The 532,201-nt window shown below is 37.4% G+C and overlaps 52 protein-coding genes, 1 long non-coding RNA gene and 2 pseudogenes across 64 annotated transcripts in view; 27 read left to right on the plus strand and 28 right to left on the minus strand.

The window, feature by feature from the left end:
* Positions 1-5,508, plus strand: part of LOC145237160 (bifunctional purine biosynthesis protein ATIC-like) — an 8,799-nt gene extending 3,291 nt beyond the window's left edge. Inside the window, exons 9-17 of the mRNA XM_080099923.1 lie at positions 976-1,061; positions 1,569-1,658; positions 2,154-2,282; positions 3,543-3,635; positions 4,182-4,255; positions 4,355-4,463; positions 4,700-4,759; positions 4,821-4,916; positions 5,100-5,508. Of these exons, the coding sequence (XP_079956049.1) occupies positions 976-1,061; positions 1,569-1,658; positions 2,154-2,282; positions 3,543-3,635; positions 4,182-4,255; positions 4,355-4,463; positions 4,700-4,759; positions 4,821-4,916; positions 5,100-5,219 (857 nt within the window). The 3' untranslated portion in view covers positions 5,220-5,508. The remainder of the gene's footprint in view (positions 1-975; positions 1,062-1,568; positions 1,659-2,153; positions 2,283-3,542; positions 3,636-4,181; positions 4,256-4,354; positions 4,464-4,699; positions 4,760-4,820; positions 4,917-5,099) is intronic.
* An 838-nt stretch (positions 5,509-6,346) lies between these two features.
* On the plus strand, positions 6,347-9,022 carry LOC145237163 (high mobility group protein B2-like). The gene is made up of 5 exons (XM_080099925.1): positions 6,347-6,578; positions 7,394-7,589; positions 7,737-7,888; positions 8,045-8,219; positions 8,342-9,022. The coding sequence occupies exons 2-5, from the start codon at positions 7,440-7,442 to the stop codon at positions 8,462-8,464; spliced, it is 600 nt and encodes a 199-aa protein (XP_079956051.1). The 5' UTR covers positions 6,347-6,578; positions 7,394-7,439; the 3' UTR covers positions 8,465-9,022.
* A 991-nt stretch (positions 9,023-10,013) lies between these two features.
* On the plus strand, positions 10,014-15,845 carry LOC145237162 (transmembrane protein 272-like). Its single transcript, XM_080099924.1, has 4 exons — positions 10,014-10,329; positions 10,690-10,749; positions 10,824-11,039; positions 14,684-15,845. Exons 1-4 carry the CDS (start codon positions 10,077-10,079, stop codon positions 14,875-14,877), a joined length of 723 nt encoding a protein of 240 aa, XP_079956050.1. The 5' UTR covers positions 10,014-10,076; the 3' UTR covers positions 14,878-15,845.
* Positions 15,846-16,766: 921 nt separating this feature from the next.
* On the minus strand, positions 16,767-18,856 carry LOC145237164 (transmembrane protein 272-like). Its single transcript, XM_080099926.1, has 4 exons — positions 18,723-18,856; positions 18,210-18,269; positions 17,751-17,966; positions 16,767-17,212 (listed from the first exon to the last, which is right to left on the minus strand). The coding sequence occupies exons 1-4, from the start codon at positions 18,841-18,843 to the stop codon at positions 17,022-17,024; spliced, it is 588 nt and encodes a 195-aa protein (XP_079956052.1). The 5' UTR covers positions 18,844-18,856; the 3' UTR covers positions 16,767-17,021.
* A 3,716-nt stretch (positions 18,857-22,572) lies between these two features.
* Positions 22,573-27,044, minus strand: LOC145238898 (transmembrane protein 272-like; annotated as a pseudogene). The gene is made up of 4 exons (XR_013862202.1): positions 25,135-27,044; positions 24,491-24,550; positions 24,193-24,411; positions 22,573-23,666 (listed from the first exon to the last, which is right to left on the minus strand). The product of XR_013862202.1 is annotated as a transmembrane protein 272-like (transcript).
* A 376-nt stretch (positions 27,045-27,420) lies between these two features.
* On the minus strand, positions 27,421-31,251 carry LOC145238899 (transmembrane protein 272-like). 2 transcript variants are annotated; one of them, XM_080102178.1, is made up of 4 exons: positions 30,992-31,251; positions 29,824-29,883; positions 29,266-29,487; positions 27,421-27,827 (listed from the first exon to the last, which is right to left on the minus strand). In XM_080102178.1, the coding sequence occupies exons 1-4, from the start codon at positions 31,182-31,184 to the stop codon at positions 27,622-27,624; spliced, it is 681 nt and encodes a 226-aa protein (XP_079958304.1). In that variant the 5' UTR covers positions 31,185-31,251; the 3' UTR covers positions 27,421-27,621. The 2 variants fall into 2 exon arrangements, 1 of the variants encoding a protein (XP_079958304.1); XR_013862203.1 differs by lacking the exons at positions 29,266-29,487; positions 29,824-29,883; positions 30,992-31,251 and adding an exon at positions 27,881-28,917 and having other exon boundaries at positions 27,765-27,827.
* A 2,124-nt stretch (positions 31,252-33,375) lies between these two features.
* On the plus strand, positions 33,376-34,495 carry LOC145238962 (uncharacterized). Its single transcript, XM_080102255.1, has one exon. The coding sequence runs from the start codon at positions 33,388-33,390 to the stop codon at positions 34,399-34,401; it is 1,014 nt and encodes a 337-aa protein (XP_079958381.1). The 5' UTR covers positions 33,376-33,387; the 3' UTR covers positions 34,402-34,495.
* A 650-nt stretch (positions 34,496-35,145) lies between these two features.
* LOC145239210 (uncharacterized) lies at positions 35,146-38,103 on the plus strand. Its single transcript, XM_080102496.1, has one exon. It carries the CDS (start codon positions 35,224-35,226, stop codon positions 36,631-36,633), a length of 1,410 nt encoding a protein of 469 aa, XP_079958622.1. The 5' UTR covers positions 35,146-35,223; the 3' UTR covers positions 36,634-38,103.
* A 1,599-nt stretch (positions 38,104-39,702) lies between these two features.
* On the plus strand, positions 39,703-51,591 carry LOC145238183 (NF-X1-type zinc finger protein NFXL1-like). The gene is made up of 19 exons (XM_080101270.1): positions 39,703-39,905; positions 40,067-40,146; positions 40,476-40,584; positions 40,721-40,866; positions 40,967-41,109; positions 41,413-41,582; positions 41,822-41,967; positions 42,898-43,059; positions 44,012-44,206; positions 45,104-45,235; positions 45,990-46,080; positions 46,969-47,071; positions 47,161-47,254; positions 47,381-47,455; positions 47,733-47,978; positions 48,816-48,982; positions 49,541-49,724; positions 50,546-50,632; positions 51,098-51,591. Exons 1-19 carry the CDS (start codon positions 39,803-39,805, stop codon positions 51,350-51,352), a joined length of 2,688 nt encoding a protein of 895 aa, XP_079957396.1. The 5' UTR covers positions 39,703-39,802; the 3' UTR covers positions 51,353-51,591.
* Positions 51,592-52,990: 1,399 nt separating this feature from the next.
* On the plus strand, positions 52,991-55,846 carry LOC145238185 (UDP-glucuronic acid decarboxylase 1-like). Its single transcript, XM_080101271.1, has one exon. It carries the CDS (start codon positions 53,023-53,025, stop codon positions 54,232-54,234), a length of 1,212 nt encoding a protein of 403 aa, XP_079957397.1. The 5' UTR covers positions 52,991-53,022; the 3' UTR covers positions 54,235-55,846.
* A 54-nt stretch (positions 55,847-55,900) lies between these two features.
* On the plus strand, positions 55,901-57,004 carry LOC145238187 (prefoldin subunit 2-like). The gene is made up of 2 exons (XM_080101273.1): positions 55,901-56,044; positions 56,465-57,004. The coding sequence occupies exons 1-2, from the start codon at positions 55,901-55,903 to the stop codon at positions 56,747-56,749; spliced, it is 429 nt and encodes a 142-aa protein (XP_079957399.1). The 3' UTR covers positions 56,750-57,004.
* Positions 57,005-57,742: 738 nt separating this feature from the next.
* Positions 57,743-125,683, plus strand: LOC145238182 (cilia- and flagella-associated protein 47-like). The gene is made up of 61 exons (XM_080101269.1): positions 57,743-57,998; positions 58,853-59,007; positions 59,281-59,535; positions 60,070-60,298; positions 61,414-61,568; positions 62,127-62,263; positions 62,501-62,589; positions 62,785-62,925; positions 64,142-64,347; positions 65,179-65,376; positions 66,065-66,259; positions 67,404-67,501; positions 68,106-68,272; positions 68,916-69,035; positions 69,134-69,261; positions 70,047-70,178; positions 70,712-70,850; positions 71,743-71,859; positions 72,867-73,052; positions 73,122-73,250; positions 73,703-73,850; positions 74,371-74,471; positions 74,800-75,002; positions 77,139-77,300; positions 77,840-78,004; positions 78,253-78,384; positions 78,653-78,774; positions 79,201-79,306; positions 79,785-79,924; positions 79,992-80,126; positions 81,547-81,680; positions 82,794-83,005; positions 84,319-84,483; positions 85,326-85,427; positions 86,207-86,456; positions 104,796-104,908; positions 105,648-105,840; positions 106,105-106,263; positions 106,473-106,678; positions 107,669-107,900; positions 108,448-108,591; positions 109,109-109,294; positions 109,521-109,704; positions 110,301-110,474; positions 110,917-111,179; positions 111,661-111,855; positions 112,253-112,419; positions 112,768-112,972; positions 113,522-113,769; positions 118,750-118,885; positions 119,036-119,255; positions 119,684-119,917; positions 120,483-120,702; positions 121,454-121,565; positions 121,868-121,961; positions 122,358-122,492; positions 122,595-122,765; positions 123,436-123,607; positions 123,977-124,138; positions 124,682-124,850; positions 125,178-125,683. Exons 1-61 carry the CDS (start codon positions 57,843-57,845, stop codon positions 125,397-125,399), a joined length of 10,125 nt encoding a protein of 3,374 aa, XP_079957395.1. The 5' UTR covers positions 57,743-57,842; the 3' UTR covers positions 125,400-125,683.
* Positions 125,684-125,896: 213 nt separating this feature from the next.
* On the plus strand, positions 125,897-128,832 carry LOC145238188 (uncharacterized). Its single transcript, XR_013862085.1, has 3 exons — positions 125,897-126,699; positions 127,983-128,478; positions 128,562-128,832. It is a non-coding gene; the product is annotated as an uncharacterized LOC145238188 (long non-coding RNA).
* Positions 127,334-135,601, minus strand: LOC145238186 (uncharacterized). The gene is made up of 6 exons (XM_080101272.1): positions 135,147-135,601; positions 131,015-131,208; positions 129,131-129,224; positions 128,827-128,987; positions 128,242-128,429; positions 127,334-127,855 (listed from the first exon to the last, which is right to left on the minus strand). Exons 1-6 carry the CDS (start codon positions 135,323-135,325, stop codon positions 127,643-127,645), a joined length of 1,029 nt encoding a protein of 342 aa, XP_079957398.1. The 5' UTR covers positions 135,326-135,601; the 3' UTR covers positions 127,334-127,642.
* An 8,448-nt stretch (positions 135,602-144,049) lies between these two features.
* Positions 144,050-149,155, minus strand: LOC145238114 (rab proteins geranylgeranyltransferase component A 2-like). 2 transcript variants are annotated; one of them, XM_080101179.1, is made up of 14 exons: positions 149,008-149,155; positions 148,628-148,789; positions 148,457-148,556; positions 147,932-148,310; positions 147,544-147,701; positions 147,391-147,476; positions 146,974-147,196; positions 146,635-146,738; positions 146,397-146,533; positions 146,166-146,259; positions 145,976-146,092; positions 145,690-145,859; positions 145,001-145,213; positions 144,050-144,626 (listed from the first exon to the last, which is right to left on the minus strand). In XM_080101179.1, the coding sequence occupies exons 1-14, from the start codon at positions 149,054-149,056 to the stop codon at positions 144,558-144,560; spliced, it is 2,061 nt and encodes a 686-aa protein (XP_079957305.1). In that variant the 5' UTR covers positions 149,057-149,155; the 3' UTR covers positions 144,050-144,557. The 2 variants fall into 2 exon arrangements, with proteins under 2 accessions (XP_079957305.1, XP_079957304.1); XM_080101178.1 differs by having other exon boundaries at positions 145,690-145,862; positions 149,008-149,153.
* On the plus strand, positions 148,784-154,348 carry LOC145238115 (NEDD8-activating enzyme E1 regulatory subunit-like). Its single transcript, XM_080101180.1, has 7 exons — positions 148,784-148,908; positions 149,377-149,576; positions 149,986-150,089; positions 151,547-151,763; positions 152,131-152,833; positions 153,228-153,414; positions 154,030-154,348. The coding sequence occupies exons 1-7, from the start codon at positions 148,865-148,867 to the stop codon at positions 154,267-154,269; spliced, it is 1,695 nt and encodes a 564-aa protein (XP_079957306.1). The 5' UTR covers positions 148,784-148,864; the 3' UTR covers positions 154,270-154,348.
* A 3,014-nt stretch (positions 154,349-157,362) lies between these two features.
* LOC145238873 (transmembrane protein 41B-like) lies at positions 157,363-161,708 on the plus strand. The gene is made up of 7 exons (XM_080102148.1): positions 157,363-158,005; positions 158,169-158,274; positions 159,254-159,382; positions 159,641-159,734; positions 159,872-159,976; positions 160,359-160,529; positions 161,013-161,708. The coding sequence occupies exons 1-7, from the start codon at positions 157,507-157,509 to the stop codon at positions 161,148-161,150; spliced, it is 1,242 nt and encodes a 413-aa protein (XP_079958274.1). The 5' UTR covers positions 157,363-157,506; the 3' UTR covers positions 161,151-161,708.
* Positions 161,709-163,761: 2,053 nt separating this feature from the next.
* Positions 163,762-167,278, plus strand: LOC145237676 (F-box only protein 8-like). Its single transcript, XM_080100625.1, has 8 exons — positions 163,762-163,959; positions 164,474-164,586; positions 164,964-165,049; positions 165,641-165,767; positions 166,025-166,143; positions 166,236-166,304; positions 166,368-166,483; positions 166,552-167,278. Exons 1-8 carry the CDS (start codon positions 163,875-163,877, stop codon positions 166,839-166,841), a joined length of 1,005 nt encoding a protein of 334 aa, XP_079956751.1. The 5' UTR covers positions 163,762-163,874; the 3' UTR covers positions 166,842-167,278.
* Positions 167,279-167,570: 292 nt separating this feature from the next.
* LOC145237675 (uncharacterized) lies at positions 167,571-171,269 on the minus strand. Its single transcript, XM_080100623.1, has 3 exons — positions 170,931-171,269; positions 170,723-170,853; positions 167,571-168,821 (listed from the first exon to the last, which is right to left on the minus strand). Exons 1-3 carry the CDS (start codon positions 171,187-171,189, stop codon positions 167,691-167,693), a joined length of 1,521 nt encoding a protein of 506 aa, XP_079956749.1. The 5' UTR covers positions 171,190-171,269; the 3' UTR covers positions 167,571-167,690.
* Positions 171,270-172,149: 880 nt separating this feature from the next.
* On the minus strand, positions 172,150-188,644 carry LOC145239061 (uncharacterized). Its single transcript, XM_080102346.1, has 27 exons — positions 188,129-188,644; positions 187,366-187,587; positions 186,442-186,663; positions 185,570-186,318; positions 185,277-185,325; positions 185,063-185,155; positions 184,906-184,991; positions 184,417-184,590; positions 183,959-184,103; positions 182,975-183,156; positions 182,207-182,465; positions 181,638-181,829; positions 181,262-181,408; positions 181,020-181,199; positions 180,856-180,936; positions 179,847-180,001; positions 178,918-179,213; positions 178,533-178,659; positions 177,671-177,937; positions 176,904-177,018; positions 176,276-176,414; positions 175,660-175,857; positions 174,671-174,792; positions 173,851-174,029; positions 172,889-173,074; positions 172,617-172,789; positions 172,150-172,550 (listed from the first exon to the last, which is right to left on the minus strand). The coding sequence occupies exons 1-27, from the start codon at positions 188,484-188,486 to the stop codon at positions 172,382-172,384; spliced, it is 5,265 nt and encodes a 1,754-aa protein (XP_079958472.1). The 5' UTR covers positions 188,487-188,644; the 3' UTR covers positions 172,150-172,381.
* A 666-nt stretch (positions 188,645-189,310) lies between these two features.
* LOC145238028 (DDB1- and CUL4-associated factor 10-like) lies at positions 189,311-194,240 on the plus strand. The gene is made up of 7 exons (XM_080101057.1): positions 189,311-189,593; positions 190,156-190,348; positions 190,408-190,526; positions 192,156-192,297; positions 192,646-192,782; positions 192,845-192,986; positions 193,418-194,240. Exons 1-7 carry the CDS (start codon positions 189,412-189,414, stop codon positions 193,898-193,900), a joined length of 1,398 nt encoding a protein of 465 aa, XP_079957183.1. The 5' UTR covers positions 189,311-189,411; the 3' UTR covers positions 193,901-194,240.
* Positions 194,241-194,251: 11 nt separating this feature from the next.
* Positions 194,252-197,805, plus strand: LOC145238027 (putative tRNA (uracil-O(2)-)-methyltransferase). 3 transcript variants are annotated; one of them, XM_080101054.1, is made up of 7 exons: positions 194,252-194,939; positions 195,089-195,268; positions 195,814-195,992; positions 196,207-196,390; positions 196,738-196,978; positions 197,056-197,183; positions 197,554-197,805. In XM_080101054.1, exons 1-7 carry the CDS (start codon positions 194,265-194,267, stop codon positions 197,761-197,763), a joined length of 1,797 nt encoding a protein of 598 aa, XP_079957180.1. In that variant the 5' UTR covers positions 194,252-194,264; the 3' UTR covers positions 197,764-197,805. The 3 variants fall into 3 exon arrangements, with proteins under 3 accessions (XP_079957180.1, XP_079957181.1, XP_079957182.1); XM_080101055.1 differs by having other exon boundaries at positions 196,213-196,390; XM_080101056.1 differs by having other exon boundaries at positions 196,264-196,390.
* Positions 197,806-197,841: 36 nt separating this feature from the next.
* On the minus strand, positions 197,842-206,491 carry LOC145238026 (uncharacterized). The gene is made up of 21 exons (XM_080101053.1): positions 206,309-206,491; positions 206,008-206,127; positions 205,793-205,894; positions 205,512-205,610; positions 205,363-205,440; positions 205,161-205,275; positions 205,002-205,102; positions 204,656-204,802; positions 204,370-204,517; positions 204,186-204,242; positions 203,678-203,823; positions 203,105-203,259; positions 202,693-202,840; positions 202,203-202,383; positions 201,366-201,526; positions 200,715-200,855; positions 200,328-200,498; positions 199,851-199,975; positions 199,510-199,669; positions 199,306-199,397; positions 197,842-198,773 (listed from the first exon to the last, which is right to left on the minus strand). The coding sequence occupies exons 1-21, from the start codon at positions 206,450-206,452 to the stop codon at positions 198,383-198,385; spliced, it is 2,982 nt and encodes a 993-aa protein (XP_079957179.1). The 5' UTR covers positions 206,453-206,491; the 3' UTR covers positions 197,842-198,382.
* A 982-nt stretch (positions 206,492-207,473) lies between these two features.
* Positions 207,474-209,412, plus strand: LOC145237206 (thioredoxin domain-containing protein 9-like). Its single transcript, XM_080099982.1, has 4 exons — positions 207,474-207,744; positions 208,103-208,221; positions 208,327-208,483; positions 208,886-209,412. Exons 1-4 carry the CDS (start codon positions 207,583-207,585, stop codon positions 209,108-209,110), a joined length of 663 nt encoding a protein of 220 aa, XP_079956108.1. The 5' UTR covers positions 207,474-207,582; the 3' UTR covers positions 209,111-209,412.
* Positions 209,413-209,532: 120 nt separating this feature from the next.
* On the minus strand, positions 209,533-210,910 carry LOC145237207 (malignant T-cell-amplified sequence 1-like). Its single transcript, XM_080099983.1, has 6 exons — positions 210,779-210,910; positions 210,560-210,712; positions 210,389-210,486; positions 210,110-210,246; positions 209,809-209,876; positions 209,533-209,722 (listed from the first exon to the last, which is right to left on the minus strand). The coding sequence occupies exons 1-6, from the start codon at positions 210,787-210,789 to the stop codon at positions 209,641-209,643; spliced, it is 549 nt and encodes a 182-aa protein (XP_079956109.1). The 5' UTR covers positions 210,790-210,910; the 3' UTR covers positions 209,533-209,640.
* Positions 210,911-211,099: 189 nt separating this feature from the next.
* LOC145237205 (NADH dehydrogenase [ubiquinone] iron-sulfur protein 3, mitochondrial-like) lies at positions 211,100-214,060 on the plus strand. The gene is made up of 7 exons (XM_080099981.1): positions 211,100-211,271; positions 211,358-211,432; positions 211,500-211,591; positions 211,900-212,055; positions 213,284-213,409; positions 213,597-213,716; positions 213,842-214,060. The coding sequence occupies exons 1-7, from the start codon at positions 211,202-211,204 to the stop codon at positions 214,007-214,009; spliced, it is 807 nt and encodes a 268-aa protein (XP_079956107.1). The 5' UTR covers positions 211,100-211,201; the 3' UTR covers positions 214,010-214,060.
* A 1,821-nt stretch (positions 214,061-215,881) lies between these two features.
* Positions 215,882-222,853, plus strand: LOC145237203 (PGAP2-interacting protein-like). The gene is made up of 12 exons (XM_080099978.1): positions 215,882-216,535; positions 217,051-217,231; positions 217,731-217,916; positions 218,139-218,279; positions 218,342-218,484; positions 218,552-218,752; positions 219,231-219,491; positions 219,828-219,995; positions 220,362-220,445; positions 220,539-220,689; positions 221,396-221,602; positions 222,271-222,853. Exons 1-12 carry the CDS (start codon positions 216,286-216,288, stop codon positions 222,503-222,505), a joined length of 2,208 nt encoding a protein of 735 aa, XP_079956104.1. The 5' UTR covers positions 215,882-216,285; the 3' UTR covers positions 222,506-222,853.
* A 30-nt stretch (positions 222,854-222,883) lies between these two features.
* Positions 222,884-227,931, minus strand: LOC145237204 (histidine--tRNA ligase-like). Of its 2 annotated transcripts, none has more exons than XM_080099979.1 (10): positions 227,543-227,931; positions 227,227-227,433; positions 226,826-226,921; positions 226,642-226,764; positions 225,636-225,746; positions 225,373-225,562; positions 225,163-225,290; positions 224,891-225,082; positions 223,771-223,953; positions 222,884-223,629 (listed from the first exon to the last, which is right to left on the minus strand). In XM_080099979.1, the coding sequence occupies exons 1-10, from the start codon at positions 227,798-227,800 to the stop codon at positions 223,408-223,410; spliced, it is 1,710 nt and encodes a 569-aa protein (XP_079956105.1). In that variant the 5' UTR covers positions 227,801-227,931; the 3' UTR covers positions 222,884-223,407. The 2 variants fall into 2 exon arrangements, with proteins under 2 accessions (XP_079956105.1, XP_079956106.1); XM_080099980.1 differs by having other exon boundaries at positions 227,714-227,930.
* A 2,237-nt stretch (positions 227,932-230,168) lies between these two features.
* On the minus strand, positions 230,169-232,257 carry LOC145239395 (uncharacterized). The gene is made up of 2 exons (XM_080102708.1): positions 231,779-232,257; positions 230,169-230,941 (listed from the first exon to the last, which is right to left on the minus strand). Exons 1-2 carry the CDS (start codon positions 231,864-231,866, stop codon positions 230,643-230,645), a joined length of 387 nt encoding a protein of 128 aa, XP_079958834.1. The 5' UTR covers positions 231,867-232,257; the 3' UTR covers positions 230,169-230,642.
* Positions 232,258-247,058: 14,801 nt separating this feature from the next.
* LOC145239062 (uncharacterized) lies at positions 247,059-255,526 on the plus strand. The gene is made up of 5 exons (XM_080102347.1): positions 247,059-247,066; positions 248,936-249,078; positions 252,016-252,166; positions 254,790-254,933; positions 255,328-255,526. Exons 1-5 carry the CDS (start codon positions 247,059-247,061, stop codon positions 255,359-255,361), a joined length of 480 nt encoding a protein of 159 aa, XP_079958473.1. The 3' UTR covers positions 255,362-255,526.
* Positions 255,527-258,932: 3,406 nt separating this feature from the next.
* On the plus strand, positions 258,933-263,462 carry LOC145238871 (uncharacterized). Its single transcript, XM_080102145.1, has one exon. The coding sequence runs from the start codon at positions 259,212-259,214 to the stop codon at positions 263,325-263,327; it is 4,116 nt and encodes a 1,371-aa protein (XP_079958271.1). The 5' UTR covers positions 258,933-259,211; the 3' UTR covers positions 263,328-263,462.
* A 9,774-nt stretch (positions 263,463-273,236) lies between these two features.
* On the minus strand, positions 273,237-276,860 carry LOC145239489 (uncharacterized). Its single transcript, XM_080102821.1, has 2 exons — positions 276,075-276,860; positions 273,237-275,485 (listed from the first exon to the last, which is right to left on the minus strand). Exons 1-2 carry the CDS (start codon positions 276,091-276,093, stop codon positions 274,581-274,583), a joined length of 924 nt encoding a protein of 307 aa, XP_079958947.1. The 5' UTR covers positions 276,094-276,860; the 3' UTR covers positions 273,237-274,580.
* Positions 276,861-295,071: 18,211 nt separating this feature from the next.
* LOC145239252 (uncharacterized) lies at positions 295,072-296,230 on the minus strand. Its single transcript, XM_080102554.1, has 2 exons — positions 296,091-296,230; positions 295,072-295,912 (listed from the first exon to the last, which is right to left on the minus strand). The coding sequence occupies exons 1-2, from the start codon at positions 296,158-296,160 to the stop codon at positions 295,593-295,595; spliced, it is 390 nt and encodes a 129-aa protein (XP_079958680.1). The 5' UTR covers positions 296,161-296,230; the 3' UTR covers positions 295,072-295,592.
* Positions 296,231-323,770: 27,540 nt separating this feature from the next.
* LOC145238815 (uncharacterized) lies at positions 323,771-325,446 on the minus strand. The gene is made up of 2 exons (XM_080102085.1): positions 325,301-325,446; positions 323,771-324,889 (listed from the first exon to the last, which is right to left on the minus strand). The coding sequence occupies exons 1-2, from the start codon at positions 325,368-325,370 to the stop codon at positions 324,456-324,458; spliced, it is 504 nt and encodes a 167-aa protein (XP_079958211.1). The 5' UTR covers positions 325,371-325,446; the 3' UTR covers positions 323,771-324,455.
* A 5,607-nt stretch (positions 325,447-331,053) lies between these two features.
* LOC145239063 (uncharacterized) lies at positions 331,054-331,990 on the minus strand. Its single transcript, XM_080102349.1, has 2 exons — positions 331,891-331,990; positions 331,054-331,580 (listed from the first exon to the last, which is right to left on the minus strand). The coding sequence occupies exons 1-2, from the start codon at positions 331,988-331,990 to the stop codon at positions 331,054-331,056; spliced, it is 627 nt and encodes a 208-aa protein (XP_079958475.1).
* An 8,413-nt stretch (positions 331,991-340,403) lies between these two features.
* Positions 340,404-343,316, minus strand: LOC145237188 (uncharacterized). Its single transcript, XM_080099959.1, has 2 exons — positions 343,216-343,316; positions 340,404-341,801 (listed from the first exon to the last, which is right to left on the minus strand). Exons 1-2 carry the CDS (start codon positions 343,271-343,273, stop codon positions 341,302-341,304), a joined length of 558 nt encoding a protein of 185 aa, XP_079956085.1. The 5' UTR covers positions 343,274-343,316; the 3' UTR covers positions 340,404-341,301.
* A 50-nt stretch (positions 343,317-343,366) lies between these two features.
* Positions 343,367-348,968, minus strand: LOC145237187 (uncharacterized). 2 transcript variants are annotated; one of them, XM_080099958.1, is made up of 3 exons: positions 348,873-348,937; positions 344,701-344,805; positions 343,367-344,359 (listed from the first exon to the last, which is right to left on the minus strand). In XM_080099958.1, exons 2-3 carry the CDS (start codon positions 344,756-344,758, stop codon positions 343,875-343,877), a joined length of 543 nt encoding a protein of 180 aa, XP_079956084.1. In that variant the 5' UTR covers positions 344,759-344,805; positions 348,873-348,937; the 3' UTR covers positions 343,367-343,874. The 2 variants fall into 2 exon arrangements, with proteins under 2 accessions (XP_079956084.1, XP_079956083.1); XM_080099957.1 differs by lacking the exons at positions 343,367-344,359; positions 344,701-344,805 and adding an exon at positions 347,333-348,215 and having other exon boundaries at positions 348,873-348,968.
* Positions 348,969-348,971: 3 nt separating this feature from the next.
* LOC145237186 (uncharacterized) lies at positions 348,972-352,094 on the minus strand. Its single transcript, XM_080099956.1, has 2 exons — positions 350,785-352,094; positions 348,972-350,459 (listed from the first exon to the last, which is right to left on the minus strand). Exons 1-2 carry the CDS (start codon positions 350,852-350,854, stop codon positions 349,879-349,881), a joined length of 651 nt encoding a protein of 216 aa, XP_079956082.1. The 5' UTR covers positions 350,855-352,094; the 3' UTR covers positions 348,972-349,878.
* Positions 352,095-353,259: 1,165 nt separating this feature from the next.
* LOC145237185 (uncharacterized) lies at positions 353,260-356,024 on the plus strand. Its single transcript, XM_080099955.1, has 5 exons — positions 353,260-354,088; positions 354,156-354,318; positions 354,402-354,486; positions 355,165-355,287; positions 355,469-356,024. The coding sequence occupies exons 1-5, from the start codon at positions 353,417-353,419 to the stop codon at positions 355,644-355,646; spliced, it is 1,221 nt and encodes a 406-aa protein (XP_079956081.1). The 5' UTR covers positions 353,260-353,416; the 3' UTR covers positions 355,647-356,024.
* On the plus strand, positions 355,974-363,993 carry LOC145237184 (peptidyl-prolyl cis-trans isomerase-like 4). Its single transcript, XM_080099954.1, has 9 exons — positions 355,974-356,205; positions 356,515-356,616; positions 356,758-356,877; positions 357,239-357,355; positions 357,763-357,920; positions 358,233-358,351; positions 361,262-361,469; positions 362,471-363,083; positions 363,701-363,993. Exons 1-9 carry the CDS (start codon positions 355,974-355,976, stop codon positions 363,814-363,816), a joined length of 1,785 nt encoding a protein of 594 aa, XP_079956080.1. The 3' UTR covers positions 363,817-363,993.
* Positions 363,994-389,980: 25,987 nt separating this feature from the next.
* LOC145239184 (CCN family member 2-like) lies at positions 389,981-404,373 on the minus strand. Its single transcript, XM_080102470.1, has 6 exons — positions 404,172-404,373; positions 396,794-396,989; positions 396,146-396,314; positions 394,943-395,025; positions 391,805-391,998; positions 389,981-391,270 (listed from the first exon to the last, which is right to left on the minus strand). Exons 1-6 carry the CDS (start codon positions 404,307-404,309, stop codon positions 390,950-390,952), a joined length of 1,101 nt encoding a protein of 366 aa, XP_079958596.1. The 5' UTR covers positions 404,310-404,373; the 3' UTR covers positions 389,981-390,949.
* Positions 404,374-408,357: 3,984 nt separating this feature from the next.
* On the minus strand, positions 408,358-418,222 carry LOC145239351 (proton-coupled zinc antiporter SLC30A1-like). Its single transcript, XM_080102656.1, has 11 exons — positions 417,955-418,222; positions 417,538-417,716; positions 417,057-417,186; positions 416,645-416,817; positions 416,424-416,543; positions 415,644-415,888; positions 413,150-413,279; positions 411,563-411,706; positions 410,679-410,721; positions 409,992-410,054; positions 408,358-409,540 (listed from the first exon to the last, which is right to left on the minus strand). Exons 1-11 carry the CDS (start codon positions 418,160-418,162, stop codon positions 409,440-409,442), a joined length of 1,536 nt encoding a protein of 511 aa, XP_079958782.1. The 5' UTR covers positions 418,163-418,222; the 3' UTR covers positions 408,358-409,439.
* Positions 418,223-425,709: 7,487 nt separating this feature from the next.
* On the minus strand, positions 425,710-430,831 carry LOC145239353 (proton-coupled zinc antiporter SLC30A1-like). 2 transcript variants are annotated; one of them, XM_080102658.1, is made up of 8 exons: positions 430,191-430,831; positions 429,786-429,938; positions 428,413-428,611; positions 428,025-428,203; positions 427,454-427,583; positions 427,017-427,180; positions 426,796-426,912; positions 425,710-425,842 (listed from the first exon to the last, which is right to left on the minus strand). In XM_080102658.1, exons 3-8 carry the CDS (start codon positions 428,606-428,608, stop codon positions 425,837-425,839), a joined length of 792 nt encoding a protein of 263 aa, XP_079958784.1. In that variant the 5' UTR covers positions 428,609-428,611; positions 429,786-429,938; positions 430,191-430,831; the 3' UTR covers positions 425,710-425,836. The 2 variants fall into 2 exon arrangements, with proteins under 2 accessions (XP_079958784.1, XP_079958783.1); XM_080102657.1 differs by having other exon boundaries at positions 428,413-428,622.
* A 71-nt stretch (positions 430,832-430,902) lies between these two features.
* On the minus strand, positions 430,903-442,133 carry LOC145239350 (vacuolar protein sorting-associated protein 11 homolog). Of its 2 annotated transcripts, XM_080102654.1 has the most exons (25): positions 442,003-442,133; positions 441,609-441,736; positions 440,535-440,655; positions 440,226-440,348; positions 440,062-440,159; positions 439,851-440,001; positions 439,399-439,540; positions 439,255-439,339; positions 439,132-439,193; positions 438,780-438,901; positions 438,209-438,400; positions 437,673-437,819; positions 437,259-437,371; positions 436,934-437,012; positions 436,729-436,816; positions 436,228-436,364; positions 435,631-435,714; positions 434,924-435,063; positions 434,443-434,617; positions 433,807-433,887; positions 433,044-433,165; positions 432,601-432,696; positions 431,846-431,939; positions 431,647-431,757; positions 430,903-431,198 (listed from the first exon to the last, which is right to left on the minus strand). In XM_080102654.1, the coding sequence occupies exons 1-25, from the start codon at positions 442,015-442,017 to the stop codon at positions 431,058-431,060; spliced, it is 2,847 nt and encodes a 948-aa protein (XP_079958780.1). In that variant the 5' UTR covers positions 442,018-442,133; the 3' UTR covers positions 430,903-431,057. The 2 variants fall into 2 exon arrangements, with proteins under 2 accessions (XP_079958780.1, XP_079958781.1); XM_080102655.1 differs by lacking the exon at positions 430,903-431,198 and having other exon boundaries at positions 431,648-431,770.
* A 91-nt stretch (positions 442,134-442,224) lies between these two features.
* On the minus strand, positions 442,225-454,068 carry LOC145239064 (inactive serine protease PAMR1-like). Its single transcript, XM_080102350.1, has 14 exons — positions 454,008-454,068; positions 453,259-453,373; positions 452,767-452,929; positions 452,596-452,680; positions 451,983-452,060; positions 451,676-451,755; positions 450,819-450,915; positions 450,361-450,471; positions 444,782-444,988; positions 444,384-444,596; positions 443,994-444,107; positions 443,709-443,851; positions 443,499-443,629; positions 442,225-443,365 (listed from the first exon to the last, which is right to left on the minus strand). Exons 1-14 carry the CDS (start codon positions 454,066-454,068, stop codon positions 442,897-442,899), a joined length of 2,067 nt encoding a protein of 688 aa, XP_079958476.1. The 3' UTR covers positions 442,225-442,896.
* LOC145239354 (histone H1.0-like) lies at positions 448,112-449,206 on the plus strand. The gene has a single exon (XM_080102659.1). The coding sequence runs from the start codon at positions 448,331-448,333 to the stop codon at positions 448,859-448,861; it is 531 nt and encodes a 176-aa protein (XP_079958785.1). The 5' UTR covers positions 448,112-448,330; the 3' UTR covers positions 448,862-449,206.
* A 1,654-nt stretch (positions 454,069-455,722) lies between the features above and the next one.
* LOC145238633 (carbohydrate sulfotransferase 14-like) lies at positions 455,723-459,271 on the minus strand. Its single transcript, XM_080101864.1, has 4 exons — positions 459,169-459,271; positions 458,488-458,891; positions 457,478-457,789; positions 455,723-456,484 (listed from the first exon to the last, which is right to left on the minus strand). The coding sequence occupies exons 1-4, from the start codon at positions 459,265-459,267 to the stop codon at positions 456,283-456,285; spliced, it is 1,017 nt and encodes a 338-aa protein (XP_079957990.1). The 5' UTR covers positions 459,268-459,271; the 3' UTR covers positions 455,723-456,282.
* Positions 459,272-461,061: 1,790 nt separating this feature from the next.
* LOC145238162 (putative N-acetylated-alpha-linked acidic dipeptidase pseudogene) lies at positions 461,062-464,072 on the plus strand (annotated as a pseudogene). The gene has a single exon (XR_013862082.1). The product of XR_013862082.1 is annotated as a putative N-acetylated-alpha-linked acidic dipeptidase pseudogene (transcript).
* On the minus strand, positions 464,067-483,955 carry LOC145238163 (uncharacterized). Its single transcript, XM_080101244.1, has 14 exons — positions 483,700-483,955; positions 480,056-480,308; positions 479,785-479,931; positions 479,545-479,707; positions 479,132-479,426; positions 478,253-478,360; positions 477,668-477,844; positions 468,390-468,515; positions 467,471-467,553; positions 467,165-467,333; positions 466,820-466,937; positions 466,623-466,742; positions 466,011-466,155; positions 464,067-465,348 (listed from the first exon to the last, which is right to left on the minus strand). Exons 1-14 carry the CDS (start codon positions 483,760-483,762, stop codon positions 465,240-465,242), a joined length of 2,076 nt encoding a protein of 691 aa, XP_079957370.1. The 5' UTR covers positions 483,763-483,955; the 3' UTR covers positions 464,067-465,239.
* A 2,070-nt stretch (positions 483,956-486,025) lies between these two features.
* Positions 486,026-501,496, minus strand: LOC145238161 (uncharacterized). The gene is made up of 21 exons (XM_080101243.1): positions 498,197-501,496; positions 497,956-498,130; positions 495,654-495,829; positions 495,024-495,207; positions 494,808-494,914; positions 494,446-494,583; positions 494,011-494,157; positions 493,633-493,703; positions 493,301-493,443; positions 492,681-492,829; positions 492,481-492,594; positions 492,211-492,364; positions 491,515-491,693; positions 490,920-491,042; positions 490,070-490,219; positions 489,325-489,461; positions 489,103-489,245; positions 488,300-488,501; positions 487,568-487,744; positions 487,108-487,224; positions 486,026-486,734 (listed from the first exon to the last, which is right to left on the minus strand). The coding sequence occupies exons 1-21, from the start codon at positions 498,280-498,282 to the stop codon at positions 486,481-486,483; spliced, it is 3,126 nt and encodes a 1,041-aa protein (XP_079957369.1). The 5' UTR covers positions 498,283-501,496; the 3' UTR covers positions 486,026-486,480.
* Positions 501,497-502,798: 1,302 nt separating this feature from the next.
* Positions 502,799-506,214, plus strand: LOC145238167 (lysoplasmalogenase TMEM86A-like). Its single transcript, XM_080101248.1, has 6 exons — positions 502,799-502,928; positions 503,215-503,328; positions 503,600-503,771; positions 504,479-504,590; positions 504,807-504,943; positions 505,232-506,214. Exons 1-6 carry the CDS (start codon positions 502,875-502,877, stop codon positions 505,429-505,431), a joined length of 789 nt encoding a protein of 262 aa, XP_079957374.1. The 5' UTR covers positions 502,799-502,874; the 3' UTR covers positions 505,432-506,214.
* A 1,571-nt stretch (positions 506,215-507,785) lies between these two features.
* LOC145238165 (lysoplasmalogenase TMEM86A-like) lies at positions 507,786-513,598 on the plus strand. Its single transcript, XM_080101247.1, has 7 exons — positions 507,786-508,611; positions 508,820-508,945; positions 509,306-509,471; positions 510,351-510,462; positions 511,461-511,612; positions 512,670-512,877; positions 513,144-513,598. Exons 1-7 carry the CDS (start codon positions 508,480-508,482, stop codon positions 513,220-513,222), a joined length of 975 nt encoding a protein of 324 aa, XP_079957373.1. The 5' UTR covers positions 507,786-508,479; the 3' UTR covers positions 513,223-513,598.
* Positions 513,599-513,777: 179 nt separating this feature from the next.
* Positions 513,778-518,028, plus strand: LOC145238168 (lysoplasmalogenase TMEM86B-like). The gene is made up of 5 exons (XM_080101249.1): positions 513,778-514,551; positions 514,944-515,097; positions 515,730-515,841; positions 516,228-516,358; positions 517,514-518,028. Exons 1-5 carry the CDS (start codon positions 514,417-514,419, stop codon positions 517,696-517,698), a joined length of 717 nt encoding a protein of 238 aa, XP_079957375.1. The 5' UTR covers positions 513,778-514,416; the 3' UTR covers positions 517,699-518,028.
* Positions 518,029-522,212: 4,184 nt separating this feature from the next.
* Positions 522,213-527,424, minus strand: LOC145238164 (UDP-GlcNAc:betaGal beta-1,3-N-acetylglucosaminyltransferase 7-like). Of its 2 annotated transcripts, none has more exons than XM_080101245.1 (6): positions 525,546-527,424; positions 524,691-524,798; positions 524,244-524,387; positions 523,732-523,864; positions 523,462-523,646; positions 522,213-523,174 (listed from the first exon to the last, which is right to left on the minus strand). In XM_080101245.1, exons 1-6 carry the CDS (start codon positions 525,755-525,757, stop codon positions 522,529-522,531), a joined length of 1,428 nt encoding a protein of 475 aa, XP_079957371.1. In that variant the 5' UTR covers positions 525,758-527,424; the 3' UTR covers positions 522,213-522,528. The 2 variants fall into 2 exon arrangements, with proteins under 2 accessions (XP_079957371.1, XP_079957372.1); XM_080101246.1 differs by lacking the exon at positions 522,213-523,174 and adding an exon at positions 523,181-523,363.
* A 3,746-nt stretch (positions 527,425-531,170) lies between these two features.
* Positions 531,171-532,137, minus strand: LOC145239065 (nuclear pore complex protein Nup85-like). Its single transcript, XM_080102351.1, has 3 exons — positions 531,988-532,137; positions 531,639-531,770; positions 531,171-531,221 (listed from the first exon to the last, which is right to left on the minus strand). The coding sequence occupies exons 1-3, from the start codon at positions 532,075-532,077 to the stop codon at positions 531,171-531,173; spliced, it is 273 nt and encodes a 90-aa protein (XP_079958477.1). The 5' UTR covers positions 532,078-532,137.
* Positions 532,138-532,201: the final 64 nt, after the last annotated feature.

Raw genomic sequence — 532,201 nt, forward strand, 5'->3', positions numbered from 1 at the left:
GGTCTGTCGTCAAGCGAACGGCCTGGTCTTTAAGCGCTTTGACAACAGCCCTTTTTTGGTATAATGGATGATGGGATTTAAAGTGTAAATAGCGCGTGGTACTGGTCGGCTTGTGGTACGACAGACCCTGCACTGCTCCAATCGGAGTTGCACAGGGTAAATCAGGCCTTGCGGTTAAATGGCTACCCGAACTGGATTCTCCGTGATAATAAGAAGGTTTCACGGAAACAGATCCAGTGCAAAGAACGTGCCTTCGTCACCTTACCCTATATACCAGGGTTGACAGATATAATCCGTCGTATGTTGACCGATTTCGGTGTATCGGTTGGGGTCAAACCAGCAAACACCCTACGTCAGATTCTGTCGCACCCAAAAGACCCGCTAGATGCTACTGCGACAAGGGGTGTGGTTTATGCTATACCGTGCGGAGATTGTGACGAAATTTACATCGGTGAAACGGGCAGAAGTCTTAATACGCGCCGGAAGGAGCACGAAAGGGATGTGGGCAAGAATGATGCCAAGAAATCAGCGTTGGCAAACCATGCAACTACTCACCACCACAGCATTAATTTTTCTGCTGCACAGGTGTTGGTGAAGGAAACTGATTACCACAAGCGCAGTTTCCTAGAGTCTTGGAACATCCATTCACGCGCCAACACAATGAACGTTAAAACAGATGTTCTAATGCCGATAAATTATCGGGCGCTTTTACAGCACTGAGCTGTGTTATCATTGCGTGGTGCGAGTTTGCAGCCGCGCGATCTTCTTATCGCTATTTTTTTGTGTGTGTGTTTTGCATTTTGTCGCTTTATAAGAATTTTGTTCTCCAAGTTACGTCATTATCCTGATGAAGGCGTCTTGTATAGGACGTCGAAACGTCGATTATTTATAATAAAAACTGCTGGATGAGCAATACTTTGTTATATTGTAAGTAATGTTTGTTTGCTGCAAGTTAAAATATATAAATTTGGGTAGGTGCCGATCGCATGTCATCTTTTGGAGATTTTGTTGCCTTGTCTGATACCTGCGACGTTATAACAGCCAGGATCATTTCAAGAGAAGTAGGTGCCTGAAGTGTGCCAAAATCATTGACCTATATTTCTTTGTGGATAAAATTGACTGTTTACAAACTCTTGAAAAATGGGTTAACAGCTAAGGTTTCAAGTTTTTTGTTGCCTAAAATAATAAGCTTCCTTTTGAAGGCCTAACATAAATGCTTGTTTTCTTGGGGTGTTTTGTCTTGATAGCCTTTGTCCTTAGTTTTCAACATCAATAGCCAATATCTGCAACTTTAGACACATAATTTACCATGTCATAGAATAATCATGTGTGTTCTTCTATAATTTTTGTGCACATGCTTTTTTACTATTCAACAGTGTATTTATTTTCTTTTAATCTATGTTTTGGTCAGTGATTCAACTTTTTTGAAAAACATTGCTTAAGAATACTTACTAGTGCAGTTGTAAGATAAGTTAGGCACAATTTTCTAAACTTGAGATATAAAGTATATTTTGTGTTACTTGGGTTTATGGTGCAACATATAATTGTTAATATTTTTTACTTTCTAGGTTTCAGATGGAATAATTGCACCCAGTTATGAACCTGAAGCAATAGAGATTCTTAAAAAGAAGAAAGGTGGAAAGTACTGTGTGCTTCAGGTAACACTGTAAAATGTACTGGCTTTTAAAGACCATTGCATTTATGAGTGTATTACAGGGGTGGCCAAACTTTTTTACCAGAGGGCCAAATTTGCAACTGTCTTGCCACTGGAGGGCCGGACCAAATGAGATTTACGTAAAATTTGTCGTAACTGGTTGCCATCTTTATTAAAATATACATTATAATAGTAGAATAACAATAAATAACACCATCTTATTTACACTTGTATTTAATAAAATGTTTATAAATCAATGAGATAAATGCAACTGTCCACAATTTTGAACAAGCCTTTTAAAGTCTGGAGTAAAACACGTTGTCGAAACTTTCATAATTGCTTGGCGGGCCGAATGAAACAGGACTGGGGGCCGGATGCGGCCCGCGGGCCGTAGTTTGGCCACCACTGGTGTATTACAACTGACACTTGAGTAATGAACTAAAAAAATTTTTTTGTCTGAACTTTTGGTTTTCAATAGTGAGTGTTTTTGTGTTAATAGATGGATCCAAATTATGAACCTGACAAAATGGAAAGTCGAACAATCTATGGCGTTCATTTGCAACAGAAAAGAAACGACGTTGTTTTTGACCGATATCTGTTGGAGAACGTCGTTTCAGCCAAAAAGAATGTAAGTAGGTTAAAGGTCAAAACGGTGTGGTGTACAAAATGCGCAAATAAAGCGGCAACCAAGAAACTGTACCTCTATTCAGATTTCATGCGGACTTTTCGGTTCGTGCTCGGCCGGGGTTCGGGCTTAACGCTTTTTTAAACAAACGTGCCTAGTTCGGGCTTGACTTCACATTCTCTGTCCGTAAATGTTTTTAAGATTAAATTATCTAGCCAATAGCTAGTTGCTGGATACAACCGAATGCCTAACGGTCTGAAAAGTCTTGTTAAAGCCATTTTATATTATTGTATGATGTTTATCTTCTTTATTATAGTTCTTTCAATCAAACTTTCGGGCCTAAGCGGGCTTCTTAAAAATAATTGGGCTTCGGGCTTATACTTTCGGGCTCAAATTGCGGACTTGCTTACAAACCTGCCCCTATTTACTGTGTAAAAGTCATTGCAGAACAAGTGTCTAACTAACAGTAATTTGCCGAAGATTATAAGTTTCATAACTTTTACGCACGCATCTTTAAAGCGCAGACAATGCACACTGTTTCGACCTATAAGGTCTCATCAGTGCAGCTGGTGACGAGAGATCGGCCGCATTGGCTAGTGTAGCCATTCAACTGCACTCCAGTTTGTTGGGAGCACAGGGTACAACCCCATGCATCACCTAGTCTGTGCGATGCCACAACTGGACATACAACACAGATGAAACTGGCTCACAGGAGTGATCTTTAAAGCGCATGCAAAACTTTTCTGCATCTTTACTTTTCACAGAATCTTTTCCAATGCGCAGATTCTAACATCGCGTCAACTTGCATAATTTTTTAAGCATTATCGTTTGTAGATTATTTGCAGGCTCAATGACCGTTGAAACCACAAGCTAAGATTATATTCTAACACAACTATTCTGTTGTGGTAATTTGTCTGGCAGCAATACGTATGTGACTGTCAAATGCGTAGCGTGAAAATATTACAAACGACTCGGTTGATTCGGTCTAATATATTCGGCAAACTTTCAAACATTTTTACCAATTGTGTCCTTTACTGTTTTGCGTCTCTTAACGTTTTAACGTTGCGCAGCTATTTCCGACTTGGTGATTGTTTAAGTGCTATTATGTTGCTACGTATTTTTTCACAAAACGAAATCAACTCAATTTAAAGCTGCCGAATATTTGGCTTCGGCCCGAACCTAGTTTAACCGATTCGGTACATCACTAATTTTGACTGTTTAACTTTTAATTTTTGTATTTTATAGCTTTTTATGTTCTTGCAGTTGCCAGAGTCAGCTATTCGGGATCTCATCGTGGCAAGCATTGCTCTCAAATACACACAATCGAACTCGGTTTGCTTCGCTAAAGACGGCCAGGTGCGGTAATTTTTAATAAGACTTGACTAAAACGGCCTAGACCCAACAAATTCATTTGACTTAAGCTCACCAAAATCATGATGCCAACAGATTTTTTGCACGGTTGATTTTCATATGGTGTTTTTTTAACATTAAAAGTATGTGTGCTTGCTTGCCACCGATCTGGATTGCTCGTTTTATATAAGGTTGGAAAAACACATCCTGCTGCTTTAAATAACTCGCCTTTTATCGGTTTTTAATTAGTTTTTATCGAAACCCTGTTTTAGCTCGATTGACAATATGCGTGGATGATGACAACAGTGATTGTTGAAACGTCTGCATGTCAGTGGTTCTCTGGTAGTTTTTTAAGTGTGTAAGGAGCAGCAAACAAACGAAACATTGAGAAAATCAGTAAAGATCATTACCTTGAAAGCTAAAATAGCAATCTTTGGTGGTTTTCTGAGGTTCGGTGGGAGCCGCAAAATAAATGGTTTGGAGCCGCATGCGGCCCTGAGAGCCGCGTTTGAGAATCACTGCTATACACCTTGTTTTTTTTTACATTATTAGGTGATAGGCATGGGAGCTGGACAGCAGTCACGAATCCATTGTACACGTCTAGCTGGAGAAAAAGCTAATCACTGGTATGAGAAAAGTTGGGTAACAGTTTTAATAAATGCGTTTATTTTGTTAATTGCTCATTGTACATCATTCACGTTTAAAACACCGAAGTTCATTTGTAGGTGGCTTCGACAGCACCCATTAGTCTTGGGAATGAAGTTCCGGAAAGGAGTGAAACGCGCTGAAATGTCAAATATCATTGATGTATATGTAAACGGGCGAGTTGGACAGGTATACAAAAAATCTTTGCTTTGATTCTCGATTGTAGGGCTTAAACAATAGCAGATGTGCAAAGTTTTAAAAAGTTTTAACTTTATCGACTGCAAACAACTGATTGTGCAAAGCGTCGGTTTGCCACTTTGAACCCAAAAATTAAAATTTGAAATTTTGAAAAGTTACGATACTTGCAAGTAGGCGAAAGACGTTGGCAGTTTTATAAATTGCATTGTAATGCTTTTTGTTTGCAGGACATGGACGCCAAAGTATGGGAGGAATCGTTAGAAAATCCACCACCGCAGTTAACTGAGGTTCGCGCCGAACAACGTTTTGTTCTGTTTGCCATTTATATTTATACTGTACTTTTTATAGAACCAAAGGGCAGAATGGCTGTCGAAACTGAATGGTGTAGCCCTAAGCTCTGATGCATTCTTTCCGTTTCGAGACAATATCGACAGAGCAAAACAGGTAAGCCAGGTTTGGACTTTCGTAGGAATAGCAAAATGCACGGTTTCAACATGTCTTTAATTGCTGAAACTAGAAGGTGTAACTTGGCATGCTTCAATGATAGAGTTGAAAAGGAACTGGGTACTTAACACATACATTGCTGACTTTTGCTTATTTAGCGAGACGCGTTTATTTTTGTTGCAGAGCGGAGTGGAGTTCATTGCTAGCCCGGCTGGGTCTGCTCAAGACGACATCGTGCGGCAAGCATGCGATGAACATAACATCACACTGGTTCATACCAATATCAGACTCTTCCACCACTAAGATAATGTTCTAACGTTTTTTCACTGCCAATAAAACAAATATTGTACTGTATGTTACCTGCGATGCAATTGTCACATAAAAAGTAAAAGGCGTATTTGTGTTTCACCAAGTCGGCCCACTGTGTTAACAATGCAATTTCCACTGTAGTGTTACTATCTCAGTCCATAATTCTTGTTTTCAACCTTTGTGCCAAAATTGTGTTGACCGGCAATAATTGTTACCTAACGTTGATTGTTTTTTCGGTTGTTATTTTGTTGAAATGCACAATAAAAAGTAAAATGAAACTCAAGCCCATTTTTTTCAATTTAAACTGCTGCATTCAATTGACTAATCGCTGCTTTCAACTTGTTCTAGTTGGAATTTCACAATATTGAGCGGAAACCGAAGGGCCCCTTGTTTCAGGATTAGGGCAGGGTTTGACCAAGTGACCTATTTGTTCAACAGGCCTAAAATATTCAATCGCTAGTCTATTTGGCACTTTATTTCACCCAAAATTGGACTAAATTAAATGATTGAAATGGTCAGTTGGTAATTTCAATTTAGTTCAGATTACGTTGCGTTGGAGCACTCCTGCTTAAGTTTAAGTTTTTCGCTCAGGTAAAAACAAGTGTCCAAAACAGTAGCCTACAGCTACATGTAACATTTATCCTTATTGACACCACAACAAATTCTGCATGTAGTGAGTAAGTTCGCTCAAACGCAGTTTCGCTTCGTTAGGCAACTAGCTGATGGCCTAGAAAATTCCATTATTTGCGGGTAGCAGTAATCTACTATGCCTTTAGGTCAAGTCTTCTGGCACAATCTAGAGCCCATTCTTTGTTTCAGTGCGTCTGATAAAACGTTATTATCGCACTTTTAAATAATGGCCGTCTTTCTATGGGCAATTATGTGCTGAAAAGATTTGGCACTCTTTGCCTAGAAATTAATGAGATGAGATTCCATGCTCGGAGGGCGCTCGTAAACCAATCTAAACCACAACTAGGACAGTTGAATTGTTTTACCACAACACGGTCTGCCGCCTTCTATTGTTGTCTGATGTCAAGGCGTTTTATAGTGTAAGCCTAATGTTCCAAAAAAGAAAAACAAAACGGCATGCAAACAAAATGGGGCATACAAATCAGAGTTGTTTCATGTGTAGAGCGAGGTAACAGAAAGTGGCTTCACATGTTAGCACTCACTTAGTTAAAAAGTTTACACCATTTGAACTGTTCCCGCTGTGCTAGCACGTGCAAGAAGCCGACGAATCACAAGACGAGGAAAGCCGCTATCACATTCGAAGCGCGCCAACTGTTCTCCCGTTTGTTACGTCTCTTTCACTTGATAAACGCCGCGGAGAAGTCATTATTTTAGCTGTTTCGAGTGAGTAATTTGTCGATTTTACAACAGCATTTTATAGCTTAAGACTTGTTCTTTTAGTTTGTAACTTTATTTTATATGTTGCATTTAGTGTATTCTAGTGTTTGGTAAAGTTTTCAGCTTGTTTTGTGCTTGGTATGTATGGTGTTAGCGTGTTAATGCTGAAGTATAGGCACTATTTACAGTGCATTGAGACTAGCCGCGTCCCGCTTGAAGGCTTTCACCATTGTGGTGAACGCACAGACGAGCTGTCGGCAATGGCTGAAAATACGCCTGTCTTTACAACTTGCTAGCAAGTTAGTTAAGTATTCGATTTCGATAAATTTAGTTCCATATGAAAGAGTAATGCTTACAGATTACGGAGATGTTTTCGAATTTTTGTTTAAATGCGTGTTGCGCGCGTAAACGAAATTTAAACAAGATGAGGTGTTTACATACATTTTGAATGGGAAATGGTATAGCGGCCATTGCTTGCCTTGCTGTCTGGCCTTGCCTACAGTCTAGTATTATTGCGCACTGTGTTGGAGCATAGGCTTTGCCTTTAGGGCTTCGCTTTGTATAGTTTGCGTTCTCTAGGAGACAGTGCGTGTTTTGTTGGCTATTTTATCTTAAAAAATTGCTGTTTTTAATTAGTACTACAGCTTTGTGTTTTGTATACTTCGAAATGTAGAATTCCGTGCCGTAGCAGGTAGAAAGTTCTGCATTATTTTAATCAAGGCGCTGCGGCATTTAGTAGCATTTGTGCTGAAACTTATGAGTTTAGCTTGTAATATTGACTTGTTTGTGTCCATATCACTAACTAATATTTCTAAATTTAGCGTATTGGATTAAAATTTATCGAGTTTAAACTTGGCTGTCGCGAAAATGCCGAAAAAAGATCCCAATAAGCCTCGTGGCCGCATGACCGGATATGCCTACTTCGTGCAAACCTGCAGAGAAGAACACCGCAAGAAGCATCCTAATGAACAAGTGATTTTTGCCGAATTTTCAAGAAAATGCGCCAAGAGATGGAAGGTGAGACTTGATTACTTTCTAAATAAACAGCGCAGTCGATTTAAATTAGTCTAAATTTTGCGGTATTTTATTGCCCTATTTTGATGTGTTTCGTCCCTAGTCTTAGTCGACTGTAAGTTTGTTTTTACCGTTACTCGTTGACCGCAGGAAATGAACGACAAGGAGAAATGCACATTCACGGACATGGCTGAGAAAGACAGACACCGGTACGAGTGCGAGATGAAAAACTACAACCCACCAAGCGGGGAAGGAAAGCGCAAGAAGAAAAAGAAGGATCCCAATGCACCAAAACGTCCCCAGTAGGTTTCAAAGTCAACTAAACCAAAACGGTGTTTTTTTGCCACTACTTTTTAAATTAGGTCAAAATAATTAACTTTTTCTTGAAGGGTAATTCAAGAAATATGAAATATATTTGTAAAAGTGTAGTTGTGTTTAAATAACTATTATCTGTTTAGGTCTGCATTTTTCCTGTTTTGTGCCGATCGTCGAGCAACAGTTAAACAAGAAAACCCTTCATATACTGTCGGTGATATTGCCAGGGAGCTTGGTAAGAAATGGTCAGAAACAAATCCTGACATCAAAAGCAAATATGTACAAGCAGGAGAAAAGGAAAAAGAAAAATATAACAAGGTATCAAAGTTTAAAAAATATTAAGACCAATAATACAGTGATTTAGTAAGTTTAACTTTTTTTCACTTTTTTAGAAGAAAGTTTTTGCCCTTTGTATATTTTTTAAACTTACTGTTTTGCAGGAAATGGCAGCTTATCGGGCAACTCAGGAAAAGGGTGCACCTGTTGCTAAGAAGCAGAAGGTAGAGAAGCCTGCGTCTTCATCCTCTGACAGCAGCAGTGAAAGTGACGCAGATAGTGATTAAAATCTCTCCATCCTGTGTGCATTCCATGTTTGCCAGAGCTCCAGACTGTCGCAAGGCAACAACAAAAAATGTTTTCCCACCCCGATTTTTACAGCAACATTTGCCAAAACCCCACTTTAGAAAAGCTGTGAATATTTTTTTACTTGACAGCAACTAATTGGAAAATATTCTACACTTCTGATTTTCTGCTGATTGGCTTTTATGCCCGCAAGCATTCTTGTTTGTTATTTTTGTTCCTGTTTTTTTTCATTGCTGTTTGTTGTACATAGCGATGTTGTTGTTGCACATTCGGTGACTTCGTTTTTCCCTACCATGCTAAAAATGAAGAAAATAATTTTTGGCCAAAATGATATCTGGTATTATTTTACTGTGTCTTCCCTGATTTGCAAAATATGGCAAAACGTATTTGAACAATTTTATGTGGGAACAGTGACAAAAAAATTGCCGCTTGTGAAAGTCACTGCCCCTGTGTGTCATTTTCGATTGTTTTAGACGTCGCCAATCTTTAGTGGTTCTTTCAACACCGACTTGCTCGCGTAAATAAAAAAGTATTTACAATTCGGACTCTTTACAGCAAGTAGGCTACAGAACTGGCTTTAATCAGCGCACCTGTAATTTCTTCAATCAAAATGCGCAGGGCAGTTTTAAGTTCAGTTTAAACTGTTGTCAAGATATGTATTATAGATAAAAGTTCAAAATCAGTTGATCTGTTTCACAACATCACGAAGGTTAATACACCTACCGCGCCTGGGCGCTGTGGAGCCATTTTATGTTGTGGCATTTAATGCCAAAGCCCCGGAACGTCAATCAATCAGTTGGTTCCTGTTTTTGTCAAAATATGCGCATGTGGGTCATGTTTTACTAACGTCAACATAGTGAAAGTTTGTACGAGATCGACTTTTTCACTACACAAAGCAAGTGCGAATTGCGCTTTTTGCAATGCAAGTGGAATTGCCAGAGATTTTTTGAATTACAATCACTTTATTTGCGCAAGGCGTACTCGTAGGCCGCGTAGGCGTGAATAAAGGTTGGTATGAGCCTATGAGGGATATATAAAAGTGCATATGTAATGTAGAACAGAACATATGTAATGTAGATTTTAGTGTAGATGTAGTGGTCGTGTTTGTACTACGTTTGTATGTATGTTTCATCCAGTATGGATAGTATGGCAGCTGCACACCCGAGACTATTTTTTTCAAGTTTAACTGCACACTTGAGACATTTTTTATAGGTTTACGACACCTGGTGCAAACAAAATTTTCGCCTTCGAAATTTTCGTTTTACATAAGTTAACCAGTGGCGCAATTGCATTTGACGGTTATTTTGAGATTTTTGTTAAATATTTGTAAATCGGTTAACTTTTTCTTGATGAGGTGCACACTTAACTGGTTCGTGCACACCTAAAAATTTGTTCGTGCATACTTGCACACCTGAAAATTCTTCGTGCACACCCGAGATCTCGGCAAAATGTGCCATAAAATCCAATGTGGTGTTTCATGAATAACATGCAGTTGCACCATATTTGATACAAATGCATAAAATCTCACTCTATAATGTGTGAATATGTAGCTTTTTTGTGGTGAAACTTTTAGTCTTCTGAAAGTGGTATACTATGAGTGAAATCCCAGAAAAGCCTGGATATGGGGCCTTGGACAATGTGGATGATTCAACTGCCCCACCTTACACAGAATCAAATGAAGCAACTGTAGAAAGTGGCCCACCACCCCCTTCGTATGGTGAAACTCAAAATGAAGCCCCACCACCAACTTATGAGTCATTGTATGGTGAAATACAGGAAGCAAGAAGAAATGCCACTGGAAGGGGAAACTTTCTAAAAAATGTCTGCATCATTCTTTTTAGCACAAGTATGTTTTTTACACATGACTTGCAGGAATTAAAAATCATTCGCTACTCATTTAATAGGGTGATTGTGCAATATGATACAGAAGTCCTTAAACTTCTAATTTTGTTTGTCAAATCTCATACCCCTTTTGAGAAAAGGAACTTCAATATATTAACTAAGCGTTGCTAAAACCTGTCACGATGCTCTTGCACTCTGCCAAAAATAGATCATCGTAGATCACTGATTGATTTTAGATGGGTCTTCTATTTAATAATGTGGGCTTTCAGCCAACAGTGCAGGAACCTATAATGAGATAAGTAGTTAATGTTTGAGAAAAAATATACTCATACTAACTAGTACTATACTTTCTTTAACTTCACAGTTGGATTCACAATACTGATTGGCATTCTTTTGTCAATTCCAATTGCTATGATTGCTGTGGGTAAGTTGTGCTTGCTACTCTATGCTATGCATATTTCTTGTCAAAATAACAACTTGATATTGTTTTGTGTACAGGAGCGATAAATTTGAACAATTGTCCAATGGAGAGACTGATCCCAATATGGTTAATTGTCGGTGGGTGTGTTTCTGGCTTAATGCAAATTTTCTCGATTGGAAAAAGAATCAAAGCAAAATGCAACAATGAGCCCCCTGATAATGAGGAACAGGGTCGGTTTTACAACTCATGCAATGGCTTGCTGGGATGCTTTAATTGTGCTTGGTTCTTTGCTGGTAAGTTGAGTACAACCCAAGGTATCGTTGTAATACTTAGACGAATGGCTTATTGACCGAGGTGATACTGTCTACCTTATTGCATGTTTTAAATTTGATGTATGTTGCCAGCTTAAAAATACAATACATTTGAATGTGTCAATTTAGGTGTTAACTTGAAACTGACTGATAAGCATTTACCCTTTGTATGTGCTTTAAACAGTGAAAATAAACATTTTGGTACCCCCCTTTTTGCTTGTAATGTCAGTAATTTATCCTCTCAAACGCCTATAAATTTGGGTAGTTCTTTATGTGTGGTAATGCTGTATTACAATGGCTAGTATATGCTGCCATGCTGAAGATGACCTTTGCACCGATCACCATACAAAACTGCTTCCTTTGAAAGCTTATGTCAGATATGTGTTTAATGCATGCTTGCATTTTGAGAAATGCCTGCCACATGATAAATGCAAATTTAAAGCAACCTATAGCCTGATTTATGTAGTGGAATAGTGTATTAGCACACTGTTCCAAATCAAAGTATGTCTAATTTTTTTTTGATAAGTTTACACATCTGTTAATGTGGATGCTAAGTTTCTTATATTTCTTTGACAATCATGTCATTTAAAAGTACAGTTAAAGCATTGTGTGATCTGGCTGCTTCCTAGAAATGTCATTCAGATCTTTGCAATCTCTACCCCCAAAAGGAAATACCACTAAGTCTGGTCCCCTTTGTAGTGTATGAAATTCAATGGGTTGATTTCAAGCCAAGCATAAACAACCATTCAAACTGCCACACATACAAAGTAGTTTCTTTTGCTAGTTATGGGTCCCCTTCCCTGAAGGGGACACATATTGATTTTACTCAAAATGTTTTTGTTTTTTTTCTTTTTTTTTCTTTCATTTTTCTTCTCCCCAAAGTTTGTCCGACTCGTTTTTCCATCAAATCCTTGATGGATTTGGATGAAATTTACACAGATGGCAGATGTAGTTATGTAGATGTGCATCCCACTTTGTTTTTGTTGATAACCCCAGTATTTACCCCGCTAGCCCCCTAAAATGGGTTATTTTCTTCCCAAAGTTTGTCCGACTCGTTTTTCCATCAAATGTTTGATGGATTTGGATGAAATTTACACAGATGGTAGATATAGTTATGTAGATGTGCATCCCACTTTGTTTTTGTTGATAACCCCAGTTTTTACCCCGCTAGCCCCCTAAAATGGGTATTTTTATTCCCAAAGTTTGTCCGACTCGTTTTTCTATCAAATGTTTGATGGATTTGGCTGAAACTTATACTGATGGTAGATAAAGTTATGTAGATGTGCATCCCACTTTGTTTGTCCAAATAACCCTAGTATTTACCCCGCTAGCCCCCTAAAATGGGTGAGTTTGTAAACAGTGTCAGAATTGGCTGAAATTTGGATAGCTTGTAGAGCAGGGGTGGGGAACCTACTTAGTACTGCGGGCCGCATGAATTGCACAACATTTTCAGGCGGGCCATTTTTTTTTAATTTTTAAATTCCGTGTAAAAATACCCAAAGCACACAAGTGGTTTTATATTTTATCGCTTTTTCTTTGCTGTTACATGTTTGCAACAAACAAGGCATACAGGTTTATCAATTATTTCAAATAAAACATAGTTTGTCCATTCTTTCTGGAAACCCCTAGCTCCATTATCGATCTGTCTTTTTTTCCAAAACATATTTTATCAACAATATAAGGATCGCACGATAGTATCTCTAAATCGATTTAAAACTAACACCACAAGGCAAATGATTTGTTACTGCAAGGAGAGGCAATCAAGTGACTGTTACGTCACAAATATAGAAAATGGTTGAATGTGTGGCAATTTTTATGGAAGTTTGACGTCATAATGCGGAATGGGAAGATATTGGAAACAAATTACCCATAATGTGGAATTCATATCAAGGATATATTTGTACATAAACATTTTATTGTTTGTTTTTTCTGGTGATGCTATGTTGCAGACTTTAATAAAATTGTGACGAGGGTCACATTAAAAAGGCAAGCGGGCCGCAGGTTCCCCACCCCTGTTGTAGAGTATGCCATTTATAGTTGTCGATTGTTGTGTTCAACCCTGTAGCCCTAACATTTACCCCACAAGCCCCCAAAGTGTAAAACGTATTTGTATGTTACTGGACACCACAAACGAAAGATTTCTGTTGCTCAATAGTGTTACAAGGGCAAGCAGTTGTATGTTACTCGTTTGTGACTTTGTGGATTGCTTGGTGAACGTTTTTGTGCCATGGCAGTTAGGGGGTTGTTGCCCTATGACGGCCCTATGACTTCAGAAACATTAACGGTTGTTGCTCAAAACACCTCTAGTGGTCGACATTTTAAACATTGGCAGATTTGGCTGAAATTTTGCAGTACTATTGATTGAGTCATTGAGGTTTCCTATTTTTTTAGTTTGTGTGTCGGACCCCATTAGTTACCCTACTAGCCCCCTAAAATGGGTCAGTTTTTTTAAACAGTGTCGGGATTGGATAAAATTTAGGTAGTATGTGGACTATGCTATTTGTAGGTTTCAATTGATGTGTTTTACCTTGTAGCCCCAACATTTACTCAACTAGCCCCCTAAAATAAATGAACTTTTGAAAAAACGTCCTAATTATATATATGAAATTTTGCAAAGTTTATTAAACATACTAAGTCCTCAAATGTTATGTTTTGCCCTGTAGCACTACAACTTAACTAACTAATTCCTAAAATAGGTGACCCTTTTCACAATGTTCGAATTAAATGAAAACCGGACAGCTTGTAGAATTTGCTATTTATTTTTTGTTTTACCCCATTATGCCTTTACTTGCTCCTTCGTTTCTTTGAAAAGGAACGTTAAATAGGACATACTTCAAACAATATCTGGGGTGAATCTAAATTTATATAGTTTGTACTCTACATAGTATTATTATTTAAGCCCAGTGCCAAACACTGCGTTTTATCTTACAACACTAAACGTTCACATGGTTATCTCTTGAAATGCATTATCTACAACTTTGCATGTGTGGGGACCTATGAGTTTCTGCTTGCAGAAACAACTAAGGTTATAAAAGACAGTAGATGGTATGGGACCCAATATAAAATAAGCATAGAAAATATATATATGTTTTAAAATAGGTTATAGTGTATATGCAAGGGCAATATGTGCTAAGCCACCCTTCTAGTTAATATTCTTTGTTTAAGTATTCACAAATGGTTTTGTTGCTAATGTTTTGTTTATTTTTTGCAAGTTTACATTTATTGTGACTTTATTTGTTTCTCATATGTTAAAAGCAAGAAAGTTTGTGACTTTCTCCTACCACCTAAAACTAGTAGTTTAGTTTGGCTAGGTGGTTTGTTTTTAATTTAATATTGTCCATTAGTTTTATGTGGATGGTTAGATTTTAAAGCCCACTTTTCTGGTCCCACAGTGTCACCTTTTCATGGGAAGGCATTTCTCTTCTGACCATTAGTGCATTAAGCCTCGATTTACAATTATATAACCTTCTTTTTTCATTTTTTCAGAAAAATTTCGTGTACCTCTTTAGGTTCTTTATTGTTTCAATGCAATTGTGTTTCTATGTTTTTGTACCAAGTAAAACAAAATCTATTCAGTTTTGCCATTCTTTTTTATTTATTCTATAACTTTTTATTGTTTGTTTTAGGTAACGTTTGGGTGTACAGGTACTATCGACCGGAAAACACAACCATTCCTGGATTGCCCAATTATTGTGACCCAGCTACATACTACTTGGCATTCGCAATTATTACCATTGTATATGCGATTATTGCACTTGTCTGTTGCTGTTCTTGTTGCATTGCAATGTGTGCGGGTGCAGCCAGTGACTCAAACAACTGATAAAATCTTGGTTGTTTTGCATTTGCAGGTATACACACATTTCTTGTCAGAAGTGACTATAATGAACAGCAAACTAAGCTTAGTGTTGTATTACCATACTTCGTTTGAATTTCTGTCTATGTTGTTCTTTGTGAACAATTTTCAGTTCAGGAAACAGATTTTTTAAAATCATGTTTTTCACCGTTTATGTATTTTCATTTTCTGTAGCGTTTGTATTTTTACATGAAATTGGTTGAAGATTCATTTTTTAGCAATGATGAGCGCAGCAATGGCTACCAAGTAGTCAGCAAAGCTATATATTTGACTTGACATATTGGATTTTTTTGTTTTACCTTTCATCATGAAAGGAGATGTATATGTATTGGCCAGCAAAGTGTGGTTAAAATGAATTAGCTTTTTTTTGCATATGCCATTATGAAAACAAATGTTCTACAATGGGATGTTTGTTTTTTGTGGATATGTAGTATGATGCATTTGCTTTTTGGAAACATTTTTTGATCCTTATAAGCAGGTTTTTTTTTAAGGTTTGGTTTGGGTGACCGCTAAGTAGTTTTAAGAGACCGCAAGTGTTTCATTTAAATACCAAAAACTGTAGTTGTAGTTGCAAGTCCAAATTTTGGGAAACCGCTGGAGAAATTTGGGACCGTTTCGGTCCCCTAAAACACCTTAAAAAAAACACTGCTTATAAGGCATGTGAAGCATGTCTATTCGTTTTGCAGACAAAACAAGCACACCTCTCCTCTTCAAGTTTAACTTAACTTTTCTTTTTCACTATTACTAGAATATTTATCTTACACAAATTAGCTAGTGTATTTAAAACTAAAATCTTTTACATTTTAAATTACGAACTACATTGCAGATAAGAGCTTATTGGTATATTTTGGCACTATTTGTTGTGAATGATTTTGTGTCATGTGCGATTTGCCTTTACTGCGTGCGCAACAATATTACACGTTGGTTACAAAAGATCCTGCAGCCCCATGGTGGCAATGCCAGTTTGACTGTGTCATGCCAGAGCTATCAATATAGTGGCTTTGGTCTTTTTTAGAACCAAACTGCGTTAAACCATTTTTTTAACTACTCGACAATTGCACCTGTGAAATTTTTGCCACATTTATTTAATTTCAAGTTTTTATGTCTAAGGACGTTTCTTAGTCGCCTACTCAAGTGGCAATGGGTTGAATTTTTTTGACTTGTATATTCGACAGTGAAAAGATCGATAACTGTTTTTCACGAAGATTTCTAAAGTCCGCCTAGTACTCAAGGGTTAAAAGTTGTTTCCCGTGGATAATTTGGCACGGGCAGGATATTGCGCGACGGCGATGCTTTGGAGATTTTGTATTAAAGTTGGTTCGGGCGCAATTGTTTGTTAGTTTATTGTATAATTGATAATAGCAGAAAGTGGTTTAAATATATTTACGCCACCAGATGGGGACCGAGGTTTAAAAACGTGTCAATGATCCGTGCGGTGTCACGCAAAGGTATTTTGTCCGTTAACGCGATACTTAGGAATTGTTTTGTTTCTCACTGTTTTTTTATTTCGTTGACTTTGCAAAAATTTTGCTGGTTTTATCCAACCATAAAATTATAACTGTCAAAGCCAGACTAACATTCTATCGCTTGAATATTGAAATTGTGTTTGACAACAAATACGTTTAAAAAGCAAAAAATTCTCCTCTTCTTTAGATTGACAAACAAATGCAAAGCAGTTTCATTAAAATGTGTTTATGTGATTTCAAATGCTCGATCACTTTGCATTGCCAAAATGGGATAACATGTGTACAATATCTCGAAACAGTGCAAGAAGACAAAACATTCACAATACTGTACACAGTGTAGGCTACAGTGTTTTGGGCATACAATATTAGGTAGAGCAGGTAACGCAATATTTAGAACTGATCCCAGTTTATGTTCATCTTTACTGATTAAGTAGAATATGCGGTGTATAACGTTTGATTTGTAGTTTAAAGTAAAACGTCGCAAACAAAAACCATCTCTTTTATGGTTTTAAAACACAGTGTTACAACTGAATTTTGAGGTATAAGATGTTGGGTGCATATATACATGTAGGCCTATGTAATTCTGACAAACGACCTAAAACAACAAATGTAGGCCTATACGCTCTTTCTTCTTTTCAGAATATACTAGGGCGACACAGTGCGATTTGGTGGATCACTGCAAAAAATGTGGCCACAGCACATCGTCAAACCAGCAGTAACAACATAGCCAACTATTAACATGGCAAAGGCGTAATAATATATTCCTGCATAGCAAAAGGTGGCCGAAGTGCTGTCAGATGTGTCAGGTCGCCATATCCCCCAAACCCACACGCTTCCTATAAAAAAATCGGTTTAAAAATGGTAGTATGCAATTCGTAGGTAGTATACTAACACCATAACTCACGTCAGTCGCACATTTAGTGTAGGCTAGTTCGATAGGTGGCGCAAAGAGCACCAACACCTTTTAAATCGGTGTATCTCGAAAAATAGTGAAAGTTCGGGCTATTATAGGTTGGGGTTAGGCATTATCAATAAAAATTCAATATAATAATTTAGATCCTATTAAAAATATTTCAAAAACTTACTTCCCAACCCTATCCCTCCTTAGCCGCAAAATGAATAATTCAGTTCTTTGCGCCACTTATCGAAATGTAGCTAAATGTGGGACTGCATGTTAAGATGTTAGTATAGCTCTACCCAATTTGGTAATACATTAGGCAAATTTTGATTTTCAACGTTGAACTATATTACGTAATTTCACCAAAAATGTTTATAGTTTGTTCGCTTTATTTGATAGGCCTACTTGGCTTTTTCTTTTCCATTACCAACCACTCTTAATCTGCATCAATTTAAATTTTATTTTTATCAACTTACCGGCGATTAACCATGCAATAAGAAAAAGAATCACCACAGCTGTTATGCCGTTGATAATTTGTGTTGCTAAATCATGTCCTGGACCTCTGTTAGTGCACCAGTACAATCCAATGTCCAGCGCATTGGCAATCATCGTCGCCAAAGCAACTGAGCCACCCACTATCATCCAAATGGGCACTAACGGTTGATATGGACATCTGTCGATGTTAATGGCGCCTAATTATTTAAACAACAAACATAAATATGTGGTAAATTTTGCCTGTAAGAAAATGTTCATTTTTGTAAATAAAAAAAACGCATATTCACATTTCTGTAAATCAGAAAAATATAAGAAAAATCAAACAGAAAAAAGAAAAGCAAATTTATGGTGTCGCACACAAATACGCCAGGGTTAGGAAAACGTGTCGGTTAGGTATTGTAACTAAGGCTGTAATCAGTTAACATGTATGTATTACGTACCTGATATAAGCATGGAGCATGGAACACTCATTGTACCGCAAATACATCCAAACAAAAAGCCTGAAAAAAAAACATTTAAAAATTTAAAAGTCGAGACAATAAATAACCGACATATTTTTTCCTTGAAATTATAACCAATGACAAAAAATGACTAATTATTTTATTGCACAGAAAACAGCAGTATAAACGTAAATCGTTTTGAGCATCCTTGTTCGCCGAAAAAAGGAAAAACCAACCAGTCAGTTTTTGGTACTAACGTGATGAGGCATTTTCCCTTTGCTTGAATCAACCCAGGATGGCAATTTCCTTAACTCTAAAAACTTGAAGGCTACTAGATATCGAATTCCAGGTATTGGGACTGTATTTAAAAAAATATTTTCAGACACAGATTTTGCGCTGAAATTCAGGACATCTGGTAGCCCTAGTCTAGTTGATTACGGGGCATCAGAGCGACGTCTTAAAATATTCTTTTATTCCATTGCAACATACTTTTATTCAAAAAAAACACCTTACCTCTGCGGGAAAGTGCAAATCTGCTTTGAGTCCAAAAGTCAATTGGTCCAGTAGCAGTATGCCGAGCAGTCTTCAATTCATCTCTCCACGAACCTGGTGTCGTTTCGGCGGGTTTGTCCATCACGAATTGTCAAATATCAAAACTTTTCACTAAAATTGTTTCTGCAAAAACATGACAGTTAAATAGTTCAGGTCAAAAAAAAAATCTTTTACTTGGGGCTGCCAGATGAAGAAACGTTTAATCAATAAACCATCTAAACGGCTGGCCGGGCGTAAAAAGTTTTAAATTTACCTGAATGCCTGAAACTAGCATAACGCACTCGCACCTCTGGTAAAGTTATCCTAAGGTGGAAACGTTGCTGCTTTGATTGTGAACAAAAGATCAAAGTACAATAGACCACTATTGTTTGGAACACAAATAAAGCAAGTTGCTGTGTGCGCTATAGCAGATCAATTTGCCCACAACTTTGGGAAGAGCTACTAACAAAGGAACTCATATCACATGCCTGTTAACTTCCGGTCGGTGGCGCAACGGAAATATTTTAAATGCAGTTTGTGTAAAAAAAATGCTGATAAGGCAGGAACTTGGCCGAATGGTCCAGCGCGCCTGACCCATATACAGACATAAAAAAACTGATCGGGATTCGTCCCCGGGAGTGTCCTGGGTTCGAACCCCGTGAAAAAAAATGTTGACGGTTGGGGCTATTAGGGTTGGTCTGAGGTTTCGTTATTATAATAATGACAATAAAATCAACCTACAAACCCAGTTTTTATATTAAATTTAGTCCCCAACCCTATATCCCATCTCACTATTTATTTAAGTAACTGCGCTTTACGCCATCCATCGGTATTTAGCAAACCTTTTGTAATGCTAGTTAATGTGTTAGTAGCTTTACAACAACTTTGCGTGTACTGATTTCGGAGAGACCAACAATTTTTTGATTGAAAACTGTTTGAGTAATACTTTACCTAAAATAAACTTTTATTTTGCGCACAAATTAACGAACTCATAGTTATACAAAATTCAGAATTTTTAACTTTCTGGTAAAATCGGAAAATAAATTCGTCAGTCAAACTGGCCCTGTAAAACCTTCTCTTCTGGTGACCGTTGTGGATCCTTTCTACTTGGACAATTAATTAAGCCAAACCGCATAGAATGTTCCAAAAAGCTCCATTTTGCATTATTTTTCAAAAGCGTTTCTCGTGCACTTCGCAAATCATCGCTTTTTCTGATCATTTTAAAATAAAATCAACAAATTTTTTTCGCGCAACCATCAATTTCAGGCTTTTTTAAACAAAAACCAAAGTCGAGGCACTATCAAGATGCCTTTGCCCAAGTTACCATTACATAAATGTTTCTCACGTCAAGGCTTATTGACTCGCGTCACTCCAAAATAATTTTACTATAGTTTTGGTATTTTCTGGCACCTACTATAACAGAGATTTACTTTTCTCTTATTATTAGTTTATCAAGCCTCGCAGCTTTGTCGCTCGCGCCTGGGTGCACCGAACCGTGAAGGCAGTCTTCGTTTCTTTTAGCAACGTACAAATCAGTTTTTTGTACTTAGTCATGCTTACATAGTCCAGTCCTTTTTTCACCCCGATAGGAAATTAAAAACATGAATATACTTCTATTCAATGAATAAACTGTTGCTGCCAGGCATCATGTACAATACAACTTGTACAACTTTGTGTTTTCAATTTATGTCATCGCCCTGATGAAGGTGTCTCGTATGGGATCGAAAACGTGGGCATATCATAATAAAGATCGCTGGAAGAGCTAAAAATTTGTTGATACTTCCATGCATTTAGGAATAATTAACGAAGCAACAGTGCTTTCTAATCAGAATCGGTCAACAATTGCTTCGTCAATTATTCCTGCAGAAAATTCCACATAGGCCTATAATCAGTGACCGTCGACATAGAATGTCTACTATTTGCAGGAAAGATTCTGTAATAGGCACTAAATGCCTTTCTATACATTTATTGGGAAATAAGTGTTTATTATAGTGACATCGAAAAGTAGAAAATTGTGGAAAAAAGTACCCTGCTGTGTTGTGTTATATAACACAATATAACCTACACTAAAAAGTAATTTTTAATAGTTTTTTTCTTCAGTTTACGAATATCACTCAGGTGAACCGTAGGTTTGCTAAAAATATGCTATAGTTCGCGTTTCTTAGCTATTTACATTGCAATATCGTCATTATGAATTCGAACGTGCCTTTGAGATTGTGTAGAGCACAAACATTGACTCACAATGAGCGAAGAATAAAGAGCTTTTATGGGACTGACCATTGTGTATGAAACGTCAACATAGCGAACATGAAGGAACGTTCTGTAGCGCATCTGCCGAAAGATTGAATAAGTATAAAAAACGACTGAAATGTGTTTGAATCAAGTATTTTTGAATGGGAATTTATGGTAAATTCGGGTGCTTTTATGATTTCACTTTATTTACTTGCTTTATAATTGTTATGAGTAGATTGACACATTAACATACAAATGCAGCACAAAGCACTCACTGTAAAAATGCCAATTGGTGACAGTAACAAAAAATCTGATACTGAATGTTTATGATTGACATAAGCGCTAATAATTTGGTGGTAGCATAAACGTCATTTCCGAATTCTATCGTGCTTGCTTTCTGCCTGGTATGCATCAACGGTATACATTAGAGCAGAGGTCACTTTTCTACATTTAAACAGCTGTTGGTTTACGTGAGTAACTGCCGAATTGTTAATGTGGATTTTGAAACGCTGGTATCTGGGTTCACACTTTTGAATTTATTACGTGCATATTTTGTAAAAAAATACATTTTCTTTGTCAATGCCCAATTTAAACTTTTAGACCATATACATTATAAAGGCAAACCAAAACAATTTTTCTTCGGTTCCTTTGTATTGTCTCGTTCCACTCTTGATGGTATTGTTCAAACAGCCTTACACGCCCCAATGATTTCATTGTCCTTGCGCCGACCTTTCCCCTGGTTTTGTGTTCCCTTAGGTGAGGGTGTAGTTATTGCGCAACACAAATGCCTTACACCGGTGGCCTGTGAGTCTTTTCAGTAACCTGAGAGGCTCAACGCTTGACTGAAAGCCTAGGCATAACAAAGGTACCATGCTAAGTTGTCGAGAAACTATGTAGTGTGACTTTAATAGAGCTTCAGCCATTTCGCTTTTAAACATAAATTTACCATTGTTTATTTTTTGTTACTTTTAAGTTGCAGCTGTGCTTAAATATGTAATGTTATCCAACCTTTCTGAAAATACGGCTAAACTTATCAACATTTGCCTTAAAAAGGTAAAACAAAACCCAAAATTAAGGAAAACCTAGTTTTAACCTTATTCTGATCGTTGATATACCAATGACGAACGGTTGATTTACTCAGGAGCTTTGGGTAGTTATTTCGTTGACTAGCCAACATGATCGATTGCACAACCTTTGTAGTCTTTGCACGCGCCTTCTACTTCATGGAATTTTGCGTCAAGTTATTTGTTCAACAATCTCTTATCGCTCCGATAGAAATCTATGCCCACGCACGCAAGACTGACAAGAAAGAATGAACTTACGATGGTACAAAGGGTCCGATTCTTAGGTGTAAGAGGATACATTTAAAATCAAAGTGATTCGGTCTGTTTTTCTGTCATACGTTTGTCCTTATTCCTATGATTAGGAGTTCTATAACAAACACTGATGCCCAAACTCGGATTCATACTTTTTGGTACAACATTTTTTTGCTCATCTATCTCTTAGTCAAGCCAAAAAAAAAACGGTTTCCAGTCGTTGCATTGTTACATCACAAAACGGAACGTTGTCTTTGTTTATGAAAACACGTCAGATCACTAAAAAGGCTTCATTATTTTTATTAACCTGAGAGTATAAAAACTCCGACATAGCATATGACAACACACGAAATGGTACATTTGGAACATGCATCGGTTTGACTTGCAATGGTACGGTGGCCTCAAGTCCAATTCAACCATTTGTAGTAAACGTGTTTCAGGACAAACACTTTTTTCAGTGCATACATTTAACTTGTTTAGAGGCATTTCAATTGTCCGCCTGTGCGGTCTAATTAAATATCGAAACATTACTTAAAATTCGGGGGAAAGTAAAAACAAATATTTGACACACCCTGTAACCAACGTTAGATTCAAAAATGGTTTCGTAAAACATATCAGCACTAAATATAAAATGGTTGCACTGAAAAAAAGTTAATTGCACTTGTGGGCCACCGTAAAGAAATACCACCAGAGCAATTGTCAAAGGTTATTTACAAGTGAATTTTACTACGTTAAGAATATAGGTATAATATATACAGTGGTTACATGTTATGTTATGGTGCAAGCGTTACCAAAACTGTAAAAAAAATCTAAAGGTAGTTTAGGTATAGTTGAAGATATTTAAGGTAATATTTGCATTTATGTCTTAAATGTACGTGCGCTATGGTAACGAGCTAAATGTACATAACATTGTTGCAAAAAAATACTAAATTAAAAATATTAATATTTTACCAAACGAAAATGCGCATCTTATTAAACAAACGAAGTTTTTTTTCAAGTATTATCTTTACCCAAAAGCTTTTAATAATTGCATTTTCAAGATACGTGTTATTCCGCTTTTTGGCTATCGTTTTTATTTTCAAGTAGTTACTACATTTGTCAAACAAAATTAATATTTACATTAGTAGTTCGTTGCAAATATGATACCCTTTGGGTTATAAAGCCAACCCAATGAATTAGTCTTGTCCATTGGACTGGTTTGTAATGTTGGGCTTAAAAGTACTCCACAGACAACCACAGCAGCAACAACAGAGAAACATGAAAATGTAGGTAATTATAATTAGTGAAAAGGAATAGAGATAGGTTCCACGATCACAATAGTTCGGGTCTGATCTGTTGTCCAATTCAGGGCGGTATTTTCCAAAAACCCAAACGTTTCCTGCAATAAGCAAACACAATCCGATGACTAACATTGTTGAGTCATAGAGATAGAGCCTTGAAAAGTGTTGCAGAGTTGTAAGTCGGGCCGGGTTCGGGCTATAAGTAGCTAGTTGCTGGATATAACCTAATGCTCAACAGCCTTTAAACGTCTTTTTAGGCCGTTGTTTAATATTATCCTTTGTGTATGTCTTTTTTTTATTATAGGCCTGTCAATCAAACTTTCGGCCATAAGCGGGCTTCTCAAAAACGATTCGGGTTCGGGCTGGGTTTTGCGCTTATACATTCGAGTTCGGGATCAAATTTCGGGCCCGCTTACAACTCTGATGAGTTGATAAAAAAGTTGGCAAATCGTTATGCTTGCTGTACAGCTGGCTACTACACTCAGTAATTATTTTGCCTTCTCTTGTCAATTACGTTCGATTAAAGAAAACGTAGCAACAAATAAAAACGCGTAACTGCACTAAACCGACTACTCAACATTAAAACATTATTTAGTTACATCTGCGGCTGTTGATTTTACTTACCACATATAAACCAGGCGAACAAAAAGATAGATGCAATTGACGTAAAACCTTTAAAAGTTGATTGGTTCTGTTGGTTGTCATCGGTTCCTTGCTTTTTTTTCTTGATGATATATATGTCAATTAAAGAAAGCACCCTTAGAGCTACGAATACCCCGCCAGCAACTACCAACCATATTGGAATCAGTCTCTGCGTAGGGCAGTTGTTCCAATTAATCCCCCCTAAAATAGAAATTTAAAATTGATTTATTAGTGAAATAAAATTGTTTAAAAATTTAACATCGGAATAACAACGCCTTACCTACAATGGCCATTGAGAGGGGGATTGGGAAAAACAATAGTTGCATCGGCAGGCTTGATTCTGCAAATTAAAATGCTGTTAAAAAAGCAACAAAACATCCTAAACCTAAGAAAACTCGACCTCCATAATCGAACCCCCACACAAATGTAAAACTGACCTTTTTGGGGTCAGTGTTGATTCAACTGTTGGTGTATAACACTCTATACGTGTACAAAATGCATTTATGCCGTTTTTTTGGATCAGTACATTTTAATTGGTGAAAAATTTCCCACTAGTGGTAAATTATGTAGTAGAGGGAAATTGTAAAGGCCCATAAGATACCTAAACTCTTTTACAAGTTTTAATCGAACATCTAAGTTCAGAAATATGCTTTTTTAGTCACAAAGATAATATTTCGATTAAAGAACATTATTGTTAACCACTGTTTAAGATGCTTCAATGGCGGTAGGCTAAACATTTTGGATTACATACCGCCAGCTGTTTATCAAATAAATGTAATAGGAGATTTTTTGAAATAAGAGACCCCTGTACTGTCGTGTTTGTACTATTAAACTCTAATAATAAAAGTTTTACTTGTACGCTATAGGTTGCAACACTACTGTAAGCCAACGCAACGCCAGCGTATAGCATGTTTATATACCAACCGTTGTTGTAGAATGCCTCTCCCGACTTTTTCATGTATTCCTGACGAGTAGTGGCTGTATTTCGAATATCTTTGTGCTGATCAAGCCAAGAACCGTATGCAGGCGGTGGACTTGATGCGTTTGCACTGGGCTGGCTCCCATATTGCGGTGGATTTTCGGGGTCTTTGGTATCAACCTGTCTGGATTCCGAACTTTCCATATTTGGCAGGATATAGGGTAAGAATACTATGAAAACCACAACTGAAATAAACAACGCAAACTGCCAAATTGTAAATCGGTATAAGTCTGTGTGATGTATGAATTTACGGTGGCGTAAAAACTTAACACCAACGTAAAACGGCCGCGTGAATTGAACAGCAACGTTTGTGAATGTATGAAAACATGAAAAAAGTAGAAATTAGTACAGTTTTCATGGTCAAAAATATATCCATGAATGACACATTATTGCATTTCGACTTAGCTTGCCAAAACGACAACGGTACCCAAAGAACAGGACGCTTATTTCCATTAGGTTATCTATGCTTTGTTTGGTTTTTGATAGTGGTCGCCATTGTCCATATTCGACCCTACTGATAAGTGATGATTTGTGATCTTTGCCTCTTTTTTGTGACCTTTGCACCACTGAGCACAGTTTAACCATGACACATCTGCTAACATTTTTAAAAGACGTTTCTAATAAACGTTTTTGCATTGTTTAACATAATATATGCCGGTACAAAATATGCATCATTTTTAACATACGTAAATACCTCATTAATCAGTAACTTTCATTCGGAAAACCTTACTTTTGACACACAAAAACACAATCTTGCTTAACCCTGGCGTAAGTACACTTACTACCATTGTTTCAAAACAAACACCCGGTAATAAAAAGGATATGTCAGTTACCATAAGCTGTAACCGCAAACAACCAGCATTTCAAATTTGGCTTATAGCGTTGCTACAGATCAAGATATCAATCATTTATGATTGTGGTGCACCAAAAAACGTTTTCTGTCCTCGGCTGTCAGTTACCTCTGGTACGACAAGCCTTTTTCTCGACCTATAATTACAGTTGCCCAGTTGCCTCAGCCCTGATGTATGCATAATTTAACCGTCGCTTACAGCGGTTAAACAAAACGCTTATACTTCACAGTTTACAGCATTTGTTTTGCCAGGCAGCAAGCACACAGGAAACAGTCGATAACGAAATACATGTGTGCCCATACTGCCTAATATTTTCGATGTGAATACAGAATGTATCCAAAGAAACGAAATTGGCCATGGCACTTACGTACAGTAAACATGCTTAAGGCATAATTAAAAGCATTGTTAATGATTTCTACAACCTTTGCCGACAGCGCAATGCGATTTACAAACGTTTTGTAGCAAATATTCAAACCACAGCTCACAGCTGCTAACATACGTATGTCATCAATGAAGCACACAGCTTTTTCCCGGTTTCTTTCTGCTGTATTATTAGTTGACTAAATACATTAGATACCGTTGCGACTTGCAAGCATCCTTTGCACACTTAAACGTTGCGGAGGACTTGTTATCTGAGAAAGGCAACGTATCCTAAAAAAAACGTTTGCACGATACACTCTACCAGTTGTTAATACCCTCAAAATGGTCTTATGCGTTGCTTTATAATACCTTATAGTTTATAGTACCTTATGCGCGGCTTACTTATAATGCTTACTGAGCCAACATGCCCACACGCTCTTTTAAGTTTATGTAGGACATGGTGTGACTAAATTGTTTGGCATTGCAGCTATGTCACAAGACAGTAATCCAGCACTTTTTATTCTTTGGCACGTGATTAAGAAACGTATTGAGAAATAAATACCCCAGTAACCTGTGCCTACTTCTTTTCTGCTAAGTCACGCAACGTAACGTGAGGCTCTGTGCGACACAGAAGGCTCGAGTCAGGCGATTTCGGCAAAACCTTTTTCATTATGTAGCAGACCGAGCGTGAAAAAAGTGTACGCCTTCTAAACCAAACAAAAGCACACGATTCGTGACTCACAATCGTTTGGAGACCACGTGATCGTGATGCGCATGACCAATCACATGTTACAAGACGCAATGGTTTTTAGCGCGAAAGTTTCCATGTTTTTTGATATCAAGTTGCTATCTGCTTGTTGTTGCTAGGTTTGTTGACAGTGATGAATTAAGCAGTCGCGTTGCTGCTGCGTAGGTGTAGGTGTCCTATTACACACTCTGTCCTGTGTCAATTCGCTGTTAAAATAACTGAAATGCTCCTCTATCACAAAAGAAACCTCCAATACAGTTCTAACTCAAAAACTAATTACCGGATATGTGTATTTTAATAAACCTTTGAATGGCACAAAGAATTCTTTCGGTTTTAGATCTATGGAAAAGCAATATCAAACTGTACAACAATATATTGCCATTAGTTGACAGGAAGGAAAAACTTATAGGCCTATGTACACTATGTTTGAATACTTTTATGATTGCTGCAAAACAAAATTATTATGTCTCCAATCAGCGAACGGTGGACAACCGATTTCTGATACTGACTGAGGCGCAACAAATGATACATGAACAGCAGCACAAGAACGTGCAGGCAATGAAATAAACCATTGCTATGATGATGAAGGCCAGGTAGTAGGTCACATGATCACAATGCAGTCCCTTCTCGAGCATTTCAGACGTGTTTGGTGCGTAAATTCTGAACACCCACACATTTCCTGCAAATAGTTACGTGGTTATTTTGCGTTGTTGTTCACGACTTGACACACACCTGGCGTTTACCGGGGAAGGAAATTAACTTGCATCATACTGCCACACAGTTCCCCAAAAACTATGTCTAATTACTGCCATATGCTACTTTAATAAACAAGGTAAAAAAGAAAGTGTAAAGAGATAAAAAGGTATATTTGATAGTACTGACACTGCGTTCACCCCATTTCTCACAATTATGCAGCGGTCTTTGTTCAACTAGGGCTACAGCTAGGGCAATAGCGTGTGTCCAAGCGAAAATATCACATTTCGTGTAAATAGGTTTTTGTTTACGTTTTTTATGGCAATTAAGTATACTGTATGCTCGTAAAAATACATTGTTTGTTTTTGTATATTTAGACTGTTTCATGAAGAACAGGTACAAAGCATAAATCATTTCTTTAAAAACAGAAATATATATTTCGCCTAGAATACACAGGCATCGTCAGTTTCTGTAAAAAAGCAGACACGTGGTGGACTGTCGATGTAAAGTGGTAAAAAAATAGCAAAAAATAAAATATGTAAAACACCTGAAAAAGTTGTAACTCTACAATTTAAACACCTGCGAAGCACAGAGGCAAACCATGACTGGCGAGTACCAACAAGCGACACGAGAAAAAACAAGAAAAAGGAGACGTAACACAACTGATAAGCCAAGAAAAACCACATGCGGAGGGAAGTAATCAACCCCAAGGGCGAGAAAGCAATAAAACCAAAAATAAAGGGCGTTGAAACAAACAATGGACAATTACCTCACGCGCGGTAGGATCATTTTTTGGATGTTGATTTCGGCCTTGATCTTATTAAGCCATTTATCCTCATAAATATCCAAAAGATTGATTGGAGGCATTTGAACGAAAACGACATAAAAACACAGGTGGATTTGAGGTTTGCGCTTAGTATTGCATTATGGTTGTCCGCATAGTGGCGCAGTAGAGCAGCCCGGTCGTTGTTTGCAGAGCAGTCAAACATTTTCCAAGTAGCGCGATGGGTATTCCATCGTGTGGAAAACTTGGTCTTGGTTTGTCCAACATATTGCTTGCCACATATTTGGCAAGTGGCCACATAATTGTAGAGTTACAACTTTTTCAGGTGTTTTACATATTTTATTTTTTTACTATTTTTTTACCACTTTATATCGACAGTCCACCACGTGTCTGCTTTTTTACAGAAACTGAAGATGCCTGTGTATTCTAGGCGAAATATATATTTCTGTTTTTAAAGAAATGATTTATGCTTTGTACCTGTTCTTCATGAAACAGTCTAAATATACTACTGATAAGAAGCAAGAATCTTTCTTTTTTACATTCTATTGTCTGCGGGAGATTCCTTAGGTTACAAAAAGTTTTTCAGCTTGTTTGTTTTTGGGGTGGAAAATGCCTTAATTACTGCATAACGAGAACATACCAGCAATAAACCAGGCGAACCAGAAGCAACCTAGCACCCAGTTGTGGGAACGGTGAAACATAGCCTGGTGCAATTCTTCGGCCGCCGGATCCCTCTTGCGGCATTTGTCCACAATGCTGTCCACCAAAAAGATCAGCTGCATGATGGCAGCCACAGAGCCGGACACAATCAACCAAATAGGAATGAATCTCTCCGCAGGGCAGTTATGAAGATTTATTGAACCTATATATAAGCTGTTGCTGCCAGGCATAATATCAATTTTATAGAGCTTTTCTGGCAATTGTATTTTTATACCAACGTTTCGACGTCCTATACATGTCTTGCCAATTGCCAGAGGAGCTCTATATAAAGGTTCTTTGAACTTAAGCACACAAAAAATTGAATTTTATCATAAAATTTCTGTGTAACCACGTACAGTTGGCTCTAATAAAATTAAAATATAAAATATAAAAAAATTTAAAAGCCAGTGCTACGTAAAAAAGATTTGATGCTAACAATAACACAACTTAATAATTGTGCATTTGCTCTTTTAGTGTTTATTTTGTCACAAACTCTTACCAACTGCTATCATTGTGATAGGAATAACCAGCATGACACCGACAACAATGATGAAACCAACTGTAACGCAACGTAAATATTAGTGTAAAAATTAGTTAGATGTGCCTTCACGGGCTTTTTGTCTTTTGCCATACAAGATACTACAGACGCTTTCATAAAAATGAGACAGTATGGATTTGGGACATTTTTTAAAAATGCATGTAAAAATACCACAGACTGGGGCAAAAATGGAACCTGAAACTTTGAAAAAAAATTGCAACTTAGCTTCTGAAATGTATACTTTAAACCAGGGCTTCCCAAACTGGGGGTCGCTCAATAAACTCGAGGGGTCGCAGAGAGCTATACCAATTTTATGCAAAGTACTCATATACTATGCTCTTACGTTTTAGCTGTTTAATTCGAAAACGTAGTTGTTCAAACCAGTGCAATTTCGCAAAACATTATTCTTGACTGGGCTGTAGATACGTAAATAAAGGTTAATGACGTCATCTTTGCCTTTACGGAAAAGAGACTTGTCACTAAAAACACAGTTTAATCTGATCACACTGACTAAACATTAATTTTTTGTTTTGTTTCCAGAAGGCCGACGAGTAAAGTAGTTGCATGTCAATAAATACCACAGTCCACAAACGCATATTTTACACTGTTTATCATATTAACCGTTAAGGGTCGCGAAAAAATTGTGGAGACTAAAAGGGGTCGCGATCGTAAAAGTTTGGGAAGCCCTGCTTTAAACGTTAAACTAGAACCTCCCAGTTCGTTGCTTGGTGGATGAAGACTACGACGAACCTTGATGCTTATGGATTCAAGTTCATCAAAAAACATTGTTAGGTAATCATTCTCAAGTTGTAAAGCAAAATTTCGAAAAAAAACATTACGTCATTCGTCGTTTAGAATTTAAGACGTATACATTTACCTATTTGAATAAGATACCGATGATGCTGTAAAGGCGAATTATATATATCTTAAATTCTAAAGGATAAATGACGTAATGTTTTTTTTATAAACTTGGATCCACAGCTTCTGAATCAAAATCTCGCAATACAACTTGAAAATAATTACCCAACAAATGCGACTGAAGCTTAATATTTTTTAACGGGCAGATCCAAAGGGACAGGACTTCAAAAATATCTACATCAGCGAAACAAAATGACCATTTTTTACTTACGCGTCCCGCAAATAATTCCGCAAAATTTCTGCATAAAATCTCCCCCGGTTTTTGCTTCGTCTTTTGCCGCCTTGATCTTTCCCATCACATCCTTGTAGGTCGGCGGAGAGCCCAGAAGCGGAGCACTGTCGACAGGAGGAGACTGAAGTGGATGATTTCCGCCGGAGGCCGCAGTTGAGCCACCAGAAGCCATAATATGTGATCTCTATGTGATCCTAAAATAATCCATAAATATTATCATATTTAATTTTTAATGAAAAAAAAACTCTGAGGTCGTTTTTGCACATTATTTTCTTAGAAGTGAATTTAGCTTCACTCAGTCTTTGTTACCATTCTGCAATCTACAGAAAAACATAGAAAAAAGGTTACACACTTGACAAAAAAGCAATAGTATCGTACTCCACAACTAGCTAAACGCTGTAAGTTCTGACCCTTAGGTCATATAACTGTCTCAATTTCCTTTTTAATTTGTACAGAAAATGCATTGCATCGCAGTCGACACAAAGTAAAATTGCCATCCAGTCCTAGATTGTCTGCAATATCAACTAACAATTTCCACACCACACCACAAAGCATACAATGTGCATTAAATCCACCCATGGACTGTCAATTTGTCCGCAATTGTGGAAGAGGCATTGGAATAAGCGATTTCCTTTGCCTCAAAACCCTCTTTCCTCGTTAGATTGTCAGAGGATGTCATGACACTTCTCTTCCCACCTCTGTACGCTTGACTCTTCTATTTCTCCGTAACGTGTTGTCACGGCATTTAAAATTTTCTGATGCGCCCAAACATGCGCATTGTACAGAGGAAGCTGTCAACCGCATATAGCATCATACAAACCCCACAGTGTGTGCGTTTGCCGTGGCATTTTGCGGTAACGCGTTTAATAATTTAAATTACCATGGATTTGCATTTATGTTGCTGTTCTAATCACGCGCACACACTCGCTGTATTGGTGCTTTAAAATGCCACTTCCTAATTGGTCAACCCAAGATATTTTTTCCTGTCATTTTTCGGCATTTGCACGCCCAGTTCTTTAGCTGATGATCTTAAACCGTTGATGTTTCATTGTGTTTAATTTTCCAAATCTAGGGGTTTGCTTCATTTAACTTTTACAAACAAATAAAATTAAACTAATAAATACTTAAAATTCTGGTCAAATATGGTTTGTTTTTAACGTTTGTTTTTAACGACCTGAAGGACAAAATATCATTTCACTAAAACACAAACTGGATCTTTTGAAAGCACATTATTTTGAAACCTGCGATTTTTGTAACCAAACAAGGGGTACTTACGTTGCCGAAAACTACATTTTTAATGAGTTTTTTCCTACATTGTTCTAAAAACGCTTTAGGTGTGCGACTGGTACAAGGCTTTAGCCAGTGGTGGAATTCAATTTTTTTGTCCGCCGGTTCTATCACTAAAGTCATATTTTTCAGCCCGTTATGTTACAAAAAGTCTATTGACAATTACCAGTACAGTCAAACTTCGATACTATGCCACCCTTTGGGACCGAGAGAAAGTGGCATAGTATCGAGGGTGGCATAATACCGAGGGTTGGTTGTAAAAATAGCCTTGTGACGTGACAATGTACTGTAGTGCCACGTTGTGTTGTACGATTGTAATTTATTACAGTATATAGTATAAGGTACAGTATACAGTATAATTTATTACAAAAAACGGATAGATCGTGCATAGAACAAACAAGATCTGTTAGTTTTGCCGTGACACAAGCACGGAACGGCGTTTACATAACTCGCTGCAAAGCCGTGAAACCTCTTAACATGACCACGTTTGTTTACTCAACGATTTGTTTTTCATTTTTTCTCTGTTTTATCACGAGCTCAAACCGAAAATTGTCAGAAGGCCCAACTTTTAATCCGCAACCAGACCGTTAATACAGTAATACTGTCCTCTCATGTGTCATAGTATCAAGGGTAAGGGTTGGCATATAGTAAATATATTTTCTATTGAATTTAGTTGGTGACGATCAAAAGTGGTATAGTAGCGAGGGTGGCATAATATCAAGGTGGCATAGTATCGAAGTTTGACTGTAATGCTAACCGGTTCGCTGAAGTCATAAAATTTCGTGAGACGTTTCTGTAGAACCGGTGATGCCAACCGGCTGTATCCCACCATGGCTTTAGCTCTTTAGCAGCGTTTACGTTTTTGTTCCGATATTTGAAAACGGAACTGTACACAATTCCTGTACATAAAACTACACAGCATGTACGATTGTTGCATCAGGGACAACTATAATTGGTGTGATACTAATGTTGGGATACGAGGTAGTTTTGCACTGATAGGTCTCAACTGTTGTTCTTTTGCAGATAAAACTACACCTCAAAAGGTCTGAATTTAGCTATGCGAAACAGAAGGAAAACTGGTTAATCGAATGAATAAAATGGCCGTGAGGTTTAGTAATGTTAGCCAGCATAATGTAACTCTTGGGAACAGAACGAAATATGTATTTGGAGGAGAATGGATTGCAATTGAAGCGGCCTGCCTTACTTTTGGAATTACTTCAGTCTACCTTCTCCTCGTCGCAGTGATCTACGAATACAGAAGCAATGCGCGACATTCTGGGATACCAAATGGGCGCACTCGACGAATCAAAAGAGCCATGGCTGTTGCTACACCTTCGGCCTGTTTATTACTAGCTGGTGGCTTTACTTGCACCCAATTTGCAATGCTAGAGATCTATGTGAAGGGGTTCAACGCATGTACTGTGTTTCGTGTAACTGGTACTTGGTGTCTTAATCTTGGCCAAGCGTTGGTGTATCTCCTACTGTGGTTGCGAATTCGCCTCTTTTACAGACACCGGATAATGCAAACTCTACAAACAAACATCGAACAAGTCGTGAACTACGTGATTTTAGCTGTGGTGACAATATGCGCCGTACAGCAAGCTGCAATCTTTACCACATCTGTACGAGTTCGGCCTCTATCCAATCACCTCTGTGTACATGTGTTTGTTGGCAAGGAAACGGTGTATAGCCTAGCCTTTATGGCAATCTCCAGCGCTTTCTGTATGGTTGTGTTAGGTTTACTTTTGGTCTGTCCGCTGTGGCGCAATAGACGCCAGGTTAGCAGTCAAACGCTGGGAAATCTAAACGAAATGTTTTGTCGCATGGTTGTAGTCACCATGTTGTGTATTTTATCCTACATGTTAGCGCCTGCAATATCGGCCACCGTACGTCATCACAACATTGTTGTACCGCATCTTATATACTGCTTCGTACTTCAAGTAAATGTCGTTCTGGTAACATGTTCCTTTACTGACTGGCGTCGTCGACTTTTTCCATTTTTAAATGACTTAGCAGTAACACGTGCATCAACTGGAACGTCCAGACGTCTGGAATCAAATATTACTACTGTTTCCAGTCGCGAATTCGTCACTCGCCTATAAATTTCTTAATTTGTGCTTGTTTACTTCTATTGACTTGACTTCACATACAAAAAAAACTAATGTATTTTATGTAAAAAATAAAGTGCTGTAGTCAACTGCATCTGAAAAATTGTCTTGTGTAAAAAAGAAAATATTTTGATACGGTTTAGTGCGTTGCACTGATTTCTATAGAGAGAGATGAAAACGGGAGGAATAAATGGGGAGGAGGGACTCACGGAGGGAAGAGGAAGGCTAGCAGCGTGAGAAAGGCAAGGCAGGCAAGGAAAAGGTGAAAAGTTTAAACTTGCGAGAACAGAAGTTATTCACTTGTTACATTGTTTTCATGCAAGTGGTGCCTACCTGCCTAGCTAGCCACTAAAACATTTTAGGCGCAAGATTTGCTCGATTACCGTATATGTCGTACTGTGCTCGGTTTATTTCGGTTATATGTCAATGTGCAATGTCGTACTGTGTTGTAATATAACCTGATCCAATCACACTGGAAGGCAGTATAATGTAATTACACTAATTCGTATAACATGCTATTTAAAAAATTTGAGCACAACTCAGAATTCCTTAGAATGGCGAACTTGTGTTGAGGGTTTTTGAAATAAGTGTTATTAATTTTAGTGCCGAGAAATGCTGGCATAGACGACATAACTTGTGTTAAATGGAAAGTTAAACTGTGTCATCTAATTGTTTATGAGGTATAGGCATTGTTATTACACAAAACATAGCGTGTCATTAGACCAATTAGTACAGTTGATAAAATTCCCTTTGTTTTGTTTAATGCAGCTGTAGCAATGTGTTTATTTTACTGGATGTTGGCAAAAAGCAGATAAAATGTCTTCTGGCTTTGGTGAGATTGTGTTTACATCCACCTTCAAGTCAGGAATAATGACCACATCCAACTACACCATATCTGGTACGATGGCGGCTGCAATGGACAATACATTCTTACTCTGCATAATCTTGGTGTTGTGCATCATCATATTAATTATGCTGCTGTGTGGTGCAATATATCTGTGTCTCTGTTTTCGGGCAAGGCGACAGCGACGCACCAAGCAAAGCAAATTGCCTCGTACAGTGGTAGTTTGTAAATCAACTTCAATGACGGGATTAAACTGTGATCGGCTACTCAGCAAAAACGCTCAAGTCCAAGTTTATCTAGAAGGCAGTTTATACACTACATCATTGGATGATGAAAGGGATAAAAATACCATAGTAAGCCAACAAAATGCTCCTTTAACCGCTCCAACTATGAGACTTGCACCTTTGCAACAGAAATTAATAACCAGTACCCCAACAATGAAAACTGAGTCTATGATTGTATCTGGTGGCAGTGGTGCTCTTGTTACATCTCCACAGTCAACTATTTGTCCAAATGATGTAACTTTTTCAAAACATGACCTTGCCAGTGCACAAAGCATTACATGCTACACTAGTTCAGAAACATACATTGATGCCTGCAATAGCTACAAACAAAATCATGCACCTCATAGTTGTTTGTCGCCACAGGAAAACTTTACAAGTCAGTCTCCTATTTCACCAACTGAAGCAACAGAATGGCAAACAGGAAATGAAGACCTTTGCCAAACTAGCGTTCAAGAACCGACACAAAATATTTGTTATGGAACAGCACACTCGTCTCTTGATAATTCGTCTTCCACAGATGCCAATTTGCCTTACCAAGACAGAGAAGACAGTGGAGACACAGATGAACACAGAGGTTTGCTGCCAAATGATTGCTCATTTTTAGAATCTCCAAGTTATGATGAAAGCCCCAATTCAAATGGAGTAACTACATCTCTGCCTTTAGATGCATATGGCCATCCTCGGGCTTGGTTTGTACCCTTGGATGAACTGTACCATGAACCACTTCGTCACTCATTCATAGATGTTTCAAACCACGACATGAAGGCTTTTACTCCAGAAGAATTGTCCAAAGAGGTAATGAAACAACAAATGTGTGCAAAATCAGCCCCAGTTGTCAGTAAAGCCACAGCAAGACGGAAATTTGACAAAGAGATTGTTCAGTATGATGTATTTGATGATAAAGATGATGACCCTGAATGTGGGTCATCTTGGCGGGATAGCGGAATACCAACCCCTCACACAAGAGTTCGGAGTTCAAACTCAAGTGAATCGGAAGGCAAAAAGCTAAGTGTTTGGGAACAGAGAGAGGACAGACCTGTTCTGTTTTTGGACAAACAAGGTGAAGGCGGAATCATTGCCACTGAGTTAGATCAGTAATATTTACGTGACTAACTATGTGGTGACTTTTTGTTTCTGTTCTCTAAATCTGAAATTACTTTTGCTAGTTTATCAGTGGTGATTAAGGAGCTTACCTTTTTGTTCATGTTTTCTTATTAAATCTTGCATCAGGTTTTGTTTAGATGTAGTTCTGTTAAAGCTTAGGGCAGGTCATTAAAAAAGTCACATAATCTGGATTACATAACTAGTTTGGTTTCTTACAAGTCCTTCAATTTGTTTCCTTTACCATTAAAGTGGCTTAATTCATTGCTACAAACCCTATGTAAACAATCTAAATGCTTGTGGACTTTCAAATCAGTTTATCTTCCATTATGTAAGTGTTAATCCTGTTTAATCTGCTTAACCCAAACAAACTTGTTTGGTCCTCAGACAATTCTGGTCATTCTACTTTGGGAACAGTAACTTGCATACCGAGTGTTAACATGTACCTAATGATCAACCTTCAAATTAAAATGACTTGTAGTTATGTGTTCAATGGTGATTTTCGCCTAAAGAATAATAGTCTTTGCTATATTTACTATTTTGGTGGTGTTTAAAGAATTATTCAAAAGTAATGATACTTACCGTACTAAAGTGAAATACCGTCCGTACAACATATAATTTTTAGTATATTTGTGTGTTTATGTTGTTTTTTTGGCGATCACATGGCACACTGATTAGACATGATTGTTTTTATTATTGTAGCAACAGCATGCATGTGTACACAAATACAGCTCTTTCGTGTCATAACATTTAAGCAGTATTTTTATTTTGCTATTACAACAACTTTGCCTCTTCAAACTTGCCCTGGTTCTTTACACACTGTCCTTGCTGCACTGTGTTGGTGCTAAAATAACATACCTTTACCCTGCCTTTGTATGAAACAATGTACCTAATACAGCATCACACACTGCTAAAACTACACGTTCTTTGTACATATGCCTTGTTCAAATCATGACAAACACCACATTATCGCTGCAGTTGTTTTTTGAAGTGCAATTGTATCTATGGTGCTCAAGTACTAAAAGATTGTAGTTTGTTTTTGACCTTTTTGTGGACACTATGTTTGTCCCAGCTTTTCAGCTTGTTAGTGCTAAAACTTATTCTTGGTGCAAAATGTTATGCTAGCAAATTCTGCCAGACATGTCAAAACATCATTTGATATGCAGTTCATGCACAAAAAATGCGGAAAAACTGTGATGCAGATTTGAACTGCCAAGATTTTAAGATTTTCTGCATATTTTTGCTTCATTAACTGATAATCTTCATTTAATGATATGTGTATTGCCAATACTGTCGATTTTTGTTGTAGGCTGCTCCTCTCTTCACTATTGCGTACTTTTGCTTCTTTATATTCGTTTTTTCTTTCTGCAAGTTTGTATTCTTTAAAACGCCTGCCTGCCTGTGGAATTTGCTACAAGCGGTATAATTTGCATGACATTTCGTCCAATACAAAGGCCCCAAACACTGTTTGTTGTCTGTAGTTTTGCACTTGACCTGAAAAACGCCTCAATGTGATGAGTCCTTTACGTTTGTTATAGGTTGGGTACGTTAATGTTAGGCTGTTATGCTAAGTTTTGCTTTTCAGTGCCATTTGAGTTTCTTGCCCGAGAAGGCTGGACCACTATTATTAAACATTAAGCAGTTGGAGTTTAATTTGTGTGTTGGGAACATATGGCGCGGCTAGTCTGAAGTCTGGCTGTTTTCCTGGGAGATTCAGAGAGAGAGAGAGAGATAAGGCAGCACCCGATTGCCAGTTGATTGTGGCAGCGCTTGGGAGTTGCGGTCGAATTTCTAGTCTTTGTTTTCCAAGGCTTTGGCATTGCTGGCAGACTTTCTTATGGTGCCCTAACCACAACAGTGTAGGCTAGTGCCTGTGTATGCTTGCGCGCTACTTCATTCACAACAAATTAATTTCTTGCTAGAAGAACACAAACGATAGTGCAGCGTTCACACACAATTTTAGAACGCTAATTTTGTTTGTGTGCGTTTGAAAGTGTGGTTGTAGACACCAACTGTAGCCTATAACGCTTCGCAATGAATGTTTTGCCACATTCGAAGCCTGAGCCCTCATTAAAAAATGCTTCAAAAATGAAAATATCAAAATACTGTTTCTGATATCGCTAAGCAATTCCACTCAAAAAAAACAACAGACTTGCAAACGGAAAAACATGACTGGCCAAAATATATGTGGTTTTTATGGTAAAAGCAATATATGTTTACCCTTGTACTAGTGAGTCATTAGTTGAACCCAGAGTGCACCTTGTGTGGTCCATTAATCAGGGTGTGTTTTGCATTTTGGCTGGAATTTCCCATTGTGTCCCGCCACCACCGGCTTCGACAAGCACCCGCTTCGTCGCGTAATTAGATTAGGCTAAATAATGGACGAGTCCCGTGGGATCGATGGAGCAATACACAACCATGATTTTCAAGAAAAAAATCGTTTCTGGACAGATCATCAATGCTTGCGTACCGGGTTTCCAATCCTGCCAATGAAACGAGCAAGTTCATTTTTGTAACAATACTAAAACATGTCGCATACGCAAGTTTGCCATCGACAAAGAGCCCAAACTAAGGACAACCTAAAAAAAAATGTTCATGCCAAACAAACAACCCATTTTGAGCAAATCTTTGCATTTATACGAGCCTTGTCATATCACATGCCCTTTTTGGCCAGAAACAATCGGTTCCAGCTACTCTTTGTTCATAGAAAATACTTGCACCCCACGACAGGTCTAGGTTTACTTTTACTTGTAGCAGGGATGTTGAAAATAAGACAAAACAAGGACTCAATTCAAAAACAAGAACATTTCTTAGAAATACGGACAATAGTTTTTTTCTTAATGATTGCCCTTTAAAATAAGGACAAATTAGACAAATTAAGGACGATATGGCAATGAGCCTCCCGAATATGTACAAATCCAACGAAGCTTTGACTTAAAGACGTATGTATTCATTTGATTCAAGAAGGTTTTGATCCAAAAACATTACATACTTACAGTTTTCAACCGTTTAAAATTACCCCTGGAATAAAATCCCAAGTTTTCTGAAATCACTGGTCCATGTCGGAACCGGTAGTTTCCCTTTGAAAAGAGTTTCTTAGAATGCCACATTTCATTTTCAAGATTTTTAAGTTTTCATGTGAATTGCATTTGTGTACCAAGCAGCCATGGATAAAAGAAGTATGCGAGGAAGGGGTAGGGGACGCGACTACAATTCAACAAGAAAGGAACAGGCGTCTGGTAGAGGAAGGGGGCTACAATGGCGCCAAGGTATTCCACGTTTTAGTGCTCAAATTCTTTCACTCCAAATTTTAGTAGTTTGTAGTCGTTAAATCAATTCGAAACTAAAGCGTATGCTGTGGTTCCGCAAATATATTTTTAAAAACATATATATCAATTTAAACTTTTTGTGCTTTTTACGGTATTTTCAGTCTCAAGAACCAGAGAAGTTGGTGCTTTTGAAAATAACGCTGATGAGCGGTTTAATAAAACTAGGGAAAAGCACTCCAAGGTTTGTTATCTGTGTGTGGTTGGAAGTATGTAATATAATGTAATGTCAACCTAGCAACAGTCCATGCCTAATATTCTTTTGACAGTAATTCACTTAAACAGTCCTGCAGAGTAAGCTGCACACGCGAGTTGTTTTGAAAAAAAAAAAATGCACGCCAGTTGCATGAACACTAATGAAAGTACAATAATTTTCTTACCAGATCAACTCAGTATTTGTTAATTTCATCCCAATATTAAAAGCATGATTATAACCAAGAATATTCATTTTGGTGTTTATGAAAGCAATGTGTGCTTTTGTGTGACAAAATATTGCAAGATTATTATGTGCAGGCTGCAGAACAAGCAATTAAATCGTCTCACACAGGTTATGAATCTTCTTCTGATGAGGATGACTTGGATGATGAAGGAATTCTATCTAAGTTAACCAATTTTTATAAAGGTTTGTGCAAAATATCTAGCATCACATTTTCATACTGTGCACTTGTTAGTTAAACCATTCGTAAAACACAATTGATGTTTAAATTTGAACCTTAGCAATCACTGCACTTTAAAGTGTATATTTATTGATACTGTAGGAAATAGGACAGGGTCTGGTGATGGATTGATTTTATCACATGATGAAATTAGCCTGGGAAAAACAACTCAATATCTCACTGAATGTTGTCAGTCAGGAGCCCTCACATGTCTCGTGTGCATTTCAAGCATTAAACGACAAGAATCGGTAATTTTATGGCTTTATTTAACTGTGCTTTTTGCATCATTAATTTAACTTTCACATCCAATTTTTTTTTCAAAATGATACTTCTTTCCTTTTTATTAAGATTTGGGATTGCAAGGCATGTTTTGCAATTTTTCATCTTAACTGTATAAAGCAATGGGTATTAGAGGGAGTAGCTCAAGCAACATTACTATCAGATGAGTACTTTCCAAACAAAGAGCAACCTTGGTATTGTCCAAAGTGCAGGTAGCTTTTTTTTATTTTTAGTACCATTTTTTGTTTGCCTAATTTTGTAAACATATTTTTATCTATGTTTCAATTAAGAACAAAAGTGTCTCAAAGTAACCATAATTACCAAAGGGCGCTGTTCTTGATTGAAAACCCAGTTATGGCTTGTTTTTTCTTGCCTTGCCACATGGCAATGTATGGAAGACTGCCTTGATTCCGTGTAATGCTTCTAGAATCCTGACATAATATAATTGAATCCATAGTCATACAGCATTTCTTATTTTTTGGGGCCTTATTTTTAAACTTATTTATTGATTTCAGGAATGAATATCCCAAACAAGAGTGTCCAAAGACTTACAGATGTTTTTGTGGATCAGAAGAAGATCCTCATCCTGATCCATGGCTTCTTCCACACTCCTGTGGATCAAAGTGCAACAAGTTGCTTGAAAATCCAACTTGTGGTCACAAATGTCTACTTTTGTGCCATCCAGGTGTGTTGGACAGTCACAGAACAAACTTTAATGTACATAAAACTTGATGTATCGACTTCAATGCACTAAACATGGCATTGGACATGCATATTGTTTATGCTTAAGTCCAGGATTAACCAATGTCGGTTAGTTAAAGCCTTACCACATTACAAATCTTTTATACCTCAATTTTTTGTACCGATATTTGGTTTAATTGAGGTTTACTGAAGATTTTTTTTAATTAAGTGGAATTTTTGCAGGTCCATGTCCACCTTGTCCACAGACAGTTAAACTTTCATGTCACTGTGGCAAGCAAGCAGCAAAAACAAGGAGATGTGGCAGCGGAAACTGGTCTTGTGGTGAAGTGTGCAACAAACTGCTGGCATGCAGAAAACACAGATGTCAGGTAGGTGGTAATTCACATGATTAGACAGTGGTATAAATCTGTTCTTACACAGAAATCATCCTGAACCAACACACGTTCATTACAGATGATTCCAGTTGCTAAAACTATTTCTTTCTTAGAACTGAGCATGCAATTAATCAGCAAAATTAATTTCTATATGAGACATTGCATAATGAAAAACACAGAGTAGTTTAATATTACTTACAGCCTCAGTTTAGTATAGATTGGCAGTGGATCCAACATTGTATTTACTTTGTTGTGTACCAAGCTTGCTAGTATTGAATTACCAATTGTCAGTAATATTGCAAGTGATTCTTGCCACATCATTGAAAAAGTATAACACCAGGCACATAAATTGGATCTGTAACAAAATAAGAATTGGAATCGCTTGCTTGCACTAAAATAGTTCTGTGGGGCAAACTTCAATTAAAATCCAAATGTGTTTACAAGGGGCACACAGCCTTTAGTCAATGGGTAGCATTTGGCCCACAATATTTGCACACCCCTGTTTATAGCATTGTATTCTTTGACTACCTCTACTTTTTTATGTTTAGTAGCTTTTGCCTGCACTTTTTTACAAAGCTAAACAAACCCTAAACCCATGCTAAACTCAAAACTCAGTGGTTCCCAACCTTTATAGGCGAATTCTTACTTTACAAATCAAAACATGCTCATTCCTCCCAATATACTACATAATATGCTGCCAAATCCTACGCAAAGCATTTATAATTGGGTCGCTTATCAACTTTACAGGTTATATTCCCAGAGATAAAGTGTCTATTTACAAACCACATGTACAAACTATAGTAAATTTTTTCCCGGTTAGTAACCACTGCTATAACTTTTTACCGCATTATGCTGTTATTATAACTGTGTGAGTGTTATTTCATTTTCTTGACTGACTTGTGATTTTGACCTGTGTTTTTTTAGATGGTGTGTCACAGTGGAGAGTGCACCACTTGCTCCAAGAGCAGCCTGCAACCATGTGTGTGTGGAAGTGGAAAAAGAATCCAACCTTGTGTGCAGCCAGTTTGGAATTGTGACAAGAAATGTGACAAACCCTTTCGATGTGGTTTCCATAAATGTGAAAAGGTAGTGTCAGTATCCACTAGTCTGAATAATAGTTGATTTGAGCAAATAAATGACATGGATCTGTTCATCAGGTAATTTGTTTTTGCTCAGATAAAAGTTTTGAGTTATGCAGAAATTAGCCAGTAATCATGTATTCAATGGAAAAAACCTTCCAGGGCCAACCAAAATTTGCTAAACATTAGATTTTTTGATAAGCTGCAAACAGTGCACAATATTTCGTCCTATAAGGTCTCATCAGTGCAGCTGGTGACAAGAGATAGGCCAGATTGTCTGGTGTAACCATCCAATGGCACCCCAGTTGTTGGGAGCTACAGACTAAAAAGCAATGCCTCACCTATTCTGTTGGATACCACAACTGGGTATAGTAAACCACAAGTAAACTGGCTCACAATGGCCAAGCAATTGCTTGGGAACCAAAGTGATGTCATCTCAGTGTCACAGTATCAATGTAAACGCATTTTTGGCTTAATGATTTTACATTGTATTTTTTGTTTGTTTAATATGTAACAACTTCTACCAGCTACACTGACGGGACATTATAAGTCTAAACCAGGGGTGGGCAACCTACGGCCCGGCCGCATCCGGCCCGCGAGCAACTTTCGAGCGGCCCGCGACTGGTATTTTATTTATTTGGCCGGACGGAATGTGTGTGTTAAATCCCATTTTTGTACCAAAGAGTTGTTACATTATACGTTAATAGGTTTTGGTCTATAACTAAGAAGAGGCATTGTTACGTACAGAGACAAATTCATTGTGTATTTGACTTTGCCTAGCACAGCTATGTTATTGCATGATCATCGTTGCGGCCCGCCTCCACAATATATATATCATTGCGTTTAGGCCCGTGCATGCAAAAAGGTTGCCCACCTTTGGTCTAAACAGTAATCACTGTCTGTAGGCTATTGGGTATTGGCTCAATGCTTTAATTTCTGCGTTTTGTTTTCTTACCAAGGTTTGTCACGAAGCCGGTCAGTGTGGTGAATGTCCACGCAGTGGTGAACGTACTTGTCCATGTGGAAAAGTCAGTTATGTAGACCTGCTGTGCACAGAAGATACCACACCATGTGAAGACACATGTGGAAAAGATCTAGGTTGTTTTGGAAATCATAAATGTTCAAGGAGATGCCATTTTGGGCCTTGTGGCTCGGTAAGTCATACTTGCAAGCGATCATTGTAGCCTACTGTGTGTAATAATCATGTTCATGCCTCGCTAATATATGAAGCTAGTGTTTCGAAAGGGTATCCAATAAGGATGTGCCAAAACTGCAAATGTTCTGTTTGGTCGAGCACCGAGCATCTCACTTTAATGCTCCGAGCACGCTCGTTGCATTATGACGTCACAAAAAATCCCCTTTCTACGTTTTAGCTCTACAAGGTCTCTTACGTCACCGGTGGTGTTTCATTAAGCTGTACGTACGCGTTTTTCCACTATCTAATACATTTGAAAAATCATTCGCTTTTGTTCATAGAAACCCTTTAGAACACTAGTTTCGTATGTTAGCAGGGCATGAATATGCAAATTTAACGCTCGGGTCAGTTTGTACAACTGCTCGGCTGAGCACCGAGCATTAAAAACAGCGATGCTCGGTACTCGGGTTCTGGCTCGGCTCGGCCCATCCCTAGTATCCAAGAACAAAAATGACTGTTTTTGTAAATTGCCTGTACAGCCTGATACATTGCTGGTATTGGTAAGCTACAAAACTTGCATGGAATTGAGAATGTTTGTGACATCACATTGCACCGAGCGTGCTCAAACTTATAGAACATTTGCACTTTTAGCCCATCCCTAATTTCTAACATTAGTTTTTTAATCAGTCATATTTTTAGCTATCTCCTATCAAAACAGTGCATTTCAGTCCTTACTTTAAAAGTTGATCTGTTATTATGCAACTAAAATATTTGTCCCCAAACATGCGTGTTTGTAGAATCCTTAGTAAATTCCCACTAATCTGTTATTCCGTAATGTACTTGTATCCTGCTATAGAATTGTATTAACTCAGAGCCTAGGCCCAGGCCAGCAAGTAAATAGTACTTGTATCTTTAGTGCCCTCTGATGGCCAAAAAGCCATGTCGCTGTGGAAAACGGGAAAAGGAAGTTCCATGTCAAAAAGAATACACTTGTGAAACTCGGTGTCAGAAAATAAGAAGATGTGGCAACCACCAATGTAGAAGAAAGGCAAGTTCAATTTTTCTGACTTTAAGAATTGGTTTTGTTGGTGATGATGTCTGATTCGTTTGTAGCTGTGGACAGATGGATTGTGTTTGATTTTAAATGATAGATTTTGATACCAAAAATAACATATGTGGGTCACAAAAATATTGAAGCGTTTCAGTGGAAGCTTGTATCTCAGGGGGTGCAAACGTATTTTATTGTCGGATTGAAATGAAAAAAGCTCAATATTAAACATACAACAAACACAATATTTTTAGCAAAAGTCGAGTATATGTCAGCCCCGCAACAAGAGAAAATAATAATTCGGGCTATGCGAACTTTCAAACAAGTTGCCACTTGTACAAATTAAGTCAGAAACAAATTTAGTTGGGGAAACACAATCTTAACAAATGGTTGCACATTTTTGAAGTCAGTTTTGTCTCTCCAACAAACCTGAAAAAACAAAACAAATGGTCACCTGCAGTGTTTTTTTAAGGTGTTTTGGGGGACCGAAACGATCCCCAAAATTTCTCCAGCGGTTTCCCAAAATTAAAATTAAAATACCAAAAAAGCAAATATGGCTATTTTTTGGTATTTAAATGAAACACTTGCGGTCTCTTAAAACTACTTAGCGGTCACCCAAACCAAACCTTAAAAAAAACCTGGTCACCTGTATATCACAATACTTTGCTGGATTTGTAGTAAAAACGTTTCATTTCGTCGCTGTTCTATTTTGCCATGTGCGAAAACCTAAACCTAAACATGTTTATGTTCGCAGTGCTGCACGGGAGATTGCCCACCTTGTGAACAGCCGTGCGGCCGAACTTTGCAATGCAAAAAACATAAATGTCAGATGGTCTGCCACCAAGGTGAACAGTGAAATTAAAATCTATTAAATTGGCTCACTTTCGGCGGATTCTCCACTGAGCTTGTGTAGCTCAGTTGGTGGAGCACGAGTCCAGGAAAGACTCCTGTCGTGGGTTCGAATCCAACCGCAGGCTAGATTTTTCTAGCCTACGCCTTGCCATATGGTGGTGAATGCTTGATGACCGGTTGATTCGGTATGGCGCCTTAAATGGGCCTGGAGTACTGTAATTTTTTAATTGACTTTAAATATGAACCAAAATTGTAAACGCTCCCTTGCAAAATATTAGTTCGAAATTCGGCCTGATTGTTCTCACGAGGTCCGGAGTTTGTTGATATAGCCCAGTGGTTCTCACAGTTTTTCATATTTCTTCCTTACAAATAAAAATATTGCCAATTCCTCCCCTCATAAATCACAAAAAAGACACAAGTTACTGCAGTTAGAGCAGCATTTACACAGATTTGGTAAACATCAAAGAATATTGTATTATGAGTATAAACTTTTGCCAACGTTGCTTTGCCGACTCTTAAGGGACCATGAACACTAGTTTAAGAACTGCTGTGTTAAAAAATTTTAAACGCTTCCTTGCAATCTCATTTTTTATCGACATTTTTTTCTCTCCAATTCCTCCCTGCCACAAATTTCCTCCCTAGAATTAAAAATTCCTCCTTTAGAGAGCCAAATAGACCCCCGTTTGAGAACCACTGATTTAACCCTTAACCAGCAAATTTAGTTGTCATAGTTTTGAGAGTGAACTTTTCCAACTGCCGAACCTCTGAAACTGGCAAAATGGTCGTTGTGTCATTGGACGTTTTTTTTCGACAATTGTAACAGTCGAACCTTTAAAATTCGAGTGCAAAAATATGTTGTTGATTTTTTTCTTTTTCCGCAGGTCCATGTTACCCCTGCCCTCTGACGTCAAAGGTCACGTGCCGATGCGGGAGCAGCGTCATCACTGTGGTTTGCGGGAAGGAGAAGGCAACAAAACCTCCCCGGTGACTATATGACATTTATCGACTACTTGGGGCATGTTGGGGTATTGAACAATATTAATTTTTCTAAATATTTGCTGTGATTTGTTTAGATGTCGAAAATTGTGTCAGATCCCTCCCGACTGTCACCATGCGGCGAGAGTTCGGCATGTTTGTCACTTTGGAGATTGTCCCCCATGCAAACAGGTATTGCCCGGCGTTTTAGGCAGTATTGTTACAAAAAATCGCTTTGGAAATCACGTAAATCGATTTTATGCAAACCTTTAAGCATGTATATTTTTTCAACATTTTTTACTTGTTTCACTTATGCAGACTTGTCTCGGAAAACTGTCATGTGGCCACACTTGTCCTGCCCCCTGCCATGACAACGTGCTTGTAAAATCAGAGGTATGTTTTAAGTGAAAATTATTTTTTTTCTTTTGAAAAGTATGTAAATGCGATGCTTTCAATTAAAACTTGTTACATGTATTTATTTGTGGACATATTTGTAATTCATGGTTGTTTGTTTTCTTTTTTTGTTAAATACATATCCATTCGGACAAAATAACGTTCCAATTAAGTTTCAATATTAATTACGAAGTCTTCTAATAATGTATATGCTAGTTAACCCATTTTGCATGTACCTTCAATTTTCTACGATTTTTTTGTATTCCCACGTTCACAGACCAAAGCGGCGGCACCGTGGGAACTTCCGCGTTCCGACTTCCGGGTCGAAAAGCTGCCTTGTCCTCCGTGCAAGATTCCGGTAGGTGTCGTATGTCGGGGTGGACACGAAACGGGGACTTTCCCTTGCAGCGAATCACGTGACTACAGTTGCGGTCGGCAGTGCGGTCGCTTGCTGAAGTGCAAAAACCACAAGTGCCAGCTGATTTGTCACGTGGTTGACGACGCTGACGTGGACGACGGTCACGTGAGTAGCGGCGATTTGCTGTGTTGGTTGTCAGAATGTAGTGGCCAGGGAAATAGGATTTCAAAACAGCAAACAAAAGTATTTAAGGCTGTAATTTTAGCATACCCTATGTTTATGTACACTTATATACGGCCTTATAAATGTGTTTAAAGAGATCCACGGTAAATGCAACAAATACAGAATTTTGGAAGGCAGTCCCAGTTAGGATTCTGTTCTAGGTTCAAATCTTGCTCCAGACTGGCACTCTGTAGCTCTATCCTGCGCATTTTGGAAATGCTTGTAAGACCGACTTGATTCGGTATAACGCTTCTAACAGTACCATGCATCAGTTGTAAGTCGTACCGGGCTTTTCACGTCGGGTTCGGGCTTAGGTTTCTTCCAAAAAACTGGCTTGATTCGGGCCTGACTTTACACCCTGTGTCATTTTTTTTGAATAAATTTACCAAGTTAAGTAGCCAGTTGCTGGACCTGACCTAATTTCAAACAGCCCGAAAACGCCTTGTTCAAGACCAATTGTCTATGGTGTTTGTTGTCTTGGTCTTTCCTGAGGCTTCAATGTATAGGTCTGTCAATTAAACTTTTGGGCCTAAACGGGCTACGCAAAAACGATTCGGGTACGGGCCGGGTCCGGGTTACAATTTTAGGCTCGTTTACAACTCTGGTACCATGAACCCCAGGGCTTAAATGACGAATATAACGCCCAAACGTTTCGGCAAGTGCTCGTGCCATCATTAGTGATATATCAACTACAGTTTTTTTTAAGCGTTTTGAGGCCCGAATTCACACTTTTCCATAGTTGAGTCATAAAAACCCGAGTCGAAAATATTTTTTGTGCAGGCTGGATCCAACTGTGCGGTATGTGAGGAGCCTTGCTCAAAACCGAGACCTGAAGGTTGCGCGCACGATTGTGTGACGTCATGTCATGACGGGGAATGCCCTCCTTGTCACAAACGAATTCGAATGAAGTGTCACTGTGGTGGTGTGCCGTTGAAACATTTGTGCAGGTAAGGTCTTACAGAGCCTACTGTTGCAAAACTAAATGAGGTTGTGACGACAACAGCGCTAGGTGGCGCAAAGAGCTGAATTATTAATCTAGCACCTAAAGAGGGGTAGGGTAGGGTAAAGGGTAGTAAGTTTTTTAAAGCGTTACAGAAGTTTTAAAATTGGTTTTATTGAATTTTAATCACAATACCTTACCCTAAACCTAAAAGCCCTAACCATCACATTATTGGACAAACAGTAAACCTCGGTTAATCCTGGCCCGTTTGGACCAAAAAATGTAAGGATTAGGCGAAGATCCGGATTAACTGATGTCGATTAGTTTAGGCCTTCCCACATTACAAATCATATGTACCTCGAGTTTTGTCCGAATTATACGAAGATCTGAATTAACCGAATCCGGTTTAACCGAAGTTTACTGTATGCCGTTTTAAATAGGTGTTTGTGCTTTTTACGCCACCTATCGAAATTGAGCTAAATGTAGGTCTGCCGTGAGGTATAAGCAGATTTTACGTCTTATGCACTGATGCGATTGGCCATTTTCAGCTTTCAATGTTTTACAGCGATTGGACTAGTCGGTCTCTGGAAGAACGCAATCGTATGACTTCATGCGGTACAAACTGTCCTCGCACCCTTACACCATGTGGACACATGTGCCCCCAAACTTGTCACCCTGGCCCCTGTCCCCCTTCCACCGCATGTCCTAAGCGGGTAACTCTTCGTTGTCCCTGCAAAAGACGGAAAAAGGTAAAATATTTTTTGTGGCGGCCAAATTGGCCGGCAACGATTGTTGGTTGTTGGTACATTGTTATTGTTGACCACATGTATATGAAAGTATTGAGTCGGTTTTTAGACCATAAACCAGTGATTCCCAACTTTTTTGTGGTCGCGTACCACTTTAAGGTTACGCATCGTCACCGTGTTACCACCCATGCTTAGAAAGAAGTTTTTATAATCAAACAACTACTGTATTACATTCGGAATCTAAAAATGTAGTGCAAAGAAAAGCCCTGCACACTAATGAGCAATCTACAACTGCTTGCTTTCCATCAGCCGAATAGTGCGATGCAAAACGTCATTTGACACAGTGTATCGTAAGTCATGTTTTCGCTTCGACATTGTGCGAAAAGAATGTAAAATGTAATGCATTCAATGCGCTTTTTTCACTTGCAGTACACCTTAATTCCCTGGGAACTAAATTACTGGTGAGCGCATAATCGTTTTTGTTATAGTAATGACGAAACAAAACATTTTATTTGCAAAAACTTACTTAGCGTCCTCATTTTGCGCCAGCATAGCAAGTGATACACAACCCGATGTTTTGGGTAACAAACGTTTTATGTCAGAATATGCGATTTGTGTGCAAAAATGCAGAATAAATAAAATTATGAAAGGTGTTCGCGTACCACAAAGAATGCCGTCGAGTACCACCGGTTGGGAACCACTGCCCTACACCCACCATCAACGTTTTTAGTACTTTTTGTGAAATTCGAATAAACATTGGCATAAGTCGAAAATGAAATATTTGCTCCTAATTTCCAAACTCATGCGATTTGTTTTATTTATAGGAATTTCTGTGCTCACTGCTGCAGACAGAAAAGCACGCAGTTCAGTGTGACGACGTTTGTCTGGAAATCAAAGCTGCTCGTATTGCGGTGAGTGGAAAAACGATTGGATCGGTATTAGCTGCCTGTTTTATTGCAAGTTTGTTTAATCAGTATGTATTTAAATTTTCGTGTTTTTTTAAGTATTTAAAAGTATAACGCAGGTCTACTCGGACAATGGGTTCCAAAAACGCATAAAGTTATGTTTACGTTAAACAACAAAACATTTATTTCAATATATACGGATCTGTTCATAAGTTTAATGATGAAAATAACGGCTAAAATAGACGCAAAAACGACATGATTTATTGTCCAATCGTTTCCGCAAATGCTCACGCCAGCATCAGTGATATGACGGGCTAAAAAATATTAGATTTTAATTGGTTTTGCCTCAGTAAAACGTAATAAATTTACAAAAAAGGACAAAAAAGGCAATGTCCTGTATGTGACTGCAATATTGGTGAAAATAAACAAGCAAACAATTTGAAATAAAATCTAATCGCGCATGCCAAATAGGAGAGAGAAGCGGCCGAGAGAAAGAAAAAAGAGGACGAGGAAAAAAGGCAACTCGAAGAAGTAGAGAAATTCGAGAGAAAGCTGCACAGACGTTCTCGTCTTCGAAAACGCGGTTCATCTCAAGATGTCGGTGCCAATACAGGGATTTGGAGTCGATTGAAAGATTCCTGGTTATGTTCGGCCTTGCAAGTAGTGGTTGGTGTTGCTATGGTGATAAGTGCCATAGCTTTTGCGTATTTACAAACCGAAGTATAGTGGATTGTTAGTAAATTATGCAACGGTTTGTGCTGTTTATAAATGTCGTGTAGGTGAAAAGTATATTTGTGATTACGGCAATGCTATACTGAATACTTTGTTAGTTGATTTTTCAGATGCAAGTTACGAAACGTTTGCCATCCCCTGTCATGTTGAATATATTTTACTAAACTACTGTTTGATTTTGCTTCTATTTAGCATGTAATGGAATTAAAATTTGCCAAAGAGGCTGAGTTGTGGTTTAACGTTTGTTTCTTTAACTGTGTAACGGTTTGTTTAAAAGTTGTTTTTTTTTACAAAAAAGTGGCGTTGTCCTTTTAACCAGTTTAAACTAAACAATGGAACTTTAATATTTGTGTTGCCACAATGTTCTTTTGAAAACACACTTAAATCTGGTTTAAATAGATTGCAGTAAATAAGAAATATACATAACTTATCGCGCAATTAAAAAAACCATGGTATCGAATGTTTTTGGATTTGGTGGTGGATGGTAATTTTTGGAACCCCGAATCAATGCCAAATAACATGAAATTTTCTTTCCTTTGTTTTTCAATTGACAGTCACAAAATCATAGGGATGCACAACATTAAGTTCCCAAAGCAGTGAGTCCAAGGAATCTTCACAGCCCGTCCAAGATTTACCGGTTTGTTCGGTAGCAACTTAGGCAAAATTGATTAAATTATAATACGTGCCAAAAAGTTTATGCAATACTGAATTACAAAAGCGGTGGGACTAAAATAGAGTTCAGTTTATCTTAATGACGAAAAAATCATGGAAACAAATTTGCAAACAATCACAAGGACGGTAATAGCTGGATAAGTATTTTTGTAAAGCAAAAAGGTAGCCTACAGTAGGCTACACACATGGTAAACGAATAAAAAACGCGCTGTAAACACATTGTTTTTTAGTTTGGAGATCAGCCTATAGGGCAATTGAACCTAAAATCCTCTTTTTGATGGATGTTTTGGATTGGACCTTGTGTTCTTAATGTAGGTGAACCCATTAATGACACTCTAGAAAACAACTTTTGTACAATTTACACCTAATATCGTGGCTTGTTTTTTTACAGACAGTGATTGATTAGACTTACTTGAACTTACTTTGTGTAAACTTACTTAAAGCATTGATTTTAACAAACCAGTGGTGGGATTCAGCCGGTTCGCATCGGTTCTGTAGAACCGTCTCACGAAATTTTATGAGAGCGAACCGGTTAGCATTACTGGTTACTGTCAATGGACTTTTTGCAACAGAACCGGCCGTAAAATATGACTTTTGTAATTGATTCGGCTGACAAAAAAATTGAATCCCACCTCTGAATACATCGGCAAAACAGCAGATTCGGTCTCCACATTTAAAATAAATTTTGTCCCAGAAGACGGCCACTAAAATCGACAGGGCGTGACGAGCAGTTCGTTGAGTAACCACGTGACTGTTTATGCTGATAGCTGAAGTAAGAAATTCAGAATTGACTACTAATTTACGATGTGTTCTGGAAATTTGTATGGAATATTGTGACAGGTAGTACATTATTTGTGCCTATATTTGCACTAATCCATGTGGGATTATTAGGCAAAATAATGCAAGATTCAGGCGCATGATTTACCTTGACATCATGTACATGTAACATGTTCAGTTGTCGACGTTTTCAATTTAAAGGTTTGCTTTTTCAGATGTCGCCCAGGACAATTAGGTGTGTTTTTCTGTTGATTATTGCCACTATTATTATAGTTGTTGCACGTCATGAATTTACAGTTGACTCAGTGTTGAACAAGTCAGTCATAAATGAGATTGTTCGCAAAATACAGCGACTTCAATTTGAAAATACTAACCTTCGCCAAAAAGTTGAAATTATGGATGCAGAGAAGAAAAAATACCTCCCAGTTAAATTTTTAGCTGAGAAAAACCGCAAGAGAATTTTGATAACTGGTGGAGCTGGATTTGTTGGCAGCCATCTGGTGGACAGACTTATGTTGATGGGGCATGAAGTCACCGTGGTGGATAATTTTTTCACAGGACGAAAAAGAAATATTGAACACTGGATTGGTCATGAAAACTTTGAACTGATACACCATGATGTGGTGACTCCACTATTTATAGAGGTGGACCAGATTTACCACTTGGCATGCCCAGCATCTCCACCTCATTACATGTACAACCCAGTCAAAACAATAAAAACATCAAGTATTGGCACACTTAACATGTTGGGCCTAGCAAAACGGGTCAGTGCCACACTTTTGCTTGCATCAACATCTGAGGTTTATGGTGACCCTGAAGAGCATCCACAAAAAGAAACATATTGGGGCCATGTAAATCCCATTGGCCCTCGTGCTTGTTATGATGAAGGCAAACGGGTAGCTGAGACTATGTGCTATGCGTACAAGTCTCAAAGCGGTGTAAAAGTTCGAGTTGCAAGGATTTTTAACACATTTGGGCCAAGAATGCACATGGCTGATGGCCGTGTGGTGTCCAATTTTATTCTGCAAGCTTTGCAAGGTGAAGCAATTACAATTTATGGAAAAGGTGAACAAACAAGGTCGTTTCAGTATGTTACTGATTTAGTAAGTGGTCTAATTGCTTTAATGAATAGCGATGAGTCTTCGCCAGTCAATTTGGGCAACCCGGATGAGCATACTATACTGCAATTTGCAGAACTGATTAAAGACGTAACAAACAGCACGTCGGTAATTATACACAAAGATGCTGCAACAGATGACCCAAGAAAAAGGAAACCAGACATTTCTAAAGCAAGAAGAATTCTGGGTTGGCAGCCTATTGTTCCATTAAAAGATGGGCTGTCTAAAACAATTGCTTACTTTAAAGCAGAACTTGAACAAGAGTCAAAAAACAAACGAAATGTGTTTTTGCCTGGTGATGAATTGTAAACCTCTTGAAATAGTTTAAGTTTTTGGTTATCACTTTAACATATATATTTGATTTCCAAGCAAGACTGATAAAAAGTGAATTGAAAGTTATCTTTTTCTTTCTAAGTTAAAAAAAACACAGCCTTAACAATTATATAATTTGGCCTGAAATGTTTGATGCACTTTACATGTGTATGATGTATTTTCATCACACACAAATTCTGTATTTTTTGGGTATGTTTGTTGAGTTCATTTCTCTATTTTTCTGTGGATGATCATTGTTTCTCTGCATCTGTGGTTCCAAACCCTTTTCAGCACATAAAATTCTATTGGTGTTATTTAAATATTTGGCAGGCTGTCAAATTTATTTTTTTCAGCTCATTCTTTGACATTGCGTATTTTTCAGTTTTTATTCTTATTTCTAAAACAGCGTTCAAATACCCATGGAGTACATCCAGTGATATTTTTTTCTGTTGCTTGAATTGGTGTAGTTGCTACAATAACATCAGGTGATCTGTTGTTTGAGTGCTTGTCATTGGGCCACTGTGTGTAAAATATGAATTTAGATGCTATTATAGTAACACCAGCTACTAAAATGACATCTATTTGTATTTTTAAAATTGTTCTAAGTTACTTAGTGCTTTATATCCTGGTCTGATATTTCTGATGTGTTTTTTTTGCAATATTTATGAACTAAGAGTCTGTCTATAACCTAACGTACTATTGCTCTTGGCTCACAGACATGTACAATAGCTTGTATGTAACACCAATTTCCACATATAAATGCATTTAAATGTTACTATTTAAATATAGTTTTAAATACCTGAGAGCCATATGCAAGCATTTAGTTGTGCTTTTGTAATTTTGCCATGTAGTTGACTGGGAATAGTTGTTCTGATTTTCTGTTACTTTCATTGTGACTGCGCTTGTATTAGATCTTGCCCAATTAATTTATCATGTCTATAAATGTCTACTTTGCTTTTTGTATTTGTCTGCCCAGTGTGCTTTGGTGTTATTCCTCAACAAACGGTTCAATCCTATGCTGTTGTTAGGGGACAATGAAATTTGTGTTTGCACAAAAACCTAACACATTGTATCAATAAGCCTTGTATTTAGGTTTTCTTACTATATACTATGTAAATGTTCTTTTTGTTTAAATCCTTTCAAAGTGGCTTTACAAAAGCATAATTAAAAAAATGAAAATCTTCAGTTGTATGGTAAATCAACACTCTTTTCTTCTTTGTTTCAAGTAAACATTCTGTAGAAAAATATATTGCAGTATTCTTAGTTATGACAATCCTATTACCATTTATTGTCCCTTTAAAGCAGTGCTTCTCAACCCCCGGGGTTGTCGTTTAATTTGGCTGGTTCGTTTGATTGTGGGTTGTCATTTTATTTGGTTGGGTCATTGTTTATAGTAGTTCAGCAAGCTTTCTGTATTTGAGTATCAGACTTTTCATGCTTATTTAATGTTGTTGACATGCAAGTAGCAGCTAAGTTGTGGGAAAAAAGTGGGTCAGCTACAGTTTTACTTTTAATTTAAGTTTATTGTTTGGGTCACTGCAAAAAAGGGTTGAGATGCACTGCTTTGAATTTGTTATTTCTTTTGAACATTTTTTGTTTTCCATTTAGAGTGGATGCAGTGTTTAAACGTTTTGTTAAGTTAAACTGTACAGTCAATTTCACAATGACGGAAAAGAAAATGTCTAAAGAAGAAATTGTTGAGGGTTTCAATCAGTTACGACAAGAGCAAAGACGAATTGCGGCAAAGGTTGCTGAACTGGATGCAGACAAAGCTGAACACAGAGCTGTTATTGATGCTTTATCTGAGGTAAGTATATTGAGGACAATACACAAAACAGGTGTTGTGTAACTTAGCAATAGTTTGTTTCAAGAAATAGTAGTTGTTACACAATATATCTTATGTTTTGGTGGGCAAAATCAAGGAGTTTATAGTAAACATGTAAAATCGTAGTAAGACGTGTAAAATATTTGTGTTGAGTTGATTGCATTTGTGAACACTTCACTGGTTGCATTCTTCAGTTGGGTCAAGAATAATTTATGTTTTGAAAGATCTTTTTCAAGAAAATGGACTTCCTGTGTAGCGCAATGGTGTTTGAGTTAGTGCAATAGAGTACATTCTTTAATATAACTACCAAATATTTTAAGTGTTAACTGTTCTGGTATTCACATGGGCATGAAAAACCACATCGCAAAAATTAACACCAAGTTGTTGATGGTTTGCTTGTAGGTCAGCGGGAACCGAAAATGCTACAGACTCATCGGCGATGTGTTGGTCGAACGAACGGTGGGCGACGTTTTGCCGGCGCTGACGAAAAACAGGGAGCAAATCAGTATGCTGACGGAAGACCTAAATAAACAACTGGCGGAAAAGGGCAAGGAGTTGAACGATTTTCGCCAGAAGCACAACATTACTGTACGGGGTGAAAACCCTAATGAAAGTGCAGCGGCAAAGGTTGAGGCACCACCCAAACCTGGACAATCCACTGGGGTCCTTGTATCGAAAACAGACTGACGGATTTTGCATGTTAATGTATCGTTGTTGTCATTTTGCTTAACGCAAGAAATACAGCGTAATGTTTCATTCGCTGCTACGTTTTTTGGTCATTCGCATGAGTTGTGCAAACGTTCCAAAACGCCATTTCGATTAAATCTCCTGAAGCGCGATGTGATTTGACGTCAGATTTCGAAAAAGTTTTTGTTCGATTATATTATTGGACGTTGTGCCCGATCTGTCTTTTATAATAAAATTGATTTACAAACTACAGAATGGTCGTGAATTTGACTCCGGATATTTTAAATAATAACTGTTAGCAAATTGGTGAGACAAAAATTAGTGCCTCACTCCGGAAGAATTTTAATTAGTGGTCCATAGTCGTTAGAACACATAATTAGTAAGCTTTCATTACAAACGTTGACAAGAACGAACACATAGTGTTGTAGAATTTCGGTGCAAAATGTCCGATTTAACCAGAAAATAAAAACAATAGTAGTAGGGTGCTTGTGCATACAACATATCAAAAATCAAATTTTGTTGTCAAATGGTCATTTTCCTTCAAAAAACAAGCGAACAATAAAATTTAAAACAAAAATACAGTTTTGTTACGATTGTAAACATAAAATGAGAGAAGGACGTGTCATTCACGACATGTTAAAAAGATACGAAAACAGTTACGGTACTTTTAAATAAAAATCCCTTTCAAATTAAAAAAAACGGTATACGAGCGCAATATAGTGGTAGTTACTATAGCAATCACTTTCTGGACAGAAATCAAACTTTCAAGTTTGTGTGCAAGTTTTAGCAAACTTGTTTATTTCCAGAAACTTGTTCCTCTAGCTTCGCAGAAACTTTTGCGATAATTTTACGCATAGATTTTTGTGAGAAGGGTAAGTAAGATAATTTTGTAACATAAAATTTTGTGTTAAGTTGAGTTTATTTTGCTTACCCGACAAAAATTGCAGCAAAACAACGCCCCCAAAACAATTGTTAAAAATTGTTTAAAATAGTATATTTTTGCTTTTTGTAAGATAGACATTACTGTGCTTAATAAGTTCTATTAACATGTAAGTAATTTTTGCTGCAAACTTGACTGTATAAAGTAGTCATCATGAATATGGATGGTGATGTTGCTGGAATCAGAATTATTCCACCGATTGTGGAGTTTATTGATGCCACCGTTAACGAATCCTTCACTGTCAACCTGTCAGTGCAAAATGTCAGCAAATTTAGCAAAAGGATCCGGTTTCATGCTCCAGTGACCAATGTAAGTACTGTAAAAAGCTAAATCTTTTTCATTTGCATGTGTATTTAGAGCAGCGGTTCCTAACCTGTGGGTCATGACCCCAACTGGGGATGCCTGACAATTTACCTTGGGTCACCTAAGGCAGTGGTTCCCAACACGTTTTAGGCCATGGAACACTAGCCCCAATAAAATAAACCCATTGACCACTTCATTTTTGAGAAAAAAAACACATTTTGTTAAAAAAGATACAAAAGTGCTCAACATTCCTTCCTGTCATTGTTTGTTAATTAGTATCTAACTAGTAATTACAGCACGGGTGGATCTTTATTTGTTTAAAACTTAATTATTCTCACAAAATGCTGATTATTGCCATGTATTATGCAATGCATTTGCAATACATAACCACAGAGTCCTCACCTGCCAACCTGTGTTGCTTTCTCGCGGTAATAACACTTTAACTCAATTCTTGAAAATTTGTAAAAAAAACATTGTGCCCCAAATTTTTGAATATTTAGAAGTCAATTTTAATATATAACCTACTTATTTTATCCTTGCGGTCACCGCAACTTGACGAATGTTATCAAGGGGTCACGGCACCAGAAAGGTTGGGAATCACTGATTTAGAGGCTTATAGAAAAATTTAATTCTATAACAAATGTAGTGATAAAGATAGTTGAAAGCTTAGTGGTTTATTGTTTTTATTTTTCAGTAGCGTTTTATCTGTTTTTCAAACCTTATTTTCTAATTAAGTGATGAATTTTTATTTATAAAACACATTTTTTTCTAACGTCTATCGTTTTATATCTCATTTTTGCTACAATACAGTTTGCTTAATACCCTAGACTTTTTTCTATTGCAAATTTTGTTGTTAAAAGAAATTCAAGCTCACTGTGACAAATCCTGAGAGGCCGGTTGCCCCAGGATTAGAAATATCAGCTGTTGTAAAGTACATGAGTGAAAAAGCTGAAGATGCAAGGGACAGAATTATTCTTTCTGTGGACGATGACATAATTGAAATTCCACTCTATGCGTAAGTTAAATACTAATCCATTGTGAGATTCCTTTCGTAGAAATGATTTTACAACCAAAATTAATGTTGCCACCAAACTAAAAGACAAGTCACTTATAACATAAATTATACTTTTTTATTTTTATCATTTTACTGGATGTAAAAACTAGATCTTAACATGTAAATAAAGTTAGGTACATAATTCACGGTTTTAAATATACCCTATGTCTTAAATTTTACTACTGCACCACTTGTTTTTTATATTTTTGGTAATGTTACATTTTGTTATCACAGTTATACTCCAACACCATTGTTGGACCTTGAAGGCCCAGTTGACTTTGGTATGGTTGTGGCAAACAGCAGAGTCCTCAGTCAAGAGGTTGCCCTAATAAACCATGGCTCTATGGCTGGTGAATTCAGTATAACCTGTAACAGCTCAAGATTAATCGGCATTTCACCGAAAACTGGAAAAGTAAACCCTAAAACAATACAACTGATCAAGGTTGAACTTGTTACTGAGACTCCAGGAACAGTGGATGAAGTAGCCAAGTAAGACCAGTTGCATAAAACACTAAAAACCCTAAACTAACCAAAAACTTGAATTTTACATATAATTGTCATGAAAGTAGCTTAATATAAAGTCATTGTATGGCTTAAATATCAGTAAGTGGCTAAAAATTCCAAATTTATAAAGTGGCTAGAAACTAAATTATCTGAAAACCTAAAAATAGCATACAAAATTGCTATGAAAGTAGGTTAATATATAGCCATTGCATAGCTTTAATATTGCATATTATATATTAAACCAGTGGTTCTCAAGGTAAGTGTCAGCAATCTTTTGTGGAAAAAAAAAACTGACAAACAGAAACATATAGTATAGCAAAGTAAAAAAATCCTCTGTGCTCTATCACTATTTTAAAATAATTGCCTACATGGAAAATTAAAATTGACAAAAATCACCAAAAACTTAAAGCAATGTATTCTAAACACGCTTTTATTTAATTTGTACTCATGTATATTGAAATGTTTTGTGAACTTTTTTGGAAACCGTAGAATTAACGAACAAATTTAAATTCCTTTTAGTGTCAAACTGGAAGGCATGCAAGACACTCATCTTCAGATCAAGGCTTGTATTGTAGAACAATCTCTCCAGCTTTTGGCAAGTGACAAGCAATCTTCACTTAACTGTGTTGCTTTTGGGCCTGCATATTATGGGACAGATCGTGTTGAACCTGCATATCTCTTCAACAATGGCCCAGAACCTGTTAAATGGGTGTCAGTTCTGGAGGAAGGTGCTGATGGAGAGGAAGCTGTAAGTTTAATATTTTTCTAAAACCCAGTGTACAGAATGTTAGGCCAAACAGAATCAACTGGTATGCGATTTTTTGGCATCTACAATTTCTCAGGTTGATTTCAACACAAAGTACATGTAAATGGCATTGCAGCTACAAACTCAATGTAATATAATTATTGTGTTACCTGGAGATAGGCAATTTAGAACAGTGAATTAGGATAAGAATTGTATGAATTTTCAAACCTAGTCACTTTTTTACCTACATGTCACACAGCAATTGTGCAACTAAGACACATGCACAAACATTGTGTTTATCAATTGTTGTGGTAAGCATCATTTACAGTAATTTCAATTTCATGGAATAAATTATACAAACAAATAAATACATGTTTATTGTTCCACATTGCAAAAAATTTAAAAAATTTAGGTTTCCTGGATTCTATTAAATAAATAAATATAGAATATGAAATAATTATAAAATTTGCATCACTAGTTTCACCCAACTAGCTTAGATTGTTTTTGTGATTGTTTCATTTTTGGGCTGACAATAGCTGCCTAAATGTGTTATGCTCACAATAAGTCATCCAACAAACTGCCTGTTTTTTGGCAAGCCTGTTGAATCACTTTGTATTTGATTTTTTTTTGACTGAAGCAGTTGATGAATTTATTTTTGATCAATTTATTAAATTCCACTGGGTCGGAGCAATGTTGCTCAAGTTTCTTGCTGAGGGAAACACAAGTGGTTATGACAAGGTTAGATCCCACGACCTTGTGAACATAGCACGGTTGTGCTAACCACTTATGTAGTTTATGTACACTTATGTACTTACATAATTTTTCTGAGTATTTAAGATCTTTTTTTTAGTTCAAAAATATTGGTCCAATTCACATTGTGTTATATTTTGTTATTTTTGCTCGCAAAAGGGTAAATATATATGTTACCTAAGTTTAGTCAAATCCTGACAAAATCGTTATTATACTTGGCTTTTAAAAAAAAACTAATATATGTTTAGCAGCACTATCGCACTAAAATATTTACCAAGCCGAAATTCTACACTTTCATCAAGTTGATATGAATAGAATGTCTGTTATGGAGCTCTGTGATAAAAATGCATTTTTCATTTTTTCTCCAGGGTACTGACTTAACCAAGTCAACGGCCGCCATGTTGGCCACGTCACCGATGGAAAAGATACGTGGACGGGCATTTGACATTCTGACGTCACTTATCACTGTCCTACCCAACCAAGGAACAATCGGTCCATACCAAAAAGTACCGGTTTATTTCAGGTCAGTTGAATTTTTGCATTGTGTAAAACACTGCACAATTACGCACGTTGGAAAATATTGGTTATCTGTAACATTTTTATTGGTGAAATTTATCTAGTAGGTTTATATTAGGGTTACCATATCTACAATTCCGTACAATTCCTGACAGTTTTAATAAACAGCTTTCGCGAAACTATAATTTGCGTCATATTGCGTTTTGTAGAAGGTTGTTACATTCTACCTACCCAAATATCATTTTTATTAAAATAGCATTATAATTGTGGAGAAAAAACACAGATTTGTTTACTAATAAACCTAAAAAAATACAAAAAAGTAAGTTTTATTGATGAAAATAACGGCCCAAATATGCGTAAAAAGCGACATGCTTTATTGGTTAAACGTTTCCGCAAATCTACAAAGAAAGTCTTACAAGTCCAATTCCACTAGACGCTATTTTCTCGCAATCCATTCATTTTAATGCCTGGGAATTTCCGGGCGCCTGGTTACCCTAGTTTATGTTATAATACACCAAGTTTGCTCTTGGAAACCGTGATTTAGACATTTTCCGTATTTTTTTAGGTTCAGTCCACGATTTAACAGTTCGAATGTGGGTTGGGAAGCCACCGAAAAACCTCCACCTCGCCAAGATTTTGCACTTTTTATGAGATTTGAGATGGTTGGAAGCAACGATACGTTCTTATGTGAAAACACAAGCCGTGAGTACTCTTATATAAACTCTACCAACAAACTACCATTCCGTGGACCGTTTGGAACATTGTTGTCTGTCGACTTAAATCAACTGATCTAAATACAAGCAATGTACAAATGTTTTTTTTTACATTTTATACGAATAACTATGCGTTATATTAGTATACTACTTGCGCCTTTAAGTAATTTTGTCGTTTTAGGTGTAATATGTAGTTTTTTTTTTTAAGTTTTGTTATTTTGTGCAGCGAATAAGAAAATTGAGGTTGCAGTAACGGCCACCGCCATTCCGGTGTTAGCCAACATTCAACCAAGCAGCACCTTTGACTTTGGAGAGGTAATTTTACCCATTTTGTCTTTTTTGTGTTTTCCAAATTATGATCAGGGTAAATAACAAAGGACGTCGAAACGTCGGAAAATATTACATTTGCCAGAAGAGCTCTATAAACTTGTTGTTGTTCTTACTGGCACGTAAATATAGGAGTGATTTCATTTTACGCCAATGCATATGAAATATTTTTTTCTGGTTTAGGTGTTATGCGGTGACCACAGCAGTGCGCTATGTACTCTCACAAACGAATCTTCTCTTCTCCCACTAAGCATTCACTGCCGTAAGGTGGCGCACTTTAATGTGACCCCTGTACAGGCAAAAATCAAGCCGGGAAAAAGCCAGGTACGTATGTCGCCATTCGAAAACTTTACGCAACTTAAATTCATAGATTTAATCTTCACGTGCAATTTCAAACGCATCGAATTTCTGATGTTTTTTTTGTTTTTTAAAACATGTACAGTTTTGCCTATCTCCGCATTTTATTGTTTAGACTGCGTTCCAAATTTCAGCACTAATAGTTCGACATTTAACTATGATGCGCAATAAATTTGTTGTATGATGTAAAAGCATTCACTACATACATTCTCTTTAGCAGTTTTGAATTTGATGTACGTTTGAAAGGCAATTTTTATTTTTGATTTACTTTTCAAGCATGTTTCTAGTATTCCGCATGAAACTACCCTTTTAACATTTTTGGCCCTTTACCAAGCTAAAAGCCAACTTAATCATTTGCTTTAATCCAGTGGTTCCCAAACTTTTTTCTTTTAAGGCTCATTTTAGAAAAAACAAAAATTATTTGGCGCTCTTCGAACATTTGAATAAAAAATATATTTTATTTTTTATTTTTTCATATCCTAACGTAAAATCAGTCAATATTGCGTAAGTTCTCAAGAAATTTAGTGTACTTGCGTCTTTATGACAAGAGTGTAACAAATCTGTCAGTGAGAAATATGTGCTTGATGTTTTCTGGCAACGGTTTCAATGTCGGAACGTATTATTTAAGCAGTGATGGCTTCTCCTTGAAGCAAGTTTTCTCAGACTAGCACTTTCTTTTAACTTTAAAAGAACTAAAACAAACTTAACCCTATCACTACTAACATGACAATGTATCCCAATAATCATTTACAACCTATCATCGGGACATAGGCTACCTACACGCTTTAAAACTTAACAGGTTTGTATCCCAGTGGTCAGTCTATGTGCCATCTATGTGTTCGTAACTGATCATATTAGCCTAAATAGACTGACACAGCTTTTTCCTCATGAACAACAGTTTAAAATGGCACAACAAATTAGCTGACACAGAAACTAACTATGAGGTCATAAAGCCGCTATACAGGTCACTCTCATAGTAAAACAGCCTAGTTGAACATCTCAGAGACGTGGAGCATGTTGGCCTAGTGGTCTAAGCACCTGGTGTACTACTACTCTACTTGATTGATTTTAATTTCAATATTTTTGCGGCACACCTAAAGACATCTCGCGGCACACCAGTGTGCCGCGGCGCATAGTTTGGGAACCACTGCTTTAATCAGTTCAACATTTTTCCTTTGTGCAGGACATAATGCTATCCTTTCAACCAAACCAAGCTGGAACGTTTCAGCCCTTACAGCTGATTGATGTGCTTGGAAAAGTTTGCGTCGATCGGACGAACGGGGAAGGCACTGAGATTGACGTCAACAAACTGTGCGCCAGAGCTTTCCAGACCATTCCTATCCAGTTGATTGGAACTTCTGTAGCCATTCCGAAATTTCGCGAACCAAGGTGTAAATTACGTTCATTCGTAACGCTGTTGCCAATGTTTTGAAGGCCCACTTTTATTGATCACTTCCAATACAATACTTGATACCTCTGCGCGAAGCAAGTTTCATGGGCTGGGATTAACTATTTCAAGTTTAGGGTTGTTGTTATTTAATTGCGAAGAAGATAGTTTTTGATTTTCTGCACTGTTACTGCAATCAGAAAAAAAGGAATTCTGTTTAGTTGTAACCCAATTTAGCTAAGTTTTTTGCAATCATCCTCAGTTTCTAACGGTTCCAATTTTTTATTGCACTTAAACGGATTATGCAACTAACCGTTTTGCGATGAACTGGAATGGTGTGTTAAATGATTAAAAAAATGAACGCCAAAAATGGCCATTGCGATCAACCTGGCCTTTAAGGCATATTTTTGCGGTTAGAGAGAGGCTACGAACATAGTAGATTGCAGTGGGATTCGAACCCACGAATGTAACCTAGCGTGGCTAGCGTTCTACCAACTGTGCTAAGTAGGCCCAATGGTAAATTCGCCGAAACGTTGAATCACAAGCCTGCTGCCTTTTGTACTGTGATTTGTATGTAAGTGTGTTATTACCGTCGACTGTTCGAATGTTTTAGGACTAATCCCATCGAATATGTTCCATATACTTATAGTAATAATTCTTGACTAAGATTTTTTTTGATGCCAATACATTACCAATTTGTTTTTAACGCAAAAACGTATTAAAACTTAATGTAATATTTCTTCCATTTTAAATAATTTTGGCAGTTCCCCTTTAAGCTTTTACAAAAAATCATACAAGTTTTCCTTTAAATGTAACACATACGATATTTTCAGGATCAACCCGGGAATTACTCCGTTGATCACCAACGAGACCGGGCAATTTCCTGACGTACCTGTCGATGACGTCAAGAAGGTTAAAGGTCAGGTGCGGCCGGTGGTGGTGAATACAGCCAATACCACTTTGCATTCGAGTCACGGCAAAAGAATGGACGAAGCATCAGGCAAAGCGCTTGTGGCTTTTCCCAATGACAGGTTACTTGTTTCGTATACAGTACTATAGTGTAACAAATTGCTTGGTTATAGCAATCTCCTTCTGTTTAGGTTTGGGGTGGTAAATCTAATGTAGTGTGAAAGTTAACCACAATTATGAAAACTTATCTGAAACAGATTCGGCCAACTGCGTAAAGTTTTACTGCGTTGTTAACATTATCCGCTAAATAACGCGTAATGATCAGAAAAGGTTAGCTTCGATTAGTTGAACGGAGGTCACTTTTTTGTTTAGGCCATTGCAATGGTTTACAAACGGTAACTAAACACTGCTTTGGAATGGTAAATGCACAAAACCATACAAAAATACTTATTGTTGCAACAATCGGACACCTGCCATAACAAACCTACCCTTCCTATAAATCAAATACAGACCGTTTTTGGACTTCGTGTTAGTGACTTCATTATTGATGGAGCATGCTCGGTCATATTGATCATTTGTAGTTTAACCCAAATAACCATTACAATTTCATAAATCAAACTAGGTGTCTTAATACAAAATGGGGGGTACAGACCTGTGGTTATTTCACTACATTTGTGCTGTCTATTTTTTGGCATTGTGGATCGGACATTATTACTTTATTAATAAATGACCCATATCATATTTAAAAATTGGCATCCTTGGGATTTTAGACGAAACCGTTCTTCAAATATCCATGCTTATATTGTTTAGAGCGCAAAGTATCCGTCCTTCCAAGCGCGACGAAGAATACCAGACACCATACACGAAAAGCAAGAGACATACCTACGTGGACCCGGATTATGCTTATACCATCGATGAGGAGCAAGCTCGGAAGGATCACAAGGATAAATATGCTCAATTCTTGAGGGAATGCAGCGACAAGAGGCGGAAGAGAGATCAGAATAGGTTTGTTTTCTTCCAATTTTGTTCCAGGTTGAATTTCGCGCATACTGAAAAGCTTTGTTTAAGTCACATTATGGTTGGTTCTGTTCGAACAGTTTATACTAGGAGCATAATTTAACAGCAATATATAAGATAAACCCGGGGTGCCCAACATATTTTGACCCAAGATTAACTTTTCCAGTAACCTAACTCTAGGGCAGGGGTGGCCAACCTTCTACATACCATTCTCCAACTTTTTAACATACTGTGTTGTATGCGCCATAAATGTCTCGTAACCCCACCTTCTATGACTACTTCTTGTATATAGAGAGAAAGAGAAAGAAACAACTTTTGCATGAGAAGGATAGTAATAAGAAATAAGAACTATTAAGTAAAAAATAACTCTGATAAACTTGATCAAATTTAATGAGATTTTTGATTTGATTTTCATGATTATCAAAAGAAGGCAATGCGCCCTTTCTAATCATGCGCCATAGGTTGGCCACCACTGCTCTAGGGATACCATTTTTTTAATGTTTACCAAAATACAGTATTCATTAACCAAGAATGACATTTTAAATCCCGTTTTTACGTTTTTACTGTGATTTGGTTTAATTTTCTTTTCACAACTTTGTGAACTTAAAAAACTTAAAAGATAAAATAAGTATATCATTAACACATACAGTGTTTGAAAAAATGGTACTGATTAGGCCAAATGAGTGTTTCGAAAAACAGAGCTAGCGACTGTGAGTACAATGTCACAATTACTGCTGCAACAATTAAATTTTGTAACCTAACAAATGCCATCCATACAACATACCTAATACGGGTAGCAAAACGTGCATGTCACGCGATCGACTTGACATATCAGTCCGAGAACGACCAGTCGATTTCACCCTTGATTTAAACCGTAAAACGCCATCTATCCCTACGCCTAAAAATAAAAAATAAAAAAACCTTAATCATTTCGTGTCGAATTATGCAAGCATTTTTAATATTGTGCAATAATTCCAAGTTTTTGGAACAGATAATAGGCTTAGGTTTCACAATCCTAAATCAATTGAATGGAATATGAAATTAACCGGTAGTCAAACATATTTTTTCGATTGGTGTTTTACTTAACTTAATTTATAATTTTATATCGGGTACTTACAACCTTAAATGACAGGGAGTTCAAAGAAATCTGCAACGAAAAGGATCTCGCATTAAAACCAGCTGCAGGCCTCAAACCACCTAAGCTGTCAGCAAGAGACATTGAAAGCCCAGGTAACTGAATTAAGCGCACACCAATGTTATGATTTTTCTGTGAATATTTCTATCTGTGAAATGGCAGTTTTTATCACGCTTTTAACCTATTTATTTATCGAGTGCAACTAAAAGCACAAAAATTACGAGCGGAAGGAATTTACCGTTGTTATTTATGTATTCAAAGTACACCAGACCCATTGAAGGCATTATACCGAAGCCGGTCTCCCAAGCATTCCCATATGGCAAGGCACAGGCCAGACAAATCTAGCCTGCTGTGGGATTCGAACCCACGCCATGAGTGCGGGACTCGAGCTCTACCAACTGAGCTACACAGGCTCAGTGGTGAACCCGCCGAAAGTTGAATCACATTTGTGATCCCACCGCAGGCTAGATTTTTTTTGCTTGTGTCTTGCCATTTGGGAAAGCTTGGGAGACCGGTTTGGTTTAGTATAACGCCTTTAATGGGCTGACGTACTATGATTTATGGATGAGTGTTATGTGATCGCTGGTCTGCATGAACGCTTCGGAGCTCATCCGAGGATGGGTGTATTTATCTTAATAACTTGTTTTTGTATCAATTAGAGTTTGCTTTTTACGCAATTATAATTGTCTTGCTCTTTAGCGCCGCATCAGGTGGTTCCGCTTAATGAGCGACACCGCCTCCTTACAACCCGGCAACTGGCCAATCAGGAACGTCTGGCAACGACACGCCCAGTTACTGACGGTTTGAATGCTGTTCCCACCACTAGTACTGAGAAAAACGACTGCAAAAGGCTCCTTACACCACAGGTACCGTTTTTGCGTTTAATTAAGGTTCGATTTTGTTACAAGTATAACGAAAAGCAGTAGTAGCGGTTTTACAACGCATCTCTATCATTCTGATATAAACGGCTGATTAACTCGTGACGAACTGTACGAAAAAATGCGCTCACTGTCAGTGGTATGGTTATGACATATATCTATTCTGTTATATTTAGAGAAATTCTTAACCATTTGGATATAAAGTATAACTCGGTTAATCCGGACCCGATTGGACGAAGATCCGTATTAACCGAGTTCGATTAGTTAAAGCCTTTAAAAGCCATCACATTACGAATCATTCGTACCTCAAGTTTTGTCCAAATTAGGCGAAGATCCGGATTAACCAAATCCGGTTTAAGCGAGGTTTACTGTATGCAGGTTTTTTTTAAGGTTTGGTTTGGGTGACCGCTAAGTAGTTTTAAGAGACCGCAAGTGTTTCATTTAAATACCAAAAACTGTAGTTGTAGTTGCAAGTCCAAATTTTGGGAAACCGTTGGAGAATTTTTTTCAAAACACCTTAAAAAACACTGACTGTATGTATGACTCGTTTTGATCAAAAATCAAAATAGTTAGTGAATAACATACGACTGGCTGCGCATGATTTTAACTCAAAGTATTTTACCACATACAGGATCTGCACAAAGTTATCATTGGACCTCCCACTATAGACTTTGGTGATATCTGTCTTCGTTCGACAAACCACAAGCAACTCCATATTGTCAACAATCTCAACCATTATATTCACGTACAGGTAAGTGTTATGAGTAACCAAAAATATCTTTAAAACTATTGAGCGCTTTCAATCCGTTCAGTGAAGATTTGGATTGTAAATCGATTGTTGCTTTACAGGTTATGATCGACTGCAAGGAATTACGTCAAACTTCTCCCTTGTCACAAGTTATTCCGTCACAATCCAAAGCACAGTTTACGCTCGTTTTCGAATCCAACACTGAAGGAAAATTCCAACGTTCCATCAGGTAAACTTCATCGCATGGTAAACCATATCCAATGCTGATACGTGCTTGAACAAAACACAGCTCCATACCTTTGCATAAAAACAAACCCAAACTTTTCATTAAGAATCTATACCAGAAATACAAAGAAAAAACGTTTTGTATAAGATCACCAGACGCTTTTTTAAGCAGTGTTCTTGAGTACAACGTTTACGAAACTATACTATATGATAGTGTTTTTGCAATCTTTTAAACAAACGATTGCGTTGCAATAAAAAGCCTTTTCCACATACAAATTCAGTTTTTTTAACTTGATATACTGCTTAAGACAATGCTTCACAACCTTTAATTCCTGACTTAACAAATCAAAACATTTTCAGTCCACCCCTAGATACCAAGTCATACAAATATCATGTAAAATTGGGTCTCAGAGCTTAAGTGTCCATTTACAACCACCTTTTTAATTCACCGCTCAAGTTTTAAAACTTGAATTCGGTTGAATCTATACTGGCCTAAGAGTAAGACTAATATCTTTTATTGCCTAAATAACTTAGTTTTATTGTTATTTTATTTCTTGCTTAGAACTGAGGATGCCATTAAATCGGCAAAATCGATATTTTTTTTACAATACATTACAAAACGAAATACACAGATTGATTTAGGTGCATTGAAAGCTTCGGTTTACTATACTGGCCTAAGAGATTTGTTAAACGTTATAAACGTTACAGGAAGTTTACATTTAAAATGTCCTATTTTACTTTATGCCGCATTAACACAATATAACTCTTACTTTACCTATTACGTCACAGTTACACGGTGAATTCCCAGCATGAAAGTCACGTGCTTGTGCTGGCCAATGTCGTTCCGGTAGCTCTCGAACTTTCATCTGATTTTCTTGAGCTGTTTGCTGACCAGGCTCTTCCCGTCGAAGCTGGTTACAGGTAAAAAAAGTGATTCTTTAAAACAGTGTTTCCCAAAAATTTTACCAACCTTGAAAAGAGTGTTAATTTCACAATGCCCTACATAATTTTTATGAAGATTGTGGTTAAGACTGGCACACTGCCAAGACTTCAATAATTTTGGATTTCGTGTTAGAAGCAGTCAATTTTTCGTAAACAGTATACTCAATAGCTTATATTTGTCTTTATGTTAAAATTAACCTTGTCGCTGTTTTATGTTTTCAACTACCTCTAATTTACTCATTTTGCCATATAGAGTAAAACTCGGTTAAACCGGCTTTGGTTATTCCGGATTTTCGCCCAATCAGGACAAACTATTTTGGTCCAAACGGGTCTGGATTAACCGCGGTTTACTGTACTTCTTATTTCAACCCTGTCTACTGTTTAGAATTTTTTAATCAAACCAATGTTTTAATTTATGGCAAATTTCTAGTTTAAAAAATAGAAAAATCTACAACACATTTTGTCTATGCCTTAATGGTTTGTTTTAGCTTAATGGTAAAACTGTCACTTAGATCGGTGGTTACCCTTCACAACCGACGCAACTACGCAGCGGATTTTACATGGTCTCCAATACTCACTGACCGTGGGACTGCTTTCTCTATTCGACCTGCCACGGGAACAGTTGGAGCTTTTCAGGATCTTAAATGCGAGGTAAATTTATTTCTACTACTTCTAATGTAGCTGCATTTTAAGCCAAATTTCTTCAGTATGTTTTTAAACCGTGACTTTTTGCTATACTGTAAAGTGCATACAAAGTTAAAATGAACATAAATTCATAACTATGATCTGCCCTGAAGTGTTCATGCAGACCAGCGATCACGGTATAATCATTTTTGAAATCAGTTAAGATGCTTTAGGGTTGATCTCAGTTATGAATTTTATGTTTATCTTAACTGATTATTGGTCAACCTGGCGATCCCAAACTACGTAGCTGACATGTGCAGCAAGGCAGGTAACCCTGCTTGTGATTCGACTTTCGACGGGCTCACCTGTGTATAGCTCAGTTGGCCTGTGTGTAGCTTAGTTGGTAGAGGTCAAGCCGAAAAGGCTCGTGTCGTTGGTTCAAATCCCACCGTAGGATAGATTTGCCTTGCCACGTGGGAATGCTCGGTGACCGGCTGATTCGGCACCACGCCTTCAGTCACGTGGCGTACTATGAAGTGCAAACATATGACAAATTTGTTGCTAATAGTGTAGGATAGAACACCTTGTCTAGTCTGTTAAGTGATACCTGAATAAAAAAAATTTTGTATCAGCAAAATGTAATGTGTTGTCTGAGCAAAAAAATCAGTATATTTGTATGAAACATAACGACGTTTCGATAAGTGCTATTGTCATCATCAGGTCATAAGAATTAAAAGCGACAGAAGGCAAGCTTCAAAACCGCGAATAGTGTGCCTAAGTAATGCGTTGTGCTTAGTGGATAGGACAGTAACAGTGAAAGCCGCAAGTTGTCGAATAATGTTTCTACCCATTTGAATAGTATTTAAAGTCTAATAAATACTGTTTTTGCTAACTAATGAGTAAACCCATGCCTTTCTAGGTCGTTTTTCACCCTAGCTACTTTGCACCACTAGAGGGCGAGTTTCACCTGCAAGTTTACAACGGAAACTCGAACAAATTGAAATGTCTGGCTAAGCTTGGAAATGCCAATGTACAGGTCTGTTTATAACACCAATGAAAGCACGTTAAACCAGTTTTTTTAATGCTTTTAACTGTGCTTAATTTGCCTGTTATTCCAGAAAAAAATACGTCCTATTTTGTTCAAAAAAATGAAAGTTTCGATTGACATGGACTGTTGTTTAAACTATTTACGGAATGTTTAATTTAGTGGTTTTCAACCGGAGAGGGATTCCTCTCAGGGTAGGAATTTTATAACTTGACAGAAATTTACTTTATTTTTTACATGTGGTTTGAAAACATACCCATAAACTCTGTGAATATGACCTGTAAAGTTGATTAAAGGCCCAACTTTAGGTAATCTTTGTATGATTTAGCATATACTATGCAGTATATATATTAGGGGGTAATGAAACATGTTTTGAATTGTTATTGGAGGAATTCGTCAATAAAGGTTGGGAGCCACGGGTTTAAGCGATTAAGTAAAGAAATGTGCACACTCATATATTTTAAAGCAGGGGTGCCCAACCTTTTTCCACTCGCGATCGACTTTTGATGTAGTTCAACTCTCGAGATCTACCATTCCAATACAAATTAGCAAAGACATAGCGAGTACCAGAACAAAATAACAATTACTACTGCAACTATTACTTTTGTAACGTAACAAAGCGCCTACTTATGAACTTATTAACATATCCTTATAATTAATTCACACAATAAAGTCATCTATGTACAGCAACGCGTTACAAAGCAACTATTTTAAATAATTTTCTGCAACCCTCGCGATCGACTTGAGATCAGTCCGAGATCGACCAGTCGATCGCGATCGACGGGTTGGGCACCCCTGTTTTAAAGGTTTAACTAGGCCAGTTTGGCGATTCGCACTTAATCGAAGTCAAAAATGCTAATTTTACCGTGCAAATCATGATTTATGGTACCAGCGTGGGTTCGAATCCCACCCTGGATTTTTCCACTTTAAAGGTTGCCCATAGTGATCGCTTAAAATGTTTGCTCAATTCGACAGAAAGCATTTGATATATTTTACAGTTCGTTGAGCGTCGAATTCTCTTTGGTAACGTTCCCTTGAACATGCGAACAACACATACAGCTCTTTTACACAACTCCGGACATAACCACGCTATGTTTTACGTTATCAATTCCAATCCCTTCCCAGGAATGACCGTCTCACCCGTACATGGGGTAGTGCCCGTTGGGGGAAACACCGAATTAAAGGTAAATTGTACATTGTACAGGCTTGTGGCTAAACATATCAAGAAAAACATGCATTTTCTATTCATACAGATTGTTCTCTCTCCAACCGCTGTGGTAAAGTTCGATACATGGATCCAAGTGAATATAAGAGGTTGGAAAACGATTGATCTGAGAATGGGAGGAACCGTTGAACCTCCAGAAGTTGATATAGACGTCAAGGTAAATCAAAATTGCCATAATTTTGTTTCAACAACCAGGTTCTAACTTGTTTTGTTGGCTGGAAAAATTGCATACGAAACGCAGCGGCGTGTGGTCTCAGTGTGTTTTTGGTTCCCTATAATTCTGGTGGTGTTTGGCTGTTTTTATGGTTTTTCCACAATTGGGAAAAAATACTTATTTCTGATAATAGTACCCTCAAAAGGGTTTTGGCGCGAAAGTTTTATTTGTTCTCATATTTTTCATGATTTGTTGGTAAGCTGTGCTTTTCATATTGTTTGTATGCTGTTTTTTATATTGTTTGTAAGCTGTGTTTTTTATATGGTTTGCAAGCTGTTTTTTCGTGTTGTTTTAAAATCTTATTTTTGTTTCATTTTGTTTGTAAGCTTTTTTTCATATTGCTTTTAAGATGATTTTGTGGCCAATTTTGTAACTATTGTATTTTTTGTTTTCAGGCGTTCAAGTTTAGTGGAGTGTACTGCGGATCGACAGTGAATATTCCATTCACTCTAACCAACCTCACATCCACCAAAGTCAAGGCCGATTTTGACTTGAGCAAACACACTGATTTCACCCTGACTTTTCCCAATGAGGAATTAGATGGTATGAACTGTCTAACGCTTAAACTTTACTATGCTGCCTTGGCAAATGTATTTTTGTTACCCAACACCTTGAAATCGTGTTTCAGTCTCTTGGTTAGGGTAAAAAGCGTAAATGCAGCGTTTTATCATGTAAAGAAATGTATGTATCTGGCCTGGTTTGCTTTGATAAAGGCTGATATGTTTAATATAATGGGACCCTTTGCATGTCCTATGTTGTCCATAAAATGGCTAATATGTTTAGAAAAGTGGACCCTCTGTCAGTCTTTATGTTCTATGTTGTCGACAAAAGGGCAAATATGTTTAAGAAAAGGGACCCTTCGTATGTTTTCCTATTAAATCATCGCAGCTTAAAAAATGTATGCATTTTTCTGGTTTGGAAATCCGTCTGTTTTTTATAGTTTATTGGTCCTTTGTACTGTTCGTATGTTAACTCGACCCTGTTTTGTAATTTTACCTTACAGTTATTCAAAGCTTGGTGTTGAATGAAATGTAATAACTTTAAGGCACTTTGTCTTTTGCAGAAGACCCAAACGACCAGGAGCCGATGTCAGCTCACAACTACTCCGTAGAACTCGTTGGACAACAAAATCTTTCCTGTGTACTCAGCTTTCATCCAACCGCTGTAAGTATTTACTCAAAATACTTCAGTAGCAAAAATAACTATATCTGAAAAAAATCGATGTGATAGGGGCAACCAGAGAGCGTTTCGCTTAGCCAAGTTCGAAGATTGTCAAGTTAATACTCATTGCTGTGCGTGAAATGTCGCATGTATAAGTTGGGTCTTTTTTCGGGTCTTACTTGACGATTGGATTGTTATTACTCTGATAAATGCGAGCTAAATAGTACGGTAAAGTGTCGGTTAAAACTTAAAACAATACACCATTAAGTTTATATCAAACATTTTATGTCAGTCGGGGTAGGTCCATGTTTACAAAAAGTCTCTCTTTTAGGTTGCATCATACGATTTCCCTCTTCCTGTGGTGATCAACAAAACGGGAGCTCCTAGCCCCACACCCAGCACCTTTCCACCCACTCCAGCCCCATCTGAACGTCACATTATCACCCCGCGCCCAGTTATTATCAATATTGCCACCCCGCGTAGAAGGGTGGTTGCTACAGCGCTGAGACCAATACTGGACTTGTCAGCAGCAAGGTAGAAGGCTTGATTTTTTTACACACCAACAATAAACAGCATATGTATATGAGTAAACCACAGTTTAAATTTACAAGAATTTTCAAGTTATTAAAATACGTATATACCTAATGCTATTGTGGAAAGTTCTTCATTTTACCTTTTAAAGTTACAAAGTTTTTGGGAAATTTTGATGCCAGGACTTTTTTATGGAATATAGTACTTACTGTACATGAAACTAAACAACATTTTAATGTTTGTCATAAAATAAGAAAAATATGGATGTTACTGATTACACTGGCCAACACAATTTTTGGTGTCTTTAATGTTAAAACTGATATTGACTAATTTTGGGGTGCTGATTTCAAAAATCATTACGGTTTTCTTCAATCAGGTCAACTTTTTAAGTTATTTACAAAACCAAAATTTATGACCATATTGGTTCAATGACTTTAAAATCACGCTTTTATATGTTTGTTAAAGTTTTGTTACATTAAACACATCAATTTTCTACAGTGCAGTCGGTTTTTTAGCATAAACATGTGTTCTATGCTTATGCTCTGTCTAAAAATAGTTGGTGTAGGCTAGTGGTACTTTTAAACTAAACGTGTTTTATGGAGTGATTTCAGACTAGTAAAGCAAGGTGGTAAAACTAAAATTAATAGTGGCTAGGTCATCTATAAGGTGTTGCATGAATTACCAATATGTTTTATTCTACCTTACTTGTGAAAAACCCATAGAACACAACTAAAAAGAAAAAAAAGATCTGTATCAAATGTTCATATCTTGCACACTTCGTGACTTTGGGGGTTTTGGATAAGCAATGGGCTCCACTTATCTAATGTTGACTCGAATATTGCAGTAATGGACAAAAACAGTAGAAAGGGACTGAAATTATTAGAAGAGTACATAACTAAGTAATTAAGAGGTCTGAAAAAATCGGAACGAAAATGAGTATAAAGCTACACTTCCCTTAAAACGTAGGGGATAAAAATGATGAGAATTAAGCTGAAAGGTTCCAACAGGATATCAGTGAAACAAAACGTGTTGGGGAAGAGGGAATAATGTGATCCTGGCTAATTACTGTTGGTAAATTAAACGGGGCGATATTGCTGCCAGTCATTTCTGAAAGTTACAGAAGTAGGCTACATGTGCATAGGCCTATATCCGATATACCTGACAACTTACAAATTTGAAACCTTTGTTTTGTTTTTTGTGTGGAATTTTGTTTGTTAGGAGTGTCTACCTGTTACATTTAAAATTAAATCGAAACTTTGTTCTTGCAATAACGGTAATTCCACATAAAATACTCAAAACCAGTTTCACTATAGTGTATACATATAGATTGTTTTTCAAACGTGGATGTACCATAACATGAAAACTAGACGTGATACAGATAAACCGATTGCATTTTTGAAATCAGGGCACTAAAATTAGTCAAAATCAATTAAAACATTACTGACACCAGAAAAAAAATATTTTTTTGTTGCCCTGTGTTATATTACTGATACAATGGCATGAGCATTTGCCTTAATGTTTGAACAATATAGCATGTCGCTTTTTGCGTCTACTTAAGCAGTTATATTCTTCATTCGACGTATAAACAGTGTTCCTAAGCCAAAACTGTTTTTAATAATTCCGTTATCACATCATAACACTGCAGTTAAATTGTGATCCCACCAAACAGATAGACAAACCTATTTATGTGATCAAAGTATTTGGTATTCTCGGTTTCAGTATATAGCTATACCCTTAACTAGTCAAGTGTGCATATAAAGGAAACAACCCCTTGTGTTTTTTACATTTATGTAAATGGTATACCAGGGGTCGGCAACCCCTGGCACGCGTGCCAAGGTTGGCACGCGAGGTGGTTTTTCATGGCATGCCAACCGATTCGCGTGTTTATATTGAAGTAACAATTTAACCTGTTACACTGCTCGTTTATAGTTTTTATTACGCTATTGTTTTAAAATTCAGCGTTACGTACACAAAACACTCTGCTTTCTCTTTATTATTGATATCTGCTGGCACGAACCACTATTATTAAGAAAAACGTTGGCACGCGAGTCATTAACACATGGAAATAACTGGCAAATTGGCACGCGTCGCCTAAAAGGTTGCCGACCCCTGTGGTATACCATGCCATTCATTTTGCAGACTCGACTTTTCCTTGCCTGTGTCCTTTATGGAAATGAGCGTTCCTGACAATGCAGGTGGAGATAGGAAACACCTAACGTTGGAAAATAGAAGCAACTCCCCACTGAAGTGGCAATTAGCAGTTGACCAAGCTGAAAACCTGCCAGATGAAGCAGCATTTGCGTAAGTGAAAACTGTTTGGGATTTGCACTCAGGAGCTCCCGGATTCGAACCCCGTGAAAAAAAGTTATCGTTTAAGTCGCTTTTGCCCCATATGTTATTTGTTTGCAGTTTATCACAATGCCGCCCCTTTTTTGCATTTTTAGCGTTTAGAAAGAAAATATAATGTGTTGAGTTAGTATTAGAAAATCAGTTTATTGAAAAAAAAAAGATTTTAGCTTTTGATTTGATTTTGTACGTATCTGTTTATTGTTCAATAACTCATCCAGTGCTGTAAGTAGGCCTGAAATTTAGGATCAAAGCCCGGCCGAACCCCAAAGTACAAGACCGATACCCAGCCCTTAACCAAAATGGTTTAAAACAGGGCTCGCAAGTTGATGCAGTTTCAAGCCGTTTTAGTAATCTCTAACCCGACCGAAAAGCTTGGCCCGACTTGCAACTATGGCCCATATACTTGTCATTGTATTTGTTCAACGTTTGGTAGATCAGCGTCGAAGTCGTCAGTTGTTATAATTTCACTATCATTACCATTTGTATTTTAGTTTTCTGAAACCTGGTGGAGCCTGGTTTTCCCTGGACAATATCAGTGGACATTTGGAGCCAAGTGAAACAATCACTATGACCGTTATATTCTGCCCAACCAAAGCAGGAAGTTATTTTTACAAGATTCCGGTTATTCTTAACGACGACAACACAAAACCTTACAGGTATTGAAACATTTTAACCCAGTGTTTCAAAAAAACTTTTGGCCAAGATTTTTTTATTTTATTGGTTAGTCAATTTCTGTAAACAACCAATGGGTAGAAAGCATTTAGAATGTATGGTTTGAAAACCTTTCAACGCAGTGTTTCGAAAAACTTTTTGGTCAAGACTTTTTAACTTTACAATACGGACGTAAATTTCTGTAAGCAACCAATGGGTAAACTGCAGTTTTTAAATATGTGTTTTTTTCTAGGTACATCACACTCAGTGCCCTTCTTCAACCCCCAACTATAACCTTTGACCCCTTGGCCCTGGTTCTGACCCCTGTGCCGCTTGCTACAGCGGTTTATGCCGAGTTCAACATTGTCGCCACCGGATATGGCAGGTAAACGACATGAATTACTATTACATACACACGGCAAATACAAAAACTAAAAAGATAAACGATAATGAACGTTGAACTGGTTCCGTTTGTGCCTGATCTTTTTAATGTTTAATATTTACTAGTATCTGCCGAAACGTTTGAACAATATAGCATGTCGCTTTTTACGTCTATTTGGGCCGTTATTTTCACCATCAAACTTATGAACAGATCTGTATATAGAGTTCCAAAATATTTACTAAACGTTAATTTTTCTGCATGCTATCATCAGGGAAAGCACCCTAAAGGTTGAAGTCCCGGATGTAGAAGCTGACGACGGTTCGTCGATTTCTTGTTTTGCCGTCGATTTTCCGAATGGCCCCAACATCTGCGTTCCTAAAACTTTTAAATCAGGTAAAAGCCCAACGTTGATAGAAACTTCATTACTGGATAGAGCTACTAACACCAAACCTCACGGCCCACCTACATTTAGCTAAATTTTGATAGGTGGCGTAAAGTGCCGAATTATTAAAGAGGGGTATTAAGAAAATTTTTGAACATTTTACATTAGGAACTAAGCTGTCATGTTAGTTTTATTGAATTCTAATGATAATACATCATCCACACACTAATAGCCCTAACCGCCAGCTTTTTTGGAGATATACCGTTTTAAATAGGTATTTGTGCTCTTTGCGCCACTTATCGAAAATTAGCTAAATGTGGGTCTGTCGTGAGGTGTTAGTAGATTTTCCTTATTTGTGTACCGTACAAAGTTGTGGTAAGCATTTGGTTTGCATTCGAAAGGCAAAAGATAAAAATCATTTTTTTGTACTTACGCAGTTGACGACAAAGTAAGTGTGATCGTTCCTTGTGTGATGACGTTCAGCTCAGACAAACCCGTGTCTGCAACAGTGGACTTGACGTTCACTGATGATGCCGGTCGTAGGTATGGCTTTGTGTTCGACATTTTTGATTGACTACTTAAATTAACACATACCATGACTATTGCTTTAAATCTTACGTATACATTGCTAATGCTGAAATATTTATAGAATGTGGTCGTTTATTACATGATGTTTTATATCTTTAAGGTGCTTTGTATGTCGAGCAAAACAAATCATCATGTTACAAATATAAGAACTAAAAGTAGTGGCCTGTGTTTTGCTAAATCGGCGGCTAGATTGAACTTTCTGTTACTAGTTACAGAAACTTATTTTTACACAATAACACGCACTTTAAACCTGGTGATTTAATTTAATATTAGAATGTCGATTATTTGTTTTACAGTATGATTTTAACTTTTTAAGGCTATACCTTCAAATGGCCAACACTAAAAAAATAAAAAAATGTCAGTTATAAAAATATTTTTTATTATATCTTAAAATATCCGACCAGTTTTACACATGGAGAATACTCCTCAATAGGTTCAGCATCCCTGTGACAGCAACAGCTGACAACTGTCTACTTACTGTCTACCCATTCCTGGCTGCTCACAGGAACGACCACCAAATCGTATGTGAGCAAGACAAACAACTAAGAGGACTAGCTCAAGACGCTAACTCAGGTACCAGTTTAGTTTGACGCTGAAAAATGACAAAAGTCTGCCTGTAACTTACAGTTTTTCGCTACAGCGAGTCTCGGCGAAGCGGTCCTTCTTCCTTGCGTTTCTCCCCACCGTCCGTCCACAAGAGGGAGCACAAGTGCCACCAGTTCGCATTTCGGGACGACTTCAACGTCGTTCGAGGAATCGACCAATACGGCATCCGGTAAAGGCGTGTTTGTCTTGTAAATGCTTACAGGGTTGAAGGTCAGATCAGTTGATCGGCCAGCAGTGTCGGGGAAATGATAAGGTTAGAACTAGACATAGGTTAATCCGTGCATTTTATTGGCCAAACGTGTCAAGATGAACCAAAGTTTACTGTATTTGTTTGTTAAGTGCAACGAGGCATTTTTGGCGCTTTTGTGAAACAAAAAAAGCTGGGGCCGTTTTACATGAAAGATGGTTACCTTTTGATGTTTAAGCGTTCTTGACCAAGCAGTAACAGTTGCTTAGAAGTTGAGTTAGTTGAAAGTTTAGAGCAGTGTCAGACTCGGCCTGTTACGTTTTCTGTTGGAGTTTCCGCGCAGAAAATACAAGTTCCTGCTTTGTTTCGACGTTTTCTTCTGTGACCGAGTCCATCCCCGACTCTATCACTTTCAAATCTTGCTCCACCGAGGCAGGTAAGCACTTTAGGCGGCTGCGGAGTTGAGTTTTAGACAGATATAAACAGGTTAGAGTTGAGAAAAGGTAGGGCCACCGATTTGAGAAACATGTTATAGTGAGTTTGGTGGTCGATTGCGTTGAGGCATTGTGTTGAAAACAAAAATATAGCCAGAAATATAAAATATGTGTTTAAGATGAGAAATAAATGGATTGACAGTAACATCTTTTTGCTAAGTTTTATTTCTTTATGAGAAGAATTATGGCGTTAGGATTTGGTTGTTTAAGAACTCAAGCCATTTTGTACGGCTAAAAGCTTTTGAAAGGCGTAAACTTTTTTGAGGAAAACCAACTTCAAGCTTAAACAATAGCTTTGACCAATCACATTTAATTTTCATCGTCTATAGCAGTGGTTCCCAACCTTTTTGTAGTCACGGACCCCTTTTATAAACTTTATCGGTCCGCGGACCCCCAACGTAATTTAGTCTATTTTCGTTTCCTACATTTTACGTTATTATACGTTTTTTGGGGGCAGAATTTTATTCAACCTTCAAAGTCCTTTAATCTCAATAAAGTTACTGTAGTGTAGCAGTCAATGCACTAAAAGGGATAAATTTTCTAGTGTACAATACTTAAAACAAAGCACTAAGAATTATATTGTTAATGTCTGTTGTGATGTCACAATGGAGGTAACAATCACAAGTTTTCCTAATCCAAGGGTTTGATAAACAGTTGCACTTATATACAGGACTGTAAAAACGGTCTGGGAACTTAAAAATATTGTACTGTTGTTAATACTGCTACAAATGTTTGCCTCCACGGACCCCCTGAAACCATCTCACGGACCCCTTGGGGGTCCGCGAACCCCAGGTTGGGAACCACTGGTCTATAGTAAAGTAAAAATAGCAAAAATTATTGCGATCCGAAACATTAAAATACACCAATTATACGCGATGACGTCACTGTGTGTTTCCATTACGTCACAGAATCGGAGTTTGCACCAAGTTCAAGAGAAGGGGCGCAACCTGCCCTCCCAGCGAACAGCGACACCACAGTTGCATCAAACATGCGAAACCACCAGCAAAAAGTTGCCACCCATGATGTGGCTTCACTACATAAGGTATTTTACCTACTTAACTTTTTAATCGCCAAATTACTTGGCACTAACTCTGTGTTTTTTTTTGGCTATGGGATATATGTGTCGGAATGGGTTAGGCAGTGTTAAAAAACACCAAAGACAACAATAAGAGCATAGATGATGTACTTCAAATCATGATTTTGGATCTTGGTATGTTCAAACGATTGGGGTTCGGGCTAAGTCCTTCTTTTAGAAAAAAACTAAAAACGTGTGTACAGTGGAAACATATTTAATATAGAGCAAATAACTTGAAGTATACGGTTTGATGAGGAATATAACGACTCATATAGACGTAGGCAAAATGCTTATGTTGTCAGGTATGAGGCTGCAACAGTTGCTATTGTATACATGCACTTAAGTCGTAGGAAAAGATTCCTTCATCGGACTTATGAACAAATCCGTGTATAGTGCTCAGATTCTCAGAATTCCCCAGCAGGCGAAGCACTGGAGAATTGTAAGAACTTCACCACGACCACGAGGTTCACAAGTGAGCCTGTGTAGCTCAGTTGGCAGAGCGCGGGTCCCTGAAAGACTTCTGTCGTGGGTTCGAATCTTACCGCATCCTAGATCTTTCTAGCCTGTACAGGCCGGATCCGGCCCGCGAAGTCATTTCATCCGGCCCCCGACCACATTTTTTGGTTTGCCAAATCGTATTGATAACTTTGTAACATTCAAAAATAAATCTACTCCTCACGAAAGTTTTTCTGTCGCGACATGTAGAATAATATTACCTAGTTTTATAAGATTACAACGCCCAGGATTAATCCAAAGCCAGTTTGTTACGTCACAGACGAAACTACAAGTGTCAATTGTGCGCAAACATTGCCTTATTTTGTTAGTTGTGACGTAATATACAAGCATTGCTCGCAAGAGACGACCCCCTGTGCAAGGGGGCATCACCAGATTTTAAATGGGGTTGTAGAAAGACCATTTCTTGGCGCACCTAAAAAATTGCGTTTGGTGACCCCTGCCATACGGGAATGCTTGGGAGACCAGCACGTTTCGGTATAACGTCTGGTGTCCCACGATACACAATTAATGAATCTTTTTGGCAGAATTATTTAAAAGTGTAACCCTGAGTGTATGATTTTTCAGCAGCAAATCACTTTAAACGAGAAGAACGCTGATGAGGCTGCCGCGCAACGCGAACTAGTCTCACGCTCGCTTGGATCAGCCGTATTCCCGTTTGAAAGCTCACTAGAGGCGCACTTTCACCACGAGGTGCTGCTCTCGGCTCAACGTTGGTTCTCGGTCCATGGTTGGCCGGGAGGACCTTTTCCTGTTACCGTACCACAGAGCTTGAGAAGGTAAATTTACGCCAAAATTTTATAAATGGTTAAATTTGACCATAAATAGTTGGTAGAATTCCTATCGAGCATAAATTTTCCTACCGCTTTGTTGTTTAAAACTCGTTCAATTTTTTCCTGGTATGTTTGTATTTTCATAGAAACATATCTCCCCAAAGCGTAAAATTAGGAACATTTTTGAATGGTTTGAATGTAAACATAAATAATCTCCTTTTGTTATGTCATAAACATACGACTTTACGGGAAATAGTAGGTGCTTTTGTCATTAAGGAAATAGTACAGAACTGTTTTTGTTTAGTTGGCACAAACACACCTAAAAACCTAGCAAGTACTTCAAAATTGATTGATGTTCTAAGTTTGGCGAGAAACGATATGCCCATGCTCCTGTGGTAAATTAAACATCAGTTTAGTACAGTGGTTCTTAACCTTTTTATCATGGCCGAACCCCAACGATATTCTTCAGCGTTTGGTCGAACCCCAACAAGTTGCATCCTGGATTTTTAAACCATTTTGTTTTGTGTGTCACAATTAGCTTTTGACCAAACATAGTGGCAACAGCTACTTTTTGTCATTTTGTTAAATTCTGACATAATAATACAAGCAACTTGTTTCAGGATTGCTTTAATTCCGGCAATTTTTAGTTTTTATCAAAATGAAGCATTGTATTTTTAGCATCTGTGCACAGACATGACAAAAGTGAAGTAATAAGTTTTTGCTGCCAACAAAATTTCGTTGTTTTGCTGCTTGCGAACAACGCTCACAATGCTTATTGTTACGTCACAAAAAAGAACACCAAACCTTAGTGTAACCTTCCAGTGTTTTGATATTTAGCAAATAATTTTTTAGCGACCACAGAATCCTAAAGTTTGACTAAAACGAGTATTTGTATTGTACTCCCAAAGACCTTCGTCGATCCCCTGGTTGAGCGTTGCCGAACCCCTGGGGTTCGATCGAACCCCGGTTAAGAACCGCTGGTTTAGTATAAGCTCTGACATTTTTTTGTATCATTTTTGTGACAGGTTCAGGTTCTAGCTTTTATGTTTGGATTGAAAAGTTCGCAGTTACGTCTAGCTAAGTCAAATATTGTTTGCATTGTAACTTCATCAAATTTAATTCTTCTGGCAATTGTATTTTGTACCGACGTTTCGACGTCGTCTACAGGTCGCTTTTATCAGGGTAAATAACACTGAAAAATAGAATTAAACGCAAGCACGTAACAACGCAACAAAAACGCTGTGCCATAACAAATAATTGGGCTACTAAACCACTACTTATTAACTAACAAATACAAAAGACTACTTTTTACGCTGCAGGTTGGTGACTCGCATTCCGTATGACGACGATGACGTAAGTGTCCCCCCGAAACGTGATACGACATCTGGTGGTAAGCGAATGCGCCAGACATTGGGAGGATGGGACACTAACCTCAAGAAAGACGTGAAGACTATTTACGACATGCTACAACACTTGTGCGGCAGGTATGTGCCACTAGAAGCGCCAAAGACCTGAATTTCTAAATATAGCTGGGAACAGTAACTTTTGAAAACAATGTAAAAACTCACTGTTAGACTTTAAACTGATTATTTACAGCAAGAATTTCCAATGTGGAAATTTGGTCTTGTTTGCTCAGAAAACAAACACTATTTCTCCAAAAGCCAATTCTTCGGTTTTACAAGTGTTGTATGGAGTGACCTAAATTAAGGTGCCATAAAAACGAGGAACTACAGCCCAGTATTATGAGAGTGTTTCTAATTGACAAAGCAATTACTTCACTTAATCCGTCCACCCTCCAGCTGTGTGGCTCGCGTGTGTCAATCAAATGACGTCATAGTAAATAGGGCGGCGCCTCGAAGGTCTGCGTTATAAGCGCGTTTTAACAGCGCTGCATTCGCCGGGCCCGTTGGTGTGGGTCTGTAATCCGAGCGACCTCGGAGGCTTGAATTGGAGGACGGCTTGAGATTGGGAGCTCTGCGGCGTCTTGACCTATGTCGATCGGGCGTCCGCGCTAAGCTCGGCGTCAATATGGAGGCGTTGAGGTAGCTCGATGCATCCAGGTTGTCTAAGGAGGAAGGAACCGGGCCAGGCCCGCAAGGGAGCAGCCAAAAGTTCCCACGTTGATCAGTAGCGGGATAGCGCCTGTGAATAGGCGAGGTGTCGTAGCCCAGTCAATACAGTTGGACCCAATTCTTTTGGCTGATCCTCTTCGGTTTTCCTTCTTAGCTTTGCCTTGTTGTCTCATTTTTAAAATTGAACATTTCTGAAAGCCTGTTTGCTTTTTAACATGCGAGGTTCAGTAATACCAATTACGTTTTTATTGCAGAATGGTTCCAGGGATTCCGATTAACCAACCGCTTCCTCGTGATCCGACTGAGCGAGTTCTTCAGCTGCACTGGCAACATTCAACTTTGCTCACGTTCCTTAGGTATTTGTAAGTTTGTTTTACAATCCAATTATGTGCGTTCCCTATGATGAAGAACTTTCAAATTAATATTCCGAAGAATTTTCCGGGGTAGCGTTGGTTTTTGAATAGTTCAACGGCTTAAAAATTTTTAATTTCAAGAAAAAAAAACATTTCGATTTTTACTTTTTAACCTGCTTTGGCGAATATCTAGAGAAAACAAAATAGTAAACATTAATGAAACTGGTAACGAAATAAGGACGCACGTCAAAATGTGAAGAACACTATACACGGACTTAAAAAGTAATTTAATCAAAACGTAACTGCCAGAGACTTTGTTTAAACGTCTGCACTACGCTGTGTTCCATACACAGGTTCTCTGGCAGTTACGTTTTTACTTATAAAAGAAGACGTCTTAGAAGAAATGACAATCATGAGGAAAAAGATCAAAGCCGGGAGATCAATTTGCGTGAAAAACATCACAACGTTTCGACGGATTCTTTTGTCATCGTTTTAAAACCCACTAATACTGGCTTTGATCTTTTTGCTTAGAATAGTTACAACCACGTTTTGTGTACCCTAAAGGCCTAAACCAATAATATTTTTAAAAACATTGTCCTTTTAAAATAGGGAAAATTCTAGAAATATGGACGGTATGGACATCTTGCATTTATTTGACATTTAACGAAATAAAAGGGGAGCACTGTTAACCTCATATGAAAGCAACTGGCTTCAAATTTCCTCGTCAATAATTTCGCCCAAATAGATCCACCCTTTAAACTGATGCACCAATTAAACAACAGGGGTCAAGGGGCGTCGGTTTCGGCTATTCGACCGGAATTCTTGCTCACACCACGTGACTATCGACGCTGGGTGAAGGTACGCGAGCGCGAAGCCAAGCGACAGGAACAAACTGGAAATAACCAACCGCTAGACGACGTCTCGGAGCGAGAAGAAAAGGAAAAAGCAACCTCGACAATGCAGATTGAAGACGAGCTGTTTGAATCGGTGTCAAAACGAGCATGGACTGATCTACTGCTACAGTTGTTTAAAGTAAGGATAGTTTTTATTGGTTTGTGAGATTAGGTTTATTGAATTTGTTAGATGTCTTATGGTTTATGGTGTATAAGTTGTTTGTTTTAGGGATCTGTGTTTAAATCCCACTTTGGCATGAAATTGGTCCAGGATTAATGATACTGTGAAACGCAGATGATACTGTAAATCGGCGAAAGCTGCTTAGGGTTGTGTCACAGTTGTAAGTCGGGTCGTATTCGGGCCGGTTTCGGGCTTAGGTTTTTTTTCACAAACGGGCTTGATTCCTGATTTCATATTCTGTGTCCGTAATTTTTTCAATACAAATTACCCAGCTGAGTAATTAGTTGCTGGACTTAACCTAATGCCTAACAGGCCTAAAACGTCTTGTTTAGGTCGTTGTCTTCGATTGTACTCTGTCTGTCGTCTTTATCATTGGCCTGTCTGTCAAACTACAACTGTGGGTTGTGTAGACTGCAGATTAATTATTAGCAAACTTTACACTGTTTCACCGCGATGTCAATTAGCGGTTAACACTGCAAATTGTTGCAAGCATGACATCAAAAACACCAGACACCGTTTTTCAAACAACGTATAGTGTTATTCTTTGTTTTTGATTAAAAATTTCGTTAGTTGTTACAGTTGTACTCGCACACAAACTGTTTTATTTAAAACCTGCATTACGAATGATAAACAAGAGACCGTATGTAAGTGAAGTATCATGCCCTCTTTATCAAAACCAACCACGCCATGTGCACTGAGTTTCCGTTTCTTCGCAATTAATGCTTCCCCCCTCAAGCTGTGTGGCTGGTGTCTGCCAATCAAATGACGTCATAATCATTAGGGCGGCGCGTCAAGGCTATTCATGTAGTCGCGATTTGACAGCGCTGCATCCGCCGGGCTCGTTGGTGTGGGTCTGTAATCTGAGCGACTTCGGAGGCTTGAATTGGAGGACGGCTTGAGATTGGGAGCTCTGCGGCGTCTTGACCTATGTCGATCGGGCGTCCGCGCTAAGCTCGGCGTCAATATGGAGGCGTTGAGGTAGCTCGATGCATCCAGGTTGTCTAAGGAGGAACGAACCGGGCCAGGCCCGCAAGGGAGCAGCCAAAAGTTCCCACGTTGATCAGTAGCGGGATAGCGCCTGTGAATAGGCGAGTTGTCGTAGCCCAGTCGATACAGTTGGACCCAATTCTTTTTGGTCATTTTATGCAAAAAAGCTTTAATTCATTTGATTGCTAAAATTTCGATACAAAGAGATTGTTTAAAAAAATTGAAAACGTACTCGCCCACAAAGTTTTGACAACAACTAACATCGACACAGAATAGCTGAATTTGTTTGTAAATGCGTGTTCGTTATGTTTAAAAAAAGTTTTATCATTGTTTTTTTTTTGTGTTTTCTTTTCGTTCCGGTTGTTGAATTTGTCGTCTTGTGTTTGGTATTCAATTTTACGGCGTTTCCTTTTTTCTTTAAATCTTTCGTTTGCACCAAAAATATTTTCGGACATGAGCAAAAATAGCCTATGAATCTGGAAAATTTGCATCAACTTATTGAAACGCTGTATAGAACCTAAAATAGTGAGATTATTGTATTTCCCCCTAATGGAGATTGACAATTTAATGGGAGAAAATACAAACGAAGCATCACAACAACCAACAATTTACATAAAAAAATCATTCTTAACTTCTAAACCTTCTGAGAGAAGATTGTACTCTCACCCAAACAATTCTCTTTAAAATCTACATCCTGAAGTCTTGCAATCAATTCCAGTAATTGGGCGATTGCCTCCACTCCTTTACGTGGTGCGAGTCAACTTCATGTTTCTTTGCAATCAATGCTTCCACCCTCAAGTTATGTGAGAGGCGTCTGTCAATCAAATGACGTCATAATCATTAGGGCGGCGCGTGAAGGCTTTTGATGTAATCGCGATTTGACAGCCCTGCACTCGCCGGGCCCGTTGGTGTGGGTCTGTAATCCGAGCGACTTCGGAGGCTTGAATTGGAGGACGGCTTGAGATTGGGAGCTCTGCGGCGTCTTGACCCATGTCGATCGGGCGTCCGCGCTAAGCTCGGCGTCAATATCGAGGCGTTGAGGTAGCTCTATGCATCCAGGTTGCCTAAGGAGGAACGAACCGGGCCAGGCCCGCAAGGGAGCAGCCAAAAGTTCCCACGTTGATCAGTAGCGGGATAGCGCCTGTGAATAGGCGAGGTGTCGTAGCCCAGTCAACACAGTTGAACCCAATTCTTTTTTTACTTCATTCCTGTGGTCGCTTTAGTCGTTTCATTTAAAGAATTCTTTTAACTGATGGTAAAATCTCGGCGTTATATAATCACGAGATTGTTGTACCAAATTTCCAAATCCCATCATGAATTTTGACACAAACTGACACCGTCATCGAATAGCAATTTTTGACAGAAGCCAGTATATTTACAAAAAAAAAATATGATTAGATCCTTTCTAGGTGTTTTGGAATAAACTCATTTTAAAGTTGTCGTAGCCCAGTCAATACAGTTGGACCCAATTCTTTTTGGTCATTTATGCAAAAAGAGCTTTAATTCATTCGATTGCTAAAATTTCGACATAAAGATATTGTTTCAAAAAATTGAAAATACTCGCCCACAAAGACAACAACTAACACCGACATAGAATAGCTGAATTTGACACGAGAATTGTTCGTAAATGCGTGTTCGTTATGTTTACAAAAAGTTTTATCATTGTTTTTTTTGCATTATCTTTTCGTTCCAGTTGTTAAATTTGTCGTCTTGTGTTTAGTATTCAATTTTACGGCGTTTTCTTTTTTCTCTAAATCTTTCGTGTGCAGCAAAAATTCTTTCGGACATAAGCAAAAATAGCCAATGATTCTGGAAAATTTGGATCAACTTATTGAAACGCTGTATAGAACCTAAAATAGTGAGATTATTGTATTTCCCCCCTGATGGAGATTGACAATTTAATGGTAGAAAATACAAACGAAGCATCACAACAACCAACAATTTACACAAAAAATTCATTCTTAACTTCTAAACCTTCTGAGAGAAGATTGTACTCTCACCCAAACAATTCTCTTTAAAATCTACATCCTGAAGTCTTGCAATCAGTTCCAGTAATTGGGCTATTGCCTCCATTCCTTTACGTGGTGCGAGTCAACTTCATGTTTCTTTGCAATCAATGCTTCCACCCTCAAGTTATGTGAGAGGCGTCTGTCAATCAAATGACGTCATAATCATTAGGGCGGCGCGTCAAGGCTTTTGAGTTAATCGCGATTTGACAGCCCTGCACTCGCCGGGCCCGTTGGTGTGGGTCTGTAATCCGAGCGACTTCGGAGGCTTGAATTGGAGGACGGCTCGAGATTGGGAGCTCTGCGGCGTCTTGACCTATGTTGATCGGGCGTCCGCGCTAAGCTCGGCGTCGTTATGGAGGCGTTGAGGTAGCTCGATGCATCCAGGTTGTCTAGGGAGGAACGAACCGGGCCAGGCCCGCAAGGGAGCAGCCAAAAGTTCCCACGTTGATCAGTAGCGGGATAGCGCCTGTGAATAGGCGAGGTGTCGTAGCCCAGTCAACACAGTTGGACCCAATTCTTTTTGGTCATTTTAAGCAAAAAAAGCTTTAATTCATTTGATTGCTAAAATTTCGATACAAAGAGATTGTTTAAAAAAATTGAAAACGTACTCACCCACAAAGTTTTGACAACAACTAACATCGACACAGAATAGCTGAATTTGTTTGTAAATGCGTGTTCGTTATGTTCAAAAAAGTTTTATCATTGTTTTTTTGCATTTTCATTTCGTTACAGTTGTTGAATTTGTCGTCTTGTGTTTGGTATTCAATTTTACGGCGTTTCCTTTTTTTCAGTGTTTCATACCGGAACGGAACGAAACCAAATAACGTTATTCGTTCTGAGCAAATCATTTATTTCGTTATTTCGTTCCAGACCGATATTTTCATTTCGTTCCGGTCTGACCGAAATAAATTTATAACGGTATTTTTCGGTATTTCGGTCTTAAAAAAAGAACATTTCTTTATGGTCTTTGCAACTATTAAGCGAAAAAAGAAAGAAAGTTGCAACACACAAGAATTATTGTCGGTGGTTGTTACGTCACATAAAATTTGTCAATGATGGTCAAACGGATGTAAATTGTAGCATCTTCAATTTTTATCATAGACTTGCTTAGCCTAACGGCACAAAATATTTGGCAGTTGTTACATGTCAAATGTCCAGAACGAAATACCGTAATAAAAAATAACGGTATTTCGTTCCGTTCCGGTATTTTGAATATTTTTTATTTCGGTATTTCGTTCCGGTATTTGAGCCAAAAATTATTTATTTCGTTCCGGTATAACGTTCCGTTCCGTTCCGGTATGAAACACTGCTTTTTTTCTTTAAATCTTTCGTTTGCACCAAAATTATTTTCGGACATAAGCAAAAATAGCCAATGATTCTGGAAAATCTGCATCAACTTATTGAAACGCTGTATAGAACCTAAAATAGTGATATTATTGTATTTGCCCCTAATGGAGATTGACAATTTATTGGTAGTAAATACAAACGAAGCATCACAACAACCAACAGTTTACTCAAAATATTTAATCTTAACTTCTAAACCTTCTGAAAGAAGATACACTCTCACCCAAACAATTCTCTTCAAAATCTACATCCTGAAGTTTTGCAATGAATTCCAGTAATTGGGCGATTGCCTCCATTTCTTTACGTGGTGCGAGTCAACTTCATGTTTCTTTGCAATCAATGCTTCCACCCTCAAGTTATGTGAGAGGCGTCTGTCAATCAAATGACGTCATAATCATTAGGGCGGCGCGTCAACGCTTTTCATGTAGTCGCGATTTGACAGCGCTGCACTCGCCGGGCCCGTTGGTGTGGGTCTGTAATCCGAGCGACTTCGGAGGCTTGAGTTGGAGGACGGCTTGAGATTGGGAGCTCTGCGGCGTCTTGACCTATGTCGATCGGGCGTCCGCGCTAAGCTCGGCGTCAATATGGAGGCGTTGAGGTAGCTCGATGCATCCAGGTTGTCTAAGGAGGAACGAACCGGGCCAGGCCCGCAAGGGAGCAGCCAAAAGTTCCCACGTTGATCAGTAGCGGGATAGCGCCTGTGAATAGGCGAGGTGTCGTAGCCCAGTCAACACAGTTGAACCCAATTCTTTTTTTTACCTTATTCCTGTGGTCGCTTTAGTCGTTTCATTTAAAGAATTCTTTTAACTCATGTTGTACCAAATTTCCAAATCCCATCATGAATTTTGACACAAACTGGCACCGTCATCGAATAGCAATATTTGACAGGAGCCAGTATATTTACAAAAAAATATGATTAGATCCTTTCTAGGTGTTTTGGAATAAACTCATTTTAAAGCTTTTTAAAACACATTTGATTGCAGAAATTGAATTAATTGTCTTGTCTTTGGTTTTGAAAATTTGCGATACTTTTTTCCTTATTTTCAGTTGATACTTTGCACACAAATTATTTTAGTCTGAAGCAATAGTTGACTTTGATGCTTGAAATTCGGCACCAGTTGGTTAAAACGGTGTGTAAATTCTGACACATTTTTTACTCCTCCCTCATGGCCATGAGCTAAGAATGATAATTTGATACAAACGTAGCATCACAAGCTCCAACATTGCAAACATTTTTTGGTCATTGTTAAAACTAACTGCATGAAGGCTGAAATGAACTGCACTGTATTGAGCGATCAGCTTCATACGTATAAGTTTTATAGAAAGCAAGTCCCGGCGTGGCAACAAACTTCCTTTTTCTTCGCAATCAATGCTTTCACCCTCAAGCTATGTTTCTGGCGTCTGTCAATCAAATGACGTCATAAAAAATAGGGTGGCGCGTCAAGGCTATTCATGTAATCGCGATTTGACAGCGCTGCATTCGCCGGTCCCGTTGGTGTGGGTCTGTAATCCGAGCGACTTCGGAGGCTTGAATTGGAGGACGGCTTGAGATTGGGAGCTCTGCGGCGTCTTGACCTATGTTGATCGGGCGTCCGCGCTAAGCTCGGCGTCAATATGGCGGCGTTGGGGTAGCTCGATGCATCCAGGTCGTCTAAGGAGGAAGGAACCGGGCCAGGCCCGCAAGGGAGCAGCCAAAAGTTCCCACGTTGATCAGTAGCGGGATAGCGCCTGTGAATAGGCGAGTTGTCGTAGCCCATTCGATACAGTTGGACCCAATTCTTTTTTGATCTTAAGAAATCACTGTTTTCAGTTTGTCCTTTTCATGTTCAGATCGTATAAATATCAGTATGAAGAGATTGTTGTTTGAAATTTGAAACATGCTTCCCCTTATGGTTTTGGTGAAACATCGTCATCTAGTAGCCATGAAACATGAGCTAGTATATTTGACATTACATTTATTAAGAAATCCGTGCTTGGTGTTTTTTTTTGAATTAAGTTTTTTTTAACAGTTTTTATTTTGTTTTGGAGCACATTTTACTCCCGGATTGTTTAATTTGTCATCTTGTCTGTGTTCTGAAAGTTGTGTTTTTGTCTTTTTTTTATTCACAATTTTGCATGAAAATTATTTCGGTCTCGAGCAAAAGGAACTGCAAACTGGCATCAACTGACTGAAACGTTGTTTATACTCAAAAGTAATTTTACTTTTTCCTCTTCGCGATGGCCAGTGTAATGATAGTTTAATACAAAAGAAGCATCAGAAGCTTCAACTTTGTGCAATAAAATTACAACCTTTTTTTAACATACAAACCACTCTTTTTTAAATCTACGTCCTTTGGTTTGAAATAACTTGTAATTGAGCGATCGGTTCCATGCCTTTACGCTGTGCGAGCAAATTATATTTTTCTTTTCAATGATGCTTCTACCCTCAAGCTGTGTGTCTTGCGTCTGTCAATCAAATGACGTCATAAAAAATAGGGTGGCGCGTCAAGGCTATTCATGTAATCGCGATTTGACAGCGCTGCATTCGCCGGGCCCGTTGGTGTGGGTCTGTAATCCGAGCGACTTCGGAGGCTTGAGTTGGAGGACGGCTTGAGATTGGGAGCTCTGCGGCGTCTTGACCTATGTCGATCGGGCGTCCGCGCTAAGCTCGGCGTCAATATCGAGGCGTTGAGGTAGCTTGATGCATCCAGGTTGTCTAAGGAGGAACGAACCGGGCCAGGCCCGCAAGGGAGCAGCCAAAAGTTCCCACGTTGATCAGTAGCGGGATAGCGCCTGTGAATAGGCGAGGTGTCGTAGCCCAGTCAACACAGTTGAACCCAATTCTTTTTTTTACTTCATTCCTGTGGTCGCTTTAGTCGTTTCATTTAAAGAATTCTTTTAACTCATGTTGTACCAAATTTCCAAATCCCATCATGAATTTTGACACAAACTGGCACCGTCATCGAATAGCAATATTTGACAGGGGCCAGTATATTTACAAAAAAATATGATTAGATCCTTTCTAGGTGTTTTGGAATAAACTCATTTTAAAGCTTTTTAAAACACATTTGATTGCAGAAATTGAATTAATTGTCTTGTCTTTGGTTTTGAAAATTTGCGATACTTTTTTCCTTATTTTCAGTTGCTACTTTGCACAAAAATTATTTTAGTCTGAAGCAATAGTTGACTTTGATGCTTGAAATTCGGCACCAGTTGGTTAAAACGGTGTGTAAATTCTGACACATTTTTTACTCCTCCCTCATGGCGATGAGCTAAGAATGATAATTTGATACAAACGTAGCATCACAAGCTCCAACATTGCAAACATTTTTTGGTCACTGTTAAAACTAACTGCATGAAGGCTGAAATGAACTGCACTATATTGAGCGATCAGCTTCATACGTTTAAGTTTTATAGAAAGCAAGTCCCGGCGTGGCAACAAACTTCCTTTTTCTTCGCAATCAATGCTTTCACCCTCAAGCTATGTTTCTGGCGTCTGTCAATCAAATGACGTCATAAAAAATAGGGTGGCGCGTCAAGGCTATTCATGTAATCGTGATTTGACAGCGCTGCATTCGCCGGTCCCGTTGGTGTGGGTCTGTAATCCGAGCGACTTCGGAGGCTTGAATTGGAGGACGGCTTGAGATTGGGAGCTCTGCGGCGTCTTGACCTATGTCGATCGGGCGTCCGCGCTAAGCTCGGCGTCAATATGGAGACGTTGAGGTAGCTCGATGCATCCAGGTTGTCTACGGAGGAACGAACCAGGCAAGGCCCGCAAGGGAGCAGCCAAAAGTTCCCACGTTGATCAGTAGCGGGATAGCGCCTGTGAATAGGCGAGTTGTCGTAGCCCAGTCAATACAGTTGGACCCAATTCTTTTTTGATCTTAAGAAATCACTGTTTTCAGTTTGTCCTTTTCATGTTCAGATCGTATAAATATCAGTATGAAGAGATTGTTGTTTGAAATTTGAAACATGCTTCCCCTTATGGTTTTGGTGAAACATCGTCATCTAGTAGCCATGAAACATGAGCTAGTATATTTGACATTACATTTATTAAGAAATCCGTGCTTGGTGTTTTTTTTTGAATTAAGTTTTTTTTAACAGTTTTTATTTTGTTTTGGAGCACATTTTACTCCCGGATTGTTTAATTTGTCATCTTGTCTGTGTTCTGAAAGTTGTGTTTTTGTCTTTTTTTTATTCACAATTTTGCATGAAAATTATTTCGGTCTCGAGCAAAAGGAACTGCAAACTGGCATCAACTGACTGAAACGTTGTTTATACTCAAAAGTAATTTGACTTTTTCCTCTTCGCGATGGCCAGTGTAATGATAGTTTAATACAAAAGAAGCATCAGAAGCTTCAACTTTGTGCAATAAAATTACAACCTTTTTTTAACATACAAACCACTCTTTTTTAAATCTACGTCCTTTGGTTTGAAATAACTTGTAATTGAACGATCGGTTCCATGCCTTTACGCTGTGCGAGCAAATTATATTTTTCTTTTCAATGATGCTTCTACCCTCAAGCTGTGTGTCTTGCGTCTGTCAATCAAATGACGTCATAAAAAATAGGGTGGCGCGTCAAGGCTATTCATGTAATCGCGATTTGACAGCGCTGCATTCGCCGGGCCCGTTGGTGTGGGTCTGTAATCCGAGCGACTTCGGAGGCTTGAGTTGGAGGACGGCTTGAGATTGGGAGCTCTGCGGCGTCTTGACCTATGTCGATCGGGCGTCCGCGCTAAGCTCGGCGTCAATATGGAGGCGTTGAGGTAGCTCGATGCATCCAGGTTGTCTAAGGAGGAACGAACCGGGCCAGGCCCGCAAGGGAGCAGCCAAAAGTTCCCACGTTGATCAGTAGCGGGATAGCGCCTGTGAATAGGCGAGGTGTCGTAGCCCAGTCAACACAGTTGAACCCAATTCTTTTTTTTACTTCATTCCTGTGGTCGCTTTAGTCGTTTCATTTAAAGAATTCTTTTAACTCATGTTGTACCAAATTTCCAAATCCCATCATGAATTTTGACACAAACTGGCACCGTCATCGAATAGCAATATTTGACAGGGGCCAGTATATTTACAAAAAAATATGATTAGATCCTTTCTAGGTGTTTTGGAATAAACTCATTTTAAAGCTTTTTAAAACACATTTGATTGCAGAAATTGAATTAATTGTCTTGTCTTTGGTTTTGAAAATTTGCGATACTTTTTTCCTTATTTTCAGTTGCTACTTTGCACAAAAATTATTTTAGTCTGAAGCAATAGTTGACTTTGATGCTTGAAATTCGGCACCAGTTGGTTAAAACGGTGTGTAAATTCTGACACATTTTTTACTCCTCCCTCATGGCGATGAGCTAAGAATGATAATTTGATACAAACGTAGCATCACAAGCTCCAACATTGCAAACATTTTTTGGTCACTGTTAAAACTAACTGCATGAAGGCTGAAATGAACTGCACTATATTGAGCGATCAGCTTCATACGTTTAAGTTTTATAGAAAGCAAGTCCCGGCGTGGCAACAAACTTCCTTTTTCTTCGCAATCAATGCTTTCACCCTCAAGCTATGTTTCTGGCGTCTGTCAATCAAATGACGTCATAAAAAATAGGGTGGCGCGTCAAGGCTATTCATGTAATCGTGATTTGACAGCGCTGCATTCGCCGGTCCCGTTGGTGTGGGTCTGTAATCCGAGCGACTTCGGAGGCTTGAATTGGAGGACGGCTTGAGATTGGGAGCTCTGCGGCGTCTTGACCTATGTCGATCGGGCGTCCGCGCTAAGCTCGGCGTCAATATGGAGACGTTGAGGTAGCTCGATGCATCCAGGTTGTCTACGGAGGAACGAACCAGGCAAGGCCCGCAAGGGAGCAGCCAAAAGTTCCCACGTTGATCAGTAGCGGGATAGCGCCTGTGAATAGGCGAGTTGTCGTAGCCCAGTCAATACAGTTGGACCCAATTCTTTTTTGATCTTAAGAAATCACTGTTTTCAGTTTGTCCTTTTCATGTTCAGATCGTATAAATATCAGTATGAAGAGATTGTTGTTTGAAATTTGAAACATGCTTCCCCTTATGGTTTTGGTGAAACATCGTCATCTAGTAGCCATGAAACATGAGCTAGTATATTTGACATTACACTTATTAAGAAATCCGTGCTTGGTGTTTTTTTTTTGAATTAAGTTTTTTTTAACAGTTTTTATTTTGTTTTGAAGCACATTTTACTCCCGGATTGTTTAATTTGTCATCTTGTCTGTGTTCTGAAAGTTGTGTTTTTGTCTTTTTTTTGTTCACAATTTTGCATGAAAATTATTTCGGTCTCGAGCAAAAGGAACTGCAAACTGGCATCAACTGACTGAAACGTTGTTTATACTCAAAAGTAATTTGACTTTTTCCTCTTCGCGATGGCCAGTGTAATGATAGTTTAATACAAAAGAAGCATCAGAAGCTTCAACTTTGTGCAATAAAATTACAACCTTTTTTAACATACAAACCACTCTTTTTCAAATCTACGTCCTATGGTTTGAAATAACTTGTAATTGAGCGATCGGTTCCATGCCTTTACGCTGTGCGAGCAAATTATATTTTTCTTTTCAATGATGCTTCTACCTTCAAGCTGTGTGTCTTGCGTTTGTCAATCAAATGACGTCATAAAAAATAGGGTGGCGCGTCAAGGCTATTCATGTAATCGCGATTTGACAGCGCTGCATTCGCCGGGCCCGTTGGTGTGGGTCTGTAATCCGAGCGACTTCGGAGGCTTGAATTGGAGGACGGCTTGAGATTGGGAGCTCTGCGGCGTCTTGACCTATGTCGATCGGGCGTCCGCGCTAAGCTTGGCGTCAATATGGAGGCGTTGAGGTAGCTCGATGCATCCAGGTTGTCTAAGGAGGAACGAACCGGGCAAGGCCCGCAAGGGAGCAGCCAAAAGTTCCCACGTTGATCAGTAGCGGGATAGCGCCTGTGAATAGGCGAGGTGTCGTAGCCCAGTCAATACAGTTGGACCCAATTCTTTTGTGTTTTTTATTTGTGTTCAACCACATTTTTCGGTTTGGTCGTTTTATCTAAACAATGCTGTTTTTTAATTACCTGTTAAATCTTTGCGTCAAGAGATTGTGGTTTAAAATTTTGAACATGTTTTTTCCAGGTTGTTGAATTAGACATATTGTCTTTGTTCCACAAATTTAGGTTTTTCCTTCTCTTCTCTTTGCAGAACGTCATAAAGTCCTCGTTTAAAGCTGGAAAGTCGGCTCCAGCTGGTTAATAAAACGGCGGTTTTAACTAAAGCTTTATTTTATTCTTCACCATGGCGATTGGCTGCAGTTTAGTGATAGTTTAATAAACGAAGGATCATAACGACCCTAAAATTTCAATATTTTTTGTCAGCGTAAACCATCTGACTAAAGGTGTAGTTTTACACCAAATGCTCCATTTGAAATCCACTTCCTGAAGTCTGAAACAAATTCCAGCAGTTGAACGATCGGATGCCTAGTGCGAGCCAATTTCCTTTTTCTTTGTAATCATTGCTTCCACCCTCAAGCTGTGCGGCTGACGTCTGTCAATCAAGTGACGTCACAATCATTGGGGCGGCGCGCCAAGGCTTTCCATGTAGTCGCAATTTGGCAGCGCTGCACTCGCCGGGCCCGTTGGTGTGGGTCTGTAATCCGAGCGACTTCGGAGGCTTGAGTTTGAGGACGGCTTGAGATTGGGAGCTCTGCGGCGTCTTGACCTATGTCGATCGGGCGTCCGCGCTAAGCTCGGCGTCAATATGGAGGCGTTGAGGTAGCTCGATGCATCCAGGTTGTCTAAGGAGGAACGAACCGGGCCAGGCCCGCAAGGGAGCAGCCAAAAGTTCCCACGTTGATCAGTAGCGGGATAGCGCCTGTGAATAGGCGAGGTGTCGTAGCCCAGTCAACACAGTTGAACCCAATTCTTTTTTTTACTTCATTCCTGTGGTCGCTTTAGTCGTTTCATTTAAAGAATTCTTTTAACTCATGTTGTACCAAATTTCCAAATCTCATCATGAATTTTGACACAAACTGGCACCGTCATCGAATAGCAATATTTGACAGGAGCCAGTATATTTACAAAAAAATATGATTAGATCCTTTCTAGGTGTTTTGGAATAAACTCATTTTAAAGCTTTTTGAAACACATTTGATTGCAGAAATTGAATTAATTGTCTTGTCTTTGGTTTTGAAAATTTGCGATACTTTTTTCCTTATTTTCAGTTGATACTTTGCACAAAAATTATTTTAGTCTGAAGCAATAGTTGACTTTGATGCTTGAAATTCGGCACCAGTTGGTTAAAACGGTGTGTAAATTCTGACACATTTTTTACTCCTCCCTCATGGCCATGAGCTAAGAATGATAATTTGATACAAACGTAGCATCACAAGCTCCAACATTGCAAACATTTTTTGGTCATTGTTAAAACTAACTGCATGAAGGCTGAAATGAACTGCACTATATTGAGCGATCAGCTTCATACGTTTAAGTTTTATAGAAAGCAAGTCCCGGCGTGGCAACAAACTTCCTTTTTCTTCGCAATCAATGCTTTCACCCTCAAGCTATGTTTCTGGCGTCTGTCAATCAAATGACGTCATAAAAAATAGGGTGGCGCGTCAAGGCTATTCATGTAATCGTGATTTGACAGCGCTGCATTCGCCGGTCCCGTTGGTGTGGGTCTGTAATCCGAGCGACTTCGGAGGCTTGAATTGGAGGACGGCTTGAGATTGGGAGCTCTGCGGCGTCTTGACCTATGTCGATCGGGCGTCCGCGCTAAGCTCGGCGTCAATATGGAGACGTTGAGGTAGCTCGATGCATCCAGGTTGTCTACGGAGGAACGAACCAGGCAAGGCCCGCAAGGGAGCAGCCAAAAGTTCCCACGTTGATCAGTAGCGGGATAGCGCCTGTGAATAGGCGAGTTGTCGTAGCCCAGTCAATACAGTTGGACCCAATTCTTTTTTGATCTTAAGAAATCACTGTTTTCAGTTTGTCCTTTTCATGTTCAGATCGTATAAATATCAGTATGAAGAGATTGTTGTTTGAAATTTGAAACATGCTTCCCCTTATGGTTTTGGTGAAACATCGTCATCTAGTAGCCATGAAACATGAGCTAGTATATTTGACATTACACTTATTAAGAAATCCGTGCTTGGTGTTTTTTTTTGAATTAAGTTTTTTTTAACAGTTTTTATTTTGTTTTGAAGCACATTTTACTCCCGGATTGTTTAATTTGTCATCTTGTCTGTGTTCTGAAAGTTGTGTTTTTGTCTTTTTTTTGTTCACAATTTTGCATGAAAATTATTTCGGTCTCGAGCAAAAGGAACTGCAAACTGGCATCAACTGACTGAAACGTTGTTTATACTCAAAAGTAATTTGACTTTTTCCTCTTCGCGATGGCCAGTGTAATGATAGTTTAATACAAAAGAAGCATCAGAAGCTTCAACTTTGTGCAATAAAATTACAACCTTTTTTAACATACAAACCACTCTTTTTCAAATCTACGTCCTATGGTTTGAAATAACTTGTAATTGAGCGATCGGTTCCATGCCTTTACGCTGTGCGAGCAAATTATATTTTTCTTTTCAATGATGCTTCTACCTTCAAGCTGTGTGTCTTGCGTCTGTCAATCAAATGACGTCATAAAAAATAGGGTGGCGCGTCAAGGCTATTCATGTAATCGCGATTTGACAGCGCTGCATTCGCCGGGCCCGTTGGTGTGGGTCTGTAATCCGAGCGACTTCGGAGGCTTGAATTGGAGGACGGCTTGAGATTGGGAGCTCTGCGGCGTCTTGACCTATGTCGATCGGGCGTCCGCGCTAAGCTTGGCGTCAATATGGAGGCGTTGAGGTAGCTCGATGCATCCAGGTTGTCTAAGGAGGAACGAACCGGGCAAGGCCCGCAAGGGAGCAGCCAAAAGTTCCCACGTTGATCAGTAGCGGGATAGCGCCTGTGAATAGGCGAGGTGTCGTAGCCCAGTCAATACAGTTGGACCCAATTCTTTTGTGTTTTTTATTTGTGTTCAACCACATTTTTCGGTTTGGTCGTTTTATCTAAACAATGCTGTTTTTTAATTACCTGTTAAATCTTTGCGTCAAGAGATTGTGGTTTAAAATTTTGAACATGTTTTTTCCAGGTTGTTGAATTAGACATATTGTCTTTGTTCCACAAATTTAGGTTTTTCCTTCTCTTCTCTTTGCAGAACGTCATAAAGTCCTCGTTTAAAGCTGGAAAGTCGGCTCCAGCTGGTTAATAAAACGGCGGTTTTAACTAAAGCTTTATTTTATTCTTCACCATGGCGATTGGCTGCAGTTTAGTGATAGTTTAATAAACGAAGGATCATAACGACCCTAAAATTTCAATATTTTTTGTCAGCGTAAACCATCTGACTAAAGGTGTAGTTTTACACCAAATGCTCCATTTGAAATCCACTTCCTGAAGTCTGAAACAAATTCCAGCAGTTGAACGATCGGATGCCTAGTGCGAGCCAATTTCCTTTTTCTTTGTAATCATTGCTTCCACCCTCAAGCTGTGCGGCTGACGTCTGTCAATCAAGTGACGTCACAATCATTGGGGCGGCGCGCCAAGGCTTTCCATGTAGTCGCAATTTGGCAGCGCTGCACTCGCCGGGCCCGTTGGTGTGGGTCTGTAATCCGAGCGACTTCGGAGGCTTGAGTTTGAGGACGGCTTGAGATTGGGAGCTCTGCGGCGTCTTGACCTATGTCGATCGGGCGTCCGCGCTAAGCTCGGCGTCAATATGGAGGCGTTGAGGTAGCTCGATGCATCCAGGTTGTCTAAGGAGGAACGAACCGGGCCAGGCCCGCAAGGGAGCAGCCAAAAGTTCCCACGTTGATCAGTAGCGGGATAGCGCCTGTGAATAGGCGAGGTGTCGTAGCCCAGTCAACACAGTTGAACCCAATTCTTTTTTTTACTTCATTCCTGTGGTCGCTTTAGTCGTTTCATTTAAAGAATTCTTTTAACTCATGTTGTACCAAATTTCCAAATCTCATCATGAATTTTGACACAAACTGGCACCGTCATCGAATAGCAATATTTGACAGGAGCCAGTATATTTACAAAAAAATATGATTAGATCCTTTCTAGGTGTTTTGGAATAAACTCATTTTAAAGCTTTTTGAAACACATTTGATTGCAGAAATTGAATTAATTGTCTTGTCTTTGGTTTTGAAAATTTGCGATACTTTTTTCCTTATTTTCAGTTGATACTTTGCACAAAAATTATTTTAGTCTGAAGCAATAGTTGACTTTGATGCTTGAAATTCGGCACCAGTTGGTTAAAACGGTGTGTAAATTCTGACACATTTTTTACTCCTCCCTCATGGCCATGAGCTAAGAATGATAATTTGATACAAACGTAGCATCACAAGCTCCAACATTGCAAACATTTTTTGGTCATTGTTAAAACTAACTGCATGAAGGCTGAAATGAACTGCACTATATTGAGCGATCAGCTTCATACGTTTAAGTTTTATAGAAAGCAAGTCCCGGCGTGGCAACAAATTTCCTTTTTCTTCGCAATCAATGCTTTCACCCTCAAGCTATGTTTCTGGCGTCTGTCAATCAAATGACGTCATAAAAAATAGGGTGACGCGTCAAGGCTATTCATGTAATCGTGATTTGACAGCGCTGCATTCGCCGGTCCCGTTGATGTGGGTCTGTAATCCGAGCGACTTCGGAGGCTTGAATTGGAGGACGGCTTGAGATTGGGAGCTCTGCGGCGTCTTGACCTATGTCGATCGGGCGTCCGCGCTAAGCTCGGCGTCAATATGGCGGCGTTGGGGTAGCTCGATGCATCCAGGTCGTCTAAGGAGGAAGGAACCGGGCAAGACCCGCAAGGGAGCAGCCAAAAGTTCCCACGTTGATCAGTAGCGGGATAGCGCCTGTGAATAGGCGAGGTGTCGTAGCCCAGTCAATACAGTTGGACCCAATTCTTTTGTGTTTTTTATTTGTGTTCAACCACATTTTTCGGTTTGGTCGTTTTATCTAAACAATGCTGTTTTTTAATTACCTGTTAAATCTTTGCGTCAAGAGATTGTGGTTTAAAATTTTGAACATGTTTTTTTCCAGGTTGTTGAATTAGACATATTGTCTTTGTTCCACAAATTTAGGTTTTTCCTTCTCTTCTCTTTGCAGAAAGTCATAAAGTCCTCGTTTAAAGCTGGAAAGTCGGCTCCAGCTGGTTAATAAAACGGCGGTTTTAACTAAAGCTTTATTTTATTCTTCACCATGGCGATTGGCTGCAGTTTAGTGATAGTTTAATAAACGAAGGATCATAACGACCAAATTTGCACTCTAAAATTTCAATATTTTTTGTCAGCGTAAACCATCTGACTAAAGGTGTAGTTTTACACCAAATGCTCCATTTGAAATCCACTTCCTGAAGTCTGAAACAAATTCCAGCAGTTGAACGATCGGATGCCTAGTGCGAGTCAATTTCCTTTTTCTTTGTAATCATTGCTTCCACCCTGAAGCTATGTGACTTGTGTCTGTCAATCAAGTGACGTCATAGTTAATAGGGCGGCGCGTCAAAGCTTTTGCTATAATCGCGTTTTGGCAGCGCTGCACTCGCCGGGCCTGTTGGTGTGGGTCTGTAATCCGAGCGACTTCGGAGGCTTGAATTGGAGGACGGCTTGAGATTGGGAGCTCTGCGGCGTCTTGACCTATGTCGATCGGGCGTCCGCGCTAAGCTCGGCGTCAATATGGAGGCGTTGAGGTAGCTCGATGCATCCAGGTTGTCTAAGGAGGAACGAACCGGGCCAGGCCCGCAAGGGAGCATCCAAAAGTTCTCACGTTGATCAGTAGCGGGATAGCGCCTGTGAATAGGCGAGGTGTCGTAGCCCAGTCAAAACAGTTGAACCCAATTCTTTTTCTGTGGTCTTTTGAAATCTTTTAAAAAATCTCTGCTTTGTGAGTTTTTAATTTAAAATTTAAAACCCTCTTTCCCCCATGGTTTTTGGCAACAACTGACACCGTCATGAAATGTCCGAATTTAACGTGAGCTAGTATATTTGTTGTGCAAAATTTAATTTAGTGTTTTAAAACGAAATTTTGGAACCTTTTTTCGCAACCTGTTTTTTTATCAAGTTGCTAAATTGGTCATTTTATCTTCGGTATTGAAATTTTCGTATTTCTTCGTATTCTTTGAATCTAACGAAATTTTGTTGGTTTTTGTCACCATCACTTTGTTTTCAGCGTTTTCGTTGTGGCACCTTAGTTACGTTTGTGTTATGGCACCCTCGCTGCTTCCCCATAGGGGCGATTGGTTTGTAAAGCGTTGATTGCGCCGGAATGTGTCTACCTGTTACGCATGCCTTACATAGGGCGTCGCTAGTCAATGATATGGCTTTTTTCTCTGGGTGCCGTGGGACGAGGTGGTGTTATTGGTGGTCGGTTGCTACCGTGTCTGGTGTAACGTTGTGTTTTTACATTGTTTTGTAGTTTCGCGCCCATAAGCTGAACCAGTGTGCGGGTGTAATTGGCTTCAGTGGTGAGCCGTTATAGCAGGGTTCTGGACCGGTTACGAATTATGTAAGCAGGCTTGGTGTATAAGACCGATTTATCAGGTCTGTCGAAATAATTCGGTAACACTACCTGTGCGCAAAAATTATTTCAGATTTGTGCAAAAATAGCCAATGTTGCTGGAAACTTGACAGTCAAAACAGTTGAACCTAAATCTTTTGAGTTTTTTTGTCATTCACTTTACATATCTTTACATGTTATGGACTCTTTTGTGGGAGGGCATGTACTCTAAAAATACAGAACTTTATAAACCATTGATGTGTTCGTTTAAAAAAAAGCCCTAAGAATTACTTTATCTTTTTGAATAATACTCGTTTGGTTTTTGAAAATACACACCTTAGGAAGTTTACTTACTTCAGATTTAGTTACGAAAAAAAGTTAAATCTAAGCTTAAGCGTTTTCTGATTGTGCAGAAGAGACCCTTTTTTCAAAGATTTGTAATTTTTTTCTCAGGTCCTTGTGCTTGCTCGCATCACACCACATCAATACAAGAGTCTCAAGCCTTCTGACAAGAATAAACCTCTTCCTACAGTGAATCCGGATCCGCTAGCAAGCAATGTATACAGGTGACTTTTCTTGTTCACGCTATTTAATATATTTTTGTTATAGAATCTTACAAGTTGTTCTGTGACTTTAAAGGGTAAGCTCATAGTTGCTTAGATTTTTTGAAACAAAAGCAGGTAATCTTCGTGTGCATGTTTCGCTAGAGACCTTGTAACAATTTTGCACTCTCTCCAAAAACCATGAACCATATCATGGTTTGTTTGTTTTTGTAAAATTTAACTTTTCTGAGCTGGTGTTTTTTATTTGAAATTTAACTAAAACCTTTTCTGCCTAAAAATCACGTTGTTCGCTAATTTGCCTTGTAAGTACTTTCAACTTTTTTTTGTCCAACATAAAATACTTGGGTATACACAATGTACGCTTCTATATATTCTCCGCAGAAAAATCCAACTCTATATATCACAACGTTTGACAATTAAAGTTGTCATTGAAAACCAAAAAATCTACACAACTTTTTTCTATTTAATGTGTAGATTAATGTAGAGTTTGTGCCAATGCCACACAGGTACAACCGCGCCTGTCCCCAAAATGTCTTACGGTTTTGTTATAACCGCCTAACTGCTTTTATCAGTAACTCCGTGATGTTGCACTTCTTTCTCTGTTGTGCGATAGTAAGTTAGGTCCCTTTCTGGTGTTTTTATTTCACTTAAAGATGACCACAATAATTGTCAAAACGTTGTGAAGTTTTGTACAAGACATTAGCTTCTATTTTTCTGCTGATAAAATACTTTGTTTTTTCAGCACTGGTGAACGAATAGTTCTAGCTTGGCTAAACCACCACTATGAGCAACAACGCCATCTAGTTTGGGGGGAGTCAACTGCAAACTTGATGAAGGGCGGGCCACCCCCCTCACGCTGGGTGGTCAACTTTGACTATGACCTTTTGGATGGTCTTGTGCTAGCTGCAGCAGTATCCGCATACTGCCCATGGCTGGTGAGTTGTTAGTTTTTTGTGGCATTTTGTAAGTAGTAGTAAAAAGCCAATGCAGGAATTACTTTATGTATGTCGTTTTGGGAAATAACCGATTGTTTAGCGAGAAATTCGTTTTCAAAAGAACTATCTACTCATTTTGGGATTATTTGTTGTCATTGGACTTTGTGTTTTAGCCTGCGAAGTAGACGTGCTGCAAACAAGAATGTAGTTTGTTAGTATGCATGTTGTACACAGCGAATCACAAACCTCCACGTGTCATTCCAGATTTCCGAATACTTCAGTGAAATGTACACAGCCCCTGCAAGTCCGGAGCAATGTCTACATAACACACTTATAATGGTCCGCGCTCTTCACAGTGTCGGTGTTGATTACGATATACAAGCTACTGATATTACCGACCCCAATCCAATTGCTCTCCTTATGGTAGGTTAAATTTTTTTATCATTTATTTATTTAATTTTTATTTTTTATTTGGGGGGGGGGGAACCATACAATGATAAAAATATTGATTTTCTTTTTGTTGCCCAACGTTCAAAAGGGCTGTAGTTTCGATGTACAAAAAACATGAAATCGCCTAAACATTGTACATTAAATTGCCGGAGTTTTTAACACAATTTTTATTGTTTTTGTAGCTTTGCGTTTACCTTTATCAAAACCTTCCACAATATACGCCAAAATCATCGGTTGAATTCGTTGGAGCTCTTCACACAACAGTTCGTCGTCAGGTTCGACTCGCCAACCCGAGTTCCCGCCCTCTTAAATACGTCGCCACTGTTGCTGGACGCGACGCGGGAGATTTTAGGCTCCCAGGCGGGGAAGAAGTTCTCGTTCCCCCGAGGTACGTCATCGTATTTTTATTGAGTTTGCTTAAACTTAATAATTGCTAAACTAGTTTAGCTTTCTAATCCAAAATTTTTTAAATATGTTTTAAGAAAACTGTTACCCCATTTTCAACATAGTTTTTTTTTTACTTGATGAAAAGCGACAGCAAAATCTCGATTGTGCGGTTTGAAATTGTTGCAAAAATGCACATACATTTATTAACTAACGCCTTCAACAAGCATGGCGTACTATAATTCATGTATATATTAAGTGCTGTATTTGCATATTTGCATGAAAAGGATTGACATTGATTGTGTAACGCTTTAGAAATTTATTGTTCTATATTGTGGACCACTTAAAGCAGGGGTGGGCAACCTGCGGCCCGCGGGCCACATGCGGCCCTTGATTAAGGGTTGTGCGGCCCGCGAAGACACTTGGACTTCAAATGTTCTGGCAAACGAGTCCAATTATTATATATTTTTGAGCAGATTAGTGCGCCTGGGCTATTTTTCTACGACTTGGCAATATGCTGCTGCGAGAATCAAATGCGAATTTTACTTGTAGTAAGACATTTTTAATATACAAAGAAGTAAAATCATTTTGTGTTTTATAAAGGTGCGGCCCGCGATCTAATTATCGCAATTGTATTTGGCCCCACAGTGACAAAGGTTGCCCACCCCTGACTTAAAGTAACATAGTTCCATGGGTAATACGTTATTTAGTAGTTTAGTGGAAGTGTAAGATTCACTTCGTTTATACAGTAAACCTAGGTTAAACCGGATTCGGTTAATCCGGATCTTTGCCTAATTTGGACAAAACATAGTTACAAATGATTTGTAATGTGATAAGGCTTGAAAGAATCGACATCGGTTAATGCAGATCTTGACAAATGTTTCAGTCCAAAGGGGTCCGGATTAACCGAGGTTTTCTTATTTGGTTCTACAGTACTTGAGAATATCTAAGAAAATCCGAGAACCACTAATGTACGATTTTTCACTTGATGCAGGGGTGAGGTAAACTTGGACGTTCATTTCACAAGCCGGCTTATCCGGCCCGCCGAGGCAGTGCTGGTGTTGGTTGGACGACGAGAAACAGTCAGTACAGGATACACACGAAGTCTGGCGACAGTTGGATCAACCCTGGTGTTCACAATGCGTACTGCTGTTGACGACATCCATCCAACCAATACAGTGAAAGTTGAGACACCATGCTATGAACTGTGCAAAGTGCTTGTGCCGGTAAGATGGATTTTTAACATATTGCATGAAGTTAATTCGCAAATTGTGCGTTTACGACAAAAATTCGGAAATCTAGAAAGTAAAAAAACACATTTTGCTACAATTGGTTGCGCAGTTTATACTTTTTCACAAAACAAATTTTATGGAGTCTACTTTTGTGCAGTTTGTAAGACTGAATGAATCTGCCGTTTGGATAGTCCATTGAAGTTTAAAATGTAGCGCATAGGTTCTCCCTTTTTTATATTTTGTCTCGTTTACCCCACGGTTTATTTCGATGATGCTGAAATGCTGAAAAATGCTTTTCCATGCTGAAAACTAGCACCAAAGTTTCTTTTAAATCCTAAATTCACCTAACACAAATTTACTTACTTTTATTTAGTCCAAAAGCATTTTAAATTTACCCCAGGAAGTAATTTTACCCCGGTTGCCCGTTTGGATACCTCTGCTCTAAAGAATGTTGTTGCATTTCGGCAATATTAAATTCACATATATTTGCTTCATATTTCATTATTACCGACATACTAAACCGATTCTTGGTCTTTTGTAGGTCAACAATACTTTCAGCAAGGCCGGTAATTTTCGCATCGTGCTGGTCGAGTCGAGTGGCGGTCCTCCCTCCCCACTCGACATCGGGAGAAAACAGGGAGTTGTGCGGAGTGTGAAGAAGAGTTTATCATCCAGGATTAAATCGGTGAGTGCATTTTGCTCTTTTAAAGTTCCGTTTTTGTGACAACATCTGTTTAAGTTTCTTTGGCAACCAGCTTGAAACAGAATTTAAAACATGAGTAGCAAAAGAAACAACCTAATTTACGATCCTGTTAGATTTCTCATCCTGATAAGATTAACTACTTTGTTTCGTATGAGCATGATAAATGTAAACGTTTTTCGGCAAATAATATTAATTAAAATTAGGTATGGGTCGAGCCGAGCCAGAAGCCAGGTGCTCGGTACGGAGCAGCGCTGATTTTCATGCTCGATGCTCCGTCGATCAGTTGCACAAACTAACCCGAGCATTAAATTTGCATATTCATGCCCTGCTATATAGGAAACTAGTGTTCGAAAGGGTATCGAAGAACACTAACGTTTTTTAAAAATGCGTTAGATAGTGAAAAAAACGCGTGCTTCTTGGACCAGTACAGCTTTCTACCTAATCAGGTAACAGATCTTTGAAAGCCAAATAACTATCGTGGAATTTTTTTTTTGTGCAGGTGAAATCAAAAACAGACCACGGACAGCCGAAGGATCCCTCTCCTCCGCCGAGCCCTCCACCGGATGAGCGACCCGTCCCTGAAACTTCCGCTGGGGGCGGTCCCATGATGACGTCACAGTTGACTGCATTCTACTGTCATGAAAGTTACGTCTATCTGGAACCAGGCAATCCGGCCGATATACAGGTAACATTGGGCGGTTGTTTTATGAAACGTTTTCACAAGACTAATTCTGCACAAAACAGTCAAAACATTAGGAATTAAGCTGATAAAAAAGTAATAAATTTAACAGTGTGGCACAGTACTCCTTGCAAGAGACCGTACGAAAAAACGCTTGGAAGACTGGCTTCACTAAATAATACACTTTTACCTGACATACTGTGATTTATAGACTTCGGTTTTTACTTTGTAGCTGGATTTTCTGCCATTCAGCGTGGGAAGGAAATACTGTTCGGTGTTGCTTGTGAACGAAGATATTGGAGAATTCGTTCACGCGGTTGAGGGAGTGTCGGGTCTCCCCCTGCCCTCCGCTGTCCCATTCAACCAAGCGTCATATCACGCTGTGCGAATATCAAGTGCTGCTGCAGCAGAGAAAGGTAAAGTTTTGATTTGTTTAATCAGGAGGCTCTTTTACCCCTTTATGCATTTTTAAACTCACCATATGGGAACTCGCAAAATTTCATTGTCCCCTAATAACAGCAAAGGATTGAACCGTTTCTTGACGAATAACAGGGTTAGGGTTAGAGCACTGTGCAGATAAATGCAATAAGCAACACAACCATTCATGGGCATAATAAATAGGCTAGCCTATAACAAGCGCGGTCACAAACAAATTAACGGAACTCACAAGAAAAACAACTATTACAGTCAACTAGATGGCAAAAATTGACAAACAAGCTAAATCACACAAGCAGTTGTTCTGATGTCTCAAAATTTGTGCATGAAACGTTGTTTTTTGCTAAAAGGCTTGTTTGCTGGACCTTCAAAAAATATGTCAAATTTATGTTTTGAATGTCTCATAATGATTTTGTTTTTGGAAATTTCGCCGCTCAATCACTAGTGTTTTAAATTCGTTTTTTGAAAAGGGTACATTATATTTTTCAAACCTTTCTACTCTTCTGTTGAGTTGCATTGAGGCATCTTAAAGTTTGCCAAATGTTTTTATTCTAACATACTATTTTTTTCGATTCAGGCAAGGGGATGTTTGGTGGTGACGATCGCATCAATTACTGGAAATGCGAAAACAACTCAACGCTACGCGAAAACCTTCTTATTCCCGTCACTAACGAGGCAAAGGAAAAAGCACTGAGACTCGCTGCTAGGCAACGGATGTCCGAGAAGGAACAGACCCGAAGACAACTGACAGGTATTTTCGAGAGCAAACTGTTTACTAATTTTTCAACTTTGGTCCAATCGCTTTGTGGAGCCCAAAGAACTGTAACCAAATGTGTTACGATGATTGTTTATTAATAAATTTATTTACCTTCATTAAAACAGCTAAACAGAAGAATCCGGCTATTTGCATATCCGATTTGCCACGCTTTTTTAGGCAATTAAGCGATTAGGCGAAAGAAATTAAGCGATAAAGTGATATGCTACGGTTTAGCAAAATAAACACAATTAAACATATTATGCGATTAACCGGTATTAATTTAAGCGGATTTGTCTATATTTGAGAATTACAACATTGACCACTGTCCTATGCTCGTATAAGTTGCGTATAAACTACACATTCCAAAACTGGTGTGCTGCAAGAGACAGTTTCTTAAATAACACTTAAAACACTTAAATATCTCGCCTAATTTCAGGCACCCTCGACAGTGGATCAGTAACAGCCGCTGTAGCTGCAATGAACCTGATTGAAACCGACCACATGGCGGATGCACGGGACAACATGTCCATGCCACTGGCCTCGGCACCACCCCGTCCCCGTGGTTCCACTTTTATGGTCGAGGCCTCGTCTGAATGGTTTGAGGTGCCTGATCACATCACCATTCCGTCACCTATGACGTTTGGACCTCCGCCTGCGTCAGAGATTAAAAACACCAAAATGGGACCTAATGACAGACAGGTTAGGGTTTGTCTCAAATGTTTTGATTTTGTATTTATGATACCTTTGTTCTTTTAATAGTTGAATTTAGTTTAATCTGTGTATCTTGTTAAGTTCAAAAACAGATATTTTTTTAAACAATCTTTTAGTTATCAGGAAATTGTGCAGTTTGTGTCAAATAAGCTTACTTATTCTTTTAGATCCAAAAGAGTAAAATGTTTTTATGCGTTATCTTGTCATACTTTCCTATTTGTACTTTTAATTGAAGGCATTGTTACATAAATTGGACACGTAATGCAAACTTATCGCTGATACCTAAGATGCGTTGACGCTATGGTCGATGTTTTATATGTTGTCAGTATATCAGAAAACCGATCTATATAGTTTGGTGTTGTGTAAAATGTAGTGTAGCACTGCAAAAAAATCCCCTAAAACGTTAACACGCACATATTCAAATTTCATCTTTTCTAAAAACTTATCAAAAATAATCTTTTTAAACCAGGACGACGGAACAGTTCCTCTGGAAGTTCATTTCACTCCGCACGGACCCGGACATTATCCGTGTGACATCATACTGAGATCTCCAGGGGATGTTCGTCTCTACAGGATCGAATGCACAGTTAACCCGGCAGGAACCAATGCGAGATTTGATTTCCGCACGCCGGCGCACCAGAGCATCACTCAGAGCATACCAATCGTAAGTAAAATTTGAATGTAGCATTTTAGATATTAGTACATGTTTCGAATAGTACACCTCCCATACTTTAAAAATGTATTTTCTACTGTATTTAAAAAAAAAGAAAAGTGTTTCTATACTGTGTGTAGCACAGAGCTGTAAATCAGGCCGGCCTTTGAGGGTCAGGTTCGGGTTTAAGTTTGAATCAAACGGGCTTGATTCGGGTCTGACTTTACACTCGGCAATATTTGTGCTAAAATTTCATCAATTTTTATTATTACTGATTGAAGTATTTATCATTAGTTGTCGTCATAATGATAACCTTTGTGTAGTTTTGCCTGCGTTTCTCTTATTACTCTTGTTAATTTTTTGCGATTTGCTTTGTTTTTGAATTTTAAAACAGTATTTTGTGTTTTAGCAAAACGCATCAAACCATGACTGGGAATTGCAATGTATTGTGGAAGGCAGCGGATTTCACGGACCAAAATACATGTTAGCAAAAGCTGGACAAACTACTTACTATCCTCTTATGTTTAAACCACACTTTGAATGCACCATTACTGGTGTGCTGACTATCAAAAACAAGTAGGTGGCAAAGGTTGCAAAGAACGTTTTTTTTTTGTAAAAAGCAAAAAATGTATAAATGCTTGTGCAGTAAATTGGACTTTTACAAATATTTTTACTTCGTCATATCTCTCACAGTTTTACCATTGCATAAAATACCAGAGGGGTCGAGTTTTTAACATTTATTAAATTAAAAATCCACGACCATACAGTACATAGAAACCAAAAATATATATTTTTTAAATTCCTGTTTTCAAAACTGTTTTCAAAATTGTTTTAGGAGAAAGGGAGTATCCAAACACGAACTTGTCAAAACTCACTTTATCACAATTAGCTCTTTTCTAACGATGTCACCTTTTTGTATTTAAGATCGGACGGCACCGAGCACCTATTTAACCTTCGAGGGGTTGGAGAAAGTCCTTTGTCACTGGAGCACATAGAAATATCATGCAAGTGTCGATCGGTGGTCGAACAGAAAGTGAAAGTGCCCAACTATTCTGCACACAAGCTCACATACAAAATCTTCTCCGATATTCCATTCATTGAGGGACCAAACGAAGTAACAGTGATGAAGGTCAGTAGGAGACTAAAGTAAATTCTATGTTAATTAGTGGTAGATTAAAGCTGGGTGATGTCCATGTGTTCTCTATTTAAATATTTCCTTCATGAAACTGTGTTGTTTTTCGAGTAGCACTTAAATATTACCGAAAGTATTTCGTTTCGTATTTTGTAGTTTTTATAATGCTTATGTTTTACACATTTTACAAGTATATGGGCTGTATTTTAGTTTTTGACCCATTTAACCAGAACAAAACTCACTTTTGTTAGTTATGACTTCATGCGTAAATGTGGAAGTGTGTGTGTTTCTTATTTCACACCGATAAATCCAGTTGATGAAAGACAAAAATACTAGTTCATGAACAGTACAAATACGAGAGTGTTTTACTTGTGTCACAATCACAATATTAGATTTTTTGATAAGTAAACTGCAGACAGCTACACTGGTGTGGCTTTATAGGTCAATAGATTGCAATGACTCCATGTCTTTATCTTTACTTAACATGAAAACAAGAAAAAACGCAAAATGTTCAGCTTACCAAAAATAGATTATCTTAACTCTCAGGGCGATTCGACTGAATACACCTTCACGTTGTCACCATGGCAACGGGGAACGACACGGGGCGTCCTGGCCTTTGTTGTGGATGACGCGTCGACCAAAGCGGCGCTTGAACGTTACGACAGCGACTCGGACGCTGAAGACGCGGCGGTGGATTCGATTCCGATTCCGGCGCCTGGAACCGGAGCATCCAAGACCCCGGCTTTCTTGAAACCTAAGCGTCTGACTGAACTTGAAGGATTGTCTGGTTACAGGTATATAGCTTGTTTTTATTGTAAATATTTGTTTGTTTGATGCAGAATACTCTAAACCATTGGTCCCTAATTTCAAGCCTTGGGTCTGACCTCACAGTCATAAAGTAGTATGGGTTTGTCCCGCAGGCCTTTACCACCTTAAGCGATCTTTACACCTGTTGGGCGGTTATGTCACTTATGTTTGAGCGGTCAAATCACCTATGCCATTGGTGCGTTCTGTTTGTAAGTTTCTATCGCGATAGGGAGAGAGGGCTAGAGCTGGCGGCGGTTTTTGTCTGACGTTAGTCGGCGTCTGCATTAGTCCGCCCTATAACATGTGTTGTTGCCAGTCCGACGGGTTGTGGAAAGACTTAATTTGTTTCGAGTTTGATAAATGAGAACTTGGTTACTCCGGCTGCGGCAGAGAACGGCACAAAAAAGGCTTGCGTGAGGTTGCCAAAAAGCCAAAGCGAAAATGTGCAAAGCGAAAAATCATAACGCGATGGTTTTCTTGCTGCTATTTTATGTCCGCTACTGGAAACGGTCCCCTTACGTCAAAGTGCCGATACGCTTGTGGAGAGTGCCTTGAGCAATCTGGACGCTAAAACCAATTCAATTGTCAACAACGCGATGCCGCTGGATGCGAAAGTGTTATACAACGAAACGGTACAGAAATATCGTTTCTACAGCAATGTCCACGCAAAAACTTTGGAAGTCACTGTAGTCGGCGCGAAGAAAGACCGGTTTTGTATTGGCACAATATCTCTTAACCTGCTTAAGTGCTTTTTGATCACATGGTAACCCACAAGTCCAAGTGCCAAATTACTTCCTGCCCTGAAGGGGACACATATTGATTTTACTCAAATTGTTTTTGTTTGTTTTTCTTTCTTTTTTTCTTCTTTTTTTTTCTTCCCAAAGTTTGTCCGACTCGTTTTTCCATCAAATGTTTGATGGATTTGGCTGAAATTTACACAGATGGTAGATATAGTTATGTAGATGTGCATCCCACTTTGTTTTTGTTGATAACCCCAGTATTTACCCCGCTAGCCCCCTAAAATGGTTATTTTCCCCCCAAAGTTTGTCCGACTCGTTTTTCCATCAAATGTTTGATGGATTTGGCTGAAATTTACACAGATGGTAGATGTAGTTATGTAGATGTGCATCCCACTTTGTTTTTGTTGATAACCCCAGTATTTACCCCGCTAGCCCCCTAAAATGGGTGAGTTTCTAAACAGTGTCAGAATTGGCTGAAATTTGGATTTCTTGTATAGTATGCCATTTATAGGTGTCGATGTTGTGTTCAACCCTGTAGTCCTAACATTTACCCCACAAGCCCCTAAAGTGTAAAACGTATTTGTATGTTACTGGGCACCACAAACGCAAGATTTCTTTGGTGCAATAGTGTTACAAAGGCAACCAGTTGTATGTTGCTCGTTGGTGGGTTGCTTGGTGGTCGTTTTATCGGAAAACATCTGTATTGGATTGGTGCCGTCACTTTACGAAGATAATCAACCTAACACATTAAGACTGTCCCATAGTGCAAAACCAGTCCTGAGTATCGTTCAAGTTTGAACATAAAGTTCCGAAGTTAAGGTCAAAAAACAGTATTGTTTTAACTTTTATTGCTTACTGTTAGTGTCGTACTGATACTCAGTCACTTTTTTAAGTGTAATTTCTTGTCAACATCACACATTCATTGCAACTGTGACGGTTTCAATTTTTCTTGATCGTTTTAGCATGTTATACATGTCCAAAGTAAGTTGTTGATATTCACCACTAAAGTTTTTAAACTTGCGATCAATGCCGTTCAACTTAACTTCTGTTAAGAATACCACGTAAACATATAAAGTAGTGATGCAACGAAGTTATTACATATTTCACTTAATCGCATATTTCACTTAATCGCATAATTCACTTTAACGCATAATTCACTTAATCGCATCATTCATTTAATACAGGGTGGCCAACCCGTGGCCCGCGGGCCACATTAATCGCTACGTAATTTATGGCGTATTTACATTCCGAGAAATCGGTGTTTATTGGTTGCTTTTTCCTTTTATAATCGAGCAATACACAGCTGTTCAAGTTACTTCTATTGCATCACAATGCAATTGTTACGCATCACATTTTCCACATTGTTACGTCAACAATCTTATTCGTGCTTCAAGAGTCAGTCAGTAACATATCTTGCTTTGTTGAGGTACATGTGATATCAGTTATAACGCATTTAGCAGTAAAATTTCTTCTGAAGTCTTCAGTGATATAGATTATGTTAAATAGAAAACGAAAAGGAAGCAACGCGAACAGAATATTCCAAGAAAGGTGGACATGTGACTGTTTTTTTGTAGATGTCGATAATAAGCCAACTTGCCTGATATGTAATCAAACAGTATCAGAATGCAAAGAATACAACATAAAGAGACATTACGTCAGCAAACATTCATCAACTTATGATAAATATCAGAATGAGTTTAGAAAAGATAAAGTGAAAGAATTAACAAAAGTTATTCGTGGACAGCAAATGTTTTTTTCGAAAGTTTCTTTGCAGCAGGAGTCGGTTGTGAAAGCGAGCTACTTGGTGGCAGAAATAATAGCAAAAAAATCGAAGTCATTTGCAGATGGAGAATTTGTTAAGGAATGCATTGTTCGTGTTGCTGATGTCATATGTCCGGAAAAGAAAGAGACATTTGTCAAAATAAGTTTGTCAAGACAGGCCATAACTCGTCGTGTTGAAGAGCTCGGAAATTCTATAGAAGAAACACTAATTGCAAAAGCGCAAAAATTTTCATCGTATTCTTTGGCGCTTGACGAGAGCACCGATGTCAAGTCTACTGCTCAGTTGGCAATCTTCGTGCGAGGAGTTGATGACGATTTCGAAATTACCGAAGAACTTGCAGCCATTGTCCCAATGAAAGGCACAACTAGAGGCATAGATTTGTTGGAAACTGTGATGACAACAATCAAGCGCCTTGGTTTATCATTGTCGAAGCTTTCGGGAATTACAACTGATGGTGCTCCATCAATGGTTGGAAGACAGCAGGGTCTAGCAAACTTACTTAAACTTGAAGCAAGCAAAGTCGGGAATGACACTGTCATGCAATTCCATTGCATAATACACTGAGAGAACCTTTGTGCCAAGTCATTGAAAATGCAAAATGTCATGTCAGTTGTTACTAAAACGGTAAACTTCATTCGTTCCAAAGGCCTGCGCCACAGGGAGTTTCAAGAGCTACTACATAGCATGGATGCTGACTTCGATGACATTCCAGACTACACCGAGGTCCGATGGCTGAGTCGTGGCAAAATGCTGAAACGAGTGTTTGAACTCAAGGATGCAATACAGAGCTTTATGGAAAGCAAAGGAAACAGTGTTGAAGAATTCATGAACGAGCAATGGATAGAAGATTTTGCATTTTTGGTGGATATTACTACCCATCTAAACGAACTAAATTCACGTCTACAGAGAAGAGGGCAACTGATACACTCCATGTTCGATCATGTCAACACCTTTGCTGTGAAATTAACCCTGTGGGAAGCGCAGATAAACAACAAAAACTTCGTTCATTTTCCTACTCTTCAGAGTCTTCAAGTTCAAAACTCCCAGAAATACGCAAAACTAATAACGGAACTAAGGAAAGACTTCGATCACAGGTTCGCTGACTTCAAAAAGTCTGCTATGCATTTCAATGTGTTTTCCTGCCCCTTTTCTGTAAAGATAGAAGATGTACCTGAAAACCTACAGATGGAGAGCATTGATCTTCACTGCTCATCTGATTTAAGAGAAAAGTTTAAGGACTTTCCATTGCTAGAATTTTACAAAAAATACGTCTCTAAAGAAAAATATCAGAAGATTCACAAATTGGCTGTATTCGTGACCTCATTTTTCGGCAGCACTTACTTGTGCGCGCAAGTTTTTTTGCGGATGAACCATGTCAAATCACCTGTGAGGTCACTAATTTCTGATACCCATATGGAGAACTCGCTTCGTATTGCTACATCGTCCATCTCGCCGAATATTGCCAAACTTGTGAGAGAAAAACAGTGCCAAACTTCACATTGAAATGTCGCCGTGTAGCAAAAACTTTGTTGACTTTATTGTATCTTCGTATCGTTATTGTTCTTATAATTGTAAACAAGGATAATAAACATTTCTGACATTAGAGTTTCGGATTGAGGGTTTTAATTGGACATTATCAGATAGCCATTTGTAAGATTACAAATCAGCAACAGTCAAGTGGCCCGCGCAAACTTTCGTAAACCGCATTTGGCCCTTTGGCCAAAAAGGTTGGACACCCTCGATTTAATAGCATAATTCACTTAATCGCACATTTCACTTAATCGCATATTTCACTTAAACGCATATTTCACTTAATCGCATATTTCACTTCATCGCATGTTTCACTTAATAGCATAATTCACTTAATAGCATAATTCACTTAATAGCATAATTCACTTAAACGCATATTACACGTAATAGCTTATTTCACTTAATCACATAATTCACGTAATCGCATATTTCACTTAATCGCATATTTCACTTAATCGCATAGTTCACTTAATCGCATAATTCACTTAATCGCATAATCTGGCTCTAGGTCAGTGCTTTTCAACCTGTTCAGTCCCGAAGGTCTAACTATAAAAAATTAAACGCGTCCATCGATCAAGCCAACAAAATTAGAGGATCTTGGAGCATTAAGATGCACTTCTAGGCTTGGTAGCCTCGCTTTGGACTGTCTTGTCATCTGCATCAAACAGTTGTATATCTTGGCCATTAGTAACTGCCTGTTAACATTTGCTTCGTTATTTTCGGCAGTTGTTAGAAAACTTGTTGGAATTTATTACGACTTGTCGTAACTTCTGCTTGGGATCATATCACTCGTACTATTTTCTTGCACATTTTCTTTCTTGAAGAGATTGCGTTCATAGAAAACATACAAAAGAAATTAGTTGTCCCTGGTTTTTGATTTTATTAGATCTTTACCGTTTTTTTTTCTTTTTTAGGGTCTGGTACTCGCTAGAAGTTCACTCTGATCCGGCCGATCCGATTGGCTCATTGGAAGTCACGTGCCCGGTTCAAAGGGTCAATTACGTGGAAATACCGATCAAGAATCCATCCGGAGAAAACGTGAAGTTTGAGGTAAACAAATTGTAAAAGTTGTAAATATTGTAATTCCTTTTTATCTGCAAAAAAAACGCGTCCACTTTAAGAATCAGTTTTATATTGCATTTATGAAGGATACACAAACATTTACACGAAACGTTAAAGAATAAGTTTTATCCAATTTAGGTTCAGGTCTCTGGAAATTCGGTTGAAGGTGACTCAACTCTTTCTCTAGCGCCGCACGTGCCCGCTGTGTACCGTTTCAGTTACAGTCCGTGTGTGGTGGGCGAAGGAACAGGGTCTGTAGTGTTTACAAGTGACCTGACTGGAGAATTCTGGTACAAACTCAATCTGAAATGCGTTTCGCCACCGCCAACACATCTCCCCATGATGGAATGCCAGCTAGGTAAAATAAAATTATTTGTTAATAAGTTACGAATTGCTGTAATTTTGCAATGTAAAATTTTGGTAAAAATTGTTTGTTTATGCGAGTTGTGTTTTTTTTTCAAGACAGTTAGACAAGATTTTTAGACTTCATACATATTGAATAGCATTGCGATATTATATGGGTGAATTGCAAAGAATTAAAATGTCGTTAAAGGTGTTTGTGGTACGTTTGCAATATATTACAATTTATAAAGGCAATAAAATGTGCGGGTTTAGGCAACAAAGCTCTGTGGATTTTTTTCTAAAATCATTAGCGTGCCCAATCATTAATGATACTGATATCTGCAAAACTCATTGTTCCGCCTAGCAAGACTAAATTGATACAAAAAAATATTCAGCCATTTCCTAGTATATTATAGTCATAAACAATTTTTACATACAATCTAGGTTCTTGGTCTCGTCAATACATCAGCATTAGCAATCCAACAGACGAGCCAATGGACGTGGAAGCATCAGTGTCCAATCCAGTTAACTTCTCACTTGACGTAACCATGACAACTTCAAAACTTCCGGACGGCACTGACCGCGCACCATCGTTCTGCGTCCAGCCGAGGTCGAAGGTCAATATCCCTGTCCAATTTATGGCCACTTCACTCGGAGCTTCGACCCACCAAGCAACAGGTATACGTGGTTAAATGTGTGTGAAGTTTTTTGTAAGAAAACTTGAAGTCATTTTATTTGATTTTTGGTAGCAAAGCAGTGATTATTTGACCCCAATTTTGACGTTTTAAAGATACCACACCTCTGGTGGTACACACCTTTACCTTCAGTTTTTGCCTGTGTTATATGTCTCGATTGTATGTTCCCAACGTTTTGGTGACTTTGAAAGATGAAAATAAATTTTGGTTATGGTTAATTTCTTAAACTTCTCTTAAAAAAGTATGGCCTAATTTACTATTATAGCGCATATTTACAACATAAACACTTGAACAACTGAGCGACAGTGTGGTTTAAGCTTTTATGACTAATAAAAAAAATCTGCATCTTATTATTTTTACTTATTGTAATTATTTTGTTTTAAACTAATTTTTATTCAATACTCCCTGCGACAATAATTTTATCCTCCAACGGAAAAATTCATAGACTGATTACCTTTTGACCTTTTCCTAAACATCAGAAGTACTCAAAAATCGAAATCCTCTGAAAAAAAGACCTAAAGTGACAACAAAAACATAAAATCTTACAGTTACACTGAGGAGCAAGCAACTGGGCGATGCTGCCTATCTTGTTGCTGGACGTGGTGTGGCACCGGCGCCCATGGAACCTTTGAGTGTTAGTGCGGCCACAGGTTCCAGCACGTCACTCATTCTCCCATTCCGTAACCCCACTGACGTCACAGTGTATGCAGACGTCACACTTTCCGATCATGAGCAGACCATGAACAGCATTGCTCCATCTGTGATAAGGTAACTTAAGTTACAAAGTTTGCGAGAAAGGTCTGACTATTTCGATGGCTCTATTTGTACTTGCACCTTTTAAACTTTCGTGAAAAAAAATCATGACTTTAATGGTGAAAATAACGGCCCATATAGACGTAAAAAGCGACATGCTTTATATTTCAAACGTTTCGGCAAATGCTCATGCAATCATCAGTGATCATCAAGCATGTCGCTTTTTACGTCTATATGTGCCGTTATTTTCACCATTAAACTTATGAACAGATCCGTAAATAGTCCAAATCATGACTCTTGGATAAAAAGACTGACAAAAGTAAAGGAAATTGGAGTAATTAAGGTGTAAAAAAGCCTTTTTGTGCATGTGGTGGCATAGTTGTGCAGACGTTACTCGAAATAAACCTAAACTATACTAAAAAATAAGTTTATACGACTTTTTTTCTACCATATCTCGATTCCTTCTGCTCTATTCTCCAGGTTAAAAGCCCCTGGTCTATGCTATTTTACATGTAAGTCTACGCCGTCAGTTTTTGTGATTATGGGTGCAAGGAGTTAATATGTAGCCCTCAATAAAGAAACTACTAGCACATAAAACTAGTACTTGGAAACGTTCATAATTTACTACGATCATAAACTAAAAAAAATATCAACATAAAATTACAAAGTTGCAAAAAATAACAAAAACTACCGAAAGGTGAATCTCTAGGCCACTAAAAATCATACAATTTTGAAATATTCTCATGCTAAACCGGAACTCTTACAGAAATTGCATCACGGCCGACTCGGCGTTCTGTCTCTTGCTCAAACACACAAACAACATTAAGTTGGCTCCGCTTCAGAGCATTGATATTCCATTTACATTTGCTCCTGATACGGTAAGAATCATTAATTCATTTTATATGTCTACACCTCCACGTTCTATTCGCGCTGTTTCTTTTTTCATGTCCTTTGCTGGTTTTACACTTTAAGAATGACAAAAGGATTGTCGAATTGCCATACTAGCTCGGTTCTATGGCATTTTACGTGCTTTTTGTGGGACCTGTAAGCTTGTTTTCGAAGAATTTGTGAAACTTTAAACCGCTTAAAATATTAGTGCACTATTATCTGATCTTAAAATTATTAGAAGGTTAAACTGAAGAAAGTTTTGGTTAATAACTTAACATATGGCTCTTGGCAGATGCGTCGCCACGAGGGGGCACTGACGATTTCACTTCGCAAAGAAGACGGTCGACCATGGCCGGGTGAAACCGACGGCATTGAAGATTTGTCAGGTTTGCCTCAACGATTGTTACTTTATTGTTGTAAGATACTTGCCTTATCGGGCATGAATATCAAAATATCCAGTGGCAAAAGCGGTCCCATTTCGCCAATTAAAGACAAAACCAAACCGGTCAGGTATCTATCTTGGATATTTCTACTGAGTCGCACGTCAGGGGGATTTAACTTTTGTGTACTTAAGTATTGCTCTTCCAAGCAGTTTTTATTTTGAATCGACGACGTTTCGAGCTCTCATACGCGACGCCTTTATCAGGATAATGGCATATCTTGCAAGACAAATTTCTTGTTTAGCGACAATTTTTGTGTACATTAGGTTGTGTTACCCACTTAATATGTTTGATGAAATTTTCAAGTCATTAGATATTGTAAAGCGAATAATTTTATTGCAGGCTTGGGAGGAGCTGAAAAAGACGACATTGGACGCTTGAGGTCGCTTAGCAGATCAGATGATGGTTCAATATCCGCCATCCGCTGGGTATTCCCCATCCACGGAATCCCCGAAGTCAGATCGAGAGAAAGCAAAGGTATTTTTTATGAATGGACTTTAAATCAAGTGACTTAACTGCCTGCCATATCTTTATGTATTTTTCGCACAAAACAGTTTGCAATCAAGTTTGTTATTGTAGAAGCAACACTTCAATGTCAGGCCAGGAGTCGGATTGAAGAGCGTTTGGAGGTCACTCTCACTGGCGCTGTGCCAAGTTCCGCTTCCGGCCACAACCTGGCACGTTTGAGAGCCGTCACTCCCCTCGACCAACGGAGGTCATCCGGGGTCAGCGATGGTGTTGCTGTGGAAGGTTTGTGACGATTTGAGACAAATGTTGGGTTTTAACTCCCGTCATTGTAATATTATAAAATGGTCAATTTAATATCAAAACGTCGCGACAAATCTATTGTCAAAGTTAGTGTAATATTACATGACAAGTTAAGTTAAAGCGACTTTTGTTTTCCCACCTTTTTTACCAATCCTTTTATGCGACTGAAGTGTATAATCAATGTATCCTTCGATTACAAATGGTGGTATGAGCATTTGCCCAAACGTCTTAAGTTCTAAACAGAAAGCATGTCGCTTTTACGTCTTTTTTACAGCTATATTACCTCATAAACATACCCGTGTATAGTGTTCCAAAAAAAGATAAAATTTCTCAAAATCATAAAACCGAAATTGATGGTCAGGCATGGGTTTTTACCCTGTTACTCCTTGCAAACTGAAATGCCGTTGAATGACTACTCTAGCCAATACGGCCGATCTCTCGTCACCAGCTGCACTGATGAGACCTTATAGGTCGAAACAGTGTGCACTGTCTGTAGCTTATCATTTATTGGCTATATGCTTTTACGTGATGATTTTTTACAAGTAACAAAAAATACTCGACTTCATTTCCTATATACACTCACACGCGAAGCCATGGCAAATAGTTTACGGACATGAAATAATCAGTTCATAAACAAAATCGTTTTTTTAAGGTCACGCTGTTGCTGACGAATTTTCGTACACCATCGAATATCCGGACGGAGAAGCCAGACAACAATTAGAGCAAGCCTTAGCTGTTCATCTGGTACGAAAAGAGCGAGACCCCCACACAGGAATGGTGATACTTCTTTTCAATCTCGTCTTTTCACCGTTTAGAATGCTCAGGTAACTGCTTGTGTATAGGGCAGGGTTGTGGTCTATTCCGATGAATTATTAGCAAATGACACTTTTTTAATAGTTAAGGCTTTTCGTCCACTTTGATGCAATGTCAAAAAAGTCCTGCTGAAGAAATATGTTATGGTAACAAAGCAAATTATATGTGCGAGCTGATCACTCGAAACGGATAAATATAATTAAATAAATAAAACACGGATTGGATTATCCTGATAAAATGGCTTTTGGAAAAAATACTTCAATGTAACGATGAACATGGCACATGCCACTGTTTAAAGAAGCAATACATATAAAGTAGAGTAAATATGTCTTCTTTGAATCAGGTAAAACACACATTTTTACCTAATTATGTATTCGTAGCCACACGGTGAACTTGAAAGTGACGTCAGCCACCGGGGGTATCTGGTGTTTCCCCCTCACCCTGCGTGCTTCCGAACCACCCCCAGATGACGTCATCACTGTTGAGGCAGCCGGACTTGGAAAAAGTTCAAGTGTCGGTTTTGTGCTGTTCAGTCATTCCAAGTGAGTTAACACAAATGACCAACCGCGAATGGCACTTGTTTCAAAAACCTGTGTTAAAATGAGGTAATAACTTTGTACGCGTGTATACGACTATCATACATCCTCTTTTGGTGCAACATATCTATATTTTCAACAAAAACAGGTTATCCTCTGAGGACAATAAAAAGTACCCAAGTGTCCTCCTTTTTTCATTCTTTGGATTACTAAACGTACATGCTATTAAAAACAGCCAAAAAATACATCTTTCGCTTATCTTTTTGTACGAAATATGGTTTGATTTGCGACACTGCAAACATATGTTCAGTGTAAGTTGTGATAATTGTTGATTGAAATCAATTATTTTACAATGCGTTCAACTTCATCCAAACTATTCTATATTAATTGACTGCGAAAATTTGGTTTAATATATTTTTCTTTTATTATCTTCGGGCCCCGAAGATAGCTTATGATGTTGTTGTTTTTTGATGGGAATATGATAGGCCTGCGCGTGCAAAAAGACTTAAGAATGATAGGTTTTATATAAACTCAAAACTTAATGCACAGACATGCGACTCCATTCAACGCATTCTTTGTATCTGGGAGCGACCCAGAACTGACAGTGTTTCCAACCTCTGGTGAACTACAGCCTCAAGGAACGAACGGGACTCGTTTAAAGGTTAACTTTGTACCGAGCATGTACGGAAGGTCGTACCGAGCAAGACTTATTGTCCAGGTAAGGTTTGGGTTTCGAATACAGCTATATGTCTTATATTTGTAAGATATCTGAATAGGTACATAATTTACAAATTAAGTAACCGCGGGATGGCGCTAAAGCACTGTTCACTTAAAAACCTGAAGGAAAATATTCTTAAGAAAAATCCTGCTCATTTCTTCCTGATTATTGAATACACGTTTTTTAAATAATGTGAAATAAATGCAATTATGGGAGTCACAAAAGCCACAAGAAAACTAGTAAACGTGAAAAAGAATGATTTGTGGAAGGATTGTGGTGTATCAAAACCTAAAACTAGCTGTTTTGCCACAATCCAATCAAATTTAGACCTTGGACATGCAATGGACCTACGATGTGAGAGGAGTGACGCCGGACTATCACACGCCCAACGTCCAGTCGGCCATTTTGACCTCGACCTTGGCCCGTCCTCGTGTGTTGGCTCAACGACCCAGGGTTAACTATGTGCGAAAGAATCTCAAGCTATCAGCAACGGCTGTTTCGTCTCCAATTAAGGGAATGCCCTTGGTAAATCGTCTAAAAAGCCAGTGATCTGAATTTCATGTTTGCGGGTTCATGAAATAAAGCGATTTTGTTTGGTTATTTTATTAGAAAATGCTTACGAGTTATGTTTTAGGTTTGAGTTTGGACATTGTTTTTGTGTTATGCGCGTGTAAGTTTATTTTTGGTCTGTTTTTTTAATATATATTGTATAAAGATTTATAAAAGAATGAAATGTGTTATCCATAGAGCGTTTATTTTGTGTTTTTTGTAAGTTTTGTATGACAATATTTTGTTTGCTAAGATTTAAAAATTACAAATGTAGCGTCACTTTGCCTTGAATTGCTGTGTGTAAACCATTCTCAGGGAAGAAAGGCATAAAGACAGTAAAATGGGTTTATTTATCTACGTATTGAGCAGCCGTGTGTTGTGTACGATGACCAAAAACAAAGAAATATTCTTATTTGATCACTGCTGCTCTAATCCAGGTCGGTGAGGTCTGCGATTGAGATTATTTTATTTATTTTGACATTTTGGCGCTAAAGTCCGGTTAGCATTGAGTTTTGAGCAAACAACAATCAGCATCAGATTGCCTGGAGAAAATGGCGTTTTAGTGTTTACAAATTAAAATGAAAACATTTGATAGCGACTTTTCTGCTAGATGAAAGGTAAGTTCATTGTTTTTAGATAGTAAGTTTGGACATGTAATATAAAAACTAAACAAAATCCTAAATCCAATGTTGTTATTTTTTACATTGTCTCACTAAATTTGCCTGGGTATCAACAGTATTTTTGAAAATGATTTGCAGGTTTTGTTGTCTATAGACAGTTGTACATAAATTTTATCACAAACTTTGTTTTTTTTTCACTTAAATGTATTACAGGAGGCAATTAAAACATGTAAGCAATACTGAATTGTGGTTTCTTAAGCATAGTTTAAGCACATAGTTTAAATTGTTTTGCTGCTTACCAAAATAACCTTCTGGTTGTTTTATCCATTTTAACTTACCTAGATGTTTTATGAGCTTAATAAGCAAGGCATGTTACCTACAAAAGACATGACTTAGCCTACATCTAATATTTTATTATATGTACCATGTTATTAGCATTATGTTTTTCTTTAGAAGTATTTTGTATTGCCATGTGACTGTTTTCCAAAACAGGGTTGGAAATAGGTCATGTGTATTACTATACCAGACTGTTTTAACAATCTACAAGCACCAATCGACATGGTTTAGTAAATTTATTTGAAACAAGTAGAAAAGAGTTCATGGAAAAACTTGATTGTTATGTAAGATAACTTGCAATAGATTGAATACATTGCCAGAGCTGATCAACATACAATATACAGGTAAGATTAAAATAACATTGGAAATATAAAGCAGTAAGAATTACATTATAAAAAACTGTGAAACTTTGGCAAGAGTTTCAAGGTTTACAAAGTGTGTTAGTAGGCTAAAGTTATAAAAGTGGTTCTTTATATGCCATGTCAATGCTTTTCCAGCATACAGGTTTCAGGATTTCAAGTTTGTTTGCAAATTTTCAAAATGTGCACAAAGTGAAATTGAAATACATATGCTAGCGTTAAATACTTTGAAAACATTGTAATTTAAAAACAAACTGTTCTGTGATGTTGTGGAATACCAATATGAAGCACTCTGTGGCTTTGTCTGTATAGAACAGGGGTCGCCAACCTGCGGCTGAGGAGTCGCATGCGGCTCTTTGATCCCTCTGATGCGGCTCAGTTTTTGAATTTACCAAATGTTGTACATTTGAATAAAAATTATGTGACGATTATGCCGAACACAAAAGTCGAACACGAAAATTGAAGTGCAGTAGCAAGACTGTACTCGCTTGTTGTAGTTACCTGCAACCCCATCTCTATACCATTAAACGTGAAGTCTGAAAGAGGCAAACTGGCGGCGCGCAGGTTAATATGCAATATAAGACAATACTGTTTTTGTTTGTAGTGTGTGCGCGCGAAACAATAGCTGTTTGTTAATTGTTACGTAACAAACGCGTTAACAAAGGAATACAAATCTGCAAAAACAGAATATGCAACGCTACGTAAAGTTGTTTTCTCTGCTGACGAGACTAGTATACCAGTGTGTCTAATATGCAATGAAACACTAGCTAACAACAAAAAGTCGAATGTCATAAGACTAAAAACGTTTTGCATTTTATTTTAAATTTTAAAACGACTTTGTGGCTCCCAGTGTTTTTTTACTACGTGGAACTGGTCCGAGTGGCTCTTTGAGTAGTAAAGGTTGGTGACCCCTGGTATAGAAGGACCACTACGCGTTGGAACTTGCTTGTGCGCTAAGTTGAGACAGGGTCACGTTCTGTACGGGTACCGCGTCCGAGTTCGCCGTGTTTGGGGCACTTTCACCCAAATCACATAACTCACAACATGGCCACGGCAAAAGCATCTTCCGCCAGGTGGAGAAACAGAGCAGCAGACAACACAGATTGATAAACTGATCGATGTCGAGGATCAGAATTGTAACCTGAAGATGTAGAAAATAGGTGTAAGCAGAAAAGCAAAATAGCAGAGAGCAGCTATAATAAACAGGGCAATGTTTTGCTCTTATAAATGCAACAAGTTTGTTAAACTGACAGCAATGTTTTATTTAGGTTCAGCTCTTGCGGCAAGACATTTGTCATGAACTAAGGGTCTAAAGAGGACAAAATGCTACCGCGGGACAATCTTGGCTACCTTTTTAACACCAGTTATATATCTAGATGGCTCTTCAGTTATTTCAAAAACAAAGAACGAAAACCAATACTTTTAGAATATTTAATCAACTTTTCTTTTCAGTTTTAAACTTTAATGATTATGGAACCAGGTGATATTACATGTTTTATGAGTAAAATGTAAATTATTATCAATTACCATTTCGGGTACAAAACTTTTGATAAGCGTCACAACAACAAACGCTGTGACGTCAGTAAAGATGCAAATGGCTGCGAGGATGCAACATTTCGTCACAAGTCTTCTCGTTCCCTGGGACCCGGACGAAAGTTCACCAGCCTTGATCCAGCGTTTTACGATAAGTATGCAAAAGAGTGACAACAAAAACCCTGCAAAAACACACGGGATTGTCAGCGCAAGCAAAGAGCTGGTGAACAGGTAATTTACGTTTTTATATTCAATTAATGTGTGGTTTAGAGGTGTTGTTTTGAACCTGATTATGAGTGTATCTTGTATTACAGCAGAACTTTTTTAACCTGCGCAGCAGAAAACTGTTTTCTCGCGGCCTACTTTGTAGGCTATGAAAGCAAAATGATAAAAAAAAACTTTTATCTGGTCGTTAAGATTGCGATCGCCTGCTTTTTTTCAACGAACCCCACAACGTAAGTCATCCTCTTGCAAAAACCAATGCATTTAAAGCTTTGGGTATGACATGGCGATCCAGTGTATTTTTGACTCACTTATTCCATAAGTGGTTTCTGTTTTTTTGCATATTCTATTTCTTACCATGCACAAGGATCTCTGCTATGAGACCGGCTAATGCTGGCGCCGAAACGTCCGTATCGTTTGTGACGCACATTGCATCATGTGACCATTGTTTCATGCCGATAATCACGATTCCTGTCACAAACGCTATCACGATGAGCAGAAGCGTTAATCGACTCCACCTGAATGATAACACATACAATTTAGATTTGAAGCCATGTGTTTATTTACCCAATTGTATTTACGAACATACAGTGTTACTTCTTGTAACTATTGGAAATATTGTCATGTACTTTTTTATTTCAGCGAGAAAAATGAGACTTACCACTTGATGAATGGACTGGTCAGATGTCGCACTTGGGGCAAATCGTAAAGCACATGTTGACGTAACCATAAAAACGTCGTGAGAAGACCAAATCCTGAGAGAAACGCAATACTGTAAGTGTAAGGTATTGATTTAATTTTGTTACTTGTTAACTATATAGCATCTGTGAATAGACTGGCTTATGTGTCAGATTCAGAGTTGCAAGCGGGCCCGAAATCTGAGCCCGAACTCGGCCCGAACCCGAAAGTATGAGCCCGAAGCCCGGCCCGAACCCGAAACGTTTTTGCGAAGCCCGTTTAGGCCCGAAATTTTGATTGACAGGATGAGAAAGAAAAAAGAGATAGACAACAAATACAATCATCAATAGTAGACCATGGGGTAAACAATACGTTTTAGAGTAGAGTGGGCATTAGGTCAAAGCCAGAGTTTCTTAGCCGAGTGATTTTATTTTGTTTTTTTAAATGGCGGACACGGAACGTAAAGTAAGGCCCGTTTTAAGCCCGTTTTCTCACAAATACCTAAGCCCGAACCCGGCCCGAACCCGAACCCGGTCCGAAAAGCCCGGCCCGACTTGCAACTCTGGTCAGATTTGTAATTTGTATTCGGGCCTTACGTTTTGAACGAGCGGCCAATTTAGGACCTAAATTCCAACTTTGCCCAACGTACTTCGCGATTTAACTTTCTTTTTGCAAATGCGCCTATATGATATTGATTTGTGGCGTTTGTACATTTCGAGTGTCAAAATACGGCTTGTGTTCCAAAATATTGTTTATTCAGCAAACTCAATTTTGAATTTAATTCCATCTGCAACTTACTTTGGCATCGTGGAAAGATAAACTGTAATTTGATGAGAAAGAGTCTACTCCAGAGTTAGCAAAGTCTTTGTGCAACATGTTCGCAAACATACGCACGTAGTGAAAAAGTAACATGTAGCAAGTTTATAAACAATGCAACGTATATTAATGACCACACATTTTTCGCTGTTTGTCGGACAATGTCGGAAATGGTGTTACTCGCATTGTTTCATGTAGTTTTCATATTACGCGGATGATAAATCACTTATCGCCCCTAAATCTTTCACGACATATTATCTGTCAATCACGAATGGGCATTGGCAGTGCAAAACCATAAACAGTTCATTGTCCAAGTCATTTCGTTGTTTATTTGCATGTTTAGCTTCGGCTATGTTTGTGGTAATTAGAATAGAAATCAGACAAACATCCTAATAAGCAGCCTTAACGAGGTTTGCGAGTGTTTCATGCCAAAAAACGTGAATTGAGAATTGGAAGGTCCCAATAAGAACTAGCATTTAAATGTGCTGCCCTGGGGCTCTCCATAGCGAAAACCTAAAACATGACAAACATCCGTGTCAGGTTTATTGACCAAAATAGTAAGTCCAGCAACAAATGCTCTGATTCGAGACCCCTGATATTTTGTTTTTTTGTGAAGTTTTGCTCAATTACTTTGCTTTTAGTGGTTTGCAACCGCCGCTTGACAAATGGTTTTCGTCAATTTTAGTCGCCTAAAAATAAAGTAACTCATAGACTCTGTACCAGTTGGTTTAAAATACCGCATATTGTACTAGTTACACAAGACTGGCAGTTTTAAAGTTTTTCGTACGCATTACCCCCTGAGTCTCTTTAGCTACGCCAAGCAGAATTGTAAACGGGCCTGAAATTTGAGCCCGAATCCCGAATCGTTTTTGAGAACCCGTTTGGGCCTGAAAGTTTGGTTGGCAGGCCTGTACATTGAAGCCTCAGGAAAGACCAAGTTAAATTAGGTTTCGAATCAAGCCCGCTGTTTAAAAGAATTACGTAAGCCCAAACCCGGCCCGACTTGCAACTCCGACGCCAACGACAAAACACAAACTATTTAAACGCTTACCTATTATAACAAGGAGGCGATTTGCTTTGGCGAAGTCCGAGCAGAGGTTGGCCAGCGGTGGACTGTATAAAACCACTTGTGCTAGAATGTACTTTGCTGTACATGTTACCGTGTAGGCTGTGACAAACATTAGTAGGCATCCGTCCAGTATTCGTCGTTTTGAAGCTTTAGGTAACCCAAGATATCGGCGGCGCCTGAACCAAAAAAAAGACGTCTTGTATAAACATGCAAAATTATTTTTTCGTTATTAAACTGTTAAAGGCTTATTGCTCACAATGAATATGTAAAGGCAGGACATAAGCTTATGTAGCACAACTGTTTTCTGGGAAGTAGGGATGCGCCGAGCCGAGCCAGAACCCGAGTACTCGGTACCGAGCATCGCTGTTTTTAATGCTCGGTGCTCGGCCGAGCAGTTGCGCAAACTGACCCGAGCGTTAAATTTGCATTTTCATGTCCTGCTAACATGCGTCACTAGTGTTCTAAAGGGTGCCTATGAACAAAAACGAATGATTTGTCAATGTACTAGATGATGGAAAAAAGCCTACTTTATGGGCATGTACAGCTTAATAAAACACCGCCGGTGACGTAAGAAATCTTGTAGAGCTGAAACGTAGAAAGGGGATTTTTGTGACGTCATAAAGCACCGAGCGTGCTCGGCCGAGCACCGAGCGTTAAAGTGAGATGCTCGGTGCTCGACCAAACAGAACATTTGCAGTTTTGGCACATCCCTACTGGGAAGTATTTGTTTGTTTAACTCTCAGTGCAAGTCTCGTTCAATTTCTTGGGGCATAATAACGAAATTTCGTTGTACACGTCATCACTGGAACCACATTATGATTTTGGCCAAAATCAGCTCGCCAATTAAATATGCAAACTAAGTTATTTTATTTTCAATTTTTTGGATTTTCCGACGGCAAGTGTACTTTAAGTTGTTTAGAGAGCCACTAAATTTCTAAGCATCCAAAAATACAGGTTAAATAACTTAACGGTATTTTGGTTCGTTTTTATCCTTAACACCAACACATATTTGATCTATTTATTGGGTTGTTCCTTTCCATATTGACGTACAAAGCGGTATAATGACGCTGTCGACAAACTATAGTCTTCCAATTATGACGTCAATATACTTTCTCAAAAACATTTGGGAGTGCACGCCTGTGTCCCCGTGGTTTCAACTTGTTGAGTTTCATACCAATACTAATGCGTTAAATAAATTGCACAAAACGACCAAAATTGATGCTGTAGCATTTCAACTTATGTTACAAATGGAACTTGCGTGGTATCGTTTTCACAAAATCGATTTTCAAATGCATTTCATATCGCGTTTTGTACGAGTCGATACATCATACTTACGCTGTCAAATCTAGAAAGGCGTTTGCGCAACTGGTGCTTTTGAAGTGAGTCAAAATGATTTTTTTTTCTTTAACCTAACGATTTTGATTCAAATTAGTGGCAATTTTGCCATCATTTCGTGTTGTTTATGTTGCAAGAAGGTTCTAGAATAGCGAGTTAACAACCAAAATTAAGAAAATGTTAATAAATTTTGCTTTAATAGTTGCAAAATTAATATCATAACTTTTAACGCCACAAGTAGTTATTATCTACATGCATTTGTCGTTAAGGTTGCGGACAAAAAATAGGCTTTGCCGAAAATGCATTTCTAAGGCATTCAGACAAAAAATTCAGTGGTCTTCCGTGCTATTTTTTGTCATTTGGTCAAGTTACGTAACTTCTGATTAGTTCAGTTTAATCTTTGAATACAGTAAAAAATTAATCTGACTTTAGGCAAACATGGATACACTTGGCGGCCGTGAAATAAGGACCTAAAATGCGGCCGTCAACAGCGGAAAAACGTTGTGCACCCCTGTCTTATGGAAATTATTGGGAGACGGGCTTTATTCGGTATTAACACCTCCAATTGGCCTGGCGCACTATGTTGATCTGATTTGGGCATTCCGTTCTGCAGCAAACGAGCCTTAATTGTTTACAATGACCAATCAAGCACGGTAGCGGCTTTTGATGTTGGTGCAGACCTTTAAAACAACATTGCGTAATGCAAACCGTGAGCAGAAATTTAAACCTCAGTGGCAAGAAACCAAAGCCAGTGGCTAGTGACCAAGCTGACGTAACCGGATTTGCCGCGTGCACAAACACGAACAATTCCATTGTCCAGTCTTCTCTGGGCGGTCATGCGTGTCATGTAACGGTCAAAATGCGCTGTAACATCACGTTGCTGCAAAAACAAGACATACATTCCAGGAAAACCGAATGCTTTTGTAGCGTCTCGTTGTGAACTGTTGGCCAACCGTGCAGATTACCAAAACCGAAACGTTTTTTTTTGTACTCGTGAGGCGTTGCTTTGCATCAAAAGAATATTTTTATGAATTAAATAACCTGACTACTGCTTAAGTTTTCTTGTTGATTTTATTGGGATGTTGAACAAAATTACCAGAATAATTGATTTACCACATCGTTTGTGGTGCATTTTCCGCCTTTAGCTGTGTCCAATCGATTCATTGTCCGATTATAAACAATTTCTTCACAAACTAATGTCAAATGTAGACCCGTACTTTACGCGTATCCGACAAATTTTAGTGATGTTTTATACCAGGGGTGGCCAACTTGTTAGTCGTTAAGATCGACGAAAATTTTCTTAATTGCACAGGATCGACTGATCAGTAGTAATTTAGGCTACCACTTACACAAAGCAATAACGCAAATTTCTGCATGAGATTTGATTGACGATTACAACATATTTATATTCATGAGTTTTATTATAAAGCATCACCCAGTTCTTGCAACAATAAAACGTCGCATATGTACATATTTTTCAAACTTTTAAATCTCCTCAATCAATTGCAACTGCTTCGTTAACGCAAACATTAAAGTTGTGACGACAAACGACATAATTTGTTGCTAAAATCACAATTGTTACCCACCAAAGAGAGTGACATTTACATTATTATTGTCTCATTGCACATTTGTGGGTTGTGTCAAAATGTCAGAAGTGCTGTTTTATATTATTTAATTTGTTTTTCAATTGATAAGCTTTTGATTAGTAATGGAGAATTTAGTGCGATCGACCAGTCAAAAGCAGACGATCGACCAGTCGATCGCGATCGACGTGTTGGCCACACCTGTTTTATGCAGTTCACATTGTGCGTGAAATTTGTAAAAGAACCAACAAGCGATGTTTGTATTTTCTATTTCAAAGTGTGCATTTTCTTTCGCAATCAATTCAATTGAAAACATGTGGATCTGGCAAAAGACCGTTCAAACGCACAGTTCATTCCAACAAAAAACAAGTTTCAAAATAGGCTTGTTTATGTTGATCAGGGGTGTACAGATTTCTCAATCATTTTATTTCCGTGCCAAACTTATGTTCCAGTAGCTTGTATTATGTAAAGAAAGTATTTCATATATTTTTCTTTACGCGAAACAACTACCATTTGTCCCATAGCAATGAAGGAACTGAAATATACATCTAATAAGCGCCTGGAACGCATGGAATTCGCAAATTGTTAGTACGTAAAGTAACTGAACATTCTATACCCATGTCATTTTTGAACCACATAGGGCCAGATTTACCCCGCAGATCCCGTGTTGTGCACCACTGGTGTAAATATACCAGATAAATGCCAACTTCTCTACGTTGGTTTCAAAGTACGCTGCTGCATATAGCTTGACCCCCAGGTGAACTTATATGTTGCCTTTTCCACCGGACGTCCGGAAGTAATGCTATGACGTAAGTAGCAATTGGGTCTGGCCCTTGGCAGACAATACTATTGGACCCAATAATCACATGTGTTACATGCCATTAATATGTTAACTAACACAAAACAATTAACTGTACGTATTTAGGCACATAGGTCGTATGAACTGCAATTCTCAGTTTAATGTGTTTGTGAAAGTGTAGGAATATAAAATTAAAAACAGTTGGAACAAGATTTTTCCTTACGTTGAGCACTGCTGCAAAATGTTGTAACAAGAAACTACTTCGTTTTTTAGTATCAATATCTAACGATGTTTTAAAAAATGAACGTCTTGGTATTTAATGAAACAGCACAGTACTCTTTCTTGAGGATTTTGTCTGCGAAGTTGACTGTTTTGAGCAAAAATAAGCTTTACTAACCTTCTAATCATGTAAAACACGAGTGCAGCCAGCATGTAAAGTGCTGCAAGGAGCATAAAGGTTTCCAGTATTGCAAACGCGACCCATAGCTTGCGATCAAGCAACATAGGAACACGTGGTTGTGTAGTCGAATTTCCAAGGCTTGAATTTTCCATTGGCATTAAGTTAACGCCGCTCATGGTTATCGACTATAGGTCCGCAAAATTGCTGGCAATTCTTTTTCGCTGGAATTCAGTTGGATTCAACAAGGCTCGGACCACGTTGTTTTCTCTAAGCCAGTTTATGTCCTGCGCTACTCAAGACTAATATTCGATGTTCGGTTCCACGGCCGAATGGCTCTGCTGCCTTGTGCTCCGATTTAAGTACATCCGTTTTTTGGCCTTTTTTCTGCCGAACAAACGTTTTTTTTTCAGATTTTATTCAAAAGTCTGTTCCATTCACGATTTTTTCACTTCCTGAAACAAAACCGCGTTGAACATTTTCGTTTTTTAATATTCTGCTAAAAATATTTCAACAAATTTGTGCCTATATGCCGAACATAACTATAATTAGAATGACAGGAACGTTCGAGTGCAAAAAAATTAAGTTGTATGGAAGGAACTTACCTCCAAAACCACATTTCATGTCGAGTATGTGTAAAGTTATGATTACGACTAGATTTTTTTATGAAACATCGAAGACGCCATGATACGCGAAAGTGCCACAAACTTTGGTAAATTCACCTTTTAACCAGGAACTACAAACTTAACTTAATCCCTACAAATATGCGCCATGTATCGAAAATTAAAGCTGTGGTTTTTACGGCATAACTGGCCAGTGTCTTTTGTTGGGTTCAAAACCGAATTTAAACTTTAACAAATTCCCCAAATCATTCTAATGATAGTTGTAATAAATTATTGATAGGCTAATTAGTTGGTCTTTAAAATGCACTGTTTTTTTTGTTTCTCGAATTGAAATAGTGTACCGTGGATACTCTGTATTCTCTGTGTGTGTTATTTTTAAAACTTTATACAAACTAAACGCAACTTAGGTTATAGTTAGGCACGAAAAAAATACGCGTACACATCGACGGTTTAAAACTGAACGAAACCCTATAACTGAATTCAAGCCCTGAAGGTTTGCAATTTGCCTATATTTGTTGCTGTCATTACAAGTGCCATCAATCACATGTAGACCAACCGCAAACCTGGCCTTAAAACCAGCAACAAATACAGCCCCGTGATGCGGCTACAACCTTAAAGAGTCGGTTACGACGAGATGCGAAAGGCGTTAAACGGTCATAACAAATCGATGCGTTTACAAACTATGACAAGCAGAAGACCTCGGGCTTATCGCCAGCGCGATGTTACGATTTCACGGCTTCGTAGAAAGATACATGCTCTCATGGGATGTAAGGGCTCGGCATAAGTTGTGTTTTCCCACATGCACCTGGTTGATGAGGTTGGTCGATACGTGAAGGATGTTTTGGTGTTGTGTTACGGAAGTAATGCCAGGTTTAGCGTAAACAGCGGTTATGATCAAAATCGGCGGCAAATTTGTTTCGCAAGTCGCACGAGCTTGCTATCACTGAGATTTTGTGTGTGTTTTATCGCTTTTGTTGCTTATAGCTTCGTGTTTTAATTTATGACATTACCCTGATGAACGTGTTTCTTATGGCACGTCGAAACGCCCCCTTGTTATAAAACAAACTGCTGGAAGAGCTACATATTTGTAATGCATTATGCCTGGCAGCAACAGCTTAATTATTGTTTCGCAAGTCGTTGCCAACTTACAATGAAACCCAGCTTTCGATAAATTGTTCTTTACGTTTTCATGATTTTGATTTGATTCTATCACAAATAGCCTCAATCACCATCGGAAACAGGTCATATTAATGGTGCTGGTGACTTTTGTGAAAAAAAAAACTAGATACAAAAATTTATCTAAACCAAAATACCTTCGTTTTTGAGACAAGAACTGACAAAGACAACCGGATTTTTTTGTCTGAAAAGTTTCATTCCAAAGCCAAAATGAAATAAAATTGCATAAAAAAACACCCACAATTTTGCCCTTATCTCACGCACTTTATCTACAAGCTTTGAGAATGACAGAAATTGAATCATTTTTTGATGGCAATCAGGTATGAGTGATGTTGACAAGTTAATGTAAAACACATCAAGGGTGAATTACGACCTAACTGCCCTTCTCTTTTCGCTCACTTCCCAACGGTTGCCTTCCCATTAAACCCTCGTTTGCTATGTGGTTTCTATTTTAGATTTTAAATAAAGTTTACAGCTTGTGGGAGCGATGTGATATCATATTGGTAACTAACTGTTATGATTTTCTTCGATAATATTGATCTAAAAAATTCTTTTTTTACACTTTTCTGATACAAAACGTTTTTGTTTTATTGGTTTGTTTTATACGTTATAGAAAAAGTTAAGTACATTGTTAACCGTTGTAAACTTCATCTACGTCGAAATATTTGTAACATTTACAATTCTCATCGTCTCAGTCATCTTTTTAGCTTGGGATTCGTAACCTTCTCAATCGTTTTAGGCAAAGAGGCAAACAAACTAAATAAAAGCATTATATACAGTCTGGGTGGCGCATTTTCGCGAGAATAATGTACCATCTCGTATAAAAACGCTTACTTCTTATAGCTGAAATTAGCTGAAATTTACACATTTCTGTTATTTTTTTACAAAATTAACACGTTTTTGCTTGTTTGTCTGTTTCCCGGGATTCGGGAATGTAATTTTGCCGGGAAATCCCGGGAAGGAACCCTAAGTCGGATTGGACCCTAATATTACAGAAAAGAAACATATTCGACAAGTTGTCCAACACAAAATCAAATCATTTCATAATTTAGTTCTGACTAGATCCCAAGTTTAAAAGTAGCGACAAAATCTCGGTCTTCACCTTGCTTAGCGAATCCCGTTTGTCGTGTTGTGGGTTCAGATATAGTAGATTGCATCATCAAAGCTAATGTGAAAATGATGATGCGGTGTTCGTTGCACAAGGCTCCGGTGTTTGCGTATTGCGATGCAACTGTCACGAAAATCTACACCGAAAATTGGTCACGTTTCTCGAAATTGTGAAAATCTAGCTTAAATTACGTTCAACAATTCGCCATCATCGGCAAATTGTTTTCAACTTGCCTTAACGGCGCAATAATTGTACACAGGTATGTGAAACTTTCGACGCACTTTAAAAAATAAATAAAAATAAAATATTTATTCGTTCGTAACAACTACACTAAGCTTAATCAAACCTAGCAGAATTTTGTCTGGATACTTGCGACGCGATTAATGGTGATGCACTAAATCAGCTAAATTGGTTTTGGACCAAAACTAAATGCGTGGGTTTTTAAGATTTTGCATTGTTGCCAATCTGAAAATAAACTATTGATCTTTTGTCTGGAGTGAACCAAACCATAATGCTCAAAAACGTACTAGTTGAATAATGTTAGATATATTGCGCAGGTTGATAGATTCTCCAACATAATTAGAGAAAAATACACGTCTGTGTTTGAAAGTTGCGTGCGTAAATTAATGTTTAAAAATCGCTGATTTGGGCCAATAAATTCGGTTGACAAAATCTTTGGTATGTCATGAAGTAATGCCACTTTTAAAGCTTGATGCTTATTCGCAACTTAACCACTTAATTATGGTGAACCCATTTCTCCTTTTGTTAATTCTCTTTATGTAATTGCGGAAATCTTATTTTTTAGCTTGTCAGCAAAGTGGTACTGATTGTTTCCCAATAAAATATCATGCAAAATGCGTCTACTTATCTCTTTTATAACGTTGATCAGTGCGGTGCTGCGAAAGCGCATTTTTCCAACTAAAAAGTGGGCAGCCAGCAACCTTGCATCGCACGCCAGCATAATTATTGGGACAAACAAGATCCCATACCAGGGGGGATGAGGTTCGCGGTCTCCATGCAAACACGAAAAAAAAATACAAAATGGCGACAAAAACACTTTAGGCTTTCCGATTGATAAAAAAATATAACTTGACCCAGAATGCGATACAAAAAGACGAGCACAGATACGAACCAAAAATTTTGAGATTTTTTTTTCACTTTTGTATTAAGCATCAGATTTAATGAAAAAAACTAATTAGGCGGTAATAAAAAGGCCTTTCGGGCAATAACAGAAAACCAAACCTGAACTAACAAAATATGTATATTTCTCAAATTTGCAAAATAACGTGTCTCTCAAACCACACCATAGATTTAACATTGTTTTTGCCTGGCGTGGGCACTTTCTTCCCAACACAGAAGCTTTCAACTCACGTTTTCTCCGCACGCCATGTCCTTACCTCTAGCTTCACCAACACATGTGCAGACAGCCACTGGGCTTGCATAAGACAAGGTAATGATCACAGGGCCCCACTTGCGACGTTTGTGGCGGCTTTGCGACCGTTTAATAGCCAGCAATGCGCACCCACGCAACGCTATCAACACAACCAATGGGGAGTTTCTCATATTGTTTGTCGTGTCTGCTTGAGATTGTCAAAAGATGATTGCGCAGCGAAATATGGGTTTTGTGTGCAATAAACGGATGTTCGATTCTGCTGCGGTCTGAACGCTTTTAAGATAATCTTTGGCCTATTTTGCTCCCTTGCCATTGCCGTGTGTTGTCAAAGGTATAATTTTGAGCATAGCTTTATTAAATATTTAATGGAAAAGTTTTGCAAGCAAAGTTTTTTGGTCATGTTTTTTTGATCAGTTTGTGTTTTATGGTCGAATGTAAAATTTTGTGTCAACGGTTTCAAAGATACCCTTATGAGTTTGGGGTTATTTAGAGTAAAAATACGATCTGCTTTTCTTCCTACTTATGGTATGGATTAGGGAACCACAAGTAAAGGCTTATGCATAGCTTCGTATTAAGCCGTGACTTGCAAAAAAATGTTTCTCACGGCAAAACGAATTGAATGTGGCAAGTTTTTAAAAGTACCAGAAAAAACAACAACGAAATAGCAAGAACAGAAATTTAACATTACAGCGAACAAGATCTCATCGTAAAATCATGTATTTCACAAATGTATTTCCTCCTACGCTTGTTTATACATTATCAAAACAGTAAGATATTTCATCAGGTTAAGTTCTGAAAGTCACGAAATCCTATTAAGTTTATCTGCGTTCAAATCGCTATAGCGAAGAGAAAATCCCTGCAATTGTTTTGGTTACGGCCGAAATTTCACAGTAATTGATTACCATAGGATTGTATAGTTAAGGTTCGTCGTGGACTCGACAACATTTTGCTTGCTCTCGTTAAGGAGAATTACTATTTTGTTTGCCTGGTGCATATTTCTTCCACGTGTAGCAACCCGTTGTGTTGTTGTTTGTACCGAGGCAAACCTTTCTCCACTGACGAGACTTGTTATTCGAGTTGTGCATGTAGCGCGCCAACAATGCCTAGACATACTTTCTATTTTGAGAATCGGAATTTATTGCGGTCAGAACTCAGGAGGTGTGTCTATATTATACAATTTTTTTCCCACCAAGTGGTTTTCTATCGGCACAGTCGAAGTCACGTACGACGGTTAGCAATCAAATCGCATTTACCAACACATATTTTTTTTGACTCAAGGTTTTATGGGTTCATACTCACCACTTCATGGCTTTGTTGTGCTGAAAAGCTAAATGTAGGCCTATAATATGACTTAGGTTATTTGCAATTCTGAAACTGGCAATAGACGAATATTTTGTTGTCGATTGGGTGAGACTCCTTTGCACAAAAATATGTGATAGTTTGACAGGGAGTAAATGAGAAAACGTGAAGCAGTTAAACGGCGGGCTTAAAGCTACAAAATATAGCGTGTATATTAGGGTTACCAGACGTAAGGAATGTTCCTGACATGTCCGTAATTCAAGCGTAAAAACTGTGTCCGGAAGTAATTTTCAAAAACACGGTTAATGTCCAGAATTTTAACGCCATGTAGCTTAACCTACAGTGGTTTACAGAATTATTTTTATAGGGACTAAAGGTTGACATTATAAGTGTTGTCTGTGCTCATTTTGATGCACAATGCTTCCTACCGCGTACTTTGATGCTAAACTACGCATCTTGAAAGCTAACAATATTCTGTTAAAAAAGACCGGATCTTGTAAAACTTTCGGTTTTGTTACTTGATTAGAAACAAACCTGCGCTTTTTATCTTTGTATTAGTAACGACATTTTATTAAAAATGGCACTGTTTGGGTTGGTAACGGGTAACAACATGCTATATGAAGCGTTGTAACGGAACTTTGGTGTCGCCAAGCATAGCTCTAATAACTATAGTTATTGAAACCGTACAGAATTCTGCCTACGCAGATATGGTAACCATAGTGTATACCAGTATGAGTGATAAAGCATTTACATGTCGTTTTGTGTGGTGCCGTTAACTTTGGGACATAGATTAACCAAACGTGGCGCAATTTGTATTCGTATTATTACAGAAAACAACACATTCACAAAATAACGCGGAAATGGTAACGAAAATAACAGCGTCCACACGGGTTTACACAGATGCTTTGGAAGAAAATTCCGATGGAAAAACATTGAACGGACAGACGCCAAAATCTTTAGACAGATAATACTTTTTGTAGTTTTACATTGCTGATGTTTGCAAACAGCAGAATCTTTCGTTTGTAAACTGCTTCTGTAAATTACCAGTATTTTTTTTAAATGTGTTTTACGTATAAAACAAGACCTTACTCCAAAGCTACCTTTTGCACTTTAAGTGGATAACTTTGTCTAAGTATTTCTAAATAAGTTTCGGAATTTTATGTTGTTACACCGGTCGGAGTGCATAGTGCTGTGACAATGCCTTTTAAACTTGCTATCTCAAGGCGGGTAAACCACTCGGTCATTTTGACGTGACGGTTGCATATGATTTGATCTCGTTTGCCAACTTGTGACCGTTTTGCCGAATTGTTAATTTTCAAAAAAAAAACAGATTTATTATTTTTCAATTAAAACATCACAATTTTTTAATTGGTGATTTTTTTAAGTTTATGCACAATCTCTTCAAAACACGATGCCTGAAATTACAGCACTAAAATTCCAATGGCTAAAACATCGTATTGAATGCGTGTACACAAATTACGTAGTCTAAAAACATGTTATATACCCACATCGAAAAGGACCCCAAAAACATAAATGTACACAAATAGACGCGAATTTTTCTTACAGCTTTCTGAGAATTATTGACAGTTCGGGATGGTACCAGATTACCAGCAATTTCGCAAACTCTAATCAATTATCTTCGCTAAAGGCGCGAAAAGAAAAAGAAGATGTTTTCAGGCAAACCTAAATGTAAACTTTTTGACCATGACAATCGGCCACATGCCCGCGGAGTCAGTTTTACGCGATTGGGTCAACAAGATAAACTTCATTTTGTTCAGGTTCTAGGGTCAAAAGGTGTTATAACGTCAACCAGGGCTGAAGCGTATCAGAGCAGATGGACGTGTGGAGATTATAGTGTCACAGTGGGCCTAAAAATGTGGCAGTTTACGTGGTGAAATCACCTTGGTGTTTGGTTTTCGCTTCATAGATAGTCGCGCCTGGTTAGTAGATTTGCTTAGGGGATTTTGTAATGTTTTGTGATGCAATATTACGGTAATGATGAGCTAAATTCACGTCGCCGGTATGGTGGGTGGCCCATCAGGGACCAAATAAGGGGACTTGTGTTTGTTAGAGAATGTTGTTTGCCAGGAATTATTTGCCGGATTAAGAACCAATATCTTTGCGAATGCTTGTTAAATCGGAATGATTGCAAACGTATATTAACCGTTTTGTATGGTTTGAAAGTTCAGAACTAGTAGGTTGTATGGCCGGTTCCTTTAGGGCTGGTGATTTTTAATCTGAGGGTCGCGACCCATTTGGGAGTCGTTTGCCATTTTTCTGGGACCTCGAGGGCTTAAAATAAATGATACAAAAATGAAATATCCCCTGGTATTTAAAAAGTAAAACGTTTATAAGCAATAAAACGAGACTTTAACTTGGAATCTACTTAGAGTAATGTTTCGGTTATTTCTGTCCTAACCAATGACTATTGGACCTCAACACCGAAAGGACTTGCTAACATCCTTTTCCAAATATGGTTCGCAGGATAAAAAAAATTAAAACCACTGCTTCGTCACAACAAAAAAATGTGTAAGCGAAACTTAAAAGTGTTGATCATAGTCAAATAAATTATACGTTACCGTCGTTTGGACATGATTGTGGTTTGTTGGAAATGATGGCGATCTATCAGTAAGTTTGCCTGAAACGCTCAAAGTCCCTTTAATTACTTCTCAAAACGATGTTCGACAGTTTAAGCACTTTTAAAATTGTGCGTGAAATCGCGTCGTATTGAAATTGTATTTGCGTGAATTTCTCCTCAAATCCGCTTCAAATTTCATGGCTTTAACTGCACATTATCTAGAAGGGATTTGACTTCTATCAGATGGATCGTCAGTCCATTTGTACCCACTATAGCAGGTGTGATTGGTGCGATTACGAAAATGAGTGACCGGTTCCAATGACTTTCTTATAGCCAACCGCACGTGTTTGTCACCTTTATAAGTGTTAGAGCTATTAACATTAGAACTTACAACAGACAAAGTTTGCTAAATGCTGATAGATGTCGTAGTTTATTTATTTGTTATATTTTTCTTATCGTTGGCGAGCAATCCTGAATGCGTTATGATCACAATAGCCTCCTATTTGATTGCGTTCTGTGGATCTGTAGTTGATTTGATTCAGCCGTGTAATTTGTATGAAGTTGGTGACATTTTTGTTCCTGGGTTTAAGCAATGTCCTTGCTGCACAAGTGACCGAGGCAGGTTTAGAACTTACAACCTTATGAGCACAAACCGAGTAAGAGTAAGCTAAGCACTCGACGATCTTAGCTGTTCTTAACTCGGTACAAATAAACACCCGGTTCGTATTGGTATTGACACGTGTATTTGAACATATATTGCATGCGACATTTACGTAACAATGAAGACGGCCTAGGAGGCGCACCTATAGAACAAATGTTTATACAAACTGACAAACGTAAATACAATTTCGATTTTCAATTTAAACCGCATGATTTATTGCAAAAACAAGTTTGTTGGTAAAAACAAGAGTTGCAGTGACTAAACCACCGTATTGCTTAGTAATCAAGCGGTTTAGATGAACACTTTTGAAATTTAAATCCAGACCGAATAAAAACGTTTAAAACTTCAGAAAAACAAAATTAAAATAAATAAATGCAATTAAAGCCATGTTTGATTTGCGCACAAGCAAAGGAACCGCAATCCAACTGCAATGCTTGAAGTTTGAAACAAACGACGTTTCTTCGTAAGTCGGTTAAAGTTTTGACTTCCGTTTTTTTCTGTTTTTCTTTCAGCAGTGTGCATAGTGAAGGTTAGGGTGTTTGGTGCATGAGCTTGTGCGTATCGTTTAATCGGTCACGCATCGGCGACTTCTGGATTTTGGTCGTCTTCATTTTGGGGTTGGTCCTCTTCTGCCACTGGTTGCTGCAAATGTTTGCAAAAATGAAAGTTTTTTTTTGATAAAGCTTTGCTGCTTTTAAAAAAAAATACATCAGTGTTTAAAGTAAAAAACTTATTGAAATTGGAACATTTTCATGCAAATTTTCATGCATAGTCAAATATTATATAAATGATATCTATAAATTACGTGATCTACATACATCCGAGCTCTTTAAAAGCTTTGATCATGATCGAGTTATAATGTACGACATGAAATGTTATACTTATTTTTGGCAAAAATGGATTAACTGCCAAAACCGTCGTCTTGTCAGGATTTGTAGAATTAACTTTAGTTTTTAAATATCGCGATGTCAGATAAACACATTCTGTGGTTGGTCGATGCGCGTCACGTGATCTACCTGCTCCGGTGCGTCATCACCATCTTCCACTTCCCGCAAATCCTCTGCATCGTCGACATAATCTGCTCCAGCACCATCCTCCGGACTTTCTTCCACTCTTGCTCCGTTGCTCTCAGTGTTGTATCCTTCGTCGTCGAACACGATTTCTTCTGGATCCGGAGCACGAGGGAGGAATTCGTCGTCGGGACAAATTCTCTCGAATAATTCTCTCGCCTGGAAAGGTCAATGCGTTACATGCGACAACAGCAACTAGGACTAGTAACGTTTCGACTTTTTTAAACTGACAATATGGTGGTACAGGCTCATGAGAGTGTCCGATGTAATTTTATCGTGATAATGCCATTGACTTCATCATTTTTCATTGCCTACTAAATACAGCCATTTATCTTGATCATGGTGAGGAGTGAGATGTAATTACCAATAAATTTTATTTTTTAACGATTGAATTATAGTGAAACCTGCTGGAATCGTCTAGTAAATTAAATCTCAAGGCTATATAAGATGAAGATGGACATACATTCATAAATGTGGTCATCCCTGAAGCGTTCATGCAGGCCAGCGACCACAGCCCACTAAAATTATAAATAGCACGCCAGGCCGAATAAAGACGTTGGACCGAATGAACCTGGTGCAATTCGCCCATGCGTACTAAGATTTATTGAAACTTTGGATTTCATTTCAAAACTCGCCTCTTCCATAGTTTTGTCGAATCCCAATTCCATTCCTGGGCCGCGCGCTACATACAAGTTGCTAGGTAACGCATCACGTGTCACACCGTCTTCCATCATGTCGAAGTAGGAAGACCAAAGAATGTGAGGTTTGGCGTCGTCAGTCGACTCTGCGTCGCCACCCTGTGGAACTTATGCACAAAATAACGTTTGCATTATCAAGGTCTGTAATCAAGTTGTGCTAATAGAACAAAATAAAAAAAATCGTACAAAGTCAATAAATACACAATAAATCTAGTATTTTTACCTTCAGCATCTGCATGTCCTGCAAAAAGTATCTGCTCCACCTCTTTGAACTTCTCTCTCGGATTACAAACCTGGTTATCATTGTTTGGGGCTGATGACAGCAAAGCGTGAACCAGATCTGCGAATTAAAAACGTGAATTGGTCAAATATAGTTTAAGCATCCTTTAATATTCGAATAATCTGTTACTCACGATATTTGGAAGGACAAACGCAGCATTGTGGACCTGCCTCGATAACACGAACAGAACCTCTGCTGCCATCTGGAGGAAGTGTGATCAGCGAAACCTGTTCAAATACAACGTAAGATCCTTATTCTAAAATCAAACAGGGAAAGGATGGTGTCAGGGACCATGTCTTTTCGAGTTTGTATATTTATGAAATCCAAACAGTCAATATTTTTTGTGTTTCTGTAAAATACTTACGTGCTCTTTGTCCGAAGCAAGAACAGACTTGTCTGTGACGTAGACCGCACGTGACACGCTGCTGGCAAATTCACAACGATACGAGTCGGGAACGTTGCTCTCATCCACTATCAAGTGTTTGCATTTGATCTTCTGACCTGTCAAAAAATAAAAATGCAAGAATCTACCGTGTCTTAGCCTAGGTAAACAATGCAAACATCATGATTTAGTTTAGTGTGTTATGCACTTTTCCTCTTACCTTGTGAATCAATGATTGCTGTGCATTTTCCACTTTCTGTGTTCAAGACAAGGCCCACAGCATTTCGTCGCAAGCAGAAAGTTCCTCCAAAAACAGCACTTAACCTTGGATCAAACAACGCAAAGAAATAAAAAACTTGTCCAATAACAAGTTAAACTCGAAAATGCTTTGTCCAAGAATAGGGCACAGATATCATTCTTGAAGGTGATGAAACTTTTTTTAAATTTTAAAATCTATTAGTCCACAGTACAAGGATAAAAAACAGGATACTTTGTACCATGTAGTTAACTTGTCTCAGATTATATCAACAATGAATTCAAGCTAAGATATACAGCTAACCTGGAAAATGCCTGAGGCAATTCACCAACACCATACATAGGCCACAGAAATGCACTGTTGCCATAGCGACCAAGGCTCTGAAGAAACTTCTTAGTAGCTTTTAACCCTTCAATAGTGGTGCTTGTCTCTTTAACCATGGCAATTGAATGCAGAATAAATTGTTGAGCTTTCTCGCTGAGCCTCTTGGAACAAAGAAACTCAAGAAAAAGTCTGTCTTCAAACTCTACACACAAAAAAAGCATTTAAACTTGATGTAAAGCATAAGAATTATAGCCTAATATATAAGGAAATGTATGACCAAAAATGGCTACCTTGCCATATGGGTATGTTTGGGAGACCAGCTGATTCAGTATGATGCCTTTAATAGGTCTGGTGTACTACGATTCAAAAAAAGCTACATAAGAAAGTCAATAATACCTTCATACTCTTCAGGGTGGGCTTCATAATTTGCACATAGTGTGAGAACGCGCATAAGAATCCTTTTTTCAATGACAGTTACAAACCTACAAAAAACAAATATCTGTCAACACCCAATTAATTATCCTTTAACATAAAATCATAAATTTTTACTTGCTGCTAAAAACATCTGCTCTGGAGCAAGGAACAGGTTGCAGATGGTCTTGGCCTGATAACAGTGTAAGAGTTCTTGAAACATTGCGAAACTCCAAATATCTCGAAACATTGGATTGTATAAGCAACTCCACCAGTTTTCCACGAGAAAACATAACCTGATAAACAGGACAGTTCATTGCTTTGTCAACTGCTGGTTTAATTATGTGCCTGTGTAGTTTCATCTAATTTTATCCAATTTGTCTGTGTAGTTGTTGAACCAAGTATTGCCTACATGCCGACAAAGAAAGATGCTATTCCCAATTAATTATAAAGGAAAAAAACTTTTGTTTAATTTAATGTCTAATTTGCGTATCTGGCCACCATTTCAAGTTGACATGTATCTTACCTTAGGTGCAAGGTCAACGTTAAACCTTCTCCATTGGTCATAAAATTCATCAAATGATGGAAATTTGTAAGTTTGTTTTACTTCATCCTTCATAGCCACAGGAGATGGGGGTTCTTCTGTTTTAGTTTCTGCATCATTATCGCCTACATTTTCCCCACAACTTTTATTGTCATCCTCTGTGACTTCAGCAACAGGCAAAGATTCATTTGTTTCTATTGTTTCAGCATTAGGCTTTGGAGCAGAATTATCAGGGATTTTAGTTGGTAAACTTTGGTCTTCTTGACTACCAGTGGTGTCATCATTATCAGATGTGGGCTTTGGTGAAGGAACTTGATTTTGCTCTACATCTTTAGGTGATGCTGTTGTTACTTTATTTTTCCTAGATGCAACAAACAATCAAATACAAATCCCAATTTTTTCACAAAATTAAAATATTTCTTAAAAAATGTAAACTTGATGATTCTGGACATTACAATTGCATGGGTAAAAATGTTAACAGAATGAGAATTCAACAAGTACATTTACCTCAAGTTACAGATAAGGGAACCTTCTTTAATAAGCTGCCTTTGACTAGAAACAGGAATAAAAGTTTCATCCTCAGTAACTAAAGCTACTGGATCAAATTCTGACAAATAAAATCCAATAAAAATTTTAATGCACTTTAGACTTTAGTATTTATAAATTCTGTATATTTACCTTTTCTATTTATTTCCACAATTCCTCCAGAAGCAATAAACTCATCAAAATCTTTTATGTTAAAAGAAGCCCAGTTGCCTCCATAAAATTTGTTTTGGTCAATGTGCAAAACAGACTTTCCGATTCTGGAAAAAGCTCCTGACAGAACAGACTCTGTTAAACCTGGACGAAAAACAGTCAGATTAGAAAATTTCAAGTTGACCAAAATAGATAATCTAATGTGTAACAATTGGTGTGATGCTAGCACAACTGTCTCAGGTTAGACCAGCAAAAAATTTAAGGTAAGTTTGCAGCTGAAAACATAATGTGGTGTGCAAAAGTTGGTGTATTGCAAAAACTAATGACAGTTTAAACAACGCTTAGACGGTAAAAATACATACCAGTTCCAATCAAAATAATGTCAAACTCTTCAGGCAAGGGCTCCTCCATCTATGTTGTTTCGGTTTTTATCTCGAAATATTCAAGAACTAATGCTAAAGTTAAAAACAAAAACTGCTTTTGTTTGTCTGATCTGACAGATGTGAGAAAATCCCCTTGGGGCTTTTTTCCGTATAAAATAACACAAACGAATTACCACCATTACACAGAAGTTATTAGAACTTCTAATTATATGAAATGTTCTGACGGGGAATATTGTTTATTTTGTGTTGAACTCAACATTAGTTTATTTATGATGTCCAAAATAGGACAGCAAACTTGATTTTACATTTTCCGTAGTTTTAACGACAGCACAGCGGATTTCTTCGTAGGTTTGGGTTTTTTCAACAAGGGCCGCTCTGCTTTGACTTACAGTACGAAAGTGTGCAAATGGCAGAAAAGGAAAAGAAATACGACAGACAATTGCGTCTCTGGGGAGACCACGGACAACGTGATTTGGAAAATGCAAGTGTTTGTCTTATTAACGTCACTGCAACGGGCACAGAAACTTTGAAAAACCTTATACTACCAGGTAAAGTAAATTTGATTTGTTAGCATTTTTACATTTTGTTGTTGAACATATTTGTGCACTACAACGTTTTTTTTGGACAGGATTAGTGAGAAACAAAATATGATCAGTGGTGGAATTCAAATTTTTTGTCAGGCAGTTCTGTCACAAACGTCATCTTTTTCAGCCGGTTCTGTTACAAAAAGTCATATTTCCATTGACAGTACCCAGTAATGCTAACCTGCTCACTGATCTTATAAAATTTCATGAGACAGTTCTCTTGAACTGGTGCGAACCGGCTGAATCCCACCACTGGATATAACCTAAAAATAATTAAATTTGTGGCAATATGGCAAATGCTAATCGTTCGTAAGAGCATAAAATGGCTTGTTTGGTTTGTGCTGCATTATTTTCTAATTAAAATGTACACAAGGAATTGGAAATTTTACCATTGTGGATGGTGGCAGAATTTCTGGTCAAGATGCTGGCAACAATTTTTTTCTTGATCCTGAAAAAATTGGCGAATACAAATCTAAGGTAGATAAAGTAATTTTTATGGTCTGAAACAAATGTATATACTTGTACACAGTGGCGTATCCAAGGGGGGGTTTTGGGGGTCCGGACCCCCCCCCCCTTTTCAAAAAGTTGTGCGTAAATTAAATAGGCCAAAATCGTTCCGTTTACCACTGCGTGATAACAGGGAGTCGTTATCTCAAAGACGTGAGCCTTCAATCTCTTGTATTCGCTTGTTATCTAATCGTCAATTGTGACGTAACAAGGGTTTAATAAGGAGGTTTATGCGCTAACAATCGGAAAGTTACGTTCCGGCTAGGACGCTGATACCAGTTTCTTGCTAAATGGTAACTGCACTAAGTGCAACATATCAAACTGTTTTTGCATTTGAACAATGTAAAAGTGTTAAAAACGTGTAATGTTGTGTTGCTTTGATCCGCCAAACACGTAATAGTTTGTCAAAAACATTAGATCGATGTAAATCGAGTTATGTTATTAGGGTAATTTGTTACTTGCCAGGCACAAACCAGGCACAAAAAAAAAGGATTACCGCTTCAGCAAGAGATTTAGTTCTTTAGAAATTGGACCCTGTTTTTTTAAGCAACGATTTTGATTACCTGACAGTCACGCTTATTTTGCAGTTGCAGTTTGGCTGAGTAAGCTAGATAGCAGCGGCGAAATCAGAAAACTACAAAGCTTTCGCTAAAATTACCTGTTCTTCCTGTCAATTAGATGGGTAGAGAAACCGCCAATTTTGGAAAAAGTGCTTTGCCGCATAATGCGTCGTTTTGAACGACGTGTGACATCATAATGACATCATTGGGGATTTCCCCCAAAAAAATTGTTGGACCCCCCCCCTTTAAAAATTTCTGGATACGCCCCTGCTTGTACATCGTTTAATCACTTTTTAAACAACAAATCATTTTTTTTTGCCATAATTTTGGGATCTAATGATGATTTGCGAGTTATTGTTTCATCAATTTGTCATGCACATAGAGTGTATCTGTATACACCATATACTTTTTTAAAACATAAATAAAATTGGCTGCAAATTTCAAATCGTTTACGGCCAGTAAATAATGGCTGCTTACAGCTGTTGTTCGTGTTTGCAGTTTCGTGGGCTCAGCAAGGGTGGTGCTAAATACTGCATGGTATATCGACAAGAATATTGCATTATGTGTAAAATGTGAGAATACAAGCCCCAACAAGGGTAAAATTACACCAGATTTTAGTGTTATTTCCATTACAAATAGTCACCTGACACGAATATCTCTAACTGTCAGTGGTTCAAAAATCTGGAAAACTATAGTTTTTGCAAAAGCATATCCATGTCCTTTAAAACTGCCTACCTTGTGATAGCATGCAATAACATGTAATATCATGTAGTCACATACAGTATTTAGTACTAGCGGCAATTTTCTTTCCAAATTAAAGTTTAACCCTGCTACTTATAAAACCTCCAAACATATTTTCTGCATTAGGTGGCAATGGAACTCCTCCAAGAACTGAATCCCGATGTTAAAGGAGAATATGTTGAAGAAGATGTCTCTCAGTTACTGGAGCGGACCCCACAGTTCTTCACTGGGTTTTCAGTTGTTATTTCAGGATCCCTTACACTGACAGTCCTGAAAAAACTGGCAGCTTTACTCTGGCCGCACAAAGTTCCTCTTGTTGTTTGTTTATCATATGGATTCCTAGGTATAAAAGAGTTGATGTATCGTTTCAATTGTAACTGTCTTGTATTGTTTTTGTTACCACTTACAATGTAAACTAGAAGATTTATTATGGGTTTCCTTCTTGAAAGGGGGTAATTAGTTTTAAACATTATTGTTTACATCAGTTTTTTTAAATGTTTTGGTCAAGTAAGTGTTGTTAAATCACATTTAATCATACATATCATAATAAATAGGTATCTGAAGTTATGCATGTTCTTTGAACCTTCCCCCTTGATTAGTTAATTAACAGACTTGAAATGTAAATGTTCCTGTTACGTAATGGTGTTGCTTCTGGTTTGATAAACTGTTTCTGATATTTTATAATGAATAGTATGTGCTTTTTTAAACAGGTTACATTCGAATTGCTGTCGAAGAACATGCTGTGATTGAGTCTCATCCTGACAATGCACATGAAGATTTGCGTTTGGATGATCCCATAGAAGACTTTGTAAAGTTTTGTGACTCCATAGATTTAGAATCATTAGACAAAAAGGACCATTCCCACACACCTTACTTGATCATTTTGTTCAAGTATTTGCAAACTTGGAAAAATGACCACAATGGCCAAGTACCAAATACTTGGAAGGAGAAAAAACAATTCAAAGCTGCAATCCTTGCAGGTGTTAGAAAAAATGCAGAAGGAGTTCCTGAAGATGAAGAAAATTATGATGAAGCTGCAAAGCATGTCAACACAGCTTTTGTACCCAATAAGATTCCTCCAGAGTTAAAAGCCATACTTGATGACCATAAATGCTTAAACATTACAGATTCTAGCAGTAACTTTTGGATTTTGGCCAACGGTCTTAGGCAATTTGTGCAAAATGAAGGCAGTGGCTTTTTACCCTTGCGCGGTTCCCTTCCAGATATGACATCAGACTCTGAGCGCTATGTAAAGTTGCAAAACATATACCAGGCAAAAGCTGCACATGACATGCAGATTGTTTCCAACTATGTTTCGCATGCCTGCTCCAGCTTGGGCTGTGGAAATGGTCGGGTATCAGAAAGAGACCTCAAGAGATTCTGTAGAAATGCCCATTTTCTGAGAGTTCTAAGGTAAGCACTATAGATTAGTGCCAGGATTTGGCCTATTCCCAATTCTGTCATGTTTTTTTTTTCATTTTTGTATCCTAGCCCTGGTTATGTAGTGGTGGCACTCAACTTTGTGTGTTACCACGTAATAACACAGTTTTAATGAAAGAAAAACACTTAATATGAAAACAATACGCTTTGGGCTATTTGGATTGAGGTGGGTGTTTGTAATTAAAATAACAGTCTCAGATACCCTGGCCAATCCTTTATTAACACATGTGGTATCATGCAGTGTTTAGTACCACCCGTTATATAATTTCCAACAAAGATAAAAGCATGAATAAAATTTCATGCATGTATGCAAAACAAAAACTCTAGAAAAACTGTTATATATGTTTGTCAACTTTTGCATTCGCAGAACCAGGTCCTTAGAGGAAGAATACAAGCAGCCATCAAAGGCAGTCATCGATGAATTCACATCAGATAGCAATTCTGATGCACTGTGGTATGTTCTGTGGAGAGCTGTTGAAATGTTTTACACAACACATGGGAAGTATCCCGGTATAGAAGACGAAGAGTTGGAAATGGATGTCAGCAGAATGAAGGTAGCAATCAGAATAAAAAATAGCATTTTTGTGTGTGCGAAACAAAGATTAACTAACACACAAATAAACTTCGTTAATGACTTATCCTAGTGGTTCACAACCAGGGGGGAATTCCCCACTAAGTGGGAATTTTGTAATTTGTAGGGGGGAATTTGTGTCACAATATTAATCTCTTACTGGTTGTCTTTGCTATGGGTTATTGCTGCATTTGCCATATATGAGCTGAGAAAAAGTTTGTAGGGGGGATAAGATTTAAATATCGACTAAAAGGGTGCAGAGGACAAATAAGGTTGGAAACCACTGACTTATTCAACTTGCATAGCATATTTTCATCATACTTTGTAACAAATGATAGGCTTTGAGAATCACAATGTTGGGTAGTTTAACCAAATATGCCATTAACTTGATTTATCTGTACTGCAGGATGAAATAACATCTGAAATTTGTAAAAGTTTAAGTAAGGCAGTTATTTTGCCCTTTAAAGTACATGTGTTGCACAACACATTTTAATGACTGTGACACTCAAATAAAGGTTTGTACCTTGGCGTTCAGAATATTTGGAACTGTGCATTGTGAACATAACGAAGTTTATATTTTTTTATCACTTATTTTCAGTCCTTTGTCAAAGACCTGATGAAGTCGTGGGGAATCCCAGGTGCCATAGAAGCCGTATCAGACGATTCGTTGCAGGAAATTTGCCGATGCGGTGCCGCCGAAATTCATTCAGTGGCTGCCTACATGGGTGGGGTGGCAGCCCAGGAATGCATTAAACTGATTACTGGCCAATATGTACCGGTATCTGGAGCTTATATCTACAATGGCCTGAAGTCAACGTCCTTGACCCTAGCTGTGTGATCAAGTTCAGTTTCAATTCCACTTGAAGTTCATGTTTGTAGATTTCTTTTTCGCAAATATAAGCTGCAATTGCTCGCTATATGAGATTAACAGCAGACAAATCCTATTGCTTATTGGGCAAATTTCAAGTGACATGGTCGTGTGCCTGTTTAGGTAGACCCATGTGTACATTGCGGGATCCCAGGGGTTGCTGCCTTATCTGGATGAATAGGTTGTGCATTTATGGCTCGTAATGCAATCATAGGCGCCGAGTGTGTGGCAGACATGGGGCCATTCGTCATTCATATTCAAATACAGGTTTTGCCGCTCTCGTGTTGTATTCGAAAGATTTTTTCTTTTTTTCCCGGTAATACACGAATACAATTCGAATAGTTGAAATAGTTGAGCGAATTGCTTTTTTTATTAACGTGAGAATTCGAAAAATCGAATACATGGCTAATACATTCGCTCGAATGCAATTCGAATTGTTGTTTACGGTTTGAATACCATTCGAATTGTTAATAGCTTTTATATGACAAATTTACTTTGTTGTGGTGCAAAGCAGACCGTTTCATTATGTTGCGATTATGCGCAATCAGTCGACTTCTTTTGTCAATTTGGGTTGGAAGCAGAGCGGTATTGTCCGACAAAGGAAACTCATAACATTCCACACGAAGTTGCATTAGATTTTCCGAATTTACAAAACAAAAACAAATAAAGTGGCCAGCAAAACAATTTATTCAAATAGGAGCATGTTTCAGCTGATGTGCCCTTGTGCCTGGCGTTTGTTTGCAAGACGAATAACCATAGATAACTATGATCACACAGTGCTTTCCGTACATAAATATTTTGACAGTTAAAACCAACACAATAAAAAAACACAAATGGATATTTTATACCCCGTAGAGCGTAGATTTAAAATGATCAAAAAATTACTTTAACCGAATTCTTTTGATTTCCATGTGGTGTGAAAGCAAAGAACGGGTGAAAGTGGTCATCAAAGCGGGTAGAGCTACTAAGTACTAACACTGAGCTTCACCTTTGGCCCGACCTGGGAACTTCTGGTAGGTAGCGCAAAAGAGCATAGGCGTTTATGGTGCTGTTACAGCAATTTGGGTTTATGGTAAGAATAATTGCTGAGTCAGCACCCAAAACGCCTATGCTCTTTTGCGCCACCTACCAGAAGTTCCCAGGTCGGGCCAAAGGTGAAGCTCAGTGTTAGTAGCTCTACCCATCAAGCGTGACAAGCGTCAAAATTGGATTCGTGTTGTAGATTTTTTGCTGATGCGATTGTCATTATCATTAAACTTATAAGTTTATACTCCGCATATTTGTTTGCGTCTTTGCGAACGAGCAAAGAAAGTTGGCGCTTATCGGTTGAGCCCAAGTTTGTCTTCAAACAAAGTCAATAATGCGGTTACGTGTGATCTGTGATGCTTATGCGAAATATAAAAAAACGAATTTAAACGCTGGCACACTAGAACAGTAAACAAAGGAAAACTGGAAGAAAGAAAAGTTGTTTATCTCTAAAAGCAATGAAAATGAGCAAACAAAGTGAAATGTTCCAACCTGATGTCTCCATAATGAGATTGAAATTGTGAAACACAGAAAAATAGGAAGGAAAGTGAAAGTGATTTATCGGTTATCATACAAAACAAGTTGATACTATATAATGTAGTTTTATACAAACTGTTTTGAAAACTTAAGGGAAAAATTGTTCTTGTCCTTTTTCGTATCCGTTTTTGTTTGTTACTCGTATAAATCATTTCATTTTCTAGCCATTTTAAATCTTTTTTTACATGATATAGATCAAAATACAGAAAAGCAGGAAAAATGGGAAATGATTTTTATTAGTTATCATGCAAATTTACTGCCATAACTGGCATAATTTTTCTGTATGGTTTCTGAAGCTGTTTTCTAGATCAGTGTCTTTGGTTTAGTGTTTTGTACTGTTCTATCATTTTATAAGTGCTGATTCAAAATTATTGTTGTACAATACCAATTGTTTCAACGCAATTTATTGACTATAAAGAACTGTTTTTGACAGCAGCAGCAAGAGGCAACAGCGTGTTATGTTGTGTTTTTACAATAATCTTGTTTAAACAGGCTAATGTAAATACTTTCTATAATTTCCTGAATGGTTAATTTTTGTGCCCCCAAAATAAAACCCACTGAAAAGAATAGAAATGGCTCAACGACGAGGAATTTCAAATCTTAAAGATGAGGGATCTGTTGAGCCAAGATCACAAGCACAAACAACATTGACCAAAGGTAACACTTAAATACAAACACTGTAATGCTTCTATCTATGTCTGGCTGCACTAGATTGGTAGTTAAATACTTAACCAGCACCAGTCATGGTATTAACAATCTAGCATAACATAAATGTATTAAGGATGTTTTAAAAACTCTTCGCCTAATGTGGACAAAACAGGGGGTACATTTGATTTGTAAAATGGGGAGGCTTGAACATATCAACATCATTAATTGGATCTTTGCCTAATCCAGACAATTTTTTTTTGTCCAAACGGATTAATCGAGGTTTACTCTATGTTTAAAATTTGAATGTTTAGACTTAAGACATTAAACTTGGCTAGCCTAATTTGCTGCTTTTGTTTTGAAAGTGCAGTCCACTGCCATTTCCTATATATCATAGGAAGGCAATAAAGTAATAAAAGTGTGACAGTTGACCCACCTGCCTGGTAGGTGATGTCTGTTGGAACATATGTAGAAATATGCTAATGCTAAGTTCAAATCAATTTGATATGCATTATGGAATAAGACATAATACTGAATGGTATCTAAGCTAAGTTTAAACTAATAGCGCTATGTCTACATTGGTAAACTTTGTCTCCAAGATAATACTATTGGTAGAGGTTTGAAAAAAAGGTGATTGAGAGCTGATTTCTGTATTTGTAGCAATGCCTTGGTGATCACATTGTTTGCTAGTTAAGGTCATAAACTTACACCAGTTCAAACTGCATAATGTTTGTTTTGGTTGTGCAATCAAATATGCTTAGGAACCTTATTACAGCAGGTAGTTTACACCCTTGACAGTTTTGCCAGTTGGGCCTGTCAGAAGAATGTTGAAATCATAAAGGGTCAAAGTCCACAGTCCAATCTGAAGCACTCACTTGTTTATCCCTCTCAGATTTTGTCCAAAAGAGTAGGTCAGTAGTTCCATCAGAGCAAGCTTCTTGATCTGGTTGTTTGTGTGCTGACTTGAATTTCTAGTTTTAGTAATTAAAAAAGGTATAAATGGACAATTTTGTTGGCATTATGGAATGGTACAGCAAGTGGTTAGAGTTTAGAAGTAAGCCTTTGCTCCCGTTGACACTCAACAAAGATGAATACAGCAGTTCCAGCTTCTCAAATTTTCTTCAACGGTCAAAATGCAATGCTCCGAATCAAACTGAAGAGCATGAGATTGCTATACAGGCTACTGGCACTGATTTTAGACACCGAAGAAAAACCCAGTTAATGAGCGTTGCCTTCCCTGCATATTTGAACAATGGTGCTTCAGGTGTTAAGACTAGTGGAGGTAGAAGACGTTCATCTTTACTGGAAAGTTTGGAACAAACAATGGAATTAATGTCAGCTGAAACTAAGTCACCTCGTTTGACATATCCCAAAAGCAGATTGCGACACAGCAGATCAAGTGATGGAGATTTTGCTATGTCATATTTGCCAGTTCCTGTTTATGAACTTAACACTCCAAAAGCATTAGACACCACTGTTAAACAAGTTGTCCCTAAAGGTAGTTTTTATATCTGTTTTCCAAGCTATTTTCTATATTGTCCGTGCAGTTTCCTACTGCATATGTGGTTGGCAATACGACAGTCATTAGTATAGTTTACAATTAAAACTTAAAAACGTTTTTTTAAGATGTATATGTAAACAAATCTTTTTTTGTTTTTTAGAAAAAAGTGGTTCAACATGGACGTCAGTGATTGCAATCACTCTTATTTTTCTTGCTGCCATTTTCCTTTTATTTACAGTGTACCGCAACTTCCCAGAGCTGAAGCCGTAAGTAGTTAAACTTTAATATCTGTAATTGTACAACTCTACAGCAAACATTAAAATATATGACTACTGCTATTAGAACCTGTATATAGTTGTGGATTAATAGTTTATGCTACTGTGTATGGCTGTTATCAAATAAAGGTTTTGAATTTTTCAAATAATCAAATAATTTTTTTCCTTTCAAATCAAATAGTCAAATAATTCAAATAATTTAAAAATCCAACAATGTAAGGCCCAGAACCGTTAAAGAATAGGGGTATTTAAAACTTATTAAACATAAATGCAAGGTGGTTGTGCTCTTAGTCATTAAATCGATGCTAAACCTTTTTTAATAAAATAAATTAGTACAGACATTTAGTTATTCTCCGTAATTTGGCAGAGCCATGTATTCTCCACAGGTATTTTTTTCACATTATTTAACAGATTTCTCTGGGACACTTGGTTAATTTAAACTTTGGTTTTTAACATTTTAATCACTTGCTTAAATAACCTTAAATGTAAATGTTACTAGGTGTAATTAATACCAAAATATAAGCTAAAAAGTAAATTATCATGCTTGAGTCCAATATATTTTGGGAAAGGGTATATAATGCTGGAAACACATGTTGCATATCTTTTGTTTACACTCAATTTCATAAAAATATCACCAATTTGTCAAAATAAATTGATTTTGCATCTAAATTAAGATTTACTGCATAGGAAAAAATGTTTGATTATTTGAAATTGCGTAAAAAATTATTTGTTTGATAACAACCCTACTACTGTGTATCAAAAATTGCCATCACAAGGTACCTATAACAGCAAAAAATAATACATTAAATATTGTTTCTTCGGCCAAGACTAAAGTCTACATGTGTGGCTTTGATCATGTACTTATACTATTTTTTACTTAAATGTTAGGTATAAAAATAGAAGCATGTCTGTTGCACTCAACATGTATGCATGAGAAAGGGTTTAAAGTTTTTGTCTGCTTTTGTAACAGAGAAGAAAAGGAGAAAGTGAAATTGCCAAGAGACATGGAAGATGCCAAAGAGTTGGGTAGAGTTCTGTCCAAATACAAAGACACATACTACTTTGAAGTGATGTCAGCATTCTTTATCACATACATTTTGTATCCTTTGAAATTTATTATGCCTACATTTTAATGTAAACAATGCCAGCACTGTGTCAATCATAGCATACATTTAGAATCATGTTACAGCCAACATTACATTGTTAGTAACATGTATAACAACTGTGTGGTAAGCTTTTGTTTGTTTTGAATCACGCTCTTGCAAAAGTCATTATATTACTCATACATGTTTGTTGTTGTATTGATACACGTTACTGTAAACAAAACCATCATTTTTCTTGACTGTCATGCTTCTAGCCTCCAAACCTTTGCGATTCCAGGCTCCGTGTTCCTCAGTATTTTGTCAGGATTTCTCTATCCCTTTTACATTGCCCTGTTCCTAGTTTGCCTGGTAAGTAGCTTCTAAATAAGTCACCTGTGTTAAAGATTCCATACACTATTTAAAATCCACAGAGCCTTTCATATTTAGAGTGTCTACTTTTACTGCACAAAACCTCATTAAAAATTGAACTAAAATTTGCTTTGCAGTGTTCTGGCATTGGAGCTACTGGCTGCTACATGATTTCCTATTTTATTGGCAAACCTCTCGTCAACAAATACCTCAAGCAACGAGTTGAAAAATGGAACACTGTGGTAAATATATACATGATAAAACAGGATATTTAATTGGTGGTATTCAAATTCTTTTTATGTAAAGAACTAAAAATACACCTTGGTGGGAGTGGCCTAAATGTCTTGTGAAAATATTCTGCTGTAAGCGCCCAGTGTGAAAGCAGATCGTATGCCTACTACTGGTTGGAAAGATGATGTACAAACGACTATTAACGTATTAGGCAATGATTTTGTTGCACTAGCTTTAAAAAACAAAAAAAAATCTTTAATACAATTGAAAATCTGGGAAAGTAAAAAACTAAAAATCGTTTCCGTTGTTGTATTTGTTTATTTATGTTGTAGACTTTTGGGGCTAAGTAGTATGAACAAAAACTGTTCTTTAATTGTTGGTCTTTCTTTTTAGGTAGATGGTCAACGGGAACATTTGTTTAACTACTTGCTTTTCCTGAGAATCACTCCTTTTTTGCCAAACTGGTTCATAAACATTGTTTCTCCTGTTATTCATATACCAGTGTGGCTCTTTTTTTCAGCCACTTTCATCGGTGTGGCACCTTTATCATTCATTGCAATACAGGTTAGTAATCACAAAATCTTACAGAAGCTTGAATCAAACAAGAAATGTATTTTATTTTATCCATAGTGTGATTTACCTCTGACCAAAATGTGCTCATACTCTTTGTGTGTGCATTGTTCATTGTACATGCGTTTTAGACCAGTAGTTTTTCAAGTGTGTAAGGAGCTGCAATAAACGAATTAAAACAGAATGCAGGATAACAGCAAACAAATATAATAATCTTAAGTGGTTTTCTGAGGTCCGGTGAGGGCCGCAAAATAGTAGTTGGAAGCCGTATGCAGCCCCGCGGTTTAGCCGCAGTTGAGAATCACTGATTTAGACTAATGCTCTTTTTGCATTGTGAAACTGTCAAAAATGAATTTGAAATGTAACCACATAGGGTTGTTGCATTACCTCAACACTAACTGATCCCACATAATACAGGTCTTTTTGTTTCAACATTGGATGGGTAAATTTTTTTAATATTATATGTATATTTCACAGGCTGGAACTACTTTATACCAATTAACTACAGCTGGCGATGCAATATCATGGACGGGGGTTGGAGTTATGGCAGTGCTAGCTGTTTTATCACTGCTTCCTGTTTTATTAAAAAACAAATTAAAAAACAAGTTTGAATGATTTCATGTACGTTTGCCGTTTTATCATCTCTAGTTGCAATAGGTTTTCATACGTATTTTTGAGCGATTGTCGAGCAGTGGATGTATTGATTTCAGCGTTAATCAGTTGGCACATCAGTAAAATGGTGGTCCTTTAAACTGGTGCAAGTGATCACAGCGTCTAACAACATGACCTGACAATAAAGTCAGTGAAATAATGCACCTATTGTATAAATTTTCTGTATGACTATTGCTTTGGAAACAGGTTGACAAGCTAAAGTTTTCAGATGTGTTTTTGCGAACTTTTTATTTATTGTTTGTGATTTATTTTGCTGCCTATTGTTCAGCGTTTAATGTTGTGTGTTTAAAACGAGGCACTAGACCAAGCTAAGCAGTTTACAGGTAATTTGGATATTTGGCAAAGCGAGTAACAACTGCAGGTTAACCAAAATATGCAAACTGTGGTACGTTTGAAGTGTTTTTAAAGATGTCCTTTTAAAGTGTTTTATGTTTGTTGGATTGTCTTGTTTAAAATGTGTTGTACTGAATGTAAAATACAATTGGACGTTTTCACTAGTAATTTCTTGTTTTAAAAGCATTGAATTCGTGGACTGAAAGGCACAAAAAGAGTGTTAGTGGTGAGAAAAAATATTTAGAAGCAGTGGTGGGATTCAAATTTTTTGTCAGTCGGTTCTATCACAAAAGTCATATTTTTCAGCCAGTTCTGTTACGAAAAGTCCATTGACAGTAACCAGTAATGCTAACCGGTTCGCTGATCTCATAAAATTTCGTGAGACGGTTCTATAGAACCGGTGCGAACCGGCTGAATCCCACCACTGTTTAGAGGTAATTAAGGTCATAGAAGTTAAACTTTCTTGGTAAAGTCACCTGGGTGCGACAAAAGTATACAAGAATCGGATTGTTGAGGGTTCAAAGTCAAACTTACAGTAAACATGGCCGGTTCCTAACCACGATCATCGGATACAGGATTCGCGCATTGATGTGCTAGTAGAAATCAGTGGGTTCATCGAACGTTGAAACAGGACAACAGTATGTAATGACAAGGTAACGTGTTTACCGTCGTCACTTATTGTGGCCTCCAAGTTTTTGCGCCTAACGACTTTTCTACTTGGTGATGTTTCATTTCAATTGTTACGTCATTTTTACTCACCAAGCAAAATAAACTCTACTGAACTCAAGGTGCAATACAACTGTAAAATATGGTATAAGTCGTTCTGTCCGCCAAAACATATCTAATAATAAGAGTCCTACATAACCACGTACTTTGGCCATAATATACCATAGATAGCAAGTAATATATGATCAAACACAACGGCTGGTCGAGTTAACACGTCACCCTATTCAATCTTAAAATTTACCTAATATCCGACACGCGACACTTCCTATTGATGTAATTGTGACGTCATTCTGGGTTTGTTGTTTTTGTTTTGTTGTGCTTTTTGATGGCAGGGCTTCTTGATCTTTTAATTCGCGGTTGCTAACATAATTTGTCTTATTTGGTCGAGCGTCTTCGAGATAATGCACGATTTGTATTGTGTTGCATTTTTATTGTATTTTTTGTGAGATTTTGCAATTACGATAGTTAATTATTGGCGTATTTTAAATCCGAATGCGCTAGCATTAGGCTATTAGCAATAGCATTATAGCTTTTTAGCCATTCCCTTTTTTTGGGGTCACACTAAAAGCAGAAAAACAGAAAAGAGGGAAAAGCAGGAAATCAGCACTAAAAGCTGAAAAGAAAGGAAAAGCAGAAAAAAGGAAAATTTGTGTTTTCTAAAACAGGGAAAAAATAATTCCAGAAAAACAGGAAAAGAGTGAAATTTCTTGTTTCATTACGAAAAGCAGAAAAACGGGAAATGTTTCTTTATTTGTTTTTATACCTTTCTAATGGGCTGCTCTAAAATACGCAATCTACGGCTATAAGGGTCAAGGTGAGGGATTGTAATACAAATAAATTTATTATTTAATTTAGATAGCTTTTGGACCTAATTTTATACAGTGCTTTGTACCACTTTCAACACATATGAGAATATTAAGTCCATACTGGGAATCTAAAACTAAATTATAGTGTTATTTTTATCATAAACCTTTACCCAGACCCTAAAAGCCCTAACCTTCAACATTTTATAGATTGTGTATTTTGGAGGAGCCCCTTTCTAACTCGTAAAAATCATTTGAATGTGATCTATTAGCGTTCTACATTGATTGTGTGTTGTGTCCAATACTGAAAAACAAGAAATGTTTTTTATTTGTTTATTTCACGTCTTTTCTGTATTTTGACACAATCAATGTAGAACGCTATTAGAACACTTTCGAATGGTTTTTAAGAGCTAGAACGGCAAAAAAAACAAATAAAGAAACATTTCCCGTTTTTCTGCTTTTCGTATTTCTCATATAAATTTTTTATGAAACAAGAAATTTTACTCTTTTTCTGTTTTTCTGGAATTATTTTTTCCCTCTTTTAGAAAAGACAAATTTCCCTTGTTTCTGCTTTTCCTTTCTTTTCTGCTTTTAGTGTTGATTTCCTGCTTTTCCCGCTTTTCTGTTTTTCTGCTTTTAGTGTTACCCCTTTTTTTGTAATTTAGACTTTATTGTTTTAGGTGTAGTATAGGACTGTAGGTGTTTAAACATTAAAACTTTGCATGTGTATTGGTTTCTTAGGTCTGTAAACGTGTGATCGATTTGAGTTGATTTTAACTTTGAAACATAATGTAAAGATTTTGGAATGGGACAAAAAATAGTTCGTCAAATATTGGGCTCAGATTCACAGACCACCAGTTGCTGGCACACTCCGCACCATGGAAATGGACGTAAGAATTTTATATGTGGCAAAGCTTTCCTTTTTTGTATGTTTGAGGTCAAACACTGTATAAGTCCATTGCATTTACTTTTACATAACGTTATGGTAAAGCTGACTATTCCTATTAAACACTCATTGTTAACTCATTGTTGTGCATACTTTCCAAGTGCTAATCGAAGTCTTGATAAAACACAAGTTGTCCAACCCATTGTTATGCGATCAAGCCTTTTATGCTCAAAATAACACAGCGGGTATGGGGAAGCACATAAATTGTCTAATTTTTACAGACTGGAGAGCTTTAATGTAAATTTGATCAGCCAATTTGAATGAACTTTTGAGTTCTAAGAATCACATAACAATGCGTTGGGCAACTTGTGTTTTGTTTAGATGGTGCTAACCAGTGTAACCAAAATTGGCTGTTGTGAAAATACTTTAACAAGGTTGCCGTAACAAAATTATGGTTTTGTACACAAACTAATAAAAACAATTCCTGCTCTGCCTTAAACTGAAAATTTATTTTTTAGGTCACCATATACTGAATCGATTAGTGAGAAGTAATCACGGAGATTTCCAAAAACCATCACATTTAAATAATTTTGTCGATCTTAATCTTCTTCCTCCGGAGCTTGGTTTGCAGGTATGTTTGCGCTTGAACCCCACCAATATAGTTTTTATATGCATGGAAATTTTGGTTGGAGAAAATGTATTTAAACAAAAATATATTGTTCATTTTGTTTTGGCCCCCCTTGTCCTTGTCTTTGAATAGGTTCTATTTTTGTTGAAAAAATGATAATAGTTGGCAAAATTGCAAAGCAGGATACTATAAAAGGGCAGTGCTGCTTAATTTTTTACACTTAAATAGAGTGTTTTTGACATTGAGTGAGGTATAGGTTAAGGTTGTGCTTTATTTGTCCAGTTTTAAACTAGCAGTTAGTCTGACCAGGCAACATTAAAGAAGCTTTTTCATCATGTCAATATTCTTTGCAATAACTCTTGTTTGTGATTTAACATTAGATTTTAAAGAACTTGAATGCAACAGATCTGTGCCTTGCATCCTGTGTTTGGGAGGATCTTGCAAATGATGAAAGTCTCTGGGAAGGGTAAATTTCATTTTTATGCCTAGATTGTGAAATATTGTTAAAGCACAAAACTGTTGTCTTGAAATTTTGACTTTATTCATATACATATAAATATATTTATATATATATATAATTTGCTTAAATTAAAACGTAACTGCAATGCATTAAGCTCAGATGTTAATTGGCGTTGCCATGCTTTATCTAGTTTACTCATTACACATACGCTGCATTTTTGACTGTATTAGTACATACCAGACCTAATGTTATTTGTAGTATATGAGTCATACATGTGACGATGATAATTTACCGATTACAATGAAATATGCATGTTTTTGCAACTAATCATGTGCTTCTTAAATTTGTTTCTTATTTAAACTTTCCTAACATAAAAAATTAGAAAACTGTGACTGTTTCTTTTCCCAAGGTGGCATGTAAACAAATATTTTAATCATTAACTATAATCCTTGCTCATTAAAATATATGTCTTTACTGCAATGCCTTTACATTTTACAGTTTACAATTCCTTTATGTGTTGTTTGCGAATTTACTTCAAAATGAGTGTTGTGGAGTGTTTGTAAAAACATAAATTGAGAGAGTGTTAATTTTCTTTAGATTGTGCCATGCTTCATGGGGATTTTGCAGTGCTTATAGGTTTTGGAAAACTGAGGGCAAGTCCTTTAAACAGCTGTTCCTACTGCTTGATGAGGGCAGTTTGACATTCAACACTCAGCCAGAATGGGTAACCTAATTGTGACTATTTGTTCTGTACATTCTACCATCTTAGCAGCTCATCATAAACAGTTTATTCTTCCAAATTGAGTTTTTGCACTATTACTTCTTGGGGCTCAGACTACTGCTAAAGTTTATGACTCAAACTCCCAATAAAACTTGCAAAATTGCTTATGAAACAAAACATAACAGCACTCCTGCTTAGGCCAACTTTGCAGGTCTGGACTTGTATAAACCACAAAACTTATGTTTATGTTTTCCCTATAGGGTATGGAATATTTAATTCAACATGAAATTCTGGATGGATCAGTTGAGGATACAGCAAAGTTTTTTCACTTAACAAACCAACTGTGCTGGCAGAAAGTTCGATTGTACATCAGGGAAAGGTTTGTATTTCGATCCAGGGTATGACCTTTGGACTTAAAACCAAAGGCTGGTCCATTGTTTAACAATCAAGTTTACAAACATATTTTTACAGACAAGACGTTCTTGAGGAATTGTTAAAACTGCAGAATTATAGAAATCAGTTCCTACCAAATGCTCTGCGGTAATTCTATCTGTTTAAGAAATAATGCACTTTACTAATGGTTGCTGTTTTTATTCTGTGCAGCAAGTTTTTTCATGCAGTCGATTCTCCTACTTCAAGAGGAGATTATTTAACCATGTTGATTGATAAATTTTCTCAGCGATTTTGTGCCGATAACCCTAATCTTCATTTAAGCACTGGTAAGTATTCTGTCATGCATTGTAAGAAAATGTACTGACCACACTAAAATATTGTTTTTTTATTACAGATGTTGTTTCTATTGTGTGTTACTCTCTTATTCTTCTGTCTGTCGATCTATCTAGCCCACATGTGAAAAACAAAATGTCGAAGCGTGAATTTGTGCGTAATATCTGCCGAGCCATCCACGGCGCTAGAAATGCAAACAACCAACCACTTGGGGGCAACAACGATCACCAAAATGTAATAGACAGGGATTTTGCAGGTCATCTGTATGACAATGTATATTTAGTGGGTCATGTTGCTCCTCAGCGCTGGGACGACAACGCAAACAATCTTGTGCAGTCACGAAGGCATTGATCATTTTTGTAAGGGTTTTTTATACTGTGACTATGCGGCGAATTTTTTGAGTTTCACTGAGTATGTTGTTCCTGATTTATGCTGTTTTGTACACTTTAGTTCACCTTCTGGTTTATCATTGATTACACTAAAGAAAACAATAGAGTGAATAGGGTCATTTCTGTTGCTGCATATTGATTTGGTTGCAGCAACTATTTTGTACTTATTCGACATACTGTACATGATTACCAACCCCACACGTTAAGAAAATAATCTTAGAATTAAATTGATTAAATGCCAATGTAACTAATTAAAGAAACAATGTGAAATTTTCATTGAAATTGCAGAACTTTGATTTATGCAACAGTGCAGAAAACTTGTGTTTAAACTAGCATGGTGTGCTCCCAAATAATTTACCTGTGCTGAGTTGTACAATAAATCACACTGCAATGCATCTATACACCCTGTGTGACAACCAACTGCTATCTAAGGGTCATGGTGTACACAAGGTGTGGCATACTTTTTGTTTAGGAAGCCCATCTAAGAATTTGACATGTCCGTTTTAGAGGCTGCTTTTCCCATCTTATCTCTCAGTTTCGATTTTCAAGCGTTAATGGTATTTTGACATTTAACTACGATAAAGGGTGCATGTGATGACCCAGAAGACTGCATGTTCCCTATTCCTGGTGTCAACCATTCACTGCCCCATTCTAGGCAAATACATTAACCACATACACCCACTATAATATGTTACACAGGAAATACCATTCATTTGAGGTGTTTAATGCAAACACATTGAAGTGATAAAGCTAAATAAGAAGGGAACATGGTTGTTTAGCATTGCAAAGCAAAAGGAACACATTTTGAAACTTATTTAAGAAACGAGGGGTGGGGTGTTCTCAGTTCATGCATGATTGAGTTACTGATTTGTGAATGGTGGAAATCAGTGTTATGTCCCATGAGTCTGTCATCCAAGCCAGATAACATAACTGGCTCTGAGGACTCCATTAAACGACTAAAAGTTGGCAGCATGTCGTTCTGTGTAATGTTTATGGATGGCAACATAAGACCACCATCTAAGTCTTCATTTGTAGGCTGTTGGTGCATCATTATGCTAGAGTTTTGGCAACTCATGTCTTGTTGAGGCACTTGAATGGTTTCATGATGTTGACTTGTACCGCTCTTAACAGGGTGCCTTGCACAGTTACTTGGTTTCTCATAAGGTGCAGCAGATCTTGTGGAACACTGCTTCACCCGTCGTATGACCTTAGTAACTTCAGCCTTGGCCTTGTTAAGAGCTTCTTCATCAGAGCAGTTGTTTATTAAAGTCATCAACTCATTAACACTCTTGACCATTTCATTTTGCAGAGCATTTTTCATCAACTTATCGTTTTCTGTTGGTTCAGTTTCTGAATTTGCAGTCAAATTTGTCAAGTAAATATAATCCTTTATCTCCTGTTCTGAAGGAGTATGCAGCGGTTCACTCTGAAAACCAGCTATTTCATTCTTTAGCAAACTCTCGTTCACATAATCATTGACAATCAGTTGGATATGTCTCATTTCATATGTTCCAGATGCAAGAAGTTCATCTATTTTGTTCCTAACAAAAGGATCTATTACTTTCAAAGGAGCCATGCCGGCATCAGTAGGATGGTCCATGTGTGCTTCGGGTAAAGGGATATGCATGTAAAATCTGTGCAGTGTATCTACATGGCCGTCATCCATGGCCTTTTTCAGTTTTACAATAAGTGCAGCCTTTTCCTTTCTCACAGTCTGCCTAGATTCTAGATGTTTTTCTGGACTTATGGCAAACTGTGGGAAAAGAACCACTTCCCGAATGTACATAAAGGCTGGGCAGTTTCGCTTCTTTGATGGTCGTTGTCTGCGTCGTCTTTTAATGTTTTCCACGCTTTGGTTTTGAAAACTTTCCATGCCATCAAGAAAAATTGATTTTGGACAAGGCCTCGTGTTCATCTGTTGGGTTGAACTGCATTGTTCTGGCTGCAAACAACAGAATTAAAAGCAACCTCATTGGTATGTAACCATGTAAAAACAACTGTTATCGGGACTTAGTTATGGGTCCCCTTCCCTGAAGGGGACACATATTGTTTTTGTCCATATTTCTTTTTTTCTTTCTAACGCAGATTTGTTCCCACGTTTTGGTCAAGAAAGAATGGTTCAAACTTTTTCAAATTTACACACATTATAGATATTGGTCTAAAGATAGTCCATGTGAATTTTTTACCCGTTTGATCCCTCGGTTCACCCACAGCCCCCCAAAACGTATTTTTTTTAAAACGGCTATACTTGCTAAAGTACTTCATCTAGGAGTTATATGCTTTGTTGTTTGGTGCAATATAAGGCATTTCAAAGAATTTTGTACCTTAAAAAAAGATTTACCCATTTTCACCCCTTAAACCCCAAAATATTCGTTTCTGTCTAACGCTGGTTTGTTAAATGCGTTTGGTCAAGAAAGAGTGCTTTAAATTTATTCAAATTTGCACAGATGTTAGTTATTGTCCCGAATTTGATCCTCCTGAAGTTTAACCCCAAACAAAAAAAATTTAAAAACGGCTGTACTGACCCAAGTACATAATCTGAGGGTTTCGTGCTTTGTTGGTTGGTGCAATGTAAGCTGTTCTAAAGAATTTTGTAACTTTTTATTGGATTCACCCATGTTTACCCCTTAAACCTCAAAATAATAAGTTTTAGGCCAGAAATACAAGCCCTAATGTGCTGAAATGTTAAACAATTGTTTGCAGTAGGTTATTCATTCAGTATATATTTAAAAATTTGCCTTAATCGGCCAAATAGCTACTTTTACAGTCCATAATATGTGTACACTGTCAGTCAGATAGAAGTCTCAACTCTCAAGGTAGTAATTCACTTGTTTGCGATTAAGGCGGGTGAATACAGCAGGAGTGCTCAGCTTGACGTCCGGGCGGACATTTTACGAGACAGTCGTGTTGGTGATTAAAAATCAGCTGCTTTTGCGCAGCTATGCTATGTCGTTTTATTAAGTTATCAAGCTCATATATTATTAAGTTATCATTTCAGTTTTGGAAAATTGTGTTTAAAAACTGACCTTGAACGACAGTATCAAGGTCAAAGCATGAGATTAAATTGAAAGTATTTTTCCTGTTCTTATTTACTGTTTTTTGTAATTATATGACAATAAAGATGCCAAAAGAATACAGAAAACTTTTAAAGTTGGGTTAAGGCTAAAGTTGGTTAAGTTTTTCCTTAAGAATCTAAAAATAACTAGGATGTTTGTTTACCATAAATCTGCACAAACGCGCATGTGGGGACCCATTCGTTTTTGCTTGCAAAAACAATCATATGTGTAGATCAAATGATGTGTATAGTAAATTGGTAAATATCTAACAATGATTGTGCCCTATTTTTACTGTTACCAAATCGCATATGCATATGTGTGGGGACCCATTAGATTATGCTTGCAGAAACAATTATGTTATAAAGTGCCAAGAAAAGATAGGGACCCAATGAAATGTAGGTGCCAAATATATATCCATTATAAATATTGTAAATGGTATATGTGATACATCATTAAATATGATGTAGTACATATAAACTGGCAATATATAGGAAAACCACTATTCTAGTTTTATCTTTTGTTTGGCTCTAGATTTGTACTTTTTAGTGTTTAGGAAGCTATCAAGGGTAAAATGAACCAACAAACTGTACAAGTTCAGTATAAAGCAGATCAGTTAGGAATTTTTTTTCAAGAGGTACGAACCCAGGACACTCCTGGGGGCAAATCCTGATCAAGGTTTTTTTTTATGTATGTATGTGGGTCAGGCGCGCCAGACCATTCGGCCAAGTTCCTGCCCATAGGAATTTTATTTTTAGGTAAATGGTAATGTATTTGCTACTCTACTCACCTCTGGTGGTTTTAGCTTGTAGTACACTGAGCCATGTTGACAATGTTTGATTTGTGAGCTGTGTGTTGTAAAAGGTGTTCCAAAGAAGGGGACACAGAGGGTTCTATTATTAAACTCCCAATATATTCGATCTGAAATAAAAAAAATGTACGGACCATTAACCAAATTTTGTTGGTGTCTCTGATAAAAATAGTCAATATATATATACCTTTACGGCCATATCGGGTGCCATTGCTTGTTTCAGATGCAGCTGGGACGTAATCCCTATACTTTTTACAGGATGATCGCACAATGAATTTTGTGTTTGAATAATGAAAGTAGTCCTTCAGAAAAGCGTCCAACTGGTCTTTGCCCTCAACATAGCCTTTGATGTAGTTATCACATTTCTTTGCTGATTTAATATAATGGACCAGTATGCGATATACTGATTTGTCTGTGTCTTGTGGTATATAATCAGACTTTTGCATGCTTCCCTGGCAATCAGTTATTTTAAAGTTTTTTGCACCAATGTGAGTACATGTTAGCACCTGTCAGAAAACAAAGTATTTATAATGTTAAATCAACACTTTTGAAAGGACATTTCTGTGAAAATGCTGACAGGGTCTATTTTCGGCTGGAGTGAGTATAACAACAGATTGGCCACAGTGGTCATGCAGTATTAACAGGTTGGCCACAGCGGTATTCACTGACACCCTTCTTTGGTATCTTGATGAGTAAGTTTTGTATGTAATAATGATATAATTGGTCTGGTTTACTGTGATTCACATGGAAAATGATAGATGTTAGAGGTGATTAAATAGGGTGTTAATAAAACGTAGTGAATTACTGGTTCAAGGGTGTAAGTGCAGTAGAACAGTTTAGCGAAGAGCCTCAGATATACTGAGGGAAAGCCCTATTGTAAGACTATAATGCCATTGCCATTGGTTGGCCTGTTATTTACCAATGCAATTGATCAGCTAAATGTTCCTATATGCTTTCCACAATTTTCACGGCCCCAACGGAAAAAGGCGTGACAAGGCAATAAATATCAAAGGGTAAAAGATTTATGATTGTCTGGTTTCGGTTCGTTGTCAATTGTCATACTTGTCAACAACCACATGTGCAAATCGAAGCAATTACTCGGTTCGCAGTTACATTATTGTTGTTCGATAAATATAAAGTTCGTATTTAACGGTACATACCAAGCTATAATAAAATGCATAGCACAGGGGCGCAACATTAGCAACGTTTCTTGCTTTTTTATTGGTAAACCGAACGTTAAATATACTGTTTTTTTTTCGGCAAAACTCGTCCGTTTTTAATCCTGAATAACCGCCTGGTGTCGCCGTGAAGTTTTATTTCCAACACTTTTATTGCGCCGTCGTAGGCACATAAAGTGCATGTACAAAAATTCCGGCCATAAACAACCATAAGGGCGCTACGTTGTTTAAAATTCCATGTGGTACCATGTACTAAACATACCGAAGTACCATTATTTCTGAAAAAGTCTTTCAAGCATGTTTATTTGCGATTAAAAGTAGGGACAGAATGGTTATATGATTCAGAGCAGCTTTCGCACTGCACTACACACATGAAACAACGGGATAACGATAAGCTATTTTATCGAACTTCTCATGGTTCAAGGGTCAATGTCAGTGCAGTAACAAAGACTATGAGCAGCTAAAAAGCAGCACCCAGATATAGTCTTATAGGTGGTTTCCAATCAACAACTTTGTGCTGTTTTTTCTTGACAGCAATGCTACGTCGCAAGGGCTGTGAATGTCGTCCAAAGCATATAGTGGGCTCAGCGCCAAGTGTACCCCTTTTCCGTTTGCTTGGTGTAAAATCTCTGTCATATAGAATAGATTTAAAAGTGTGGTTTGGTTGTTTATTTTAGGCGACCGTGGATCCTTACCCTGAACTGTTACTATCCTGGTCTTTCTGAAGTCGCAAATCGCGAAGATGACCAAGAATTTTTCGCCAGTCTTCGCGATCTGGTGTCGACAGATGTGACGAAATAATTGTAGTGGAAATTCCATTGGAACTTAATTCCGCGGACGTCTGGTCAGGGTAACCTGATGATATCGACTAAAAAAACAGCGTATCTTGTCATAGCTTAAAATACTCTGGCTGATAATGAAACTTTGCCAAGTTATAAGCTACATGTTTAAGTTTAGAAAACAATACCCCTTTAGGCGAGAAGGCATTATGTAATGCCATTCCATCTTTTGGAACGAAGGAATCGTCAACGTTGCTTTGTTGCGTCATCTCTGGTGACGTCATTTCCGTATCGTTTTCTTCGGAGCTGGGTATAACTACGATGTTTTTTTGTTTGACAATTTCTCCTTCGACCGGAGGTAATTGTTCCTCCACCTGTAAAAATCACGATTTGATCAAAGGAAAAAGGTATTTCCCGTTTCTGTACAATTTAATGTATCACCCTTGGGTCAATATGTGGGGCACAGAGTTGGAAACGGGCCTGAAATTTCCGAACCCGAAGCCCATTTAGGCCCGAAAGTTTGATTGACAGGCCTAGACATTAAAGCCTGAGAAAAGACCAAGACAACAAACACAATACACAATTGGTCCTGAACAAGGCGCTTTAGGGCTGTTTAGGTGATCCAGCAACGCGCCCCGAAAAGCCCGAACCCGGCCCGACGTACAACTCTGGTGGGGCAATTGCCGTGGCGAGTCCTTTCTACTTGGATAAATTACTGTGACCAGTTTCCAAAACGATTATCGCCTATGCGTTATCCAAATGCTTCAGAAGGAAGAGTGAGTATTATTACTGGACGCTTACGGCAAAATGATCGTTGCATTTCAGTTGTTAAAGGTTTCAAAAATACTTAACCCTTCCTTTTAACACAGTGGTACTAAACACTATTACCGCATGATATGTAGTTTTTATGATCACCCTTTTTATACATTTGCGGACAATTAAAAGTGCTGACACTTGGGATTGTTCGAGTTGGTTTGGGGGTTTACAATTCATTTTATGTAATGTAATCCCTTTCGGGCTTATACTCTCACATACAGCATCAAGCGGTACCATACGGTGTTTGGTACCGCGGCTAGTAACTCTATAAATGCATTGACATGGCGATGTTGTGGAGATAGCGCCTCAAAAGAAACTCAGAAAGAAAGTAAACCTTGGAGAGAACTTTCGGGCTGACTTGGGAGTCTTGGGACTTTATCGTGTGACAAGAGATAGAAGACTTGGGAGAGATTCTTCGGGTCGAAGGAGACAACATTTGGGAAAAGCTTCGAATATGGTTAAGTGATCGTTCTCTTGTGGGAGCGGGAAGCTGTTGTGCACTTCTTTGACGATCTGGTAAAAAATTTACAAATTTACGAAAAGCAGGGAAAAACGGTGTATTCGCCTGCATTTATTTGAACAAACTGGTTTTGTGTTTTGCTTCTGTCATGCAAGATCATACGTGAATACGTGTTGAACTTTAATACGGCCCAAACTTGGTTTGCTAGTGGGTATTTCTTGGCACATGTCTTTAACATCACGCAATCTTGCTTTTGATTTACTAAGACTGGTTAGGTTAGAGGGCAACAAACCTAGTTACCACGGCAACGACAGACGTTGTTTCGGCATAAACAAAGTATTGCGGGCTGGGCTTATTTTTTAACAACTGCTAGGATTTTCGCGTAACCTATCCAGCGAGCTAATTGCGACGCCTTCGTCAAAGTGCTCAGTAAAGCAAACATTGTTCTTAAACATATACAGAGTATACAAAAATAAAAATTACACATAACACATACGCGAAGAGCCGCTCAACTAAACTAAAATTGCTATGCAAGTAGCATGAACGTTGACTAGTTTATTATTAAGTTGTTATTTCATAAAATTCTTATATCACAACCGGCAGTTGAAATATCCCAACCGATGTTTCGAAGTCTCATTACAGGCGTCTTTATCAGGGAGAGGTTAAAAACAAGACAAACTGAAGAAAACAGTACCCAGGGACGGAACTTCAGAAAAATCCTGTTGACTTCTTACAGCCGACGTCCGTTTCATAATTCGAAGCACCTGGACAGACTCCTTACGCAGGTTGTCCGCCTTCGATCTTACGTCTGCTGGGCTGGGGAGAGAACACAGAAGCACCTTGTCAACAACCGATACTTGAGAAATGTCGAGAGGACACTTAAGTCAAGGTCGGGATTAACTTTAAGCCCTGGATCAAAGTACAAGTACATCCAATGCCACCTTACCGCATAAACATTGGGCGTTTAAAAACGATATTAAAAACTATACAACCTAATTGTTTGTGAGCTAACTTATTGATGTATACCTTTGACAGATTGTGTTAATTAATTGCTGTTAAAATTGTTACACAACAAATAAGTACGTTTGAAAGCTTAAAAATCACATAGCATTCCCATAGAGTAATCCTATATGCCCAAATTTTAAAGCAGCGAAGTGCATTAATCTTTGAAAATGTATGCGGGTTCAGGAAATAATCTGGTGAAAACACCTTGTTTGGGAGGAATGACTGCACCTTTAAAAGTAGAAAGCTTAAACAAATCATAAACACTCATATTTCCTTTCTAACCAAACCATGCTAACCCATTGGCCGAAACACCGGAATCATGGCAGGGATTAATGTTGTTGCAGCGCCATTTTTGATTTTTATAAAGTTTAAGGATAGGGGCCAACATGTGGAATTGGGATTTATCCAAAATATGCAAACTGTTCGGTTGAGCCGAGAGTTTTCGAATAAAAAGAGGGCATATAAGTTATACTTGTTTTTGTATCTTCGATATTTGTGTTTGCATGATATATAAAGGTTTGTTTTATCCACACACATTTTTTGCTTAGTGTTTTAAGAAAGGGTTTAAAGAACTTTGGTAGGTCGCATCAGGCCTTGGAGGTCGGTGTCTTTCACCGTGTGCCCACATTAGGGGCAATACTGCAGTACTCTTCCCCATCTATAAGGGATGATAAATACCTTAATCCACTGCTTGAATGGGCTGATCTGCGCATGGAATCGTAGACACTGACTGGACGGAACAGCGAAGTGTTGTGGAAGTCAATCTCACTGCCATTGTCCGACCGAAAGCGTGTACTAGTTGTTTGGGGGCTTCTGTCAGATTGCAGATTCCTGCTTCTCTGTTTATTCGTTTTTCCCAATCCGGGAGGTCCATCACTAAAAAAGGACAAGTTATATTTTTTTAATCATGTGTTTATCGAGATGCAACTACATTGGGGGCAACACACTAAATGTAAAAAAGACAACATTAGTAAAATGTGCTTTGAACTCCTCTGAAACATACCAGGTTAGTGAAAAACACTGCCTTTGAACATTTACTGTATATCAAGCCTGCAATAGAATCAATGTCGGTCTCCAAAGCATCTCCGCCAGATAAGGCATAGTCCGAAAAGTGGCTGGATTTAAATATTTGACGAAACTTTTTTTCATGACCATAGTGCATCCGTTGTTACGGTGCCACAGTAAAATTGGTGACGGTCATTGAAACTCCTGCCTCTACTGTCACACTTGGACTGTCAAAACTTGGATCACCATTTCTGATGGAGGCAACTGCAAATTGTAATGCAATTCGAACCTGTTGTAATGCATGTAAGCCGACGCACTTGTGTCACTCCCACTTAAAGTCTGATTAGACGCCTCCATGTAAAACCTCCTCTCGTCTTTTTCATTGACAACAACAACACTAGGTTGCCTCTTGAGAGAGTCGTTCAAAGCTGGTCCAAAAAGCAAAAGGCAATGATACGTAAATTAAGTGTGTTGACATTCAATTTGTCGCCAACCAAATTAAATTGTTTCTTGCATGCCTGGTTAAACTATGAGGCAAGTATCAGCGGTTCTTAACGTTGAAAGTGTTTCGATGTTAACTTTTGTAAGTATATTATTAATAATCATTTGTCTTTGATTCTATTTGCCAAAAATTGAAATGTTACAAGGTGTTTTTGGTGGAATACCCTTCTGTAAAAATTGGGTCTTAATGCAAAACAAGAAAATGTCCAGTTAAACCAAAAAAACTCTAATCGAGGAGATATTAAAGACTTTTCTGATCCAAAATTTGAGAATGGTACTATCCAAATCCACATTTGTGCAATTTTTGCTATGAAGTATAAGCTATATAGGGCTTGAGGCACTTATTATTAAACTGTCTGCGAACTCTGCTTTTCTTTGTGGATTTTTCAAAATGTCACGTGAATTTTTAAACTTACCTGGCAACAGATTCTGTATAGACGGACGTCGTATCTTGGAACTTGATGTTCGTTTTACTGGCGTTTTTCGTTCAAGGTTTACAGGTAGAAGAGGTAGTATGAAGGAAGCCCATGCCTAAAATACGTATAAATGCGAACGAAAAACTCCAGAAAATGGAGCATTTTTGCATTTGTATGCGTTGATTTTACCCCATCTACTAAAATAGAATTATAATTTCGTGACCGCCTCTTTGTTCTGTTTCACGGAGTATGACAGTTTAGCACAATTGCTTAAACCTATTACAATCCTAGGGGATTGGGGCTCATAGCAAAGTGTATTACGTCGAAGCAGTTACCCAAATATTTGTTCATAGTATCGCTGTATGCTATTCAGGAAATAGTAAGTAAATCGCATGCACAATGCCCCCTATTCCCTAACACGGGTGGTTAGTTTTTATACCCCCGTCGACTGATCCCACCAACGTACCCCTCCAGTCGTGTCTACCCACAATGCACCAATCTTACCTTCTTGTGAGCCCAGTTACATAACGCTTTATAACATGGTGTAGCTGCAGCGCGTTCAGCTATTATCCAACAATTGTGTCCTTCACTGTTTCGCTTTTTATAACATATTTATGACATTTTAACGTTGCACAGCTATTTCCGGCTGGGTGATTGTTCTTTTACCATTTGAAATTAAACTCACCTTTACTATATTTACCTTGCACCAACCGAGCCATAAAGCCCATTTTTACACTCACGAAACATATAAAAAACAACAAACTTACGTCCATTTCAATGGGGTCGAAATTTTGTTGTTTCAACGCAAGTGTTACACCGTCAACCACTTGCTTCTCATTGGCCCTGGTTCCTCTTAATCGGTTGATTTCAGCCAATCGGGACAGTGCTACGATCCTGTCCACGTCAATCAGCTCTGACAGATGCATCAGACCTCGTGCAGCCGAAGTTAGTACTTGATCATCGGTGGAAATTGATATTACACCTTTGGAGTCAGTTTGCACGAACTTGGGCATGATATATTGCCGCAAACAGTTCTGTTGTACAAATGCTTGGTCGTTTACTGTTTAATTTTACAACAACGGCAGTTTTTGGCAGTGTGTTATTATGGTGACATTTGGCTAAGGTTATATATTTGTCAAATCAGGTGGTAAAATATTATGTTCCAAGTAGAGTTGTAAATCCGGCTGGGATTTTTGGGACGGGTTCGGGTCAGTTTGGGGCTTACGATTTTTTAACAAACAGGCTTGATTCGGGACTGACTTCATATCCTATGTCCGTAATAGTTAATTAGCAATTTGATGGATATAACCTAATGCCAAGAAGCCCTAAATTGTCCTGCTTTAACCATTGTTCATTGTGACTTTCAAGCCAAAATGGGCTTCTTAAAAACGCTTCGGGTCGGGCGGGGCTTTGGGCTTATAATTTCGGGTTCGGGCTGGGTACAACGCTGGTTTAAAGCGAAAAAGAAAACAAAAAACTAAACAGTTTTAAGACAAATGATGATTAATTTCCTTCTGTCGTTTTGGGCAGTTTTCAACAAGCTCACTCGAGATTTTAATAGCATATTTTGCATTTTTGTTTCATAAATGTTTCGTCCCTATTCTGTCGGTCGCAATGCTTTTCACCAACCTTGACATAAATGTCATCCATTTCAGCCAGACACGTTGCAGCTGCCATCTGAAGATGAGGAGAGTTTTCCACAAGCAGAAGTGACACCTGTCCGCTGAATTCCGATTGCAATGCATCACTAAAGAGACTGTAATAAAGCCATTAAGAGGTAAACATACATACTTTGATTCTATAGCCACATATTGTCAGGTCGCAGAAAAATGTCATCAGGCGTATTAATCTGCTTTAAACATATAATAGTTGGACTCGTTGGCCAGTACATTTAAAATCAAAGCGTCTCTGCGGGCCGCAGTTAGCCCGCGCGCCGCATGTTGTACACCCCTGATTTAAAGCATAACTCATTTGCGTCTGTCAAAGATAAAAATAAACAAAAATACGATGTTACCTTGTGCCGTGGACCTCTTTGTATTCTTTGCAGGCTTGTTGAATCCTGGCCACATACAAAGAAATCTCAGTGCTTATCCTCACACTGGTTCGTTTCATGACGTCAGCCACCATCATCAGTCCCTTCTCCATGTTGTGAACGTTCATGATGGTCGGGCACCACCGCTCACGTGACAGCTGCGCAAGCAAGCGTGACAAGTGGTCGGTGGCGGCTGCTTGTCTTTTGGCGACTCGCGGTGATGGCGTCCGTGGTTCTTCTCCGGCAATTTTTCGCGGTTGCGAATCGTCGTGAATAAACTTCAGTGAAATGTTAGGATTTCAAAATTTGCCAAGAAGGGCATATGTTTATTACTAGGATCATCCCCGAAGCGTCCATACAGATTTGATTTGTGCATACGAGGCAGGCAACAGTGCTTTTGATTTGACTTTCTGTGGACTGAACCTGTGTTGCTCAGTTGGTAGAGCGCGAGTCCCGGAAAGACCCCTAATCGTGGGTTCGAGATGTTTTAATCTGTGACTTGGCATTTGGGATTTCTTGGGAATCCAGCTTGATTTAGTACCTGGCGTGCTATGATTTTAATGTTGAAGAGCATTTTCGAGCTTACAAACCCATTGTCAAAAACCATGATGATATTTAGGGATGGAACTGTAAATACTGGCAATACATACCTAACTCCGGTAAACTTTTATTCAGAAACAATATTCTCTTGAGAATGACACATAATGACATTGTAATAAGGCAGTGTTGTCAACCTTCTTAAGCCGCGTACCTTTTTACGATGAAAAGTTTATTGGCAGAAATAATATTTTTAGGCCTCCCTAGAGTGCTGAGGCACCCAGGTTGAAAATCACTGTTTTAAAGTGTGTAGATACAGCCATATTTAAAGCCTACATTAACGCCTACCACCGTTTATATATTAAGTGACATACATTTTTGACAGGTGTCACGCTTCTTGATCTTTCTGCCGGGCGTTTGTCCTCAATAGTCACATTAAGTTTGCCCTCCTCTCGTCGACCACGAAGATATTTCTTCAACTCCACTTGCCGGTGATAACGACTTCCCCGCACTATCCTGTCACCCTCGTCTGAAAATCGCGTATTTGGGATATTAAGAATAAAATAAGTGATACTGTTTTGATAACTGATTGTCTTGCAAGTTCCCCTCAGTTCACCTCAATTGCTTAACGGCTATATTGACATGTTTTGCGACAACAAAACATGTCAATATAGCCGTTAAGCAATTGAGGTGAACTGAGGGGAACTTGCAAGGCTAGATTTTGGGGACGCAGTCTAAAATATATAAGAGGTAAATGTGTAATTCGCGTTTCGTAACAATAAATCAGGATAGTAGACTATTATTCTTAATTTCTTAACAGAACTCCTAGCCCCAACGCTTATCACAAAGCTGTAAGTCAGTCCGAGACATAAAAAAATGTTTAAAACTGTTGCAAATCGTGGGTCCACCCGACAAGGACTCAAAAAGTAGCCTGTTTTACAACAAAATTGCAAAACTTGTAATTGTACTTGTAATTGTTATGACTAGGAATGGGCCGAGCCGAGCCAAAACCCGAGTGCTCGGTACGGAGTTATGACTACAGCGATTTAACCCCATACACAGAGATAAATTGACCTATAGTTACCCATTTCCTTCGCGTGGTTTGTGGTACATTTGCTTACAAAATAGAAAAAATGTTTGAAACAATACTTAGTTTGGTACGAAAATATAACGGTTGAGGTAGCTTTGGTAACTCTCAAGCTCGAAATGAACTTCTAGCATTGTCTTGCCACCTTTATTTAGTCATTAGGTCCTACCTAGAGGATGTGATGAAATTGAACTCCGAAATAACGAACAACTCGGGACACACTTGGAAATGTCTTGCGGCACACAGATGTGCTGAAACATTCTCAGAACTCATGTAGTAAAACAGTTTTTACTCACACAACATGACGTCCTCTAACTCTGACATCTGTTCGTCGCTTGTTGCACTTTCCATGTACGTCATAAATGATGATGTCATTTCTGAGTAAACATACGGAACTCTTATAGTTGATCTTATGGGACTCTAAAACGTCGATGAAAAAAAATCTATTTCGCGATTTTACCTGCCGTGAAAGCCAGGGAAAGTTGTTCTTGAATTCGCTGTAGCGTGTTTAACTGCAGGGGAGGGAGGGTCCATACTGGGGGGTGCATGGATTGAACTCGGTCGCGGATTACTGAGTTGGGAATGTAGCCGTCCGGAGCAACAGGGAAGCGAGCCATTTTTTCCGGATCCAAAGAGGCGACTGAGCAAAAAGTGTCACAGACTTAAATTTCCCCCCAATATGTGTTTCCTAAAGTCACTCACTAAACTCTTTTGCCTTGTCTACCATCCAAATCACTGGCGTATCTTCAGGCACTATTCTGACTGCGTCTGCTGAAATCTGCTGCAGAGTAACGAAGTATCCAACCCTCAAATCGTGATGCACGTAAATTATAGCTACAAAATTAGAACCTATAATTCTAAACTATCAATGTATCTTGGCCCCCTTTTCCTTTTTCACCTGACGACCTCCTTTCCTTTGATTGTTAAACGGCATCTAAACTTGATAACTTAACTAAAGGTTTCTTGCTAACTCATTTGAAACCTTTAGGATTTTTCTAGCCTGTACAAGGTGCAATGCAGATGTTTTGTCGTGCAATGTTCACTCAGACTGGTTTCTCTCAGTTGCAAGGTTAACGTTATATGTACAGAAAGCAACACAGAACTTTGCCACAGTTTAACCTGGGACCGACCTCTTCCTCAGTTTCGTCGGAAACCTCATCTTTCTGAAATATTTTTTGCTGTCTCATTCTTCTTCTTTTGGGTTGTGACGGAGTAGACGAAGAAGGCCTTTCCACTGGCTTTTTCTGTGATTTCGAACTCTGAAAGGGATCTGAAAAATGTAAAAGTTCTGATTTTAAGTTCAGTTATATTATTTTTTGCTCGGTGTGAGAAAATGTAGCAATACAACTTACAAATGCGCCGCAGCTATACAGCGTTATGATATTTTTACAATGCAATACTGAAAAGCAAAGCGTATATATTACTCTGTTTTAAATTCAAAACTAGCGTATTACAGTTTTAAAAAATAAAAAATATAAAACCATTTACACGAAATGGATTTGTTGTTGTTGTTGTTGCTGTCAATACCTTTCCTATGGGTCTGCACTCAGTAATTACAACCAAATCACTTTGAAACCATTTTTTTGGAATCTGCATCTTACACGTCAAGTATACGCTAAAAAATGATCAATGCAACTATTACATAACCTTCATCGCTATCATCATCGGAGAGAGTCAAAACGCACATAACGCCATCAGTATTTCCATCCAAGGGCATTGGTTCTTCAGGATCAAACTCCGGTGCACGGTGGGCTTTGACCGCTTCTAACAGAATTTCTAGATAGTCTGTTGGTAGGTATCGAAACGATTCTATCCGCATAATGTGATTCCGAAGGGCGACCAGCAAATCTCTGCCATTCGCGAAGCAAACTGAAGGCGCTGTATCGCCTAGCATGAGTTCTCGCACCTGAAAAGATGGAACGAGATAGATCAATGTTTTCTGATGTAACATCGGGCAGAGTTGTAAGCGTGTTCAAATTGGGGCCCAAACCCGGCTCGAACCTAATTTGTTTTCATAACAAAACCAGAATTAGGCCCGAAAGTTGGTAAAATTGCAGTAGAAATGAGGATTTGGGCCAAGTTAGTTCCGAATTAAGCCCTATTAGTTCAAACTACTGCCTGACCCGACCCGAAAGCCAGGCTCAACTTACAACCGTTAATCCGGACACAGAAAATCAAAATATACAAACGACGTGAAAAAGTTTGATATTAAACATGGTGTGTTCAAAAGTTCAAAAAATGCGTGTGAAGGGTAGTCTTATAGGTTGATCAATTAATTCGCATCAAAATCGAAACTGTTCGTATTCAGACCTAGTTTGTAAACCGTTGATGAGAATCAACAACAGTATTATTTGTAATGATGATTGTGAAAAAACTGAAAAAAATATAAAGGCAGTAAAATATCTTGGCACATACCAATTGGCCTTCGCAGTCCCAGATTTTAATTATTCCATCTTTTGATGATGTGACGAACAGCTTTAGTAAATGCGACTCACTGGCGCACAATACACACATCTTATGCTGAAGCTCCGACTCAATTGTTAACTTGTTAATGGAACTCAAGATGAAAGCATCAAATGCCTCAACCTTGATTTGAGCTGCAAAAAAATGAAGCATGAAAATGAAGGTAATTGGAAAACTTCACTATAAATTTGTTGCCAAAATGGCAAGAGTGGTTAGAACTAGTGATGTGCTGAATCGGCGAAATTTCGATTCGGCCGAAACCGAATATTCGGCGGTTTTGCCGAATAAATTCGGCCGAATCAACCGAATCATTTATGACGTCACGCAAAGTCGTACGCTACGCGTTTGACATGAAAACATAAGATTAGAATAGTTGTGTTTCGTCCTCATTTTAGTTGTATGTGCTTTAACATTACCTCAAGCATAATTTTCAACAATTAATGAATTACTGATTAGTTGCCTGCAGTGGGAAAAACGATAATGTGTTAAAAAATACAATAACAGGATTTTCGTTGGTACTAAGCAGAAATGTGTGTTCGTAAGATTCGGTTTCGGCCGAATCGCAACAAATTATTCGGCCGAAACCGAATCTCTGCAAAAGTGGCCGATTCGGCCGAATAAATTCGGCTAACCGAATATTCGGTACATCTCTAGTTAGAACCATTGTTTTGTGTTCACAAGGTTGTGGGTTCTAATCTTGTCTCGGCCACTTGTGTTTCCCTGAGCAAGAACCTTAAGCAACATTGTTTCAGCCAAGAGAAATCTTAGCCGAAGAACTTCATAGTCACTAGCTCCCTAATATGAACAAATTGTTTTAAATTCAACGACTTACAATAAAAACAGGCAGCTAAACAGCAGACTCATAGTGAGCATAACATGTTTGGGCATTGTCTGTCCATCGAGGATAAAAATCAAACAAACTGAACAGAGCAGTACCTTGAGAAGAATGGAAACTTTTCCAATTCAATCTAAGCATTTCAACATTCCCTGTAGTAAAGCCAAACATAACCACATTGTTTGTGAGGGCAAGACAACTTGGTTCTTCTGGCCACTTTACAAACCGCATTTTATGTAAAATCACCTTGAAAAACAATTTAATGATAAGTGCATGAAAAACACAACAATCATATATTTAGGTATCACTGCAAGAAAAATGCAGTAAACACCAAAAACGAATTCATAACAAAACTAAACAATAATATTTTTTCTGTATTTCTGCTTAAACTAAACTTGCCATTAATGTGGAATAAAAAAAACAAGCACAATTTTGTTTTTGGTGATGCTACTCTTTAAGCCTTGTGTACCTAAGTTTCTGTATTTGTTTACGAAAAAACAAACAATAACAAGACTACACATTAAAACTTAACCAGCAAGGTTTGAACATATTAACTTACATCATAAATCAGTCCAGTTCCAGTTTCTGCAGGCGTGGCTTTCCATATAATCACTCTGCAGTCAGTACCACCTGAGAGCAGCACATTTTTTACTGATTCCTTCTGCTTTGAGTCTTCAATTAGGAAACTGCTTTGAAAGGGCACATGAAGCAAGTTTACACCACCTCCATGGGCCTATGAAATAAAACATGATGTGACTGTTTTAATGACAAATGCATTGGAAGCAGTAATCACAGCTTTAAAAACTACCTTGATCAAACACATAACAACCACAGAGCAGTTTTTACAGTAAAATACAGTAAATAGCTTGCATAGAAAAAAAAAATTTTTTTATTCACTGTATACCATATTTCTGGCAGTATTTTTTTGATTAAATAAAAACAGATTTAAAGACATATATATATATATATATATATATATATATATATATATATATATATATATATATATATATAAACATATATTGTAAATTTTTTGTTTACTTTTTACCTTGACATTATCCATTTTAAGAAATGGTCCCAATTCATTGACTGTACTTTTTCTTCTTCTAGTGCTTCTTCGTCTGCCACCAGCACCTGGTTAGATAAAACATAGTTTTGTAAAAATCATTATTATCACAAAAAATTTGCATAAATTTAACTTTTACCTGACTCCCTTTTGCTTTCTGCAGCTTGTCCGCCATCATAAAGCTTTATATACCCACTGTCCATCCCAACAAATATTCCTTGTTGTCGCTTGCCTAAAAATATTTGGTAAATATGTGCAGGAAGATACATTACAAGATTGCAAACTGAGAAATGTAAATGTATTTTTACTCAGGTTGCAATTTCACAGCAGATGAAATAAAAAAAATAACTTACTCAAATTTCCATCCTGTATGTATAATTCCATTGCTGCAACACATAGCACCTGAAAAAAGGAAATGTCTGCAGCCAATATAGAAACCACGGTGTTAAAGTAACATAGGGGTAAAATTTATTTTTCAAATTTTCAAGAGGGAAAACAACAGCCAACAGAGTAGCTCAGAACAAGGCTTTAATAATTAGTCAGAAAGAATTTGATGTAGCCAAAGGATGTTCAGACATGATCCACCAATTGTGTCCTTTGCTTTACTTGAGTATTTAAACACTATATACAACATGCTAATACTAACTTGGTTTCTCTTTTCAGGTTTAACAACATTTCCTATTTGGCCAGGGTTCACTGAGCAATCAAAATCAATCAGTGTTCCATTGCTCAATACGACATAATAACCTCGACCACTCATTTCAAGTTCAATATCAACTGATGGCTTGTTCATTTCCGGCATTGGATAAATAATATTTAATACTGAACCAGTGATTGGTGACACACCCAGTATGCTGTGATCGTCTAACACACAAACCAATCGGAAATCTATTTCAGTGTCATTGGTTTGGATCTTGGTTATGTTGTCATTTTGAGTTGGTTTATCAGATGTTTCAGTGGATGGTACATCGTTAATTGCCAGTTGAACTTCTTGAAGGGAATCAGACACACCACCAAATTTTACTTTATCTGGAATGCGCCTATCTATGAAACCAGTTTCCAAAGAATGAGTAACTGTTCTTCGAATGCTGCACAGTTTAAAGGACTCAACAGGGGCACTGACAGTGGCAAAAACACTGTACAGGACATTGATGTCAAAGATTCGAACAACACTCTCCGAGTGATAGAAAGCTCGATCAGCACCTCCAATTTGGAACATAGCAATTTTTTCAGCAAGCATGTTTTCATTCGCCAGTTCAAAGGTGTCCAACCTCCACATTCTTAGACACCCACTTGTTTGTGACCATGAAATTAGAATTGGATGTTGCGGTAGACTCATAACTCCAGTAACTCCATCACGATGAGCCGAAAATGTGTGAATAAGAGCTTCAGCAGCTATAAAAGTTGAGTGTTAGCAAATTATTAAGACCAGTATTTCTCAAACTTTTTAAAAGAAGCCCAAATATTTATGAAACTTAATTTTGAGATTTTCTGGATGTTGGCAAAATAAAACATTACCTGTGTGATAGACATGAACTGTTCCATCCCTTGCGGCAGTAATAAAGTAGGAATATGGCCGATAAAATGTACAGTAGGTCAGAGAGGCATCATGAGAATTGTGAATTATATCTATTTGCCTCTGAGTCTTCATGCTAATGATATACACTGTCTCATCAGTAAGGACCAGCAGTACATTGGTTGATTTGTCATAGGACAGCCTTCTTACCCACTCTCCTGTTTCTGAAAATAATTACTACAGGGTCAATGGATTGCTACAAGGTAAACGGATTGCTAATTTCTATAAAAACAGTCAAGAAAAACCTAGGATTTTGAACAAAGTAAAACACAAATGAGTGCAAATATGTTTTTTTGCAACAAACAAATGATAAGTTTGGTTTTCTTTGTTCATCAAACACAGCTTGAAATTTATGGTGTTAAATCTATTAATTATCAGAGGCTTGATTACAAATATCTAAACAAAAAAGGTACATGCAACAGGTTCGTTAAAACATTTACTCTTGTAGTGTTTGTTGCAATTAGTGGCCAAGATGGCCAAGTGGTTAGTGCCACAGTCTTGTGTTTCCTAAGCAAGAAACCTTTTTTTTCCCAAGCAAGAAAGCAGCATAGCTTAACCAAATGGAACCCTAAGGTTGAACTAACTGAAACTTACCAACTCACCAAAGTAAAATATTCAATTAAACAAAGAATTATTCAATCAAACAGTCAGCTCATTGGCAGATGTAATGCATTTCAGTAATAAGTTGAGTTAAGTTTATTTCACCGGGCAAAATCGTATCAGCACAATCGCACTAAAATATTTGCAGAACTGGAAATAGCTGTTTAATGTTCAGACACTGCCCGCTAAGGATGGCATAAAAAATACAGCTGAAATTTTGGCTTGTTGCAGAATATAACCTAAACAATTAATAATATCAGACTAACCGAAGACATCACAGCTTAAGGGTTGTTCTTTTGGTTCAACAGGAATTCCAAATTCTATCATTCTAACCCTCCATGCTCTCACATAAGCTTGACCTCCTGTTATAAGCTCATCCAACTCTTCTATGTACAGCATGCACATAACTGTGTTGTGAATAGTTAGTCTTGTTTTTTCTTCCAATGTCATGCCACTGTAGCCTCGAATTGTCAAATCATCACAATAACCTAAAAAATTAAAATTGTAAGTTGTAAAAATTCTGTTAGATGTTCGTCATGTAACACTATGATCAAATACTAAAAACTAAACAGACTTTTTATTTCATTCATAGGTGATGAGTTAAAAAGGTTTGATAGGTAAAAGTAAAGTACTGCTAAATTATTTGGTCCAGTAGATGATATCTTATAGATCGCCCTAAACTATGCAATAGATTTTGTGCAGTTAAGTGGTTGTTTTTTTCTTCATTTTTTTAATGCACTATGCCCACAATGAGTATACCATCAAGCTGCCTGTTTTTATTGCAAGTCTATTGAATCTTTTTTGATTTCATGAGTAAAAAAATTAGTAACTCTAATATATTCCAGCAGGCTCCACTGGGCTTGAGCAATATATGCTGCTTAAGTTTTGCTCAAGGAAACACAATTGACAGAGACAGGATCAGAACAAAGGTGGTTGCACAAACCACTCAACCATCATGACGACTACCGATTTGTTGGTTTACAAAATAAAATAATGTTTGAACTATTTAGATAGTCAGTAATTTCCTACCAAGAAATGCATGCTGTGGTTGTATCCATATTAGGTGTTTTAAACACTGCCTGATGGTCACTTTCTTCGATATTCTGCTCGACCCTTCCTTAGGATCATACTTCCATTCTACAAGTTTGCTCTCACCAGTTGCAGCAGACATATAGTTCATCACATAGTACTCAAGACAGTTTTTCTGGTCTGCATGGTATGTTACACTAAACAGCGGGCTTGGGTACTGTGAAATTGTATGCTTGAGTTGAAGACCCGATTCCAGACATAATTCATTATCATTCGCACAGTAGATTCCATTGTTCAAAGACTCTTCTATGTCGCACTTTGTTTCCTCCCAGGACTTGTAATTTTTCTTTTTCTTCATTGCTACAGTATGACAACTGAAACATTTCTACAAGTGTAACAGGACTTGGAAATAACTTACATTACAGCAGCAGATGTTTTGCAAAACAACAACAATAAAAGTGACGTAACAATGCAGACAACATTCTGCCCAAAATTTATCTTATACGGTAATTTCCCCTATTTAGTTGCTGCTAAAGATAGAAATTAAATGAATATTTAACATGAATAATAGCTTTGTTTTTGACGGTTCATATTTACAATGCACCGGAATTCTGTAAAATGGAACTATAAACTGACCTAGTTCTTACTTATAGTCTTTTGAACAAATTCTTAAAAATTGGTTTTGAATCATTTTAGTAGAAAAACTTGAACTACAACTTGTGTGCAAGCAATTTTAACGAATTAATACACAATCTCAGAATGCTTTGTTTCTTCGTGTTAAAATGAGTGAAAAATGTTCTTAAAACAGTGGTCGGCATTCGGTAACCACCAGTTCGTTGGGCGGCACGCTCTCATTAAATTAAACTTGTAATATCTTATATGAGCTGTAATAAATTTTCATTGCTAAACATTAGTTTTGTTTTTTGATGGTCGGTCTATGATAAAATTTCAGTTTTTGAAACGGCCCGCAGTGCAAAATAAGTTGCCGACCCCTGTCCTAAACACAACAAATCGGTACCAAATAGTGTCGAAAGAAACAGTTCACCTACAAGTTTGAAAGTGTATTTTTTGAGATATTTGTTTACTTAATGTCTGACAGTGAGGAAAAATGCTAAACAACAGAAAATAAACAGTCCAATGTACGTAATTAGTTAAGCTACGCATGACTTATTTAACCTTTGACCCTAATGTTGTTTTCCATGCGAATAGGCACGCAGGAACGAAGTTTCTTAATTTTGCAACTTAGTTTGGATTTTGGAACAGGGTTTTAAATGTGAAATCAAATGTCTGTTCATTCGTGGATAAAACGTCGTGAAATCGGTCACAGATCTGTGCGGAACGTTGACGACACTTTTTCCATGCAACGTCAAATTTGGAGAACTTTGTACAGAAAGAATGGAGAAATTGGAGGAAATTCTGATGTTGGTTATCGTGGAATTTTCGGATTAAAATACTCCCCGGACGGGTGATGAATTTAGATGTTTTTTTATCGCAATAACACATAGATTATTATTGATGTCATGTTTTAATTGCAACTTTTAAGTGTGAAAAACTAAAGAGAAACATTGATTGCATAACTCTTATCCAGTCTGCAGAGTGTGGCAGCTGCATGCGCGATTATTTTTTGAAAAAAATTTGCACGCCTATTTTTGGGGGTTGCACGCGGAAATTTCGCACGAAAGGCATTTAATTGTACTGTTTTGACCTCTTTTACTTGCTTTGCACTGTTGAACTTGGTCTTGCACGTGAACTTACGGGCCGTGCACGCGGGACATGTCGGTCCTACACGCGCAAGATCTCGTCGGTAACTGCCATGTTCTGCAGATTGGACTCTTATCCAAGTCCAAGATGTGACAAGCTTTTAAATATGTTTGGCTTTTCTGCATCCTCTAGCAAAGTAATGTCAAAAACTTTTGCCAATGCTTTGACTACTGCATTTTAGGTCATTTTGAGGTAACTGCAGCAATAGCAAACCACAGTCAATTTTGAGGTTTTTTATGGCTAACTAAAACTGACTTTCGTTTCAGGAGTTTGTTGGTGGCTGCATGTGAAAATGATGCTATTGTGGTGATTGATCCCCTCACAAGCAAGATCATTAAAAAGCAGGAACATGTTCACACTAAACGATGCAACACCATCACTTTTATTGACAACCAACTGTTTTCTACTTGTTCTGATGATTCGAACATCTCGGTTTGGGATATTCGTAATTTGCGGGAGGTAAAGTTCAGGTTTTTCAGTATGTGAAAAATGTTTACAGCTCTTGTATTCGTTTTCAGGAAGTCCATCATCTGAAAGGTCACACAGGTTGGGTAAAAAATGTTGAGTTCCATAAGCCTTCAAAGTCACTAGTTTCTTCAAGCTTTGATGACCAGATTTTACTGTGGGATATTGACAAGTGGGTACTGTTATATATTTCTGTCATAGTGTTTATTACCTATATCTCCCTTATAAATTTGATAAAAGTTAATCCTGTTGACAAAAAGCACTAAATTCAATACTTAAGTACAGTGGTTCTCAACTGGTGGTCAGTGATGACTAGGGCGATCATTTTTTTGACCTAAAAAACGAAAAAATTTGACCTAAAAATTAAAAAGATTGACAAATTTTGACATTAAAAAACTTTTTTTGACAAAATTTTGACGTATGAAGAACTCAAGTAGTTAAATTAGGCATTATTGTAAAAAAAAGTAAAAATATAGCTGTAGGCTATTCTAACTAAAGTGAAAGAATGTGCAAAAGTCTAACCCAGTGGTTCTTAACCTTTTCGGTGTGGTTTCCCACTAAAGTCAACCACCAACCTCAAATTTCCCATTTGTTATTTTTATAATGATGTTTTGTGCCCTACGTTAACAAAAAATAATTGATCTTTAAATGAAATAATCTCGTGAAGCGATTTGGTCTTGACCTTAAGGGTATACTACAATCTTTTTTAGTTTAAATAGTGCTTCTGTGAGAGATTAAACTTTTTGGAATATTGAGTAGGCTAGTCTCCTCTGTGTGCATTAGTCATTTATTGCATCACAATCAACCAAGGAACGGTTTTTATTAGCAGCATAGCAAGGTCTTTGATACTTTTAGTCTTGTCTGTGATGTAACAAACGGCCTTGTATGTGTCTTGTATACCTTGGTGAAATTAATCTTACATGTTGTTGCGGAAAAACTTTAGTAAAGTAACTTTCAACGGTTAATTCAAAGCCGGATTCGACCCTCGGGCCTGAGTTTGGTTACCCGACTTACATAATTTCCCCCTGAAAACGTTGAAATTTCCCACTAGTGGGAAATTTCCCACCGGTTAAGAACCACTGGTCTAACCGAAGGGCAAAAATCCGAACACAGACCTAGCCTATTCTGAAAAGGGAAATGAGCTAATTAAAAATCACTGCCAAAAAACTGCAGCTAAGACACAACAAAAACTATTCAATACATTTGTCTAAACGAAAGATACATGAAGTATCTGAAACAAAACCGAGCTGCACCTAACCTACAGCTGCCGTAAAATGGCTACCAAAATTGTACACATTTTGATGTGTGTTGAGCATCACACCATATCAACCTAAATATTTCACTTAATGACAGTGCAACCTCTACAATTTTGAATCTGTAAATAATTTTGAAAATTTTTGACCTATTCTAAAACTTTTGACTGTTTTGACAAGTGATGACTTTTTGAGTGGTCCACAGGATGTTATGTATGTTTAGTATTAAACTGGAAATAGTTGAATGTAGTTTATTTAATGTCAGTACGAAAAAAGGTTACATAATTTATTGGCCAGTGATTGTTAACTGTCAGGTTTGATATCACTCCTCCCAAATTTGTATTGAAAAAGTATATTTCAAGCCAGTATCCCTTTTTGTGTATGCTTTCCTTATCCTTACTTCGCAATGGACTTGTCCATGATACTTATTTAATTGAACTGGTGGCCGGAAACAAGTTGAGAACCAGTGTATTTCTTTTGCTATTTAAAATATTTTGTGTTGTATTTTTGAAATGTAAACATTTTTCTTCACATTTTGTATTTACAAGTCCCTCTCCCTATGGACAACATGAACCCAAGTTACTTTTGAAATGTGCCAATCTAATGAGGATGCGACTGTCACCGGATGGCAGCAGCATGTACTTAAGTTCAATGCAGACAGCAGACCTCATTGCCATTCACAATCTAAATGTAGGAACAAATTGTGCCGATTTACTTTAAAATATGACTTACAACAGCTTCTGCATTAGGACTATTTTGTTTCTTCCTATGGTATTATGTTAGGAAAAGTAATTCTTTGTAAACTTTTGTAAAAGATGATATGCAGTATACCTCGGGTAATTTGGACAAAAAAATTGCTTGGATTAGGCAACAATAAGGATTAACCGATGTCGATTAGTTCAAATCTTACCATATTACAAATCATTTGTACCTTGTGTTTTGTCCGAAGTAGATGAAGAACCGGATTTACCGAATCCAGTTTAACCAAGGTTGACTGTACTTACATAAGTTGCATTTCAAAATTATTACATTTTCCAGTTTGAAACTATCAGAGACGATTTGCGTGACATTCGATGCCAAGGACAATATGGTGATCACTCGGTTGTATTCAATAACCATGAAATCAAAGTGGATCGGTCAGACAAGCTGGAAAACCAATCGAAGCCAGTAGATAGGTATAAATATTTTACACACTGTTTTGCCTTGACGCTTAAAAGTTTTTTTTTTTCATTTTAAGAGAAAATCATTTGGAACTTTATTATGGCTACAATGCTGATGAAAGAGGTCCATGTACAGTATTTTGTCAGTCCATTGACGTTCATCCTGAAAACCTATCTATTGCTTTGAGATATGATCGATTGACATCAAATGTTATGAAGGTTAGATTATAACTGTTTTGCACGTTCAAACTGTATCAAATTATGCCTAAACATAGTTACCTTCAAAATAATCCTGTTTTGTTGACAAGCCAAACAAGTATTATAAATTACATCATTTGATGCTTTTTATTCCCTGCAGATAGTATCTACCAATTACATGTGGTTGTTTTGTTATTTTAGCATGCACATTAACGAAATGTAAACCCTGTCAACATTTTTGGCCTTTTTGCTTGATGTTTCTGTTTTTATAAGTTTATTTAAAAAATTCTTTATGGAGTGTCAAAACACCCAATGCATATGTAATAGAAGCTGTTGAATGCTTTTCAAAGTTGTTTTGTTATTTGCAATACTGTAATTCATAGGTTTGGAATTCCAGTTTTAAATACAACATCCACCATGCACTGTATATATTTACATGCATTTTTCTTCAGTATACATCAGTCCACAACACTTGGTCGTTTTATAATGGCCGCCAACAAGGAAATAATGCATGGGCACCTCACACCATACATGATGAACATCACTTACCAATTCCAAGAGGTTTAGCCACAAACTTTGCCAAGGAAGATGGAAGTGAAAATGTTGAATACATTCAAGAAATTTGTTATTCCCCCTGTGGACGCCTTATAGCATCACCATTTGGCTATGGTATTCGAGTCATGGCTCTGGACAGTTCAATATCAGACTATAGAAGTCATATATCATCCAGAGTGTCAGAACGTCATCAATGGGATGACGCCAGTGACAAGGTGCTACCCTCATATGTGGACGTTGAGCCCCAGCAGTTGCATGATGTTGCGTATTGTTTTGGTCACAGAAGTATGGTGTTATCGACATGCTTCTCTCCCACACACATGCAAGTTGCCAGTGGGTCTAAAAATGGACAGATTATAATTCATGAAACTGTATTATAATCCCTTGAGGCAACTTGAGGTTGCAGAAATGTCTTTGCAGTTATTTCGTATTTTGTGTTTTATTTGTTTCTGTTATACTGAAAATGGCTTGTGGCCTAAATCTGTACTTTTACAAAAAATGCTGTAAATTAAGAGAAGATGTGTTAGATTTTATGTTAAAACATGAATATTTTATTTGTATCTGTTTTTTCAGTGTTTTGAACAATTTATGGATTATTGATCAAAGATTTTGATTTCATTTGTTTTTAAAAATTGATTTATCTGCAACATACCTCATAAACTTGGAAAGTTTACATATGTAGTCACAGTATTGTCTGACAATTTTCTGTTCTTATTTCAGGATTTAGACACTGTGAATTTAATTATGTGGCAGTTGCTTGAATCCCGTCTAATTACTGGAGACATTAAGGCATTTTGCAATGCTGTGAATGTATGGATCGAAAGGCCAAATGTGTGCAGCAAAATACACTCTTGTTCAGTCATTTCAACCGCAGACATTGAATCTTCAACTACAGAGCTTGTAAATAAAACATTTCCACTTGACATACAGTGTCAGAGCTGTCTAGGAAAAGTAAAAACACTAATAAATGACATAAGTTGCAAAACTCGTAAGCTGGTGCCAAAGCAGCCAGATTTGTATCACCCATGCCATGAAACCTTGGTAATTGGTGAATTATTTTACATGTTCTGTCCTGTACAAAAACATGAAAGTAATGGTACAAAAATGAAACCAACATACCTCATCTTATATCATCAATGTGATAAACAGCAAGGTTCCTACATTTTTATGTATGTACTACAATCCAAAACACTCGATGAGAAAAATATTGATTCAGTAAATTGCCAAAGTCATTTGAAAGACTGTTTTGTGACTGAGGACTGGTTAAGGTCTGTGTTGATGCCTACACTGGTAAAATGGTGCAATGATGACCAAACAAACAATTCAAAATTACCACCATCCCATTCACTTATCAACCAAGAGAGATACTCAATTTTATACCACGAACTGAAGAAGAAATATGGACTACATCTTGCCAAGGTACAGTTCAGGTGTTGGTTTTTTCCATAAATTTTTTTCCCAAATTTATTTAGTTTATTCATAACATGGTAACAAAATCGGAAGTTGTGAAACATATATGCCAAATACAGATTGTTTTTTGAATATTTTTAAAAAATTGTTGGTTTTAGATTTGGCCAGAAGTAACAGATCCACAGAAATTTGTTTACGAAGACGTTGCAATTGCGACATACCTGATTGTGGTTTGGGAAACTGAACGCCAGCAACTTGGAACAAGTCATAAACTTCAATCGTTTATTGATCTTGGTTGTGGAAATGGATTGTTGGTTCACATACTAAGCTCGGAAGGTGTAAGTAGATACATAATGTTTAATTAAGATTGTATGCTCTATCTAGTGGTTATTAACCTGTTTTTGACCTTGTCCCTCTTAAATGATTGTTATGGACTTGATGTACTATTTCTTGAAACAGGCAAGAAAACTGTTTTTGTTTTTTTAATTTAGTGGAAAATTTACATAAAGTTTTGAACATTTGAAGCAGTGTGACTACCAGAACTCTACTCTGCCTCTGTTGTGAATTAAAAAAGCAAACTCATTCATGTATGGCATTGTTTAAAAAGCATGATAAAACTCGTTTGCTGTTTGCTCATAAACAATGCATTCTAGCACTTAAAATATTGATTAAATTTGTTTATTTGCCATTGGACTTGCACCCCCCTTGGCAATGTTTGATGCCTCCCAGGGGGCGCGGGGTGCAACTTCCTAGTAAAGAACCACTGCTTTCATGTATGTTCCATAACAAAATGATACAGTTAATGTGAAAACCAAATATTGCTCAGACAAGTGCTATTATTTGCATGTGTTATGTGTAAACTGTTTGTATTTCAATTTAACAGTATCCTGGAAAAGGTGTTGACATTAAACGAAGGAAAATCTGGGATATTTATGGAGGAGCAACTTGCCTTGAGGAAACCACAGTTACACCAAATGATCAGGAACTTGTAGCTGGATATGATTGGATTTTAGGAAACCACTCTGATGAACTGACACCATGGATACCAATAATGGCCGCAAGGTAATTGTTGCAGTTATCATTAATTACCATCACCTAATATCTTGGTGTCATTTTGCAAAAGATCTGTAAGCATTGCTTTCACCCAATGAATTCTGATTGGACATAATTAGCATAGAAGTAACTAAAATCACTTATAGAGGAATGCAAAACAAAATTCAACTATTTAAATGCAAAACAAAAGTGAAGCAAAAGGAATAAACAAAACATCTTTTAGGAGCAGTTACCATACCCGATATTGGGTTCTTCCTTGTTGTTTCTTTGATTTGTATAGTAAATTTGAAAGAAGACAATCTACCCAAGGTCAATATCATGATTATCTTGGATATGTTGAGCAAGTTGCAAGAATTTGTGGATTCAATGTTGAGGTTGATGTGATGAGAATTCCTTCAACTAAAAGGGTAATTTGCCTTCACATTAATTTGTTTTCTTGGTGGAAATTAAGTGTCTATGAAAGATATTTAAAAAATTTAGGCACTTTGAAATTACGTTGGCATGTTTGATTTTTGTTCTTGGAAAACTATTTTTTTTACTGAACGAAAAATACAACTTTCGCCAGAATAAAAAATACTACTTATGTTTACGCTTGGTAAACAGGGAAAGACTACGACACAATGGGATGAAATAATATTAATAAAAAACATAAAACATGTGTAGTTACAATATAAACCAATGTTCTGCCTATCACAAAAAAATTTACTGGGTCGTATGCAAAAATGTGGAAAATAAATATTTTTTAACTATTTAGGTATGTCACCTAGGTATGAGGAGATTGTACCAAGAGTCTAATCAACAAAAAACTCTCAAAAACATTAGCAACTTTGTTCAATCTAGCGAAACGCAAAGCTTTAATCATGAATTTGCTGCTAGACCCAAAGACCAAAAAGTCAGAAACTGCACAAAAATGGATAGAAATGTGCAAAATGAAATTGTTAACAAGTTGACAAAACATTTACTGGAAACAGTAAATTTGAGGAAAAAGCGTTCAGGTAGAGATAATTTTTTTTTGTCAATTTCATGTTACCTCTTGTTTTGTATTTTTGATAAAATTTTTTAATATTTGAAGGTGGAAACTGGAATTGTGGTGGAAGTATGCCACTGAACAAAGCGATTGAGTTGCTTGATTTTTCCTTGACAGATATGATGAAGAATGAGTGTGGTGGTCTACAAACACTGTTGAGAAATCATCACCAGGTAATATAATGTTTTGCCTACTTTATTTAATCTTTTGTACGGACAATATCAAGCTTAGCTTATATTTCAAGGTTTACTTACCTTCTTGCAGTTTTCCTTTTGTCGGAAAAATATGACTTGGTTAGTTATACATAATGGTTTAAGCCATCAGGGTCACTGGTTTGGAGCAACTGGGCTGTTTTTCGTGGTATTTTGCAACAGACCGGAGTAGGTTAACCCACAACTTTGCTGTAGATGCTTTTTTGTGGCAAACTTTTCTAATTAGTGCTACAGATATAAAAATATTTGACACAATCCTGCCATTTCTTAAATCTATAGTACAGCTATGTTTTCAAAATTTAACCTGACAGTGTGTTTTGGTGTTTTTTAGGTATTTAAAGTCAGCAAAGGCTGTTTTTCAATAAGAGACTGGAGTGATGTGGACCAATCGAAGCACAGAAAGAAGGGAAAACCTTCAGGCCAAATTTGTGTCAAAACTAAGTTATGTTGGTTTCATATGAACCACCCTGATGGTTGTCCTCGCTCAGCTAACAAGTGTTCGTTTGCACATGGAAAGGAAGACCAATTCATCTCAAAATAGCTTTATTTATTTGTGATTGTAATAAAATGGCCACGGCTTTTAGGCAATGAATAATAGGAAGCTACGATTGTCAAAAAGTTTCATATAGGTAAGTGATAAATCAAACGTGATATTATATTTGTGTAGGTAAACCTTGAAACAAAGTGGATTGGTAATGGCGAAACAATTGGGGCAGGTTAAATTCAATTAAGTGCTTTCGTTTAAAATTTCCTGTACATGTAATGGAAACAACGGGTAAGAAATGCATGCAAGATAAGAACTGGTAAGAAGTACATGATAAAACAGTAAAAGATCCTAAAAATGTAATTAAACAAAAACACTTTGGAGGGGAAAATAGCAAACAAAGGTCATTACAGTACAGAAAAGCGTACATAAAGCCAGCAGTACTAAACGCTGTTGTACAAACTAACTCGATTTTAAATGTGGATTTTGACTGGTGAATAACCTAGTTTAACCATGTTTAAAAGTTAAAGAATCAAAACAAACACTTTGCACAAATGGCAAACAAAGGTCATCACAATACAGAAAAGCGTACATAAAGCCAGAAGTGCTGAACGTTAACGTACAAACAAACCAAATTTTAAATGTAAAAATTGACTGTCCACTAACCTAGTTTGGTTCAAAAATAACTACTCGCGCTCGTGAGATACGTCCTGCGGCTGTCGTTCCTTCTCATACTTCCCGCAGACAATCTCAACTTTTGTACAGCAGTGGATACAATCTGATACTGTGGGGTCGTGTCGCTCTGACCGAACCCAGAAGAGAGCCCAGATCCAGGCGTAAAACGTCTGCTACGAGATGGGCTCTCTGACTTGTTCTGTCGACGGGGCTCTGAATTTGCCGTTTGCAGTTCTCTACCCCAAGGGGAAGATACCCAAGACGAGGAGGTGGTGAACTTACTCGCAGAAGTGTCGACGCGTTTACCCCCTCTTGAGCGTTGTCTGCTTGCCTGGGAACTCGCTGCTGTCGTGAGACGGACGTTAAGGTTTGCTAGCACTTTTGATGCTTCCCTGTTAATAAATTTTTAATCATAAAAATGCTTGCTAAGAAGGACATACATTCATAACTAAGATCAGGATTAAAGTCATGCAGACTGGCGATCACGACATACTCATTAATAAATCATAGTAAACCAGGCCTATGGACGGCGTTACACCGAACCAAGTCGGTCTCCCAAGCATTGATTCGGTATAGCCTAACGCCTACAATAGGCATGACCTATTGTGGTTTATGAATAGGTTTGAAGTGAAGTTTTCCCAGACGCGTTGTTTGCTGCACATGATACGGTGGTTAACTGCAGCAGTGCTCTTCAACTTTTTTTCCTGTCATATCCCATTTTCTGTGAGCCTAAGCACGCTTTTGATTAACGTAACAATGAAGGGGCTTGTTAGGGCGGCTTACTGACATAATATGGAAATGTTAAGCTATTAAAGGCGGATTTACATGTTAAAACTGGTTTAACTTGCATCATTGGGTGAGCGTTTTACTTGCGACCGAGACTATAGTTTATCATAGGTTTCGATATTTCTGTTACACACAAACCTGCTAAGGGGACCTCCACCCTTTTCTCTTTCTCTGAGGGCGCGAACAACTCGTATATCGGTGATGCCTAGCGCGTGAAACATACGAATAATCTAAAAAAAACAAGCCAAAGACGTCAAAACAATACCTCACTGCATTACAGTGTCACAACACAATATGAACCCATTGTTAAATTTTCAACTAAAAAGGCATTATTTAACAAACCTGGAGGCGTACGTAGTCGCTGGAATCGAGACCAAGCATTTCCACCAATGAACGAAGTGTTTTGTCACTCCTGATTCCAGCTGCAGACATTGACATTACGGCGTGTGATCGAACTTCGGCGTTTGAGCTGTTGATTCGTTCGTCAAGTGCTTCCAACAACCTTAATTATTTTCAAAAAAGGCAACCATTAATTTTTGGTGCGTTTTTTGCCATTTGGCCAACAGCAAGATATCACTGGTTTGTACAACAGTGTGAATATCGGTCATGAATTTATGAGACCTAGAACTGGTTGTACAGACGAATTCGGTTAATTGCATGCCGGTTAATCGCAAATTCTGTACCTTTGCCTCATTCCGAGTGAAGTGAAGGCCTGAGAAACTCCAATACGAACATCCCGTTTTGCGTCATCCCATATCTTGTTGTCAAGAATTGAAAACAATTCGTCCTCACTCATTATCCGGAAGATCTTTATAAACGTAAAACAATAACTAAGTTATTCAACTAAATCACATGCAACGCAGAGTGTACTACTTTGGAAACAAATTAATAAGATCTAGTTTGAAATGAAATAAACCCAACAGTAGCAGTTTTCCGGTGATTACTGTTCTCTACATCAATATAATCCAAAACCCTAGGCCAAACAGAATCAACCATTGTACACAGTATTTTCACAGAATATATATTTCACAATATGTTTATGGCATCTTCAGCTCCTGTGAGCGAATTCAACACTGTTATAAAAGCGATACTCGAAAATTGTAGAAACAAATACTCCAAAAAAAACCTAATGCTGATTTACGAGTGTATCATTCACTTACGCGTGTTGGTCCGAGATATCCTAGCAGCAATGCTGCAGCCAGACGATCCTGCCACTTGATTGCTTTGTTCATTTGTAAAATGACTGCTTTTAGCATCGGTTCATCGCAGTGGTTTAATCTTCTCACAAGCACTTCCAAGGCCTGAGCACTCCAACTCCATTTCTTGATTGTCTGTGTTCAAATAAAGTACAATGAACATAAATTCTTCCATAGCCAATTTTTTACTATTTCATATGCCTTATTCCGTTTAAATAAAGTCAATTCAACTTTATTTTGTACCTTAATTCAGTGTGTTTAAGTGGGTATGTCTACATTTATATATAAATCAGTTGATTTTACTGGCAATGCAACCCCCTAAGGTTGTTTTTGGTTCATTTCAAGATCAACCTGAACAACATGAAGCAATTTCTTTGTGGCGATAATAGCAGATGTTTCATCATAAATCCCACACAGCACACCAAGACATATTGCTGCTTGAAATGAGACTTCCTCATCTATGCTGGAATTTTGTACCATGCTTTGCAGAGTCTGCAAAATATGTTTCAGTGAATATTTTACTAAACAAATTGCCTTGAAGAGGGTTTTCTATTTACCAATCAAATATTGCTACAGACAAACATAAAAAATAATGTGTTTGTAAACTAGCCTTTTGGTACCAAAACTAAGAGTTAAATTAAGTAAATTGTACAGGCTGAGTCTTAGTGTGTACAGACTCAAGTTATTGCAATAGAGCGATCAAATCAAGCCAAATTAGAAAAATTATTAAAAAATTGAGGTGGAAAAAATATATGACAATTTTAGGTGTTTTCCACAATTTAAACAATTGATGTTACATTGCACCTGAACTAATTACATAGCTAGCTTAGGGTAGACAAACAAAGAAATATTTTTAAAAAAAAACATTGTGTATCATGAAGGTAATATTTATTATTTCTTTAGTGTTTTAGTCTAGTATCAAAAGTTAAGTATTTTCCTAATTGTGAAACACTAGAATTCTTTTAAAAACTGCAGCTTTGACACAAATTGTATTTACATTACCTCAATCAAATTTCTGAGTTCAGGAAGCTCATCTATTTGTAAATGCATCATGGTGGCTCCTTCACTACACGACAAATGTTCAAGAATATCCAAGCAAACATCTTTTTCACCTTTGATCAAGTGTTTGTTCAACTCTTCAACTGCAATTCCATACCACTCACCTAAAACAAATATGATAATAATACTTCACAAAAATAACTTTTGATCGAAATGAATTACTGCTTTGATGTCCAAAGATATGTTGCTGAGAGTTTTGTGCTATGATGTGTATAATTTCCATTGTTAAGTCATATACAGAACTTGTGTGACCACTGATGAAAATTACATTAAGGACCATAATACAGGCCTGTTAAAATATTACATGGTAAACCCAAGCCGCATTACAAAGACCAGAGTTTTGAAATGAGTAAAATTCAAGTGATCACATTAAAGCAGATTTGAAAACAAACACTAAAAATGCGGTGGTACTAAATACCGCATGTGACCGCATGTTATCACATGACAGGAAGTTGTCAAGGACTTGAATATGCTTTTACGAAAATATAATTTTGCGGACTTTTGAAAGTGCTGACGGTTAGAGCTATTCGGGTTGGGTGAGGGTTTTTAAATAAAATTACACTAGAATCAGGTTTATTTTACCCTTGTTGGGCTTGTATTTCCACATTTCACATACAATGCAGTATTTTAAGCGGAATAACATGCGGTAACATGCGATCACATGTGGTATATAGTACCACCCCTAAAAATGTTAAGTCTATCATTTTTTATTAGATTCAAAGCTTGTTTCTTGGTATGTGTATTGTTGTATGTAATTCAAGTTAAGAAATTTTGTCTTACCCAAATTTACAACTGCTTTGGATATTTCGTATCGGACCAATGTTGACGTTTCTGATTTGAGATTTTCCAGTAAAACAGGGGCAACATCATCAGATGCAGTGACACCAAGTGATGAGAGAGATCTTGCAGCATAAATCCGATCTTCTACTCGATCAGAAGTTGACAAAGTGTTAAGGAGTTCCTAAAAGTAGTAGAGCAATGTAATTTGTTTCGAACAAACAAAGCATATGAGGAAACCGTCAGTGTCAATAGAAGCTGTGACTTCTGCGCCATTACAATTAAACTGATGAAAAAAACAAGCCCTCGACTGATATGTTATGAGTGTTAATTCTGAGTCTATGAACCATAATCAGCATGAACATATTTATGATGCTTGAACAGTGACTGTTTATTGGTATATAAAAAAATCGATTAAATCAAACTTTCTGATACAAAAAAGTTTCTTTCTAAAACACACATCATATTGATTTCTCGGATTCAGTGAGCACACCTGAATTCTGTCTTTTTGTAGCATTGAAAGTGCATTTCCTCCATAAGACTTCAGTTTTTCCACAAACCTAACAGTGGTGTTAACTTTGCGAAATGATCTGTTTGAAGTTACACTGGATGGTGTGATGAGATCTCGCACAACATCATTTCTAAACAAGCAATGTACATCCTAGTTGCACAATGTTTCTTGTATCACTACAAACATGGCTCTATGTATTTTCTTTGCTTAACGAACATAACAAAGTCCTTCAATTTTCAATTAACTCTTTTAATCGTATTCTTTGATATTTTACACTACTAAGAATTTTCTGTCAAACCTAATTTAAACCCAGGCATTTCGCTAGATGACCAATGTCAATTCTAACCACCATATATATTATGTAGGAATAGTGATATTTTGTAATAGTTTATACCTTTTCTTTAATTTCTTTGGAACAAACAGTCTCAATTTAGTTTTGTTGAGCAGGTCTCGTTGGTCAACAATGGTTGGTTGGGTTGAGATGCCATACTCATTGGGTCTTGTGTCACACCAACGATCACTGCTGTGAGGATATTTCTTTCCAAGATTCTAAATTAAACGTTTTAACAGTCACAAAAAGTGTCAATAAGGTTTAAAACAGGTTGCCTTTGGATCCTTTTTTTAAATACTTGCAAAAGAAACATAATTATTAAGGCAAAAACATGTACATTGTAGGGACATTATGAAGCAAAAAATAAAGGGCACAATACAAGAAAATTCAGCTAAATCGGTCGCTCTGTTTTATTTGTTTTACAATAACAAATGCGTTTCGCTTTTATAAACATCATCAGTCTCTAAAAACATCAGACCCTGACTTGTCGCAGTTGCTTTAGTTAAAAGGAGATTTCATTAATAAGAAAAGATTTACTAGGGCACAATACATTAATAAAAGTTGAAGACCACACATGAAATGATATTTTAAAGATCTAGAAATGTAAAGTAACTTAAAAAAATTGTTTATGCTTACTGTTTTGGTCAGGGGAAATGCTTCTCTGTCAGAATCAAACATCACTGGGACAAAAGAATCTGATGATGAGGTAGGGGTGCTACTGTTTGGTGTGGCAGAACTTGAAATTCGAGCCAAACTTCCGGCAACAATAGATCGGGAAATGCCTGGGAAACAATAGTGTAATTTTTTTGAGAACAAATTTAAACAATAGATGGTATGATATCATTGCATGTTGTAGTGTATTAATTTCGCCATTAGATGTCATATTTGTTTCTTAACAATGCTTTACAGTTCTTTTTTTAAAGCCTATTTTGTACTTAATACAGCATATAATTAATGCAGTCCAATTAAGAACCTAACTAAGAAAATTATTTCTTGCTGTTTTTTGTTGTAAATTGTTTAGATTCTTTTTAAGTGACTATTTGTTTTTGGAATGTTGTTGCTGTTTGGTTTCATTTTTGTCAGTTGCCCACATTGATTAATTTTCAATGCTTGGAAATTGACAATTATAAAAGTTGAAACTTACCTCTCATATCGCCACTGATAGATGTAGCTGTAGACATTCCAGTACGTGAAGAGCGGTCTGCAAACATAGTTCAAATTTTACTCCAAAGTATTAGCAAAAAACTAACAATTAAAAAAAATAAAACTATTGAGAAATACATGTTCAAAACAAATAGGGTGATTTGGTTAGATAATGTCACAATTACCTTGTTGTCTGGATAGCTCACGACTCTGAGGCTTCACAGTTTTATCTGTGGTAACCAATGGATCAAAATTCACTGACAGGTTAGCTGCAAGATAAATTCTCTCCTGAATGCGGTGGATTTTCTTCAGCAACTTTTCTAAATCATCACGCTAAAATATAAAATTAGTGTAACTGATACATCAGCAAGTGATAAAATTACACTTTATTGGCCATATATATATTGCCACTAGAATATTTTTTTTACATACAGTTGACTTTGAACTATTTTAAATACATTCGACACTTACTGTTATGTCAAAGTTGCCCTTCATTGGATCTTGTTCACAGCTCCAAGGCAAATTTGCAGGCCGTCCACTTTCTGATGTAAATATGTTTCTGTCCACATAACTACCAGGCACGGCCAACCCAATGCTGTGGTAGGAGATTGGATTTTCCTGAATCCAAATCCAAAATTGAGACAATGTATGGAAACAATATATTAAAATATAACTTAAACACAACAAAATAAAATAATTTCGGCTTGGAGAATATTTTAGCGCAATGGTGCTGCTACGATTTTGCCTGGTGAAATAAACTCAACTTAAAATATAACAAAATATAAATTAAATATAAGAAAATAAAATAAGCACAAACCTCTAACAATGGCCCCATGTTTTCTGTGTATGAAAACCTATGATGGTCGTTCTGCCAATAGCGTTCCGCTTCATCATCTAATGTTGGGATGTCAGATACAGCTGAAAAAACACAAAGTTAAAATGGATAATAAACTTTAATGCAGACACATTTAACTACTATCTTCATTTAGAATTGGGGGCAGCGTAACTGCTTTTCTTTGTGGAAACATTGCTCTGCCAGAGGAACCTTGTAGGATAGACTTTGGCGGCGAAACTACAGCACCAGCTCTGGTCTGTGATTTAAACATATGTTGGTTTGGGACAAAACAATATGAAACAACATTTTGCATGGCCAGGTCACACATTTTTTACTGACTTACCATTCCTTCAATTTGTTGTTTATTTGAAAACTGTTCAAGGTCATTTTGGGATGTTAACGACTTTAAACTTGCAGGATTCTATTTTCAAAATAAAAAACAAAATTTGTAAATGAACTGATAACCTAAAATGTGTCTAAAATTAAATCTACCCCAAATAACTTGTGTAAGTTTTTTAGTGAATTGTCCTTTGCAATCGTCTCCAGTCTCCTTTCAAGCCAACAGATTCTTTGTCTAATCAGTTCAGCATCCTTCAAATGATAAAAACAATACACGTAAAAAAAGAAGCCAAAACAGATTAAGTTTATTGGGGTAAAAGTTCTGATGTATTGTTTAAGCATACAAAAGATTTGTGTGGTTACAGTTAAATGAGATTCGCACACTGGTTAAAAGTTCTTTAATATACGACGTGGTTAAATAATGGCAAGATTACTTCACTGTGTCGTTTTACAGCCTCATGTAGTTTTTCTCTTCCATGTTTTATTTCCTTGTTAATATTTCCTAAAATTTCCAAGATTATTTTTAGATGCTGGATCTGAAAAACAAAAACAAACAGTTCCTGACAAATAAGTTTGAAAAACTTAATTTGTAAGCATAGATAAATTTGATGTATACAACACTAAAATTATAAATAAAAAATCAACCCACCATTCTGTTGTAAATTAAGATCTTTTGTAAATGCTCCTCTTTTTCAAACAAAGTGGGGGCAGTTTCAAAGTTTTCCACAATCTCTGCAAATTCGGCAATTGTCTTTTCAGCTGCCATCATCTGAAAATGTGGTAAAATAAAAAAAAAGTTTAGTAAGACTGTTGTTTTGTATTCTTGGAGCAAAGCATTAGGTTCAAACACCTAGCATGCCCTTAAACACAGTTGTAGTTGTTAAAAGGGGCAACGAAAATACATACCTAAAGTTTTTACATCAGCACATTTGCAATTTCAAGAGGCTAACCTGATCATTAAACAACATGTCAGAGCGATGAAGTAGCTTTTCTGGTGGCTTTCTTGAAGTGGGATGAAACCCAGATCCCCAAAGCTTATCAACTCCTTTCATAGCTTGAGGATCTGGGCCGAACTTTATCTTAGTTTTAGCCATTGCAGATTGCAAAAATTGATCTACAAGAATGCATGATAATTGAAACAGTGTAGAGTGTGCCATATACATTTAACATATTAAATAACTCCCTTGAAATTACTCAGCAGTGTTACATTTACAAATTTACAATGTTTTCTGCTAGAGGTTTTAAAGTGAAACTGTTTTGCGTAAAGTCATTGCCACGTAAAATGCAAAGTAAATAACTATAATACTATTCGTCGGCAGTTGTATTAGCGCTGATAGTTAGTCAGGTCCAAATATAACTAAATCAACTCTTTTACCACTTATGTTTTGTCATCCTAACTAGTATGTTTACACTCTTGAAACTTTGATTGAATGGTTAGAATGTTTTTAAGTTTCTCGATGCTTAAGTGGATTGCCGCGTCTTCTGCAGTCAAGGAAACGTTATGTAGCCCCACCTAGCGTCGACGAAGCTAGCCGTTTTCGGCCGATAAGTGCATTTGTTTCATAATAATAAATTCTAATGTGTTTCCAACGGTTCTAGGATTTCCTTTTCAACAATATTGTAAATGTAACTTAACAATCAAAGTCAATGTGTTTAATTACTGTAATAAATGAAATAACTTTTGGGAACGAGATGCACAATCTTTTCAAAACAAATTTAAAAATATTGGTATCTGTCTTATCTTCTTGATATTAGAGCTATTAAGGATTTTTGAGAATATCTGATTTAACGAAATGCCATTTCCCTTTCAACATAAATATCACATGATTGATTTGCAGCAGCGACCTCTATTGGAAATATTCATTAGCAACCGTCTACAAATGTTGACAAATTATCCAATACGTTATTGAAAATAGTACATTAAATAAAACACATAAACATCTAATTTTGATACTATATGTTTAGTTATAACAGTAAACTAAAATATTTGTGCTTAATTATATCAAATCCTAAGGGTTCTAACAAAAGTTGTCCTATCTTTTTTCTCTGACGCTCTGGAATAAACAAAAGTGGACATTCAGTTAAAAGCCTTCAGTTCAATTAGGATTTTGTGCATGTGATATGTTTTTTGTGCTTGTTGGATTGATTTTTATCCGAATTTACACCACAGAATAGTAGTATAAGACAATTAGGTATCTAGAAGTGAAGTGTGACACACATCAATATGGAGGGAATGTTAGAAAAGCAGTTGATGCAAGCTGCAGAGGTTGTGGAACAACACTTGGACGCCGAAATAAATCGACTGGATAATTTCGATGAAGATGACCTTGAAAAGATTAGGGAGAGGCGTGTACAAGCCATGAAAAAAGCGCAAGCTCAAAAGCAGGTAATAATCAGTCCCATTTTTATTTTATTAATTTTTAATTAAAACTTTGCATGGCTTCCTTTAGTAAAGATTGTTAATTGGACTGCATTGTTTTCTTGGTCTATGATGCTGTCGGATTAATAATACACTAAAAATGTAAAAAAATACCTATAATAGCTGTGGTAAATCATAACACAAAAAGAGAAAGAAAAAAGTGAGGATTTTAACTTCACAAAAATCACAAAGGTTTGACATGTATAAGTCCTTTACAAATTAAAAAATATTGATTCGGACTAACACATCAACCCCAGAGAAGAATTACAGAATTAATTTCTGTTTTTGGCATTATTACTTAAACTTGGGTGCTTTAATGTTTTAGGAATGGACAAGCAAAGGTCATGGAACATTCAGCGAACTATCCAATGAAAAAGAATTTTTCGATGTCTGTAAAGAAAGCAAACATGTAGTATGCCACTTCTATAAAGACTCAACATTTAGGTAATACTTAATGTGTCTGAATTAGATTGTATTTTAAAAGAAAGGTAACATTTTGAGACATACAGAAAAATCATTTAAAAATTTATTAAAACTTTGTTCTTACAGGTGCAAGATTCTGGATAGTCATTTGTCAACACTTGCACAGAAACATTTGGAGACAAGATTTATCAAGTTAAATGTTGAAAAAGCCCCATTTTTGACACAGCGCCTTGGAATTCGTGTTATTCCTACTATGGGTCTGGTAAAGGATGGAAAAACTCAGGTAGGGACTTGGTGAAAAAGGTATTTGTGGTCTTGTACTTATTTTACAGCACAGGTAACTCTACAGAAATGTGAAGCATCAGTTTTAACTTGCTCTTTGTTTAGCAATAACTACATAGTTCAGTAATCTTGTTTTTTCAAAATTACAGGTTACATATCATAGTTTTGAATGATATCATGAATTTACATTACCCAGCACATTTATTAAAATTCTTGCAGCATTTTGCACTAGTTGAACAAAAAACTGGTTAAACATTTGAATAGGTTGAAAACCTGCATTTACCATTAATTGTTTTATTTTTGTATGTGGGTGTGTTTTTTGAACGGGTGCATGCCAAAAATGTTGATACTGAGTTTATCTGTAATAATGCTTCAAAGGATTGATTCAAACTTTTTTAATTAGGGATTTATTGTTGGATTTGCTGAGCTTGGAAACTGTGATGATTTCACTACTGAAATGTTGGAATGGAGATTAGGAAAAAGTGAAATAATTCAGTACTCAGGAGATTTGTCTGCTCCACCGGACAATGCTAAACACTCTTCAAAAGCATCATTTATGACTAACAAGTCCAAAAAGACTATTCGTGGAAAAGGGGATGACAGTGATTCAGATTTTGAATGTGATTAATGTTCTAATTTTTAGAGAGATCCTCATGTTGTTTTAATCCCCGTTACACCTATTGCATGCAATTTTTGGCACAAAGGAACAAAACAAATGTTGTGCTAAAACTTATACTTATCATTTTTTTTAAATGTCTCATGTTACAAATAATAACCAAATTTACAAAATAGGTTTTGATTTTGGACTGCATAGTATAGTATATTTTTTTCTTTGAAAAATGCTTGGTGTACAAACTATACTGTATCTTCCTTTCTTTTGTGTTTCTCTCGGTATCATAAATTAAATTGATGTTTTGTACAAACACTGAGGGTGTTGGTGTGTCTTTTTTATTCTCAGTAATCAGTGCTCTGGTCTGATTTCTTATCATCCTCACACCCCCAAATTTAAGCTAATAGCATACAGCTTACAAACAAAACACAACCAGCACATTAGTGTCATAGATTTATTTGTGCTTCAGACACTTTGTAACTGATTCCGCACATCACTGCAAAACGCCCTTTTCCAAAGTATAAACCTCTGTAAAACTGACAATCGGTTCATCTTACAGCTCTCAAATGCCACAGGCCATCATTCAAGTAATGAACTGTTTCAATTCCAATTCCTTTGTTTACTTTAATACTGTAAACATGGAAATAAGTCAAGGGTGCATACATTACATATAATATTCCACAAAAAGACTAATTTGAAATGTGTTTTTAACTTACATGTCCTGCGGTGTCATTTTCATTAGGCCTATAGCCAAAGCATGTGTTTTGTCTTCAGCATATAACGCCTGCAACAGAAATATTCAAGTAAAAACATTTATCCCGTTTCCATGGCCGCTGGTCCGATCGGACTTTTCCTCTATTTCAGTCCGATCGGACGCAATAAGGAATGACTCAGCAATTTTTTCAGCGTTTTCGTGGACCTCCTCGCGAGGAGGTCCGATGGGACTTTTAAAAGTCCGATCGGACCAACGGCCATGGAAACGGGATAATAGTCTTATCTGTTTATCTTCAAACCTACAATAACTTGGTTCAACTTGCAGTCTTCATCCAACTTGGCCCCTTTTGATGTTAGACCTGGACACATAATGTTGGCACCACTGAGAACAAACTTAATCGCCCCTCGATCCACTTGTTGCTTTGGTAATATACAGGGATCTATTACATGGTAAAATAGAGAATTGGGCCAGTTTATTAATGAGGTGTTTTTTACACTAACAATATTTTATGAGTTTGAAGTAATGTTAGTAACAGAAAAGCAGTGTACAACAATGACAAGCAAACAAATTTAAAGGCTCACATTTATGAAGAAGTTTGATTGTCGGAAACCAAGGTCCATCTCTTTGTTTAAAGAATTGACATTCTTCAGAAATAGATAGAATTTCAATATGGTCATGGCTAAATTAATTTTTTTTGAACCAGTTATTTCTCAAAATAATGCATGACAATAAGGCATTTGTTAAAATCTTACCATTTAATTATTTTTGCGTTTTCCTTTTTTGGCCAGATATCAGCAAGAAACGGTTCAATCTCTGGCATTTGTTCGATAATTTTGTTTCTGATTTGTCTTTGAACTGAAGACTTCAGTTGATTGGTGGATGAAATGTTTTCGGATTCATCAAACCTAGGGTCAATACATGTAAATTCAAAGGAAAATAAGTTACTAATTATTTAAAACAATCACACTTACTTCTTAAACATTGTAAGTTTGTGTGTTTTCTTATCCTTCTGTGTAGAAACAATTTGACGGAAAATAATACTATAAAGCTTGACGTTGTTAATCCGTGACTTTTCATGAAATGCTGTCCACCTGTTTTCTGACTCAGCATAGTTTTAAACTTGATTTAGTGTAAAATTCTTAAAAAGGAAAACAATCTTTAAACGAAAAATGTAACTAAAATATTAGAATAATAATAATAACAACTTTGTGGAATAAATGACCTTAAATATTAAACTGGTGGTTATTTAATGTTACAAAATTGTGACTCAGCATAAATTAAGATTTACGGAAACTTTGCCGTTGCGGATAAATTAGAACAAGAAGGTATTCATTTGCAAGTTGTCGGAAAGTCAAATTTTGCTTATGAATGGAATAGTCTAATAATTCTGAACAATGTCGCGTCTGTTTCGATCTTTGTGGCGAAGGTCGACGACGCTAAGATACTCTAATCGACCCATTGCTTGTAAGTAAATATTCTACATCTTTATATAGTCAACATTTCCAAAACAAAGTTTGCATTCATGTTTAAACCGTTTTGTTGTTTTGCAGCGGCCTTGCAACCTTGTTTATTGAAAAGAAACTACACCAATGAAACCGAAGTTAATGCTCCAACAGAACAAATCCGTAAGTTTTAATAACTGCATTTTTTACTACATTGTGCATTTTTTATTGTGTATTATTATATTTGCAGCTGCAGTTCGTGCTTCAACAGAAGTTGTGAAGCAACAGTTAGTTGAATTTGGTGACTACATCGCACAATGCTTACCGAAATTCATACAGCAGGTATGTTCTAAAAAAGTTGCTTCTGATTTCTGAAAAAAAGTTTTTTGGAATATTTTCTAGTTTAAGTTTGACACTGTTGTGTTGTGCTGATTGTACTGATTTTGTCAAATAGATCTGATTTAAATTCAGTTTTTGTGTGATACAAAATATTTCAGTTTTTTGACTTGAAAAGGAAATAAATGACATTTTTGAACCCCAAAAAGTCGCATGGCACTCAGATTCACAAAACTAATTCTATGTTGTTTGTTAATTACCATTGCTTATGTATCTTTAATGACCAAAAACTTGGTTGAATAATATTTCTGCAGGTGCAAGTAACATTCACTAATGAACTTGAGCTGTTGATTACACCTGATTCAGTTATACCAGTCTGTACTTTTTTGAGAGACAACCACCTTTGCCAGTTTACAAATTTGGTTGATTTAACAGCTGTAGATGTTCCAACCCGTCCCTGCAGGTTTGAGGCAAGTGTATCCTTACTACATTAATGTTTAAACTTGAGTAATGTCCACACATTTACATAATTACTCCATGACACTGCAGTGCCGTTAGATGGCTACACTAGCTATTAAAGGTCTATGTCTAGTTACCAACTGCACTGATGAGACTTTATAGCAGGGGTGTCCAACATGTGGAACGCAGAGCATTTAAAAATGGCACACAAGCTTTTGCATTTTCAGATGATATACATTCGGATTTTTCACGCAACTAAATTTGTTTCTATTCATTCTTCTTGGCCTTTATTCTAACTTCAGTAAAGATCATCAGTATTAAAGTTACACAACCCACTAATTAAAGTGTTCGTTTTTTGACAAAACTTGAGCCTCGTTGCAAACTATTTGTAATTGTGTCGCATAAACAGAGTAAAAGGTTTCAAAAGTATCACAAACAAGTTTACTTGCATTTGACGACATAATTTTTGTTCTAATCATTTAATAGGGTTCTACATATTGGCCAAATATTCGGATTGAGCCCGTTGCAAACACATTTAAACAAACCGTCAGACAGTTACTATAGAACAGGGGTGTCCAACGATAAGGACATAATTTCGAAAAAGTTCCAAGCGTTGGCAAGCGAGTATATTTTGAAACCAAAATTGGCATAGCGGTGTGTTCGGGTTGGACACCCCTGCTTTATAGGTTTGTAATAGTGTACACTGTCTGCTGGTTATTTACCATTTTTTGGCTTGATGCTTTTACATGAATGTTACACTACTTTTGCTTAATGTTGGGTAACTAACCTTCAGTTCAGTGGTTCCCAACCTTTTTTGTTACATTCCTCCCTTCGTCCATTTTCGAATTATTCATTCCTCCCCATAAGAAGAAAAACAAATATAACATAAAAAATTATAGCAATTTGAAATAGACCTTATAATTAGGGATGTCCATTCAGTATCCTTTACCAAATATGAACCGGGTCCAAATTATAATGGACATAATAATGTATACACAAAAGTATTCTGTAACATTTCCAATGTAATTTTTTTTGCAGTTTTTATGAAATTCCTCCCCTGAACTCATAAAATTCCTCCCTAGGGAGGATTTCCTCCCCGGCTGGGAACCACTGCTTTAGTTTTTCACTAAGTTTTTTAGCTGGTCAACAGATATATGAGATTGAGAAACCCCTTATATTAATTAAATGATTGTACAACTGTGAAAAAAGTTTTAAATGTTGTATCTTTTTATAAATTAGATTGTCTACAACTTTTTGTCAATACCATACAACCAAAGAATTCGGGTAAAAACCTATACAAATGAAGTGACTGCAATTGATTCCATTTGCCAAGTTCATCCTGGTGCAAACTGGTATGAGCGAGAGGTGTGTACAATTGTAATTATAATGGGCATGTTTTTGCTGGCACTCGGACAGTTATGTGTATTATGTTGAATGTGGTTAATGAGATTGGCTATTGTGTATGGCTGTTGGTTCCCTGTTTTATATTGAATATATAACATGTCAAAGTGTCTTGCCTCCATGTGGCAGTATACTGGATTGTTTAATGTAGGTTTGGGACATGTACGGTGTGTTCTTTCGACACCATCCTGACTTAAGACGAATTCTGACTGATTATGGATTTGATGGACACCCATTCCGAAAAGATTTTCCTTTGAGTGGTTACTATGAGGTACAATTATCATGTAAACAAATATTTTTTTAATGTTTCAGTGGTTTAAAAGTTTTCCCAAAAGCTTTCAAATTCGACCAATGTACTCTACATCAACTTATTCTTTATCTTTTCTTTGCTTGTAGGTTCGTTACGACGACGAATTGCAAAGAATCGTGCGAGACCCTGTTGAGTTAGCACAGGAATTCAGAAAATTTGACTTAAAAACTCCATGGGAGGTTTTTCCTAACTACCGAAAAACTCCGGAGATCGAAGCTCCAGCCACAGAAAGTTCAACAGAAGAGAAAAAATAAAACCGATGTTTTGTTTGTCACGTTGCCACAATAAAGTTTACATTTAACCAAGTGATATGTCTATAGTTTATGCTACAGTTGCCTAATATGCATTTAAAAGAAACCATTGATGTATTACTTTATTTCCAAGATGGTCGAATCGTTAGGGAAACCTCCCGCCTTTTGTTCACAAGGTTGAGGGGTCTAATCTCATATCTCAGTCGATTGTGTTTTCTTGAGCAAGAAATTTAAACGGCTTTGCTCAAACCCAGTGAATCCCCGGTGATTGTGGGTTGAAACGAATTGAAGTCAACAACTGCCTAAGTCGAAAAAATCAAATTAAAAATGATTCAACGGACTTGCAATAAAATAGGCAGCTCGACGGCGGACTTGTTGTGAGCATAACGCCTTCAGGCGTTGCCCACCCATCGATGATAAAAATAAAACCAACAACAAGCGCGTAATAACGAACTTTAGCCCTTCAACCTGTTCTGTAAGATTACTTTTGTTGGTGCCGGTGGTTTTTAACCTAAAAACTCGTTTGAATTGATCTGGAAAGCAGTGAGCAAGTTCATCTTCGCGATTCTTCAATCCTGCTGCATAACGACAAACGAACAGTTGATTGTTATCTTTCTTTTGGTTACATACGACACACATCAAGTATTAATAAACACAAAGCTAGAAAAGGGTCGATTAGCATTAAAACAGTAGCTTTGTAATAAACTAAAACTTTCAATATCATTGCGAAACATTATCTTCTTTGTCCACACCGCATGTTAGTTTGTTTCAATTCACAAGTTTACAAAACGTTATTGCACAACTATTTTTCAGACTGCTAAGCTGTTAACAAGACACAGGTTCAAACACCAGTTGCACATACACTGTTTATTTTCCCAAGTGTGGCAGCCTTTTTTTCTGGCGTTGCTAAATTTATTTTAAACAGAAAGCATATATTGCTTACGAAGTACATAGCCTACGAAGCGATGAAGGTAGGGTGTGATGTTTATTCGTTGTCTCGTACCAACACAATCGACAATAAATATTACTTCATGCGAGACCGAAAACGTTCGTCTTGAATCTTGATGGAATTTTAACTTCCAGCTTAACCGCCATACTTTAAACAAGTCGATCACCGTTTCGTGAAAGCGAGTTACCAAACCCAAAACACCGATTTTTTCTCTTTGTTCTAGTACGTACCGGAAAAACAGATTTTTATTGGGATTTCTTTTTTATGAATGAATGCAAGTTATTTATTGCAGGGGTGTCAAACTTGCGGCCCGCGGGCCGCATGCGGCCCACAAAGCCCTCCAATGCGGCCCACGAACACTCAACAACAATTGTATTATTTTGTCAGATATTTGTGCGGCCGTAAACATGTTCATTAAAATATTTGTACTGGCGGTCGTGACGCAATTAAAACTCTTTTGCCAAATATTTTAAATTATAACTATTCTAAACAGATTTTGTGGTACTGAAAACAGCATTACTAGCCTAGTAGCCATATGCGTCAGATTTTTTGTACGCCTATTGTGTGCAAACAATGCGGAAAAACGGGAAGCACTAGCGTCACAATAGAGATTATGCGGTAATAAACAATTAAAACTGATATTAACACTGTTATTAATCTGGGCTTTTGGCGCGTCAATATAGTTGGTATATATGTGATTTTAACCTATTACTTTACATCTGTAAGTTTAAAATAAAAACCAGGTAATTGGCGGCTGTTGGTGAAATTGGGATCTGCGATGCGGCCAAAGTAGCGAAAAGGTTATTTAAGTGTACAGAACTAGATTAAAAATCACATGCGGCCCTCGGCATAATTGCCAAACTGCTATGTGGCCCACGAACCCCACGAGTTTGACATCCCTGATTTATTGGATTGTGTGTTTTGAAAAAAGTACCGTAGTTGTTTGCATGCTTGAGTAGTTCCGTTCCATTCCGTTGGTTTCCGTGCAAATAATAATCGGCCGGTATTTTCTTAATTTCTTTGCGGAATTGCTTTGAGTCGGGTCGGCTCGTTTTCCGAAAGTTTAGGCTTGTAAGGCTCCGTTCTCAGCTAGAAAGCAGTTTTGTGAAATGCCCCACAACCCGCAGGCGTTTCTACAAGCCAGGGATTATCTTCGAAGACAACTGCCGCAAAAATTACGGTCTTGTTCGAAACAGGCTGTTACGTACGGAACTTGTGTTAGTGAATGGGACAATCTACGGAAAGGCGACTGTGAAAAAGAGTTCCTTGCTTTGAAACAGTGTTTGAAGCAAGCATCTCACAAGTGATTCACAGAAAAACATTGCTAAAAATGAACGGGTCAAGCATTAGCAATTTCATTTCTCTTTTTCGCGAATCTTGCATTGGCTATGCATTTTGGTGCCTTGTACATGGATTGGGGCCAATGATATGGTTTTACCCTCTTAATGAACTTGACGTTACTGGATATGAAGCATTTGTTGTTGTGGCCTTTTCACCCGTCTTGTTTATCTGCCGAGGAACCATCAATGAAATATTTGGAAGCCATGGAGCAATTCAACTCTACTTGGTTTTAATGTTAGGTATTATGTTTTTCTTTTTGTCTTTAAACCTTGTTTTTTGGTAATGTTAGTGACCATTTTAAAAACCTTTTATGCTGGTTATTGGTGCTGTGATGTTCAACTGGGTGTAAAAATATTGTTTTGTGAACCAATACTAAGTTCAATACACCTAGTCTGCAGAATATGGCAGTTGCATGCACGATTTTTTTAAAAGCCAACTTTTGCACGCCAATTTTTCGGGGTTTCACGCGGAAATTTTGCACCAAAGGCATTCAATTGTCCTGTCTTGACCTATATTACTTGCTTTGCACGTGCTGAAATAGGTCTTGCTCGCGGGACATGAGATCTTGCCGGGAACTGCCATATTCTGCAGACTGGCAATACACTGTTCCAGTTTGTAAATCAGATCATTAAACTAAAACATGTCATATGAAAAGTGAAAGGGTAATTAAATATTATATGTTAAGAGTTAAGGGGCCTGATTTAACGTCACTTTATTGTGTGTAACTTGGGAATTATGTTTGTTTTTTTGTTAGGGGGTTGTGCATCATTTCATGCCCCATCAACATTGTCAAGACTGGTTGGTCTTTCTTTTGGGGTTGCTGCAGCTTTTCTTATGCAAGCATCCACCTGGTGGTCAGAAGATGAACAGGAAAGAAAACTAGCTTTCTGGGGCCACACAATAGGGTTCATAGCATTGCTGTCTTCCAGAGTATGGTAGGATTTTTTCATATTTTACTAAAATTTTAGGGTTATTTTACATTATTTAAGGTAGCATGCATGAGTTTCATGTTTGGCCAAAACAAAAGCAAAATCAAATGTAAAAAACAGAACTTAAAGCACTAATCCACATATTTCTGTGTTTATATTTACTTTCCTCTTTCTGTATTACTTATTTCATTACACACACTTTTGTTATTGCAACTTTTGCTTTACGTACTTAAATACTGCGCTACTTTTCTGTTCATTGCATACAAATTCGGGTCACACAAGATTTTTTTTATGCTTATATTCATCATGAATCTGTATGTACAGTGTGCGTGCATGTGTATGTGTAAATGTTTGTGTAAGAAGGGGTAGCTGACACGGTCACCACAGAGTCTTTCGCTACTTGGTACATTCTTCTTTTCAATTTATTTTGTTTTTGTAGTTTAAATATTTTCTGCGAAATAAACTTACTTGCTTACCATTTGCTTGACATACGTTTACTTTTTAGGTATGTCTCCATAACACCAATGTGGAATGATCAGATGACAAACAAAATTATTGTCACTATCCTTGCATTGGCAATCGGCATCAAGATGCTATCACCTCACATAAACATCCATCACAAGTCACCAACTCATAAACCGAAAGAAACAAGTGAAAGAGAAAAAACTGACACGAAAGAAAAAAGTCCAGAGTATGACATAAAAAGTGTTTCTGAAATTTGTTTCGCATTTTACTAATCTAGAACCGGTTACAAACATATGAAATATTTGGTATTATTTTTTTCTTTATTTTGCAGTATATTTTAGATTTATAGGGGATTACTATTGCAACATGATAAAAATGTTGAATTATGTGCTATAGTATATATACATAAAATCTTGTCATAAAACAGTTTTTTTATAATTTTTTGTAGAGAAGGTAGCGACCTGTTGGTAAGCATTGGGTATGGTGCTGTGTTTTTCGTTATACATGCCATACTTGGTGAAGTCTCGGTTATATCCCGATTCACTGTAAAGGGTTTTCCTGACACAGGACCCCCACCAACCCCATGGAGGTAAGTCAAACATCTGTTGGACTTTCCATGTACTGTTTCTTTATGTGCCTATTGTGTTTCAGTGGGCTGGTACTGGTTATGATCACGGCAGGACTGTTTTTGTCAATGTTTACCAACATTTCGAAAAGTATTGTATGGTCAGTGTTTGGTTTGATTTCAAGCATGGGCCTAATGTTTCTAGATCGCTGGTATGCATTTGCCTGTGGTAAGCACTTTCATTTTTTCACTATATCCTCTTTTTAACTTCACTTAAAAACCTATTTTGTGCTTAGGTGCTGGCTTGGCATTATATATCATGTCTGTATGGCCAACAATTTGTGAAAAAATGGTAAACACCAAAAATCGTGGCAAATCTTTGGTGATTGGCAACGCAGTGTACCTAAGTGGTATATTTGGAATGGTTTGGTGCACTGCATACAACTTTGTACCATTTGGTGGGGAACTGGCCAGAGAAAGAACTTACGTCATTGTTGGTATGAGATGACGTTACTACTGAATTATTTAATGTGGAGCATAAACTTTGGTCTAAACTGAATAAATAAACAAGTAAAAAATGTATTTATTCATAAGAAGCGTTCTATATTCTTTGAAAGTTGGTATATATAATGCTATTGACTGTAGGGTGCCTCTTGCTATTTTGCCGACGTCATTGTATATTCACAAGTACATTCGTTGATTTTGGGAAATAAACATCCTTTCCTTTAAAAGATGTAGAAAAAGTAAACAATTGAAATAGACTCCCTTGTATGTATTTGAACAATGCAATACTGCTACTGAGTTACACTAAACAAAGAAACAGTAAAAACGAGATTGGAAATATTTATTGCTGCAGTTTTCCATCCATTTTTTTATAGCCAACATTGACATAAATTTAAACAAAATAAAACTATAATAATACTTTAATGCGAGAAGATAAAAAATCATCTGAAGTATTACCACAAATCTTTGCAGCTGTTATGATAGTCTTTGTTGGACTGGCTGCATGTTTACCAAATGAATGTGAAAAGTCGCTTTGCCTGGCCCTGGCATTGCCAATAAAGAGGTTCTACCTTCAGGCAAGGCTTCAAGAGCAGCCACAGATTGAAAAACCAGAGGAACAAAATTTTGGTAGACTCGTAAGAAAATTCCTCATTGGTCTGGCTCTTGTTGGTTTGATGGGCTTTGAATATCGCAATGTTGTGTGGCCAAAGTACAACGTCTTGCAACCACTGGGTAAGTTTAAAGGCACCATCTTCATCTCATTCAGTTTCAAAATATATGCCTGTTTAAGAGGACACACTGTATATTGCAAGTTGCTTAGTTTGGGCAATCTTTGGCGTGAAAAGCAGTGCTTTCAACTTATTGTGATGTATTAGGCGTTTTGTTTATGTGAAGACTGATGATATCCATATAGACATGGATGAAATATGAACCTCTTGAAAAAACAAAACAAAAATTACAACTTTATCAACTTTATGATAACATCAAATTATATTTCATACAAAAGTGTATGTTGTTACAACAATCTCAATGTAGAAATATTCTTGACAAATGTTGTTCTTTATTCAGGCAGAGAAAAGATACAGGACAAAGAGTTTTCGGCACTTATCTGGACTTTTCATTTTGGTTACGACAACCGTGGCTGGCCAAGTTTGGAGAGAGCGGCTGAAATTCTGAACAATACACAAGCTGATGTTATCACACTGTTGGAGAGTGATGCTTCTAAGCCATATTTAGGTAAGTCGTTGTCAAATATCAGTCTTTGTTTTTTGTCCCACACAAGGTTTTGGATGATTTTTATTGTAATTGGTGGATATTATAAAATGTTTGTGAATTACAGTAAACCTCAGTTAAACCAGTGTTGGTTAATCCAGATCTTCACTTAAAAACTTAAGCTACAAATGATTTGCAATGTGGTAAGGCTTTATCTAATCTACATCGATTAATCCAGATCTTCGCCAAATGTGTAAAAAAAATTTGATCTAAATGGGCCCGGACTTTACTGTACATGCAAATGTTTAACTTTGTAACATTTAATTTAATTATATTTGCAAAATTTGATTAATTAAGAGTAAAAGTTGTAACATTAAACGTACTTGACAGGTAACAATGACATTGCTATGTGGCTTGGTGAAAGGCTTGGAATGTATTCTGACTTTGGACCATCCACTAGAGACCATACATGGGGTAAGTACTTCCCTTCAACCAATTCAATATGTTTGCTTTCTTTTCTGGTTGATTTTTTCAAATAGGTCAAACATTTACAGTATTTATTTTAAGGTAACCTTCTGTTATCTAAATATCCTATTGTGAAATCTCAACACCATCTGTTACCTTCACCTCATGGTGAACTTGCTCCAGCTATTTCAGCCACAGTTAATATCTCAGGGAATTTGGTTGATTTTGTGGTTACTCATATGGGAAATGATGGGTAAGTGACCCTATGCTTTAGTACCGTGGTTCCCAAACTGTGGGCCATGGCCCAGTACTAGGCCACCAAGACATTTTCAATGGGCCACAGAGCCATTTGATCAGATTCTACTGTTTTGTTATACTGTAGATATTATGCGCTTTGTTTTGAAAAACATAATATTTGCAAAGAATTCCGAATCTTGTAGCCAAATTTCAGGAGTGTATCTCATTAAAAATAAATTGCTAGAAAATTTCGCTTGTTTTTGAGTTATTTTTTTTGTTTGTGCCCAAATTTCAGCACATAGTGAGCCACGAGTCGCTATTAAATAGACATTTGGGCCACAGACCAAAAAAGTTTGGGAACCCCTGCTTTAGTATGTTGAATTAAACCAGTTATGTGTAGTTAAAGCTGGTTGTCTGTTTATCTTTTTGCATTTAAGGACACTGACACCGTTTTTTCTTTCTGTGAAATTAGCATAGTATTTTGAGAAATAAGCATAGACAAACTTGAGTTAATGCATAAAAGTTTGCCAAATTAATGCTGTTGGCTGGATTTTTTGATTTTAAACACTCCAGTTTTAGACATTTTGCTTAACCTGACTTAAAAAATTTGTAGTTTTGTTGCAAAGTTTTTAATAAATACAGTTGCATGATAAAGAAACCATATAAAACCTTACGCTTTTGTTGAATTGATCTATTTGTATAATGGTAAAACATGTTTTTAGGGATAACCTTGATCGGAAACTGCAAGCTGAAGAACTTTCAAGGTTAAGTCGTACAGCAGAAAATCCTGTTGTATTTCTTGGTTATGTGACATCTGCTCCTGGTAGTCGTGACTACAAACAGTTAACTGGCAGTGGCAAATTGAAAGACATTGACCCAACTGACAAAGACCGTTGGTGCCAGTATATCATGTACAGAGATTTGATCAGGTACAGAATTGTTTGACTTATTTTTTTTTGCAATAACGCTGGTGCTGCTACTATAAAGAGCATAAGTTGTAAATCTGCCTACAGTGTTCAGATTAAAGGTACTTGCTTCAACAGTATTCATGTAACATGTCACCTTTGTGTTTACATTGTCTTCTGTTATGTCTCTTTTATTGGCACTGATGATGGTGTAACGTGTTGCCAGAGCATTTGAAATGAAAGATGATACTTCTGTTTAAGTACACTGTATTAACAATCATTGCTCTTCCAGCAGATCTTTATTGAAAGTAATTGACCATTGTAAAACACCACATTCTTTCTTTAAAATTCATGTGACACAGCACACACTCAAGGCATATATGTGTATGGGCAACCCTGTAATGTACCTGCTACCATCCCACACCTTTTTTTACTTAATATACCTATGACAGACAAGCAATGTTAACCTATAAACTTAGCATAAGCTCAGCAACAAAAACCAGCCTATTTTTGAGACACTGTAGTTTCAAACTTTTTCATTTCTTTTGAATTAGCATTTTTTTCTCTCTCACTAGTATATGTAAATCTGTTTGAACATGAATTACTCATAGGATACAGACCGTCATGCTAATAATATCAGTTTGACCAGTTATTTTAAGTTTTGTTTCTCATTGCACATTTAATGACCACAGACTTGGATATGCAAGGATTTCCAATGGTGGATTAAGCGATACTGAATTGCAAATGGCCAGATGGAAAATCCCAAGCTCAGTAGAGGAACCAGATAATGGAAAATTAACACTAAATCCAGATGATGTGCCTAGTTCAAGAAGATTCAGTTCATCATTTGGCGAATTGCATCATGGTAATTGGTATGGAAAAGGAAATCATTATCATGTTGGAACTCCTAAATATTTTGTTCCCTAATTGAATTTGGTATAATTATTTTTAATATTGCTGTGTTTGTGTCCAATAATATATTATACAAGTAATTTTGACAATGAACATCTAAGTTAATCTCTGTGAGTAAATTATTTTGACCTTGCAATTCCCCCTTTTGTCGGTTTTATATGTATGGCTTGCCAAAATGTTCAGAACCATTTTTAATTTAAACTCCTAAATTTCAACCCACTGTGGCCTCCAGGTTTAAGAGTTTCAGCAAAAATTCAAACACAGTTTGTTGCTTGCAAACATATGTTCCATGATTTATTTGTGTGCTGTGATTTGCCTTTTAAGACGATTAAATATACCCTATGCCGGTCGGTAGCCAGGTGACTTTCTTATCTGTGATATTTCACAACTGACTACTTGCAAGACAACAGTTTTATTAGGAAATCAAATCTGGCCACACTACAATGTAGTTTTTGAAAACTTTTGAAAAAGTAAATTGCCTAAAGAAGTGAAGACATCTGCAGTCAGTTAAGTATTTGTTACTACAGCACTGTTATTTAATTTAGTAAACGAAGACCTTGTTAAAGTTAACAAGGGGCGCTATCTGCAACTACAGGCCAGCTTAGCCAACCCAGCCTGGGAATCTGAGATCAGATAGAACTGTTATTACAATTTGAAACCCTCACCCCAAAAATCCCCAACCTAGTGGATTTTGTACACAAATTTAATGAAAAATTATAATTCGGCCTTCAGTTTTAGACTTAACCTTTCAACAAACACCAAATATGGTTTAAAAAATGTTAATACATATTAAGCAGGTACGACATAAATACAGAAACCATTACTGCTGCATTCAAATCCATATCTTTTAAGACCCTTTTCCCTGTTACTCAAAAGTGCTATCTCTTAATTTCTGTCATAAATCAACTCAGAAAACATTATTCTTCAGTTCCATTACATGAACTCAAGCGATTTTGCAATTCATTAACCATGTTCTCCCTTTGCACTGTTGTTTCCTCTCTTGATGTGACGGAGCGAATTTTGACAGTCCCACTTTCAAGTTCTCCAGATGCAATAATAATCACAAGAGGAATACCACTCTCTTCACATTCTTGCAGTTGGTTAAGCATTTTGGGATTCTTTTTGTACGAAGTCTCTGCCTAAAACACACACAGAACATTTAAGAAAAAAAACATCCTTCGTTTTTGTGCTATCTACATGCAATCAGATTGCAGATTTTAGCTCTCATATTAAACAATTTTTGAGACTTCTGTTTTCGCAATAGATCGTGGCTTTGGTACCTTGATGTTGGAGTTCCATAATTCTGTGACAATCTTCATTCGTTCTTGAAGAAAACCTTTCTGTGGTGATGCAACATAGACTTGTGTTTCGTTTGTTCGAAGTTTCTGTCCATCTCGCTTCATTTGTGCTTCCAGTATGGAGAAAATCCTTTCCACTCCAATACTCACACCCACACATGGAACCTTTCCGAAAGAATCAAATTTCAACATTTTATAGCCAATACTTCCATGTTTAGTTTACCCTTATATATTCCAGGCAGTGGTGAGATTCAGCCGGTTCACACCGGTTCTATAGAACCGTCTCACAAAATTTTATGAGATCAGCGAACCAGGGAGCATTACTGGTTACTGTCAATGGACTTCTTGTAACAGAACCTGCTGAAAAATATGACCTTTGTGATAGAACCGCTGACAAAAAAACTGAATCCCACCACTGATTCCAGAGAAATATATACAAAACTACCGTATATACTCGCCGATAGGTCGCACTATTAGTTTTGTGTTAAAAAAGTGTAATTTAGAGTTGACTCGCACATAAGTCGCACTGAAAGGGATTTAAAAGGCCCTTTCCCTAGCTTTTTTGCATAAATAACTTGTGCAATTGGTTGTTTTTTAGCATTGAACTGCATTGTATTGAAACCGCAAAACTATGTTTTCTCAACAAAGCGGGAAAATCCAACGCACGCTGAGCCGTCGCATGTGCGTGTGGCGCTCATGAAACTGTCTCGCATTGGTATGTGCGTGCACGAGCGCATGCACCCGTATTCGACAGCACATTTCCACTACAATTCGCGTCTATAACGTGCACCCTTAATCTTTTATTGAAAATTAGTATAAATTTTTCGCGTTATACTCGAATAAATACGTCATATCCGCCCAATAAACCGACCGGAAAATACGGTACTTGCAATAGTCGAAAACTTTCAATTTTGTTCCGACTTGGTGGCGATTTGCACTTATGTCGAGCGGATAGGTCGCACCTATATTTTTTTTAAATATAAGGAAAAAAGTTGCGACCTATCCGCGAGTATATACGGTATTCATTTGGAAAATTTGCCTGACAAGATTTAACTTACAAATATATGTTAACTTAAAATCCAGGATATCAATTAAAACTCACTGATCGTCCTTTTGGGTCAAAGCTGCCAACCAAGTTGTCATAGCGACCACCTCCAGCAACTGATCCAACCCCGACAGTCTCACCTTTCACTCTTTCCTTCTCATTGGCAGTGTTACTGTTCATCAGAACTGCTTCAAATATTGCACCAGTGTAGTAATCTAGCCCTCTGGCTAAACTGAGATCAAACGAGGCCTTCAAAAATGTAGTAGTTAATTATAAACAGTAGTACATCTTTTATTGTGATTTTTTTAAACTGAGATTTCAAAACAAACTTTGTCAATGACTTGAAAGATTTCCAAATAGTTGAACAACTGTTTCATGTCAGTAAGGCCTTGAACAGCACATTTGCTTTTCAACAAACTTTCATCAGTTAGCAGTTTTTCAATTAGATCAATTCCACCTTAAAGCAAATGACAAAAAATACCACAGGGCCCAAGCGAAAACGCAATCATGTCATACATAATATCCTACCAATTTCGTACCTGATAATTGTACATATGTTCCAATTTTGTCAGTAGTTTCTTCAGTAAGGCCCTTTTCCATCATTTCAGCTTTTACATCTTCCCAAGGCATTTTGTCAAGTTTATCTACAGCAGAACAGGCTGACCTAAACTTATCACTTGGGCAGCCGCACACATCGAATACACCATCCAATATCCTTCTGTCATTTACCTACATTTACAAACAAGTCCGTTATCACAAGCTTGATAAGGAATTAATGGTGGACACAATGACAAGTACCTACTTTTATTACATATTCTCCTAAATCAAGGCCAGAAAGAATCTCCGAAACAATCCTCAGGCACTCAGCATCAGGAATCATTGGGTCGTATTGACCAGCAATATCAAAATCACACTGTTTAAAAAACAAAGGTGTCATTAAAAATTTGCAATGTATACCAATCTGAATGCTAAATGAGTAAATAAATAAAAAATAGACATATAGATATATATAATGCTAAATAGCATTGCACCAATAACTGACACATTGAACACATTGCTTGGTTTTGGTCATTATTCTGATTGTTTAACACGTTGACTGCCAAAGGATATTCCAATGTTGTGCTCAAATTTGCCAACTATGTTTTAGTGGCTTTCTGAAATCAGAAAGTCGAAATACTTTGTGCCATGCTACAAGTTAACTCGTAGGTAACATGCTAGTGTAGGGTGTCGTGGTGTTGCCACAACGCATCCACGACGTTAGTTCGAGACGTCAGCTCGTTTTAAGCGCGTTAAATCGAATAAGTCTACTACGAGTATACTCGTATCTGGCAAGCCTGGCAAGATCAGCAACTACGAGATAACTCGTAGTTGGCAGTCAACATGTTAAAACATTACAACAGTTCCATTTTCTTATAACCATACTTTGTTGACAGTTTTGTAAAATATGTTTCAGGGTCACAGAGTGTAACTTGTAGAACCACAAGTATAGATATCTAAGACTATAAAGCTGGTAAGTACTATGCAACCAGACAAACCTAATCATTTCTTATTTTTTTTTGCATATTTTTTGCATAAGTTTTTGCATATTTGCTGTTTCAACTGCCATACTTTAACAAAGCTCAAATTCAATTATGCCCAATAAATGGCCAACCACAGTCAATATATACTTAGTTAATAGAACATTGTAAAAATAAAGCATATGAAGTTAGCTTTAAGTTAATGACTGACAACAAGGTAATTCAACATTGCACATTTCTTTAAACAATTAATTAAGAATTTTTTGAATTTTTCTTTCAAGAATTTTCTACCTGATAAAATTCCCTATATCTTCCTCTGGTCATTGCAGGGTTGTCGCGACGATAAACTTTAGCAATGTGGTATCGTTTGATGTTCTGAGATTTGGTCATAGCCATGTAACGGGCAAATGGTACCTATGAAGCATAAAAAGACACTGCAATCGATTTAAAACTGCGAAATGAACAGAAAACTTACTGTGAGATCATAACGCAGTGAAAGCATCTCTCCACCTTGATCTTTTAAATCATAAATCAACTTGCTGTCTTCACCATACTTGTTCGTCAAAGTTTCCTGGGTAAAAAATGGTTTTGCAGTTAGCAGCAATCAATATTTGTCTCAAAGCACATGTAGATATATTTTCAAAAGCGAAAATAAAACAAAACTGCTTCCAACTGTTTTAATTCAAGAGTTTTGAATGACATGTATGACAGGCAAGCTTTTGTGTTGCATTGATCAAATTATTAATCCATATTGCACAATAATTATGTTTGTAATGTGATATTTTAAAAAGTTAATGCTTGAAAGCTTTGTAGAAAGTCTCTCCAACAGGATTTCATCTAAACTTGTAGTTTTAGACGTTACTATCTTAAACATACCTTCAGTTCAAATACAGGAGTGTCTAGTGTAGATGCACCATGACGTTTAAAGCACTTTATCACACAGTTAAAGACCTTTTCCCGGACAGCCATTTGTTTCGCATCATAATCTCTTGTACCCTTTGGAGTTTTGAGCTGGAATTTCGGTGCTGGTCCATCCCCAAGTTGAGCTTTTAAAGCTAGAAGTTTGGCCACTTCTTCATCAATCTAAACACAAAACAGTAACAACAAGTCTAAAAAAAAACATTGTGATGGTGGTATTTTAGTCAATGGAACTGGTTTACTGATAAAGAGGGCGTCTTGCAAAACATTTTACCTTAGATTTTTGTTCACTGACATTCTTACAAAATAAGCAGCTAAATATCCTTTGATAATTTTCTTTCGTCACATTGATTTTCAGACTTTGTCGGACGCAGTAGGTAAGTGGCGCATGCAGTAATTTTAACATCCTACAAACGTCTGCAAAACACAAGCAATATTTTAATACCTGCTGTTTCTCAGCCTTTTCGGTCTTTAACTTGCGAACTATTTCCCCCTGTGAACGAATTTGATCTTGAAGATTTTTCCGATCCATGTCTTTTTACACACGATTTCAGAATTCGTCAATCACAAATACAAATATCTTTTTCACATATACAGTAAAATAAAATGTAAAATGAGATAGTAAATGTGTTAGGGCCAACAATTTTAGGCAAAACAAATGTAACATGCAAATCATTAAAGCATGACGTAACATCACACATGGATCAGTTGCCGGATAAATAAAACTAATCATATCAATTTTATTATTTTGCAAAGCTTTACACAGTTACCCTTAACAGTGATATCGTTTAAGTTGCATCATTGATTTGTTTTTGTTTTGTAAATTGTTTTTTTTTTGTTTACGAATGTTAACATGAACAAATACTGTATTTTTTATTTTTAATAGCATAAATAAAACGTAAGCTCATTGGACTAAGTAAATTTGCATTTAGAAACTTTTGGTTGTTTTGATTTTGTTTGTTTCGCGGGAAGACCGCTTTTTTGAAGAATGCGTTTGGGCGCTTTTTCTGCTCATCTAAGGAAAGATCAATAGCTGGTGAGAAGAAAACTGATTACATTTTGTAGAGTGTTGTTTGTTGTTACATAGATTTAATCCAATTTTTTTTTTAATTTTTAAAAATATCTGGCGCACTTTTTGAACTGCAAAAAAAGAGTTTTTGTGTAATCAATCTGTTTATAAATTATCGTCTTTGTTCATGTCCCAGTGTGTTTGTACTCCTTTTATAAACCATTAGCACAAGTTTATCGCCAAACAGTTTTGAAATTTGATGCAAAATGCTCTGGTCTCTGTTGTAACTAAACTATATCTTTGCATGTGGGCAAACATACCAAACATTATCTTGGGAGTTTTTGACGCTTTGTGCAAGAAACTGTTGCTCACTTACCCGCGGGTCTTGCGAACATTGGAGCTTTAAACGAATTTGCGTCCAATAGGTGGCGCACGACTACTTGTTTTGCAACTATGCCCATGTTTGCCACAGGGCTGGGTGTACTGATTACTTGTAGACGTCCTGGGTTTAACACTGTGAAAAAGATAGTTGGTGATTTGTAGCCGTTGTTATTGAATGACCATGAGGCGTTCCGAAATATAGCCTAGGTTGCACACATCTTGTTATAGCCGCCCGATCCAAATTCTAAAAGTTTGACTATTTGTTAAAGTACTTTTTTGCAATAGGTATTTTTTCGGTAATAACGTTATAGGTTCTTGTTGTTAAATATTCTAAGGGAGAAATTGCGTGTCTGTATCACGGTGTAAACCATTACAACGTTTTAATCTTCACTTCACCAAACGATAAAGATAGGTAATTTAGAAAAAAATGGAATATTTTTACAACAAGGTACTGGCTTGCAATTGTTGTTCGAAACGACATGTTACATCTGTAAGTAAATGCCGCTGTGGTCTGTACACTATACTAGGTGAATAATATATTAAAAACTAGTCGCGGGTCGCCAGCACACCGTTTTTTTTAGTAGTGATAAAACATAGCCAATCTGGAGTTGTATGAAACCAAGGCCAAGGCATTTTTACACATACCCTGTGCCAATATTTTAGGTTTATTTATTGAAACTGTTTTTTCATCAATAACTTTACGCAGGATTACAGCAAAAGCCGCAGCACAACGCAATTCAAACGAAATCAATACAGCAACGCAAGAATTACAAAAACGCAAATAAAAAATACGCTATTTAAACAGGTCAATTCCACAGAAAAAGCAAACAAAGTTAAAGTGCATGTTCGTTGTAAACCTGAACGTTGTGCCAGCTTATGGTCGTGCATATATTACGAATTAAACGTATAGGTCGTGCAAATATTAACTTACAAAATAAACCGCTGTTCAAACAAACATGGCTTTAGAGCAGGGGTGGGGAACCTACTTAGTACTGCGGGCCGCATGAATTGCACAACATTTTCGGGCGGGCCAAATATTTTTTTTATTTTCACATTCCGTGTAAAAATTCTCAAAGCACACAAGTGGTTTTATGTTTCATCGCTCCAGATTTGATTTTTTTTGCTGTTACTTGTTTGCAACAAACAAGGCATACATGTTTATCACTTAATTCGACTAAAATCTATCCATTCTTTCTGGAACACCCTAGCTCCATTTAAAACTAACACCATATGGCAAATGATTTGTTACTGCAAGGAGAGACAATCGAGTGACTGTTACGTCACAAATACAGCAAGTGGTCGAATGTGTGGCAATTTTAATAAGTTTGGCGTCAAATGTAGAAATGTCGAAGTCTTTTCAAGTACTAAATATTTGTGCATAAACATTTTGTTATTGTTTTTTATGCTACGTTTTATGCTGTACTTTAACAAAATAGTGACGCGGGCCACATTAAAAAGGCAAGCGGGCCGCATGCGGCCCGCGGGCCGCAGGTTCCCCACCCCTGCTTTAGAGAATAGGTTTACTCGCTAGCTGAGAGAAATACAAATTTATTACAGGGGGTTTTGTAATTAAACCAACCTAATTTACCTTAGCAATGAATATTGCGTTAGTATTTCGTCGGTACAACTTTTACTGTAGTAGAGTGATTTTTAACTCAGTTAAATTTGACATGCTTTAGGGAAATTTTAGTCATACACTTTTTCGATATACGTGAATGATGTTTAGTAAACTTGAAGTTACGTAGAAAAAAATGGGCAAACAAAAGTAAAAGAGTTGGAAACCTCTTCACTATTACATCAAGGAGTCCGAAATTTATTTTACCGTGTATTTGATCTGCAAATACAGTTATCGCACGGAACGAATACCTTCTCTGTTTTTGTTTGTTTTTTTGTCTATGTATATGAACTGACATCCAACACTGGTTGCTAATGCGTTAAATCTCTAGCTTTAAGCTATCTTAACACACGCTCTGATGTTTGGTTCCTACACCGTAGTCAACTCCTCATCGTACGCATAATTCACTTGTCCGCATTGACATGTTACTCTTTTGGTTCCTATCTTCTTTTTCTCATCATCATTTTTCTCGTGATAGAATCCGACGCAAGACCTCCAGCACGAGATCAGGATTAGACCCACAAGAAGAATACCTGCTCCAATGAGCGACCAGGACTTTACAAGACACGTGTGCTCATTAATATCCGGTGATGCGATCACGAAGAAATAGATCACAGGACCGAGTAATATGCTGAGCGCTATGAACATGGCTGCATCGAACCTTTTGGCTGAAATTAAAGGTAATTTTAAATTAGTTATAAGAGAATGTTTTTATTACTGGTTAAATCAGTGATTCCCAACCTTTTTCGACGAATTTCTCCCTTAACAATTCAAAACAGTTTCGATTCCTAACCAATACTACATATAGTAGATGCTCAACGAAACCAAGCTCATTTAAAGCAGGGTCTTTTATCATCCCCGTTTGTCATTCCCAGAGCTTAAGTGTCTATTTGCAAACCACACTCACAAAACCACCGGTTGGAAACCACTGGATTAGATGTTTTTAGCTATAACGCCGTATTACATAGAAATGCATTGGGGACTGGATTAATGCGGTGTTTTTGCGGTTTGGCGAGTATGGCGACACAAAATTGGTTCTGAAGAGCATAAGTTAAATTTGCATTATTTCACATGCTTTTTGTTAAAGTCAATAAATCAAAATTTTGAAATTTACATTCACTACACACAATATAGTCTAAAAAACATATAGCGCAGGGGTCAGCAAGAAGTGGTTTTTTATGGCACGCCAACCAATTCTTGTGTTTATTTCAAAGTGACACTTTGACCTATTAAACTGCGTTTTCAGTTTTTATCATTCCATTGTTTTAAAATTCAGCCTTACATGCACAAAACACTCTGCTTTCTCTTTATTATTGATATCACCTGTCACGAACCTTTATTATTGAGAAAAACGTAAACGCGTTCATTGCACATACTTACATATGTTACCACAATAGAACTGTTTTGTTCTGGAATATGTTCAACAAGGGCTTTGTGGATTTTGCTTTGATACATAGAAACGACTTAACTATAGCTAATATAGTTTTGTAATGCTATATACGTACGTGGGCAGCAGAAAACTGCGTGGCAACATTGTCGACATGAAATTTCTTCTTCTTCGTTTTCGTTGTTGTTCATAACCAGTCGAGACATTTCGTTTCTCCAGAACTTATGTGTTATATATTAACTAACCACAGATCCCTGTCAAACACAGATTAAAATTAACCAAGAAAGTTGTGTTTCTAAAATCTAAATAGTGATGTTTGTATAATCTAGTGGTTTCGGCATTTTCCATCCGGCGGCCTATTTCAGCAACCCTATGTAACTAATGACCCCTTTTGAACTATTTCATCGTTGCTTCACAATAGCTGATTGACTTTAGGAGGCAATTAGAATGGTCTGGACCTGCTAGTTTTTACACAACTGCATGATTAACCTGCCATACCACACTGATAAAACTGCTTGATAACTTTCAATGTTCCTTTGTTCATACAGCGCAGATTCATTCAGACAATTATTTTTACACAGTCACGTAAAACAACATTTTTTGTATTGTCATAAATCGACAAATTCAAATGAAATTGTGTCATTATTCGCGTTATCCTATTACAATTGTCCTGGACAGAAATACTTGTAAATTATCTGTTTAATTTAACACATTTATTTTTTTAAACTTTTACATGTTTGGCATTTAATTGCTGATAAATACATTGTTTTTTATTGTTTATCAAAAGCCTTCGCGACCCACAGGTTGACAACCACTGGTTTTATCTAATTGCAAGTAGACTTCTTTGCCCCCTCTTTGCACATTAATGTGGTTCTTAAACGATGCGTCCTCGAACCTAGCAACAGACGCACGCTGAGCTTACGGATACTTAACTTATACAAACTGATATAGTTCTTAACGTTTTGGGTCAATCCTGGGCGTTAATTCGGTTGGTCATTTTTTCTGCCATTTGCTTATCAATACAACTCATTTTGGTAAGGTTACATAACGCCCAGTAGCTATTTATAGAATTCAACTGTCGTTGGAACCAACACACCAATTTTGCTTTGTCAGTATTATAAGCAAAAATTAATATTCTAACTCGTCTGTCTGACCTCATAACAATATCGTTCTGTTTAATTGCGACGCTATTCACACTTTTTAAATGAAACAAATTTTTAATGCAATTTCTGAAATTTTATGTAATTGCGCGCAGTACCACTGTCCAGTAATAAAAGACTAGAAAATATTTACGCGCTAAATGCCGAACATCATTGGTTTCCGATTAAATTTCCTGCTATCAATTTCATTGTGGGTTTGCATGTTTAAAAAGAAGTTATTTTTTTTCTAAAATTACTTGCATTTCTGCATTTGTCTGCGGTTTAAAACTGTCCGTGTCAAGCAACACTTGTACTGCAATCCTTCGCTGTTTATTCCACTACAACTTATTCCCAATTTAACTGCGCTTTGAGTTTTTTATAGATCTCCGTTGCCAACTGCTAAATGTGTTTGTCTGACTGCTCATAAATCCTCTTCTATTTCATAACGGGTTGAAAAGCTGACACTGCGCAAATATTACACTTTTATGGCAGCCTAATTAAAACTTGTGCTCACATGCCGCAAGTTTATTACGTTTGCGCATTTTGCACCTTGTTAACATACGGAAGTGGAACACACGACTATTTACCTTAGCAATACTATACTTCAGGTCGTTCTAGTGTAGGGTTACCATATCTGCGGGAGTGAAATTCATGACGGTTTCAGCAAATGTCTTTGGCGACACCAACATGCGTTATAATGCGTTATGTCATGTTGTTGCATGTTACCAACCCAACCGGTATCATTTTTGGTTAACTACCATTACTATCAGTGAGAAAACATGCGCTGTTTTGTTTCTTAAAGAGTTACAAAACAAAAAGTTTTACACAAGACCCGGACCTTTTAGCAGAAAGTATTGTTAGCTTTCAAGGCGCAAAAAGTCACCCAAAAACATTTAATTTATGCAGATTTCGCATGAATGTACTGGTGGCCTCGTGCATCAAAAACAGCACAGACAGTAGTTTAAACGTAAAATTTTAAAAATTTAAAATTCTTAAAATTCCGGACATGTCAGGAAATTCCGGACATTTGGTTATCCTATTCTAGTATCCTGTCAGTCCATACCGTAGATTAGTTGTTCTCAACCTTTTTTCCCGGCGACCCAAATATTTGGCGTAAATAAATAGCAACGCCGTGGTAACCCTATTTTTCAAAACCTGAAGTACTGTAATATTGCAGAGACATTCGTAGAGTATATGAAGTTATTGCTTCAGGTTATTATTTGAAAATATTTGTAAATTACTGCAATCAACGTTCCAATCAAAATAACTAAACAACTTTTGGGTCGCACCCCAGGGTTTAAAAAGCACTGCTCAGACATAAACATTAGTGCAATAAACGAAATTGCATTTCTAGTTATAAATAGCACTTCCGTCAATGCTAATCCCAAAGTCAACTTTGAACTGATAAATTCAGTGCTAACTTGTAAAAAGACCGCTGATACCATGTCTCCTGTACAAATAGAAACCGGTCAATGACTTGCATTTTCGTTGTGTTACTGTCTGACAACGGTGCAACTTGCCCTTTGCGAAGCATTTTTCCGCACGGTTGCTCAAGCGGCGATGCAATGTTGTTGTGGCAGCTAACCTAAAAATCTCCTAAAAAATCAGCGCCTAAAATCATGCAACAAGCCGCAATCATGTTCTAAAAAGCTTTTGCATCAAACACTGGTCTAGGCATCGCATACCATTGATGTCAGGTATTTAACCTCCAATTTGTGCGTGTTTGCCTCATATTCTTAAAAGGCAGTCATAATAGGGCCGCAGGCAAAGCCCTGCTCTAGAGCTGGTTAAATGCCAAGACATCCTTTTTTAATTTTTTTCTCCGTAAAGCACGTTTGTAAGAAGCCTCTCGAATTTGTAGAATATTGATTTACTTCTGCTTGGTATTGCACATTCGTTACCTTGAAGTGAGTTAGGTTTCATATTGTAAAGTTTACAGTTCACTCTTTTGCGTCATAAACCTCTCGAGTTTGATGTTTAATTGCTAGCGCTCGATTATTATTAATATTTGCCTCACTAAAATATTTGCCTTACGTAGGAGCACGTACCGTATGTAACGCTTATAACACATTACACAGTAAAATGTTTTGGTGCTCATGTATATACAAACAAACCTTGCCTATTGTTGCTTTCTTCACTAAAACACACATTTTTTGCCATAATGGTTGTGTTGCATTTTTTGGTTGAAATGTGTGGTAAAATTGATCTGGCATAACGAAATCTTGTATATTGCACTGTTGCACGGAAAAATGTATTCCATAACAAGCGATTTGTATAACTTGCAAGAGTAATGAAATGGCTATTGCTGCCAGGCATAATGTATAACCAAGTATTGCTCATCCAGCAGTTTTATTGTAAACAATCGACGTTTCGACGTCCTACACAAGACGCCTTCATCAGGATTATGACATATTTTGCAGGAAAAACTTCTTATAAAGCGACAAAATGCAAAACACACACAAAAAAAAACAGCGATAAGAAGATCGCGCGGCTGCAAGAGTAATCTTTGTCGGTTTGAAGCTGTTTATGTTGTACTGTTACACCAGTGGTTCCAAACCGGTGGTACGCGCCGCAGCTCTGGTGGTACACCTTTCGGCATTTTATTTATTCTGTATTTTTGCACATAAATCGCTTATCTGGCATAAAATGTTTGTTACTTAATACACCGGGTTGCGTATCACTTGCTATGTTGGTGCAACATTAACACGCTAGTAACTTTTTATAAACAAAATGTTTTGTCTGTTTCGTCATACTATAACATGTATCTCCATAACAAGAGATGTGTTTTAAACTTTCAAGAGTAATCTAGGTCGGTTTCTTTCCAACAACGACATTATCTGTTCGTTTCGCTTTGTTTCCAATCCTTCATTTGCCTCAGATCGGAATTCTCTTGTCTGCCTCGGAGCAGCGCATTGCAACCCCTCAAATCTATCCCCCATTGAAATATGCATTGAAAACACATTTAAGTGACAGCTGTAGTTGTTGCTGCATCATAAGATGGTGGCGGAACTTCGGGCAGGCTCATGACTTTGTTGTAAGATGGCGGGGCATCTCTTGGCCTCTCGCCATGCGTCCAATTCATATATAGTTGGCGCCTAAAGTCAGAATCACGGGATGTGTTGCAGTTTTCTCGTAATCTAGTGTCTCCAGCGGTTCCGCCGTTTTCGACTGTCCGAGTGGGTTTTTTCTTTAACCAGCGACGGATAGAGTACGCGTACAGAGCAAGGAATAATGCACTTGCAATCCCGAAACTAATTCGTAATTCCAGTGTGTTGATAGCTGCTGTTGCTATGAGTAGAGCAGTCAGAATGATTAGTAATGGTCGTGGCTGAAACAGGCAGTTTGTCCAGATGTATTTTTCTGCGAAAATAAAGTATAGTTTGAAATAAATTCAACCCACCACCTGCAGCATTCCGGCGGTTGCTGTTCAGCTCACAGGAACTGAAGATTTCAAAAACTTTTGGTGAACTATATTTTCTGTGCAAATACTGTGTATAACGGATGGTTCTGTTTGGCCTGGGGTTTTATACACTTGGTTTTGGATTATATTTCTTCAAAAATTAATAACGACAAAAATACTACACAGAAGGTACCTAGAATAGTAGCGATGTTATATGGTTCTATACAGATAGACATGGTAGAAAACCTAAGTTTTTTTTTGATTTTTAAGATATACTTTTTCCCTATGAAACTCGAAAACATGTGATATCTTGTAAAGTTACAATGAAATCTACCTAATGATTCAATTTCAAACAAACCAAATACCATGTACTAAATCTCCGAGCTGTGGTACTAGGGATGTCGATGTTTTGATATAGAAAGATATTCGGTAAGGGCAAACGGTTGTAACCCTACATTTTAAGTGAAAACGTATTCAGGTGTGCTAATGCCTTTGCAAGAGTGGTATGAAGTATGCACCTTGGAGTTATAAAACTTAGTGATTCCAAATCAAGCCTTTAATACTGATCAACAATACTAAACGAAATCTAATGTCTTTACAAACTATTTCATACTGCCTAATGCACTTACCACAACAGCTATCTGAACTTTCCTCCATATTATTGTGGCAGAATCAGTCGCAGCAGTCACTTTCCAACTTACATATTGTCCCTATCACGTACCCTAACGCACAAAGTTTCGTGTAACAACTGTTGCGAAGGCTGAAAAACTCTTTCAAAACGTTTACTATTGTACCGAGTCGAGTCGATTCTATTATTTCGTCGCTCGACATTGTTCTCGACAAACCACATAAGATACGTCCCTTATATGGCGCATGTGATACAGTGGTGTACGATTGTTCGTAAATCGAAAGTTTGCAGCAATGTTCCATGTTTATTTTTAATATAAGCTGTTGCTGCTACTGCTAGGCATAATGTCAACCTCACAGATCTCTTCTGGCAATCGTATTTTTGTACCGACGTTTCGACGTCCTATGTACAGGTCGCTTCTTAGGGTAAATAACACTGATGAAGGTAACCTGTATAGGACGTCGGATCGTCGGTAAATACAATTGCCAGAAGAGCTGTATAAGGTTAAAATCTGCAGTTACTTCCAGTGGCGTATCCAAGGGGGGGGTTTTGGGGGTCCGGACCCCCCCCTTTTCAAAAAGTTGTGCGTACATTAAATAGGCCAAAATCGTTCCGTTTACCACTGCGTGATAACAGGGAGTCGTTATCTCGAAGACGCTAGCCTTCAATCTCTTGTATTCGCTTGTTATCTAATCGCCAATTGTGACGTAACAAGGGTTTAATAAGGAGGTTTATGCGCTAACAATCGGAAAGTTACGTTCCCGCTAGTACGCTGGTAGCAGTTTTTTGCTTAGTGGTAACTGCACTAAGTGCAACATATCAAACTATTTTTGCATTTGAACAATGTAAAAGTGTTAAAAACGTGTAATGTTGTGTTGCTTTGATCCGCCAAACACGTAATAGTTTGTCAAAAACATTAGATCGATGTAAATCGAGTTATGTTATTAGGGTAATTTGTTACTTGCCAGGCACAATTTATGCCTTCTGCAGTTACCACCTTTAGTGCATTCGTGACTTTGCGCAACTTAACAGTAGGATTACCGCTTCAGCAAGAGATATAGTTCTTTAGAAATTGGACCCTGTTTTTTTAAGCAACGATTTTGATTACCTGACAGTCACGCTTATTTTGCAGCTGCAGTGTGGCTGAGTAAGCTAGATAGCAGCGGCGAAATCAGAAAGCTACAAAGCTTTCGCTAAAATTGCCTGTTCTTCCTGTCAATTAGATGGGTAGAGAAACCGCCAATTTTGGAAAAAGTGCTTTGCCGCATAACGCGTCGTTTTGAACGACGTGTGACGTCATAATGACGTCATTAGGGATTTCCCCCAAAAAAATTGTTGGACCCCCCCCTTTAATAATTTCTGGATACGCCCCTGGTTACTTCTATATAATGTCACTTACAAACACCTCCAAACTTGATATGGCTCTATTTCTTAAATTTAAAAGCTGTTACAAATCAAAAATAATGCTTTTTGATGTACAACCTTTACTTAGAAAATGAAATTAAGTAAACAAAGTGTAAAAATATGGCCAAATAATTTCTACATTACCATTGTTCGACATATTGGCTACAGCTTAGAAAATGTACAGCACGAAAAAAAACATAAACACACAATTCACAGGTTGGAAAAGCAAAAAAAAATCACAGCCAATCAGACCGAATTTCGAGGGCAGTTTCAAGGGCAATTTCAAACACAACAAATTGCACCGACTTCCAACTTACATTTCCATGTAACCAACTTTAATTATACTACATCTCACACATAAAGTGTGTTTTATATTCGGCAGTTGGCTTTTCTGAAGTTTAACAATCTATATGGTGTAAATCGTGTTTTTTTGTTAAATTTTGGTACAAACAAAACCAAAAATAAGCGAATATTCCGGAGTGAAGTGCATATGGGCTGCATGTTACAAACCATTTTTATTAATGATAATAAATCCATTGCTTAACATCAACTTGTTATGTCGATGTAATCCATACTATAGGCGAGAACGTGTTGTAGTCATTTTAATAAGCCTAATGGCCAGTAATATTGTTCACAACGTTTCATGTCCTTGGTGGCTCTGATTCTTCAGGAATGTTAGGAATGTCAAACGATTGGTCGTAACTTGGCGGTTCAACGAGAATCTCATCGTATGCAGGCGGCGGAGGCATCTCAATTCCCGGCAATCCTTGCAGTCTTGCGACCGAGCCAATATTAAGGCTCTCATAAGGTGGTGCCTCGTCGTCGTAATAACTAATCCCATGAGCGGAGCCGATTGTGTCCGAAACACAGCAGCACCACCCTGGCCATTTGTGTTTCTTTCCACAGAATAGGAAAGCTACCAGTGTGAGAATAGTAATACATACAAAGGCCACTGCAAAGGTGATTACTAGGGTTCTGTTGTTGTTTGTGAGCGCGACTGTAAGAAAAACTGGCAGAGTCAAACCCAGCATATACAGCAGAAGGATCCGGAAATTCCGTAGCATTCTACGCCTGGCGTCTAAAAAATAATAAATAGTCTAAAATGTTTGAATGTGAAACTATAGCAAATAACGGTCCTTAACTTTTATTTACCTTGATATTTTTTTGTAAATTTACAAAAAATTTTCTTTTCAAATCATAGTTAAGGTATTTCATTTTATGTGTAGGTTAACACAAACGTTTCTGACTACAGAAGGCCTGATATAAGATGTTATAACTTATCATTTGCTGATTAAAACAAAGAACTCACTTTGTCTTCGCCTGCGTTCCCGCCTTGTTTCGTTACTCATGATCAATGCTTTGTACAAATATGTTTGTGTATTCCTCAAAAAGCTACATTACGCACACACAAAATGGATCATAACAAAGCACTGCAAAAATAAAATTCATTTCCAAGCTTTTTGCGTGGCGTATATAGCAATAACGCACTGTACTATTAAAAGTAATTTCATGTTTTAATAAAAATAAAATGATTTAACTGACAAACACTGCCTTTGCTAAATTAGTGTTCATTCTTTTAAATGTGTGTTTCAGAGATCTGTTGACAAATCTTTTCTATTGATACAGCACATCTCAAAATGAATTTACAAAGCATTTATTTAGCACAGTAAGTACTGTTTTTTGTACCATGTATCTAAGCGTTTAATCATCTACACTAAGCAGAAAAGTACTTACATTCGTCAGCCAAAACAAATCCAGCACTAACGCCGCCAGCTAATATTGTGCCTGAGTGGATCAAATCAACATGAAACATGATCTAGCATTCGCATTGTTACCGAACAATCCCTGTTTTGACTCTTTGTCCTGGATTCCAGATAAGAACTGTGCGATTGTTATCTTAGGCTAGACTCGTTGGCTGGTACTTTCTAGTTTCTAGCTATGCACTGAATTTCAGGTATGTTCTGCCTAACTTGGCCAAGACACGCGAAATTTACAGCTAATCATAAGTGCTTTAATGCTAACAATTGGACCACACTGGGCTGACTAACTGACCTGTAGAAATGGATGTTTTGCATGTTCTTAACCTTTCCCCAATTTGTGAATTTGACAACTTTTTCGCATTTTTAACGCCAGAAGCAAAAGGTTACTTTTAATGTTAACATCCCTGTAACAAATTCTTATTTCAGAAAAGTGAACTTAAAGATAATATTAATATTTATTTGTCACAACAGTAGACATATACGGAAGTCACAGGTCGTGGTTATATTGACTCCTGAAACATACATATACAGTAAGTGCAAGAAAAACATACAATTGCTATTTGCATATATACGTTGCTGAAATCGATTTGCATAAAAAAGAATAATATAAACAAACACACAAAAACTTTGATGAAGTGTGTTCATCAAAATACTGGTTTGGCAACAAAACTACATTGGCTATTAAGATGTTTCGAGGTTGTTGTTACTTCTTGAAGCTCTGTTTATATTGAACTTAACCATTATATTAAAAAAAATACAATGCATATTAGGGCCACAAAGCCAACTTTGCGAAACTTCAATGCAGATGTTTCAGTAACCGCGCAGCGGAAACACGTAGAAAAAAGTAGTTGCTGTGTACAGTATGTAAAAAATCATTAGACTTTGTTGTGCACAACTGCACATACAACCCGATTTTCATGACGCAGTTTAGAATCTGTCAATCAAACATTATTAACCGGCTTCTTATATTTTAAAAGCAGTGGTGTCCAATGTGCGACGTACGCTTTATGGAACTTGGTTGAACAAAGGCTTTGGCGTATTAAGTTGCATTCGGTGAAACAATAACTTTTGAAAGTAAGAAGATATATATCGACGAATCTGATTAAACCAAACTTTTCTGTGCGATTGAGCGGACAATTTTTTAAGGCTACGGTTTTCAATTATACGAGTTTGTCGATTAATCAGTATGCAAGTAAGCGAATTCGTCTCTATGCCACCCCTACATGAGGGGCGTTTGGATTTAGTGGTTATTGCGTTGGGTATTGGCAAAATGGTCATCAACCACTGCTCTGCCTTTTCTGTATATTCAACACATCAATTTTATAAAGCAAAATTCCAAGGTCTTTTCCTGCACCAAGACTCTTTAGTTTATATTTGCATACAAAAGATGCATTCCGCTTTGACTCCTTTGCTAGTTAAAGCACCTCTACTCGAAATTCCCCTCCGTCCCCAGCAGGCGGACTACTGCGTTGCATAGAAGGTGTATATCGTGGCGGTAGATCGTAATATCCCGGTAAACCTTGTTCTCGGGTCTGCCTTCGTACTTCGTCGTAGCTAGGCGGTGGTGCATTGTTCGCCCCAGACTCCTGCGAGCTTTTGCGACATTGTAAAACGTCCATGCACGACTCGACCAGGCACTTGCCGATTAGGTAAATCACATACAGGGGCAGGATGGCGACAATTAAGACGACGATTAATAAATAACAAGGAATAAATAACAGCTGGAAGATTCCGCAGTCTTTTTCTGAAACTAAAAATAAAAAGGCATGAGCTTATAAGTTACCTAGCTCTTGAGAACGATTCGAGTTCGGACTCGAATTTGCGGCCCGTTACAACTCTGATTTTGCAAAAGCTTCTACCACCTACAGTGTTCAGTACAGTACGAACTTTCTGTACACACAACATTGCCTGGACAGCGCTTTAATACCTTTTGTCAACGGCATATTTTACCCTGAACTTAAAATTACGATTTTCTAAAAACCTGAACCGGAGTTGAACCCCATATTTTGTTTGGCGTCTGTTTTATAATTTGTGATTTTTTTTTCAAAACAGTGAAGAATACGCGAGATGTAGGGCGTGTCAAAAATAACAGTGCACCAGTAAAATTCTTTTGTAGTTTGATAAGGCCAGGTAGATAATGGGTAGAATTAAATTAAAATAAATAATAATTTGAACCGGTTTAAAAACCGCAAACCGGTTCGGACCGGATAATTTGCCCAAACCGGAACAAAACCCGAACCCGAAAATATACATTTTTAAAAACCTGAACCGAACCCGAACCCTTAAAAACAAAAACAAGTGAACCCGAACCGAGCCTGAACCCATATGACAAGCGGTTCGACTGCTTGGCTATAAGTTACCAAATTCAATTTATTGCCGAAAAACTGATGCATTTTGTTCTAGTTCGCAACCGTTGTTTTGCAGTACAGCTTGTTACCTTGTGTAAGGTCACAATTAAACCATTGTGGTGAAATAATTACATACCGAATAGTTGCGACTAAAGCACGAGTTAATCAACCCATTTGTTATACGATACAGCCACATGGACGCCATTTTTGTGCCCCAAAAATTGCAGCGAATATATGAGGCCACGGTGTTAGAGCCCTTATTTTCAATACCAACGGTTTTTTTACGCAAATTAAAAATCAAAGAGGAAAGTAAACAATATGTGTACAATAGTACACTATTGTTTTACTACGTAAATACACACCATTGCTTTGTCCATCTTCTGCCATCTTGCATTCCAACAACACTTCTTGAAGTTAAAAGCATATGTCTACTCGAACGCATCCCCGCCACCTCATATTACACATGTTAATTTCAAAACCGCTTGTGTGGCTTCTATACACTTTTGAACAAAAAATACATTAAAGAAGACAAGAAAAATACGTACATACTGTACTGTCGTTTTTGCCATTGTAACCTAGCATTCAAACTTCTCAGCCTCTCATACATTCAACAGCTATGAATCTGGACCAGAAATCTATGCCCGATCTCAATCCACATTAAGTTAGAGATTGTTTGCTTAACACACCCCTCTATTTACACTAACATAGTGAATAAGGTATATTGGATACCTATGAAGTGACGCACATTTCATATGACTTGCACATTTCATTCCGCGAACTAGTTTCGCTTGGTTCATTAAAATTTATACCCTGAAATATTAGACAATTGAAACCGTAGAAGGAACTCTGATATTGAAACTATAAACTTTAATTTATACCAGTGGTTCTCAAACTCGGTTTTCGGGGCCACATGCGGCTCCCAACTACTTATTTTGCGGCTCGCACCAGATCTCAGAAAACCACCAAAGATTGCTATTTTAGCTTTTAAAGTCATAATCTTTAGTGATTTTCTCAAGGCTCCCTACACACTTAAAAAATACCATTTGGCCCCGACCATAAAAAAGTTTGAGAACCACTGATTTATACCCTGCAATGAAACCATACACGCAACACTGTATTTGAAACTAGTATAGACTTTAAAAATGAGATAAGATTTATGCTTTTATATTGACATAGTCGACCAAAAACCTTGTTTGCAAACATACTGTAACTGATACACGATTAAGGCTTTGGCCATGTTAATATTCCAGTGTGTCTGAGCGTTTAGCCTTGCTAAAACTGTAGAAATACTTTCATAAAACTATGCAATAATTGTTCGCACTTTATGCTACACTGAATTTAGTAGCTCATCGCTTTATATCGTACTGTTTCTTTGTTGCCGTAAACTGTACACCAGCTTAAACTTCTCTATCTGTTAAATCGTTGTTATGTTTAGCTACAATCGGTCTTTTGTTGGTCCCGGCTTCAAATCAACAATAAGAGCTTTACATAACGTCGAGTGTGGATTCAAAGAACGTCGCCCTACAGGTACGATAGTGTTACAGGTTCTATGACAGGTTAAAGCTGGAATCTTATTGTTATGGACCCGGGTAACCAAACTATGGTAAATTTATCATACCTACTGCATGTTGTCCAGAATGTTCTGATGTACAGACATAATTAATATCAGTTGTTAAACGAAAAAACGCTAATTAGGATTAAGCCCATTTAACTACATATGACAACAATTCTTAAATTTACTCGTAAACCTGAGTTATAAGCGGGACCAAAATTCCCGAAAGTATATAAGCCCTGTGCAAACACGAATCGCTTTTGAGAAGCAAACACCCTTGATAAGCTTAAAAATGTTATACTAAATGTCAAAGACTCTGTTGCGGCAACAAGTGGTTGAAAAGTTTTTTTAACATTACGTGAATTACAGAAAGTTCCGAATTATTTATATAAACTAGGCGAGTTATCTAGATTTTTTATGTTTGTAAGTTATGAGGTGTGTTTGAAAACATCTTATATTAAACCCTTATCCTCTTCTAGATGAGCGGATGTAAATTAAAAAATCAAATAAATTCGGAAATAATTTCCTAGTCAATCGAAAGATTTATGACGCCACACTAAGTCGTATCATACGCGTTTAACATGAAAGGTTTCATAAGTTTCTAAACATATTAGGCAAACAGGGGTGCTACACAGCAGAATAGTTGTGTTTAGTGTACAAGATAAATTGCTAATATCAACTTAGTCTTCTTCTGTTATGGATACATCTAGAGCAGTGGTTCTTAACCTTTTTTCCTTGCTGCACCCCTCTCAAATCACCAACCAATTTTCGCACCCCCTTTCAAATCACCAACCAAATTTCGCTCCCTTTTCTGTAATTGCTTAAATAGAATAGACCTAACCAACCTTAATGATTCAGTATCCCCCGCACCCCATAGGAACAGTTCTCGCACCCCTGGTTAAGAACCCCTGATCTAGAGGTAGACCTGTTATTCTTGGCTAGGATAGCATACTTCTGAAACCAACAAGGTTAGCATTTTCATATAATGCGCCAGACACGAGTTTTGTCCAAAACCAGAGCAGAGTAGTTGGGTCAGTCAAGTTGCATTTCATGATCTGGTTTGAATTAAGTATAACAGAAGGCTACTTTCTTAACACCTCAAAAGCTTCGGCGTACCGCAAGTTGTAAGCCACTGGTTTATGGGATCTACCTAACGCTTTGAATAATTTCAATCTTTTCACACAATTTCGATGAGAATTTGCTTTTACTAACTTTAACCAAATTTTGTGTATTATCAACAAATTACAGTTTACTGTCGCTTTGGAATAGACTTTCGGCAAGCAAAATGTGATTGCTTCAAATTTTCTATGAAAATATAGAAATGTCCGTTTCCGTTAGCCTGTAGTATTTTCCACTGCACAGGTTTTGTAATTAGTAAACATTAGCAAACTTGCTGTACCGTGATCTTCATAGTGTTTTTTTACCGGTTTATTTAACACTGAAGCATAATCCCTTACATTTTCTTCCACCACAACGATCAAACAATATACGAAAAGGGTATAACTACAAAACTTGTCAAAAACCAAACACATAAACAAGAAACAACGACATATCTTCAATTTACAATGAGTACAATTTGTGGACATTTAAAAAAATCAACTTGTTTGGGTTCTGGTGTACAATGCGGTATCAGTTGGAATTATAATCTGTGACACAAAAACACTAACAGTGCGTTAGTCACTTGTCTATAAAGACAACGATCCAATAAAGACAACACAACCACACAAACTATGTAAAGTGTTTGATTTAGCCAAAAAAAATTACATAACAAAAGTGGAAAGATACAAAACACCATTCATATCCGCATACTTTCATGGGTCCTAAACATACTGTACTGTTTGCACAGTTGGCACTGGCTGAACATTTTGCATGGTTTGCATTGGATGAATGGTTTGCATTGGTTGAACAGTTTGCATGGTTTGCAATGGTTGCATGGTTTGCATTGGTTGAATGGTTTGCATTGGTTGCATGGTTTGTAATGGCTGAACGGTTTGTATGGTTTGTACAGTTTGAACCGGACCACCTCCTGGTTGCACATTAGTTACACCACCTGGCTCTCCCCTGAAGTACGACCACATTCTAGTGTGTGGAGCAACTGTAGCCTGCTGCTGTTCTTCGTTTTTCTTTTTATTATAGCAGTAGACGATCAACAGATAGATGAGGTAGAATGGAATGATCACAAGCACGAGTGCGATTATAAGTAGATAGAACGAGAGTTTCAAAATAAGCCAGATGCACTCGCTGCAATCTGCAAAATTTATTTAAAAGAAAATTTATTTAAACTATTGTCATTCTAACGAAAGCTTGTTTCAAACCAGTCACCTCACAAGATTGATTACTCATTTTTATGTTGCTTGATCTATGCAGGATGCTTAGTGTTTCAAACCTGGCTGTTTTTACGAAAAATATTTACAAGTTTTATTTGACAAACCATTCCTGCAAACTTGTGCAAAACGAGACAAAACTTTTTCTGATTGGAAAGAGTGTTTGACTTTCTTTAAACTTGTAAACTTACTTTAAAATTGCAGCACGTTTATATATCATTGTGAAAAAAACAAAAACATTAATGCTATTGCGATGTAGTTTAATCTTACAAGCTTTGAACTTACCTACGCTATCATCTTCCACAACGTATACGTTGGTTCTGCCCATTTTCCTCAGTGTAGTGAATTGCCGCTACTATATATCTACAACTGCAATCAAAAGTCCTTGCTATTTTGACTTCAGCTAGCTTCCCGGTGTCCCTAAGCGACTGGAATGTCCCATACACCCCATATCTGTTTCACGATTTCAGAGATACTGTTGGCTGTCAGTCTTTTTAAACAAAAGCTGCTTATCGTCCTTGTAACTGATCCAGCAGAAAGAATCGCTTCTATAACTCCCTATAGGTTTTACTGGTCTTGGGTTACTTCTTTGCCTTCATTTCACTATCTCACAAGTCTGTTTTGGTAAGCTTATGTTATAAAAACAACTGTTGTAAGATTAGGCTGTTGTACGTTTTTCGCATACTTGTTCTGTTGTTTACAGGGGTGCCAGTGCCTTTGGCACTCGGAATTTGCTATACACATTTCAATCATGGTTCAAAAGGAATCGAGTTGATACTTAACTTGCGACAGGACTTATTCCGAATGTTGGTATAATGTGCGAAAACATGTGCAAGTGCCAAAATGTGCGGGTAAGAATGTTCAGACATTTCTCAAAAAAAGTACAAGTGTAAAAATGTGCAATTGCCAAAATGTGCAGTTTAAAATGTTCACACATTTCTAAAAAAAGCGCACGTTCAAAAATGTGCAAGTGCCAAAATGTGCAGGTCAAAATGGTCACACATTTCTAAAAAAAGTGCCCGTGCCAAAATGTGCAATTGCCATAATGTGGAATTGCCAAATTGTGCAGGTCAAAATATTCACACATTCTAAAAAATGTGCACGTACAAAAATTTGCAAGTGTAAAAATGTACAGGTCAAAATGTTCACACATTTCTCGAAAATGTGCAGGTACAAAATTTTTATTGCTTCATTATTTCCCATTAAATCAAAATCACTGACCAGCTTGGTCATAATCATCTGATCACTTTGTTGCATTGATTTCAAGTTTACTACCACTTATAGATGCTAGGCACAAAGTGTTGGTACATTTTTTGTCCACATTAGCAGGCTACGGCTACATAGTATTTTGAAAACAATAATGATGATGGTGATAAATGTTTAGGACTACATATCTAGTTTAAAAACTATTTTCATATTTTAAATCCTGGACAAGTTTATGCTTTGCCACATCTAACAAACAAATATGCATTTTCCAAGTTAACGAAATATTTCTTGCACAATTTATAACGACTAAACTAATAAAACATTTGACATAGCTTGACGTTTAATATCCATGTTTAGCATTTGTTTTTGATATTATGCTAAAAGAAAACAAACAGACATAAAGAGGAACAAATATAATTTATTTCAAAACCTAATACAATCCTAAAAATATCGCTAATTTTCGATTAAGGGCAAACAGAGCATATTTCAAAGCAAGTTGTGTAAAAATGCTGACGGTTAAGGTGATTGGGGTTGAGGTGAGGTTTTATAATAATAATAACAATAAAACCAATGTATAAACTTAGTTCCTTACTTTGAATTTAGTTCGCAAACCCTCACCCAGTCTCAATGTTAATTTAAATAACTGTGCTCTGTACGCTCTCCATTGAAAATTAGGATTTTTTTTGTGATATGTGTTCTTACGTCCGTAGCTCTACCCAGTTTCCTCTCTGAACTGTAGGATCTCTTCTAATTTAAAAGGATTTGACTTACAATTAATTAGTTAAAATATGCTGCTCGTATTGAATTTAGTCGTCAATATAAAGTGGAAATAGAAGTACTGTAGTTTCCCAGAGCCGATGCACGAGCCGCCACCAATCTCGAGATCTGATTGCACCAATACCACTTTACTTAGTCTGCATTTTGCCACAAAGACATGTTTGTTGTACTTGCTTGCTTGGATTTCCTATTACGTTATCTTTCATACTTTATCTTCTGCTTTTAAAAAAATAAAAAATGCTTTACAACATTACACCATTTATTTGTAAACGTGTCGATTATCAAGTTAAACTGTAGACTTCATGCTACCTTTGCATGTTGCACACAGTCGTTGGCAGGGATTAGTTTACTAACTAACATTGGTGGGTTAAACAAATAATAAAGTTAAACAAGCAATTGGGTATAAAAGTTAAGCAGGTATTGCGCACACATTTCTCAATAGACACAAATCTACAAATGCACAATTTTTTATGACCAGCCATGTTTCTCTAAATGTATATTAGCACATTTCCAAATCAGCGGAATTGCTCATTGCAATGTTTTTCATTAGGATTTAGAAACAATTACTGCATGCAAATATGTACAGATATGTTACAGATATTTGTTTTGATTTTAGGACTGTACCCTCCCGACTTGCACCCTCTCACTGACTGTCGCCACACCGTCCCGTATTTCAACTCGTTTCTGAACTCTAAAATATTGCACAACTCTTTGGGGCGCGTCCATAACTGACACAGCAGCGGGTGGTTCTTCTCTAACATTGTCGTCTTCATCGCTACAGCAACATCGCCAGCAGTATCCGAGGAGCTTGAACAGCAAGTACAGCAGGTAGAAGGGGAAAATGGCAATAAGAAGGATGCAACATATGCAATCACAAAGGGTCAGTTCTGTACAAGAAAACATTTTAGCAGGCGAACCACAGCTGCAAGCAAGCCCGAAATTTAAACCCGAACATAAAATTATGAGCCCAAACCAGTGCCGGGTTGTCAACTAAAAAATTACAACTATCAGTGTCTACTCATTTTAAAGTGGCCTGGATTTTTGACTGGCCTGTAGGCACGTGCTTACTTTGCCTAATGGTTAATCCAGCACTGGTCCGACCCTACCCGAATCGTTTTGGAAAAGTCCATTTAGGACCGAAAGTTTAATTGACAGGCCTCTATAAGACATACACAATCGAAAATGGTGGACAATGGGTTAAACAAGACGTTTTAGGACTGTTGGACGTTATAAATTCAATCCAGCAATATTTCCAGCAACTAGCTACGCATCTTGGTGATTTAGATTTGAAAAAATACGGACACAGAACGTCAGGCCCAGATTTAAGCCAGTTTGATACCAAAACGAAGCGGCACGAACTCGAGTCAATAAGCTCAGACCGACTTACAACTCTGAGGCAAACTATAACCGGAGAATGTAAATGCAACACGTTGTGGTGCAAAATTCAACCAGTGTGTGCTGGTTTATAATTTATATGCAACTGTAACGGTTTGCAATTATTCAATCGTAAGTAGTTGTCAATTTTGTTTACCTCTATCTTCATTTCTGGTCGGCATTGCGATCCCGGTTTATTCAGCTCTTGAGCTCTGGTATTAAGTAAGGTCTAAAAGGAGGGTAAAAAACATAAAAAACACAGTACATTACTATCTTAAAATACAACACCTTAACATTATGCAATTACCTATAAAACCTCACTGTTTGCGAAAGTGGAGTTTTAAACATTGACAATATAAAGTAAAATATTTGTGATAAATGATAACGTTACCTCAAGACATTTTATGTATCGAAGATCAATGCAAACTAAATGTGAAGTATGCCAGTAAGGTTCCCTAACTAAACGTTACATCTCACTCAACTTGTGCACAAGAAAATGCATAATGTAAACTGAGCAGTATAAACTCATATGCTTACGTATATGTAACGTTATATCTACGTAAGCATATGAGTTTATACTGCTCAGTTTACATTATGCTCGGTCACCTGTACAGGTTATGTACCCTTCGTAATATATATATATATTTCTATATAGTAGCGGTTAGCTGTTGTCACATGTAATTATTTCGTAATATAGTTTTATAATTTACTTTAAAAAATATTTTACGCAAAAAAAGTAATATTTTGCTAAGTCCGTACCTCTTGATTTTGTGGAACGTACTGCTCAATGTAGCTGTGTAAAAAAGTTGTTTACTGTGAACTAGTTCCTCATTTTAGTCCATGACAAAGAAAGTGAGACAAATCAAGCATAAAATTCCCTCATTGCACGCTAAATGACTCTGTAAAACGCATGTTGTTTTGCTAGCCATGCCACGCCATGCAAATGAACAATCTTTATAAAATTACATACTTTGCTTAAGTTCTGGACACACTCCCTTTAATGTCAGACCATTTCCATCAACTTCAGGTTCGAATAATATGCACCACTACCTCCAAAGGCAGAAAAAGTATAGAAAAAAAACGGAATCCAAAGAAGCTAAACACAATTAAAAAATTAGGATAAAAAGAAATGCAACACATCTTTTTTAAATAAATTTCCTGCAAAACTAGATATCTATTCAACAAAATGGTGATGATTTCCACAATACGTATTAGCTTTGTCCTTTAGGATCTTTGCAGAACAAGTTTACTAACTGTTCTAGATCCCTCGAAGTATATGACACCTTTTGAATTGCTTAATTCTTAGCTGACATGATATCATTACTTGTATTTTGTATAGACAACAGTCAGTAAATAAGTGTGCATTTTCTTTTAGGTTGATCGTGAAGGCGTTATACCGAATAAAGCTGGTATCCCAAGCATTCCCATGTGGTAAAGCACAGACCAAAATTCTAGCTTGCGGTGCGATTTGAACTCAAAGCAGTAGTCACAAGACGGTGCTAGTGATTCGACTTTCGGCCGGTTCACCTTTCTAGTCTCAGCCTTGCCACATGTTAATGCTTGAGAGACCTGCTTGACTCGGTATAACACCGCTGGTCTGTATGGACGATCTAGGGGTGATCCCAGTGAATGTATTTATCATATTTTTTATGTTTTAAGTGTCGAATTTATATTATTTTGTGCTTGCATATTTGAGCACTTTAAGGTTATATCAGAAGTTGACATAGGGGACCTTAACAATAAAAGCAGCCTCGCCAAAAAGCAGCGGTCAGAAAAACCTACCCACAGTATTTTTTAAGGCACGCCAAACGATTTGCTAGTCCCTGTTCATGTCCTACTACCTATTTGACATAACCTAAAGTCTCAAACCTCTCTTCTGCTTATTTTCATTTCGTTAGGATGAACTACAACCCATTTTGACACAATAAGTAAATTGGCACTCGGCGTTCAAAAGATTGCCCTCTCCTGCGATAAAGCAATAATCCTGAAACAGCATTGCTTTAAATTCAATTTAAAAGCCTGGTTTATATTTTAGCTTTCACCTGAAAGCTGAAAGCAAAACATTTTTTATTTTTCACACGATTACAAAAATGCATTAACGCCAGTGTTTTAATAGCAGCCAGAAAATAGTTTTGCTCCTGCGCCTAAATTATTTAGCATACAGTTAGGTTAGCATACAGTTAGGTTGCATGCAGACATATTTTAGTTTTTGGTCTAATAATTTAAGTTCACTGCTGTCATAGCTCACAGGAACTGAGGATGCCATAAACATTTGCAGGAATATATATTCTGTGGAAATACTTTATACAACGGGTAATTCTGTTTGGCCTAGGTTTATACACTGGGTTTTAGATTATAATGTTAGGTATGTACCCTGATATCCACCCTTTCACTAATAGTCGTCACTCCATCCCTTGTTTTAATGTTTGTCTGTTTTTTGTAGTGGACGACTTGATTTGGTTCTCTTGCAACTGCGACCAACTTGTTTTCTATGTCTTCGTCATTTTCGTGATCGTCGTGATCTTTACGCAGATAATCCACGCAGAGTCCAAGAAGAATGATTGGCAAAACAATGGGATGGAAGACGAAAATAAGTAGGCAAAAAAGCATTTTGTAACAGGTCTTTTCTGCGAAAAAACATGATATGGTAATGCTATTTTTTTCGGGGATAATTATGAGGATGTAAATCCGTTTCATAGTTTATTTTGACAATAAATGATTAATAAATCATAAATATTATGCTCGGTCTCGTAAAAACCTTATCAAACGATTGCTCGTGAAAATAAGACCGCTCGTGCGTTTATCTCAACGCACAGTCCGCGTCGACCCGCCTAAGATGTGTTTTTCAGGTTTTAGCATAAAATTTTAAACCCGGATTGTCCCAGGGATTTCCGATTCTAGGATTTTTCAAATTAGTCAATCATTTGGTCCCGACGACAATACCCATTTGACCAGGGATCGCCAACCTATAATTTATGAACTTTCAGGCATTTGTACAACTCTAAACACTAAATCAAACAACTTTTACAGAATTAGAAAATTAATTTTGGTGAACGTAAATGATCGTGCGTTGCGGCTCCGATAGAACCACAATTTTTATATTTCTTACAACAAATCCCCGGTCTTCAATTTAAACGGATGTCGACTTGGCATTAAACCAGGGTTACCAAACCGTTTTCACTCAAGTTCGACTTTTAAAGTAGTCGAACTTTTGAGTTCTACAATTCACACCATTTATTTATTACCAAAGGATAATTTGCATTTTTCGAGCCATTTTTTTCGAGTACAAAATAACAATTAACACATTGTGATTCGTGGTGTGAACTTATCGACATATCCCTTCGAATAATTCCCACAATAAATCAATCTATGTACAGCGACATTCCACAAAAACGTGTTATAAAAATGGATAAATAAGGTGTTGCCTCCCTTGCGATCGACTTAATATCAGTCCAAAAACGACCACTCTACCTTAAACAGTTTAAAGTTTTCAACAAAATTCAACCAAAATATTTGTTACTCACTTTTCTGAAAACAAGTTTAGCTGCTACCTTATAGAGTGAAAAAAAGTAGAAAATATGGGTACATGTTGACAAGTTTTATTTAAATTTTGATGACATTAGTCTTTTGGTTGGTTAGCCTTTACACTTCTCACTTTTATCCGACAAGCTTGAGCGAAACTTATGATTAGTTTCGGTTTGGTTATGATGTTTGTGAGATTGTACAAATATAGTCCGAGTGTGTTTTTTAACTTCTATTTACCTTCGTCGTCAATTGATGACATCTTGCTATTTCTTTGTATTCAGTTGTAGCAATGATTTCACTTAACTTTTTTTGTACTTTGGTGACGAAAAAGCTGTACAAATCCCAACAGAATAATTGTGAGATAAAATTCGTCGCACTACTAACATATATCACCACATGCCAATTTAGCAAATTGGCCATAAAACCTTTAAAATTTTCATATTTTTTTCAAAACGGTCCCTTTGCCATTATTTCGGGGGTTCGAGGTCCTTAAGCCTAAATGTGTATTTCATAAAAACAAAAGTTGATTGCAGGATTTTAGCCAGTTATGCAAATTGCGCATAACAATCATCCAAAAACAGCATGTGACATCACAAAACGGACAAAAAAAAACATTACGATTGTGCGCAAACAATTGCATTTTTGATAGTTATCATTCAATAAAGGCCATTGTTTAGCAATGGAGACAGTCGATTCTCAACTCCACTTTGATTTAAACCTATTTAGTGGCACGAACTGACGCTAAATAAGATTATAGATTTACTTCAAACGCTTCGCGGTCCCCCCAAAATTGCCTCACGGACCCCTATAAGGACCACGGACTCCAGTTTGGAAACCGCTGCACTAAAGGGACGTTACCTTTCAAAAAACCTATAGTCATAGGATTGACGCTTAAAAGATTTTTAGAATGGGTACGAGTTAAAGTGCTTACTCTCGCTGTAGATTAAAAACATGTTTAATTTACACCCCCTTTGTAAAAAATACGAAATTAAAAAAACGAGCCAAAAACGAAATTAAAAAAAATCAAATGAAATTAAACTCAGTGTGTTGGGTAAGTCTGTTTTTGCTAACAAATAAGATAAAAGTGCGGTTGGAAAGTGTTGGGTGCACATCCGTTTTTTGCCATCAAATTTTAAAAACATACTAGCTTCGGTCCTAAAACACTGAACTGGACAATAACCCACTCCAATCTATTTTACACAAAAATGCAAAATGCAGGAGTAGCATAAACTTATGTTTACGTTTTCAAAACAACCAAAAATATTCTGTCATTTATACTGTACTGATGTTACTTGCATCCAACGCTTACTACACAGTGCAGTTGTCACTGTTTAATTATGTCAAGCCATTTGATTGGTGATTGCTCATTATGTCAATGTCAAGTGCAAGTACGTAAACAGAACTTGGTTAAAGTCCGCATAAGTTTGGTTTTCTTTCAGTTTTGCGTTTATAGTGAGCTATTAATTATCTTCAAGTCACACCAGAAAAAGTTTAGCGTACAAAGAGTGGATTTTTGAAATGTGCTCATCCGTTTTGCGTAATTTTACAGTCATTTTCTTGTAAAATGCAAAGTAATGCAACAACATTGAATGATATACACAGTTATACTTATTATACTGCCATAAATCTGCTATTCGTAACGGTTTTGATCTGTCTATTTTTTATATTTTTGCCTTTGCATAACTTTTCTAGATTCATGAACTGTAAGGAAACAGTCTATGCATCACGTGAGGTGGTCGTGAAGTCACGAAAACCTTACACGGAAGCATTTAAGCAAGTGGACCTACGGTTGAGAAACACTGCGGATGAAATATTGAGTTTTGAATACCAAGTTAGGTCATTGGAAAATTGTCACTGATGATAACTAGCCTAAATATTAGGGAAGTCTATACTTCGTACACTTTACGGAAGAAACTAGTTAATTTTATTAACTGACATCGCCGAAGTTAAATAAAAATTAAAAAAAAAACACAAATTCAGTGACGCAAGAGTATACGTACATATTAAAATACCCACACAATTGCAAACAGCATATATTGTTGATCAATGGTGCTATAACAGTAAATACCTAATGTGGTGAATACACGAAATTATAGGTTAAATTATGGTAAATGCCTAATGTTTCGAATACACGAAATACATTTTTACGGTGCAGGATAAAATTAGGTTGTCACAATACCGCTATGGTCCTCATTGGGTTTTAGTCTTAATTCTTGGTGTTTGATTTCAGGTCTGCACGGTTACGACCTGTACTCTCTCACTGACCGTCGCCACGCCGTCCCGTATTTCAACTTCCTTTTGGACTCTGAAATAATGCACAACTCGCCGTGGGGCTTCCATAACATTGACGACAACGGAAGGTTGTTCTACGTCATTATCTTCGTCATCATCACTATTCCTACAGCAACATCGCCAGCAGCATTGGAGAAGCTTGTATAACAAGTAGAATGGAAGAAAAACGAGAAGTAGGGCTCCGATAATAATGCAACACACGCAACCGCACCAGGTCAGTTCTACTAAGAAAAACCAGGTCAGTTACGTTTGAATGCAGTAATTTGTTAGACTGTTAGGGGATTGTACGGTTGGTGTTCGGTACATTTTTTTACACAGAGATAGGATGTAAAGTGGTTTAGTCATTGCATTAACCCATCTCAGTGGTGGATCACTGATGCAATGGCTTTAACATCATAACAGTAAGCGCAGTGCTGTTAATCATTTACCCATTTCGGCCGAATATGTTTCTTACCGAAGTTTCGGTTTTGGACGAATTTTTAAAAACTTATTTGATAATATGAAATCAATGTCTAAATATTCATAATCTGTCATTTAGTTACAGTAGCTAATTATTACAAATTTGCGAACAAAAGTTTTCCGGACGCGTTGTTGGAGGTGTATGTTTTCGCAAGACTTCTTTATGTACAATTACTTGTGAATTTATTCCTAGGCAAGAAAAACACGTGAATTTCATTTCATTAACATATGCTTTGCGGTCGGCTTGCGTTTAAGCGGAACTTGAAATTTAGTTTCGGTTTTAGAAGATTGTGCAAACATTGTCTGGGCGTGTGTTGCAACTTTAGTGTTTACCTTCATCTTCGTCTCTGGACGGCATTGCTTTCTGGAATGTTCTATTTTTCTGTCAAAGAGATCATCAAAAACTAATTTGCTGTATAGCTAGACTTTTTGTGTTCTGGTGTAAGAGAGATAAAGAATGATAAACAATAAAATTCAATTAAAAAGTTAAAGACACGATAAATCACAAACTTGAAATATCTAAAGGTCAAAATCAACTGACCAAAACTCTTCTTTGTCACAACACAATCTCTGGATAAGCTATAATCATTGGTTTAAAGCCTACTGGACGTTTGTACTTGTCGTATAAAAGTGTTGAATGCCTTCTCTAACTATGAAATACCTCTCTCTCTCTAGTCATAAGCACGTAATATGCAGGAATCGCTACTTTTCGTATTTTGGTAAACAAACTAATAATGTCTTTTGTTTATTCTTTATGAATGCTGGGATTGTAAGTATTTCTGCTTTCTACGTTAAAAGTTTTTATCCAGACCTTTACTCTTGACATCTTAGTCCTAAGTTCCTAACTACGCAGTTGGGCACTGGTCGGTTAAGTGGTTCCTCATTTTTGTCGCATCAATAGCAAGTGTGCAAACAAATGAACTATTTAAACCAGTTTTATTCTCAGTTTGCTGGTATTGCGTTAATTATGGGCTTTAAATGCTGTTAAAGCTTTAAACACGTAAGTTTAAATGCTATAAATGCTTTAACCACGTAAGTTTAACTGGCAATAGGTTGGTTTTAATATGAGTGCTTTGAAGGATTTCCGTTTATTTTCGGGCAGTTGTTGTATAAGGTAAAACTGAGGTTGTGGTGACAGATATATCGTAGTGAAAAGTGTCATAGTAAAGTGAGTTTTATGTTGTGTCAAATTTGATCGCAAGCTCTACATCAGGGGTTCTTAACCATGGGTGCGAGAACTGTTCCTTGGGGGTGCGGGGAGGCTGAATCATTAAGGTTGGTTAGGTCTATTATATATAAATACAAAAACCCAGCGGGGTCCGAAACCTGGTGGGTGATTGGAAAGGGGTGCGAAAATTGGTTGGTGATTGGAAAGGGGTGCAGCAAGGAAAAAAAGAACCACTGCTCTACACACTTGAGCACAGGGCTCAAACATGTTTGCTTAATTTTCATGAGGTAATGTTTTTTGCTCGATTACGTTGGTCATGTGTCCAAATTTTTGAAATGAAAAAACTATAGGCAGGTTCAGCATTTCACCGTCATGTTAATGATAGGTTACCTACAGATGCAACCATGACATCTCATTAACATGGACCCGAAACAAGTTTAGTTGTCTGGTATAGTTTTCTGCAGGGGAGATGCCTAATATGTTTCAAGTAGCCAAAAACTTTCCTTCAACAGAATAAACTGTTTCAAAATGTTGCTGTTCTTTTGTCTTCCAGTGGTTGTTTTTCCCCTCGATTTCCCATTTGCAGATTTTGAAGACAATACAAGATTTAACTTACAAGATCTGCTTTTTCAAATCTAGAAAAATATCACCTTATTTGCAAGATCTACTCTTTCAAATTTACCCGCAAGTCTTTTTGTTAACATTTGTATGGCTGATCTTTACCTCTATTGAAACAGTGAGCTTGCTAACTTATGTGACCAACCAAAGAGCAAATATTTAAAACGCCTGTAAGCCAGAAATTTACAATATACTCAAAGTTTATGAACAATACCGTTTCAATATAAAGTGTTTATGATGCTGAAATCTTTAAAAAATTATCCAAAATCAAAAAAGCCCGAACATAGCAGTGGGCGATTTCGTCTACCGAGGGGGCGATGGTGACAATTTTCGAAATTGGGGAGCGATTTGACTTCAAAAGGGGGCGATTTTAACATTACTGATGGTATAAATATGTACAAGAACTGTGAGACTCTGCTAACTTTAATTTACAAGCAGATATAATTCGTCTTGCAAACAAACACTGGGGACAAGGGACGCATCAGCATAAACATGCTGCTATTTGAATACATTGTGTTTTCGGGCGTTTGTTTGTACTATTTGTGATCTCGAAAGCAAGGTTGTGCATTTAATTAGCCACAGGGGACAGGCTATGTATGGTGAAGGGCCATACTTTTTAAATACAACGGTTATAAGCTTTACCTCAAACTTGTTTCGCTTTCAATCTTCCTATAGGCCTACAATCACTTCCCAAATTGCGAAGTATTTGCATCATTTAGGATTCTCCTCTACCGAGTAGTGCCCCTTGTCAATGGCAAATTTTTCTCAGATGCGTTAAAAGATGTGAAATGAACCTTGCGTGTTGTACTAGCAATTAAATTAGGTTTTAACTGCTAATTGAAGAATTCGTGTTTCTAGGTGAATATAACCGCCCACATCTGCTTAAAACCTTTTTATATAAATAACAGTCTCATAGGGGGGCGGTTTTGAGCCAGTGCCTTGGAAAGGGTCAAAGAATCTTGCAGCGACAAGTGGTCGAAAAGTTATTTAACATAACGGGAATGATAGTAAGTCCCTAATTTATAAGCTAGGCGAGCTGTAGTTTCCTTGGTTTGTAAGTTAGTTTTGCACACGATGTATTTTGCTTTTTATGTGGCGTTGAACTTTACTGGAAAATATTGAAATGTCCGTTTCCGTTGGCCTGCAATGCCCTGCACAACCTCAACAGATCTTCTGTATCGTGCTCCCAATAGTGTTTTTTTTTTCAACTAGTATATTTTACCCACGACAATCGTAACCACTAAAATTTACAGAAGCAAACACATAATAATAAAAAAACGGCATATCTTCAATTAAGCCAATGGATGAGAATAAGTACTGTTAACTTTATTTCCCAATTAAATTTATTTATTTGGTTTATTTATGCATGACTGATTTCAATGCTTGAGTGATTTTGTACATGTGGCAACTTGTTTGACCTCACCCTCAGCATGTTTAGTTTAGTAGTTCTTGTGTTGACTTGTGTGAGCAGCTTATGTGAAATACTTGTGTATGTTTCATATTTATGTTTTTTAATAACTTGTTTATGATTCTATTTGAATAAGATAATAAAATAACTTAGCATTGGTAGCAAGAGGATGTCTAAAAAGGTGCCTCCCAAGTTTTGTGATGGCACTCCTTATTCATTTTGGAAGAATAAGGTGGAAATGTGGCAATTGGTCACGCCAGTTCCCAAAAAAGAACAGGCAATTGTTGTTGTACTAGAAGCATTTGAGGGTAATACGAAAGCAGAGAGAGCTGTTTCAGAATTAAGTACTGAACATTTGCACCATGACAATGGAATGCTGCGTTTGTTTGCCCATATGGATACTGCTTTTAAAACCGAAAAAGTTGATGAGGCATATACTGCCTATACAAACTTCACCCAATTTTCAAAACAAGAACTTATGTCAATGAATGACTACGTTTTGGAGTTCGAACATTTAAATCATAAGCTTGCACTTCATGATATGAAGTTGCCTAATACAATATTAGCTTTTAGGCTACTAGATGGGGCAAATCTTGGCCCAAATGAGCGGCAGCTGGCCTTAACAGTTGCAAGCGACTTGAAATATGAGACAATGAAATCTGCTCTAAAAAGAATTTTTCAAAGTCCTAAGCCTTTGAACAATGTTCAGGAAGAATCATATGTTGGAAGTTCTAGGTATGCGAAGAAAAGAATAAACAAGGGAAGCTTTAAACAAAACCCTCCAGATAAAACTGGTCGACCTACAAGATGTAGGATTTGTGAATCTACCATGCATTGGGCACCTGAGTGTCCACACAGGAACAATGCACGTTGTGTAGGAGAAGTAGCAGAAGCTGTTACTGCAGATGTGGATCAATGTGAAGAGGTTGAATTAACCTTGGCTACTAACCTGTCTTCCAATGAAATTTTTGTAATTGAATCTTCACATTCTGCGATATTGGACACAGCTTGTACCAGAACTGTGTGTGGAGAAACATGGTTTAACTCCTACTGTAGCAATCTTGCAGCTAATTTGAAAGGAAAAGTGAAAGTTTGTAAAAAGCGATCAGTATTCAAGTTCGGAGATGGAGAAAAGGTGATTTCATCAAAAGAGGCTGTTATTCCTGCTTTCATTGCTGGTAAAAAGCTATCTATTAAAGTGTGTATTGTGGCATCACAGATTCCACTTTTGTTGAGCAAGGCATCATTAAAAAAGGCATCAACACAGCTTGACTTGTCACAGGACAAAGTTAAGATGTTTGGGAAGCCTGTCAAAGTTCATTTGACCAGTAGCGGTCAATATTGCATAGAAATATTACCACGGTGTAATAATGTCAATTTAAGTGATGATGTGCTATTGTCTGACACTTTATCTCAAGATGAAGTTGTAAAAGCCTTGAAGAAATTACATGTGCAGTTTGGTCATGCTTCGGAGGAAAATTTGTTAAAGCTGTTAAAAAATGCTAATGCATGGAAAAAGGATTATGCCACTGTAATTAGTGATGTGGTCCAAAGTTGTGAAGTATGTGCCATACATAAACGTCCTGTTGCGAGACCTGTTGTTTCGCTTCCATGGGCAAGTGATGTGAATGAAACCGTGGCAATGGATTTACACGAAATTGAACCAGGCTTATGGTATTATCATATGATAGATTTGTTTTCAAGATTCAGTTGTGCTGTTATAATTAAAAGCAAGTCTTCTTCAGTGATTGTAAAAAACTTTTTAAAATACTGGATTAGCATTTTTGGTGCACCAAAGCATGTCTTAAGTGATAATGGAAGAGAATTTGATAATCAAGAATTTAGGGACATGTGTGCAAAATTTGGAATTTCAGTGAAAACTACTCCTGCCTACTCTCCATGGAGTAATGGTGTCTGTGAAAGACACAATATGATACTAACAAATATTCTGCAAAAAGTAAAAATGGAATCAGCATGTGATTGGGACACATGTTTGGCCTGGTCATTATCTGCTAAAAACTCCATGATTAACAATAATGGATTTAGTCCTAACCAAATTGTGTTTGGAAGAAATCCGCACCTTCCTTCCATTTTAACAGACAGTCTTTCAGCACTAGAGGATGGCTATGGAACAGTGGAATCACACATGGCGGCATTACATACAGCAAGAAAAGCATTTGTAACCTCTCAAACCTCAGAAAAAATTAGACGTGCATTGCGTAAACAAACACGTCAAACGGGACAGATTTTCAACATTGGTGATCAAGTGTATTACAAACGTGACGATCAAGCAAAATGGAGGGGCCCGGGCAAAGTGTTGGGTCAAGATGGGGCTGTCGTGTTCATCAGGCATGGTGGGCAGTTTATTAAAGCTCATGTTTGTCGTGTGCAAGCAACACATAACACGCCAGTGAATCATCAATCTGATATACAACATGAACCCACAATCTCCAGTCCGTCTTCTAATTGCATACATGGCGACAACGAAGATTCAAGTGATGATGAAGTATCTAATCTACCACAGGCTCATACTTCAGAATCAACTGGATTGTTAGTTAAAGGAAAAAATGTTCTGCACAAAACAGTTCAGTTTTTAAATGATAAAGGCACATGTTGCACTGCCAAAGTGTTGAGTAGAGCTGGTAAGGCAACTGGAAAGTTTAAAAATTCATTTAACGTGGAATATGTCACTCCTGATGACCTTAAAGGCAAAATGGCATGGGTTAATTTTGATAATGTAGAGGACTTGTGTGTTTTGCCAGAAAATGTTGATATTATTGATGAAGTTTACCATACAGATGTTTCTTTTCAAGTTGCAAAGGAAGAAGAACTAAAAAGCTGGAAGAGAAATGGTGTGTATAAAACTGTACCTTACAAAAATCAAAAGTGTATCTCTGTACGCTGGGTTTGCACTACCAAAGAACATGAACAAGGAGTAAAAGCAAAGGCTAGACTTGTTGCCAGGGGATTCGAGGAGACTGATCGAGACACTTTAGATAGAGAATCACCAACTTGTTCAAAAGATGGGCTAAGAGTTCTTCTGAGCATTGCCAAACAACAGAAATGGGAACTGAAGTCGATTGATATCAAAACAGCTTTTTTACAAGGTGAAACTTTGGACAGAAATATTTATGTCAAGCCTCCAAGAGAAGCAAATTGTTCTAAGGATGTCATCTGGAAGCTTGAAAAGTGTGTTTATGGTTTAGTAGATGCATCAAAATCTTGGTACAGAAGAGTTAAACAATTTATGCTTGATCATGGTGCTAAAATCAGTATACTTGACAGAGCAATATTTTATTGGCATGATGGTAATGTACTTCATGGATACATTTCTGTTTATGTGGATGATTTCTTATGGGCTGGTTCCAATGATTTTGAGCACACTATAGTCAAAGAAATAAGAAGAACATTTTGTGTTGGCAAAGAACAGCAAAAGTATTTCAAGTATATAGGTCTTGAAGTAGATCAGAGTCAAGACAGTGTTTCTGTAAGTCAATCCGGCTATGTTAAAAATTTGCAGGAAATTGCAATCCCTCTGTTCCGTAAGAAACATCCTGATGATGAACTAACACCAGAGGAAAAAGAAACTTTGCGATCTAAGATTGGACAACTACTTTGGATTGCAACTCAAACCAGACCAGATCTCAGTTTTGATGTTTGTGTTGCAGCAACTCATTACAAAAGTGCTGTTGTTGGAGATTTAATTGCTTGCAATAAAATTATTCGAAAGGCTCAGTCGGATCATGTTACTTTAAAATATTCAAACCTTGGTGACAATTCTAAACTAAAAGTGGTTGTGTATACTGATGCGGCCTTTGCAAATCTGTTAGATGGAGGTAGTCAAGGTGCCTATTTGGTGTTTCTTATGGGACAGAAAGGACAGTGCAATCTTTTAAGTTGGCAATCAAAAAGAATTCGAAGAGTTGTAAGAAGCACTCTAGCTGCTGAAACATTAGCCATGTCTGATGGTCTTGAAACGGCTTTCTTTCTGACCACTTTATGGAATGAAGTCTTGTTTGGTAGTCACAAACTGCCAGGATTACCTATTGAAGCTTTTACAGATAGCTGTTCATTATGTGCTGCTTTGCACTCCTGCAAAAGTGTGTCAGATAAAAGGCTCCGGGTAGATATTGGATCTGTTAAGGAAATGATGGAACAACACAATGTTATCGTATCATGGGTGTCTTCAGAAAAACAACTGGCAGATTGCTTGACAAAGAAAACTGCATCTTCGTTAGCTTTGTCAGTAGTTTTGGATGATGGACAAATAAAAAAAGAAAAATAACATAATGAGTTTGTTAACTTTATTTCCCAATTAAATTTATTTATTTGGTTTATTTATGCATGACTGATTTCAATGCTTGAGTGATTTTGTACATGTGGCAACTTGTTTGACCTCACCCTCAGCATGTTTAGTTTAGTAGTTCTTGTGTTGACTTGTGTGAGCAGCTTATGTGAAATACTTGTGTATGTTTCATATTTATGTTTTTTAATAACTTGTTTATGATTCTATTTGAATAAGATAATAAAATAACTTAGCAAGTACAACAAGTGGACAGTTATACAAAAGCTTTGGATTTATAATTTGTTTGGATTCTGAAACGTACAATACGGTGGCGGTTGAAGTCATGCATTTGATAAGTTTCAAAAACCGGAATGTATGTGCCACGAAAAGCGGCTATTAAAGACAAAACAACTGTCCGAACGACAAGCGTATCTAATACTAAAAAAACTGCATCAAACAATCGGAAAATGCAAACACTATTTATAGTTACATAATTTCTATGGGTCCTAAACATACTTAACTGTTTGCACAGTTTGCGTGGTTTGTACAGCTTGTACCTGACCACTAACTGTCTGCACATTTGTTACTCCAACTTTTTCTCCGCTAAAGTACGAGATTACTCGAGTGTGTGGAGCAGCTGTAGTCTGCTTTTGTTCGTCGTTTTTAGTAGTGCAGTAGACGATCAACAGATAGATCAAGTAGAATGGAAGAATTACGAGCACGAGTGCGATTATAATCAGATAACCCGTAAGTTTCACAAGCAGGCAATGCAATCGCCACAATCTGCAAAAAAAACATGCACTTTAACAAAATTTAGGTAGACTGGACATTTGACAGAACTATATATTGTTATTGTCAGCGAAGTAATGCGTTAGAACGCTATGTTTGACTTGACATGACTTACATCACTGATAATTATTAATCAGCATTTTTTTACTCCATTGCTTAAAATCTATAAACAATAGTCGTTTCGATAAAAACTGTTTGTACTGCTAAAAATCACGAATATAATCCAAAATCATTTACAAAAATCACAAAAGTCCAAAGATAGTGTTGGGATTCAGCCAGTTCGCTCCGGTTCTATAGAAACGTCTCACAAAATTTTATGAGATCAGCGAACCGGTTAGCATTACTGGTTACTGTCAATGGACTTTTTGTAATAGAACCGACTGAAAAATATGACTTTTGTAATAGAACCGGCTGACAAAAAATTTGAACCCCACCACCGCCCTAAGATAGCCTACTATAGTTTTTACCCCGTATGTCTTATCGAAGTGGCGAGAATAGGCATTGGAATATAGCAACGTTGATTACTGGTTTTAAAGGACTTCAAGCCGAAACAGTGCAATACTTTTCAAACAATTTGTGGAAGTTCAGGTCGCGTTGGTCACGAATTTTTCGGTTAGAAAAGTCAAAAGATTCTCTTGCCGCATCAAGTGATCGAAAAGTTATTTAACATAACGTGAATGATAGAAAGTGCCTAAAACTTTTTACATATAAGCTAGGCGAGCTGTAGCTTCCTTGGTTTGTCAGTATGTTGTGCACACGACGTTTTTTGCAACTTTTGTTGCGTTGAATTTTATTGGAAAACATTATAATGTCCGTCAAGCCAAAAAATACGAATTTAACGCCACACTAAAAAAAACTGTTTTCGAAATTACTTATTTACCAAGTGTGCACATGACGTGTAGTTATCGACTTACTCTTTTGGCAGATTTTACCGATTCAGTCTGTATTAGGTTTTAGTGGAATGTAATTTAATTTCGGTTTTATTCAAATTCCTGTGAGATTGTGCAAACATAGCCTTGGCGTTGCCACTTTTGTGTTTACCTTCATCGTCGTCTTTGTAGTAGTATTTTGTAGTACTATAGTACGGCATTGTAATCTTGCTATTTCGTATTCTTTTGTTGAAGAGTTGTTGCAAAATGTAAACTTGGCTGCACAGCTAGCCCTATTGTGATCTTCTCTAAGAGAGATTAGAGTTATGTTACAATAAATTGCAATTAATAATTTGTAATGTTAAACCAAGACGAAAATAAATGTGAAACGTAAAATTATACAAACTGATTCGAAACCTGTACATTTGCCATTCTTTATTTATCTAGATATTACATCTCATTGAAACATGATGTACATAAACCGCAGAATTTGTTGCTTTTCGTAATTCATGCAAACAACTGCCTACGTGATTATGAATGTCTGTTGTTTACATTGTATTAGCTGTTTATTGGATTGTATTTTATATATTTCTGCTTCCTATGATGTTGAAAAATGTACCTTGTATCGGCTAAAACTTGATTCTTGAATTGTTCAATCTGCACCTTCTGATCTAGACCTCTGCTCTTCTTAGCCCTTACTGCACACACACTAAGTGACTGGTTTAAGTGGTTCTTCATGTTTGTCGCATAAATTGCAAGTGTGCAAACAAATTAGCCATTCAACTTTTTCGTGTAAGCCACTTTCAGTTTACTGGTATTTGGTTTATTTGTTGGTTTAAGGTTAAAGGAACAAAAACTGACACAAAGGTTTTGACTGTGTTGTGTGATTTGAAGGATTGTCGCTCGTTTTGCCAGAGTTCTTTTATGAGGTAAAGTTGCAAATTACCATGACGTAGGTTTTAGTTGTAATTTGTACCATAAGTAAATAACTCATTCTTGTCTCATTCAAGTTTAGGCCTAATTGCGCGCTCTTTGTTTTTGAGCAAAGGTCAAAAAGTTCTGCGTTAATTTTTAGGAGGTAAAGTCTACTGCGAACGTACTCGAAATATGTTGGTCAGGTGTTTAATTACATTGAAATACAAAAACCGAACGGTAGGTTCAGCATGGTACCGAAATGTTTGTGACAAAATCAACTGAATGAATGGGGTGGAAACAAAACTGTCACCACTGTAAACAAAACTATACCAAACATGTTACCTACAGATGGAAACAAGACATCTGATTCAAATGGATCTAAAACTAGTTTAGTCTTTCTGGTATAGTTCTGGAATAAGTTGCAATATATTTCAAGTAGCCAAAAAACCTTAACAAAATAAAAATGTTTCAAAATGCTGGTTGTTTTGTCTTCCAGAGGTTTTTTCTGGGTTACCCCTTTGCAGATTTCAAAGATAATACAGAATTTACAAGACCTGCTCTTTCAAACCTGGGATTTTTTTTGCGTATTTAGCAAGACCTGCTCTTTCAAATTTACATACAGATCTTCTCGTTATCATTTATAAAAGGCTCATCTTACTGAAAACAAGGAGCTCGGTAACTTTTGTGACCAAAGTGCAAATAAGCTTACATAAAACGCCTTTAGACTTTGCAAAGATTTGAGGCTACTTTGGAATCAGACTGGATAAAACTTATTATTTTCGTTTCTCTGTAAGTACCTACAGGTTTGAGGCAGAAATTTACAATATATACAAAATCTACAAATAAAGTCGTTTCGATATAGAGTGTTTGTAATGCTAAAAATCAAGAATTTTTTAATCCAAAACCATAAAAAGATCAAGAAGCCTGAAGATTGTATAGTTTTAAACCCTTGTCTTTTTAAAGTTGTGGAGAATGGGCAGTGAGTTGAAATTTTTTTTGCAGTCAGATATAACAAAGTTAATTACTTGTTGTATAAGAAGATACACCGAAACTGGGCAATATTTGCCAACAATGTTGAAGTAAGCTAACTGTAAATCCGTTCAAGTTGCTAAAGGAGTTTGAGGTAAACAACTTGCATACCCCAGACTATTTTAGTGATTTGAATTCCACTTTTCGGTACGACCCAAAATGTTAGATTAAAAGTCAATGACTCTTCTGCGGCAACAAGTGGTTGAAAAATTATTTAACAAGACGTGAACGACAGTAAGTGCCTGATTAATACATACAAGCAAGGCGAGCTATAGGTTCCTTGGTTTGTAAGTTAGTTTTGTACACGATGTTTTTTGCAATTTATGAGGCCAAACGAATTTATCTCATATTTAACACTTGTCCTCGCATTTTAACCCTTATTAACAGATGAGCAGTTATAATTTAAAATTACAGTTTTCATAAAACGGCGAAATTCCCTTACGAAACAGAAACAGTTTGAAGTGACAGGGGACCATAAAAAACAATAGAACTATACAAGTATTTAGCAAAAAGTTTTTACCAAAAAAATAGGACATTAAAGCTTGAATTAAAAGTCTTGACATGTCGATTACGCTTTGATTTGTTTCGTTTTTTTTTCACACAATAACACTTAGGTTGATGTAATTTGCTTCAAGGTTGAGATTTTACTTTCATTAACTTGGGGCAATTTTTGTGTCCTTTTTTCTGCTTTTCTCTTGGTCAGTAAATGACACTCGTAAATAAGATACTGTGTCATCGCTGCGGTTTTCTTTTGCTTTAGAATGGACTTTCGGTTAGCAAAGTATGATAGCGTTTAATTTCGTTAGCTTGCAATTCCTTTACTGCAAAGATTTTGTATTTAGTAAACTTGGACAGATTTGCTGTATCGTGCTCCTGACAGTGCTTTTTTCAACCGTTTTATTTAACACGCAAAAAGCGTAATTACTAAAATTGACAAAAGTCAAACACACAAAAAAAACGACAACATATCTTCAATTAAACCAATGGATGAGAATAAAAACAACAAGTGGACAGTTACTTTTATAGCTTGAATTCTTGAACGTACAATATGGTAAATCATGCATCTGATAAGTATTGAAAACGGGATATTTTGTGTGCCACAAACAAACACGCATAATCAGCATGTAATGTGTGCACGAATGATTTGACAAAAAAGGTCTTTTAAAGACATCACAACTGCACGAACAAGTGTATGTACAAGCGCAGGGGTCACCAAACTTTTTTTCACTGCGGGCCGGATAAGTTTTACAATAATTCGCGCGGGCCGGATAGTTTACATGCCCTAGCGCCGTCTTTCCGAACTTAGCCTGCAAGGCGATTTTGATAGGGGCGCCAGGATATGGTCTTTCTATAATCCCATTAAAAATCTGGTGATGCGACTATTAAATTGTAAAGTTAGTCTCATCTTACAAGCAATGCTTAGATATTACGTCACAAGTGACTAAAGAAAGCAATTGTTTGCGCACAATTAACACTTGTAGTCTTGTTTGTGACGTAACAAACTGGCTTTGGGTCAATCCTGAGCGTTATAATCCCATAAAACAAGGTAAGTTATCAATGCGATTTGACAAACCAAAAAATGTGGTCGCGGGCCGGATGAAATGACCTCGCGGGCCGTAGTTTGGTGACCCCTGAAAGCGTGACGAATCCAAAAAGTACTTCACACAAGTGAAAAAAATGCAAAACACGATTGGTATGTACATAATTTATTTAGGTCCTAAACATACTGTACTGTGTGCACGGTTTGTACAGTTTCTACCTGGCCACTGACCGTCTTCACATCTGTTGCTTGCTCTCCTCCCCTAAAGTACAAGATAACTCTTGTATGGGGAGCAACTGTAGTCTGCTGTTGTTCGTCGTCCTTAGTGCAGCAGACGATCAACAGATATATCAGGTAGAATGGAAGTATAACAAGCCCGATTGCGATTATAAGTAGATAACCCGTGAGTTTCAGAAGCATGCACGTGCAATCGACGCAATCTGCGAAAATCATGCATTTTAACAATAATTAGCTAGGCTGGACATTTGGCAGAACTATATATTGTTATTGTCAGCGTAGTAATGGGTTTGAACGCTATGCTTGCCTTGCCATGCCTTACTTCACTGATGATCAACACTCTTGATTTTTTTATTTCTCTTATTTTTAATGAAAGGTTGATTCAAACCGGTAGCCCCAAAAGTGTGCAAATGTTAAAAAATAACCTTGGCGCTTTAATGAAGATACATGTAAAATATTACTTAGGTCACAATTCGAACATATCACAAAAACAATGCGAACACCATGAAAGCATCAAGCCAATGTAGGAATTTAACACCACACTTGCCAAAGTACATTTTTCGTAATTACTTAATTACCCAAGTGTGGAAATTACGTGGTTTCTATTCATAACGATTTATTCTTTGGGCAGATTTCATCCATTTAGGCTATCTTAAGTTTAAGTGGAATGTAAATTTAGTTTCGGTTTTATTCAAATTTCAGTGAGATTGTGCAAACATGGTCTTGGTGTTGCTGCTATTTTTGTGTTTACCGTCACTGTCGTCGCGGTAGTAGTACGGCATTGTAATCTTGTTATTTCGTATTCTTTTCTTGAAGAGAAGATCAAAAACGTATATTTTGCTGCACGGCTAATTCTTTTGTGATCTGGTGTAAAGAGAGATTAGAATCAAATAACAACAGATTTCAACTAAAAAATTGTGATGTAAAATAACGACGAAACTCATCGTGAAACATCAAATTGTAAAAGTTTTACAAACTAACCCAAAACCTGTAAATCTCCCTTTAATCTTTATTTATATAAAGTGGCCATGTTGACAGAACATAACCTTTCGAAACGTGAAAGTTTTGGTTACCTACACCAGTAATTCGGCCTTTTTTAACTAGACACTACGTCTCATTCAAACATGATGCAAAAGATTTGTAAGTGGGGTAAACAATTGTCTAAGTGATTAAATGTCTGTTGTTTACATTGTATTAGCTGTTGCTTATATTTCTGCATTCTTTGATGTTAAAAGTATACCTTATATCGGCTAAAACTGTTTTCTTCAATTGTGTAATCTGCACCTCTTGATCTGGACTCCTGCTCTTTTTTGCCCTTACTGCACAGTTAAGCACTGTTTGGGAAAGCAATTCCTCATTTTTGTCGTATCAATGAGCTAATCAAAGTTAACGTGTAAACTCAGTTTTGCACTCAGTTTATTGGTATTGCATTTGTCGGTTGGGTTGATAGCAGTTAAAAGCACCAAAGTTTCACTGACACAAAGGGTGACTTTGTTATGTGGTTTGATGGATTGTCGCTCATTTTGCAGACAGTTGTAAATTTGTTGTTAAAATCTGGTTGCGCGCTCTATGTACTTAAAGTCAAAAATTCTTCGTTAATGTTTATGGTGTAAAGTTTACTGCCAACTTGCTCTATCTATGTTTGTCGAGTGTTTTATTACATTGACACAAAAAACCCGAAAGGTAGGTTCGGCATGGCACCAAAATGTTTGTGAAACAACCAAAAAAAACATACTAAATGAAGCAATGGAGAAAATTTTACCGACTTTTACCAACGTGAACAAAACTACCAAATTCTGCACTAAAATTAATCAGGACCCCTTCTTTTAGTATTCTTAGCCCCTACTACACAGTTAGGCACTGGTCGGTTTGGCTTCCCATTTTTGTCGCATTAGTAGTAAGTGTGCAAACAAAAGTGGCGTTTTAAAGTCTATCTGTAAACCCAGTTTGACTTTCAGTTTACTTGTATTGCATTCATTAAATTCTGTTAAGAACACAGAAGTTTTACTGACACAAGGGGTTGAACTTTGTGTCGCTCGTAGGATTGTCGCTCGTTTATTGGCATTGGTTGTATAAGGTAAAATCATAAATAACGTCTGGTAGGTTGGCCTGACTTGTGGCATAAGGAAATGAAATGTTTCTTGTGTCAAAATTGATTTGATACATATTTAAGCACAAGAGTCATCTATGTGGGTGAATTATCTAGATATTTTAAAGTGGAAATCTTCAAGGCAAGTTTAGCATTGCACCGAATCACTCATGACAAAAGAATAAATGATGAAACACAATATTTTTTAAGATAAGATGAACATAAATTCATTACTGGGATCAGCCCTGAAGCGTCTATGCAGACCAGCGATCACGGCACACTCATATATAGAAATCACAGTACGCCAGGCCCATTGACAATATTTTTTATTTACAATAAACTAAACGCACGATTTTCTGAGCTGTAAGATCACACAAGTTTGACACGGAAATTCACAATATATTTAAACATAAAGTCATTTTAACATAGAATGTACATAGTGCTTTAAAACAAACACAAATTAATCCAAATCTAACAAAAAACACTAAAAAAGCCACAGGATAGTAAGTTCTCTGCTCTAACGTTCCACTCGCGTCATTCGGACTCTCTGGCTCACTGTGGCCACTCCGTTATGTACTTCAACTTCTCGTGATACTGAGAAGAGATGAAGTACCTGGCTTGGAGCGCTAACCACGGATTGAACAGCTGACGGTTGCTCAACGTCATCGTCGTCATCATCGTCTCCACACATACAGCGCCAACAACCTTTGAGGATCTGATAGATGAGATAGAATGGACAAAGGACTATGCCCAATGGGATGCCGATAAAGATACACAAAATCCAGCCGCAACAAGATATCTCTGGTGAAAAATATAACTTAGTATTGTTAATTAGAAACCTTTTATTTATCTTTTCGTCTGTGGAGGTAACTGTGATCTTAATTTTTGGTTGTTGCTAGTTTTGTTACGTCTATATTACTGCAAAATGCCAAGCTGATGTATTTAGTGCTCAACCTCTACAAGCATAATATGGATCTGTTTTTAACAACAATAGCAATAACACAATACATTTGATAGCACTGAAATGGCAATAATCAAAACTCTTCTGTTACCAGTGAGCATTTACCTGTATCTTCGTCGGAAGACGGCATTTTGCTTTTTAGCTTTTAGGAGTTAGCCAAACCTTGCTTTTAACAAATAAGTTAAACTCTGCAACTGCAAGTATTGACAATAATTACAATTGCTGCACTGCATAGGCATATTTTATATCAAGGAATTTCGCTGTTGGTTCTTACGTAAAGTAATTTCGTAATTTCGCTAAAGTCAGTTGCAAACGGTCATTTATGTTCTATGAAGTTTTTACGCTTATTGTCCTCTAAGCCCGTGGCAACGTCCATATCATTTTACTTCTAGCTTCCAGTGTGTCCATTCCAGGCGACGCTTGAAAGACCTGTTTTACATACAATTTTGAATGGAATTCCATCGCGGCTGCCATGTATTGTTCTAGTTGTTTACTTTTGTGTTCTTTTCAGGTGATTGAAAGCTCCCCTTGTTGCTATATGGTATCTTTTTGGATTTCATCTAAGCTATAGAACTCATATATACGTTCTCAGTGCTTTGCATTCATACATATATCGCCTAGGATTACCTCTTATATTTACGAATTTATTTTGATAATCTGTTGCGTGGTAATTAATGGGGTCGCTAGAATTTTTTTCGGTGATCGTGGGTGCTGAAAAAACTGACCACATTCGACGACAGTTTTTTTCATATATATTGCTAACAAGCAATGCAAGTAATTTGTTCACCTTATACTGTCCAAATTACAAATTTGTCTACTAATTACAATTTGGCCTTTCCCAATCGCACAAGCACAAAGAAAAGACCCTCTGACATGGGCAGTGTAGTTATTTGTGACACGATCAACCGCTGTAAGGCAAGTTAAGTCAGATACGTACATCCACTTTACTTTTCATTACAAGAAATTCCTGAACTCAAATTACCATGTAAAACAATTCCACCAGGGGTCGCCAGCTAGTTACCCCCAATGGTTATCATATTTTGTCTTTCGGTATTTCTTTCCATTAACATTTTATCATGACGTCCATTTAAACTTCCTTTGGATCAACCTACTTTTTTATTCCGTTATACTTTTGTCTCAATGTTTGTCTGCATGAACCAAAGAAGGTTAATGCGACGTTGCATAAAACAGGTCTCATGTGTTCCATAGCAGTAAACTAAACGTTGTGTAATCTATACCTCGTTTATCAGTATGTGAGGTTTATTTGGGCAAGTGCATCTTGGTTCAATGTTACACCGTACAGACGTGGTAAAATTTTTGGGATTTTGAAGTTTTGCGATAGATATTTGGATTGTGACGTTCCTTTTTCTACATTCGTTTTTTGTTAGCTTTTCTTCAATTTATATTTCTTGTTCATCACACGTGACAAAAGTTTTACTCTCCAGTTAAGCGAAATAAACTATAACCAAGGGAGATTATTTTCTGATGTACTTATTGCTGCGTCCGGAAGCACTGGCGCTCGACAAACGATTTCAATTGCATATACTGACGTATCATACCTGAAACTTTCAGCACACTTTCATTACATCCACAAAAACTTGCATTATAATACACAGAGTGATTCAAATGTGCTCAAGTTTCCAGGTTTGATGTTTCCATGTTCTTCCCCAAACGTTATGTGTGTATTGGGTAGAAGTACAAAAGTAAAAAAAAGGTTCCATTCTATTTGGTTGTCAGTTTTATAAATCGTCCTATTGAAAAGCTTGACATATGAGTGTAGTGTTACGGAGGAACCCTTTGATCGTCTAATGAGGCAGTGAACCTGTTTAAGAGTTCAGATAGATCACGAGGAAATCCCCGCCGGGATAATGTTAAAAGTTTCTGCTCGGCCGCAACTTCAACAACGCAACCGAAACTAGCATGCTCTTGATTATGTCACAGACTGTTGGCGGTTTTGCGGCAAATGGTTGCCTTCAGACGCGTTCTGCTATGCAAGCTGCGTGAAACCATGTTTGCAAAATGTTATGTATGGGTGTTTTTGCGGTGACTGAAGGTATTTTTCTACAAAATTGTTTTTTGGCCCGCTAGTTCTGTGGCTTCAGCATTGTTGGGGATTTTATTGCTCCTTTCTTTTAACCACGGCTATATTTCATGACAAAAATACTTTTCGAGATACACAACTATTTAATAAACGAGTGCAATGAAAGACAATAGTTCTATTTGAAGTGCGTTTTTATTTGTTGTGTTTAGTGCGCAGTTTATAGTAAGTGATGTATAGACAGTTCGTGCTTGGGCAAAATCAGTTGGTTATAAAGCAAACAAAAAATTAATCTTCTTTTCAACCCTTTTTACAGCGCATAGGGCAAAAATCACCGGTCCATATTTACATAAGCCGGGGAAATATATTTGTAAGGGTAAAGGGCATACAAAGATTCACGCTTGGTATATTTAACGAAATGCAATTAATATTTGATAGTGCGGAGTAGTTATTTTAAATGTTACTTTTTAACACATAGTTGTCAGTGGGCTTAAAATTGGGGCCTAAACCCGGCCTGAACCAGATTTGTTTGAATCAAAGTTGGTGAAAATACTTCAAAAATGATCCCGGGTGCAAAGTCAGGCCCGAGTTAATGCCATTTCATTGAACTCAGCCTGAACCTGGCAGGAACCCGACCAAAAAAGCCCGGCCCGACTTACAACTCTGTTGCAGCAGTAATTTGACGCGTAAGTTCAAGCTTGGGTAGTTTTTTGTCTCGTTCGACCAGGCGTGAAGTTGACCTAGTTTCTCATGTACGTTCATGTGCCACCTAAGTGTCTGCACGTGTCACTTTTCAACCGCTTTAAATTGAATCCGTTCACTGACAGTTGCAACCCTTGAACGAGAATTTTTTTCCTTTTGCGCATTTCCTGTTGCATTCTTTTTCGGTGATTCAGGTGTTGATGGCCGTGATGATAAAGGTTGCTGGTTTGCGTATAGTTCTTCGGTTGGCTCCGCTGGAATTTTCGTCGGTGCTGTTGACGAAGATGACCCGACAATTGGTGAACTTTGTTCTGGTAGTGGCGTGGTTTGATTTTGGCGATTGTCTGGCTTTGCTTTCGATGATTTAGATGGCTCTTCTAATTGTAATGACAAAGTCTTTGGTTCTATAGGTGGTGATTCTGGTTCTGATAGTTGGTCGGATGCCTCTGGCGATGAAATGCCTGCTTCTTGTTGTGGGGTCGATGTTTCGGGTGGTGGTATATCGTAGTGATGTTCTCCCGTTGATGCTTCTTTAGATGGTGATTCTGGTTCTGATGGTGACACGCCTGCCTCTGATGTTGGAATCTCAGGCTCCTCTTGTAGAGATGAAGTATCTGATGGTGGTGTTGGTGGTGGTAAATCGTATGGTTGCTCTGGCGTTGATGGTTCGTTGGATCGTTTTGATAGTTTAGCCACCAAACGTGGTGTTCTTGTTGTTGATAGCTGTGGCGATGGCGTTGGTAGAAAACCTGGTGTATGGCGTCTTAGTGATGATGTCGATGGTGCACTGGACGTTTGCTGACGGGTCGCAGGTGTGTTTCTTGTTCCATCTACAACGACGCTGTCCAAAGGTGGTTGTTGTGTTCTTGGAGGTTCAATCTCCTCTTCTGCTTCGCAGCAGCATTGGGCGATCTTGTACAATATCACAAGGGGTAATGCAACCAAACAGCAAAGTGTCATGCAGATGCATTTCAGCGTTTCTCGGTCGCCTTTAAAATAAAACAACAATTTAGTTGTCACGAAAAGAACTAAATAACTAGGCATTATCTTATTTTTGAACATAATTGTCAGCGCGTTAATATTACTAGCCCGAAACCCGGCCCGAACCCGACCGTTTAGTCCGTTTGCTAAGAAAGTTTTCCGAAAAAAATGTAATTCAAAATGAATGTTTTTTTTTCTTTATAAAATCGTCGCTGGAACCAGACCTAAACAGCTGGGCCTGACTCACTATATCTATACTTTACATAGAAAATATTAAAATTTGACATTCCAATGCTCGGATTTAACTTGACATTAGCTGTGTTAAGCAAGACCATTAAACATCGTTCTGACCCTATGCACTACTGCGGTTGCGAACAAATTTACCCACCCTCTTAAATGTGAAATTTCAATGAAACGTTCCGCCTAAATTGCTTTTGAGCAAAAAGGTCTACTGTGAGCGTAAACCGTGTAGTCATGCCCATAGAGAACGGTAGCGAAACAAACAACTACAATGTTTACGAGCAGATATCTCGCTTTAATTAAAATTTAAAGTGTCGGTCTTGCTTTCTTGAACACAATAAAATCAATAAACTTTACCTCGTCCACGAGCGCACATCGTTGAATTCTATTTTAGAAGAAATTACACCAGAATCAAAGCTAAATTTCTGAAATTTAATAGAAGGTTTAAGACAGGGGTGCACAAACTTTTTGCCAAGACGGCCGCATCGCAGATCCTTATTTCACCAACGGCCGCCAATTACCTGCTTGTTTTTGTTTTAAATTTTATTGTGTGAAAATAGGGCTTGTCCCACTTATATAAACCATCTAATGGCGTACAAAAAGCCCGGATACGACCAGTCTGAGCTATTTATGACGTCATAATCTATATTGTGACGCAAGAGGTGACTGTTTATTTGCATTGTTTGCATACAATAGGCGTATATAAAGTATGGTGCACAGGGGGTTACTAGGCTGTTAATATTCTTTACAGTCTTACAAAATCTATTTAATACAGTTTGAAAGTCAAAATATTTAGCAAAAGAGTTTTTTTTACGTCACGGCCGCCAGTGCATATATTTTAATAAACATGTTCACGGCCGCACAAAATCGTCTATTCGGCCACATGCGGCCGTACGGCCGCAGGTTGTGCACCCCTGGTTTGAGATAAGATGGTGAATTGGTAAAAATCAACATAATGGTAAATGTTTTTCGAATAAATTTGCAAATAAAGAAACAAAACTAAACTTTTTTTGAAGACAAAACTCCTACTGACCATATCAAAACCACGTACGTTAATAATAAACGTAATTTATATTACACAAACAATACACTAGCATATACAACTTAATTGTTTACAAAGATAATATGTTACTAATTCAAATAAATAGTTTTCAAAAAAAATAACTATTACAAATAACATGTAGTATTTTCAAACATTTTACATCTTCAAAGCCAAACAAAGTGAACCAAAACTTCTGTCAAACCTAGCAACTGCAAAATTTATTTATTCTGTCTGTTCTGCAAAGACTCAAACGCAAACACCAAATAGCGAGCATCCGATCAGCCGGATGATTAAATACCTCTTCGGTGCTTTAGATTTTTTTGCCCCATTTAGATTTTTTCAGAGCGTTTATAACCTGAATGAAATCTCTTTTGTTTTATTAAAACCACCAAAAAGTCCTTTTTTGTCCTGTTGAAACCTCGGACACAACATGTCTGAAACAGGTTCCCTTTGAAAATGCGCCGACGGACGCCCGAAAAACGTGTCTGGCACCTCGGAACGCTTTTAGGGTTTATTTGAACTGTGGAAGAAGCGGGATTTCCTATATTCTAGTGGCTTGTAAAAAAGGTAATAGCGAATATTGGAAATGCCCAAGTCTATAGAGAGAGAAAAAAATTCCAGTCACCTAAGCCTCGTCAACCATGCATGAGCAACTATTTCACCATTCAACTTTACGATATGTTTTGTTAAAATTGCCCACAAAAGTTCGAAAAATTGTAGCCCGGCTGACTTAAGTAATTATACCGAATGGATGTTTATGGGCTTAGAATCGAATTTATCGTGATACCATGTGTTATTTTGCGACGCTTGGTGTGGCCTATCATTTAGCTGTTATCGTCAAGTACCGCAAAATTCCCCTGAATCACTAGTGTTTGCACACCACCCACACGTAATCTCTAGTTTCTAATGTCTGCAAACATGTTTACAGTAACTTTAACCGAAAATGAAACACAGCTGATATTAAACCGTCCGGACTGAAGATGAGTTTTAGCACGTTTCTACCAAATTTCACTGATAGCTTTTATTTTGTTTGCTTTTAATCGAATGATCTCAATGCATTTTTAAGATTTTCGTGTTTATTTGATTTAGTCCAGGGGTGCACAACCTTTTCGCTATGACGGCGCGCGGGCAATATATGTTTCCATCCTAGCAACATCCATTCAAACCATTTTAAAAGCTAAATGTCTAGCAAAATAGTTTTAATCAATTCACGGCGGCCGGCAGTACGTGTATTTTAATACACGTGTTCACGGCTGCATAAGTTTATCTTCGTGGCCGTATGACCGCAGGTTGTGCACCCCTGATCTGATGTATTCCCACCGGTTGTATGCCAGAGCACGAAAGCATAGAACCGATCTTTTTTGTTAAACTTCAATGCTTGTTAGGTGACATAGTATGATAACTCACATAAATGGCGTAATTTAACGTATAACTTATGACATATTTAAACTTATTTTCACACAATGGTACTTAGACTGGATAGTGACTCTGCAAAGGCTCAATTAACTAACCACCAAGACTCCAAACAAACTAAGTAAGGTACTCGTTATGACTTGTAAATCGCGTACAAAAAGGAACTGCTTAACAGTGACATTTTTCATATACTCACGTTATTCAACTGTTTTAAATCAGGAAAAGTTAAACACTTCAACTGCTTACTGTTTTTTGCGTTTTATTGAGGCACAAACCCAGCTTTCTTTTCTTAAATGCATTTCTGTAGCTTTCTTGCTGTAACTTCGCCCCATGCTCAACACTCTATTCAAGTCGAATCAATTCAATATTCAAATCTTTTACAATGGTTGTATAAAACATGCGGTGCAAAACTAAATTTCCACCAAACGTGAATCAGACAAAGTTCCACCATCCACCTGGATTGGTTGGTTTTAAATTACGACCCAGTAACGAGTTTCCTAATTTCGAATGCGAACGTACATTTCAAATGGAACAAAAGAGAATTGAAACCTTGCTCCCAGACATGTTGTAACAGATAGGTCACGCGAGGGTTGGGAAAGTCCTTAATGCGCGCGGTATTTTGGGAAAACACGCCATGGGGGCTTGACTATACAACCACAGTTGCCAAGTATACTTGAATATGTGTTTACCTAAACACGTGATATGAAGTAGGGATTTTTTGTTGCGTTGAATTTCAGCATAGCAGATTATTACATCTACACCAGGGGCGACTTTGATGGCAGCACTGCGAGGTCCCGTTCCTCTTTGCGAGGAATTTGCTCCCGGGTCACGCAGAAATCAGTGCAACGTTTAAGCATGACTTTGGTTGATATGACCCATAGGTGGCAAAACCGCTAATATCCTACTAAATCTGCTTCATGATGACTGATGAGACCTGTCTGTTAAAAAATGCCTAACCTAAATGGAAAGTTAGCCGACCCCTTGTAGGGTTTAGACCAGCACATTTCAACATGGGTATACGGTGGACCCCAGGGTGCACCATAACTGTCAGAGGGGTGCATTGGTACTTGGTGGTACATAGAGTTTTATCGCAAAAATGCTTTAATGTAAGTAATATGCAATCCTGTAGGCCTACATGCAAAAGTTTTTTGAATATACCGCACTTTAAAACAGCTTCCTTCTGAAAAGTATCAGGTCTATTCCTTGCGTAACTAATCATTTTATGTCTGTAAACTGGCTAAAAGCTATAATTATTACATCAATCTCAAGAGTGCATATGATTGCAGCATTGGTTCTGAAAGGTACACGAGGGAAAAAGGGGGGAAAGCGCACTCTGGTCTAGACAACTGCATATATATGCATGCAGTTTTGTCTTTAGTGATCAAGCGTTGTGGGCATGGTACATAAATTATGCTTCTTGCTATGGAGAGAAGCACACCATCCCACAAACCACAGCGAGCTACTAATGACTGATGAATCTTACAAAACATTGAACGAAAATGGGCTTTTAAATATCCGCGAACGATAGGTCTACACCGGGCCTTACCCATCAACCTCTGTCGGTTGCTTTTCTCCTGCTATAGTTTCGGCATTTGCTTTGTCTTTGCACCCGGCGCCGTAATTTAATCCTAATCAGCTTGGGTAACGAAGCAAAACCGAAACAAACTGTTTTTTGCGTTTAACGTCAATGCAAATAACTTTGCATATAAAACAATTTTTTTATCGAATTCCAAATTTTTAGATTTTAGGTTGCCTAAATACGGTTTGAGATTTATGGTTGGTAATCTATTAGTGTTAAGTTAAACAAAATCGCCTATTATAGTAAATGACGCCTACTCAATGGTAGAGCTCCCAACACCATAACTCACGTCGACCCACATTTGGCCAAATTTCAATAGTTAGCGTAAAGAGCTAAATTAATAACTAGAAGGGGGTAGGTTTAGAAAGTATAAGTTTTATTTATGTTTTAATGATAATACCTAACCCCAACCTAATGGCCCTAACTGTAGGCATATTTGGAGACATACCGTTTTCAATAGGATTTGTGCTTTTTGCGCCACCTATCGAAATTTAGCTAAATGTGCGGCTGACTTGAGTTTTGGTGTAGATTTTTCCTACCCAATGTTTACGGTTGGATGCGAATTTATGCGGAGCCGGGTCTTTTTGTTTTTACCTCCGTGCTATACAAAATGCTTTAGTAATCCATCCAAATTACCTTCCAGCGACTTGCCGTTACGTTTTACAAACAGTTTTTCATTAAGTCGTGAGGGTCTTAGCGGTAGTCATTCAAATCGTTTTGACACAGTCTAGACCAGGGGTCTGTAACTCCTGGCACGAGTGCCAAGGTTGGCACGTGAGGGGATTTTTCATGGCACGCAAACCGATTTGCGTGTTTATATTGAAGTACGAATTTAACATGTTACGCTGTTTGTTTTCAGTTGTTTGTCATGTTATTGTCTCAAAATCCAGCTTACATGCACAAAACACTCTGCTTTCTGTTTACTATTGATATCAGTTGGCACAAATCACTATTACGCACAAAAATGTTGGCACGCCAAGTCATTACCACATGGAAATAACAAGTAAATCGGCACGCGCCGCTTTAAAGGTTTGTCGACCCCTGGTTTAGATACATCATAACTTCCATAACTGTACGGTAACATTCCACTTAATATATCTATAGCAGCGTTCAGTGTTCAACTTGTGCGGTCTGTTATTATTCACAACTCACCACAAAACAACAAACAAATCATTTACTGTCCTATATTGTAAAAATTATACTACTAAAATATGTCTTCTCAAAGTCTTCTTTGTTGCCTGATGCGACGAGTTCGTTGCAAGTTTTAAATTTCGTAGCCACCGTTTCGTGCCAACAAACTCTTCTATTTCCCGTTGTAACCTGTTCGGCATAGCTGAAAGTTGGTAAGGCGTACTGGCGCAATTTGGTACTATAGGCAATTAGGTTAGGTGCTGACCAAATTCCTACGTACAGGGCTTTTAACGGCCAGCCACAAAAAGTTGTCCTAATTTTTTGAATTTACGAGATAAAAAGATGCGTTTGTTGAAAAAATCGTGTAACAAATCATTAAACGGTAACTTTTTTTGTTTTATTTTGGTGATTTTTGGCCCGTTTGCGAATTTTCTTTTCACATTTATTGCTTGCGGTCAAAAATGTTTTGTTTTGTTTTGATATAACTGCCTGATTTAATTTATCTTTCATACTTTTGCTTTTATTCCGGTTTTCCATAATGCCCCCTTTTTTCACCCTTTTTCATAACCTCTAGGCTTCAGGCATATCGTCTCCAATCAACTTTAAAGTACTTTACTTTGGGTACAAGCAAAGTCTGCCCCTGCTGCTGTATCATATACTCGTATTTTTGACACTGTTTTTACGTCGAAATGCAATTTAAGCTTTTTATCTCGAGTTTTTGAAAAAGGCTACCCGTTCTCGAGGTCAACTAAAATCAGACTCTCGTGCCTATTAATTAGCTATTAATTATCGCATGCAATAATTTTTGGCGGTCATGTAGTTGGGCGTCACACATCGTTTCACTTGAACTGCAAAACAACTTGCTACAAAGGCTGCTGAGTATCAATGGTTGTCTGACACGGATGTCACTCCAACTAAATGCCATCTTTGTCCCAAGACAACTAAAGGTTTTTTTAATAAGTTTTTTTTTCTGTGGCCAAGTCGGGGGAAAAACGTTGGCGGATCTCTGTAGGATTATGCTCTGTTTATTTTGTTTTTGTTTTGACTGCCATCGCGTCTTTGTTGTGAAAGTCACGAAAACGTTTTAAATATTAGTTGTGTTGTTTTAGCACTGTTATGTGGTTCATATTGTCACATGGAGGCCAAACCTATAAAATTATTGTTCACCCTTTTAGTTGCGTAGGCATGATTTGCATTCAATGTGTTTCTAAAAAGTCGGCCGATGTTGTTTTTGGTGTGGTGTCAAGTGACCGTGTGGTTTTGCGGTTTCGTAACTCACATTGTCGAAACGAGACTTTTATGTAACAAGGAGAAATTCACAGTTTTGAAATGTAATGAGGCAAAGTTTTTGTGCGTTTTTGACTTTTCACAAGGTTGCCACGCTGGTTAGAAGTACTTTATAGGTAAGCTTCGACCTATATGTTGCCATCAGTGTAGTTGGTAAAATGACTTTGACCGAGTTGGTAAGAGTAACCACATTAAGACGCTCCCGTGTTTCAGTAGAAACAGTATATCGAAACAGTGTTCACTATTTGCAACTTGCTTATCATGTAATGGCTTTATGCTTTTACGTATTTCATCATTATTGAAAACAGTGCACGCACATTTGTTGGACACTTTTAAAGCAACTTACTTCAATCAACTGAACAGACAGCGTTTTAACATATGCCTAACAAGCTGACGCGTATATGTCATTGTAACCTTATTGATCAAAACAAGTCCACCTACTCTTTGCTATTGCTACATGCTTTTTGTTGACTATCTATCGATTTCAAGCGAACTGACTTGATGTGTATGTTTTCTGTAAACTCGAACCATATTGCATGTTTGTTGTTTACTGTATTTTGCGAATCGAAAGCTAAACAACACACAGTTGCAGTGGTAGGTTATATTTGTGTAATGTGAGGTTTGGAAATAAATAGTGCGGGTAAAGAATACAAACAATAAATACCTTAAAAACTACCAAAAACACGTTGATAAAATTGTCAAACAAACTGAGCTGTTGGCCTTGTATTGGTTTTGTCTTGATTCAAGATGATTTATGAACGATTGTAATGCATTTACTACATTTTGTGAACAGTTTTTGCACAACTTTTGAAAAAGCATGACTTAGCTACGTTTCCGTAACGTTTGCTCTTTATCATGTAAGTTAAAAGCAAAATTGGAAGTTTTTTCAGCTTTCCCAAACAAAATAGCAATGACTTAATTATCAAAAACAGGTAAATCTTCTAAACACAAAACTAGATTACATCTTAAAGCAATACATCTTAGTTATGTATACATGACCAAAAGTTAACTACACACCTTTGTACAATAGAAAGTTGTTAATAGACGATACATTACGGTTGTCAGCAGAGCTACACATATTACATTTTTTTTCATGCAGTATGCAAATCAAGTTAAAAAAATCACATCAAATAGTATTTGTTTTTAAAAGGTAAAAGGAAAAACGTTATCATAGATAACTGGGTCTAAATTTATTTAATTTAGTACAATGATTTCGAAAATATAATTTGATTGCTGAGCACTGTAAGGCAATAGATACGGTAATGACATGCCTGGATTGTTCGACTAGTATGCGGGTATCGCCATGCCACTTCTTACGTTCCGGCGAGCCACACAAAGTTTAGTTATTCCGCCCACTAACAAAATCAGACCGCTGCCTGATAGAGATGCCCCAATGATGATGGAAATAAACAACAACACTAATATTCCGACCACCAAGCAAATGCCACCAATGACAGTGAGAGCAATTATTTTTTTTCGGTGTTGTTGCGCTGCAACAGAAAAACTCTTGTAAGGTTTCTACATTTATCAGTAAAAAAAGTTATGTGAATGGCATTTCACTGATGTTTTTTAAACTAATGATTCCGTTACCGTTTTTTGTTAGTCCGCGAACTAAACTTATAACAAGGTTATAACTTATAACAAGGCAAAAATAAAGAGTTTCGAATACACTAAAAATGATTTTCTTACAAAGATAGCCTATGTAACTTACTATAAAATGGAACGATAGGTACTGGGTTGCTTGGTTCCACAACGACCGGTGGGGTTTGTTGAGCCATCGTATTTGTTGAAGAAGGTACAAAATTTTCCTTCAAAAATTACTCAAAGTCTGTTATTTCGCAAAAAAGGCTTCGGCAGCAAAAAAATAAATAAATAAAAAGTAGACCCCTATTCTATGACTGTAAAAGTAATCATTTCTGTACATTATAGTTTTTTTTAAAACTATTTATTACTAATTCGTGAGGGTCTTAGCCATACTCATTTAAAATTGTTTCATCTAAATCATACCCTCTATTACTGTACTGCAGGGGTCGGCAACCCCTGGCACGCGTGCCAAGGTCGGCACGCTAGGTGGTTTTTCATGGCACGCCAAATTTGCGTGTTTATATTAAAGTTACAATTTAACCTGTTGCAGTGGTTGTTTATAGTTTTTATCATGCCACTGTCCTAAAATTCAGCCTTACATGCACAAAACACTCTGCTTGCTCTTTATTATTGACATCTGCTGCCACGAACCACTATTATTTTGAAAAAAAAAACGTTGGCACACGAGGTCAATAATAACAAACGAAAACCACAAGTAAATTGGCACGAGTCGCTTTAAAGGTTGCCGACCTCTGCTGTACGGTAACATTTTCCTATTGTATCTATATATCAGCGTTCAGTGTTTTTGTTTGTCTGTTCTTTTTACAACTCACCAATAAGCAACAAACAAAGTATTTATTGTCGTGGTTTCATATCACTAAAACATGACTTCTCAAACTCTTCTTTATGGTCTGATTGCGCTGAGTTCGTTGCCAGTTTCAAGTTTTGCAGAGTCAGTTTCGTGGCAACTAACTTGTACTTTTCCGTTCTAACGTGTTCGACATAGCTGAATGTTGGTGAAGCGTACTGGTCCACTTTTGTCATGTAGGCAATCCATTGTTTATAAAATTTCTAAACTTGTATAACGAATGAATTCTTTATAGTTAAACGACAACTCTTCTTTTTCTGTCGAATTTTGTAAATTTTAGTCTTTTTGCGATTTTTCTTTTTTGCATTTTTTACCTGCGGTCAGAAGTATTTTTATTGTTTCGATATAATTGTCTGATTTAATTTGTGTTTTAGGCTTTCACTATTGCCTTATTTCGGTTTCCAGTGTAAACAAAGATCGCTGCAAAACGTTTGCGCAGCCCTGAAATAGACTCCAAACAGCTGTTTGCAAATTAACCAAGCGTAAAAAACATTTTACCAAAACTAGAAAAAAAATCGTTTTGTTCTAAATTTTTACTTTCTGCTAATTATAGTTAATTTTTTTCAAATACTAAACTGTTATTTTTTGTCGAATAAAGTCACTAAGCATAAGCTATTTACCGCACCTCAGAAAAAAAACGCACTAATATGATTTCTGTGGCTGTTTTATACAGACGGGGGTCGGCAACCTTTTTTGTATTGCAGACCGTTTTTGAAACTGAAAATTTATCGCGGACCGGCGTTCAAAACCCTACAAATATTCTGCTATAACAACGACTAAATTAGTTTATTATCTCCGGGATACATGGACGATGCTTCAAAGCATTTGATATGACAAAAATATACGTCGCGGACCGGGGTTGCCGACCACTGCATTAGGGCATGTCACGATGCGCATTTATGCGCCCCCGCAGAATGTATTTGGTGTTTTAACCTGTATTGCCACATAAGAGTGAATTTTAACAAATGAATTTTTGCAAATTTTGTTTAACAAAGTTGTTTACATCTGGAAGGCCCGACTTTACCCAGTACAAGACAGATGGGGAAACACTTGTGAAACAATACAAGCCATTGCAGTTTATTGTTGGCGAATGAAGACGTTGTTATTAACAAGGGGCGCTAGAATTTTCATGGCTTGTAAGATGCTGAAATGACCAGATAGAACCACAGTTTTTTATGTAGTTTGTCAAACGACCCTGATACAAAAAATTGTGTACAAAAGTTGTCGTCTCCCAATCACTCGTTTGACTAGAAAAACAAGGGTTGTGAAGCACTGACATAGGCATTGCAGGTATTTTTCACACGATCAACCACTATAAGGCAGTTAAGTCAGATGCATCCACTTCACACGAAAAACTCAAATTCCAATAAAAACCATTCCACTAGGGGGCGCCAACTTGTTGCCCTTATTTATAGGTTATGGGCGACTCTCCGCTTTAAGTTTTCGAAGTAACTTTTTGGTTCACATCTTTTTTGTTCTAATTTGCAATTGTCATAAACGCATCGCCAAATGAGGTCAATGTCATGTTATATGAAACAGGTCTCGCATGTTTCTGACTTGATGGTCTGTGTTTTCTTTGTAAACTCGAGTCATATTGCATGTTTGTTGTTTATTGTATTTTGCGAATCGAAAGCTCAACAACCCACAGTTGCAATGGTAGGTTATATTTATATAATGCGAGATACAGTTTGGAGATAAAATACTACAGGTAAAGAATACAAACAATAAATGCCTCAAAAACTAGCCAAAACACGCTGAATAAAATGCTAAACAAACTAAGCTGATGACCTTGTCTTTAAGATTGGTGACACAAGCGCTTGGTGATATGAACGATTGTAATGCATTTAGCGCATAAAAGCTTTTTGTGAACTGTTTTTTTGCATACATTTTGAAAAAGCATAAACTTAATTACGTCATCCGTAATGTTTGCTCTTTAACATGTAAGTGGAAAGCAAAATTGGGCAAGTTTTTTTTAGCATTTTTAAACAGATCAAAATAGCAATGACTTAATTAGCAAAAACAGGGAAATCTTCTAAACACACAACTAGATTACATCTTTCTTGAGCTTAAAGCAATACATCTTAGTTATATATTCACGGCAAAAAGTTGGCTATACACCTTGTACAATAGTAAGTTGTTAATACACATTACATTACAATTGTCATCAGAGCTACACATATTAGGTATTATCTTCCAGTTTGCAAATCAAGTTCATAAAAATCACATCAAAAAGCATTTGTTTTTAAAAGGTAAATGGCAAAACGTTATCATAGATAACTGGGTCTAAATCTATTAAAATTAGTACAATGATTTTAAAATAATATTTTGTTTACTGTAGGGCAATGATACGGTAATGACATGCCTTGATTTTTCGACTAGTATGTTGGTATCGCGATGGTTGTTCCACTTTTGTCATGTAGGCAATCCATTGTTTATAAAATTTTACAGCAAATAAGTTTTTGAAAGGTCAACGGCAACTCTTCCTTTGTCCAATTTTGTAAAGTTTGGTCTCTTAGCGAATTTTCTTTTTTGCATTAATTACCTGCGGTCAAAAGTTTTTTTACTGTTTCGATATAACAGTCTGATTTATTTTGTGTTTTAAACTTTCACGATTGCGTTTATTTTGGTTTCCAGTGTAAACAAAGATAGCTACATGTCATTTTTCTCGATTAAAGTCGCATAAGCTTTCCAACGCACCCCAGTAGAAAAAAAATATTCGCACTAATATAATTTTTGTCGCTGTTTATACATTAAGGCGTGTCACGATGCGCATTTATGCGCCCCCGCATTAAGTATTTTGGTGCTTTAACCTGTATTGCCACATGTCAGCGAATTTTGACAGTCATTGCAGCAAACTAAACGTTTACAATCTATTTGTCGTTTATAAGTAATTGTATCAGTCATTGTTTGTCTTGGGTTTAGTATCAGATTGTGCAGACGTGTCAATTTTTTGGGGATGTTAACGTGATGAGGGAAATAATTACATTATAACGTTACTTCTTCAAAACGCCATGTGTTGTTTGTTATTTAATATCTTAAATTTATACTTTATCACCATACACATAACGAATTTTTTACCCTCGCATTGAGCAAGTAAACTAAGGTTGCGAGATAAAGGGACGTTATTTTCTGGACATTCCAGTTTTTTCTGCAGTGACAGGCGGAAAATTCATTAAACATCGAAGTGTTCACATGCCTGCAACTTACTTATTTGTAATGGCTTTATACTTTAGCTCCAAGTATTTCATCATTTTTGAAAGTGGCTCTAAGTGCTTTATAATTTATGAAAATGGCTCTAAGTATTTAATCTTTTTTGAAAACAGTGCTTACACATTTATTCGAACCTTTTGAAACAACTTACTTCAATCAATTGAACAAGAAACGTTTTAACAAATGCCAAACAAGTAGACACGTATGTGTCATTGTAAGCGTATTTCCCCAAACAAGTCCACCTACTCTTTGGTACATGCTTTTTGTTGACTTTCTATTGATCCCAATGGATTTACTAGAGGTGTTTGTTTTCTTTGTAACTCGAGTCATTTTGTATGTTTGTTGTTTGTGTGACTAACTGTATTCAAAGCAAAACAACCAACATTTGCCAGTGGTATATTGTTGACTTTAATGGAATCGGGCTCAATGCGCGGTGTAGTTTGGCTATAAAAAGTTGGGTAAATAGAACATGCACAAATAAATAATAAAAAAACTGAGCTAATGGCTTTGTCCTGATGATGGCCTCAGCGATTGTTAAAATGAATGCATTGGAATGTATATTTTTCACGCCTCTTGTAAGCTTTGTTTTTGCACAACTTTTGAAAAAGAATGAACTTAACTACGTTTTCCGTAAAGTCTGCTTTGTTACGTGTTAATTACAAGCAAAATTGGACAATTTTTTAAGCTAAACAGATCAAAATAGCAATTACCTATTTAGCAAAAACAGAAAAATCAACTAAACACACTAGTAGATAACATTGTTTTGTGGAGCTTAAAGCAATTCATCTTAGCTACAAATACATTGCCAAAACTGTTTACTTACAAACTAAAACGTCTGTATGGAACCGAAGTTGGCTAAAATACTTTGTAGATAGTAAGTTGTCAATACACAATACATTACGGTTCTCAGTGCAGCTATACATATAAAGTTTATTATATTATGCAGTATTCAATTAAAGTTCAGTAAAAAATCATATCAAATCGTATTTGTTTTTAAAAGGTAACTGGCAAAACGTTGTCATAGATAACTGTGTTCATATTTAATTATTCTAATACAAAGATTTTGATATGATTTTTTTACTGGATATGCATACGGTAATGATAAGCCTTGGTTGTTAGGTAATTTTAGTATGCTGGTGTCGCGGTATTTGTTCCAGCGTTATGGCGAATCACGCAGATTCTAATGGCGCCGCCCACTATTGAACCGAGACCGATGGCCATAAGAGTTGCTCCAAAGATGATGGAAACATACCACAACACTAAAAATCCGGCCACCATGCAAATTCCACCAGAAGTAAAGAGACCAATTAGTTGGTTTCGGTGTTGTTGCACTGCAACAGAAAAAAAATGGTCAGGTTTTTATACTTATTTATCAGTAAAACATAGCTAGATAGAAAAAAAGTATGTAAAAACAAGTAATGTAAATGACATTTCACTGATGTTTTTTTATACCAATGATTTCGTTACCGGTGTTGGCATTTCGCGACAGAAAACGCTTTTTGTTTTCTTACGTTTTTAATTCAAATTAATTTTACCCACTTGAGGTTCACTTGAGGGAGTGGTTATTACTTATAACCAGGTAGATTCTGAAACACTAAAAGTTATTTGCTTGAAAATGCTAAAAACAAGTCATATGAATAGACTTTTTACATATAGTTTTTGTACTAATGATTCCGCGGGTGTTTGTTAGTCCGCGACCAAAATTGCTTTTTAATTCCATACGATTAAAAATTTCTTCAATCCCACGTAAAATTCGCGAGTGGTTATACCTTATAACGAGGCAAAAATAGAAAAGTTTTTAAAACACAAAAAATGTTATGCTTGCAATAATATGTAACTTACCGTCATTCATCTTATTTGTTGAAAAAGGTATAAATTTTTTAGCAAAAAATATAAAAAATTTTAGCTTCTGTAGCAAAAAATAAAAAAGGCATAAAACTGCAACATTTAAGAATGTCACAAGCTAAATGTTAAACAGCAAAATCGACAACTATTCCATCACTGTGAGGTAATCATTTTTGCACAATTTACTGTGTAATCAACCAACATTTTCGGTAGCAGAGCTCATTTTTATTTTCCGTTTCACGGAAATTACAGCTGTTTTATAAGTTGACCTACGTTTGCTCACGAAGATAACAAATGTTTACCAAGTAGACCTCAGTTTCGCCTTATATTGTAGGTAAATCAAAACACACAAGTGGAATGTTTTGGTAGTCATGTGTTTGTTTTGAAAACTCCTCGGTTAATAATCGGAAAACGCCTTTCCTGTGATATCCATGGTTACTCATCCGCATTTTTGATCAAAAACTTTTGAGGTAGATATAGGTCAGGTGTGGCCAACACGTCGATCGCGATCGACTGGTCGATCGCCTGCTTTTGACTGGTCGATCGCCTGCTTTTGACTGGTCGATCGCCACTAAATTCTCCACAACTAATCAAACGCTTATTAATTGAAAAACAAATTAAATATTATAAAACAGCACTTCTGTCATTTTGAAACAACGCACACATGTGTAATAAGACAATACCTAAGTAATTGTCACTTTCTTTGTTGCGTAACAATTGTTATTTTGGCACCAAATTATGTCGTAACAACTACAATGTTTGTCGTCACAACTTGAGTGTTTGCTTTAACGAAGCTGTTGCTATTGATTGGGGAGATTTAAAAGTTCCCACTGACTACTTTGATAAAAATTGTGTGCATATGCGACGTTTTATTGTTGTAATAACTAGGTGATGCTTGCCAACAAAACTCATGACCATAAATATGTGGCAATTGTCAAGCAAATCGCATGAAAAAATTTGCGTTATTGCTTTGTGTTAGTGTCAGCCTAAATTACGACTGATCAGTCGATCGCGTACAATTAAGAAAATTTTCGTCGATCTTAACGACTGGCAAGTTGGCCACCCCTGATATAGGTCAACCGCACTGAAACCTCATTTTTATAAAATAAACTGAGTTCAGCCACGAAACGGAAATATTCTGCGACGCCTTTGGAAAATTGAAACGACGCACAGTTTGAGAACCACACTATGTTATTAAAAGTCTAGTCAAGTCATATACATCCACTTTACAAGAATAACTCAAATTCCAATATAAACCCATTCCGCGCCAATTTGTTGCCCTTGTTAGATGCCATAATTTTTTGTTCAGCCACTCTTTGCTTTTACTTTTCGACGTCTACTTAAAGTTACTTTCCCTTTGTTCCAGTATGCAAATGTCGCAACGGCATCGGCCAAATGAGCTTATTGCTACCGACAGGTCTCACATGTTTCATACCAGCCATTTCACAAAACTAAACGTTTGTAATCTATTCCGTGTTTATCAGTACGTGATGTTCGTTTGAGGCAAGTGCATCTCAAACCAATACCAAATCGTGCAGGCTTGTCATGTTTGTTGAATTTTAAAGTGTTGAGACAAATACTAGCATTGTGACGCTCCTTTTTCCAAACGCCATGTGGTTTACCAGTTTTTCTTAACTCCATACTTTATCACCCAACGTGACAAAAGTTTTGCACTCCGCTAAAGTAAACTGAACTAAGTCTTTCAGACAAAGGGACGTTTTTTTCTGACCAAGTCACAAAAATAGTATTGCTTCCTGTGAGTTGTCCATCAAAAGTTATATTTTCAATTGTTTGGAAGTATTTTATTGTAGGTAAGCTGCAGACGTTGCACACTGTTTTGACCTATGTGGTTTCATAATTGCAGCTAGAAACAAGCCGTTGATCATTAGGCCAGTGGTACACACTTTTTTTAGCAGTAACAGCCTTAAACGTCATTGTAGATCGAAACAGTGTTCGCTTTTTGCAACGTAGACATGTATGTGCTATTGTAAGTCCTAAAACAAGTCCACCTACTCTTTGGTTCATGCTGTTTGTTGACTTTCTATTAATTCCAAGCGGATTGACTTGATGTGTATATTTTCTTTGTAAAGTCGAGTCATGCTCCATGTTTATTGTTTGTGTGACTAACTGTATTCAAATCAAATCTAAAGCAAAACAACCCACAGTTGCCAGTGGTATAGTGCTTTTATATAGTTGGGGGATAAAAAGTGCGCCAAAAAGAACATGGTTTGTCAAACGAAAGGTTTCAAAAAATTAAATAATGAAAACAAACTGAACTGATGGCCCACCTACATACACGCCTCTTGTAAGCTTTATGTTTTCACAACTTTTAAAAAGCATAAATATAACTACATTTTATGTTTGCTCTTTTTCATGTGAGTTACAAGCAAATTGAAACAAAAAATTAGCTTTCCCCAAATATATTAAAATTGCAATTACCTACTAAGCGAAAACAGGATAATCAACTTAACACAGCTAGATTAAAATTTATCAGGAGCAACTAGATTACACTTTATATGGAGCTCAATACATCTTAGTTACATATACCTTACAAAAACTGTTTACGTATCAATTAAAAATGTTTATATGACTCCAAAGTTGGCTACTCTATTTGTAAGATAGTATGCTGTCAATATAGGCTACACTGTATATACTTTACGATTGTCAGTAGAGCTATACACATAAAGTTAATTATACGATAAAGTTGTCAATCCAAATGATAATTTGTTTCTTGGATTTTGGATACGTTCATGACTAGCCTTGATTATTCGACTGGTAGTCCATGTCTGGCGTTGAGTAATTCTAGTTCGCTGGTCCAGTTTGTTGAAGCGGGACTGCTGGTTGGTGGTAATTTGTGGTCATTGGTGGCTGTGTACCTTGTACAACAGTAGTCTGCGGGTAGGTGGTGGTTACCATGCTTGTTCCTGTGCTGTATGGTTGCTGACCAATTGCGATGGTTGTTTCTGCGTTCTGGCAAACCTGGCAACTTCTAATTGCGCCGCCCAATATGAAACCTAGTCCAATGGCTAAAAGTACTGCCCCAAAGACGATGGAAGCAAACAACAACACTAATATTCCGGAAAGCAAGCAAATGCCACCAGAAGTAAAGAGACCGACTAGTTGGTTTCGCTGTTGTTGCGCTGCAACAGAAACAAAACAACTTTTGTCAGGCTTTGATATTTATCAGTAAAACATAGTTAGATAGGAAAGATGGTAACAGCAAGTCCTGTGAATACTATTTTAGTGATGGTTTTTATACTAATGATTTTACCAGTTTTTGTGAGTTGGCCATCAAAATTGCTTTTTAACTCTTTATGTTTACAAACATTAGCCTATACCCACGAAGGGTTTGCGAGTGGTTATAACTTATAACGAGACAAATATTAAAACTATTCTGAAACATTAAAAAAATTTCTGCTTGCAAATATATGTAACTTACCGTTATTTTGGACGATGGTTCCTCGGTTGCTTTGTGCCATAACGATCGTTGGGGTTTGTTGAGAATTCATCGTTTTTGTTGAAGAAGGTATAAAAATTGCACCTTAATAATTACCCAAAGTTTGTGAAGACTTCTGTAGCAAAAAGTTGTTAAGGCGTAAAACTATAAAATTTAAGAATGGCTCAAGATAAAATACCTATCTATTACTGCAAAGGCAATCTTTTCTGTACAATTTACTCTGTAATCAACTAAAACATTTTTTGGTTTACTCACGAAAATTAAGTTACAAATGTTTTATATAAGGCTCGCGAAAATTACAATTAACTCGTATATATAGCTCATTTTTAGTTCACGTTTTACAAAAAATACAGCTGCTTTATATGTAAACCTCAGTTCTTGTTTACGTTTTCTGACGAAAGTTACCAAACTAAACCTCATTTTTAGTTTACGTTTGCTCACGAAAGTAACAAATGCTTCATAAGTAAATCTCAGTTTCAACTTATATTGTAGGTAAATCAAAACACGAAAGTGGAATGATTGGGTTTCCTGTGCACACACTCGTGTGTTTGTTTTTGTGACTCCTCGGTAAAAAGGACACGCGGAATACAAAGTGTTATGGTTTTGTTCTGTAGTCCTCCTTGGTGAGAACTGTATCCAAACCAAGTTCAAAGCAAAACGTTTTAACAATGCCAGCCAAGTAGACACGTATGTGTCATTGTAAGCTTATTTCCCAAAATAAGTTCGCCTACTTTCTGATACATAAAAAGTGCGGTGAAGAGAACATGGGTTGTCAAACAAAAATTGCTTATATCAAAAAAAATAATATCAAAAAAGTGAACCAATAGAAATAAACTAAACTTTTGCTAATGATTATTTTTTTGAAACGAATGGATTGTAATGTATTTGTATATAAGCCTATCTTGAGCTTTGTATTTTGCACAGTTTTTGAAAAAGCATGAAGATAACTACGTTTTCCGTAATGTTTGCTTTTTTACATGTTAGTTACAAGCGAAATTGGAAAAGTTTTTTCCTAGCTTTTCCCAAACATGTCAAAATTGCAATTGCCTATTAAGCAAAAACAGGAAAATCAAATAAACACACAACTAAACTACATTTTACCTGGAGCTTAAAGCAATACATTGTAGTTATATATACCTGACAAAAACTGTTAACGTATCGATTGACAATTGACCCGAAGTTGGCTATTCTACTTTGTTAGATAGAAGTTGTCAATAGGCTACACAGTATATACTTTGCAATTGTCGGTAGAGCTAAGCAGTAAGTTAATTATATTGTGCAGTTATCAAATCAAGTTCAGAAAAACAATCAGATCAAATCGTATTTGTTTTATAAAAGTTAATGACAAAAAGATGTCATAAATAACTGCGTCCAAATTTATTTAGTTTACTACAAGGATTTCAAAATTATGATTTGTTTACTGGATATGGATACGATCATGACAAGCCTTGATTTTTCGACTGGCAGTGCATGCCTGGCCGTGGGTAATTCTAGTTTGCTGGTATCGGGATGTGTGTACTTGCGTACTGACGGGCCGCACAAATTCAGTTTTGCAGGAACAGGCTGAAGATTTATTATAGATCGAAACAGTGTTCACGGTCTGCAACTTACTTATTATGTAATAGCTGTATGCTTTATTTTATCATTATTGAAAACCGTGCGCACACATTTGTTCGTACCTCTTAAAACTACTTACTTCAACCATGAAACGTTTTAACAAATGCCAACCAAGTAGCCTATAGACACGCATGTGTCACTGTAAGCTTTTTTTCCTGAACTAGTCCGCCTACTCTCCAATACATGCTTTTTTGTTGACTACTATTGATTTCAAGCAGATTGACTTAGATGTGTATGTTTTCTTTGTAACTCGAGTCATACTCCATGTTTGTTGTTTGTGTGACTTAACTGTATCCAAAGCAAATCCAAAGCAAAACAACCCACAGTTGTCAGTTGTATTGTGCATACATTCATTCAGTCGGGCTCAATATGCGCGGTATACAAAAGGTACGGTAAAGAGAACATGGTTTGTCAAACAAAAAATGCCTTTAAGTTATGAAAACAAAAAACATTGATAAAAACAAACTGAGCTTGATGGCCTTTGATTATGACGTCAGCGATTTTTAAAATGAATAATCATATACAAGCCTCTTATGAGCTTTGTTTTTTGCACAATGTTTATAGACATGACTACATTTTTCGTAGTATTTGCTCTGTTACATGTTAGTTACAAAGTTGCACATTTTTTTCAGCCTTTCCCGAACATTTAAGTGTAACATCAAGAATCTGCGCGCCTGGCACGGAGCTGGTCTGACACTAGAATTCAATTTCTAAAAACACGCGGACGTTTATTCAGCATACGTATAGGGCACGTTTCAATTACGACCAAACAAAAATATACACGTTCAGTCACGCATTTTTCTGCAAAAGAAAACATACTCTCAGAAAAATGGTAAATAGAATTAATTGTATCCAAGCGGGACTGCTGGTTGGTGGTAGGTTGTGGTCATTGGTGGTTGTGTAGCTTGTACAACAGTAGTCTGTGGGTAGGTGGTGGTTACCATGCCAGTTCCTGTGCTGTACGGTGGCTGGCCATTGGTTGTTTTTGCGTTCTGTTGAGCCACACAGATTCTAATTGCGCCCCCCAATAATAAGCCCAGACCTATGGCTAAAATAACTGCCCCAATAATGATGGAAACAAACAACAACACTAATATTCCGGCTAACAAGAAAATGCCACCAGAAGTAAAGAGACCAATTAGTTGGTTTCGGTGTTGTTGAGCTGCAACAGAAAAGCAAATTGTCAGGTTTTAATATTCATTAATAAAACAAATTCAGAAAAAACAGTTGGCAAAATAAGTCACGTAAATGGCATTTCATCTATGTTTTTTATATAATGATTCCGTTACCGGTTTTCTGAAACACAAAAAGTGTTGTGCTTGCAAGGATATGTAACTTACCACTATTTTGCACGATGGTTTCTCGGTTGCTTTGTTCCAGAACGACCGTTTGGGTTGGTTGAATATTCATCGTTGTTGAAAAAATTTGTAAAAATTTTGCCTTAATAATTACCCACAAATGTTTTTTTGTACTTTTGTAGCAAAAAATTGAAAAAAGTTGTTAAGGCGTAAACCATAAAATTTAGGAATGGCAAAATTTAAAATATTAAACAGCAAAGTAGACACCTATTCTATTAGAGTAAAGGCAATCACTTCTGTACACATTCTATTTGGAAAGGAGACCTCAGTTTTCGTTTACATTCGTTCACGAAAATTTCAGTTGTTTCATAAGTAGTCTTCAGTTTCAGTTTACGTTTCACGAAAATTAGAAATGTTTTATAAGTAAACCTTAGTTTCCACTTGCACTGTGCGTAAATTAAAACATTCAAGTGAAATGATTGATTTTCCCGTGCACGCACACATATGCTTGTTTTTGTTACTCCACGATAATAAGGACACACGTTATGGAATACAAGCTTATATTTTGACTTTCATATTTTAATTACCCCATTCTGGTCATGCAGTTCAACTTACGGCATCATTTTTTTTATAGCTTCCCATAGCACAAAATAGGAAAAATGGCAATCCAATTTTCAACGTATATTAAACTAGTGTATAACAGGGGTCACCAAATTTTTTTCACAGCGGCCCGGATATTTTTATAAAAATGACGCGCGAGGGCTGTGTGGCTTAATTCCAAGCTCTGGCGCAGCCTTTCCCAAACTGGAACTCGCGAGGCAGTTTTGACGGGAATGTATTTTTTCGATCACAAGTAACAAAAGAATTGTTCGCACACAATTTTTCCTATGCGTTGTAATCCTGATAGACTAGGTAAAATTATTACTAGAATCCGCGATAAAATGAACTTCAAACACACAACAAAACTTAACTTAATGCAATGTATTAAGCAAACCGTTTGCAATAAAACATCTTTAATTTTATAATCAGTTACCAGCATTAGGCTGAATTTTCGGAAAACCGCATTTTGCTGTTTAGCTTTTAACTAATTACAAAGCCTTGCTTATAACAAATAAGTTAAACTTCGCAAGTATTTACAATAGTTACAACGGCTGCGCTGCAAGTGCCTCTTTAATTCAACAAATTTCGCTGTTAATCCCCATAATAAGCTAGTCACTGTCTGTTACAAGGGGCTGTTACTTCCTGTGCTAAACGAAATCTATTCAACGCTTTACATTGATCAGTTAGCAGAGCCATTGACAACGTTGCCAATCAATTCAATTCTAGCTTCCATTGTGTTTACCCCAAGCGACACTTGAATGGTCTGAATTACACACAAATGGATGGAATTTCATCGCGTCGTTTACCTGTTTTTCTAGTTTATTTCTTTTGTGTTCTGGATTACTCCTCTTGTCGTTTACAGTATCTGTTTAAATTCCACCCAATCTATTAAACAAATACGTAGGGCGTTGGTGGCGTTTTCGCACTCCTAAACGTAGTAGATTGCTACAGTATCTGGATTTGCCATGTTTTTGTTAGTATGGTTTGCCAATGAAAAGCCTGGGAACGTTGTAATTAACAAGAGTCGCTTGTCAAAAGACAAAACAAAACGGATTCACGGATTGTGAGGTGCTAAAAAAAGCTACCAGATAGAACGAAAGTTCTGTTATATAGAATGTCAAATGACTCTTCGCAAGAAATTTGTCTACTAAAGTTGCCGTTACCCAATGACTCAATTGAAAAGAAAAAATGGATTGTAAAACACTGGCATAGGTCATATAGATATTTCTAACATAAGCAACCGCTACAAGTCTAGTTGAGTCAGATAGATCCACTTTACAAGCAAAACTCAAATTCCAATGTAAAGCCATTCCATCAAGGGGCGCCAACTTGTTTCCCTTAATAGATGTTATATTTTGTTATTTGCCCACTCTTTTTTTCGACGTCTACTTGAAGTTATTTTTCGATTAACACCCTTTTTAGTCCGGTATGGAATTGTCGCAAAAGCATCGGTCGAATGTGGTTATTGTGTGTATAAATGTTTGGCCGCGAATGTTTCATAACGTTTGTAATATAATTCGTTTATCAGTAAGTGAGGTTTGTTTGGGAGCAAGTGCATCTAAAACCAATATTACATCGTGCAGATGGGTCGAACTTTTTGAGATTTGAAGTGTTGAATTAAATCATTGCATTGCAACGTTTCTTTTTCTAAACGTTGTGCGTCTTGTATTAGTTTTTGTTCAATTTATACATCAGCCTACATGACAAAAGTTTTACACCTCAATTAAGTAAAAAAAACTAAGAATTGTCAGAGAAAGGGATCTTATTTTCTGGTATGCTTAGCAATTAAAGATGTGCTAATACAGAAATCGTCCTGAACCACGATACTCAACAGACAATTCCAACACAGGTAAAACTTTGAGCACTGTTGAATCAGTCTTGTCTGTGTACTGTATATCATATAATGCAAATTCCTATTGATATCGATTTCACCATAAACAACATGCCATCATGTTTTCGGTTTTTGACTTTTTACAAAGTTGTCACAGAAATAGTACTTTATTGCCTGCTGTGAGTTCTCCATCAAAAATAAGTTTTCAGTTGTTTGAAAGTATTTGATTATAGGTAAGCTGCAGGTTTCATAAGTGCAGCTGGTGACAAGCCATTGATCGTATAGGCCAGGGGTCCGCAAATAGTGGGTCGCGACCCAAATCTGGGTCGCGAGACCTTACAGTCTGGGTCGCGAAATATTTCAATATTTCCCATGAATATAAACATCGCATCTACAGTATTAATGAACTTCGTTTTTTTTTCAAACTTTCAATTATTATTGCATTGTTACATATAACTACGTAACTGTTACATACAGTCTATGTAACAATGCAATAAGTTAAGTGCACCTATGCAAGGAGCCATGCGTTTTCTGCACTACCTTGTAATAAAAGCAAATACAGATCAAGACTCGAAGTAGACAACGATCTTTTGCTTGCCGTCTCTCAAAATAAACTTTGAATTGATTTGTTTTGTTCTTAACACAGAACCCACCGTTCTCATTTGTTACAATAAATACGTTCGTTTACCGTATTTACTCTATTGCAGTGGTTCTTAACCTTATTATCACGGCCGAACCCCTACGATATTCTTCAGCCTTTGGTCGAACCCTAATAAGTTACACACTGGATTTTTAAACCATTTTGTTTTGTGTGTAACATTTAGCTTTTGACCCAACATAGTGGCAACAGTTACTGTTTGTCATTTTGTTAAATTCTGACATAATAATACAAGCAACTTGTTTCAGGATTGCGGTAATTCCGGCAATTTTTAGTTTTTATCAAAATGAAGCATTGTATTTTAGCAACTGCACACAAACATGAAAAAATGAAGTAATAAGTTTTGCTGTCAACAAAGTTTCGTTGTTTTGCTGCGTACAAACAACGCGCACAATGCTCTTTGATACGTCACAAAAAATAGAAAACAAAACCTCAGTGAAATCTTCAAATGTTTGATATTTAGCAAATATTTTTTTAGCGACCACAGAACCTTAAAGTTTGACTGAAACGAGTAGTTATACTCCAAAAGACCTTCGTCGAACCCCTGGATCAGCGTTGCCGAACCCCGGTTAAGAACCACTGCTCTATTGCAAGCCGTCCTCGTTTATAAGCCGTCCTCGATTATAAGCCGCATGTTGAGGTATCAAAAAAGTAATGTAAGACGCCCTCGATTGTAAGCCGCACGCTGGGATGTTAGATAGTATTGCTTCATCATAAATCATGTTGCTACGTAGTACAACTTTTTGCCCATGTTTGTTAGTCACGTTAACAATTGTACCCAACGAAACGTATATCGACGTATAATTAATCTGTACATACATATAAGTTTTGAATCCCAAATAAATTAAAAAGTTAAAGTGTGGAAACAATACCGGTATAAAATAAAAATTTAAGCCGCCCTTGATCGTAAACCGCCTCCGATTACAAAGCCGCACAAACTGCAGGTAGAAAAACAATATAAGCCGCGGGTTACAATCGAGTAAATACGGTACCTACTGTTTTATGTGAAAAAAGCAACTGACAATAGCATATAACAGTCCTAGTATTGATATTTAGTTGCTTAGTATTTTCCACAAACTTACATGCTAACAAAATGGTTGGGTCGCGAGAATTTAGAGGAATTTTTGTAGGGTCGCGCCAAAAAGTATTTGCGGACCCCTGGTATAGGCCAGTGTATATAGCTACATCACGACACACTTATAGCAGTAACAGCCTAAAAAGTCATTGTAGATCGAAACAGTGATCGTTGTTTGCAACTTGTAGACATATGCTCCTTTGTATTTCCTAAAACTAGTCCGCCTACTCTCTGGTACATGCTTTTTGGTGACTTGTCTTGATGATTGATGACACAAGCGATTGTTGAAACGAATGCATTGTGATCAGTGGTGGAATTCAAATTTTTTGTCAGCCGGATCTGTCACAAAAGTCATATTTTTCAGCCGGTTCTGTTACAAAAAGTCCATTGACAGTAACCAGTAATGCTAACCGGTTCGCTGATCTCGTAAAATTTTAATGTATTGGATGGTGGAAAAACGCGTTCTTTATGGGCGTGTGCAGCTCAATAAAACACCGCCGGTGACGTAGGAAACCTTATAGAGCTAAAACGTAGAAAGGGATTTTTTGTGACGTCATAATGCACCGAGCGTGCTCGGCCTAGCACCGAACATTAAAGTGAAATGCTCGGTGCTCGACCAAACAGAACATTTGCAGTTTTGGCACATCCCTAGTATTTACTATACACAAGCCTTTTGTGAACTTCGTTCTTTTGCACAAATTTTAAAAAGCCATTACCATCATTTCTATGTATACTTGTGGGCGTTGTAAACAAAATAAAATTGAATTGAATTACGTTTTAAACAAAAAAAACAAGCAAACAAAAAACGAACAGGTAAACTAACTAAACACAGAACTAGATTCCTTTTGGGGCTTTAAAGGCCTTCTGTCAAATCAAATTAGTTATATATACCTTTACATATCAATTGCAAATGCCTGTATGGACCCGAAGTTGGCTGCTCTGCTTTGTAAGAAGTTGTCAATATACACTAATTACAATACACATTTACCAGTAAGATATATTAATAGTGGCTTTATTATATTTTATGCCTTGCAGCAACAGTTTTTTTATGCTTAATTCACAAAAAAAACAGATCAAAACGAAAGTACTTTTTTTAGAAGTTAAATGACAAGTCGTTTAACTTCCAAAGAATACATAACTGTATTTACGTTTATTAAATTTAACACAAAGATTTCGACGTTATCATAAGTTATTTATTAAGGACTGTAAGACGGTGGATACGGGGCACCACTTTGCGGTGATGGCATGCCGGGATTAGTTGACTGGTAGTCCATGCCTGGCGGTGGGTAATTCTTGTTCGCTGGTCCAGTTTGCTGAAGCGGGACTGCTGGCTGGTGGTAGTTTGTGGTCATTGGTGGTTGTGTAGCTTGTATAACAGTAGTCTGCGGGTAGGTGGTGGTTACCATGCTTGTTCCTGTGCTGTACGGTTGCTGACCAAGCGCGATGGTTGTTCGTGCGTTCTGGTGAGCTTGGCAAATTCTAATTGAGCCGCCCAATAATAAACCCAGCCCAGTTGCTAAAAGTATTGCCCCTACGTAGATTGAAGCATACCACAACACTAATATTCCGGCCACCAAGCAAATGCCACCAGAAGTAAATAGACCAATTAGTTGGTTTCGGTGTTGTTGCGCTGCAACAGAAAAATGTTTTTGTCCGTTTTTTTACATTTATTATTAATGCAAAGATAGAAAACCACGCATTTTTTTCAATTGTAGCTGTAACCGAAAAAAGACTGACTTTCGATTTTGTTATATTTGCGATACTTTTATTTTATTCATTTCAATATTAAGTCGGCATTAGTTCTTCGTAAAGGTTTAACTGCCATTATATTTACCGCAATTAAACAAAGGCGTTCCAATCAACAGAACTAATGGTTTCATACTAATCTTCCGTTAACAGTTTTTGTGCGTCTGCGACCAAAAACGCTTTTTTATTTTCTTACATGTTTCATTAAGATTTATTTAGGGCTACCTAAGCTCCGTAAGTGGTTATAACGACGCAACAAAAATTTAAACACTGAAAAATGTGACGTTATCCAACTTACCATCAAATGGCACGATCACTCCTCGGTTGTTTTGTGCCACAACCACCGTTGGGGTTTGTTGAACATTCATCGTACTTTTTGAAAAATAAACAAAAGTGTTTCCTTAACAATTACAAAAAGTTTGTTGTTTAAGACTTCGGTACCAAAAAATCTAAGAAATGGTTGTTTAGGCGTAGAGCTTTAATTTTGAGACTATTAAAAGTTGAAATATCAAACAGCAAAGTAGACCCATATTCCTTTACTGTAAAGGCAGTGCACGCACATTTGTATAAAAAAAAAACAGTGCACGCACATTTGTTGGACACTTTTAAAGCAACTTACTTCAATCAACTGAACAGACAGCGTTTTAACATATGCCTAACAAGCTGACGCGTATATGTCATTGTAACCTTATTGATGAAAACAAGTCCACCTACTCTTTGCTACATGCTTTTTGTGGACTATCTATCGATTTCAAACGAACTGACTTGATGTGTATGTTTTCTGTAAACTCGAGCCATATTGCATGTTAGTTGTTTACTGTATTTTGCGAATCGAAAGCTAAACAACACACAGTTGCAGTGGTAGGTTATATTTGTGTAATGTGAGGTTTGGAAATAAATAGTGCGGGTAAAGAATACAAACAATAAATACCTTAAAAACTACCAAAAACACGTTGATAAAATTGTCAAACAAACTGAGCTGTTGGCCTTGTATTGGTTTTGTCTTGATTCAAGATGATTTATTTGCGATTGGTGATATGAACGATTGTAATGCATTTACTACATTTTGTGAACAGTTTTTGCACAACTTTTGAAACAGCATGACTTAACTACGTTTCCGTAACGTTTGCTCTTTATCATGTAAGTTAAAAGCAAAATTGGAAGTTTTTTCAGCTTTCCCAAACAAAATAGCAATGACTTAATTATCAAAAACAGGTAAATCTTCTAAACACAAAACTAGATTACATCTTAAAGCAATACATCTTAGTTATGTATACATGACCAAAAGTTAACTACACACCTTTGTACAATAGAAAGTTGTTAATAGACGATACATTACGGTTGTCAGCAAAGCTACACATATTACATTTTTTTTCATGCAGTATGCAAATCAAGTTAAAAAAAATCACATCAAATACTATTTGTTTTTAAAAGGTAAAAGGAAAAACGTTATCATAGATAACTGGGTCTAAATTTATTTAATTTAGTACAATGATTTCGAAAATATAATTTGATTGCTGAGCACTGTAAGGCAATAGATACGGTAATGACATGCCTGGATTGTTCGACTAGTATGCGGGTATCGCCATGCCACTTCTTACGTTCCGGCGAGCCACACAAAGTTTAGTTATTCCGCCCACTAACAAAATCAGACCGCTGCCTGATAGAGATGCCCCAATGATGATGGAAATAAACAACAACACTAATATTCCGACCACCAAGCAAATGCCACCAATGACAGTGAGAGCAATTATTTTTTTTCGGTGTTGTTGCGCTGCAACAGAAAAACTCTTGTAAGGTTTCTACATTTATCAGTAAAAAAAGTTATGTGAATGGCATTTCACTGATGTTTTTTAAACTAATGATTCCGTTACCGTTTTTTGTTAGTCCGCGAACTAAACTTATAACAAGGTTATAACTTATAACAAGGCAAAAATAAAGAGTTTCGAATACACTAAAAATGATTTTCTTACAAAGATAGCCTATGTAACTTACTATAAAATGGAACGATAGGTACTGGGTTGCTTGGTTCCACAACGACCGGTGGGGTTTGTTGAGCCATCGTATTTGTTGAAGAAGGTACAAAATTTTCCTTCAAAAATTACTCAAAGTCTGTTATTTCGCAAAAAAGGCTTCGGCAGCAAAAAAATAAATAAATAAAAAGTAGACCCCTATTCTATGACTGTAAAAGTAATCATTTCTGTACATTATAGTTTTTTTTAAAACTATTTATTACTAATTCGTGAGGGTCTTAGCCATACTCATTTAAAATTGTTTCATCTAAATCATACCCTCTATTACTGTACTGCAGGGGTCGGCAACCCCTGGCACGCGTGCCAAGGTCGGCACGCTAGGTGGTTTTTCATGGCACGCCAAATTTGCGTGTTTATATTAAAGTTACAATTTAACCTGTTGCAGTGGTTGTTTATAGTTTTTATCATGCCACTGTCCTAAAATTCAGCCTTACATGCACAAAACACTCTGCTTGCTCTTTATTATTGACATCTGCTGCCACGAACCACTATTATTTTGAAAAAAAAAAACGTTGGCACACGAGGTCAATAATAACAAACGAAAACCACAAGTAAATTGGCACGAGTCGCTTTAAAGGTTGCCGACCTCTGCTGTACGGTAACATTTTCCTATTGTATCTATATATCAGCGTTCAGTGTTTTTGTTTGTCTGTTCTTTTTACAACTCACCAATAAGCAACAAACAAAGTATTTATTGTCGTGGTTTCATATTACTAAAACATGACTTCTCAAACTCTTCTTTATGGTCTGATTGCGCTGAGTTCGTTGCCAGTTTCAAGTTTTGCAGAGTCAGTTTCGTGGCAACTAACTTGTACTTTTTCGTTCTAACGTGTTCGACATAGCTGAATGTTGGTGAAGCGTACTGGTCCACTTTTGTCATGTAGGCAATCCATTGTTTATAAAATTTCTAAACTTGTATAACGAATAAATTCTTTATAGTTAAACGACAACTCTTCTTTTTCTGTCGAATTTTGTAAATTTTAGTCTTTTTGCGATTTTTCTTTTTTGCATTTTTTACCTGCGGTCAGAAGTATTTTTATTGTTTCGATATAATTGTCTGATTTAATTTGTGTTTTAGGCTTTCACTATTGCCTTATTTCGGTTTCCAGTGTAAACAAAGATCGCTGCAAAACGTTTGCGCAGCCCTGAAATAGACTCCAAACAGCTGTTTGCAAATTAACCAAGCGTAAAAAACATTTTACCATAACTAGAAAAAAAATCGTTTTGTTCTAAATTTTTACTTTCTGCTAATTATAGTTAATTTTTTTCAAATACTAAACTGTTATATATTGTCGAATAAAGTCACTAAGCATAAGCTATTTACCGCACCTCAGAAAAAAAACGCACTAATATGATTTTTGTGGCTGTTTTATACAGACGGGGGTCGGCAACCTTTTTTGTATTGCAGACCGTTTTTGAAACTGAAAATTTATCGCGGACCGGCGTTCAAAAACCTACAAATATTCTGCTATAACAACGACTAAATTAGTTTATTATCTCCGGGATACATGGACGATGCTTCAAAGCATTTGATATGACAAAAATATACGTCGCGGACCGGGGTTGCCGACCACTGCATTAGGGCACGTCACGATGCGCATTTATGCGCCCCCGCAGAATGTATTTGGTGTTTTAACCTGTATTGCCACATAAGAGTGAATTTTAACAAATGAATTTTTGCAAATTTTGTTTACCAAAGTTGTTTACATCTGGAAGGCCCGACTTTACCCAGTACAAGACAGATGGGGAAACACTTGTGAAACAATACAAGCCATTGCAGTTTATTGTTGGCGAATGAAGACGTTGTTATTAACAAGGGGCGCTAGAATTTTCATGGCTTGTAAGATGCTGAAATGACCAGATAGAACCACAGTTTTTTATGTAGTTTGTCAAACGACCCTGATACAAAAAATTGTGTACAAAAGTTGTCGTCTCCCAATCACTCGTTTGACTAGAAAAACAAGGGTTGTGAAGCACTGACATAGGCATTGCAGGTATTTTTCACACGATCAACCACTATAAGGCAGTTAAGTCAGATGCATCCACTTCACACGAAAAACTCAAATTCCAATAAAAACCATTCCACTAGGGGGCGCCAACTTGTTGCCCTTATTTATAGGTTATGGGCGACTCTCTGCTTAAAGTTTTCGAAGTAACTTTTTGGTTCACATCTTTTTTGTTCTAATTTGCAATTGTCATAAACGCATCGCCAAATGAGGTCAATGTCATGTTATATGAAACAGGTCTCGCATGTTTCATAACAGTCATTGCAGCAAACGTTTACAATCTATTTGTCGTTTATCAGTAATTGAGGTTTGTCTTGGGTCAATATTAGATTGTGCGGACGTGTCAGTTTTTGGGGTTTCACAGTGTTGAGGTAAATACCTTGTAACGTTTCTTCTTCAAAACGCCGTGTGTTTTTTGTTATTTAATACTCAAAATTTATACTTTATTAAGTCCTCCTACTCTTTGGCCCATGCTCTTTGTTGACTTTCCAATGGTTCTAATAAGACTGACTTGATGGTCTGTGTTTTCTTTGTAAACTCGAGTCATATTGCATGTTTGTTGTTTATTGTATTTTGCGAATCGAAAGCTCAACAAATCACTGCTGCAACGGTAGAGTATATTTATATGTATACAGGTAAAGTTTGAAGATAAAATAGTACAGGTAAAGAATACAAACAATAAATGCCTTAAAAACTAGCAAAAAACACGCTGAATAAAATGCTAAACAAACTGAGCTAAGGCCTTGTCTATAGGATGGGTGACACAAGCGCTTAGTGATACGAACGATTGTATTGCATTACTGCATAAAAGCTTTTTGTGAACTGTTTTTTTGCATACATTTTGAAAAAGCATAAACTTAACTACGTCATCCGTAATGTTTGCTCTTTACCATGTAAGTGGAAAGCAAAATTAGACAAGTTTAGCATTCCCAGACAGATCAAAATAGCAATAACTTAATTAGCAAAAACAGGTAAATCTTCTAAACACACAACTAGATTACATCTTTCTTGAGCTTAAAGAAATACATCTTAGTTATATATTCACGGCAAAAAGTTGGCTATACACCTTGTACCAGGGGTGCCCAACCCGTCGATCGCGATCGACTGGTCGATCTCGGACTGATCTCAAGTCGATCGCGAGGGTTGCAGAAAATTATTTAAAATAGTTGCTCTGTAACGCGTTGCTGTACATAGATGACTTTATTGGGAGAATTAATCATAAGGATATGTTAATAAGTTCATAAGTAGGCTTTACAAAAGTAATAGTTGCAGTAGTAATTGTTACTTTGTTCTGGTGCTAGCTATGTCTTTGCTAATTTGTATTGGAATAGTAGATCTCGAGAGTTGAAACTAACTCAGAAGTCGATCTCGAGTCAAAAAAGGTTGGGCACCCCTGCCTTGTACGATAGTAAGTTGTTATTACACATTGTATTACAATTGTCATCAGAGCTACACATGTTAGGTTTTATCTTTCAGTGTGCAAATCAAGTTCAGAAAAATCACATCAAAAAGCATTTGTTTTTAAAAGGTAAATGACAAAACGTTATCATAGATAACTGGGTCCAAATCGATTAAAATTAGTACAATGATTTCGGAACAATATTTTGTTTACTAAGACTGTAGGTGTAGGGCAATGGATACGGTAATGACACGCCTTGATTGTTCGACTGGTAGACCATGCGGAGTGTTGAGTAATTCTAGTATGCTGGTATCGTCATGGTTGTTTCTGTGTTCTGGCGAGCCACACAACATTGAATTGTGCCGCCTACTAATACAACCAGACCGCTGGCTGAAAGAGATGCCCCAATCTTGATGGAAACAAACCACAACACTACTATTCCGACCACAAAGCAAATGCCACCCACAGCAATGAGAGCACATAGTTTTTTTCGGGGATGTCGTGCTGCAACAGAAAAAAGTTATGCCAGGTTTTTAAACTTAAAAAAAATAGTCGGTAAAAAAAGTCATTTGAATGACATTTCACTGATGATTTTTATACTAATGATCCCGTTACCGGTTTTTGTTAGTCTGCAACCTAAACGCATTTTAATTAAAATTTATTTATATCTACTTATCGTTCGTGAGTGGTTATAACTCAAAACGAGGCGAAAACATCAAAAACAATAAAAATGATTTGCATTCACAGATATGTAACTTACTATAACTTGGAACCGTAGGTACTCGGTTGCTTGGTTCCACAACAACTGGTGGGGTTTGTTGAGCATTCATCGTGGTTGTTAAAGAAGGTATAAAATTTTCCCTTAATAATTACCCAAAGTTTTTTATTTACGACTTCTATAGCAAAAAATTAAACAAAAGCCAAATTTAAGAATGACAAATATTCTCTGACTGTAAAAGTAATCATTTCTGTACATTATAGGTTTAAATATTTTTCAAAAATTCGTTAGGGTCGTAACGATACTCATTTGAAATTGTTCCAGATCATGCCCTCTTTTACAGTACAGTAACAATTTCCTAATGTATCTATATATCTGCGTTCAGTGTTTTTGTTTGTCTGTTCTTTTTACAACTCACCAATAAACAACACAAAGTATTTATTGTCGTGGTTTCATATTACTAAAATATAACTTCTCAAACTCTTCTTTATGGTCTGATTGCGCTGCGTTCATTGCCAGTTTCAAGTTTTGCAGAGTCAGTTTCGTGGCAACTAACTTGTACTTTTCCGTTCTAACGTGTTCGACATAGCTGAATGTTGGTGAAGCGTACTGCTGGTCCACTTTTGTCATGTAGGCAATCCATTGTTTATAAAATTTTACAACTAAGTTCTTGAAAGATCAACGGCAACTCTTCTATTGTCCAATTTTGTAAAGTTTGGTCTCTTAGCGAATTTTCTTTTTTAAGTTAATTACCTGCAGGCAAAAGTTTTTTTTATTGTTTCGATATAACAATCTGATTTATTTTGTGTTTTAAACTTTCACGATTGCGTTTATTTTGGTTTCCAGTGTAAACAAAGATAGCTACATGTCATTTTTGTCGATTAATGTCGCATAAGCTTTCCAACGCACCCCAGTAGAAAAAAATATTTGCAGTAATATGATTTTTATCGCTGTTGATACATTAAGGCGTGTCACGATGCGCATTCATGCGGCCCGGCAGAAGTATTTTTGTGCTTTAACCTGTATTGCCACATGTCAGCGAATTTTGACAGTTATTGCAGCAAACTAAACGTTTACAATCTATTTGTCGTTTATCAGTAATTGTATCAGTCAAAGTTTGTCTTGTGTTTAGTGTTAGACTGTGCAGACGTGTCAATTGTTTGGGGATGTTAACGTGTTGAGGGAAATAATTACATTATAACGTTACTTCTTCAAAACGCCATGTGTTGTTTGTTATTTAATAAATTAAATTTATACTTGATCACCATACACTTAAAGATTTTTTTTACCCTCACATTGAGCAAGTAAACTAAGGTCTGCGAGATAAAGGGACCTTATTTTCTGGTTAAAAATCGAAGTGTTCACGTGCCTGCAACTTACTTATTTGTAATGGCTTTATACTTTAGGTTTAAGTATTTCATCATTTTTGAAGTGGCTCTAAGTGTTTCATTATTTATGAAAATGACTCATGTTTTTTTTTGAAAACAGTGCTCACACATTTATTCGAACCTTTTGAAACAACTTACTTCAATCAGTTAAACAAGAAACGTTTTAACAAATGCCAAACAAGTAGATACGTATGTGTCATTGTAAGCGTAATAGCAACACAAGTCCACCTACTCTTTGGTACATGCTTTTTGTTGACTTTCTATTGATCCCAATGGATTTACTAGAGGTGTTTGTTTTCTTTGTAACTCGAGTCATTTTGTATGTTTGTTGTTTGTGTGACTAACTGTTTTCAAAGGAAATCCAAACCAAAACAACCAACATTTGCCAGTGGTATATTGTTTACTTTAATGTGGGTGTAGTTCAATGCGCGGTGTAGTTTGGCTATAAAAAGTTGGGTAAATAGAACATGCACAAATAAATAATAAAAAACTGAGCTAATGGCTTTGTCCTGATTATGGCCTCAGCGATTGTTAAAACGAATGCATTGGAATGTATATTTTTCACGCCTCTTGTAAGCTTTGTTCTTGCACAACTTTTGAAAAAGAATGAACTTAACTACGTTTTCCGTAAAGTCTGCTTTGTTACGTGGTAATTACAAGCAAAATTGGAAACAAAATTAAGCTAAACAGATCAAATTGGCAATTACCTATTTAGCACAAACAGAAAAATCAACTAAACACACTAGTAGATAACATTGTTTTGGGGAGCTTAAAGCAATTCATTTTAGCTACAAATACATTGCCAAAACTGTTTACTTACAAACTAAAACGTGTCTCAGTGCAGCTATATTCTACATATAAAGTTTATTATATTATGCAGTATTCAATTAAAGTTCAGTACAAAATCATATCAAATCGTATTTGTTTTTAAAAGGTAAATGGCAAAACGTTGTCATAGATAACTGTGTTCATATTTAATTATTCTAATACAAAGATTTGATTTGATATTTTTTTACTGGATATGCATACGGTAATGATAAGCCTTGGTTGTTGGGTAATTTTAGTATGCTGGTGTCGCGGTATTTGTTCCAGCGTTCTGGCGAATCACACAGATTCTAATGGCGCCGCCCACTAATAAACCGAGACCGATGACCATGAGAATTGCTCCAAAGGCGATGGAAACAAACCACAACACTAAAAATCCGACCACCATGCAAATTCCACCAGAAGTAAAGAGACCAATTAGTTGGTTTCGGTGTTGTTGCGCTGCGACAGAAAAAAATGGCCAGGTTTTTATACTTATTTATCAGTAAAACATAGCTAGATGGAAAAATGTATGTAAAAACAAGTAATGTGAATGACATTTCAATGATGGTTTTTGTACCAATCATTCCGTTGCCGGTTTTTGTCATTTCGCGACAGAAAACGCTTTTTGTTTTCTTTCGTTTTTAATTCAAATTGATTTTACCCACTTGAGGTTCACTTAAGAAAGTGGTTATTACTTAAAACCAGGTAGATTCTGAAACACTAAAAGTTATTTGCTTGAAAATGCTAAAAACAAGTCATATGAATAGACTTTTTACATATAGTTTATGTACTAATGATTCCGCGGGTGTTTGTTAGTCCGCGAACAAAATTGCTTTTTAATTCCGTACGATTAAAAATTTCTTCAATCCCACGTAAAGTTCGCGAGTGGTTATACCTTATAACGAGGCAAAAATAGAAAAGTTTTTGAAACACAAAAAATGTTATGCTTGCAATAATATGTAACTTACCGTCATTCATCTTATTTGTTGAAAAAGGTATAATTTTTTTACGTTGACAAAAAGAAGGTATTTTAATTATTATTTAACACTTCTGTAGCAAAAGATAAAAAAGCATAAAACTGCAACATTTAAGAATGTCACAAGTTAAATGTTAAACAGCAAAATCGACAACTATTCTATCACTGTGAGGTAATCATTTTTGCACAATTTACTGTGTAATCAACTAACATTTTCGGTAGCAGAGCTCATTTTTATTTTACATTTCACGGAAATTACAGTTTTATAAGTTGACCTACGTTTGCTCACGAAGATAACAAATGTTTACCAAGTAGACCTCAGTTTCGTCTTATATCGTAGGTAAATCAAAACACGAAAGTGGAATGATTGGGTTTCCATATGTTTGTTTTGAAAACTCCTCGGTTAATAATCGGAAGCACATTTCCTGTGATATCCATGACTACTTACACACACCTTGAGGGACACACAGTGCTATGTGTTATGTTTTGTAGTCCTATTTGGTGACTGTAAATATTTTGTTTACACACTTTCCGGTCTTGTAGTTTACTTAAATGTGTCATTTTTGTAAAAGATAGGCAGAAACTTTCTCGGTAAAAATTGTTGGGTATAAAGTCATAAAGAGCAAAATTTGGGTATAAAGCAAAAGTTGTTTTACAAACAGTTCCCCTAAAAAACATCATATGTGTTTTTTGATGACGTCATCAATTATCCCATGAAAATATCAACTATATTTTTTGTTTTACTGTACTAAATGATAAAAAAATTTTTTGAGGTGTATGGAACTTGTCTACAATAACAATTATTTGCAAATTTGACACTTAACTCACTTTTTTTAGTGTTTGCCTAATGACTGTGACCATATTGCATTAACAAGTGGTTTGTACAAGGGATGTTTAATTAGTATCATTACACAACAATATTTAAAATTATACACAGTTTCAAGCCCAATTCAGCCAGACACATGTAAATCTGCTAGCAAAGACAACACCGTCTTCTAACAGCTGTCTGTAAATAAACCAGCAAAAATAAACAAAAAACGGCTCAGAAACAAAATTTAGAAAAAAGAATACATCTTTTCTGCTTTTTATATTTCTGCTTATTGTAGTAAATTGTTTTTTAAATACAAACATTTCATTTTTGTCGAATAATATGAATCCACTTATACATTGTACGTTGGACGCGTCTTCCACTCAGAAACATAAACGATTAATACAGATTTTGAATTTGTCATGTGTTTTGTTAATCTGGAGTCGCGGTGACAAACGATAATTAAATAGAGTACTTGGTATGATCACATAAATTTTTATAGTTTTACACTGTTAGCTTTTCTTTCAATCTGAGTGCGAAACTTTCTGATGCGTTGTTTTATCAAACTTTGTTTTCATCTAGAAAGCCTGACTTTTCACCCAGCTAAGGCGATGGGCAAAAACACTTTTACTTTGGAGGAAAAGCAATATAAGCCTGTGCTGCTCATTGTTGGTGCCTTAAGAGTTGTAATTAATAAGGGATGTGAGAAAATTGTTCATGGATTGTGAGCTGCTGAACTAAAGGACCACATAGAACGCCAGACCTCATTGTTATGTGAATTGTCACAAAAAAACTTCATGGATTGTGAGGTGGAGAAAGTTACTAGATAGAACAACAGTTCTTTATTAAGTTTGTCAAACGACTCTTAACATGAATTTGTCTACTGAAGTTGCAGCTACCCAATGACTCAATTAAAAAGAAAAATAAACGATTGTGAAAAACTGAAATGGGCCATACATATTTTTTTGACACGGGCAACCACTATGTAGTTAAAAGTCTAGTTAAGTCGGATACACCCACTTGAAGTTACTTTCCTTTTTATTCCGGTATGCAATTGTCGCAACGGCACTGGCCGAATGAGGTTATTGCTACTGACAGGTCTCACATGTTTCATACCAGCCATTTCACAAAACTAAACATTTGTAATCTATTCCGCGTTTATTAGTTAAGATGAACATAAATTCATAACTGGGATCAGCCCTGAAGCGTTTATGCAGACCAGCGATCACAGCACACTCATATATAAATCAAAGTACGCCAGGCCCATTGAAGGCGCTGTACCGAATCAGCCGGTCACCAAGCATTCACCACCATATGGCAAGGCGTAGGGTAGAAAAATCTCGCCTGCGGTGGGATTCGAACCCACGACAGGAGTCTTGACTCCTCTTGACTCGGTATAGCGCCTTCAATGGGCCCGGCGTACTGTGATCCGCGTTTATTAGTACGTGATGTTCGTTTGCGGCAAGTGCATCTCAAACCAATACCAAATCGCACAGGCTTGTCATTTTTGTTAAATTTTAAAGTGTTGGGAAAAATATGTGCATTGCAACGCTTCTTTTTCCAAACGCCATGTGGTTTATCAGCTTTTCTTAACTCCATACTTTATCACCCAACGTGACAAAAGTTTTGCACTCCGCTAAAGTAAACTGAACTAAGACTTTCAGACAAAGAAACGTTTTTTCTGTCCAAGTCACAAAAATAGTATTGCTTCCTGTGAGTTGTCCATCAAAAGTTATATTTTCAATTGTTTGGAAGTATTTTATTGTAGGTAAGCTGCAGACTTTGCACACTGTTTTGACCTATGTGGTTTCATAATTGCAGCTAGAGGCAAGCCATTGGTCATTAGGCCAGTGTTACACACTTTTTTTTAGCAGTAACAGCCTTAAACGTCATTCTAGATCGAAACAGTGTTCGCTTTTTGCAACGTAGACATGTATGTGCTATGGTATTTTCCAAAACAAGTCCACCTATTCTTTGGTTCATGCTGTTTGTTGACTTTCTATTGATTCCAGCGGATTGACTTGATGTGTATGTTTTCTTTGTAAAGTCGAGTCATATTCCATGTTTGTTGTTTGTGTGACTAACTGTATTCAAATCAAATCCAAAGCAAAACAGCCCACAGTTGCCAGTTGTATAGTGCTTTTATATGGTAGGGGGAAAAAAGTGCGCCAAAAAGAACATGGTTTGTCAAACAAAAAGTTTCAAAAATTAAATAATAAAAACAAACTCAGCTGATGGCCAAGCATAAAAACGGCTATTAAAAATCAGGCCGGTAAATCACATCTGTTCACGAGAACCAACCACGACCACCACGTGCACTCCCTGCCACGTCGAGTATCGCCACTTACAGAGCAAACACTGGGGGCGTCACAGAGCACGTAAGACGTAATAATCATGTAACACATTTTCCGTATTGTTTGCTCTTTTACATGTTAGTTACAAGCAACTTATTAGGCAAAAACAGAATAATCAACTAAACACACAACTACATTAAATTTTATCTGGAGCGACTAGATTACACTTCATATGGAGCCCAACACATCTTAGTTATATATACCTGACAAAAACTGTTTACGTATCAATTGGAAATGTCCGTATGGGTCCAAAGTTGGCTACTCTATTTTGTAAGATAGCAAGTTGTCAACAGGCTACAAAGTAAAACTTTACGATTGTCAGTGGAGCTATACACATAAAGCTAATCATATCATAAAGTTTTCAAATCAAGTTCAGAAAAACAATCAGATCAAATCGTATTTGTTTTTAAGAGGTGAATGGCAAATCGTTGTAATACAGGGCTGGGCAACCTATGTCACTGTGAGGCCATATACAATTGCGATAATTAGATTGCAGGCCGCACCTTTATATAACATGATTTTACAAGGTGATTTTACAGTGCATACCAAAAATGCCTTACTACAAGTGAAATTCGCAGGTGATTGTATGAGCATATTGTCTGGTCGCAAAAACCTACTACCGGGCGCACAAATCTGCTCAAAAAATATAATAATTGGACTCGTTTGCCAGTACATGAATGAGCCGCATGTGGCCCGCGGGCTGCAGGCTGCCCGCCCCTATTGTAATATATAACTAAAATATATATATAACTAAAATGGAGAGTCTAGTTTTTTTAATTCAATACGAATTTCAAAATTATAATCTGTTTCTTTGATTTTGGATGCGGTCATAACTAGCCTTGATTGTTCGACTGGTAGTTAATGTCTGGCGTTGAGTAATTCTAGTTTGCTGGTCCAGTTTGCTGAAGTGGGACTGCTGGTTGGTGGTAGTTTGTGGTCATTGGTGGTTGTGTAGCTTGTACAACAGTAGTTTGCGGGTAGGTGGTGGTTACCATGCTTGTTCCTGTACTGTATGGTTGCTGACCAATCGCGATGGTTGTTCCTGCGTTCTGGCAAACCTGGCAACTCCTAATTGTACCTGCCAATAATAAACCCAGTCCAAAGACTAAAAGAACTGCCCCAAAGGCGATGGAAACAAACCACAACACTAATATTCCGGCTATCAAGCAAATGCCACCAGAAGTAAAGAGACCGACTAGTTGGTTTCGGTGTTGTTGCGCTGCAACAGAAAAAAAACTTTTTTAGGGCTTTTATATTTATCAGTAAAACGTAGTTAGATAGAAAAGATGGTAAAAACAAGTCATGTAAATACTATTTTAGTGATGTTTTTTTATACTAATGATTTTACCAGTTTTTGTGAGTCCGCCATCAAACTTGCTTTTTAACTCTTTATGTTTACAAACATTAGCCTATACCCACGAAGGGTTTGCGAGTGGTTGTAACTTATAACGAGACAAATATTAAAACTATTCTGAAACACTAAAAAAATTTCTGCTTGCAAATATATGTAACTTACCGTTATTTTGGACGATGGTTCCTCGGTTGCTTTGTGCCATAACGATCGTTGGGGTTTGTTGAGAATTCATCGTTTTTGTTGAAGAAGGTATAAAAATTGCACCTTAATAATTACCCAAAGTTTGTGAAGACTTCTGTAGCAAAAAGTTGTTAAGGCGTAAAACTATAAAATTTAAGAATGGCTCAAGATAAAATACCTATCTATTACTGCAAAGGCAATCTTTTCTGTACAATTTACTCTGTAATCAACTAAAACATTTTTTGGTTTACTCACGAAAATTAAGTTACAAATGTTTTATAAGGCTCGCGAAAATTACAATTAACTCGTATATATAGCTCATTTTTAGTTCACGTTTTACAAAAAATACAGCTGCTTTATATGTAAACCTCAGTTCTTGTTTACGTTTTCTGACGAAAGTTACCAAACTAAACCTCATTTTTAGTTTACGTTTGCTCACGAAAGTAACAAATGCTTCATAAGTAAATCTCAGTTTCAACTTATATTGTAGGTAAATCAAAACACGAAAGTGGAATGATTGGGTTTCCTGTGCACACACTCGTGTGTTTGTTTTTGTGACTCCTCGGTAAAAAGGACACGCGGAATACAAAGTGTTATGGTTTTGTTCTGTAGTCCTCCTTGGTGAGAACTGTATCCAAACCAAGTTCAAAGCAAAACGTTTTATCAATGCCAGCCAAGTAGACACGTATGTGTCATTGTAAGCTTATTTCCCAAAATAAGTTCGCCTACTTTTTGATACATAAAAAGTGCGGTGAAGAGAACATGGGTTGTCAAACAAAAAATGCTTATATCAAAAAAAATAATATCAAAAAAGTGAACCAATAGAAACAAACTAAACTTTTGCTAATGATTATTTTTTTGAAACGAATGGATTGTAATGTATTTATATATAAGCCTATCTTGAGCTTTGTATTTTGCACAGTTTTTGAAAAAGCATGAAGATAACTACGTTTTCCGTAATGTTTGCTTTTTTACATGTTAGTTACAAGCGAAATTGGAAAAGTTTTTTCCTAGCTTTTCCCAAACATGTCAAAATTGCAATTGCCTATTAAGCAAAAACAGGAAAATCAAATAAACACACAACTAAACTACATTTTACCTGAGCTTAAAGCAATACATTGTAGATATATATACCTGACAAAAACTGTTAACGTATCGATTGAAAATGTCCCTATTGACCCGAAGTTGGCTATTCTACTTTGTTAGATAGAAGTTGTCAATAGGCTACACAGTATATACTTTGCAATTGTCGGTAGAGTTATACAGTAAGTTAATTATATTGTGCTGTTATCAAATCAAGTTCAGAAAAACAATCAGATCAAATCGTATTTGTTTTATAAAAGTTAATGACAAAAAGATGTCATAAATAACTGCGTCCAAATTTATTTAGTTTACTACAAGGATTTCAAAATTATGATTTGTTTACTGGATATGGATACGATCATGACAAGCCTTGATTTTTCGACTGGCAGTGCATGCCTGGCCGTGGGTAATTCTAGTTTGCTGGTATCGGGATGTGTGTACTTGCGTACTGACGGGCCGCACAAATTCAGTTTTGCAGGAACAGGCTGAAGATTTATTATAGATCGAAACAGTGTTCACGGTCTGCAACTTACTTATTATGTAATAGCTGTATGCTTTATTTTATCATTATTGAAAACCGTGCGCACACATTTGTTCGTACCTCTTAAAACTACTTACTTCAACCATGAAACGTTTTAACAAATGCCAACCAAGTAGCCTATAGACACGCATGTGTCACTGTAAGCTTTTTTTCCTGAACTAGTCCGCCTACTCTCCAATACATGCTTTTTTGTTGACTTTCTATTGATTTCAAGCAGATTGACTTAGATGTGTATGTTTTCTTTGTAACTCGAGTCATACTCCATGTTTGTTGTTTGTGTGACTTAACTGTATCCAAAGCAAATCCAAAGCAAAACAACCCACAGTTGTCAGTTGTATTGTGCATACATTCATTCAGTCGGGCTCAATATGCGCGGTATACAAAAGGTACGGTAAAGAGAACATGGTTTGTCAAACAAAAATGCCTTTAAGTTATGAAAACAAAAAAATTGATAAAAACAAACTGAGCTTGATGGCCTTTGATTATGACGTCAGCGATTTTTAAAATGAATAATCATATACAAGCCTCTTATGAGCTTTGTTTTTTGCACAATGTTTATGGACATGACTACAATTTTCGTAGTATTTGCTCTGTTGCATGTTAGTTACAAAGTTGCACATTTTTTTCAGCCTTTCCCGAACATTTAAGTGTAACATCAAGCTGGTCTGACACTAGAATTCAATTTCTAAAAACACGCGGACATTTATTCAGCATACGTATAGGGCACGTTTCAATTACGACCAAACAAAAATATACACGTTCAGTCACGCAGTTTTCTGCAAAAGAAAACATACTCTCAGAAAAATGGTAAATATAATTAATTGTATCCAAGCGGGACTGCTGGTTGGTGGTAGGTTGTGGTCATTGGTGGTTGTGTAGCTTGTACAACAGTAGTCTGTGGGTAGGTGGTGGTTACCATGCCAGTTCCTGTGCTGTACGGTTGCTGGCCATTGGTTGTTTTTTGCGTTCTGTTGAGCCACACAGATTCTAATTGCGCCCCCCAATAATAAGCCCAGACCTATGGCTAAAAGAACTGCCCCAATAATGATGGAAACAAACAACAACACTAATATTCCGGCTAACAAGAAAATGCCACCAGAAGTAAAGAGACCAATTAGTTGGTTTCGGTGTTGTTGAGCTGCAACAGAAAAGCAAATTGTCAGGTTTTAATATTCATTAATAAAACAAATTCAGAAAAAACAGTTGGCAAAATAAGTCACGTCAATGGCATTTCATCTATGTTTTTTGTTTTATGATTCCGTTACCGGTTTTCTGAAACACAAAAAGTGTTGTGCTTGCAAGGATATGTAACTTACCACTATTTTGCACGATGGTTTCTCGGTTGCTTTGTTCCAGAACGACCGTTTGGGTTGGTTGAACATTCATCGTAGTTGAAAAAATTTGTACAAATTTTGCCTTAATAATTACCCGCAATTGTTTTTTTGTACTTTTGTAGCAAAAAATTGAAAAAAGTTGTTAAGGCGTAAAACCATAAAATTTAGGAATGGCAAAATTTAAAATATGAAACAGCAAAGTAGACACCTATTCTATTAGAGTAAAGGCAATCACTTCTGTACACATTCTATTTGGAAAGGAGACCTCAGTTTTCGTTTACATTCGTTCACGTAAATTTCAGTTTCATAAGTAGTCTTCAGTTTCAGTTTACGTTTCACGTAAATTAGAAATGTTTTTATCAGTAAACCTTAGTTTCCACTTGCACTGTGCGTAAATTAAAACATTCAAGTGAAATGATTGATTTTCCCGTGCACGCACACATATGCTTGTTTTTGTTACTCCACGATAATAAGGACACACGTTATGGAATACAAGTTTATATTTTGACTTTCATATTTTAATTACCCCATTCTGGTCATGCAGTTCAACTTACGGCATCATTTTTTTTATAGCTTCCCATAGCACAAAATAGGAAAAATGGCAATCCAATTTTCAACGTATATTAAACTAGTGTATAACAGGGGTCACCAAATTTTTTTCACAGCGGCCCGGATATTTTTATAAAAATGACGCGCGAGGGCTGTATGGCTTAATTGCAAGCCCTGGCGCAGCCTTTCCTAAACTGGAACTCGCGAGGCAGTTTTGACGGGAATGTCAAATACTTATGTCTTTACACAATCTTATTTGTATTCAGATGGTGCTGCTGTTAAATCGTAAAACTATGAACAATGTATAAGTGTGGTATCTACCAACTAATGCTCCTTTTTTCGATCACAAGTAACAAAATAATTGTTTGCGCACAATTTTTCCTATGCGTTGTAATCCTGTTAGACTAGGTAAAATTATTACTAGAATCCGCGATAAAATGAACTTTAAACACACAACAAAACTTAACTTAATGCAATGTATTAAGCAAACCGTTTGCAATAAAACATCTTTAATTTTATAATCAGTTACCAGCATTAAGCTGAATTTTCGGAAAACCGCATTTTGCTGTTTAGCTTTTAACTAATTACAAAGCCTTGCTTATAACAAATAAGTTAAACTTCGCAAGTATTTACAATAGTTACAACGGCTGCGCTGCAAGTGCCTATTTTATATCAACAAATTTCGCTGTTAATCCCCATAATAAGCAAGTCACTGTCTGTTACAAGGGGCTGTTACTACCTGGGCTAAACGAAATCTATTGAACGCTTTACATCAGGGGTTCTTAAACTGGGGGGCGCGCCCCCCTAGGGGGTCGTGGAGGGTTCGCAAGGGGGGCGCAGCACAATCTGGCTGCAAAGTTTTCACTTGCAAACAATTGTAAATGAATGCATTGGAATTATGTCGGCGCTGATTTCGAGCTTATTGTCTAAAGTAAACGCTTTATTACTCTGAAATGGATGTCCAGTTGTACTAACCAAACTTTCTTCCACTGCGGGCCGGATACGTTTAATACTAATTCGCGTAGGCCGCATAGTTTACATGCCCTAGTGCTGCCGTTTTCTCAAGATTAGCCCACGAGGCTATTTTTATAGGGGCGCCAAGAATATTTTTTTGGGTCTTTTTAAAAACCCATTTAAAATCTGTTAAACCGTATGCCAGTTAGTCTCATCTTACAAGGAATGTTTGTATATTACGTCACAAGTAACACAATAAGGCAATTGTTTGCGCACAATTAACACTTTTTGTTTTGTCTGTGATGTAATAAACTGGCTTAGGATCAATTCTGCGCGTTGCAATCCTATGAAAGTCGGTAATATTAATTTTACATGTCGTAACAGTAAACTTTCTTAAGGAGTAGATTAATTTTTGACAGTAACAAAGTTATCAATACGTTTTGGCAAACCTAAAAAATGGGATCGCGGGCCGTAGTTTGGTGACCCCTGTACTATATAGTCGGCTGCACATTCTTTATTTGTCCGCAATTTGGCATTAGAGATTGCCTTGACTTTGAGTGAATCAACAATTTCTGGGCAACATATTCGTAGTTTACAAGAATACTGGCAACGTGGCTCTATGCGCGCGCAAAAAAAAACTTTTTTTCGCAACTTATTATCAGTGTTGAAGTGGCTTTTTCTAACGATTGGAACTAACTTGACAGTAGCTTAAGACGGACTTATGATGTATATTGTTTTCAAAAAACAAGACAAGCATCATCAGTGCTAACGTTTTTTAGGGGGGCGTGAGAATAAATAAATAGTGTCAAGTGGGGCACGACCGAAAAAGTTTAAGAACCCCTGCTTTACATTGATCAGTTAGCAGAGCCATTGACAACGTTCCCAATCAATTCAATTCTAGCTTCCATTGTGTTTACTCCAAGCGACACTTGAATGGCCTGAATTACACACAAATAAATTGAGTTTCATCGCGGCGTTTACCTGTTTTTCTACTGTAGTTTATTTCTTTTGTGTTCTGGATTACTTCTCTTGTCGTTTGCAGTATCTGTTTAAATTCCACCCACTCTATTAAACAAATAAGTATGGCGTTGGTGGCGCTTTCGCACTCCTAAACATAGTAGATTGCTACAGTTTCTGGATTTGCCATGTTTTTGTTAGTATGGTTTGCCAATGAAAAGCCCGGGAACGTTGTAATTAACAAGAGTCGCTAGACCAAGGGTTCCCAACCTGTGGTACGCGTACCACTAGTGGTACGCGAAGGCTTTTCAGGTGGTACACGAGTAGCTTCCGCTTTTTTTAACAAAAACCTGGATTTACAACTTTATATTTTGTTTATCTGGTTTTGTTTACAAAAAATCCCGAAGCCTATTCTTATTGTTACGTAACTATTCCTGTTGTTTCGTATTATTACGATCTTTAAAATACAGGTTATGTCGATTGTCAACAAGAAGCACAGTTGCTTTGAAAAGCCGTAGAATACTGTGGGACAAGGGGCATTAATTATGTCAAATGATTGCCCTTGATAGATATCATCTACTATCTATTTATTGCTTAATTAAGCTACAAATAGCGTTGAACAATGCTAGTGTTGTAAGCTAAAAATAGATCAGAATAAAATGTCCAATAACAGTTACGTATGAAGAGGTAGTTTATGCTTCCTAGTAATGAATAGGAATATGAGCAGCTGTTTTCCGTCATGATGACTAGGTGCTTTCGAATATGTCCTTTGATGTGCTGCAAATTTACACCGCGCATCGACTAATTGGTGGACAGTAAACAAAAACAAAAATCTCATTAAATTTAGTTGTGGTGCTTTAGTGTTATTTTAGTAGGCCAATATTTTTCTTCTGAATAAAATATGATTCGATCAAATTAGTTGTTCCGCAAGAAGTGGTACGCGTGGCCAGGTTTTTTTTTAAGGTTTGGTTTGGGTGACCGCTAAGTAGTTTTAAGAGACCGCAAGTGTTTCATTTAAATACCAAAAAATAGTCATATTTGCTGAAACGAATTATTTATTAGGCTACTGGCAAATTTTGGGAAACCGCTGGAGAAATTTGGGGGCGTGGCAGTACATTTTGGGGGCGTGGCAGTACATTTTGGGGGCGTGGCAGTGCATTGCGTCCAAGTGGTACGAGATCGTAAAATGGTTGGGAACCCCTGCGCTAGACAAAACAAAAATTCACGGATTGTGAGGTGCTAAAAAAAGCTACCAGATAGAACGGCACATAGTTTGTCAAATGACTCTTCGCAAGAAATTTGTCCACTAAAGTTGCCGTTACCCAATGACTTAATTGAAAAGAAAAAATGGATTGTAAAACACTGACATAGGTCATATAGATAAGCAACCACTGCAAGTCGAGTTGAGTCAGCTACATCTACTTTACAAGAAAAACTCAAATTCCAATGTGAGCCATTCCATCAGGGGGCGCCAACTTGTTTCCCTTATTAGATGTTATATTTTGTTATTCGGTCACTTTTAGTTTTCGACGTCTACTTGAAGTTATTTTTTGATTAACAAACTTTTAATTCTGGTATGCAATTGTCGCAAAAGCATCGGTCGAATGTGGTTATTGTGTGTATAAATGTTTGGTAACAAATGTTTCATAACGTTTGTAATATAATACCTCGTTTATCAGTAAGTAAGGTTTGTTTGAGAGCAAGTGCACCTAAAACCAATATTACATCGTGCAGATGGGTCAAACTTTTTGAGATTTCGAAGTGTTGAATTAAATCATTGCATTGTAACGTTTCTTTTTCTAAACGTTGTGCGTGTTGTATTAGTTTTTGTTCAATTTATACTTGATCATCCTACGTGACAAAAGTTTTACACCTCAATTAAGTAAAATAAACTTGTCAGAGAAAGGGACCTTATTTTCTGGTATGCTTAGCAATTAAAGATGTGCTAATACAGAAATCGTCCTGAACCACGATACTCAACAGACAATTCCAACACAGGTAAAACTTTCAGCACAGTTGAATCAGTCTTGTCTGTGTATATCATAATGCAAATTCCTATTAATATCGATTTCACCACAAACAACATGCCATTATGTTTTTGGTTTTTGACATTTTACAAAGTTGTCACAGAAATAGCACTTTATTGCCTGCTGTGAGTTCTCCATCAAAAATAAGTTTTCAGTTGTTTGAAAGTAAGCTAACCGGTTCGCTGATCTCGTAAAATTTTAAATGTATTGGATGGTGGAAAAACGCGTTCTTTATGGGCATGTACAGCTCAATAAAACACCGCCGGTGACGTAGGAAACCTTATAGAGCTAAAACGTAGAAAGGGATTTTTTGTGACGTCATAATGCACCGAGCGTGCTCGGCCTAGCACCGAACATTAAAGTGAAATGCTCGGTGCTCGACCAAACAGAACATTTGCAGTTTTGGCACATCCCTAGTATTTACTACACACAAGCCTTTTGTGAACTTCGTTCTTTTGCACAAATTTTAAAAAGTCATTACCATCATTTCTATGTATACTTGTGGGCGTTGTAAACAAAATAAAATTGAATTGAATTACGTTTTAAACAAAAAAAACATGGTCAAGTTTTGTTTTTCTCAAACATATCAAAGTTACGATTACCCAATCAGCAAAAAAAACAAGCAACCAAAAACGAACAGGTAAACTAACTAAACACAGAACTAGATTCCTTTGGGGGCTTTAAAGGCCTTCTGTCAAATCAAATTAGTTATGTATACCTTTACATATCAATTGCAAATGCCTGTATGGACCCGAAGTTGGCTGCTCTGCTTTGTTAGATAGTAAGTTGTCAATATACACTAATTACAATACACATTTACCAGTAAGATATATTAATAGTGGCTTTATTATATTTTATGCCTTGCAGCAACAGTTTTTTTATGCTTAATTCACAAAAAAAATCAGATCAAAACGAAAGTACTTTTTTTAGAAGTTAAATGACAAGTCGTTTAACTTCCAAAGAATACATAACTGTATTTACGTTTATTAAATTTAACACAAAGATTTCGACGTTATCATAAGTTGTTTATTAAGGACTGTAAGACGGTGGATACGGGGCACCACTTTGCGGTGATGGCATGCCGGGATTAGTTGACTGATAGTCCATGCCTGGCGGTGGGTAATTCTTGTTCGCTGGTCCAGTTTGCTGAAGCGGGACTGCTGGTTGGTGGTAGTTTGTGGTCATTGGTGGTTGTGTAGCTTGTATAACAGTAGTCTGCGGGTAGGTGGTGGTTACCATGCTTGTTCCTGTGCTGTACGGTTGCTGACCAAGCGCGATGGTTGTTCGTGCGTTCTGGCGAGCTTGGCAAATTCTAATTGAGCCGCCCAATAATAAACCCAGCCCAATTGCTAAAAGTATTGCCCCTACGTAGATTGAAGCATACCACAACACTAATATTCCGGCCACCAAGCAAATGCCACCAGAAGTAAATAGACCAATCAGTTGGTTTCGGTGTTGTTGCGCTGCAACAGAAAAATGTTTTTGTCATTTTTTTACATTTATTAGTAATGCAAAGATAGAAAACCACGCATTTTTTTCGGTTGTAGCTGTAACCGAAAAAAGACTGACTTTCAAATTTGGTATATTTGCGATACTTTTATTTTATTCATTTCAATATTAAGTCGGCATAAGTTCTTCGTAAAGGTTTAACTGCCATTATATTTACCGCAATTAAACAAAGGCGTTCCAATCAACAGAACTAATGGTTTCATACTAATCTTCCGTTAACAGTTTTTGTGCGTCTGCGACCAAAAACGCTTTTTTATTTTCTTACATGTTTCATTAAGATTTATTTAGGGCTACCTAAGCTCCGTAAGTGGTTATAACGACGCAAAAAATTGAAACACTGAAAAATGTGACGTTATCCAACTTACCATCAAATGGCACGATCACTCCTCGGTTGTTTTGTGCCACAACCACCGTTGGGGTTTGTTGAACATTCATCGTACTTGTTGAAAAACAAACAAAAGTGTTTCCTTAACAATTACAAAAAGTTTGTTGTTTAAGACTTCGGCACCAAAAAATCTAAGAAATAGTTGTTTAGGCGTAAAGCTTTAATTTTGAGACTATTAAAAGTTGAAATATCAAACAGCAAAGTAGACCCATATTCCTTTACTGTAAAGGCAATCACTTCTGTGCATATTCTTCTCCGTAATGTACTAAAACATTTTTTACGTTTGCACACCTAAATTTTAATTGTTTTTAAATTAGACTTAAAAGTTTCCCCACGAAATTACAGCTGTTTCATAAGTATATTAGGTTTACGTTTGCGAACCAAAATGACAGCTTTTTCGAAGGTAGACCTCAGGCTTCGTTTACGTTTACTCATGAAAATTACAGCTGTTTCATAAGTAGACTGTAGTTTTCGTTTACGTATGTTCACGAAAATCACAGCTGTTTCATGAGTAGATCTTATTTTTTGTTTACATTTGCTCACAAAAATTACTAATGTTTCAAAAGTTGACCCAAGTTTTGGTATACTTTTCCTCACGAAAATTACAACTGTTTCCTAACTAGACCCTGTTTTCGTTTACGTTTTCTCACGAAAATTTCAACAATTTCAGAAGTAGACCTCAGTTATCGTTTAAGTTTGCTCACGAAAATCACAGCTGTTTCATGAGTAGACCTAATTTTTGGTTTACGTTTGCTCACCAAAGTTACTAATGTTTCATAAGTAGACCTCGATTTTCGTTTAAGTTTGCTCACCAAAGTCACAAATGTTTTATAAGTAGACCTCGGTTTTTGTTTACGTTTGCTTACGAATATTTCAACTGTTCCAAAAGTTAAACTAAGTTTTCATTTTCCTAAGAAAATTTGCGACTGTTTTATAACTAGACCTCAGTTTCCACTTACACTGTGCCTAGATGAAAACACGCAAGTGGAATGATTAAGTTTTCCGTGCACGCACACATACGTTTGTTTTGGTAGCTTGCTTAATAAGAGGGAAACGCATTTCCTGTTGTGATATCCAGATTACTCATACACGTTTTGGAACTCTCAGTGCTATGGTATTGTTCTGTAGTCTGCTTGGTGACTGTGATCTTTTGTTCATACACATTATGGTTAGTTGTGCATCCAAGTTAATGGGGCCTTAGTACCGCATGGTATAAAAAAGTAAAAATGCCAATGTTGGGACGTCTTTTAAAAGTCTATTGGGTCAATCTAACTAATGATTGTATAAATTACAATTACATTTAAGCACACTATCGTTAGAGGTTTGGTGGTCGCGGCACTATTAGTACTTGATTTATGATTTTTGGAATATTTGGTTTTGGCCCGCACCAAAAACATTTGGTGCATCAGTAATTACAACCAAGTGCTTGTTTTAATAAACATATTCACAAAATCATGTTTTTTTTTATGTAAATGCATGAATAAGTACAATGTGAAATAGAACAAGTATCAACCGTAATCGTAAAACCACTTTCGGTTTATGTCGTATCAAATTTAACCTTTAGGACAGAGGTTCTTGGCCGTTTTGGTATCCTGTTTTACTTTGAAAGAGTTGTATGGTGAATTTCAAAGAAAGTCCAACCCTAATTTTCTGAAACAAACTATTATCTCATACCCAAAATCAAATTTGAACACATACATTCAGCCTCAAACTTAACTCACAAATTGGCAACTAAATGACTCATAAACGTGCTGTGTTATTTGGCAGTGGTGCTCTTCAATAGCTTACAGTCGGCGCTGCATATGTCATTGGGTGGTAAATTGTGGTAATTTGCGGTTGACCGTTTGGAAGGTAGGACGTCGTCAATGGGTAACCGTTGGCAACCATCTGAACGTTCTGTCCGCCTTGCTGGATTACGTACGGGCGTTGTTGCTGGATAGTGGTCATAACAACTGGACCAGGTTGACTTTGACTTGACGTTACGATATTACGTGCAGGCATAGGCTGTGTGACTTGGCCCAGGGTATCCATGGCCTCGATTGCACCCTTCATGGCAGTAATAAATGAGTATGCATGGGGAAAATAGAATTATAAGGGGCGACAGAATCAGCATAAGCAGCAGATAAAAGAAACAGCAGTCTGTGTTAAAAAATATCAATTAGTTTAAATGTACTTTTGCAACTAGTTTGGTAGAAGTTAAAAATACAACAGTATCTTGTTTGTCTGCTAGATACTGCCCACATGAAGTGGCTTTTAGAAAAGTTGCATAAGTTTACTATACGCTTGCGGATAAAAGAAAAATAAACAAAATATTACGACTTAAAGATAGTTTATGAAAACCGTATGGTCCCGCAACGTTGAGACGTTTTAAAAACTGAAAAAATTCGAAGATGGTAACTGATGGTTAAAGAGTGCTATACTACTTTGTTATCAGAAAGTTTAGTTTAAACATAATAAAACACAAGGTATCGATGTTAACCTTAAAAATCTGATATTATCCGGAAACTCATTCACAATTTCTTTAACAAAACAAAACATACCAAACAAAGAGTTCTCTATGTTAAGTATAAACTCTACGTCTCACCTTCGTCTTTGTTTCCCATTTCGTTCTCAAAGTCAGATAACGCAAAGAGAACACAAAACACTGGATAACACACACCAGTCCAAAATAGTTTATAAAACTGCTGGATGCTTCATTTAGAATCACACTAAATATGATGTTGGTATGTTCGTGATGGGTCACTTGTATGGACTGTGCCATTTCATAGTGCTTTCGTCATTTAATAATGAACATCGGTTGCCTGACAACAGAAGTGACGTTGTTAAATGAACGTGTAAATTACCAATCACCCGGAAGGTGAATGGTTTAGTGGCTCTATATCGAATTAAACCCGTTTAACTTCAACTTAAGCCCAACCCGGCCTAAAAATCATTTTTAACAGTGCACCTTTGATTCTCGATCGATAGTTTTGTGCATGGTATTTCTCAACCTGGAGACCTCGATTTTCGTTTAAGCTTGCTAACGAAAGTTACAAAAGTTTATGAGTAGACCTCGATTTTCGTTTAAGTTTGCTCACGAAAGTTGCAAGTGTTTTATAAGTAGACCTCGATTTTCGTTTAAGTTTGCTCACGCAAGTTACAGATATTTTATCAGTAGATACAATTTTCGTTTAAGTTTGCTCACGAAAATTAGAAATGATTTAAAACTAGACCTAAGTTTTAGTTTACGTTCGATCACTAAAATAACAACTGTTTCAAAAGTGGCCTAAGGTTTCATTTTCTCAATAAAAAGTGGAATGATTAAGTTTTCTGTGCACGCACACATATGTTTGTTTTGTCTCAATTTTTAAATTTGTTCATATGAAAGTTTTGTGGTGTCACACACAAACTTGCCTTGTCGTCGAGGGCCTGTATTGTTTTCCGTCTTAACTAGTGCATTCGTCATGTAGTTCAGAAATAACTCAAAAACCCTAATTTACAATACCCTGCAAATCTCAAAAAAAAACATGCGCAAAAGTAAACCTAGTAAATTGAATTCCTTTTTTTTGCAGGAAAATTAGACACTGAGACATTGAGAGAAAAAATCAAAACACGCAAAAGGGATGATTAAGTTCGTGTGCACGCACACATACGTTTGTCTTTAAAACTTCTCGGTTAATAATCGGGGAACGCATGTCCTGTGATATCCATGGTTACTCACACACAGTGCTATGATTTGGTTTTGCAGTCCTGCTTGGTGACTGTAATATTTTGTTTTCACCCATTCTGGTTATGCAGCTAAGGGTTTCTCCAACTGAAGATTCTTTAATGTATAATAAGAAAGCTTACTATCGCGAAAGAGGTGTGATTGCCCTAGCATTTTACGTACTGTTTTTTTTTGGTTTTGGCCACCACCTTTTAAGGCACGTTCGGTGCATTAATAACAAAGGCTGCGGTTTGTGGCCCAGGGTAACCATGGCCTCGATTGCACCATTCATGGCAATATTAGATTAGTAAAGGATAAGCCTGCTACATAGTTTTACTGTCCACACGATGCGGCCTTTAGTGAAAAATATTACTACTAAAAGATATTTAATGAAACGCGTATGGTCGCGCAACGGAGGGATGTTTTAAATATTGAAAAAAATATATGAAAAGGATAACTGGTGGATAAAGAATACTATATCTTTGTTATCACAAATTTTAGTAGACATATCTCAGAAAGAGTTCTATGTTAAGTACTCATCTTATCTTTGTATCTGTGCCCCATTTCGTTCTCAAAGCAGAATAGCAAAAAAGTTGGGTACTTGTTTTTCCTTATAATTCTGATCAGATAACGCAGAAAAACACACACCTGTCCCAAATAGTTTATGAAGCTGCTGGATGCTTAATTTACAATTAAACTGAATGTAAGGTTGATATGTTCGTGAAGGGTCACTTGTATAGTATGTGTCATTTGATACTGCTTTCGTCATTTATCGGTTTCTTAACAACACAAATGACGTTGTTAAACGAACGTGTAAATTAACAATAACCCGAAAAGTAAATGGTTTTGTGGCTCTATACCAGTGGTTTTCAAACTCGGTTTTCAGGGCCGCATGCGGCTCCCAACTATACTTATTTTGCGGCTCGCACCAGACCTCAGAAAACCACCAAACATTGCTATTTTAGCTTTCAAAGTCGTATTCTTTAGTGATTTTCTCAAGGTTTCGTTTTTTTGCCGCTCACCGCGTCATGCCTCATGGTACGAAAGCGTGCAATTTCTATCCATAGAAGGGTTTACGAATTATACCATTTCGAATTATATTTAAACCATGATACATAATATTTGCATGTATGATTGTTAATTGCTTGTCTATGCATGCTGTAAAAACTGGACTTGTTTATGAACCAATAGAGAGATAAAAAAAATGTTGAAATCGAGAATGCGGTCGTCAACCTGGTGACGTTGTACTATTAGATCAAATCACTTGTGTATTCTACCTGTTGAAAGACTATTGTGTAACCAGTTATGAATAAATGCAATCGCGAACCTATTTATTGTCAACGGTTGACTGCAACCAACTTTGAATTTGAGTTATCTTTGAATTGTTGCTGATTAACATTTATCCCAAAGTGTCTTTAATTCAACCCCGGTTTATAACTGTTTCTTTAATAGTTACTTTATAACGTTAAAAACACCGAACTCCAGGCAACATTCACCGGCTCGAAATGTACTCTCCTGAGCTAGGTAGGACTTAATATATACACGAACTTAATTTAAACCTGGCCATGCTAAGAGAGACGCAGTGACACGTTATGCTATAGAAGAGTGTAAACTGGCCACGCATCCTAAACTATATGATGTTTAACAAAACATACATAAGAGGAGAAATATCTTAGAAAAATGCTTTGCGTGTGTAAAGTTTTAATTGCACAAGAAAACAAACAATTTAAACACACATCAAAATGACTTTAAACACTCCGTATTTACTTACATTTCGTGCACGTATGATCGTGGATTGATATTTTATTTATTCTTTTGCAAGACGTGTTAATAAAGAAAATAAGGACAAAACAAATAGTGACCCCCCCTAAACTGCATCAAAAACTACAAGTCGTTTGATACGAAACAGGTCGTATGTATCCAGAAAATATAAAACATTTCTCTTCGTACGGGTTGAACAAATACAAATGTATTCTCCCATTTCTATTTCAAAGACTGTAGTAATTGGTTTAAACAAGAAATTAACATTCAGATGTACAAACGTTTTTTTAGACTTGTTTTGTGCCTACAACATCGTTATAAGCTGGAGGGGCAGGACTGAAGCCCTGTGGTGGGTAACTTGGATTGTTCGGAGGGTAACCTAGGGCAGCTCCCGGGTTATTTAGGGGATAACTTGCAGTGATTTGTGGTTCTGGGTAGCCTTGTCCCCGTGGCCCCGACATTGGTACTTGCGTCCCCTGCTGGTGTTGGTACGTAGTTGTTACTTGCGGTGGGCCAGCTAGGTAAATCGTCTTCGGGTGGATTTGCATATTAACGTTCTGGGCAACACCGGCTTGTTGGACCACATAGGGTTGCTGTACAGTGGTTGTAACGATTTGACCTCTCGTTACAAGTCCTGTTTGTTCTTTTTTTCGGCACATCACCGCTCCAATTACCACTAATATGATTCCCAAGCTGAGCAAAAGCGGTCCGGCAACGTAAGAAGCACCCGTGGCTGTTATGGTTATGCCGAGAGGGCACAAGAAGACACCCAACATAATCATCTCGACAAAACATATTGGTGGTGCGGCGTTAACTGCGCAGAAACAAACAAACAAACAAACAAACAAACAAACAAACAAACAAACAAACAAACAAACAACAAACTGTTAAAAATAGTCGCTAAGCGTTTGTCAGAGTTACTTAAGAATTTAAAATGACCAAAACAAAACCTTTACTTTATCGTCCAAGCTTCTATGTTTTATTATTATTAATTTGGGTAGTATGCTATGCGACCCAATAAAATGTTTGTTTGCATCAGATTAATGCGAGCTACAAAAATTGTGAGGATGGTTTGGCTTAAAACTGTTTTGTACATATTTTTCACTTTTTTAGCTACAGCTTACCTGTCTGTGGGCGGTAGACTGGTTGATTGATATTTGTGACATACACAGTTGGGTTTTGTTCTGTTATTTGTGACATACACAGTTGGTTTTTGTTCTGCATTTTTTCACTTTTGACTAAAACAGGGGTTCCCAACCTTTTTACGATCTCGTACCACTTGGACGCTCTGTATTGCCACGCGTACCCCTTCTGGCAGAACAACTAATTCGATCGAATCATGTTTTATACAGAAGAATAACATTAGCCTACTAAAATAACACTTAAGCACCACAACTACATTTAATGAGATTTGTTTTTGTTTACTATCCACCAAAAACCTACAAATGTGATAGTCTAAAGTTGGCAACAAAATGTTAGTTACACCTTTTCAAATTTAGTTTTTAGCATTTTTGCTGCTCACGTTCCTGCATTATTACATTACGACCAGTGTCCGTACTTTCATAGAACTAGCCTACTATGAAGCATGAACTACCTCTTCCGCGTACCGTACCACAGTTTGGAAACCCCTGGACTAAAACTAAAGATAGCAAATCAATTTTGTTAACCAATTAAAGAATCTCCCCTTTGTGCGTGGGCACGCTACAAGATACAACGATTAAACAATGTTGCAGGTTTTTTGTGTGGCATACTTGCTCTTGTTAAAAAGCTATGTATGTAGGCATTTGATACAGGTTTGTAAAAACACAATTTGCATTAGATTGCAACGTTTTTTTTTACTTAGGAACTTTCGGTTTGATTGTCCTGAATCATAAAGCAAACATTGTGACTGGTTGCGAAAAATCGTTGTCACAAGTCAAAACAAATCTCAAAACCTCGTAAAAAGCGAAAAACTTATACGCCTCGCTTTAAAAAGGAAATCTCATCTATCGAGACACCGTAAGGACATTTTGCGATAGACAAGTGAAACAGTCCTTCAGGCGCTGATTGCGGTAAATTGTGGAATGTTGTGTGCTATTGAAATGAAGTTTATGACATGCTTAAAGTTGCTTCAGGTGTTGTAAGTCACGTTACTGTTTTAACTGCACAATGTAAGTTTTATGGTAAGCATGTAAGTTTTATGGTAAAAATACATCTTGAACCTTTTTGGTCACGTACTGACCAAGAGTGAACCAGTTTAGCCTTCATTGAAAGAATAAACCATGCTTTTGATAGAGTTTCCTGTCTACTACAAATCATTGGTAGCTTGTGCAATGTTTTTCTTGCGGCACAACCTCTATTAAAAACAATACATTTCAGAAGCTTAAAGTACATTTCCTGTTCTCGATCTAAACAAGTTCAACATAGGCCTGCAGTTGCGTTTCCTATGAGTAACACAAAATATCAAAACCTTTACCTCATATTGTGCACACAAATGTACTTGTAATTGCACCTTATTTTATTAACTTTAAACATACAGTGGCGCAGATATTGCAAAACTTTTGTAACAATCACCAATGTTTAAAATAACTTGAAGCAACATATTTTGTCAGTTCATGCTATAAGTCTGTTTTGCAGTAGTAAACGTAGTCTTGAAGTTCGCGTGCAAGACCAATTTCAGCAGGCGCAAAGCAAGTAAAAGAGGTCAAGACAGTCCAATTAAATGCCTTTGGTGCAAAATTTTTGCGTGCAAACCCCAAATCTTGGCGTGCAAAAATTTGTTTAAAAAATCGCGCGTGCAGCTGCCACACTCTGCAGACTGGTACCGTTGTATTATAAGATTAAATCAGGGAGTCGAACCGCTTGTAATACGGGTTCAGGTTCGGTTCGGGTTCACTTCGTTTTGTTTTTAAGGGTTCGGGTTCTGTTCAGGTTTTTAAAAATGTATATTTTCGGGTTCGGGTTTTGTTCCGGTTTGGGCAAATTATCCGGTCCGAACCGGTTTTCGGTTTTTAAACCGATTCAAATTTTCATTCGTTTTAATTTAATTCTACCTATCATCTACCCGGCCTTATTAAACCCCAAAAGATTTTTGACCGTGCACTGTTATTTTTGACACGCCCTCTAAGTGTTATCTCGTGTATTCTGAAGTGCGCTGTTTTTTAAAAAAATCACAAAATATAAAACAGACTGCATTTTTTACTGGTTCAGTTCCGGTTCGGGTTCAACGCCAAACAAAATATGGGGTTCAACTCAGGTTCGCGTTTTTAGAAAATCGTAATTAGCGGTTCGGGTTCGGTTCGGGTTCGGTTCGGGTTTACTGAAATTAACCGCTCAAACCGGTTTGCGAGTTCAGGTTCAGTTCCGGTTCGACTCCCTGGATTAAATCACTTGTGTATTGCACCACTCAAATGACTGATGCGTTGGCGCAGACCAGTGGTTCTCAATCTTATACGGATCGCGTATCACCTGACAACTTTTTCTTTTGCTGCGTACCACCTAAACCAGTAATTCCCAACCGTTTTATTGTCACGAACTTTAAGTCTGCGGACCCCAAAGTAATTTACCGCAGGTCTTTTCATGTTTCTTGCATTATACGTTATTACGCTTTTGAAGCATTTTAATTCACCTTCACGGTCTTTTAATTTCAATGAGTTTCTATACTGAGCGGTCAACATAACAAATCGATTTTTTCTGGTGTATATAACTTGACCCAACACAAAGTCTATTGTCCATGTGTGTTAAACAATCACAAAAAGTAATTGTTCTTGGCCCAGTTAACAGTTTCCACTTGTATGGAGGATTTCTAGAACAGACTTAAATTAGATACCATAGAAAGCTACTCGCGTACCCCTGAAAAGTTCCGGCGTACCAGTACGTGTACCACAGTTTGAGAACCACTGGCGTAGACTGTGTATTTTGTGACCAGTAATATGTAAGTGCACTCTGCAACAAAACAAAACTTCAAATTTAAGTTATCTTTTTAATGTTTTAAGTTATCTTTTTACCCCAAATGCGTGTTTAATGGAGAACTGGTTAATAGCCTTTGGTACATGTCACATGATAATGTTAAAAAAACGATCCAGACAGCATTCAATCCTAAAGAGAGCGACGTTATGCTATAGTGCAGGGGTTCTTAACCAGGGGTACATGTACCCCTTGGGGGTACGAAGCACCAAAGCAGGGGGTACGACAGTCGGTGTGAAATTATACATTATTTAGGCATATTTGTGAAGAATGCGTAACAAGTTACTTTGTTACGTGTAGTTGATTTTAATTGACTGATTGTTGGTGTTCTGTAAATTTTGTTGAACTTACAAGACTGTTTTAATGCATGCATTCAACACGTAAGTTATAAATACACTGAGATTAATTCGCATTATTGTTTGCTTCTGTCGGCCATTGTAGAGAGGGGGTACGAGAAAATATCAAGAAAGCTCAAGGGGTACAAGCGCTAAAAAGGTTAAGAAACACTGCTATAGTGTGTAAACTGGGCACGTATCCTAAAGTCCTAAACTAAACGATGTTTAACAAAACATACAAAAGAGGAAAACAATTTTGGAAAATGCTTCGCATGTTTCAGGTTTAAAATTCACAACAAAACAAAAGCTTGAAACACATCGAAAGCAATTAAAATACTTCGTCTTTACTTTCATATCGTGCACGTATGATCATGAATTGATGTTTTATTATTATTTTACAAGACGTGGTAATAAACAAAAGTGTGACAAAGTAAATAGGGAAGTGTTCAAACTCTCAATTTTTAAATCTGTTTAAATAAAAGTGTCACACAATCTCAACAGTATGCATTTAAGTTTTGCACACATGTTTAGGTATCAATGTGAAAAAAATTCCATGTAGAGAATTCGAATCAAGTAATTTCCTGTTTAAAGGAACCTTGTGCGCAAAAAATGCTTCTAATCACTGCTGTTGAAATCGTAATCCAGGACCGTTTGTTGCCAAAACGGGTTTAAACGTAGGATATACAGGTAAAAAAGGGGGTTTAACCCGTGGGCGAAAAATTGTGATGATTGTTATGGTGCTTTTAATTGATGTTTACATTTAATGGTGTAAACTGGTAAAAATTTACAGTGAAACACACGCAATTTATAACAAATGTTGTTCACAGTTGGTTCACAGCATCGTCATACGATGGAGGCTCAGAGTAAAAATCTTTAGTTGTTTTATCTAGCGACCGATAATCGGGAGGGAAACATATCGGGTTCTGTATCACAGAGTCCACCCTTGCTTGCTGATCAGGCAAATTTTGTCTTTGTTCCTCAGCTGGGGTTTGAACCCGTATTTCTTCGTTTGTAATACGTGGCAGCTCTGACCTTGAGGTTGAGGAATTATAGACGGTTGTGACGCTTAAAGTCTGTTCTGCATCTTGCTGAAGTTCGTACTGTTCTGGAACAGCTGTTTTCGGTTTCCTTTTCCGGTATTGGCGGCAGATTATCGAACCAGCCACCACCATCATCACACCAACTGTCAAACACATTGGTCCAATGACTAGAAATGCGCCGAACGTGGAAATAACTATTCCAGCTATGCATAATGCCAGGCCGGCCACTATTAGACAGACTGTGATCGTTTTCACTGAAACATAAAAATATTTTAAAAATTAGAATAATTGTTAGTTTTTTCCTGGTACAAGAATGTTCGTGTTGGTTTGCAGACTGTCAGTTGAGACCAATTGTATATGCGTTTGTGTATTAACCTGCTTCCTTATTTAATTCCTTTTGTCACATACACTGGGAGAGCATTTAAGGGCTGTGGTCACGTACTTGAACATTGGCCTATATGTGAAAGGTCAAACTAACGTGGTACTTGCATATTGCAAAACATTATTATTGCAGAAGTTTTACTAATCGCGGTATTTATCAGTGGTCAAAGTTACAACTTGGGCCGGGACCAAAAGCCGACTCGTACTTTTTTAAAGCAAGCCAGAAAGTTCGATGTGAAGTTACGCCGAGTGTAAAGTCCGGTTCGAATTTCAGTTCGGTTCTTGTTTTCACTTAAGCCCGAACCCAACACAAAACGCACGGCCCGACTTACAACTCTATCATCGGTACGCCTTTACATTTAAAAAAATTGTACACTTATCTTTGCCGTTTGGGCTTTATCTACTTGGACAGCGTTAATAGTTTCAAATTGCCGAAAGGTCAGTTTGCAACAATTTTCAACCGATCTGGATCACAATGGTAGCTCATCAATCGTTACACGACGCGCGATGTTTGAAAAAAAAAACGTTTTTAGGGTTAAGTAGTCACGTTTGTCTGACATTTCCAGCCATCAATTTACTGCAGTGTTCAAGTCTCAGTCGATTTACTTACCGAACATTTTTGCCAGTGGTGGTTTCCCCGATTACGATGTGACACGTGTGCCGTGCTTTAGTTATATGCAAAACTTACATCGGCTGGCACCATTACATTACTAAATTCTGTTGATAAAATATGCTCATTTTCAGTCACAGATTTGTCGACTAAATTCATAACTTAAACAAAAAGCTTTGCTTGTTTAAGTGTAATGTACATTATGGAAAGCAGTTTGTTAGGAAAAGAAACATTTCCCTAGCATTGTAAAGTTGTTTCAATTTTGAAGCATTGAAATTCTAATAATAGGATGTTGTTAAAGTTGTCTTTACGAACTAGTCGGTAATAAGCAAGCCGTTTGTGATGCCACATAAAAACGACCAAAAAGACAAAAGTTTGGTTTCAGTTGTACAGAGTATAGGCATATACTTCTACGCAGAAGTTAACAGTTTCACATATTTAAAGACCTGCGTTTCAAATCAATTTTTGCATCTAAAAAGTCATACACCACATTATAAACACGCAATGTTCATGTCGCATACGGGACTTGTCGCCTTGAACAGTCTTAAAATTTAAATCCACACTAAATAATATATATTTCAAAGCATGTAACAGACTTTACAATACTATCCTTACAACTGGTTTGTTATTTCTGTTTTATAAACAAGACATTTTTAAAACTATTTAGTAATTTTTTTTCAATGACCTTAAACTTTTAATGCCGAGCCTCTAAAAAACTATGTTTTAAATACACCTAAAACATACCTAAACACACGAAACCGAAATTTTAAACGAACTTTACCTCATAAACACCAGTGTACTTCCGAAAGATGCTAATACACTGGCGTAATATAGCAGTCCTGTATGTCTTTCCAGCATCAAACCCACAGCTGATTAATTAAACACGATACAACACTCAATGAGACAGCCCATTATGCAATCGCAAGTTTATGACGTACATGGTTAAATGTCCCCGGAAATGGCGCTAATTTTGTGACTTTGTAAGTCTGCACATGACTCGAGTGTTTAATTTTAAAACAAATTAAAAAAACGTAGTTTGATAATTCTTATACCAAACTTTAAAATTATTTGCGGTACGTGTAACATGTCAAGCTTGTAGTGCAACCCTTATTTGAACGTAAAAATCATACCGGTTTTTAGAAAGGGCAGTACGTGTTTATTATATTAGCATTTTTTCGGTCCTTTTTGGTGGGGTAATTTGCGGCCAAAAACATTTATGATTGTTTGAGGTGAATATTTATCCCAGCAGGAAAGCGAGGTTGTTTTCTGACTTTTTTGGATATGTTTTTGTTTGTTTCCTTAGTTTTCTGTTTCACTGTATTATACAGGGTTAGATTACCCATTAGGCTCTAGCCCAGTGGTTCTCAACCTTTCGTGGACCGTGGCCCCCTAAAAGTAACTTTTTGGCATCTTAGCCCCCTTCGAGGAACCCTGTAGGACCTGTGCCCCCCTTAAAAAATGTAAAATGCAATCTCGTGTTGGAATTCGGTACTAATTTCGGCTTTAAACAGGTCGAATAGAGTAAACAAGAGTCCGTAATCGTGAAAAATCTCAATATAGACAAATAGTATGTGAAACAGTCGTTTAGATTAGGAAATAATGTTAAAAAGAAGAAGGCTTTTAGCGGGTGTGGAACACAGCTCGTGGCTCCCCTGGAGGGCCATGGGCCTTGGTTGAGAACCACTGCTCTAGCCTATACATAGTCTCACGATTTGATATAAATAACATTGATAGTTAAGAGCTATGCAGCTCTCTTCGCGGATTCAACTTGTAAAACTACTGGTCCAGAATAAGAGTAGGCCCTATTTTAGCCAGCTGCATATATAGTCTCTGCAATGATGCTTAATAAAATGCTTTTTTAGGACTCAACTATACAATTAGTGTACCCACATGAACACAGCAATTACAATTTTGGTACATCAGCAGAACTCACAAACTTTAGGATGCACAAAATTTTGTTGTGTATGTTTTGCAAATATAAAACAACAAAAAAATAGGGTAATATATGGCATAGCATAGTTGGTACCCAAACTCAGGTAGTAAAACAAAAAGTACAAAAAAGCGCTTAGTTTGTTAGACTATTATTTTTGCACCGTGCGACAAATAACTATTTGTTCAAACAACAACAACAACAACATCAAAACAAAGTTGCAATAATACATTTAATTGCAAACTTATAACATTGTGCGAAACATAAAAGAAGGTGGATCCTTAAAATTTAACTCTTGGCAAGAGTTCGCTAAGATTAAAAAAATACTTTTCGAAAAACGACTTAGGGCGTTGAACTCATTGATTAGTTTGAGATAAAACTGTATATACGCAACGTAGGCACCAAAACATTGATTATGCAACACTTTCATGGTTGTAAATATGACATAAATGGCAAGAAATGTTCGTACGATGACAAGTACTTGTGGCCAAGAAACATTTTCACCTCTTACAGAAGCAGTTAAGGTTATTTTTTCTAATCGCACCATTAGTTTTAGGGAAAAAATGACATTTCTAAGTTATCACTGTCCTGATGACTTGCCCACAGCTTCTGCATAACTTGGAGGGGCAGTCTCAAAATTCTGTGATGTTGGCGCTAGGGGGTAAGCAAAGCTGGCAGAAAACGGTGGTGGTGAATTTGAGGCACCCATTTGGTGAAATGATGGAGCAGAAGGTTGGTTGCTATAGACTACACTTGTCCCGTGCAAGTTCGTTTCCATGGTAACTGATTGTTGGTTCCCTACGTGTTGTTCGATAAACGGCTGTTGCTGGTTGGCCGTGTTCCTAGAGGTTACGGTTGCACTGGAAACTGGTGGCGGAGCTGGTTCGTCACCTTTCCGACAGATGGTAACGGCAGCGACAACCATAACAACTCCGATTAACAAAAGTAGTGTTCCGATAAAATACGCCTCCTCACTGAAAATTAAAATAGCCCCGGGAACACCGCTGAAGACTCCGACGGATATAAGGGTACAGGTCCTGCAACATCTCTTCAGGCTCACTACAGAAAAAAATGTTTTGATAAAGATAAACATTAGATAAAACTTTTCAAGTAATTTTTTATAGATAGTGATGTTAAATTTGCTACATAAGTTACTTAAAACACATTTTTTGGCAAACAAAACATGGTCAGTGCAATCTTACAATACACTTCAACTGTACAATAAAAAATGCGATTCAAAGACAAACCATCAATTGTTCAACAAAATAAAACTTACTTTTAGGTTGGACGTGGGCCCCATAAACCGCCTTTGTCGTTTATTCGTTTTCGTGAACAGAAATATTTTGACAAAATTATATTTTCCACAGAGTTTTTTAAAGAAACAGCTTCCTAAAACCTTGGGGTAATTTGCTATGTAACTTATTTAACAAAGTATTTAAAATGTGGAAAAGGCAAGCACAACATGCAAAGTTGAATTGGCAATGCATACAAATTGGTGCGTTAGTATAACAAACACAACTAACAAAAATAAAGGTAAAATTTACTGGGATCAGTTGGCACTGTACTATTAATAGATTTAAAGCAAAAGCGTTACGCAATACATGCTACTTAAATCGTAAAAAAGCAAAAACACAATAGACAAAAAATATGAAGAAGTAAATAAGAGGCGTTTTGAAAACGCTAACACCCATATTGACGATAAAGCACATTGGGAGGTAAAACAGTTTTAGTAAACTAGCTGACTTTGTTTCAGCAGACGTAACACATTTTATCCTTACAAACTAGGCCTACCATGTTTCCATCCCCCAAAAGGAGGACACATTGTTAAAAAGAACATAAAAAATACATTAAGGACCCTCAAAAAATAAAAGCATCAGAAATTAGACGGGATAGAACAGTTTGGACAAAGTGTAATGTTTATCACAACACTAAAATAACTTGTATTTAAAAAAAAAGTAAAATCCACCTGTATTCTTTAAAAACTAAGCTGAAGATGTATATTGTCTGTTTTTAAAGGCATAATTGTCACATATGTATTTGGTAAATCAGAATTTCTATTTTGGATGACAAATGGGCACTTTTCCTCGGAGGACAACTTAGTTTATGTTAAAAAGGAGGACATGTCCTCCAAAGAGACGTATGGTAGGCCTACTACAAACATAATACCTTACAATGATGTAAACACTATTATATCTGAAAATATCTGTAGGAGATAAAACTATACAACTTACAACTTGCCCTTTAATGATAAAACAGTATTGGTTGGTTTTCTAAATCTTAAGGAAAAGTTCTAGTCACGTGTTCATTGCTTCTTCGTAACTTGGAGGAGCTGGTTCCGAACTTTGTGACGTTGACGAGAGCGGGTACGCAAAGCTTTCGGAAAATGGTGGCGGGGAGCAGTTCGGGTCTGGGTCATCCCGGTAACTTGTATCTGGTTGGGGATTTGAGGCTACTGGTGCAGAAGGCTGATTATGGCATACAACATCAACCACGTGCAAGTCTGTTTCCATGGGAGCCGATGGTCCGTTGGTGGTGTGTTCCTCTAAAAACGGCCGTTGGTGAATGATGGTCTCGGCGATGAAGGAATCCCCTTCGGCTGGCGCACGGGTAGATATATCGTCTTTAAACTTTGGACACATCGTTAAGCCGCCTAACACCATTGCCAGTCCGAATACAAGAAGGATTGATCCGCCAATAATTAATCTTAGGCCGCTTAATAGAACTCCTGAGACTATGCAGCAGATTAGGCCGATGGAAAAAAGGAAGATACTACAGCAACATTTCACCGGATTTACTGAAGAAAACAAAAAAGCGTTAAATAGGATAGCATTAGAAACGGTTTTCCCTATGATTTGGTAAGCACAAGTGAATGGCGTGTTGAAAGATCATAAAAAAATAAGAAACCCGGTTACAAAAACATTGGATTTTAAAACATTTACTAAAAGAGCTGACACGACTGTTGTTTTAAAGCCGACTCGGTATTGGTCACTTTTAGCCCGTTTAAATGGCCATTTCAAAACGGGCCTTTTTACAGAGGGCCGGCCATCAAAGGTTGGCGATTTTTGGCCGCTTTTGTGACTAGTTTACATGTCCTGTTTACGTAATTGTGTTGGGTAGTGTGCCATTACGCAAAAATACTACTCGAATGGGATAAATTTTCGGATGACTTGTGTACAATTGTCGATAGAGCTAAACATCAGTTAATGAAACTTTTGTTTTCGCAGAAATTTACTTTAATTCATTTGCGCCTGTTCTGTCCAAGGCGAAATCCACTATAGCAGGGCTTCCCAAACTTTTTTGATCGCGACCCCTTTTAATCTCTTTAAATTTTTCGCGACCCTTCACGGATAATATGATAAACAGTGCGAAAAAAACGTTTGTTGTATTTATTGAAACGCCGAATTCGAGCGAAAACTAAAAACAACGTACCGGTACTCGGAGTCTACTACTTTACACGTTCAAACACCGATAACTTTTACGTGCTTTAGCCTTAGTTTCTGACAGATTGTTTTGCAAATAGGCACTTGTCACAATTTTTTCGTGTGGTTTGAACGTTTGCTGTGCGTCGAGAACATACGCACGTTCGTAAAGGACGATTTACCGAGTCGGCAAGTTTTACAACGATTTGGGTTTTAAGTAATTTGTTAGGGCGGAAAATAAAGTAAAAGCAATTCAAGTTTCAAATCGTGTATTGTTGACGCCTAAACTGAGCTCACCTTGGACCAAGTTTAGGCCGTTGCAGTGCAAACGGATATTAAACACTGCTTAGAAATGTTGCGTTTCAACCGACGTCTGTTCGATCAATGGCGTCACTACAAGCGCGTTTGCGCTTGGCTGAAAACGTTTTAAAACCGACGTAACTTGAACAAAGATGCGATTTTGACGTTATACAAAGATAAAGGCCGGGGGTGTGCGGCACCCTCACACCCCCGTACTCTGCGCCAGTGTATTGAGTACTTTTTGCAGAAATTGGTACAGCTCTCTGCGACCCCTCAAGTTTGTTAAGCGACCCCTTCCGGGGTCGCGACCCCCAGTTTGGGAAGCCCTGCACTATAGGATATTACGATAATACACGAAACAAACAAATGGTAATTTCACTTTAAGGGACATCGCTTGTGCAATTTTACGATGTAGATAACGCTTACATTCAAAATAGGGTGATGCCGTTGTAAAATCAACCGAGGATTTGTAACAATGAAACAACTTACTTTCTGATTCATGTTCAACGTCTTCCCTGTACACCGTCCTGCGTTGTGTATTTGTCATCACAATAAGAAACTGTTCATCAGGATTATATTCCTACATACATCTCTAAAGAAGCAATGCTTAGGACGTAATAATATTAATTGTTAACTAACCCTAACAAAACATAACACGAATTGGTTAACAAACACAACAAAATTAAACTGGAATGGCGTAACATTTTGGTACGTAATTGTTACAAACATTTTCAAAGGTCAAATAAAAACGATAACTTGGTTGTACTATACGTTTAGTAGTGTGAACGTAAAACATTAAAAAACTTGAAACACAAAAATATATGGAAGCAGTTAGAAAAACAATAAAAAATGAAAAAAGCAAAAACAGTATTGTTGCATGCACTGGCATTTTCGGCGCTAACACCTGGCGAATAATGAACTTTACAAAAGAAAATATGACAAAATAAAATCGATGTGACACTTGCAAAACAACTAATAAGGTACTGCATTTTTGGAAGTCTTTTTCACTGATGTGTATTGAACTAAACAAAATAGGCAGAGAATAGAAACGTAAATCATTACTAGCATAAATACTAAAAAAACACATTTGGTTGCTTGTTTGATTCACCTAAGCAGGAATGGACGTTTTTACCTTTTTCCTATGCAGGTCACTTGTTCATAGCTTCTTCGTAACTTGGAGGAGCCGGCTCCAAACTATGTGACGTGGCCTTAAGTGGATAAGCAGAGCTGACAGAAAATCTTGGCGGTGGACAGTTCGGGTCCACTTCTACTTGGTAACCTGTTCGGGAATCCAGGGGTGCTGAAACAGAAGGCTGGTTATCCTGGTAAACTGTATTACTCAAGTGTAAGTTCGTTTCCATGGCAACTGAAGGGTCAGTTCTTTCGAGGTGCTCAAAGTACGGATGTTCTTGGTTGACGTGAGCGGTTTCCCTGTAAACTGGGATTGTGGTTGGTTTGTTTTGTTTCTTGCAGCAGACAACTATGCCAAACAACAACATTGAAGCACCAAGAACAATGGGAACTGGTCCGGGAACAAATAGTCCTTCACCAAACATCAAAATAAATCCAGTTAGGCAAGTGGCCGCGCCGATTAAAATGAGAATAACACTACAGCAACATCTCAATGGGGTCACTGAAAAAGAAAATCCCTAGATAAAGATGCAAATTTTAATAGCGAAATTGTGTTCCGCGTAGTCAAAAGATTTTGCCTTTTTGGGGACAGTATAGACTTTATCGACACTGCTTATGAACTATGGAAATGCAAGCACAACAGACTACAAGCAGATGAAAAGCCTACTTTAGACGGTCGTGGTCAAACGCATGTCGAATTTGGCCAGCAATTTTGTGCGATTATACCCGGATCGTTTGTACTGCCTTTGTCACTTAAACGGAAGACACATGCAGGCCTCTTAAAAATGTAGGTCTGGGATATAAAGCAGCTTAAAGTAGTTGAAAATCAAACATGTAACTTACTTTGAGTCTCAAGTTGTGCGCCATTCTCGTTAATCCTTGTTTGTTGCGTATTTGTCATCCTATGAAACACTATTTGAACAATCTTACTTTAAAACACCTATAAATCTGAAAAACATACACAATTTGTTTGGTTTTATAGTGCTGCCTCCAGGTCATATGCTGGGTTTGGAAACCTTCCGGTTTTTTCGATTGAATTTCGGTTGAAACCAATACTTGTTACGATCTACTACGTTACGATTAAAACACCACGTACTTTTATACATGCACACCATACAAAACTAATATGAAAAACAAAACATGTAAAAAAAACACTTGGTTTAGCACCGGCTTCGAATTTGAATAAAAATTACACAAACTTTGGTGTGTATAAATTGCAAACACAGTAATAAACTAGAATGGTGGCTTTCTGATATACTTCCATTTTATATATTCTATACGATATTTACCAATTTACTATACACATCATTTGATCTACACATATGATTGTTTTTGTAAACAAAAACTAATGGGTCCCCACACGCGTGTTTGTGCGGATTTGCGGTAAACAAATGTTGCGGTGATTTTTAAATTCTTAAGAACAAATTTTTAGAAAGCATTAACCCAACAATGAAAAATTTTGTTGTATTTTTTTGCACTATTATTGTCGTATAATTACGAAAACATTAAAAAAGAACGAAACAAATACTTTCAATTTAATCTCTTGCTTTGACCCAGATATTGTCGTCCAAGGTCGGGTTTTAAACACAATTTTTTCTAGAAAGCTGTAACAGTTGTGTTACAGACAATTAAAAAGCGATTTGCTGCAAGTGTATACATAACTTTTCATTTAACTTTGTTTCGCAAAACGAGTTTTTCATTTTGTTTCGCAAAACGAGTACCATTGACCTGTAGTAACCTTTAGGGTGCACACACCAAACGACTGTTTGACCTTTTGACACCGTTTTCAATAGCACGCCGTCCTTGGTGTTCAACAACACCGTTTGCCCTAATTTATACATGCCTTGAGTATTTGATTCAAAAAAAAAAACGCTACGTTATGGCGAAAGAAAGTTCTGAACTGTGTTAGTAATACCTACTAATTGACCTTAAGTAACCCGTGGTCATGCAGCGGCCAACCTGACAACGAGCATTTAAAAAACGTTTATCTTGCAAAAAAGTCAAGTTTATTTTTTTATATTTAGTTTGTTTAACAAAGTTTTGCTTGACAATATACGAAACCGAAGCACGCTTATTAGGTTTAAATCGCGTCATATGTGTGAAACCTTTGCCAAAACTGAAAATGTGAGTGATAACTTAATAAAACGACTTAGCATTGCTGTGCAAAACAGCTGATTTCTAATCACCGAAACGACGTCTCGTAAAACGTCTGTCCGACGTCAAGCTGAGCCCTCCCGAACTGCCCTATTATTCGTTAACGTACTCTCTTGGGACTTCTACCTACATTGTCTTTCTTGACCAAACGAGCGTTAGACACATTTACGTTTCGGGAGCCTGTGGGTGTGTCGCTGGGTCATTCGGGGTCAAACTTCAGGTGGACCAAGTTCAGATTAATATCTAACATATGTCCAAATTTGAATAAATTTGAAGCACTCTTTCTTTACTAAACGAGCGTTACAAACCAGCGTTAAAAATTTTACGTTTCGGGGGCCTGTGGGTAAACCGCTGGGTAATTTGGGGTCAAACTTCAGGTGGAGCAAATTTGGATTAATATGTAACACATGTCCAAATTTGAATAAATTTGAAGCACTCTTTCTTTACTAAACGAGCGTTACAAACCAGCGTTAAAAATTTTACGTTTCGGGGGCCTGTGGGTAAACCGCTGGGTCATTCGGGGTCAAACTTCAGGTGGACCAAGTTCAGATTAATATCTAACATATGTCCAAATTTGAATAAATTTGAAGCACTCTTTCTTTACTAAACGAGCGTTACAAACCAGCGTTAAAAATTTTACGTTTCGGGGGCCTGTGGGTAAACCGCTGGGTCATTCGGGGTCAAACTTCAGGTGGACCAAGTTCAGATTAATATCTAACATATGTCCAAATTTGAATAAATTTGAAGCACTCTTTCTTTACTAAACGAGCGTTACAAACCAGCGTTAAAAATTTTACGTTTCGGGGGCCTGTGGGTAAACCGCTGGGTCATTCGGGGTCAAACTTCAGGTGGACCAAGTTCAGATTAATATCTAACATATGTCCAAATTTGAATAAATTTGAAGCACTCTTTCTTGACCAAACCAGCGTTACAAACCAGCGTTAGACAGAAAAAAGAAAAAAGAAAAAAGAAAAAAGAAAAAAGAAAAAAGAAAAAAGAAAAAAAGAAAAAAAGAAAAAAAAAATACGGACAAAAACAATATGTGTCCCCTTCAGGGAAGGGGACCCATAAATATATAGGTAAAATCTCCAGTGATCTTTCGCAAAGAATCGCGTATTGCTAATATAATGGAAACTCGTTTAGGAAACTTTAAAAGCAACTACGCCTAACATAACTATGTTACTAACAAGTATGTATCGAATTAGTTTGTCACTTAAAAAAGCTCACATTAGGCCGAACTTAAAAAAATTACGACAGGATTGCAACACCATCGAATTGGCATGGCAAAAAATGATTTCATGGACCAAAACTTAGTGCATCATTGTTTTTACGATTTTTTTCTTGTGAGCTATAAGCTTTAAACAACAACAAAAACAAACACGCAAAATCGAGGTAATAAATATTTTTGTTAACACGACAAACACTGTACTTACACATAGGCACCTTAAACACGTTGCGTATGGTTTGAAGCACCGTACTGTCTGTGATAAATCAAAAGCAAAAATAAAAGCAAAATACAAGTCAAATAATCGTCAAAAAGATTTCTTTAAAATTGTTGCTGCAATCTCACACAACACCAAAGTGATAAATAACTTTCCACTATGTCTCAGTTTAAAGCTACGGGGTACATGGCTTGTTTTTTCAGATTTTACTTTTAGATTGGATAGAATCACTTAACCCTTGTTAATGGCCCGATCACGTCTTCACAGCTTCTTCGTAGCTTGGCGGGGCCGGCTCAGTACTCTGTGGCTTTAGTGGGTAAGCAGAGCTGGCAGAAAACGAAGGAGGTGAACAGTTCGGGTCCACGTCAATAGGGTAACTTGTTTCTAATTGGAGATTTGGTCCGGTGTAGGCTCCTACAGAAGAGGGGTGATTGCTAATGTAGACTACATGAGCCGTGTTTAAATTCGATTCCATAGTCAATATGGGTTCGTTTCTAATTTGCTGCTCTAGGAACGGATGCTGCTGGTTGCCATTGGTTGCGGCGGTTATGGTTGTCCCGGCAACTGGTTCTTCGATTGGTTTGTTTTTAAGACACTTGTATCCCTTGACCATGCTAAAAATTAATATCACAACTCCAATAATGGAAAGCGTTAATCCGAACAACGTCATTTTGTGACTGCTCATCACAGCTGTCCCCGCAACGGAGCAGCTGAAACCCATCATAACAAACAGAAAAGTGCAACAACATCCTGCAAGGTTACCTGAAGAAAAGGAAAGTCGTTAATGGGTATCAACCAAATTGTAAAAGGGCTTGAAATTGAAGCCTGTTTGATTGACAGGCCTATGCATTAAATCCTCGGGAAAGACAAAGACAAGAAACACAATAGGCAATTGGTCTTGAACAATGCGCTTTAGGGCTGTTTGACATTAGGTCAGGTCAAACCACTAGCTACTTAGCTAGTTAAGTTTATTCAAAAACGTAGGCTACTGACACACAAGCGTAAAGTCAGGTCCGAATCAAGTCCTTTTTTTCAAGAAACCTAAGCCCGAACACTGCGCGACTTACAACTCCGGTATGAACACATGCGGAAGTTTTGAACAGTGTTTCTCAGCCGAGTGCGGATCTAAGTAAAAAAAATGGCCTTCGCAAGTCCGCGACCACCGCGCCAAATGGAAATTTATGCCATTCAACTCTATCGTTATTACTAGCTTACATTGATTATTATCATTTGTTAATTCCGAGGCAATATATTGTTCCGACGCCCGAAAATAGCGTAATATACTGATTTTCAAATGTAGTAAATTTTTAAACACTGCAATATCAAACATTTCGTATTTTTAACACGGCCATTTAATGGTGCTACGTCTATGTAAGGTGACTCCTTGCATAAATTGTAACAATAAACACAAAATCTTACCTTGTTGTCCAGGGTCGGTATCGTTTTCCGTCCTGACTTGTGCATTAGTCATGTAATTCAAAAATATTTCAATAACCTTAATTTACAACACTCTGTAAATCTGAGAAAAAAACATGAGCAAAATTAAACTTACATCTAACTTAGTAGATTTAATTTTTTTTACAGGAAAATTAGATACATAGGAGAAAGAAAAGTGTCAATAAAAACGCGAAAAAACTGAGCATCCGCATTAGCTGATAATTTGTAACATTTTTGGTAATAACATTTACAACATTCTTAAACATTCGGCCAGTGGTTCCAATACTTCAAATACAAATTAACCAGATGTCATAACTTGTCGCTTTAGCAAAACCTTGCTGACCACGGGGCCTTACATCGACATTATAAACCACGAGCTAAACAAGTTGAAATTTGAATTCCTCCCCTTAAGTTGTGCAACAAATTCATTACCGGGGATCAATTGCTTTCAGTTTGGAAACAGCAGCATGAGGCTTTAAGATATTTAAAATTATGAATTGCACCAAAAGCTAGACGATGGAAACACAATAAAAGTAGGTATAAAATAAGTCTTAATATATTTAGTAAATACTGATATGCAAATTTCTAATTCTTTAGAAGGCACATATCCGCAACTTATTTGGAACTCACACAGTTATCTCTAGTGATTGCAAAAAATAATTGCGGAAATCATAAGCATCTAAAATAGTAAAATGTTTTGCAATATACCAAGTGCAGCATGTTCGTCGGAAATGATAACTAGAAGAAGCACATACGATTTGTTTGATTCCGTAAATGTTCTAGGGCGTATACTTTTAGTATGAAAGTTACATGGTGTTTGATACAAAACAAGTTTTTAGTGCGATGAACAAAGAAACAACAACAAAAATGCACCAACAATGCGTTTTCTAGTGAGTGCAGTGCAGAATTCCCCCTCTTAATTTCGAAGACTTCTGTGATTGGTTTGAACAAGAAATTATTATTTAGGCGCACAAACAATTTTGTAAACTCATTTTGTGTCTACAACATCGTTATAAGCTGGAGGGGCAGGACTGAAGCCCTGTGGTGGGTAACTCGGATTGGTTGGGGGATAACCTGGCGTAGCGAAATCAGGGTTGTTGGGTGCGTAGCCTGGGGCAGCGGCTGGGTTAGTTGGGGGATAACTTGCAGTGATTTGTGGTTCTGGATAGCCTTGTCCCTGTGGAGCGGGCATTGGTACTTGCGCCCCCTGCTGGTGTTGGTACGTAGTTGTCACTTGCGGTTGACCAGCTTGGTAAATAGTGGTCGTCGGGTGGACGTTGGTTTGCATGTTAACGTTCTGGGCTACACCGCCTTGTTGGACCACATAGGGTTGCTGTACAGTAGTTGTAACAACTTGTCCTCCTATTACATTCCCTGTAAGTCCTGCTTGTTGATTTTTGCGGCACATCACCACACCAATTATCACCAATACGATTCCCAAGCTGAGCAAAAGCGGTCCGGCAACGAAGGAAGCACCCGTGGCTGTTAAAATTATGCCGGGAAAGCAAAAGAAGACGCCGAACATAATCATCCCGACACTGCAGCAGACTGCCATCGGTTGTCCTTGAACTGCGCAGAAACAAACAAACACCAGACGGTTAAAAAATAGTCGCTTAGAGTTTACCAGCATGGCATTAGTTTTTCTGCGTTTTCGTAAATATTTAACAGAACTTTGAAATGACCGAAAAAATACCTGCACTTTTATCCTCCTCAAACTTTTTTGTGTTATTAATATTACTGTTATAATTTTATTACTATTGTGGGTAATATGTTTTGTTGCTCAATAAAAAAATGTTTGTTAAAACCTGCACAAGGCGAGGTACGAAAATGTGTGGGATGGTTTTGCTTAAACATTAGCTCTGTGCATATTTTCCACTATATAGCTACAGCTTACCTGGCTGGGGTCTGTAGACTGGTTGATTAGTATTTGTGACGTACACGGTTCGGTTTTGTACTGTTGCCATTTTTTCGGTTTAATTATCACTAAGGTTTAACAATTTGCGTCTGCATAAAACATAAAGTTTACAAATTTATTTCGTTAATCCATTAAAAATACTCCGCTACAGGATACAACAATTACAACAATGTTGCAGGTTGCATGTACAACATATTCGTTCCTAAAATACGATGTATGTCTAGATGGGGGCTGATGGATGTACAGCCGTAGGCATTGGATACAGATGTGTAAAATCACAATTTGCATTTGAGTACAACGTTTTTTGCGACCTTATAAGAACTTTCAGTTTGATTGTCCTGACTCACAAAGCAAACATTGTAACTGGTTGTCAAAAATCGTTGTCATTGGTCAAAACAAAAAAATTAAAACCTCGGAAAAGCGAGAAATTTGTAGACCTACGTCTCACTTCAAACAATAAAATCTAGCACACCGAGACACCCCAAGGCCATTGTGCGATAGACGAGTGAAAACTAAACAGTACTTTAGGCGCTGATCGCGGTAAAATTGTGGAATGTTGTGTGCAATTGAAATAAAGTTTATGGCAAGCAAGTAGCTTCAGTTGTTAAAAAAGACACGTCAACTTTTTTTACTGTCAGTCCAGAATCCGTGTTTGGCTTTCTAACTAAGCATGTAAACTTTATGTTAATAATACATAATGAACCTTTTAGTCACCAACTGACAAAATGTGAACCAGTTTAGCTTTAATTGAAAGCAGAGCAGTTACGTCATGGTTTTGATAAGGCGTACATGTTTCCTGTCTATTACCAATCATTGGTAGCTTGTGCAATGTTTTTTGATGGCACACCTTCTGTTAAAAACAATACATTTCAGAAGCTTAAATTACATTGCCTGTTTTCGATCAAAACAAGTTCAACATAGGTCTGCAGTTGCGTTTCCTATGAGTAACACAGAGTATCAAAACCTTTACCTCATATTGTGCACACAAATGTACTTGTAATTGCACCTTATTTTATTAACTTTAAACATACAGTTGCGCAGATATTGCAAAACTTTTGTAACAATCACCAATGTTTAAAATAACTTGAAGCAACATATTTTGTCACCTCTTGCTATAAGTCTGTTTTGCAGTAGTAAGCTACGTCTTAACTCTACAATACGTCTTCTCCTAATCAGTAAACAACGTGTCTTTGAGTCCACATCGAAGCAACTGCTTGTTACACAGCCTGAAACTGTCAACAACTGGTTCATGCCCAGCCTCCGCGCCCAGCGCGAGCGACGCTTCGGTGCGTGACGTACTTTTGCTTATGACGTCGCTCACGTGACTTCTGTTGCACTGCGAGTGTTTTGCGTGTTGACGCTGGTGTTGAGAACAGCACGGTTATTTTGCGAATCACGTGAAAGTGGAAGAAAGATGGAAAAATACAAAAACGGCAGTAGTATGTTGTTGATCGGGTTTGACCTTGTGCGCGAAATAAATTTATAATGTAAAATACATTGAGTTCAGATTGTTAATTTCAAACCCGTATTAAAGTAAACAAACCTCTACCTGTCAACGCTTTTTTGTAGTTGCGTTTACATTACATATGTAGCCTACAATCACTGCTTGTGGCCAGCCAAACATTGCCATAAACCAACACACCTCTATAAAAATAAGTTTGTTTGATAAACTGCGCAAAATTTGTGTTTATTTTACCAAAAAATTGTGTGTAAAGTATAGTGTTCTAATGTATTGATGTGGCGAGATTGGATTTTATTGTGAAAGGATCTTAGAATTAATGTGAATAGCAAGCGAAATAAACCCAACTCAACAATCATTTCCTTAAGGTGACCCAAAACGTTTAATTTATTTGCGCCATGCCTCAATGCGCAGAGACAAGTGTCACGCACGAATAAACACCATGTACAATCGAAGTCGAACTGAAACGTCGAAATCGTAACATGTTATAAAATAGAAAGCCGGTAAAAAACATTTGTGATAAGGTTACGTTGCAGAAAAAAGGGATATCCACAGAAGTAGCGTTGTTCCACCAAACGTTTGCTTTAAAATATTTAGTTTTAGGGATCGAATATTGAGTCAAAAATTTTCTACTTAAACAAAGTTAAAAGCAGCTGCTAAATTGTCAGGTGTGGTACAGAAGTTTTGGATTTTTTGTTATGGCTAAAGTTTGCTTTTTAATGTAAATTATGCCAGAATTTGTTTAAAAGCTGAATGATAAGTGGAAGCTGACAGTCTTGCTGGAAAAACAGTATGTGGATGCCGGATGGTGAACATTACAAGCAAAAACACACAAACAAAACAAAGATTATTTTTAAACAAAAAAGTGTACAATTTAAAAGCTTGTAAAAATGTGCACAAACGATTTGGTGTTTAAGGCTTTAACTGGACAAAATTTAACTTTGCTTGTGCATGCCTTTTTGTTTTTTGGGTCATGATTTTGTGACATATATAAATATATTGCTTGTTGCTTTTAGGTTCTTCACAGAAATTTGGGATAATCTGCAATAGTGAACTCAAGCAAATTTAGACTGTCAGTGTCAATGTATATTTGAACAAATTGTTGTTAAATTTTGGTTACAAAACTAGGTCTGTTAAAACGAACTTGTCACAATGGGTGACATGGAGGCTGAGATGGCACGATTTGAGGAGGAGATTGCCTCTGGTGGGGGTCCAGATGACAGAGGACAAAACCAATTTGACCCCCTGCCTCCCCCACCAATGATGCCTCCTCCGATGTTCATCCCTCACTCCTTGCAAGGTTCTGGTAAACCAGACCAAAGTCAGGGATTTAATGAGGGACAAAATAAAGCTGATAACAGCCAACCAAATAGAGGTGGAGGTCTTGGTCCTAATCACAGTCAAAATTCAGGACAAAACAATTTTAGTGGACCAGTAAGGCCTGGAGGTCCAAGGCAAATGGGCCCAGGTGGTCCAATGGGAAACAGACCAATGGGTCCAGGTGGTCCAATGGGTTCTCAGGGGCCTGGGCCAATGGGACCAGGTGGTCTCGGACCTGGTGGGCCTGGCCCAATGGGAATGGGCTTCCCAGGACCAATGGGCCCTGGTCCTAATTTTTCAGGACCAATGAATGATGGAGGAATGATAGGGCCAATGCCACCGCGAATGCCTGGATTTTTTCCACCACCCGTGCTGCCTGATTTTTCGGAATATATGTCATCAGATAACAAACCATCACAGACTGTTTATTCAGCTGCCCCGGTGTTGTCAAAAAAAGCAAAAGAACCTGCAGAATCTGCCATTAATCCTTACGCTGAAGAGGCAGTAAGTAAACTGCTTTTCTCAAATGTCTGTTCATGACACCATAATGTGCGATAATTTTCTGTTTTAGGAAATTGGACCAGTTGCAGCAAACAAACCCACCCCTGTTGTGCAACCAAAACAACAGGAAACTTTTGCGTTTGGCCCCCCAGGTCTCATGTACGGCGGTCCTCAAGCACTCTACAATCAGAATAAACCTTCTAGTTCTGACGCAGATGCCAACAAAAATAAAGGTTAGTGTCCATTGACAGGAATTCTTAGCGGGTAACATGTTTCTCAGTCTTAGCAAACAAGTAAATTAGGTTGTTTTTTGCAGGAAAGAAAAAAAAGTATGTCCGAACAGCTGCTGGAAGCAAATGGGAAGATCCGACTTTACTTGACTGGGATTCAAATGATTACAGGTGCCAATGGCCTGGATTTTTTTTCATCTTGTATAGTATTTACTTCCAAATTGAATCGGAGATTTTAAGTTATTTTCTCAGACTTGAAACATGTACATATCAGAGGAAAATACAAGGATGAAATGAGTGTTTATTGTATTTTACCATTCTTATCAACAAAGGCATGAGCTTTCTGTAGTGACACTGGTTTAATATAGTGATGTACCGAATCGGCGAAATTTTGATTCATCCGAAACCGAATATTCGGCGGTTTTGCCAAATAAATTCGGCCAAATCAATTGAATCATTTATGACGTCATGCGAAGTCGTACCCTACGCGTTTGACATGAAAACATAAGTTTATCTACCTGGCTATAAGTACAGAATGGTTGTGTTTCTTCCTTATTTTGGTTCTGTGGGGTTTAACATTGCCTCAATCATGATTTCCAACCCGACAATGAATTACTGATTTTTTGTCTGCAGTTAAAAAAGCGATATTGTGTTAAAAATATAATGATTGGCACAATTTTCATTGGTACTAAGCAGAAAAGACACGTTTACACTTTAAATGTGTGTTCGTAAAAGATTCGGTTTCGGCCAAACCGAATCTTTGCAAAAGTGGTGGATTCGGCCGAATAAATTCGGCAAACCAAATATTCAGTACATCTCTAGTTTAATACAGCTTGTGCTTGTTTGTAGAATATTTTGTGGCGATCTTGGCAATGAAGTAACAGATGACACACTGGCTCGAGTCTTTAACAAATATCCGTCCTTTCAGAAAGCTAGAGTTGTTCGGGAAAAAAATAACAAGAAATCAAGGGGGTATGTTGGATTGTTAAAAAAAAAATATGTTGTGTGTACAAAAAATTGGTATAAACTGTAGTATAGGTTTAAATAAAAAAATTAAGGTAGTGTAATAAATTCACTCAAGGATTAAATGTTGTTCTGAAATATGCAAATCCAACCTTCATATTTGTTAATGTTTTGCCTATGCTTGTTGCAGTTATGGATTTGTAAGCTTTAAAGACCCAAGTGACTTTATACGTGCGATGCGGGAAATGAATGGAAAATATGTAGGAAATCGACCAATCAAGCTGCGAAAGAGCACATGGAAAGACAGAAACATTGACGTTGTTCGTAAGAAGGTCAAGGAAAAGAAAAAGCTGGGATACAAGATCTGAGATACTCTTATGGAGTTTTTAGATGAAATCAGCAAATCAAGAGACAGAATGAAATCTGAAACAGTAGTGACACACACACACTCACATTGGGTTCAAACACTTAAAAAAACGCTTTGAAAGCCTTTTGTGTTTTTTGATTTCAACTGGCCATTTAGTGCAAACTCTTTCATCTTACTGTTGAAAACTTAATTACATGATACATCAATTTCAATATTTACTCAGAAACAAGATGTTTTTGTAGCGATTTGTTTAAAATAACTTTCAAAACTCTTACAGACAAATTGAACTTGTTTTTGCTGGAAATATTTTGGTTGTACTTTATAGTGCATGATATTGTGGTGTGTTTTCAATCAAAAACTGTTTCTTTTTTCTCATAGACATCTTAAAATGTCTGTTATTATTGAGACCACATTAGGTGATATAACTGTCGATCTATTTGTAACTGAAAGACCAAGAAGTTGCCTCAATTTTCTGAAGCTATGCAAAGTGAAATACTACAACTACTGCCTTTTTCACAATGTGCAAAGGAATTTTGTTGCCCAAACTGGAGACCCTACAGGTGATAAAAATGTAACCATTCCTGTTTTTAATCTGTATACTAGTGTTTCTGGTTAAGTTTAGATCCTATTTGCAAACTTTTTATGCATCTAACTGAAATCATTCAGACTGCTTTCAAACTTTTAGAAGAAAGCATAAGCAAGCTTCCAAAAGAAACTAGCCTCACATTTTAAATGATTAAAATTTAAACACATAAACTTACCATACTTGTGTTTTGGACGTTTTCAACAATAATAGGCTACAGTTTTAAGATTTCGGATATCTTTTAACAGAACCACAAAATTAACTGAAATCAAATTTGTTATGTCAGGTACAGGAAGAGGTGGAGAATCAATATTTCGAATGATTTATGGTGATCAAGCCAAGTTTTTTGATGCAGAAAAAGTTCCTAAAATTAACCACAAAAGTACAGGTAAGAATACTTGTTAAACAATTTCTTTTTTCTAAATGTAAAAAGTCACAGCCATACGATACCTCACATAGCTTGGCCAAATAGTACCAATTTTAGCCCACTGTTACTTACAATGATGTCATTTATTTTCGTCTATACTAGGTCTAGTTTCTATGGTGAATGATGGAAATGGGTTTCATGGATCCCAGTTTCTTTTCACTCTGGCTGAGAACCTGGATTCTTTGGATGGACTACACACTGTTTTTGGAGAAGTAGCAGAAGGTCTGTAAGTTTTGTTTAATGTTGTTTAAATAAAAGTAATAAGAATTATTATGGACGTTTTTTGTTGTAACCATCCCCACTGTTTTTAGGAAGATACTCACATGCTTTTTTATTTGACGAGTAACAAGCTCTTTTTTTTATCTTAGCAGCAGTCCGTTGTTTTGACTTTTTGTTTTCGGCTTAATTTTTCTTTCGCTTTATACTAATATACAATGTAATAGTAGTGATGGAAATACTATTTTTGTACAAATAACTGTTGTGATAGCATTGATTACACTGCTAAAATGGATTGGATCATTTAGGATTTCTTATCATTTGCTACTGTTGCAAAAGCTGTGTTTTTTAGTGCTTATTGTTTTAGGTATGGATGTTATCATGAAGATAAATGAGGCTTTTTGTGACAAACAAAATCGACCATACCAGGATATAAGGATCACTCACACAATTATACTTGATGACCCTCTGGATGACCCAGCTGGTAACATACATTTTACTTTCTTGTTTTTTCAAAAAGAAATTGCCCAACTTTAATTACCAATAAATTTATAACACATATCTATCACCTGGCTAAAAATTTGTTTAGCAAATGCAGCACTGCAGGAACAAAGTTGTATCAAAAAAGCTTTGTTTATTACCCAGCTAAGGAAGAGTGTACTTACATTTAACCCTAAAATGTATTTTTTGATAAAATCTGTACATATATACTGGAATAATATACTGTATTAGTTTGGTTATTCAGCAACTACTGGGAAAAGTTTCCTTGCTAGGAAAATATTTTCTATTCTTAGTTAGTTATATTTTTAGATATGAATCAATGCCGCGGACAATTCTGCACTGTAGTTACACATGTAACATTGCAAATTAAATAAAAATGAATTGCTTTAGGACTAGAGATTCCAGACAAATCACCTGAGCCAACTAAAGAACAACTTGAAGGCTGCTTTCGAATCGGGGCTGATGAAGCAATTAATGATGATGAAGGGCTTGATGAAACTGAGTTGCAAGAAAGAGAAGAGAAAAAAGAAGCAGACCACAGTGCACAGGTTTTTGTTTTTTATGAAAAAAAGTCTGAAAATGTACCAGATTTTTTATTGTTTTTTATTAACTGTGAGAAGATGATTTCATGTTGTATTTAGTATTATGTCAATTTGTGGTTTATCGACACCGTTTAAGTATCTCTCAAAAGTGTTTTGAACTTTTGCCTACTGATTTTAGTCACTATCTGCTATTAGTCTCTTGATATGTGGGATTTAATCATGGTTTATGCACAACATAAGTTGAATATTTCAAATACTGTATTTTTTAAATTACTTGATATTTAAAAAAACTAAATTATATTTTTTTGTGTGTTTTAGGTTTTAGAAATTATCGGTGATATTCCAGACAAAGATGTGAGACCACCTGACAATGTCTTGTTTGTCTGCAAGTTGAATTCAATCACAACTGATGAAGATCTGGAAATTATTTTTGCAAGGTAAAGGCGAGCAAAAGTGAGATTAGGCATACTTCTTCTTATTTTTTGGTTTTTTCTGAGGGATTTGGTGACTTCAATTTAGTTCAACCCATAGGGTTCCCCTGGGGCAATGAGGTGAAAGCAGTTATGGGCACTGCTAAACTATATAGCTCTGTAATAATACACAAGCATTGTGACATTTGTCTGCGTTTTGTGAGTTCAGCTCAGTAGTTTTGAGAAATAAATCAATATCTGGACAATAGCAGAGACTATCACTGGTTTTCATGCAATTTTTGCACAACATTACAATTTTTATGCCATGGTTACACACACCATTATATTACACAATTGAATCAGTAAAACTCGCAATTGATCCTGGCCGTAAAAATAAGAAACAAAACAAAATATTGGAATCGAATATTGGCACTATTTTAGCGGGCCTTATGTTATTAAAAATACGTTTTTAAATGAGAGGTATTTGACCCCGGGCCGCAGGTTCTGCACCTCCTATTGACGCAATGAAAGGCTAGGTCTTGTAAAAATCTGTAAGCTTCTTATTTAAGAGAAGTATCTTTTGCTGTTGAAACATCGTCAATAAACGTTTCAAAACTTGTATATAGTGTGAGAGGTGGAAATCGTTACCACAATTACAATACGATTGCGTAGTATTGATCAAAGTACAGACGAATCCGGTTAATCGCATCATCGATTTGCCAAGGGTATTTGATGCGATTAACCGGATTATGCGATAATCCGGTTGCTATGTAAACAGTACACGCCGTTTACAAAAGTGCTCATTTTCACTTCCCCAGCTGAAACAAAGTTGCAGTGACGCTCAACTTTGGCAACGGAGCAGTATTTTCTCTCTTTTGTTGCCGGGAATTGAAAAAATTGCTGCTCTCAGCGCAATACATGACGTCATGCATCCTAACTGTCGTGGCTATGGTGCAATCGCCTAAGTGTGTTAAAGAAACAGTAGAAACGCACACACACACTCTTAACTGGCGCACACGCCACAGTTCGTTAGATTTGTGCTTTCTCTTGCAGTCAGGTTTATTTGAAAAGATATGTTACATCGCATCGTAGCTAAGCGGCCCAACATTTAAATTTGGGAACTTCCCTATGAAGACGGTTTATGACGTTTTAGTCTTGCCAGGCCTCTCGCCTAATATACACGTAAAATGGCCTGTTGTTTCTAACCTATTTCGTTTTCTAGTTCAAACCAACGCGTTAAGCGGCAAAGTGCTAGGTGCATATTTGTAAGCAAGCCCAAACCCGAAAGTACACGACCGAAACCGGGTCAAACTTACAACTTTGGCACATTCTACAGCGCAAGGGCACTAAGGCGAGCTGCATCAGTTTCTATTATAACCCGTTATCCAATTGACAAAAAGAATATTTGATTTTAGCAAAACTTTAACGACTCAGATTGTGGCGCTACTTTCTAGCTTACTCAGCAAAACTGCAGCTGCAAGATTAGCGTGACTGTCACGTGATCAACGTGTGATCGTTGCTTCAAAAATTTAAAGCAGCAACAAATACTACAGGAATAAATGCCTTTCTTAATCGGTGTTTTACCTGATAAGTTGCGCAAGGTCACGAACAGAAGACAAAATATGGCAATCATTGGCACGTTACCAACTACGTGAATCTAAACAACATGGTGTGATTACTTGCGATCTAACATTTTTTACAACCATTACGTGTTTGGCGGGTCCTGAACAATATGACAGAAAACATTTTTAAACAGTTGTTTTACATTTAACATTGTTTAAATTTCCATACAGTTTAACACTTCGAATTTGGTGCAGTTCGCACTTGTAAGAAATTACAATCAGCGTCTTTGCCGGAACACCAGTTTCGTAATTTTAACATGTTGAACTCTTTATTTAAACGCTTGATTTAAACTATTGGCGATTAGATAAGGCAATAAAAAAGGATCAATGTACGGCTGTGAGATAACGACTGCTTGTTATCGCACAGCGGTACACTGAACGCCCGATTTAATCTCCTAATAACTTTTCCAAAATATTTTATGGTTGAGACGTGTCATTTTCAACGTTATTGGTGTGGAATGCAAAAATGCATCTACATCTTTTTCGCGTACATTACCTCCGGAGGATTTTACTATCATATCGTCGTTTTTTATTTCAAATACTCGGGCTGTTCCACTTTCACATAAAGATCATCAATCCGGTTAATCGCATATTTCGTGGAAAATCGATGCGAATATCCGGTTTATGCGATAAACCGGTATGCGATTAACCGGACGATTTTCTTAACAAACGATGGGCGACGGTTTGGGATTTTTAATTGTGATGCAATTAAACGGATTATGCGATTAACCGGTATGCGATTAACCGGATTCGTCTGTATATATAAAACACACGTAGTCCAACCCATTGTTACGCGATAGAGCCTCATGGACGCCAGTTTGTTTCCAAATTAATACAGTGGGCATAGGGAAAAATACATTAATTGTCTGATTTTTAAAAACTGGAGGTCTTTAACGCGAAATTGATAGGCAAAATCGAATAAAACTATTGGTTCTAACATTTGAGAGTGATAATGTACGCTGAGTGCAAGTATTTTAAGTTTACATAAAAAATAAGCAGCAAAATTTACATGAAAAAGAGCAATGTAGCTTGTAATATTACGAAATGTTCATTCAATTTGGCGAATAAAATTCGCGTTAAAGCCCTCCAGTTTGTAAATATCAGTCAATTTATGTGTTATTTTCCTCTATCCACTGTATCATTTTGGACACAAAATGGCTCCATAGCTTTATTGCGTAACAATAGGTTGGACAACTTGTGTTTCATAGACTTTGGTATTGATGAAACAAGATTGCAGGTACTGCGTTGCCAAACTCGCTTTTAGAACCTTAATCTGGTTAGATTGAAAGTTTTTTCAATGTTTCGTCCTTTTTAGATTCGGGACGATTCTTTCCTGTGAAATCATCCGCGATTATAAGACGGGCGACTCCTTGCAATACGCATTTATCGAGTTCGAGTCTCCCGACTCGTGTGAAAAAGCTTACAAGAAAATGGACAACGTGCTTATCGACGACCGGAGGGTTCATGTTGATTTCAGCCAGTCGGTATCAAAACTACAGTTTCCGAAGTTTAACGCAACCAAGGTAGGAAAATTTACTAACACCATCCCTTACGACAGACCCACATATAACTAATTTTCGACAGGTGGCGCAAACGGTAGTACTAAATACCGCATATTATCAGAAGGTCGGAAGTTGTAAAGGACTTGAATATGCTTTTGCGAAAATTATAATTTTGCAGACTTTTGAAAACGCAGACGGTTAGAGCTATTCGGGTTGGGTGAGGGTTTGTAATCGAAATAATACTAGAATCTGGTCTTATTTACCCTTGTTTGGGTTTGTATTCTCACATTTCACTCGCCATGCGAGATTCTATGCGGTAACATGGGGTATCATGTGGTATTTAGTACCACCCGTGGCGCAAAGAGCACTTTACCCATTTGAAACGATATTTCTCTAAAAATGCTCACGATTAGAGCTATTATGGTGGGGGTATTAGCATTGAAAATGCAATAAAACTAGCCATAAAATTTTTAGAAGTTAGAAAAAGAAAAAAAAATAGAAGTTAAAATTTTTTCAACACTTACTTCAAATTAATATTTGTGCCCTTTGCGCCGCCTATCAAGAATTAGTTAAATGCGGGTCTTCCGTGAGGTATGGTGTTAGTGGCTCTACCACAAGGTACATATACGTTGCCCTTATTTAAACCACCAGGCAATAGAACCTCTACTCCTCTAGTATAACCCAGTGGTTTCCAATCTTTGTGTTGTAATAGGTTTTTAATTTACCATTTTTATCATTTAAAAAAACGCGAAATTGTAGTGAAAATTTGAACATTATTTAGCAGAGTGTTTTTTAGCGTTAACCAACTTCAAATCCCTTGTTATTTACTCATTTACAAACCTTAAAATTCGGTTTTCTAATCACACATTTTAAAATTTTATATTTTTAAGCAGAAAAATTTCCGGCGGAATAAAAATTACCTATGCAATGATTCTGAAACTACCAGATTGTGGCATATACCTAAATTTTAATTCGCGGTGCACATTTCAGGTCTAGAACAAAGGTTGTACATTGATTTACAGGAGAGCGTTGGCAGACCTGATCCTCCAGATCGACCCCCTCCTCGCGGTGACATCACATCTCACAAGAACAGCCGCAAATCAAATCGTGACGACAATCTGTCTCGCAAAGACCGTCGACACCGCGACGACCCCTCCCCCAAGCGGCGACGTGACGTCACTCCCCCGCACAGAAGAAATACGTCAACGAAGCAGAGCCGACGTCATCGTGATTACACGCCACCTGATAGAAGGAATAGAAATATACGGTATCGTTCGCCAGAAAACGGACACAGAAGTCGCGACAGGCAGGATAACTTTTCAAGGCGGCGTGACGTTGATAACAGACGTCATCATGACGTATCTCGCCGGCGTGATGACGTTTCACCAGATCGACAAAGGAGACGCGACGCGCATCGTGATATTTCTCCTGCTGCACGACGCGAACGACACACCAGCCGGCAAAAGTTTGTTTCCCCGCCCAAACGACGTCATCAGTCGGTGACGTCATCAAGCGAAAGTTCTTCCAGCGAATCGGAGGAAAGGGTGAAGAGGAAAAAGGAAACACGCACGAAAAAGTCCAAGAAAGACAAAAAGATGAAAAAGAAGAAGAAAAAGAAGTCGTCCACTTCGTCAGGTATGACTGCAAATTTTTTTGTCGATTTTTCTGCTGGATGTGACTAAATGACTGCTTTTGTTTTTACATGTTGTTAAAATAAGGGCAAAATGCTACAGATGCATCACTCCATAAATTTTTTGAAGCCAAAAGTTTTGTGTTTTATTGACTTTAGGGTTTGCTGTCTGTTGAAACGGAAATTGCATTTTAAAACTGTTACAAAATAAAAATGGTATTTCCCATTAAACCAGGGGTGGGCAACCTGCGGCCCTTCATTAAAGGTTGTGCGGCCCGCAGAGACGCTTGGATTTCAAAAGTACTGGCAAACGAATCCAATTATTACATACTGATTAATGCGCCTGATGCTAGTTTTCTGCGATCTGGCAAAATGTGGCTAGAATCAAATACGAATTATACTTGTAGTTAAGCATATTTGGTAAGAAACAAAGCAAAATCACTTTGTGTTATGCACATGTGCGGCCCGCGATCCAATTTTGACAATTATAATAATTGGCCCTGCAGTAACAAAGGTTTCCCACCCCTGCATTAAACGTTTACAATCGAGTATTGTTCAATTTACTCTCTGGGGTGCTGTGCGAATGCGCTGATTTTGTGCAAGACAATTTTCTCTCATGCAGATTCCTCTGTTGCGACATCTAGCGACGAGGAGGTGCGATGTGGAAAACACCGGAAGAGGTCAGTAAGCAACCACAAAGACGACGTGAGACGAAAAAGTCACAAGCACAGGACATGAACCGGTTTCCTGATGACCGTCAGCGAAAAAAAAAAAATGATTCTTTCAGCATCTCTGAATTTCTCCTCAGTGTTTGGCACAATCGGAGCGTGTTTCGTTGTCCATGGTCATATGGCGCGATTTAAATGCAAAAACGTGTTCAAGGGGTCCTGTTTTTAATAAAAGCTTACTGAAAAATCGGGATGTCTTAGGCCAGATGTAAATGCTCTTACAGCAAAGATATGTATTCTAGATCAGGGGTGTCAAACTCGTGCGGTTCGGGGGCAACATTGCAGTTTGGAAATTATGCCAAGGGCCGCATGTGATTTTTAATCTAGCTTTATACACGTAAACAACCTTTCGCTACGACGGCCGCATTGCAGATCCTTATTTCACCAACAGCCGCCAATTACCTGCTGGTTTTTGTTTTAAAATTACAGATGTAAAGAATAGGTTTATAATATATACCATCTATTGACGCCACAGAAGCCCAGATTAATTTCCAACTTGACGCACAGATTGAGCTACACAGTGTGAAGATCAGTTTTAACTGTTTATTACGCGTATTAATCTATATTGTGACGCTTTTTGTACCTGTTTTTGCATTGTTTGCACACAATAGGCCTACAAAACGGTAATACTCTTTCAGTAACACAAAATCTGTTTATAGCTATTTGAAAATCAAAATTTTTGGGGAGGTTTAATTATATCACGGCTGCCAGTACATATATTTTAATAAACATGTTCACGGCCGCACAAATTCGTCTCTGCGACCGCATGTGGCTGTACGTACGACCTTGACTGAAACTTTGAGAAACGGTTCAATTACTATCGTTTGTATTTATAACATGTGAATTTGTATTTATGAATTAAATTTCTTCCGGATAATCGAATATTCCGTTTAATCGAATATCCCTGATAATCGAATATTCCGTTTAATTGCATATTCCGGATAATCGCATATTTCGTTTAATCGAATATTCCGGATAATCGAGTATTCCGGATAACCGAATATTCCGGATAATCGAATATTCCGGATAATCGCATATTCCGTTTAATCGAATATTCCGTTTAATCGCATATTCCGTTTAATCGAATATTCCGTTTAATCGAATATTCCGGATAATCGAATATTCCGTTTAATCGCATATTCCGTTTAATCGAATATTCCGTTTAATCGAATATTCCGGATAATCGAATATTTCGTTGAATCGCATGTTCCGTTTAATCGCATATTCCGATTAATCGAATATTCCGGATTATCGAATGTTATACATGTGAATGATCCACGTGAAAGCATAAGCACGTGAATGATGTTTAAACAATAAACGTTCATTGAAAATAAACGAGAACTTACTGTAACGGAAAATATTCGGTGAACAGTTTTTGCCCTGTCATAACCATTTTACCAACATCAATGTAGAGTTAAAGCCAAGCTATTCAGCATAACAACAACTTAACGATGACGAAACTGGTCGAGAAAACGATTTAGTACGCACGTATACCATTTATTGTGACAATGATATACTAACGCACGATGTTTCGCGACCCGCAATTAGACCCAATGCGGTCGCAACCCACAGTTTGAAAAGCCCCGCCTCAGAGCAATGTCGCCCAAGTTTCTGTTTTTATCTTTTTCGATCACTCGGTTTGTCCACACCGAAGTTCACGGTGAAACACATTTTGAATGCACTTCACAAAGTTCTGCTGTCATTCCACTTGACAATGGAAAGGTTAGACGCCGGGATCAGCGCAGAAAAAAATTCTCATAAATTCTGTGTGTTTTATTTCAATGCAAATGTTCCATGTTTTACAAAAAAAGCATCATCTAGTTGCCCTTTTCACATTTTTTGTCTCTCGGTTGGTTGTTTTTATGGATTGGAATGTTGTCATACATAAGCCAAACGAGTTATCATCACTTAAATGTTAAAAATATGATCGCCGAATGTTTAGTAGATGTAAGTTTTTTTTCAAATGAGGACAGACATTTTGCTCCATTTTAGGTTTAAACAAAAAATCCGCCCAATTACTAACAAACTTCAACAATTAAAGCTGATTTGCTGTTATAGGTATACCTATCCTTGTGATTCTCTTTTTCCTGGCCATTACGCAACATTTAACGTGAGCACTGTCCGTGTTGAGATGCGCAGGGTCTTTTCCATGTTTCAAAATTTATGCCGTTCGTGTACCATTTGTTTAATGAGCACGGAGGCAAAGGTCCCCAGGGATTACTTGAGCGGGGCCACGTCCCGACGGTTTCGTAAACCGGTTAAGAACCACTATTATATTTAGTAGAGGCAAGTTTTTTTGAATGGGAAAAGAACCAGCGCCTTAAACATTATGATGCTTTATTCCGTCGCTTTTTATCACCTGATATAGTAACCTTACTTGTCACAATAGTGTTGGGGGTAAAATGGGATGCTGGCGTTTTTCCACCTAGGATCCTCAGGAGCTACAAAAAGAAATAGTTAAGTGTAATCCAGACATGGCGCGTGTCATGTGATATGATAACGTTTAAAAATATAACAAAGCCAGTTATAGTAGCATACCAAACACTTCAAAAAACCCAAGTAACATTTTACCTCTGCATCTTCGAAACTCGCTTTCTTTTTGACTACAAACGTTCAAACACAACTACTTTTTTTGATGAATCAACTTAAATAACAAAGAAGCGCAAAACGTGGCCTTAACTATTCCGAAGACTTCTGCATTTGGTAACCCATGCCTCATCAACGCAATCAAACGGCATTTCAAAAAGGGTAGCACAATAATAAGTCAAATGTAACTAAAGAAGATACAATTATAATTATAGGAAAACCCACCGAAAACCGGATTAAAAACCGGTTTGAACCGGTTTGGAGGTTCGGTTGGAGGCAGAAACCGGCCAAAACCAGTTTGAAACTGAAATATTCCGGGGAAAACCGGATTTTTCTTTCATTTTTTGACCACCAACAATCGAAAAAACGAAAAGGCTATGCCTTGTGGTTTTTCAAAAATCGTGTCTAAATGTTCGATTTTTAAAACCGGTTTAAACCGGTTTGGAGGTTCGGTAGGAGGCAGAAAAATCCGTTGTCAAAAAATCGAAGAAAAATCCGGTTTTCGGTGGATTTTCACCGGAATATTCCAGTTTCAAACTGGTTTTGACCGGTTTCTGCCTCATACCGAACCTCCAAACCAATTTAAACCGGTTTTTAAAATCGAAAATTTTGACTCGATTTTTGAAAAAAACCTAAGGCAATAGCCTTTCCGTTTTTTCGATTTTTGGGTGTCAAAAAATCGAAGAAAAATCCGGTTTTCGGTGGATTTTCGCCGGAATATTCCAGTTTCAAACTGGTTTTGACCGGTTTCTGCCTGATACCGAACCTCCAAACCGGTTGAAACCGGTTTTTAAAATCGAATATTTTGAATCGATTTTTGAAAAAAACCTAAGGCTATAGCCTTTCCTTTTTTTCGATTTTTGGGGGTCTAAAAATCGAAGAAAAATCCGGTTTTCGGTGGATTTTCATCGGAATATTCCAGTTTCAAACTGGTTTTGACCGGTTTCTGCCTCCTACCGAACCTCCAAACCGGTTTAAACCGGTTTTAAAAATCGAATATTTTGACTCGATTTTTGAAAAAAACCTAAGGCTATAGCCTTTCCGTTTTTTCGATTTTTGGAGGTCAAAAAATGGAAGAAAAATCCGGTTTTCGGTGGATTTTCACCGGAATATTCCAGTTTCAAACTGGTTTTGACCGGTTTCTGCCTCCTACCGAACCTCCAAACCGGTTTAAACCGGTTTTAAAAATCGAATATTTTGACTCGATTTTTGAAAAAAACCTAAGGCTATAGCCTTTCCGTTTTTTCGATTTTTGGAGGTCAAAAAATCGAAGAAAAATCCGGTTTTCGGTGGATTTTCACCGGAATATTCCAGTTTCAAACTGGTTTTGACCGGTTTCTGCCTCCTACCGAACCTCCAAACCGGTTTAAACCGGTTTTAAAAATCGAATATTTTGACTCGATTTTTGAAAAAAACCTAAGGCTATAGCCTTTCCGTTTTTTCGATTTTTGGAGGTCAAAAAATCGAAGAAAAATCCGGTTTTCGGTGGGTTTTCGCCGGAATATTCCAGTTTCAAACTGGTTTTGACCGGTTTCTGCCTCCTACCGAACCTCCAAAGTGGTTTAAACCGGTTTTCAAAATCGAATATATTGACTCGATTTTTGAAAAAAACCTAAGGCAATAGCCTTTCCGTTTTTTCGATTTTTGGGTGTCGAAAAATCGAAGAAAAATCCGGTTTTCGGTGGGTTTTCACCGGAATATTCCAGTTTCAAACTGGTTTTGACCGGTTTCTGCCTCCTACCGAACCTCCAAACCGGTTGAAACCGGTTTTAAAATCGAATATTTTGACTCGATTTTTGAAAAAAACCTAAGGCAATAGCCTTTCCTTTTTTTCGATTTTTGGAGGTCAAAAAATCGAAGAAAAATCCGGCGTTCGGTGGATTTTCACCGGAATATTCCAGTTTCAAACTGGTTTTGACCGGTTTCTGCCTCCTACCGAACCTCCAAACCGGTTTAACCCGCTTTTAAAAATCGAATATATTGACTCGATTTTTGAAAAAAACCTAAGGCAATAGCCTTTCCGTTTTTTCGATTTTTGGGTGTCAAAAAATCGAAGAAAAATCCGGTTTTCGGTGGGTTTTCGCCGGAATATTCCAGTTTCAAACTGGTTTTGACCGGTTTCTGCCTCATACCGAATCTCCAAACCGGTTTAAACCGGTTTTAAAATCGAATATTTTGACTCGATTTTTGAAAAAAAAACCTAAGGCTACAGCCTTTCCGTTTTTTCGATTTTTCGTTGTCAAAAAATCGAAGAAAAATCCGGTTTTCGGTGGATTTTCACCGGAATATTCCAGTTTCAAACTGGTTTTGACCGGTTTCTGCCTCCTACCGAACCTCCAAACCGGTTTAAACCGGTTTTAAAAATCGAATATTTTGACTCGATTTTTGAAAAAAACCTAAGGCTATAGCCTTTCCGTTTTTTCGATTTTTGGAGGTCAAAAAATCGAAGAAAAATCCGGTTTTCGGTGGGTTTTCGCCGGAATATTCCAGTTTCAAACTGGTTTTGACCGGTTTCTGCCTCGTACCGAACCTCCAAAGTGGTTTAAACCGGTTTTCAAAATCGAATATATTGACTCGATTTTTGAAAAAAACCTAAGGCAATAGCCTTTCCGTTTTTTCGATTTTTGGGTGTCGAAAAATCGAAGAAAAATCCGGTTTTCGGTGGGTTTTCACCGGAATATTCCAGTTTCAAACTGGTTTTGACCGGTTTCTGCCTCCTACCGAACCTCCAAACCGGTTGAAACCGGTTTTAAAATCGAATATTTTGACTCGATTTTTGAAAAAAAACCTAAGGCTATAGCCTTTCCGTTTTTTCGATTTTTGGAGGTCAAAAAATCGAAGAAAAATCCGGTTTTCGGTGGATTTTCACCGGAATATTCCAGTTTCAAACTGGCTTTGACCGGTTTCTGCCTCATACCGAACCTCCAAAGTGGTTTAAACCGGTTTTTAGAATCGAATCTTTTGACTCGATTTTCGAAAAAAACCTAAGGCAATAGCCTTTCCTTTTTTTCGATTTTTGGAGGTCAAAAAATCGAAGAAAAATCCGGCGTTCGGTGGATTTTCACCGGAATATTCCAGTTTCAAACTGGTTTTGACCGGTTTCTGCCTCCTACCGAACCTCCAAACCGGTTTAACCCGCTTTTAAAAATCGAATATATTGACTCGATTTTTGAAAAAAACCTAAGGCAATAGCCTTTCCGTTTTTTCGATTTTTGGGTGTCAAAAAATCGAAGAAAAATCCGGTTTTCGGTGGGTTTTCGCCGGAATATTCCAGTTTCAAACTGGTTTTGACCGGTTTCTGCCTCCTACCGAACCTCCAAACCGGTTTAAACCGGTTTTAAAAATCGAATATTTTGACTCGATTTTTGAAAAAAACCTAAGGCTATAGCCTTTCCGTTTTTTCGATTTTTGGAGGTCAAAAAATCGAAGAAAAATCCGGTTTTCGGTGGGTTTTCGCCGGAATATTCCAGTTTCAAACTGGTTTTGACCGGTTTCTGCCTCGTACCGAACCTCCAAAGTGGTTTAAACCGGTTTTCAAAATCGAATATATTGACTCGATTTTTGAAAAAAACCTAAGGCAATAGCCTTTCCGTTTTTTCGATTTTTGGGTGTCGAAAAATCGAAGAAAAATCCGGTTTTCGGTGGGTTTTCACCGGAATATTCCAGTTTCAAACTGGTTTTGACCGGTTTCTGCCTCCTACCGAACCTCCAAACCGGTTGAAACCGGTTTTAAAATCGAATATTTTGACTCGATTTTTGAAAAAAACCTAAGGCAATAGCCTTTCCTTTTTTTCGATTTTTGGAGGTCAAAAAATCGAAGAAAAATCCGGCGTTCGGTGGATTTTCACCGGAATATTCCAGTTTCAAACTGGTTTTGACCGGTTTCTGCCTCCTACCGAACCTCCAAACCGGTTTAACCCGCTTTTAAAAATCGAATATATTGACTCGATTTTTGAAAAAAACCTAAGGCAATAGCCTTTCCGTTTTTTCGATTTTTGGGTGTCGAAAAATCGAAGAAAAATCCGGTTTTCGGTGGGTTTTCACCGGAATATTCCAGTTTCAAACTGGTTTTGACCGGTTTCTGCCTCCTACCGAACCTCCAAACCGGTTGAAACCGGTTTTAAAATCGAATATTTTGACTCGATTTTTGAAAAAAAACCTAAGGCTATAGCCTTTCCGTTTTTTCGATTTTTGGTTATCAAAAAATCGAAGAAAAATCCGGTTTTCGGTGGATTTTCACCGGAATATTCCAGTTTCAAACTGGCTTTGACCGGTTTCTGCCTCATACCGAACCTCCAAAGTGGTTTAAACCGGTTTTTAGAATCGAATCTTTTGACTCGATTTTCGAAAAAAACCTAAGGCAATAGCCTTTCCTTTTTTTCGATTTTTGGAGGTCAAAAAATCGAAGAAAAATGCGGCGTTCGGTGGATTTTCACCGGAATATTCCAGTTTCAAACTGGTTTTGACCGGTTTCTGCCTCCTACCGAACCTCCAAACCGGTTTAACCCGCTTTTAAAAATCGAATATATTGACTCGATTTTTGAAAAAAACCTAAGGCAATAGCCTTTCCGTTTTTTCGATTTTTGGGTGTCAAAAAATCGAAGAAAAATCCGGTTTTCGGTGGGTTTTCGCCGGAATATTCCAGTTTCAAACTGGTTTTGACCGGTTTCTGCCTCATACCGAATCTCCAAACCGGTTGAAACCGGTTTTAAAATCGAATATTTTGACTCGATTTTTGAAAAAAAAACCTAAGGCTATAGCCTTTCCGTTTTTTCGATTTTTCGTTGTCAAAAAATCGAAGAAAAATCCGGTTTTCGGTGGATTTTCACCGGAATATTCCAGTTTCAAACTGGTTTTGACCGGTTTCTGCCTCATACCGAACCTCCAAACCAATTTAAACCGGTTTTTAAAATCGAAAATTTTGACTCGATTTTTGAAAAAAACCTAAGGCAATAGCCTTTCCGTTTTTTCGATTTTTGGGTGTCAAAAAATGGAAGAAAAATCCGGTTTTCGGTGGATTTTCGCCGGAATATTCCAGTTTCAAACAGGTTTTGACCGGTTTCTGCCTGATACCGAACCTCCAAACCGGTTGAAACCGGTTTTTAAAATCGAATATTTTGAATCGATTTTTGAAAAAAACCTAAGGCTATAGCCTTTCCGTTTTTTCGATTTTTGGGGGTCAAAAAATCGAAGAAAAATCCGGTTTTCGGTGGGTTTTCGCCGGAATATTCCAGTTTCAAACTGGTTTTGACCGGTTTCTGCATCCTACCGAACCCCCAAACCGGTTTTTTAAATCGAAAATTTTGACTCGATTTTTGAGAAAAACCTAAGGCTATAGCCTTTCCGTTTTTTCGATTTTTGGGGGTCTAAAAATCGAAGAAAAATCCAGTTTTCGGTGGATTTTCATCGGAATATTCCAGTTTCAAACTGGTTTTGACCGGTTTCTGCCTCCTACCGAACCTCCAAACCAGTTTAAACCGGTTTTAAAAATCGAATATTTTGACTCGATTTTTGAAAAAAACCTAAGGCTATAGCCTTTCCTTTTTTTTCTATTTTTGGGGGTCAAAAAATCGAAGAAAAATCCGGTCTTCGGTGTATTTTCGCCGGAATATTCCAGTTTCAAACTGGTTTTGACCGGTTTCTGCCTCATACCGAACCTCCAAACCGGTTGAAACCGGTTTTTAAAATCGAATATTTTGACTCGATTTTTGAAAAAAACCTAAGGCTATAGCCTTTCCTTTTTTTTCTATTTTTGGGGGTCAAAAAATCGAAGAAAAATCCGGTCTTCGGTGGGTTTTCGCCGGAATATTCCAGTTTCAAACTGGTTTTGACCGGTTTCTGCCTCGTACCGAACCTCCAAAGTGGTTTAAACCGGTTTTCAAAATCGAATATATTGACTCGATTTTTGAAAAAAACCTAAGGCAATAGCCTTTCCGTTTTTTCGATTTTTGGGTGTCGAAAAATCGAAGAAAAATCCGGTTTTCGGTGGGTTTTCACCGGAATATTCCAGTTTCAAACTGGTTTTGACCGGTTTCTGCCTCCTACCGAACCTCCAAACCGGTTGAAACCGGTTTTAAAATCGAATATTTTGACTCGATTTTTGAAAAAAAACCTAAGGCTATAGCCTTTCCGTTTTTTCGATTTTTGGTTATCAAAAAATCGAAGAAAAATCCGGTTTTCGGTGGATTTTCACCGGAATATTCCAGTTTCAAACTGGCTTTGACCGGTTTCTGCCTCATACCGAACCTCCAAAGTGGTTTAAACCGGTTTTTAGAATCGAATCTTTTGTCTCGATTTTTGAAAAAAACCTAAGGCAATAGCCTTTCCTTTTTTTCGATTTTTGGAGGTCAAAAAATCGAAGAAAAATCCGGCGTTCGGTGGATTTTCACCGGAATATTCCAGTTTCAAACTGGTTTTGACCGGTTTCTGCCTCCTACCGAACCTCCAAACCGGTTCAACCCGCTTTTAAAAATCGAATATATTGACTCGATTTTTGAAAAAAACCTAAGGCAATAGCCTTTCCGTTTTTTCGATTTTTGGGTGTCAAAAAATCGAAGAAAAATCCGGTTTTCGGTGGGTTTTCGCCGGAATATTCCAGTTTCAAACTGGTTTTGACCGGTTTCTGCCTCATACCGAATCTCCAAACCGGTTTAAACCGGTTTTAAAATCGAATGTTTTGACTCGATTTTTGAAAAAAAAACCTAAGGCTATAGCCTTTCCGTTTTTTCGATTTTTCGTTGTCAAAAAATCGAAGAAAAATCCGGTTTTCGGTGGATTTTCACCGGAATATTCCAGTTTCAAACTGGTTTTGACCGGTTTCTGCCTCATACCGAACCTCCAAACCAATTTAAACCGGTTTTTAAAATCGAAAATTTTGACTCGATTTTTGAAAAAAACCTAAGGCAATAGCCTTTCCGTTTTTTCGATTTTTGGGTGTCAAAAAATGGAAGAAAAATCCGGTTTTCGGTGGATTTTCGCCGGAATATTCCAGTTTCAAACAGGTTTTGACCGGTTTCTGCCTGATACCGAACCTCCAAACCGGTTGAAACCGGTTTTTAAAATCGAATATTTTGAATCGATTTTTGAAAAAAACCTAAGGCTATAGCCTTTCCGTTTTTTCGATTTTTGGGGGTCAAAAAATCGAAGAAAAATCCGGTTTTCGGTGGGTTTTCGCCGGAATATTCCAGTTTCAAACTGGTTTTGACCGGTTTCTGCATCCTACCGAACCCCCAAACCGGTTTTTTAAATCGAAAATTTTGACTCGATTTTTGAGAAAAACCTAAGGCTATAGCCTTTCCTTTTTTTTCTATTTTTGGGGGTCAAAAAATCGAAGAAAAATCCGGTCTTCGGTGGATTTTCGCCGGAATATTCCAGTTTCAAACTGGTTTTGACCGGTTTCTGCCTCATACCGAACCTCCAAACCGGTTGAAACCGGTTTTTAAAATCGAATATTTTGACTCGATTTTTGAAAAAAACCTAAGGCTATAGCCTTTCCTTTTTTTTCTATTTTTGGGGGTCAAAAAATCGAAGAAAAATCCGGTCTTCGGTGGGTTTTCGCCGGAATATTCCAGTTTCAAACTGGTTTTGACCGGTTTCTGCCTCCTACCGAACCTCCAAACCGGTTTAAACCGGTTTTTAAAATCGAATATTTTGACTCGATTTTTGAAAAAAAACCTAAGGCCTTTCCTTTTTTTCGATTTTTGGAGGTCAAGAAATCGAAGAAAAATCCGGTTTTCGTTGGATTTTCGCCGGAATATTCCAGTTTCAAACTGGTTTTGACCGGTTTCTGCCTCCTACCGAACCTCCAAAGTGGTTTAAACCGGTTTTCAAAATCGAATATATTGACTCGATTTTTGAAAAAAACCTAAGGCAATAGCCTTTCCGTTTTTTCGATTTTTGGGTATCAAAAAATCGAAGAAAAATCCGGTTTTCGGTGGGTTTTCGCCGGAATATTCCAGTTTCAAACTGGTTTTGACCGGTTTCTGCCTCATACCGAACCTCCAAACCAGTTTAAACCGGTTTTTAAAATCGAAAATTTTGACTCGATTTTTGAAAAAAACCTAAGGCAATAGCCTTTCCGTTTTTTCGATTTTTGGGTGTCAAAAAATCGAAGAAAAATCCGGTTTTCGGTGGATTTTCACCGGAATATTCCAGTTTCAAACTGATTTTGACCAGTTTCTGCCTCCTCCCGAACCTCCAAACCGGTTTAAACCGGTTTTTAAAATCGAAAATTTTGACTCGATTTTTGAAAAAAACCTAAGGCTATAGCCTTTCCGTTTTTTCGATTTTTGGAGGTCAAAAAATCGAAGAAAAATCCGGTTTTCGGTGGGTTTTCACCGGAATATTCCAGTTTCAAACTGGTTTTGACCGGTTTCTGCCTCGTACCGAACCTCCAAAGTGGTTTAAACCGGTTTTCAAAATCGAATATTTTGACTCGATTTTTGAAAAAAACCTAAGGCAATAGCCTTTCCGTTTTTTCGATTTTTGGAGGTCAAAAAATCGAAGAAAAATCCGGTCTTCGGTGGGTTTTCGCCGGAATATTCCAGTTTCAAACTGGTTTTGACCGGTTTCTGCCTCCTACCGAACCTCCAAACCGGTTTAAACCGGTTTTTAAAATCGAATATTTTGACTCGATTTTTGAAAAAAAACCTATATCCTTTCCTTTTTTTCGATTTTTGGAGGTCAAGAAATCGAAGAAAAATCCGGTTTTCGTTGGATTTTCGCCGGAATATTCCAGTTTCAAACTGGTTTTGACCGGTTTCTGCCTCCTACCGAACCTCCAAAGTGGTTTAAACCGGTTTTCAAAATCGAATATATTGACTCGATTTTTGAAAAAAACCTAAGGCAATAGCCTTTCCGTTTTTTCGATTTTTGGGTGTCAAAAAATCGAAGAAAAATCCGGTTTTCGGTGGGTTTTCGCCGGAATATTCCAGTTTCAAACTGGTTTTGACCGGTTTCTGCCTCATACCGAATCTCCAAACCGGTTGAAACCGGTTTTAAAATCGAATATTTTGACTCGATTTTTTTAAAAAAAACCTAAGGCTATAGCCTTTCCGTTTTTTCGATTTTTCGTTGTCAAAAAATCGAAGAAAAATCCGGTTTTCGGTGGATTTTCACCGGAATATTCCAGTTTCAAACTGGTTTTGACCGGTTTCTGCCTCATACCGAACCTCCAAACCAATTTAAACCGGTTTTTAAAATCGAAAATTTTGACTCGATTTTTGAAAAAAACCTAAGGCAATAGCCTTTCCGTTTTTTCGATTTTTGGGTGTCAAAAAATGGAAGAAAAATCCGGTTTTCGGTGGATTTTCACCGGAATATTCCAGTTTCAAACTGGTTTTGACCGGTTTCTGCCTCCTACCGAACCTCCAAACCGGTTTAAACCGGTTTTAAAAATCGAATATTTTGACTCGATTTTTGAAAAAAACCTAAGGCTATAGCCTTTCCGTTTTTTCGATTTTTGGAGGTCAAAAAATCGAAGAAAAATCCGGTTTTCGGTGGATTTTCACCGGAATATTCCAGTTTCAAACTGGTTTTGACCGGTTTCTGCCTCCTACCGAACCTCCAAACCGGTTTAAACCGGTTTTAAAAATCGAATATTTTGACTCGATTTTTGAAAAAAACCTAAGGCCATAGCCTTTCCGTTTTTTCGATTTTTGGAGGTCAAAAAATCGAAGAAAAATCCGGTTTTCGGTGGGTTTTCGCCGGAATATTCCAGTTTCAAACTGGTTTTGACCGGTTTCTGCCTCGTACCGAACCTCCAAACCGGTTGAAACCGGTTTTAAAATCGAATATTTTGACTCGATTTTTGAAAAAAAACCTAAGGCTATAGCCTTTCCGTTTTTTCGATTTTTGGTTATCAAAAAATCGAAGAAAAATCCGGTTTTCGGTGGATTTTCACCGGAATATTCCAGTTTCAAACTGGCTTTGACCGGTTTCTGCCTCATACCGAACCTCCAAAGTGGTTTAAACCGGTTTTTAGAATCGAATCTTTTGACTCGATTTTTGAAAAAAACCTAAGGCAATAGCCTTTCCTTTTTTTCGATTTTTGGAGGTCAAAAAATCGAAGAAAAATCCGGCGTTCGGTGGATTTTCACCGGAATATTCCAGTTTCAAACTGGTTTTGACCGGTTTCTGCCTCCTACCGAACCTCCAAACCGGTTGAAACCGGTTTTTAAAATCGAATATTTTGACTCGATTTTTGAAAAAAACCTAAGGCTATAGCCTTTCCTTTTTTTTCTATTTTTGGGGGTCAAAAAATCGAAGAAAAATCCGGTCTTCGGTGGGTTTTCGCCGGAATATTCCAGTTTCAAACTGGTTTTGACCGGTTTCTGCCTCCTACCGAACCTCCAAACCGGTTTAAACCGGTTTTTAAAATCGAATATTTTGACTCGATTTTTGAAAAAAAACCTAAGGCCTTTCCTTTTTTTCGATTTTTGGAGGTCAAGAAATCGAAGAAAAATCCGGTTTTCGTTGGATTTTCGCCGGAATATTCCAGTTTCAAACTGGTTTTGACCGGTTTCTGCCTCCTACCGAACCTCCAAAGTGGTTTAAACCGGTTTTCAAAATCGAATATATTGACTCGATTTTTGAAAAAAACCTAAGGCAATAGCCTTTCCGTTTTTTCGATTTTTGGGTATCAAAAAATCGAAGAAAAATCCGGTTTTCGGTGGGTTTTCGCCGGAATATTCCAGTTTCAAACTGGTTTTGACCGGTTTCTGCCTCATACCGAACCTCCAAACCAGTTTAAACCGGTTTTTAAAATCGAAAATTTTGACTCGATTTTTGAAAAAAACCTAAGGCAATAGCCTTTCCGTTTTTTCGATTTTTGGGTGTCAAAAAATCGAAGAAAAATCCGGTTTTCGGTGGATTTTCACCGGAATATTCCAGTTTCAAACTGATTTTGACCAGTTTCTGCCTCCTCCCGAACCTCCAAACCGGTTTAAACCGGTTTTTAAAATCGAAAATTTTGACTCGATTTTTGAAAAAAACCTAAGGCTATAGCCTTTCCGTTTTTTCGATTTTTGGAGGTCAAAAAATCGAAGAAAAATCCGGTTTTCGGTGGGTTTTCACCGGAATATTCCAGTTTCAAACTGGTTTTGACCGGTTTCTGCCTCGTACCGAACCTCCAAAGTGGTTTAAACCGGTTTTAAAATCGAATATTTTGACTCGATTTTTGAAAAAAACCTAAGGCAATAGCCTTTCCGTTTTTTCGATTTTTGGAGGTCAAAAAATCGAAGAAAAATCCGGTCTTCGGTGGGTTTTCGCCGGAATATTCCAGTTTCAAACTGGTTTTGACCAGTTTCTGCCTCCTACCGAACCTCCAAACCGGTTTAAACCGGTTTTTAAAATCGAATATTTTGACTCGATTTTTGAAAAAAAACCTAAGGCCTTTCCTTTTTTTCGATTTTTGGAGGTCAAGAAATCGAAGAAAAATCCGGTTTTCGTTGGATTTTCGCCGGAATATTCCAGTTTCAAACTGGTTTTGACCGGTTTCTGCCTCCTACCGAACCTCCAAAGTGGTTTAAACCGGTTTTAAAAATCGAATATTTTGACTCGATTTTTGAAAAAAACCTAAGGCAATAGCCTTTCCGTTTTTTCGATTTTTGGAGGTCAAAAAATCGAAGAAAAATCCGGTTTTCGGTGGATTTTCACCGGAATATTCCAGTTTCAAACTGGTTTTGACCGGTTTCTGCCTCATACCGAACCTCCAAACCAATTTAAACCGGTTTTTAAAATCGAAAATTTTGACTCGATTTTTGAAAAAAACCTAAGGCAATAGCCTTTCCGTTTTTTCGATTTTTGGGTGTCAAAAAATGGAAGAAAAATCCGGTTTTCGGTGGATTTTCACCGGAATATTCCAGTTTCAAACTGGTTTTGACCGGTTTCTGCCTCCTACCGAACCTCCAAACCGGTTTAAACCGGTTTTAAAAATCGAATATTTTGACTCGATTTTTGAAAAAAACCTAAGGCTATAGCCTTTCCGTTTTTTCGATTTTTGGAGGTCAAAAAATCGAAGAAAAATCCGGTTTTCGGTGGATTTTCACCGGAATATTCCAGTTTCAAACTGGTTTTGACCGGTTTCTGCCTCCTACCGAACCTCCAAACCGGTTTAAACCGGTTTTAAAAATCGAATATTTTGACTCGATTTTTGAAAAAAACCTAAGGCTATAGCCTTTCCGTTTTTTCGATTTTTGGAGGTCAAAAAATCGAAGAAAAATCCGGTTTTCGGTGGGTTTTCGCCGGAATATTCCAGTTTCAAACTGGTTTTGACCGGTTTCTGCCTCGTACCGAACCTCCAAAGTGGTTTAAACCGGTTTTCAAAATCGAATATATTGACTCGATTTTTGAAAAAAACCTAAGGCAATAGCCTTTCCGTTTTTTCGATTTTTGGGTGTCGAAAAATCGAAGAAAAATCCGGTTTTCGGTGGGTTTTCACCGGAATATTCCAGTTTCAAACTGGTTTTGACCGGTTTCTGCCTCCTACCGAACCTCCAAACCGGTTGAAACCGGTTTTAAAATCGAATATTTTGACTCGATTTTTGAAAAAAAACCTAAGGCTATAGCCTTTCCGTTTTTTCGATTTTTGGTTATCAAAAAATCGAAGAAAAATCCGGTTTTCGGTGGATTTTCACCGGAATATTCCAGTTTCAAACTGGCTTTGACCGGTTTCTGCCTCATACCGAACCTCCAAAGTGGTTTAAACCGGTTTTTAGAATCGAATCTTTTGACTCGATTTTTGAAAAAAACCTAAGGCTATAGCCTTTCCTTTTTTTCGATTTTTGGAGGTCAAAAAATCGAAGAAAAATCCGGCGTTCGGTGGATTTTCACCGGAATATTCCAGTTTCAAACTGGTTTTGACCGGTTTCTGCCTCCTACCGAACCTCCAAACCGGTTGAAACCGGTTTTTAAAATCGAATATTTTGACTCGATTTTTGAAAAAAACCTAAGGCTATAGCCTTTCCTTTTTTTTCTATTTTTGGGGGTCAAAAAATCGAAGAAAAATCCGGTCTTCGGTGGGTTTTCGCCGGAATATTCCAGTTTCAAACTGGTTTTGACCGGTTTCTGCCTCCTACCGAACCTCCAAACCGGTTTAAACCGGTTTTTAAAATCGAATATTTTGACTCGATTTTTGAAAAAAAACCTAAGGCCTTTCCTTTTTTTCGATTTTTGGAGGTCAAGAAATCGAAGAAAAATCCGGTTTTCGTTGGATTTTCGCCGGAATATTCCAGTTTCAAACTGGTTTTGACCGGTTTCTGCCTCCTACCGAACCTCCAAAGTGGTTTAAACCGGTTTTCAAAATCGAATATATTGACTCGATTTTTGAAAAAAACCTAAGGCAATAGCCTTTCCGTTTTTTCGATTTTTGGGTATCAAAAAATCGAAGAAAAATCCGGTTTTCGGTGGATTTTCACCGGAATATTCCAGTTTCAAACTGATTTTGACCAGTTTCTGCCTCCTCCCGAACCTCCAAACCGGTTTAAACCGGTTTTTAAAATCGAAAATTTTGACTCGATTTTTGAAAAAAACCTAAGGCTATAGCCTTTCCGTTTTTTCGATTTTTGGAGGTCAAAAAATCGAAGAAAAATCCGGTTTTCGGTGGGTTTTCACCGGAATATTCCAGTTTCAAACTGGTTTTGACCGGTTTCTGCCTCGTACCGAACCTCCAAAGTGGTTTAAACCGGTTTTAAAATCGAATATTTTGACTCGATTTTTGAAAAAAACCTAAGGCAATAGCCTTTCCGTTTTTTCGATTTTTGGAGGTCAAAAAATCGAAGAAAAATCCGGTCTTCGGTGGGTTTTCGCCGGAATATTCCAGTTTCAAACTGGTTTTGACCAGTTTCTGCCTCCTACCGAACCTCCAAACCGGTTTAAACCGGTTTTTAAAATCGAATATTTTGACTCGATTTTTGAAAAAAAACCTAAGGCCTTTCCTTTTTTTCGATTTTTGGAGGTCAAGAAATCGAAGAAAAATCCGGTTTTCGTTGGATTTTCGCCGGAATATTCCAGTTTCAAACTGGTTTTGACCGGTTTCTGCCTCCTACCGAACCTCCAAAGTGGTTTAAACCGGTTTTCAAAATCGAATATATTGACTCGATTTTTGAAAAAAACCTAAGGCAATAGCCTTTCCGTTTTTTCGATTTTTGGGTGTCAAAAAATCGAAGAAAAATCCGGTTTTCGGTGGGTTTTCGCCGGAATATTCCAGTTTCAAACTGGTTTTGACCGGTTTCTGCCTCATACCGAATCTCCAAACCGGTTGAAACCGGTTTTAAAATCGAATATTTTGACTCGATTTTTGAAAAAAAAACCTAAGGCTATAGCCTTTCCGTTTTTTCGATTTTTCGTTGTCAAAAAATCGAAGAAAAATCCGGTTTTCGGTGGATTTTCGCCGGAATATTCCAGTTTCAAACTGGTTTTGACCGGTTTCTGCCTCATACCGAACCTCCAAACCAGTTTAAACCGGTTTTTAAAATCGAAAATTTTGACTCGATTTTTGAAAAAAACCTAAGGCAATAGCCTTTCCGTTTTTTCGATTTTTGGAGGTCAAAAAATCGAAGAAAAATCCGGTTTTCGGTGGGTTTTCGCCGGAATATTCCAGTTTCAAACTGGTTTTGACCGGTTTCTGCCTCATACCGAACCTCCAAACCAGTTTAAACCGGTTTTTAAAATCGAAAATTTTGACTCGATTTTTGAAAAAAACCTAAGGCAATAGCCTTTCCGTTTTTTCGATTTTTGGAGGTCAAAAAATCGAAGAAAAATCCGGTTTTCGGTGGGTTTTCACCGGAATATTCCAGTTTCAAACTGGTTTTGACCGGTTTCTGCCTCGTACCGAACCTCCAAAGTGGTTTAAACCGGTTTTAAAATCGAATATTTTGACTCGATTTTTGAAAAAAACCTAAGGCAATAGCCTTTCCGTTTTTTCGATTTTTGGAGGTCAAAAAATCGAAGAAAAATCCGGTTTTCGGTGGGTTTTCGCCGGAATATTCCAGTTTCAAACTGGTTTTGACCGGTTTCTGCCTCGTACCGAACCTCCAAAGTGGTTTAAACCGGTTTTCAAAATCGAATATTTTGACTCGATTTTTGAAAAAAACCTAAGGCAATAGCCTTTCCGTTTTTTCGATTTTTGGGTGTCGAAAAATCGAAGAAAAATCCGGTTTTCGGTGGGTTTTCACCGGAATATTCCAGTTTCAAACTGGTTTTGACCGGTTTCTGCCTCCTACCGAACCTCCAAACCGGTTTAAACCGGTTTTAAAATCGAATATTTTGACTCGATTTTTGAAAAAAAACCTAAGGCTATAGCCTTTCCGTTTTTTCGATTTTTGGTTATCAAAAAATCGAAGAAAAATCCGGTTTTCGGTGGATTTTCACCGGAATATTCCAGTTTCAAACTGGCTTTGACCGGTTTCTGCCTCATACCGAACCTCCAAAGTGGTTTAAACCGGTTTTTAGAATCGAATCTTTTGACTCGATTTTTGAAAAAAACCTAAGGCAATAGCCTTTCCTTTTTTTCGATTTTTGGAGGTCAAAAAATCGAAGAAAAATCCGGCGTTCGGTGGATTTTCACCGGAATATTCCAGTTTCAAACTGGTTTTGACCGGTTTCTGCCTCCTACCGAATCTCCAAACCGGTTTAAACCGGTTTTAAAATCGAATATTTTGACTCGATTTTTGAAAAAAAAACCTAAGGCTATAGCCTTTCCGTTTTTTCGATTTTTCGTTGTCAAAAAATCGAAGAAAAATCCGGTTTTCGGTGGATTTTCACCGGAATATTCCAGTTTCAAACTGGTTTTGACCGGTTTCTGCCTCATACCGAACCTCCAAACCAATTTAAACCGGTTTTTAAAATCGAAAATTTTGACTCGATTTTTGAAAAAAACCTAAGGCAATAGCCTTTCCGTTTTTTCGATTTTTGGGTGTCAAAAAATGGAAGAAAAATCCGGTTTTCGGTGGATTTTCACCGGAATATTCCAGTTTCAAACTGGTTTTGACCGGTTTCTGCCTCCTACCGAACCTCCAAACCGGTTTAAACCGGTTTTAAAAATCGAATATTTTGACTCGATTTTTGAAAAAAACCTAAGGCTATAGCCTTTCCGTTTTTTCGATTTTTGGAGGTCAAAAAATCGAAGAAAAATCCGGTTTTCGGTGGATTTTCACCGGAATATTCCAGTTTCAAACTGGTTTTGACCGGTTTCTGCCTCCTACCGAACCTCCAAACCGGTTTAAACCGGTTTTAAAAATCGAATATTTTGACTCGATTTTTGAAAAAAACCTAAGGCTATAGCCTTTCCGTTTTTTCGATTTTTGGAGGTCAAAAAATCGAAGAAAAATCCGGTTTTCGGTGGGTTTTCGCCGGAATATTCCAGTTTCAAACTGGTTTTGACCGGTTTCTGCCTCGTACCGAACCTCCAAAGTGGTTTAAACCGGTTTTCAAAATCGAATATATTGACTCGATTTTTGAAAAAAACCTAAGGCAATAGCCTTTCCGTTTTTTCGATTTTTGGGTGTCGAAAAATCGAAGAAAAATCCGGTTTTCGGTGGGTTTTCACCGGAATATTCCAGTTTCAAACTGGTTTTGACCGGTTTCTGCCTCCTACCGAACCTCCAAACCGGTTGAAACCGGTTTTAAAATCGAATATTTTGACTCGATTTTTGAAAAAAAACCTAAGGCTATAGCCTTTCCGTTTTTTCGATTTTTGGTTATCAAAAAATCGAAGAAAAATCCGGTTTTCGGTGGATTTTCACCGGAATATTCCAGTTTCAAACTGGCTTTGACCGGTTTCTGCCTCATACCGAACCTCCAAAGTGGTTTAAACCGGTTTTTAGAATCGAATCTTTTGACTCGATTTTTGAAAAAAACCTAAGGCAATAGCCTTTCCTTTTTTTCGATTTTTGGAGGTCAAAAAATCGAAGAAAAATCCGGCGTTCGGTGGATTTTCACCGGAATATTCCAGTTTCAAACTGGTTTTGACCGGTTTCTGCCTCCTACCGAACCTCCAAACCGGTTGAAACCGGTTTTTAAAATCGAATATTTTGACTCGATTTTTGAAAAAAACCTAAGGCTATAGCCTTTCCTTTTTTTTCTATTTTTGGGGGTCAAAAAATCGAAGAAAAATCCGGTCTTCGGTGGGTTTTCGCCGGAATATTCCAGTTTCAAACTGGTTTTGACCGGTTTCTGCCTCCTACCGAACCTCCAAACCGGTTTAAACCGGTTTTTAAAATCGAATATTTTGACTCGATTTTTGAAAAAAAACCTAAGGCCTTTCCTTTTTTTCGATTTTTGGAGGTCAAGAAATCGAAGAAAAATCCGGTTTTCGTTGGATTTTCGCCGGAATATTCCAGTTTCAAACTGGTTTTGACCGGTTTCTGCCTCCTACCGAACCTCCAAAGTGGTTTAAACCGGTTTTCAAAATCGAATATATTGACTCGATTTTTGAAAAAAACCTAAGGCAATAGCCTTTCCGTTTTTTCGATTTTTGGGTATCAAAAAATCGAAGAAAAATCCGGTTTTCGGTGGGTTTTCGCCGGAATATTCCAGTTTCAAACTGGTTTTGACCGGTTTCTGCCTCCTACCGAACCTCCAAAGTGGTTTAAACCGGTTTTCAAAATCGAATATATTGACTCGATTTTTGAAAAAAACCTAAGGCAATAGCCTTTCCGTTTTTTCGATTTTTGGGTATCAAAAAATCGAAGAAAAATCCGGTTTTCGGTGGGTTTTCGCCGGAATATTCCAGTTTCAAACTGGTTTTGACCGGTTTCTGCCTCATACCGAACCTCCAAACCAGTTTAAACCGGTTTTTAAAATCGAAAATTTTGACTCGATTTTTGAAAAAAACCTAAGGCAATAGCCTTTCCGTTTTTTCGATTTTTGGGTGTCAAAAAATCGAAGAAAAATCCGGTTTTCGGTGGATTTTCACCGGAATATTCCAGTTTCAAACTGATTTTGACCAGTTTCTGCCTCCTCCCGAACCTCCAAACCGGTTTAAACCGGTTTTTAAAATCGAAAATTTTGACTCGATTTTTGAAAAAAACCTAAGGCTATAGCCTTTCCGTTTTTTCGATTTTTGGAGGTCAAAAAATCGAAGAAAAATCCGGTTTTCGGTGGGTTTTCACCGGAATATTCCAGTTTCAAACTGGTTTTGACCGGTTTCTGCCTCGTACCGAACCTCCAAAGTGGTTTAAACCGGTTTTAAAATCGAATATTTTGACTCGATTTTTGAAAAAAACCTAAGGCAATAGCCTTTCCGTTTTTTCGATTTTTGGAGGTCAAAAAATCGAAGAAAAATCCGGTCTTCGGTGGGTTTTCGCCGGAATATTCCAGTTTCAAACTGGTTTTGACCAGTTTCTGCCTCCTACCGAACCTCCAAACCGGTTTAAACCGGTTTTTAAAATCGAATATTTTGACTCGATTTTTGAAAAAAAACCTAAGGCCTTTCCTTTTTTTCGATTTTTGGAGGTCAAGAAATCGAAGAAAAATCCGGTTTTCGTTGGATTTTCGCCGGAATATTCCAGTTTCAAACTGGTTTTGACCGGTTTCTGCCTCCTACCGAACCTCCAAAGTGGTTTAAACCGGTTTTCAAAATCGAATATATTGACTCGATTTTTGAAAAAAACCTAAGGCAATAGCCTTTCCGTTTTTTCGATTTTTGGGTGTCAAAAAATCGAAGAAAAATCCGGTTTTCGGTGGGTTTTCGCCGGAATATTCCAGTTTCAAACTGGTTTTGACCGGTTTCTGCCTCATACCGAATCTCCAAACCGGTTGAAACCGGTTTTAAAATCGAATATTTTGACTCGATTTTTGAAAAAAAAACCTAAGGCTATAGCCTTTCCGTTTTTTCGATTTTTCGTTGTCAAAAAATCGAAGAAAAATCCGGTTTTCGGTGGATTTTCGCCGGAATATTCCAGTTTCAAACTGGTTTTGACCGGTTTCTGCCTCATACCGAACCTCCAAACCAGTTTAAACCGGTTTTTAAAATCGAAAATTTTGACTCGATTTTTGAAAAAAACCTAAGGCAATAGCCTTTCCGTTTTTTCGATTTTTGGAGGTCAAAAAATCGAAGAAAAATGCGGTTTTCGGTGGGTTTTCGCCGGAATATTCCAGTTTCAAACTGGTTTTGACCGGTTTCTGCCTCATACCGAACCTCCAAACCAATTTAAACCGGTTTTTAAAATCGAAAATTTTGACTCGATTTTTGAAAAAAACCTAAGGCAATAGCCTTTCCGTTTTTTCGATTTTTGGGTGTCAAAAAATGGAAGAAAAATCCGGTTTTCGGTGGATTTTCACCGGAATATTCCAGTTTCAAACTGGTTTTGACCGGTTTCTGCCTCCTACCGAACCTCCAAACCGGTTTAAACCGGTTTTAAAAATCGAATATTTTGACTCGATTTTTGAAAAAAACCTAAGGCTATAGCCTTTCCGTTTTTTCGATTTTTGGAGGTCAAAAAATCGAAGAAAAATCCGGTTTTCGGTGGGTTTTCGCCGGAATATTCCAGTTTCAAACTGGTTTTGACCGGTTTCTGCCTCGTACCGAACCTCCAAAGTGGTTTAAACCGGTTTTCAAAATCGAATATTTTGACTCGATTTTTGAAAAAAACCTAAGGCAATAGCCTTTCCGTTTTTTCGATTTTTGGGTGTCGAAAAATCGAAGAAAAATCCGGTTTTCGGTGGGTTTTCACCGGAATATTCCAGTTTCAAACTGGTTTTGACCGGTTTCTGCCTCCTACCGAACCTCCAAACCGGTTTAAACCGGTTTTAAAATCGAATATTTTGACTCGATTTTTGAAAAAAAACCTAAGGCTATAGCCTTTCCGTTTTTTCGATTTTTGGTTATCAAAAAATCGAAGAAAAATCCGGTTTTCGGTGGATTTTCACCGGAATATTCCAGTTTCAAACTGGCTTTGACCGGTTTCTGCCTCATACCGAACCTCCAAAGTGGTTTAAACCGGTTTTTAGAATCGAATCTTTTGACTCGATTTTTGAAAAAAACCTAAGGCAATAGCCTTTCCTTTTTTTCGATTTTTGGAGGTCAAAAAATCGAAGAAAAATCCGGCGTTCGGTGGATTTTCACCGGAATATTCCAGTTTCAAACTGGTTTTGACCGGTTTCTGCCTCCTACCGAATCTCCAAACCGGTTTAAACCGGTTTTAAAATCGAATATTTTGACTCGATTTTTGAAAAAAAAACCTAAGGCTATAGCCTTTCCGTTTTTTCGATTTTTCGTTGTCAAAAAATCGAAGAAAAATCCGGTTTTCGGTGGATTTTCACCGGAATATTCCAGTTTCAAACTGGTTTTGACCGGTTTCTGCCTCATACCGAACCTCCAAACCAATTTAAACCGGTTTTTAAAATCGAAAATTTTGACTCGATTTTTGAAAAAAACCTAAGGCAATAGCCTTTCCGTTTTTTCGATTTTTGGGTGTCAAAAAATGGAAGAAAAATCCGGTTTTCGGTGGATTTTCGCCGGAATATTCCAGTTTCAAACAGGTTTTGACCGGTTTCTGCCTGATACCGAACCTCCAAACCGGTTGAAACCGGTTTTTAAAATCGAATATTTTGAATCGATTTTTGAAAAAAACCTAAGGCTATAGCCTTTCCGTTTTTTCGATTTTTGGGGGTCAAAAAATCGAAGAAAAATCCGGTTTTCGGTGGGTTTTCGCCGGAATATTCCAGTTTCAAACTGGTTTTGACCGGTTTCTGCATCCTACCGAACCCCCAAACCGGTTTTTTAAATCGAAAATTTTGACTCGATTTTTGAGAAAAACCTAAGGCTATAGCCTTTCCTTTTTTTCGATTTTTGGGGGTCTAAAAATCGAAGAAAAATCCGGTTTTCGGTGGATTTTCATCGGAATATTCCAGTTTCAAACTGGTTTTGACCGGTTTCTGCCTCCTACCGAACCTCCAAACCGGTTTAAACCGGTTTCAAAATCGAATATTTTGACTCGATTTTTGAAAAAAACCTAAGGCTATAGCCTTTCCTTTTTTTTCTATTTTTGGGGGTCAAAAAATCGAAGAAAAATCCGGTCTTCGGTGTATTTTCGCCGGAATATTCCAGTTTCAAACTGGTTTTGACCGGTTTCTGCCTCATACCGAACCTCCAAACCGGTTGAAACCGGTTTTTAAAATCGAATATTTTGACTCGATTTTTGAAAAAAACCTAAGGCTATAGCCTTTCCTTTTTTTTCTATTTTTGGGGGTCAAAAAATCGAAGAAAAATCCGGTCTTCGGTGGGTTTTCGCCGGAATATTCCAGTTTCAAACTGGTTTTGACCGGTTTCTGCCTCCTACCGAACCTCCAAACCGGTTTAAACCGGTTTTTAAAATCGAATATTTTGACTCGATTTTTGAAAAAAACCTAAGGCAATAGCCTTTCCTTTTTTTCGATTTTTGGAGGTCAAAAAATCGAAGAAAAATCCGGCGTTCGGTGGATTTTCACCGGAATATTCCAGTTTCAAACTGGTTTTGACCGGTTTCTGCCTCCTACCGAACCTCCAAAGTGGTTTAAACCGGTTTTTAGAATCGAATCTTTTGACTCGATTTTTGAAAAAAACCTAAGGCAATAGCCTTTCCTTTTTTTCGATTTTTGGAGGTCAAAAAATCGAAGAAAAATCCGGCGTTCGGTGGATTTTCACCGGAATATTCCAGTTTCAAACTGGTTTTGACCGGTTTCTGCCTCCTACCGAACCTCCAAACCAATTTAAACCGGTTTTAAAAATCGAATATATTGACTCGATTTTTGAAAAAAACCTAAGGCAATAGCCTTTCCGTTTTTTCGATTTTTGGGTGTCAAAAAATCGAAGAAAAATCCGGTTTTCGGTGGGTTTTCGCCGGAATATTCCAGTTTCAAACTGGTTTTGACCGGTTTCTGCCTCATACCGAATCTCCAAACCGGTTTAAACCGGTTTTAAAATCGAATATTTTGACTCGATTTTTGAAAAAAAAACCTAAGGCTATAGCCTTTCCTTTTTTTCGATTTTTGGGGGTCTAAAAATCGAAGAAAAATCCGGTTTTCGGTGGATTTTCACCGGAATATTCCAGTTTCAAACTGGTTTTGACCGGTTTCTGCCTCCTACCGAACCTCCAAACCGGTTTAAACCGGTTTTAAAAATCGAATATTTTGACTCGATTTTTGAAAAAAACCTAAGGCTATAGCCTTTCCTTTTTTTTCTATTTTTGGGGGTCAAAAAATCGAAGAAAAATCCGGTCTTCGGTGTATTTTCGCCGGAATATTCCAGTTTCAAACTGGTTTTGACCGGTTTCTGCCTCATACCGAACCTCCAAACCGGTTGAAACCGGTTTTTAAAATCGAATATTTTGAATCGATTTTTGAAAAAAACCTAAGGCTATAGCCTTTCCTTTTTTTTCTATTTTTGGGGGTCAAAAAATCGAAGAAAAATCCGGTCTTCGGTGGGTTTTCGCCGGAATATTCCAGTTTCAAACTGGTTTTGACCGGTTTCTGCCTCCTACCGAACCTCCAAAGTGGTTTAAACCGGTTTTTAAAATCGAATATTTTGACTCGATTTTTGAAAAAAAACCTAAGGCCTTTCCTTTTTTTCGATTTTTGGAGGTCAAGAAATCGAAGAAAAATCCGGTTTTCGTTGGATTTTCGCCGGAATATTCCAGTTTCAAACTGGTTTTGACCGGTTTCTGCCTCCTACCGAACCTCCAAAGTGGTTTAAACCGGTTTTCAAAAATCGAGTCAATATATTCGATTTTAAAAACCGGTTTAAACCGGTTTGGAGGTTCGGTAGGAGGCAGGATCCGGTCAAAACCAGTTTGAAACAGGAATATTCCGGCGAAAACCCACCGAAAACCGGATTTTTCTGCGATTTGTTGATCCCCAAAAATGGAAAAAACGTTAGGTTTTTTTTTCAAAAATCGAGTCAAAATTTGCAATTTTTTAAACCGGTTTGAACCGGTTTGAACCGGTTTAAACCGGTTTGGAGGTTCGGTAGGTTGCAGAATACGGTCAAAACCAGTTTCAAACTTGAACATTCCGGCGAAAACCCACCGAAAACCGGATTTTTCTTCGATTTTTACCCCCAAAAATCGAAAAAAAACCTCCTACCGAAACTCCAAACCTTACTGGATATAAAATTTACTGTATTTGAAGAAAGTTCCTGTTTTAAATCATGTTACCGTCTTTCCGGTTAAATACTCTCGAGTCCGTTTATCGTCTTTGTTAGGTCCGAAACTAGAATTGAAAATATTTCACTCTTGATTTTGTAATGAGATTAAATTTGCTGCAGGAACTGAATGAACTGATAGTCTACTTCAGGGGTGGCCAACCCGCGGCTCGCGAGCCACATGCGGCTCTTTGCCTGGTTTTATGCGGCTCTTACGTTGTTGTGGAAGTTTAGGGACACTGTGGATATTTTGATTAGTTTGTGGCGATCTGGTACAAAAATCGTAAAATTTGAAGTAAAGCTATAACAATTTTGCTCTTGAAAAAAAACTTACTGTCGGTATGGTCACAAACCTTACCTTGAGACTGCAACCTTATGTGGCAAATGGCTTGATTATGACGACAAATATTCAATTGTTAAACAATGAATAATTGCGGATTGTTTCGTACAATGCGAATGAGACACAAAGCAACAGCAATATTTACAACAACTTGTTCCAAAATAAATAACGTTTCAGTCCATTGTTTTTCGGGTTATGACGAACGTTATGGTTTATGGGCTCTGGGTCTTGAATTGAATTGAGCGATTGTTGGTGTTGAATGCACTAGTGACGTCGCAATAAATTTAGTTTCGCCGCTTTGCATTTTTGTAAAACTCGTCGCATAAGTTTGGGGCGCATTAGTTGAAAATACCACAAAGTCTGGCTAAGCACAAGTCTCTGAGTGTAAGGAATTAGGGACGAGGAAATGAAGATATGTGTCCATGTCTATGATGCGGCTCTTTGTGGTAACACATTAAAAAAATTGGCTCTTAGGCCTTGACCGGTTGGCCACCCCTGGTCTACTTGGTTATTTACATACTCATGGGTTTTTCGGACTTGAACTATGTGAAACGATATTTTATTGGAACATTATTGTTGTGTTATGCGATTGTTTAATCACAATCCATCCTTGAAATCGAGACGACAAAGCACGAAGCATTTACGCTACAAACACAAAATTACGCAACAGTGATAATAATTAAACACATCGTAACGAATAAAAATAAATTACAAAACGTCCCGATGAATACTTGATTGTTTCATCGGAAAAACGGCGCAGTTATACAAAAATGTAACGAAAATTGCCAACATACTGGTATATTGTAGCTGTTTTTCTGTTTATCGTGATAGGCAGTACAAGCGAAAACACCTCTTATGCATCCCTAGCTACAAAACTTGGTCAAAATTTCGACTCTTTCTCTTACCCCGGCCATAGTTTTTTAATTTACTTTTTAAATTGTGAAAATTGCATTTTGTTGCTTCGGGTAATTAAGGTCATGTTATAATATGCCCTTAAAATCTTTACCGTTTCATGGAACTAACATCACGCAAAACAACAGTGTCGACAATAATTCATCACCAAGCAATGGCGCAACTGTTTTTTGTCTCATTCCCACTCTACAAAGGCCTGTACAAGTCGTCTCCCATGCCTTTGCCTAAACTGGACGAGAAAATATCCCCGAATCCTCGGCCACGTTTGCACGGTTTTTCACATGAGCACTTTTTCACGAGCATCATATCACGTGTGAAAGATGAAGCCGGGTTGTCAGGGCACTGGAATCTCACGGTGGTTGTACGGCTTCTTGTGGGTTTGCAGCAGGTGTCTGGGCACTGACCACAGTATCGAGGCTTGTAAACCTTCACGCTGATGCAGCCGCTGAGAGAAAACCGAACTCGCTTGTTGTGTTTTACCACCGGTTTGCAGACACGTCGATCACGCTGTGAAACATGCATTTGTAGTAAATATTCTGCATTTAACAACTGTATTAAACAAGTACAAGCATTGTGTCCCAAAGACTAGGCTAACCCAGAACTTACATTGCAGTTGCTGAAATGCACTACACCAAAGCTTCTTGAAGAAATTTTATTCCCAAATGTATCATGTACTTATAAGCATAATCTCCAGTTCAAGTTAAAATCTTTTTTTAATTGTTTAGTATTGTGACTTTTGGGCGTAAACCGTTCCAAATTATCCATGCTATTAAAGGTATTTGAGGATAAAAAATGAAATTATAAGTTGTTTGTTTTTTAGGCACGTGATATCGTAATATATTGTTTCAACCTCAAAGAACCAAGAAAACTTTTTAAGTAGGGTCCAATTTGAATAAAACACGTCAATAAAAAAATCACTACATTACTCACACCAATTACTACGCTAAACGTTTGTATCAAACTGCCGAATGCGCCCTCAAGCCTGACAAAACACATTAAGCCAATGGCGTTGGAAAACATAATCACCATCCTATCTTTTACCGTAAGAGTGTGATTCATATTACATGGACGGATCTGGCAAAGACGGGGTTGTCGCTTGAACTTGCAGTCTGGGTTATCATTGGATACTCGCTCTGAAACTCCGAATCCGCAGGTTTTTGAACATTCCGACCACTTGCTTGTTTGTACCATGCACGAATCCTTGTATGTGACAGGGATTTGCTTGGCTCGGACCACTACGAGAAATAAAAATATGCTTATTGGGTTTGATTTTCAAGCAGCGCTCAAACAAGCATATTATATTTTAGAGAATTTTTAATGTTTTCCAATGAATTGTAGATTCACATCACTGATCATTGCATGTGCATTTTCCGAAACGTTTTAACAATAAGGCATGGTGCTTTTTACGTGTATTTGAATCGTATATTCCTCTGTAGAACTTATGAACTGATCCGTGTATAGTGGTATGATGCAAGATTTTTACAAAACCGAATTACCGGTAATAAAAGTACTTTGTTTTAAGTTAACGCATGTTTTTAGTTACATAGGTGTTTAGAAAAACAATTCCATTTCAGAACAAAGTAATCAGACGGATTTAGGATCAATAAAGTTACTTCAAAACACCTTTTTGACCAACTTGTATTATAAAAAGCATGTTTTTGAACGCAACCAAAATTTTCTACCACTATAATTTATGACTAACATCACAAAAAATTGAAGGTGTTTTTTTTTAAGTTCAGTAAGCTGAAATAAATCCAAACAATCTTTAAGCAACAAAACACTACCTACTTATGCCAAACGAGTTCATTAAACTCTTGCGATAAACACACTGTTACCGCAGAAACTAGAACGTGAAGTCTTAGCAAGGAAATGAGATCCCATTATCACAAGTGGCTATCTTGCTTTAGTTTAGTCACCCAACTCCGAAATGGGATAAAAAGCACTTGAATTTTAGTCATGATTACGTGGGAAAGCACGTATGCACGAAAACTCATCGTCCATTTACTTGAGTTTAAAGTATTGACTGTGCGATTGCTTTTTGTTAAACACAAGACCTTAGGATGCCAATCATTTATCGGAGTACGAGTGTATTTACACTTCCTCTAACGCTTTTTGTTGTTTATCCTGAATCAGTATTGCGCTTAGTCAACAGGTGAACAAACGTATGGTCTTTTGGTGTCCGGAATTGATAACACTTTATTTACCTGTACACATACAAGTTGCTGAAATCATTTGCTTCTAAAAATGGCCTTTGGCTCCTTGCATATGGCAATTTCAAATAGCTTTTGGCCCCATGCATATGTTTTTGGCCGAGGGAGAGATGGATTTGAAGTGTAGGGTATTATTTAGTAAATACAGGAGTTTGCAGGAATGGTACGTTACAAAACCCTTTGTATATCTTATCTTAAAGATCTGAGGGAAGGTTTGATTTGGAGGGTTGGGGACGGCTGCCAAATTAATTGTAGAAAACAAATATTAATAGGGAACAGTGCACATCTTCGAAAGAGTATCTTGGCTAAACGTCCTTTAGTACTATAGGTTCGATATTCTTAAAATAATATCACGTCAATCATTTTATGACTTAATTGTAAACCTTCCCATGTCGATGCCAAAATCGTGCGCTCAACGATGTGCTCTTTGGAGCTTTTTCAGTTCAAAGCACACACAACGTGCAGAAACACACAAGTAAGCCCTCCCGCAAACACATGAATGCTCAGAACCAAGGCAGCGAAGCCACAACAGTTATGCCATGCAGCTGTGAGCGACACGTAGAGCATGTTATTATGTTCAGAACAACATCCTGTATGCTAGAAAGTGCCAAGTGCAAGTCGACTTCACTGCAATATGACCTTGAACTTTATTGTTGAAGTACCAAGTGAACCGAAGCAGAAAGTTTTTAACCCCTTATGACATCACGGGTAACAGGGTCAAGTTTATCGCAACATGTGGTTTTAAGAAACACGGAAAGTTTTGCTCTGCGCAGCAAAAGACAACCTCATCACCAAATAGAGTTTCTCAACCTTTTTTAAATACTTTTTAGGGATGTTATGAAGAAAGCGTTTGTCAATAAACAGAATATACATGGTAATTGTAGTTAAAAAAACACAATTAATTCTGATGTAGCTCCTTATAGATTTATCACCATAGTTCCCAAAACATGTGCAAAAACTGTCCTTAAAGTACTGCAAACACATCATAGAAACTGTCAAAATATTTAGTGTTTGGTAATATCACAAACCAATTTTCAAAAAAACTCTATGCTTCCACTTATTAGGACATTAAACTGCCAAAACGTGTATATGCGCACGGTCTACTAAAAAAACGTTTATGGGATGCAAATCGTCCTGAACGTACTGACACATTAATAAGCGGTCACCCACGTTCTTCTGATGAAGAGTTGTAGTCCACTTATGTAAGGCGGCAATTATTAACACGCGACAGGTATTTCTAAATTTCCGGCAAATCTAATATTCCGGAAAAGTAATTACTGAGAAGAATTTGACCAGGTGTTCGTAACTTGAAAATAAATCGTAAATTTCCACTTACATTCCATTTGTATTGTAACAAATGTATAGGTTACAATTTTTAGTTTATTTTTATTCGTGTAAAAAGTGTTTTGCAAAATTCAATGCACACTATGTCTAAAATTTCTCAAAGTCCAAAAGAAACAATGTCACATCACAACGAGAAAATACCATTTCTGTTAGTGGTTTCATAAAAAGGTAAGATTCGATTTTCCAGATGTTTGTAAACTGGAATAAGTGGGAATAACGGACATTTAGTTTGAGGAGAAAATGAATTTGTGCGCAGATGGCGGCGGGCCGTGGTTTTCGGAGCTTTGTGTAACTTGAACTTATAGTTGTTGACGGTATTTCTAAGTGCCCTCAAGTGCATTATGGTACCGTTAAAATAGCGTGTGTTGTTTATAGGTTCCTCTTTTTGTTGGAAAAATACCATGTGGGCATTCCGGCTTATAACATGGAGTTCCTACTTAACTATTACGAACTTTTATGCATTTTTCTCCTGTTAGGTGTAAAATTAAAAAAACACCTGTTTCTCAATTCAAGAACACAGAAGTCATGGTTGGGCAAGCAGAAATGTTTTGCATCAAACTTGAGGGTTGATTTCTGAAGTTTGCGGAAACATGGGTCATGCAATCTGTAAGATCATGTTTATTACCTTGATTCCCTTCTCTGACGTAACCGGTTGTGTCATTGACGCAAGTCCACTTTGCACAGCACTCTTCTTTTCTGCGAAGAATTCTGAAAAATACAAATATCCAAAATGATTGTCCGAATTTTGGCCGTAAATGTTTTTCACCTAATTGAGAAAACGGAAAAGTTACTTAATTACGACATATCGAACAATGGGTAACGTTTTTTTTCAAGTATTCTTTACATAATTGCATGAAGTATTGTACATTAGTAGTAAAATGAATTGGTCTGTTTGTTTTCTATCACAATAAGGTGTTTAATGTGTGTGTCAATATGTGAAGGGAACAATAGATAATAATCTATCACAGCATTTCACGAGATTATTTGGGTTGCACATTAGAGTGCTAAGGTATATATTGTCAAAAAATGTGCAACTGCTAATAAGAAACAAATTTCCAATGTTGGGTGTTTGACGAAAACTTCGCCATACCATGCATTGTAGTGGCAAAAGTACGTTATATTTATCTTTGTCGGATCAGTGTAGCTTGTCGATAAATTCGTGTAACAAAAGAAGCGACCCTCCAGCCATTAGACCACCCGTGCATTAACGTTAAACCGACTGAGGTAGTGGAGAGGTCAAAGAGCCCAAAACATGACTTTAAAGGTGCCCTGCACGGTCGCAGCAGGGACAGGAAAAAAATTCATGTACAACAAACAAACATTAAAACTTCAATAGCGGTCTTCTGGGCCTGCCTCAAACTCCTGGGATTTGGCGACTAAGTTTCTGGCAGCGGTTTCTGCGTTAGGATTAAGTTACATCACAAGGCCGCTTGACTTGAGCTGCAGCAAGGCGAGGTTACCAAGGATATTTTACTGTAGGGATTTATACACAAAATTTGCAAAAAACGCTTCCTTAGCGAAATTTGGCAAGAAGCTATAGATTACTTACAGATAGATTTGTAGAACACATTACAGCTAATTTTTGGTAGACGCAAAACGCTTGACCTATGAACTATTGATTAAGTGTAAAATGTTTTAGTGTGTAAATTGTGTATCTATAGTAAATGGTATAAACGAAACAGTTTAGCCTTTTGGGGGAAAGCCTAACCACGTGTTATTGATACAAAGCAACATTTTGTTCCAATGCACCTAGTTTTCGGAAAACTCGTAACCTACACCAACAAAGAGAGCGTAAAAAATAAAAATTCATAGTCATTTTTTCACTAACCTGGGGTGGTCGCAACCCAGTCCCGTAGCGGGTGTGCGGCTAAGAATGCAAGTTGGAACGCAACCGATGTCACCGTCTATACAGAAACACCTTGCCTTGCAACTCGGGTTGAATACGTCACCATTGTTGTACCAACGATCGCCAACCAAGCAGTTTCTTCCCGGACTTGCTGAAATTTAAGTAACAGTTAATTTATGGTTGAATGTACATTGCAGTTTAATTTGGTGAGCACCTTGCTTGAATCCATGACAGTATGTCCATCAAAACTATAAACTCGCTTGAAATTATAGCCTAATGACAGCAAAACACAATTTTGTTTCAAACAAAGCCCGAATTAGGACCCAACGTTGCTAAATCGAGGCCAAGTGTTAGGTCAGACCAAACTCAAACCCTTCTATAAACTCTATTTCATACTATTGAACTGTCAAGTTGTTAATAGTTTGGTGAATGCATTCATAAATATCTAATAGCTACTTTGAACAAATTTAAGAACAACTGGACCTTTGGGGCAACAGTTTTTGCAGTATTTGGTTAATAGCCAAAATTTTGAGAAGATTTTATTGCTATAAACGGTCGTCAAAACACGGGAAGCTTTCGTTTGGTTATTTAAAGTATGCTAGGGGTTAACTTCTGTCTAGCATTACCAACCTTTGCAAACATGCTCAGTGTGGTGACAGAACAAACGTTTGTGGTGGTCACACACATTTCTGACGTCACACTGCTCCCCCAGCTGTCGGGAGCAGATCCTGCAGCATCCACACCCGTCCAAGAGCTGGCTGACCCCGGGCGCGCAAGTCGGGGTTCTGCGGCAATCGCAAGTTGCACACTCGGCTGATTCGTTTTTCTGCGTCAAAGAAAAGAAATATTAAATCACGGTGTTGAATTGCTTTGACAAAGTTTTGAAATGTTGAAATGCTTTTTGGCAGTAAGCAAAACTTGCTTCGTGAGAATAAACACAAACCATCCTTTTCAGCAATATAGCGTACAATTTAATAATGAGCAGTCATTCTTGTAAAATTGTCACCGACTTGTTTCTTTTGGTAAATAAATCGAGATATTGTCGCGTTAATTACATGGGCAGGTATAAGTGAAAAGAGCCAGCCTTACTCAAACATATTATATATATATATGTCATAAAGATCACGAGGGAAGCAGAAATTATGTTTTAACTTCTTAAAAACCAATTTTCCTGTCAGTTTTCGAAAGATTGGCAACTCCTAAGTAGTAAAAAGGCGCTGAAAAGTCTCGCCACAATATTAAGCAAACAGTTGTCAACAATCTCCACAAATATAAGGACGACATTGGATTTTCAGTTTGTTGACAAATCTTTGACAGTACGAAATTAATTTCGTCTCGAAATTAGAGTAACAATGCTCCTTTTTATGCCGATTCCCCATACAGTGGTCGCCGCTCCTACTGCAATAAAGCGATATTGAATTTTGTGGAAGAGCGCTAATCGATTTAAATTAAATAAACCGATGGGTATGGTTCAAACCCGAATCAAAACAACGCAGTGACGAATTGTTAACTTTTGCACAGCAGTTGAAAAAGTTTTTGCCTAAGACATCCACAACTAATAGGGTAACAAGGTAAAGGTAAAAGAACCGAACTGGCATTGATCGATACTGTTTCGTGGTAAGTTTAGTCATGGTCCACCAATTGTGCCCTTTATCAGATTTCAACGTTGAGCTATTTCCGGCTTGGTGATTGTTTCAGTGCAATTGTGTCGCTATGTGTTCTTTCACCACACGAAATAAACTCAACTTATCTCAACTCAAAATGAAACAACCGTGTAAAATGAAACTAAAATGGAGTAGGATTTTGATTATGATTTGTCGCAAGTAAGCAAATTAAGATAAATATTGCGTGTACGGTTTGTTAATTTGACCACGCGCGAGACCTTATGTCTGCCCTGGTGAAGGCAAAACAAATAAGGCCAATTATTGCCGAGTCAAACTTTTAAAAGAACAGTTAGGAGAAGAGAAATTAAGACAACTTATCAAAAACAGGAAAAACCTACGCATGCACAACAGGACAAAGTTTTTGTACGCCGAACCAGATCAATTTAGTAATATGCCTTTGACATTTGTTTAACTACTTAAAGGAGAAAAAATGTTAAAAATAGGGCGTGCGAAGTTTTAATGCCACAAAACCAAAAAGCATACAAAAAACAAAGTGAAAAATGATAAGAATTAAATTAATGTTCGCGTGCCAAGGACTTGGAGTAGCAGCATCAATGAGTAGGCAAACACCAATTTAACGTTGATCGTGATAACGCTATCTGCAATGTTAACCTGTGCACTATGTTCCAAAAATAACTTATTATGTTGCTCTTTGTACTTAGTACTATAAGCCCACTGACATTAAAGTTGTCGGAGTGTTTTTTATTTTCAAGGTCAAACTGAATTTTGACGAAAAAATGCAAAAATGTTGATTAATTTTTTTGATTGCTGAGTTAAAATCAATCAATGAAGGCAACAACGGCAAATCATTTAGAGGTGTTAAATTAACGTCACCCCTTTGACACTAATTGATCGAATAACCAAATGGAAACCTTGCGTTTTTAAACAATTTTCTCTATTTTTTGGCGTTATTCCTTGCTGCGTTAACGTAAATGCGGTAAAATCTTAAAATGTTAATGTTTTTCTAGTCTAAATCAAAATAAATTGTGTGGTAAGCAAAAAAAACAGGTAAATCTCCATGTTCGTGTTCACATTTCTGATTGACGTTCAATTAACGTGCAACGCTAATTCCTTAGGTACACATTACTTAGTGCTAAAGACTGAGCGATACTAGGGCCAAAAATACCAAGTCCGTGGTGCAGTTCGAAGTTCGTTTGCTTATCGCGGTTCGGAATTCGTAAAACGTGGTACGGAGATTAACCCTTAAAATCTCGCACCGGCGAATTTCGCGGCATCACGCGAGGCGTCGAATGCTCAATCACTTTCGATGTTTGCAGGGCCGCGATGAGATAACCCCTTGTGTTTACCTCTTTTGCTCGTCGCGGTTGTAACTTTGCCCGTTCTGACCCGAGCAGCCCTCTCAGGTTGCGGGGTGTGGCAAAGGCGTGTCTGCACCGATTACGATAAGCTCGCTTAAGTTTGCTAGGTACGCCACCAAAGAGCTGGCTTGTCTTTTTTAACATCAGTGAATTAAAGTCGACCGTTTCTTGAGGAGTCCGCACGACAAAACAAAAACACAAGTAAGTGAATAAGTGAAAATCGAATTCCAATTGATGACTACTCATAAACGTCAAGCAGACATGAAACTGTAAGCCTGTCCTACACCAATGAATTGACATATTGTAGCAAGCAATTGGGCAACATGTCAACAAAGTTGAACAATTAAGGTTCTGCAATTGGTTGCCATTACATGCCTCTGAAACATTTAACAAAGTTTCTTTTCGTAAGCTTACAAAATGTTTGAGAAAAGAGTCAATTAATTGGCGAAGTATTATTATCAAGTGGGATTGTTTGGCAACGCTTTAAAATCTCTTACAATATTGAAAAAGAAATGAGAATATAGGTCTTTTCAGCCTCGACTGGATTACTGTTCTTTTAATGATTTGGATAAAATGATAATGCTTTTATAATCACACGCAATTGTTCAAAGGCAAACTAAAACATTAAGTAATAGGTAGACGATAAGGCAAAAAATGTTTGTCCCTAATATACACATCGTTTTTATTGAAAAATGAGGCCTCAAACCAATGAGGAATCCAACCTCATAAACTAATGGGTGCCTGGGTGCAACAACCTTATTACTGTGTGCATTATACATTTGGCTTGATCGGAAACGAATCTTTGTCAAAATGGTTGGTTGGTTCGAGTAAATTTGGCAAACCGAAGCTTTGATACACCTTGAATTTATACAAGACGTAAAAAATCTTTTATTTCCCCCATTTTCCGCGTTTTAACGCTAGCTTTACGGCACTCGTGAAATTAAACAGTTTAGAGACCACGCCTGGCATTTAAGTGGCCATAGCAAAATATTTAACCTTAAATATGATTTTCAGATTCATCCTTCCATAACGTAACCACCCAAACAAAAGTACAGTGCACAGAAAATCAATTTCAACTTTCAACCAGCGAAAGCGTGCGAAAACCGAGATAGGCTTAACTGGTTTTTGATTGACAGCTCATGTAAGTGCCAAGCACGTCTGTCGATGGCGCCTCAACACAAGAGCTTTGGTGAGAAACAACTTTTGACAACAACAAGATGTGATAAGTTAGTCATTCTTTCGAAACGATTGCACGCAATAGCGTAGATAGGCCAAATGTGGTCATATGTAATCTCCATGCTGTATCTGAAGCGATAACCGATGGTTTGTGGCTTCAGGAGGAAACAAGTGTCAACCAGCGAACGATTGAAGCCAGCAGGCTTACTAGAACACTATACTCCAAGTATAGATTATAGTACAGAAATTTAAAACCGTCTAGAAATGTAAGCCAGCTTTTCTCTATGTTGCCTTTAAAAATACCACGTTCAATCATCAGACGATACATTTTCTGTAACTTATCGTTTGATATTAAAATACAAATAATAGTAATACACTTTCAATTTGTTTCTTTTTGTTCTTTTCAGACCCATTAGACCACAAAAGAAACATTTTTTGTTAATGTCCACCATAACTTACATTCGTAAAATTTGGCCCTGAAAAGGGAATACTGCATGCCAAGATAGAAACACGAAGCCGAAAAATATCACATGTAAAAGTTTAAGTAAGCCACGCTATAAAAATATGGCCACAAAAATTTGGTGTCTAAAAATCTGCGAGTTCGGTTTGCATTTTTATTGGCGATCCGTTGATCGTTCCCATGCGTCATTAGTCCGATTATCGACGTCGTTTGTGCGATAAACATAGGTTTATGAGATCGTGGTGTTGACACACGGAAGCTTGACGTTTTTGTGGTCCTGCCACTCTTTAGGAAATGCACAAAGCGGAGACTGTTACCAGATGGAAGTTTATTGCTGCGCGCAAACCCCTATGATCAAAAAACGAATTTAGGAGGAACTTTTATGAGAGAGGAAGAACGTTTTACTAAATCTGTCAACAATAAATCCAGAATTTATTAAAAACAACAGGACCTTTCAAAAATCGCTTTACACTTTTGCTAACCAATAAACCACAAGTGACGAAATCATTGTATTCTGACCTTTATGGAAACGTATATCATCTACAGTTTGTTTGGATTCGCAAAGAAAAAAAATATCCAACAACGTTTCTGCAAACGTTTTGAGATCCCTTATACTTCAAAAATTACCCACTTTTTAAAATTGACGCAAACTTGCATTGGTCACCACATATTCAGTTGTACTTTTTGTGTGCACGTTACATTCTTGTTACCTTAATACAAATTATTGTCCTCTTTGACAGTGCAATACATAATATAGATAGGACACGCAATAGTAAGACACATGTTCTAATGAGAAACACTAGATCTTAACAAAAGCTGACCGCGATTTCAATTCAAAGTCTCCCTGCGTGTATGTTATTAAACCACAAATAAAGACGGCCAAGGGTTACGCAAACAAATGCCATAACTGAGGTTTTTTAATAAACGACGTGTGGTAAAAATGAACTATAAAGAAACGTTAGTTGTAAAAATACACTTATTTCAAAATGAAAGAAAAATTACATAACATTCTTAGATGCTATTGTCGATAAAATATATTGAGATCACCGAATGATGTCAAAAAAACCGAAAGGTACAACAAATGACATACAGGTGTACACGAAAATTCCTTACTGGTGTCGACATTAGTAATACCATCCACCTGTTTAAACCTTAGGGAGGTACGGACATATCCAGTACAAGAGTTTACGAAGAAATCTTTGGTATGAGAACAGACATCTATTGTTAAAGGCCTTGGTTTATCTTGTTTCGAAATACCAAACCCCTGTCAAAGGATTGTCTACAAATCCGCTAGATCCGGGTAGCTCACAGGGTGCAATGAGGTCACCGTAACAGAAATAAAGATCTCGTGTTCGATTTTACAAAAGTACCAATATATGTGCTCAATTGTGATCAGGTCTTTGGTACGTTGCTCTAATGGCCGTGAAAATTGGACTGAAAAAAAATGGGGCTCTTGCAGAAGACTTTCATCAAAAAGAAAAACAACAATCAGAAAGACACGACAAACAAGGAAAGCGTGTCGCAAAATAGGAACATTATACACGGACTTAAAAAGTAGTTTTGGTAAAAACACAACTTGGAGAGAACTTGAGTTTATTAAACACATCTTAGTGCAGACGTTTTAACAGTTGACAAATTGCATTGATGTTGACAAAAGCGATTGATGACTTAAACGTATTCTATTTACAGTTCTCTGGCAGTAATGTATTAAATGTCGCAAAATATTTGCCTTGCAAACGCTATTGCCTGAGTTGAGTTGATTTAGCTTGGTGAGAGAAAACATGAACCCAATTACAGTAAAATCACTAAGCCGAAAAACGTCGAAGGGATATGGAGAACAAAAAGTAGATGACACAATTAGTGGATCCAGGTTCAACGCACTGTGGTACCCAAACACTCCAAATGTTTGCCACATTTCATTAACCCACAAAAACCTTAGTAGATAATTGCTAGGAGTGACAGATAAGTGATGAAACGGAACAAACTGTCCAAAGATTTAATAACTCTCATACGGACGGACAGCGCACATCAAACTGCCAGACGCATATTAATAAGAGAACAGCTGGGCAAATATGAAACTGGTTTGACGGACAAGAAAAAGCTATGAGATTGAGACATCACGTTGAGCGACAGAGTCGTAAAACATACTTGTGTGGCTCATGAGAGTTTTCATGATGTACGATAAAACTCCTTGACTGTGGTTTGCATATCAAAAGACGTTGAGAGGGAAATGCCACATACAGGTGGTTAAGGTTCACCTTACATAAACATTCATAAAAAGTTATAGTGTAAAATGCCTGTATTCTGTGAATGTATCTGCGAAGATATTACGATTCCAAAACTGTTTAACACAAAATCAAGTTCGAATTGTAGCATTCGATAAAAGTTCAGCGCATATGATGTTTTCAATCTCAAGTGCCTAAAAAAATCAATAGCGCAAAATTTGTATTTTAGATCAAGTTGCTTGCTAAGTGCTCTTACTGTGCGACATTTCCTGCGACCGACAATCACTGTAATCCAATAGTATTGAGCGGATTTGGGGTTTCTGTGGTTTTCTATATCGACAAACTACATTAAAGGTACTTTAGAAAGCACTTTTTCGGACAAGCAAATTTTCAGTCATTGAATGTTAAAAATGCACTTCATGGTTTTGGGACTAGGCCTTCCAGAGGCGAAAATTGATACGATTTTTCACCAATGCTAGTAAAATCTAACCTATGGTGAAATACCAACCAACAAAACCAGTGTTTTTTCCGAAACCTGAGTTATATACCGGCTCATTAAAAAGTCATATTTCCACATTGCCAAGTTAAAAATCTGATCATGACAATTTAGGTGAGTGGCACACTGGTTACGGCCACGAATGCATTGAGTAGGCGTAAATGCAAATGAGATCCGTGCGTGAGGAAAAGGGTTATACGGAAACGAAACCATTACCCTAAATCCGGCTGGCCTAGTATTGAAATGAGACCAAATGGATGTGATACTTGATGTCACAATATTTACGAAAATATACAAGCAATTAACGATTTGTCTATTTAGCAATTGCCCATAGGATTTTATGTGTGAAAAAACATTGCCTTGTAAAATCGTAGAGACATGCATTATGAGTCATCAATGGATATTTGCCAAGGCGTATTTAAACCCTATGTTGTAAAACGCACTACTTTTCACCAACCAATAGTCCCAACAATGTTTCGTGGACTTCTGGCGTGACAAAACGTTTATGGGTGTTTACAATATCAAAACATTTTAAAGCAGAGTCAATAGTAATTGAACATAGTGCTTTATGAAAAGACAAATCTTGTACCATTCCAATACAGTGGCAATTAAACTTCCTTTCAATTGCTCACACCCGTTCATATTAACGATGTCAACAAAGTACTCACATTTGGGTAAAACTCGTTCTCAGTGGCTGGCGTTGACCTGGGTACGTCGAAACCCGACGGACGACTTGATGGTGACGTCATCACGGCAGTTATGACGCACAGCAGCAATATGACTGTGCGCAGGATGAAGGGTCGCATTTTGATTCAGCGTAGGTTCAACTCATATAATGATTTTCTACTTCTGTGGATATGAACGTTTATGAATCAATCGAGCACCGACCGACGGCCACAGACTAGCACCGAAAAAGTACATTTCTTGGTGCCTACATCTGCTAGTCTGTTTTACCAATTTAAACACACTCTTCGACCACATGTATTTTTTGAAACATGAGTTGTAAACCTTGACTCAGTTTGCAGAAATAGTTAGATTATAACAACATGATTAAATTTTACAGCTATTTAAATTAATGGAGGTGCATTTTATAATGTAACATCTTGAAACGCATTTTCTGTAATTAATAGCAGCACTGACTAACTTATATCTTTTTGTCGTATTACAATAAACAACAGAATCAATACAACCTCCTGTCATAATCTTCTGATCCTAAATCCTGCTTAATCAACCCTAACTGACAAATACAAACAAAAGCTCACAATGCAAAGTCAAAACACTGTCTGACCTGACATACAAAATCAGCAATCTGCGCTTTCTTATCTTGACGCGTGAAGTGTGGGTGTGCTGTGTAATCAGTCCATTAAAACTGATCGGCAAACGACAAGTATTTAAAGTTTATGGGCGTATGCGTGATTTAGATTGCAATTTGAGCCTCAAGCGATTGACTGCTGCGCCGTTGTGATGATCAACGTCCTAGAGATGTATTCCTGCATAATAGGCGGTTTTTTTTACTTGAGTAAAACAGTAAAAATTTTACTTTTTTGAAAACCATATAGCCAAATTAAAAAGCAGTTTCAAATCACAAAAACGTACTGCAAAACTGAAATGTTTTACTCATAAGTAGTGGTAAACCAAATATAGCCATGTTCATCAGCAACAAACTAACTGAAGCACTAAACATGGTTGAGCACCACAGTAAACATGTATCATTTCCGCCTGGATTTCACGCCTCAAACGCGGCCAAATTTGCAACTTGTCGCTGATGTCAAACGGAAACCGGGCCTTACACTTGCGTCTGGCCGAACACCTTACATCTAGACAACGCTTTTGACTCCCGCGGGTTCCCGATAAAGAATGTGCTTGTAAAATTGCTCATGAAAAACGCGTCCCGGCTTGCAAGTCAGGGCGTTTAAAAAGTGGAGCTTGAAAAATTTAAGGCATTTACGTCGGCTTATTAGCTCAAGTATAAAACAATTTCAATCGATTTTGCATAAATTTGAATGTTAGTTTATTTGTACCCCGAGCCTGTCAAACGGAATTCGACTTAACAAATTTAGTGCTTTTTTGCAACCAGTAACTGATTTACACGGGCTTATTAAAAATCCAAATCTTTTACCGTGCCAAATTAAAAATCTGATCATAAAGGTCACAGCATCTATGTTCACCTTTGCCTTGCGTACCTGTAATTGAAGTTGAAATGATATAACACTTACATTTGAATGTTTGTTTATCATTTGTTTTCAGTCACTTAACGCGTATCATACCGGAATTTTTTAGTGCTTTTTAGTAGTACCAAGGACTTTGTTATTGCTCTTCTAACTATTTTACAAAGCTGTGTAATTGGTTGCAAGTTGCAAATTGACAAAAAAAGGAAAGAAACGTCTTTAGTTTATCGCAACATGTTCTATAGCGTACTTTTCATCTCTTGCTAATTGCCTTTCACAACACATTTCAATCAAGTGACAAAGCTGTACCAAAGACAACTATTTAAACCAAAAAACAGCAACGCCGTTTTCTTCATGTCTCCTTTTTTCAGGACCTTAGCAAACAGATAAGCAAACACACTTAAAACTGAAGCTAAGACCGCACCTCGCTAATGGCTTATTTTAGGAACGCTGTGACCTTAACTATAAGTAACAAGTTCGCTCAAGTGTCATACCTCATTAATACAACCGCTTAATTGTGCTCTGCCTTCTTGTTTTAAATCATGGGCTTACAGGGGCGCCGCGAAGTGACGCTTTAGGCAACAATAACATCCAAGCACACCACTCCGTTATGACGCCGTAAATAAGCGAAGCCTCGATTAATAAAGTCAAGGCGGTGTGTGCGGCTTCTGCAACACACCAGCGCTTTCGTGTAATCGGATTAAGGCATGTAGCATAAGCATTACATGCATTACGCGACGCGCGCAAGGAACCATTACGTAAGTGCTATTTTGTGGCAGAAGGTTGTTGTTGGCAAGGGCGGTCAGCATTTAAGCGTCTAAGATGCGATCGATTGCTACTTCTTCCGCTGTTGTTGTATCTATTTCGTATTCTACAGATCCTGCAAAATACCAAGGCTTATCAAAAAGGAGTTTTTAGAGTTTTAGGTTTAGCTGCAATTTTAAGATTATTCCTTCTTTTTCAACCGCCAACAATCTCTACGCTTACATCAGGCGAGTGTTTCAAAAATGGAAAGGTGACAAAACTTTGTTTCAATTGCATCGGTAACATTTAATTCCCAATAGAATAAAAAGAAAAAAAACTCTACAAATTCTCCCTGTTAGACGTATGAACAAATAAAGAGAACATTCTCGAAAAACTATATTGTTCTGCGCCAAATATTGGCCTACTGGAGAATCAAACAAACTGTATACGTGTTCCACGCGTTCCTTTCGCTTTGCAAAAACAAACTGGAAAAACTTATTTGTGGCGCCATGTTTGCCCAAGAACACCACCTAATCCGTTTTAACGTATCGGATTCCGAATAAATCCGACCGCTTCCGAAACCAAATACCCACAATTCAGCTGGAAAGTTTCGCTTCAAACGCGATAAGAAAGATAACCAACCGTAGCACATGTTGTTTGGGCATTTTACTCAGATTCATTGCATTAAACAGCGGAAATACAAACACAAGAACTCGTTTCATCACGTACAACGTCACAATTTAACACCAACTTCACAAAGAGAGCAAGAAACCTAAAATGTTTGTGCAAGGAATGGGAGTCTAATTCGTCTAATGTGTGCAAATCTTTAGAGAGCTTTTGTTTAGTGTTTCACGCAATAAAGAGACAGAGTGGATCTCAGGTAACATCTGGGTCTGAAATGTTGACCTCTGAATCTGCGGTTCGTTGCCAATTTAACACCAAACACCTGGCAGTGGCCGTTGTGTGTGGTCCTACGCCTATGTGGGGTTTCATTATGGGGAAAATAGCTTTGATGTCGTAAAAAGCCTGAAATGCATTGATTATGTCGTAAAAATGCCTAATTTTTCTAATATGCGTTAACGTTTCTTAAATGAGCAAAAGATTATGTACAATGTAGGTTTTTGAGCAGATGCAATTAAAGTAAAAAAATTTATGAAGTGAATTGGCCCAGGACGCGTCAATATTACTTTAAAATGTATTTGACTTATAATCTCCTCGGTCGAAGTTAATGTAAACACATTGTTCGTTATTGTGTTCAAGCGAAGTGCTTTCTTGCATTTTTTTCCTTGTTAACAATAGTATGTTGCCTTGCATTTTCATTTCACGTTCCTGATTTTGTTTTGAATGCTTCGTTAAGTTGCCATTTCCTGTACGTACAACGGTATTCTTCTGTAAGGCTGGCTAGAAGATTTTTTCAAATTAAAATATCTTTGGCGCGTGAGTGGCAGATTGGCTCATGACGCAAAGTAGTATAACACACCTTGGCAGCCTACTCTGTAATGCTTTTGGTTCATGTAAATTACAGTTCATTTTGGACCAGTACTTTTAAAACCTTTCGACTAAAATTTTGACTTCTTTTATAATATACGAGGCAAAATAATTTCAAACCATCAGCTATTGTCAGTAATGCTCTGCAAAAGAAAAATGTTTGAGCTGATTTTGTATTTTACTGTCTTGGCGTGATTGATATAATTGAATATCTTAATATTTGAATAAAAAACAGAAAAATATGATTTATCCATATCGGAAGTCAAGTTACCATTAAATTGTATTGGAATATTTTCCCTATGATAGGCCTTATAAAGATGATTTAACAGGTTCCCAATAATTGATGTGCAGTTTTTAGCAAAAGTTCTTAACTGCAACCAAGATGTCAAGAAAAATATTGTTTTTGATCAACAAATTCAGTCTCTGAGCTGTCTTTAACATAGGAAACAAATGGTCAAGTAGTAACGGGTGCTATTTCATTGTGCAGAATAAGCCGACACAAAAAATAAGAAAAGAAAAACAGACAACACGCAAAAACGTGAAGTGATGACGTACGTATTGGGTGTTCATAGAAAACATAAATTCGCGCAAGTATTGGGCTCATTGCAGCGAAAAAATGAGAGGTAAAGCAAAATTTTCAAAGTCTAGCAAGATTCGGAATTATCCGGTTCTGGGACGGGTTGAAAAGTTACTGGCAGAAATACTTTTCCCGCATTTAGTTCTGGTTTTATCCTTAAATGTTTCCGTTAAAGTGGGTAGGGTCGCATAGTATATAATAAAAGAAAACGTTAATCAGAACTGGAGTTATAAATAATAACACAAGAAATTATTTCAAGAAACATTTTCCCTCAATTAAATCATCGATTTTTGCGCTGAATTACTTGCAGTGGACGAAAAACGACAAAAAGAGTGCAAAGACGCGGCGGGTTTCGAACCATCGACCTCGTAACTACAAGTCAAAAGACAAGGCAAGTAATTGGTGGACTTGCAAAATGTGGCGAATTGGTAATATACTGCTGTTGGCATGCGAGAGCAGTATGGACGGTTTATAGAAGAAGAAAATTACTGGAAGCTTTTTTTCAGCAAAATAGTGAAAACTCGGTATTTTGAATTATTTATTTAGCGGATAAATAGGGGTAGTGTTGGGAAGTAAGTTTTTGAAAATTTTACATCAAGAACTAATTTTTTGGGTTAGTTTCATTGATTTTTTAATGATAATAACTAACCCAAACCCTAATAGCCCTAACCGTAGGCATGCTTTGAGATATGCCGTTTTCAAAAAGATTTGTGCTCTTTGCGCCACCTATCGAAAAGTAGCTAAATGTGCGGCTGACGTGAGTTATGGGGTTGGTAACTTTTCCTAAATACCATTGCACGGATGACAGAGCTAAATAAATTTTGCTACATTCGAAAAAAAGATACATTTTGTCTTCATTCTGGACCAAACGCACATACACAAGAAAATGCCGCCGCGAACGGAAAAAATCGTTGAAAGTACAAACACAAAGTGGCGCACCAGAGCCAATAACACAGTGTTCACACACCAGCTGTTTCGTTCTCTACCACAGCTGGCAAGGTCATTACCAAACCAGGATCATCATCCACCTCCACTACGCCACCTGGTGATGAGTTTTGTTCTGTGAAAATGGTGTGATCAAAATTTTGTTGAAAAAAAATTAGGAATCACTATGTAAGACCTGGTCTATCTATCAATTTCTTTTTCAAGGCCTGATGACAAGATAAATGTGAAAATTCCTTTTATATTTAGGGTACAATTAATTTGAAAAACTTTTTGCGTTTTGGGCCTTGAAAGTGTGCCACGAAAGAAATATTGGTTGGTTGGTGTGCTTTAAAGAAAACAATGAGAACCATTGGTCTATAATCTAATTCATATCTATCCTAGTACGCCAGACCTAAGACTATCTCGTACCGAATCAATACTTTTTTACAGCATTTGATCACAGTTTTGACAGTCATAGAATAATATAAACTCGAAAGCAACCAACCAAATCTTTGCCAAAACCAGAACATTTTGCTGGAAACTTATTCTTAGTTTGTAACTTCAACAAAGTTTTAAATCTTACATACCTGGTGAATATTGCTTGGATGATGATGTAGATGAGTTAGATTTTCTTGGTGTACGTTTTGTATCTAAGATAAAAGCAAATTACGGTTAAACAGGCAAATGAATGCACGAACTTTAGATTTTGATGTTTGAAAAAAAATATAAAACTTCTACCAAATTTTCAACCGTTTGGTAAAACCAAACGAATGTCATTTCCCCCCCGTTTTAAGAAGTTAAAATTGCCAATTCATGGAACTAAACTAACACTATATACGGATTTGTTCATAAGTTTAATGGTGAAAACAACGGCCCAAGGACGTAAAAAGCGATAAGCTTTATTTTTCAAACGTTTCGGCAAATGTTCATGCCACCATCAGTGATATGAGACATCAGTTACACCCGTTTATATCAACCTGAGTTACGTGAAATAAACATAAAAACGTGCGAAACAAAACGTTGGAAAAACAAAGCATGTCGCTTTAGAACTAAAAAATGAAAGTAATGCTACCCTAAAAAACGAAGTAATTCTCTCCTGAAACGGTCAAATGACCTACAGGTTGAGGCCCACTGCCTCACTAAATAGTTTCCTTTCTCTTTTTTTTTCAGTTTGTTTATTCATTTTAATCTGTTTTTTTTACGTCTGAACATGAGTATAAGAAGTTTAGACAGTTCAGCAAAGTGTTTTTTGTTAAGGCAGGCAAATAACTTACCGGCTTCAACGCCAACTGTCGGTGATGTGTTTGAAGATCGTTTCTGCAAACAAACATTTTTGAAAAACCACTGCGCAAACTTCATCGTGACAATATCTTGCAGTTCTTGTCACATGTCAATTTTGCTGACACGAACGCAATTAAAAGATTTTTGAGGGTAATTTTCTACTACATCTCCTACAAAGCTAACATACAATATCTGCATCAGCACAAATATGAACGCGACTGACTAATGTCGCCATTACAGGGCAAACATGAGCAGTGAAAACAAATTTACATAGCTAAATTGCAAAACATGTACAGTGTAGGGTACAAAGGTAATGCCGAAATGTTTTAGATTATTAAGGTTTTTGTTTTAATGAATTTTGAACACTGATACGATATTCGCTAGATTTGCTAGTAGCAAAAAAATGTACTACGTCTTGGGGCATTTCTGCATTCATCTGACGTGCAGTGTTTGAGAAATGCGTTCCGAGACAAACAAAGTTACAATAGTAATATCTTCTATAGGTAATAGACCTTAATAGAGAAATACTAAAGAATTCGAGAGTCTAAATTAAGAGATTTTGGATAATCAAAGCAGACAATTAAATTGGATGCGCGTGCAAAAACCCAACATCAGAAAATTTAATCGATCTTTAAAATTAGGAAATTTTATCGCGTATACTGTAACAAATTCGCTCTGTTGGACAAAGGCCAAATTTAAAAATTGCAATGATCACTTTTTAAACCGGTTAAATACCAACACAGCGTCGTTTTGTACTTTTTAAACACAAACCAAACGTTCGTTGTAACGCATTTTTGTATTCTATTGCTTCACTCTGCAATACTAGAAACACAATACTTTAGAGTGAGAAAGTAAAGGACTAAACAAGTTATCTTACCGCAAGACCATTTATGCTGCAGCAGGTCTTTGTTTTGCAAGCCTCGGTCTGACATTGCATGTTACAGTGTGGAGCGGGACTTGTGTGAAATTCGGGTTGAACAGTTGACGAATGAATACCACTGTCGTGCAATCGTTTCTTAACCTGTGAAACAGACAGTTTAGATTTTTTGTTTCAAAAGATACGTTCTTTCTAGCATAAATATAAATTCAGAACCGGGATCAGACATGAAGCGTTAAAGAAGACCAGCGATCACGGCGCACTCATATATATATTATAGTATGCTCTTAAAGGCGTTGTACCGAATCAGCAGGTCGCCAAGCATTTCTAAGTGGCAGGGCATATGGGAATGCGTGTTGACCGGTTGATTCGATATAACGCCTGCAATAGGTATCACTTCTTGCGCTTTTATGGGCTTTTATTCAAAATCTAGAAGTAACAAAAATATACACAGCATTGCCAAAACTTTAATTAGCTTGGCAGTATGCTAAAACGAAAAAAATCGATTTCTTGGGAGTCTTAATTAATCACTTAAAATGAGGATTTTTATTTGAAACCCTGACGTACTGAGATATAGCAACCAAGATATACCGCAAATCCATTAATTAGCATGCCAATGCATTACCCCAGCAAAATCATGTTTGCTTAGCGGAGCCAATACCCGAATAGTGTAAATTTTGACAAAACTGGTACATTTTTAAAAGAAATTTAAACAATAGGCATTAAACGCCAAACGTAGCCTTTACATTTTACCCTGTGGTTTTCAAACTTATGCACTGATTTTAGCTGTAGAGATTGGTTTCTAGTTAGTTGTAAACGTGTCTTTTTTATTGTCAATAAATCGATAAACACACGAATTTACGTCTTTTTTGGACAAAGACTTGATGCAAGTTAAGAAATTTGGAAAAATGCAATGGCCTACCCTAGAGTGATGTTAAAGCGATGTGACTTATGTTTTGGGAAGTGTACCATTTTCTACAAATTTTCCTTATAAATGCTGCCCTTAATAAAACTTGGTTTTGAGGAAAATACGTTTTAAAAGAAGCACTACAATTGTGCAATGTTTTGCAATTTTTTAAACCATAATTTGTATCAGTACATTATGAAGCAGAATTGCGTGACAGTTTGTGACTACACAGTGACAATTTTCTTGCTGTCTCAGAAAAACAACTAAATTGACTTTAACTAACATGTAATTCGGTTACATCAACATGTGATTTTCAGGTGCCTCCGTGCAGGAGTTTGAAATTACATAGCGGGTGTAAAAATTCATGCTATTTGTTTCAAAAATGGCTTGTCAAAGTGGTGCGTCCAACCGCTTAAATTTTTTTATGTCACAGAAAAAATGTGCTCACTGCATTTGAAAAATCGCTTTTTAGGCTAACAGTTAAATTAAGAATACAGATATGCAAGTCAATTGCATGAAGAACCTGGGGTTTTTAAAGGCCTGGTATACGACAACGTAATATCCAAGATTACCGTACTTTGTATGATGGTGTTTTGACAAAATGCAAAAAAACGTATGTGGCCAGAACGGTAAACGGTCAAAATATGACTCAGAAAAACAAAAAAAAAAGGGCAACCTACTATTTTCGCTACACTCAGATAGGTGTCGGCGTCCTTGCATTGCAAATGAACAGTTGCAACCAACTTCTCCCCCGTCAACTGCCATATATGGAAGTCGTGGATTTCTTGAACGCCTTCGATCTTTTCAATCCTAATAAGAAACAATAAACGTTGAACGCCTGAGAGACGGAATAGCTTTTTTTAAGCTTGGATATGATCTTTTGGACAAATACACAAAAACTAAAGAGCAAATTTGTGGTTTAAAACGTGTTAGGCAGTGGTGGAATTCAAATTTTTTTTCCAGTCGGTTCTATCACTAAAGTCCTATTTTTCAGCCGGTCCTGTGACAAAACGTCCATATTGACAGTAACCAGTAATACTAACCGGTTCGCTGATCTCATAAAATTGCGTGAGGCGGTTCTGTAGAACCGGTGCGAACCGGCTGAACCCTATAACACTGTTAGGCAACTTTATAAAAACATGCACCTTCCTTAGAACAAGTTTCTATAACTATATTTAAATAAAAAGTTCAATTTCAATATAGACGCATGTGATTAAATTTGTTCAATGAGCACCGCAATGTGAAGTTACACACATCACAAATTTGTCTGCAAAATCTTTGACAAAAAAACTGGTAAGGGCCTTCTATACGCGCCTTCTGAAAGCCTTACTTCATCGAAAATGTCACAGTCGAAAGGCATTGGTTAGCGTACAAAAAGTTAAACCGCATCAAGCGTTGTGAGCCGAACACTGGTCGCAGTTTGACCTCCAATTACATAACACATCTAGTATAATTAATAAATGACACGACTAAAGGTGCACAGATGATCCATGCTTACAAGTCGTGATTTTTTATGAACACACGCCAGACATATCTGAATATAAAAGGTGAAAAGTCAAAAGGTGGAAGTTTCTTTCACTGATGAAACCGTATCGTTATAAACAGGAGTTTACTATGTGTGGTCTGTTTTAGCGGTTTACTATCAGTAAATAACCACTAATTGTCACAATGGTGAAAGTATAATTTAGGTGTAAACTTATTACAGGAATATAACCTCAACCCTTTTTGCCGGTATTTCTTAAAAAAATGTGTCGCTATTTTTCAGTTGGTTCGCCGATAATGGTAGTTAACCAAGGCTCTCCATAAGCGAGTAACGTTTGTTTGATGAATTTTTGTAGCAAGAAGCTATTACTTAAAGAATGGATTATTAGGGTCGCCGCAAATAAAGGTTGATAAGTCCTGTTTCAGACTTTCAGAAAGTTTGAAAGGAGGCACATGTGGTAAAGTTTTTGGCCCGAAACAAAAGGTTTGGTTTGATAGTCTCTGTATGTGTATGATTGTGCGAATAGAGACAATGCGTTTCCGACAAAACTGTAAGCATTTAAACGACCGGTACAATGAATAACAGTAGAACTGTCGCACTGTCATTGATCAAACAGGCGAAACTTAGTGGCATTACTAATCAAAATGCAAAATATTGCTATGCAAGCGCTATTTCTATAAACAGTGCATGACATGAGTTATACCGCTATAAAAACGTCACTGCATTGTTTTATGACGCCACATCGTGCAGCCATAGCAGTTTGTAACACTGGTATTTTGTTGTAGCACAAGCATTAATTGTGATCAAAACTAGTACGGTTGCTGTATTCACCCGAACGAGCTTGATAGATGTTCTTGCAATAAACAATACCTCAAAGCGTTACTTTGTTTACAAATTTTGAGGCTTTTCACGAGTGCAGCCGAGTGCACTTAACACCAGACCGCGAGGTGTGATCGAAAAGATAGGGTACCGCGCAATTTCTAAATTGTCGGGGTAAATTATAAAGCGACAGGCCTATTGAAGACGCCATTTCGAAGCAAACGTTGGGACAAAAATATTACCAGAAAACAAATTTACGTGAATGCCTCTAACTGCGTCTGTATTTTACCAAAAAAAGAATAATCTCCGTTTGATTTTGTAACCGCACATATCACCCGTATAATTTTCAAATCGCGAGGCCATTACAGTCCTGGTGACGAATGTTCACAAAATTTATCAACTATCATTTTGTGTTGTGGGTGTAGTTTTAGAACTGTAGATACATGGGGTTTGAGACCGTCCAGGTGTTACCTATAATGTTGCAGGTATACTATTAAACTATAAAAGGGGGTGAATCTTTTTGCAAAAGGTGCTTACGTCACTATCTTGATGCCCTGGTGGTAATCACCACTTTAAAGCTTTGATAATGCGACGTCACTATTTGAAAGCTTTGGTACTGTGACATCACTATTTTGAAGCTTAGGTAATGTGACGTCACTGTTATGATACTATTAAAATGTGACGTCACTGTTATGATAATCTGGTAATGTGACGTCACTATTTTGATGCTTTGGTAATGTGACGTCACTATTTTGATGCTTTGATCATGTGACGTCACTATTTTAATGCTTTGGTAGTATGACATCACACAAGCACTTTACATGGACAGCCGAAAAAGCGCAGAAAAGGCGCAAAAACAACCAAATACATACTTGTCTCGGATGTCGTCAAGCTGGATGTGATTGGGCACTGTCTGCAAAAGTATCAGACTTGACTGCTTGAACAGAGGAACGGTTGTGAAAATCATGATTAAAACCAGCAGTAAGCTCATCACAGGGTCGAGATAAAGAATCCAGCGGTTTTCAATGTTTAGTTCATCGACCACAATCGACGGGCACAAGAATGTTCCGTTTTCAGCAGTTGCGTTTTCCGTTGCTGGCACATCAATTGGCTCGTGCTGTTTTAAAAGTAAACAAATCATTGCTGTGTTGTTGTTTTTTCGGACGATTAACAACAACGTATTTATGCAAAGGGTGTTGGGTTTATGTGCCGGTTGAAATATTCTATTGTAAAAGGAAAAATATAAAAGGTAAGAACGGTGTCCTAAAATAATCAAACCGGAAAGTTGAGGTCACCTAACGAGCAGCACATACGTACTTATAAGTTACTTAATATTCCACCAAGGCGCAATGCACCCGATCCAAATCGATTTATTTAAAAAAAATATAAAGAGTCACGTCTGGAAAAGCTGACATGCTTATGCCTTATTTCTGAACAACGGGGTAAACAATGTTAATTCGTACTGAACAAAGCGCAAACATAGCACCAGTGCAGTGGCAATGCGTTACGTTCGATATGATATACGTAGGGCGCACGTAGACTGTAGGCGCCTCAGTGCATCCGCTCAAATGCAAAACACAACAGGACAAAAAGTGCATACGTCCTCTTATTACATTCGTCCATCAACCATGGTACACCTATCTTCTACTTACTGGAACAAGCATCATCACAGTCGCGCTGACTATTACTATTACTGAACCGAGAGCGTCGCCCAAAACATGCAAGAATACTGCCTTCATGTTCATTTGCTCCTCCATGGAAGTGTCTTGTTTCTGCACAAACAAACAACAAAGTATTGTACATATATATCAAGATTAGTGACATTGTCTATCCAACGAAAGAAAACTTATATTTCATTGCATTTTAGACTTACTGATGGTGCTACAGCTCCATTTTTAGCGGCTTCAACATCTAATGATGCATCATGGCTGTGAGAATGCTTATGGTCATGACCGTGATCGTGACCGTGACCATGGCCATGGTCATGACCTGCATGAGCATGAGAACCAAACAAGATCAAACCGATGATGTTAATCAACAATCCACCTGCAAACATTAAAAGACAATGTTGGGAATTGACAAATTTCAGTAGGTATATACACTAAATTTTTTGGGATCCAGCCCTGAAAAGTTTGTGCAGACCAGACATAATAACAATCTTGTGTATAAACCAGGGTGTGCCCAGCCTTTAGTATTATACTAAATCAAGCTGATAGGAATGCGAAATGATAGCAATGGAGAGCTGACTTCCATTTAAATGCAGTAAAATAAAATATCTTGCTTACCTCCCCCAACTGCAAGGACCAACACAGCATTAGTGACCAACTTTGGTTCATAAAACTTTTCAACAGCCTCCATTAGAATTGAAACACACAGTGCAAGCAAAAAGGTTGAATTGATTAGTGCCCCCACAACCTGATCAAACGTGTAAGATTTTACCAATCTGATTTATCAATCACATAACCACAATTACAATTCAGCAGCTGCATAAGGCTACACATTACAAATTATGAGTGAATGTGCGTTTGTGTAAAAACAACTGATTTACTATTACAAAATTATGCATACAATAAATATTTGCCACCTTTTGGAACAACAAAAATATTTGACCAATTTATAAAAACATTTACAGTTCAATATTTACTTGTTTTGAAACACCAGCACATTGTTGATACACATATGTTACTAATCATGGTGATATACCGCTGATGAAAAATGAGCATATGTTGCAACAAGGAAGAAAATCAAATAGGAAATTTCACTTGCCTCAAATCTGACCCAACCAAAAGTGTTATAGTAGCGCCGCTTTGAAGGCCATGGTGTAATTGATTCATGGGCAGTACGTTTGCTCATCCGCACTGCTACCAATGCAACAATTAAGGACAAACAATCTGAAAGCATGTGAAAGGAATCCGCAACCAAAGTAAGACTGTTTGTGATATGACCTGTAAAACAGTATTTTTGAATGGTTAAGATTTGATAATTGCCACAATAACTACCTAATGTGCAAAAAAGTTGCCACATAACAAGTATTTAATGTAGTGTCTGTAGAACTCAAGTCTGTAGAAGGCTTCAAACATTCATTAGAGTTTATGAAATGCGATTTAAATATTGTTAATTAAATGAACCAGGAAAAATTCTGGATGTCATTAAATGTGTAAAACAGTAATTATTGTAACATACCCACTAAAACTTCAGCAAGAAAGTATACTAGAATTAAAGACAACATAGATCCAAGTCGAATTGATTTTGATTTTATCCATCGAGAACAAATTCCGTTATCTTCTTCATTCTCTTCTTCCTTGTCCTCGTGCATTTGACCATTGATTAGTGAACAATCTTCCTGCATAGTTGACTCCACAGAAGATGTCTCCTTTGATTTCATTGTCATTTTGAAAGTTAAAAAAAATAATATCTGTTTTACATAAGCTGGCAAAAAAGAGAAATGTGATTAGTAACCTAATGTCATGCCACACACACTAGTTTCTATTCAGCATTGCAAACTAATCACCTAAAGTTGACATTTAGTTTCAAGACTGCACATAAAACTAATAATTACAATCCGATTAACTTGACCTCTCTGTCAAATCTTAAGTGAACTACTTGACAAATTTCAGTTCAGAAACCTACCAAAGGTTTTTGCAAAAACAAAGTTCAGAATTCAGACATACTAAATGCCAATCTCTTTGTCCTGCATTCAAGGTTAAAGGTACACATGCCTCAATACAAAAACCCTTCCAAATGGAATACTATAACAAACTCACGGATATCAAACAATTTGCGCAATTAAATGGAGGTCAACCTTAGCCGGCAACAGACGAACCCAAACCTCGAATTCGGCTTCAAATGTCAACAAAATGACACTGTTGTCATAAAATACAAATTAATTCCTCATATTATATATCGTGGAATTGCGTGTCACGAAATACGTTTTATATCTAAGCAAAACCACGTTTCAAAACGATAAAAATAGTAACAGTCCCTGATGAATGCCAAACAGACAGCGCCTTTCATTCCAATTCGTGACATAATATACGTTTATTGCCATTCCCCTAATAACATCTTTCAAATTCGTTACATAATATACGTTTATTACCACTCCCCTAATAACATCTTAAAAGATTATTATTGTACCACTTAGTGTAAACACTGCAAATATTGGATGAATTACATAGGACATGCTGTATTTAAAGCTAGACGAGGCCCCTTAAAGCGCGTGACAACCCAAACAGCCCGAGGGCAGACATTTTCAGCTGACTCGAAGGCCTAAAATTTCCAATTGAAATCCATACCCGCCAAGCTTGCTATCCAATACCTGAGCTTCACACGGCACGCTGCTACGCCGGGTGCAAACGATCCGGGGCTTGTCTACTCTAAACCGCGTTTCTCAACGCGAAGGGAAGATCTATTGATTTAGCTCTTTGAAGGCCTCAGCACGGCACTATACCCACGTGCCGGGTGCACCGTCACCATACCAATACGAAACAATCGGTTAAACAACCTTAATTGCTGCCGTTCTTGTGCTTTCGCCTTGCGCAACAAATGCTTTTGCACACAATGCTGACTCAACATGACTATGAAAAATCGCTCTAGTCTAGGCTACGTATCTGCTGCAGCCCTGAGGCGTGATGACCACACACTCTGGACCCACTGGTCCTTTGCCAATAAAATGAACAACGAAAACAACCAAAACAGTATGATAGATATTTTATCGCATTGGTTGAGTTAAAAAGTGTTTTCCCTGCTGCGTATCGCTTTACTTCTAAGGACGCCAGTAGTAAAATCCTATTAACCCATTTGCCAGTTGGCGGTTTCCTATTGCCCAGCTGTTAATTTTCGTACGATGACCTTATTGACAACAAGTTTTTCTTTTGTGTTCCGCTGTGACATATTGCCCAACAAACGCATCAATACCGAAAACCAGCTTTCCTGCATTATCACTACATCATTAAAGACTTCAATAATTAAAATTAAATAAGGTTGGGAATTGAGAATGTTTGTTGCTGTATACCCTTTGGACTTCGTACCTTACTCAAAACTCCGTATAATAGGATAATTCGACACGATAAAAGCAAGTGACCCACAATGCCCACGCTTTTTTAAGTCCTGCAATGTCGCAATATTGGTATTTTTTCTTCATCCAGGCTTTTCTGATCGTAACTCTTACCTAACAATTGCGCCACGAGCTGTGAAGTTCGGTCAAAAGTTCGACCTACGGTTGGGAGCTTTTAACTGGTGCCGCGTGCACTGCTGAGTTCGATTCTCGTAAAAAAACGGGGGAAACGCTCTAATAATTCCAGGATGACAAGTGCAAACTGTTTCACAATGGGCTGTAATTCGATTATGCGATTTATACAATGGAAGTTCATAGTACATTTGGTTAGTAAAGGTCAAAATAAAGTTTTTTTTCACTAAAGTAGATTTAATGCATTCCATCGTTGGTATTCATTGCACCTTTAACGAACTCTGTTCGTACAGATAACCGTGTTAGAAGACATGATAAAAATCCGCGATAACGCTGCTTGCTTCAGCGTTTAATGCATTACTTTGAAAAGCTTTTTTATTTATTTAAATTAGTGCTCTTGGTAACTGCAAAACAGAGCCGAAAAGCTTGGGTTTCGGTTGCTTATTGCAATCATAAACATTCAACATCAATTTAATTAGCCAAACAAAGCATATTTTGCAGAATTTTAGTCTGCCTCATTTTAAAACGTATGCTTTACTACAGCTAAAGAATATTTTTTTCTAAGTTTCAGAAAAATGTCCAACAGTAATTTAGGTTTCCAAGCAATACAAGTTTACTTCGTTTTGTAATTTTTCTCGCTATAAAACATTAAACATAGGCTAATGCTTGACCCTTCTTCTGCCAAGGAGACAGGCTTACATTTGCAGAACGTTGTCTAAAAATTGAACTACATGCAGACTTTAATTTCAAAGATAGTCTACTTATTTAATAATACACACCCTATGTAACAGTCCAACTGTCAATTTGTTTCTACTAATGTGAGACGTGTTTTACTTGCTGGAAGCGACGAAATTTAACAGATGGTAAATGTATCGTGCTCGTCACTTAATTATTCATCATTCCACGTGCTGTGCGGTTGCATTTTCAAGCTGTTAGATGTAATTATACTCCGCTGATGTGGTTACACAAAAACTACCTTGAATTCTCGCTACTGATAAAACCATACAACGTGACAAAATTACGTGTACGGCAATCCAAACTAAAATTACTGCGCGACAATTGTGCAAGAAGCAACTGAACTGAACTGTGTTTGCATTCGAACAGCCGTAACTCCCAGTAAACTATCACGACGTTCACCGCTTGATCTTTGACCTACTGATAACAAACACCCACAGTTACGACACAATAGCAGGCTGGAAGTTCTAGATTTACAAATAATGGAGTCAAGTTGCTGCAAATGACAGCCTCTGAAACAACTTACCATATTACTTTAACCACGTGCTGAGTTTTAACTTGCTCTTCTTGTGTATGTCGACCTGTTAATCGTACTTGAAAATGCTTTGATCAAAAACCGACAATCTAAACATCTTCAACGCCAGTCTTTTATCCAGAGAGTTGGTAACTGACACCATATAAAAGTCACTACTGGACAATCTTAACGAAAGCAGTTTACCAGCGCTGGATAAACGACAACTTAACTTTATTCTACATTGGTTGTGCTTGTAAACAAATACGGCACTTGAAAAGTCGCCTTCTAATCTGGCAGTTAGTAACGTTCCGTCTCCGGCAAAGCAATGCATAAGGTCAAATTTCAATCTATTTGTTTCGGAATTCGCAAATGCGGCGTTCGTTGCCAAAACATGCGTTGCTAAGTGAAAACTGTCTCGACAAGTCTTTGTGTCTGGCACAGACCTTTCGAACAAATGTGTTTATTTTCGGCCTAATTATTTACCCACGATTGCACATCGATGGTCAAAGGTATGCACGCATAATTAAATTGATAAGGTGTGATAGTTTTTAGATTCAGTAGAAAACATCAGGCCAAAATTTGAACCTTCATATTTTTTACGTCGGTATAATGTAATAGGCTACAATAAGTAACAAAAAACTTGAAAAAATAGTCCAATCCTCCAATAGCCTATATATAATCTCTAGCAAAATAATACCTTTAAGTTGACCGGCAGTAAGGAGTTGCTGGAACAATTTGTTTCTGGCCAAAAATTCGCATGTAATATGTCATATAAATGCAAAGATTTGTCCAAAAACGTTTGTTTCGTTTGGTAGGAAAATCTCATTTTTCAGCTGTCCTTATTTAATGGTTCACATCGATAGCAACCCTGCCTATACGAAACCTAATGATAATGTAACGAGTTTCTGACGCAACAAAACAATAAGGTATAAAACCTCAACAAGACATGAACCCTAAAGCTTTGTTCAAAAAGGGACATTCTAAACATCTCCACCAATCTTTTATCAAATTTTTGCATGAAGTATATTTATGTCCATTAAAACCGCTTACCACGCGGTACCATACGATATTTAGTACCACCGCTTTAAAAGCCGCCTTGTAATATAACAGTTAATAATCGTTCCGTCTTAATACAGACAGGCAATAAAAAAATGGAATCCATTTTTTCCGAATTCGCAAATCCGGCGTTCGTTGTTATGTGTAAACAGTCTCGACAATTCTTTGTGTCTGCACTGACGTCTCAAACGAATTTGTTTATTTTCAACTTACATTTACCTACGATTGCAAATCGATGGTCAAAGGCATGTACGTATAATAAGATAGACAAGTGTATTTAAAAGTAGAAATGTGGCTTTCCTATATGTCTCTATTTTATATATTCGATATCGCATTCAACGATTTACTATATACACCATTCGACCAATAAGATAATTGTTTTTGCAAGCAAAAAACAGTTGGACCCCGCACATGTGTTTTTGCGAATTGATTACGACATAAAAATGGTGCGTAATTTTTAGAAACCTTTGTATTTTTAACGTCGTTATAATGTTATACAATAAGTAATAAAAAAACACTGGAAAAAATACTCCCAACCCACCAATATGTAGGCTACAATCTTTACAAAATAATACTAGGCTATTAAGTTGACCAGAGTAACCCTTTGTTAACGAGGTTTTTTTAAGACATGTAATTCATCTCAGTTCATCAACAACGTTAAGCTAGACATATACGAAACCTAATGATATAATTTAACGAGTTTCTACACAACAAAACAATAGGATATAAACCTTGACAAGACATGAACCCTAAGCACCAACACTTAAAGTGCACATTTAACTTAATAGTAAAGGGGCGCAAAAACAGTGGATTTCTAATCACGGTTCAAGCGTGAAGCAGAATACCTCCCGCTCTGCATTGTCCTGATTGTCTGATGCACACATATTATGGGCTGTACAGGTAGCCACTGGGCCGATCTGGCTAAAAATTAATCAACAAACAAACAACACCAAGTTTGTAGAGCTCTTCTGGCAAATGTAATTTTATTCCGACGTTTCTGAATGCCATTCAGTGTTATTTACCCTGATGAAGACGACCTGTATAGGACGTTGAAACGTCGGAATAAAATTACATTTGCCAGAAGAGCTCTAAAAACTTGATATTATGCCTGGCAGCAACAGCTTACATAAACAAAGAACACCCTTCAAACAACTACTTAAAATTTCAGCAGATAAGGATTGTGAATCCAAAAAAGTTCAAAGTCAACTAAAATGCTTTACCAACCAACAAAGTATGAAACTCCTGGATCCTTGAAGCACGCGTTCTTGGCCAAACACTGGGAAAAAACAGCGTTAGACAGAAAAAAGCCCCCTTCAGGAAAAGGAACCCATAACAAATAAGGCACAAACAACGATAAATCAACGACGAATTGGCACGATTTGTCACGTCACATTTGTTTGGCTTGTATCATCGGCAATTCTTTTTGCGAGGGGTCGATTTGACGAGGTCATGCCGCCACTTGATGTCGCTCGCGCACCTTCGCCGTTTGGAATTTTTTCTTCATGCAATAAAGGTTAAAAACATTTTTGTCAAATAAACGTATTTAGTAGTTAATCATCAATTGGTCTATGGGCCTACGACAACCAATGGCGTTTAATGTTTGTCGTCTGGTTCCTGCGCAAAAAAAACTATAAAAGGCCGCAACAGGCAAGGATGTTTGTAAAGGTCGTCTATGGCCTGATTCTGTGTTTCGATTTTTAGATTAATATTTTTGTTAAATATCCTCGTTTTTTAAAAAAAGAATTGGGGATAGGTTTTCAGGTTCTTGGATGTTTGTGAAACTGCCCTACTTAATAGATTCTGTTTTTTACAGTTGTTTAGCTGATCTGTTTTTGCATCGTAATGTGTACAAGAGCATGAGACCATTATAGCGTTCGGACTAAGTGTGTTGTTTTAAGAAAGCTAATAACTTACCATCTAGCGGTGATGCGTTTAAAGATCGTTTCTGTGTAAACAAACAAGAAAGTCACAGCAGCGGACTCCAAGCACCCAGACTAGATGTGGCAAATCCTTTTATACGCTTAATGACTCAGTTGTGTAACCAATACATCAGAGGAAATATGAGCAGTGAAAATGCTTTAAAAAAACATAATTCTAACTAATATATCTTATTTCTTTGTTTATATATCTATTTTCTTTGTCTTTGTTTAGCATATATGCGAAACTCGCCCCATATATAACGTATACGTAATTCGGTGGTTTTGCCAAAAAAGGGTACTAATGCTGGTTATGATTCTAAACGCGTGGTTTATGTATTCACAGGTTCGCGGATCTCTAGCATCTAGTCCTGGCAATGTAATTTAGACTGTAAAGTTTTAAAATTAAAGATTTTCGGGTTTTTGAAACAGACAATTAAATTGGACGATTGGAAAAAAACTCGTCAGTCTGGCGATCCCTACGATTAAGCTGACATGTGCAGCATACGAGGCAGGCAACGGTGCTTGTGTTAACTTTTCGAAGGTCTACCGCTGAGCCTGAGTAGCTTAGCTGCTAGAGCGCGAGTCCCGGAAAGACTCCAGTCGTGAGTTCGAATCATCACCGCAGGGTAGATTTCTAGTCTACGCCTTGTCACATGGGAATGTTTCGTGACCCGCTGATGTTTCGTGACGTTATAACTCCTTTAAAGGAATTGGCGTACTATGATTTACATACGAGTGTGCCGTGATGACAGGTCTGATCCCAGTTACGAATTTATGTTCATCTTAAGAAATCGAGTAAAATCATAATGGCTATCCGTTAAACCAGATAATGCAAATACCAACACAATGTCGTTTTGTACTTTTTAAACACAAACTAAAAAGCACTGCGATTCATTATAACATTGGCAAGGGTTAATTAACAAATAGTAGGGCATTTTTGGGGTTTGTATTCTGTATTTTGACAAAGCAATATCGGATACATAGTAAAGCATACAGCATAAGAGGTTCTTCTTAAACAGGTTATCTTACCGTAAGACCATTTATGCTGCAGCAGGTCTTTGTTTTGCAAGCCTCGGTCTGACATTGCATGTTACAGTGTGGAGCGGGACTTGTGTGAAATTCGGGTTGAACAGTTGATGAATGAATGCCACTGTCGTGCAATCGTTTTTTTTTACCTGTAAAACAGACAGTTTAGATTTTTTTTCTTTTGATACGAAAAGTTTTTTTTACTGAGTGAATAACTGCATTCTTTAATAGAAAGGTACAATAACAGTGAAAAAAACGTTGTCCTTTTGTTATTGTACAATTTCTTTAGGTTTATTGGTGATTTTGAGACAACTGTAAGATAAAATATATGACAACGGTTCAATTGAAAATGCAGAATAAAAACTACCCCAAAAGTCCTTTCATCTGTGACACACCAAACTTTATGTTTTCGTTCAATGTTGTCAAAAACGTAAAAACAACACCGTGGGTGTTCAGAATGGTAAAAGGGTCAGAGATTTTGTCAAAAACATAAAAAAAGAACCTACTATTTTCGCTACACTCAGGTAGGTGTCGGCGTCCTTGCATTGCAAATGAACTGTTGCAACCAGTTTTTCGCCAGTCAACCGCCATATATGGAAGTCGTGGATTTCTTGAACGCCTTCGATCTTTTCAATCCTAATAAGAAGCAATAAATGTTGAACGCCTGAGAGACGGTATAGCTTTTTTTGCGATCGAAAAGATAAGGTACCACGCAAAATATAACTTGCTGGGACAATCATACTGCACCCGAGAAAAATACTAACAGAAAACAAAATTTACGCGAAGTGCCCCAAGTTGCGTCTCCCTCCGTTTGACGTTGTAACCGTGTCTGCTTAGGTAATTCGTTAAAGTGACGTTAATATTTTGATACCCTGGTAACGTGACGTCACTACTTCGATAATTTAGTAATGTGAAGTCACGCAAGTGATTTTTCATGTCATTTCTGCTGCTGTTCATTTTTCGGGTGGTTAACAATATTGTCGCCAATGTGGGCCAGTGGTTCTAATCCCATATCGGTAGCTTGCGTTTCCTTGAGCAAGAAACTAAAACGGCATTGCTCCAGCCCAGTGGTTCCCGATGGGTTGAACTAAATTGAAGTCACCAACAATCAATTTAAAAAAAATTGAATAATTCAAGTGACTTGCAATAAAACCGGGATCATTATACGCATTCAGGTGTTCTCGGCCCGCCCACCAAGGATAAGAAGCAAAAAAAACAAACAAGCAAACGTATTTTATTAAGCCAAGGGTGTTAAGTTAATGCTTTGTTTAAAATATCCTGTTGTAAGAAATATATATATATATAATGCCAAGCCTTGCAACATACACGCACACAGTGTTTTTTTAAAGGTGTTTTGGGGTTTCAAAGGTTTTCAAATTTCTCCAGCGGTTTCCCAAAATTTGGACTTATGGCTATTTTTTGGTATTTAAATGAACACTTGCGGTCACCCAAACCAAACCTTAAAAAAAAACCTGCACGCACATTTGCTCAAATGCAAAACACCAACAGGACAAATGCGCTAACATTTTGCCTATTACATGCATCCATCAATCATTGTACACCTTACTGTGAAACTATCTTCTACTTACTGGAACCATGATTACAGTCGCACTGACCATCACTATTACGGAGCCCAGAGCGTCACCCAAAACATGCAAAAATACTGCCTTCATGTTCATTTGTTCCTCCATTGACGTGTTTTGTTTCTGCACAAACAAACAACAAAGTATCATACACATATACATACAACATCAGTGACATTGTCTATTCAAAGAAAGAAAACTTATATTTCATTGCATTTTAGACTTACTGATGGTGCTACAGCTCCATTTTTAGCAGCTTCAACATCTAATGATGCATCATGGCTGTGAGAATGCTTATGGTCACTGTGATCGTGACCATGGCCATGGTCATGACCTGCATGAGCATGAGAACCAAACAACACCAATCCAACCATGTTAATCAACAATCCACCTGCAAAAAATAAAAAACAGTAAAAAAAGATTTAAAACTTTAATAGGTACAATAAATCGACAATCAAAAATATAGCATAACAATGAATTTTTAATGCTCCATCAGCAAACATGATTTTGTATTCATTACTGGGAACAGTTCTGAACAGTTTAGCAAAAACAGACAATTTGGTAGAAACCTCAGCTTACAAAATCTGAATCAAGCAGATAGAGATGCCTGTAAAGCTGACTTGCTTGAGAATTAAGAAGCAGAAAAATAAAGTATCTCGCTTACCTCCCCCAACTGCAAGGACCAACAGAGCATTAGTGACCAGCTTTGGTTCATAAAAATTTTTAACAGCCCATATTGAAATGAAAGCACATATGCCAAGCAAAACAGATGAATTAATTAGTGCTCCCACAACCTGATTAAACAAAAGTGTTGATTTATCAATTTCATAACACTTATACAACACCACAGTTAAACTACAGCGATTGCAAAAGTCTACTCATGACAGAATGTAAGATACAAAGCATTTACATAAAAAATACTGCACTGAATTACAATGACAAAATTTACAAGTACACTGTATTTTCACAATTTTTTAGGAAAACAGAACTTTCGACAAATTTTTAAATTGCGCAGCAGTGCCATGTCCCAATTCATTTAAGACATGTAGCAATGCGAAAAAAGACTTTTATACAAAAACAATGACAAAAAAGGCAAATAGCACTCTTTGATGCATAAAGAAAACACCACAGTGGGGCTGCTACACAATTATTAATACACATTTCTGAAAGCCATGATCATTTTAAACTTACCCAAATGTTGCACCAATAAAAATCAAATCAGAAATTGCCCTTACCTCAAATCTGACCCAACCAAAAGTGTTATAGTAGCGTCGTTTTGAAGGCCATGGTGTAATTGATTTATGGGCAGCATGTTTGCTCATTCGCACTGCTACTAATGCAACAATTAAGGACAAACAATCTGAAAGCATATGAAAGGAATCCGCAACCAAAGTAAGACTGTTTGTGATATGACCTGTAAAACAGTAATTTTAAAAGGTTAAGATTTGATAATTGGCACAATTACTGCATGGGATAAATTGCTCTTCAGTAATGTACTGTACTGAAACTAAACAAGCCTACAAACCTTTTTTCACGTTAATAAGATACAATTTAAATAATATAAACAAACATCATGAAACTTTTGAAAATCAAATGTGCAACACAGTAATTATTGTAACATACCCACTACAACTTCAGCAAGAAAGTACACCAATATTAACACAGATCCAAGTCGAATTGATTTTGATTTTAACCATCGAGAACAAATTCCATTATCTTTTTCATTCTCTTCTTCCTCGTCCTCGTACATTTGACCATTAATTAGTGAATAATCTTCCTGCATAGTTGACTCCACAGAAGATGTCTCCTTTGATGACATTGCCTTTGGCAGGTCTTTCAAAAATTAGTATTTGTTTCATTAAAAAACTTTAGAATGATCCAAACACATGCATTTATGCGATTTAGTTATGGTAAAAATAGTATATTTTTTTTAGTTTTGTAAAGACAAATTAGTGGAAAGCATAAACCAACCCAAACAAAAGGTTTCTTCCATATCCTTTTTTACATTATATTGTCACATATTTGCAAAACTACTAAAAAAGAAAATACTCCAATCTTCACACAGCACGCTACTGCGCTGGGTGCAAACAAATGGGGTTTGTTTCTCATTCTAGCTTTTTGAAGGCCTTAGTACCAGGCTCACCATGTGCTGAGGACATTGCCACAATGGAGCGCTTAAAACTAAAGAGGTGGAAAGCACTATTATGTAGTCACTTCAGCTTGTCTATGGTAGCCATTGCTAATTATTCAGACATTTTTTACCTGACCATAAGGACTAAAATTTTCAACAGAAATCTATACCCGCCATGCCTGCAATATAAAACCTTAACTTTGCATGACACGCTTCTGTGCCAGGTGCAAACATTCTGGGGCTTGTATAACCCCGTTCTCAATGCGAACAGAGAATCTGTCGATTTTCCTCAGCACAACACTACCCCTGTGCCTTGTGCTCTGTCACAATAGATCACTTAACACTACAGAGGTGGTAAGCACTTTTATGTAGCCACTCCACCCTGACTACCGTTGCCATTGCCAGTCAATTGGACATTTTTTAGCTGACCTGAAGGACTGAAATTTCCATCAAAACCTGAGCTTCACATGGCACTCTTTTGTGCCGGGTGCAAAAGATAGGGGCTTGTATAACCTTATTTCTTACTTTAAAGTGAAGAACTATTGATTTAGCTGTTTGACGGCTGCATTGCTAGTTGATCACTACTGCCTTGGATAGATGATCTCAATTTGGTAATTGGTGAAACACTAATTTCATAGACCTCTCCAAGGCATTTAACACTATTGAAAATACCATACTAAAACACAAACTAAAACATTATGGTATAAGTGACGGGCCATTTGATTTGCAACTAAGTTTTGTAGCCAACAAAAGTGATACACAAAAGTTAACAATGTTTTATTAAATACAAATAAACAATCACATGGCTTACCTCAGGCAAGCATATTGTCAGCACTATAGTTTCATGCGTATGTAAATGACCTACCACAAACCAGTCCCCTCCTATGCAGATTATTCACAGATGACACAACTATTTTGGCGGTCCGACTGGCATCCTCTTATTAACAGGGAATTAGTAACTGCCTATCAGCAAATAGCCACATTCCACATCCCAATCTTCTGACAGCTCACAATAGACCTAAACAAAATAATTCAATGTAGAATTACAGAAGCTGACATTTGGATTGGATGCAATAAGCTATCTAATAATTACCAGAAAACAATTTTATGTTACAATGAATATTCACATAGTTCGAATCAATCTCACCATTATTTTAAACTTTACATAGATGATGAGCTTAAATGGAAAAATGTAATATCAAAGACAAAGATATCATCCAAAATAGCTTGGTCAAAGGATAATTGCTTGTCAACAAACCTACATGGTTACCTCTTTACTTTGCTTTGGTTTATCCACATCTTCAATGTGTTACACTTGGGACGTAAATGAACACAAGACATTTTCATGTTTTTAATTAACGCCATGCTTCAAATGGAAATCTTAAAATTCATCTCATGTACAAATTCGAAAAAAATGCCTTCTGGCATCGACATCATTTAAATTGTATTTCAAACCAATATCATAAGTCCATGATCACAACACCAGGCTCAATAAATGCCAACTTCATCATCCACAAGTGTCAGTACTAAAAACTCAGTTATAAAATGCCTACAATATTTTGCAGCTAACTATTTAGCCCAAATTCCGACTCCGTCGGGGTATTTACTTATTCTTCTCCTACACGCAACATACAGTACAGTATCATAACATAAATAAAATAAACTCAACCAACATAAAATGTCATAAAGATTGCACAAACCTCAATATCCCTTGTTGACAAAAAAACGACCCTGACCGAGCACATGTGTTGTTTACAAAAAATCCAATGCGGCAGAAGAATCGTCAAGCGACAGGATTGCTTTTTTCCTCATTTTTTCATTCTGCTGCTTTACTGTTACCAATATTCACAAGGTAGGTTCAATTTTTGATGTCAAGCCGATACTTCCACACCCCTCCGTTTAGATCTATTTCGCGTTCAAAATTCTTTTGCACATTGGCTTTACAAGTCAACATACGCTGTGCTGCGAAAACCGTCTCAACGTTCCGAACGAATGTGTTTATTTTCGGCTTCATTTGCCCACGATTGCACATTGATGATCAAAGGCATGCACGAATAATAAGATTGATAGAGTGTATATGAAATAAATAGGGCACAAACAACGATAAATCAACGACGATTTGGAAAGACTTGTGAAGTCACATTCGGTTGGCTTGTTGCATCATCAGTAATTCTTTTTGTAAGGAGGGGTCAATTCGATGGGAGGTCATGCTGCCACTTGATGTCGCTCGCGCACCACCGCCGTTCGGAATTTTTTCTTCATCCCCAACAAGCGTCAACTGGTACAAAGGTTGGAAATTAACGTTCAAATAAGTTTTTGTCCATTAAATGTATTGTGTAGTTCACGTGGTGTGTTCGGGCGCTGTGTGTGTCATTTCGTCGTTGCACCAACAAAACAACCTTCGTTTATTGATTTCAAGCTACACAACCATGCAAGGAATGCTGGCCCTTTCTATCAAACATGAGTGACGTTTCAAATTCCTAGCAAGAGGTGCACAACTAAATATTTGCAGGAAAGATGAAACACCCATTTCTGCTATGACTTTCTGCTGAACTGAAGGAATGTACTTTCGTTTTGAACGCTAATGAAGGTACTATATATGCGTTGTAAGCGCTGTGTAACTAGGAGCCAACTTGGCAGCATTTTGACCTCGTTCTTGTTTTTACAAAGTGCAACAAATCTGGCATACCACAGAAATGTATCATGTAAACAAAGTCTACACTTACCTTATTAAAGACCCCTTTGGAGAAAAAGTCAGCGATTACTGAGAAGCCATCTGACGATCTTTTAAGCTGGGAAAGGAATTGCTCGTTCAGCGCCAAACTGCTTGAAAGTGTCTGTGTACAAAAACTAATATTTACCAGAAAGGTAGTTTTCCTATTTGTGAATAATTTTTATGTACCACATGTGCGTAAAAACACAAACCTGTTCCTGCTCTTTCAGCGACTCCATGATCTTCCTGTTGGGTCCAGCACACACAGGACACTCATCGTCGTTCTCTGCATAACTCTCAAAGCAACTGGAAAAACTCAAACTATTTAATGCTCCGCTTCAAAAATTACAAAATAAGACTGCTCATGTCCGAAACAGTAAGAACTCGGAAATGCTTAAGAGTGGCATTTTTGATATTTTTAGGAACGTTACAGTTATACACAGGGTTGTAAGTTAAGCTGAGCGATTTGGGTCGGTTGAGGATTGCTTAAGTTGTACGAATAGGGCCTGATTCCTCACTACACACCGTTTGTGCCCAATTTCAGCAATTTCAGTTTGTGTCCTCAAGGGGCGGGAGGTTCCTTTCTTTACAAAAACAGACCCGCTTACAACTATGGTTACGCCTTTGCCAGTGGTGAGATTCAGCCGGTTCGCACCGGTTCGCACCGGTTCTATAGGGCCGTCTCACGAAATTTTATGAGATCAGCGGACAGGTCAGCATTGCTGGTTACTGTCAATGGACTTTGTAACAGAACCGGCTAAAAGATAGGACATTTGTGACAGAACCGACTGAGCAAAAATTTGAATCCCACCACTGGCCCTTGCATTGTGCCACTCATATGTTAACACGACTGAAACGCTAGCGTCCAACAACAATTTCCAAAAACAGCCGTCCACTCCACACTTAGAAAGCAGTCTCCAATACAAAACGGATACACAACCAAGAACTGCTGTTGGCCAATACTTACTGCTGATGGTATGCGTGTTGACACAAGAAATGCACGGCTGGTAACTCCAGATCATGGGTGCATAAACTGCATTTGGTCTCCTGGAAAATGGTGGCACTGCAAAGACACAATTTAACATTTTTTGTCCTACTACTCTAGGATAACATGGTTGTGATTCCAAAAATGCATTTCAAAGGTAAAAAAATCCAGGCCAAAGAGAAAGTAGGGTTTACAAAAGTTATCCAGGCCAAAAGTATTAAATCCTGAGTCGTGGGACCGAGAACGGAGAGAAAATATCGTTTTGGGCTTTTGAATAAAAAGTTGCGCATCTATTTCTGTCTTGGTGATTGTTTTAGTGCAATGGTCTCTATAATTTCTTTCAACAGGCGGGCAATGCATCTCAAGAAACTACATGATATTATTGCAACATTTTCCACACTGAATAAGGCGGAGGCAAAACAAACCTCGTTTTTAGCGCTTCAATGTTCTTTTTCATTTTTTCTGTTGTCTCACGGTGTTCCTCAATGGAACGTTCATATTTCTTGATCTCATCCGATTCCTGGCGTATACGGCGTAAGATGTAATCCTGAATGAAAAAAAAGAGTTATTTTCTGCACGTGTGCGAATGCATTAATAGTGTGTATTGTATTGATGCCTTATTCAGTATAATCATAAACAAATCAGAAAAAATAATTCTAGGACGCACATAAATCACAATAGACATTAAATGAAGAGTACACATTAAGTCAACTTAAACTGTAAACTAACGGCAACTGAACTGAAAATGTACTAACACCATAACTCACGTCAGTCGCACATTTAGCTAATTTTTGATAGGTGACGCAAAGAGCACAAATCCCTATTGAAAACTATATATCTCAAAATAAGCTGACAGATAGGCCTAATAGGGTTGGGATTGGGTATTGTCATTAAAAATTTAATGAAACTAACTCTAAAATTTAGTTCCAAATGTAAAATTTTCAAAAACCAATATCCCAAAAGTAAACAATTCAGCTCCTGCGCCACCTATGGAGAATTGGCTAAATGTGCGACAAACGTGTAAACAGACTTGAAAGCCATGTCATGAAGAAAACCAGTCATGCATGAAACTTAGTCAGGCATAAATGAAAGTGCAAGTATTAAATTTGACTGCTGGGGATAAATTTGAAGTTAACAGTATGTGTGCATTTAATATGATACAAACACATTTCAATAGAGTAACGTTACCTTGACTACGGAGAGAGTGGTCGACGGATTGCGAGAGAGAAGTTGAATGACCAGCAGAGGGGGCAAGAGATTATGCTTTTCGATATGTTTTAAAATAGTTAAGGTACATAAACCAAAAACATTACAAGAAAATCAAGAGATTTAAAACCTAACCCCAAACATGATTTTCCTTGACCATTTCAAGCTTGCAATATACTCGCATTTTCAGCAAGTTAAGTTGCTTGCTAAAATATTATCTATCTTTCACACCTTGTTGCAGCAAATTATGACAAAGGAAAAGCTCTCCATATTCTTGGTACGCATCAGAGTTGTAAGGGGCCGAAATTGGGACCCAAACTCAAAATTACAAGACCAAAACCCGGCCCGAAACACGTTTTTTGAAGGGCTCCGAAATGGGCCTAACAAGGTTGAAATTGCGGCACAAATGATGTCAAGCGTCAAGTCAGACCCTAATTTCAAGCCCGTTTTATTCGATTTAAATCCAAAATCTTACTCAAAAAGCCCGGTCCTGCGTATAACCCTTGTACAGCACGAATAAAGCAATGCAGCCGCCATGGTTAAATACGCGCTTACTTACTTCATAGGGCGTACCAAAAACAGTTTGACTAGCAACTCCTACAACAAAGAATATCAAAGGATATGAGTTAGGACTTGGGCGATGTGCTGACGACAGTCGCTGTCACGTTGCTGCGCGAAATACGTCAGCGCGTGTTGCCACAACGTGACGTCACGGTCTCCATGACGACGACAGGTTTCGACGATGAGGCCGTGAGCTTCGTGGTCCATGTGGTAACGAAGGATCTGTTGGTAGCTGCGGGAAATTTACAGATAATGTAAATCTTATGCCGATTTTCAAGTCATTCTTTATGTACAATAATAAAGATGCTTTGTGCGTTTCTTCGTGTAGTTTTGTGTAACCCCGTTATGCCTCTCCTGTTTTATAGGAAACATAAAAAAATAACTCAAATGATCATCAATCTCAAGGTACGTTCCCAAAACCTAGACATTTGTTTATCACCACCTAGATTTAGGAGAATCTAAAGGCTCGTGCAAATCAACGTTTTTTTTGCTATCGAACTTTTTCATAACTTGATTAGTTTGAATCATTTTGACTTACAGTCCTTGTGCTTCGTAAAGATATAGAATTCCAGGTCTAAAGTTGTGCATCTGACAAAGTACGAGAGCTTGGTCAGTGAGACTCTTTGAAGAAAAGTCTTTGAGCAATTTCAACGTTGTTTCCTCAATATCAACCTTCTTCTGCGCAAAAAAATAAAGTTTTCTTGAATAAACGATTGGTTGTCAAAAAACATGATGATGGTAAAATAACAATAAGAAAGGCGCCCATTTAATTAATTTCTTTTTTCTAGGCGTCCATTAAATCACTTTCAAACGTTCGTTTCTGCAACAGGAGTTCTGCATGTTATTTATGATTGCCCTAACTAATTTCTTGCGTTTTAGCCTAAAAAGCACGACCACAAAAAAGTTTCTGCAGTGAGCCGCGCGTTTATAAGAATTTTACTGCCATAATAAAAACAAAATACAATTGATTGAGGCCTTTAATGCTTTTATGGGTAGTAAAGATATTAAGTCAGCAGTGTTTTTGCAACTGAATCAGCCAACACAGAATACATGTATTTCGCCCTTGTGAGCATCACGAGCCCTTTATTACATACAAGAGGTTACTTCTACTTCGTATAAACCTTTCGTAAAGAAACATAGTTAATCAGTGATCGACTACATGAAGGGAATAATCCAGTGCAAAAAAATAAATTTAAACTTTTTTTGGTTTGCTTGGTTTACTAGGTAAAGATAACATTAACGAACCTTTGCATTGTCAGTTTGATTCATTTTGTGCAGGTAGAGTTCCAGCAATGTGTTGAACACCGCTTCCGATGGTTTGTTGTCAGCCTGGTGAAAATGAAATATTTGAAAAAGATTTCAGTTTTACAGAAGGCATGTTAGTTAAGAACTGGATTGTTTCGTTTTAGTGTTGGCCTTTTTCAGTCGAAATTCACTTCAACTTTCACACAGAAAATACCTGATATTTTTTACCAACATCTCTTTTTATGCAAAACAACGAACAGAAGCGACTCTTTTTAAATTTACTTTTGCTGCAGACTATACACAGTAAACCTCGTCTATTCGCCTAATTCGGACAAAACTGGAGGTACAAATGATTTGTAATGAGCTACGTTAACGCTTTAGCTAACCGACATCGGTTAATCCGAATCTTCACTTGATGCGGACAAATTCTTGTATTTTTTTAGGTGGCGGGATCAACCGAGCTTTACTGTATTGCCAAACATAATCTATTACTTTGTAAAAATACAAACGCGGAACCGTGGTGCATAAAAAGTTAACCCAGAACCTTAACCACAGCTTTCGTATTGGATAGTGACTTTACCATCACAGTACATTTACCTGAATCAGATGTTCCAAGAACTTAACAAGCATTTCTGGCGTGTTGACGAATATGTGAATAAATTCTTCGCCGTTTGATTTTGATATTGGCCGACCATCGGCGTCATCGCTTGGCTGAGAGCCAATAGGACGATAATCTGAGTTGCCAAACAAATTCATTGTGTAACAAATGATAAAATGATGTTCAGTATACATTTTAGGACCAAGTTCAACAAATAATTTCAAATTCATGCTTTCACACACTTTACAATGTACCGATCACTTGTAAGCAAAGCAATAATTTACAATTTTACATTTTATGGCCTTGTCGGTATACTGAAGTTTTATAAGGAGCACCGTAAGATGTCATATATGTTAAAGTTTTATGTATAATCACCGCCACAATGCAAAAAGAAAGAAAAACAGCGAAATAATTGAGTCAAAAACAAAACCGTATGTGTCAATATGTAAAATACGAAAACAATGGGCCCATTAAGAAAAATTAATGGTCAGTAAGATTACCAGTGCAGAGGTTCTTTAGCAAATGCGTCGTTTCTTCAGGAACGTTGCACATCAGGACTTTACCATACTGCTTTACTGTACTTTCCGCCTAAAGAGCAATAGGAAACGTTGTACTTAATTGCAGTATGTCGAGTCCTTTTTATATCATATACTTGCAGATTTGGTATATCATGTACTTATAGGCCTGTAATAAAATACGACTTACCTCTTTAAACGGAAGTTTTTTGATGTAGGCTAGCGCTTTCTCATATTGGTGAGTGTCTTCCAGTTGAATTTTTAAATACCTGCTCAAAAAATTAATGCAAAACTTTATTGAAACTTCAAGAGTATTGCCACAGTGTTTCATATTTTTATTTGGGTGCAAATAAAGCCAGAATAGCAAAAACACATTTAGACAATACAAGGAAAGGCAATGGGTTGACAAATTATTTTTTAAGCTATTTCTTTAGCTATCTCCATAGTGCACAAAAAATCATTTTGATTTAAACTTGAAAAGAAAAACCAATATGTCCTTCATTACGTGAACTGACCATTTATGTTTGTGGTGTTTTTCAGCAAGCTGTAATGCATGTTGGTGGTAGCCAGCCTGTCTGCAAACCTTGATGGCAGTTTCTACATCAAAGTGGAGTTCTGTTTCTGGGGTCTAAAAAAAAGACATTGAAATTTCCCTAATATCTGAGATAACTAAAATGCAGTTTGACATGACATGATTGAGTCAATGTTGCATATTTAGTATGTTTAAATTTTCGTCTAACTGGTGTACAAGAGCGTCAGAGTCATAGACTGACTTCCAGAATTACCAGGAGTTCAGCCTGTCCTTTCACTTTTTGATTCTGCAACCCTGTAGTTAGATACTATTGTACAGTAAAAATGGCTTTCAGCAGAGATTAAGAAATACACACTATTAACTTCAATGGAACGTTTCAGCAACATCCATACATTACCATGATAAACTTGTTAAGATTTTCAACATCTTTTAGCTTTGTAAAGCAGTTGAGGAGTAAAGTTGTATGGTCCTCATTTGCCAATCCCTTCTCATGTAAAGCTTGTAAGTAGGAAGCTAAGTTGTGAATCCTCTGAGCATCCAAAAACTGAAAACCCAAAACTCAAGGTAAACAAATTTTCTATTGCAACGATAGTGTGCTAAATGCCAGAAAACAACCTAGTAAGCATCGAAGTGCCTTTACTGTACATATACACATTGCTCAATTTAATGAGTCACCACATATATTCAACTGGGTGTCTATATTTTTCTAAGTATCTTACAACATAATTGTTTCTATAAGCAAAACAATTGGGTGTCCACAAATTTGGATGCATCGCATGAACAAATAAACATACAAAAATGTAGCAACTTTTTGGGGATTTAGATTACATTTGTTGAAACCAACCATTGTATTAACATTTCCTATCTGTGTTCTTTTTACATCATTAGGACAATTAAAATAAGTAGTACAAAAAATATTTGCAGTACAGCTACCTTTCTGATGATGTATGAAGGCTCCAGGTGGCCTATGGTCCTGATGTATTGGGTGATAGCATTGTCAAAATCACCCTTGCTATAAAGGTGGTCTCCATACTGCGTAAAAATCTCAACTAGACCCTCTTCTCCAAGGTTTTGACTCTTAGCAAGGTTTACAGCAAGGGAATACAAGTTTTTCTTAAACAGCATCTAAAAATCAAAGTATGTTAGTTTCCATGTAACTAGAAATTGACTTTCACATTCTATACAATATAGCCTATGTATTATAAATGGGATATAGGTTCACTCATAATTTGACACCAAGTGTTACAGGTTTTCCACAATACGAAACCTGTGAATTTTGATTATGTACTGTAATACATTGAAAAGTGTGTTAACTGTTCTGAATGAAGGGTAAAACACAGTATTGAAAAGCACAGACAATTTAATCATAGCATCTCTGAATTTGGGCTGCAAAAGTTGGTTGATGTAAGAGGTGTAGCAGAGTTACAGGCAGATTTATGGTCAAACAAAAAAATCAGCACAACAATAAGACCCACTCTAGCTAGCAACCCCATATGTATATCACCTCCAATTTTTGATGTATGTCAATCTCCTGCAAACAAACAAGACTGTTGTCAGCACCAAGAATATAAATTGATCCCCACTCATAAAGAACTTCTTGCACTCCAGGCAGAGGAGCAGAATACGCTGTAAGCAAAAAAAGGTGAAAAAACTTCCCCTAAACTTATGAATCCAGCTAATCGAATAATCCATTTAATGGCATAGTAATCACCCTATCATTTAGTAAATTCATCTGCTTAATTCGGTCAACTGCATAAATCCTGGGCAACTGGCTATGCAATTAGCCGGATTTGTCTGTGTTATTAAAACAACAATAATTTACATATATAAGCATTTTAAATTATATTAAGACTCACCAATTAATTTTTGTTTCATGTCATAAATGGTGACCACATTTTTGTCCAGAAGTCGCATGGTGCTGCAAAGAAACAGAGCACATTGTTGACACAAAAAATATTTAAAAAAAAACATTAATCTACCTTGTAGTTGGAATTGAACTTTTTGCTTTGTCTTTGTACACCAAAACTAGATAACCACTGCCCCATTTGGCCATAATCTTTTCTCCTGCATACACAAATAAACATAAGCTACACGCTTAGGAATGAAACGTTTGTGTCACTTACCTTCAAAGACAAAACAAGAACCAACTGAATCTGGGTGGTAAAGATACACTGCATCAGTTGCAGTGAGAATAAACTGATTGTCAAGAATTGAGTCGGAACTCATGCTGCAGCGAGGTGGGCAGCCTCTTCTGTCAAGCACATTCTGCACAAAGCAAAAAATACTGATTTGAACATATGACATTTAGAGGTATTTTTTCACTTGTTATTTTTATATGAACTCTTTTTTAAACTAGTTTGCAGTTCACTAACCAAGCAAAATTTTTGTTACAAACTTTTCATTTTTAAGTACCACAAACACAAATTTGTTCGATGAAATTAGTCTTTAGATTTACTGTGATCGTCACAACAAGTAACTCATAAATTATAATATAGATCGAAGTTCTACTCACTAAAACATTTTCACAGTTTGAGAATCACTGATCTACGAGTATATTTTCAAGAATTTTTCTGACCTTTTTTGGTGACTTTTCTTGTAAGTTGAATGTAAACAGCATTCGTTCAGTTGTTGCAAAGAGGTGAATATTTTTACCAACTCCATAAAAACTCAAACCAGTGATTGGGTCTGAGACATCAGTTGTCAAATGGACATTTTTGTTGGTGATTCTTACAATCATAAAAATGTTTAGAATCTAAACAAGTTCAAAGTATTTCACAGCTTATTACCTGTCTTTAGCAATGTCTCCTTTGTAAAGCACCACAGATCCTTGGACAAATGAAACAGCCATTAGTGTCAAGTTTTCATGTACAGCAAAGTCTGTCACCTGGAATTAGATACAAAAATTAAACACATTTTACAAGTGTAAAAATGTAATTATTTTAGCACAAACCTCACTGGGAACATTATTACTGGGAATGGTGTTTTGGACTCTGCAACAAAATGGATTTCCTAGTTTGTCTTTTTTGTCTAGGTTCCAAACTTTAATTACAGGATTTATTCCCATTTCATCCACCTAAAATTGTAAAGCATTGTTCTATATCTTTCATGAGGTTTTACTTTTCAACAAAAAAGATCGCAAATTTATAGCTGTATCACTTTGGCATTTACTTAGATTCAAATATAAAGTAGATGAATATATTTGTTTCTTTAAAATTGCCAAAAAATGTTTTGTGTATTGACCAAGAAACAAAAACCTTACCCCAACTGCAGCAAGAATGTTATGTTGCTTCAGCTGAAAAAGGTGAGTTACAACAATTTCAAATGCTTTGAATGATGAAACTTGAAAATTATGATTGACTGAGTGGATACAACCTTGTGAGTGTATGAAATGTTAAGGATAATCCTTTTGCTGTGATTATGTCAGTGGTCCTCAAACTTTTGAAGCTTACAGTGCATTAACAAACTAAATTTTCTTTTTGCGGCACACATTGCAGGCTGACCATACAAAAGTTGTAAATAGAACAGTAATTTGCAAACTTTATTTTGGTGAGTTAGATTGATATTTGTCACAAAAAGAAAAAAAGAGCTCTGAAACGTTGCTACGCACACCAGTATTTCATCATCAGGTCCTAATATGCTAGACAAATTTGGCAATATAAACTAGGAAATACTTCATGGCAGATTTGGAAATCTCTCACAGCACACAGTTGGGTGTTACAGGGTAAATTTTCACGATCAATATACTGGTCCATAAAAGTTGTGCATAGCAAAATATCTCAGTTAGACTTTAGTATAATATTAAACAGTGTTTCATATCGGAATGGAACGTCATACCGGAACGAAATAAATAATTTTTGGCTCAAATACCGAAATAAAAAATATTCAAAATACCGGAACGGAATACCGTTATTTTTTATTCCGGTATTTCGTTCTGGACATTTGACATGAAACAATTGCTGAAAACTTCGCGCCGTTAAGCTATAATAAGAATTGAAGCTCCTACAATTCAAATTCGTTTGACCATCATTGACAAATGTTATGAGACGTAACAACTACCGACAATAATTCTTGTGTGTAGCAATTTTCTTTCTTTTTTCGCTTAATAGTTGTAAAGACCAAAAAGAAATGTTCTTTTGTTAAAACCGAAATACCGAAAAATACCGTCATAAATTTATTTTGGTCAGACCGGAACGAAAACATCAGTCCACAACCAAATGACGAAATATATAAATTTCACAGAACGAATAACATTATTTGGTTTCGTTCCGTTCCAGTATGAAACACTGATATTAAATACGTTGGACTTCATTATAATTTTTTTAAATAAAGGATATCTCCAAACACAAGTTGTCCTCTCCCACATGCAGAACACAGAAATTGTCTGTCTTTTACATGTTGCCATGTTCTTCCTGATAAACCGGGATCAACAATTTGCTTGTTGAAAAAGTTGAAACGCCGCCACTGCACGAAAAATAAGAAATTGCTGCTTAGAAAAATTTAAGGCCTGGAAAATAGGAAACAATGCTTGTGGTGTTAACTTTTATTATAGGAATCTTAAAGGCCTTTTATGAATAATCGTATAGAGCCTTATACACTTTGAACTTAATGGTATTCAATTATCCATTTTTTAAATGCTCTTTAAATAATGTATAACAGTAGCAGCCTGCAAATTTACAACTGACGCATTTGTTGTTATTAAATATACCTTACGGTTTTTGTAATCTTACCTGAATCAACGCCATCTGTGGAAAACAATTTCTAGATGTTGACTGTTTGTTTTTACTTTTCGGTCATGCGACTTTTCAGCATTTCGGCACAGTCACTACTCACCAGTGAAGCGTGACAACAATAACTAACTAAAACTGCGCCACTACAGTACAAATTGTTGCTTTTTTTATACGTTTTTTTACAAAATATACATAACAAATATATACACAAAAAGTATAAATTGAGCATATATTGTACAGCGGCTAATTAAAATTCGCTGATTTCGTTTTAGGGGAAAAAAACAAAGAAGAATACAAGGAACAAACCCACGAAACCGTAGCAAAAAAATGAACTATAATACGCATTAAAGTGATTAAACCAGGGAGTCGAACCGCTTGTCATATGGGTTCAGGTTCGGTTCGGGTTTACTTGGTTTTGTTTTTAAGGGTTCGGGTTCGGTTCAGGTTTTTAAAAATGTATATTTTCGGGTTCGGGTTTTGTTCCGGTTTGGGCAAATTATCCGGTCCGAACCGGTTTGCGGTTTTCAAACCGGTTCAAATTTTTTTAAATTTAATTCTATCCATCATCCACCTGGCCTTATCAAACTCCAAAAAAAATTGCCGGTGCACTGTTATTTTTGACACGCCCTATAAGTGTTGTCTCGCGTATTTTTCAGTGCGCTGTTTAAAAAAATCACTAAACATAAAACAGACTGTATTTTTTACTGGTTCGGTTTCGGTTCGGGTTCAACGCCAAACAAACTATGGGGTTCAACTCCGTTTCGGGTTTTTAGAAAATCGTAAATAGCGGTTCGGGTCCGGTTCGGGTTTAATGAAATTAACCGCTCAAACCGGTTCGCGGGTTCGGGTTCAGTTCCGGTTCGACTCCCTGGATTAAACCAATAAAAAATTAGTTTAGGATTTGTCACGAAAAGCTGTCAGTTTGATCCAATCCAAATAAGGACGGACTTTGACGTACGATTGATAACAAACAGATCCGAATTCGCATCGAGGTCTTCCACTGCTTATTCCAATTAGCACCCATTGGGACCTTACAGCAGAACTTTCTTCTGCAGACGATGACTGACTTCTTGCAACCAAAGGTTTGCCAGGCAGCCAAAGTTGGGATTCGCGAAACAGATTACTACATTTAGTGCAGAAACGCCTCCTCGCCTTTTGTCCGTGTGTGCTACACAGCTTATTGGGGACTCGGCTTACTGACGCAATTTTGACCATGCTTATAGACTGATTAGAGATTCGTGTGTTGTTGTGTGTGAATAAAATGTCTTGCTGATCTGATGTCCTCGCAGAAGATGTAGCATCATTGATAGGTGCTGGCACAAACGTGGAAGTGTAGAAATGGTTCATACCGAGCTTTCCTGGTCTACAAAATAAACCGTTAACATAGCCATGCCAGCACAAGAAACACATCAAAGAGCTTTATGTAAGTTCGTTACTTGTACGAACATTAGCACCAAAATATTTTATCACATCAGTTGGTACTTTTGTTAATGCACCTGCTTGTCAAGCATACTGGCAAAGCATCACTGTGAAGAGAGACCGCCACCTCAGCTTCTAAAACAATAATGGCTAAATCGTGGTAATGTAGAACAGGATCAAAATCGTCATGTAGAACAATTCTTGATACCTGTAAAACTACTTCATCGTCAGTTTTGTAGCTTAGGTTTGGTCAATTATTAAGACAGATTAGTCGCAAGCTAACTTACTGTGTAAGACACATTGAAATGCGAATCGTCGTGTAGATTGCCGATGTAGACTTTTAGATCAGAAAGTTGATAAGCAAGGTTAGTTGAGGGATATGTAAGACAATTCGCACTTGTCAAAACCACCTTGTTTCCAACGAAGGCACCTGAAAATATTACGTACCGAATACAGTCTGTAGCTTTAGCCATAAACCATCCTATGTTTGATTATGTGCTTTATTTGTTTCGTAAATTACATTTGTAGATCTTGTTGAGGTAAGATGGATGGTTTTTATCACAATATGTTACCGTTGCATTGGACTGTCCAATCGCTGGTAACGCGATTTCTACGACGAACAGTAGCGTGCCATAATAGTGGTGGATTCATAGTTGGCGTTGAAGGACTTGGATCAATTCCGCACCCTGGAAATAGCTCATGTGACAACGTATGTTATCTTAGTGACCGAAAGTTGTCAAATAATTTTTATAAAGTATGCATATGTTGGACGATAAAATTTGAACAGGTTAACCACATGCAGCGCGGCTGAATGCAGGATAACATTTTATTCTTGGACACGAATGGAACCTAGATCAAGTCATTTGGATGAGCATGAACTCACAGGATGAATGGCTTGACTTGGATGAGTAACTTGTTTATCAACACTGATATTGCAGTATTTCAAGTTATTTGAAGCATACTTGGTTTGCATATGGGATGCCTTTCTCCGCTCAGTTGGCCAAACGGAAGGCAAACTCGTCTCGAGACTCCGCTCAATCTCATCGTTGGAGCACAACGGACTTTAACGATGCTTCCTGTTACCAGAATTCCGGTAAGGTACCGTACCGCTCTAGCGTGAGGCGGATGCCAGATGGTAGTGCGACCGTAAGCAGTTGCATCAGGTTTGGGACATGCTGCAATAAACAGTTAATTTTTGCAACTACACCGTAAGTGTAGGACCATGTTACACGGCCAACTGCTTTTGGTTTTCACCAGTTTGTGAATAAACTTTTTGTCATATATATTGTAAAGATTTTTTTTAAACAAAACAAAACAAAACAAGCACAATTAGCTATGGCCTTTACAGACCCTCAATTACTTTTTAAACATTTTGGAGGAAAGTCGGTCCAATGCCCGGAATCGTCACACGAGGAGTTGCGAGCTCCGATGAGAATGTGTGACCTGTTGCAGTGGTAAGTGATTGAAACTCCATTGTAGAAAGTCAAGTTTAGTCGGTTCGAGGTTGAAGCATTGATTGTAATATATCCACCAGTGGGCGCCAACGGTTTGTGACATGTGATATCTGCTAAAATGTAAGTTTTAATGCGAAATCCATGAGTTAACATGATGCTTTGTCAGGAATTTATGAGAAAAGAATTAATACAAAAATCAAGGATACCAACTTATAACATGTGATTCTTAATGCCGTACAAAAGTGTTGTATTTTGCTGTAAACTAACAAATATATTTCGCACCTATGTTATGCCACAAAGTTCCAAATCTAACAGTTGGACAAAACATAGATATTTGTAACAATAAAGTAACATATCAACAAAAATGGTTGCAAAAAGATACGTTATTTGCAACCCCAAGGTTTTGATATTGCTGTAGCCGTGTCGCCACAAGATTGCATGATTGCCGTTGGTGGCGCTGCAGAGCACTTAGATCGAAGCGATTTGTTTCAATCACGAACAGCTGACGAATCACGTGATCTAAGCGTCCCTCGTGTTTACGCCAGCTCGTCCTTGGAGCAAAAGCGGCGCGCTCCTTTGCCTTCCTCTCTCTCCACGTACCAGTACGATTTCCTCCGCTTGCTTTCTTTATTATGCGCTTGCACTGTATCTTTGCATGAGCGGCGGCTCCTCTGTTTGAGCGGCGTTTCGGCGGGTTGACATTTTCAAAAAGCTGGTGAAGCCTTTAGTAAAATTTGAATTGTGTGTGAGCGCGCTAGGCACAGCTGAACTGTGGTGCTGTGCTGCGTACCTGGTCTTGTCGGCCGTTTAAAACAAAGGTTAATTCTGTTGTGAAATATCGAATATGTCGGTTAATTTCACGACATTTGTTGCACGTTGTTTTTAAGTCGCCTTTGATTGTAACGTGTATTTCAAATTGGACCAAATTATGAAAAGCAAGTTGCTTGCCATTGAGAACGTAATACCTTGTTGTTTGAAAAAACGGCTTTGGCTTTCCGATCACAACAGTTAAAACAGTAAATATCGTTTACTTGGTATGGTTGAAGACCAGTAACATAATCTTTCACAATGCGAACTCAACTCAACACACCATCGTGTTGACCTACATCAGGTCTTAAAATCACAAGGATTAAAAACTCATAAATACAAGGCCACACGCAATGCCACTACTGGCATTTCCATGTATTTTACACAATCGATCGATGAGAATTCGAACGTTGAACAAACAGCAGAGGGGCATGTAAAAAGCTATTGTTTCGCAAACTAGTAGTGCTTTTAATAAACGAAAGCGTCCAGGTGGGTATTGTTTCATTTAAACTTGAACTATTGTGATACCACAAGGTAGTTGTTAACAACTGTAGCTAATTTTACGCATTTCTTATCACGGGGTGAAAAAGAACAGCCAACTGGTCAAACATCCCACTGTGACATTGATAAAGAACAAAACACAAGGGCGCCATTTCTCTGCTATCCCTGCAATTAAAAATGTGCAACACAAAGGGTTATCTTGCACCAAGCGCTAAAATATCGCACCTCAGGCTGTGTGGTGTATATCCGGGTGCTTTATTCCTGAACCTAATCTGCCACTCCCAGAACCCAAACTACGAAGCCGCCACGTCAACATATCCGGATTAAATTGCTGCAATTAGGCCGAGGACTATATTGTTGCCATAAACGTAAAATCATTTTAACGACACTATTAATTATCAACGAGCCCTGGTCTTGCAGAACAGCACTCTTTCAAAATTCACTTAAAAACAAAACAGGAGTTGTGTTGAACAGATGTATGCTTGCAGTGTCACCGAATTAAAATCGCGAGTAGGCCTACTTAAAATGCTGTCATGGGCTAAACGCGTTTTGCTAATTGGATTGTCATTAAACAACTGCTGCGCAGATTGACCAAACCTATTCAAAATTATTTGTTGCCAACACCAACACTTTTGAGCCACTAATTAATACTGACTATTTACGTATAAAAACTGCATCAACAACCCTAAATTTTTATTGGAAATGTATGAAAAATATAGTCCTTAATAAAAATAAATAGATAGCAATTCTGTCATAAGAATATCACTGCAAGATGAAATTTTATCAGCAAGTCGCAACTAGTTGGATCTACATTCAACCAGCCTCAGGTGGTAAACCGCGTTCCAAAAGACAAAGTCAATAAACACGTTCTACACAAGATCCAGCAAAACAAATTTGGTCACAGAATTGACAACGCGCAAATGTATGGTTTACAAATTTAGTTTTAACATTTACAATTTGAGACATATTTTTGCATCCCCCAGTCTGCTTTTAACCTATCAGCCCTTGCAGCATGGCAGCCATTTCCTCACATTAAAACGCATTACCTTTCGTTACAACTGCCTGGGAATATATTTTAACATATTTTTAGAATTACCAACATATTATTACTCTTAAAAATGTAAATTAGACATTCAAGGATAACTAAGTGAAATTTTTGGAAACTTCTAACTTTTGAAAGCTGGTGCGCATGGCTGACTGCCGTCCGCAGCACATTCATGAAGGCAGTCAGGTTGCGCTGACTTAGATTTGTGTTAATTCCTTCGTTTTTTTAAATTATTTCACGAAAATCATGATTTAGGTACAGAAACATAAAAGTTCTGCAAATATAATGTAAAAAAATGTGCAACATATATTAAACTTGGCGATCTATAAAACATGTTGTTTCAAGCTTTGTACCGAGACTCAGACCAACAGTCGGCGGATTTTCGTCAAGTTTGTGCTTAGGTGGTCATTTTGAAATTGCGCTAACGCAAAGAAAAAAAAGTCAATACCTCACCAAAATGTAACTTTATAAAATAGAAATCCTATATTTCCTTGACAAAGTAAAAGTTTTCAAAAATTTTGTGGAACTTTAAAGATATTGACTAAAAAACATCGAATACACGTGACGTTTTCAGGCATTTTTTAAAAGGTATTTTTTGTGCGTTTAAAACTATGCTCAATATACCTCGAAATGTGCCCAATTTTCGCAGACAGCTAGTCAAATACATTAACTATCGAAAACATACAAGTTTTGGTGAAAATGTTTTAACCCGGAGCCATAATTTTGTATTTTCCAAAGTTGCAAAGCACAAACTGGCGTATGGGCTCATCGCGCAGACAAGCACCGCCACCAACTCTATTTACCGTTTCGAGGACGTCCGGACACGTTACGTGCCGCGCCTTTTATAACGTAAGAGCATCGAGTAGCGGTCGGTATTTCAGACTGAACGCTGAGCGAGCTGTCACGTCGATCTGTTGTGCGCTTGTGAGAGTTATATTATTGTATTGTGCTTTGTTATAATTGTTTATTGTTTGTTTCTTTAGATCAGCGAAAAGATTGCAGTAGCTAGAGAGTTTTTAAAAAGTTGCGTATGTCCTAAACATATTTGTTTTGTCTTTACAGATTAACTTCTACATAAATCACCGACAGAATTACTGCAAACATGCCAGCCAAGGTCGCATCAAAAAAGCCCTCTCTGTCGCACCCCAAATATGCAGAGATGATTACTGCTAGCATTCCCGCTATTAAAGACCGGAAAGGAGCATCACGACAAGCTATTGTCAGTTACCTAAAGAAAACCTACAAGGTTGGCGATAATGTTGGAGTTCAAGTTAAGTTAAACTTAGTTCGCATGGTGGACGCCGGAAAACTAAATCGGGTCAGTGGCACTGGTGCTTCGGGACGATTTAAGCTAGTAGCCCCCAAGCCTAAACCTGCTGCTGCAAAAGGTGCGGACACAAAGAAAACTACAAGCAAGCCCAAGCAGAAGAAACCTGTGGCAAAGGCGAAGCCAGTCGCCAAAAAAGCCACCAAGAAGCCAGCCGCAAAGAAATCGCCAGCAAAAAAGAAGTCTGCCGCCACACCGAAACAAGCTAAGGCAGCAGTCAAGAAGGCAAGTCCCAAAAAGAAGGTTGCTAAAAAGAGTCCAGCCAAGAAACCCGCTGCCAAGAAGACCAAAAAGGCAAAGAAGTAAATGTGCATAGAACTGGAATCGTTTCGGTTATTGTCAAGCTGTAAAGACTTTCCTATCAAGGAAAATGTACAGGAACGTATCGTATTACGTGTTTCAGAGATGTCTATTACAAAAACAAAACGTTTTTTGCTTTTTGTGTGATGAAAACAAGAATTTACTTCTTTACGGTTGTAAATCATGTAAACCAGTAAATTCGCGGAAATCTGTGTTACACTTTTGTTCACACCAAATTGAAAATTACTGTATTGCCCACATTGTTTAATTATGATGGTTCGTTGCTTTTTTATTTTATTGCACGCGGTTTCGTTTGAGAAATCATTAAAAGATCATTTTCTATTTACAAAACCGGCTTGAGTTTTCTATTGGCTAAGAAACACGTCACCATCTTGACGCCGGTGGTTCTTTGTTGTTTACAAGGGGCGCGAATGACGTCATAGCGACCGGACAAACAGTCTTTTATTGCGCAATAAAGCTGGTCAATTGCGTAATCCGTCAGCTATAAAGTGTCTTGCTTTAGCGCCGAGTAAGCATAGTACAACACGAAACTGCGTATCACCAAACTACACATGTTAGGTTTTAGAACATCACATTTGTGGCAGATGGGAATTAATGTGGTAACATCTTACTTAAAAACACAACTGCAACCGCGTCAGGTTCCAGCAGCAAAGGCGTATGCTTAAGGTGGTAGAGCTGCTAACACCATAACGAGAATCCGAACTTCGCTTTCACAAGGGGGCGTAAAGAGCTGAATTTTTATTTAGCGGCTATAAATGGGTTGGGTTGGGAAATAATTACATAAAATTTTTGCATTAGTAACTAATTTTTTGGGTTAGTTTTATTGAATTTTAAGTGTTAATACCTTACCCCGACCCTAATAGCCCTAACCGTGAACATTTTTGGAGATACAACCAACCACATTTGGGTGTGTGATTCTCGTTATGGTGTTAGTAGCTCTACCGCTTAAGGTTGATCGATTTTTTAATCTGCAACGCTCTGGATTAAACTATCCAACTAAGACGTTCAATTCATCTCCGTAATGCAGGCTTCTACGACAAGAGTTACATGCTGTTTACAATCGAGAGAAGCCTCGCTACTGAAATACGACATTTCATTTGCATTTACTGCAATAACTGAAACTTTGATGTACTACTTCAAAAAAACTTTAAAAACTGTCAGAACAAAAGACGGGCATATGTTTTGCATATTTGCACTTCGCTTGGCGGAGTTATTTAGAGCAATGCTTCTTAACTCGTTTCAAGTCATGAACAATCATCCCAATAAACATAACTTAGTCGACTACTTTATTTTTGAGTGAAGGCAAAAGTATAAGTAGGCTATTATACATTAGCCTACTGTGGAGAAACGTTTTGTCTAGCTTTTTTTGTATTTTTTTACAGAATGAATTTACCACAAGTTAGGAACTACTGGTCTAAACTCTAAAATGAGGTTTACAAAATATGTTCAGCACACTTTTGAAAAGTTGTTTGCTAAAATCTTACTTGTTTCAACTTCCCTAGGTGGCGCTGTTGCCGGGTTTGTCAAGGTGGCAGTTACTGCAACTGTTTCATTGCTTGCAATTTGATGATTGACAGGACTATCTTCTTTGGGAACTGCAACACAACATTATGCCGTTTACTTTAATATTTTTATTTGTGTCGTTAGCATGTTTTGGTTTAAAAAAGAAAGAAGCAAACATTTATCCTGAAAGCATTTTTTTCATGACGAAACGAAAGAAAGGCAAGCTTGGTAAACCATTCTGTATATCTTATTGGATTTATATTGTAATAATACAATACCATATCTTATTGGATTATATTGTAAAACGTTGACCAATGATAATAAAATATACAACCTCAAACAAAGTTTTTCAATGGTTAACAATGGTTAAGTGTAACTATCTTTTTGCAGATTTTTAAACACACAAATCGCCAAGTGCAAGTTTACTTCTCATACTTACCGCAAATGGGAGGTGGATTTGACCATTGACCGTGTTTTGTGCACAGAGCAATACGGGATCCAACGAGTCGGTGATCGGTACCACATCGATATGTCAACTAACAATTTAGAAAAGCAACAAATTTATAACCTCAGTCATTGGTTTAGTAGCAATGCCCCCTAACTAATATTAAGCTATTCAAAAATCGGTTTGATCTCCATGGATACGAGCTAGGCCTACGCCAGGGGTGCACAACCTGCAGCCGCAGCGATGTGTTTGTGCGGCCGTGAGCATGTATGCAAAAACTAATGTACTGGTGCCGTGACGTAAATAAAAACTCTTTTGCCAAACATTTTGATTTTCACACTACTTTAAACACATTTTGTAAGACTGAAAAGAGTATTACCAGCCTCGCAGCCATATGCGTCAGACTTTTTGTACGCCTATTGTGTGCAAACAATGCAAATACATTCACAATATAGATTATGACGTCATAAACAGTTAAGACTGATCGTCAGACTCTTCAGTTCAATCAGTGCAAGTAATTAATCTGGACTTTTTAGGCGTCGTTAGATGGTATATATATGATATTAACCGATTTCTTTACATCAGTAATTTTGAAAATTAAGCAAGTATTTGGCGGCTGTTGGTAAAATAAGGATGTGCGATTCTGTCATACCGAAAAGGTTCTGCACCCCTGGCCTAGCCCTTTGATAAGAAACAGGTCCTTGACCCCATGTTTCATGTTTTCTAACAATATTAAGACTACGAATGCCGCAGTATCTGTGAATGAAAACTCATTCAATTTATTGATATCCCTAATATTTACAGCATTTGTCAGTGTATACATATACTAAAATAAAGAAACAAAATTATACCTTTGATCCATAACGAAGAAGGCTATCGTCGAAAGCGTAGTTTAACAATGAAGTCAAAACAGGCTGCCGACATCTAACTGCTAAAAATGTAAACATCACGTTTAAGATCTCAAATACGTTAAAACATACATAAGGCACTTGAATAAACAATAAAAGAAACGGCAGAAAAGTCTTTTTGACAAATGGTTAGATTTTATTCCAGAGAAATCATAGCTTAAAACATTTTGTACCAACCATATGCGTTTGCAGTTTAAGATTTTTTTGTAATTTTTTATACACAGACCACACGGAACGTTTTTGAGCTTACGCAGTTCACAATGAAGTCCTATAAATCCGACAGCGCAAATGCATTGAAATGTTGTCGAACCAGTGACCATGCATTGACCTGTAATATACAAGTGTTGTAACATGGTTGGATAACATATTTGTGTAATCCAGCGGAACTGGAGTTTGCCATGCGATTTCAGAGGGACCTTAAGAAGTTTTAGGTATTTCTCGAATCATATGTCATATTAGATCTTGCGACTGTATAGGCAAAAACTAGACAGATGAATGAGTTTTCAGTAAAAAGAAGTGGTCCTTCACTTTATTTTCATGTCACAAAAAGAAGCGATTTTTCGCGCACAATTTCATTTTTGTTTTAGAAAAGCATTCCCACGAAAGTAATCTTACGAAACTAATCTAATTCGGCCTATATGTTGTTGTGGAATTACTTTCGCAAGGAATCAATTAAACATCAAGTTGTTAACTGCTAGTCTCTTTGTAGTTTAATAAATATATTTAGCTTGGACAGCAAGTGCTTAAGGAAATTACAAATGGATCGTTACGACAAACAATAAAAAACGTTTGAGAACCACTGGTCTAATCTAAACCAACAGTTTTTTTCTCGTAAAGACTGTCAGCAAACAGAAAATGCTGACCTTTATTTAGACAAGGGCGGCGAGTGCATACGTCCAACCTTAAAAATCGGATGCGAAAACCGCCGAAGTTTCCCGATTCGTCCGACTACATATAAAAAGTTCATACAATTATAGACGACAGGTTTCTTAAGCAAATGCATATCTATCCTAGTTTGACATGAAAAAAATTACCTTAAATTTGAGAACAACGTGATGATGCCGTGATGTAAAGGAAGGCGGTGAAGCTGGACCGCATAAAGTGGCCGCTAGAGCGCGCTGTACGTCGCCACCATCGAATATTTGAAGAGCGTCGTAAGAGCAATGTGCATCGTTTTCCACATCAAATCGCTCGAACCTAGGCCGGGAAAGTTAAGTGCAAAATTTAACCGTGGTTACAACACCAAATGAAATTCTGACTTTAATCAAGGGCGGATTTTAAAAGTTCTTTTAAGGGAGTGCGGTTTCGACTAAAAACAAGATTTGCGACGAGTTCTACGGCGCATTCGACTTTCAGCTTTTTCTAATTCTTTACGTCAAGCCTAGAAAAACGATTTACCAAAGGTACGGTAAATGAGAGTAAGGATGTTTTAGTGAGAAATGTAAGTTAAAAAACTAAATGGTTAATTGTCGTGTGAAAAAAAGCAGTCAATTTTATCTTTTGTATTGCATCTTTATTCATCATACCTAAGATGCACCAGCGAATTTCTTGTGACGTCAATAGTCCAGGTGCAGTTGACGTCATCCGGATAACCGTCGATTTCAATCAGGCCTTGCTTTCTTTTAAATAATCCCCCGCACTCTAAGCAACAAAATGTTTGGCATTACAAAGCATACAATGTTGAAAAAAGCAAATTGGCAAATATCAGACTTCCGTAGTGCTTTTTTTCCCGCAGAAATAAAACATATCACATTATCTTTTTATTTGTTCATTGTTTGTTTTATGTTTGTATCACTTTGATCCTGGATGGGCGGTTACAGGATTGTAAACGGGTCTGAAATTGAAGCCCGAAGCCAGGCCCCAATCCAAATCGTTTTCGAGAAACCCGTTTTGGCCCGAAAGTTTGATTGACAAGCCTATAATATAAAGACATACACAATAAACCATTACAGATGACGGCCAAAAGAATACGTATTAGGGCTGTCGGGCATTGGGTTAAGCAACGAACACATGATGTGAATACAGGCCCGAATCAAGCCCGTTCGAAAAAAAATCCGAAGCCCAAACCTACCCCGATTTACAACTCGGGCAACGCCTAAATGCCTTATGCTTACAAGAATCCGTCGAGCCGTCTTATAAGCCGTTAAATCATTTTCATTCCATTTTTTTAATTTCAATCGGAAATTTCAGTTTAGTTCAACGCACCCCTTGGTTGGAGCAATGTCGCTCAACTCCATGAAAACGCAGGTGGCTATGGCAAGATTCGAAACCACACCCTTGGGAACACAATTCCGACGCGGTAACCATGTAATCACCTTCAAAAGGCTGCTATACATACCTAGTCCGACACAAAATTTCTATACCTGACCCTTATCAGTAAAAACCAAAACACTGCAGTTTTAGGTTCATACCTCGGCACATAGATCCCGTCCAGCCTGTGTTACATCTCGTGCAGAAACTCTGGTGGTTGTCAGGGTAACGGTAGCCTCCTGGCAGCCGCACCACGCATTCCTTGCAGTTGTCGAACACCGAGCAACCTGGATACGCAACGCATGCACGACATTTATCTCCGCTTCTGCAAATTCCAAAACGTAAATGCGTTTTTTAATAATGAATAAAATACTTTTTGCAACGTATGTTATTTACAGGACTTATTTTATGCAAACATTAGGACTATAGTCATTTCGTCAGTAAAACGTTGTAACTTTATTTAGACGATACTAGTTTCAATAGCAATTTAGTTCCTACTAAATTCTTTTTCAAATTTATGCTTTGTGCAACAAATACTTGTTTGTGAAAACATTCTTGCAAAACGAAGGCAGAAAAGGGTTATCCAAAAGTCCAAAAACAGTCACTTGGACAATATCATATCCGTGGACTTGGAGGACTCAGAGCAACATAGCTGGTAAAATTTACTTGGACAGAAAGGTAAATTGACAGAAGGTGTCAAGAGTGTCAGATAATTGAAATCAAATACACATTATTATTTACCGCCCACTTAATCATCAAACGCTTCGGAAATGCGTCGCTTATTGACAACTGTCAGTGAATCACCAATAGCTCATGTTGTTTTGCTGCAAGCAGTGGTGGGATTCAGCCGGTTCGCACCGGTTCTATAGAACCGTCTCACGAAATTTTATGACATTAGCGAACCGGTTAGCATTACTGGTTACTGTCAATCGACTTTTTGTAACCGAACCGGCTGAAAAAAAAAGACTTCTGTGATAGAACCGGCAAAAATTTGAATCCCACCACTGGCTGCAAGTATTGCTAGAACTCGCTTACCTGCAACACGGTACGTCATATCCCGTGATGAGACCGGTTGCCTGGCAACGACAAGAAAGCCACGCACTTTCGCAGCACCTCGGACAATCCATGTTCCACGGTTGTGAAGGACAAGACCCTCCCAAAACTAAAAAAATCGATGTCGACAACCAAACGCAAACGCTATGTGATAAACTTTTACCGTGTTTTATGACTGCTTGTAAACACCATAGTACACCAGTCAACATGAGGCGTTGTTTTGAATCAAGTTAAAATTTTTGCCAAGCATTTCCAACCAGCTTTGCATATATAAGTGTGCCCTTGTGCTGATGTACAAAAACATTTCAGGGCCGATTCCACCACTGAGTACAAGTTTGCAAATACGTGCAACTGGATTATACATTTTTTGCTTGCATACATTTTTGCAGTCTGAAAGCTTTCCAAGATTACTATACCAGCCTCAAAGCTGTAAACTCCGGTATATTTGCAAGTGCTGTTGAAACTTACTAAAACGGTGTATTAGCGCACTGTACACCAATGCATTTAACAGTTATTTCGGGTCTAAACCTAATTTAACGCAACTTACCTGCGGCAAACACCCCTTGAAAAAGGCACCAGTATTTCAACAAACCCAGCATCCCTTATCGTTTCAATCCCTGCCCTAAAGGCAGCACGACAATCCTGAAACTCCCAACTTTTGATACCTTATCAAAAACGCACGCAAAATGCAAAAAAGCAGTTTTTGCTTTTCCCTGTCTGGCATGCATGGTTTGCTTCGAGGGCATTCAAGTGCTGATAGCCAATATTGCGTCGGTGAGGAAACGAATGAATTGCTTCAAACGATTACAAAGTGCTTCTAGTGCATAGCTTTGTAATCATATTATGCCACAAACTTGGGCAAGTTCTAGCGACGGATATAGCAATAAATATCATGTAGCGCAATGAGCAAGTTCAGCTTGTTAAATACAGAGAAAATGAAAGAAAAAAAAAACGACAAGCCTACAGTATAATTCACTACAAAACATGTCAACAAACAGTAATAAGAAATCTGTCCTGAAAATTTGGGGTAAAGTATAGTTTAAATAAAGTGTGCAAATTACTTCAACGTGTAAGAAACCTTATCCCAATGAGATGCTTATTGTCACTTTAATGGTTTGTAAATGTAATTTTAAGTGCCATTTCGTGATCGAGTGCACTGCGGTCATTTGTGCAAATGTTTTGTCAAAAAGTATGCCAAAAGAGATTTCAAAAAACACAAATGCTAAATCAGACATAATTAGCCACCCTCAGGGCTGTGGGTAGCCGAAAAGCAAATAGTCCAATTTGTATTTCTTAAAAAGTTGATTCAGTTTATGAGGCGGCAGGGCGTTTCTTAATTCCTGCAAGAAATTCTGTTCAAAGTGTTCCGTGTGGGGATCGGTGTATTCAATCTCTTTCACGTTGGTCTCCCGAAAAACAAACGCGGCGTCCTCTTGAATGGTTTCGTATCTGGATAAAACATACGCAAGGTATATGTTGTAAGCATTGAAATCGAAAGGCGTTATCAGTTGACCATGTGAACAGCAGATGAATAGCAAATTAAATCAACTAATGTGTTATCATCAGTGGTGGGATTCAACCGGTTCGCACCGGTTCTATAGAACCGTCTCAATTTACATCAGCGAACCGGTTAGCATTATTGGTTACTGTCAATGAACCGGTCATAAAATATGACTTTTGTAATAAAGCCGGCTGACAAAAAATTTGAATCCCACCACTGGTTATAACCAGTATACTGTATACAATTAAGAAAATACAATTAATCTACAATTAATTGTATACAATTAATCTTGAATGTAAGTTTTAAAAATGAAAAATGTGTTTTTGTTATAATGTAAGAGACAGCAAGTACTTACAATGAAACAAATACACAAGATATAAAAACTTAACTTCAACATAAAGTTAACCACTAAAGCCATAAAACGTCTTTTGGCAAACATTTTTACGTCTTTGATTCGCAGTATTATATACACCTCTTAATAAATGCGCCAATTAAATAGCGAAATATGTTTAAAGTCATCTTTTTTTAAGGTCTGGCCGGGGGTCAAGCTTCAGTAATCTATAGCAACAATCATGAAAAAACAGGAGGTAAAACGGCTAAAGGATCATAACCAAGATACAACAGTTTCGTTTTTATAAAAGTTAACTTTTCATTGTTTAATTAACCTACAATTTTCAGTTGTTTTGCAAACTAATTTCAATAACGATTTAAGCAAGTGTTTTTCATTCCTGGGTAAAAAAGGACTCTTGTGAGTTCGTGAAAGATGTTTCTTGGGCCGCAATCACCTCACGACGTGAGTGGTGACCAACCATTATTTTCATTAAAATGCACCAAACCCACCTAAGGGTATACTGGGGTTTAAATGTTTTATTATACTAGAAAATGTTGAGAAACACCAATGATAAGCAAATCAACAAAGCAAAACACAAAATACAGCATACCTGCCAATAAAGTCGTATTTCACAAAGCACGGAGCACACAGATCAGTGTACGAGCTCCATTCTAAATCACCAGGAGGAATCGTGGAGTCTAAGAGAACAAAATCCACAAACGATTCGAGCATTGAAGTGTTGCCCCTTCCATGACCCAACCATAAGCGAAACGGACTGGAAAAATTGTCTTGTCCAGACTCGCCGACAACAAACTTCTTATATGCTGACAGCAATCTGGTGAGTGGTTCGCGGACGAACATAAATTTGTAATATTTTTCCATGCGGTATGCGATAGCTTGCTCCCTGTAGGTCCAGATTTCTCTGAAATGTTTTGCCCAAATATTATTGCGAGTAGAAAGTGGAAAAACATATTGCAACAAATATTGTGTCTATTATCATAAAACTGGGTTGAAATTGGTTCTATGAATTTTATTGATAATGTGTAACAAACTACATTTAGCTGTATCGTTTTTAGTTTTGATTAACTATGTTGTCACAATTTTTTTTACATTGTGTGTGTACGCAAATTGGTAGTGCGTGATTACGGCACAAGTGGCTGATGGCAGCATGCCTGTGACTGCCCGTGTCTTTCCTGAGGCGCACGTTTTGTTCTGCACCTTGCAGTTTTTTTGTGGCGCCAGGCAGTTCTATTTTGGAAACGGTGCTGTGTTGACCTCGTGTAAGAAAATATATGCTTTGAAACTGACTGACAGCTTTGTGGTATCAGCAGAAAAGCTCACAAGGTTATTTTTCATAAAATCGCGTACAACACCTCATTATAAACGCGACATATGTATTTATCCTTATCTCACAAAATTCCATTAGGATTTGTATAATATGTAACATCAGAAATGGTGTGGTACGGAACTATAATAATAATACAAAAATGATCTGTGTCATATTAGAGTTTTAATAGACAAGCACACAAAAAAGTTTATTCTCTTTACAAGCACACAAAAAAGTTTGTTCTGTTTTGTACTTATAAGCTTATTTTGAACCCCATGTATAATGGTGTTTACCTCAATGTAGGAGCACCTACAAATCTCTCATCGATGTTGTCTTTCTTTCCGTGGCCCAATTCCATTCGTTCGATAATTTTTTCCCAGTTTTCCGAACCGGTGCGTCCAATAGCACAGTATATAGCTTGATGCTGATCAGAAACAAGTAATCTAGGCTTCACGCCTTCGCCAAATTGCCCTGCTTCTTTGGCAAGATCAAATCGAAACAAATTCTCCTGGTCTGTAATCAAATTAGCAACACAGGAGTCCGCCAAGGTTCGTTTACGAAGCGCTGAAATGCGGTCCATGCTTGAAGCACCGTCGCTGGATTGAATTTCCCTTTCTTGTTTCAGAATTCCTGGAATTTTCGGCACTGGCCGTGTTGTAGCCTTGACCTTGACTGGTATGCGGACATCGGACTTGACCTACCAAAAAAGTTATTTGATGTTGTATTATGTGTTGGCACATTTGGCAAAATTCCAGTTTAATGGTGTTTTAAATACAAATTGTTTGCATTAAGAACTGAATGCCATTTACCTAAAAAAATGCTACATTTTTTCTATGTAGGGTGCGACTGAAATCGATTTATAGACCGAAGAACGAATAATAAAAAAGTAAGCCCACATAAACCGAAAAGGTCTTGATTTTTACTTCAACCCTTTAACATTGTGTCTTGCAGCACTATAGATTAGTAATACTTACATTTCCCACATCAGAATAGTTAATATGAAAGTTTGCTATCAGCAGCAAGACGATAAACAATATAAACAGTAAAACTTTTGTCAGTGATACACGCACCATTGCTTATTTTGATCTACACTTAAATATATAATGCTTTCAAACAAACAAACACATTTCATTTCGCTCTTCTGGTGACTCACACGTCAAAGTGCGTATTGGTACTTACAACATAAAAATTGATGAACCCACGCTATTGACTCAACTGTTTAATTTGACAAGGCCTGTGGTACATCAACTACCAGGGCGTACAAAACAAACCCAGATACAGATGTACACTTTCTCATCTAAGCAGTCTTTTGATTGAGTTAGGCCTAAGTTTATTTCGCTTGGTGAAAGACAACATAGCAACACAATTGCACTAAAAAATTACCAAGCCGGAAATAGGTGCGCAACGCTAGAACGTCGCAAAAGAGTGGCGGGCACTATTGATGGATAATGACTAGACGCCCTGCACCTACACCATACAACTACCAAATACCGCTGACTAACTCAAACACTCGACTTATATTTTAAGCATTAAAAGGTGACCGACAACAAATACATATAACGATGAAAATAAACAAAACCATCATCAACAAGACTTAAACTGACGATTACTGTTTGGCTTTTCCTATTATAAAACAGGTAAACCCATATACAATAAAGTCGTTGGGCAAAACAAAATCAGTCGGTTTATGGAGGAATATCACCAATTAGGCTGAATGTATACATATTCCTTTACATAAACCGACTGATTCTGTTTTTACCAAGGATTTGATCGTCTATTGGCTATACTGTTTGATATTGCTTTTACATTTCAATACTAAATCAAGCTACAGTTTTATACACTTAACCTCTGCGGCAACAAAACTAAATTAATTCAATTGCTGTAGTCTTTCTTTACCCAGTTTAGTAGTAGCAAAAATCCGGCCTTTCTAGCACAAATCCGGCTTTTCTACAAACGCATTTTATTGACACCAACGGCTCATAATGTTAGGCAACATAAAAAGGTTCCGGTCCATGAGCCAAAAGGGCCCGTTTCTAGTTTTCAATGGAAGTCACGCATGAAACTGTGGGTGTTTTTTTACCAGCGTGTTGCCTTCGAGTGCTTGTTCCGATAGACTGCTCACATAATCCCTGTGTCACGCTGAACGGATGAAGATTCACGCGAAATTACGTTCCAATTCAAACAACTTGTAATAATTTAAACCAATGCCATAACCGCGTATAATTTTTTAAATCTACATATTGCCCCCAGTTGAAAATAAAAATTACATTGTACACTCAAAATATTTTTGCCACCCTGGTGTCAACTAAAGCAATAAACCAAGTTTGGACTTCGCCCTTTAAGAGAAAGTATATTGAACCTATCATACTTGTGTTTTATAGTTTTAGAGCAAAGTGCACAGTGTAGTGCCTAATCAGCACACTTTGCGAATCAAGCAACATCTTCCACGAAGATATTTATGAGTTATTGCAATAGTCGTTGATGCGTGTCGGCTGCCAATCACGTGCGTGCAGATATTTTGTTTGTGTTGTTGTCATCGCGAGCTATTACTCATTTGTTACAAGTATTTTTGCCAATTCGAGTTGTTACATGCGGAAATGCAAAACGCTAAATGTAGATAGTGTAATTCATAATGATACTAGATGCATGTGTTGAAATTTTTGAGTACAATTTAAGTAAATTAGTTAAAAACTATGTTTTTAGTGGCTTTAATGCACGGTTCAAGCTTCAAGACAGTAGGCGTACAGTGTATTTCAAGTTGTTTTTCCATGTGGTAAATACATATGTCTATTTTTTTAAAACCAATATAAATGCACTGATGCGAAAACAGTGTGCACTGTTTGCAGTTTTTTAAAACAATCCTTAAAAACAATTTTTTTTTTGCCAGTGTTTCTGTAATTACTTTACATCCCAATAGAGCAAATTACATTGTGCAATGACTTCTAATTATTCATCACCTTTGATTCCATTGGAAGATTCTTCAGAAGAATTTGCAATAGAGTATTCTGCAGAAAAATATGGATCAGATGAACTTGGTTTTCGTCAAAATCACACTCCCTATCGTAAGACATCATCAGTTGCGATCACAAAGAGGTCTTTATTTTGTTGGTCCATCTTTGGAGCTACAATGGTATTCATCATAGGGGTTTTGATTGGGCGCTTTGTTTTTGCCCCCAAACTACCTGAAACAAAACCCAAAGTTGCGGAAGTTGTGCCTTTACAAAAGCAGTACACCTACAGTGAAATGAAAAAGATGCTATTCAATGAAATGAAAGCAGAAAATATTGAAAAAAACCTAAAGTTCTTAACCAAAAATACTCACATAGCAGGCAGCATGAAAAATGAAGAGGTATTAGTAAAGGATATTACAGATGCATGGAATGTTCAACTGGACAAAGTTGAGGTGTATCCATATAATGTCTTACTGTCTTACCCCAACAGTTCTTCACCGAACTATGTTGGTGTAATGTTTCCAAATGGCACTGTTACTCGTAAGTCTAATTGGACAGAAACACCATTTACCACCTCGGAAAAACAAGATGATGTTATACATGTGTTTAATGCTTATGGGGCAGCCGGTGATGCAACAGGACACTTGTTTTATGTCAACTATGGCAGGATAGAAGATTATGAACTATTGGTGAAACAAGGGGTAAACGTTACAAGTGGTATTTGCATGGCGCGATATGGGAAAATATTTCGTGGTGATAAAGCTCGCTTGGCTGAACTAAACAAATGTGCTGGACTGGTGATATTTAATGACCCCTTAGACTTTGCAGGACAAAAGAAACATACCTGGAACTCACAAAAAGGAGGCAAAGATGTGTATCCAAATAGTTGGTGGCTGCCACCATCTGGAGTACAAAGAGGGTCACTGCACTTAAATGGGGACCCTCTGACTCCTGACTATCCAGCTTTGAATATTACATATAGAATTCCAGAGTCAGAAAGTTTTCTTCCTACAATACCAGTCCAACCAATAGGCTATGAAGATGCATACCAACTGTTGTCTATTCTTGGTGGTAATGATGCTCCAAGTGATTGGCAAGGAGGTATGGACTTTACCTACAAGTTTGGAGGCCAGTTTGATGAAAATCATAAATATTGCAAAGCCCACATACATGTTGCAAATTATAGAGAAAGACGAACAATCAAGACAGTTATTGGTTACATTCGGGGTTGGCATGAACCTGATCGGTATGTTCTATTAGGAAACCATCGCGATGCTTGGACATTTGGTGGTTTAGACCCATCTAGTGGCACAGCTGTAATGTTAGAGGTTGCAAGAGCCATGAGTATGCATGTCAAAAATGGCAAATGGAGGCCAAGAAGGACCATTGTGTTTTGCAGCTGGGGTGCAGAGGAATATGGATTAATTGGTTCTACAGAATGGGTTGAACAAATGGAAAAGATGCTCTTCTTGAGAGCTGTTTCATATTTTAACATTGACATAGCAGTGCAAGGTCCTGGGGTATTTAGAGCCCTGTCTACACCTGGACTTGGGCAACTTCTGTTTGACGTCACTAAAGATGTACCAAACCCCAATTCAAAGGAGGTTAGGCAGAAACGTCCTTTAGTGTATGACACATGGCTTGCAAAAAATTTTGACTTTGACGACAAAACAAAGCCATACATTGCAAATATTGGGTCTGGAAGTGATTATACATCATTTTTGCAGAAGACAGGTGTTGCATCTGCTGATATAAGGTACAATTACCTTTACCACAACATTTCATCTTACCCAGTATATCACTCAGTGCATGACACCTTTGCCTACATGAAACAGTTTATTGATCCTGAATTCAGCTATTCACTAGCAATTGCCAGGGTTGCTGCTGGTTTGTTAATTAGAACTGGGGATGCATGTGTTTTACCATTCAAGCCAACTGACTATGCAGATAAACTTGCAAAACTTGCTTCTTTGCTACAAAAACAGAGTGGGACTGTACTTGATCAGCATAGCATATCGTTGGAAAATTTACATTGGGCTATCCATCAATTCAAAGAGGCTGCTACAAAAATGGACGCCAAAGTCCAGTTAATCAATTCTACTTCGGATTTGATACATGTAAGGCAAATCAATGATAAACTGTTTCAAATAAACCGTGGGTTTATAGACTTTAATGGTGTGCCGGGACGTCACTATTATCGCCACACCATTTTTGCACCATCATCTCATGACAGTTATAGTGGAGCTGCATTTCCAGGAATAGTGGACACTATATTTGTTGCACAGAGGGGTGGCTCTTGGGATGATGTGAAAAAAGAGATTTCAATTGTAAGTTTGCAAATTTTGGCAGCAGCAAACCTTATGGCCGACTGAACTGCAATATGCAAATTAATAGTATTTTTAGCAAACTCTTTCTTTGTAAGTTTCATTTTGTTAATGTGTTAACTCGAAAGTATTTTTGTTTGAAATAGCCATAATACACACTCTTGATACTTACAAATTAGGGCATCATATGTTTATCTTAAACTTTGACATTTACTACTGAGTTTCACTGTGTACTATAAGTATTTGTTTTTTAATCCAGTATCATTTTTTGAACAGTGTAATCACTTAAAATGTCATGTTGAAAATCAATGTACAAATAAAATCAGTGCCAACTTAATGTGTTACTTGTTTTGTTTTTGCCTTGAACACCAATTTTTTTGGTTGATTAATGTTGTAAAATCATGGGGGGGAAATGTTATTAAATGCATTACTATGTTGAACCCTATTTTACTGTTGGTTGTGTATAAGTTTAGTACAACATGCTTTGTAATTTTAGCTTTAAATTTGTATTTGTCAGCAACAACTTTTAAATGTGTTGCTAACTACGCCTTGTACTATCTTCACCTAATTGTGTGAAATAAAAACACCAGTCTTCGATTTATACATGTACTGTGGTTTATTCGCTCTACGCCCTCGTGTGGCCGTTTCAGTAGTGGGGATCGACCACTAAGTGGCGCAGTGGACCGCTGTCCTTTACCCGGGGCACACACGGACTACACACGCGCACAAATTGGAATACAGCGAGAGAAAGGGATTAAGGCACCATATGAGAAGCGACGGTTAGTAATGCATGAACTAGATTGGCCACAGCGCATCTAAGGTTGTAATTACAAATTCGGGGAATGGCACTAAGAAACAAAATACACGTCTTCACCGACGCTGCGAAGTGACGTCATGATCCCACCGATTTCTAGATGACGTCACCAGCTACGTAGGATCGATTACGTCATAAATCAAACAAGACGGCAGAGTTCTAACAGGAGCGTATTCACATGTTCCATTAGGAACTGGGGGGCTGCGGGCCCGCTCAATGACGTCATCAGCAGCGCGCGAAGCGAGAACATTGCACGATGATCTTCAGCGTGTTTGCGTCACAACACAATCACGGGGTTGGTGATGTCACACATGGCTTGACAAAAGGAAAATGATGCGAAGCGAAAAAAAAACGGAAGGTGTTCCGGTGCGTTTGATAAACTACGCGAACAACCGACAAAGTAAAACAAGGATATACTTTGAATGTAAATAAATGGCTCTCTTGCACACAATATGCAAATATATTAAGACAGAAAAAGGAATATCTCAGAAATGTCTGCCTGTTTGGTCGGATTTTTACATCGTAGAGCAAAATTGTTTCACAATTGTGAAGAGTTTGGGCGATCGCCGCAAAATGATTGTTTGTTACGCAACAAATGAAATACATCTTTTCATGGGCACACAGGGGATCGGGAGCGACTGGGGCGACAAAAAAGCAAAGCAAATAAAAATGTAACAAAACGAGAAGGGTGGCGTTACGCGGACACAGCCTTGGTTTAAATACTACACACACGAGAATAATAAGTAAAAAGTAAGAAAAAAGGGCAAAAAAGAAGCAAGACTGTCGATTTGGTCGCAATTGAAACATTAAACGCGCAAGTCCAAGTCGCCGAATCAAAAATCCGTGATCGATTCTCAGGTAGGTTTGATGAAAGGGTCCGGGGTTCGATTCCTCAACGTAGCGTTGTATTTACATCGTGAGAACATCTACTTTGTACATTTCACATTGCGGAGATTTTACTCGGTGACGAGCTGCGTGCCGGCGACGAACTTCTTTGTGACGTCATGCGCCGAGTTGGACTCGTAGACGACCTCCATCTTGGAACTCTGCACTGCCACCTTGCGGCTAGACAAATATGTGAACTTGTTTAAATTTGACTGAGTTAAAGTTTCATAAGTCATAGCCTTGTGGGTTACCTAATGGGTAATTTGAGGTAGGATGTTAAGTGTACAACTATGTCTACTATGTTAGTAATTTTAACGAATCTTTCCTGTCTGTATAAGTTAATAACCGTAAAAAAAACTGTCCGAAAACAATAATGGTCCCACTAGGACAGTGGTTCTCAACTGGTGGTCCATGATGACTTTTTGGGTGGCCCATAGGACGTTAATTACGTTTGGGGATAACTGGTAATAGTTGCACAGAACTTATTGAGTATTCATTACAAAAAAGCCATTCATTGTTAGCTATCAGCTGTTGGATATCACTCCTCGAAATTTTGTATTGGAGGAATATATTCCAAGCCAATATGTATATTGTGGATGCTTACTTTATCCTTATTTAACAATAGACTGGTCCGTGATATTCCTTTAATTGGACTGGTGCTCCATGGCTTGAATTAAGAACCACTGCACTACAATATTAACCATTGTATAAAACGGAGGTGTAAGTCGGGCCGGGATTTGTACTTGTTCGGTTAGGGGCCTAATTTCACCTCTTAACTCTGGTATGAGTAACGTCAAGTCTGCAATCAGTATTTATTTGAGAAAAATAATAACGGCTCTAACCTTGCAATGATGTCAGCAGCTGTGCGTGGTTCCATTGTGTTGGCAATGATGTTGCTTGTTTGGTCGCCTGTGTCGTTCATTGTCACTCTTCCTCCAGTTGGTTCGTCATATGTGTCACTACCTCCGTCGGTTGGTGGCTCGTTCACTGGTTGATAAAACAGGGTTTGTTACAAAAAGTATTGACAAAATGTGCTATTAAATATATGCTATGTACAATGCCGTATGAGTGAAATCATTTAACTATGGACTGTAAAATACTATTTAGATTTTAGCATGTGACGTTTCTTTGATAAAATTTAAGGACTAAACACTCAAAACAAATGCCCACAAAACACGCCTTAATTCACTAAGAAATCTTACCTAAAGCTACACAAAATGTGCCATTAAATATCTATGTATAATTTTACTGCAAAATACCATTTCAATATTACATGATGTTTCTATTAATAAAGCATAAAAACCAAATACCTGAGACCATTGCTCATAAAACAGGCCTTCATTTAGTAAGACACACAGTTAAACATTTAAATCTGTAGAGATACCCAAACAAAAAATATACCGAAAGCCAAAATTTGACAATTTGTCAAAATATTTCGTCCTGCGCATACTTACTCGCTGCGTCGTGTATCGGTGTTTCCCCGTGTGGCGGATCGTAGGCATAACAACGAGCGTCGTCAAGGCAACGCTTGGCCATCTCGTCGTCTTTGATTGACATGAGAACGCGAGATTGCCCTGCGCGTCAGGAAACATAGGGTCAAAATCAAATTTCGTTAAGTTTCAACCAGTTATTTTGAATCAAACCAACTTACGATGTACGTCGGGTAAAATTTGCCCCGATGACGTAATAGATGTGATGTCATTGGATCGCATTGGTGAGAGAAATGGATACCAACCACCAAGGAAGACCGCGAAGCAAAGGACAATCATCTACAAAAACAACAAAAAACGTTTTTGTGGTGCATAGTGTTTGGATAAACAAGCTATTGCTGCCAGGCATAATGTATAAACGAGTATTGCTCCAATAATAAAAACTGCTGGAAGAGCAATACTCGTTTGTACGTAGTGATTGGTTTAGCGGCGTGGTCTCAGAAGGTCAGATATCGCTCAATCAAATGATTCTAAATTTATAGGAACTGGTACGGGTTGTAACTTACCATAAGACAACTGCTCGTTTGCGTGTTGACTGTACGATTCGGTTTTGGCATCTTCCCAGCCACAAGGGTCTGTAGAGAGCGAAGTTGGCTCAACAAAGATCGGTTGCTACTTTCCAAAGAATCCAGCTTGCGTTTCAAGTCAAGATTTTCTTTGTTAAAATCGTCCATTCTAAAACACAAACAATGGTTGAAGACTAAAAATACAAATAAAATATAATAATTTCTGGAAGTACTGCATTTTTGTTTTTGGAAGTACTGCATTTTTGTTTTTGGAAACACTGCATTATTTTTTAGGGAAATGTTTACCTTTTTTCCAACGTTTCAACATATTCTTTCTTTTTCCTTCGGCTCTCTTGCGCAGAAATCTTGTTTTTGATTTTCCGCCGAATCTACAAACACAAATAAACTTTAAATACAAACATCACACATTTTCAACCAATCAGAACACCGGCATTGTTTTGCCACACAGGTGCGCAAAAAAGCCGACTCCTTTGCCACGCTTACGTAATTGGATAATTACCTTAGGTGTGCGCGGTAACCAAGGGCTGCGACCAATTAGGAAATTAGCAATACTCTATAATCATGGTGTTATTGTATAACGAGAGCGCATAGCCACAGGTGTTCAATTAGTGAAGGGTCGTAAGCCGGCAAAATTGCATTGGTTTGGTTGTAAGGTCGTATTAGGGGTAGGAAAGGGAGGTGGTAATGTGAAGTTATTCCTTTACCGTCGTCAATGTAATAATAGGGTATTTGGTGCAATGGCGTGGTGCGCTGTGCGAAAGGATAAACCAAAATAGAAAGTAAACACCTTGGCCACAGTGTGAATGATTTCTCAAGCTATACCTTTCTTGAAATCTTAGCATGGACGCTTGCAAAGTTTTAAACTATTTAATAAATTACAATCAATGTTTACGATTAAAAAAAGTTTTATGATTGACATTTTTTGGTACTCTAAAGCAATGGGTAGATAGGGTTAACTAAACGTTAAGGACATGCAGTAATATTATTTCTCTTTACAACTTCGACATTTGCTGTTTTGTTTCATTTTAACATTTTAACCTACTTAGCTATGATTCTTGTAAAACACATTTAATCCTAATATAAACTCGCTGGTTATAACGCAAATTTTGACCATGACTTAGCAAGCCACAAATGTAACAAACGTTCACGACTAATGGTTAAGTTTCCGCCTACGGGGCCAAATTCACTGTTGTTTTGCACGAACCTTTTTAAGGGATTTTTCCTCGTTTTTGGTAAGCGGGAATTTAGATGGAACAGAATAACCTTCAGCTACTAATGTCCGTTTCTCTTCTTCTGTAAGTGTCAGTGTTCCGTGGGATTGCGTTAGGCGCTGTAATAGAAAAAGAAATAAAACATGGTAAATCCCAACTAAAAGTTACAAAATCATTTAACATAGTTTGTAATGCATTAACCAATGAAGTATGAAACTCCCGGATCATATACTTTAGTGAGTATAACCGTTTTAAAAATTTCACGTTTTGAAGACCTAAGGGTGGATCATCCGGGGTCAAACTTTAGAAGGATCAACTTAAGATAACTAACTGACATGTGTGTAATTTTGAATAAGTTTTACGTACCTTAGTTAGGCAATAAGATTATATAGCAGGGTTTGGTTAAAATTTTGCCTTTAACAAATATTCTTACAATTTGATAAAAAATAAATTTTACAAAGCCTATTTAGTTGAACACATACGACCTTAACGCCGTGGCACCACAAACAATATATTTGAAAATATCCAAAAACACCCGTATTGTATAGTCTAGTAGAGGCTTTGCAGCTAAGCATTAAGCCTATAGTTGGATTAGGTCATCATAGTAAACACAGATCTGTGTTTTGTCAAATAAAATACACCTTATACATCATGGTTATTTAAAATATAGGTATTATAAAGCCCAAAGACACGCGAATCGATTTTTCATCCATTGTGTTTCGTGTGTATCGCAAAACAAAACCACACTGCAGCGATCAATAACATACTTTGGTCGAGCTTAAAGTACTTTAACGTGAATTAACATTTATTTTAGGGACCTCGTGATAGTTAACGCTCATTAAAGCCAGTTTGCTTATTACTTGACCATGTTAAAAGTATAAATTATGTTTTCCAAGACTTGCGCTTAATTGTGTGTGCTATGTATTGAGAATAAAATTGCCAACAAAGTAGCATTAATGCAGTCCATTTGTAACCTTAATGTTTCGACTGAACCATTTGTAGCGGTATTTTAGTTACATTTCCCAGACATGTGCTTAAATGTGTGTGTAATGTGTTATGAACAAAATTGCCAACAAAGTATTACAAATGCAGTCCATTTTAACCTAAAATTTTCAACTAAACCATTAGTGGCGTTATTTTAGTTACATTTCCCAGACTTGTGCTTAAATGTGTGTGTATTGTAAACAAAATTGCCAACAAAGGAGCATAAATGCATTCCATTTATTACCCACGTATTTCGACCAAAGCATTTGTCACCTTATTGCAATGCCAAGTTTTGACACGCAAGAACGCCTGTATGATTTCAAAGCAGCAAGTAACTAAGGCAAAATATGAAAAAAAGGCTTTGCAAGACAACGGCTGTTATTTCGCAACAGGATCCTAGAGAACTACGTTCCAGGTTTTAATTGTTTTCCACAACGATTCAAGATTCGAGGAACGAGGGCAGCACCCAGTTTTTGTGAGCGTACCCAAGCAGGATGTTGATTTAGTTTGGAGTGATTTTACGCCGCAAGGACTTTTTGGGTGACGGATTTCGAGGCATTGTTGGGATTTCCATCTGATGAAAAACATTTTCTTGGGATTGCTTTTGCACAAAATACACCGAGTATAAACAAAAGTGTAAAGCAGAAGTCAAACCTAATACGTCTTCTTTATCCCAGTGCGGATTTTGTTGGTACAAAGCGACAACTTGGAAAAGCAAAACTACCAGCCACTTTAACTTATAGTTTTAGGAAGAAATGTACATTTTTTGGTGTTTGCAACGATTAGTGACCTTTATGAAAAGGCGATATAGCAATTTTCAACAATTCGGCAGAATACATTTAAAAACAAACGACTAACTTTGCTGCACAGAAGCAGTAGTGTGTATTAGAAACATATACAGATTTTTGCTTAGTTGAGTCTCAGTTCAAAAATCAACCAACTGTCAAAAACGCCAGCCAGAACGTCTGGCATTTTACGAACAAATCGTCGGGAAGCACGTCTGCTGCCATACACAGGCGCTCAACGATGAAACCTTAAGCTAAATATACGTGCTCAGACGAAAAACAATGTACGATGAAAACGTGTTCATATTCTAGTAATGCGACCTAGAAACAGGTTTATATTAATACTGTCGTTTAACAGGGCAGGAAATAAAGGCCAAAATGTTCACAACGCTATCAATAATTCAAGTCTGCATTGTAGGTTGCATTCTGGCCCAAAACCGATTAAAGCGAAGATGAACGTTTGAAAAAGTATTATTACACTGCTGAATACACTCAAGATGTAGAAAATGTCATGCCATTTGAATTTTGGAAACCACCGTCATAAGGATAAATGTCAGACTACATTCAATCGTTAGATCAATATACACCTTGTGTTTTACCAGTGTGTGACACGCTACGGTTTGTCTTCATTTTTCAAAGCGAAACCTACCGGTTACGATCAATAACACCAATGTCTGGCCAGCGCAGTTGTTTTTGTGCGCTAGCTTCCCCGCGGTTCATACCTGTATGTATTGTGTGGGAAATTATGTTTTACCTCGATGCCCGACACGTGTTTAAAGCGGTTCCGCCCTAAATAAACACATGAGAAAGACGGATATAAAGCAATTTGTAGTCGGCAGCAGAAAGGCTTTGACTTAAATGTTTTAAAATTCAAATTTTGTGGCTTTTGGCCCCAAATTCAAGTAAATTAAAGAGCTGCATCAAAAGTTTACGGTGTCAAATATTTTAGTGCTATCTTGATGTATTAACCGAAAGTTAACCAAAAACGGGCACAAATGAGTTGTTTTTGTCTGTAATGGCATTGCGTGGATCTTCTTGGCTTATTTAAGTGCTATATGAGTGACATTAAGCTATTTCACGCTGTATTAAACAGGGTCCGGTCAACCGCATTGTGTAGTTTTGTTCATATGTGTTCTTTCTCCTGAAGTGTTTACTATTGTTGTTTTTAGGTTTTTAAGGTAAATTGGCGACAATTTTATACAAATGTCAGCACCAAAACTAGTAAAGCGCGAAAAAGGTTGGGAAAAATTAACAGCTTGAAGAAAAATTGTCAAATCGAGACCAAAAAAGAAAGATTTAATCTGTAAAAGTCTCAAAACAGCTCGAAAAAGCGCTACAGTCATGGCCTGTCACCAAACGCCACGAAAGTCAGGCACCACACCCGTACAACATTCTGAAAAATGCAACCGCACTTAACCCTTTCAGCCTAAACTTTTGATTTAAATTCGATTTGTGAAACAACGCAGCAACGAAAAGCGAAATAACCGGTCGGTTTCCTTCGAAGGTTACAGACTTTCGCCTGAGGACACGGAACCAACAAGCAAGTTATAGACGATTACCACGAAACAGTCCATCGAATGAGTAATACTGCAAGTGCTATAATTTCGCCCAAAACGCATAAGACCATATTTTAAACAGTCATCGCTTTGTAATATATATAAGCTATAGCTGCCATAATCAAGTTTATAGAGCTCTTCTGGCAGATGTATTTCTATTCCGACATTCGACGTCCTATTCAGGTCGCCTTCGTCAGGGTAATCGCTTTGTAACATGTGTATTGTTTTTGTTGTTTAACAAGAAATGGGAACTTTTCATACAAAATCCTTGTTTTTAGCGAAAATTTACAATAAAGAGACGATTCCCCAATCTTTGTTACATCACAAAGGAAAGGGGAATTCCCAATCATTGTTGCAGCACGAAAACACAGCAGCCCAACCAGCGGCGCAAAAAGTTAATTTTTAACTTCAGTTCAGTAAAGTACAACGCTCAAAATGTGATACAGCGTGTTCGCTATGACGTAGTGTGACGTCACAGTGGACAGGATCAACGCGTCGGTCGTCAACACACCGCAATACATCGTGAATAATTTAAACCACGCGTACAGCGAAGTTTGAGTCAACAATGGCTGCCCAGGGCACTGAAATTGTTAAATATTCTAACCCCGAGGCTATTTATGACGTCACAATGTGAATGTGCATTATACGAAATGAGTAACCAAGCGAGCGCGTGTATTTTTACCGCAAAAGCTATTTATTTGTGTGGTTATTTTCGGCAAACGGGTCAAATATTACTGTGTTATGAGGCTGTGCTTGTGCTGATATTTAATTTTTCGTTGAAAAACTGTGTCAAGGGTTTCTGGATCCTACTTTGACATTTATATGATACATAGATGCGGGGAGGTGGTTTTCAGTCGGTTGATAATATGCGCATGTGCGGTTTGACATGTGGCTGCATATTTGCATTTACACATTTATCTCAGGCAAAAACAACCCTCCCCCTCGAAAATGAACCTACATTTCCAAACTAATACAAATTCCTCAAGACCAATCCAGTGGTTTTTAAACGGGGAGAAATGTTTTTACATGTGGTTTGAAAATAGACACTTAACCTCTGGAAATATAACCTGTGAATTTGATCAAATTTTAAATGACCTTTGTATGGTTTAACGTCTACTATGTAGTATATTAGTAAGGAATAAAAATGTTTTGAAGGAATTCGTCGAAAAGGTTGGAAACTACTGCACTAATCATTCATTGCGTGTTATAACATTAAGTTAACCCACAAACCTGACCTAGGTGCTTAAATTTCATTGGAAATCTAATAAACAAGGCGGGTACATGCTTGGTCGCTGTTCCCATGAAGTTTGTAGCAAAGGTCACATTAAGATAAATTGCTGTTTGACAAGTCGGGTATAACAACCGGTCGAAAATATACAGAGTTGCAAGCCACAAGAGGGTTTCAATACCAGACCGTGACCAAGATCGTGCGTAAGCAACGTCAGGTCAACCTACTGACGTACAGACGTCGAAATTTGAGGCAAAAACGTCGAGCATGACTACACAGGCACGGAACCGCTTCCTTTGGGATACACGTACTGCCGTAACGTAATGAAATTATCCGCAACCCACCGGAAACTTGATAGAACTAAGGGCACGAAAATAGACAGATGGAATGAAATAGAGCCGTTGGATGCTTTTCGGATCACTGAAGAGTAAAGAATCGTGATCCGTTGGTTATTTGTTTGTCGTCTTGACCAGATTTGATGCAAATGTTTATGGACACAAAGCTGTAGCTAGAACTAGGCTTAAAAATAAGCATGCAACTCTGTATCCGAAAAGTTCCACCTGAACAAAAAAGCAGGTAAACCTGGTTTAAGGTGGTGATTTTGACTGGAAACTAAGGGAATTTCCTTTAGTGGGATCAACAAGTTTGACCAACCGACAAGACTGCCTGTTTCGTACAGTGCTCAAGGGGTTTGCGCTAAGCTACCGAAACATTCCTAGGAGATGTATATAAAGCAGAATAGAAACCGATTCGACTACAGCACATTCTGGTCAAAAGGACATGCCTGTTTCTGTGTTGCAAAGGAAACAGATATAGCATTCTATATTTACAACTGTGACAACAAATATATAAAGACGGAAACGTTTTAAATTTCAAAACGCTGAAAGCAAACACAAAGGCGTCAGAAAAACCGTTGCGATAATTTTACGACGGATTCAATATTCTTAACAGTTACAAGGCTATAAACGCCTGAAGGTAACAGACGGCTTTAAATATACGCCTTGGTGTGATACCGTCGCATTTTCGCCTTTTTAAATGTGACTTTCTCGTATCACAGTCGTCTTCTACCTTTACAGCGACACCGAAACTTGGGAAATCCCAAACTCAAGGGAGCGTACGATTCCACGGAAAAGTGCCGCTCTCCGGCCGGTAAACATGATGACGTCACGAAACTTGTGCGAACCGCTGTCCACAGAGAGCAAAGTTCTTCGAACGCTTACATAAGTTTTATTGCTGACACCACTGCTTGCTGGAATTGTTTACAAGTTTTACCATATTGAAAACGTGATTCTTATTATGTTTAGGCAAACCTCGCCTAATTTGTAAACGAATCTAGGTTTGAAACAACCATTTACCAGATTTTATTCCATAAACTTTTAACTTTATTGGCAACGTTGAAGGATAAATCTGTGCGAAAAATTGCCAAGGCTATTAGCATACTACAGTGGTGTCAAATTAGGCAAACTATGACTTCGGAAGGCCCGAATAAAAAACACGAACCCCTAATTGGGAGGTGTAACAGTCCTACGGTATTAAAACAGTAACTATGGGTTTGGTTGTTTATTACTTAAAATCAAAGGTTTGTTTGAATATTGTATCGGACAGGCTTCAGAAAAAAACGTCCGTATAGCAGACAACTCCCACTCAAAAAAACAAAGTTCTCTAAAAAATGTGCCAAATTTGCGAAAAGCATCCATCATGTTGCCCCGATGGAGAGCAACAAGCAACGCAAAAAGCGCACTTTCAAAACAATAGAAAAGCGACCGGGCAACTCGGCTGGGGTTTCCAAACAGTTTGAAACCTGACTTGCGGTTACTTGGTGTCGGGGCACGCAAAACGAAAACAAACGTCAACAATTAACAAGTGACAAAGCTAGATGTTTGTCGCTGTTTGAGTGATAGCTTCGGGCATGACTTCAAGGCACGAATTTCTGTTGTCAGTTCCGCCAATACTGTGGTGTATTCGTGAAATTTTCAGGGCGTTGTTTTAATAGCTAGATTGCCTGCAGGGGCCTTATAGAGAAAACAACATGTTCGGGTATAAACCAATCGCTTTGATTGGTACGGAAGCGACATCGCAATCCAAATGGCTTTTATGGTGGGCGCTTGGCAGCGTAACGTTTTGAAACAGGATAAGAGTCGCGATTTTTCTTTAAACACTGAACTGTTCGCGCAAACTTTTTAAGAAACTGTGAGGTCAATAGAGTGCAAATTACCCTATTTAATAATTTCAAACCATACCATCGCAAAAACTATGTTTCGTTCAAAAGCCCTTTTAGCCGTTATCCCCTGTGGTACAAGCTACAGCTACAGCAAAACTTTTTATGTTATTACACAAAACAACCGACAACACCAAGCAAACAAACATTAAGCTATTCAAAACCCTATCAGAGAAGAAAAACCATAATTACATCGTTCCTTAGGTCGCCATTCATTACGCATAAACATGTATCAAAACAGTCCAGTTCTGTTTAGAGCTCCAATTGTGGCATCGTCAAAATCCCCATGACATGTCACATGCAGATTAGATCGCCCAACAAAACAAAAACCTCTGAGCGGTGACGCTAGGGCTTCGTTGGAAACCCAGGCACAGATAATGGTAGGAAGCGTAATTGGAAGCGCGAATTAGGTTGTGCCAGTCCTGCTTGGCCAGCTTCTATTGCTTCCCGACGTACTGGCATATTGCTATCTCAAATTATACCGTACAGCACCACGAAAACGCATCCGCAAATGCATTACAGCACCACAAGGGCCTTCTAATGATGTCATATGTCCATTTTGACCATTGTGCGTCGTTTCTTTTTGAAAATGCAGAAATGTTGTATTAAGTGTGGCATGATTGCTTGGTGGTAATATACTACACCTAAAAGGGTGGGAATTTGTGTGTTGGCATTAAATGGTTTTGCAGCCTTAACTAATATTTACTTTGGAAGCCTGGTGTTAAAACAATTGATGTGTAATATAATTTGTAGATACTAAAGACTTGGTTTACAACCGTGTTTCAAATCATAAAAGTCAACTATTCAAGGTTAGGAAAACGAAGTATTTAGTTAACAAAACACATGTTTTTTAATCAAAACTGTGCTCAACAACCAATTTATCAGAAGGGGATCTAAGTATATGTCCACTTTATGAAGGTAAAAATACCCAATACATAGCAGCTGATACTACAGCACAGTTCAAACGTGTAAACATTCGAAACATTCAAACACAACCGTCAGATTGGTGTCAAATTCGGTTCAACAAAGAAACACGTGTTTTAAGTGACAGGACGTTCCAAACAGCGTTGTTTTGATTTTCCGTTGACGCCAGAGCTATAGCAAAGCAAGTGGGCTGTCCGATACTGCCGGAATAGCATGGTTTAGCCGCTAAACCCAGTTTACATATAACTGTGGAATAACCACTGCCATTGTGAGGCTGTGGAGTCTACATTATGACTTGACTGAGAGGGTAGTATGTAAACAGGTGTACTTTAAGAACCACCTGATTTTCATATATCTAGACTTGTTTGACTTGTATTATATTATATTCAAATGCCTGGAGAGTTGCTCGCTCGATCGTTGATATGCCCCCAGGCTGTGTGATAGAGATAATCTCACAATTTGGACAAACTTGTGGTTTTAACAGGGATATTTCTAGTACTTGGTAATGGAAAATTGCATGATACAACACTCTAATAGCTGTGATATCTTGCAGGCTTGAAATATGGTGTTACACATCATGATATTGAAATATGGTGTTAAACATCATTAATTTTTTAAACTAGGTACACAAGACACGGACTTAAAATGTGGACATTTTACTGATGATAACGCTTGTTTTTGTTGAAAAGATTGCAAATGAAAATGTCTACATTTCATTCTACATTGCTGGCAATTTTGTTTTTAGTAAAGCTACTTTTTGAACATTCCATTTTAGCATGTGTCTCAACTAAATGTTTCTTCAGTCTTTTCTGTGAAAATTAACCACAATTGGGACCTGCTGTCTTGTCATCGACTTAACCAATCATTCAGCCCAAAAATGGTCTGGGAAAGTACGCCACAAGAGCATAATTATACCCAGTCTGTCACAAGTATCATACAGAGAATAGCCGGAAAGAGATGTTGTGCTTGACGGTTTCTATGCGGCAGTGCTGCTATGATCAAGTCAACCACTTGATACAAGCATGACAGCACTACAGAAATGACCTCTTGTATACACACTAGGGTTCGAAGTACCACAAGTGGTCACTTGACGAAGAGATTTTAGCATTATTTGAAGACTGCACAATACTACAACACTGATGGCCAGCCACTTGTAGTTTACCGAACGTTTGTTTTAACAGACAGTTTGCGCTTCCTTTGCAGTTTGACACCAAGCAAGGGTTATATATGTTGGAGTCTAATGCAGGTTTGTTTCACTTTACTTCAATTGTTGGGAGTAAATAACATGGTTTCCGTTTTAGAGGGATGGGTAAATATTAACTAGAATATTTTGAGACCTTTTAGCTCTTAAACATTGGCTTTCAACTGCCCCATAAACTGACAGGATTACAACCATATGTATCTTTAACTGTAAGATCTTTACAACCAATTCCCATTTCCTTTGTCACTTCAGTGTAATGTTTTTGTAAAATGTACCAATCCAAATTCATGACAACACAATTTACAACCCTATATCAGATTCAGCTATTCCTTGGAACAAATTGTAACAGAAAAAAATTAAAATTTTTCACCATACCTGGTTTGAACTTAGGAGTTGGGCATCAAGGCTGTTGGTAGCAGGTTGAACTCTTATGTGGGTCGGGTGGCGCACCGGGGAGTTGGGACATCCTGTGCTGCTGGCTCGAGATCTGGGACTGTTGGAACCCTCAGTGTCGCTGCTTGTGCTGCTAGGTGGCGTTGGAGGCAGATTCATCTACGAAAAACAAAATTTAAATACAAACTATACACACTGTATACGGATCTGTTCATAAGTTTAATGGTGAAAATAACGGCCCAAATAGACGTAAAAAGCGACATGCTTTATTGTTCAAACGTTTCGGCAAATGCTCATGCCATCATCAGTGATATCATTTGCCGAAACGTTTGAACAATAAAGCATGTCGCTTTTTACGTCTATTTGGGCCGTTATTTTCACCATTAAACTATACACAAGTTTGGAACACTTTATATGGATCTGTTCATAAGTTTAATGATGAAAATTACATGCTTTATAATGTTTCGGCAAATGCCCATGCCATCATCAGTGATATAAAACACAAGTTTAAATGTTAAGAATGGAAAACAATTTTTAGTGCTTTTTAGGTTGGGAGTATATATATACCTGGGTGGGATTTATTTTCATGTGTTGCTGTATATCCTGGTCGATCTGTGAATCAGTCCTGATTTTAATTTTCGAGAAAATCTGTCCGTCCTGTTGAAACTTTGTCACCTACAAAATAGATCGCGAATTGAAAAAGACAAATCCATTTTTTGGACTTTTTAGACCAAAAGCACAATATTTGCTACCTTTGTACCACAGTAACATGTAACAATACAATAATTTGATTCAGGCATATCAATATTGTACCAAAAGCCAATGTACTGTTCCTGGAAATAGTTTGAAAAGGTTGCTCTGTGGTATATCAGTACAACGACCAGTTGTGCTAGCTCATTTATTCAACAAAACAATGGTCCTACATGAGAACAATGCAGCGCCATAATATGTTTGCACCATTATTGCAATGAAATGTCTGTCATGATTTATTCTATACTGATGTCCCACTTTACAATCTTTACAGTATGCTATCAAACTAGATCAGTTTACACAAAACCAGAAATTTTTGTCTGATTTGAGTCATTAATTGTATATAATTTTTTAAAATTCACATTTCCGACACATATTTATTTTTCATTTAATTTACAAAAAAATGATGGCTTGGAAACTAACCGACTTTAATATTTTCAATAATAGTCAACATTTAGAATACCCAAGTGATTTTAGACAAATAACAGTTAAGACAAATAACCAACATTTATTATATGTAAGTTATTCACACTTAAGACGAATAGCCAACATTTTTTATACCCCAGTAATTTACATTTAAGATAAATAGTCAACATTCATTATATTGACACAATTATTTATTAATCATACACTTAGACTTACGGTGCAAACAACTATACAAGCATTTTTTATTTTTTCCGAAACATGTAAACCTACCAAGCGTCCATTTTTCAGGATGGTTTGCAGAGCTGAAGTAGGAATCTGTATTTGGGTCTTGTGTGTAAAGGTGTTGGTTGTAATCTTAGCCTGGGGAACAGTGACTTTGATTTTTTGGCTGGACGGCAGGGTGATAAGGTCTGAGATGCTAAGAAGCTCTTCCACTGATGGTTTCTGAGGTTCTACTGCTGGTGCTGCAGGCTTGGAATTGGCCAAATTGTCACAGATAAAAATCTGTGAATGTTTTGGCGAGCTGCTGGCAACTGATGTAGTAATTGGCTGATCTTTACTAAAGCTGCAAAAAGGCAAACCAATAAAAATGTTAGTCATTATATACTAACATATACCAGTTTTTGATCAGCTATTTGATATTTTTAGAATAGCGGCTCAAAATATTTTTTATTTATAAGTACCTGAAGTCCATTGGTTCCTCCTTGATCTCTGGTATTGGTTTGATACAAGCACTTCCATCTTCAGCTTTGGAGATTGTGATGGTAGGGTTGGATTCTGGGGCAGTAAAGGTCACAGATGGAAAAGAACAGTCGATAGGTTGGTCTGGTTTGGTGTCGAACACAACTGTAAATTGAAGAGTTATTAGGCTTGGTACTAAGAAAACAACTGGTCCGTGGCGAAATCTTTGTGAGTGTTTTTACCTTGGTCTTCAAGTGGCTTTGGGCTAGCACACACATATTTGTGGAGATCATCGGGAATCAAAGTGTTGTCTATGTCAAGTTGTTCATCATTCATTGGGTCGTTCTCTGATGCAAAGATAGGGTAGTTGAGGTCATCAAGTCCGTAGTCTGCAAAACAAATATATAATTCAAAAAATCATTTGAAAAAAAGAAATTTTAGTCACATTAACTTAAGGTTGAATTTTTTATTTAATTGTTTTTCTATTAGTAACTAACAAAATGGCCCTCTCACCATTCGAGAAGTCCTCAAATTTCACAGCCATCAAAGGGGTGTCTGGTCTTTCGTTCAGCAGAGAGTGAGCATGCTCGGTTGCATTTTGGCCACTTGAGGAGCCAGAGCTTGATGATGGTGACAGGGAGTAGGATGGAGATAAAGGTGAAGCAAGTCCGTGGTGGTACTGTAACTCAAAGTCATCTTCCAAGCTTCGGTTGTCCCAATTTCCCGGCAGTTCATTAAATTCTTTCACATCTTCATCACAGAAGGGCTGCAAAAGAAATAAATGTTAATATTATCTTCAATCATTCACCAAAAACAGAAAGTTTTGTGCTAAACTATCAAAAACCAAATGATGTGATTGTCTAGGTAAGGGCGAAAATTTGGCAACCTTGGAAACAGTCTTAGCCCTTTTTTATGGAAATAAAAGTTTTGGCACATTCAGCAATTTACCAGTTCAGCATTTTCACTCAATATCACACATGTGTATGTTTCACAACTTAAGCAAATAAGCTGATACAAAGAAAGAGAAACCATATCCCTATTTACACAAACACCCAGGCGTTTGAGCAATGAAATAATTAAAAGCAAAACAAACAGAAACGATGCCCTTTTCCTTCAGGACAAAGCCCATAGTGAAGTTATTCTCATGTGGTTTTGAGGCATAAAAGACAACGCTGGGACGCTATGTGACTAATTAAACAAGAAGGTCGCTGTGGTGCCAGTTGGAGAGGTGCCTGACACCAAACAACGATAACGGTCGCTGGTAGCCGCTGCATGCCGAGAGCAAATGTTTTTCACGAGCCATACGTTTGCACAGCACCCACGTGACCTGAGTGATTCCGAAGGGAAAAGCGCATATGGTACCCTGCCGTTACAAATGTTAACGCCTAGCGTAAATAAATATTCTTGTGTTACCTTAAAGTGAAAGTGTGTGCTTTAAATGCCCATGACGACTGCAGTTATGTATTGTGCCAAATGGCATTTAGCATATGCTACAGCAGGCGGAAATCAAAGTCCAAATTCCAAAGTTGCGCAAGTGTTTAATGCGGTAACAACAATACAAAGTTCGGTACAACTTAGGTGATCTACAAAGCTCAGCAAGTTAAATACGGCGTTATGTCATGCTGTCCATAATACAGTAACTATTGGGCGTGTTCATTCGCCTGCGCCACTTGAAACTAGGAGAATGCGCATTCAGCGTCCCGAACCGGCAATCAGTTTGGCAACGGACAGTAATAACAGATTTGTTACAGGATGTGCATATAGCAGTTCTTCAATCAGTCTGCTATTTCCACGACGGCCGCGGCCAGTAAGCATGCCTGACAATCAATTAACTAGTAACCGAGATTGGAGCGTTCGCTAGCAATCAAAGGTAATTACAAGGTAAAATCGCTGCGATGATGTGGTAAGTAGGACGGAATAGGTCGGGTTCCGCTGGCAAAACGAAGAATTTGTTCTTTATCAATCCCCGTGGGACAAACGTGAGGACATTTTAGTTCAAATACTGGTATTAAAACCACGAATGAGTAACCTATCACGTACTGTTGTTAATGTACTTAGTTGAATGGCGAACATCACCCATGCACCCTCGCCCAGCTATGTTACTTTCTCCGTCGAACATGAAACACAACACCACTACTAGATCATAGGTCCTAAGCGGAGAAGCAATTTGAATACACCGGTAACTGAAGACATTTCTCCGGTGCGAAACGACGGAAGACAGTCATGCATTTTGCTGACAGTTAATTATAAACACACCGGCTTGCGACTTTGCCACTGACATCAGCTAAGGAGATGTACCGGATGGCAAAAAAATGTAACAAATTGCCAGCAAATTTGCAAATGCCTAATCAAGTCGATTGTGGCTAAGCAAAACCTACAGGTAACAGAAAATGCGTTTTCAGGACGTCGCATGCCAAAAATGTATGCATATGAATACACACGACAAAAAAGTAACATCATCATGCCCATGCGTCAAGGCATCTTTTAAAAGCGTGGGTAAAATTATAGGTAGGTGCACGTGTTCTGCCCTAAAACCCGTTATTTACCTTGTCTGCTGTAGTATGCCGGTAAGGACAATTACACTGGTAAACGAGGAAAGGCGTTAACGGCAAAACGCCCCAACTGCAAATATTCAATGGTGAAGGTATGGTCACTGCATTTAAACTAGACTGAAAGCGTTTGACCACAAAAAAACATATCCTTAAACACATTAGTTAGGCTGATACAGAATAAAAAGAAATTTTGTGGCTGACGATCGTTTATCACGTTGAATGCTGTTTGTTAAATAACCTATCGATCCGCACACATTTAAAAGTAAATAAATACAAAACGGATCATAACCGAAACCGAAAAAACACACAAACAATTCCTGGAATAGTTTACTAAAAACGTTTATGTCAGCTATTTCAATCAATCAACTTGGCCAAAAGTTGTCAAAACCGGTTGAGCAAAATAAAAGAACCCTTCACTTTCAGTAAACATCGTGAAATGATTTGTTCGCGCCTTGCCAAGAATACAGCCCGGCTTTTGATGTCATATACAAGAGAGACCCAAGAGGTCTCTTTTCTTGAAATCGCCGGAAACAATGACGGCAACTTTTGGCTTTCAATTCACGCAGTCAAGCAGTAACCATTGAGACAGGCCCAACTGGCCGAAGGCTAGCTAAGTACGTATAATCACGGCATGAACATTTCTACTACTGTTCCGCATGTAACCACAACGTACGCCCGAATAACCACGCCTTTCAGATTATACCTTGTGAAAAACAATAAAGCGCCGTTGCCATGGAAAAGGGCGTCGACGGTATGTAAGGTTACGGTAAAACGGCGTTAAAAAGTCCCGCCCAATTTAGCACAAAACGACGCCACAGTTGAATTGAAAACAAATCCTGTTCAAGATCCGGTCGAGTTAGAAATAAAGATTATAAGGTGTGTGCTTGCGAACTATTAAATACAAGTTGTATGAAGCGATAGAGTCGTAGATTGTATTAACACGAATGTCAAACTCAAAGGTTATTGATAAGCTCTTAGAAAGCGCACAAACATATTTCAAAGCTTTAAAAAATCCAGCGTTTTTTTAAACCTGACGCTATCAAACTCATATCGAAAGGCATCCGGGTTTAAGGCCATATGGCTAACGGACAAACGCGCGTATTTTTCTTCAATTTTGTTTGACCAAGCTTGCTGACGAGCGGTAGGAGACGCGCTACAAGGGGCACTTCTCCCGACCCGTAAGCAAACATCCTATTGGACGATGGGGATTTAAATCGGCAAGGTTTAGATCCGGGTTCAATACGAATGCCACTTCACAAACAACTTATTTAACAACTACACTTGTGAAATACAGTCTCTGTATTCTACTGACTATATTTTCAAGTTTTAATTTGGAAACTATAACAAGTGGAAAATAACATTACCAACACAAAGATACATTTGGTTTGATAAAGGTTCTAAATGCAACAATCATACAATTTTAGTACATAAGTATTAAGTAGCTGGATTGTAACAAACACTGCATTTACCACATTCTACTTTATCAATTCTACAAAACATTAATGTATGGAATGGTGACTATTTGTAAAATTGTTGAAGTAGATTAAAGTATAAACAACAAACAGTTTTAACAATAATGTTATAAAATACATCTCATAAACTTACTAGTTTGTAGTAGTTCGTCTCCAAGAAATCCAAAGATTTCTCATCAAAAACATTCACATCCATATTCTTGGATCTTTTATTACTTTCTTTTCTTCTCGAAAATCTTGTCAATTCAAGTCCGATGTCGTAGTCCAGGGTTCGGTAGTAAGGGAATTACAGGGCTAATGTTTCATTATTTTTTATTAAACTCTCTAGGAAAAAAATTATTCAGCTATAGTATAATTATACAGCTGAAACTGAAAAAGGTGAAATATACAGTTAGGTTAATCTAAACTAAAACCTGTTCTCTAGTAGCAAAACAAACATAATCTTGCAACTACAAGTTTTAAGCAACACTAATTTTATTAGTTCAGCACAATTGTAGACCATTATACAAATCTATTACTGCCAAAATCACACATGAATATGATGTACACTTATTGAGTAACCTGACTGTTATATTTAGTGGAGATTTTATAATGTTTCAGCAACTAAACTAACAATGCATGACATGCATTGGAAAACAGTCTGGAATTGTCATCGAGGAAACCGTGAGAGGAAAATACCTCACTCTACCCACACCTAGACGTACAACTAGTCTGGCCAGACTTGCAAAATTTCGGAACTTCAAATTATCGAACCCGCCGCTACGTCACTGCCTTCTTCTTGCGTATTGATCACGTGAACAGCAACTGAACGGAACCGCCGGCAATGTGGAGAAGCTTTGTAAGTCTGTCGACCTTTTGCACACATTTTTGGCTTTTCAGCAAGTATCATATTTTGTTTATGCAGAAAACAAAACTTAAGAACAGCAGTTGTTGCAAATTTATCGAACTGTAACGAACTTAGCTTACATATTGCCCTACACATGTCTTTTTGTGACCTTTTTTCATCAAGAAACAGTTTTATGCTTTTGCAAAATGTTGTATGGCCTAACGGTTTTAAACTGACGCGCATTGCTTGACTTATAACATATCTTGACAACGAGAGCATATCTGTATGTCCGACAAGTCTCAAAATCCCACTAATCTACTGTAATCCACTGTAAGCAGTTCGTTAGCAGTAGGGCACCAAAGCTCCGACCCGAATTGGTCTTATTATCATCCAAATTTGTTTGTAAACATGTCTTTTGTGTGAAACTATCCCCCAGGCGCCAGAATTGCCAAAAACATTCCTTGAAAGAATAAATTTGGCCGAGACGTTGTACAGACGCATATCCGCGGGCTACACCGCCAACTAGTAAATGACGGGTGCGCCAAGGGTAGCAATTTGCAGACCTTTGTCATTTTCTTAAGTTGACTTCAATGACTCCAAAATTATACTGTTTCAGTTTCGCTGGTGCCAACGACGTATTGTTGAGTTAATTTCAAACGTAGGAAGTTACAATACATCTTTATGCTTCTTTTTACAACTGGACCTGACTCGCACCACAACATTATGTCTACTTATCTGACAAGCCTGCGATGACTGCCAGTTATATACGCCTAATCAAGTGACAGAAAAAAACAAAATATTTTAACCTCGCAACCAGCTGGTAAACGATTATGTAAGGAAATCAAATGTTTGCTATTGTTTTTGTGCTATTACAATTTCATCCCGATGATTGATAAAGACAATCGAATATATGCTGCAAGGATTATCAGGTGCTTGATGATAGGACTAACCCTATTCAATAAAAGAGCGGGGAGTTAGCTTTACGGCGAACTACCGTTGTACAGTACTATGGATGCTTTGTTTCATGCCTGGTGCTTATCCTGCTGTCTGTTTTGTCTGTTGATGCTGTTTGCAGTTTAATCGGACAAAAGATCTAATCTAAAACCTCGCGTAAAAATACGCGATTCGATTTTTGTTCTTGGAACATTGAAGCATTGTCTGACTTTTTGTCACAAAACCCTAACGCAGGGGTCGGCAACCTTTTTTGCACTGCGGACCGTTTTTGAAACTAAAATTTTATCGCGGACCGGTCTTCAAAAAACTACAAATATTTAGCAATAAAAACGCTAACTTAGTTTCTGATTTTCTGAAATTATACGACCCGGTAACGAACCCCTCGCGGACCGGCGGTTGCCGACCACTGCCCTATAACGTATTGCAGCTTATTTACAGATTATTTGAGCTTAAAATATTTACCGAAAGGTATAAACAATATAGCATGTCGCATTTTACGCATATTTGGGCCGTTATGTTCGCAATTAAATTTATTCAAACATTTTCAGCAATACCTGCCCCACCTATCTCTCTCTGACCAACGTGTCTGATAAAGAAAATAATTATAAATTATTTGGTTAACAAATTGTCCAATTCGGTGTCCATGATTTTTTCGTTGTTGAATGTTATTGCAGAAATATTTACCAGTGCCTCTAAACCCATTTTATTGTAATCGTCCTATCATAGAAAAAAAACTCCAAGCACAGAAACAAAGTTGTAAGAATGAAATCCGATTTTGGAAACCTTGCAGATTCGGACCAACCAAACAAAGGAACGTGTAAAGCCGACAGGGCGAATTAAAAAGGACACAACATTCCAAGGCAACAAATTGCTACATAAACTTTTCAAAATCCCAGTAAACGTATGAGACGACATTGAAAAAAATGTTTGGGACAAACCAGTTACCTCCAGCACAATCATAATCATAACCATACTGTTCACAAAATAGAAATGTTTTAGAATAGATTTTTTTGCTAAATAAGGTTGAAGGCAGAACAAGTTTCACAGTTTGTAATCTTTACCCTAAAATCATGCTGTCTGTCGCCAAAGCAAATAAATATTCATTGTAAAGCACAGATCAAACTATAAGTGCAATTAGGACATGGCGGTCAAGAATTTTTCGTAAGAAACCTCATCTCGCATTTTTCGGTCATAAGTGCTCAGCAATTTGTAGATCTCGTCCGGATTGCGGAAGGACATGCCGTACGCAGCAAGCACCTTACGGAACGCCTCCACTGGTATTCTTCCACGCTCGCCAACGTCTTCCTTGCGGAGAGCGCGGCCGATTGATGAGAGCTCTTTGGCGCCCATTTGTGGCACGGCCGGGGGCGAAGCATATCCACTGTCTTCTGTAATAAAATTTTAGGTGTCTGTTCCAGTTTTTGATATAGTATTATGTTCACATTGCACAAGCACTAGCATTTGCCCAAAAACGGAGCTGCTGCCAAACCCAGTTGGTATATTTCAAAAAAATCGTTAAAAAAATCGCTGAAAACGGGTTAACACAGTAATAACAAAAGCATTTGTTAAGTATTAAACGGTTTCAGCACATTAGGCAAAAATATAACAAAAGCAACGCAAAAGTGGCAAGACCTATTTTGTTAAATACTTTTTTGTTTTCCTTATTTTGCATGGCTTTGTGTTAAACTGATTTACAAACATACATATAGAATAAAAATTGCAAATGGAAAAACATCGAACAAGTCCCAACTATAAACATACTTGAGGCAGTAGACGGCGGATGGCGTTGAATATTCTCCAGTCTTCCTCTGTACATTTCGAACGAGTTTCTCGCTTTTGTCGCCTTGTTTCCCTTGGCAACCACGTTCTTGCGATATTCTAAGAGGCAAAAACCTTTCAAGTTATTTCTTCAAACACATTTCCATATTTCCATATTTATGTATTTATTCTGTTAACAGCGACCAGAAATAAACGTAAAAACTCACAGCAAAAATAGAAGAAGTAGTCAAAGCGTTGCAAACAAAAAAGGATCAGAACCACACGTAGTTATAACTTGTAGCTGACCTCAATTATTTGAAATAAACATCCGTAGTTTAATAACTAATGCAGGTGACTAACGCAATTTGTAAATGGGATTGCATCTGAAATGTCCTAAATTTACCAATGTAACTTAAAAAAATACTTCAAATCGTATTTTGTGTTGCTATAACTTATTTATCACCTTGCATTGGAACTGTATTAGGTGGATAAGATTTTGACACTTTTGGCTGCTTGGTGACACGCTTGAATGGCGACACTGATGGAGCGTTACGAAGGTTTATAAACTCAGGTTGTGGTGGAGTTGGATGTCGGTAGTGATGTTGTTGTGGCAGCGGGTATTTGAGTTCCTGCTTTGGCACTACAAAGTAAGGTGATTTTCATGTTAGACTGTTTCATAGACAAATACAATGCTATGTGTGCAAACGTTGGTATGCTTGAGCGCATTTGTAAAGTACACATTAGTAACCAGCTGGTGAGCGCTTGGAAAACGAAATCACAAAGCACACACAAGAAATTCCCCCACCCTCTTTCATAACACGAGTGGTTAGATTCAAGGCCTCACGACTGGCCCCTACAACCTTTCACCCCAAGCCGTGTTATACTCACAGTGCGCCAAACTACCGCTCTAGTGATCTACCGCCACATTCGCTTCATGATAGATGATACGGTGTAGCTGTAGCGCGTTTAGTCATAATCAACCAATTGTGCCATCCAAACAATTTGCGCTCCATAACCTGGTAACATTGCGCAGGGATCTGCTAATTACTATTGCCTAATGGCAACCTGCTGTCTATCTGCCAAACAGGATACACAACCATACATGACAAATTGAGCACAAACAAATTTGACCAAGCCTGCAAGGACTGTACTTTAACGTTTCAACAGGGGTCAAAAAAGAATAAAGTATTCAAACCTCTCTCCGAGTCGGATGAGAGGAGCGGCCTTCTTGAGCTCTCCTGCGACACCTTGCGCTTGGCGTGCTTGGTGTAATATTCCATCAGTCGAAAGTAGTTGGTTTTGCCAGGGATTCGGGATTCGAGCATTTCGATTAAGTAATGAAGTTCCAGTTCGCTGACGTCCGGACGCAGACCGTGCATAATTTGAAGCATGTCTTCCTGTAAGCAAAAAGAAAAGTTTTTTTGTATGTCTTCCTGCAGGCAAAAAGAAAAAATCTAGACACATAAAGCATTGCAAGTTTGACCAGCAATGTGGCACTGGCAGTGTCACTGGACAGCATGGTTTCGGCAGCTTTAAATCAAGCCAAGTCAAACTTATTTGCATTGTCATCGTTGAACCGTTTCGTATAAAACAGAAAAGACACCGAACAAATTTGCTACATCTTACATGGGTTATCGAGTCACGTGTCCTGTTATTTGAATGGTACTTTTAGTGTGCTGGGTTTGTTCTGCCGTAGGACCACAACCTAACGCACGAACCTGACGAGGTACAGCCATGTGTATAAACAGACTTTAAAGATAAGTTAAGAGCCAGAATAAAGTGCTGCCCCGCGTTTTCAAAAAAGGGACATTAAATAAGCATTTATGGCATTTTATCGCAAATGGAAGTTTCTTGTAGTCTACTCTATAAAATTTGACCCATTTTTGCTTCATAATTAAACTACATTTGTTTCTTCATCTTTACTTACGTAAGCTTGCATTGTAATCACGGGACACACTGTTTTAATAAGGCATAGCCTATATATTCCTTTTCACAAACCTTGGGTATTCTGGATGTTCCCATCGGATCCAAGTATCGTAATTTCTTCTTCAACAAATTCCAATGACTCACAATTGGAACTCGAATCTTTTCGAGAACGCGCGTCACAATGGCGCTGTCACGTGACTGTTTGTTGAATTTACCTACGTCACATATTAACTAAGTTGCAACGTTGAACGAAAAAAACGCGTGCACAGGAAAATGTTAAACAAATCGTTTTACCAGGGTAGATAGATCCATAGTATAGTCGCATAACGTGCTGGAAGATTGTGGGTATTGAGAGAGACTCCATTGGCCGCGTGATGGGCATACTGAGCCAAAGTGCAGAGAGTTCGCTTGGTGTGAGAACAAAACCACATCTGTAAAGGCAGGTTGCAACATAGTAAGACAAACGGTGTAATCATAAAGCTTTATAAGTTGTATGTATGTGATTTTTTAATGAAGCAGTGTTGGCCGGGCGTTAGTGTCAATGGTTCATGTATAACCGACTTTGGTATTATAGGTTGTGTGATCTGACTTACACATCACTGCAAATTGGACGTCATATCGAAATTTGCTGCCATTTTGCTGTTTTTAAACCATGGAAAAGGTAAGTGTCGCTGTTGCAACTTGCTAACTACTGCAAGCAACCTTTCTCGTTCATGTTTTAAACATTATTAATAAATAAAATGGTTTTGAAAGCATTCTTTGAAAACAAAAGCCCCCGTGCTAACGTACTGGCACGACGAGCCCGACTGGTTCGGCCTATAAGGTCTCATCAATGCGCGTGGTGACGAGACTAAATTGCCTTGAATGGTTTTGTATTGATGTGGCACTGAGTTGACGCCGCTTTAAGCAGTCGCTTGGTGATTATGATTTCAACAGTTCTTCTGTGATTCAGACCCAGTTCAAAACAGCGTGTAATGTCAGCAGCTTATTTAGCATAGTGACTAGTTAATATTTGTTACATTTTTCAATGGAAACAAACCTAAAAAGGATGTAATCAAATTTTTCCTTGTCCACGCGACAGAAATCTTCCCTTACTATCAAATCGTATTCCTTCTTAAAGTTTTGGAATTTGTAGAGCAGGACGTCAACGAGAGTTGCTTCAAGCTGCGGAAGAGGACGGGGTTCGTGTCTGTAAAAGTATGACTTTATTTATAGGCTTGTTGTGCAGATGAACTGCTAAAGGCCGATTCAAGTTGGTATAAAGTCTGAACTTATATATACACTAAACCTCAATTAATTCGGACCCATTTGGACCTAAAACTTGTCCGGATTAGGCACAGATCCGGATTAACCGATGTCGATTAGTTCAAGTCTTACCACATTACAAATCATTTTCACCTCAAGTTCTGTCGGAACTAGGCGAAGATCCGGATTAACCGAATTGAAAACAAACGCGAGCAAATGTAATGTGATTTCATCCAAAACGTTAGCTGGACAGCAACGTTGTTACCATGGCCAAAAAGTAATTTTCATTTTTCTTCATTTAAATGTAAACAAGGTATAATTTGAGAATGTTTGAACTGAACAGAATCAGACTCTCTCACAGGGTGCATAGTCATTGACGATCACAGTTTTTAATTATTTTTAACTGATTCCGTTATTTGGAATTTTTTTTCCATTCGCAGTTTTAATTGGGAACGTTTTTTTTAATTGAACGCCATTAGTACTAAACTACACCAAAAAACAACGTTTTTCTTCTTTTTTACCAAAAACTACACACATAGAAACAACATACGCAACCTGGTAGACGAAACAATTGTACAACATTTCTTTCACATAGAAACATTATCGTATGCAGACAAAACTAATTTAAATTCGAACTTCCTAACCTGTGTGTATGGGTTGAAGCATCCACATCCATACTCTTCACGTATCTGTCTTTGTGTTCGCGAAGATGGCTCATGTCGGCTATCTCCTCAACCCACGGATCGTCAGCATCAGCTGTTGAAGGCCTAAAGATATTCAAAGTACAGGTTGCGAAAACAAATAAAAAAAAACTGTACTTCACCTATGTGTCTCCAAATTACAAAACGTGTAATGCAAGAAAAGCCTGTAGCCTTAAAATTAAGCCTGGGTGACATGTTCGGGTTTTTAGAGCTTGAAATATAGTTTACAGTGTCAATGTTGCAATATTTAGTTCAAATTAACAAATTACTGTTAAATTTATTAATTTTAGGTTCGACGTTATGACGTTTGCTACTGTAATTTGCGATTTTTCTCCTAAGTAATATAACTTTTGGTTATGGCCGCCACCTTCTATCAAGTTATTACTATGCACCTATAGTTAGCATAGCCTTACCACAAAATTTCTTGAAAGTAAACTCTACAAGTAATGAATGTAAAGAATATACTAAATGTTGAAAACTGCTACATCAATTGAAGGAGTGTCAATTTTTCGTATAATATCAGTTTTTTGCAGCTTACCTTAGCATAACATCGAACTTTGCAAGAAAATCATTGTACGGCACATATCCTTTCTGTCCTTGAGTGGCGTTGCTCGGGGGGTTCACCAGTCTGACGTAACTTGATGACGTAAACTGCTCCCAAGCGCTGTCTGTGATTTTGATCGTGTATCGAGCCTCAATAGCTGATCGAAACTCATCCTTAAAATACAAAGCTTTTCAGTATTTTTTTTCATAGTGGAAAAAGTTATGAGCAAAGTTAGATTTATCAAGGTGAAATGACGAACCAAATGTGGTCAGGCCCTTACAAAGCTGTTTTTGTTAAACTAAAAAGCCCCTCGCGTTTTACTCTCTAGTGCAGCGGCTCTAAACTGGAGTCCGTGAAGCAATTTTGCGGGAACTGCCCAGAGTTTAAAGTTATTAAACAATCCACTTCGATGTGTACTAAATATGTATAAATCATAGTAGAAATTAGGAACTGTCTCCAAAGGGATCGTTATGGAAATATAATGGAAACCTTTAAGATCCACTGCAGTAGTACATGGTACTGGTAAATATATTGCCACAATACAATAATTTATACTATAACACGATTACATAAACACGGCATGCAATAAATGACAAGCTAGACTAATGGACAAGAACCCACGAGATACGTCGTGATGACCTCGTTATCCTCCAGTTCTCGCTGATTTTAAAACATTTCAGTCAAACCTACCAATGTCAAAAACCCGGTTCCGTTCTGATCAAATTGGCGACAAGCAGCTAGAAAAGCCAAAAACTCTCGTTGAAAAATATCGAGAAGTTTTACTTCAAGGACCGGTGCACTAGCGCCCTCTGCTGGTGTCGGAGGCGGGTTGGTTTCATGAAATCTGACAAGAAACGTTTCGTAAAAAAGTGCAAAATAAATTTGTTCAATAGGAGTCATGCATTAAACATAGAAATATCAACGACATTTAAGGTAAAATTTGGCGGGAAATCAGCTTACACGTGGTCCTGATTCCTCATAACTTTATTCAGTAAACTTCGGTTTGAGCGACTTTGCAGGCGTCGTAAAAGTAACCGATAGTTGACGACTCCATCACTACGTCGCAGACCGTTTCTACAGAGAGTAACATACACATTTCGAAGTGCATAAAAGATACACCTTATTCTAAGCCAGAAGCCAGACATTGTCATTCAGGCTACCTAGCAAGAAAGTGTTCCAAATTGGTCGGTTTTAAAGGAATTCCCAGAATATAGAAGACGTCTCTCAGATCTGGTTTGCTGATAAGTCCACACGCATTTGTGTCTTTCGCCTCCAACGCACGCTGAATATGCACCTGGCCTTCTTCAAGCTGTGTGAAAATACGTTTTAAAGGTAACTTTTTCCAATGCTGCTCGAGTAGTAAATAAACCCAAAATATAAAATGTTTGGTCTACCCAGAAAAAATGTAATTGTACTACATACGCCGTCTTATTTTCACAGGACCAGGACGCGCCCGAGGACGAATCCCGATCAGTTTTAATGTAGGTAGTCAATAAAAGTAAAAGAAAACACAATCATCATATACATCATGAGTTTTACCAAAACTATTATCATTTTTTTCGGGTTGTGGCCGATTTAGAGCTGCACGTAATATCACTGTAATGCTGACTTAATTTTGTATCATTTTTAATAAAAAACGCACTGCGGCCTTGAATTCCTTAAATTTTTGAACTTGCCTGCACTAAGGAGTTTTTCCCTTAATGAATTGTATTCAGTTCCATTCAAAACGTTTATATTGCCAGCTCAAACAAGACATCAAGACAAATCAACAACGTTTCACCTTTTTCGAAATATACTCCGCGACGTCTCCATCAAACAATCTCGCTGTAGCGACAACTTCCAGTGAAGTTTTCGGTCGAGCAGCCGATTCATAGCCACATGACGTCACAGATCGTTGCTCGTTCACTTGCTGAGCAGTGACACCTAACGACAAGCGAATTTCAAAGTTCAATTTGTTCAAGTGTCTCTCAATAACAGTGTTGCCAGGTTGCGCTTTTGTCGCTCAATTGGGCTACTTTTGACATCCTATTGCGGGCTGGTTTCATGGGTTGCGCTTTTTGAAATTTGACCAGGCAACACTGCTCAAGTACGTACATTAATTCAATTTCTTACCGTTGCTTAGTGATGTTGCTGGACGTGGTCTAGGCGTCGAACTAGGGGTCAACACTTTTGTTACTGCAACACTGCGGAATGAAAAAAGGCAGTATACTAAATTACGGCCGCTGAAAAATTTAACAATTTCCGCTTACATTATTGAATGCCTACTTCACTTGATAATAACGTAACGACAATGTATGCATAGCTAAATAAAATTTACGTCTACTCGGCCTGGTAAACAAAATATATGTCGCTGTATGTTGTTGCCCACCTCTGGACCAAACGTCTCTTCAAGTTGGTTTTGGACAATGTTAAAGTAACGATGGTTAATAATCTTAAATCATTTCAACAATAAATCACCGAGGAAATGCTGTGAGTGTATTTCAGTTCTACCTTTCAGCACGAGGAGTTTCCCGTTTTCTAGGTGAATCTCCTGATGGCGGTTTTGCCGAAGAAGGGAGCCGTTTACCCTCTGGATCAAGGCCAAGCAACTCGAAAAATTTCTTCGATCGAACAGCAAAGGGACTACCCCCGTCAAATCTGCATAAAGAGTACTTACAACTATGCACAGTACCAAAAATTAACCGCCAAAAAACGTTAAAAAATATAATAACACCAACCAAAATATATCGGGTTTCATAAAGCAACAACAACAAGTAACTTTATTTGACTCAAGAAGCAATGATTTTTTTCAATTTCAATTTTCAATTCAAAACGTTACACGAGCAACAACGACAATACAGCTAAATTCACGGTAAGCTTGAAGCGAAGTGGTATGGTTTGGCATTAGTCATATATAATATGTGCATGAAGCGAGAAAAAACATACTTTCTAAATATCTTTGCAACGATGTCATCCGATGATGGAATTCGTAACTTATGAAGACATTCTCTCAGTTGACCCGGAATGACGTAAGCGCCCTCACCGAAAACCATTGGTGGAAACAGAGAGTGGAAATCCAGATCACTGCAAATAAAAAGTAAGTTACAAATCTAAAACTGTTCTAAAGTTACACACAGTAATGATTACAATGCATTTCAAAATGTCTAAGTCATGAATATATTGCTGGTGCCATTTAGGTTTTTAAGCTTTTATAAGCACTGCAAAGTAATGGAAAACTTAGGAATAGCGTTTTGGGAACAATATGTGTGATTTAAAACTACAAAAAAAGTGTGAATTAGGCTATTTACCTCGTTGCAGCTTTGTTTTTTAGCAACTCCCACGATCGCGCAGCAACATTTACGTGGCTCTCTGGCGCAGCACGTGGCGTTGAAAATCGTTTCACTGACGACGTTTCCTGGAATAAACATTTAAAATTGCGCACAAAAAAGCAATATATGAGATCGGTTTGAGGTTACGTGTTTCACCAATAATAAAAAACGATGAAAGTTTTACTACAAACCCACATTTTCTGTCACTGAGTGGCGCTCGTGAGTCATCCTTTCGGGAGCTGAGTTTGGTGGTTTGAGTAAATGCGATGACGAAACCATGTTGGTATGTGACTCCCCACCGCCACCGTGTGTCGAAGGACGGCGAAAATAGTTAACGAGGTCATCGAATACAACGTAATTCTTTTTATCGATTCCCAACCTACGTTCGTTAAACACTAATGTTATTGAAATGCAATGGTTTTAATAGTATTTAAGTTTTTAGACGTAATGTAGTTTTTAGAAACGTTACAAAAACTTTTTAATTTAACATATTGCTTTGCAGCTGTTGATAGGACACACTGACTTATTAAGGGGTCTCATCAATGCAGCTGGTGATAAGACGTAGGTCGTATCGGCTATAGCTGTTTTTTGCATTTGGTTCAAACCTTAACAAGCACTACCAATTGGGCATTAAAATGAACTAAATATTACTCAAACACCCAGCGAAAAATGTTTTTGTGTATTTAACTTGGTGAAAAGCGTATTTGATTTATTTTTCAGGTATGCAGGCAAAATGGACAGTAATCAAAGATGCTTATTATACTGTGGTCTTCTATTTTTATTTCATTTAAAATCACAAAGCTAACACACAACTTGATGTTGTACCTGCGCATGAGATGAGAGATTTGCCGTGGCGAAAGATAACCGCATAATTGCCACAAAATGCGTGAGAATGCTTCCTTCGACACTTTGCCTTCTCCATTAGGGTCGTTGCACTTAAATATGTTTCTTACAGCGTGAAGATTTGAAGATCTAAGCTTGTCTTCTAAGATGATCAGGATCTGAAAACATATAAAGAGTTTGTTAAAAATAAATAGGGTCAATTTAGTTCAATGTGTTGCCCCCAACGAGCCTTTGTGAATATCATTTATCAGTATAACTCAGATACGAGTTTTCTTTACGAAATAGGGAAGGACTGACACTATAACGCGTTTGTTTTATAAAGCGGTTAATAACGATATTGCGCTATTTGATGGACCTATTATTTATGTAGACAAATATTTCATAAAACAAAGAATGTTCCGTATGTTAAGATTTATTGCAAATTATAAGAAACCTTTATAACAGGGGCGGGCAACATACGGCCCGCGGGCCGGATCCGGCCCGCGACGGGATTGTGAGCGGCCCGCAGACAGTGTCTGGTCTTACATGATATAACGTGGCCCGCGGCCACAGTCTGCCGAATCCCCCACTACTTGCTTACTACGTCAAATTATAGTTGTAACCAGGGATTCGAACCGCTTGTGATATGGGTTCGGGTTCGGTTCGGATTTACTTCGTTTTGTTTTTAAGGGTTCGGGTTCGGTTCCGGTTTTAAAAAATGTATATTTTCGGGTTCGGGTTTTGTTCCGGTTTGGACAAATTATCCGGTCCGAACCGGTTTGCGGTTTTTAAACCGGTTCAAATTTTTATTCGTTTTAATTTAATTCTACCCATTATCTACCTGGCCTTATCAAACTCCAAAAAAATTTTGCCCTTTCACTGTTATTTTTGACACGCCCTATAAGTGTTATCTCGCGTATTCTTTAGTGCGCTTTTTTGAAAAAATCACAAAACATAAAACATACTGCATTTTTTACTGGTTCGGTTCCGGTTCGGGTCCAACGCCAAACAAAATATGGGGTTCAACTCCGGTTCGGGTTTTTAGAAAATCGTAATTAGCGGTTCGGGTTCGGTTCGGGTTTAATGAAATTAACCGCTCAAACCGGTTCGCAGGTTCGGGTTCAGTTCCGGTTCGACTTCCTGGTTGTAACAAACAGTAACGCTCCCCAATAACAAAAAAACTTTCACGCCGTTGTTACCATTGCACCATACATCCATTGTTACGGCGTAACTGCCAACCTCGCGTGTGGCCTGCTTTCACGGTTTCCTTTGTTTCCCCACGTGTAGTGTGGTTAGTGTTTCAGCAGTATCTGAGTCTGTGGTGTATGCATTAAATTTGCTGTGATGAATAATTTTATGTTATATCAGTTAGATTGTTTGGACTGTATTGTAATTGCGACGTTCTTGATTGTATTTAGTTTAGGTGGTCAAAAATCCGTTTTAAATCACTGGATAAATACGCGATTAATGTATCGATTCACGAATCCGGCCCGCCAAGTACTTCATTTTCCCATATCAGGCCCGCCGACTGGAGAAGTTGCCCGCCCCTGCTTTATAAGATGAAAAGCAGGCGTTTACCGTATTCGTAGTTTTAATATACAGTGTTATCTAATAAAAGCCATTGAACCGTATGGATAGTACAGTGCATATAGCAGACCATTACCACTTGTGAGTTCTTGGTCTATGGAAAAATTCAATGACGGTGTACGGTGATCAAAAAAGGCGTCAGACATCACCAGGTACCAGTGTAGTATTGTTTTAGTGCGCAACTATTAAACAAGCCTCCATTGTTCAGCTTCAATAACATGAAATCTAGAAGTCAGCCCATTGTTACGACGCTTTGTTGACAGAAAACACTTTAAATCTCCTGATTGTCAATATTTCTTCCGTGTCGCTTCATTGTTTTGAACAATGATTCTTTCCCCGTATTACAGCAGGTGACATAGCTTTAACAAGCGTGTATTTATTTGTGGATGACAGGCGGTGAAATTGGCGTTACTTGTTGCTCTAACAACAAGTAAATGTTGGGTACAGAGTAATATCAATTAAATAGCTCACAATAGTTAATTATCGCTTTACAGACTAAATGTAATTGCATTTCATTTTGGTTACACAGTTAAGTCAAAAACGTGCGAATAATTATGACCTTGAGTACCAATTCAAGGTCATGTGAGGTGTTATGTTTACCTTCCAAATAAACATCTCAACAGTTTAAACGTGCCAACAAAGGTAATCTTATGTTAGTCCTAACGTGTCGATTGCGAGCAAACACACCGACTAAAGCCAACAGAACAGACCATGTTACCTCATCTGTACCCATGCGTCGTCCCGACTGTGAAGACGGACAGTTAAAGGACCTCTCGCTAGTGTTTGAGCCAGCAACGCTTTTCGATCTTAGTTTTTCCAGTGGTTGGCTCATTGGCAACGGGGTTGGGTCTGTTAAAGACCAATCAACAGATTGAGCTCCATTGCGTGATTGCCTGAAACACAAAAGTACATTATTCGCATTGATATGTATTCAACTTTATAACCAACATGCTTCTTACCCGCTTATGGAAAGAGACTCTCTACTGCCGAGACGTGACAGCGGATGCGAGATGGAAGGAAATTTCTGGGCCATGTCGGGTGCCATGACAACGCATGAACTCGAGCTATAGGATCAACAAATAACACCCTAACTTAAAAACACGATAAATCGATAATAATACCACTAAGCCTTCAAAAGCAGGAATAATGTTATAATCTTAAATGAAATAGCTTTGCTGCACATTTGTCTTTCTGGAAAAAAAAACATATGTTACAATGAAAACATAACTAAAATACAGTCGAAGAAACGTATAATACACAAAAGATTGGAGATATTCTTCAAGCATTTATATCGACTTTCAGCAGACTAAGGAGGATTTAGATTGCTTTGCAGACAAGCTCAGTGCCCATTGTGTTAATTCCCACTTCGCCTTTTGAGTTGCCCTTCAACCTGACCGCTGACAGGAGCGTACAGCTCGCAACAAGTTCTTATCACAGGCTTATCCAACACTTTTCTCTGTGCGCACACATGCCCAAGTGGCCTAATGTATTTCAACAATATATGTCACTTTCGTAAATGTCATTGGTACCACATCTAGTTTCCCATGAAATTTTCTAAGCTGGTTACAGATTTATGCACGAATATTCGACAAGCGGCATTTAAAAAAATCAATAAGAGTTGTCATGTTATCATTTATAAATCCCTAAACTAGTCTGATGTGCTTTTCTACCAACAAATCATAATATTTCTGTGTACAAGCTTAAATACATACACAAACACACTGTATAGAAGTAGTTTTTAATTGAAAATGTTGACTTGTACTCTCCTCTAGTATTTGGCCTCACCAGCCTACAATCCCAACAATCTGAGCAGAGCCAAGACAGACGCCTCTCATTAAAGGTCATTAAGCTAGTAGCAAGTTACACAGCTTAGCTGAAACAATAGCAACTCGGTGCCCGGGACGACACTGAATGAGTTCCACAATTCAATTCATCCATTGTTACGCGATTGTCAAGAGGCGCAAGAGAGGCTCCCCAGCCTGTTTTCAATGCGCGACATAACTTCGCAAATTAAAGGGATTGCACCTCACTCTACGCCTACAGCGCATGTTTTTGGTACAAGCTTTTGAATGAGTTGTACATTAATATGACCTACATTACTGGACAGAGTTGTACTGGAACGCTGTTTTTTTACCGATTTGATTAAAGAAATATACACGGACTTTTGCGTAATGGTTCAAGTTGGTGGTCTTTGGCAAACACATTAGTAGTACTGCAAACGAGTATTTTAGTTTTGCTTGTCGTCCCACCGTAAACAATTTAAGTACACAATTTACACAAACATTCATAGCTCACTTCTACCAGTCTAAAGGTTCTGCTGTCTATAAATCTTGACCAAACTGTTTTCCATTGCTACAGACCTGTCAAAAACAAGGTCTTCAGCAATTGGGACTATCGGATTGGCCAACTCATTAGGTACTAGCCGTTTGGTCACGCGCATTCTTTAGCTGGAGAAGTTGCTACACTTGATTGAGCCTTCTGTAAATCTGCATCACTTGTCCAAATTTCAACGAGATTTGCCAAACCCTTGACACAGCTTCTGTATGTACACAGATGGCGAGCAGCGTGCGCCCCGCATTCACAACGATTCAGCACAACGCTAAAATTGCCGATTTACCCCGGAAATCTGATTGGTGTAAAAATAACATTTGAGGTGATTAAAACTAGTGATGTACCGAATCGGCGAAATTTCGATTCGGCCGAAACCGAATATTCGGCGGTTTTGCCGAATAAATTCGGCCGAATCAACCGAATCATATATGACGTCACGCAAAGTCGTATCCCACGCGTTTGACATGAAAGCAGAAGTTTATCTACCAGACAATTAGTGCAGAATGGTTGTGTTTCGTCCGTATTTTAGTTCTGTGGGGTTTAACATTGTCCCAATCACGATTGCCAACCCGGCAATGGAAAACTGATTTTTTGTCTGCAGTGGGAAAAGCGTCAATATGTCAAAAAATATAATGATTGACGCGTATTGACCCCAAGCACGATTGCCAACCCGACATTTTCGTTGTTACTGAGAAGAAAGGACTCGTTTAACGCTTTAAATGTGTGTTCGGAAAAGATTCGGTTTCGGCCGAATGGCAACAAATTATTCGGCCGAAACCGAATCTTTGCAAAAATGACCGATTCGGCCGAATAAATTCGGCAAACCGAATATTCGGTACATCTCTAATTAAAACCACATAACGATTCAAAATACCACATTCGCACATGCGGGATCCAATGCAAGTGAGAATAACGCTACAACGGCTAATTGCGAACTGACCTCGAACAAAAATCGTCCACAAACGCATGAACAGACGATTCGAGTTGCGGATATTAAAAAAACTGAAGCTTTCAATAAAATTAGAATCAGTCTGTGTTTTTGGTAGGCATTTCGACAGACTAAGGAGGATTTTTTTGGCAGGCAAAGCGTAATATCGATTTTGCCACCACAATAGCATCCTTAGGTCTAAACAAATACATAGGTTAACAGGATATACACGAATGTAAAATAAAAGAAATAAAAGGCGTTCTTTTAACGTATTTATGACGTTCGACTATGTGTATGTCAGATGTATGCAAAGACCAAGAGTATGGTAAAATGGAGGCTATCCAGAGCACTTTGTAACGATTTATTTAACCACGAGTGTTTTCACGATACAAGACATTGATGTATTGGTCTGGTCGGATGTGTTTTAATGCACGAATATTGGCAAGCGCTGAAGGCCTTTTTCATTGTGTGGCATACCATATTTCCGCAGTGATTCTGAATGTGGCAAGCAAACAGATTGGCCTCCTTGCGCATTTTAATTCGTTATGGAATGTTTGGTGATGGAGGGTTTGACTTTTGAAAGTTCTACAGACTGGAAAATTGACGGTCTTTTGTGGTCGAGCACACTAACGGGAAATTTGGAAAAGTGGACTGATCAAACACTAAGCTGCTAGAGTGCCAGTATGTAGAGAACACTATAGCTTATATGTTACCTTGGACTGATAATGGCATTAGAGGTTGCTTAACGTCTGCTACATTGTATTTGTAGCGATTTATTCTTGTCAGTGCATTCTTGTTTTTTTACCGCCAATTATCTTGTGGCACCTTAGTCATTTTTGTGTTGTGACATCACTGCTGCTTTTCTTTGAGGGTGATTGCTTAATAACTGTTAATTAGGTTGCAGTTTGCTCTAACGTTTCACATGCATTAAAGTAGGGCGTAGCAAGTTTAAATAAGTTTCTCAAGGCACTGTGGAGTTGAAACCTTGAGTTGTTGGTCGTTCCGGGTTCGTGCTTTTTGCGGGCCTGGCTGCTATTTAGACCCTTGTAACATAAGAATCGCGTTTACATGGTAAACATGTGTGCGGTATAGTATTGGCTTTTTGTTACGGGGCGGTATTGCTAGGTTCTGAACCTACCGAACTATAGGAAAATAGTCTTTGATGCAAGAATAGGTTGATTGAGGTTCACTAAAGGTAATGTCAAAACTTATGTAGACAAAAAACGCTTGACCAAATTTCGGTATGTCTCGAAACAATTCCGTAACATTTTCATTGTAATAATTATATGCAAGCCCAGTGGAGGTCTTGTTTTTGATGAAGCTATTCATGTTAGTCACATAACGTAGCTAGAACCGGGATATTACCTTTATCTCGGACCAGAATGTTTATTATAGATTGGGCCACGATAAAAATTAAGTTATATAGTGTATTTAGCCAGTTCGCAGTGGCTTATGCCCCAGGCGAGAGAAAAAGGTAGCTTCATCCTTCAGAACTGCACTGGTACACTTGCTTTACCAACTAGTTAATTAAAGTTAAATTATTACAAGGGTCAAGCGCTATACTTATACTTAGTTTTTTCCAACATTTAGTGATTCTAATGGGCTGCAGTATTGTGACAAGCAAGAACTTTTGAATCCATAAGCGTACTGTGCGACAAAGGGCCATCAGCTAAGGAAGTGTATATATCAGTGAAAATACGGCCTGCTGTGTAGAGGTATAACGGCAACAGCAATCTGTACAGGATTCTTTTGCTGTCAAATCGGTTTCCGGACCCAGCTTGATTCACCAGCAACTGTTTATGGTTAAGGTGGTGTAATATAATCATTTTGCTTGACGTATGTGATTATAGGCTGAATGCTTTGTTGATATGGTGGACCAGCAACATAAATGTTAATAAAAAGCAAGTAATTCATGTCAAAATTGTCCGGCTTAGTAAAAATGTTTGTTGAACAATAAACACTACATTTTAACGTCCTGTTTATCATTTTACATATGCTATGTCATGCATTGTTCGCATGGGGTACAGCATTGAAAGTGTCAGAGGGAATTCCTTTTGATGGGAAGGAAGTCCTACTCATGTCACGAATGTGTCTTAGCGATAAAATACATGCGTAGCGGGTTGACAAAGGCATTAAAGGGCAATTAACCACCAACAAGCAACGCGACGAGCAGCAAATGGGAGTATTGAAAAGGCAGGAGTATCTGATGCAAAAAACAAACTGTAACAATAGACAAATTTAGGAACTGGGCCATTACATAAATACATTACTTATTGTATCCCAGCCTATAACTTAAGCCTTGGTGAAAGTTAAACTGCCTAATGTTGTCTGCAGGAATTGTTTAGGTAAACTGAATAAATAACAGCCAGCTTTGTAGGATGGACAAAACAAACCGACATCATCCGGACAAGCCTGGAAGATCCATGGGCAGGGTAATTAAGTTACCTTTTTTAACTTGCAGGCCATATTTGTGCATTACATTCAGTAATGTTTTAAATTTAATATCTGCTTTTTATAAATTCTTCCGTATATAGGCTAGTACTTTAAAAAGTGATGACTCTTTATAAGTTTAATGGTGAAAATAACGGCCCAAATAGACGTAAAAAGCGACATGCTTTATTGTTCAAACGTTTCGGCAAATGCTATTTTCACCATCAAACTTATGAACAGATCCGTAGATAGTGTTCCAATGATGACTCTTTGTCTTTGCACAAACAGAAATTCTTCGAGCTTGGAAGTTTCGTGCCTACCTGTAGCATCTACTTCTTGTTTACTACCATCCTCTCATCCGAGAATCTTACACTTCCGCTTTGGGGAGAAATGATAGCAAAGGTGTGATATGGAACTACTTTAAGTAACTTGGCCAAAAGCCTCAGTAACGGTTATGTATACGAACGTACTTTTTACAAATGTCGTTGCAATGTTTCTTATCATAAACATTCTAGATCGATCAAAACTAGACTTTTTCACGTTTTTCCAATCTTTAATTAGCTTTGATTTTTATAAGAAAATAATTATTTGTTTAAAGTACTTTCAATTTGAGGGATGCTGTAAAAAATGGATTCTCAAAGGCACTAAGTTATGTACATTACTGACTTTTCAGACCCTTCCAATTTTTACACTCATCAATTTTGTGATGAGTCAGCACGACAACGACTTCAAATTGCTCTGGCGTTGTTCCTTCTCTCGGTACGTTTTCCTTGGCCTCTGCTTCTCGCTATTGGGTGACGCGCTCCTCGTTTATCAAAGCCTGTCTGACTACTACTTTATGGCAGGTAAGCTTCATGAACAACAAACAATTTTACTGCATTGTAACCTACAGCACGAAAGGCTTTTAAATTTAGTACGGTACAAATGTTAGTTATGAACTGTGAAGTGTGTGTTTTTTGGTGTTTGTTATGCTGTTAGAATACTGAACAAAAATTTCGTCCACCAGGTTGCATATTTGACAAATTATCGTTCAATCGGTTTGGTGCCAGACAAAATACTTGAGTTTTTTGTAACGCCCTGAGCTTTTTGGCTCTTGTCTGATCTATAGCAACATACACTCTACAAAAAGATCTTCTCTGTAAAAATTTCTGTTAGCAGTTATGTGTCTATGCGTATATAATGTCTCCAATCGGCATGGGTAACCAAATCATTTTCCACAAGAAACGATAACCAAAAATACTGCCGGTCCTGCATGCTGCCGTAAAGACTGGTTGTTTTTGCGCATTGCGTCTTGATTCACTTAATGAGCTGGGAATTTTCTATGGAAATTACCTAAACCGCTCTACAGCAATGTTAAACCGTAACAATTTGTCCACTGTTTGTCATTATTACTTTTAGGCGCAAAATTTTACTAAAAACGGAAAAGAAATGCAAATGTTGATGGTAGGGACCATTTACACTTTATGCAAACAAGTTTTCGGTCACATTGCACGTTTTGTGCTGGTGCAACTATTTTATGCAAATTTCAAGAATACTTACCTTCCTGTTTCAGGACTTATTTCATTTGCAATTGGTCACGTGATGTATATCTTCGCGTTTTCATGGACACCTCTCAGTCCGATGTTGCTCATCAAATTTGGACTCGTTGCTATGTTGCTTTATGGGTAAGATGCTTGCACCGGCATGTTTTAACAAGTTATGTTTTATTTGCGAAGTTGTTTAAGCAGCATTTTGCATGGTATGTTAGATAAACGGTACACTATAACCGTCAATACAATTATCATCAGCAAGCAAACTTACATAATGTTTTCAAACTAAACATATTTTCACATAAGTTTCCGATATTAACTCACTAATCCATTTTTGGTATACTTTGAAAGTTACCTTTGGGAGGGCGAAAATGCTCTGAGTTCCCAGTCAGTCGCGTTGAAGATCGGCGTGGCACTCTACTCCTTCATCAACGCTGCAATGAACTGGAGAAGTTGGGCAAGACTCTCGTACCAGGATTTTATTGACGGTAAGATGAGTCGGGCTAAATATCAAAAGTTTAGTTTATTGTTATTTTTGTCGCAAGAAACGCCTACATCTGTTTTTGATGTTGTTAAAATATTTCGGCTTTGTAAGTGTCTAAAAACACGCAAAAATGTTATTTAAAGTAAGTTAATCCCTTGGGTGTATTTTTTACTCTATAAAACAACAACCACGGTCTACCAAACACAAGCAGAAACATAACTATTAAAACACACACGACAGACGTAAAACAGATCAACTGATCACAAATATTTTAAATACAACGTATTTTTAGGTCGCTGGTACGAATTTATGGGCTGCGTCGGAGCAATTAACTTCCTCGTATCCGACGCAATACTGGCAATCAACAAGTTCAAGTTTCCAGTGCCACATGAAACACTTTTGATCATGGGAACCTACTATATCGCACAACTTGGAATCGCACTTTCTGTCGTGGACGGGCCAGATATTTACAGACCGGTCAAAAACGATTGACAAGTTTCATATTGTGTACTTCCCTAAATTCTTTTGACGGTTGCTGGTTACAATTAACAGGATTTCTGCCTTAAACTGCACAATTTATTGCCTTTAATGAACCCACATTGGAGCAACGAAAGTTTAAAACCAAAAAACTTTGTTAAACGTTGTTTCAGTTTTGTATTGAATTTATTTCCTGCTTATTGTTTTATTAAGGTATTTTTTCCGCCTTGTTGCCCGAACTGAGGTCTTGTCTCCAGTTTAGTTTTGCCAGGTCGAATTCTTAAAAAGCGCAACTAAATCAAAAACAAGCCCAAAACTAGCCCATCTTTGCTGCAAATTCGCGTTGACGCATGCAAAATTAACCCGCAACTCGGTGTCAAAAGAAGCCTTGTTGGGCAACGAAACCGCCATCCTGGTATCACTGCCTGGCCAACCCCTTGTTAGCTATCTGGTGTCACCAAGCGGTAAAAAGTTCAATGTTGATTTATCGCTAGTATTAGCATTAGCTTTTAGATTCGATTGCTTATCGGTTGTACTCGATTTACTCCAAACAGGTATTGTTGAAATTTACCATTATACGACGACAAGATGTTTTAAAGTCCATACGCCAAGCCACTAATGTGAGTCCCTGTCACATAACGCTTGTAGTAACGGTCTAGCTGCAGCTCGTCTACCATGTACCCACCAATTGTGCCCTCAACTTTGTCGTGCTTTTTAACGTCAGCTACTTCCGGCTTGGTGAATATTTTAGCGCAATTCTGCTGCTACGATTTTTCCCGGCAAAATAAACTCAACTTAACTCAACTCTGTAATTCTATATTGATTCTATGCACTTAGAAAAAGCCTAGAAAAAAGTGTTTTTTAAAACTTACGCCTAACATTGACGTGCACAAAAAAGAATCACAAAACGTTTCATTGCACTACTGTAGTTTAAACTTTAAACCAAGGCGGTTTAAGCTTTCTTTCCTTAAAAAACTGATTATTTAGTCTTTCAGCCAGAGCAAAAAACGTATGTAACTTTTAATATGTGTCATTTACCATTGATACTATTAGTTTTTATGGAGAGGTATTTATAGAGAGGTGCAGTAAACACGAAAAATTCCGGAAACCCAACAAAGCATTTCTCATTTCACTTTCGAAAACATGTTTTTCGGGACCATACTACCAGTGGTATTAGAGTCTAACCAAGCGTGAAGTAAAGACTTAACGTGGGCCGCGTCATAATAATGGCATTATCCAACGTTCTTCAGCCAGTGCGAACGTATACATTAATAGCTACGTGACTGGTCACTACTTGCGGTTCCGCTGGAGCGAAGACAAACGTTTAAAAATCCAGCCCACAGACAAACTGTCGTATAATTAGTAATATGCCGAGCAAATTTGGATCATTGATTAGTACAGTTTTGAATGCAAGTGCTTTGCACTGTGTTAACAGACATTTATAAGACTCGAATAAATAAATTAGTAAAAAAAAACTTAAACTTGCCTCAAATAGACCTTAGTTATGGCAAAGAATTCGTGGTTATATTACTTCTTGGAGGAACAGATTGAAAAGATAGTGGCGATTTAAAAGCGAATGGACCCACCTACCTTTCTGACTTTTTTCTGACCGCTGTTCAGGGTAAATAGAAGGTAGAAAACGGTTAATTAAACTTGCATGAGGCTTGACGTGCGCCGAAAATTGGATGAACAGCCAAACTAAAACTTTTAGTGGCATCGTTCATAAACAATATGTGTTTTTGTGAGGCGTTAACACAGCCATGTGTCGTTTTATACAGTGTAGTTGCATATCCTAACCTTTACAAAATGTTGTTGTTGATTATATAGGACACTGTTCAAAACACGCTTGAGCAGAAACGGATATTTGGGATGACGTATTGTCACGAAGGGAGTATGTAAACCTTGTTATTTGAAACTTTAGGCGGCATTTAACGAACCTGGCAACATTTTAGTTCAGCAGTTCACGAAAAAAAGCGAGCACTTCCGGCAGCCATTATTTTAGAAATTATTTCAGCAAGGGACAGGACGGGGCTCAGTTAGTCTGATCCAAATTAGTGGAAATCCCATCTGTTATGGTGCAAGCTAAAGTGGTACAAAAGTAACTTTAGTTAGGCATAGTTCACGCTAACGTGATAGGGTACATAAATACCACAATAAATTTAAAGCCTATGTAAGGAGTTTGCACTATTTAGAGTGAATGACAATGTTAGTTATGACGTTAAATACGCGTTGGTTCTTGCCAAATTGCTCATAAGATTTGCAATCGAAGTCCAGATAGTGATGTGATATAGAACTAAAGGGAAAATCCTCATGTTGGCACGATTAAATAGCGACGGAACAGACAACAAGCCGGTTTACACAATGCCTGCAGGCTACAGTAGTCGACTTAAACCAATGGTAGGCCCATGCCGTTACAAAAAAAAACAGCATTACAGTTAGCAAGGTTCAGAATGGGTATGGCTTGGTTTTTATGTGAACAAAATTGGTGTGTTTTCAATTTTAAGCGCACATTATTGGCCTATCTTGGATGCTAAATGATCTCGTTTCAACAATGCAACTATGTGTCACTTCCGTTGACGTAAGCATCATGCAGCGTGGGGTGTTTAGTTACTATGTTGTTTGTAGGATTGTTAGAGATTACCTATTGCTATCAACACGTTTCAACTGGGTGGTATTAGGTATTTGTAGGCTAAATCTACGATGGCCTTCATATTTAGATTGAGGCATATATATAGAGACTATGGTTTGTGCGAAGTGCAGACGAATTGCAAAAATAAACAATGAAGAAGTTTTCAATGTTACGTTAATTAAACTTTATCAGATTATACAGCATTGCAGATAGTTCACAAATACTCGTAGCAAAAAGCTTTTTAACAACTGACTCTTATTGTGTAACCCGAAGTGAAAATGTTGCGTTACAATTCGTAGAAATCTAGAGGAATAATAACAAAGTCATTTAAAGCATTGCAACAACAATCACCCCCGACCAGGAATATTTTATTTCTAAAGAGTAGCACTGAAGAGGCAAAGCTTACTGGTTTAGGGGTTATCTGAATTTACAAAATGGGGACTGTCATTCCTATGGAAAACATCATTGAAAACAAAAACGCGACTGGCGGTTTACAGGGAGGGCCATCAGGGTCAAGTGATGACATCATCAATGACGTGGTACCTGACGGACAACCGCTTAACGTGGTAATTATTACTGTTGAACTAATTTTGTTGCAAAATTATTGCACGGAGTTGCTAAGAAATAAATAGATTTAGTCTGAACGCAGGTTTAAAATGCAACTTTTGACATATTAATTTGATCATAAAACCTGGATGCGCTATTTAAGTGTATTGCTGCAGGATAAAGTTTAAAATTTTAACTCATGTCTTTAACCGTTTTCTTTTGTCGCAGTCGCCGCTTCACAAGGCATGGCAGCTAATCGGATTTTTTCGTCGTATTTTTATTTACTTGTCGCTAAATGCTCTCGCCGAATTAGGACTTCTCAACCTCCCAGACTGGGCAAGAGTTATTTTTAAGGTAAAAACTTAAACCATTTTAAAACAATCCGTAAGGTTAGTGTAAAACTGTTTTTTTATTGCAAACTGTATGTGCGACGGCAATTTAGCCAATACTATTTGGGGCAAAGAATAACACATAGACTTGCCGTTTTAAAAAAGACTAAATTTGCAATGCTCTATAAGGTTCTACAAAATGTAATCAGTAATCACAAATTTGGGCAAAAAGTTCTAACCATATATGGTCTAATGTTTGTCTGAGCCTGTTTGTACACTGCAATTATAATCTTGTCATCGTTTGTAAAAGGATTTTAGTAACGTTTTGTAAAGTTATTTAGATATTTGTAATATGAATAGTTTAATTTGTGTTTCTCTTTTACAGTGTCTGCCCATAATAAGTTTAATCGTTTTCGTTTTCCGCCAATTCAACTCGTTTCGACGTTTATGGATCAACAAATACGGACTACTTGTGTTTATATCACTCATATTCTCATTAACTGCCGACGCATGTCTTGTTTTCAAGCAGATCGAGGCGGTGTTTCTGATAGGTAAGCACGGTTGTTAATACTTGCAACCCACAATGCTTTTGTTGCAAAAACTGTTAAAATAGACGACAACATAGCGTTTATTATTTAAATGCATTGCACCAAGGTATTAAATTACATAGGTAATATATGATTTTTTTGTAATTATACATGAGTTTTTATGGCCTAGACTCAGGCATGAGCTTTAAGGTAGCAACCGTACACAATTTGATGAGTAAGGACAGTTATCTTTCTCATAACTTGCAGACTGCAGCTGCCTGAGGTTGGAATATTAAGTGCTACTATAATTTTGGATTGACTATCATATTTTTGTTACAAATTGCTGTGAGCATAACTGTTTATGTTTGCCACGAAAACGTGCTTGACTGCATAAAACGTGATAGATTAGAGAATGCCCTAATTTGTTAGGCAGTAAACTGCCATCGGAAACTCACACTCGGTAAACGTGCTATATCCCAATGGCTAAACATCATAACTGTTCATAAGGTACCACAAGACAAAGGTACCACATCAACCCAAAAGGCGAATGGAATAGAGTCTATATTCAATAGACCTTGTGTAATATACCCTGGTCCTATTTTAGATTGTACCTAATAGTTTTGATACCAATTCGACTTGAGAATTTTGTTGTTTGTTTGTACAAAATTGGTCTATTGTTGCACACACACACACTAAAAAAAACATTAATCAACATGTATAGACGGAAATTCGGGCATCGCAAAACGTGATATTAATTCATTAAACATCCTCTTATCAGGCTGTACATGACATAGCTCATCACTCAATATAAAACTTTGGATCATATTCAGTTAATCATGCTTACTTACCAACGTGGCGTGGAGACAGGTGATGAAATGACCACCATGTAATTTTGTTTTGCAGGAATTGTATGTTTCATCATATCTCACGCCTTGTACATGTTCGCATTTGGTTGGACTCCTTTCAAATCTCGTCTACTTGTCAGAAGTTTCATTGCTGCTGGACTTGTTTACTAGTAAGAAAACAATTGATGTGGCCCTTTGTTACAGAAGCGACTTAAACCGTTTGTCACGTAACTGGTTTTGTGCAGTCAGCCGTAGCGACAAAACTTGATGGCCGTTTTAAGTTATGACTTATTTAAAGCAGGGAGTCGAACCGCTTGTCATATGGGTTCAGGTTCGGTTCGGGTTCATTTGTTTTTGTTTTTAAGGGTTCGGGTTCGGTTCAGGTTTTAAAAAATGTATATTTTCGGGTTCGGGTTTTGTTCCGGTTTGGGCAAATTATCGGGTCCGGACCGGTTTGCGGTTTTTAAACCGGTTCAAATTTTTATTCATTTTAATTTAATTCTACCCATCTACCTGTCCTTATCAAACTCCCAAAATATTTTGCAGGTGCACTGTTATTTTTGACACGCCCTATAAGTGTTATCTCGCGTATTCTTCAGTGCGTTGTTTTCAATAAAAATCACAACATTTAAAATAGACTGCATTTTTTACTGGTTCGGTTCCGGTTCGGGTCCAACGCCAAACAAAATATGGGGTTCAACTCCGGTTCGGGTTTTCAGAAAAGCGTAGTTAGCGGTTCGGGTTCGGTTCGGGTTTAATGAAATTAACCGCTCAAACCGGTTCGCGGGTTCGGGTTCAGTTCCGGTTCGACTCCCTGATTTAAAGAGATTGAAATTAAATGCTTAGATTTGTAGCGCAGTTTAATCTGAAACAAAAAAAGTTTATATTGCAACAATTAACATATTTAACTCTCTATGAAACAAGTCTTAGAGTGCTTTTAGATGGCTACACTTACCAATAGGCTACAGCCAGTGTCTTTTACCAGCTGTACTAATCTTATGTACCGAAAAGCAATGTGCAATGTCGGTAACAAACTTGTTATTTGGCACATTGCTTTTACACATTAATTTGTATCTGCAAAACAACGAACAACATTTTCTCGTTTATTGCTGTAAAATCTTGTCATACAGCAACAGAAAAATATTATGACACATTTTTATGTTTACAGTTCTGTTTATATACCGAGCCCGAATGGTACAAGAGTGAGTCTTGCCCAGCGGTCCCTGGTGTTAAAGATTGGTGGAGGAATTTATGCGGCCGTTGTGTTCTCTATGCAATGGAGAGCCTGGGCCCGAGTCTCTTACCAAGATTTGCAGAATGGTAAGGGATTTTAAATGTGGCAAAATAGTTTGTTTAAAGTCACGCAGAGGCGATTTGAGCAGGGAAACCGATAGACTTGGCTAACACAAATTTTGACGTACACAAAGTCGCTTCTATCGACATTGGTATACAAGACAAGAGCAGGGGGATAACCACCACTCAAAAAATGCCTATTTGCGTTTGTAGAGTACCCTGTTAAAGAGTTTTCGGCATAATTTAGACCAGTGCTTGTCAACCTTTTTTGAACTGGTACACCCTTTTAACGTTTACTCAAAAATTCGTACACCCCAGTCAAAAATGTATTCATCCTTGTAATACACTGAGTCTGAGGTTCTAACCAGTATTAGGATGAGCAGGTTTTTTTTAAGGTTTGGTTTGGGTGACCGCTAAATAGTTTTAAGAGACCGCAAGTGTTTCATTTAAATACCCAAAAATAGCCATATTTGCTTTTTAGGAAACCGCTGGAGAAATCAAAACACCTTAAAAAAACACTGAGGATGGTACAATGTAAATCCTTTAACATATATTTTATGGCAAATACACTTCAGTCAGTCTGGTCTAAAACGTAAACCTGCCTATTGTGATACCTGGTAATAGGCGTATTGTACTATTGAACCTCGTACATCCTAATACACCCCATCAAAATGGTACACCCTTTAAAAATTGTGGTACACCCTGGGGTGTACGATACACCCGGTTGAAAAGCACTGATTTAGACTTTTAAAGAAATGTTTTTTATCCAGAATAGCCAGATTTTTTAAAGTAAATTTCGTATGTTCTTAGCACATTACCAATCGATTATTATTATTGACATGATACATTAAACACAGTTGTAAGTGGGTGAATAATGCCCTTTTAATGAAGTGAGCCTATCGTAGATATATCGCTTGTAAACGTAACAAAACGATTGTTTACATCACCGCCCACGTAAGAGCTGTAATTGGAACGAGTGACTTATCCACCGTTTGTTACGTATTCCTGGAATTCCAAATTACGTACTTTCCACGTCAATATATGTGACTCATCACTTACCAGTTAAACAAATTTGTTTCTGCAGGTCGATGGTATGAGTTTCTAGGTGCAATAGGAGCATCGCTTTTTGTGCTTTCCGACATTATCCTTGTGGTGGACCTTTTCAAATTCATTATTTACGGAGGTGACTACGCTATCCTTGTATTTTACTACCTCGGTCAAATGTTGATTGCGCTTTCGGTCTTGGATGGAAAAGATATTAAGTGGCCGCGAGTGGGCGATACGGAGTCAGGGTGAGTTTGAAAAGAGGCTTAAGAGGGTATATGTGTAATTAAGTCAGGACTTGAATATTTCGTCCAACATTCACCAATTATAGATGTTTTGCTTTTATCCTAACTCTGAGTAGACCTGAACATGAAAGTGTTAGTATAATTGAAACAAAGATGTAAATGTTCAAATGCACTTGTTATTAAATAGGCAACGGCTGATTGTAATAATATACACCAAATGCAATTGGTTTGTAAATTAAATTAATGATGAATGTACTCATATTTTACAGATGCAAGGCATGCTGTGCCAGCCCTAAAGCTTGTATTACAACCTCTCCGGGTATAATTGCAAAGTGGATTTTCGACTGATTTTGAACATTATTAGCTTTGTGTTCTATGAATACTGCAACCTTTTAAACATTACGTCTATGCAGCACATGCAGTTTATCCTCAACGTTTTTAAGCATCCAGAGAAGAATCGTACAGTCAAAAATCTAAGTTCGGTTTCCAGCTTGCTGGGTGTATACTATAACTATAGTTGCCAAGTTTTCTTATTATTCCAACTAAAATAAAACAATTGCCGGCATAAAAATACCACTAGTTACATGTTAACTGAAAGTTCAACCAAATAAAAGACTGTAATTAAATAACTACATGATCAGCATTGCAAATAAACATTGTGACATTGCTTGTATTTTTAAACCCGAACCTTTGGTGTATCTTCAAATAAACAAAATCTATCAAGCGTATTGTACTGACCCTTAGGGTCTGATATTCTATGTCTAGTGTACTTTGCTATGCGCTGATTTTAAGTTTAAAAAACGCTTGACTTATATAGCAGTTGATTTTAAAAATGTCAAAATGTATAACCTGACTGGAAGCCGTTTAAGACGTTGCTTCTCGGTAAAACGTAAAGGGACAATATAAAAATAGCATTAAACCAGTTTATGACCGGTTCAATGATTGGTAAAACTGGTTTTGTTCGATTACAAACCGGTCAAGCTTTTGTAAAGAAAAATGCTAGGTAATTTGACCGTGACAAATAAAATATGTCACTATTATTGCATGCGCATAAAAATGTTTTAATTTTAAGTCCAAAGTCCGATACAGTATCAACCCGGGTCAGTTTGTTTGCAGTTTGGCGTTTTTCGAAGTAATACATAGCAGCATCGGTTACGACGAAACTTAAAACATAATTTCCGTAGCCCGGAAAGCAAGGGTTACGATAGCAGTGTGAATTATATGTGTGCTATTTTTGTGCTAAACCAACTTAAGCTGCCATAAGCTGTTCTGCACGGCACAGTGAGAAAAAAACGTATGAACTTGCAGGTGTAGCAGATTATGCATTACATTAGGACTTGTAACTGTGTACAATTAACAGCACGGAGATAAGTTTAATGTATTAGATGTGTTTCAAAATCAAGAAATGTCAGTTGTTTGGAGTTCCTAGAGAGCTAGACCGCTTGTAAGCATTGTCCACAAACACTATGTCGGGCATAAGCATTATGAGTTTTACATATTTAGGCACAAAATTTCATTTTTAGGTCACCTGTTTTTAATAAAATGATCCCGTTTAATGATCAGCACTTGTTCAAGTTTATTATTTCCGCTGTTTTGTATGTGTTTTTTGAAACAGTGGGACTATTGGGCACCATCTTACCAGAACCGGTGGCTCTGGCGGTCTCAGTTGTGCTGAAGGTAAACCCAGTATAAATATTTACTTGCACATACACAATGTACACAATGACAATATTTATTTGCCACTACAAGTATTCATAACGTACAGCTTTACCCGAAAACTTCTTACCTCATCCAGACAAAACTTGAGGTACAAATGATTTATAATGTGGTAAGGCTTGAACTAATCGACATCGGTTAATCCGGATATTCGCCTGATCTGGACATTTTTTTGGTCCAAACGGGTCCGGATTAACCGAGGTTTACTGCATGCAACAACCTAAATAATTTACAATATGAATCTATGACGTTTAAAATGGTAAAACGATATATTTTCGCCTTTAAAGACAATTGAAAAGCGCCTAATTGGGAAAGTTTGAACAGTTTGAAAACAATTTTTGACTCATTTTTAGGTTTACCCGATGACGCAGTTAAATCGTTTTGTTTACAAGAAAATTTCACGCACCGATAATTATGTCACGTGGGTCTGGCTGGGACTCTCTTGCTCCACATGCGGCGACGCTTTCCTCGTTTATCCACAGAAATACCCGGTCACATTTTTGTTCGGTAAGGATGTTGTTCGACCGTGACCCAAAATGTTAAATGTTTAGGACTACAACATTTTTTACCATGATCTTATTTAATTTCCTTTTATTGGCCTCTTGTGCTCAAAGTGCATGTGATACTTTTTGAGGACAGTATAAAAGTTGCCCAGATTAGTAATTCATTACAAACTGTCGACTTTTTCGCAGCGTTTGTGTAGTTTGGTCAAGTTTATAATAATTAAAAGTATTTGTATTAAGTGGAAATACTATTAACGTATAAACTCAAATTAGACTGAGTTTGCTAAATACTGATGGATGGCACAAGGAACATTTGCGAACATTTCAAAGCATTTGGTGAAAATGCTAACGGTTAGGGTTATAAAAAGGGTTTGGGTATAGTTTTTTTAAATGATAATAACAATAAAACCAACTTACAAACTTAGTTCCTAAGGATAAATTTAGTTCCTAATCCCATCCCGTCTCAAATTAAATAACTGTGTTCTTTACACCTCTCTATCGCGCGGTATATACCAAACATGTGTATGTTGTGAGTTTTTGTGTTAGTGGCCATACAGTATTTAGTGAATACCTTCATAGCTTTTAGACGGTATTAAATTGTATTTCCGTTGTGTTACAAGAAAATATAATGCACAGGTTTATTCATGTTCTTGATCGGACACGTATACTATCTACGTGCTTTTGGTTTCAATGGTTTCTATCCCAAAATCTTCACTGTATGTCTTATCCAAGGTCTGGCCGTTTTCACGTAAGTAACTTAGCTGTTACGTGGTTTGACCCAACAGGTACAGCTACTAACATAATAACCTACAACAGTAAAGTTTGCTACCTACCAATAGATGGCTTAAAGAGCGCAATTATTTAAATTATGAGCAAGATTGGGTTAGGGTTAGAAACTAAAACTTGCAATAAAAATGATGATTTTAAATTACTAATTTAGTGCCTAATATCGGTTACGCATTTAAAACATTACAAACAAACAAATTTTGTACACTAGGCAAGCAGTTATAGTCGAAAGGCACGAATTTTGTTGCTAACAGGCACTTTGTTTGTCTATTGCTCTTTAAACTATAATCAGTTGCCTTTCTAGAAAGCAAAGATTTGAAATGCCCAATATAATTTTTTTGGTTTTAGGTATCTGTTCACTGGAAAACTGGGAAGCGACAGCATTGTAATGAAAATAAGCTGTGTCGCATATGGAATAGCTTTATTTGCAATGATGTGGAGGGCTTGTGCTCGAGTGAAAAAGATCAGTTTGCGTGAAGGTAGGCCTACTGTTTATCTAATAATAATGTATTTTATTGAAGAAACTACTGCTTAGTTTGGCTTATGTAAACACGAAACGTAATTAAATAATAAACAATTGCAAAGTATGTAAATGAAAAACGTAACCTACCTTTTCAGTCAGTTGTGTTGACAAAATCCAAGTACATCCAAGTACAGTTTCACCAAAACTATAAAACTGGTTTCATCTGGTTTACGGATGTAAACAGAACATTACAAGACATTCACTATTGCAGTTAACAAGTCTAAAACGTTTTACAATCACTTTGCTTTGCTATCGCTTCTTTGACATCCTATATGTGCATGGCAGGACAAGCAAACTGTCAACAAAGCCTGACCCGCACGATTAGCCGGAATTTTGTGCACTTGCTAATTACTTGTGCCCCTAAAGCACAATCTTAATTCGAGCTTCGAAAAACGCAACAATTAAGATCACTGCTTTAGTTATTGGTACATCTTCCAAAAAACTTAAAACGGATAACAAACCATTCATTCATTTATTTGCTGTGTTTTACATTTTTCACAAGAAGTAAGGTAAAATAAACTAATATGTGTGAAGACAATGGCATGCAATTACGACACAATTAAAAAATTTGACGCAACAATTGGAATTGCTGATTTTCAACAGGAGGAACTTTTTCCATACGATTAAATAGTCGCATTTATTTCTAGCCATTACGAATAAAGTTGGAATAAAGTTTAGTTGGATGTTGTAGACTGTGTCATTTGCTATAATGTTAAAATACACAAAAACAAATTTAAAACTAAAAGTTACGGTTTTGCGGCGGCACACCCAGCACCGTCTTGCGGCACACCAGTGTGCCGCGGCACAGCGGTTGCGGAGCACTGGGATACACGGCTTTAGGCATACCTTGTTAAGCGGCGTAGGTCTTGATCACTTTGCTTTGCGTCTGTTTTGCGGAACAACCTTGATAAGAAAAGTTTAGACATTTTAAAAATAAAGAATTTTTTGGGCGGCCATAGGACAAGTGAGACAAAACAGGTTTAGAACCCTTGTTTTAATACTCTGTGCTAATTTCCCGAACAAAAATCACATCGTTTTCTCCTGCATGTTTCATACCAAAACTCCGAGCTATGTTGATTGTTACTTTCAAATTTTGTTTTGTTCATTGCAGGAGATTGGCAAATCGTTATGGCTGCTGTCGGCTCCGTTCTCTTTGTTATTTCCGACTTCATGCTGTCTGTGGAAAAATTTCGACGTCATATTCCTGCCACGAAGCTATGCATCATGTCAACTTATTATGGAGCTCAGTTTCTGATAGCGGCTTCCACGCACAACCGTCTGCAAACAACTGGTTAATCTTAGTGATAGTTCATGTTTAGATTGAGTTTATACTTGTTTTTGTTCGGCATTGCGCCGTGCTCATAATTTATTTCAAAAAATACAAATTTTGAATTTTTGACTCTGTTTGAAAAAGGTTGAAAATGTGCTTGTTTTAAATGGTGTTGGATCTTTTACAAGTTTAATTTTGCCCCATCTGTTGTTAGCTTTTTGTTTTTTTACAACAAATGTTATCGTCTTTAAATTCCGCAAAAAGAAAAGGTGGGAAAAAGTTATACGCTACGAACTTAATTGTTTAACGATTACATTTTCAGTTGTTATCCAAATACATGCGCGATGTTTTGTTTAGTCTATTTGTAAAAAAAACTCTTTTCGCTGTTGGCGCACTTCCATAAGTCGTTTGATGGAGTATTTCTACCTTTTAGGAAAAAACAACAACAACAATATCGTTCATCTTGTTATAATGTCTTTATACACAACCCTACTTCAACATGAAAATGCCCATTAAAGGATTTACTGTAAAGAAATTTTAATAAGTATGAAACCTTACTGGTCAAAACAACATGTACTGTGTAAAAACACTTGTGTAGGCTACTGTGTGCAACTAACTTTTTATTTTTTTTGCACATTGCTTTTGCACATTTACTTATATTTGCAAAGCATCGAAGCAACATTTTCTCGGTCATTGCTGTGAAATCTCGTGATACAACAACAGAAAAAATCATTCTATTATTACATCATTTGTATTACCAATAAACATTGTGGCATTGCTCCTATTCTAAACCCGAACCTTTGGTTTATCTTCAAATAATAAAAATCGATCAAGCGTATCAACGCGGGTCAAAGGTTGTGTTTGTAGTTTGGCGCTTTTCGCAGCAATACAAAATTTTTCCATAGCCCGTAAAGTAAGGCATATAACAGCTGTGTGAATTATATGTGTGCTATTCTTGTGCAAAACAACTTAAGCTGCTATAAGGTGTTTGGCATGGCAGAGTGAGAAACGTATGAACTTGTAGCAAATAATTACACATTGTAACGGTGTAGGCTATAGTTTACAGCACAAATCAAGTTAAATATAGTGAGCAGTGACTTAGTTATGTTGAATCAGAAGAAATGATAAAAAGTTGCCAAACATAGCATTGCCATTGCCTATACTATAAGTTAAGCAGGAACATTATTAGTTTTACTTGTTTTAGCATCAAAATTTCATTTTTAGGTCACCTGCGATTGACGAAATGATTCCGTTCAACGACCAGCACTTGTTCAAGTTCATTATTTCCGCTGTTTTGTATGTTTTTGTCGAAACATTGGGTGTATTGGCCATCATCTTTCGAGAACAGGTGGCTCTGGCGGTCTCAGTTGTGCTGAAGGTAAATATTTGCTTTCACATAACAGTACACAATGACTTTTCTGCCACCACAAGCATTCAAAACGTTAAGCTTTAGCCGAAAACTTAGCGAAAATATAACATTAGTACAGTAAACCTCAGTTAAACCGGATTCGGATAATCTGGATCTTCATCTTCGCCTAATTCGAACAAAACTTGAAGTACAAATAATTTGTAATGTGGTAATGCTTTAACTAATCGACATCGATTAATCCGGATATTCGCCTGATCTGGACATTTTTTTTTTCGGTCCAAACGAGTCCGGATAAAACAAGTTTACTGTACACAAAAAACTATATTAATTCACACTACGAATTACTGACGTTTGACATAGTGGAATGATACATTTTTGCATTTAAATACAACGTAAAGACAATTGTAAAGCGTACATGCGGACAAGTGTTTACAATTTGAACACAATTTTTGACCCATTTTTAGGTTTACCCGATGGCGCAGTTAAATCGGTTTGTTTACAAGAAACTTTCACGCACCGATAATTACGTGACGTGGGTCTGGCTGGGACTCTCTTGCTCCGCATGCGGCGACGCTTTCCTCGTTTATCCACAGAAATACCCGGTCACATTTTTATTCGGTAAGGCTATTTGAACCGCAAATCCAAATGTATCAGTCGCTTATGGGTTCAGTTAGTCTAAACTTTAAACATTCGGCCGTTACCCACGCTGTTAATTAGTTCATGACTATATCAAGACTTTTTAACATGGTGTTATTTGCTTCACTTTGTATTGGACTGTATTAATTTTGAAACCGGACATAAAAATGGTACGTAACGGTAAAGAAACACTACATTAGTGCCATAAAATCAGTAAACGGATGCAAACACCGCTCGGTTGAAAATACGCCAATGCAAGAATATGTTCATAAATGGGACACAATAATCGCCCTCTTGTGTGGACAAAGTGTATGGAATAACGTTTAAGAACAATATTAAAATTTTGCTATTCTCAGATTAATTTGAATAAGTAAATTACAATCAGAGAGCTTCTGTTAAGTGAACACCGTTATAGCTTGTAGAAAGTGTTAAAATAAAATCAAAGTTGTGGAAATTACTTCCATTGCGTTACAATAAAGTATTTTGCACAGGTTTATTCATGTTCTTGATCGGACACGTATACTATCTACGTGCTTTTGGTTTCAATGGTTTCTATCCCAAAATCTTCATTGTATGTCTTATCCAAGGTCTGGTCGTTTTTGCGTGAGTAACTTAGTTGTGGTTCAACCTAACAAGATAACGATATTGCTTTCACACAATTGGGCTTTAAACTAACAAATATAAGAATTGATTGATGAAAAAACTACCGAGAACACAGCAGGGTTTGCAAAAAAAAAACTGATTTGAAATTACAGCTATGGTAGTTTTCCTTACAGCAATTACGTTTTTAAAACATTACAAACAAATAAACTTAGCACACTAGGCAAGACCAAATATAGCGCTCATAGCTAAAAGGCATTTTTTTCCTACAACAGCCACTTTAGTTGCCAATTGCTCTTTAAACCATAATGAGCCACCATTTTGACAAGCAAAGATTTGAAATGCCCCTATGTAAATTCTATGTTGTTTTTAGGTATCTTTTCACTGGAAAACTGGGAAGCGACAGCATTGTAATGAAAATAAGCTGTGTCGCATACGGAATAGCTTTATTTGCAATGATGTGGAGGGCTTGTGCTCGAGTGAAAAAGATCAGTTTGGTTGAAGGTACTCTATATCAAATAATGTATCTTATTAACAACGGCTCAGTTTGGCGGGAAACATAGAAAACATAATAATATGTTCAATGGCGATATATCAGTTACAATGACGAGCACTTGTACACCTCGCCTGACGGAACTTTGAAACGGATCACAAACCATCTATACATTTAATTTGCTGTGTTTTACATTTATTGAAGTCACGAAAAGTAAGGCAAAATTTCTTAACCAGGCTAAATTCGATATTGCTTTCGGGTAAAAGGAATGCATAACTTTGGTAATACTTGATGAGCGACACAACTTTTGATCACTGTGTTTTGAGAGACTACCTTGATAGGAAAAATGTTGGGGTCACTTTAACATTAAAATCTATAGATTTAAATGAAAACCTGGTAATGCTTTATTTCATAATGCTACACTGTCGACGCTTATGCTTAAACTTAAATTCGTTTTATGGCAGGAGATTGGCAAATCGTTATGGCTGCTATCGGCTCCGTTCTCTTTGTTGTGTCGGACATCGTGCTGGCTGTGGAGAAATTTCGACTCCATATTCCTGCAACGAGGCTGTGGAACATGTCAACTTATTATGGAGCTCAGTTTTTGATAGCGGCCTCCACACACAACCGTCTGCAAATAACTGGTTAATTTTAATGAAAGTTAATGTTCAAATTGAGTTTACATAAATTTCTGTCTTGTAAATGAGCCGTGCTCTTAATTTTTTTCAAGAAAAGAAACTGTTGAATTTTTGATTGTGTTTAAAACGGGTTGAAAATGTGATTGTTTTGACTGCTGTAGTATCTTCTATAAGTTTAATTTTTGCTCCATCCTTTGTTGGCTTTTTGTTTTTAAATAACGAAGTTTATTGGGGGAGTAGGGAAATGGCGCAAAAAGACAGTTGTAATTCTTCCCAAGTCACTTGATACCGCACTTAGAAATTTGTTTTGAACAAATTAAAGCAGTACTGTTCCTCTTATTTCTATTTCTTATAACCAAGTCTGCTTTACAAGCACAAAAATGCCCATTTAAAGACTTTTGTTTGCGAATTTAGAAGCATTATTTTAATTGCCATGGTGGTAAGGTAACTGATTTTATACTACCAGTTAAGTGTTAGGAAATATCTCCAATTCCTTTTCAAATATAGTAAAGCGTCTTTAACATTGTTCAAATTTGCTTTAATAATAATACCGATATTCAACAAAACGAGTATTTCCCTAGGAAGCAATAAGCTTAAAAAACAAAATATAGGCTACAGATATACATACTAGTCAAAAATAGAATGGCTGCCTACATGTGTGAGATCTGTAAGGCTTTTTTATACTAACCTTACATGACTCGTTAAGTTTTAACACAACTGTGTTGCCATCTTTTCTTTCATCCAGCAAAATGGTCTAATCTCAACTCAGCTTTAAAACTCTTGCAACACTTAATCGTGAAAACGTTGCGGGAGAAAATGATTTTTTTAAACAAAAGGCAATGTCAAGAACAAAAGTCAACTATAAAAAATTATAAATACTAAAAAAGTTTGCAACAAATGAATCGTTTTACAGTGCGAGGTATAACATCTTAAAACAGCAAGCGAATCCAGTTAATCGCATATCATACTTGCCAAGCTTTTTGGAATTAACCGTATAATTTGATTATAAGAACGATTTTCTTTGCTATTGACGACAGTTAGGATTTACGGTCCCTATGCGATTAAACAGGCTAAGCTATGCGATTAACCGGATTCATGTGTATAATACGAACTATTATGATCAATCTTGTCCCACAACTTCGACCATGATTTGATGGGGGTTCGCATTTTCTTCGATTTCTTCCTTATCCTCTTTTGGTGAGTGATTTACGTTGCTCTCAGACTTCCAAGTTTTTTTTCGAAATGCTGGTAAATGTGGACGAATCATTGACGTGTAGCGACTTCGTGGATGTAGCGCCCTCCAACGGGTTACAAAATGCGTCATTGTCCGGTTTAGGGGCATCCCCGGCAGGCTGGGAGGTACCCTAACCACAGCGCTAACGTTTTTAGCAACCATATCGTGTATATCATTGTTTTTTACCAATCCCAGTTTAATCCGCGTTTGTCGCCACTTAACGGCGAAAGGTACATGTAGTTTTCGAACCCTGCCTAAATGTGCGACAATTTTATCCTGCACACCACCACCGGTTGTCAACCCGCGGTAATTAACCGGTTTTACGTTTCGCGAATGATTGTACGTTTTCTGCCGCAAGATGCCAGTAATGAGCACATCTTCCAGATGGAATCCGCTCATATCAGTGATCTCCGCTGTTCGGTAGATGTCGCTCAAGGTTTTAAACGACATTATCGTCATTCCACCGTGACAAAAGGTAGGATAGGCATCTTCGGGATAAACGTCAAGAGAGATTTCGTATTTGGAATGCTTTCTATGATGGGCAAAAATTAAAAAAAGCTTTGTATAAACCTTTAACAGTTTTGCTGCAGTATTGAGCCTAGGAGCAATGCAATCGTGGTGCTCAGTGCCGGTATTTGTGCTGATATGAAACTATTACAAACAGTAATCCTCTGTTGAACCAGATTCGGTTAATCCGAATCTTCACCTAATCGGACAAGACCTGAGATACAAACGATTTTTAATGTGGTAAAACTTTAACTAATCGACATCGATTAGTACAAATCTTCGCCTAATCCTGACATTTTTTACTGTACCTACCTAATTGGCCTGGCCACTTTGTTGTACAAGAATCCACAGTGAATAGTGGAGAGCTTTTCACTCGAGCGACTCGCAAAGTATTCGTAAGCAGCAAGAATATTCACGTAACAATCGTCATCAGTGGTGACGTAATAATCACTTTTGTTTCCGATCTCATTAGTTACCCATTGCATTGAACTCAGCACCTAAAGATTGCAAGTTTTGTCACATAACGTCATGACGATTCACACTATGACGTCACTAAACAGATTACGGACATCGTGACGTTACCTTTTGTGGTAGACTGACGTAATCGTCAGGTACGTCACTTTGCAGAATGTCGCCATACAAATCGTTTTCTTCTTGTATGATGTTCTGTTGCTCGGTTGTTGTCATGTTACCGATCACAAAAATAACTCCAAAACTATAAACACAAACAATTAGTCAAACTCTGTGCTAGAACAAAGCGCCCAAAAAACACAAGAGACAAATATAGTGTCTGGTAATTTCATCGCAGTCACAGCAATAATTCAATAGTATAGTAATCTAATTGTTTCTCAACGCCTTTCCTCTCATGCCATGCCATAAACACCAAATAAAAATGTTAAGCTTTAAAAACACCAATGTGTTGAAAAAATCTGAAAAAAAGAGTTAGAGATGTGGTACACACTTTATCATACACACTTGCAAATTATTTACGCTTATAATGCTTTTTTGATAAAGCCCTATGTAACCCAGTGACTTTTGCGGCACACCCAGCCTGAAGAGCGATGCTATAAATCAAAGCTAGAACCTTCACCCACCTGTAGCCGTTAATACTTGATATAGCTCCCCATGTCTGACGTATTAGGAAACGCCGTTCAATCATAAAGCTTGTCGATTTGACAAGAAACGTCATAAAATAACGACTGAAATCTGTTTTGAATCTTTCCAAGTACCTTTCTGGCCTGTATAATGTGTTAAGTATCAATATTTGAACAATACAATTAATTACGAAACCACTGTATTTTCAGACAATACATAGAAAGGACAGATGCATTATTTGATACCTTATGCATTATTTTTTACTACTTAGCAATGTAGGCTAAAGTTAACCTGGTCTCAAACCTTAGTAAATTGGATTCCGGGAATCATTCTCAATCGATTTAGACAATGAATATTTATAATCGAAATATATCTGTTCTGTGTAAGATGGCTAACTGATTTTAACCTGGAAATAAACGTTTCCAATCTTGCGATAAAAAGTTTACCTGAGTTCAAATTTGTTGGCAATCTGTTGCCTGTTTATGTTTGCAAGGAATCTGTCTGGAAGTTTGATGAACACAGGAGGTGGTCGCTTGGTTGGTTCTAGGTACGGTCTATAACAGCACAAGGTGAACAATAGTTCAATGGTATCAATACAACATGTGATTTAAATATAGGCTAGCTCATAAGTTTCACAATCTAACAAGAAATACATAAACAAGAAAGTACAAAACTTTCCCAAATCGCTTTGTGGATCCTTCTTTGGAAACCTCACAGCGTTAAATACCATCAAGGGCACACTTGCTGACATGGGCGCCGCCACGTAGGGGCAAGAGGGGGCACTCCCCCCCCCCCCCCCCCCCCCCCCGCCCCCCTCTTGGAATTTCAGTGTACCTCAATTTAACATATTTAGCAGCAAACCTAATTAAATTGGCAGCGCGGGGATTTGTGACATCGTTCAATGCTTTTAGGCAACTCAATTGTGAAGTACACGATTTATGGCTTCATATGTAACAAATTCTTGATGCGGTAAAGCATCAGCCAAAATTTGCCCCCTCTTGCAAAATTTTCTGCCGGCGCCCATGCTTGCTGACTTAAAAGGCCGCTGGTTTCCCATTCCTGACCTGGCTACATTGCTTAATGACTGAATGAGGGAAAAATCTTTAGCTTCGATTTTGCCGCGCATAACTAAATTTAAAAACAGTAACGAGAAATGTTTTAAACAGAAAAAACAATACCAAGTTTAATCACCTCAGTTTTAATTTGCAAATTGGACGTCCGGCTTAAGGCATGAAAAAATATTTCCTATGCTGCAGGGGTTAAAGAAGTCTCAAACTGTACTCAAAAAAGATACTACACACCTCTGTATTTTTGCGCAATCAGTTCCATCAAATGTTTCATCTGAAGAGACGCCCCTACAGGTGCGGATCATAATATCTCTCGTATTGAATCCGATGGTAATGCCAAGAACGAAGGCAAGACCAACTAACAATAATGATCTGGTTTTGGACGACCTTCGGTAGGTGTGGATCCCTATTGGTTTCGCTCTTAGGTAGCGAAAAGACCGACTCATGATCAAACAAACAGTAAAATCATGTTGGTAATAAATACATGCTTTTTTATCTGGTTTGGGTAGATGCTGTCAAACAGTTAAAATCTACAAGACAAAGTATCATGATAAACTAACTTGGTAATGTATAATAAGCCAGATCTTTTGAAGGCGTAGTACCATGATAGTTCAGAATAGCTTGGTAATTATTTGTTATTGACCTACAAAAAGTTAAACACAAGATTTACAAGACGAAGTATCACCAAACAACAGCTTGGTAATATATAGTACGCCAGGCCTATTGAAAGCGTTGTTCCGAAAGTATGTTCATAATAGATTGGTAATTGTTTGTTATTGGCCTATGAAAGTTAAACACAAGATTTACAAGTATCATGAAAACTAGCTCGGTAATGTATAGTACCCCAGGTCTTTTGTAGGCTTTCTACCGAATGTATTTTCATGTTAACTTACCAGTAATAGTTTGTTATTGGCATATGATTAGGGTTTAAACTGCAGAAGGTGACTCAACTAAATTGCCAAATGCAGTATCTGTGTAAGGAGTGTTACAAACACATGACTAAGCTATACTTCCTGTTGCTTGCTGGCGCACTGAGCAAGAGGATATGACATTCTGCCATGACCTATTTGTGCAATTCCTGTCTAATAACATGAAAAACATTTTGCCTGAACCACTTTTACATCGTAACAAGTATATTCAATTGTTGGTACTTACAGATATAGCAGAGATACCGTAAATCCGAACTGTTTGTTTACATAATAGCATCTTTCTTTTGTGTTATGCTAAATACGGTTTGTATACAAATTTTACCATCTATTTTAGACTGAACTGCATGTGTATGAGTCTAACTGTCACATTTTAAAGTTAATCACTTTGCAGCAGTAGCAATAGCAGCAGCTTCCAAACGCTAGCTGCAGCCTTTTCCCAACCTTTTTCCTAGTGCAGGCGCCGAACACTTGACGTAATGAAGTAGGGTTACGTAGACTGTTTGTCACCATCACTTCCGTACTTCGTCATTCACACTAGCTTCCTGTTTCACATGTTATAGCTCGTTGAAAAACGATTTTGCTGCTGGCTAGATCCAAAAACTTGTTGTGGACTTCAACTGGCATTTTTAGGTGTTTGTGAGTCTGTTGGTCTGTTGTTCTTAAACTTAAGACACTAACAAACTATCTTTGTTGCAGCAATTTTTGCAGGCAAAAACAGGTTGCAATATAAATTTGATGTGACTGGTTTTGGAGCTCAAAACTACACTCGCGATTTGTCTTACATGCACATAGCGTAATACATGAGGTAACGATTGCACTTTGTAAATAACAAACATTTCACGACACACAAATACAATTTTTTTTTCTGAATCGATTGGTAAATATGATTTGCCATTATTTCACCCTTGGTTACAAACAGACCTTCACATTGCACTGATGGTACGCTACAAGCTGTTTGTTTCGCTAACATTCTTAATTCGAACATAAGCTCACTTTCACGAATTAACCTTTAATTTCAAGCCAAGAGGTAAAGTGATGTTACATTTTAAATGGCACACCGAGAAATCAATACATAAATTAAACATACGTTTTACAGCAACACTGCGTATACTGCCTCAATTGTTCACAGACAGGTGACGTTTCTTCAGCCACAAAACGCACAATAGCATGCGCCCATTGAGAAAGTGTCCTTTTTCTTCTACATCCTATTTTTGGAGCATTTATTGGCATTGCCAACAGCTGCCTATTTGAGTTTGCTGTTATGTCTACAATGCTTTTACGGAGCTTTCATTTAATTTTACACGCATACTTGAAAGGCCGCTTAATATCTTACAAACACATTAGTTGCAAATGTTTTAATAATTGCTATTTTAGGGCAACATTTTGTAAGTTATCTTGCAATTATGTTTTTAATTAAGTTGGCGTAACAATCTATCCCCAACCACTCAACACTTTTGACCTGTTTTACACTTGAGGTGAAAGGGTGGTACTCCTTTCCCACTCAATAACCCTTTGATGAGCTTTTAAGATGGCTGAAATGATTTTGACTCTGTGTTTAACGAAACCAGAGCTGCTTGTTTCAAAGTTTCACTTTAAACTGGGCACTTTAACTTTGTTGACTTAGTTGCCTGCCCACATGCCGCCTTGTATTGAACAACGCATTTTGGGGGCATTACATTACATTACACAGTAAAGATGTTTTCTTTGTTCTTTATCTCGATTTAACACCAATACTTGCAAAACACAGGTAACTAGACATTTTTGGTAACTGCAGTATCCCCATCAGGACATTCAGATAAAGTCGTTGTAACCAAAGTCTAGTTAAACCAGAGACTACTAAGTAGAGATAGTCTCTGGCTAAACACAGGGATTTTGTTATTAACACTTTTAAATGTTGTTTTGTGACTCGCCTCGAGTTTACTCGTTTAGCCAAGTTCATCCTTGATCTGTCTTCAGCTAGGTTTGTAACTGGCTCAACCACAATGTAACAATATAAATAGCCTGTTTTCAAAACTTATAACAGTTGTAAATAAATGCCTTTGTCAAACGCTCTTCTTTTAACTGCATAATGATACTCGCCTCACAGCTTTTGCATTAGGAAGTGTTCATGTAAACATACATTCAAACGAGGCGATATCAAAGGACCTTTCCAGATGCAACTCAAAAACATTGCTTACACTGACAGATCTACAACCGGTTGTAAAGTCTGGACAATGTCTATTAACCTTTCAAAAGCAAAGAAATGATTTCAAGAACGTATCAAACATAACTAGCCTTAAACAAGTAACATAACTACCTCGCCTTTGTTGTTACTTCAAATAAGCAACTGTCATTGCTTTCGCAGTCTGGAATAATCTCACAGCTCAAATAAATAGTTTAATGTTCTACCTTCTAACAGCACACATCCGCCGCATGACCCGAGGCTACATAAAGTTGCCCATTGTGACGCAGCTGACGTAATTGCAGAATAACTGCTATTGTTGCTGTGAAGACTGACAGCAACAAAAGCAACCAAGAAAATTGTAAACTTCAAATAGTTACCACAATAGCATTTATAGATTGAATATGTTACATGGCAGTTGACGACACAAGTTTCGACTGCATATAAACTTAGCTTACACATTGTGTTTGTCAGTTTTAATGTTGCTGCTTGGTTGACATATTACTGGGAATTTTCGCGGGAGGCAACGTGATGGGGTAATAGAATAAAGGCAGTGATGGGATTCAACTCATCACTGCCTTTATTCTATTACCCCAGCCGGTTCTATCACAAAAGTAATAATTTTCAGCCGGTTCTGTTACCAAAAGTCCATTTACAGTAGTAACCAGTGATGCTAACCGGTTTGCTCATCTCATAAAAAAAAACGGTTCTACAGAACCGGTACAAACCGGCTGAATCCCACCGCTGAATAAAGGCCCTCTATAATAAAGTTTTTTTTGTGTGTGCAGATAATTTGTACGTTGGGGACCACAGATATTGACCTTAAAAGAAGCTTTATACAACACACATTGCCATTGAGCTCAAACAGCGATTGCTAAAACTGCAATAAAGTGCATTTTGACTTTTTTGGTAGTTTTGTTTTTCGCTACAAGTTGATGTGCGTTTTCCGTTTTATCTTTTGTAATCTCCATCTACGCAATATGCCACGACTTTCACTTGCAACAGTTCGATTGCTCATCGCATTTGTGACAAACAGGACTCGTATGTGTTATGGATTGGTATTTTAACACCTTTTCAACCGCACGTCCGCGGTCAACAAGTACAGCATGTGCGAAAAGGGAAATGAAAAACACATTCAATTTTGGTTTTTATATATTGATTGTATTTTTTAAATTCAACAAACAAATAACTGCCACTTAACAAACAGTCTTGTACGTTGCCTAGAAACTTGGACCAATATGACTTTGCCTTCAAATGATCCTACAATGTAAACGAAAATGCTTTATTCCAGTTGCAGCAATAAAAAGCCCAAATTTATTGTCAGCCCAGACGTTTATTGGCAATCTGATTTGCATACTTGCAAATATCAGCTACAAATTACGCAAACGGACAATGACCGGCAACCAATCAACTGCGGTAATTTGGTAATTAAAATATCCCCGGCGGCAAGAGATGCATTCTCTCCTGAAAACCGACCATTACAACATCTCTTTGTGTGAGTTAAGTACGAAAGTACAATAGAAGAAAGAGAAAATTCCTTCTTGGTAAAAGCTAAAACAATTAACACGACACCGCAGTTGTACCGATTATTTGGTTTGTACGAGTCGTGCAAAAAAACAAGTAGAAAAGTCGTTTTGTAAAAGATTTAATAGAACTAAATGGAGGACTTACTTGTTACGAAAGAACTTGGACATTGCCAGATGTCCGCCGAAATCAATGTGATCATCTATCAGGGTCCGACTAGAAAATTCAGCTCGAGGAATCAGAAATGTATATCGGCTCTTCTTATCATAACCGGAATATGCGTTGGATTCAATATCTCGATGTTTACCTCAGAGAACCACGCAGCGACCAAAATAAGTAACAGAAACGGAAAACAGTTTACGGCATTTTCAGCACTCCCAACGTAAGTGTTGACTTTTGTACAGTAGTTTTGCTAATAGAGTTCTCGCCCTAAGAAGTAGCCTAACTCGGAATTGACAAATTGTCAAGCATTTTTCTACTGACCAAGACTTTAAATGACACTTTTTGCGCAATGTTTTAGGAGACCTACCTTTGAGGCAGATGAAAATTCATTACTTCCAAAAAACTTTGCAGAAAATGTTTCACAGAACAGCGCTACTAAGCGGTATGGTTGGATTCAGTAGAACAAGAAGCCAAGTAACTTGCCACAACATCCCATAAACTTTCCACGCCGCTCATAGCATTTGCATATTGCACAAGTAGAAAGTCCCGCAAATCTGAACTGTTTCTAAAAAAAGTTGAACAAAAATTTGGTAAAAGTAAATGTTAAGGAAATGAAAATTAAAAACAGTTAAAAGTACAGTTTTCATTCTTCGTGGTCTGTGCAAAATTATTATTTTCTAATTGGTAAGAAATGTGTAAAGACACTTAGGCTAATCATTCTATAATAATGAACTTACTCCGATGAATAGTTTGGAATTAACTCAGAATAGTAAATCAAGTCTGTAAGATGAGTTGGAAGCCACCAGTTACTTAAATGAATACAGCACTCCGAATAACCTGAAAAATACTATTGTTAATAACTATATTGGCATACATAACACTTAAAATTGTTTTAAATTTGAGTTTGTTACCCATTTCAATTCAGCCAGTTATTTGAATATTAATTGTGTTCTGTTAACTTCGACAATTTGTATGTAGACACAAAAATACAAGCACTATCACACTATTTTGCACAAATAACTTCAACCTGAATGTGTTTTGCCAACCTGTGAAACATCAAACTTGAAAGCAGCAAGTAAAATATTATCCAAAGCACTGAGTTCTGTGTGGCCTCCCATACATGTCAATGCACAACTGAAATAAAACCCATTTATGTCACTTATTGTAAATTCCACAAAACTAAAACACAAATAAAAAATAAAACAAAAAATATTTGTCTAGTTTTCATTGGTCACACGCGATTTGTTTTATAACCCTACACATGGACCTGTTTTGTAAAGAAACACAGAGTTGGGTGTTTCTATATTCAATGTCTGTTAATTGCCTAGGGTTTATACACTGGGTTTTGAATTGTATATTTGTTAATAATGACGTAAGCATTTGCCAATTATTTTATAACAAGTATATTACTTTACATATCTTTTAGGCCATATCATTTAATTATTTTTAGACATTTTTTCCATAGTTTGTTGATTTTGTAGGATTTGGCTGTTGTTTATTTAATTTAAAGAAATGCGCAACTTAACTTAGTTGCCAAATGATGGATATTACCTTGCTGTGATAATGCAGGTCATACAAGTTTATTGTTGGGTTTGTGTACAAGAGGTAAGTGATGAGGATTCGATACCAACTTCCACTTAGTTCTGAGAGTTGATGAAAAACTTCTTCATCGCCACACAAAATCTAAAAACAACATCGAAGTATTAAATTGTTAAATGAATTTTTCTATTCAAACTGTTGTGTTGCTAAACAAATGACAAACCCAACAAAAATGGGAATAAATAATACAGATTTTACACATAAGTGAAAGTTTTTATTGTTTTGCTTATAACAAGGAGGTGCTAAAGCAGTTTTCCAAATTAAGTACAAATGGCACAGGCGCTTCTTGTTGCATACTTACCTTACAAATTGTCTTTAATTCAATTACAGTGTCAAAGTCACCATCATGTAATCGCTTTAAACATTCATCCTGCCAATGTCTCCATTTCATTTCAAACTCAGCCGTAGACTGGCCTTGGTAAAACTAAAAAAAACTATAAATAAGTTTTCTGCAAACTCTACGGAAAAAAACAACGCAAAGAGTGAAAGAAATTTTGAAAATGAATCAGCTTTTC

This window comes from Phallusia mammillata, chromosome 7, assembly GCF_965637545.1.
Source record: "Phallusia mammillata chromosome 7, kaPhaMamm4.hap1.1, whole genome shotgun sequence".
In the NCBI taxonomy this organism is placed as follows: Eukaryota; Metazoa; Chordata; class Ascidiacea; order Phlebobranchia; family Ascidiidae; genus Phallusia; species Phallusia mammillata.

What these genes read in the sequence shown, in the direction of transcription:
- LOC145237163 (XM_080099925.1), top strand. Translation starts at nt 7,440, where the DNA reads ATGCCGAAAAAAGATCCCAATAAGCCTCGTGGCCGCATGACCGGATAT. An exon ending in AATGCGCCAAGAGATGGAAG is followed by an intron (nt 7,590 to 7,736) that starts GTGAGACTTGAT and finishes CGTTGACCGCAG; the next exon opens with GAAATGAACGACAAGGAGAA. An exon ending in AAAAAGAAAAATATAACAAG is followed by an intron (nt 8,220 to 8,341) that starts GTATCAAAGTTT and finishes ACTGTTTTGCAG; the next exon opens with GAAATGGCAGCTTATCGGGC.
- LOC145237162 (XM_080099924.1), top strand. Translation starts at nt 10,077, where the DNA reads ATGAGTGAAATCCCAGAAAAGCCTGGATATGGGGCCTTGGACAATGTG. An exon ending in AATTGCTATGATTGCTGTGG is followed by an intron (nt 10,750 to 10,823) that starts GTAAGTTGTGCT and finishes TTTTGTGTACAG; the next exon opens with GAGCGATAAATTTGAACAAT. An exon ending in TTGTGCTTGGTTCTTTGCTG is followed by an intron (nt 11,040 to 14,683) that starts GTAAGTTGAGTA and finishes TGTTTGTTTTAG; the next exon opens with GTAACGTTTGGGTGTACAGG.
- LOC145237164 (XM_080099926.1), bottom strand. Translation starts at nt 18,843, where the DNA reads ATGGACAAACCCGCCGAAACGACACCAGGTTCGTGGAGAGATGAATTG. An exon ending in ATGCTCCATGCTTATATCAG is followed by an intron (nt 17,967 to 18,209) that starts GTACGTAATACA and finishes TTAAATAATTAG; the next exon opens with GCGCCATTAACATCGACAGA. An exon ending in TATTGCATGGTTAATCGCCG is followed by an intron (nt 17,213 to 17,750) that starts GTAAGTTGATAA and finishes ATTTTTTTATAG; the next exon opens with GAAGCGTGTGGGTTTGGGGG.
- LOC145238899 (XM_080102178.1), bottom strand. Translation starts at nt 31,184, where the DNA reads ATGGCTTCTGGTGGCTCAACTGCGGCCTCCGGCGGAAATCATCCACTT. An exon ending in TATCACAATGATAGCAGTTG is followed by an intron (nt 29,488 to 29,823) that starts GTAAGAGTTTGT and finishes GCTTATATATAG; the next exon opens with GTTCAATAAATCTTCATAAC. An exon ending in GTTCGCCTGGTTTATTGCTG is followed by an intron (nt 27,828 to 29,265) that starts GTATGTTCTCGT and finishes AACTATTTGCAG; the next exon opens with GAAATGTGTGGGTGTTCAGA.
- LOC145238962 (XM_080102255.1), top strand. Translation starts at nt 33,388, where the DNA reads ATGAATAAAATGGCCGTGAGGTTTAGTAATGTTAGCCAGCATAATGTA.
- LOC145239210 (XM_080102496.1), top strand. Translation starts at nt 35,224, where the DNA reads ATGTCTTCTGGCTTTGGTGAGATTGTGTTTACATCCACCTTCAAGTCA.
- LOC145238183 (XM_080101270.1), top strand. Translation starts at nt 39,803, where the DNA reads ATGGATAAAAGAAGTATGCGAGGAAGGGGTAGGGGACGCGACTACAAT. An exon ending in GTTAACCAATTTTTATAAAG is followed by an intron (nt 40,585 to 40,720) that starts GTTTGTGCAAAA and finishes TTGATACTGTAG; the next exon opens with GAAATAGGACAGGGTCTGGT. An exon ending in GCATTAAACGACAAGAATCG is followed by an intron (nt 40,867 to 40,966) that starts GTAATTTTATGG and finishes CTTTTTATTAAG; the next exon opens with ATTTGGGATTGCAAGGCATG.
- LOC145238185 (XM_080101271.1), top strand. Translation starts at nt 53,023, where the DNA reads ATGTCGCCCAGGACAATTAGGTGTGTTTTTCTGTTGATTATTGCCACT.
- LOC145238187 (XM_080101273.1), top strand. Translation starts at nt 55,901, where the DNA reads ATGACGGAAAAGAAAATGTCTAAAGAAGAAATTGTTGAGGGTTTCAAT. An exon ending in TTATTGATGCTTTATCTGAG is followed by an intron (nt 56,045 to 56,464) that starts GTAAGTATATTG and finishes GTTTGCTTGTAG; the next exon opens with GTCAGCGGGAACCGAAAATG.
- LOC145238182 (XM_080101269.1), top strand. Translation starts at nt 57,843, where the DNA reads ATGAATATGGATGGTGATGTTGCTGGAATCAGAATTATTCCACCGATT. An exon ending in CCCGTCGAAGCTGGTTACAG is followed by an intron (nt 70,179 to 70,711) that starts GTAAAAAAAGTG and finishes ACTGTCACTTAG; the next exon opens with ATCGGTGGTTACCCTTCACA. An exon ending in GAAGGATTGTCTGGTTACAG is followed by an intron (nt 113,770 to 118,749) that starts GTATATAGCTTG and finishes TTTCTTTTTTAG; the next exon opens with GGTCTGGTACTCGCTAGAAG.
- LOC145238186 (XM_080101272.1), bottom strand. Translation starts at nt 135,325, where the DNA reads ATGAGCGGCGTTAACTTAATGCCAATGGAAAATTCAAGCCTTGGAAAT. An exon ending in TCGCCTCCTTGTTATAATAG is followed by an intron (nt 129,225 to 131,014) that starts GTAAGCGTTTAA and finishes CGTTTCTCTCAG; the next exon opens with GATTTGGTCTTCTCACGACG. An exon ending in AAAGTTTTGTACCCGAAATG is followed by an intron (nt 127,856 to 128,241) that starts GTAATTGATAAT and finishes CTACATCTTCAG; the next exon opens with GTTACAATTCTGATCCTCGA.
- LOC145238115 (XM_080101180.1), top strand. Translation starts at nt 148,865, where the DNA reads ATGCTAGCACAACTGTCTCAGGTTAGACCAGCAAAAAATTTAAG. An exon ending in GAAAAACCTTATACTACCAG is followed by an intron (nt 149,577 to 149,985) that starts GTAAAGTAAATT and finishes AATGTACACAAG; the next exon opens with GAATTGGAAATTTTACCATT. An exon ending in TGGATGTCAGCAGAATGAAG is followed by an intron (nt 153,415 to 154,029) that starts GTAGCAATCAGA and finishes ACTTATTTTCAG; the next exon opens with TCCTTTGTCAAAGACCTGAT.
- LOC145238114 (XM_080101178.1), bottom strand. Translation starts at nt 149,056, where the DNA reads ATGGAGGAGCCCTTGCCTGAAGAGTTTGACATTATTTTGATTGGAACT. An exon ending in TTGCCTCAGGCATTTTCCAG is followed by an intron (nt 146,739 to 146,973) that starts GTTAGCTGTATA and finishes GTTTGATCCAAG; the next exon opens with GTTAAGTGCTGTTTTTGGAG. An exon ending in TCGACAAAACTATGGAAGAG is followed by an intron (nt 145,214 to 145,689) that starts GCGAGTTTTGAA and finishes TGACCTTTCCAG; the next exon opens with GCGAGAGAATTATTCGAGAG.
- LOC145238873 (XM_080102148.1), top strand. Translation starts at nt 157,507, where the DNA reads ATGGACAATTTTGTTGGCATTATGGAATGGTACAGCAAGTGGTTAGAG. An exon ending in TAAACAAGTTGTCCCTAAAG is followed by an intron (nt 158,006 to 158,168) that starts GTAGTTTTTATA and finishes TTTGTTTTTTAG; the next exon opens with AAAAAAGTGGTTCAACATGG. An exon ending in TTCTTTATCACATACATTTT is followed by an intron (nt 159,383 to 159,640) that starts GTATCCTTTGAA and finishes TCATGCTTCTAG; the next exon opens with CCTCCAAACCTTTGCGATTC.
- LOC145237676 (XM_080100625.1), top strand. Translation starts at nt 163,875, where the DNA reads ATGGGACAAAAAATAGTTCGTCAAATATTGGGCTCAGATTCACAGACC. An exon ending in TCCGCACCATGGAAATGGAC is followed by an intron (nt 163,960 to 164,473) that starts GTAAGAATTTTA and finishes TTTATTTTTTAG; the next exon opens with GTCACCATATACTGAATCGA. An exon ending in CGATTGTACATCAGGGAAAG is followed by an intron (nt 166,144 to 166,235) that starts GTTTGTATTTCG and finishes ATATTTTTACAG; the next exon opens with ACAAGACGTTCTTGAGGAAT.
- LOC145237675 (XM_080100623.1), bottom strand. Translation starts at nt 171,189, where the DNA reads ATGCAAAAGTCTGATTATATACCACAAGACACAGACAAATCAGTATAT. An exon ending in CACCCGATATGGCCGTAAAG is followed by an intron (nt 170,854 to 170,930) that starts GTATATATATAT and finishes TTTTTATTTCAG; the next exon opens with ATCGAATATATTGGGAGTTT. An exon ending in ACAAGCTAAAACCACCAGAG is followed by an intron (nt 168,822 to 170,722) that starts GTGAGTAGAGTA and finishes TGTTGTTTGCAG; the next exon opens with CCAGAACAATGCAGTTCAAC.
- LOC145239061 (XM_080102346.1), bottom strand. Translation starts at nt 188,486, where the DNA reads ATGAAGAAAAAGAAAAATTACAAGTCCTGGGAGGAAACAAAGTGCGAC. An exon ending in AGTTCATGTCTATCACACAG is followed by an intron (nt 186,319 to 186,441) that starts GTAATGTTTTAT and finishes CAACTTTTATAG; the next exon opens with CTGCTGAAGCTCTTATTCAC. An exon ending in CATTCAAGCAGTGGATTAAG is followed by an intron (nt 174,793 to 175,659) that starts GTATTTATCATC and finishes TTCTCTCCCCAG; the next exon opens with CCCAGCAGACGTAAGATCGA.
- LOC145238028 (XM_080101057.1), top strand. Translation starts at nt 189,412, where the DNA reads ATGTCTGTTCATTCGTGGATAAAACGTCGTGAAATCGGTCACAGATCT. An exon ending in TTAAAATACTCCCCGGACGG is followed by an intron (nt 189,594 to 190,155) that starts GTGATGAATTTA and finishes CTTTCGTTTCAG; the next exon opens with GAGTTTGTTGGTGGCTGCAT. An exon ending in CAATCGAAGCCAGTAGATAG is followed by an intron (nt 192,783 to 192,844) that starts GTATAAATATTT and finishes TTTCATTTTAAG; the next exon opens with AGAAAATCATTTGGAACTTT.
- LOC145238027 (XM_080101054.1), top strand. Translation starts at nt 194,265, where the DNA reads ATGTGGCAGTTGCTTGAATCCCGTCTAATTACTGGAGACATTAAGGCA. An exon ending in ATGGACTACATCTTGCCAAG is followed by an intron (nt 194,940 to 195,088) that starts GTACAGTTCAGG and finishes TGTTGGTTTTAG; the next exon opens with ATTTGGCCAGAAGTAACAGA. An exon ending in GAATTCCTTCAACTAAAAGG is followed by an intron (nt 196,391 to 196,737) that starts GTAATTTGCCTT and finishes TTAACTATTTAG; the next exon opens with GTATGTCACCTAGGTATGAG.
- LOC145238026 (XM_080101053.1), bottom strand. Translation starts at nt 206,452, where the DNA reads ATGGCTAAAACTAAGATAAAGTTCGGCCCAGATCCTCAAGCTATGAAA. An exon ending in TACAAAAAGACAGAATTCAG is followed by an intron (nt 202,384 to 202,692) that starts GTGTGCTCACTG and finishes TACTACTTTTAG; the next exon opens with GAACTCCTTAACACTTTGTC. An exon ending in AATTGCTTCATGTTGTTCAG is followed by an intron (nt 200,499 to 200,714) that starts GTTGATCTTGAA and finishes ATTTGAACACAG; the next exon opens with ACAATCAAGAAATGGAGTTG.
- LOC145237206 (XM_080099982.1), top strand. Translation starts at nt 207,583, where the DNA reads ATGGAGGGAATGTTAGAAAAGCAGTTGATGCAAGCTGCAGAGGTTGTG. An exon ending in AAGCGCAAGCTCAAAAGCAG is followed by an intron (nt 207,745 to 208,102) that starts GTAATAATCAGT and finishes TTAATGTTTTAG; the next exon opens with GAATGGACAAGCAAAGGTCA. An exon ending in TAAAGGATGGAAAAACTCAG is followed by an intron (nt 208,484 to 208,885) that starts GTAGGGACTTGG and finishes TTTTTTAATTAG; the next exon opens with GGATTTATTGTTGGATTTGC.
- LOC145237207 (XM_080099983.1), bottom strand. An exon ending in GCAAGTTGAACCAAGTTATT is followed by an intron (nt 209,877 to 210,109) that starts GTAGGTTTGAAG and finishes TTTCTGTTGCAG; the next exon opens with GCGTTATATGCTGAAGACAA. An exon ending in AAAATGACACCGCAGGACAT is followed by an intron (nt 209,723 to 209,808) that starts GTAAGTTAAAAA and finishes CCATGTTTACAG; the next exon opens with TATTAAAGTAAACAAAGGAA.
- LOC145237205 (XM_080099981.1), top strand. Translation starts at nt 211,202, where the DNA reads ATGTCGCGTCTGTTTCGATCTTTGTGGCGAAGGTCGACGACGCTAAGA. An exon ending in CTCTAATCGACCCATTGCTT is followed by an intron (nt 211,272 to 211,357) that starts GTAAGTAAATAT and finishes GTTGTTTTGCAG; the next exon opens with CGGCCTTGCAACCTTGTTTA. An exon ending in TACCGAAATTCATACAGCAG is followed by an intron (nt 211,592 to 211,899) that starts GTATGTTCTAAA and finishes ATATTTCTGCAG; the next exon opens with GTGCAAGTAACATTCACTAA.
- LOC145237203 (XM_080099978.1), top strand. Translation starts at nt 216,286, where the DNA reads ATGAACGGGTCAAGCATTAGCAATTTCATTTCTCTTTTTCGCGAATCT. An exon ending in TGCTTCTAAGCCATATTTAG is followed by an intron (nt 219,996 to 220,361) that starts GTAAGTCGTTGT and finishes CGTACTTGACAG; the next exon opens with GTAACAATGACATTGCTATG. An exon ending in ACTCATATGGGAAATGATGG is followed by an intron (nt 220,690 to 221,395) that starts GTAAGTGACCCT and finishes ACATGTTTTTAG; the next exon opens with GGATAACCTTGATCGGAAAC.
- LOC145237204 (XM_080099979.1), bottom strand. Translation starts at nt 227,800, where the DNA reads ATGGATCGGAAAAATCTTCAAGATCAAATTCGTTCACAGGGGGAAATA. An exon ending in CTCCTGTATTTGAACTGAAG is followed by an intron (nt 226,922 to 227,226) that starts GTATGTTTAAGA and finishes TTTTTTACCCAG; the next exon opens with GAAACTTTGACGAACAAGTA. An exon ending in TAGGAGAATATGTAATAAAA is followed by an intron (nt 225,563 to 225,635) that starts GTAGGTACTTGT and finishes TTGTAAATGTAG; the next exon opens with GTAAATGACAGAAGGATATT.
- LOC145239395 (XM_080102708.1), bottom strand. Translation starts at nt 231,866, where the DNA reads ATGTCTCGACTGGTTATGAACAACAACGAAAACGAAGAAGAAGAAATT. An exon ending in CGCAGTTTTCTGCTGCCCAC is followed by an intron (nt 230,942 to 231,778) that starts GTACGTATATAG and finishes CTTTAATTTCAG; the next exon opens with CCAAAAGGTTCGATGCAGCC.
- LOC145239062 (XM_080102347.1), top strand. An exon ending in AACATATGCAATCACAAAGG is followed by an intron (nt 249,079 to 252,015) that starts GTCAGTTCTGTA and finishes TGTTTTTTGTAG; the next exon opens with TGGACGACTTGATTTGGTTC. An exon ending in GGGATGGAAGACGAAAATAA is followed by an intron (nt 252,167 to 254,789) that starts GTAGGCAAAAAA and finishes TAACTTTTCTAG; the next exon opens with ATTCATGAACTGTAAGGAAA.
- LOC145238871 (XM_080102145.1), top strand. Translation starts at nt 259,212, where the DNA reads ATGTCTAAAAAGGTGCCTCCCAAGTTTTGTGATGGCACTCCTTATTCA.
- LOC145239252 (XM_080102554.1), bottom strand. Translation starts at nt 296,160, where the DNA reads ATGAATATTCAACCAACCCAAACGGTCGTTCTGGAACAAAGCAACCGA. An exon ending in AACCATCGTGCAAAATAGTG is followed by an intron (nt 295,913 to 296,090) that starts GTAAGTTACATA and finishes TTTCTGTTGCAG; the next exon opens with CTCAACAACACCGAAACCAA.
- LOC145238815 (XM_080102085.1), bottom strand. Translation starts at nt 325,370, where the DNA reads ATGAATGTTCAACAAACCCCAACGGTGGTTGTGGCACAAAACAACCGA. An exon ending in AGTGATCGTGCCATTTGATG is followed by an intron (nt 324,890 to 325,300) that starts GTAAGTTGGATA and finishes TTTCTGTTGCAG; the next exon opens with CGCAACAACACCGAAACCAA.
- LOC145239063 (XM_080102349.1), bottom strand. Translation starts at nt 331,990, where the DNA reads ATGCAGAACAAAAACCAACTGTGTATGTCACAAATAACAGAACAAAAC. An exon ending in AGTCTACCGCCCACAGACAG is followed by an intron (nt 331,581 to 331,890) that starts GTAAGCTGTAGC and finishes GTTTCTGCGCAG; the next exon opens with TTAACGCCGCACCACCAATA.
- LOC145237188 (XM_080099959.1), bottom strand. Translation starts at nt 343,273, where the DNA reads ATGACAAATACACAACGCAGGACGGTGTACAGGGAAGACGTTGAACAT. An exon ending in CGTTGAACATGAATCAGAAA is followed by an intron (nt 341,802 to 343,215) that starts GTAAGTTGTTTC and finishes TGTTTTCTTCAG; the next exon opens with TAAATCCGGTGAAATGTTGC.
- LOC145237187 (XM_080099957.1), bottom strand. Translation starts at nt 348,924, where the DNA reads ATGACTAATGCACAAGTCAGGACGGAAAACGATACCGACCCTGGACAA. An exon ending in TACCGACCCTGGACAACAAG is followed by an intron (nt 348,216 to 348,872) that starts GTAAGATTTTGT and finishes CCTTTTCTTCAG; the next exon opens with GTAACCTTGCAGGATGTTGT.
- LOC145237186 (XM_080099956.1), bottom strand. Translation starts at nt 350,854, where the DNA reads ATGGCAACAGTACAAAACCGAACCGTGTACGTCACAAATACTAATCAA. An exon ending in AGTCTACAGACCCCAGCCAG is followed by an intron (nt 350,460 to 350,784) that starts GTAAGCTGTAGC and finishes GTTTCTGCGCAG; the next exon opens with TTCAAGGACAACCGATGGCA.
- LOC145237185 (XM_080099955.1), top strand. Translation starts at nt 353,417, where the DNA reads ATGGGTGACATGGAGGCTGAGATGGCACGATTTGAGGAGGAGATTGCC. An exon ending in TGGGATTCAAATGATTACAG is followed by an intron (nt 354,487 to 355,164) that starts GTGCCAATGGCC and finishes GCTTGTTTGTAG; the next exon opens with AATATTTTGTGGCGATCTTG. An exon ending in AATAACAAGAAATCAAGGGG is followed by an intron (nt 355,288 to 355,468) that starts GTATGTTGGATT and finishes TGCTTGTTGCAG; the next exon opens with TTATGGATTTGTAAGCTTTA.
- LOC145237184 (XM_080099954.1), top strand. Translation starts at nt 355,974, where the DNA reads ATGATATTGTGGTGTGTTTTCAATCAAAAACTGTTTCTTTTTTCTCAT. An exon ending in AAGCAGACCACAGTGCACAG is followed by an intron (nt 357,921 to 358,232) that starts GTTTTTGTTTTT and finishes TGTGTGTTTTAG; the next exon opens with GTTTTAGAAATTATCGGTGA. An exon ending in CGAAGTTTAACGCAACCAAG is followed by an intron (nt 361,470 to 362,470) that starts GTAGGAAAATTT and finishes ATTGATTTACAG; the next exon opens with GAGAGCGTTGGCAGACCTGA.
- LOC145239184 (XM_080102470.1), bottom strand. Translation starts at nt 404,309, where the DNA reads ATGCGACCCTTCATCCTGCGCACAGTCATATTGCTGCTGTGCGTCATA. An exon ending in CGTCAGAGAAGGGAATCAAG is followed by an intron (nt 391,999 to 394,942) that starts GTAATAAACATG and finishes TATTTCTCGTAG; the next exon opens with TGGTCCGAGCCAAGCAAATC. An exon ending in ATATGAATCACACTCTTACG is followed by an intron (nt 391,271 to 391,804) that starts GTAAAAGATAGG and finishes CATGTTTCACAG; the next exon opens with CGTGATCGACGTGTCTGCAA.
- LOC145239351 (XM_080102656.1), bottom strand. Translation starts at nt 418,162, where the DNA reads ATGACAATGAAATCAAAGGAGACATCTTCTGTGGAGTCAACTATGCAG. An exon ending in GGTCCTTGCAGTTGGGGGAG is followed by an intron (nt 416,818 to 417,056) that starts GTAAGCAAGATA and finishes TAATGTTTGCAG; the next exon opens with GTGGATTGTTGATTAACATC. An exon ending in ATCTGAGTGTAGCGAAAATA is followed by an intron (nt 411,707 to 413,149) that starts GTAGGTTGCCCT and finishes TCTGTTTCACAG; the next exon opens with GTTAAGAAACGATTGCACGA.
- LOC145239353 (XM_080102658.1), bottom strand. Translation starts at nt 428,608, where the DNA reads ATGTCATCAAAGGAGACATCTTCTGTGGAGTCAACTATGCAGGAAGAT. An exon ending in GGTCCTTGCAGTTGGGGGAG is followed by an intron (nt 427,181 to 427,453) that starts GTAAGCGAGATA and finishes TATTTTTTGCAG; the next exon opens with GTGGATTGTTGATTAACATG. An exon ending in ATGGAGCTGTAGCACCATCA is followed by an intron (nt 426,913 to 427,016) that starts GTAAGTCTAAAA and finishes TTGTTTGTGCAG; the next exon opens with AAACAAAACACGTCAATGGA.
- LOC145239350 (XM_080102654.1), bottom strand. An exon ending in TTCTTGTTTTGTCTTTGAAG is followed by an intron (nt 439,340 to 439,398) that starts GTAAGTGACACA and finishes TTGTGTATGCAG; the next exon opens with GAGAAAAGATTATGGCCAAA. An exon ending in CTTCATACATCATCAGAAAG is followed by an intron (nt 437,820 to 438,208) that starts GTAGCTGTACTG and finishes TTGGGTTTTCAG; the next exon opens with TTTTTGGATGCTCAGAGGAT.
- LOC145239354 (XM_080102659.1), top strand. Translation starts at nt 448,331, where the DNA reads ATGCCAGCCAAGGTCGCATCAAAAAAGCCCTCTCTGTCGCACCCCAAA.
- LOC145239064 (XM_080102350.1), bottom strand. Translation starts at nt 454,068, where the DNA reads ATGTATAGCAGCCTTTTGAAGGTGATTACATGGTTACCGCGTCGGAAT. An exon ending in TCGGAATTGTGTTCCCAAGG is followed by an intron (nt 453,374 to 454,007) that starts GTGTGGTTTCGA and finishes TTTGTTGCTTAG; the next exon opens with AGTGCGGGGGATTATTTAAA. An exon ending in CCAGTATGCTTGACAAGCAG is followed by an intron (nt 443,366 to 443,498) that starts GTGCATTAACAA and finishes TTTATTTTGTAG; the next exon opens with ACCAGGAAAGCTCGGTATGA.
- LOC145238633 (XM_080101864.1), bottom strand. Translation starts at nt 459,267, where the DNA reads ATGGTGCGTGTATCACTGACAAAAGTTTTACTGTTTATATTGTTTATC. An exon ending in ACTATTCTGATGTGGGAAAT is followed by an intron (nt 458,892 to 459,168) that starts GTAAGTATTACT and finishes CTTTTTTGGTAG; the next exon opens with GTCAAGTCCGATGTCCGCAT. An exon ending in GTAGGTGCTCCTACATTGAG is followed by an intron (nt 457,790 to 458,487) that starts GTAAACACCATT and finishes AAAACATTTCAG; the next exon opens with AGAAATCTGGACCTACAGGG.
- LOC145238163 (XM_080101244.1), bottom strand. Translation starts at nt 483,762, where the DNA reads ATGGATGTGAATGTTTTTGATGAGAAATCTTTGGATTTCTTGGAGACG. An exon ending in TGAAAATAAATCCCACCCAG is followed by an intron (nt 477,845 to 478,252) that starts GTATATATATAC and finishes TGTTTTTCGTAG; the next exon opens with ATGAATCTGCCTCCAACGCC. An exon ending in GTTGAAACGTTGGAAAAAAG is followed by an intron (nt 467,334 to 467,470) that starts GTAAACATTTCC and finishes TTTGTGTTTTAG; the next exon opens with AATGGACGATTTTAACAAAG.
- LOC145238161 (XM_080101243.1), bottom strand. Translation starts at nt 498,282, where the DNA reads ATGGCACCCGACATGGCCCAGAAATTTCCTTCCATCTCGCATCCGCTG. An exon ending in GCCACTCAGTGACAGAAAAT is followed by an intron (nt 494,915 to 495,023) that starts GTGGGTTTGTAG and finishes TGTTTATTCCAG; the next exon opens with GAAACGTCGTCAGTGAAACG. An exon ending in GAACATCCAGAATACCCAAG is followed by an intron (nt 488,502 to 489,102) that starts GTTTGTGAAAAG and finishes TTTTGCTTACAG; the next exon opens with GAAGACATGCTTCAAATTAT.
- LOC145238167 (XM_080101248.1), top strand. Translation starts at nt 502,875, where the DNA reads ATGGACAAAACAAACCGACATCATCCGGACAAGCCTGGAAGATCCATG. An exon ending in TGACTACTACTTTATGGCAG is followed by an intron (nt 503,772 to 504,478) that starts GTAAGCTTCATG and finishes TTCCTGTTTCAG; the next exon opens with GACTTATTTCATTTGCAATT. An exon ending in GTACCAGGATTTTATTGACG is followed by an intron (nt 504,944 to 505,231) that starts GTAAGATGAGTC and finishes ACGTATTTTTAG; the next exon opens with GTCGCTGGTACGAATTTATG.
- LOC145238165 (XM_080101247.1), top strand. Translation starts at nt 508,480, where the DNA reads ATGGGGACTGTCATTCCTATGGAAAACATCATTGAAAACAAAAACGCG. An exon ending in CGAGGCGGTGTTTCTGATAG is followed by an intron (nt 509,472 to 510,350) that starts GTAAGCACGGTT and finishes TTTGTTTTGCAG; the next exon opens with GAATTGTATGTTTCATCATA. An exon ending in TTACCAAGATTTGCAGAATG is followed by an intron (nt 511,613 to 512,669) that starts GTAAGGGATTTT and finishes TTGTTTCTGCAG; the next exon opens with GTCGATGGTATGAGTTTCTA.
- LOC145238168 (XM_080101249.1), top strand. Translation starts at nt 514,417, where the DNA reads ATGATCCCGTTTAATGATCAGCACTTGTTCAAGTTTATTATTTCCGCT. An exon ending in CCCGGTCACATTTTTGTTCG is followed by an intron (nt 515,098 to 515,729) that starts GTAAGGATGTTG and finishes TATAATGCACAG; the next exon opens with GTTTATTCATGTTCTTGATC. An exon ending in CAAGGTCTGGCCGTTTTCAC is followed by an intron (nt 515,842 to 516,227) that starts GTAAGTAACTTA and finishes TTTTGGTTTTAG; the next exon opens with GTATCTGTTCACTGGAAAAC.
- LOC145238164 (XM_080101245.1), bottom strand. Translation starts at nt 525,757, where the DNA reads ATGAGTCGGTCTTTTCGCTACCTAAGAGCGAAACCAATAGGGATCCAC. An exon ending in GCCAACAAATTTGAACTCAG is followed by an intron (nt 524,388 to 524,690) that starts GTAAACTTTTTA and finishes CACATTATACAG; the next exon opens with GCCAGAAAGGTACTTGGAAA. An exon ending in ACGTCAGTCTACCACAAAAG is followed by an intron (nt 523,647 to 523,731) that starts GTAACGTCACGA and finishes TGCAATCTTTAG; the next exon opens with GTGCTGAGTTCAATGCAATG.
- LOC145239065 (XM_080102351.1), bottom strand. Translation starts at nt 532,077, where the DNA reads ATGAAATGGAGACATTGGCAGGATGAATGTTTAAAGCGATTACATGAT. An exon ending in AATTAAAGACAATTTGTAAG is followed by an intron (nt 531,771 to 531,987) that starts GTAAGTATGCAA and finishes TGTTGTTTTTAG; the next exon opens with ATTTTGTGTGGCGATGAAGA. An exon ending in ACCTGCATTATCACAGCAAG is followed by an intron (nt 531,222 to 531,638) that starts GTAATATCCATC and finishes GTTTTATTTCAG; the next exon opens with TTGTGCATTGACATGTATGG.